The following is a 441,160-nucleotide window of genomic DNA, read 5'->3' as shown; positions in this document are numbered from 1 at the left end:
TTAGCTTGCTATTTCAGTGTGTTTAGTGCACTGCTGATAGCTGAGATGTTATGTTGTGTACTCGTGTTCATGTCTAGGAAGGGGCAGTGAATTTCCATCATCACGATTATGGATCATGAAAAGCTGTACTCGTTTCATGCTAGTACTCATCCCTAATTAGTCATTTTTTCTAGTCAAAAATACAACACTATGACAAGATAAAAACATAATTTGAGGGAAAATAAAATCTTGATTTTAAAAGAATAAAGTTGTCACATTCAGAGGGAAAATGTTGTGGTTTTACAACGTATCATATCACACAACTGTCAAGAAAAAACTTTCCCTCTCCACACTCCTTTATTTCGATTTGAACCTTTTTGCTGCCTTTCGCTTGCACGGATAGTGTGACTACTGCACCTTTCACCTCATTCCTTCCAAACACAAGTGGACTGAGCTGTTTCATTAACCTTTCTTTGTTCTCTTCTCTGATCCTATCGGGGATCGTTGAAAAAGCCTTGCAGACTAAACCAGTGTGACTACTGAGCGTGGCATTGACTGTGTAGTGACTGGCGGTGTATTTGGTACCCGGACGTTCATTGGGCTGGCAAGATTTTTTTTCGCCAGACACCGTGAGAGCCAGTATCAAAAAACAAAACAATAATAATCGCAAGGAGGCGCCATAGCAGGGATTCGAGCCACAGGCACCCGTGTAGAGCTATAAACACTTTAGTCGCAAGAATGCCACAATAGCAATACTTTACCAATGTTAATTTGTCCCCTTATTTTCAAATACAGTCACCAATAATGCTTTTTTATAACTTCATTCTGACCCGAACACATCAACAGCAGTGCAATTCCAACACCATATGCTCTATCTATCTCCAGCTCACACAAGTTTCTAGTCCTTTCATCCTGGGAACTACACTTCCTCATTCTCATTACAAGAATGTGAGATGCATTCAGGGACATTCCGAATATCACAAAAATGTGTGTGTGTGTGTGTTTGTGTGAACTGGAAGATAAAGAAAAACATGTAGTGGATATTCTTATCACTCATTTGCTAACGCTTAATTTGGATGTACAATTTGTAACTTACGCAACGCAACCCCTCATTGCTCATAATAAAGCGTGATTAAAATGTTCTGCTACTATTAACGAGACTAGTGTTAGACAAATAGCTTTTTTTTACTTGTGTGGTATCTTTTAGCACATTTGGTTCATTTGGAGCAGTTAATACATACAAATATTATTAATGCAATATATAATCCCGTCCTGTCATTTATCTTTTGTTACTTAAATACAGTAAAAATGGGCATATTTCAGACATAATTGCTAATGGTGATTAATCATGATTAATTAATTTTAAAGCGATTTTAAAGTGATTAATTTCATTTTTTTTATTTAATCATTTGACAGCCTTACTAGTAACATGACAAAAATATCAAACTTTTTCAGTAAAATACATCTACTCACCAGAGATATCAATTCCTTCTCCTCAGTCAGCCATTGTGGCCGTAACTTAACTTGTTGAATAGTTTTGCTGTGATCAACCAATCAGAGAAATGAAAAATGCTGATGTCACTGTGGGCCAGCAAGCAGGCCAGCTATTTAGTCAGCAAGCTGCTGGCTAAATATCGCGACCATGTCTCTATATTTTCAACACAGATTTCTTCTATGTATGAGGTGCATTATGAAGCAGATGATCACAGGTACTTTTTGTTGACACTGAGCCACATGCAAAGAGCGTCAATAGAACCGCTCGGTGATTAAGGGTGAAGACAAGTCCAAACATCTATGTGGGTTTGATCTGACAAATCTTAAGTGAAATTGATCAACGGTAGAATAACTAAAGCTTTGACATCAAGAAGTAGCAAGCAGCTGTTTAACTCCAATGGGGAAAAAAACAGCCACACGACACTCTCTGATGCTGACAACGCTGAGGTAGGGTGGATTGCAAGGTTGCTTAAAGCACTTAATGTGCACACTGCCACTTCCATATTACTGTATTATTTATTATTCCTAGTAGCGATGCCATAGTTCACAGTCTTGGTTGGCTTCTGGCTGCCCTGTTCTCACGATACAGCTTTTCTCCAAACAAGAAATCTCGTCACATTTACACCCCAATCTATTAGTGTATTTTACACTACAACATGTCATGTGAATATACATGTTTAACGCTACAACCTATTCAACCATGAAATTGCGATTTATTAGGGTATGATATTCATGTGGATAATGTGACTTATATACTGTAGTGTTATTTACATGTTAGTTGCTGCATAGCCATATGCATAGCGTGTGATTTGTAAGAGGCTGATGACACAAGTTGCACTTTACATTCTTGGCGTCATCTTAAACTTTTTGCAATACTTCCACATTTGGGATGATCTTTGAGTAGCTGTTATGAACCTATTAATAAGTCAGTCAATGTTGACGGTCATCCTAGTGCTCACCTCAGCTCTTTTGGATTGTGGAACTGCAGCGGGTGATTTTATTCATGTGTAGGGAATATAGGTCTTCTGCTTAAACACACGGGCCGCACGGTGGTCTAGTGGTTAGCATGTTGGCCACACAGTCACAGTCAGGAGATCGGGAAGGGTTCAAATCTCCGTTGGGCATTTCTGTGTGGAGTTTGCATGTTCTCCCCATGCGTGTGTGGGTTTTCCCTGGGTACTCCGGTTTCCTCCCACATTCCTAAAACATGCATGTTAGGTTAATTGGCAACTCTAAATTGTCCATATGTCCATATATCTATTTGTCCATGTGAGTGTGAATGGTTGTTTGTCTATATGTGCCCTGCGATTGGCTGGCGACCAGTCCAGGGTGTACCCCGCCTGTCGCCCGAAGTCAGCTGGAATAGGCTCCAGCATACTCCCGCGACCCTAATGAGGATAAGCGACATAGGTAATGAACACACAATTCTTTATTAACACAAATTAGGCTAATTTGTATCAATATAGGCTATAACAAAGACAAATAATGTAAAAATGTATGGTCAGCAGCAGCCGTGGCCGCCCCATGTAGTCAGAATGGTACAATCTCGATCACATTTTCATACGAGTCGGCGTTGAGGTTGATAGTCGCATAGTCGATTATTCTAAGACATCCCTAGTTAGACACCCCAAAGTAAACAAAAGTGGGTTCATTTGGACCCTTCCAGTCTTGTTACTGTTTATTTTAAGATTTGTTACTTGTTATTCCCCTATTAGGGAGAAAAGTCCATCATCTCCCTCCCAGTGATACATTTGCTCCATTTTTGAGAAAAGACAAGGTCGATTTTGAAGTTCCAGGTTATCATAACATATTGAAGGAAAAACTGGCCTCTGATCCGCCCCTAGCTAGATGAGCCCTCTCCATGTATACGCTCTCCACTTCATAGAGGACAGCTTTGGGGGAAAAAAAGGCAGAGTTTGCTTCGCATATTAAAATAAAGCCTGCATTTGTGCCAACTATCCGTCAGCTACAAAAATGGCAGCAATGGGAGTAATTTTGATCATTTATTTATGTTCGGGAACACTTTACAATAAGGTACACAAAATTACAATAGTGAATGAGGAACGACCCTACCTAACCCTAACCTTAACCACTACTCATTACTTCCTCACTAATTCTTCATTAGTTCCTCAGTAACTACTGTAAATTTATGTGCCATAGTTAGTCAGTAACTACAGTGCTCATTAGTTCCTCATTAGTTCTTCATTAGTTCCTCAGTAACTACTATATTTTTGTGTACCTTATTATAAGTTGAGACCATTTGTTCTTCAGTAAATAGGCTAACCGAGTATGATGTTGTTAAAATGTGACTGTAATGTAATGTTCACATATCGAAAGCCTCAAACTGTGGGCTGATGAATAATAATAACAATTGTCCTCCATGCATGACCGCATAGCCTCAAGCAAACAGAGACAATGCACGCCTGAGTACTTCTCCGACCTGTGCAGTTTTGTTTACCACAGTGTCCAGGCCAACATGAGCACTTCTTCCTGGGTGCATATGAGCGTGAATGCCTCCAGGTGTTTTTGGGTTATCCTCCACCTCCACTTTGTTACTTTTTTTGTGTGACGGACGCTTTTAAAGGGTCCATATTATAGTACTTTTCAACAATTTTAAATAAGTCTAGTGTATTTAAGTGAATTGAAAGTATCTTGGCCAAACCTTCCCTTAATGCTGTCATTTAGACAGTTTAAAATGTTCTGGGAACATGCTGTTGTGTGCGTCTTCAGCTTTAATGCCAATAAGCTGTGTTTGTCCACACTGGTCTCAGAATAAGCACTATTGTGTACTTGATCCATTGTTACATATACACTGTACATGTAACGCTGCACGTGTCCAAGGTAATAGACAGAGGTGGGAGCAAGTCAGTATTTTGCAAGTCTCAAGTAAGTAACAAGTCTTTAATTCCAAGTGTCACGTAAAAACGTGCAATTCCAAGTCTGTCTCAAGTCAAGACAAGACAGGTTGAGTCAAGCCCAAAGTCATAGGCATTACAAGTCATAAGCACTGTTTGTTGCTTCCCAAATACAATGCCATTTTAACATTGTAGCAATCTATTAAAGTTAACAAATACAATGAATGCATTTTGAATCGTTTTTTAATAAAAGAAGACCCGTGTGACAAGACTTAGTCACAGAAAAAGAATGCAGACAAAGCATTCAGAATATCCACACATTTATTGTTTCTTTTTAAAGTTAATTGCACGTTAATAGATGCATTCAACGAGGCCGATCCAAAAGGAAATTGTGTTGTCTTACTGGAAATTACATAAAGATCACGTTAGTCGAATACTTTGAATGGTGACACATTCACTGAAAATCTGTAATATTTTCAAGTGATCAGGCTAAAGTCTGAGTCATTGACGTCAAAGTCCCAGCGCAGTTGCAAGTCTCTTTGTCGAGTACAAAGTCAGGAAAATTGTCGAGTCGAGTCCAAGTCGTGTGACCTCACACCTCTGTGAATAGACACCATACTGTATATCACATATAACAACGTAACATTAGTGGGACAGGAGGACACAAATGTTAGCAACACAAGCTAAGTGAGCTAAGCTATGTGAGCTACAGTGCTAACAAATTCACTCACATTTTAACAAGAATATCATGCGAGTTTAGCTTATTCACTGAATAATTAGTACATGATAAACTTACAGCTCCCACGTCTGTAGCTGACTGATGGATAGTTGGCTGGTTAGAGCTTCAGGTTTTATTTTAAGATGTGTCGTGAAGGCTTTTTGTGGTGGGTGTATGTATACATAAGGCAGGCTCATCTAGCTAGGGGCAGGTCCGTGAGGAAGGACATTTTTCCTTCATAAGACTTTTTGGTTTGCCATCACTACCCATAATACCCTCCAAAAATTCAAATTACTCGAGCAATGAAGTGCAGAATGCATAATTCTTCTTTCATTATGAATGTCATAATACATCACACTGGACTCTGCTGACTAATTTAGTGGCAGGGACTCCAGATTCACAGCTAGTGAATCATTAAAACCACCTCTACATTGACCATGGAGGTCATGCTACTGTTTTCTTTCTCTTCGAATCTGTGAAGATGCTGCAAATTCATTATTCACCACACAAGTTCTTTTTTGTTAGGAACAACACAACATTCTTTTTTTTTTCTTCTTTTTTTTTTACAATTTTTGGGCTTTTAAGGTGTTTCCAGCATGTGCAAAGCGAATAATGTACATCGACATTAGCTTGCTATTTGGACTTCCAGGCTGTGTGCTAAAGTGAAACAAATAAAGGTAGCTCTAAAATATGATGTTCATTTGATTCATTGTCGGGAAGAGAATAAGTGATTCTTTATTTTAATTCTTGCTCTGATAGCATTATCAAACAAAAAAGAGTGATTTTTGAGCTAAAAACAACACTTAATTATAAAACCCTGTAAATATCTCATTCGAAGCCACGTGTGTCAATGGAGGGCCAAAACACTGCAGGTTTTCTCTCCAACCAGTTTCTCCAGGTTATTTAATTGATGAGCTCCTTCCCTCAAAGTGAAGGAGGTGTTGATCATTAAAATCACCTGCTTTAGTGACCGGCTGGAAAGAAACCCTGCAGTGTCTTGGCCCTTCATGGCACCAGTTTGATACCCCTGTTCTAAGATGTAAATTTGAAATATTTAACTGTAGGAGCATTTAAAACGTCTAAAACTACCTATTGGCCCATTTTTTTTGTTTGTTTTACCTACGAAAGGATTAAAAAAACCTAGGGTCTTTAGCAGGGGTGTCCAAACTGCGGCCCAGGGGGCATTTGCAGCCTGCGGCTGTTTTTTTATTAGCCCACAGCACATTATCAAAGTATAATTTAACAAGATAACTAAAAAAAGAAAAGAAGAACAGCAAAAAGTTGTAATCTAATGAGAAATAGTTGTAATTTTACAAGAATAACGCAATATTAAGAGAAAAAATAGTAGCATAAAGTTGAAATATTAAAGAAAAAGACATTAATATTTTAAAGCCGTTGATGACAAACAAAACAATGAATAAAGTTGTCATTTTTGTAAAATTCAGTTGCGGAAAAAGTTAAAATGTTACAAGATTAAATTCAAAATACTATATGAATAAAGTCATAATTTTGGGAACAAAATTTACAAGAAGAAAGTTGAAATCGCTGGAAAAAACAGCAGAAATAGCGGAAAGAATAGCTGTAATTTTACAACAATAAAGTCAAAATATCAAAATATATTTTTTTTTAAGTTGTACCCTAAAAAGAAAATAGCTGTAATTTTAATAGTAAAATGTAATAATGTGGGAATAAAGTAAAAATACTTTGGAAATAAATTCATAATACTAGGAAAAGAAAATTTACGAAAATTATTTAAGTAGAAAAAAGACTGAAGTTGATAAGAAAAATATTCTTTTTCACCTGTATCACAAATCTGAGATGTGTTTTTTTCTTGAACAAATATAACATAAATATATAAAACAAAGGGTCTTATTTGGGGCAGCACTGTAATATTTAAAAGTAAAACCATTGAGCGAGACCTTTTGTCTTCTCTTTGCGATGTTTTTCGGAGAAGCAATTTGTTTCAATCCACCTTGTTGACAAATTCCAGATGTTTATTTGTTTTCACCGAGCATCCATCAGTTGAGCCACACTCGGTGTTAAAGGTCACTGCATGCAACATTTGTAGTGCAATCACTAGCCCAGAAGTGTAGCCTGCTATGTGAGCAAAATAGCAATGATTGTATAGCTTTGTGAAGTTTATTACAATAAAAAAAGATTGTAAGCTTACAACTTAGTCATGTTTCAAGAAATGCAAATATTTTACATCCAGTGCGCTACTTCTATGGAATTACACATCCTTGTTAATTAAGATAAACGAGTCAAAGTTCCAGTATGGGATGCTCACCAACATGGCACTCAACAATACTTGCAACTTGGCTATCTTGGACTTTTTCCTATTTAGTCAGTCCAGCCTACTCACTGGTGCTTCCCCCTCTGGCATGGGGACACCAGCTCAGACTGCAGCCAAAACATGCCCTCTACATGCACAGGACAAAAATATTGATTCTAAACTGTGACCATGAAGATGTGCTCTCTGAAAAAAATGAGCCCCGTTAACCCTCAAGAGGTTCTGTAAATATCCACACTCATTTATACTGAACAACAAAAAAATCTAAGCTGCCGAAAAATTTATATTTTTTTTCCATATTTTAAAACCACTTCAGCCTGATATACAGTATACATAACAAATATTAATTTTTTTTAAAGGCCAGTATTTTTATTAATGAAAATGCTAATAATTTCTATAAAATAAATTCCATGGAGCATTTTCTTATTTTTATTATAAGGCCCTAAGATGGGTTCAAGTGGACCTGCTTTTCCTCTTTTCTGGCCTATAAATGTTGTTACAATGTTGTATTCTTGCGTTAAACGATGCCAACGTGTCAGATAATGAGGCTTGCGCATTTGGAAGTGAGCCCTGAAAGCAATTTTGGGCGGCTCGACACGCTGTGTTTTACAGAGTTTTTTTTAACACGACTTCCATGTCCAGGCAAACGGTGTTGGCCTGCCCTCCCCCCGCTCTGCTCTGTTCACCGTGTTAGCACGCATGGAAATGTTTGTTCGGGTGTGCCTAAAGAGGCAAGCACCAGGCAGAAGTAGTTGGAGTTTCTGATTCCCAGCCAGCAAGAGAAAAATATGCTCCTCTGTCAACGGCATATGAAGCTGGACTATCCGCCAAACTGTTGCTGAAGTCCGACGCCTTTCCAACATTACTTGGTCGTGTTGAAGAGTCAGAAGTGCAAGCCGTAAATAACAATTTATCAGCGTCCTAACTAGGAGTGTGACAATATCTCGATATGGCGATATATCGCGATATTTTATCTCCCGATGGATTATCAATATGCGCCCGCCAAGTATCGATAATTTCGATTTACGTACGTTTGCTATACACTTCCTCACTCATTATTAGTTCCTTTTGCGCAATTCCTTGGCGGTCCGCTAGGGGCTCGCCTCACGGGAGCAGTGGGAAAGTCGGCGGAAGTCGGCAAGCGAAGTAAACACACAACAGGAGAGAACATAGCGGACACAAACAAAAAACAGAAGTTGAAAGATGCACCGGCAGCCTACAAGTCAAAAGTGGGTTTTCGGGTGCATTTCAAGTGCATTTCAAGTGCATTTCGGGTTTTACAGTACTGATGGGGGAACAAAGCTGGAGAAGGACTTTGCTATATTCAAGAACTGTTTCACAAAAGTTAAGTATACTGGAAACACAACAAATATGCACAGCCATTTGCAGCGCCATCACCCAGAGCTAGTGGGGGCTCTACTTCAAGCAAAACTCCCTTTCAACTCCCACAGGTCAAAGTCGATCACTCACGGCATATTTGTGTAAGTAATCGGACAAAAGGGGTTCGGCAGCTGTTCGGAAGTCCTTGGGAGCACTTGGGAGTGTGATCAATAACAGCGGACTTGGCTCTGCAGGAGGTGTACCTGGAGGAGTGCCGGGGGTGGAGTAAATTCCACAGACCGTTTGGTTGGGAGGCAGGAAACACTGCAGGAAGAGGTGCAGAGTCTGGAAGATCTAGAAAGCTTTCTGTGCGGGTTATCGTGTGTAGCTACTCTATGGGAGTCCAGAACTCAATACAAAGGCACGAAAGTTAGTAGAATAGGTCCCCTTTAATGATTGGCAGCGACATTGATTTTTCATGCATTGTTATTTTTTTCTACAGTGTCAGATTTTTTAAACAAAAATTCACACTCAAGCTGTCAGGACAAAAAATGCCAGCTTCCCCTCCAAAATATCACATTCATATTTTATCCACTTTAAACAAATTAGTCTTTTAAGCTGCTTCAGCCAGTAATACGCATATAAATATCAATCCATCCATCTTCTATGCCGCTTATCCTCACTAGGGTCACATATAAATATATTTATATAAACATACACAACTGTAAATATCATCAATAATTATCATGTAATAATAATTATTTGGGGGGGGGGGGGGGGGGGGGGGTTAGCTATTTAAAGGCCAGGATGTTTCCATACATAACCACCGTTTCTACTGAAAAGTCATTTTGTTTGTTTTTTTTCCTTTTCCTTTTCAGACGGATATCAAGCCAAGGAGAAAAATGATAATAACAAACATAACTTATAGCAGAAAGCAGGTACTCATCACAGGTTTCTTTTTGCTACTTGATTTATTGTTACTTCTTCTTCTTCTATTGTAACTTCTTTTTACACTTGCATGGCAATTATTTATGCTAAAATGTTGCTTTTAACATTACCTGTACAGTTTCTACAGTACTGTAAAGTTCGACCTCTGGAACTGATTCAAAGGTTCTATTTTTATTATTCCTTTTTTGGCCAATGGATATGTAGTCAAAAGAAATTGAATCCTGGAACAGGATCACTTCTAGATGAAAAGAATCAATGTCATATGTTGATAAAACGATGCAAAGCACAACATTGTCCACCCTTGAAAAGATGAAAAAAAGATGAAGGACCTAATGAGAGGGAACGATCCGGTACATTCTTTGCTGCACCATAAAAATCGCATCTGCAACTCTTAAGTTGCACTCAGCACAGCTATTGATTTTTATGCTTGTTTATATGACTGCTGGCTATCAGGGAGGGAGAATATTGTCTCATATTCTTTCTCCCCCGTAGGACATTCAGTAAATACCTTCTAGCTGAATGGTATCGCTCATGCATCGCTCTTGCACTGTCCACGATAATTAACACACAGGGGACACCCCGGACAATTGTTGAAGGTTTTCAAGGAGAGAGAGTTTATGTTTAGCTGGCTGCATAGGAGTCAGCCTTGTCAATGACCAACATCAGCATCTGTACAACTATGTGGCAAGATTCTAATGGGAAAACACACACTTATTTAGACGACAACAAGAAGATCTTAGGGTTAGAGGTTATTGTTAGGTATAGGGTTAGGGATTAGTGTTGTTTAAGGGTTAGGGATTAGGGCTAGAGTTGTTTAGAATTAAAGTTTAGAGTTTAGGATTGTTAGGATTAGTTATAGTGTTATGATTAGTTATGCTCCAATTGATTAGAAGTTAGGGTCAGAGTTGGTTAGAGTTAGAGTTAGAGGTTAAAATTGGTTGGGATTAGAATTGTTTTAATACTCAGATTAGTATTGGTTAAGGGTTAGGGTGAGAGTAAGAAGTAAGGGTTGGTTAGGAGTTAAAGGTTAGGGTTTAGGCTTGGTTAAGGTTAGGCATTAGGGTTGGCTTTTGGGGTTAGTGTTGATTAGTGTTTAACCTCGTTTACACTTGCATGCATTTTGTCCCCACAGTGGTACGCAGTTTGGTGTGCCAATGAGTAAATTGGTCATAAACGGGTGTAAGGCAACGTGAACGCACCACCAACGCACATCTACCTATGCCTTAACAATGCAGGCGGTGCGTAGGAAAGCGTGTCTCATTAACTTGAATGGGTCAACTTTTCCACCAGCTCTTGGAGCAAGTCTGGGAATTCTCAAGTAATTTCTGTAGACCGTTAGATTTTCTTTGAGAATTTCTGTTAATAAGTGATTAGGGAGGAGCGAGTACACCACCATCTGTATCTGTATCTGTTCACCCATCTAAATTATCTGTATCCGTATCAGTACTCGGAATGGGCGGGGCAAAGAGAAGAAGTGGGCGTGGAAATCTGTATATTATTTTAAGTCTGAAATTGACATGGATTGATCAGAAATTGCTATATTTATTGTTTATTATGCAGCTATATATGTACTGCGTATGTGTTTCAGTGATCTGGAAGATGTATTTATTTTTAGTGGGGCTGTCAACATTAATTGTTTTAGCATGTTTAACGCATACGCATCATGGCAAGCCAATGCTCTCTGTTATGACAACAGACAGCAGCACAGTGTAGCTCCCCACAGAGTCTCTCGCTCCTTTATAACTTTATTTTGACCTGAACACATCAACAGCAGTGGAATTCAAACACCATATATGTATTTACAACTCTAAACTAAATAAAGGTCTCGGGTCCATTTTTTGGTTCCTATTCTTGTTTAAATCACACTTACATGTAAACTGGAAAGACAACCTATTTAAAACAACACTTTAAAAATTGCATCAAGACTGTTTTAGTAGTGCCCATTCTCTTTTGTTCCTTTAAGTTAACATGTGATTAAACGTATTTCCCAATTACGAAGCGAGATGGGCACATGAATTCACCATGGCAGCCGCGGAGCTTGAGAGTTGTTGTCGTAACACAAACCTTGTTTTTGATGTTCAACTAACAGTGTGCATCTATAAATGTAAGTAACCTGGTTATTTCTCATTCATTCAATGCTAGACGCTATTGTGTGTGTTGTGTGCCTTATAAGCATCCATCCGCCAAGCTGGTCACTAAATGCTGAGCTAAATTTGCCTCGTCAGCATTGCCACCAATTCATGATATTGTTAGCTTGCTATTTCAATGTGTTTAGTGCACTGCTGATAGCTGAGAAGTTATGTTGCTCTGCATTTGCGGATATGTCTAGGGAGGGGAGGTCGCTGTGTGTGACTGGCCAATCACAGGGTGTGAAGATGATGACGGATAATGACGAGCTATACTCGTTTCATGCTTGTATCAGGCAAAAATGCATTATCTGTAACGGATACTTGTCTACAACGAGTATCCGGCTCATCCCTAGAAGTGATCCTATTGTTCAAAGCATTGTCTTCTAGTCAGCAATTCCCCCTCCCACACCATGCCTCTTTTTTCCAGTTTATTGCCTCATTTCTGCTCTTTGAACATTCTCTTTCTGCAGCTGCAAGGTAATATAGACTTACTTTCTTTTTTGCATGAGCTTATTCTCTGGAGTTCAATATCTTGTACATCCCTTGAAAATAGAGGAATTAATGAAGCTGGGGTGATGCCTCTGAGTGGCGTCATGCAGGACTAATGCCACGACTGCTTCACGGATGTGGGAAGTGGTGGTGACACTGCATACCCATGCGTGAACAATGCATGTTACATGTATTATTGCCGTGCACTAGACATAAACGGGACTTGACAAGGTGTAAATAAGTCGTGTCATTTCTCACCAATGCAGTCACAAATTTCAGTCACAAATTGCATGCCAAGTGCATAATTTATGTGTGAACAGAACTCAAAACTAGTCTTTACGCTTTTCCGGCGTGAAGGCCATAAATAAATAAATGACATGCATTGCCACAGCAAATTGCAGGACAATGCGGAGGCAAAATGTGTGCACGTGTAAATACCGCTTTAGGATTAAGTGTTTGGGAGTTAGGCTCTGCCTCACCTGCCTCACCTGACCACACGTCATTGGTTGGGCCATGCTTAGAGCTTAAGTTTAGGATTGGGGTCATTGTTGGTTAGGGTTAGTGTTAGATTTAAGGTTTAGGGTTGTTTGGATTAGGTTTAGGTGTTCTGATTAGAAGTTATGTTGTATTTGGTTAGAGGTTAGGGTTTGAGTTGGTTAATGATAGAGTTAAAGGTTAAGATTGGTTGGAGTTAGACTTGGTTAGTAATAGGGTTAGGGGTTAGGTTTAGATCAGAGTTGGTTAGAGTTGGATATTAGGGTTAGGGGTTTAGGTTTAGAGTTGTTAAGGGTTTAGGGCAGGGATGGGCAAACTACGGCCCGGGGGCCACATCAGGCCAGCCAAGTGTTTGAATCCGGCCCGCCAGTTGCTTCCAAAGTATTTAATTTAAACTTTTAAGATACAGACTGGCAACATGACTTGCAAGTTGTCAGAGTCAGTCTGAGACAACCTTTTGCTTTTCACATGCAGCCATCCATACAACTACCTCACCCATGGTGCCAAACAAACACAAGTCAACAAATATGTGACACACAACTTAACCTGCCTGGGCGGTAAAAAAGGAGGGGACGTTCACATGCTCTTTAATAGTCAATGTTTTATCATAGTTGCATAGTTCATAGTTCATATTGTATATCACACATCCTTCATTCATGTACATCCCGGGTGTCTTATTCTTAAAAAAAAAATATGTAAAATTATATTTCGTTATTTGATGTGGTCTGATGTTTACAGTGCTCCTGAGAAAAGGGACACAAGCACATTTAGCAGATTGTATGACACTCTTACATATAAAATAAGACAAATAATTCCAGGTGGACTGTTAGAATTATAAGGTTAAACTAGTGTGTGTGGATCAAATATATACTCTGCCCCCCCGCCAATTTTCTAAACTTAATGCGGCTCATGAGTCAAAATTTTGCCCACCTCTGGTTTAGAGTTAAAGTTGGTTAGAGTTTGGGTTATTTTATGTTTATGTTTATGTGGAATGGATAGTGCATATTAATAGACATACGATAAACTGCAGTAAATATTAGGGGTGCAATGCTACAGGTAACCCACGGTACGGTCCATACCTCGGTTATGCTACAGTTTCGGTCCAGTGTTGTATGTTTTTTTCTGCATAAAGAGAACAACTTTTGTTTCCCAAAATTGTTTCTTTCTTATTTATTATCATAATCGAGTTATTTTTAAAATGAAGCAGAAAATGCAAATGCAATCTACTGGAGCGACACTTACCTTTTATCGGAGGTGCTAATAGCAGGAGAGGATTATACCACTACTCCACCCAGGCTTAGTGTAAGGAACCAATAGAAGGAGGGTGTTGGCACACCAATTCCGCCCACTCTTACTGTACTTAAGGCCTAGGCTACCAGCACTTATTAGTTCTTCTGACGAAGCTCTTCGGATGAAGAGCGAAACGTCCGACACCTTCTTCACAGAAGTACAGATGACGTCTCAAGAAGCCTTTCCCTCGATGGACAACTCCTGTACGACTGAGAGCCTACACAGATTCAAAATCTCTGGAATTAAATAATGATGTGTTAGAAAAACTGGCCTGTAAGAAAATAATAGCTGTATTTTCAAGTCTAACAAAAAAATAGTAAATGATATTAGGTACATCATACAATTCAGAAGGGATTACGTCACATGCAGCAGAGTGCCCTCAGGCCACTCAATTTAATGGCCCAACGAAAAACAATGGTCTGGTATTTTACTACCTTTGCATCCCTAGTAAATATGCAAAGTGTTGTTTTCCATCCGCAGTCCCAGACATAAGCGGACCAGACATAAAAACATAAACTCATACCATACAACTCAGTAAAAATAATAATAGTTAAAGGAAAACTGAATAAAACAGATACAATAATACAGCTACAATAGCACAGTTCCGATATACTCAATAAAATTAGAAAAAAGGAGGCTCTAAATTGTCCATAGGTATGAATGTGAGTGTGAATGGTTGTTTGTTTATATGTGCCCTGCGATTGGCTGGCGATCAGTCCAGGGTGTAACCCACCTCTCGCCCAAAAACAGTTGGGATAGGCTCCAGCATACCCGCAAAACTCTTGAGGACAAGCGGTACGGAAAATGGATGAATGGACAACTGGGATAATAATTATCGGTCTGTAGTTAATAATGTCTGTGGGATGTACCGCTTTAAAGATTGCTGTGATTAATGAACATTTCCAGGAGTTTGGGAAGACACTTTGATTTACTGACTGATTTGCAGTGCTGGTAATGGGAGCAATAATAAGTGATCGCTTATGACTGATATCCATTTTGAATGCATCTTTGACTTTAGAATGTTTTCAGCACTGGTAATCTTGTCTTTTTCCAGTTGATATACAGTGCACAGAGAAAAAGGTACCTCAGTATGTATAGATGTTGGATCAGACGCTTGTAAATCAGAGCTTTTTGTTAATTCTTTAGCAGAGTCTCACAGACAAGGTCGCTGCAATTTATTTCGATTGTAGATCAACACCTTATTAAATTATATTTTCCTGATGCGCTTCCCTGTTTCTTTTTGTTTCCCTTTTGCAGTACTTGCTGTATTACATTGACAAAGACGTTGGTTGTTGCATTACAAATTACTTTAATGACTTTATTTTTGAGTGAGGCAAATATTTGTCTGTCATAGTAAAGGTTATCGTTGATTAGGGTTAGGGGTTAGGGCTGGTTCAGGGGTAGCGTTAGAGTTGATAGTGTTACGGTTAGCTGTTAAGATTAGATTTTTCTGAAAGAGCTTGTATCCTTAGAACCAAGAGATGATGGAAAAGCTCAGTAGAAATTTGTATGTATTTGATTTTATCCGCCATCTCCAAACACTTGTGTTGGATAAAGATGTTGATCAATACAAGGCGCTCACAATAGATGAATGCGTGCACACAAGACACTTTTCAGCTTGTGTTTACATTTGTGCCGCACCTCTTTATTATGGATAGCGGAGGAGATAAGCCTTCCTTCCAACACAAATTGATCTATCACTTGACTCTGGGTCAGAATCATCATAACAACAACATCCAGGAGTTAAGTGGCTGCTGTGTGTAGGTGTGTGTGTGTGTGTGTGTGTGTGGCGCACTGCTGGAGGTCTGCAGTGTTTACATCCACATGATTGGATGCTGCTTCAGCAATTGAATGCAAGGACGAGCCCCAGGGGAGCAGCGTTAATGAACAGCAGCTACTTTACATGCAGTCAATAAACAGGCCTGCTGCATCATTAAGTTAGTCCACTAGTGGTCATCCCTGTGGTTTTCCATGCAGAGGAAAAGCACAAAAGTCAACTTACTGTGGCTCTCCCTACAGGATTAATGCCATGATGGAGCATATGAGCTGCTGTGCAGCACTTAACTCCTGAGGCGGGCTAAATGTAGTTCTGCAACTACTCACCCTCATACAAAGCCTGATATTGTTAACCCTTAAGACAGGGGTCACCAACACGTCGATCGCAATCGACCAGTCGATCTTGGGGTCTTTGGTGGTCGATTGCAAAAATATTAGGAAAAATAAATGTGTTATCACATCAATGCCCTCCCCTCCCAGACAGTAACCAACAGGCACGCATTTTGACCACTGAACACGCCTCGTCGCTCTGCAGGCAGGAACCCACAAGCCCCAGCCCGGAGTCCAGTCCCAAACCTGGCCAGAGGTGCATAACAATTAGGGCTGCCAAAAATAGCATGTTAACGGTGGTCACTAATTTATTTCATTCATTGCATTAAAGTTTTTAGTTTATTTAACGCATACGCATCTTCACGCAAAAGATAGATGACAAATACACAGGAAAACTACTACTACTAATGGAGGATAATAAAACAACAACTAACTTTAGCAACTACAAACAAAACAAGTACCTCAAGGCATGCTGGGAGCCAACATCACTACCATCGATGGGAGTGCTTCCAACCTCCCAGCATGCTTTGCAGTACAGTACTTGTCCTCACTTGCAGTTAAAATATTATATGGTAATACTTTTTGATGAAAAGAAGAAAAAATATCTTGCTCAAAAATAAGTATAATAACGGTAAATAACGGTATTTTTCTCAGCATCTTGCATATGTTTCCGCATATGCAGTACCGCACAATGGATGATTGTTTTTTTTTTTTCTGGATTTCTGTCTGGACTCAAGTGGATATTTCAATGTGGACTGCCTCCCATGCAAGCAGAAGGTTTAAATTAATTACAGCACACAGTACACAAACTGTGTACACAAACAGCAAACAGTACACAAACAACAATTAAAAGTAAACCTAAATGTTAAAGACAAAGTAGCCACATTTTTCATCTTGCTGTGCTTATTAACCATTCCTCCATTGCAGTTTTTGCCATTTTTCCGAGTTGTTTTTTTCCATTCAAACCCTTGAAGCTAATTTGGACTCTCGCTCCTTCCTCTTCATCAGGCTTCCCGTGTTTCCTTTCTCCATCTAGCCAATCAGCTCCCTTCCAGCCAAGACGCACCGCCACCATCTCATTAGTCTGAAAGTCCAGGATGCTTTCCCGTCAACACAGTGTTCTAGTAGTTTTTTGTTTGTTCTGTTTTTAAAACAACATACTGTAGCCCCATCACTCCGAGGCAATGTTCCTGTCGGTGTTGTGGTCATCATCTTCTATATTTCTTTACCTTGTTTCCACCTGTGAACACAAGCGCCACATTTTTCTCTCTGCTTGCTGGTCAAGTCAATTGAGCTTGTTTTTTCTTCCACAGACCCAGTATCGCTTGTTTCATTTTTTTTTTTTTCTTTTTGAAGGCGATGATGAAATCATTAAGCAAGCCACCCACGCAAAGAGTTTGTCGATGAGAGCAAATACAAAGATAGGATGAAATGTGCACACACAATGCTCAATGGAAAAGGCCTATTTTGTTCATTAGCTGGAAATTGTAATGCATATCAAGGATTTTGCAAGGTTTTTTTTGCATATGGAAACTCTGTTAAATAGGCAGAAAGAAATATATACACTATTGACTATTTATTCACTGCATTATGCATATTTATATTGCTTTTGGATTGTTTACGAATACAATATTTAAAGCTTTCGAATCTTTGGTCAACATTTTCACTGCTGTTTTTAAAAAAAAAAAAACTTTATCAAAAGCATAACACATACGTACAGTCAAAGCTGCTTCTATCTAAAGCAGCGGTCACCAACACATCGATCACAGTCGACCAGTCAATCTTTAGGACTGTCAATTCCAAGAACATTAGAAAAAAAAATGGAATGTTACATCAGTGCTCTTCTTTCCCGGAGAGTGACCACTGAACACGCCCATATGCCTCGCCGCTCTCCAGACACACAACCCCCAAGCTCCAGCCGGGAGCCCAGTCCCCAAAACCCAGCCGGGGGTTTCCAGTGCACGCACACCGGCTCGCCTCGCCCCGCAAGGAACAATCGTTGAGCTACAAGCGTGCAGAGGTTGAGAGAGAGGAATTGAGAGAATGTGCCTGCACACACAACAGTAGTTATTGCACATTAATATGGCTCAAAATCTGCCTTTGCTAGCTCTTGCACAGGATCTTGCACCAGGGATCTTGGGCTCAAAAAGGTTGGTGACCACTGATCTACAGTATCTAGTTAATTAACTTTGCAAGTTAGTTAGCGGGTTAGCTGCTGGATGCTAAAGCATAAGTTGTTGTTTTTTTTTCAATGTTAGGTTAATTGGTGACTCCAAATTGTCCATAGGTATGAATGTGAGTGGGAATGGTTGATTGTCTGTATGTGCCCTGCGATTGGCTGGTGACCAGTCTAGGGTGTACCCCGCCTCTCGCCCGAAGTCAGCTGGGACCCTAATGAGGATAAGCGGCATAGAAAGTGGATGGATGGATAGAAGTTAAATATGCTCTCTTTCGCAATAAAGTGATGCTTCACACATCTTTATGAAAGTCAAGCCATTCAGGAGTCAGGTAAAAGTGCATATTTTGTAATTCTCAGAATAAAATGCTTTTTATTTTCAATTCAAGTCATCACATATTTTGCTTGGAACATCTGAGCAATGTTAATATTAGTTGTTTTTGTACTTGGTATCTTTCTCCTCACTATTTGGCAGACCAGTTTGCCCAGGGAAGGGCGCTATCTTCAGGAAGAAATACGGGTTACTGCGAACACGCAAGGCCACCAGGAGTGGTGTGACAGCATACAGCAAGTTGGCTGCCAGAACGTGGCAGAAGACATCGTTTGGAATGCGAAATGGAGCCTTGGTGTGAGGATGGAGGGATCCCCCAATGTGAGCCCACTGGCACTGCGGACAGCAAAGAGGTCAGATTTGGTTCATATATTAATGTTTGGTGGATATTGTGTTTTAAAGCAACGCTAGAAGGGGGGAACTTTGTGTTTACTGACAATGCATCCTCATGGTAGTACCTGGATCATTGCTCCTGAAAATAAGACGGTCCAGTCGGACATCCATGTGCAGCCTGGCTTGAGGAGACCATAAACAAACGCTCCCAAAAGTGGTAGTCCATAGAAGAACATGTGCAGCATCTGTCAAACAAACGCGGATAAAACATGTATTAGATCCTACATATAAGAAATAGATGATGGAGAAATCATTCAAATTGAATTCCGGATCTGAGTAAAACCAACAATGGTCCAATAAACACCTCTATTCAATTAACTGCAGAGTCTTCAGTGGTCGCAAAGGCAAATAACCACCATGGTCTGTAATTGGTTAAAAAATATTGGCATAACAGCAGTGGCTTTAGGCAACCTCCTGATATAGTTTTTATCAACTCCACAAGATGGCAGTACAGTGGAACCTTGGTTAGCGTCATTAATTCGCTCCAGAAGGTCCGACTTTAACCAAAACGGACGCTAACGGAATACATTTTTCCCATAAGAAATAATGTAAATCCAATTAATCCATTCCAGAAAGCCACAAATTTGATCACAAAACATGTTTTTACAATTATAGTTTTACATGCAGAAAACAATTTTAAATTCATATGAATATATGCAAATGATGAACGAAAGGGATAAATGAACATTTAAGGTTACTTTTACCTTCACTGAAGACATAATTCTTGACGTGACTGTTCCAAAAGACACAATGTGGTAGCGAAATCAACACGTTCCTCTTCAAAGCCAATTTCCTGTTGTGCCATGAGTTATTTCTTGAATTCAATAGTGTTTCTCACCTCCATAACCCAAATTGGAATGAAAGAAAGTTGCAAGTGCCAACATTTTGATGAAGAAGGTGAGAAACATTGTTTAATTCAAGAAATAACAAATTACAACAGACAAAAAGGAAAGATGGTGTTGAATTGGAAGGTTTGATCTCGCTGGCACATCGTATCTTTGGGAACAATCACGTCTTCAGTGTTCATTTATCCCTTTTATTTGTCATGTATATGCATTTAGAATTGTTTTGTGTATGGAAAACTATAATTGTAAAACTAGAAAAACGTGTTTTGTGTTAACATTTTTGAGCATCAACCGCTGATGACATCACAGCCGTGCAACTTAACTTCCAGTTCCGGTTTCTGTTTTGTTAGCAAGCTAAGGATGCTAGCAAGGACGTTTTGTGATTAAAAAAATAAAACACAGTAAGAACACAGTTGGACTCACGCAGTGCATTAATAACATGAAAAGACGCATGGCATATTGTACAACCTTTTGAAAAAACACACCTGCATTTCAAGTATCGCAAGGAGTCAGCATCTAGCAACTTTACCTACCTCTGTATGCGCTTTAAAATGATTCAAAGTCAGCTGTTAGTGTGAAACTCATGTCTGTTACACATACCATACATATCATTAAATCATCAGTGATGTTAATGCTGGCGGAGCACTTTGCTCCTTGTTGCTATTACAACATTGGTTCTGATGTTGCTGTGTAGTGCAATATATTTGTTAATAAATGAGCACATGGTCAAAGAGAGCGACATTTTTCTTTCCACTTTATCATGCACTCCAAATCATTATTAAAGTTAAAACAATTAAGTTGTTACATATAATAAGTTTTCTAATTTGGGAAATAACAGCCTCTCTCCAATTATCACTAATTAATTTTTTATTTCGCACCGGTGCCAACACAGTAACCAGACCGAAAAACTAAGTGGTTATCGGTGCCTAATTTTGGTGCTAAATTAATGCAGACACAGCCACCTGCAACAAGTGCTTGAAGGTGATAATGTGTAAGTAACATCCTGTCAATGTCAACACAGAGGAAAACTCACAAACACAGAGTCTGATGCTCTTTTTAAACTTCATTTATATCTTAATACACATCAGTCGTGCTCAGTTCCAATTGATAGCCGCACACACATTTTGCCGTACGGCTACTTTGGGCTGTCAGTAACACAACACTTCCTCATTATCAACCAGTCATCAATCTGCATTCACGAAAACAGGAATCTTGAACGTCATAAGCAGGTTGTTTTTTTGCGCATTCTCCGTGTTCTGTAATGCTGCTGGATTTGCTGTGATAATTATGACAATTTGTTGTGGATTTTATTTAATATTGGTGAGTTTATTACATTAGTTATCATTTTGTTTTTATTATTCAAGTGTTTAAAGTACTATTCTGTTCAACTGGGATGTCACAAAATTCTGTAATAATAAAAATGCATTGTTTTTGGCCAAAATGTATGTTTTTCCTTTTTAAAAGTACCGGTTCAGGCAACATTTAAGCATAGACCCAGTTTCAAAGGAACCGATTTGGCACCAGTATCGGATAAAATTAAAACGTTAAACATCCCCAACTATCACCGGCTTTCATAAGCCTCATCCTCTTCCCGGCTATAATTAAAACGTTTACGGTGTATGAGATTCTTAACACCTTAGTCCCAGCATTGCAGAAAACCCTAACACATGGCTCTGATACCACTTGGAAGCAGGAATATTGCAAGGTCGACACAAAAGACTGAAATAGTTGTAATGGTCTTTTATAGATGGTGTGAAAGATCATTATTTGCATTTTCCTAGATTTTTTTGCACTAATTTGGCACTTCATCTTAGATCATTACCAAGAATTCTGTCTTCTTTATCTTCAAATATTTGCCTCATAAAAGCCATTTTTCCGCTTCATAAAGTCATCAAATGATTCGACTTACTGGAGGGTTTCTTTTCATTCTCGACCTGAGTTTGCGATGAATGGAAGCGTGTTCAGTCAGAAAGTCAATCATAAATGCCCTGTTACAAAAGGCTTTTTTTCCTGAGCTACTGCAGTCATCGGTCACACGTCGAATAAAGAGGTGAGCCGGTGTATATTAGCTTTATGCAACCAGTAACATTTCACTGTTTTGCAGCTGCCTGTGATGTGTGTTCATATGCAGCACACACTCCCACCCACTGTGACGCTGACGAGGGGGTTTCTATGTGTGAAGGATTAGCTTATCAAGTTCTCAGCATGCGATGGGCCCCATCTGATCAATGAGTGTGTGGACCGCTGCCCTGACAATGTCTTTGGATAACCTATTGACAAGGCTGTGTGTACACAAGTGCGTGGGGTCACTGGGGAAAAAAAAAGCATAAATAATGGCTTATCCATCTGGAACAAAGCAAAGACACGGTTTATGCGCAGATGCAACGACCCTCATTCGTCGTTGCTGCAATGATAAAAGTGTCTCTTTAATCAGTGTAGTGGAGGAGATAAGGGCACTCTTGTGGAAGAACATTATAGGGTTTATTATGACTTCAAAGAAACAATAGTGCTCTCGCAGTGGAGCACATGGTAAATAGAACCCACCATCACTCTGGGGTAGCCCACTGGATCCTGCAAGTACGGCTCATAGTGCTTCACGTAGAAGGAACATGTGCTTATTGGGGAGTCTAGAGCCACCTACAGGGAAAAAGGGAAAAAAGCACACAACAAATTTGTTACCATTTGGAATATGTATTTAAATGCAATGTTTTCTCACCAGGCCTCTGAGGATTGTGAAGGCCATGGCAGCCAGCAGGAGTAACACCAGGATGAGATCCAAGGGTCGCCAGATGAGCTTCATGCTCTGAGCGTGCTGAGCCTGCACATGGAAGGATGCCAAAGTTAGAACACAGCATGCATGGGTAATGGTTCTTAGCGGTCATCACTTGGCAGAAGGTATGTGCTTTCCAGCAGCAAGCGGTATTGTTTTCCATTACATTATGATTCGCATTGCAATAAAAATGTGGATAGAGGAAATATGGTCTATAACTACAGCTGACATGTATTGTATAGTCATTTATTTGTAATAATAATCATAATATATTGTTGATATACATTATACAGTACGTACGGTGTGTGCACAATTATTAGGCAATTTGCATGATTAATTATTAGTTTTATTAACAGTGCTCTTGGTCAATCCAAAATGTTAATAAACCTCAAACTTGAATATTTAAGGAAGTGAAAGTGAGGTTTGGGCTTTTGTTGTTTTGTTGTTTTAAAGTCAGAATGATAAACAACACAAACTTTAGAAAAAAATATTTCTGACATTTCCAAAAATAAATCAGTGCCACCCTTCTTTTCAGTAACGCAGAAAAGCCTTCCATCCATGGAGTCTGTCAGTTTCTGGATCATTTGACCGTCAACTTTTTGTGCAGCAGCAACCAAAGCCTCCCAGACACTGTTCAGAGAGGTGAACCTTTTTCTTCACTGTAAATCTTACGTATAAGGGCCCACAAGTACTCAGTAAGGCTTAGGTCAGGTGAGCAAGAAGGTCATGTCATTATCTTTTTAAGACCTTTTTAAAGACCTTTACTAGCTAGCCACGCAGTGGAGTACTTGGATGCATGAGATGGATGCACTGCATTGTCCTGCATAAAAAGCATGGTCTTCTTGAAAGATGCACACTTTTTCCTGTACCAATGTGTGAAAAAAGTGGCAGGAGATTTGGGAGTTGAGTTTGAGTCCATCTTAAACCTGAAAAGGCCCAACAAGCTCACCTTTTAATAATTCCAGCTCTTACCAGTACCCCACCTCCACCTTGCTGGCGTCTGAGTTGGAGTGGAGCTCTCTGCCCATTGCTGACGCAGCCACGGGCCCATCCTTCTGGTCCATCAAGAGTCACTCTCATCTCAGTCCATAAAACTTTTGAAAAATCTGTCTTCAGATATTTCTTGGCCAAGCCACAGCCTTTCAACTTGTGTCTTGCTCAGTGTGGTGGTCGGATTTCAAGCCTTTCTTACCTTGGCCATGTCTCTGAGCACTGAACACCATGGCTCTGTGGCCACGTCCTCATATCTTGGCAATTTCAAGAGTGCTGCATCCCTTTGAAAATGTTTTACAGTTCTTGACTTTTCAGAGTCTCATCAATCTCTTTTCTGGCCCATTTTGCCAGTGGAAAAGAACCTGCCTAATAATTGTGCACACCTAATAAAGGGTGTTGATGTCCTAAGGCCACACATTCCCTCGGTACACACATGCACATCACCTGGTATGCTTAAACCCAATAAGCATTCAAGTTTATTCAGCTTGGGTTTGGAAAATATTCATAAAAATGAGAATATGGTCAAAATACTGACTTGCCTATTAATTGTGCACACAGTGTATATATATTTTTACTTATTAGGATGATACATTATGGCCATTCACCCCCTGCACAAAGATCACTAGAAAAAACTAAAAACACAAAAAGTGATCATTCCTCCTGCCAGTTATTAATGCTAACCACCACCTTGTATACTAGAACTAGCAAGAATAATTCAAAATAATCTACCAAGTCAAAACCCACAGTGTGATAGCTCATGCAAGAGCATAGGCGCGTAACATACACGACATAAAATTAATGCAATCCTTCAGACAGCCACCTAATTATCATAATCGTCATTTTACACAAAAAACGGACAACTCAAAACAATCTGCAAAATCAAAGCCCACAGTGCGCCTGCTTATGCATAAGCACAGATGTGACATCATGTCAACATGTCCAATAATTCATAATATTGTTCCTCCAGGCAGTTATCAATGACAACCGCCGTCTTCCACAATGAAAATAACCAAAACGACACAACTAATCCACAAAGTCAAGGCTCACGGTCCACTTGCTCATGCACAAGGTGGTGGACATATGTGTCAGATAATGAATGTGATAGTTCTTCCAGCGAGTTGGTAACGATGATTGCCACATTGAGAAAGGACTCAAAATAATCCACCAAGTCGAAGCCTACGCTCTGCTCGTACATTCACATGCACAGGGGCCCAACATGTATTTGTCATATACAGTAATAACGTGACGGTTGCACAATAGAAATACACAATACAACCAAACAGCACACAAACAGTTTAATCCATACAAATATGAGCATCCTTGTGTCAGACTTACATTATATCCACCAATCAGTGGTCTATCCTTGGGCCGAGTAAACAGTGTGAGCGCTCCCCATAAAGGCATCAACAGGAAGAGGAAGTTGAGCCAGAAGGCTGGACAGATCTCTGAGCCATATTTCCCTGCCAGGTGAGGTGATAACACAGATAGAGACCAACATGCCATTCAGTGTAGTTGAGTTTGATCTTGTGACACAACAGATGCTTTAAGCCAGGTGTGCATGTAATGTTGATGCTGTGTGACAGTGCAGATGTTGGCCTGGTAAGAGACTGTCATTTAGGGACTGCTGAAAGCCGGCTGACAATCACCTGCCACAATGCCGGTGATGAAGACACTCATGTTGGCGCACAGGGAGCCAGCCCAGAACAGGCCCAGAGTTCGGTGCCCTTTGCTAGGAGAAAACACAGAAGACGCTTACAGGGCATTTTAAAGACATCTGTGATTTTTTTTTTTTTTTACAGCTTGTGGGGCACCAACCACTTTGGTAGGCTACATGCAAGGGAACTACAGTACAGTACTGTACTTGCTTAGGGGCCTGTGTTGTGTTTACACTCCAAGCCAATAGTGCGGAGTATGCTGGAGGACATTGTGCGTGTTCACTTCCACTGTAAAACAACAAACAAAAACGCTAACTTTTTTTAGCACGAGCCTGTATGAAATGCATATTTTCATTAAGGTCATAACAGATGATGACAAAATAGTTGCTGAAGTAAGAATGTTCTGTGGCCCCACCATTTTGAGATTGAATATGCAAATGTACTGTGGTAGTGCGTGCTTTCTCATTTAGTTTCTCTTCCGATGGCAATGTTATAAATAGTACTGACACGTATGACTATTTTATAAAACATTACAACTGAAATACAGTCGTCTCTCGCTGCATTGCGGTTCAAACATCGCCCCTCACTCTATCATGTTTTTTGGAAAATGTATTAATTAATGAATGACCGCTATTTTGTGGCTGACTATGGACTATTATTCATCAAAAAATATTGAAAGACAAGTTATATGTAGTATTCTGGTCACTAGGTGTCAGTAATGTTACACTGATGAGACATGATACACATTACCTTCATGCTGGATGGAGTCAGCCCCGGCATGTGCGACATGACATAGTGAAAAAAGGTTCTCCTCCTGTTCCACGTGGAAGTGGTAAGTTTTTTGCTTTTTACTTTGTCCTTCTTCCCCACGCCGTTTGAAACACTTTAAATTTTCTTTTCTTCAGTTTAGAATAAGCTAACTAGTAACTAACTAGCTAGCTCGCTAGCATGCTATGCTTAAAGCGGCGGCAATCTCCTGTGTCCCTGTAGTGATCCCATAGCCTGCGCAGTACAGTTGAGCAATATGACGTCAACAAAGAATAATAGGAGTGTAAAGATGACTATGGGGTGTTATTTCTTGGTCATTTCCTCCCTCGCTACTTTTTGCTCGACAGTCAATTATGACAAACTAGTGGCAGATGGAGCATATGGACTTGTTTGTGCCAAAATTAAATCTATATAATGCAATTTACAGATATTGTTAAAATGTGAAACAATGAATAAAAATATTTAATTTCCCATAAATTCTTTAAATTAGATATAATAAATAATAAATGAATATTAATCATATCAATAATAACTGCTGTTATTTAACCAAATTATTCATTATTTATTTCCTGGACAATATATTTATTTCATGGTTAATTTATTTTTAATTATTATCACATACATTTTGCAATGTAATCACTGTTCAAAAGGAACACAAACTGTGGCATCTCTTACGGCACTCTTTAATCTTCTTCCCCACCCCCTCACCTCTTGTATGGACCTCATTGGATTGTTCATGTGTCACCACTGAATACGAGTGTATATCACTGTAAAGGCCATAAAGGTCAAATGGGTACGCAACAGATGTTAATGAGTCCATATTAGCCGTATGTTTACACTGTAAATTTCATGTTTCATTACACTTGATGTGGAATGAGGAAGGCATTTTTGACACACTATTTCTGTACACACTTGACACCCACCTCTCCGTTATCCTGCTGATCATTATGAGGTACATGATAAAATGAGCTATTCCGTCCCAGTAACACATCATGATGGCGTAGGCCGTGCCCAGGTAAGGCTCGCCCTGAAACACAGGTATGTGCAAATTCTCAACCAACTTGATCATACTGTATTTGTATATTGTATATTTTTATTTGCAAATAGTATCCACTACCACTACACCCATTACACACTGGGAAACCTACTGTTTTACGATAGAACTCCATAAAGCCGTAGATGAAGCCATCATACTCCAAGGCACTGGTCAGGTCAATGACACAAGTAAAGGAAAATTCTGCAAAAACTGCAAAGTACACGTATGAAGATTGAGACACATTTCCTTTCATTGCTGTAAAAAACTGAGAACGGAAGGAAAAGTGTTTCAGCATGCATTCTAATACACAGGTTAGTGAACGTAGAATTAAAACTTTAACTTCTGCACCTGGAGAGGAAGTGGGTACACTGCAGTTTCATCCATCCATTTTCTATACCGCTTCATCCTCATTAGGGTCGCGGGGGCATGCTGGAGCCTATCCCAGCTGACTTCGGACGATAGGCGGGGTACACCCTGGACTGGTCGCCAGCCAATCACAGGGCACATATAGACAAACAACCATTCACACTCACATTCATACCTATGGACAATTTAGAGTCGCCAATTAACCTAACATGCATGTTTTTGGGAATGTGGGAAGAAGCCGGAGTACCTGGAGAAAACCCACGCGCACAGGGAGAACATGCAAAAATGCCCAAGAAATGCCCAAGAAATGCCCAAGGGAGAATCGAACCCAGGTCTTGCCGATCTCCAGGCTGTTCCTGTGTTGGCCAACATGCTAACCACTAGACCACCACTACAATCCACAATTTATATAGCACTCAATAAACATACATGGACTCGAAAATGCAAAGTTTTAGCATGCATCCTAAAAGCCTCTCCAAATTTTACAGCTGGGATAGGCTCCAGCATGCCCCCGCGACCCTAATGAGGAGAAGCGGTATAGAAAATGGATGGATGGATGTATAATTGTAAAAGTGTATTGTAGATATCGCTGACACACCCTCTTGTCACTCGCTCCATAGTACTCCCTAGACTAGAAAGTTTGAAAAAAACTACCCCATGCCACGAGAATGTTCCGTTGACACGAAATCTGACAGACAATCCCGGCCACATGAAATTGTTTCATGGACTTATGCCCAAAAATTCACAGGAGATCAGGTATTTTGGTTTGAAGTGGTAATTTTAGGGTGATTCAACCAATTTCCAGGATTGCGACAAATGTAACTTTTCTTAGACTAGTTGCACAATTGCTAAATTTGACCTACGTATACTAGCCAGATAGGCAATGCTAGACTGCGAAGCATTGGAGTTTTCGTCATTGCATATGGCTGTGGCATGGCAACTAAATATGCCTATCCAAAAAACAGGAAATGCTAATAATAAATCACCTCCACAAGATCCAATCTCAAACAAATGTGATGAAATTCTAGCCCTCAAGATATTAATACGTCATTTTCCTCAATTATAACAGTGCTAACTTCTGGTGACAGGACGTGTCTAAATATTCCAGGTGTTATACATTAATAACACCTCTTGAATGTCAGCATAGACACTATAGACACATTGCACATGACCTGCTAGAGGAGGTGATGCGTGGGTGTAAATATCACCAAGTGCATCAATAAGCTATGTTGGTGAATTAGCCTGCACTGCATTGAATGCTCACAAAAGCAATTAGACCTGTTGTGAGTCGAAATGTGAGCTGTGAAAGGGGTGTGCTTCTACCACAGCTAGTCATCATCTCCAAGCAGCTAATGAATGATTTATACAAAGGTGTTTATTATAAATTAAGCCTTGAGTAGTGAGACAGGCTGCAGGCGTTATTTGCATCTGGTCTACGGTAAACAGTCTATTCTAAAGAACTCACCTCAGATGAAAGCAAAACAAACACTTGAATGACACGCAGGCTTCGTCTTTATTCTCCAAATAAACTTTTTATGAGTTCCATATTTCTGAACTATTTCCTCCAGAATTAGTAGCAATAGTTCATTTTAACCCAACAGTCATAACCTACGATAACTGTAACACTGCCCACCTCACGAAAGCAATTTTCAAAAGTGTCACAACGTGACAAATGGGTTGCACTGTACTACTTTAGAATATATTACACAAAACTGTGCACAACATCTCCTGAAAGAGGGAGAGACAAATCAGGAATGACTGATAATTGATTAACTATTAAGCACTGTCCTAAAAACCCATCAACAGAAAACGACTGTACATGCCAGATAATGGTGCACGATTTGTTCTGTTGAATCTCAAACAGCCCTGAGCTTCCTCCATATATAAATAGCACTGCTGTTGGGTGCATTGTTCCGTCTCAAGCCAGCTGGTCCAGGAATATGGCCGCCCCACCCCGAGGTTTGATTCTGTATCGTTTTTTTTTTGTTAGATGCACCGGTAACTTTTTACTTGTCTCTGTTGCCATAGTGCTTACTTAAACCTACCTTTGTAAGAAAAGTACCTGAAGACACATTTGTTGATATGTCATGTGCTGTGCAGTGACCACATAACAAAACAAAAAACACTGCAACTCGCAAGGCCAAAAACACATATTGTCGCTCGGGTGTACAAACATCCCCCTAATCCTTGTCACAAACCAGTTTATCACTGGCATCAGACATGTAAGATAAAGGGATTATGTGTCTCTATCACTACAGACACCCGGTCTCAGCTTTCCCTCTATTACGGGGACACTATACAAACATTGCTTTCGGGCACAAGCTGTAGAAAATGAGACCCACGAAATGTGAGTAGTTTTACTTTATTTTAGTTTGTTATACAACAGGTAACCTTTTTTACACTTGTATGGTATGCAGTGACAGCCAGTGGAGGCAGGTGAGGCAGGTGAGGAGAGCCTCACCTGTCGTGATGAAAAGTACAAAAACAAATAATAACATGAAATAAATATTAATATTTGTCAATTTAACTGTATTGTAAATGTATTTTCTGTATGATTCCAATCATTTTAAACATTTTCATATGTAAAAATGGCGGAATTTGAAGATTTCCAGATCAAATACAAGGAAGAAAGCTAAAGAGAAGCTACCGTGAGCGTGGCTTCTTGGCTTAGTGCGCAAGTCCCGCCTACCATCTGGACACCTGCAGCTTATAAACAAGTGTGGCTACATGTACAAATCTGCTTTTCTCTTGAAATTTAGTGTGTGTGGCTAATATACCGGTGCACTGTATAGTCCAGAAATTACGGTATATATTTTGACACGTTAGTTGCACAATAAGTCGCAAGACCAGCCAAAATATGGAAAAAAAGTGTGAATCTGGAAATACATAGTAGTAGATTTTATTTTCCCACGGTGGTCTAGTGGTTAGCACGTTAGCCAACACAGTAACAGCTTGGAGATCGGGAAGACCTGGGTTCAATTCTCCCCTGGGCATTTCTGTGTGGAGTTTGCATGTTCTCCCCGTGTGCGCGTGGGTTTTCTCCGGGTACTGCGGCTTCCTCCCACATTCCAAAAACATGCATGTTAGGTTAATTGGTGACTCTAAATTGTCCATAGGTATGAATGTGAGTGTGAATGGTTGTTTGTCTATATGTGCCCTGCGATTGGCTGGCGACTAGTCCAGGGTGTACCCCGCCTGTAGCCCGAAGTCAGCTGGGATAGGCTCCAGCATGCCCCCGCGACCCTAATGAGGAAGAAGTGGTATAGAAAATGGATGGATGGATAGATTTTATTTTTACTTTATTTTGGTTTTGTTATACAATGGTTAACTTCTTTTGATATTTGCATGACAGTTAAGATTCTTGACCATCTTTAGCTCCACTACCTAAGCCCCTCATGTATCATCAAAGGGTGGGTAGTTTTACACTACTTTAGTTTTATTTTACACAGTGGTTAACTTCTTTATAACTTGTATGACAGAATGGTTCAAATGTTACTGAAAACGTGTGTGTACTGTCAATAGACCTTTATGACGATGACCACTGAACTCTGAAAACGATTCTTTTTTCATTGTTTCCAATCGGAAACACTGATTTGTAAATATGAACAAAAGCAACCTTAGACGCTCAGCTGTAGATACACCTTTTGTTTCAGTGTGCGGGTGGTGAGGTTCCTGAGCCGGCAGAGTTTGAGTCAGTCGTGTCACAGAACATTCCAGCTAATCTGCTGGAGCCAGACGATGATAAGCAGCTTTCAGCATATCAGGTGAAATCACACAGAATGCAATTAGTTGTTTTGACTCTGGCACGCAAAGTTGCGAAAGTTGGAAATCCTTTTTACTTTTTTGCAGCTGGGCCCAAAATAATCACGCGGACCGTTTAATTAACCTCTGTGGGCTGTGAAAAACCGCCACATGTGATGTGCAAATACATTGCATATGACAAGTAAGATAAATGCATTGAAATTACCAAAGAATAGGGCGTCTTTGGGTCTGTTTCCACGAGTGATGATGAGGTAGAGCAGGAAGACGAACACCAGCACAGCAATGCCAATCACCAGGATCACGAGTGGTCTGTAAAAGCAACACGTCATTTATGCATATTTGCAGATGTTGCACAGCTTTTAAACACCAATCTCGCTTTGATTTCTACTTCACACTAATTGTGTTCCCCTTATGGAAGCTGTGCCAGTCTACCCTGACAGTGCTAGTAAATGATGGAGGGAGGCACAGAGGGTGGCAAGCATACAAGAACACAGAGAAATGTAACTGGGGTGGAGGCACTTTTAGTCAGGGAGAGAACTCACTTTAACATGATATAACCACTGTATCATCGTACGGCCATCTGATTCACAGAGAGGTGACCCTTGTCTCACAAATACGCCGCACCATCTTTACCTTGTTAAATTCTGCAGTATTTATCCTTTGATGCTGACAACACGCTGGCCAGTATGCCCGCTTGTAGCACACTTTGAGGCTAAATCAATCAACTGCAAGAGGGAGTGGGAGGAAGCCAAGCGAGCTAAGGCCAAATGCACCAGTGCATGTGTACAATAGGAAAAGACAAATGTGCTCACGGTATCTTCAAGCATACAACAACATCGCTACACCCGTGTGAAAACTCCCAAGAAAGGAAAATGGATGCACAGAAAGGTTTATGAACACAATGCTGTTTGTTTGAAGAGTGGGATGAGCACTGGGTATATTTCATGTCAAGAGGCTTTCACTCTTCATTCTTGGCTGCAGTCTGTATTGATTGCCAATGTCCACAGTCAAAAAAGAGCTTGTTTGAGCGTGTGCTTAACCACTGACTTTGTCTATTTAAGTCTCGTTGCATACTGCGTGTGCATGCATTGACACTGTAAATATTTCAGTACAGTGCCTAAAGGTCAAAGCAATGTCATGTACATGAACACTCTGGTATACTTGCACAGCACATATGGTCCAGTGCCTGGCTTTAAATTGAAAAGAAATATGTAACGCATTCTAGCTATCTATCTATCTGAGATAAACTGAAGGAACGTGATCGTGCGGTATCAGTGGTGACTGGTCTTTTCAGTTGGTCTTACAGAGTAGAGAGTGCCCTCTACTGGAGGTAAAGCACACAAAGGAATACATTTCTAAGTCCTTACAATCTCAGCCAGTGCATGATCCTCAAACCACACAAATCCATCATATTGTATAGTGGAACCTTCAATGTTGAACACAATCCTTTTCGTGAGGCTGGTTGACATCCAAGCAGCTCTAATTGCAAGACAATTGTCATAATAATAATGAAAAATAAAGTTGTTATATATTGAGTTTTCACATTTCATAAATAGCAGCCCCAATTATCTCCTGCTTTCAGTGAATGCCCTGCAGTTTAGGTAATAGATATTTAGACATGTATAAATAGTTATTTATATATATATATGTATAGATTTATCTATTTAAATAATTCTATTGCTCATATTGTACTTAGCAGACAGACTCATTTAGAAGTCTCATAACATCTTGTATGATGTCACGCATGATGACAGGTGACAGGCATTTTTTCCACAGCATTTTTGTAGGCGTTCCACTGAAAATAACGTAACTATTGTTCTGTAAACAACCCTAGCAGCGTTTATTCAATAATAAAACCACAGACTGAACAGGCTGGAAATCAATGGAGGTCGTGACTTACTCTTGGAGTGCAGGAATGGTGTTCATGGCATAGAGAATGCCAAGGGCAGAAAAAGAAAATAAAAAGACGAAAGTCTCCATCGCTTCAGTTCAAAAAGCCGTGTAGCCCTGATTCCCAGTAGTAGAACCCACAGCACTGAGGAAAACGCAGCGAAATGTCGATAAAACAGCAACAAGAACAAAAAATAAAAGATTCAACAGCAACTGTAACCATTTGTACATGTATAAGTAGGAGAAATACAATGGGAAATGCCAAATGAGTCAAACAAAGAAAGCTCGTACCTTGTGGCTGCTCTTGGAAAGGATTAATTAAACCTCAGTAGGCCTGAGGCAGGATTGGCCTTTACTGGGAAAGTAGTGTCAGAAAGACAAAGAGGCTTTGGGGAGAAAAGTTATGCAATTTTCATCTGGTCAGACATTTGCATAAGTCGTATCAGCGAGCAATAGACCTGCTATCCAGTTTCTAAGCTGATGGAGTGGAACCTCTAAAAGTGGTATGCACTTTCTACAAAAATATACTTCAAAAGTCCAAAAGACAAAACTTGCCTCACGTCCGCAAATCTTGTGAGCATCTAGCGGATTAACTCCACAAATGTGTTTTGTTTTTTCTTTGGCTTTTTTTTTTTGACGCCACCGAAAAAGAGTACTGGATGATAGTGGCGTTAAAGAGAAGAAAAGTGTCTACATAACCATGGAACAAAGGACAGTGGTGCAATCACATCCACATGACACTAATACAGTTCATTAAATATAAATAGTATACACAAATTCATTTTACCAAGCAGATGCCAACAAAAATACTGTGGCTGAAAAAAGAAATGGCTAATAACGAGCATGAAAGGAGCACACAATCTTGCCAACAAGCTTTTTCCTGTTCCCTCTTCCAGTACGTGTCTGTCAAACAACTTCAAAGGATGAGTAGTTTTACTTTGTTTCAGTTTGATTTAGTTCAGTGATTAACTTTTTAGACTTGCATGACTGTTAAGAATGTTAAAATGCCAATGTTAAACATTGCCTTTTCAGTTAATACGCATCTCTACCGGCATTCTTTTACGTACATCATACAAATGTAGCAATTAGTTAACCACTGAACTCAATAAAACTACAATAAAGTAAAAGTACTCCCCCTTTAATGACTGGCATGAAATTAGCACTGAATTTTGTCAACAAACTGTTGGCTATTCCCTCTTCCATTAACTGTTTGTGAACATTACCTGTCTGTCAGTCGTCTTCAAAGGGTAAGTAGTTTTGCTTTTAATTTTTGTTTTATTTAATTCAGCAGCTAACTTGGTTTTTGACCTGAATAATGTAAAAATGTTGAAAACATTGCCTGACATTAAATGTTTAACGTGCATTTATTATCTGTACAGGCAACATTTTATGTAATAGGTTAACATTCTCAATGGTCATACATCTCTAAAATTAAGGTACCACTGAACTAAATACAACTACAATTAAGTAAAACTACTCACTCTTAAATAACCAATGACTAACATGAAATGGAAGCATATGCCAACATAAATAGCACATAGCTGAAAGAATAATGGCTAATAAGTACAGAAGTATGCAAGTATGACAACAGCCAATGTACTTTATTCTGGACTGTGCACGTCACAACTTTGCATCAGTCATATCAATTAGCTGTGTGCGTTCCGAGAGTGTCTCGTGCTGGTTGTTGTGTTGGGAATGTAATGTACAATGCAGTCCCGCACAGTTATTTGTACAATCCAACAAGTATTTTGTTTTAAGTGTCTTTAACAAGCGTTTTATTATGTTTATTCAAGATTCAAGATTCAAGATTCAAGAGAGTTTTATTGTCATGTGCATAGTACAACAGCAGTTATACCATGCAATGAAAATCTTATTCTGTTCATTCTCCCAAGAAAAGAAAGAAAACAAATGAAAGAATAAGAACATAAGAAACATAAACACATAAACATATATACCAATAAATTAAGCAACAACAACAGAAGAGACATTAATACAAATAAATAATACAAATAAATAAATAAATAAAGTGCTATGAGTGTGTGCGTGTGTTGCGTGCGGCGTGTGCAAGTGCTTCGTTGAGGAGCCTGATGGCCTGTGGGTAAAAGCTGTTTGCCAGCCTTGTGGTCCTGGACTTGGTCTATGATGTTATTATTTATGTTTTACTATGTTTACAGTGTTATATTGCATTTGAACTGTTTCAACTGTGTCTTATTGTGTTAGACATCAATCTTTCCAGGGACAACAAATGGACATTAGTCTTTGGCTAGAATCTGGCATATTTACATATCATGTATGTGTTCATCAATATGTACTGTCCCTATTTTAAATAAATAAATGAGCAATCTTGCCAACAAACTGTTATGTCTGCCAGGCAACTTCAAGGGGTGAGTAGTTTTACTTTATTTTAGTTGTATTAAGTTTGGTGGTTAACTTATTTTTTACACTTGTATGACAGTTAAGAATGTTAAACTGTTACTTAAAACATTGCCTGTAAGCTTAATAAAGTTTCTTTTATCCATCTTCTTCTACCGCTTATCCGAGATCGGGTCGCGGGGGCAGCTGCCTAAGCAGGGAGGCCCAGATTTTCCTCTCCCCGGCCACTTTGTCCATCTCCTCCCGGTGGATCCCAAGTTTTCCCAGGCCAGTTGGGAGACATAGTCTCTCCAACGTGTCCTGGGTCTTCCCCGAGGCCTTTTACCGGTCGGGCTTGCCCTGAACACCTCCTCAGGGAGGCGTCCGTGAGGCATCCTGACCAGATGCACAAGCGACCTGACATGGCTCCTCTCAATGCGGAGGAGTAGCGGTTCTACTCCGAGTCTCTCCCGGATGACAGTGCTTCTCACCTTATCTCTAAGGGAGAGCCAAGCCACCCTACGGAGAAAACTCATTTCGGCCGCTTGTACACGCAATCTTGTCTTTTCGGTCACTACTCAAAGCTCATGACCATAGGTGAGGGTAGGAACGTAGATCGACTGGTAAATTGAGAGCTTTGCTTTTTGCCTTACCTCTCTCTTCACCACAACAAACCGATGTAGAGTCTGCATCACTGCAGACGCCGCACCAATTCACTTGTCGATCTCGCGGTCCATCCTTCCCTCACTCTTGAACAAGACCCCAAGGTACCTAAACTCCTCCACTTGGGGCAGGATCTCATCCCCTGGTGACAGTTTAATCTTGGAACAAATTACACGATAAAAGCATTATGACATACTCAGATAAATAATAACTGCATCATACAGGAAAATTAAAATAGCGATGTTGTGTGATGTTCTATATTTACTTTAATGATATATGAAACACAATGTACGGTGGCCAAGTGGTTAGCATGTTGGCCACACTGTCAGGAGATCTGGAAGATGAGGGTTTGAATCTCCGTTGAGCGTCTCTGTGTGGAGTTTGCATGTTCTCCCCGTGCATGCGTGGGTTTTCTCCGGGTACTCGGGTTTCCTCCCACATGTCCAATAACGTGCATGTTAGGAATGTGAGTGTGACTGGTTTGTCTATGTGTGCCCTGTAATTGGCTGGCACACAAAAAGTCAGCTGGGATAGGCTGCATACCGCGTGACCCTAGTGTGGATTACGGTAAGTGGCATAGACAAAGGATGGATGTTATACGAAATATACTTAATTGAATAAATGGGTCTAGCGTGTCTTTATTTTGTATTTTATTTCTTATCGTTACATTTTTATTTTACCTTCCCCCTTGTCTACTCTATTGTCATAGATATAATATTAAGGGACAAGCATAATATGTTAATAAATCAGCAAACGGAACCTAACCCTAACCTGTTAGGTCAGGATAGCCAGACACAGGCAGGCGTGAATGAAGAGACGTGCTAATCGTCGGAACCACTAGATGGCAGCAAAGCAAACCTCATAACAAACTGTGGATTTGTCAAAGGTGCTGCACACTGAATGACCTTCAATTGCACATTTATTGGCTTTAGGGATAATTCCAGCCCAATTGAAACATTAAAAGCATAATTTATTATTTGGGAACAGTTAACTGTGTTATTGTGCTGAACCAACCGTTAAACAATGCAACGGATGTCATGAGGAGCTAACATGCTAATCATTTATAATCAACTAATCATTTTTAATCAACAAACAAAGGTTCTGTCTGCAATGATGACAACAGACAAACACACATAATGTGTTGTTGTGGGTGTGCTTCCCACCAGCCTCCTTTCTTGGGGAGGGGGGAGGCTACCAGGAAAGCAGTGTGTGTGTGTGTGTGTGTGCGTGCGCGCACGCTAATGTGTGTCATTGCTGGAAACAACTGGAGCTTTTCCAGCACTGTTCAATAATGTGGGATGGACCAATAGATGCAAAAATGGGACCTGAAAGAGGAGAAAAATCTTTATTTAATATCGAGATAATTTCTAAATTGAATTCCTAAATTGTATTTAAACTTACATTGTTGGTCTGTCATTTATTATGTCATAGTTTTTTTCCTACTGGTTTTTTTGTTGTGATTTGTGTTGTCAAGATTGATTGTAATAGTCTTTCAAACTGCACTTTTTGGGGAATTTTTCCCATCATTCACAATCTTTATGTGAGACATGAACACGTGTCTTTCTCTTGCAGTGTCGCCAGCGCCAATATGTAGCCTTACCTTGTTGATAGAGGTCTGAGGCACTGGCCAAGTGTCAATGTGCCAGCAACGTAGTTCAATCGGCGTAACAATGTTGATAATAGGATGTCCCGATGTCAATCCGATCAGATACTGATAGTTTTTTTGTAGGGTTTTTGTAATAACATCTGTGAGTCAGGTCCTTAATCCAATAAAGGATCCAATAAAAGTCCTTCCAGTAAAAGATAAAAGTGGAAAAAATGGGCATGCAGAATACATTTAGGGTAGGACTAATCATTTGATATGATTATAGATCAATTTGTGGTGTGATTTAGAATATATAACTTTTTTTAACAAACTCTCTTAGGGCCCTATAAAATCTGTTTTATTTTTTCCCAAATTAAATTTTTTTTAATTCAGTTTTTTACCTTTTCCACTTATTTAGCAGCATAGAGTGTGTGCTATTTGGGTTCGTGAATAAAATGCAAAAATCCTTACATTTGTTGATGCAATACTTCATTGGGGCATTGTGTCCAATAATTGAGAAATTAGTTTAGCTAACTTTAATAATGGGATGTCAGCCTCAGCACATATTGCTACAAAATCTTCAACAAACTGTAATGCCCGTGCTTGTGGTTAAGCAAGATGGAGTCACAGATGTCATTCCAATCGCGTTATTAATGTAAGATATTTGAATGACACCCTTATTTTGTTTACACAATTACAACAATGACAAATGTGACAAAGAGCGCTCTTATTTTGAAGGCCGGAATGTGTTGTGTGTGTTGAGAATGACTGTTGGCGGTTTATGCTGGGTGCAAAATAAACATGCCTCTCGTCTTTTTTCACTCGGAACCTGCACATCGTCAGTGGGCAATGTAAAATGGTCCTTACATTAAAGCAGTAAAGCACAACACAGTGAAAATATACTCTTCCAACATACTCATCCAGCCTGAGTCGCGCACACACACAGCTGCACTAGCTAAACTAAGCGAACCCTGATAGCTCCCATTCACGCTCTGTAACAAATGAGTTTCCAAGGTTTTTCGCCGTCATTTCGACATGTTTAGTAGTGTTTGTAAGGTCCCTATTATAAGCAACCAGAGCGGCACTTCCCGTGCAAGCTCCCCTCACCATGATGCAGCAGTCCAGGTACAGTGAGAGGGAACTACCGCTGTAGCTACGGGGCCGCATGTCCAACGTCCAACGTGAAACTTCGGTACACCGTGGACATGTCTCTATTGTGGTGTTGCGTTTTCTTCTTCTTGCGAGTGGCGCGAGTCAAGTAGCAACCAGCTTTGAGGCGCTTTACTCCACCTACCATGTTGGAGTGTGGCTCAGAGTTACGAACGTGATATGGTCGATCCCGATCCTGAAGATTGAGAATAACAATGTCGCTGTAGCTTGGTTAATATGTACATCACATTGTATGTAAATGGGGAGTTGTTGCCGCTTTTTTGGGGTTTTTTCAGCAAGCTTTATAGGCGAAATAAGTGTTTCCCATTACGTGCAGTAATGAGCTGACTTTTTACATCTTTACAACACACAGAAAAGAAAAAGTGCATGTCTCACATAAGGATTGTGGATGATGGGCAAAATTCCAAAAAAGTACAGTTTTCCTATAATCAACACTATATAAAAAATACCAAGCCAATCTAATTAATTTAGTTCATAATCTTTGACATATGAAAGACTGGTTTTATAATGTAATGATTGTGACATTAAAAAATAAGGCGTTTTTTGCTGTTGGGGGAGTATCAGTGGGAGTATCTGGCACTAGATGAAAAACACACAATCAAATCATTTGCACGGCTAATCTTTGACATATCCAAGACTAGTCATCTTCAAAGCCCCATCCCCATCCTCCTTCAAACATTTTTTGTGTGCATTTGTGTTTCGTAACAAATAACTAAATCCATCTTCTATGTCGCTTGTCCGCCCTAAGGTCGCGGGTATGCTGGAGCCTATCCCAGCTGACTTCGGGCTAGAGGCAGGGTACACCCTGGATTGGTTGCCAGCCTATCGCAGGGCACCTATAGACAAACAACCATTCACACTCACATTCATACCTATGGACAATTTAGAGTCTCCAATTAACCTAACATGTATGATTTTTGTTGGGTTCTTTTTATGTGGGAGGAAACAGAGCACCCGGAGAAAAGCCACGCTCGGGGAGAACATGCAAACTCCATACAGAGATGCCCAGCAGAGATTCGAACCCATATCTTCCTGATATCCTGACTGTATGGCCAACATGCTACCGTGCGGTTCGTAAAATAACTAAATCAAATTTCAAAATTTACTGGCATTTGAAGGGTTAAAATCTTTAAATGATAGGATGTTTGGTAGTTTTGAGTAAGTCTTAAGTGATGTATTGAAAGAAAAGTAGTACAGCTGGGAGAGGCTCCAGCTCACTTGTGACACTAATGACAGGCGGTATAGAAAATGGATGGGCGGATTTTCTTATAACAATGTTGCATGAACATATACGGTATACAAATAATAAACTGTTAGCCATAAAGTGGGATTAAGCTATTTTCTACCTCTTTTCGTAATATGATTGTGACAGTGTGATTCGTTGTTGATATAGTGTACAGAGGGTGTAAAGTATAAAATAGCCTAGGATATAATAACCTGGGATGTTACATCTTCTATGCCGCTTACCCTCATTAGGGTTGCAGGGGTATGGTGGAGCCTATCCCAGCTGACTTCGAGCGAGAGGGGGGGTACATCCTGAACTGGTCACCAGCCAACCGCAGGGCACATATAAACAATCATTCACACTCACATTCATACCTACAGTATGGACAATTTAGAGTCGGCAGTTAACCTAACATGCATGTTTTTGGAATGTGGGAGGAAACCGGAGTACCCGGAGAAAACCCATGCACGCACAGGAAGAACATGCAAACTCCACACAAGCGGAGATTCAAACCCAGGTCTTCCCGATATGCTGACAGTGTGGCCAACATGCTTACAACTAGGCCACCGTGCAGCCTCTGGAATATACATTTTAAGTACAAATCTTTATTAAGATAAAAGATATAAAAATATATTTATCTTTATAATGACATTTATATTTATGTATTTACTTTCTCAATTGGTTCTAGGCTTAAAAAGCACATCAGGCCCAGCGAAAAATGTGATATGTCATTATTTGTTTTACTTTTCTTCAATTATTATTTAGTTGTGTTTAATATAATAATTCATGATTAGTTTTATTATTATACAACGTCGCCTTGAAGCTCTTTCTCTAAAACCTAATCATCAGGTTAGTAATCTGGCGGTAATACTGTAATGGACTCAGATCTGAACTTTAACAGCCACATTAAGTCAATAACATCAGCAGCTTTTTATCACCTAAAAAACATTTCCAAAATCAAGGGAATAGTGTCTAAGGCAGATTTAGAGAGACTAATCTATGTCTTTGTCTCCAGCACGCTAGACTACTGTAACGGCCTTCTCACTGGCCTCTCTAAACAAGCTGTAAAACAGCTGCAGTACATCCAGAATGCTGCTGCTCGAGTCCTCACTAGAACCAGGAAATATGACTATATTAGTCCAGTACTCAGGTCTCTGCACTGGCTTCCTGTTGCCTGCTTGTGTACAAGTCTTTTCATGGTCTTGCACCAAAGTACATCTCTGACATGTTAGAACCACATGAAACATCTCGGGCTCTGAGAAGCTCCGGGAGTGGTCTCCTGGGGGTACCCAGAGTCAGGACTAAACACGGTGAGGCTGTGTTTCTGTTTTATGCTGCCAAAATCTGGAACAGTGTTCCAGAAGCTGTGAGACAACCCTCAATTTTGGCAATTATGTTCAAATCCAGGCTGAAAACACTTATATTCAAGAGTGCATATGACAACTGAAAGTATTTTATCTGCGCTCTTCAATTTTAATAATTTTAATTTATTTGTTTTTATGGAATCATGATTTTAGAATGACTATGTTTTTATGGAATGATTTTATCAGGTGATGGTCCCCTTCTTTTCTGTAAAGCACTTTGAATTACCTTGTATACAAATTGTGCTCGATAAATAAGCTTGCCTTGGCTACTATTATTTTTACTTTCTTTCACCTTTTCCCCCTCTTGGCTGTTCTAGTTGAGCTCGTGACGACAGCAGCGGAAATATTCATTCAAAATGGCACCTTCTCAATCAGGAAGTAGAGAAAACAACTAGCGGGGAATAAGTTGGATAAAATCCTGTATTTCCGTCGATTTGACGCGAGTCGAGGTTCGACATCTTCTGGTGTGTTCAGGGTTCGGACTGGGACGAAGCAAAGCCAAGAAAAGGTTAGTTAAATTGGTGAATATTGTTGAAAACGCAGGCGACACATCGGCGCTTTGCCTTGTATCAAGATGCGTCCTGGGCAGCCTCTCCTAGGAGCGCATGTTATCGACATCGAGTTATGCCGGTGTTATCTGGTTGGGCCTGCGTTTAAGCGATTAATTTGTTTTGTGACGCAGTGGATGTTTAAAACAGAAGTATCAATAGTCTTATAAGTGTTGTTATTAATTGTTAGAATATATTCACATTATTATCGCTACAAATCAGTAAGCTAACATCCGTGTAATAAGCTAGCTCCATTTACTACGTAGTAACATTCACAGATAACACTGATAAGCAAACAAATAAAATATTATAGTAATGATACATTCTGTCCATAAATTTACACTCGCGCGTCTGTGGACACTACATTGCTATTCTATACTAGTCTTTTACGACGCTAAATCCCACAGTACGCAAAACGAACATACCCAAAACTGCTACAAGCTGTGCTAACCAAGCTAGCATATTTAATTATCACCAGTACGACCAGTATTCTTAATTTTCGAAGCCATAGTTCTACAGTTAACCGCCCATGGAGTGAAAATTGAAAGACTCATAGCTGATCAAGTAGCCTGGCCGCAAAACCTGAAGTAAATGTGTCGGTTTTTTGTCGCGCGGCGGCTACCAGGAGTGACACTGTAATGTATAGCTTACGCAGTCTTCCTTTGTGCGGTGTGTAAACAGATGTGGCTCACTTCTCAAACGTGGCTTAATTTTATTTGACGACAGAAATGTTGGAATGAATACTATCTTTTATAAAGCATTACCGCTTCTGGCCGAAACATTCTTGTTGTAATGATACTGGATTTTATGTAAATACCTTTAATCCGCCCTGCTGTGCCTTTAAGAGCACAAGGGGATGAGAAAAGTGAAGAGTTTCGTTGCATAAACGCTCCCAAATCTCTCTGTTTTCCATCAAGATAAGATTCATGCAAGCCCTGGGAGATGTTTTCAGGAGTTACTCATGAAGTCATGTACAGTACCTCCTTACATGCCTATGTGTAGTATATTGGCAAGGTTAGTTACACATAGGTGCTTGCTGCCTTACTGATACAGTTTTTTGTCAAGTGCTGTTTAACCCAATGACTTGGTCAGTGACCTTTGTGTCATTTCTTGCCACATCCCTTTTGTAGCAACATCATCTGTCTCGCTCCTGAAACCATACCCTGCAGAAATACCGACTAATTCACTAATTATTTCCTTAAACTGTTGTTGTTATCTGTCCACCGTGTACGGTAGTTGATATTGTGCTTATGGTACAGCACAATCTGTTTGTGAATGCTGACCAACCTCCATATTTCAACAATTTTTCCATAGGAAATCATAGAAAAAAGGAATAATCGGTTCCAGGGTCAAACAGTGACCATCATAGCAGCTCAATTGACTGGACAGGCACGTCTGAAGTAACATCTTAACTGTCGTACAGTGCAAAAATGAGTCAACCACTGTAATAGTAAAACAATTCATTTAATTGTCAAATGAGGAGGCTGTCACCACTTCTTAACATTAACTGTCACACTGGTGTAAAAGTAAGTTGACCACTACTGTAATGTAAAATGTACAATAACTGTCAACAATAGGACACACCATGGTTGAGCTCTTCTATTCCTGAGCCAGCGCACACACAAGGGTTTAAAATTGGCAAAACATGCACCCCTACTGTGTTGCTTGTGCTATTAATATGCTGACAAATACAAAACATGGTAACATTGTTATTAAATCCAAATCTTTGAGCCTATAAATTGGATTGATTTGAAATTTATCACACAGCTAAATATGCTGTACAACAGCCCCATTGTAACTTTAGGGTGTATGGCCAAATTGCTACAAAATTTGGTACACACCTTTAGAGGACAAACACATTGTGTAAAATTTGAGCAAGAGTGATTGGAAAAACATGGCCACCATCAAACAAAACATCTTTGCGGGAGTATGGGCAGGCCTTAGCGACTTACCTATAAGTCACTGACCATTTGTCTAATTATTATAAAATTGAGGATATCTGTATTACATGTATGCCAGCATGTCTTCCAGAGCAGTCAGCAGAGGACGCCACAAATGTCATTTAGTCTTTGGATATCTATGAATGCGACTCAAGTGCAAACGAACAGATTTCATGTACCTATGTATTTCATGCCTGTCACGTTAGCAAATTTTGCATGACAATAATTGTCCTACAAATTATTGGACATTTTAATTGTATGGCATAATAATGTGAGTACATCGTATCTAAAGCAATAAACTTTAATTTCTCAAGCGTATTTAACGTTGTAATTGGAATGTCAAGCGCTTAATAAGCTAAATAATAACAAGCTAAATTTTAAAAAGACAAAAAAAAACCCCAATGAAAATAAAATTGACTGTCTCTTTTAACAAAAATTGCACTAAAATAAAAACCACAATCATAACTAAAAACATAAAAAAATAGACCCTGTCTCTCTGTCTCTATTAAGAAAAAAAAACACTCCAATAAAGCACATGCAACAATAAGTAAAATGGCATATTAAAATTGGGCTTGAATAAATAATGAACATCGAATATTATTCCTTAATAGGCAGTCTTAACATGTAGCTCAGGCGCAATGCCTTATGGGACAACTTTAAAATGTTGTTTTTTAAATTTGAAAGTCATATCGGGACATGTTTGTATATTTGAATATACACATTTTGAGTATTAAGTTGCTGTGTGATGAATTCAGTGCTGTTAGTAAAGTGTTCTTTGAAAGATGACACAGTGAATCAGACTGTTATGTTGTTGTGCTGGTATACTGTATATACTGACTTCCAATGGTTTGACAAGCTTGTCGTGAGTGCACTGATAGCTCGTGATTGATCTATTGTTTCCTCACTGACTTGCAAAGGCACAGTGTTTAAACAATTAGTAGTAGTTCTGAAGTAAAGGAGATGTCACAAGATTAGAATTTAGCCATAAATTAGCTGCACGGCTCTGTAAGCTGCAGGGTTCAAAGATTAAGAAAAAATTAGCGGTTTATACACCTGAATATACGGTAGTATGTAAACATGTATACATACACATGCGTTTGTGCATTTGTTCAAATTGTGGCAGAGTGTGCCTCCACTCAGAGAACATAATAAGATTGGGGACTCCCCTACTCCCTGAAAAGCTGATGTTCTGGATCATATTTTGTAGCATTTTCTGCTCACCTCAGACTCTGTTTACTCTGTCACTATAGGAGCTCAAAATCTATTCATATATTTATTTTGCCGTTTTAATGTAACTGAAGTTAGCTTAGCATGTTTGGAAAAAACCCCCATTTTTTTCAAGATCCTGTGTCTCCCCTGAAGTCTTCAAGCGCCTCCCAGTGGAGGATCACCTCACAATTAAAAAACCTCTTGTCTTGTAGTAATCTCTGGTTGAAATTATATTTAGTAAAGGAAGAGGATCCAGAGGAAACGTTTCTGTTTGTTTTGACTTTTTTCATACAATCCCTGATGAGATGAACCATAGCTCAGTTTCGGCCCATTTATACATGCCCGCCTGCTGTCTCCGGCTGTGATTCAGCCTTTATTCTCCGCCCTCCCTCCCTCGTCAATTGTTACCAGTGATAAATCTCATTTATAGCCATTGAGCTGGTTAGAAGGAAAGAGAAACAAATGTAGAGAGGGTTAAATGGGTGTTAAGTAATCCCATTGGCTGCAGATACCACTTCCTGCTTTCCTGGAAACTCATAAGATAGTATGTCATGGATCTTTTTTTTTTTTTTGAAGAGTAATGTAAAATAATGGACAGTTGTTGGTGGATAAGGAGCTGCAATGTTTTGGGAAACAAACTGGTCTTTTGTGATTATCCGTGTGTTGACTGTGTAGTGCCCAGACCTGCAGGCTTTGTGGATATCTCCTTTTGCCACATGAGTTCTTTAGTAGCTGGAGGATGTTTCGGACTGGTGTCCGCCACGTATTATGGTAGGGTTCCTGGGAAAATATGTCAACATCCTTCTGGGAAAAGAAAGCAATGACTTATTCAAGGAAAGAAATGCTGGATTAATATTACAGCCACATTAGTGGATGAGTGAAGAGTGTGTGCCATTGCCTAAGTTTTCAGTTGGGGTTGCCGTGTGGTGTATCAGGGGAAGGAAAAAGATGAAATTATTTGTACGACTCTGTAGAACGTCAGCTTGAAATAGCTGGGAGTTTTACATTACATTTTACAGGCTTGTTACTAGACATTTGGCCCCAATTGACCCCTCAATTTCATCATCATTAGAGGTTACTGGACCCTTGTCACCTTGGTCTGCCTTGCCCTGCACTGAATTTAATATTGCATTTGCACACTTATGTAACGGAGACTGACACAAGCAAATGTGGACTGTCTAATCTCTCCTTTCAGGGGAAATAGATTCAAATTGGATGCTTGCAGACTTACAGTGCACAAAGCAGATATTTAATTTAGATTGGTAATTCCCTTCATGGAGAACTGTACTGGACTGGGCTGTACTGTACTGTACTGGACTCGCATTAGATCGTATTGTGCCACTGTACTTATCTGAGCGTATACGGTGTCTGTGCATTGTCAGGAATGATCACAATTGAGCATACCTAAGTAGCCCAGGCAAACATCTGTCAGTGCGACTTATGGTGATGTTTTACCCTGGAGAGTTTCACTCCATCCCCAACTCCTGTCTATTTTCACAACACGGCAGAATGATGAGATTATTGTTTGGTTATAAGTCTTGCCAGTGTTGGTGGACTGTCAGATGTAGACATCAGCATACGATTCAGCACAAATTAAAATCTGCAAATGAAGAAGCAGCAAGAAATGCAGTCATCCTGACCTTTTCAGTGATTCCTAAATGTGACAGTCTGCCGCTGTCTTGAAGCACTAAATAATAGAGAATATGTATAGGAAGAATGGTTGTCATTTCAAGGATATACTGTATAACCTATTGTAAAAAGCATTTACTAGAATGAAAACGGCACTGCTTTGTTTGCAGATTTAATTCAAATTCCGATGGCTGAAATTGCACATAAAGGTCCAATTGCGATTTATTGTGTATAAATATTTACTTTTATGTGACTCACATCTATTGCATCTAAACCTTACTTGCAGTTCCCCCCAATTGGTTTAAAGGCAGGTAACCTCCGAATTACTCCACTGGCCACCAGAGATGATCATTTTCTTATTTGAAATTGTGAATGCACCTCTAAATTAAAGTACAGTCGTCTTTTGGTTATTGCGGTTAACTGGTTCTAGACCCGACCTTGATAACTGAATTTCCGCATAGTAGGATTCAATATTAATGTACTGAATATTTTCATAGTTAGAGCATAGAAAACCTGTTCATGACGAGGGCCCTGTGATTTCCACATTAACGGAATCGCGCCAATAAAAACAGAATCTACTGTTAACTGCGGAATCTTGCGGAAATTGACAATGTGAATGAAATGCTGTAACCGTGAGGAGAAGGAACGTTAGTGTGGGGAAATATTTCCCCAGCAGGCTGCTCATTCATAGCGGCATGTACTCACAAACACAAACCAGCCCCCTCCTGAACTAAACATGTCGAGGCGGCAACCGGTAACATTGGCTAAGTCGGCAAAAAAACTTTGAAACTCTTACTTACCACAGAGTGTGAGGGTGAGCTCATTAACAGCAATAGCCAGTGTGAGCTAGCTGGGGTAGCTTAGCTTAGCGGAGCATGCTATTGCGGCTGTGTGTTTGCCACTCAGGCTGTTTGAGTTGTGCTTTAATGTCAACGAGAAATTTAGAATGGCCGTGCAAGTTTCGTGTGAAATGGGGACGACAGCCGCGGCTGCAAGAGGGACTTGGATGCTATCAGCTATCAGTTAGCAACAGTCAAAACACATTTTCAACACACATCAAACTTCCGGCCTTCAAAATAAGAGAGGCGCACATCCTATCTAATAGTGGTAATAAATTAAGGGTGTCCTAAAAAAAAATATTACAATTAATAAATTGCTTTCATTAATAAAGTTATAAGAGTTGCATCTGCAACTACGCCTGCTTTAGCCACAAGCATGGATGATGGTTTGTTGAGGATTTTGTAACAATGAAAACATCAGTTTCGGAAATACTGGGCAAAATTGTCCAATGATGTATTGGATCAATAAATGTAAGGAATTTTGCATTTATTCATTTTATTCACTGACACAAACACACAATCTATGGTGATAAAATAAGTGTAAAAAGTAAAAACCGGAATAAAAAAAAATTAGAACAGGAAAAATCGGAATTTAGGAAAAAAAACGGATTTCATCGGGCCCTATATGACTTTCTAAATAGATTATTAGAGCCCTGTAGACACGAAATAACAACCCTGTGTTACACTCATATTATTATTTTTTTACACTACATTTGCAACACTGATGCACAGGCTACAGCTACTACACGGACAGAAGAGACGTCAGCCACTCAGCATATAGCAAGTTACCAAGCTAACTAACTAGCCTCAAATTTATTTGTTATAAACCTAATGAAGTGTTTCAGATGAAGTGGGGAAGAAGGACAATGTAAGAAGCCAAAAACATACCACTTCCACACTGAATGGGAAGAGAACTTGTTTTCCTTTTTTTTTTTTCACTTGGACCTGCCATGGCTGACTCCATGCACTAAGGTATTGCCTCATCAATGTAACATTACTGACACCTAGTGACCGGAATACTACATATGACTTGTCTTTCAACATTTTTTGATTAATAATAGACCATAGTCAACCAAGAAACAGCGATCATTTATTAATAAATCCATTTTTTAACTGGGACAGAGCGAGGGAGCGACGCGCCAACCATGATTTAGTGAGGGACAACTGTACCATTTTAAACCATATTAATTTGTGTTTGCTTTTGATGTAGCTTGATTTATTTGTCCAGAAAATGTTAATAGAAACAAACAAAACAAACTCTACAGGGGCATTCCGACTTTAGATGTTCTACCATCGTTGAAATTGAAGTTGGGCATCACCCTGGAGGAGTACAAAAAGTGCAGATACTGTATTGACCTAAGTATAAGATGACCCTGACTTAAAAAAAAATCAAATAAATAATGATCTTTTTTTAAATTGTGAAATATCAGTGAAATAACTAGTAGACTGCAATAAACCAGCAGTTGTTTTTGATTGTTTTATTCATTATTGGTGTGTTGTGAACCGAACTGGGACATGAAGTAGAAAAATGTGTCACTAGACATCCATCGTATTGCAGTATTACAATACATTCTAATTAGGGGTGTCAATTAAATTAGTAGATTGCAATATATTGTCAGAAATGTTTTCATTTTACTCTTCTTAAAAGTAATGTTAAAATCTCATCCGATCTCGTTTTCGTAGACCCAATCTCGTCTATCGTCTCGTCTCTTGAACTGTTTCGTGACACCCCTAATTGGAATGTAAACCTAGACATGTCATACATTCCATAGCAGAGAATATGACGCTGCTCTGCTGTGCTATCAGAGTTAAGAATGAGGTTCTGAGTAACCACAGCTGAGAGGTAGTGGGTAGAGGCTAGTAGGGAACCAGCTGTCTACAGTCAGCAGCAGACCCAATCGAGATGTCACACTGGATAAGAGGCAAGAGTGGTCATAACTAAACCACTGTGAAATGTTTTATGTCTTTGTTGCATGTGTTTTACACTCTTTTGTTTTTGTCATTGTTGGTTTTGTAAGGGCTCTTCTTGGATAAGAGTGCAAATCAAGTGCTATGACGTGTAAAATGGACATACATACTTGTCCCTATCAAATAAATAAATGAAATATAACAATCAACACTGTATAACTGTATCAACAGGAGAGATAAAAAGTAGCCTAGTTAAGACTCAACATGCTCAACATGGAGATGCATAAGAGCGCTAGTAGCAGTAGGTTTGGACAGAGATACAGCAATGTAAATCAGGAAGCATCTTGAGAGGTACAACCTACCCTTACCTGTCATTCATGTGCAAAAACACCCCACATAACTTCTTATGTATAGAGAAAGCTCAATGAAATTTAAAAGAAATTTAAATAATAACGACTGGTTGTCTCACTTGACGCAATCCAGGCTAACCATATTTCCATAATGTTTGTCACACCTAATATATCATGGCACTGCTAATATGGTACTTATTGGTGAGTGAATGAATGCTTGCTTTTAGTCATGATGCAATTACTCTAGTGGGAGAATGTAGGCGCACGCAGGCCGGGCAATCTCTGCATACTTGTGCTTGCTTTTGATGCATGTCATCTCTGCACTTTCATTCTGTTTACATACAGCCTTGGTGTTCCACTATCTGTTCCAGAATGCAGGGCAATTTTACATTTCCTCATGGAAGTAAAAATAATTTATTCCTAAGTCAAATTGTCACTATCACAAAACCTCCAATTTTTTAGAGTATGATATTAAAAAGTGGCAGAGGGAGATTACTGCTTTTGTGCCAAGTCTCTTAACATCAAGAGAGTGCATGTTTGCAGTGTGCATTCAGTTGTTTTTGTTCATTTATTTATTGATATCAGCTTATTGTCACTGTTTGGACTCAGTAGCCAGGACAGAGACATGTAAATTGCTTTGCTACGGTGCAATAACTTACATTTTTGGTGCTATGGTTGTCATCATTCAAAATTTCCATCACAGAGACCCTTCTGTCAAGTAACTGTCAAAAAATATCAACCCCGTGAAGTACGGATGTCACGAGCGAGATTAAAACGTGACGAGATTTCTCATTTGGGAAAAAAAGCCTGTCTCGTGAGAACAGGGCAGCCAGAAGCCAATCAAACTGGAAAAAAGGGGAGGGGGGAAAGGTGGCGGTGTGCAAAGCATTTTTGGAACCGGACATTAAACGCTTTACACTACCTTGGAATCCAACCTACTTTGCATCAGCGAGTGACGTTTTGCTGTTTTTGTCTATCAAAGTTGAACAGCTGTCGCTGTGGTAATTATCCAAGCAGAAGTCGTAGGAATTCTACATTTCACCAGAGTTACTTAAGATTAGTCAGACGAACCCACATAGATTTTTGGACCTGTCTGCACCCTTAATCACCGGAGCGATTCTGTTTACGCTCGTTATATTTGGCTAGATGCTAACTTTAAAAGCTCCAGTAATCACTGTTTTTGCTTCATAACACACTTCATAAATAGAGAGATCCGTGTTGACAATTTTGCAACGTGGTATTAGTAGGGTTGTGGGGGAAATAATCGATTCTTAGATGCGTTGCGATGCGGACATTGACGCTTATTAATCGATTCATAAATGTCAATAATCAATGCTGACGGAACCAAAAAGACGGAAAGTGGAAGTGGAAGTGCTGGTTCCCGACAGTTTATGGTGGTACACCTAAGCGTAAGACGCGACCAGAATGGCTGAGATCACTGGATTTAAAGCGAGCGACTGGAAGCACTTTGACGTTCACACAGTTGAAGGTAAAAATTAGCTGGACAAGATGCAGACAATAGGCAAGCTTTGTCATACAAGCTGAAAGTATTTTGGGAACACGACATACTGTACAGTATATGAAAAACCACATGGCACGTTTCCACCCAAACCAGGAGGAAAAACAGCCAGCTGACGTTGCTGCCAACCAGAGAACCATTGAGCAGGCGCTAATTAATTTTCCACCCAACTTGGAAAAGGCGAAGTTAATCACAAAGTCAATCACAACTTTGATTGCGAAGGATTTGTGGCCGTTTTTGATTGTTGAGAAGCAGGGCTTTCGTGGTTTGTTGCGCACTTTGGATCCATCGCAAATGTTATTTCACTGACACTGCAGTTGTGAATAAGAGCAGCCTAGTTTTTGGGGGGTTATTCATAATATACTGACGTCTGTGAGCATTATTCTTGTATGAGGGCCACTGGTACAGAAATCTATATTCTGTATGAAAGCTGTTTTTGACTTTGCTATACAGCAAAAATATTTTGTCAGAGATTCTATGCTCAGGATTTTAGTTTGAATTCATAAGTCTCTTATTTATTAGTGAATAATTGCAGTTTTTTGATGCTGGTTATTCAGAATATTTTGTTTAATTTTATACATGCTGCTTCCTGCAATATGTGCAATGGGAAATACGTTGGTAGATGTAACCTTCCAATTATTAAAAGACAATTGAAGTAAATTAATCTGTTTCATGTTTGTTTTATTGTTTATTGTTTTATTTATTTAAGGGGGTAGATCATTAAAAATGTGCTTTGTTTCAGTAGTACACAGTGAGTAAAAAGAAATTATATATAGAAAGAAATTATGCTTTAAAAATGGACAAACTATTGATCACAAAAAAGGATGCATTGAGATGCATTGATAATCGTTTTATCATCGCATTGCAGGCCTCTGAATCGTAATTCCCACCCCTAATATGTAGTGAGAAGGGGGTGGATTAAAAGTGAAAGTCAGGAAGTGTTTCTTTTAGGAATGTCCCGATCCACATTTTTTGGATTCTGATCTGATTTTTTTATATAACAATAAGCTTTTGTTACAAACATTAATTTGTGGCATTGAATATGGTTATGAAAATAGCTCTTCAAAGCATTAACAATAATGCAACCAAAGTCCATCCATCCATCTATTTTTTATGCCGCTTCTCCTCTTTAGGGTCGCGGGGGCATGCTGGAACCTATCCCAGCTGACATCGGGCAGCAGTCGGGGTACACCCTGGACTGGTCGCCAGCCAATCGCAGGGCACATATAGACAAACAACCATTCACACTCACATTCATACCTATGGGCAATTTAGAGTCGCCAATTAACCTAAAGTATTGCTGAATTTACTTTTTTATTAAACAGCATGACCAACACTATTGTTTGGCTTTTGTAATAAACCTCTGTGAGTCAGGTCCACGTACATCCAAAAGAAGATCAAATTGGGAAAAATAGGCATGCAAAATACTTGTAGGGTAGGACTAATCATTTGACATAGTTGTATATCAGTTGTGGTGGTTTTTAGAATATATGACATTTTTTTACCAAACATTCTTTGGGCCCTATGGCATCTGTTTATTTTTTCCCAAATTCTGTTTTTTCTGTTTTCATTTTTTAGAATTCTGTTTTTACCTGTATTTTACCTGCCGATATTATCCGATCTTCAAAATATTTTTTTAGAATTCAGTTTTTTTACCTGTATTAGTGTATTTTACATGCCGATGTTATCCGGCCTTCAAAATTCAGCGGATCGGCAGCCGGTGACATCCCTAGTTTCTTCCATCCATCCATTTTCTATGCGGCTTATACTATCCCTCGTATCTTTCTTGATGCCGGTCTAAAAGCTGCATATAAACCCCTCCACAATGTAGCTTGACGGATCCAAGAAGGCAGAGTTTGGACACACTTCTCCGTGGCCCATCAAAGACCCGCATTCCTGGCGAAACATGCCCAAAGACAGTCAGGCTCGCTGAACATGAATCGGTGTCCAAAGTGTGGCGCAGGGACCATCTGTGAAACATGGCTCATTGCAGAAATTAAAAAACCTAAACCCCAGCAAAAGTGCAAAAATAGAGCAAAAGGCATATTGTAACTACAAAAAGCTAAAATATAAATACTTCTAACTAACAAAAAATGAGGAATTATTGTTATTTATTTATTATTATTTATTATTACATTATCTATTGGTTTATTTTGTCGCAAAAAATGTAGACAATAATATCGTTTAGCGTCAATTTGTGGGACAATAATCATTTCAAAACGCATGCCCAATCTTGTCTGGACTTAGGGGTCTTGTGACGACTGCTATGACGTTTTGTACATCTTTTGAGGCTTATTTGTTCAGCAAATGTTTTAAAATTGTAGGTCTTTGGGGGCATTCCAACTGGAGAGGTTTCACTTTAATGGGGATTCAAATTGTGCATCACCTCCAGAGAAGTACAAAATGCCCAAATAACAATACATCATAATGGTGATTTCTCTTATTGCTACGATGAACTGGAATAACGATGGAAAACACCAACGAATGGATTTAATCTTGCAAGATGAGACTGAAACGTTGCACATGGCAGAGTACAGAAACGTCTAACATTGTATCAGTCCCTCCCTCAGTGTCACACAGAGAATTTACATGACATACTGTACATGTCGAAGCTAACTTTACTGTTATGTTCTACGTTTTGCATGGAGTAAGATAACGGGGTACTAGATGAAGCAAGTAATCGTGTTGTTACTTAGCCGGTAACCAGTCAACACAACTAGGCAGACCTGTGTTGCAAACATGGAACAAAACAGGGCAAAGCACCAACTAATTGGATGCAGACCCCTTTTGATCCAGTGAGCCTTTCACCTTCATGTTGTGGGTGGTGGTAGAAGAAAACAAAGTCCCACGTACAGTACAGTGTGGCATTTCTCTACTGCAAATTATTGTTTGCTTATCTTGCTTTTCCATATTGCTTTTGGCTTGATTGCCATGCTGCTCTCTAAGACCTTTTTACTGTTATACTGTGTACCGTTTTTATTTACCACAATAAACCTGCTCACCACAATAGGTCAATTAAGAGCCCTCTTCAGGGATAAGTCGCTGCAATATCTCACTCCTTCCTGTGTGTTTGTGGACGCCCTCATATTAATCACCTTGGCAAAACAGTGCTGAAGAGCCACTTGGAGTAATTGATGAGAATCTAATCAGGATAAATTGTAGTGGCTAAATAAATGGCCCATGCTCAATTATTCATTTTGTTCTCGTGTGATGGCCTTGTCTGTGGCCAATATCACTTTTAAATGCCGATTTGTTTCTATTTCAGACAACAGATCAGTTCATTATCCTACCAGGTCTCATGGCTCAGCACATGTGTGTGTTTAGCTGTGAGGCAATAGATGCCTTTTGTGTCGATAAAAGGTGCTGATTAATAATGTAGGCTGTTTTTGCATGACGGAGCCCAGTGTTTTCCTGGGAAGTATCTCGCTCCGTTTATGAATATTTCATCACAGTAGCTAATGAATCCAGGCAGTCGTTCCAGGCAATCATAACCAGCTAACGGCCCCCTTGCTGCGCTGCAGGAAAACAGCCGAGCCATGATCATTTCTAACATAATTACAGGTGATGCTGATGGACATGCATATCAGTGATGAATGGCTGCTGTGTGTTGGATTGGTTTTCTTAATCAGTGACGAAAGAAGCAGGACAGTTGTCATGTTTAATGTACTGTATGTGAAAATTGACAGTATCGCTTTGTTATATTGCTCATTTGCATACTTTTATGGTTACTTTTGCAGGTTTTTTTTAGTTTGATTAATGTTTTTTTAGGGGAGGTTTAAGGTCCCACATTTAGAAAAAAAACCCTTGTCTAGTGAAAGAAACCAGAAGCCCCACAGCAAGGCAGCCTGCACTGTCCCACATATTTTTAGGGGGTCATTTTGTCATTGCACTTTGTCTCTCTGGTTTACACAAGAACAACTGGGATAGTTTTCATGCAACTTACAGCTGAGTGTGTGAAATAAGGACAAGGGAGGAAGCAATTACCTTTTGAAACAGGCCTGGGTATTTAGTTTCACTTTTCCAGCATTGAATATGAAAGCATTTGCAGCATTTTAATTACCGTATTAGTTAATATTGAAATTACATGGACTTTCAGAGAGACAGACTTTACAGAGTTTAAACAGAACTTTAAGGGTCCCCTTTTATTCAATATTGACCTTTTTAATGATGTGATGACACACAGTCATGTGTGTCCCCAGGGCCTGTTTATGATCATCTAACATGAGAAAAATCTCATGTCATCTCTCTGATGATCTCATGGACATGATACTGCGTCTGACCCACCCCAAGATAGATGAGGACACATAACAGCTTTGTGGACAGAAAAAAACAGGCTTCGCTACACATTTTAAAATAAAACCTGGAGCACTATCTGTCACCCAGCTACATACGTTGGAGCTGTAAGTTTGTTAATTATGCTTTTCTTCAGTGAATAGGCTAACCAAGCATGATGTTGCTTTTGCAGTGTGACCCTAATTTTAGCACTGTCGCTAACATAGCTATGCTCGTGTTGCTAATGTGTGCGTCCTCCTGTCTCAGCAGAATATTATGTTGTTTTGTGTGAGGTACAGTCGCCCCTCGCTACATCGCGGTTTGAACATGGCACCCTCACTCTATTGCCGTTTTTCCAAAATTAATTAAGTAATAAATGGCCTCTCTTTCATGGCGTCTGCAGTAATGTGGTCGCTGTACTGGACCGTCATGGTGAAGAGAGAGCTGAACATAATTTATAGCACAATTGTCGACTAGCAAAATTTGTTTTCGTGACAGGCTTAGAAGCGGCAAAAATGAGTTTCCTCTGTAGGGTGGCTGGACATACCCTAAGAGATATGGTGAGGAGCTCAGTCATCCGGGAGGGACTCAGAGTACAGCCGCTGCTCCTTCACATCGAGAGGAGCCAGCTGAGGTGGCTCGGGCATCTTGTCCGGATGCCTCCCAGACGCCTCTCTGGTGAGGTATTCCGGGCATGCCCAGCTGGGAGAAGGCCCCAAGACGGACCTAGGACACGCTGGAGGGATTATATCTCACAGCAGGCCTGTGAACAGCTTGGTGTCTTCCCAGTGGAGCTGGACGAGGTGGCCGGGGACCAGCAAGTCTGGGCTTCCCTACTGAGACTGTTGCCCCCGCGACCCAGACCCGGATAAGCAGAGGAAAATGGATGGATGTTTCATGGTTGACTAAGCATTATTATTAGTCAAAAACTATTGAAAGACAAGCTAGGCTTCAGTAATGGTAAATTGATGATACATGACATGGCATGTCTGACATGACCCTGTGAAAAAAAGTTCTCCAAACCTTTTTGGAATCTTACTTTGTCCTTCTTCCCCACTCCTTTTGAAACCCTTTCTTAAATGTGGAATAAACTAATTGGAGGCTAACTAGGTACCTTGCTAGCTTGCTAATGCTTAAAGCCGTGGCCACCTGTCGTGTCCCTGCAGTGATCCTGTAGCCTGCGCATTACAGTTGAGTAATGTGTTGTAAACAAAAAATAATAGGAGTGTAAAGATGACTATAAGGGTGTTAGTTCATGTCTGCAGGTCTGTAGTAATGGTAACAAATTGCATTTAGAAAGTCATAAACAGTTTTTCTATGCTCTAACTACAAAAATATTCCATTCATTAATATTGAATCCTGCTTTGCAGAAATTCACAAACAATTAACCACGATAAACGAGGGACGACTGTATGGGATTCATTACGTTGGACAAGTGCAGAGTTAGAGTGAATATGTAAAAAGTGGATAACGTGCACAATAGCGCTTTTTGGAGCTAGTCACACACACGCACGTACATACACACATACAGGCGGTTGGTGTAGCTCCTCGTGAGTTTTAAGCATGATTTAGCAGCTTAAGGAAGTCACACTTCCCTGGATGATGGCCATGTGCTGTAGCAGCCATTGATACTAAGACCACCGGCATAGAGTCACAGCACATTTACTGTACTTACCAAGCACACTTTGGTTGTTGTCAAGCTAACAATAAGTGTCTTTTGGCAAACTGGCAAATGTGAAACATACAGTCTTAAATGTGGCTGGGACTAATCTCAGCAGTAGTGTGTTTTGGCATATCGTTTTTATGATGTGTGTCTTGTAAAGATTTTCCAATTGCATTATCAACCTCATCTGCCGAAAGGGGGCTTAGCTTCAGGCCACCCAAAGAGAGAGAGAGAGACTGGGGAGGGGGTTTTATACCACCTACTCTGTGGTAATAAACAGATTTAAAAGATAACACATGTAAAAGGCTTCTTTCTTTCAGTTTTAAAATAACTCGTCAGGTTTTAAAATTAATTATGTGGCCGCTAGATTTTGGTGAATGAGCTCCTTGTATCCTGTGTGGTGCACTGGGCATGTTTTTTCATTTTAATGTTTTATTTTCTGTTTGCCTATCCACCATAACTCCAGCACTCTTCCTCCTACTGATAACAGGTTTAGCACCTCCCTCTTACAGGGCCACAGGAACCTTTTAGTTCCATGAACTTTTGTACTTTGGGTGGAAAAGGGGCTTTCGTTTGTGTAGCAGGTTGGAGTATTTTTTATTTTTTTTTGGCTGTTCCGGTAATGTGGGGGAAGGCCCTATAGGACAGGAATATCTGAGATCAGTCTTAAAATGATCAGTATTGATTATACTCACTGGAGTGTGATGAGCTTACAGGATGACGGCACTGATCTTAGACCAAATTGCTGGTTCAAATGCACTAAAAGCCACCGTTTAGTTTGCTGTCTAGATTAGGATTATTGGAGATTCTAATGTGCTAAAAACACACCACCACAGTGGATTCCAGTACATTGGATTTGTTCAGTCCTCTATTTGCTTGTCATGTTTGACCGAGACACAATTTCGTATAGTTCTGTCACTGAGGGTTTTTTGTATGAAGGACACAAGTCAGTTTTATTTGCATCCTGGGCACATTTTGTAGTTTAAATTCTCCATAAGATTTTATACTTTAGAATTGATGCTCCTTATATTAGCCTAAATGGCAACAGTACACAAAAAAGTCCAATTGAACATGCCATTTTGATCCCACATTTATTTGAACATAAACTTATGCAATTCCTGATGATAAGATATCAATTTGGACTACTGTCCCCATGTTTTCGTTTGTTTATTTGTCCACCAGATGGCACTACTTAACCCAATTCAAAGCATGCAGCAATAATTCTCACTTTTTTCTGCAAGAGTGCCTTGCTACTGAAATAATAAGTCTATGTTGTATTGATGTTTGCAATGTATGTGTTTGTTTTTGGTGGAGTTTTTTTTTTTCAATAAAAGAACAGGAGTTATATGTAAACATACTGGTCTTCAAGGTTAGAATTTCCAAACGAATTAATACTTGATATGTATTTTTAGGCAGAAGTAGATTAAAAATATTGACTCTTTTAAAGTTTACTGCGATTAGCTGGCGACCAGTCCAGGGTGTACCCTGACTCTCGCCCAAAAAATTTGTTTTTGGAAGCTGACAGTCTTTGTCCTTAGGGTCTGAATGCCGCCCAAGCCTATGCTCCAGACACATAAAACAGTTTTTATATAGAATAATACCTAAAGATATACATGCAAAAAAACAATTTGAAATGCATATAAATGACAAATGAAGAAGGTGAATGAACATTTAACGCCACTTTTACCTTGATTAAAGACTCTTGTTGACAGAGATTGCGATGAGGCATCGGCTAGGGATGAGAGGAGGAGGGAGCCACACAGGCAACACTTGTACTTTTACTATGAGTTATTTTTTTAATCCAATAGTGTTTCTCACCTTATTTATCAAAGTGTTGGCACTTGCAACTTAGCTCTATGGTGGGTTACTTTACAGCTGTGATCAATAAAACAGAGACTTGTGGTGTAACTGTGTTAGTTGGCAAAGAACTACAGAGTCAACCTGTAATGGCATCATAGATGGGCGATGGAGCCTGGGAACAATGACTTTGAGGTAATGATGGAGCATGCTAATCGGCACGTTTTGTAATAAAGACATGTTATGAACACAGTTGAAATCATGCAGTGTATTAACGAGGGCTGGGCGATATATCTATTATTAATGCATCGATATTTCCTTTAAACGTGATATCAAAAACATCAATATCGTTATAGACTGGATTTGCGCCGTAGCTCTCTCATCTCTGTGCACTGTGTGTGAGCTCTTGGCCCGCCCCTCTCTGTGCATGCAAGAGGATGGAGGAGGGGTGGAGCAGAAGCTCGGCGGCTCAGTCGAAGCAACAGCGTCTTCGGTAGAAGAATTAGTCAGAATGTTGTCCTAATACTCCATTGTAGCTCAGTAATTTGGGGGTACTTTGAATTCAGAGCATTAAAAAAAATGTTTTTCCACCTTAAAACTTGACACAAACTCCAACACGAAGAATGTGTGAAGCTGCGCGCTGGCTGCACATCTCCTGCCATAAGCGGTGTCCTATCACATTGCTAAAGATATGGTCCCCGTTGCAACAGTGGGAAAACGGCTTTAAAAACCTGCTGTAAATGATGGACACGCTATGTCCAGCGAGCTTCACAGTTACAATTATTTAGCATGACAAGCTCTACCACAAACATACGAGGAAGTCAGAGAGTTGCTCAGCCTGATGCAGTTGACAGGTTGGTGTTCCTGGCACAAAATGAGACATGCTAGTGTCTTCTAAAAATGTTTACCTAAAATATATTACTGTTCAATTTACAGTATTTTTGAGTTGCTGACTTTTTGAAATTTCCTCTTAAACCGGCACCCCTTCATATTTTGTTGTTATTAGCTGAGGATTTGAGCATAGCTCAAGGTTTATTTAAAAAAAAAAAAAGAAGATTATATTTGACTTTTTCTTTATTTGTTTCAAAAAGAGAATGGCCTACTTTACTTTAGAGTAGGGGTCTCAAACTCGCGGCCCGCGGGCCATTTGCGGCCCACCAATTCGTATCCTGCGGCCCGCGACTGGACATCAAAGAGTAGTGTAACTGCAGCCCGCAGCATCCGGGCAAGCTCAGTGTTACTTACATACATACAGAGGCAAGTAAACACCAACACTGAACTAACAGTGGCGTTATCACGTGGACCGGAGGAGGGGTGGCCCTTCAGTGTTATTGTGAGCCATGTATTGTGAATTGTATCGTGAGGTACCCTGAGATTCCCAGCCCTACTCCCAATACTTGATGCGGCCCAGCCTCACCCAGACTTTACCTCCACTGGCCCCCAGTGAAATTGAGTTTGAGACCCCTGCTTTAGATCAGATTTTTTTTATATGCATCTTGTATGAAGTTTTAAAACTTAAAAAGCATCCTCATGTTTAGTATTTATTTTAATAAAACAACTTGACACGGCTTTGATTTTGTCTAAACTCACTTTGCGGAAAAAAATATTGTGATATACAGTATATCATATATCGATATTCGACCTAAATATATCGAGATATGAGTTTTGGTCCATATCACCCAGCCCTAGTATTAACACAACAAGACTGAGTCACCAATGCTTGGGATTTGTTGGGTCACTCGAGTCCACAGAATGATACACGGGCAAACGGGCTAGTTTGCGTAACATTCTCACTTGAGTTTGCCAAATGGATGAGACTTACAGGATACCATAGTATTGTGTAATTGTAAATTGTAGTGAAAATGTTTGCAAAAATTTTGCTCCGGTTTGCCTACACTGTCTCGGTTTTCATACAATATGCCATGTGTAACAAACTGTTGTATTTCACCCTTTGGTACATGTAAAGCACAGTACTGTGCTGAATACAGTATATACAGTGGAACCTTGGTTAATGAGCGCAGCTGTATCCAACTTCGAGCACTATTAAAACTGCTTTGAGAAAAAGAAAGGAGAGGTGAGCTATTTGTATTTTGTGTGACTTGCAATATTTAAATTGTACTTTATTTACAAAGCACACCTCAACTCAAACAGTGTGCTCATTGTCTTTATGCTATTTTGTGGTCATTTGTTATTCAATACAGGCATGATGTCTGAATTTAACAGTTTTAAAAATACTAAGAGTTGAAGCAAATATTCTTTGGTGGGCTACTCAACATCAGCTGGCGAGCTACTGCTAGCTTACGACCTACCTGTTGGAGACATCAGTGATAGCGTCTTAATACTGGATTCACTACGTGAGACACACAGCTACTGTTTTGAAGACAAGACATAATTATGATAATGATAACAAGGGAGTGGGACTAACCACGTTGCTTGTTTGTTTTGAAGACAAAATGTCATTGTGCTTAAAAAAAGAGTCAGATTTGGAGTCCTGAGACCAGAGGCTAGGTGGAAAATTAGTTACCTAACTCCTGCCAATGTGAGAGTGAGCCAGGCAAAGTGTGTAAATGAAGAAGACAGAAAAGTCTAACGTCAGTGAGATGGAAAGGTGAGCGATCACACACTCTGACATCGATAGGTTTAGCCTGTGACAAGCTGTCATGAATTGACTCCACATTTTACATACTATTTTTCATTCTCACGGTAATAAGGGACAAAGTGTGTCCCTTGTCAACTCAATATGGGACACATACTTTTATTTTTAAATACGGGAAGATTCTGTTTTTCAGGGTCCTGTTGGCAAACCTAGCTGCAGTGCTAATTTAACTGTTATTGTAGTGTGCAATACGAGCCTCACAGTGTTGACAAGTGCCCATTGTCTCGCACAAGTTATGTGTGTTAATGTTTATGTGTATTATATACACATAATATTGCTAATATGCCAGTGCATGAGCCCTGTGACACGAGTGTGGAATACGAGCCTCACGGCGTTAACCAGTGCACATTGTCTCACACATGGAAATAAACGGTGGCACTGTCTACAAAATGCTCCAAGTCTCCTGTTAATTACCATCAACAAACACAACGCAGAGCTCAGGAATCCTGCACCACCAAGAGCTACAGTGCGGGGGTTACACCTGCTCTGCTCTGCTCACTCATGACATGTGGGCGCAACATGCGCCGATCACGTGACCAGTGAAATCGCAATCTTTGTGGTTTATCATATCGCGGTATTATTGCAAGTGAGATTAATTAACACACAGTGTGTTAACAACACAGCAATATATTCACCATACTGTACACTAACTGGAGAATGTATGCAAACCGAGGCTGAATTTTGCCGTAAATTTTCACCCTTATCCAAAAAACATGCAAAATGAGGATCCACTCTATAGCTAAAGCAGTGGCCATGTCTCATGTCCCTGCAGAGCTCACGTAGCCTGAGCATGACAGCTGCGCAGTGTTGTTTGCAAAACACATGGGAACAATAAAAGATGACTTCAATATAAACTCACGCAAACCGTGCAGCCGTGTCCATTGCGTTACTCTTCATCAACAGCATTGATTGTTTATTCAGGCTTCTTGGATCACACACTGAAGACCATGGTACATGTTGAACACATACGTAAGTGAGCAAACTCTCAGTAATTGCTTGTACACGGAGAATGGGTAGAATTAACTAAGCACTGCTTCTTCCTACTCCTATGTTGAATTGTGTAACTGTAATCATGCAAAGTTCATCGTAAACTTGCATGTTTGAAATAAACGGAACTGTTACCATCACCAAGGTAAACAGTATTTGATTGAGCAGTTATTTTCCATCCAGAGAGAGAAGCTCCACATTATTGTTATGCTATACTCGCATTTGGTTATAAATTGCATGAGGATATCCAGAAGATGCCTGATGGGCTAAAATGTGGTTGTACATTCTTTGCTTTGGTAATTTGACCAGTGATGTGCAATTATTATTATTATTATTATTTCTTTTTTTATATATATATTTTGGGGGTATTTCCTTTGCATAGTATCTGGTCTTTTGGGCTTATGAAAACAATCCTGAAAACAAAATGGCCTCTGTGTGTGTGTGTGTGTGTGTGTGTGTGCGCGTGCGCGTGCGCGTGCGTGCTTGTCTGTGTGAGTGGTGAACATTTTGGGTCTCTCTCATGCACACACCAAGACACACAAAGACCCTCTTATTTTGAGCCTCGTGAACTCTATTAAGGTTTATTACCTCAGCTTTGTCCCCAGTGAACACGCCTGCCGTATGTCCCGGATTGGTGGCTGCAAGAGGGAAGTAAGGTAGCCCAGGGTGGGGGGAAGGAACTACACACTAGATTTGTTTCAGGCGAGGAGGGTGTTGCAAAACGATACTCATTGCGAGAGTGCGGCGAGATTGGATTGTTTCAGCTGTCAAACGGGGTGATATTTGTGGGATGTTAGCTGAGCTTTCAGTGTGGAACATCAAAAGAGGGAGTCAGCTATGCTTTAGGGTAATTTCAAGAGGCTTCTCTTAACATATTAGATGTCTTTGACTTTATACATACAGACTGCATTTTTCTCTGGGTGCCGGAGAATCAAAAGGCATCAGTGTGCAAACAACAACAAGGAAACATCAAAGTGAAACTTAACGATAGCCACAGCAAATTATAGGTGGGGTCAGAGTGAAGAATAGTGTATACAAATGTGGGGCTGCATATATTTACATCATTAACACTGTTTCTGTACCCTCCCCCCATCCTCGCTGTCTCTTACAGGTCATGGAGAGCATTTGCCCGTGCTAGAAGTACAATATCAGACACAGCCAGCAGCACAGGGTTGGCAGTTTGGGCTGTAGCATATGTCATCTACTGTAGTGTGGTCATGTGTGACACTGTAGTCTGATGCCCACCCTCCCCTCAGCGCTGGCCATGGACGGGGAGAACTACCTGCATCCAGAAGGCCCTCAGCTGGACAGCAACTTGTTCTCTGTAGCCTCCTCTAACATGGAGGTACGCAGAAGGCCACTTATTCACTTCGTCATCTTCTGGTTCCTGTGCATGACTAATGATCACGTTTTCTGTTTTAGAGTTCGCTATTTGGCACCTCTGGATCCTGGAGGTCCTTCTCTCAGCAGGCGGGATACGGCGTTCACTGCCCTATGCAATCTGGAAACCAGTAAGTTGCTTTTTTACATCAAACAATGGCAGTTGCGGTTGCAGAATGTTTTCTATATTTGACATGGTCATCATAGCCCAGTGCTTCTCAAATAGTTGGGCGGGCCCCCCTGAGGGAGGCACGGCGAACTGGCAGGAGGTGGGGTGGGGTGGTGGCGTCGCAGGGGGGTGCCGTGAGAGGCAGGGAGGACTTTCAATGTTAGTGCAGGCCTGCCAACATGTACAGGTCCTTCTCAAAAAATTAGCATATTGTGATAAAGTTCATTATTTTCTGTAATGTACTGATAAACATTAGACTTGCATATATTTTAGATTCATTATTCATTCATTACACACAACTGAAGTAGTTCAGGCCTTTTATTGTGTTAATATTGATGATTTTGGCAAAAAAAGTAAAGAAAAAACAAAAATCCCTATCTCAAAAAATTAGCATATTTCATCCGACCAATAAAAGAAAAGTGTTTTTAATACAAAAAAAAGTCAACCTTCAAATAATTATGTTCAGTTATGCACTCAATACTTGGTCGGGAATCCTTTTGCAGAAATGACTGCTTCAGTGCGGCGTGGCATGGAGGCAATCAGCCTGTGGCACTGCTAAGGTGTTATGGAGGCCCAGGATGCTTCGATAGCGGCCTTAAGCTCATCCACAGTGTTGGGTCTGGTGACTCTCAACTTCCTCTTCACAATATCCCACAGATTCTCTATGGGGTTCAGGTCAGGAGAGTCGGCAGGCCAATTGAGCACAGTAATACCATGGTCAGTAAACCATTCACCAGTGGTTTTGGCACTGTGAGCAGGTGCCAGGTCGTGAAAAATGAAATCTTCATCTCCATAAAGCTTTTCAGCAGATGGAAGCATGAAGTGCTCCAAAATCTCCTGATAGCTAGTTGCATTGACCCTGCCCTTTATAAAACATAGTGGACCAACACCAGCAGCTGACATGGCACCCCAGACCATCACTGACTGTGGGTACTTGACACTGGACTTCAGACATTTTGGCTTTTCCTTCTCCACAGTCTTCCTCCAGACTCAGGTACCTTGATTTCCGAATGACATGCAAAATTTGCTTTAATTCGAAAAAAGTACTTTGGACCACTGAGCAACAGTCCAGTGCTGCTTCTCTGTAGCCCAGGTCAGGCGCTTCTGTCGCTGTTTTTGGTTCAAAAGTGGCTTGACCTGGGGAATGCGGCACCTGTAGCCCATTTCCAGCACACGCCTGTGCACGGTGGCTCTGGATGTTTCTACTCCAGACTCAGTCCACTGCTTCCGCAGGTCCCCCAAGGTCTGGAATCGGCCCTTCTCCATAATATTCCTCAGGGTCCGGTCACCTCTTGTGGTTGTGCAGCGTTTTCTGCCACACTTTTTCTTTCTCGCAGACTTCCCACTGAGGTGCCTTGATACAGCACTCTGAGAACAGCCTATTTGCTCAGAAATTTCTTTCTGTGTCTTACCCTCTTGCTTGGTGGTGTCAATGATGGCCTTCTGGACAGCAGTCAGGTCGGCAGTCTTACCCATGATTGCGGTTTTGAGTAATCAACCAGGCTGGGAGTTTTTAAAAGCCTCAGGAATCTTTTGCAGGTGTTTAGAGTTCATTCGTTGATTCAGATGATTAGGTTAATAGCTCGTTTAGAGTACCTTTTCATGATATGCTAAGTTTTTGAGATAGGGATTTTAGTTTTTTCTTTACTTTTTTGCCAAAATGATCAATATTAAAACAATAAAAGGCCTGAACTACTTCAGTTGTGTGTAATGAATCTAAAATATATGAAAGTCTAATGTTTATCAGTACATTACAGAAAATAATGAACTTTATCACAATATGCTAATTTTTTGAGAAGGACCTGTATGAATTTGTTGCAATTTGACATTTGTATGCTTCACTGCTCTCCATTTTGTTGCATTTCGCTGGTTTCTGTTCCAATTTCAGTTTGTACAGTACAGATAAATAAATAGATATTATCAGTTTCTCAATAGTATTTCAAGTCGGGGGGACTTATTAACATTTCTGTCCCCCAGTGGCAGCATGACAGAAAATAATTGAGAACCACTGCCAATAGCCAACTCCTCCATATCCAAATAGCAAACAAATATACTTTTTTAGGGGATAGTTGATTGGACAACTAGGGCTGCTATGCCTCTGTAGCCCTTTCATTGTGTGTACTATGTACTCTGCTCTAATGGACAATTTTCCACTTGCAAAAGCAGGTACTTCAAAGTATTATTTCTTGTACCTGGTCATCTGAGAGTTCCTTGATTTGAAGCATTTTGTCTCAACAAAGTAGTCTATTAAAATCATAATCAATAGTTAAAAAAAACATGTTTTCCTACTATCAACCAGACAGGTTTGACTTAATAAATTCACAAATATATTGGCAACGACACAATTTGGAAAGCTGCACATTTCTGTGTGGCACAAACATCTGTATAAGAACAAAGTAAATTGCAAAGTAAATTGAAACTCATGTCAATCAGTCCAGGCCATGGACATACTGAGCTAGCAAGCTTGTTGCTGTATGGAGCAAAATGTCATCACTTGCGCTTGGATGTCATTTTTGGGGGAGGGGGGGGGGGGGGGGGGGAATCTAATACTGACATTAACCGATATCAAATTTTTGTGCCAATATCAGCCGGCCATTGTTACCCATATCACTTTGAGGAAAATCAATGCTAAATGTTGACCCATATCATGGCCCAGTAATATAATGATGATAATAATAAGCAAATACTTCATTGGCACCTTGTGGGCAATATCGTGTAAAAATTCTACCAGGCGGAACATAGTTATGTCCTATAATTAATGCGTTCAACCCAGTGTGACTGCGACCTTAATTCACAATATACTGAATAGTGGTTAGGAATGGGAATCGATAACATTTTTACCATTGAGATTCCATTGTTGATTCTGCTTAACAGTTTGGTTCTTTCTTGATTCTCTTATCAATTCTCATTTGAAAAAAAGGACAACAAACAGGTCGATTAGTTTAGTTTTGAAGTAACATGTCCTTACAAACCCAAAAGTAAAGCCAATTTAAGAGGCCTGCAACTTAGGGCAGGAGTGTCCAAACCACAGCCGTAACTCATTTTTTTATTAAACAAATTTAAACAAATGCGACTTGTTAATGTGAACGGAAAGCGTCTGGAAAATTATGTGCATGCGCAAAAACACAACATTTCACAACATCGAATTTCCGTATGTTTCCAGAAAGTAAAGATTGCTACAATGATGTGCGATACTTTTGATTTTGTTTCCGAGCAGATACTGGGTAAAATTAAGGCTCGTATCAGCAATACCGATCCAATGTGCAAATTCACCTAATGTGTTTGGTAAATTTAAAAAGAAGTGTACAGTCTTTCAAATCATAGCATATTAATTTATTGATGCCTTTTGAAACACTTAAGTATAGTGCGGTAGCGGGGTGATTTACAATATAGCCAAGCTAATATCCAACATCAGAAAAAACAGTATCATATATCTCAAGTATCAAAAGTATCAACATTTTGATTTCAGAATCTATTTTAGAGCATGAAGAGCTAGTATCGGAAGGATCGATATTTCGGTATCAATCCGTACATTGTTAGCGTGCTATCCTTAACGCGTTTGTGGCAGTTTCATGGATTGTGTACAATGGGAGTCAATATTTTCTCAGCCAAATGATTCAGTGTAGGACATTAGGAAGAAAGGGGGCAAGAATTTTGGCCATGGCAGTTCAAAGACAACTGGTTGCTACGTCTGTTCCAAGGTGCGTGTGGGTGTATGTGTGAGGCAGGAATGGTGAGCCATTGACGAGACTGCTTCATTAACACCTTTTTAAAAATCATTTTCGGATGAGAAGAAGAACTTTTGCCTACATCGGCGAGTACCTTTTATCCAAGTCTTACACGATAAACCACGCCTTTTGATGGCTGCCTACATCCGTGAGTACCTCCGTGAGTCTCGGTAGCACGGCAGTACACACGCCTTTCGATGATGTATATGTCAGATATATGCGACCTTACCGTTCATACTGCAGTCTCATGGCATACATATCGGATTTATATCCACATACGAATGAGGCCTGAGTCGCATTTGAAAAAGTCGCAATTGTGCTGCTGACATGAAAAAAAAATCCGATACAGGTCACATATGAGCAAAAAAATCGGAATTGACCTGCAGTGTGAACATAGCCAAAGTAAACGCTGTTTTGCTGGAATACAACCTGCACTGCGCAGGTACTTTCAGACAAAACACCAAAACTTTGACACAGTCTACCCGCTCCGTTTCGATACACGCACACAGAAATCAAGAACTTTGAAAGACAACTATGAGCGAAAGCAGATTATCGTCTCTTGGTCCTGCTCTGTGATGCGCTTTTTTGCTTCCTGCACCTTATTTTTGTACACTAAAGCAACTTAGTTTAAAACACTGAGTTTGATGTTTGTGGAATGCTATGTCTGAAAGTCATATATAAAATAAAAGTATTTAAAATGTGGTTGCTCATGTCAAGTGAGCATAATGGGAGAGCTCATATCATGTCATTTTTAAACTGTGGCCCTCTTCATTATGTAGTTACATAGTTCAGGATTACTATTGCAACAACACATCATCAGTAGGGTAAAACTCTCACGACGGTCTAATCCCAACTCACTTTTCCTATTAGTGGGTGAACAACCTGACGCTTGGTTAATTCTGCTACACAGTGATAATAAGAGCCAACATCGAACCATCACAAAGGGGCGTCGCTATGAACTCTTGGCCGTCACAAGCAAGTTATGCCTGTAGTAACTTTTCTGACACCTGCTTGAAACACAAAAAGTCAGAAAGATCGTGGGTCCCTACTTTTACTGTCTGTACTCATCCTGAATATCAATATCAAGCAAGCCTTTGCCCTTCTGATCAGTTTTTTTTCTGCCCTCAGTCTCATCTTGAATAAAATGTCTCCTTTCGGTGGCCAACAGCCACCTTTTGAAAAGCAAATACAGGAGACCCTCATTCTTCTCCATTGTTGTTGGTTGTTGGTGTGTAGTTTGGACTGCAACGTGGTCTTAACAGTTGCCCCAGTACTAGTTTGAATTGGAACACAGAATGCCCCTGAGCCCAGCTGGAATTGTGTCCGAAAATCAGCATTCGTATCAAACTCTTTCGTTGTTTAACTATAAAAACATGAGACATGGCGGAAAACAGCTACCATGTCAGTCGGTGACTTGAACAGGGTCTGTGCAGCTCTGTACATTTTACCACGGCAACACTGGTTTTAGCATTGTGTTTTATTGGTGGACTGATGTTGACCAGGCAATGCTTAAAATGCTCGAAACATGAAATGCATACATTATAACACACATGCTTTCTTTCTGTTAGTGTTCAGCACAAATTAAACATGTTTAAATTTCAATTTAAAACAGTAGGGGGAGCTCAGGAGCCAATCTAAAAAAATATACCTTATCTGTGCTTTAATCTTGCACCCGCTTTAGCTTTATGACCTCATAGCTAAATGAGAGGTGACTCTCAAAGGAACATATGCGCAACCACAGGAGAGCTTGTGTAAGTTGCGGTAATACCCTACGCATCGCAACACAACTGATGAAGTGAATGCAGTTTGTCAGGTCAGGATGATGATGTCGTATAAATAGAGCTGAAGACGTGTTTGAGACGTGTTTTTACTCTGGTTTTTACGTTAGCTCAAGAGAGCTCAATGTATGTGGTTAAAACTATGCAAAAGAGTTTTGCCAACAAAATATCCTTTTGTAACATGCTGTTATTGATGTGAACTGAGGAATGCTAGATATACCACTTCACTTAAACCTGCCTTCTTACTGATTGACACTGCCTGCAGCCAGACTCTATGGATGATTGCAACCTGTTGATGCACGGATGTTTCAAATTTCATAATTGCGCTGGCTGGAAGGAAGTAAGGATGACGGTTTTAGAGTAAAGTAGCAGTTTTATGCCAGGTTTATTATGTTATGTGAGTCATGTTGAGTCATATTCAGACTTCATGTATTATTATTACCACGTTCATAGATGGTTTGTGAACACAAGCGTTTCTCACAAGAACTTTACTGAACAAATGTAAAGTTGCAGTAAGGAGCACTTTTTTTTTTCTTCAGGGCTCCTCTTGCAGTTGTGAAGTGTAACTCATATTTACACCAGTATGATATAAACCATACAGATTGACAGTGATAAGCTTGTTTTAGTGTAGAGTGGATCCTACACAGTAGAAAACCCCAGTTTAGAGTCCCCAGTTTGGAGTCCAACCTAACCTTCCAGGAGTAGTAACCCTCAGTATTCATCATCATGTGTGACATGTCAGCAAATAGTGTGAGACTTCAGCTCAGTGAGCACCCAATGTGTTGACTGTGTTGGGGTCGGCAACCTTTACCATCAAAAGAGCCATTTTGCCTCCTCTTGCAGTAATAAAAAAAAATGACACAGCTTATAAACTCGTAAATGTTGTAATATTTTTTCCAATGTTACCTGTCACAGCAACAAAATTCAACAAACAGAAGTGCAGCTTGCACGTGTAGGACTACTCTAAAATAATTTACACACTGAACTCTGTAAGCCTACTGGTATGGTTCCCGTATTTGTCTATCCATCCATTTTCTATGCTGCTTATCCTCATTAGGGTCGCGGGGGTATGCTGGAGCCTATCCCGGCTGACTTCAGGCGAGAGGCGGGGTACACCCTGGACTGGTCGCCAGCCAATCGCAGGGCACATACAGTATAGACAAACAGTCATCCACGCTCACATTCTTACCTTTTAGAGTTCTTCTAAAAGAAGATCATTTAGAGTCATCACTTAACCTAACATGCATGTTTCTGGAATGTGGGAGGAAACCGGAGTACCCGGAGAAAACTCACGCACGCACGGGGAAAACATGCAAACTCTACACAGAGATGCCCAACCGGAGATTCAAATCAAGGTCTTCCCGATCTCATGACTGTGTGGCCAACATGCTAACCACTAGGCCACAGTGCGGCGTTCCCATATTTGTGTAAAATTAAAAGAAAATGTAGCCAACTTTAACATAAAAAAACACTACCTGTACAGTAAAAAAAACAATTGTAATTGTACCAGCCTGAGCCTGGATCAAATTCAGTTTCCTGTACAGCGTCAGAGAATGGATTGTGTTGGACTTTGGAGGTTTCACTTTAGTTACTCAACACTCAAATAACCAGTTTAACATGTCTGATCATTTTAATGTGCAACATGGTTTGTGCAAGCTTTTCACACACCGGCAATGCCCACCAGGAGCTCAATGGATGGCTTAAATAGGCAGTTGTGAAGTGATGATGAGGAAGAACAGTTGATCTGTGTGCAACTACAGAGAGTGAGCGTTGGAAATAAAAATGTAAATCTATCTTGTACTATCTTGTGCCAAGACCTCTGCTGCGCTAATATCACTGTCATATTGTGTGTCATGTGATGGCTTAAGGGCAAAGAAGGGGATTTCCAGGGTGGGAAAAATGTTTCCATTTGTTTTATTGCAAAATGACACAAGGACATTGGCTCGATCTGTCCCAACATCGTCACGTAATGTTGATTTTTTTTTTTTTCAATTGACCCATGTTTGATATTTTCAACAATAGCTTTTGACTGTTTTTTTTCCTCCATGCACTGGTTTCTACTGTACTGTTATGTTAAACATCCCATGATCTCTGACCTGTGCTCGAGGACACAGGAGACAAATCCTGCAAATAGATTTGACCCCGGTTCCTTCTGAGCCTAAGCTATGGCACGTGATTGGTAGACAAGCAAAGTGGGAATGCAAGTTCAGTTCCTCCCGAACAAAAAATTTAGTTTGATCATGGGTGTGTTCATTCACCTTCTTCCAGTTCTTTTAGTAATGACATAATGTGCTGCACTCACACAAGGAATAATTATTTTTGGTTTGGTCCATGAGGTCTTCAGAGCTGTGGCTAATCTGGTGTAAATGGAGAATGGTGGTGAATGATGGTCCTTGGCTCAAAACAGGTAGACTTTTCCTCAAGTTGTTGCACACCTGCAGTCGGATGTAGCCTTGGGATGAAGATTGACAACATTATTAGAAAACTAACCCCTATCTCTCTCCTTTAGGCAATACCACTTGAACAGCAGCAGCGCTACAACCGCCACTACGCCGGATGTGCAGATTGACATGTACTCTGCATTCTCCGACATGGATTTCTCCTGCCTCAATCTCCCCAGGAATGGTGACTTCTCCCAGGTTGGTGAATAGAGCTCTGAATTTTTAAGTTTCTTCCTTGCGTATCAGTTGGACAGGTCTTGGCCTTTCATCCTGGCCTTTTCTTCCCGTGTGTAGTCACCTTGCCTAATGTACCATAGAGGCGACTGATTAAAGCCTTGTGTTGTCTAGACAACCACAGTACTGCCTACCCCATTCATGTCCACGCATGTCATCACTGGGACGCTGTAATTTAACATTCTTCTACACTTTGATTCCTGGGCCCCCAGAAGTCATGTCCTGTATAAACCAGTACTTTGAGGGTTTTTTTGACCTTCAGGCTGAGGACGACGCTAATCCTTCATTTGCATTTTCTATTGGCTCTATTTCTCTGATTGAGGGCCATTATTGAAGCACAAAAGAATAACAGGCTGGCTGGTCTCTTCATGAATTGCCTGTCTGAACAAGTCTTTTATAAGGGCTGTTTTTTTCCTGGTCTTCTCAAGTCTATACAATATAGCCAAGAAGAATGTTAGAAGTCCCATGTTATAGTATTTTAAATAAGAAGTCCCACAACAGTGTATTGGAAGTGTGTTGACCAAAATGTGGCCTTGATGGTGGAATTTAGACAGTTTAAAAGTGCTTTTCGTCAGCTATAATGGGAACATGCCGTTTTGTGTATATACCTTCATGTGTGTGGCTCCAAGAAGTGCTATTGTGCTCCTTATCCACTTTTTACATTATGCTCTTTGCACTTGTCCAATGTAATAAATGCCATTAGGTACAACAGCGTACATTTTAAGAGCAATATCATGCTTGGTTAGCCCTGAAGAAAAACACAAACGTCCAGCTTCCATGTCTGTAGCTGACTGACGGATAGTTGGCAGATTTCCAGGCTTCATTTTAAGATGTGTAGAGAAACCTGCTGGGTTTTTTGGGGGGTTTTTTACTAAGTGGTGGTCAAATACATGGGGCATGCTCATTAAGATAGGGGTGGGTCGGAGGCAATGTTATGTCTTTGAGCGCCCCTTCTCTCAAGTTGAGCAAACAATTGAGGGAGATAATAGATTTTTACACCCTTGGTGCTCATAAACAGGCATTCTAGACACACATTCTAGAACATCATTAAAACGTCACATTTGAATATTGTAGTGGGGTAAAAAAAAAATAGCGGGGGCTCAGAAGTACAAACCGTGGCTTCAATGGGTTTACTAGCCGACAAAAGCTGGTATCTTCAACGATGGTAAAGGACTGGTCATCCAGCACCATCATTTCCATGATAAAATCACACATCGCTTTAGCCCTCGGGTCATCTCTGGCAAACTTTTTATGCACTTTTCAAATGCCTTGGCGATAGGAACAAGTCCCAGGCCCTGGATGCAATGGCGATGCTGGCGTTTCATGTGGCTGATAAGATTTGATATGTTGAAGCTTGAAGTTTTTCCCCTCATTGCGGAATGTTTGCCAAGCATTTGGCAAAATGTCTCAAGTCCCACACAATCGACGGCATATTTATTTACCAACAAGCTCAGGGGAAATTGCAACAAGTAGTTTGCAGCACATCACAGAAAAGGAGTGTTTGAGTTGCTCACATTAACCCACGTACAGCAGAGTACGGGTAATCTTGCCTCATTGGGTCTTTTTTTTTTATCGGTTATCAGAGATATTTTTTATCCTTTTTTATCAGTAGGACGTCATAATTCCTCATATCAGCTCGATAATTATCAAACCGATAACCCCTGATTGTAATAGAATTTAACTTAGTCTTTTTCACACTGTCTGCTTAAGTCTGTTTTTGTCCTTTTCTGTGGCATAATGGAAACAAGACTGTAATATGACAAATGAGCAGAGAAGTCCTTTGATGACAGAAGTCTACAGAATCTCTCTGGGAAACTGGTATTTAAATATCAGTTATAAGGTCTGGTTTGTTCCTTCTTTTTTAGCCTGTTTAGCTAAAGGCCGGAGTCTTGATGATTAATATATTCAAGCCTCTCTGGTGCCACTTTGCTTACAACAGAATGCACAATTACACACACGCACACACATGCACACACACAAAAGCAACACACACAAAAACAACACACACACACCACACACACTCGACTGAGGATCCCCACTTATACGATGACACCATGGATAGGCGCCACACTGTCTATGAGCGTATTTTCTCTGTTTTAGTATTACAGTATATTATACTGATGTGATATCATGGATTCCTGGAAGCAGGGTATGTGTATAATGGACCCCATTTGTTTCACTAGTGACAAACCTGAACAGTAATTGGCGTGCTCGGTCAGCTTGTTGAGAACTCATTTGTGGGCAGCTTTTAAAAGTATATGAATTCCTGTCAACCGCCCTATGGATAAGATAATGTTTTTAACAGATAGATGTTTAAATAACATCAGAAAATCAATTTTTACTGTCTGCACCTGTCTTGTTGATGCATTTCTAGTTTTATGTTTAAGGATTTTGTATTTTTTGCCTACAATGCAAAATAAATGCCGCCTGACAAGTTAAGTTGTATTTGCATGAATAGCTACTTACTCCCTTCTTTTTTGTTCACAGTAATTCCTTTATTTCACCTTTTAGCAAAACTAATTACAATAGCAGCAGTATTATTGGTGAGCCTGAACAGGAAAAAGGCAAGGGTATGAATATAGAGGGGCAACTGGCTGTTTCTAAATATAAAAATCATTAAAAAGTGGACCAGCCCAATTAAATATAGCGGTAAACAGCAGGGTGTGTGGAGTGGCTGTGTCCGAGCGCAATACTGTTTACACTACAAATGCGGTTGAGTTACACCATGTACAGTAAAATGGGCCTGACTGCCGGTAACTCTAGTCACTTACCAACAAAAGCATCATTTCCTGAAAGCTCCTCCTCCAATCCTCCCTCTCCCCTCCTTTCCTCTGCTTGCTCGCTCGCTCGCTCACTCACTCTCATGCCACCTTTTTGAGCACTGAGGAAACTAGTGCACAATCACTATGACATATCAGTTATCGCAAATACGTTGATGGCCTTGCGCAGCAGGAAGCATGTTTTCTTATTGACCGAAGCCTCGCCTTCATTGTAGGCAGATGTGTTGTGTTCAACCAGAGGAGAGGAGCCATTAAAGGGCTGAGAGAGTTCCACTGGGTTCTGTAAGGTGAATAGGTTAAAGCCAATGGACCAGGCGGGTGCACTCAGGGCTTCATGGTGAAGCAGAAGGGTGTATGAGTGTACATGTGTGCGTGTGTGTTAATCCCCCTCGAAGCAGTGTTTGGACCGATGTCTCTCATGCAGTTCTGGACTAAATTGTATTCACAGCTGGGACGGCCACTTCCCAAGGTACTTGAACAATTTTTTTTTTTCATTTGTCAATATGAGGCTTTCCCAAATTTACGGTAAAAAATGGACGATTTGTTTTGGGACACATTATAAATGCAGAAAGCGATTTTCTTCATTGCGCTGCTTCTTGGCGTTTGATTCATGTTTGTAATAAATCCATGTCTGCTGTCTTCTTTATATGTGCCGTATACATGGTTTCCCCTAGGTTTACAGCTTTGGGGGCCCGATTTTGACAGACTCATTAAAGTAGCCGAGTCATTGAATGTAATGCGATCGCGCCTCAACAGTTATGGATGATAACCATCACATTTTAGGAAATAAATCAATAGAAAGACAGAAGAATCAACAAAGTCAAAACCTGCTGCATGCCTGCTGAGATAGAGTACTGTCATATGATTAATGTGATCAGTCCTACCGCCGTGGGCGATATGTAAGAAGAAGAAAATTTTAACGGTGTGACCATGTAAAAGCAGAAATGCTGTCATGGAAGTAAGATTGCTAAAGGCTAATTTGTTTACTGAAAGCACAAGGAATATGTTCTATGAGAAATGTATCCTTAAATGACTTCTGTTGTGCTCTGGCACTATATAGAAAAAATGATAATATAATGGCAGGATAAACACTGGTATACTTGTAAGTCAATATTATAGTAATACATGATTTATTGTGGTATGCTTGGAAAACATTTCTAATGCGCCTTGAGTTGGAAAGGTTTGATGATGTGGCAGCAGGGTTTGTTTGTTGATTGAGATTGAATGAGAACTATCAAAGTGACTATAAGAATAGCTGTGCTTTTTGTGTGCATGTCATCCTTCTTGAGGACCTCATAGGTAACCATTTCATAACCTTATTATAGCTTCTTGAGTGACCTGTGAAAATCAACTCAGATGTTCTTACGGCGTTCCTTTTGCGGCTTTCACAGGAATTGATTTGTTATGAGTTGACTAAGTGTCCATAAGTGCCTTTTGCCAAGTGTGATTTTTTTCTTCAGACACATTAAAAGTGAAAGATGGTAATGACGTCCTAGAGCAAGTCTGCCCAGTGCTCTACTGTCATCCCCAGCCATAAACTGTGACAGAAATTGTCTGTCTCACTCATTGTATTCCGGTAAAAGCAAGAACCTGATATCATGTCAGGCCAAGCAGCACTCGTTTTGTCTGTTTTCTGTTTATCTGTGCACTGTCAGCGTCTTTGTCCTCATGTGGTTAATAGGATTTACGCAGACTTTGGTCTAGAGTCATTTCACCACTACACCCCAAACAATATATATACATTAGATGGCCTATGACTTTATGTAAGACAAGTTGTTCTTTAATAGTAAAATTAAGTTGCAGTCCGGAATGCCAGCAGGCCAGCAGGAAAGTCTCTTGACTGGCAAAAGTCAGTTTCCTGGTTTTAGTTAAACCTCAACCATGACCTATGCATGCAGCTTACAGGAAGTGAGTAGACAACAGTAGTGGTGATGAATAGTTCATAAGGGGCAAATGGCTTGAGTGTGCAGGGGTGATACAGGAAGGGTGTTATTGGTGGAATTTTGCAGTCTTATAAATGCACTTTGTCATTCCTCCCTAGTCATACTTAATGCACTTAAATTGTCACCGATTGTAGTAGATCCCTCTAATTCAGTGTACAAGATGCACTGAATGTTCTGTGCAGTACTTTTCTTATCAACTCCGAGCCTCTCTGAAACGTGCTTAAAGGTCTGTTATACAAAATGGACTTTTCAGTGATGTTCTAACAGTGCCATTGGAGCCTACTTATGAGCACCAAACACACCGAAAATCTACCATCTCCTGCACTTGTTTGCTCCAGTTTTGAGTGAAAACTGGTATTTTTGAAGTTAAAGGTTTTCATGGCATCATTTGTGGGCACAATTTTGCCTCTGACCTGCTCCTAGGTAGATGAGTCCACCCTTTGTATATGCCCGCCACTCCATGGAGGACAGCTTTTATTTATAAAAAAGCAGGCTGCACTACACATCTTAAATCAAACTCTGGAGTCCTGCCAACCTTGTGTCAGTCAGCTACAGATGTCGAAGATTATAAATTTGATCTTTTTGATTTTCTTCAGTGAATAAGCAAACCTAGTGTGATGCTGCTGTTAAAATATTACTGTAATGTTAACACTGTATCTCACATAACTATGCTAGTCTTGCTAGCCCTCCTTAAAATGTCTAAAATTCTCTTAAAATCTCCTAAAATGTCTAAAATACAACATTTTGAAAGGTCTTAAAAATGTACGAACATTACCTTTTATTTGAAACAAATGCATAAACTTTAGTCTCGCTTTAAAACAGGGGGATCCAAACTTTTTCCCATGAGAGCCACAAAGTGAAAAATGATTGGTTGCAATTTCCACGTTGGTATTTTGGAAAGCAACACATGTGGATATGCTAAGAAGTAAGGGTGTCACGAGGCACTCAGTTCACGACACGAGATGATGCACGAGATTGGGTCTACGAGGACGAGACAAGATTTTAACATTACTTTTAAGAAAAGTACAATGAAAAAACATAGGACAATATATGACTGACAAAAGGGCTCACTCAGTTCATGCTGTTGTTCTGTGGAACAAATGCGCCAAGGTGCTGAAACCAATGCACAGAGTGAAGTCTCTTCCTGCCTGTTTGGAGGCAAGAGACGAGGAAAACAGACACAAATGCACATGCAAATATATGGAGGCTGGCAAAATTATAGACTTTGTGCGATTTAATTAATTAATTTATTATTGTGTCAGTCCAAGTGCCCACGAAACATTTTTCTTCAGAATGAGAAATCTTGTCACGTTTTAATCTCACCACATCTTGTGACACCCCTACTAAGAAGTTATTTATATATTTCAAGTTAAAACTCAGCTTTGTGATATAGGTGAAAAAGCCTATTGGGATGAACTTCACTCTTGGTTCTTTTTTTCCTTTCAATTTTGCTGTTTTTTTTTATATTCCAAATATTTCAACTTGCTTCTGAAATAATATTCGCAAATGTTCTATTTTCTTCTTGTAATATTATGACTTCATTCCCATGATATTTTGACCTTATTACCATAATATTTTTTTTCCCACCACCTGTTTCAAAAATAACTTTTTGTTTGTTTCTCATGATATTACGACTTTATAAAAAATTTTTTTTAAAATATTTCAACTCTATTGTACTAAAATGGTATAGGTTTTCCTCACAATATAACAACTTTATTCTCATAAAATTGTGACTTTTTTCTCTTGACTTTAGTCTCATGAAAGTACAACAGTTTTTTCCATTTCTGCTGTTGTTGTTTTTGTTTGTTTTTTGTTTTGTTTTTAGAATTTTCCTACTATTTCAACTTTCTTTGTTGTTTTGTTATTTTTTTTCTAATATTATGACTTATCATATTTTAACCATATGCTACTAAGATGACATTACCATATTTTCCGGACTATAAATCACACTTTTTTTATGGTTTGGCTGGTCCTGCGACTTATACTCCGGAGTGACTTACATGTGTTTTTTTCCCACACTGACAGCCACGAGAGGGCGTTCTTGGCTTGTGTGCCAGTATATGCTACTCCTATCACTCCTGTACCACTGTAAATACACAATATAAACATAAACGTATAAAGACAACTGAGAAAGATGGAACACAAATGCACCCAAAAAGAAGATCATATTCTGCAGATTACAAGCTGCAAGTAAACTAGTTATGTTATGTTGTTTAGGCTATAGTTATCTGGAAAATATATTGATAATTACGTTAACAGATGCCCTTTTAGCCTGTTGTTCTCCATTTTATTGTTATTACTATAACTTACTTGCCTTTCAAGATGCAATGTCTGTTCTTGGTCTCTGAGAAATTTTATAAATAAATTTCCCCCCAAAAATGTGACTTATACCTGTGCAACTTATACAGTATATGTTTTTTTAAAATACGGTCTTTTATTCTCGTAAAATTATGACTTTTTTCCCATTAGAATAGAACTTGTTTTATATATATATTTTGACTTTATTCTTGCAAAATTTCAGCTGATTTTTCCATTTTTGCTGTTGTTTGTTTTGTTTTTTTTTTTAAGCGCAGGCTGCATGCTGCGCGTTAGACACCCCTGCTTTAAAATGTTTTGATTTTTGACACTATAACACTATAACAACTACTGTGCATGTACTGTGGTGTGTTACGGTGGAGTTCAGCAGCGGATAAAATTTAACAAAAGCCCACCGCAAAGCCAAATTCTTTACTATAGATGACGTTTTTGACAATTTAGTTACCTGAATAAGCTATGAATGAAGACGTTATGACTGCACCGTTGCGTCGCAGCTAGGTTTCATCAAGGTTTCATATCATGTAAAACAAATAGACTACAGCAGTGGTTCCCAAACTTCTTACAGTGGCTTACGCCTTTAGACATTTGGTCTGAAGCCATGCACTCTCTAATCCTGCACACTTAAAAAACATAAACCTTTTTATCTTAATGAACTTGAAATATTGAACATAATTAATTGGTTAATTAATTGGTTTTATAGTACTTACGGGTAAAAACATTTTTTTATTATGCATGGTCACATTTTGATAACGTTTCACATGAGCACTGATAAATACGTCACTAATCATCCTATATATGTTTTATTCCAGTTTAATGTTGGTGGCCTGCCATTTGAATGGGTTGAATTCCAGCTTCGCTTTTTTTGTCCACTCACGATTGCCATGGTTTATGTTTGCATATTCATAGCAAATTGAAGGGGAACGTTAAACAATCATGATAAAGCAGTATCCAAAGTACAAAACACATACAAAGATAAAGTCTCATTTTCGGGGAATCCCTACTCCCAGTGGCAGGTTTTCACCGCTGTGCAGTGCGGGGGTGGAAACACCAATATAAATGAAATCTTCAAGATGAAACACTTAACTCTTAAATAATCATCAAACTTACTTATTTGTTCATATGATGCAAACAGAGCAATGAACAACTTCATTATCTGTCTCTTTTCTGTGCCGTGAGGTGATCAGGCACACTTGTAATTCTAAATGGTAGGCGCTAATTGTTTTTCATTTTTATTCCCGTGCCCCCATGACAATTGGTGTACCCCTGTGGGTACTCGTACCCCGCTTTGGCAACTTACGGACTACAGTGTAGTTAAACATTGCCTTAGTTTGGGTTTTTTTTATGATGATGGTGGCATTTTTAACCACTTATTCTTGGAATTTCTGCCATAATGAGACATTTTTGTTATTTGTCTGCTACACATGAAGCACAACTGCAGTGTTTTTATCCATGTGGGCTGTGACAACTGATTATTTATTTCATCACATTTCACAAGCGCTCATGTTGGAGGCATGTGACATCTTTGATCACATCTGACATGCTCCTGTGGTTGCCAGCTCATTGTCATGGCATTTTAAGATCACTTCTTTCTTGGAAAATGCCTTTTTTGGACATTAATTGTCCTCTTTTGTTTTCATGCAAATCTCTTATGAGTTGCTGATGAGTGTCCTGACATAGACATTTCTTATATTTACGGCTGCAGCTATCGAATATTTCAGGATTCGGGTATTCTTCTGAAAATCCATTGATTAATCGAGTAATCGGATAAAACATATTTTTGATTATTTGAAGAGCCATTACAAATACACACCAAAAAGACGACATTTCACTTAATAATGAACAACATGAACAACAGTTTTATTTCTTAAATTCACACTATGCATAGGAACAAACTGTATTTATCCACTATGCTCAGTGGGCGCTTGGACTATCATGTTTAAAATGCTATTTATTACCTCAGCTGCTTGCTCGGGACTACTTACGGTGCTTTGTGGATACATGTATCCAACCCAGACTGTAACAATTTACTGGAACAGGAGAGTAATAATAATTAGTTCATTGACATTACTAAGACTAAATTAAATATTACATTGCATTGATGGCTGTGCATTCATGAACCCTTAATTTTGACAATTTTTAAAATTATTTTTAAGATTTAGATTTTTTTTTTAACAGTGTTCAAACTACCATTAAGACATACTTACTGTAGTGGAGCGCATACTGTATTTTATCCATCAACCAAGAGAGTGAGCCACACACTTCCTTGTTCCATGACACAGTATTGCCAGCTAGAAATGACTAGCTACTGATTAGTGAGCTCAAATGTTTTTATTTTCCATCATCTTAACTCACAGCGCAGTCTTTTTGCAGATTAAATAAACCCTGTCTGAAGTCACATTACCATCATAATAAACTAGCCACATTTGACAATCAGTGCCCTCCACGCGGCTAAGTAAGGTACGTTAACGTTCGTCTCACTGATTTGTGCTGCGTTAAATTTACCTTGTCTCGGGTATTCCGCTCCATTCTGTGTGTCTTCGGAGATGATGCGATATCGAAAATGCACTATTGTGGTATGTAAGTGCTGCGTCACAGTGTTAAACTTGCTGTTTAGCCTGAAATGCTCCCACGTTTTACACACTTGATGTTGTTTTTCTTGTCTTTCGTCGCCATGTCGTTTTCTCTCACCTCTTTTGATCCTTCAATAAACAGCGCTTCTTCTTCTGCGTGGAATCGTTTCACCCCTAGTTATATTTAAGTTATCTTCATTATGTTGTTCTACAGCAGGGGTCGGCAACCCGCAGCTCCGGAGCTACATACGGCTCTTCAGCCTCCCTTGTTGTGACACCCTTTGCAATGCTTAAATATTTTTGTTATATTGATGATGTTATTTTTTTCCGAGTGGGGAAAATATGAATTTTTGAAACAAGTTAAAAAATATCCAACTTTCTGTAAGACCGTGAATGCGTCATTGCTAAGTTGTGACTGGTGATTGGATAAGCGTAAAGAACGGAGGGGAAGCTGGTGTTTGCTTGCCTGCCTCATGTAGACATGACAGAGATGTCTTTGCCCGCCGCGGTAAGCTAACCATTAATTTATCAATTTATTTATTATTTTAATTTGTCACGGACATATTCCTTTGTCTTCTCTGCCAACAATTCTGTCTTGCCTATATGCTTGATATGTGGCGAGAAACAACAAAAAACGTTCAGACATTTTCAGAACAAGCACCTATTTTTTGAAAAGTAGTAATTTATTTCAAAGTATATCTACACCTGTAACAGTGGTCATCCCTGCAGCGTTAGCTAGTGAGCTAAAGACTGTCAATTCACATGCCATAACGTACTATCACAAGCCCACTAGTTGGCATCCGTTACACACACTGTACTTACTTTTGTTGTATTCTGTTGTAACAGGTAAAATTGAGAAAGATTAGAACTTAAAAGGTTTATAAGCTATTATGTTTTGTGGTTCCAGACATTTTTTTCTTATGTTGGCGAGGGGGCATCATGGCTCTTTTGATAGTAAAGTTTGACCCCTATTCTACAGGCTCGAAATTTGACTGATGTTATTTTGGGAACTCCGAGTGGGCTTGAAAGCAGCAAGCTGTCCACGACCTGGTTCACTTATATGGGCCACAAGTACAAGTTGCTGGGCAAGCTGCGGGTACTGCGGTTGTCTTGGGATAGCCTAACATGGGACAGTTTTGATCTGATGAACATTTTCTTTAGCCACGACTGCTGCTACAAGATCAGGAAGAAAGCAATATTGTGGAATTGATTGATTTTTAACCCTGTCGTGAAGCTACTCGAGGAAAATGGAGTGTACTATTTGTTTGCAACCAGTAGAGGGACTGTTTCTTCAGTCTTACTTAAAGGGACTGGTTGCAGCGGACTCCTCCAGCTGCCTTGAGGGCGGCAAAATGTATATGTACTGCTATCATTATGTCTTCCTGCTTTGGGTACATAAGCTACGCCGACGTAACACATGCATTAGTTATGTTTGTTTTCAGCTAATAATAGCGATGTGGTTAAGTTTAGCAACTAACGTTAGCTATCATTGACCGTACAGTCGTTCTTCGCTCCATCACGGTTCAAACATCCCTCCCTCGCTCTGCTGCGGCTTTTAAAAAATTAATGAATTAATAAATGATCGCTGTTTTGTGGTTGACTATGGCCTATTATTAGTAAAAAAAATATTGTAAGACTACTCATATGTAGCACTAGGTGTCAATAATGTTACATTGATGAGACATTGCCTTACATTATATTATCTTAACACTGCATGGAGTCAGCCATGGCATGTCAAACATGACCTAGTGAAAAGGACTTCGCCTCCCCTTTCGTGTGGAAGTGGTATGTTTTTGGCTACTTCCTTTGGCCTTCTCAGTTTCAAACCTATTCTTAAGTTTTGAATAAATAAATTGAAGGTTAACGAGTTAGATCGATAGCTTGCTATTGTTAAAGCGGCGGTCTTCTATTGTGTCACTTCAGAGATCCCATAAGTGTGGTGTAAACAAAGCTGCCAGCAGTATTGACAGAGTGATATCCTGTACGGCAGGTTAATGTTACACTGGCTGTCCTGAATATCAGTCAAGTGACAAACATCATAGTGAGGATGGATGATGGCCGATGTTGATCTTTTTTTTAATGCCATGTGATCGACCCACATTACGTTCGAGGAACAACAAGGAACTTTCCCAATTCTAACGCGTGACGTATGTGTTATTATGCTTATCATGTCTACTGTATTAGGTCACATGAGAATAAAGTTGACTATGAAGTGTTATTTCATGTCCACAGAGCTATAATAATGTTAAAACCAAGTTTAGAAGATCATAAACAGGTTTTCTATGCTCTTAACTACAAAAATATTCCATTTATTAATATTGAATTCTACTTTGTGAAAGTTCACTTATCGCAGTCTGGTCTGGAACCAATTAACCACGATAAACGATACAATATTTATGCAGTTTAACTCGTAATTGTGGGAGAAATCTAGACTTTTTGTGTACAGTGTGTTCTTTTAAACCAAATATGCTAGCCACTGGTGTTGGTCTTATATTTTTTGGTTGGAAAAAAAGGTTATCTTGAGCCAGTTTCAATCAGTCTCTTTAACTAGTTTGCATGGCAACCACTAGAGCCATGCAGACTTCCTCTATGGCAACTGGCTTTTCACAAATTGGCTTCTTAATCAGACCTCAGACCAAAATAGAGGTTCAGAAAATTAGGAAGGGGAAAAAACAAGAGACATCAGTGAAATCAGTGACTTGTTTCTCAGCCCTGGAAAGCAACTAAGCTGGCAGTGTGTAGGCGGGGGAAGACCTGAGCACAGCCTGTTTTGTTTATTCCTTATGTGGTATAACCACTCTATACCAAAGAACTTGCCTCCTGCCCCTTTTATACAGCCTGTTCAAGGTGGAATTCTTCCTCTTTTTTACTCGGTTGGTGTTAGTGGCACAAGCACGGAACAGGCGAACCGGTACAGAGCTGAGCAGTACCTCTGTAAATGGTGAATGCCAAAATGGCAGAACGGGTTTTACCAAATGCTGTAGCTAGACAAGTATTTATACGGTACGTCATCCCAGACGAGGGCTCTGACATTGCCACACTTCTAATTCAAGGTTTCCTTGTCAGTGTAGAATTATCCCGCCTTTGCCGGATTATTAAAAGCAAAGACGGCTTTTGTTATGGCTGTGATGAGGACTGTTGTGTCGTAATTAGGTGTAAAAGAGGCACATGACCCCCTGTCTTACTGTCTTCTTCCGCCTGTGAATTGTAGTTCTCATGAAGTAATTCTTTGATGTTGAAGTTACACCCACTCTCGGCTTTTGGATAATAGTTGGTACATCAGGAAATTAAAGACACAGAAGTTGTTCTTGGAATGGTGTGGGCATATTGACCCAGAATAAATCTAATCTATACACACAATAATTTACAGTTGTGAATGTACAGTATACAGTTGTCCCTCGTTTATTGCGGTTAAGTGATTTCAGACCCGGCTGCGACATGTGAATTTTCTCAAAGTAGGATTCAATATAATAAAAGGAATATTTTTGCAATTAGAGCTTAAAAACCTGTTTGACTTTCTAAATACAGTTTTTACCATTATTAGAGCCTTGTAGACATAAACACCCCTATAGTCACCAGTACACTCCTATTAATATTTGTTTACACCACATTGCTACAAGATCACTGCAGGGGCATAAGAGACGCCCGCCGCACATAGAATATAGCAAGCTACCGAGCTGACAAGTTAGCTTCCAATTTATTGATTTGTAAACCTAAGGAAGTGGAGAAGTAGGACAAAATAAGAAGCCAAAAAACGTACCACTTCCACACGGAATGGGAGGAAAACTTTTTTTCCACTCATGTCGGGCATGCCATGGCTGAGTCTATGCACTGTTAAGATAATGTAATCGATGTAATTCATATCTATCCAAGGAAGGGTTTATGACAGCGCCACCTTGTAGTGTATTTGTCAGAAGAGTAACAGCACAGGCAGCACAGTAGAGGTGCATGTTTTGACAAATTTTCCTGCTTTTTTGTGCAGCAATTCAGGAGCAGAAGGGTTAGCTGACACAAATAAATACAGTACATGCATGTTAGTGTTACCTGACCTGCTTTTCAAAACAGTCTTTTCTGTTTGTAAAACATGTAGGACTTCTAGAATTCCTTGTTTGGTATTGTTGGAGCTTATCATAAGGCTGGTGTGATAAGCATGGACAGGTCCCAAATGAAACCGCTAAAGCATCGTGAGTCACACATTACTTCATTCATTATTTTATATGAGCCACGTGATATTATTATTATATTTTTTCCATTAAGTAACTCTGCTGTGCACTGTGTTGGGCGGATTGGTTCTTTTCTTCAAAATTATGCCTATCATGTCATATCTATCCTATAATCATTCATCCCAAGGCACACTGGCAACTGTTCTTTTTGCTATGATTTACAGCCTCTGCATGTTGTACTGTACATAGTTTGTCACATTATGTCCATTTGATCAGAAGATTGTTGAAATTTTGAAGGGGAAATGAGGACGTGTGATCGCATTGAGAAACCAAGGCAGAAGTGGAACATGTGAAAGGCTACTTTGTCAAAAAGCACAAGAGCGGACAAATGATGAGAGAAGCCATGTGCGTGCTCGGTCACATGCCCTCCTGTGCTAATGTGCATTAACGCGTCCTCTTTTTTTGTTCCTTTACTCAGTAATTTATCAGTGAATAGAGCAAAAAACAAACATCATTACATTAAAAGCCATTTTGAAAAGAAATGCCTGCAGAAGCCTTGTGTTTGGCTTCACAAGAGAGAGTTTTAGTGAGGGAGGATTAGCTTGGATGTGTGATTCTGTGCTTGCAGTTGGAGCCAGATTACCATCAGAGCGGTTGGAATCCAAGCCTTATCTCTGCACGGCAGGGACCAATTTTAGGAATAGTAGATGAAGCAGCCCCGGGTACAGGTCTCTGCGACTGGACAAACAACACTGCAGCCTCTGTTCCGCTCTGCTTAACAACTCGATCAGCAGTGGTGCTGAGGTTGGCCATGTCTTGGTTAGCACTAACCTGCTGCAGTTTTATGAAATGCAAAACAATTTCTTATTGTTTTTTTGTTCCTCGTGCACCTTAGCAAATGGCATAATTAAAGTCAAATCATCATCAAAAATCGTAGGGTTTTTTCCCCAATTTTGTATCAATTTTGTTTTGAGTGTTTACACAGTGGAACCTTTTCTTCATTTTACCAGTCTACCGAACTTCAAATAACTGGGAGTTTAACCAATGTTTTCTGGAAAAATATGCCCAACAAAAGTCACTTTCAACTATGATCATGAATTTTGTCTTTGTTTGTGATAACACCACAGAAGATACCAATGATGACAAAGAGGAAAAGTATAATGATAACCACTAGGCGTGTCACGATACACTCAGCTCACGAGACGAGATGATGCACGATGTTGGGTTCATGAGAATGAGACAAGACAATATTTTAACATTTCTTTAAGAAAACTACAACGACAAAATATAGGACTGGACGAAAATACTTTATTTAACTGTCAGAAAACTATGCAGGTGCATTTTAAAATGTTATCTAAATTTGCATGCATGACTTAAGCATGATGCTTTTAACTGTTGAACTTTTTTCCACAAATGGAAACAAATCTTAAGTTTAATCAAGTGTAGAATTAGTACAGCTTCTGCATTGAAAATGACTGTCTTATTGTGTCCATCCTCAGCAGCAATGGTTTGCTGCTTTGCTTATGCAGCTCAACAATCCAACCGCGTTCAAAGAGAGAAAGCTTTTATTGCCTTTGCCATCGAGAGATGATGATAGTGTGAAAACCTGAAACCAGAAAATGACATTGAATCCAAGCCCAGCCACTGGCCAATAAAAAAAACTTTAAAAACTAAGGGTTTACAGTGAGAGAAAATAGCACTATTTATTTAGTGTGCCACCTTTTCTGACAAAAACACAAGGTTTTATCGAAAAATACTTACCTTTGATAGAAGACCTCCTTCCAATAAACACCTTCTACTCTCTCTCAGTTCAGGTAAACAAAGGGCATTGTTTGAGGAAATGCGTACTGTACACTGTTTTCCTCAATAAAATGCCTGTGTCATGTGTGCTTATCTGTGTGGTTCCACTATGGTGCCTCTGCAGAATAAGGCCTCTGGTGACAGGGTGTCCTTTTTCCCAGCCTTGTTTACTCATCTGTCACTGGCACACTAGTTTAGGGGAGGACGAGAGAGCAAAGATGCTAGATAGGGAACTGTATGCGATAGTGGAGACTTCCAACTGATAAAGTGGGTAAAGTTATGCATAGTGTGAACTCCAAAACATCACAAAAGTTGGAATAAAATACCTGGCAATATATGCTTCAGAAGTTAAACGAAACTTAGTCGCTCGTCCTGCGGGATGTTCATGTTTCAGCTCATGTTTTCAGTCTTCTGTATTATATACCGGTAAGTGTTTTGCTCTGTCTTTTCAGTCTTTTGAAATGTGTGATAACCACATTACCTGAAATTGAAATTTACATGACAAAGCAATGCATACACAAAATTTACATAAATGTTTATATGCAACGACAGGGGTTTTCAGAGTCTGGGGTCGGCAAAAAACAAACTACCGGTAGACTCTGTTTTTGGGAGTAGAGGAGTCCCAACTGTACCATATTTTCTTGAGGAGAGGCTCACTACGTCTTAAACCCTGACACTAACACCCCTATAGTCACCTTTACACTCATATTACCTAACGTAGTAGATATAATCAAAGAAAATAAATCAAAAGAAAATAAGCCATTTAAGACATAAATAAGGCTCATGCTTGTGTGTGTTTCAATAAGTCTTCTGGACGAGTGGACAGAAAGTGACATCAGGGATTCAGAGTTGAGTTTTAGCTGGACTACGGCCACAACAGTGGCCTGTGTTGTTGTTATTATGATGATGACAATGACTGTTATTATTGTGTCACTACTGTGCCTGTTATGAGTGACACATAGTAGCCAGTGTGGACTACAGTTCATCCATGTCATGTATTGCCTTAAACTGCATTTGTATTTTAGTTGATCTAAAACATTTTTATGCTTGGTAATGCTGGATTTAGACCAAGAACACGTAACATTTGCTTATAACTTTGTGTCTGGAGGGCAGTGGCTCAGGAGGTAGAGCAGGTCGTCCAGAAACTGGAAGGTTGGTGGTTCGATCCTCGCTGCCTCCACCCAGTCACTGTTGTTGTGTCCTTGGGCAAGACACTTCACCCACCTTGCCTCCAGTGCTGCCCACACTGGACTAATCATATAGTAGTCAACCACAAAACAGTAATCATTTATTAATTTTTTAAAAACGAGATAGGTTGAGGGAGCGATGTTCGAACCGCAATGGAGTGAGGGACAAGAGTATCATATAAAAACAGAACACTCAAAATAAAGATATGCGCAAATTTAGGAAAACAATGTCAACAAACTGCCTTTTGTTCGAAAATCCTTAATTATAGCCAATTCTGTTTTATTTCTCTGTAGAAAGTCACAAGTAAATGTGCAAGCCATGGTTAGTATAGATTTTGGCTATGTTAACAACTGTCTTTGTCAACGTCAGTCAGCCAGTTTGTGCGGCGTCGAGATAAGCAGGTTTCACTGTCATGGTTTTATGACGGCAACAGTCTGAGCCTTGAACAAATGAATTTACTATGGGCCAATTTGTATTTGAATTAGTCTGGGGTTCCATTGTATAAGGGAGAAGTGGTTGTGTTTTCTTTCAAAGCAAGGCCTTGCACCCTCCATCACGCTGAAGGCAGCAGCTCTGATCAGCCCAGACTTAAAGAAACTACCGGAGAGCTCTTTTTTTTTTCTTCCACAGTTCATGCCTGATCTTGCCCCCAAGAAGTGCATGTACTCGCACATTGAGAGAGAGAGAGAGTGTGTGTGTGTGTTCTCTTTTTGAGAAGCTCCACACGTCCGTTCTCTAACATCACAGCATAAAAATATACACGCCTGTCTCTATAAACACAGGGCAGGGCCAAGCTTGTGTTTGTCTGTTTACCACCCTCACCGGGGCCTCCATTCCCATGCCATGTAGTCATGTTCTCATGGAGATCACTCACATCTCGTCCTCTCATGCCTGTGAAAGATTTTTCCGTAGAGCTGTGAGTAACATGTGAGTGATGGGAGCAGTCAGCACATCTTCTTTGGCAATAATTAGTCAAGCATATTGTTTAAAATGAGTCACAGTTAAACCCGAAGGCTTTTATCACCAGCTCTTCCGGGTTTGCCATGATCACCCTCATTATCTTGTTGGAGTGAAATGAAAGCTACTACATAAAACATAAACTTATATCTTCTCTTGTCAACTCCCTGTTCAATTTCACTTTCACTTGATCCCTATCTGGCCACGTCCACGTTTCTAAGTCTCCCAGGGGCTAGTGTCTGCCTGCAATGCTAGTTAAAGTGCACGGCATGCTAATGGATTGGGTGGGATAGGAATAAAGGGGCTACTGGAAGCCAGCCATGGCTGTAATGACACAAGCGCTCCCACTATATGTACCCCGCAGCCTTGCACATGTGTATGTGATTAGTTTGGGCTACTGGTGTTAATGTCCAGAGTGAACAGTACACTTATCCTTTGTTAGGTTGAAGCAGTTACATTTCTGTGCTACTCAGCAATGATACTACTAAGCATTACAATTCCATTTGACGTTTTACAGCACAGTTGGGAAGGGTTCTCGCTAGGCCTGTCACGATAACAAATTTTGCTGGTCGACAATTGTCGTACAAAGTATTGTTGATAATGAATTTTTTCAGCCCATTTTTCATTAATTATATAGTATAATAATGAGAGTACATCGTATCAAAAGCAATGAACTTTAATTTCTGAAGAGTATTTAACATTGTAATTGGCATTCGCCTTAGAAACTTGCTTTTGTGCCATCCTTCATGTTAGCATATGCTGGCTCACGAGGCTAACTTGCTGCGTCCCAAGGTAGTCCCATTTCCACATACGGGGACAAAGAGGGGAGGAAACGACAGAAAGGTTCACTCTCTCCGTTCATTCCACTGGAGCGCCAATGTGCACAGACAACTGCCGAGTGAACCCTCTTGTCATCCAGCCTGAAAGAGAGACAAGGAATACACACACGATTGCATGTCAATTTATCGAGGCCGGCGAAAATGATCAGCGTCGTTTTTTTAAATCAGTCATTGCGACAGGCCTAGTTCTGGCTTGTATTTTTTCTGTGAGAAGTATTTGCTGATTCAGCTTTAAAACCTGCATGGCATCATATTGCATACCAGCATAACATAATGTAACCTATACCATTGAAGTCCTGTTTTGCTCAGGCTATGGCAGTTGTGCCATGCTACAGCCCACTTCACACCTAAATTCAGGCACATTTGGCTAGTGTGACGATTGGAACAGCTGGGCCAGGGCACTGCACGATTGCATGGCACACGCACAACGTAGCCGTGTCAGAAAATGACAGTAATGCAAGAAGCTCCTTGCAAATCCAAATGTCAAAACTTACAGCATGCTCGTTCAGCCACAGCTACATTGGTGTGCATTATAATTCAGTCAGGGAAATTGCAATAATACAGCGTTCTAGAAGTTATGGGACAATTAAATGGACTGAAGTATTTATGCTCAGTGTGACCACAGGCCAGCGGAGGCCAGGAGTGTGAGGGGGGGGTATCATACCCAAGTCCAGCACTGTTCAAATGGCACTAGTGCAGTAGTCAGTAGACCCCGCTGTTAAGCCTCCATGTTGCGGCTCCCACGCCGAGCTCTTGGATTGTTTTAACACTGAAGAACAGGAAGTGTGCATTTTCTAAAAGAGTTTGAAATGTCAGATTCAACGCTAGTCCGTCAATGCATCTACACTACGTGACTGACTGCTGACGAGCGTAAAGGAGCGATTTCGGATCTACCATGTAAGGTTGAGCAGAACAAACATACTTTCAAGAAGTGGATGATGGCTGCAAACTCAACTACAGCTACTAGCATTGTGACTGCACTGGAGATTGTAAGGAGGAGGAAGCAGTTCACAGATGGAGAATAAATTAATCATTCATAAAAATATCACAGCATTTATTCTCTGAATTCCAAGACATTATTATTGTTATTAATTATTCAGAAAATGAAAGAAATGCCCCTCCCTGCAGAGACAGTCAACAGGACCAACAGAATGGCAACAAACATCACCAGTAGGCAAATTTTTGACATTAATTCAGTGCAAGCAAATTGAATTTACTGGGATGAGTCAAGTGATGGAAATGATATTGAGCAGACAGCACTGATATGTAGATATGTGAACTCTGATGAGCTTTTTTATGTTAAAGTTGGCTACATTTTCTTTTAATTTTACACAAACGACTCAAAAAAGCCTACATAGTTCAGTGTTCAAATTTTTTCGAAGTAGGCATACACATGCACTCTGCACTTCTTTTAGTTGAATTATGTTGTTCTAACGGAACAAGACTAAAACTTTTCAAAGTTTGCAAGCTGTGTCATGTTTTGCGGCTCTTTTGGTGCTAAAGGTTGCTGACCCCTAGCCTAGTGTGAGTACGTCATAAGAGGTGGAACTCATGGTTTCTTTTTCTTTTTTGTTTTGCCCACAGGATCTGTCCTGCATCGATGACCTCTCTACAAACTCCCTGTTCTCCTCTCCGCCCGATTCATTGTCAGAGTATACTGATGCCCATTCCTTCATCAGCACAGACAACCTGGACACAGTGCCCACACTCTGGGACGTCAGCACTAGTACCACTCATGCCACCACCACACCAGCACAGAGCCAGCTGGAGGTCAGTCAGTCAGTTGTCTCATGCACACACATACATGCACACGCACACACAATATTGACTACAGCCTTATTTTATAAGAGTGCGTGAATTCCAGCACAAAACATTGGTAACTCATAAACCTCAGAATCTACGAACACAAGAAAAAAATTCTGATCTATTACACCATGCAGCACATACTTCTACGCAGTCTTCTCATTATAAATCTCACCTGCAGTGAATTGTGCACACCGCTCCACCTTGTGTGGAATGAGAAACGTGGTGCGAGACAAAAAATAAACTGAGTAAGCATTTTATTGCAAACAACCATTAAAGTGAATTAGGCTGTTCATCAGCTGATCAAAAGTTGAAACCCCCCTAAAATAGAAATACAGTTTTCAAAAAAAAAAAAAAAGGACTCAGTAATGAGTAGCTGTGCCATTCTTGTTAATCACCTCAAAAATTGGTTTGGGCATGCTTGTTGAAGTATTTCCAGGAGGCTATTGGGAATGTTGCTTCAGGTGGTGAAGAAGGCTTCACGGAGGGCATCCACTGTCTGGAACTGATGTCCATTTTTGTAAACTTCCCTTGCCATTCATCCTACAACCCCTGGCAAAAATTATGGAATCACCAGTCTCGGAGGATGTCATTTCAAATGGGAACTTTCTGGCTTTAAGAAACACTAAAAGAAATCAAGAAAAAAAGATGTGGTAGTCAGTAACAGTTACTTTTTTAGACCAATCAGAGGGAAAAAATTACGGAATCACTCAATTCTGAGAAAAAAATTATGGAATCACCCTGTAAATTTCCATTCCCAAAACTAACACGTGCATCAGATTAGATCTGCTCGTTAGTCTGCAGTTAAACAGGAGTGACCACACCTTGGAGAGCTGTTGCACCAAGTAGACTGACATGAATCATGGCTCCAACCCAAAAGATGTCAATTGAAACAAAGGAGAGGATTATCAAACTTCTTAAAGAAGGTAAATCATCACGCAATGTTGCAAAAGATGTTGGTTGTTCACAGTCAGCTGTGTCTAAAATCTGGACCAAGTACAAACAACATGGGAAAGTTGAGAAAGGCAAGCATACTGGTAGATCAAAGAAGACATCAAAGTGTCAAGACAGAAAACTTAAAGCAATATGTCCTGAAAACAGAAAATGCACAGCAAAACAAATGAGGAACAAATGGGAGGAAACTGGAGTCAACGTCTGTGACCGAACTGTAAGAAACCGCCTAAAGGAAATGGGATTTACATACAGGAAAGCTAAACGAAAGCCATCATTAACACCTAAACAGAAAAAAACAAGGTTACTATGGGCTAAGGAAAAGCAATTGTGGACTGTGGATGACTGGATGAAATTCATATTCAGTGATGAATCGCGAATCTGCATTGGGCAAGGTGATGATGCTGGAACTTTTGTTTGGTGCCGTTCCAATGAGATTTATGAAGACGACTGCCTGAAGAAAACATGCAAATTTCCACAGTCATTGATGATATGGGGCTGCATGTCAGGTAAAGGCACTGGGGAGATGGCTGTCATTACATCTTCAATAAATGCACAAGTTTACGTTGACATTTTGGACACTTTTCTTATCTCATCAATTGAAAGGGTGTTTGGGGATGATGAAATCATTTTTCAGGATGATAATGCATCTTGCCATAGAGCAAAAACTGTGAAAACATTCCTTGAAGAAAGACACATAAGGTCAATGTCATGGCCTGCAAATGGTCCGGATCTCAATCCAATTGAAAATCTGTGGTGGAAGTTGAACAAAATGGTCCAACCTGCAAAGCTGATCTGGCAAAAGCAATCAGAGAAAGTTGGAGCCAGATTGATGAAGAGTACTGTTTGTCACTTATTAAGTCCATGCCTCTGAGACTGCGAGCTGTTATAAAAGCCAGAGGTGGTGCAACAAAGTACTAGTGGTGTGTTGAAGTATTCTTTTGTTGTTGTTTTTTTCATGATTCCATAATTTTTTCCTCAGAATTGAGTGATTCCGTAATTTTTTCCCTCTGATTGGTCTAAAAAAGTAACTGTTATTGACTACCACATCTTTTTTTCTTGATTTCTTTTAGTGTTTCTTAAAGCCAAAAAGTTGCCATTTGAAATTACTTTAGTTTTGTGTCATGTCTGTGATCTGCTTTTTTTCTACAAAATTAAACAACTGAATGAACATCCTCCGAGACTGGTGATTCCATCATTTTTGCCAGGGGTTGTATAATGTTCTCAATTGAATTTAGATCAGTGGAACACACAGGATTGTACAAAAGAGTGACGTTATTCCTCTGGAAGAAGTATTTTGTCAGGTAGGCATTGCGAACTGCAGTGTTGTCCTGTTGAAAAAGCCAGTCATTACCACACAGGCGAGGGCCTTCAGTCATAACGGATGCCCACTGCAACATCTCCACATAGCCATCTGCTGTTTGAAGCCCCTGTACAACCTGAAGCTCCATGGTCCCATTGAAGGAAAAAGCACCCCAGATCATGATGGTGCCCCCTCCACTGTGCTGTGTGGAAAACATCTCAGGTGGGATCTCCTTGTCATGCCAGTAACGTGGGAAGCCATCAGGACTGTCAAGGTTACATTTTTCTCATCAGAGAATACAACTTTCTTCCACCTTCCAAAGTCCCATATTTGGTGCTCTCGTGAAATTCCATGGGCAATAAACGGGCAGTTTTGTGGCATAAAAGGAGACGAGGCCATTGAAGATGTTTATTGTTCTTAAAACCATTCTCTCGCAGATGCCTCCTGATGGTTATTAGACTGCACTCGGCACCATTAACAACCTTTATTTAGACCGAGGATGGTCCCGTGTCCTGACGGACAGCCAAACGGATCCACCGCTTCAGGGCCGGTGAATTTTCTTCCTGTCTACCACTTGATCTTTTTGTTCCATATCTTTTAAGAAGTTTAAAATGACTGTCTTACTACATGCAACCTCAGCAGCAATGGTGCGCTGTGAGAGGCCTTGCTTATGCAGCTCAACAATCTGACTGCGTTCAAAGAGAGAAAGCTTTTTTGCCTTTGCCATCAAGTGATAATGAGTGTGAATACCTGACAGAAAATTAAATATAGTCCACATTTTTGATTTTGGCTTTTAAAGACTGTGGTCTTAAACTTTTGATCAGCTGACGAACAGCGTTTTTTTTTACTTTAATGCTGGGGTGTCAAACCCAATTGCACAGGGGGCCAAAACTCAAAGCTGACTTTTGGTTGTGGGCCAAACTGGACAGTACCACCCACCCCACCGCCCAACTTTATATCTTATTATTTATCCTGAAATTTTCAACACTTCTATATTTCTGCATATCAAAAGTATTAAAAACCTTAAAACCTTCTTGTCCTTTTAACCAACATAATTGAATGAATAAATGAATGTAGTACGCTCATATGCATCATCACTGCACACACACAGATGCTTGTTTGAAGTTGGGAACACAACGTGCCCCAATAATCCAGGCTGAAAAATAGTAGTTGGTATGGTCAGATTTTGAGATCATGTGTCATTAACACTAACAAATAGATAAGTAAGTGGCCTACACATCATTTATCTTTGTTCCCTGCACGCGCAGTGCCAGGAACATACAATATAATGGAACATTGTGGTTGCGTTTTCGGTTTGGGACGAAATGCACATGACAGATGGTTAATGTTTCTTTATGTGGACATATTTTTTTTTTTTTTTTTTTTTTTTTTTAAACTTCACTAGTGTAGATGGACTTGAGTGTTATGACAAGATGTAATAGTCAAAGTAGTGCCGTTTTTAGCGTATATTTAAATTATTTAGACTTTTGGACTGAATCTGGTACCCTTATTAAGAATGGTTGTGAATTCCGTGCTATATAAAATATTGTTTCCACTTTTAAAATTAAAATGCCAGAAGTAGTTTATATCGGAGGAATGGCTTAATTACACCGATCACAGTAAGCACTTGGTTTGATAAGATCCGTGAGGCGTACCAACTCAATGCCATTTTCTAAACAGTTCCGCTGGCCGGATGAAATTGCAGCGTGGGCCAGATTTGGCCCGCGGGTGTGAATTTGATACATATGCTGTAATGGATGTTTGCAATAAACTGCTTACATTTTTTTTATCTCACTCTCACGTCTTCTTTTTGCGTTTTGACACTCTGGAACCTCTTTAAGACCTAACGGTGCAAAATGTACATTTTTGTAATTTTTCAACTGGTCTTAAAATTTTGATCAGGTTGATCATGTGTTTCCAAAACGGGTCTTGAAAAATTTTGTCATCTAATATTCAAGGTCCTCTTATATTGATGTCAATAGGGTACTACTGATGAAATGACAAAAAAAAATGAACATACATTTTGAACTGGTTTCACAGTGACTCTTTGACCCTAAGAACCTATCATGAAATTATTTATTATGTAAATCTAAATATATCAAGATATTTTCCACCTCACATGCAAACGTGCTGTTAGATGTGCCTTTTGTGTCCTCTTGCCTGCCAAGACACACAACACGCTTCATGTCACAGAACATTCTTCCTTCATTTTGGTCTGTTGCTTTTCCATATGTTTGAGTTTGTCTTTTTTTTATTTTATGTTTTTGTTGACAGCTGAAAGGCTCCGGCAGGTTTCAGGGCTTGGCCAGTTTGGATGATATTACTGCTATAATCAGCACTCCACCTTTAGGAGGATTCCAGGTAGCCACACCAACCTATCCAAAATGATTTTAACTTTCAAACTAAGTTTTTCTAACTGTGCACTTCTATGAGTGGTTCCTATCAGTAATGTGCAGTTCTATGTCGAACGCCGTGTGGTTTCATTGAGGACAAAATACATCAGTACCAGCTAGTGGTAGTCTAGTCTAGTTGTTGGTAACAGCCCGTCATCCGTTTTTATTTTGTCATTACCACAGATGATGAAAGCATTGCTTCGCATTGCATATAACTGGCAACTGCACAAAGAGAGAGTCATAACTTCAAAGCCGTACTAGCACCACACTGGAAGATAAATTTAAGACCGCATATTGTAAGAATACAGTCAAAATATTACAAGAATAAAGAAATAAATGTCTCCTGTATTTACTGAGAATAGAGAATCTGGTCAAATTGCACTTTTATGCAGGGAATCACAACTGATGTCACCCTGGGATCCACATTTCACATGTTCCCATGGTCTCAACCCATTTTTGAATGTCAACATTTTTTTTAAATGGCCTTCAAAAACAAGTGTACCATCTTTCTAAATAGATAGTAGATAGACATAATTACCTTTACAAAGTGTATTTGAGGTTGCATTGAATAGACATACAGCGCAGTATATGTGTACTGAAACAGCAACATTAAATCAACTTGTGTGTCACCTGGACTGGAGAAATGGAAAACTGCTGTTTCAGTTTTAAAAATTTTACTTATTTAAAAAATATATATTTTTCAAATTTAGTTTTATCAGTTATTTAGTTAGATCGTTTTTAAACACTTAACTGGAAGGAACTCGTTCATGTCCCGTCGATAATAAAAATGAATAAAATAATAGTACATGTGAGTAATATGTTAATGTTAGTGTATGCCATAAAAGATGACATCAAAAATATAGTTTCAGAACAGATTTATTTCAAAATAAAGACAAGTCATACATTGGCTGCATATTACCCATAAAATCCAAAGTAGTTAATTGATTAAAATGTGTTTCTTCTAAATTATAACATGACATAATAAATGTTATTGTCCCATAAGATCTTACCCGCCCTTTTGGTCTTTAGCAAGCCAAGCTTCTGTTTTTTCTGTTTGTTGGTTTTAATGCACATTTCAGCTGCTCTATTGTCATATGTTTTACGCATTCAACGCTAATACCTGATTTCTAACATTTCTTTTTTTAACTTCAACTTGGCTAAGATAAGAACCGCATATAACCCAGCAAGCGGATTCTGCTGAATGACTTATGTTCTCTTTGCCAGGTTCAGACAACCCAGTCGCCACCGGAGGAGGAGGAGGAAGCAGAGGATGATGATTCAGAGGAACTGGGCCATGTCGACACGTATGCAGAGTACAGACCTTCCAAATGTAGGTCACTAAACCAGACGGCAAAATGTAGCTTTATGTGGAATGCTGCCTTTGGCTTTTTTTTTTTTTTTTTTAATAACAAGACAAATCGTGTTTGCTCTCTTCAGCCACAATAGGAATTTCCCATCCTGACATAGTGGTGGAGACCAACACACTGTCCAGTGTCCCTCCTCCAGACATCACATACACTGTGTCAATCCCAGAGAATACCATTAACAGTGGCCTGCTGTCCGCCCTACAGCTTGAAGCCATCATCTACGCCTGCCAGGTATACATACACACACACAGCCACACAGATCTGCATACAGTATATTCTTTTTTTCACCCTGAACAATGAGTGATTCGTCTCTTTGTTTCCAATTTGCCCAGCAACACGAGGTCATCCTTCAGAACAACCAGCGAGCAGGCTTCCTGATTGGAGATGGAGCCGGTGTTGGGAAAGGACGCACTGTTGCGGGAATCATCCTGGAAAACTACCTTAAGGGAAGGAAAAAAGCACTATGGTGAGGATTGGGCATGTTAACCGTGGCAGACTACCTCCACCATTCATGAAGCATTTGTAATAGAGAAATAGTTACTGTGTATAATGCCTGTTAAGCACTGTACCATGTTGGAAATCTGATAAGATTAATGCAAGCCTCAGTGTATGACATGAAATTGATTATTAATTTACTGGATGTCCACGCTGTGTGATGGATCATACATTAAATCATGGCTATGGCGGGGCAAATTTCATACTCTAAATGCAGCATCATTGCTTGTCATGTTGCTTACCATTGAAAAGTAATTAAATGGTCAGTTACCTTTAGCTTTAGCCAGCTAACATGATCACTGCACACCTTATTATAAATAAATGTATGTATAATTTTCTGTCTCAGTTTCTCCGGTCCCTTTTTTATTCGGTGCTGATGATAGTAGCTTTGTAGACTGGTGATATGTACATCATTTCATGGTGTGTTCCTATTGGCTGACTCGCAAACCAAACAAAGACAACAGCAGCGTTATGTGTCACAAAACAGTTATGTGTCGTCTTTGTTCCTGCACCACCACTATTTTTATGCTACATTGCCTGCATTTATTCCCGAGTTTGCCCACCTTTTGTCGTAAAGGGGGCAAAATTGTAAATCCTATAACTGGCATGAGATGTCGTTGCATCTGTTAGTGCGCTGATTATTTGAGATGTTTTATTTGTATTTATTCATACATGCCTTTGTGTTTATCTTCACCAGAGTGATTTTTGTGTTAAGGATGAGGCATGACTCAATGTAATGCCATCTTAATTGTAGCCTTCAAACACAGTGCAGCGCAATAGGATATGAGCTCATGCTCAGCTAGACCCACGTTTCACTTGACCGACATGAAATTCACACTTGGAGCCAACATCACCTGATTTGCATATGATTTTTCTGACTAGTTGTTTGTACTGTATTAATAATCCTACTGTTGCCACCCGCAGGTTCAGCATATCCAATGACCTGAAATTTGATGCAGAAAGAGATCTCAAAGACATAGATGCACCGAATATTCCTGTGCATGCCTTAAACAAAGTGAGTCCATACTGAAAGTGCTGTCATGCAGAAAGTGGACCTGCACAAAGCTGCCTTGCTGACTGTGAGACTGTGTTGCAGATTAAATATGGAGACACAGCTACCTCAGAAGGAGTCCTCTTTGCAACGTACTCCGCGCTGATTGGCGAGAGTCAGGCGGGAGGGCAGCACCGCACGAGGATTAAACAGATCCTGGATTGGTGCAAGCCTGATTTTGATGGAGTTGTATCCTTGCATTTTCAGGATGACACACATTCCTTCTCGACTGTGCTGTTTTCCTCGTTCTACCCTTTGTTGTTTGTTTGTCCTTGACCACATTTTACCCCATAGATTATTTTTGATGAATGCCACAAAGCCAAGAATGCCACATCAACAAAGATGGGGAAGGCAGTGCTTGATCTGCAAAACAAGCTGCCACGGGCCAGAGTAGTGTATGCCAGTGCCACAGGTAGGTTGAAGCAGTGGTGCCTTAACGCAATACAGCACAACGCAAGTTAACATATACATATACGTTATTAGGTGCCTCTGAGCCAAAGAACATGATCTACATGAGCCGCCTGGGTATCTGGGGTGAGGGTACGCCCTTCAGGACCTTTGATGACTTCCTGCATACTATTGAGAAGAGGTTTGTAATGTCTGATGTTCTGCAAATTGCAGTCATCCCTCGTTGATTGCGGTTAATTGGTTCCACACTCGACAGAGATAAGTGAATTTCCGCGACGTAAGATTCAATATTAATAAATAGAATATTTTCATAGTTATAGCATGTTTACGGTTTTGTAAATACTGTTCTTAACATTATTAGAGCACTCTAGACATGTAACAACACTCATATAGTCACCTTTACATTTGTATTACCCAATATAGTCGATATAATCAGAGAAAATAAGACATTGAACATAAATAAAATAACAGACTCTCATGTTAGCAAAAATTACATTTATGGTACGTGCTGCACTGTGATGGACTGAACGCCTTAGAAAAGGGGCGTTTCCCAAGTGACAACGGCAAAGGTGCAGCTCTCAGCTAACACGTATTAAACAAACCCTTCTAGAGATAGATCGTCGACTTTGTTCAGTATATTTTTCATCAAAATAGTAGTCATGCCAAAACGTTGTTTCCACTGGCTGTTCACAGTGTCCGAGTGATACTCTAATTTTTTATTTCTTTTCCAAAAGACAAAGGTTTAGGACTACAATGAACGAAGTAAGTACAGAGAACAACAGACAAATGGACGCCCGCCTCGCGTTCTGTTCTTTGCAACGTTCACTTCACTGAAGACTGTTATGAAGGAACACCTTTACAAGAAGCATTTCGCTTGAAAGTATGGTATAAACGTATTTTGGATGCCAGGATGCTATTCCTGATGCTATAGATGGCGTCAAAAGTTGCCACAGAACAGAGTCATGTGTTATTTACATATTGTATTCTAAACACTATATCACCATAGCAACAGCATTCAAAGCATTGTACATAAAAAACATACTTTCACCGTGATATTTGATGGTGTGGGGTGGTGACGGTGACGAAATACACGATCAAAAAGGCTCTAAAGACCCCTTTGCGCTCATGAATTTAAAACTATTTGAAGGATAAGCAACTCCCAAGGTAATTTACACTTACCACCATGAAGCCGACCAATCTTCATCTCCATGTCTTTGTCATCGGACACCTCCGCATCAGACATGCTAGTTCCATCGTCGGTGGTTTGAATAAATACGGCTTTAATTCCGTGTTCTGCAAGTTCTATATTTCAGTTCCAGTTGTTTCTTCCTCCTCGAAAACTATTAACACATCGCTCAAATCTTTGCTATAATGACTGTAAACATCTTCTGTTTCGTCCATCCTCTTTACTCTTTTCTAAGGCCTTGAGTCCATCATGATGGCCGCCATGTTTACAAAGTTACCGTTCGCTTTCAAAAAACGAACAATGTAGAACATAATTACAAACAATATGTTCATGTCAGTGATCCTTTAACTCATTCAATCAATTTTTCAAAAGACAACCCCTTCAGTGCTGGCCATTTTGGACGAGTTTTTCACGGCACACAGAATAGCAATACAATTAGTGAAATATCAATTACAAACAGAATACTTTTATTTTAAGCATTATAGTTACGTAAATATAACATGCAGCTGACTAGCATTAAAATAACAAGAGAAGTTTGCCAACAAGTAGTTGTTTTTTTTTTTTTACTGTCCATTACTTTCCATTATTTGTTCTGTCAGGTGTCTTCAAATGGTTAGTAGTTTTGCTTTTTGTAGTTTTATAATACAGTGATAACCTGATCTTTATACCCGTACGATAGTTAAGAATGTTGCTGAAAACATTGTCTGTTTATTTAATCAAATTTATCAGATGGGAACATTTTTGCCCTTGAGGTGCGGTGTGTGTTTATTTAACAGAACAATAAAATGAGGCACATTTACTGGAGCTGAGGCCACTATTTGAGGAAACACTGTAGTTTACATCTCAATGTCGCTATACGGCTTGCAGATTATGGCTGCGTTACATGATTTTATTTTGCTGAATGATGTGTATGCTGTACATACACAGAGGCGTGGGTGCCATGGAGATTGTTGCCATGGATATGAAAGTGAGCGGGATGTACATAGCCAGGCAGTTGAGCTTCTCAGGGGTGTCTTTCCGCATTGAAGAGATCGGACTGGACAGCGATTTCAAGCTGGTCTACAATAAAGCTGCCAAACTGGTGAGTGCCACAACACATCGTCATGCGGTCATTGGGTAGAAGAACACGCTTCTCACAGTATTCCTTCATTTTGCTTAGTGGGCAGAGGCGCTTCAAGTCTTCATGCGTGCCGCCGACGAGCTGGGCCTGGTCAGCAGGAAGTCTCTGTGGGGGCAGTTCTGGTCGTCTCACCAGCGCTTTTTCAAATACCTCTGTATCGCTGCCAAGGTCCGCTGCCTGGTAGAGTTGGCCAAGAAAGAGCTGGAGGCAGGAAAGGTCAGCACAATTTCACTGTGGAACGCTGAGTCGGCACATTTGCATGCAATGTGGAAATGACCAGACGAAGATCCGGCCAGGAAATAAATTGTACATATTGTTGCTGTCCAATAAAAAACAAATTTTTCTTTCATTTTCCTGATACAAAAAAAGGACATGTTCAGATGGTTTTCATTGTACAGTATGACCATGCATACATGGGCGGAAACATGTGATGTTATAAAATATACTTGTGTCCGACACAGTGCATCGTTATTGGCTTGCAGTCCACTGGAGAGTCACGTACCCGAGAAGTCCTGGATGAGAATGATGGGCATCTTGACAGATTTGTCTCTGCTGCAGAGTGAGTGAGCTACACTTTTAGTATATATGAGGTGATTTAATTCATTTAACCCTTGGGCAGATTTATTGGAAAGAATGTTCACATCAGTGACATTACTGTCTTAAATGAAAGAACACAGAACAGAAATGTATTTTTAAAACTGCTTTGTGTGGCCCTAATGCTTTGTTCTCTTTCCTTCAGGGGAGTGTTCCACTCCCTTGTGATGAAACATTTCCCTTCTGAGAAACAGCGACGAGAGAAAGCACCCGGGAATAAGAGAAAACGTAAGCGCACATTTGTCACTTGTCACTACAGTGGAACCTGTTTGTTATTGGCCAGAGACGGGGCAATAATAAAGGCTTTTTGAACCTGCAGCAGTTTGTTGGCATGGTTTTCCTCCATTTGTGCATATTTTCAGTTAGATTCTTCTGTTTGCATAATTGTACTCATATTTCATACTCTTACGGTAATACGGTAATCATGTGGTAGAAGGTATTGTAGTTCTACTATATGACTGCAATGCAGGTAGCCCCTATCGTAGAATCACCTGCTATAATGTCACCCTTCAGGTAAGCCTCGCGGTCGGCAGCCCAAGGTCCCCAAGCACACGGTGGATAGTGGCGGTGTCATCAACATCAGCGACGACAGCAGTAGCGACTCTGACGGCATGGACACAGATTCCAACTCCTCGCCGGACTCGCTGCTGGACAATGATGATGTCATCTTTGTCAACCACACGAGCTGCCAGACTGGTTAGTGGATTTTGTTGTTATCCATCAATGTGGCTGACACCTGACCCTGTGCACCTCCAGTCAGGATAGAGGAGATGAAGCAGGGTCTCCTCAACAAGATATCACAGCTGGGAAAAGAACTACCTCTCAATACCCTGGACGAGCTCATTGATAAGTTTGGAGGGCCGGACAAAGTCTCAGAGGTGCAAGGCTGAAACATACAGCAAGCTTTTACTTTTCTGATAGCTTAGCTCATTCAGCTAATGATTCATCCCCCTTGTAATAGATGACTGGTCGCAAGGGCCGCGTGGTGCGGCGTCCTGATGGCAGCGTCCGCTACGAGTCACGTGCCGAGCAGGGTCTCACCATTGATCACATCAACGTCAAGGAGAAGGATCGCTTCATGGGGGCAGAGAAGGTCAGCAATCCACAGCCGCTTTCACACTTTTTGCATGCTGTTATGTGTGAACAATACGGACTGGGAGAATGCAGCTTTCGCTGCAATTTTCCACGTCCAGCGGTATACTCTAACAGAGGCAGGACAGCGCTTTTAGCCTCTTTCACACTGCCTATTTGAGCTGCGAATGTTGCACCCTTTTACTGTGTCGCTGCTCTTTGTGAAAAGTACCTCCACTGAATAGGGGGTCGTCGTCGACACCCAAATAGGCAGGCTTCCGAGGTGGTATCAGTTGTGTAAGCTTGTGCGAAAGAGTATCTATTGTCAAGACTCCTTTGTTTCTGTTGTGTTGAAAGTAATTATTTCATAACGTGAAGTATTTTAGACCGACACTGGCACGGACATCACCACGTGTAATTATCTGTTTGCTGTAACATGTCACTGTGTAAAAGTGTACACATACACAGGAATGTTGTGCTTAACAGGGGCGCAACAGGTGGAATTCTGCAATCCTAGAACCAGAGTGTGTTATGTGTGGTACCCGAGATTCACTTTAGTTGCATTAACATTATCATTCATGTAATTATCAGGCATGGAATTACCTATTTTGCAGGATATCGTTTCACGTGTGAAGCGCACATAGTTCAGGTAATAGATTACTTGGTTGGATTCTGTGAGAAAGCCAAGGGTGGATAAATGTTAACATTTTGTGGGAAAGAGGCTTGGATCACATTTAAATTGTGTTTACAACAATACACTGGAAAAATAGTATCTCTTTCTTCAATTTGGTAACGTTATGGCATTTTTCATTTCTCATGAATTCAGTGTCATTCACGAGTCAGGTAACTTTTGAGTTAACCTTAGTATTGGAACTTATGGAACAGTTCTAAAGTTGGGGGTACAACAATATGAGTGTCATTCTATTGCACATTTTTTTGTGTGGAGTCTGTAATTTGTATGACTTTGCAGTTTTCTGGTAGACAACATAATCCATCCCTTCTTTCTTCTCCCCCAGCTGGTGGCCATCATCTCCGAGGCAGCCAGCTCTGGAATTTCCCTGCAGGCGGACAAGCGAGTGAGGAATCAGAGGCGCCGTGTCCACATGACCTTGGAGCTGCCCTGGAGCGCCGACAGGGCCATTCAGCAGTTTGGTGAGTCCTGTCAATTTTCCAGGCACAATGAGTTTTTCAAGGGTTTTTGGTCGTATTGTCATGAATTGGTGGATCTAAAACCGTAGAAACATTTAATTTACATTCCAGAATTTACACTTGCTGTAATTACACTTAGTGCAATTAGTCAGATACAGTAGAAAGTGCCTCCCCTGCTTTTTGTGCATCATTTTCTGTATTTATGTTGTAGCCTTATGGGTCTCTGATGATTTCATTGTCATGTTAACAGCTCAATTAATTATTTCCATTAGCGGCACTTGTGTGTCTGTGTGCATGCCTGCAACAAAAAAACGAGAGCCTGTTGAAGAAAAGGGATCTTTGTCTAATGTGATATTATCTGATGATGCTGACCCTATCATGTCATCACCCTCTTCGTGCTATCCACTCTCATCCATCATACTGTGTATCATCAAGACTGCTCAAGCAGCAGCTGGTATTGTTAAAACCATTTTAATTCAGTGAATCACCAGGCCTAATGGAATGATGATGGAAGTGGAAGTGTTGCTGCTATTAATTGAATGTTAATAGTGATTTTTTTTAATCATGTTTTTCTAGGCCGTACTCATCGGTCCAATCAAGTGACTGCTCCAGAGTACATCTTCCTGATCTCGGAGCTAGCTGGGGAGAGACGTTTCGCCTCCATAGTTGCAAAGAGGCTAGAGAGCCTGGTAAATATAACTGCTGTTTTGTGTTTTTACAGGTGTGTGTTGATGATTAGGGATCTCACGAGATTTCGTTACGGTGACATAACAGCGCCTTTTCCAAGTTGGGTGGAAAATTTTGTCATCACCTGCTCGATGGTTCTCTGGTCGGCAGCAACTTCAGCTGGCTGTTTTTCCTCCTGGTTCGGGTGGAAACGTGCTATGTGGTTTTTCATATTTGTTGTGTTCCCAAAATATTTTAAGCTTGTATGACAAAGCTTGCATATCGTCTGGCTCTTGTCCAGCTCATTTTTACCTGCCACTACGTGAAAGCCAAAGTGCTTCCAGACGCTCGCTTGAAATCCATTGGTTGCGGGTCAGAGTTTACGCTCAGCCATTCTGGTAGCGTCGTAGGTGCACCACCATAAAATGCCCGGGCGGCATTTCCTCTTTCTGTCTTTTTGTTCTTTTTTTTTTGTTTGTTTCGTCAGCATCGATTATTGACATTTTTGAATTGATGAATAATCGTCAATGTCTGCATGGCGATGCAGCTAAGAATCAATCATTTCACCCACCCCTCGTATCCAAAGTTCCAAAGTGTGGCGCAGGGGCCATCTGTGGAACATGGCTCGTTGCAGAAATAAACAATAACCCAACAATAGTGGAAAAGTAAAACAAAAAGGCATTGTGTAACTAGAAAAAGCTTTTTCGTATTATACTTTTGCTACCTGACCTATTAACTCCAATAGTACTATGTGACTAGTACAAAAGTACACATTTTTTTTACTATTTGACACAAACCTCAATTTAATTTAATGCCTGTAATCTGAATACATGGGAAATTAATTGTTCAATAATATATATATTTAGTTCAAAATAACACAATTAACAAAATATACAATTTAAATATTTTTGTTATAGAAATGTGTCCTGTATAAATTCTGAGTCCAGGGTTATGGTAGTACAGCTGTATCCAACTTGCAGCACTCTTAAATCTACTCTGAGAAAAAGAAAGGAGAGGTTAGCTATTTGTTTTTCATGAGGCAGCCAACATTTAAAATTGTACTTTTACAAAGCACATCTCCACTCAGTGTGCTCAGTGGTCATTAAATACAGCCGTCATGTTTGAATAGAACACTTACAAAAAATACTAAGAGGTGAAGCAAATATTCTTTGGTGAACTACTCAACATCGGCTAGGGAGTTACTGCTAACATACGAGCTACCGTGGAGACCCCTGTGATCGCGCCACTATCTTAAAGCTGGACACACTGTTTTTGTGTGTGTTTCTGTTGAACAACTTAGACACACAACTAGTGTTTCGAAGACAAGACATAAGTATTAAAATGATACCAAGAGAGCAAGATATCTAAGTGACACTTCAAAAAAGTAAATTGTGATGATGATTGATGTATTACATGAACGTGATAACAACTTGTAGCTCGCCCATGGGACAAAAACGAGATAGCTAGCTGCTGCCAGCCAGGCAAAATGTGTAAACAAAAATGCCAGAAAGTGGAATGAGATTGAAACGTGAGCGATAACACACGCTGGCATAGATAGGGTTAGCAATTGAGCTGTCTCAATTGACTTCACATTTTTCGGGGCTTTTTGTCATTCTCTCGATAATAAGAAACCAAGTGAACATCAACACATGACATGCCGCGTACTTTTATCTGGTCACATATGCGCAAGTGCCAACAGGGCAGACAGGCAATTCCGGTGCATGCTTATCAAAATAAGGGGCAGTGAAACATTTTTATTGTATTTTACATTGTTTTCTAACTAATTGTGGTCAATATGTGCGTAAATAATAAGCTATATATGTATCTATGTAGAATATATATCCATTCATAAATATATTACTTAAAATTGTTTTCAAGATTAAATAAGAACACTCATTTTTAAGGTGTGGCAGCTTTTATTTTGTTGTGGCGACAATCAGTTACATGTAGCGGAAACCCTGTATCAAAGGACAACTGGACAGTCCTGACGTAAATCGACAAAGACAAGTAGACAAGAGAAAAACAGTGAGCTGTATTCATTATTATTATCATATATTATCATAACAGTGGTTTATTTGGTTTCAAAAATGCTGACAATATCTTTGAGCGTCAATTTGTGGGACCATAAACATTTCAAAATGTACCTGCATTGTTTTGTGACCCAGCTAAATAAAAAAGTTTTTGTCTAGTCATATTTTTTCATTGTAGTTTATTAAAATTAATGTTAAACTCTCGTTTTGTTGTCGTGGGCCTAATCTCGTGCACTGCCTTATCTCGTGAGTTGGGTGCCTCATGACACCCCTATTCATGATGCATGAATGTGCCACACTGGCCTTTTTTTGCTTTCCGTCAAGTGTGTCATGGGAAAATGCAACTTTACATCCGTATTATCTCTTTGAGTAGGAGAGGAAAATTGTTTGCTTTGGTTTTTAGCTGTCACCCTCGACGCCTGTGGGTCTTGTTCTTCCCAGCATATTCCACCAGATTGAACCTACAAGGGATTCTGCGTCTTTCTCGATGTAGCAGATGAATTACAACGCCATGGTCACTTGCCATAATCAGCATTGTGCCAGCTATTTTTTTCCAGAGTGACAGTGCATGACAGAAAAAGGAGAAAGGGGTGGAGGGGTAAGCGGGTACTCAGGGATAGGCCTTTCCAGGAAGCCACAAGCTGTGTTTGTCAAGCGTGCTCAGTAAATCCATGGGTCATATGCCGTGTGGTGCTGCTCTGCTCTGCTTGCAAGACTGCCTGCACTCAGACCATTAAATGTATTAATGTTAAGTGTATTAATTTTTATTAAGATTATTCACTATGTCGCCATTTGAACTCATCACTTGGCTACCTTTGCATCTTGGCTGACTTTAGAGCAGCCGTGAAGACATATCCGCCATTTGTCTGTGTGGGCAGGCAATATCAGCCTAGTACTGCCGACTGCTTTCACAAAATTCCCCTCTCACCTCCCACACATTTTAATGTGGAATGGAAAACAGACAAGAGAGAGCCTGCAGTCACACTACCAGAGGGATCTTAATTCTGTGTTGCCTACTTACACAGTGGCGTAGATTTTGAGAGTTCAGTGTGTCTGTGTGTGAATCTACGTCGTGGGGAGATAGATATACGGTGTTGGATTTGAGTAAAACTTTAAAAAAAAAAAAGTGTACATCCGTGAGGACACTATACTGTGGCCACTTTCGTCATAACAGAGATGTGGCTTGCCATGATGCACATGCCTTAATTACGTAAAAAGTTTTAAAGTAATTAATTTAGTCACCACCATTATTTAAAGCACGTTATTTTTGACAGCTTTAATAGAAATGCAAATGAACTTGTGACAATGTATTGTGTTCTTTTTAAACAATACATTGTCACAACCACAAAGCCGCCTGTGAGTGTTTTAAAATGGGGTAGGGGCCCACAACAGCACCCGCTGCTCGTTGAGAGGAGCGATATATGCTTTCATGTCCGTCTCCACGTCTCCAGTAAGACCAGAAGAAGTTGCAAGATTGGTCGCTAGTCGCTTTCTTTGAAGGAGTATCCAGAGGGGTCTGAATATTCACAAATGAAGCAATAAAGTTGTTAAGGTCACGACACTGCTCTTTCTGCTACATCTTCTTATTCTCTAGCGGAACAGGTGCGTAGGAAGTGTGTTAAGAAGCAGCGTTACAACGCATACCGCTACCTACTGTACGACGTTGTAACAACAGTCCCATTGTATGTGTTTATGAGCGAGGGTGAAACAGGTAGCGCCAAATCTTATTTATGGCAGTCCAAATTTATTTGTGGTGGGCCACCACAAATGAATGTATGGGAAACACTGTGACGCTAAAGTGTGTCAAAATGCTAATGCCTGTCCTCTTTGCAGGGTGCGTTAACGCATGGAGACAGAAGAGCCACAGAGTCTAGAGACCTGAGCAAGTACAATTTTGAGAACAAGGTAGGTTAACGAATGCCTGGAAACAACATGATGCTGGTTGACTTTGAAGTTGTCTCATAGGAAATAATGTAATATAGATTAATCCGCTACAGTGTCAAACACGCTGTTGTAAAACCTTTATTAACTGCAAAGTTTGACGTACTTTGACATTTTTCACCATGTATAAAAGTAAGTTAAGCACTGTATAAGAATTTAAATAAAACTAAAAGTAAAACTACTCATCCTTTGAAGATGTCTGACAGACACGTAATTGAGAGGGAACATGAAGGTTTTTGCATAGCAGCACATAGTAGCACTTATTAGGTAATGCTGGAATTAAAAATGTGACATTTGATGATGGATTGTACTGAGCAGCCAGATCGTCTCCTATGTCTCAGTAAGTTGCAGTTCTATGGTCAACATCACACTTTGCCATCCCTGGTACAATTATGTGGTGGCATCACAAAAAACACACTAAAATACAGAGACGCAAAACATGCTCACTGAGTTGCAATCTTAACATATTTACAGATGTTTTGCATGATGATGTTGATGGTTAAGTGACATTTGAAGGATATTTTTCCATAAAATGTAGTTTGACCTTTGGGAGCATTTGACTTTGAAGGTGCTACTGTATGACAGCATTGTCATCCTAATTCTGACGGTTATTATTGATATGCTACAGATATCTTACCTGTACCATATGTGCTCCTTCTTGCTTGCAGTATGGTACCAAGGCTCTGGATAAAATCACCAAAGCAATCCTCGGCCACATACAGAATAAGGTGCCTGTACCCAAAGGTTATCCCGGAGGCGACGCCATGTTTTTCAGAGGTATGAGTGAACTGTTTGTGTGCCTATAAGATAACACAAAGTGAACTTACGTGTGTTTAACTGTCTTTTTTCCCCTTTATGTTAGATATGAAACATGGAATGATGGATGTGGGCATCTTCTGTAGGGAGTCACGCTTTGGGATTAGTACAGAGAAAGGTAGGTAGTGTATGTAAGATCAAACCTGCAATACCTGGGTTTGCCAACACAGGCTAACTTATAAATGTTGTTTTTAAATTCTAGACTGTAGCATCACCAAGTTCCTAAATCGCATCCTGGGCCTGGAGGTCCACAAGCAGAACCATCTCTTCCAGTACTTCACCGACAATTTTGACTACCTAATCGAGAAAGACAAGAAGGAGGGCAAATATGACATGGGCATCTTAGGTACTGAGTTTAAATCCACTGTCTATACTACACTTTAAAACAATATACAGTTTATTGTGTATACAATATGTCATATTATGGTTGACTTTCTTTTGTGTGACGAACAGATCTGGCTCCAGGTAATGATGAGATTTATGAGGAAAAGCAGGAAACCTTTTTGACAGTCGGAAACCCTCAGGATGGACAGGTGGTTCTTTACAAGGTAGGAACCATATAACGTATCAGCTCAGGTGTATTATCTGTCGGGATATTTGTAAATGCTGATAGCTTTTGGATGGACGCTGCCAGATTCTCCTGTTGAGCCAAGCTAGCTAGTGTTAGTAAGAAAGAATACAGTATACTGCATTGTGAGCTTTTTTTTCTGGTTGCTAAAGAAGTAGAGCTACCTCTTCCTCTTCAAATGCCCCCATTGTGGGATAAATAAAGTACAAACTAATCTAGTATACTGGCTATGCTATTGAGTGTGTGGGACTGTTTGGGATCTAAGAGTGAAAGGATCACATTTTATTTTGAATAATCACAAACCAAACGTAGCAAAAAAAATAATGCATCAAAATCAATGGCGTTATAAATTATTGACTATTGAATGATAATTATTTATTATTGAATAATCTCATCCCAAATATTCCACATAGCACCTAATTTTTGCAAAATATTGCATAATAATGCATTTTAGTGTGTTTTTTCCACATTAAAAAAATGCAACTTTCTATCTATGATTAGGTAAGAAGTTGTAAAAAGTTAAAATGTTGTTTTTTACACAATTGTAGGACCTAAGGGTAAAAAGTGTAACGGAGCCTCAAGAGTTAACTTCTGCTTAGTGCTTCTTGGATGTCTGCTTTAGTGTCATCATTTTTGCCCCTGCAGATCAGTGTGGACAGAGGTATGCCTTGGGATGAAGCCTACAACAGGTTTCTGAATCTCACCGGTGCTGATGAGGGCTTTTATTTGTCCCACAAGGTGAGTCAGTTTCATAATGATGGAGGAAGGAGGGTGCCTGCAAATGAAAATAACAACTTGCTCTGTCTTTCTAGCTCCGAGGGAACCAACCGTGTGTGCTGCTAGCCGAGCAAGGGAGAGGCAAGAACTTCATCGTATACAAGCCCAACATCGGCAAGCAGACTCACCCAGAGAGCCTTGATAACCTCCAACAACGCTATCGAAAGGTGCCGCCCTGACCTTGTTTCACTTAATTTTACGCATTTAATGCATTTTAGATGGAAAGGTGTTGAGCCACCCCTATGTATCTTTTTTTTAATGACATTTTTCACAGCAGTCGAGACATATTTACACAACACATACAGTAGTTGGGCAGATACAGGTAAAACACACAAAAATCCCCAAATCTTGGTAATGTGGTGGCTAGGCATGGGCCAGGATGAAATTCTGAAGGTATGATAACCTTGGGCAAAAATATCACGGTTTCACGGTATTATAATTACAGCTCAAAATGTGTTATTTTAAAATATCTTCATTGAAAAGAGGGAAAAAAGTCAAAACAGTCATTTTTCAACCATACAATAGAACACGATGAAAGTAGCGCATCCATCCATTTTCTATACCGCTTCTTCTCATTAAGGTCGTGGAGGCATGCTGGAGCCTATCCCAGCTGACTTCGGGCGAGAGGCGGGGTACACCCTGGACTGGTCGCCAGCCAATCGCAGGGCACATATAGACAAACAACCATTCACACTCACATCCATGCCTATGGACAAGCTAGAGTCTCCACGCACGCACGGAGGGAACATGCAAACTCCACACAGAAATGCCCAACGGAGATTCAAACCCAGGTCTTCCCAATCTCCAGACTGTGACTGTGTGGCCAACATGCTAACCACAAGACCACCGTGCGAAAGTGGAACATATGTATTTAAAATAAATAACAAAGACAAAAAAATAATAATAATTCTTCCGAAATAAATAAGAAATAAATAAAATGCAGTCTGCTGTGGCTAATCCTGCAACTGAAGTCAACACAATATACCTGTACATATTTTCTTAGTTAAAAAGAAAAAGCTAAATGCAATCAAGTGGCTCAAGAAGGTAAAAATATAAATATTTTTTTAAACTGTTCTGTTATTATTTAATAGTGGTGAATGTGCAGGTCACACTTTTCCACCAACTTCCGTTTCCGGGTCATGTGATTGTTTTTAGCAACTGAACCTCTCGGTTGCTAAGTGGTTGTTGGTTGTTGTTCAATAGAGAGTAAACTGTTTATACAACTTATCCCCCATTCCTGTCTTGTTCTGAATCACATCTCCACATGTGGTGACCCTAGACGTAATATGCAATAAACGGCAACAACAGTGCAGTCGTACCAGCGCTGCTCAATGCAAACGAGCCGGCTAACAGAAGGTGCTATCTATGCACGACTTTTGGCAACACAGCACACACCTGTGGTTTCAACACACCGAAGCCCAGTTCCAACTGTGAGGATTAACAGCAAAGTACTGAAAAATCATTTCTACGGAGTGGCCGTGCTGGACCTCCACTTTCTCTCATATTGTAAGTATGGTATGACGAACAGTTTTGGTGGTTTTGAAACAGTGACTTTTTCGTGAAACCGGTAACCGGCTCATACCTAGCGGTGGCCCATGGTCCAGGGAAAATTCCATTTTGGTGAGGATCTGAATAAAGGTGCAAATACCGGAATTTATTTTCGCCATTTTAGGCATCAAAGGCACCAAATCATCATAATTGCCAATGATTAGCTTCTTGTTATATATGGTCATTATAACATTGATATAACAAGAAGTGTCAAATCTTTTGCACAGTACTTTCTTACTTACCTGAATTTGGTAAGATTTGCAAAAGATTTGCTGCCTCCTTGTGGTCATGGTAGCGTAAAGCAAGCAGTCATTACTCAGCAGGCAACTCTTTAACAAAATGATCTCATCAAAAAGATTCTATTAAAAAAAATCTTCTTCATAGTTTGTGTCATGGTAACATGACACTTGGAGCATAAACATGGAGAATTCATGAGATGAACTTTTTAGCTTAAGATGTTTTATTCCCTTTATTTCTCCAGACGACTCCGGAGGAGGCTAAGGACAACTGGGAGAGCCAGTTCAGCTTCTCCTTGAAGAAGTGTAGCCATGCCAACTGGTAACTAGAACACACACACTCACACTCACACGTGATTACTCTGCATCGTCCAATCCAATCAGGCTGGTTAACATTAGGCTCCTGTGACAGGGGTTTAATGTCAGGTGCCTTTCCCCAAGGATTTAAAAATGCCCTTTAAGAGCTAGTCATTAGGGAATAGCCTTCAACACTAATGTGTGCTCTCACATGATGACAAAACTATGTTGTATGTACAAGAAGAGAAATCAAACCGTGTATTTGGTTGTATCATGGCTCTATGACATCTGTCTCTTCCTATAGGAATGGCAAGTGTAAGAAAACCGAAGAGGGCCAGGAGTGTTTCCAGGGCATGCGCCTCCGCCAGTACCACATGTTGTGCGGTGCTCTGCTGCGTGTGTGGAAGCGGGTGTCCGATGTGGTGTCAGACATCACCAGCTCTAGTATACTACAGATCGTTCGCCTCAAAACAAAGCAGCACAACAAGCAAGTCGGTGAGTATGAACTCAAGAAAATTGCGTGTTAGCATAACATACGGTACAACTCGGCAACTGTAAGATGTAATTTGTTGGCATTTACAGATACTGGCTTTCTTACCGTTATTGTCCAGCACTTCATTACAGATGCCGAAACAGGCAGCAACTCTTCCCTCAAACTAATGTCGTAGCACAATTTGTGTAATGAATGAACACATTATGCTTCTTTTAATGTGATGCCACTGCATGCGTTTCATAAATACTGTTTGTTCAAACTAGGACACATACTGCAATATGCAACGTAAGTTATAGAAAAAGTGACATATTTAAACATTTTGTCTCAACAAAAATCATTAAAGAATAACAACTAAAATAACATGTTCGTCTACTATCACAAAGTAAGACAATTAAATAATACAAGTAACTATACAGTTTGGAAAGCTGCACATTTCTATGTGGCATAAACATCCATATGTGAACAAAGTAAAGAGCAAAGTATCAAACTCTGGACTAATACAATCAGTCAATCAATTATAAACTGGGCTCATTCCACACTGCTCCGCCATGAACGCTGCGTGAGTGATTCTTCCTAAGGTGTGATATTACTCTAGAAGTATTGAAGGAAGACACCTTACTCGCCCCTCATAGAACTTTACAATCATTGCAAGTTGCATATTTACAATTAAAGGGGGAACCTGGAAATAATTCCAGACCGTGGACATACTGAGCTAGCAAGCTTGTTGCTGTGTGGAGCTCCACGTCATTATTATCGGCAGGAGAAAAAAAAATGTTATGAAATGATATCTCATTTTTATGCCAATATCGGTTGATGATATTGGAATCGGACATCCCTAATTAGCATCACAAATATTACCTGTTATGACAGCTATACACCTACAAAGTCATTTGGTAACAACATTAAAAGTCTGCAACAACAGCTAAACTTTATTTTTTTACTTGGCAAAAACCAGATTGTGCCCACCAAGATAAAGTTCCAATGAAAACTAAAATAACTCTGCTTTACTTCAAATTACTGTATATGCTACATATTTGATACAGAATATAATGACATGTTTTGCCAAAGACTTGCAGACAATGAAGCTTGCTTATGTATAATTCCGAAAATATATTCACTTAAAACTGAAGTATTCTTAGGCGAGAACTTCCAAACTATGCTATTTGTGTTACCTGCAGTAACATTTACACTTAATACCAGGATGATGACAGTACACTGTGGAGTTGGTGAGATAAATAATGTGTTACCTGTTGTCTGCAACCACAGGTAAACATTTTCTTCTACTTGCTAAAACTTGACATCACAGATGCTGCCATGTTATGCCAAACCATGGAGTGTCCACCTGGAAATTTTTCCACTAAAACCACAATAACGTTGAATAACTTTGCTGTACTTCACTTTATTAGCTCCAGATTTCATACAGGGTAATGTGATAAATGTGCTAAAGATTTTTAGTCACGTGACCTTACCCCTGTATCATTCCAAAAACATATTCACTCAAAATGATTTTTAGGCGAGAGCAGACATGAACCCTCAACTATGTGCCATTTTTATTTATCTATGTTACTTATAATATTTACACGGATTCAGGAGGCATCTCACAGTTGTAACCACTCAAATGACACCAGGATTATGACAATGCATCCTGTAGTTGCAGAGATGAATCTAATTATTCTGTAATGATTGTTCTAGGCATCAAGATCCCAGAGATCTGCGTGGCCCGAGTGCGCGAGGAGCTTTTACTAATGGACGAGGAGGTGAAAAGGCGGCGCAAGGAGAGGGAGAAGCAAGCTTTGGAGCAGCGTCTGGCTGAAGAGCGTATGCGTAAAATGGAGCAAGAGAACAAGCACCTCCTGGCTAATCTGTTCAGCCAGAAACCGGTTGCCAACCAGTCTCTGGCCCAGTCACTCCTCCAGAGCCAGATCCTCAAACAGAAACTGAACCCGCTACAAAAGGCACAGATGGCAGGCATCTCCCAGCTACAGAGGATGCAGGCCGCCCACAGCCAGGCCGCCTTGCAGCAGCCCCTGCAGAGTCAAGGCCTGTTGTCTTTACAGAGAAACCCCTCTCAAAGTCAGCAACTGACCTCTAACAGCTGGCCCAGCAAGTCCTCCAAGCAGGCTCTTGTACGCAACGCGGTCAGCCACAGCTCCAATTTCTCCCAATATTACCCCCAGCCCTTCTTATCTTCGTTCCCCCAGCTGAAGAACCCGCCTGTCCCCATCCATCAAACCACACTCTCCACCAGTTTGTCTTCTCAAAAACCCCAGGAAGAAATTCTGGACCTGACTGTGAGCTCGCCGTCCCCGTCGCCGGACAGCACCGAGGGTGGGCTGGGCCTGGATAACCTTACGGGACCATCTGGAGCGTTCGTGGATGACTTCGGCCTGGAGTCGCTCATCTCGCAGAATGCCCAACAGCAGCAGCTTCCACCGCCACCGCCCTTGGTTCTGCAGCAGCCGCAGAACCACGGCCTGCTAGGCAACAACCACCAGGACTTATTAGACCTCTTTGACCTGCCCATCTCCCCGCAGATGCCCACGCAGAAAGCCAGCCCATCATCCTCGGCCTCCTCCAGCTCCTCCTCCATGTCCTCCACCTCCTCTCACGTTTCCCCCCTCGTACAAACCTCCCCACTCTTTTCCAACCCGGCCCCTTCCTCCTCCTCTCTGTTTGCAAACACTTCTTCCCACTTCTCTGCCAACTATCTCCTCCCCCCATCGGACTCTCTCTCCCTGCCCAACGGCCACTGCAGCTCTGGTGCTCTTGACGTGCGCGAGGCTCTGAACAGCATGCTGCAGGCAGGGCCGGACCGCAAGTCCGTCATTCACTACCGGCAGCAAGACTGAGGATCTAAACCACAGCGGCTTATTCTCACTCTTGTAACGGCTTTTAAAGCAGATTTTAACACGTGTCATTTAACTGCTGTCTCCCATCCAAAGCCGACCCCTCTATAGCCCTCAACCCCTCGCATCCTCATAGTCACATCACTGCCTGTCCTGCTCACAGTCTTCTCTCTCCACCTGTAGCGATCGCCTCCTCCTGGTTGCTATGGTGACGACGAACGTCTGCGCCAAAGTGTGTCCTCCGCAGCTCATGGCAGCTGTAAACTTTTATCAAACTCACATGAACAAAAAACTTGTTCATCCTCGCGTAGAGTCCTTTAACAGACCCCCTCCTCCACTTCCCTCCTTTGACGAGGTATTGGACATTGCTGGAAGCTTTTGTAAAACTTGACATGTCTTTGCTTGACTCAAGACGCAAAGGTGGTGACGAACTGGAATAGAAGAGGAAGAAACTTTGGCTGACAAACCTTAAAATGCCTCCCTTCCCCGACACGCTCCCTCTTGTTTGTGTCCACCGCCCCTCATGGTAGATGAAATGGGGAGCAGCAGTCTGCAAACAGTGCCTTTGGAGAAATCTATAAATGCAGTCTTTTAAGAAAAAAAATCCATGTAGCCTAATGTATAGATTTGTATTTTAATTTAAATATATTTGTATTTAACTTTTTCGTCCCTTTTGCTTTGTCCTTTTGTGTTACACTATGCTGGTGGCGGGTTCCAAGACGAGGCCTCCGTGAAGCCTTGACTGTGTGCATGTACAGTATGTGTGTGTGGGCATGTGTGTGTGTGTGTGCCTGCTGAAATAGTGCACGATTCCATGTGGTGTACAACGACACCAAGAAGCGTTAACAGAACAGAAATCATCCAAAAATATCACCATGTTTTTTTAAACTGACGAAATAACACAGTGAGATTTCGACTCCTGGCGTGATTTGATTAAAAATTCTCAGGAAAGTCTCAAGTGCTTTTGGTGGTGGTGTTTTTTTGTTTTTGCATGTGTCAGTCTGACCATCGATACGAACGTTTCGGTCAGGAATTACAGTGAGACATTTTTTCATTGTCTTGACGTCTGCAAAGAAAACCTCTGCAAGTATTCTCATCCATTTCATTATTTTTCAGCGTCATCACGTTAGTAACGGCTCCCTCTTGCGGTCAAATAAACACATTGCATATTTGAGTGAAGGCTCACACTCGGCAATCTGTGCTGTACTTGGACACATCTAAAGACCAGTTCTTTTGACAAGGGTGACTCATCTGGACATGATTATGTGCGCACGCACAACGTAGACCAATAGATTCATGTGTATGTTCCACCCACCAGTTATTACTGATAACCACCACCTTGCATAATACAAACAGATTCCTGAAAACAAGTCCACATTCCGCCTGCTTTTGCATGAGCACATCCCCGTGGCAACACTGACGTGTCATATAATGAATGTACCACCAGTTATTAATGATATCCACCACCATGTACGCTACTGGACTCAAACCACAGTCAAAGCTGTGAGAAGTTTACAGTTGAAATAAAAGAGTAAGCCGCATTGTCAAATCCCATGGCATGCTTGCTCACACATGAATGCGTTCAACACTGATATGCGATCTAATGAATTCATGTTATTAATGATAACCACCACCTTGCATAATAGAAAACGACTCAAGCCGCAAAGTCAAAGCCCACGACACGCAGGAACAACACACGTGTAATCATAGCCACCATCTCGCATAATACGAATAAACACAATAACTTTGAATTAAAAGTCAAATACATACACTCGACATACATGTCATATAATTACAGCCAGTTCATTAAATTAACTTTATTGGTTTTCTTTCCAGGCGTCGAGGCCGTATTTGCTCGATGTCATGTGCCCATTCACTGTCGTTTGGAGACGAGTTCAAGCAATAAGAAACAAAGAGCAGTTTGTTAACCGAGCAGACAAATATTTTACGAGGTGAAGCTGTGTGAATCTTCCTGTCCTTCATAGTCCTCCTGAGATGCATACGACCTTTTAAAATATATATATATATATATCTCCTAGACTTGTTTTAGTCATTGTTATGTTAAAAAAAGAATATTGTTATTTATATTTAAGGGATATTTTAGATTTTAGCTATGTTATTCTGCTTATTATATATTAGAGTAGTGTACAAAATGTTTTGGTCAGGGACAAATTCTATTCAAATCTGCCACCAAATATGTTTGCACTGTTTCTGTACTCTGCTGTACAGTGTCTGGATTTATTTCTACTCATTTCCATGTTGTCTTTTTTTTTTTTTTTTAATTCTCCAAACATTCATACATTTTCAAGAGATACCAAAGTGTTCCCCGGACGTTACCATTCACTACAATCTCAGGAAAGAAACAAAAAAAATGTCTGCGAAGGGGAGGAAGCGGGGGTATTTTACATGAAAACTATTTTCCCTGATGAACAGTGCTCGAACTAAACACATGTATGTACCATTTCATCTGAACTCTGTGCTGTGACTTTAGGGTCCGTTTAGGTTTTAGACCAGGGGTGGGCAACCATACTAAAATGATAACAAAGCAGGATCAAACAAATGTTTATTGTATATTGTGAGCATTGCGTTAAACAGTTCCGCTGAGGTTTTTAAAATGGCACGGCGGACTAAATCAAATACTCCCCGCAGTCCATTGGCCGAGGGGCCGCAGGTTGCTTTCTCCTGCTTTTTTAGACTCTGGTGTTGTGATTGGACATGTTTATGCCTTCTTAGGGCAGCGATCAAAGGCTGTTTGTTGTTTCGTTTTCTGTGGATGGTGGACATGCACAAACCTTGTAGTTTTGGTTTAAGTTTTTCAATGGAAACACCTTTAGTTTTAGTGAATTGTACAATTAATCTCGCCCACATCTATGTTTTGGAGTCACTCGCGCTCAGATGCTTCCATATTCTAATTTATGTCACACTGTGCGTAATTTAGCTTCTTTTTAAAAAACATTCCAAGATATGAGTGAGTGAAAACCGTCAAGCGTCATAGCGTTTTTCACCTTATCTTTGACTGCATAAATTGGTCTTTTGTCAGTTTTGTTTATATCATTTTTGCACTAAGAATGGCATAATCATAAGTTACTGTCCCCCCCACCTCGACCCCTTCCTTGTCAGCTATGATGGAGCTTTTTTTTTTTTTTTTTTTTTTTTTGGCGTGTTGTGTTTTTGGTCTTTGGTGGGTTTGTATACTGTAACCATTGTACATGTTGCTCCACTGTTTGCGTATTATTATAAATCACTCAAATAATTTATTGCTAACAACAACAAAAAAATGACACAAAAACATGCTACTGATTGTATGTATTTTTAAACAAAGTCTATTTTTTCTGGGAAAAAAAAACAAGAGAAAAAAGTGAAACTGTGTTCAGCACTTTTATTCTGGGTTTTGCTTTTGTTTTCTATATATATTTATAATTTAGATCCAAATGTATATATTGTAAAATTTTGTGCCTTTTGACTAATTCTTATAAAAAAAACAAACAAAAAAAGGTTTTCTACTCATTAAAGGAAGGACTATATGAAACTGCAATCTGAACTTTGTAAACAAATAAAAACTTGAAGATTGCTGAAACCGAGAACTCCTGTGTCGTCTTTTCATGGACATTTACAGTCAGGTTCACAACTATTGGGACATTGACACAATTCTCACCTTTTTGCCTCTAAACACCACCAAAATGGCTTTGAAATGAAAAAAACTTTTACTGCAGACTTGCAGCGTTAATTTGACGGTATTTACATCCAAATCAGGTGGATGGTGTAGGAAATACACCCACTTTTTAAGGCACCAAAAGTAATGGAACAATCAAAAATCCATCACCAATGCTGGGTTTCATCCCTGGTGGTGCTCTGCCAGCCCTCTACCGTACCTGTCTTCAGTTCCTGCTTGTTCTTGTTCTTGTCTTCAGCAAGTGACAAGCATGCTTAATCAGATTTAGGTCAAGTGATTGACCTGGCCATTGCATAACATTCCACTTCTTTGCCTTAAACTCTTTGGTTGCTTTCACAGTATACATGGGGTCATTGTCCATCTGCACTGGGAAGCACTGTCTAATGGCTTGTGAAGTATTTTTAATATTACCAGCATGTAAGCTTTCCCATGAGGGAAAATAACATCCTGGACCAAGTCTACAGCAACATGAAAGGTGCTTTGAAGGCTGTTCCAAGACCCCACTTTGGAAAAGCCGACCACATCTCCATATTCCTTTATCCAACAGACAGACAACTTCTCAAACAAGCTCCCCCAGTAAGTATAGCAGTTAAAGTATGGAATGAAGAAACTGATCAAGTACTTCAGGACTGCTTTGGCTGCACAAACTGGGATGTGTTTAAAACTGCAGCGGGGAGGGAAGATTGTACTGTTGATTTGGATGAATATGCTTCTGCTGTTACTGGCTACATTAGCACATGCATAGAGACTGTTACCACCACCAAGTATTACAGAAAATACCCTAACCAAAAACTGGATGAACTGTGATGTAAGGGCTAAGCTACGTGCTCGTTTGTCTGCATTTGTCATGGGCACCGCTGAGGACTACAAAAAGGCCAGATATGACCTGAGGAGGTCCATACGAGAGGCCAAAAGACAGTACAGACAGAAGCTGGAGGGCTACTATTCCACCACAGACCCTCTGCGCATGTGGGCGGGGCTCCAGCACATCACAGACTATCGACAGCGGAGTAGCGTAGCCACGTCCAGCCAAACCACATTTCCAGATGAGCTGAATGAGTTCTATGCCCGCTTTGACACCCAAACTCCTGATGAGCAGAGAGGGTGGCTGAACCTGGGGAGCACACAGGACTCACCTCTCATGGTGACATCAGCTGATGTGCGCAGGGTTCTAAACAAAACAAACCCACGAAAAGCAGCAGGCCCAGACAACATCTCAGGACGTGCACTTCGGGTTTGCTCATCAGAGCTAGCTGATGTGCTTGCTGACATATTTAACCTGTCGCTTGCACAAGCATCTGTACCGACCTGCTTTAAGTCCACCACCATAGTGCCTGTACCCAAGAAGAGCAACGTGACCTGCTTGAATGACTATCGCCCTATAGCACTCACTCCTATTGTTATGAAGTGCTTTGAAAGAATAGTCATGACCCACATCAAAAAGAGCATCCCGGCAACTGTGGACCCTCTACAGTTTGCATATCGCCAGAACCGGTCCACGGATGATGCAGTCAACACTGCCATCCACACAGCCCTTTCTCACCTACAGGGCCAGAACACATACGTCAGAATGCTATTTATAGACTATAGCTCTGCTTTTAATACAGTCAGCCCCCACAAACTCACAAATAAGCTCCTCACACTTGGCCTGTCACCCTCCCTCTGTAACTGGGTGTTTAACTTTCTCACAGGCAGGCCCCAGTCAGTCAGAGTCCACAACCGCACATCCAGCTCAAGAATTGTGAGCACTGGGACCCCCCAGGGGTGTGTGCTGAGTCCGCTCCTCTACACGCTCTTCACCTACAATTGCGTGGCCTCCCAGAACAACACCAGCATCATTAAATTTGCGGATGACACTACAGTCATCGGCCTGATCACTGATGGTGTTGAAACATCATACAGAAGAGAGGTGGCGGACCTCATAGCTTGGTGTCGTGATAACAATCTCCTTCTCAATACAATAAGACTAAAGAGATGATCATCGACCCAAGAACAAGGGAAAAGGAGCCGCATAGACCCCTGTTTATTGATGAGACTGAGGTGGAGAGGGTGAAAACCTTCAAGTTCCTTGGCACACACATCAGCGAGGACCTCACCTGGTCTCACAACACCCAACAAATTATGAAGAAGTCCCAAAGGAGACTGTACTTCCTGAGAAGACTGAGGAAATTTGGCATGCCCACCACAATCCTGAGTTGCTTCTACAGATGCACTATGGAAAGTGTCCTTACCGCCTCCATCACTGTTTGGTACGGTAACTGTACAACATGTGATAGGAAGGCACTCCAGCGGGTGATCAAGACCTCACAGAACATTGTTGGGGCAGCCCTCCCCTCACTGCAAGACATTTATAAAACTAGAATCCTACGCAGAACACACAACCTCATCAAGGACAGCACACATCCACAACACTCATTATTCACACTCCTACCGTCAGGCAGACGCTACAGGAGTTTGAAGTCCAGGACCACAAGGCTGGCAAACAACTTTTACCCACAGGCCATCAGGCTTCTCAACGAAGCACTCACACACGCCGCACGCAACACACGCACACACTCATAGCACTTTATTTATTTATTTATTTGTATTAATGTCTCTTCTGTTGTTGTTGCTTAATTTGTTGGTATTTATGTTTCTTATGTTCTTATTCTTTTTCTTGTGTTTTTCTTTCTTTTTTGGGGAGAATGAACAGAACAAGAATTTCATTCCATAGCAGAACCACCAGTTTTACTGTGCATATGACAATAAAACTCTTGAATCTTGAAGTATTTGGCTGAATGTGAGCAGATAATATTGGCCAAAATACTTCAGAAATCATCTTGCTGCTTTATCAGCAGTCACATCATCAATAAATACAAGGGAGGCAGTTCCCATGGCAGCCGTCCATGCTCACGCCATGACTACCGCCACCATGCTTCACTGACGAGATGGTATGTGTTGGATCATGAGCAGTACCTTTCCTTCTCCATACTCTTCTCTCGTTCTGGTACAAGTTGTTCTTTGTCTCATACAGTCATGGAAAATATGATTAGACCACCCTTGTTTCTTCAGTTTATGGATCCATTTTAATGCCTGGTACAACTAAAGGTACATTTGTTTGGACAAATATAATGATGACAACAATTATAGCTCATAAGCGTTTAATGTAAGAACTGATATATCTAGCAACTTCCATGGTTTTCTTGATGATAACCAAACCACGTAAATTCTTACATGATAGCTGTAGCATTGTACTGCCAAAAAATGTAACTCTCATGAGCTATTTTTGTTGTCATTGTTATATTTGTCCAAATAAAGGTACCTTTAGTTGTATCAGGCATGAAAATGAACAAGAAACTGAAGAAACAAGGTTGGTCTAATCATTTTTTTCCCATGACTGTATGTCCATAAGATGTTGTTCCAGACTGTAAAGGCGTTTTTTTAGATGTTGTTTGGCAAACTTAAATCTGGCCTTCCTGTTTTCGAGGCTCATTACTGGTCAACATTTTGTGGTCTCTGCATTCACCCTGGTGAGGACTTCTCTTGATTGTTGACTTTGACACACAAACATCTACTGTACCTCCTGGAGAGTGTTCTTGAACAGGTTCCAAATGCAAATAGCACACTTGACATTAACTCTCGACCTTTTATCTGCTCTTTGTAAATGGGATACTGAGAGGAATAACGCACACCTGGCCATGGAACAGCTGGGCGGCCAATTTGTCCCATTACGTCCCTTTAAAAAGTGGGAGGCACAAATAAAACTGTTGTAATTCCTACACCGTTCAGCTGATTTGGATGTAAATACCCTCAAAAGTTAAAGCGCATCTTCTTTGATTCATTTCAAATCCATTGTGGTGGTGTTTAGAGGCAAAAAGATGAGAATTGTGTTGATGTCCCAATATTTATGGACCTGACTGTATATATTACCTAATAGCAACACAACACACTGCAATTGGCTGGTGACAAGTCCAGGGTGTACCCCGCCTCTCGCCCGAAGACAGTTGGGATAGGCTCCTGCATAGCCGTGACCCGAGTGAGGACAAGCGGTACAGAAAATGGATGGACAACACAATTTATTCAGACATAACTCAATGACTGTGTGAAATATCAGCATTCATTTATTCAACTAAAATGATTAGGAACTGAATGACGCAAACCTCAATGTCATGTTTTGTAAATAGAATAATTACAATTTGGATTCATAACTTGGTAATTAATGAAATTGCCCAATAAGTAATAAAAATGTGAAATATAATCTGCATTTATTTATGTACTGCGTGTATTTAATTAAATATACTGACAAGTGGAAAATTTACTAACTCCAGTATACCCCCGTGACGGATTAATGGATAATCATAATTATTCTAATAATTCAATTACTCATTAGTTAATATATGAAATATAACCAGAACATTTGCGTGTATGCAGCTCATGAAATATGTAGGAAACTTAACAGTTGAAACGTCATTGTCATTTTTATAGAGGATTATTTTGGGCAAAATTTGCTCTACAGTAAATACATACACGGTTATTGAAATATATAATTTAAATATATTAAATTGTCCATTATTTAATGACGATGAGAAACAATCAGATTGTTTTCTTCTATTGAAATACGGTACCAGTTAAATGTTTAGAGACACATTGTCATTCAACAGCATGAGAAAGTGTCTCCAAACTTTTGACTGGCACGCGATATACTGAGTATTGAGGATCGCTTATGCTTAGTCGGCTGCCCTCTAGTGGAGGCAATATGGCACAAACTATTAATATGCGTCGATGCACACGGTCTGCTTTGTTTTTCATCAAATGGTGGTATTTTACACATATAAATAGTTCTACTTAAAATGACCACGTGACAATGCGAGCAAAGAAAATACTTATCAACAAGAAATACTTGGTATTTCTTGTTGAATTTGTGACTACCTCAGCCTCTGTCTAAACCCCGCCCGGTGGGGCGTACAACCACGCCCTTCTACCTGTCCGAGTTAGGAAGATTTTAAACAAAGTTCAGTCGCGCTGAAATCTCATTCGAGAACGTGTGTTTTTATTTTAACTACACGACAACAGACGAGAGCGACCCCCAGGATTTAAACCGAACATTTTATACAAAAATTTGGATAAGCAAAACACGCAAACAGGAAGTGTTACAGCAGGTAAGCTAGCTTTACATGTCATATGTCAGTGGGCCCGATCCTTATATAAATGCTTATATTGAGCAGAAAGGTGTAAACGAATTATTAGTAGACTTTTTAAATATATTCAACTGATTATATAAATTATGTATGGTGTTTATTGGCACTCGGAAAATGTAACGAAAGTGCTTGTGAGACGTTGGTATTAGCTGTTAGCTTGTAGCATTAATAGACGATGGCTTTATCATTTTAATATTCATTAATGATCACACCTGATGGGTGTTGGCGGATGTGCCATTTTATTGTTCTATTTGAGCTACATTTGTTATGTTACTCCTCTGTATTCATCCTTCCTCTCTCACTTTTCTGGTTTTGCCACACATGCGAGTTTCTGCTTGCCTGTTCGGAGTTTCACAATAGTTTCGACTTGACAAACAGCTGCGTCCTCCCTTTATAGCATTTGTATTTCTATTCACTTTACTATTTATATCTTTACTTGTATATATTTAGAGCTGACAATTAGAACTTTGCTTTTAAGAAAGTGAAGCGTGTCCATCATGCCCCGTTGAAAGACTTCAGTCGACAGTGGAGGAGGCTAGACCACCAGAGGCCATGTTAATTACAGCCTCTGTCTTGAAGTAAACATCTCAAGCATCTGTTCTTTAAAGCTCAAAATGTACTCAGATAAGCTCCACAAACCACTGACTACTGGTTTTAGTCATTTCAGTTATTATGACGCTATATGGTTAATCAGACAGACTATTGATCCAATAGGGAAATTGCTTTTGTAATTTGACATTTTTAAAAACTTTTGTAATGGCTATTGTACTGTGCGCTATTGTATATAAACTCGTGTGGTCTATTTACTTTGACTGTGTGATACTATTCCATTCATTCATAAGTATAAACCATAAAAACGTGTCCAAATACTTCTGTACACCCCTCATATTTCAGCATTTTTATTTCAGTGTAACTTCTCAAGAGACAATACTATGGACAGTACATTTGGATGTACTGTAGAGTAGTCACTGTACAGCTTGTGTGGCAGTGTAGATTTACTATCCACTGAAAATGACTCAACACTATTATTGTGTAGATGGCTGGCAACACAAGTGTGTATCAAGTACAGTCGTCCCTCGCCACTCTGCAGTTTGAATTTCACAGCTTCACTCTGTTGCGTTTTAGAAACAATATTCTTCTTTAAGAAATCATGCTGCATCGTGCTGTTTTGCGGTTGAATACAGCCTATTAGTAAACAGAAATATGCATATTGAAGCATGTTTTATGTACTTTTTGGCTAAATTAAATATTTTCAAGCATAAAATTGACATATACAGTCATCCCTCAGTCCACACTGTTGCACCAGCAACTCCCAGGGTTCGTCTGGTTACAGCGGTGGCTGATGCATAGCGCTCTCCTTAACGTCTCCAACGTCATTTCTGCTCAGTGTGAGTCAACTTTCATCGGGGAACAGCACTGAGGCCCACTGGTCCCTGCCCCGTGCAAGACGATGTTGCCTGTGCCTGGCGGTGGGGTCAAGTGCCCGTGCAGTTTGTCTAGCACAGGGGTCAGCAACCTTTAGCATCAAAAGAGCCATTTGCCTCCTTTTCCAGCAAAGAAAAATGGTCTGGAGCTTCAAAAAATGACAAAGCTTATTAGGCCTGTCAGGATAATACATTTTGCTGGTCTATAATTGGGATACAAATTATCGCTTATCGATTTTATTGACATTTTTTGAGACTTTTTTCATTAATGGTCATTAGAGGTGTAATTCACATTTGAACCACTAGATGGTACTCAAGTACAATGTACGGTGTACCTGTGTGAGACATTAGCTTGACACAAAAGTTGCCTGTATGTATATCTTTGCAATGTAGCCAGCGATGCTCTCTGTGAGCACGCACCATTTTGCACTGTTTTGTTTATATTTGCTGACCAAACACCTCAGTAAGCGGTGACTGTCGGGATGAAGGCTCTGCTGCTCAAGGCACCTTCGTCTGTAGTTTTTTTTTCCCAGTTGAGAAAACTGTCCGTGTCGGTGTTCATGCACTCACCGTGTTCATTCTGTTTAAAACCAAAATATTCCCACACGGAGGCTCTCGGCTGTGGTATTCGCCTCAGAAACCATTGCTTCTGTGCCTTCATTCATGTTAGTGTACGCTGCCTCATGAAGCTAACTGCTAAACCCTCTGTATTCACTCACTAGTAGCCCCGTCTCCACAAAGAGGCTGAATGAGATGAGGGCTCACTCTCTCCGTTCATTCCACTATAGAACCAATGCGCACAGACAGATGCAGAGTGTACCCTCTTGTCATCCAGCCTGTGTGGCACAGAGAGACGAGCAGATGAAACACGCGCATAGGCGCACATGTCAATTATTGAGGGTGTCATAATTATCGACCTGTTTTTTTTTTCATTCAATTAATCAATTTATCGATTATTGTGACAACTTAAGTTTTAAAAGTTTTAATCTTTTTAAAATTTTACCTGTTACCACAACAGAGTTAAACTAACAGAAGAGTGCAGAGTGCACGTGTAGGCCTACTTTAAAAATAATTTAAACACTGAACTACAGTATGTAGGCTTTTTGTGCTTGTTCCTGTCGTTCCTGTGCTTGTGTAAAATTAAAACAAGACAAAGTCAACTTTAACATAAAAAAGCCCATCAGAGTTCACATACAGTCAAACCTGTCTTAGCGGCCATCTGTATATAACGGCCACCTGCCTATAGCGGCCACTGACAAATCCCCCTTATACATATCAGTGCTGTCTGCTCAATATCATTTACATCACTTGACTCATCACAGGCAATTCAACATGCACTGAATTCATGTCATCAATTTGCCAACTGGTGATGTTTGTTGCCATTCTATTGGTCCAGTTTTTGACTTGTAGGGAGGGGCATTTCTTTCATAACACTGGCAACTGCACAGCAGGTGAGTTTGGAGCCCTCAGCCACTTCTTGAAAGTATGTTTGCTCAGCTTAACCTTCTGTTGTCGTCCCAAAATCAGACCCATACACCCATCTGCAGTTGGGTGCTTTTCAGAAAAAGCTGAGTGCCTTGTTTTGAAAATGTCTGTCATCGTGACATTTTCTGTTGTTGACTAATTTCTTGTGACATATCAAGCACATGTGTGGGTAAGCCAGCATCATTGGCAGTGAAGGCAAAGGAATATGTCTATATCAAATGAAACTCTCTATTTTCTTTTGATATTTTTCTTTTTAGGGACATATTCATGGTTATGGTAGCTTACCGCGGGGGTCGCACAATCTTAAGACAGCTTTTTCACATCTCGCTAACTGACACACTGGCCTCCCTCCACATTCCCTTGCTTATCAATCAGCAGTCAGAACACAGTGTAGATGCATTCACGCACTTGCGGTGAGTCGGATAAGTCATACTCTTTTCGAAAACGCACATTTCCTCTGATTCGGTGTTAAAAAAAAATCACAGATCTCGGCATGAGAGCCGCAACAAGGAGGCTGAAGAGCTGCAGGGACAACAGGTTGCTGACGGCTGGTCTTGTATGTACGCCAGACTGATTTAAACTGTTTCGAGCGGTCTGACATGACACTTCAGTTCCGCAGGGCACTTTTTACAATGATGTGGCCAAAGGATGTCGACTTCTATGCCTTTCTGCGACTCTTCCAGTCTCTTTGTATCTCTGCTGCAACCTGTTGATGATACTCTAAACTCAGTAGCCACTTCCCTCTGAGAACATCCTGTTTGCCACGCAATGGCGAGGCACTGCTTGATCAATTGTTAGGTGTTATCTTGGTCTCATGATGTCAAAATGTGAACAGCATGATGAAGAGAACTGTTGAAATACCAATTGTAATTGAACCACAAAATGTATTGTCCGATTCATGGATCACACACCTGTGGTGAATTTTGCTGTTGAACAAGGTTAGAGAAGGTCAAATTAAGTTCACCTGTAAAGGTTATTGTGCATTTTACGTTTATCCTGAAATTTCACCAAAAAGCCATACAAGCTGTAGTCTGAATACTCTAAAGTATATCTACAGTACATTTCCTTTCTGCAGTATTGTCCCATCCCAACACCGAGCATAGCATCTTACCGATACTGAGTTGGATAGTCAGGAATGTATAATAGATGACATCACTCTGAGCCAATGTACCTCTAGACCATTCAAGCTAACCTCAACACTGTATAAGTTTTGGGAGTGGCTTTAGGCCGTTCAAGTAGTAAAGGATTGTGTGATAGCTTGACTATAGGAGAGTGTTTGTTTTAGTAACAGTAGTACGATAGTTTCTTGCTCTGTATAAATAATGAAGGCTCAGCCATGCATCATGTCATCTGTTTGTTACACGTGGAAGAAAAGATAAGAAGAGCCAAGCCACCTCTTCCTGTGGCTGAGGAGTGAAGGCACCCAGGAAGCTTATAGTCTTCCAGTAAACACCCCTTTTCAATTATTAACAGCCCAGTGCTCTCATTCCCCTCGCCGTAACCATAGTGCCCAGTGGACTGAAACCAGCCTTGTGGGAAAGTCTCACAGTGGACCAAGAAGCTTGCATACCACTGAGACTTTGAACAGGCGGACTTCATGAGGGGAATAACAGAGCTTGTAATGGTCCATGCAGGAGTTTGAGAGTTTTTACTCAAACTATTTAATTTGTCTAAGGGTCAGTCAGATCCACTTGGGTCAGAAGGTGTTTGGTCGTCATGAACGCAACCCAACGACTCAAACTAATGAAGCACTTTGGTTCTGTGCCACCAGAACCTCCGCCACCACTGCTCGTGGTGCCGGTAAGTTGGTCCTATTGGTACTTTTAAGTAGTGATCTGCCTTGTCACCAGAACAGAGTTTGCATGTTAAATAAATGTTATGAATATATTTGGATGAAATTTGGTTTGGCGCTTTGTTTTTGACTGAAAGATGATGACACACAGAATTTTGTTGGAGATAATGTGCACACAGTAAGTAAGTAGCAGTGTGTCCAAACCGTATCAGGACAAGACTTTACTTGCATTTAGAAAATCAACAACAAGAAAACAATAAAAATCTACATGTATATTAGTGAGTGAAACTCATTTATATTCTTGAGTGAAGCTCAATTTGTTATATAATGTAGTTATTGTGCATACCTGTAAAGTTTTCCATTTTCACCAGGAAACTGCCATATTTTGACCGTTTTTCCCAGCACCCTCCCGTTTTAATACAAGCTATCCGCAGTGCCTTTAAAAAGTCTAAAACTCAATCATTTGAATTGAAGCCCAGATCTGGGTTCGAATCTCCGTTGGGCATGTCTGTGTGGAGTTTGCATGTTCTTCCCGTGCGTGGGTTTTCTCCAGGTACTCCGGTTTCCTACCAAAAACATATCTATATGTCTATATGTGCCCTGCGATTGACTGTACCCCGCCTTTCGCCCGAAGTCAGCTGGGATAGGCTCCAGCATACCCACGACCCTAGTGTGTTAAATCAGTGGTTTTCTGAGAGGGAAAACCAGAGGTCTTCAGGGGAGGCTCATCTGCTTATCAAAAAATAAGATTTTTTCTTTGCCCCAACCTGCTAAGCTAACTTCATCTACATGTTAAAACCTCAATGGATTGATTTTTCATTAGTACACTATCTGTGCTGTTGTAGTGTGTTGAGTCCATCCAATTGTTTCCTGCACTCTAGTAACTAAATCCCCTTTACTTCAAACTACTTTCTGAGCCCACAAGGGTAGAAAACGAAATGATTTCTTTACCTACAATATTGAAATTATATTACACAAAAATGTTGCCTTAACTTTGGCTGCACTGTCCCTTGCATAGTCATTTTCGTTTCTTGTATACAGTATCTGTAATGTTTTATAGCAAATGCTATAATAATGTAATACATTAAGTGTATGTATAATGAATGCTACGTAGCTGTTTTCACTGACATTCTAAGTTTATGTACACAACTATTGAGGACTTATGTGTGAGTATCTTTATTGCCATATTGATTTCAATTGTGAATTACTGATGAGCTGTAAACTTTGAAACTGTGACTGTGAAGTACTAATCATTAGTATTTAGTATAGTAGTTGCAAAGTTTGGCGGTTAGATTTTATATATGCTATATGTTGTATAGTAAGAGGTAGATCATTTTGGTTGTGTGCACCTCTGATATACATGTACGATGTACATAAATACTCATATATAAATATACTAAATCTCTGTAGTCTCTATAGTAGGAGGTAGATCTTTGGGACATGGTCGTATTAAAAGTAGCTAACAGGCTGAAAAAGTGTGTGCACCCCTGTGTTATGTACTATAGATGAATGTATAGCCCATTATTTACATATTGACCACAATTAGTTTGAAATAAACTATCAAATCAATATCAAATATCATAGAATTGTTTCACTATGTTTTATTTTGAAAAACGTGTACCGGAATCACCTGCTTGCCCTGTTGGCACTTGACAGATATTACTGACAGTAAAATTAAATATTTGTAAAAAATGTCATGCCACACCACGACACAGCGGCGGCAGTCTCCCATTCAGCCCACCACCACATCTTCCAAAAATCCTAGGGGCAGCCCTACACATACATTTGTAGTGTGTTTAATGAACTGTATCAGAGAGTCATTGCATGAGTGGGCAAAGTGCGCATGTAGGGGGGAGGAGCGCCTGCCAGGTGAGTCCTCCTGCATGGGCGAGGAACAGCAGCACTGGTCATATTACGGTTCTTTTTTCCTCCTGGGGCATCACTTTTCTAACATGCAGACAGCAGCTGGAGCCGGATGAGTGCCCACCCGTGCGATTGTTTTGTTTCCAGACGCTTGGAATATGATCAGCTGCTTATGCGTTGTTGTTAGTGTCGTCGTTCGGCTTGGAGATCCCTGTGGGAAATGGAAGTGCGGTTCAAAGACCAAATGGTGAGTGCAATAAAACGCTGCCTGAAATGACCCGTAAAGATGCTGAAAACAACTAAAATATGTGCAAAATACTTCCATACAGGCTTTTTTTAGAGGTGGTTTCTCACAGAAGATGTTCTTGTAACAATATGATTTTAATAATTTTCTCTCTAGTTTAAGTATGTGACCTAAATAAACAACGTAAGTGTTTCGAAATCTTGGTCTGTTCTTAGGAAATGAGGGCATGCTTGTGTTATCTTTTATTTCCCCTATTTAGGCACATCTTTTTGGTTGTTATTGCAACTTACATTTTTCAGGTTAGGCTTTATTGCCCTGAGAGTTATAAAATGGATTTACAATAAGTTGCTCTGGTTGCTTTATTTTTTTAAAGCAGCATCCAGAAATAGTGTATTTTTCAACAATACAATTAAAACAGGACTTCAAGCGAAAACAAGTGCATCAGTGCTTGTTTAAACCAAAACATTGGAAAAAAAACATTGGTTTCTGTTTAAGCAGTCAGGCCATTTTTATGCATGCTTAGGTTTATCATTAGCTTAACAGGGGCATAACCTACTGTTTACTCACACTGAGCACACTAACTCTGTGCTAACATCTACCAACCCACTTGTTGGTGTTTTCTGACATCTTCTCTGCAACTGTTCATATTTTTCATCCTTTTAATAACGCAGCAGCTCAACTGCCTTTGTCATGTCAGTTGTAGTTCTGTCAGCGTTTTCGTACATCAGTCAACTTCCAGCTTCAGTTTCGATGTATCCAACTCGTGAAGCTGGCTTTACTCGTTCCGTCTGGAATTCAACATGTGTTCTCCTGACACAGAGACAGTCTGCAGAACTGCCACATCAGAGATGTAACAGTTGAACCGACATTTATCCACCTGTGCCTTTTACACAGAACCCAACAAAGTGGGATATTTATACTTTCACATAGTGACATGGCATCCTGCAGGCAGATAATGAGGTGCATAACAGTGCCAGAGTCTGGTGTGACACATTAAATATTTGTCAGACGGCGACAATAGCTTTTAAAAACAACAGGGTGGGAGAAGGGAGGACCCTCTTTCACACAGAGATGCTACAAAATCAGCACATCGGAGACGTAACAGTTGAGGCAGCATTTCTTTGCGTGTGTCATTCACACAGAACCCACCCAATGTATGTGTGCACGTTCACAGCATCAGATCAGAAGTGTGTGTCTTCAGAGTCCCAGTCCCGGCATTGCAGCTTACACACAGGCGCCTTGCCGCAGATTTGAGAATCCACTTTAAGCCCCTCATTCCCTGTTGGTGCATTTCACACAGTCTTTAACTCGTTCAATCGCAGCCATTTTTCAAAAGACAACCCCTTCAGTACTGGCCATGTTAGACGATTGTGACTGATCTTTCAAGGTACACAGAATATTGTGTTCTATGGCTATATAAACATGGAACCTACCAAAAGAATGATAAGACTCACATCTTCTATCAGAAAAAAAAGTTAGTTTCTACCATTTTCTGTTCTTTAGTAATCAGCAGTAGAACAACTGTAGGTAGGTTCCAGGAAAATATCAGTTCCCAACTAGAAAAGTGAGAAAACCAGCTTTTTGTGAAAAGATAGATTTCACGCACTTTGACACAAACATTTTTTGCTTTTTTGACAGCTCAAAAATCTAAACAACCATACAACAACATAAACAACACAAAATAGTTTTTTTTTTTACTTCAAAATAACTATTTATAGATCTAACACCATGAACTCTTTACAATTTTCACATTTGGATTTAACTATGTGTGTGCGTGTGCATGCATTAAATTTCCCTACAATGCGTAATCTTCTGCACGCTACACTCCACGCTCTCCCACTTCCTCCTTCCTGTCATGTGTGATTCTTCCGTCCACATGATCTCTGCCAAGCTCTTATCAAATGCACTTCTGCCACCTAGTGGCTGTTGTTGTTATGTTTTAAAATTGCTCTGAAGTCAAATGCATTAGGTGGAGAGTCACCTCTTTAAGCCTCTCGCACAAAAATCGTAAAAGATGTATAAATACGTTGTTGGGATCGGGCGTTCAGGTTTATAAAAACGTATACCTACGTCTTTGGTATTGAATGAGTGAATAGGCCAGTCAAAGGGGCTCGTGTCACAGCCCAGTCCCAGAATCCCCTTACAAACATGCACCGATCTGCCTCTGTTAGTACTCTAGATCAGTGGTGCCCAACCTTTTTTGACCCACGGACCGGCTTGTGTTCCCACAAATCTCCCTCGGACGGGGGGAGGTTCGTACATTATAGCGACATAATTTATCATATTTATTATGTGTTGTGTAAAACTAAGACATGAATAACATCAAATTAAAAGCACAAAATGAATGCCGACCCACCATCCACCAGTTCAAGCCTGGAGTTTTTCCAGAGAGATTATTACATCGCTGTTTGACGTGTGTGATAAAAGGCAGTGTGCTAGCATGAATTCACTTGAGACAAATGTGCACATTAGCACTCAATAAGTCATCAAAACTTACCTTTATGCATTCCCACATAGTATCAGCGTTTGACACCAAATATGAGGTGAAAGAAAAATGGTAAAAATACAGTAGTAGTCTATCTGTGCGGCATGACAGAAAGTTAGCACATGCACAACGGACATGCGTCAAGTGAGAAGGATGTAACAAAGAGAATTCGGCCACTTTTCAAAATAAAACATCAAAAAAATAATAATGGAAATGATTTTTTCTTTCTGTGCCTGGTACCGGGCCACAGCCCGGGGATTGTGGATCGCTGCTCTAGATATGTCCCTCTGAAGGGGAAAAATTACTGTTTTGACTTTCGAAAGGGGCTAGTGTCAAATTTTAAACTTCAGTGTCTGGTCCTGGTTTTTAAAATATACCGGTATACAAATTTGGGATCTGGTACTTTGCTCTAAAGGTGGAAAATTGCCTGGTAGCCTTTGTTCCACCATTCTGTACAAACGGCACCGACATGAGAAAATGCCTACCCTTACATGCAGTGTAAAAAGGGGCCTCAAATAAATTCCTGGTAAATGACTAAATGATTTCTACCATGCAGCTGCTATGTGAGAAGTAATGAAAAAGGTTTTTATTTTGGGACCCTAATAAAACCCAAATGTGGGGTTTTCTTAGAAAAACATTTTATTTTTGATCATAAGTCTTAGTCTTTCCAGAGTGTCACAGCATTTATAGCATTTATTTGTGCAGAACAAGCCCTGTTTTTGTCACTAGTACAAAGTAAGAGTCTTTGAATTGTTTATCTATGTGTAGTCCCTGGAGCCCTAGGTGTTTCATATCGTCTGTTCACTCGCTCACACACACACACAAACACACACACCAGGTAACCCCTCCTCCATACCAGTCAATCCGGATTGACACAGGTGAGCGCATGCGGTGTTCAGGTTGACTTGTACACATTCTTCCAGCTCCTTTTGATTGTACGGCATTGTTGTATAGCCTTCCACACTAAATGTTGCTCTTACTCGTTTCTTAGTCATTTGTTTGTGTTTTTATTTTGTTGCAGAAACCAGGCATGGAGGAGTTAACAATATGGGAGCAGCATACAATAACGCTAAACAAAGTAAGTTCCTTCTTTAATGTTGAAATTACGTTGCCATAATCTGACAGGATCATGGCGTAGTGTTAAATACAGGAGCAGCAAGGCAGATTTCGGGGTGTTTTTTTGTGATAGCTTTGTGCAAGACTCGGGCCGAGCACCTAGCAGGAATTCAAAGCGGCACACCCTGCTACACCAGTCCGCACATCGTTATCACGCTGCATACCGAGCTCGGCTGGAATGCACTTCCTCTGTCACCCTCATCCAAGCCTACCTGCATACGTTCCTGCATGCTTTCTTCCCTCGTGTTTTCCCGCTAATTCTTCAGCTGTTTGTTTTATGTTGGCAGGATCCCAAATTGGGCTTTGGCTTTGCCTTATCAGGAGGCAAGGACAAACCCCATCCAGACAGTGGCGATACAGCTGTGATTGTGTCCGACGTGCTGCCCAATGGACCGGCCATGGGTCGCCTGTTGTAAGTTGGCAACTACTGATTTCTGTAGTCAATGATTACATTAGGAGAATCAGATCTTACATGCATTTTTCGTTTATATTTTGCAGCAACAAAGATCAGATTGTCATGGTCAATGGGATCTCCATGGAGAACGTCCACTCCAACTACACCATTCAGACCCTCAAGGCGTTAGACAAGACGGCTAACGTTGTGAGTATGGAGGAAGAAACCAATGTGATTCTGCTTAAAACATCCTTGAGTTGTAGTGTCCGATGCCATCATTGCTAAACTTTAATTAAAATGTAGTGCAAATTTGGCTCGTGGTTTAACATAAACTGGATCACTCCCTAAAATCAGCCAATCAATTGGTCTAAACATAATCCAGTATTCCCCTTTTTCCTTTCCGGTATGTTAGTATCAACCTTTTTTGTTTTTAGTGCTGACAGTCAGCCATTAGCATCTCATACAAGTGTTTGTGTTTTTACTTTCCTTCGTTGCGTGTGTTAGCATCTATTTATGCTATATTTAGAGCTGTTAGCATCTCACATATATATTTTTTTAAACAGATTTATGCCTGTTGTCTGTGTGTTTAAGGTGTATTTGTTGCTGTTAGCATCTCATACAAGTGTATGAGAGCAACCTATTTAAGATGTATTTAGTACTGTTAGCATTTCTTCTGTGTTAACATATTTTAGTCCTTGTTAGTAGTGTGTTAGCATCTATTTTAGGGCTATTTGGTACTGATAGAATGTCACACAAGTGTTGACATATTTTGCCTTTCTTAAATGTGTGTTCGCATCTATTTGAGGTATATTTGTTACAGTTAGTATCTTGATGTTTTTCCCCTGTTAGCTTCGATTATGGCTTGATTTGGCACTGTTAGCATCTAATACAAGTGTTTTCACCTATTTTAGCCCCTCTTAGCTATGTTTCCGCATCTATTTGTGGCGCATTTGGTGCTGGTAGCGTCTCGTGTAGATGTTTTAATGTAATTTAGCATATAAATGTATTTGACACTCTTATCCTTGTATTAGTATCAATAAGTGTTTTCGAGCAACTGAACAAATTATGACGTAGTGGACATTGTTTACATTGTGAAATAGATCAATATGACCAGTTATGTCTCTCCAGACAGTAAAACGGCCACGCAAGATCCACATCCCCGCTACATCCAAGCCGAGTCGGGCCGCCTCCCACTCCAATCTGTTGGACCCAGAGCCTCCGAGGAGAACGCGACGCTACTCGGACGGTAGCGACAACCGAGACGCCAGCCGCTACCGTTCCCGGGCACGCAGCTCCTCGCCTGATCGCAACGGCTATGGAGGCGCCATGCCCTTAATGTCATCAGGGTATAAGAGGCTCCCGCACCATGACATGGCCAACAAGCCCCTCAGGACCACTTTGGTTAAAAAGAAAATCACAGATGGTAAGAAGCAAGGCATATTAAGTCAAGTTTGCATCAAATAGCACAGTTCAGTTTAGCTCTCTATGTGTTACGTCATTCTAGTGATGATTTTTGTTGACCAGTCAACACACTGCAGTGTTTCTAGCTCCACCCATTTGGTATTGTACGTGTGCTAGAAATGGGCATAATAGTGAATTGATTTGTTTTACGAATTTTGGTCAATTTTTTTGAAGTGATTGTTGATTTTAGATGACACTGGCACAGAAAGACGAGTTCACAATAGGGATGTCCCGATCTGATAATATCAGCTTCTGCCACGAGATCGGGCCGAACCCCAAAGGTTGTGCAACCAAACCGAGGGTTTCAACCAACATATTCTGGCAAAATGTGCCTCAAAAGGCAATTCAAGAGTTCAAACCGTCATGTGTGATATCACGAGACTTCAGTTCAATGAGCATATACAGGATTAACTGCTTTTGCCAAAAAAAAATAATTGCAGTGATGTTTTGATAGCTTTCTCAGTTTTGAAACAAAAATGAAATTGATACTGCACTTATCTGATACTGTACCTTTTGGTACAAAGAGGACTTAATATTTGAATGTAAGTTCTTTGTCCTACTTATTTTGTAGAGTATGGATTGAAGCTGGGTAGTCAGATCTTTATCAAGCACATGACTGAAACCGGCCTGGCTGCAAAAGAAGGCACACTGCAGGAGGGAGATCTTATTCTGAAGGTAGAAAACTAAACCTCTGAAAGCAACCTCCACTGTTTTAACTAACTACTTCCTCTAATCAGATCAATGGCATGACCACAGAGAATCTATCTCTGCTGGAGACCAAGCATCTGGTGGAGAAGAGCCGAGGCAAGCTCACCATGACGGTCCTCCGAGACAACCGCAAGTTCCTGGTCAGCATCCCCGAGGTGGAGGACAGCGCCCCCAACAGCGAGGAGGACCGGCGTAGAAACAGCAGCTCTGAGATGGAGGGTGAGGAAGACATAGGGGCATCACGGACATGTATGTGAACATCACTTCACTAATGTTATGTTGTTTTTTTTTTTATGGTCCCATTAGACATTTCGGACCTGGATGATCGTTCACCTTCTCATAGAACGTCTCGTCATCCTACCAGAGAGAAACGAACGCACAGGTAGACATTTTAGAAGCTATGTATTTCCTCCTCCTGGGGGTTTATGTTGTCATATGTACAGGTTTGAAACTTCCTGTCTGCAAATTTTTAATCATATTTTTAAAAGTAAATTCTTTCATCCGCACGTTTATTTAGATCCTCTCAGAAATGGTTTCTTCCCCTGTCCATTAAAACGTTAGTTGTGGCCTCATAAAATACTGTATCTGAAAGTCGCTATGAACATACGTAGTCAGTATAGGACAAAATACATATTTTAAGCAATGTAACATATTATAAATATATAGTGTATATACAGGAGCATCTCAATATATTTCAGTTCAATAAAGACTAAGAGACCAATTAATGGCACAAGAAATGTATGTAGTTCTTTTGCTGATTAGAACACAAACCAGTAGTTTGGAATATATCATATTTGGACAATTTTTCAAATTTGATTTGATGAATTTGGTTTTAGTAGCTGTAAGCTATAATCATCAAAATTATAAAGAAATTAAGAAATACATTCTTGAAACATACATTATGTAATATAACAATATATATATTTTTTTCTTGTCTTCTGTGAAGCGTCTTTTGGTATCTTGAAAAGTCCTATATAAGTCTAAAATATTATTATTATTATTGTTATTATTATTATTATTATTATTGTTATCATAGATTGGCTGGCGACCAGTCCAGGGTATACTCCGCCTGCCGAAGTCAGCTGGGATAGGCTCCAGCATGTCCCCGCGACCCTAATGAGGAGAAGCGGTATAGAAAATGGATGGATGGATATTACAAATACAGAGGAACCTCAAAAATCAAATGTGCTCAAAATTGGTACAATTTGTGAGTCCAACTGTTATTTTCAGGTGAAATATGCCAAGGGGACTGGCTGCTCACTACGATATGAGCAATACAATCCATTAAATATCAATAACATACACAAAATAGTTTTACCATGTAGATGCTAATGGAAATACACTTGCTATACACAACACAAATTCCAACAATACCTAAAAACGCCACTAGGTGCCAGTGGCTCCCTCGATTTTTGTTTTTTTAGTATTTATTATACAGTGGGTTTGCCTTGGAGCTGATATTTCCTACTCCCTCTTGTCTCTCTGTTTGACACCAGAACCAGAGCGGACCTTCCTCTGGTCCACAAATCCAGGGAGTCTTCTCCAGTGCGCTCCACTTTGACTCGACCTCCAAGAGGCTATGCACCTCGTAGAGGTCAGTCTTGTAGACTGAGACCATCCCGCCATGACTGATTTAACAGTGATGTTTTTGAATGTTCTTTCTGTCAGCTGCGTATGAATCAGAGTCCGACCGCAGCGCGTCACCGCCTCCGGTGAGAATGGACAGTCTGGACATGAGGGACCATTCCAGCAAATACAAGTCAGTAGACAAATGAACCACTGTACTCTGTTTGTGTGTATACCCACCCTTTTTTTCTGCAGAAGCCTGTCTGGCCTGTCCACCCTGCCCAATCCAAGATCTTCTTCTGCCCACAACTGGACGTCACCTAGACCTTCCTCATCCTCATCACGGCCCCGCAGGCCTGTGTCGTCCGACTCTGACCGTAGCGCCTCCCCGCCGCCGCACAGAGACAGTCCTCGATTAGACAGATATAAGTAAGCTTTGAGCCTCAAATCAGTGGGTGGTCCGGACATTGTTTTTCTTGATAATCCATCAGCATCTTCTTTCTTCTCATTTGCTAGTCCCTTAGTTCTTCCTGCTAATCTGCCTAGCCTGAGAGACTCCCCTATCCTGGTACGCCAGGAACCACCAAGGAGGGTCAACTCTCCCCTCAGAGTCCCACGCCCAGGTCAGTACACTCAAGTACATAACAATCTAATATGATGGTCTAATCTTTGCTAATACAGTCTTTACCTGTAATTGTTTACTGCTGATCAAATATTATAGTTAAACACCAATACAGAGCACCATGATGCGTTCTTGGTACAATCTTACACTCTTAACAGCTATGGAATTATTAACAGGCATGAGGTTATTCAGATTGAATTATGAGGGTGAAATAGTGCAACATAAATGTGCGTTAATATGAATTAATTAGCTCATATTTGCAGTATTTGCATGAGCTTTATAAAAGGGCATTCAATGTAAATACAGTAAATTGATAACAGAAATTCTACATGTCAGCTAAACGTTATATTCTTTCTTCTCAGACTCCGAGTCAGAGTCGGATGGCAGCTCGGCGCCTCCTCGGAGGCAGAGCACCACCTACAGCCAGGATTCTCACAGCAGATACAGGTACAGATGAAGGCCCGTTCCAAAAGCATCCTCCACCCCCTTCCCAACCCACCCGACTGGGACAATGGCCAAACTGTGCACAAGGCTTTATCTTAACATTAGATTACATCTATCATACTTTTATTTACTCTTTTTTTTTAAGTTACACCAAAGTTACATTTTCTGTCCTGTCATTACTATGGTTTTTACATTTTGTGTGTGTGTGTGTGTGTGTGTGTGTGTGTGTGTGTGTGTGTGTGTGTGTGTGTGTGTGTGTGTGTGTGTGTGTGTGTGTGAGATCATTTTGTAGCTTTTTCATTTTGTGTTTTGGACTGTATCATTATTATGTGTTTAAAGAATGAAATAAAAGTGACTTTCACTGAACATGTCCCTCTCATATGTGGCTAAGTGCTGATTAAACAGAGGACACATTCAAAATCTGCATATCAATACAGCTTTAAAACTAAACAAACAAATATATATACTTTGAATTGATCAATAGTGGACACAAAGCAGTTAAAGGTCAAAGAGAGAGCTCCCCCCAGTGACGCAAAAGGTGAATATTCAACATTCCCAGTAATCATCATATTAGCCACACCGCCACCCTCTCCAAACTTTACTGAGATTTGTTTTCCTCCTCCCTCACTCCCACCTCCCTCTCTTCTCTTCCAGAGTTTTGCCAGATGTTTCCTCGCAGCCCAAGCCAAGGCGGCAGGGCGCCTCTGGCGTCCCTGCTCTCAGTGCGTCACACAGAGGTGTGTCCATTTATTTTATGTTACTTTTTTTTTCTTATTTTCAAATCAAATTTTGTTGACAACGAGGAAAAATTATTTTGATGGGTAAAAAAATTTTTTTTTTTTTTGCAAGGTCAACTTTTGAGAGACAACTCAATAAGTTTTGCGAGATATTGCAATAACTTTTGAGAGACCTTGCTGATCTTTCGGACCTATGTGAAGCTACAAGACACGCTTCCGGCAGTAGCTTGACTCCACATACCCACATATTGAAAATCAGTTGCAAGCGCATCATTTAATTTCCATCTTCACCTTTGCTCATCCCTTACTGCACAATTATAGAGGTAAACAGTGATATTGTAACTATAGGAACAAGTTTTTAATGATCCATGATGGTTGTTCGGCTTGTCTTTTGAGAATAAAATGCTAACATCCAGTCAAGGCTAGTGTTGCTGGAAACATATCTCTTACATAATAGCCTAAAGGCATCAAGTTTCATTTAGGGGAACATTTATAAGCACACAGGTCCTGATCTAATAAGTGCTAACTTGCATAAGCAAACTGCAAAATTACATGTACTATTAGTTAGCGTGTTGCAGGTGTTCTACTATGATTGCATGCACAATTTTTAACAGGGCAGCCCTATTTAAATTAGGATTTTGCGTGTGGTAGCCGCTGTCACCATAGAGAGCAGAGTGGCAAACAAAAAATGAGGTTTGAAGCCATGGAGTTGGAGGTCTTGGTGCAAATAAAGACAAATAATGCAAATAAAGACAGTGGTGAACTCCAGCAGAGACGCTGCATCGTTATAATAATGCTGTATTAGTGTATTGTCCTTTTATATGCATGGTTTGCACTACAACATGTAGTGTAAATATACGTGTTTTACACTACAAGCTATTCAACGATGAATTGTATGAATTACCAGGTTTTGATATTCATGTGGACATGTCGAAAATATTGTTGGATTACCTACTTACACATTAGTTAGATAGCTGCATATCCAGGTGAAATCCACTCTATATTCCACACTATTTTGCTAAGGAGCGTGACAAGGGCGCACAGCCCGTCACTGTTGTTTTTATTAAACACTCCCCCTTCTTGCTTTTGCATATTGTAGCTCTACTTAAAACCTCATTAAGATCCAAATGTGCAAAATGCAAATTCTAGCAATTTTTCAACTGGTCGTAAGATTGTGATCAGGTCTGTATTAGAGCAAGAATTGGCATTTGTAGTTTAATCTGTTAATGTAGTGTAAGCTAATGCATTGTAACATTTCTGTAAATGGAGGGCAATACAGGCCCGATACGTCTTCATAAATGCTAATATTTGATTCCTTACAGCTTCGTCAGAGTCTGAATCAGAGGCCAGTTACGCGTCCGTCCCTCGTAGGGACTCAACAGACAGTGAGAACTCCGGCAGAGCCAAAAACAGATACAGGTTGGAGTTTTTGGCCAATTCACCAAAATAACTGCAAAACCACACAAGATTCAACAAATGGTTATCTTCCTAGGTATTACTTTTTGGCATTGCCAGAGAGGAACTGCCATTATTGGTGTAACACACTTCTGCATTGTAAATATAGCCCTGTGTGGACAGGGGAACTGCAGCTTGTTTTTACGCTACATAGACAAAGTTATCCAGATGTTGCTTGTCTTGACACAAATATAAGACAACCACTCTTTTTTTCTCTTCTTTTTTTTTAAGACACATTTTTGGAAATGTATTTTATTTTTGAATGCAAAATGAATCTTTTGAAGATATTGGTGGATTGCAATAAAAAAGGATATCCTATTTCTCGTCAAATAGAGGTTTCGCTTTACTGCGGTACTTGTCTGGGACTGAAGTGTATAATTTCCAAGTGTCCAGCAGAAGGACCATTTAAAAAGCCTAATTTTCCCCTATGGCTGCTCCCAGAGTCCTTCCTGAGGTCAAGCCATCTTCAGTCCCTGTGAATCCGGAGCCCCCTCGTCGAATCTCATTGCCTGCACAACCACCGCCTCCTCCCGATGGTCAGTTCACTGTTTTTTAGTGTCATGCTGTCTCCTCTCTCTTTTCTGAAGGCCTCACAGCATCTTTGTCATCTCTGTGCATCATTCAGATTCGTCAGAGTCAGACCAGCTGTTTAACCTGCGGAGGTCGGGGAGCTCGGACCGTGGGGATGACCGACGTAGGTACGGTAGTAGTATATAGTAAAAATATTACATCCACTTACATTAGCATCTGCTTGCTAATATTAATTTGTAATGTGACTGATGTGAGTAATGGTATTGTTCATATTGTACTGAGAAGCCAGTGGTAAGTTCCATTTTGGGTAATTTCTAGCTCTACGGCATACCCTTCTGCTGTTGCATCACAAAAAAGCCACAGAAAAAGCAAAACACTCACTGTACGGAGCAGCCAGATGCTTTCCTGTGTCGCAGTAAATTCCATTTCTAGTTCTATGGTCATCATCACACTTGGCCTCCCATGCCATCACTGGAAAATTTTGGTTGAAGTCGACTTTAAAGGTTCCAATGTAACGTGTTTAATGTTTTTTATTAACCTGTTTTACATCTAACAGTGCTCCAGATGTGGCAAACAAAAGTGGTACTGTGAGGTCTGGAATCTCCGTGAAGAACAATCCACCAGTCCACTGTAAAAGCAAATTTGAATGTTTTTTTTAAGATGAAGAATTGATAACACCTTTCACAAGCGTTTATTATTAACATCATCAGACACCGCTCCGGCCAAGCCTGCTGAAGAGCCCATCTACTCCTTACCTCCAGATTCGTACTCGACCTCCAACCCAGGGTGAGTCCCTCTTGTCTTCACCACCCAGCAGCAGCAGCATTCTGCATGACAGCCTGTGTTAAACTGTTCTTTGTTACATTTTTCAGGTACAGCTCCGACTTGCAAACTGTGTCCTTTGTCAAAGAGGGCAGCGTGGGCCTGAGGCTGGTGGGCGGCAATGACGTCGGCATCTTTGTGGGAGGAGTGCAGCCCAACAGCCCCGCCTATGAGCAGGGAATGAAAGAGGGAGACCAGATCTTGAAGGTGAGGGGTCGCTTCACGGTACAGTAGGGATACAGTCATCCCTTGTTTATCGCAGTTAATTGGTTCCAGACCCGACCACGACAAGTGAATTTCCGCAAAGTAGGATTCAATATTAATAAATGGAATATTTTCGCAGTTAGAGCCTAGAAAACCTGTTGATGACTTTCTAAATACGATTTTTATCATCATTAGAGCACTGTAGACATGAAACACCACTATTGTCACGTTTACACTCCTTTTAATCTTTGTTTACGGCACTTTGTTCAGCTGTCATGTGTAGACTACAGGATCACTAGTTAGCCTCCAATTTATTTATTCTAAACTTACAGTTTCAAAGGCTTTCAAACGGAGTAGGGAAAAAAGACAAAGTAGGAAGCCAAAAACGTACCACTTCCAAAAGGAATGGGAGATTCGAACCCAGGTCTTCCCGATCTCCTGACTTTGTGGCCAACATGCTAACCACAGTGGTTTCAGATTGTACAAAAAAAGATAATATTACAAGATTACAATTACAATTAGTGTACTAATATTACAGCCCTCTCTTGTAACTCAATAAGGTAACTAAAATTGTAGTAACATCTCTCAGTTGAGTGCAATGCAATTCTACATCATTGCAAACTATTTTTTAATGCAGCATCTTGTTCAAGTGTACCTAATATTGTGAGGATGTTCTCTTTTATAATCAACAGAAATGATTCGCTAAATAATATATATTAATGGCTTATTTGTGCATGGTTGTGCATGACTGTGTGTACCATAAACATTGTCTCATGTTTATCACAGGTCAATAACACAGACTTTGGCCATTACACTCGAGAGGAAGCCGCCAATTTCCTTCTGAACATCAAGAGAGGAGAGAAAGTGGACATCCGCACTCAGAACAAGATGGACAGTAAGTACGGTCGAACCGTCACAGGTCCAATCAGCATCCAATCATTTGTCTCTTCTTTTCCAGTTTATAAGAAGATCATCAAGTCCAACCTGGGGGACAACTTCTACATCCGCACGCACTTTGACCACGAGACTGATCACCCCATCGGGCTTAACTTCACACGAGGAGAGGTGTTCCGTGTGGTGGACACCATGCACCGTGGGAAGCTGGGCAACTGGCTGGCCATACGCATGGGGAACGACCTGCATGAGCTGGACAAAGGCACTATCCCCAACCAGAACAGGTATATGGTATACAGGTGTATTTTCTGTATATTTTCCTGGTTTTGTGTTAAAGACAAAGGCGGAATAAATGCTGGATCTTCTGTTACAGTTCTGATTTGGCAATTTTGCAGGATCTTTGTGTGAAAGATCACACACACGCACACACACACAAACATTTTTTCACACACCCCTGATTTGAAATACTGTTGACAACCTGTAATATTAATTAATATATCTGTACAAACCACTGAGTAAGAGAAGACCAATCAGAGACAAGAGCAATGTCATGTGGTTGTTGCAACATATTTAGAACCCTTCTTCATCCTGCAGGGCCGAGGCACTGGCCAGCCAAGAGCAGGCGCAGAGAGCAAGTGGGGAGCGGCAGGTGTCGGGACCCAGGGCTGAGTTCTGGAAACTACGGGGCCTCAGAGGGAACAAAAAGAATGACAAGAACGTGCGGCGCTCTCGCGACGACCTCCTGCAGCTCACCATTCAAGGCAAATTCCCAGCCTATGAGAGAGTCCTGCTCAGAGAAGGTGCTTACTCATTACATAATTGATATCCACTTCTACTGTATATAATCTCATTTTAACGCTGTATTGATAAACTATCTGCAGCTAATTTCAAACGACCCATCGTCATCCTGGGTCCTCTTAATGATATTGCAATGGAGAAGCTGGCCAGAGAGTTGCCTGATGAATATGAAGTGGCTGGTAGGTTTCATCTTTTTTTTTTTCACTTGGATGAATTCAATTTTGGACCCACAGTTGAAAACAAACATCATTTTTTAATCTTTTGTCAGAGATGGTTCCTCGCAGTGGTGGAGGAGACAGCAGCTCAACGGTTATAAAACTGGACACTGTGAGAAGGATAGCAGAGAAGGTGAGATAATAGAGTGAAAGTGAAGTTGTCACTGATGGAAATTCTGGTATTTTACTTAATCTATTTTGTTGCCGGGTCGCACGGTGGCCGAATGGTTAGCATGTTGGCCACACCGTCAGGAGATCGGGAACATCTGGATTCGGATATCCGCTTGGGTATATTTTTGTGTGGAGTTTGCATGTTCTCCCTGTGCATACCTAGGTTTCCTCAGAGTACTCCGGTTTCCTCAAACATTCAAAAAACATGCATGTTAGGTTAATTGGCGACTCTAAATTGTCCATAGGTATGAATGTGAGCGTGAATGATTTTTTTGTCTATATGTGCCCTGCGATTGGACGGCAACCAATCCAGGGTATATACACCGCCTCTCGCCCAAAGTTAGCTGGGATAGGCTCCAGCATACCCCCACAACTCTAATGAGGGTAAGCGACAAAGAAAACTGATGCATATTTTGTTGCCAGGACAAGCACCCTCTTTTGGACATCACTCCCACTGCTGTGGAGAGGCTGAACTACATCCAGTATCACCCGATGGTGATATTCCTGGACCCCCACAGCCGCAAAGACGTCAAGGCCATGAGGCAGAGGTACAGCCCTGACTCCAACAAGAGCTCCAGACGACTCTACTCGCAGGCACTCAAACTGAGGAAACACTGCAGCCATCTTTTCTCAGGTAGTCCATCACATGCCTGGATGTCATGTGTATCGTTTGTACAATGATTAGATACATCTGTGATTTTACCGTATGTCATCCCTCCAGCACGTGTTGATCTGCAGCCCGGCTCCAATATTTGGTACCAAGTTCTAAAAGATAAGATTCGCCACCAGCAGTCCAAACCAGTCTGGGTCTCTGAAGTCACGGTATTTTGCACCTTTTTGTAGTTTCCAGTTTCAGAAGTAACATTTTGATGTCACACTTGTAATGTAGCTAGATGGCCTACAGCAGGGGTGCTCATTACGTTGATCGTGAGCTACCGCGAAGGTAGTTTGTGTCAATCGTATGAACGTCACTTTGTAGATGTTGTATGACGTCAGTCAGCTGACATGTAGCTCCCCCCTGATTCGCTGTTGCTCCCCTGTGGCAAAGATTAAATGGTGAACAGAGGTCAAGCTACACATGGAGACGTAACTTTCATCTTTATTATTCTGATCACGGCGAAAGTAACTCAGCGGTAAGATGCCTATATCTACTTGTATACTACTTCACTATAAAAATGTGTGTTTTCTACACTTTTTTGTTTCTTAAACTATTATGTAATGAATTGGAAAAAGTGCCCATTGCTGAAACCTTTTTGATATGTTGCCTTGATTTCGGCTGCATTGGCTTTTGCATAATTTTCATTTCTTTTATATCTGTAATGTTTGATAGCAAATGCTAACTGGAGTAATACATGAACTGCGTGTCTAACGGACGCTACGTAGCTATTTTGACCGACACACCACCAGTAGTGGGTTATGTACACAACTATTCAGGAATTATTTGGAACTATCTTTATTGCCATATTGAATTGAATTGTGAATTATTGAATGATATCAGGTACTTTGATTACCTGTAAACTTTGAAACTGAATGTGAAATACTAATCATTAGTATTTAGCATAGTAGTTTCAAAGTGTAGATTTTAGATATATTATATGTTTTATAGTAACAGATACAGTATATCATGTCGACTTGTAACTTGCATGCTGAAAAAGTGTGTGCACCCCTGATATACAGTATATGTACAACGTACATAAATACTCATATTTATAAATATGGTAAATATATTTTCTATATTTATAGTTGGAGGTAGATATTTGAGACTTCATTTTAAAAGTAGCTTTCAGGCTGAAAAAGTGTGAACACTAATGGCCTGCAGGGTGGCCCCCAGTGTGGGACAAATTACTTTAATTAGCTATAGTGACTATATTTTCCCAAAAAACAAACAGTGGAATTAGTAAGGGAATGATGCCTTTGTGAATGTAATTAGTTACCAGGGAAAGTAATTGTTGTGGTACTGTTTTGGAAAACCTTTAAATATTTAGCATGTGTTGTTGAGAACTTATAATATCAGTGCATAATGGAACCACCTGCATGCATTTTGTGTTGATGTTCGAATTTTTGATGTCTGTGAACGCGCCTTTTTCTGTTTTCATTATAAACAGCATTGGCACAGAATGGAGTGGGGGACTCAACTTGGAAATGTTCATACCTTTTTTTCTGTCTGGCTGTTCTGAGGGTGGGCAGAAGGTGGAGGGCAAACTCAACCCAAAGCTATTCATGCCTTTTTTCTGTGTTGCTGTTCTATGTAATTGGGGCAGAGATGGATTGGAGAGGTGAAGTCAACTGAGCATTTTTTTTTTGCCTTTTTCCTAGCTGCTGTTGTGTACCGACACAGAATGGGGAGACAAAGTGATCCAGCAATGTTCCTGTCTTTTTTTTTTGCGTCGGTGTTCTGTATAAACAGCACAGACAACATGGGGGCCACTAAGGTCCAACCTGCATTTCATGCTTTGTGAGGAAGTATGAGATGAGATAGGACCGGGGTGGGAAATTGAACACTCACTTCTCCCGCCCTGTTGTGTTAATAAGAATTGTCACTGTGTAACAAGGATTGACATTGTCACTCCGCTAACTGTCTGACTGCAGGATGCCGACGCTCTGTGTGACAGCACACATTGTTTTGCCGATCCCGAGTTTCTGGGTTCTGTGTAAAAGGCAAAGCTGGATGAATGCCAGATCTTCTGATATGGCCATTTTTGTGGAATCTCTGTATAAAAAGAGCCTTCAATATTTGTCTTCTCTTTCTCCCTGTCCAGTTGGAAAGTGGTGGACAACAGGACCTGGACGCTCTGGATCAAACCCAGTCAGACTACCTCAGCGCCGCAAGTGACTTGGAGGACACAGACGGTGAGGCCTTCACCGATGGCGAGGTCTATACGGACAACGAGGACTTGGACGAGGCCTACCCGGGTCAGGAGGCAGCCAGGAGCTCCAGGATATCAGGAGCGGCTCTTGCTCGATCATCTGAGCCCGCCTGGGGCCACCGCAGCCCTGACGACATGGACCCCGAGCCTCATTCCGATGATTACTCTCTGGGCGGGGAAATCCCGCCTCTGATGCACGTGCCTGAGCCCACAACACTCCGCCGACAGAGTAGCAGCCCGCCTCTCAATCATCCGGATGACTACCCTTCTCACCGCAGTTTTACAGACTCTGACTTCAGCAACCTGGACGCCCTGGCACCCACCACTCCATCAGATGGTCCCCCGGATTTTATTGCCCCCAATCCATCCACACGATACTCTTTGAGTGAGGCCTCGTATGTAGATGAGCCTCCTGAGAGCCCTCAACAAGCCAGCCTGGCTGCTATTGAGGAGAAATTACAGCAGGTATTTACACTGTGTTACACTGTATTTACACTGTGCAGGGTTGCAGGGCAGCTGCAACCAGCAGTAGCGCCTTTTCCACCAAGCATCAAGGTCAAATACAGTCATGGAAAAAAAAATTAGACCACCTTGTTTCTTCAGTTTCTTGTTCATTTTAATGCCTGGTATAATTACAGGTATATACAGATATGTCTATTCGGACAAATATAATGATGACAAAAATCATTATAAAAAAAAACAACAAAAATAGCTCATAAAAATTCTGTCTATTTTTTGGCAGTACGATGCCATAGCTATTGATGCAAATGCAAAACCATGGAAATGGCTAGAGACCAGCTCTTAAATGATGAGCTATTTTTGTTGTCGTTGTATTTTCCAAACCATGTACCTTTAGTTGTGCCAAGTATTACACTGAAGAAGAAACTCAAGAAACAACAGTGGTCTAATCTTTTTTTTTTTCCCCCAATGACTGTATGCAAACAACAACAAAAAACATCTTTTTCCCCTACACTTAAAGTACATCAGATAGTGACTCATTTTAATTACTTTTAGGTGGCAATTGCGAATGACCAGTCAAAGTTGACTACGAATGAAGTCAAATTAATTTAGAACAAAATTAATCAACTGGTACGTCGTATCAAAGCTCTTGATGAGGGCTTTACAGATCTGGCACTACAGTATTTTGACAGTGTGATCTCAAGTGTTAAAGGGATAGTTCGGAATTTTTGACAAAGTTTGTCAAAGTGGGGGGTAAGTTGTTGTTAAGGGACTACAATGCTGATGGGGATGTCATAAAACTTCATGTAAAAAAATCCGAACTATCCCTTTAAATATGACAATAAGACCAAAAGATGATCAGGATAAACACGTAAATAACAAAAAACACTTTTTCTGCAATGTACATCCAACGTCTCCAGATCTATTGGAAAGTCATGCGTCAGGTTGTTCAACTTCTCTTTCAGGCCCGTGTGACAGAGCCGCAGACACAAGCGGAGGACAAGAAGCCCCCCCAGTTCATCGTGTGAGTCTTAAGTGCTCTTGTCTGCTTTTGATTTTGTACACATGAGTTTCAGCATCCATTTTACATCCACCTGTCTCTTACATTTTTGCAGGCTGGCACATCATCACCAAGCAGTCCAGTTCAGGCGCACGCAGATCCGAGGAGGCAGCGACAGTTCCGAGGAGGATGAGGAAGACGAGGCGGAGGACATCGAATGGGGTCCAGCGACAGAACTGTAGACAACTCACATGTCCGACATTAGAGTCCAATGATCAAACAAAGACACTCTGACAGACTTTTTTTTTCCTTCAAACTAAACTAGTAAAGATTTTTAATACAAATGCTTGATTTCAGTTTACTGTGTAAAATAAATGAATTTTAATTTTGTTCAAAATGCTGCCCTCACCTCAAATGTGTTAATGTATCCAGTTTCTTATTAAACTTTGATTTAAAATGGCTGAAAGAAAGTCCATGCAAGCACCCTGTCAATCCTTTCATAAACACAACACATTTCTATTTTCATTGATATTACAGTATACTCCAAGGGAATACATTTATTATTGCATTTAACAACCGCTGCAAATATGCATCAAATCAAATGTTTAGAAGCAAAAAAACTGCACAATTTACTGAAATATTAGTACTACTACAGTACTATAAACTAAGATTTATCTTAATGATAAAATTTTTGAGAGCTCTGCTATTGGCTCTCAAGAAGCAAGTGTACATAATGCTGTAACCACACTTAAACAAATCTGGACTTTTTAAAAGACTTACCAGTTTATTATACTATTATTGCTTTACAATGACTTATGTCATTGTTTGTACAAGTATGAAATATTACTTGCTGGCTAGCTGGAGCCCTTTAAAGGGTAATGAGGCATATTTGGGAACTTCAGTCATATGGCTGTGACGCAGTAGAACCACGTGATTCCTCCCAGCCAATCAGTGAAGACGCATGATAATTTAAAACGCACACATAACCATAAATTACCATTTATTTCTGGTATTGCATCATTATAAATTATTGTGTATTGTAAAAGTAACATTAAAAAATGATGCTTGCAGTTTTTCAAAATGTACTAAAATTAATTTAGAAATGAAATACTAATACTAATATTCTAGGGTCAAAATGTTGAATTTCCTGCTATTCTACTAAGGACCTTGAAAGGGTTACTTGTAGCTTCATGATATCTGAATCATAGTACAGAACTGCATAACCAAATCTTGTTTTTGTTTTTTTTGTTACATAAATCAATTTGATCGGTATGTAGTAGGTGGTACCTCGGGGGTCTAAGTTACGTCGTAGCGCAGGTGCGTCTAGCCGGCGGAAGGTTACCACGTCAAGTGACGCAGCGCACGTGCGTTTTGACTGCTTAATTGCTGTTTTCATCAAAGGTTATTTGCCTGTTTAAAGACAATCTGAATTCGCCCATTTTGTTGTTGATTGCCTTTAAAAGGGATAACGTTAAGAGTAGGATACAGTACTTGTTACACTTGTTGATAAAGTAGTTTGCTGTACCTCTTCCTCCCCCTCCCTTGAGGAAGCGGCGGCCCGCCTCCCTCTCCCTCTGTAGTCAATTGAGCCCGCTCGGCTAGATGAGTGACAACCGAAGGAGGACAGAAAGACACGCACCGTGGATCAGGATCCGGCCGGATGATACCGACTCCCCGCTGAGCAGCACGACCGGCGGCACAACACCCAAGTGGCGAGTAGGGGGGTGGGTGGGGGGTTTATACGTCAGACTCAAAGAGGTCGGCATGGAAGGTAGAGGCACCCTAAAGATGTTCACTCGAAAGAAGAGGGAACTTATCAAGACACCGTCCATCTCTAAGAAGAGCCGTACCGGAAGTCCAGGGCCTCCGAATACGGTAAGTTCTGATAAGTGCGTGGGTGACACTTGCTGTCTGTGGACGTGAACGCGTTACAATGTAGGAAGTACAACTTGGGCTTATTCTTGGTGGCTGAAGAAGAAATCCAATTTCCTCGATCAACTTTTGCAAGTTACCATGACCTGGAGGACTGAGAATCTGCACAGACTTTTGTGATTTTGATGATACAGTGGAAACAGTCGCTCAACACAAAGGTCTTTGGAGGCCTATACTGGCCCCTACTGGCTGTTTATAGGTATTGCTGGGATTGATATACGTTATTGGCATGCAGCGTAAGGGCACATCTTGAACTTGGTGAATGTTTTGTTGGTATGTGTAACCCGCCCTGTTTCACACCTGCCCGCACCGGGGCTCGAATACAGGACCTTCGCAATGGGAGGCGAGGGCGCCGACCACGCGACTAAATGCCCGGACTTTCGCCCGCGTGTTCAGCGCAGCTCTTGAGGCGGAGGGAGTGAGGTTTACCAATGTACACTCGCACAGCCTCACAGGCTGGCATCCGTTACATATGTACTGTTTTAGATTGCCTTTTTTTGGTTCTTTGGTTGTCATCGCTTTTCCACTTCACCATCTCTGGGAACCTTCGGCGTTGTTTTGTCATTGTTTGTCATTTTAAGATGATTTTGAACTTTCAAATAGTAATATAAATATGTTACATTTTGTGGGCAGCATGCTGACATAGTGGTTACAACATCTGCCGTCACATTTAGGAGATCCAGGTTTGAATGCATAGGTTTTCTATGGTTCTCTGGCCCACATCCCAAAGACATCCATGCTAGGATGATTGTAGACTCTAAATCAGGGGTCACCAACACAGTGCCCACAGGCACCAGGTAGCCCCCACAACCACATGAGGCGCCCGCAAGCCTGCTTTTCATTCAGGTTTTTGGTTAATAATGTGAGAACAAATATAGGTTGTGGATACAAGCATTTCGTTAATGTGGTAAAACAATTATATTCGGTTTCTTGGTCTAGTGCAATTTTTGTCCTGTGTGTGTGTGTGTGTGTGTGTATGCAAGCCTAAGGCCAATGCTTTAAGGTATTATTATTTGATATTATTGTTGTTATGCCATACTCCACCAGTATGAGGCTTAAGAAAGTGGATGCTGAAAGCAAACAACGACTGGACGTTTTGCTCAACAGGCATGTGTGGCTCAAACAGGTAAATGCAGAACTGCATAGTAAAAAAGTTCTGTAGTTTGGTGTCATACCAACAAGAGCCCTCAATATTATTTGAAAGCATGATATTGAAAGTGTTTGCATTTTGGATAAAGCAGACTTTTTCAGTTGTAATGAATGTTATAATCTGACTGACTGTTTCACCTCTTGGATGCAGAAGCTAACAAGAATGTTGTTTCCCTTGTAATGGGATAAGTCATTCATTTTAGGGAGGTATATATTTTAAGCTGTTAGGTGCTGGAAAAGCTTGAAATTTGGTCTTACAAAGTGCTTGACCTTGGAAATGGTGTAGAACACAAGGTATTAAATTGATATAAAGCAGATGATGTGCTTTAAGTTTGGCAGGCTTATCTTATTGCTTCGACTTTACCGATTAATGCCCGTGAACATTGCTCTTGTTGTCTGTGTATTTCTTCACATTGCTGTCTCTGCCGCACCCTTCCACACATTCGAATAGGAAGTGTTGCAGGATCTTGTGAAAGCCTTGTGTGCGTTCACGCCGATTGTCAACATGGCGTAAAAAGAGTAGCAATGTTGTCTCTGTCTGTCCCTGACAGCTGTCCATCCTTCAGGAGCAGCCCCGGAAAGATGGCAGCGACCTCGCCTTCTCATCGCCCACCTCTTCCTCCTCCTCATCCTCGTCAATGCTCACCCCGTCCTCAGCCGGGCTCCAGGACCCCTCCCTGTCCTGCCCAGGCACCCCCAGCCCCCAGCACAGTAAGCTGCCGGCGATGCACGCCATGGCCGGCCCGTCTCCCATCGCCACCCTGAGGAGGCCGACCACACTGAGCCGGCACGCCAGCGCAGCAGGTTCAAAGATACGAGCACCAGAAGGTCCCCACAATTAAAAGTGCAGCCAATTCTCACATTTTTTAATTTGCACTCAGGTTTCACTCTTCAATCGTGGGTGTTCACCAAAGGCCAGGCGAAAGGAGCGATGACCCCCACGCCACCGGCCGACAGTCCCGAGGGTGCCGCCATTGAGGTGGAAGACATTCCAGCCCTGCTGAGGGACGTGGCACGCTTCGCAGAGGCAGTGGAGAAGCTAAAGGATGTGGTGGTGCTGGCGGAAGGTACAAAAGATCAATCTTCCTCCTTTTTAAAAGTCAAACAAAACATGGAGTTCAAGTCATCATCACGTGTGACATCATGAGAGACCTCTGCAAATCTCATGAGAATTTATCTCAGTGAGCAACTAAATGAAGGGTACGAATGATAGCAAATTGGGAAAAGTGTGATGATAACCATAGAACAGGGCATGACAGTTTAGGGAAATGGCTTCATTCGATTCAATGTTAATTACTGGGGATGCTCCGATCGATTCGTCCCCGAAACAAGCAATGCCGTTAGTTTGGAGCTCGTTTTTGTCCCACGAGGAAGTGGATATCACGTTCATGGGGTACGTACTAACTTTTTCAAGTGTCACTTCACTTGACTCACTTGTTATCATTATGCTAATTATGGCTTGTCCTCAAAACTCTATTTGTGCGTGGTTGTTTAATGGACATAAACAAATAGTGTGTCCAGTGATGATGATATTATCACAGGGTCTCCTAGCTTGCTAGCTGATTTTGAGTAGCTCAGCATAGGGTCAAAAAATATTTGCTTCAGCTCTTGGTATTTTTTTTTTTTTATTGTAACTCTTGACTGCAGACTTTATGTCTTTAATATAATGACAAATGACTACAAAATAGCATAAAGACGATGGCCACACTGTTTGAGTGGAGATCTGCTTGGTAAATAAAGTAGTGTACAATTGAAATGTTGCCAGTCATAAATAAAACACAAATAGTTGACAGCTCTAACAGTGATGAACGTTGGAGACCCCTGCAACCTGGGCACTGAATTTATTCTCTTTTAAGTTGAGCAGGACAGATTTCTTATTATTAAAGATATTTAGTTGTATTATCTTATTCTGTTAACTTTTATTTCCCATGTATTCAACTCCAAAACATGCATCAAATTAAATTCAAAATTGTGACAAATAGTACAAAAATTGTTTCACACAAATACAGGAGAAAAAAAAGACAATCCACTCAAACGTTTATTTTTTGGGACTTTGGGACCAGACTCAGGACTTTTTATGACCAGGGGCCCTTGGAATTGTCTTAACGGCGCCCCTGACCAATACCACTTATCATAAGTACATTGAAAAATGTACAGTTAATCCATGTAACCGGTATGGCCGATCTCACTCATGGGTGAGATCGGTATGGGAATCGGCAGCATAAAACCCTGATCGGAGCATCCCTATTAATTACATTAACCTAATAGATAATAAATATAATTTAGCCAAAGCATAACGGCCATTATGACTACAGAAGATTGTGTGTGGCAGATTTTTAGCAATAGACATGTACTGATTAATTCCAGCAGTACCTATAAAACACCATCGTCCTCTACCCTCACTATTACTTGTCTTGTCAGGTGTTTTCAAAAGATGACTGCTTTTACTTTCAGTGGGTAACTTCTCTTAATACTAGTATGACAGTAAGCAATATTATAATGTTACTTAAAACATGACTTATTTAATAATGTTTCTTAATGGGACAATTTAGTTTTAACCAAATCAAAGATGGACCACCGTCACGGAACATATTGTGGTCGACTTTCAAGGTACCACTGTGCAGTTTTTTACTGACTACACTGAGCGCTTGCATCCCTGATCTTGCAACTCATTTTCTTCCCCAAAATGAAAGGTTTCCTTTCCACTGCCTTTCCACCAACACTTTTATTTTCTAAGGCTCAAAATGAAAGCCACCTGCTACACAAACATATGTACACACTTTGCAAGCAGAAACCAAAGACCGTGCACGTGTTAGCGTGCAATTGTTTCATGTTCTCCACCCACAATGAACATTCTTAACAGGAAGCCATGATGGATCGTGTCTGACAGAGCAACCTCTCTGCATTTCCTTCTCTGATAGGACAGCTGCATGAGTTTGTCTCCTGTCCTCAAGCCAGAATGCTTTGAGACTTGTATGAAAGTCCTGAAAGCAGAATTGCTCTGCATGCTTGCATAACTTGGAAAAAAAAAAGGCCACATCCTGTTTGGCACAATGCGGAGGTCACTCTGCTCTTATCATCAGGGACACTCTGAGACACATCTTCAGGCGGCGCGTCAGCCGACCTCTGACCACCCCTGTGCCGCCCCATTTAGCAAGGGCTTGATAGTGATGGTCCGTTGTTGACTGTATCTTTGTTAGTGGCGACGCATTTCCTCATCGCTAACTTCAAAGCTGCAATGTTACTGCCTCACTCAGTGCTCTTTTTTTTTGTCAAACACCACAAGCTGGTGGGATTCAAATGCCAGTAAGAGAAGATCCAAATCCAATTCCTTTGTTCACAAGAAATTGCTCAATACTGACACAGTCCCATCAAACCAACAGAACAAAAGCATCACACAGTCATAAAAGAGCCTACAGTTTTGCACCCTATAACTACTGACCATCATCTCTTACTATTGTTCTATCAGGAGAAAGTGGCACAGAAAGCCAAAGAAAAAGTAACATAATACCAAAGAGGTTAATCCCCTGATGCTGACTGAAATCAGGCCTTATTATAGCTTGTATTATATTCTGACATCAAGTGCTGGCCTACCCATTTTTACCAAAAATGTGTGTCGAATTCCAAACTTTGACTGAGACTGTACCATTGAAACTTTAGGGTTGAGGGTGAACTAACTGTCCTGCTTCTGTGTTACAGGTACTGAGAATCAGCGGCCCATTGCCCACGAATGTTTGGGGGAGGTTCTGCGCGTGCTCCGGCAGGTCATCAACACGTATCCCTTCCTCAACACTGTGGAAATCCTAACCGCTGCAGGAAAACTCATATCCAAAGTCAAAGGTCAATGACGCAAAGAACATAATAGAAAAATACTATGTGAATTTCTCTTGGAGATCAATAAAGTATCTATCTATATTTATTTTTTAATAACATGTCCCATTCATGGAAACTGCAACTTTACAACGGAAACCTGATGGTTGTGTACTTTATGATAAGTGCACGTAATATGGGGGATGTCTGTTGGGGTTTATGTGGTCATCTGAAGACCATGCATTTCCATGTTATTCAAATTTACAGTCGCCCTGCCATCAAATCAGTTTAAAGGGATTCAGATTATTTGCTTTGTAACGTTCTCTAGTACATGAAACACCTGCAAAATGATATACTAACACATCTGTATTTCACAAGATAGAATAATAAATAATATCATATTTGGTTGACCTTTTTTAGGTTTCCACTATGAGGCGTACAACGACTCGGACAAAAAAGACTTTGAGAAGGCAATTGAGACCATCGCAGTCGCTTTTAGCAGCAAGTGAGTCACTACAATATTACTTAAATCAATGTACTGTTTCATCATGTCAGTTCTTGAATTGTTGTTGTGTGCGTGTGTGTGTGTGTTAGAGGGTGAGAGAGTGAGAGAGAAGTGTGTAAACGGTGACACATTTGCATGAGGCTGAAAGCAGAAAACAGGAAGTGGTTTTCTTGTACGGTGAAATGGCTGGTGGAGATGATCCATCAAATATTCTTTATATTTGCATAGAGACTATAAGAAGAAGCAAAATTAACACATACATCACCTATTATATATTTTACCTGAACTGAATTTGTTGTATTGTTTTAGAAAGTAGTACTTGTGTTTGCGTCGAACGTGGTCACATGTGTTTTATTATATAGAGTAACTGTCAGAGTTGCGAAAGGAAGTGAGCCGTCACACAGTTGAAATGTCTGATGGGTTCGTTTCCTCATCCACTCAGCATTCTTTACAGTAAAATGGTGTTTCCACTTTTTGCTTCTGCCTCTTTTACAATGGATTTGTATAAAAAAGCTTCACAATGATAAACAAGTACAGACCTCCGCAAAGGCCAAAATACTGTATAAAGAGACTCCTGTCAGAACATGTTAATCAGTTTTCTGTGTTAAATCAAATTTGTTGCCAAATATGCAGGAATGGTGGCGGGTGTAAAATGGTAACGGTATACATGTATTTCCCTTGCAGACCCTAATTCTAGAACCGCACCATCTCATCACCTGTACAATATATCACCTAAATATATAAATGCCGTATGTGCCTCTGTCCAGTGTGTCTGAGCTGCTGATGGGTGAGGTGGACAGCAGCACACTGCTGTCACTGCTGCCCACTGAGAAGAGCCGGGTGGGTATCGGTCCCATTTGACTCTGAATGTGTATTAATTGTGTATTTAATCATGAGTATTGTTTGTGCTGTGCAGTCCATGGAGAACTTGTATGGCACTTCAAGCCAGGATAGCGGCCAGCTGGGGAGCAACTCTGAGGACATTGGTAGGTAACCTTGTCTTGCACTATTTGTTTTACTTAAGAAGATGTATTAATTATTTTATGTAAATAGACAACCATTGACAGGAACTCCTGCTTTCTTATACTGCCAGAACTTATGCATTCTTCTGCACACATTTTATACAATTTTCTTTTGACTAGTAGCACAAAAGTTGTCCTGTTTCCTCCATGTAGGCAGCATCGAAGGAGTGGATATGATACTCCAGCACAGCGAGGGAGGAGTGGAGTCTGCTTTGCACTATGCCAAAACCATTTCCAAGTACATGAAGGATCTGATCAGTTATGTTGAGAAGAGAACCTCATTGGGTATGTTGGCAAAAGAGCTGTATTAAAAATGGAGCCTTTACAACAATAACTTGAAATTTCTGGCTGTAATTAGATCAATAAACCACGATCATATCAGAACAGCATATTTCAACAGAAATGAAAACAATTGCAACTTACTTCTTTGGACCATCTGATTTCACAGCACATTATAAAGCTTGTCCTCATTTTGGTTCTCTCATATAGAAAACTTGTGTCTGACCATGAGAGGTAGCATTTACCATGTATAAATTTGTATAAGTAATGAGTGAAAAGTGCCACAATTACGGCGAAAAAGTTGTAATGTTTTCACAATAAAGTTGGCAGAAAAAAGTGTCCAAATTATGAGCAAAAAGTCACAAGGCTATGACATAAAAAAGTGAAATAAAGTTATGAAAACTTGTGAGAAAACGAAAAAGTTGTAGTGTCGTGAAATAGAAGGTACAAGAAATCTGAAGTTTAAAATATTGGAATGTTTCAAGAAAAGATTTTTAATGTTACAATGGGAAAAAAAGATGAGCACAGTCAGTCACAGAGGGTGCTATGCCTGGGCCTACGTCACACGTTTGCATAGTGTGAGCACACGGAATCACTTACCCCCCTTTAGTAAAATTGGAAGAAGTGGCTTTAGAGCCCGGCATGATTCCATGCACACAAACACACACGCATGCACGCAACGTAGAAGAGTCATAGAATGACTTTAACGTGACCACTACTTCACTACTATGTAGATTCGTGAAGAGAACCAACATAATTCATATTAAAATACAAAAGACTCAAAATGATCCAAAAGTCAAACCCACAGCACACTCACTCACCTGTGACCACATTTATGTTCAAAGATTCTCTATATGATTTAATTCATGCACTCTTCTCTTAATGTATTTCCTTTCAGCGGCAACATTGCACAAAATAATCACAATGAAATAATACAGTCAATAGTCCACAAAGTCAGAAATTGCAGTAATACAGCAGAATCGAAGTGATGTTACAAGAAAATGTACCATGGTGCAAATGCTCAGTATGAGTAGGCCAGAGGAGGTCAGAAGGGGGAATCGCGCCCAAGTCCAGCATGATACGATAGGCCTGAGTACGCCCCAAGTGAATACACAGTGTATGTTATCTCTTCCACCAGAGATGGAGTTCTCCAAAGGTCTTCAGAGATTATACCAGTCCTGCAAGCACAGCATAACACATGTGAGCCTCTTTTAACAATGCAGCATTTTGAATCCATGTGCAGTCAATGACATAAAATTACTCCCTCCAGCCCCACATGCCCCTCTTCTCCATCTACTCTCTGGCCCTGGAACAGGACCAGGAGCTGAGTGTGGGACTCCAGCAGGCCAGTGCCACCTTGCATAACCAGACCTTCATCCAGGTTAGACCTGTTTGGTCGGAATCCTTTTTCGTATGATTAAAAAAACAAAGGTTACGTGTATGTGCCCACCATTTTGTGTTTGTGCAGCCGCTAGTGCAGCAAAAGCAGGAGCACGAGAAAAGGCGTAAGGAAATCAAGGAGCAATGGATTCGAGCAAAGAGAAAGCTGGTATGTCCTTAGAACATCTTGTTTCTACCAACATGACCACAGTAGGAGCTGACTTCAATCTCTATTCAGATGGACTGTGAGTCCAACCTACGGAAGGCCAAGCAAACCTACATGGCCCGCTGCGAGGACTACAAGGCCAAAGCGGCTGCCAGCCGAGCCGAGGAGGAGGGAGCAGGAACCACGGCCAAGTCGCTGGACAAGAAGAAGCGACTGGAGGAAGAGGCTCGCAACAAAGTACAAACCACTACCTAAACATGCCACAGAGTGAAAATACATGTATATGGTTTTGGTTATAAGAAGGCTGTCTAGCAAATTTCCAACTCCAGTTTTGCTTGATGAAGATGATGCTCTTAATATGATATCATTTTCTATTGATTTTGTCATAAGAAACTACCAAATTGATGCCGAGTTTGTAAGCGTAAGCGTGTGTGTAGGCGGAGGAGGCAGAGGCAACTTACAGGACGTGCATAGCCGACGCCACCTCTCAGATGACTGAGCTAGAGCACACCAAGATCACAGTTCTTAGACAGCTGCAGGACATCATCAAACAGAGTGACCAGACGCTGCGTTCGGTCAGAATAAACACACTCACACTAACATCTTTCAACTTTCCTTACTCTGATCTTTCCCTGATCTCTCAATTGGACCAACAGGCAACCATCTCCTATTACCAGCTCATGCACATGCAGACAGTCGCCCTGCCTGTCTGCTACCAGACTCTATGCGAGAGCAGTAAGCTGTATGACCCTGGCCAGCAGTATGCTGCACATGTCCGAGACCTGCAGCTGCCTGACCAGCCCGCCGTTTGCTACACCTTCGAGGCCTACACCCCTTCTGGCATATCACAGTAAGGAAGAAGCTCACGTGAATTATCACATACAGTAATCCCTCTTTTATACTTGTGTGTGTTTTAAGAAATATCTTCAAAACATGTCAGGAAGTGACATTGGGATTCAGAGTTGAGTATTAGCTTGAGTACGGCCACAACAGTAGACAGTTATTATGATGATGGTGACTATTATTACTGTGTTGTTATTGTGCCTGTTGTAAGATAAATAATTATAAAATAATAAAAGCCTGTCATTGGCAATCAAGTGTGGTGCGTGACACACTGTATAAGTGACACCTAGTGGCCAGTGTAGATTACAGTTCAGTTCATCGACTTCTTGCATTGCCTTAAACTGTATTTGTATTTTAGTTCATTTTGAATTTTTTTTTTATGCTTGAAAATGCTTAATTTAGGTCCAGAATACGGAACATTTGCTTATACATTTTATATTACTAAATAAGCCGTGGTCAACCATGAAACAGCAATCACTTATTAAAACATTTTCGAAAAAATGTGATACAGTGAGGGAACGATGTTCGAACCGCGTTGGAACAAGGGACGACTGTAGCTCTTAACGGAATATACTGTTTGTCAATGTAGCCTTGGTCACAGACCACGGAATGACAGCTTTAACACGGAGCAGACCAGCAATTCTGATAGTCCCACCATCACCGTTGACGCTACGTGTGTGGAGGCAGACGCCCATCGACATCCAAGTTAGTGATGCAGCATGCACAAGTTACTGTTTGCGTGTTCAGCAGTTAACTTGTCTTTTCTGCTGCAGGGCAAGGTCACAAGTCATGGGGTTCAACAGTGAGTGATGACAGTGTCGTTGGAGACGGCGGCTTGGAGTCTCCCACTGCCAGCACAAGTGAGCCAATCCATGAATCGTTGTTGTGTCTTAGCAAACATGTTTACACTGCTTACTTTCATTTCGCTAGCCGACATCAATAAAATGGCTCGGACGTCATCCACTGGGACAATGTCGTCGAATGAGGACACGGATGAGAAAGACGGAAATGTGGCTTCATTTGAGACACCAAGTAAGATGTTCAGATGGACAGTAGAGGGCTGTGTTTCTTACTGAAGGATGTGTGTATGATTCCTCCTCAGACATTAACGGCATGGACCCAGATGTAGTGGTTTCCACCAGACCTTTCCGCAACGTTGGCCTGTCCAAAGCCGCCAAAACACACCGTCTGAGGAAGCTGCGGACTCCCGCAAAGTGCCGCGAATGTGACAGCTATGTGTACTTCCAGGGGGCCGAGTGTGAGGAGGTCAGCAACGCAAATCTGAAACTTTTTGAACTCCCTCAAAGATGATGTTCCTCAGGTCAAATTACCTCCCCATGTCTGCAGTGCTTCCTGGCGTGTCACAAACGCTGTCTGGAGACTTTGGCCATCCAGTGCGGACACAAGAAGCTGCAAGGACGTCTACAGCTTTTCGGCAGGGAATTTGCTTTGGTGGCCAGTTGCGCCAGTGATGGCATCCCCTTCATCATCACCAAGTGCATCTCTGAGATAGAGAGACGGGCACTGAAGATGAAGGTGAGGTTTTAAATAGGATGCTTCAGCTTAACTTCCAGGCACCCTATTAAATGTATCCTGTCTTAAACAGGGCATCTACAGAGTGAACGGGGTCAAAACCCGGGTGGAGAAGCTGTGTCAGGCCTTTGAGAACGGCAAAGAGCTGGTGGAGCTGTCACAGTGTTCTCCACACGACATCAGCAATGTGCTCAAGCTTTACCTGCGACAGGTACACGCCCCATCATCCATCAGCGCCATGCGGAAGCACAGAGCCTATTAGCAGTAACATAGGAAAGTCCAATAACTTTGTGCAGACACCACTTGGTGAACAACTTCCTCTTCCCTCTGTTACGTCCTCCATCCTTATCTTGCTTTTAATTATGTATTTCCTGTTTGTGTGATCTTCAGTTGCCAGAACCCATCATGCCTTTCCACATTTATAACAGTCTGATGGGTTTGGCCAAGGAGAGCATGCACAGTGATGCAGAACTCGCAGAGACCAGTGGTGGCACACCAGCAGTGAGCAGGGGGTCCCAGCTGGTAGATCTGGGTCCAGAAACTGAGCCAGAGATTCTGGTGCTGGTGGACAAACTTAGGGAGCTTCTGAAAGAGCTGCCAAAGGCTAACTTAGCTACTCTGCGATACCTAATTCGACATCTTCGACGGTCAGCAAGATACATGACGACTTCTATCTTTTTGTATCAAATGCACTCTATCTCATCCCTTGCATCTGTCTGTCTTCTAGAATCGCAGAGCTGGAGGAGGAGAACAAGATGAGTCCCAGCAACTTAGGCATTGTGTTTGGGCCCTCCCTTATGCGTCCACGTCCCACCGGGGCCACCATATCACTGTCCTCTCTGGTGGACTACCCCCACCAGGCCCGCATTGTGGAGGCACTTATCGTCTTCTACTTCTCCATCTTCCAGTCCAAAAGCTCTCCGAGCTTTAAAACCTGCCGATCTGCTTCCACTTCTTCTCACCTGGTAAGTTTCAACTCACCCTATTTACCCAAGTGCAGAGTGTACCAGGCATTTATCGGGGTGACTTGTTTGTGCGAACAGGGTCAGCCTTTTTTTTTTTTTTTTTTTTTTTCAAATACAGAATGTATGGTTCTGTATTTTTTTGTCCGCGCAGAGGCCTGTATTTATCCACATTTTTTTAATGTTTTAAAATACTTTGTTTGTGTGGGCTGAGGTCTTTATTTGTACAAATGCATTTTTGTGGTAATGTTTTTTATATCAATTTTGTCATTTACTGAATTGCAGAGAGCGCCGGATGTTTAGTAGGAGTAAGGTATTTATTTGGGGGAAACTTTTATCTGTACAAATGCTGTTTGTTTAATCTTTTAATAAATGTTCCAATATACTCACCTGCAGAGAGTATGAGGAGCATTTATTGGGGTAAGGTGTTTAATTAGAGGGGAAGGCCTTAAGTGTGTTTCCTAGTTAAGTGACAGTTGTAATTCATTCCAAGCAGGCTCAGGCTAGCGAGGACATGACGAGGAGCTCTGCCGATGGCGAGGAGGATGGCGGCCGACTGAGGAAGAGCAAATCGGAGTCTGACAAAATGGATGAAGGATGTGGTAAGATTTCCTCAGTCATGTTGTAACAGCAATGAATCTTAGGGATTACAAATTAAAACATAAAAACATAAAACCGTGTGTGTAGATAGAGAGCTCATAACCAGTGTTGGGCAAATTTCTTTCAAAAAAATTAATGGTATTACTTCTGCATAGATGTAGTTAACGGGCAAAGTAATATTTAAAAAAAATAATAATAATAATTCAAATATGTCAGAATTCAGATTGTAATGTGTACCGTTGAGAGATATTCCATTAGCATTCTGGGATTTTCTTGGTTAACTCCCTTAAAAAGACCTACGCAAAGTACCGTAAATGTAAAGCTGTCCTTAAACTATTTGGATTAGAGGCATGGTTTGGGGTTCTTTTGAGAGCTAACATTAGTGTTTTTTGTGTGCATGTGGTTGCACCTGTTGTATCTTAGAATGCTGTGTATCAGTCGAATCTCAGTGAAATAAGCTTTCCAATGATGCATAACACGCCTTGGTACGCAAATAGGGGGGCGCGATGTAAAAACCCCGTTTCATCATCTCAGAGGACCATCGGAGCGTTGGAATGTTAAAGGGTTAAGAATTAAGATTGCGCGCATGACTTGCAATTGTCGACCACAACGCTATGGAGCAGCGTTTTTCTGAGAGTGAGCAATCACAGCTCTCTTTCAAGCGCTTCAGCTTTCTGTGTAGTATTGTGAGGCGACATCCAGATGGTTGAGAGAGAGATATCAATGCATAATAACACGCCACATTTGACTGTCGGCATGGTGACGCTGTTGTAATGTTTGAAATAGTCATTCGATTACCTGTTACTGGAAAACATCAAGTGCGTTAGTAACGCCGTTACTCCTAACAGTGGTCATAATTGACTACTGTTATTCACATGTGATTGAACAATCTTCAAAAGCACTTCTAAACATGCTGAATGTAAGAGGCCTGCTCTAAGGATTCTGGAGGCTCTGCACAGTAATCACAATTCTAATCAGTCATGTTAATGACTGAAGGCGTGGCAGGAGGAGTGAGGCTGTGAAATCCCACATTAACTCTATGCAGGCACTTCCTCAGGGTCCATGGAGTCCAACGAGCAGCTTCCCGACTCAGACTCTGAGTTGGATGACACTGCTCCGCGAGGCCTGAGTGAACAGGAGGTCCAGCTGAGCGTGGAGGACGACCAACTGAGCTACAGAGACAGCTTAGATCTTTCCAGCCCCACTGATCCAGACCAAGAGGCAGATCAGGACCACGCTGACGACGTACAGCCCCCGCAGCTGCCACACAGCGGGCCCCCAGATGAGGACACGGGGAATCCTGAAGGGGATCTGTGCTCCTCCCTGGCCAAGCTGAACGTGAACCAGTCCAACAATTACTACTACTGCTCGCCACTCTCGGGGCGCTCGAGAATCTTACTGGCTCGCTTGTGCGGGAAGAAATTACCGCTGACAAAATATCGAGCCAGCGAGCCTGAATTTGTCTGAATCACAAGGTTGTGATGTCCAAATTCTCTGTAGTTGTCTGCAGCTTTTATCATCTCTAAGCTTTTCCTAATGCAATCTTGCTGTGTAACTCAAATGTACTTAATTGCCACACAATATTTCCATGCGGAATAACCTTAAAGTGCTGCTGGTTTTATTTCAGCACTTTTTTTTAGCCATTTCAAATTGTTTCACTGTTATACATGTTTGTCTGTTTTAATAAATAATGACAGTTACGTTTTTGTTGTTTTCAATTGTTTTATTTTGCAAAACGTAACAAAAAAATGAAATACACAAGCAAACAGAATCCATGGGTGAATGTTGCTGGAACTTGTTTCCTTCTTTACTGCTCCTCAAATGATTGCAATCCAGAGCAATACCTGGGAAGTCAAGTATTAACATTTGAGTCACTGTTCATAGGAATTTTCTATGGTTTGTGCCATTTGAAGTGTTTCTATATTTTGTCCACAGAACTCTGACCTGTCACTGGACCAGTCTATAGGTGATGTACCTTCCAGCTGTTTCACTTGGTCTGATGATCTTCACAACCTGGAGAAAATAAGATTACTTACCATCTTCTTTGTTAAAATGGTTGCTTTTTGTGTGGCAATGTAGCATAGATTGGAAAAAAATAAGTGACAACCAATATGTGAAAAAATGTTTTGAGTGGCACTTCAAAAGTATGTAAAAAAATAAAAAAGTAGAGTACCACTTGCTAATCACGAAAACCATGTTGAGGACCAATCTATGTATAAAAAAAAAGTAGTGCACTGCTCAGTAATTATGTAAAGAAAAAATATTGCACAAAAAATGATTACACTCAACTGTGTATACTTTAGATTCTCAAATTGTGGTACATCTAATAAGTGAAAATTGCTCAGACTGGAGGCAGAGCTAGAGATGCTTACATTTTTCTTTGGGAGTGATGAGGATGTACAGGATTAGAAATGAGCACATCAGAGGATCAGCCCAAGTTAAATGTCTGGGAGACAAGGCCAGAGAGGCAAGCAGAGGGGTTGGCCATGTGAGAAGGACGGAGAGTGATTATAATGGTAGAAGGATGCTGAGGATGGGGCTGGCATGGCAGGGGGAAGACCAAAGTATGTTTCTAGATGTGGCTAGAGATGACACGCAGGTAGTTGGACTGAAACGAAGATGCAAATAATAGGGCAAGATGGAAACACAAGATTCATTGTGACGACCCCCAATGGGACCAGCCACAAGTAGATGATTAACTAAATATCATTAATTCCTTTTCCATGCTGCTTATCCTCACTAGGGTCGCAGAGGTATGCTGGGGCCTATCCCAGCTGACTGAGCGAGAGGCAGGGTACATCCTGGATTGGTTGCCATCCAATTGCTGGCCATTAACTAAGAATGTGAATTCAAATTTAAAATTCTTTGCAACTCATACTGTACACCACAAACTACATAATTCAAAGATTTAACTATGAAGGTAAGCAGAGGTTGCAAAAAAAAATTGCAAAGCTAAATATTTGTGAGATTGTACTTTCTGTAATGTGACAACCATTGCTTTGGAACATGAGTTGTTGGGAGAAATGAAATTATCCTTCGTTTATTTTTGGTAGGTGGCACATTGCCAACCCCCTGCAGTGACACTTCAATGTACTGCACCTGTCTCACTCACTTTCTGATTTAGTTAAATTGTGCACTTTTAAAAAAAGTACAACAGGTGTGTCAACTGTGCTTTATTACCTGTCCTCTTTTCAGGCCAAAGTAGCGAGCCACGGGGTCCCCAGCCTGGATCCTCGGTAACTGACTCTCCTTCAGTTTGCTGAGGTGAGCATGTTAAGTCACACTCACGTTCACCATGTTACGTGCAACTTGGGTGTTCTTTATCTTTCAAAAATAGGTCTACTGTCATTGTGTTTAAGGATACTATCTTGCCAAAAGTTCTGTCACTTCCTCTTTTGTCATAACTGTGTGTTCTGGTACAAGCTGAAAGACACAAAAAGGTTCAGTTACGTTTCATCCCTCATTGAAGCGTTAAGAGTGGAAAAACACTTCCGCTAGTACACTAAACAATCCAATGACACGAACGCTTTGGAGTGTTGATGCAATACAGTTCTACACCCCTGCAGATTACAACCACAATCATAATAGACTGTTAGACATTAACACCACTACTCTTGTTTACCTCGTGTTCTGTGATGTTGATGAGCAACTCCTGCTGCAGAAACTGTTCCAGTATGTATTTCGGTGCCATGTCCACTAAAGACTAAAGGGGAGGGGAGATAGATTCATGAGTATACTTTTATAAATGGAAGAGAACGTGCACGTAAATGAGAAATACGGACCTGTTTAGCAGATGGTGTCATGCCCATCTGAACTACTATGATGGCTCTCGTGATGTTCTCCTCTTGCATCTTCTGACAGTACATCTTAATCGTCTTGATCCCCACCTTAGGCTCCTCTGAATTAATAATTACAAAAAATGTCATCCGAACTATACAGTTGGGTAAACAATGGCATCTATTGTTCCTACCAGGGAAGAAAACAGACATCTGGTCAGTGGGGTCATCATTGTGCGCCACCAGGACGTTGAGGTCTGTGCGTCTGGGTTGATCTCCAAACTTCATCTTGAACTCCTCCAGGGTCTGATCCAACTCTTCCTGCGACACGAGGTAGCCTCTGTCGTGGCACAGCTGAGAAGGTGAAGAACACACAAAACCATCCTCGTTGGAAATACAGTATATGTAGAGGCGAAGTTAACGAGTCTAAACAAATGTAGTTCATGCGGAAGATTAAATTAATGTACAGACATGATAACATTAAATTCGCCACACTGTTGCCTACAAAAAAGTAGAAATCCATTCTGTCTAATAGCGACACTCAGCTTACGAGCTTGCTTGAATAACAATCACCTGCATGATGGTCTTGCGAATCTTCCACAGTCTGTACGTTTCCTCTTCGTCATCCATGATTCCTTTAACGCTCAATAATTATTCAACGACTCTAATTAATGAAAAATATTTACAGTAATGTTTAAATACTCGACGGGCTACTTCTACAACGAAGGCGCATGCGATCGCTTACAGGCGCATTCCGATGACGTCAAACTACACTTCCTGTATCGTTAAAAAAGAAAATAAATAGATATAACGGTGACTAAATCAAAACACAAAATTGGTACCCAAATGTTATTAGTCAAGCATATATTTAGATTTAATCATATATATATATTGTAAGACTGTGATGCAGTTTCATAACAAGCCAGAGGGCGTGGTCTGCTGCTGCCTTCAATGGTTGCTTCAATATGCGCTCTTTTTTGTGAAGAAAAATGAGGCCAGTATGTTTAATGATAACATTTGCAGCTGTGGCCACCAGTGGAGTGATGCTGGCGATGGCACTGTACTTTGTTTTGGCCTCTACGGTAAGGTAACACGATGCTTTTGTAAGCATAGCCTGTTTGCATCCTCTTGTAATTTATAATGGATACATTTCACCTTAAATCATTCAACTAGCATGACTTGAATGCTTGCAAATTGATGAATGATTGCAGTATTACACCTTTCACGGCTATTCATTCATTGCAATGTCCTTACAGTTAAACATGCAATTAGTAATTTGCGTGTGAAATTAAACTGGAGTAGCCTGCTGCTGATATTGAAAGGATTATCATATCACAGTTCATGTCATCCTATTTTGTGTCTGTCTACAATATAACTAACACTACAGCATAATACTGCTCAGTTTGTCTTATGACTGTTTGGTTTTGAAGTACATGTTAATTCCTATGTCCTATATATCATGTCAAAGCCTCGAAAAATCAGGTTATGCAAATTAACAAGCAGTTCAAGTACTGACAACAACTGTAATTAAGGATACTCCGATCGCTCGGCCACTGTTCATTTTCGACCGATTACCGTGAAAATGACTTGATCAGCACATGCCGATAAAAGCCTTTCAACGCTGATCACAAAAGCTGATCACATGGCTGGTACTATTGCAGCACGCAGCGATCCCTGCCTGCTTGTCGTGTTTTGCCCTAACTAACGTCTTGACCAGCGTCCTCCTTTCCTTCACGGTGCGCAGGCGTGCGAAAACAACAACAATCATGTCGGCCATGTGGAACTTAACTGCCAACACATGCCAGGGAAACTATCTTGCGGGGTAGCACATTGAAAAGCTTTAATTGAATACTGCATTTGAAGAACAAATACTTGACGGAGTATGGTGAGTTTTCGAGACTAACGCAGCCATGTGGACAACACTCGCCCGTTTTTGCGTAGGCGAAGCAAATAACCCGAAAAATTCAGAAGACACGGGGTTCGCCGAGTGCGCTCTCATCCTGCTAGAGCGCCACCAATGTAGTCTCATATACAAAGTCTCCTTTAAGAAGGTGTTTTTGTCTAAATTTAGGTGATTTTATGGGTCCTTTTTTCATATCATATAGCCAGTAGCAGGGGTACAGCCAGGAATTCTGGGTCCCATGAAAAAAAATCACATGCCCCACCCCCCTATTAATTACAAATGTTTTTAGTAGCAGGCGACCAGTCCAGGGTGTACCCTGCCTGTCGCCGGAAGTCAGCTGGGATAATGAGGAGAAGCATCATAGAAAATGGATGGATGACGGATTTTTGGGGCCCCCCCTGGCAGTCAATGGACCTTGGAATTGTTGTGACTTTTCCCCTTTATACGGCACCCCTGGACAGTAGCACTCATCATAAATAAATTGAAAAATGTGTCATTAATCCATGTGATCAGTATCAGTCGATTTCAGTCCCAGATGATCGTATGTTATCAAATTTGGATTTTGAAAGTGAATTTGTTAAATGGAAAGTGGCAATAATTGTTTTAGAACTACAAATGACACATATTCACATATTTTATTATTTTGTTATATAATTTTGACACTAAAGTATGCATATTGCTGACAATTTTGTGGAAGCAATCTTTTGGACTACTCTGAATGATCCTGGTAACATCATTTAAAACATTCTAATTAACTATAAAATCAGAGTATTGGCTAGGCAAGAGTTATGAATTTTGGACGTGGAACTTTTTTGTCTAAAAGTAAAATGAAATTTGTATTATTTATACATCATAACCCAACTTTTTTGTGTAGAGAAATTGAAATCATATGTTGCAGGGCAAGACAATCACCAGCTTTATCATATAGGTGAAAAAGCCTATTATTAGTCTAAACCTATTTTCTTTTTAATATTTAAACTCTATACTACTGAAATGAATTTTTATTTCCCATAATATTACAAGTTTAAAGTCGTAAAACTGCGACTTTTTCATTTAATATTCTGATTTTATAATTGTAAAATTACAGCTGTTATATCTGCTATTGTTTTTTTGTGTGTGTGTGTATTTTTTTTGTACATTTTCCAACTATTTCAACTTTCTTCTTGTACATTTTCAGACTTTATTCCACATTTGGACTTTATTCTTATAGCATTCTAACTTTTTCTGCAACCAAATTTTCAAAAATTACAACTTTATTCATTCTTTTGTTTGTTTCTGATATTCCAACTTTTAAAAATGTGTCTTTTTTCTTCATTATTTCAGCATTATGCCACTAAAATGACATCGTTTTCCCCCCTAATGTTACAATGTCATTCTAATAAAATTACAACTTTTTTTCTCTTAATATTTTGACTTTAGTCTTGTTTGCTTTCTTTTTATTTTTTATTTTTCTTTTTTAGAATGAGCCACCAGGCCAATCAAAAAAAAACAGCCGTGGGCTGCAAAGGGCCCCCGGTCCGCACTTTGGACACGCCTGATTTAGTACATTGCATCACATGCTAACAAGGCTCATCAGTCCAGACACAGCCACGTGGTACTCAAGCACCTTTTCTGAGCTTATGATAGTGTTTGTGGACTATGGACCGTAGAACACGTGCAGCTCTGATGTGGATTATGGGTCAGCAGGGTGAGAACATGTTGGATAATAGCAGCTTATCAGTGCAGTTGGCTTTTTAAGAGGACATGGACACACACGTCCCCCTTGCAGTAGTCATTCAGGTGGTGTACAATAGCTGAAGACCGCAGAGGAAGGAGGTTTGATCACTTACCGACCTAACCAAAGGACAGACATGCGTCTCATAGGGTCCACTGTCCTGTTCACTGTCCTCCTCCAGGCTTTGGTAAGGCTTAGTTAGGGAATGCTGGTTTATTTTGCAGGTTCCGAGCAGATTAAATGCATCATCTCTTGTTTACTTCGATCAAATGGCTCAGTTTAGTTGTTTGATGTCTTAGCTGTCAATCTGCATTTCCTTCACTTCAATGCTTTTTACCATATATCATTTTGTCACTTACTTGTAGATGTCCTTTTATGTTAGTTATTAGTTTACTATTATTATATTTTACTTCCGTTTTTAAATAGATATTGTCACTTCAACGTCTTGTTTATTTTATTGTACTTTTATTTTTTATTTTCGGTATTATACATTTCTTGTACAATATACATTATTTTCGATCTGTTCAATACACTTTGGTCCATTTTTTGTGTATGAATTGTGTCACTATGATGTGTATTTGTTTTATTATTCTAATTTAATTTTAGATATGTTTACACGTGTGTTACATTTGCATTTTATTCTTCTGTTTTTACATACACCCTGCATAACCGCCATTCATTTAATTAGACTTTATTTTAATTGGCTTAGTTTCATTACAGTTCATTACATTGAATTGCTTTATTTATAGCAGTCAATAATATAATGTTTGTTTATGGTTAAACAGGGCACCCCGACAGAGGACTGGCGTTTGGCCACATCTATTTATGACTTCTCAGCCACAGACATCGACGGCAACTTGGTCTCCCTAGAAAAATACAGGTGAGTGTTCAAAAGCAGCATCTTGAAACAAATAACATCAAACATCGATTAACGTTGCCGTCCTTTCTCAGGGGCAATGTTGTCATCATCACCAACGTGGCCTCTAAATGAGGCAAAACCCCCGTAAACTACTCTCAGTTTGCTGAAATGCACGCCAAGTATGCTGAGAGAGGTTTACGCATCCTTGCCTTCCCTTCCAACCAGTTTGCCAACCAGGTACTTGTTCACTGAGGAGGCTGTGATGTGATCATTGAGCTGATGACTGCTATCAGTCAGTATGCAGACAAAGCAACAGTGCAGATTGTGAAAGAGAAAAAGATACAAAACTGTTCTTTTGACTGCTGATGTTGATGACGTTTGGCTTTGATGTTTTATCGTCTGTTGAAAGAATAAAAGTGCCAAGACGCGAAGTATCGTTTAGATCGGTCTCTGCTTGTTTGGATTACACAGCTGATATCTACGAGATGCGTAGGGGTCAGGAACAAGCAAAAACACTCTACACTCTGGTGAACATTCTGATAAAAATGGAAATACCGGAATTTATTTTCCTTTTTTGCCTGTTGTGAACAAAGCAAATGGTACAGTCCTGTTTGTCTAATATTAATGTTTTATCTCCATGAAGCTGAAATACTGAAATACTGCAGCTTGTTCAATGATGAAAATGCTTATTTTAGGGCAAAAAACACATAAAAGTTGCTTAATTATGCATATTTTTGACAAATAATGGTCCGTAGTCAACCGCGAAACAGTAATTCCAAATCAATTTGGATAAACCGTGATAGAGTGAAGCCGCAAAAGTCGAAGTGTGACGTGGCGAGGGACAACCATAATTCCTTCCCTCTGGCTTTAAGCAGGACGGTGATTATGGCTTTAAGCAGGACGGTGATTATAATGGAATTGTGTTATAACGGAATCATCTACCACCTAGTACTTGTCAGAACATCTGCCGATTGCAGAAACAAGATGGTCGGAAGAACAAACAAAAATACTATTTTTCCAACTTGCGTTGTACTTTCATGTATTATTGAGCATTTACGTCCATAATGTGTTACATTTCTTTAATTTGCCATGTTTTTTTTTTTTTTTAAGGAGCCTGGCACTGATGCTCAGATCAAGCAGTTTGCGCAGTCGTACAACGCTCGCTTTGACATGTTCAGCAAGATCGACGTCAACGGAGACAACGCTCACCCGCTGTGGAAGTGGATGAAGGAGCAGCCCAATGGCAGAGGCTTCATGGGAAAGTATGTTATCAACTCATCCCCATACTAGTGTTGGCATCTTATTGGCAAAACTGCAGTATGTTAAATGTGCTTCTTTTTTCTTTTTTTTATCCCTGCAGTGGCATCAAGTGGAATTTCACAAAGGTAAACAACATTACGTAGTCCATTGTAAGTTATTCTCATTTCAAGAGAAATAAAATAAAATAAAATATCAGTCCTAAGGTCAAAAGGTGTCCCTCATAATATCTTTACTGACTGTACAGGAATACAAGTACCTGTCCTACAACTGGCAGTTGAAGAGAAAAGTATGCATCGGATTGGTCCAGCTGCCTAGAGCGTGCCTACATTCATTTATATCTACAGTGTATTGAGTACGCCGACATAGCACGCACACGCGCATTCATTTGTTGTCAGCTAATGATAGTCGTCCCTCGCTACATCGCGGCTCGAACATCGATCCCTCACTCTATCGTGGTTTTTCAGACATGAATGAATTAATAAATGATCGCTGTTCTGTGATCGTTTTTACCCCAATTTAGCATTTTTGAGCATCCCAATGGCTAAATGTAGCAAAATACAAATACAGTAACAAGCCATGAAGACCACAACTTGTAGTATTCTACATGGGTCACTAGGTGTCAGTAATTGAGACCACCACCGAAACACCAGACTTGAACAACTGGCTTTTATTGCAGGTTTAAATGATCTCACAACAGGCATGAAAATATAAACATAATAACAACAATAATAGTCACAATAATAACACGGGTTACTGTTGCGGCCGAAGCCCACAACTAACTCAAAATCAACTCTGAACCCTCAACATCACTTCCTGTCCGCCATCGATTCTGCTCCCCTACAAGGTAAACTGTGTTAAATGACTAATTTTCTCCGATTATGTCTACTACATTGGGTAATACGAATGTAAAGGTGACTCTATGGGTGTTGTTTCATATATAGATGGCTCTAAAAATTTTAGAAACATATTTAGATGTTTGCAAACAAGTTTTCTATGCCACGAAAATATTCAATTTATAAAGACAAAATTCTACCTCAAGGAAATTCACTTATCACGGTCGAGTCTGGAACCAATTAACTGCAATAAACGAGGGATTACTGTCATAACGACAACATGACTGCAAATTGTTGATTGACTCTGAGGCTACTTTGGTGTGCGTGCACAGGCATGGGCATGAACACCAGTTATTTGATTTGTAGTAAATGGTAAACAGTCTTTCACTTGTATGGCGCTTTCCCACCTCCGAGGCACTCAAAGCGCTTTGACACTGTTAGCACATTTACCTACTGATGACGCAGCATCAGGAGCAACTGGTGGTTCAGTATCTTGCCCAAGGACACTTTGACATAATCACAGGAGGACGGAGGATTGAACCCGCAATCTTCAGGTTGGGAGACGACCAGCCTACCACCTGAGCCATGCCATGCAGTAACTGTGAAAAATATATACTTTTTTTTGTACAAGCTGGTCTTTTAAACCACTGTTGGTAACATAGGCTAGCCTTTGGTGGTGTTTCTATATTTTTGGGGTTTCAAAAAATGGAATTTGGAGTGAGTTGCACACAGTCCCTATAAGTGTGTCATAAAACCAAAGTAAAGCACAACAAGTCAGCCTTTGGTTACACCTCACACTTAATGTTTGGCGTCTGCACGGCAATACTGCCACCGTGCTGGAATTTTGAGGAATTAAAGTAATTGATTGTATTGCTGGGTTTCAACCACATGACCTACAGGCAGTTCCGATGAGCAGACGGCATAAGCTACAGCGAGATACACACTCAGTATTTGTGCAATATTTTGGAAATGAAAGTGCGTGTCGTTAATTGTGTGCGTGTACATGGTGTGATGCATGAAGACATAAAATAGTTGAAAACAAGACAGTCGAAAAGCAGTGAAAGCTTATCTCAGCGTCAGACATCATGAAAATAATGCTTCTAACATGTCTGTTTGCGTTCTTACAACCAATCGGTCTGCATGAATACATTCTTGCATATGTCCTTCATCGTTTCGCTGCACCGTTTGCGCTCCATCGCCAATTTTCAGCTGGATTTTACACACTATTTCCGGGCTGCTAGAAGCTAGCTAGCAAGCCTCATTTCCAATCCCTATGTGGTGCATCGCTGGACATTCTTCCAGGTGGCTGCATTTCACATTTTCGACTTCCAACAATGTTTTAACTTTGATTTGAGTATAAATTGTACTTCTTGTTGCTCACTGTAAACTGGAGCGTGTTTGCTCAGCTCCACAGGGTGACAGCTGGTTAGCAAACGCCGAAAAGGTGGCATCTGCGAGTTGCCTGACCTTTTTTTCCCCGTTATGATGGACTATCTTGGTAATAGCATTTTTCGAAATACGTATTGGAACGATTTCCACATGCGAGAACAGCGCATCTATGCAGTATTTTTGCTCTAATTTTACATGACACTTAGTTACGGATACGCTTGTTTGCCCTCCATCTCTGTGAGGCAGTGCTGACAACAACCAGATGTGACCCGGCAACCCGGCAATAGATCATTGTTATGTTTACTGTTCTATGGTTATCATCACACTTTTCCACGCCACCAACAAAATGCAACAAAATCCTCCCCAAAAAAAAATCCAAGTTGAGTTAAAGTCTCACATGGCGTCAAACATAATAGTTTGAACTCCAGGTTTTTTTTACTCTTGAGACAAACCTTTCCAGAAAATGATGGTTGAACAGCAAATTACGGTACCACGGGTGTTTGACCTGGTGGAGCTCCTTGTGTATTAGGAAGAGAAATAAATGGAAAATATATAATAATCTATATACAGTATACATGAAGAAATAAAGCGATTCATAATAACTTTTTTGTGTTTTTTTATAGTTTTTGATCAACAAAGAAGGTCAGGTGGTGAAGAGATATGGACCCATGGATGATCCAAGTGTATGTATAGAGGCTACATTGTTACCATGTTAACCCTGACATTGGCATAATATCATCCGTATCAATAACATCGATATTACTTTCCTCATCGGGAAAAGTTGAATAAGATGTCGACGTCTTCCTTCCAGGTGGTGGAGCAGGATCTTCCTCCATATCTGAACGCCTAAATGATTCTGTCCATGTTTGTTCTCCGCCTCTCTGTGAGCATCACTGGATAAGAGTTGCGGTTCAACCCGGATGTGTGACGGCCTGCCCAGAAACCCGCCTGACGGAAAAGGCAGACCTGATGTAAAAATGGTGTGCAAACCTCCCGAGGGGATTACCGAGCTTTTATTCATGCAGTTGCCCAGAGAGAAGGCGGAAAAATCATTGTTTTCATGAACAACAGTAGTATTTTGTGTGGGATTAACAGATCACTAAAACGTTCTCATCTGGGAATATTGACTGTGGTTTGTGCACTTATTATTTTGTTTTTTGTAATATTTGATTGTGGGTACTCAACAGCTTAGTTTAGCAAAGTATTGCTAAGCAAATATTGCAGCACAGTTTAACTTTTTACCAAAGAAATGCATTTTAATGTGCCTTTAATAATACAGTCTGACTAGAGGTGCTCAGATCGATCGGCCCCCGATCAGTATCGGCCAATTTTCCGTAAAAAACATGTCATCAGCTTCCGATAAATGCCGTGCAAAGCCGATCGCAAAAACCGATCGGCGTGCGGCGGCAAACACTACATGTGTGCTGTGCCACGTAGGGTTGCCAACACTCGTATTGAGACGACAACGGAATGCACATTGTCCCGTATTGCCGCGGGAATCAAAACTAGTCTGTATAACCTCATGGATTCAGTTTGACAGCTTGACACAGGCTACGCCAATCGATGGCAGTGCGTTAGATCACTCCCTTATCAAATGTATTGCCGTTTGACTTACCTTGCATCATCTGGCACTGGCAGCAGCTAGCTAGTTCGCTAGAATTATCCACCTAGCTTCTCGTCTTCAGACTCCAAATGTGACTTTTTACCACAGTAACATTTTGTTTTTAAAACAAATAAGCAATGCGGTGAGTTCGGAGCTCATGTTTGTCCCACGGGAAAGTTCCAAGTGGATATCACCTTCATGGGGTACGTACTAACTTTTTCAAGGGTGGCTGATCAGTTTTGCTCTCTTGTTGTCATTACACTAATTATGTCTTGTCTTCAAAACACTTTGTGTGTGGTTATATAATGAACATACACACTACATCATGAGGATTTGGATTAGTTCATCACCAAAGGGTCAAAGAATATTTGCTTCAATTCTCAGTAGTTTTTGTATTATAACTGTTCAATTCAGACTTTATACCTTTTATATAATGACAGAGAAGCACAAAATAACATAAAGACGATGGCATAAAGACGAAGTGGTGTACTGAAATGTTGCCAGTCATAAATAAAACACCAATAGTTGACAGCTCTACTAGTGATGAAAGTTGGAGACCCCTGCAAAAGTTAAGCAGGACAGATTTTTATTTAATGAGGATATTTATTTGAATGATTTTATTCTGTTATTTTGTTATCTTAAATTAAAAAATAAATTATTGAGCAATTTATTTCCTATGTATTCATAGTACAGTACTCCAAAACATGTATCAAATCAAATGATGTTTGTGTCAAATAGTACAAAAATTGTTTTGCACAAATAAAGGCAAAAAAACCCCCAGACAATCCACCCAAAAGTTTATTTTTTGGAATTATCTAACGGCGCCCCTGGCCATTACTGCATAAATAAAATGAACCATCTACAGTTAATCCGTGTGATCGGTGTCGACAGAGCTCACTCATAAGTGAGCGGTATCGGAATCTGCAGCATAAAACCCTGATTGGATGCATGTAGTTAGTGTTCAAATTGAGCTATCATTTCCCAGATTTATTTGGAAGCATTAATGATAACGAACCAACAGCGACAAAAACTTGCAATTAACCAGCAGTTCTACAGGGGGGCCACTCAAACAGGGGGTTTGTTAGATGTAGCTACATACAGACCTGATCAAAATCTTAAGACCAGTTAAAAAATTGGTAGAATTTGCATTTGCACATTTGGATGTTATTGAGGTTTTAAGTAGAGCTACAATATGCAAAAACAAGAGGGGGGGGGAAGTGAGACAAAACGCATTTTGAAAAAGTAATTTATTGAAAACAACAATTAAACCGAAATAGGCTGTTTATCAGCTGATCAAAAGTTTAAGACCATCGTTCAAAAAATAACAAAAAACTCTCCAAACCAGAACAAAAAATGTTCTCAGTAGGACTCAGTAATGAGTACATAGCTCCACCGTTCTTGTTAATCACTTTAAAAATTGCTTTGGGCATGCTTGATGCGAGTGTTTCCAGGAGGCTAGTGGGAACATTGCTGCAAGTGGTGAAATGGCTTCACGAAGGGCATCAACTGTCTGGAACTGATGGCCGTTTTTATAAACTTCCCTTGCCATCCATCCCCAAATGTTCTCTATGGGATTTAACTGAGGGGAACATGCAGGGTGGTCCAAAAGAGTGATGTTATTCTCCCCAAAGAAGTCCTTGGTCAAGCGAGCATTGTGAACTGCAGCGTTGTCCTGTTGAAAAACCCAGCTGTTACCACACAGACGAGGGCCCTCAGTCATGAGGGATGCCCGCTGCAACATCTGCACGTAAGCGGCCGCAAAGACGACTCCACACCACCTGAAGCTCCAGCCTTCCACTGAATGGAAAAAGCACTGTGCCAGGTAGAAAACATCTCAGGTGGGATCTCCTTTCATGCCAGTAACGTTGGAAGCCATCTGGATTGTCAAGGTTACATTTTTTCTCATGAGAGAATAAAACTTCCAATGTCCCATGTTTGATGCTCCCTGGCAAAGTCTAAACAGGCAGTTTTGTGGCATTGAAGGAGACGAGGTCTTTGAATTTGGTTTTTGTTTTTTTAAACCTTTTTCCCGCAGATGCCGTCTGATGGTTATTGCGCTGCAGTCGGCACCAGTAAGGGCCTTAATGTGGGTCAAAACCGCCCTGTGTCTTGATGGACAGCCAATCGGATCCTCCGGCTCAGCGAAGGTGTGATTTTTTTGGGTCTACCACTTGACTTTTTTCTTCCATAATGCTCAGGATCTTTCAAAAAATGTAGAATGACTGTCTTACTGCGCCCAACCTCAGCAGCAATGGCACACCGCAAGAGGCCTTGCTTATGCAGCTCCACAATCCGACCACGTTCAAAAAGAGAAAGCTTCTTAGCTTTAGCCATCAGAAGAGCATGACAGTGTGAATGCCTGACAGAAAATGAACATTTTTAGCCGATTTTGGCTTTTATACCCTGTGGTCTTAAAGTTTTGATCAGCTGATAAACAAACTTTTTCAGTTGTTTTTTTGTTTTTGTTTAAATTACAAGTTCCAAATGCTTTTTGTCTCACTCCCCCTTCTTTCTTTTGCATATTGTAGCTCTACTTAAAACCTCATTAAGATCCAAATGTGCGAAATGCAAAATCCAGCAAGTTTTCATCTGGTCTTAAGATTTTGATCAAGAGTGTATATGCCTCTCTTGGCACATGTTTGATAGCGTGATCAGAGCAGACTTGTCTCTTCGCTGTATCTGTCGCACTTGCTTTTGGCCTTTATCACAACCTTTGGCACACTTGGTATCGACCGGCTCCAACCAGCTAAGACCACTGGGTCACACTTGGGACAGAATGGCCTCCCCCCTGCACGTGGGGGGGCTAAGCTAGGTAAAAGGACATCTGACCTCGGACTTGTGGAAGACGAGTCCCCGCAGCTGTGTATCATTCTTCCTGGTACATTAAACTGTTCAAATTGAGCTATCGTTTCCGAGACTTATTTGGAAGCATTAAAGAAAAGGCACCAACAGCGACAAAAACTGTCAAAGCCAAAATCACACTAATTACCAGTCAGCACATGCTAAAACCTTTGCACTTATTCAACACACATTGGCACAGTGAAATTTAATGACAGGAACAGTTTCACGCTGCAAATCTTAATATTTCTATTCATTTTCTATGCCACTTAATCCACATTAGGGTTGCAGGGGTATGCCAGAGCCTATTCCAGCTGACTTTGGACTGGTCCCCAGCCAATAGCAGGGCACATATAGACAAACAACCATTCACGCTCACATTCAGACCTATGGACAATTTAGAGTCGGCAATTAACCTAACATGCATGTTTTTTTTTGGAATGTGGGAGAAAGCCGGAGCAACTGAAACCCCACACAGGCACGTGGAGAACATGCAGTTTGTGGCCAACATGCTAACCGCTAGGCCACCGTGCAGCAAATCCTATTTTCCTGAGTCTGTTTTTATGACTGTAAAAATATTGACTACATTACATATATTATACAAGTAAATAATATAATTTGGCAGTAGTCTACTGTTTTAGTGCACATTTAAAACCAATTACTAGTCAACAGAAAATAAAAAGGCTATAGCAATCTAGTTGGCACATCATGAAGCTTTTGCATTTTAAAATATAATCATTCTTATATTTTATCGCATTTAATATGAATTGAAAACAAAATAAATACAATGAAATCATTGAAAATAATGTGGTAATAGTCTACTGATTTAGTCCACTTTTAAAACCAATTACTAGTCAACAGATAGTAAATATACCATTATAGATGGCACATGATGAAGCGTTTGCATTTTAAAAGCGACATTATAGTATATTTGTATATGTGTAAAGGTCAAATGTCCCAAAAGTTCTATATTATGTCAAAGGTACTTTTATTTTTGCCGAATGTTCTGTTTCTGTTTCAAATGATTCTAAATAAACAAGACTCGTAGAACATCTGAATTCAAAGCATCTAGGATGCAGTTTCCCCCTCCGCCACCTGAGGGAGCCACTGAGCAATAATCCAGCAGTGAGCGGTGGTTAGGAGGGTCCGCTGCAGCCTGAGCAGTACAATTAACCCGGGAGGAGAGTGCAGAATGAGCCGCTGTTTCCAACCGCAAATGAAGACACCCTTGCGGATAACATGTCTTGCCGTGTGATTATCCTCCAAGTATAAGATTTCGCATTCCTTTTGGGCCGATTCAACGGCATTGTCGCTCACCTGTTTTTTTCCCTACACCTCCTGGAGGCTGAATGGAAGCCGAGGGAGCGGTCGGGGTGTCGGAGGCCAGGGACGGGAGTCCTCTATCCGGGGCCACAGCATCCGATGATGCTGATACGGTCGTTGGGGTTAGCTATGGAATGGACGCCGCAGACATGGGTAGGTTGGCAGTCATCACGCTAGCGATAATTCATATCATCTTTGTTTTGTCGGCCCTTTTTCGTTTTTAATGACGTTCTATGGTGAATTTATTGTAAACGGAAAGCACCGACTCATCTTTAGTAGCTAGCAAGGAGCTGCGAGCTATGCTAGCTACTAGCTTGGATGAGGAGTGCAGGTGAAGACACACGGAAGGATTCTTTTCATTTTTAGCATATAATGATACATTTATGTCCTCCTGGCCATTTACAAGTACAACAAACCCGATTCACTGTATAGGGTTATTTCAGAGGGTTTAAGTAACGTAAGGTTTAGACTGGAGCTGAATAACTAACTAGCATTCCGTGTTAATGAGCCAGGGGCGTACAAAGTATTTCCGACCACCAAACCAAAGCGGATGTTGAATTTTATGTTAGCTTGGCGAAGTATTATAACTGCCCCACTAGACATTAAAAATAGTCACATTAGGCTTACCACCTGTTATATACATGGATATAAACCTGTTAACCGGTACTCAAACACTATGCACCGACGTATACAAGTAGTACTAATAGTAGTAGTACTAATAATGTCATTCAACTGTAAAAGTAAGTTAACTCCTGTTGATACAAAAGAATTGTTATCTACCTTTTGTAAACAATTGTCACACAAGTGTAAGAAGAAGTTAAGCAGTAACTAGGCACGGGCCGGTATGAGGTTCTCACGGTATGATAATCTTGGGCAAATATATCGTGGTTTGACTTAGCAATGTTACAACATTTTGAAACTTGTCTGTGACTAATTCTATCTGATTAAGCATGACTTGAACTATAATCGAGTCAAGACAAAAGCTGTGATCGACCCACGGACCTTGGCAAGTACAACCGTACTACAAAATATATAATAACTTAGGCTGCGAAAATCTGTTTTAGAAGTCAGCAGAGTAGCCATTTACATATTTTTGATAATCAAAAAGTGCAGGGAAGAAAATCAAGTGTTATATTTTTCATGTAGGCCTAGTGTATTCATTTTCACCCCACACTAACCACAACAAATACACCTAGCTATCATCGATGACGGGAATGTATAAAATCCACCAACATCCACTCCATATTTGACAAAATCAATGTTTTTTAGCATAATTTTGTTATAATGAAGCTGCATAGAAATGGATGGATATCTAAATGATCCATATTTTATTTTCTTTTATATTTACTTCTATATTTCTTTCTTTTATAGGCGTCCATATTGAGAATAGGACAACTATGCACACGTGACATGAAGTAATTCCGGGGCAAAAACCCCCCGAAATTAACGAAATTTCATCTGCAGATAGATATTAAAGTGTATTAATGTCCTATATAGCTTTTATTTTGTCCTGAAGCTCTGATCCATGCGTTCGAAAGGCTCAAAGTTGTACTTAGCTTTCCAAGCAGTCTTTTGACTTGATGTGGTCCAACACTCAATATAAATCCGATACGAAATTGAAGATCTATTGAAGAAGTAATCTACCTAACTAACATGTATATTAATGAAAATACACCCGATATCACATGAAATAATTGCTTTTTTAAGGACGTCCGCACGGACTCCCCTAACGGAGCGCACATGCTCAGAGTCACATTTTTGCATCGCTAAAATACAGGTTTTGTAACATTGCTATTTGACGGTTTCATGGTATTTTAGTTCTAAAATGTGTTATTTTGAAATATCGTTATTGAAAAGACAAAAAAGTTCAGACAAAACAGTCATTATTAAACCATATCATGTAAGTCGATGAAAGTGGAACATATGTATAAATAACAATAAATAACCAAAAATAACTGAATTAAAAAAAAAAAGAAAAATAAAATAGAGTTGTCGCAGTAAAAAACAAAATGCAAATAAATGCAGTCAAGTGCAAGGTCAAGGTCAAACATGGGGGCGGCATGGCTCAGGTGAAAGTGGTTGTCTCCCAACCTGAAGGTTGTGGGTTCGATCCTCAGTCGTCCCGTGATCATGTCGAAGTGTCCTTGGGGAAGATACTGAACCCCTGCATCATCAGTAGGTAAATGTGTTAACAGTGTTAAAGCACTTTGAGTTCCTCGGAGGTGGAAAAGCGCTATACAAGTGAAAGACCATCTACCATAACATAAAAAAAACTAAAAAAGTTATTATTTCATCGTGGCAGGTCGCCCTTTTCCACAATCTTACGTTTCCGGGTCTTGTGATTGTTGTTAGCAACTGAGGCGCTGTTAAGTGGTTGTTGCTTGTTCTTCAGTGGAGAATAAACGCTTTATACGACTTATCCTCCACTCCTGTCTCCTTCTCAATCACATCTCCTCATTTGGTGACCCTCGGCGTGTCGACCCAGAACCGTGACAACAGCGCGGCCGCACCGGCGCCGCTCAGTGCTAACGAGGCAGCTAACGACTTTTGACAACACATGGAAGCCCAGTTCCCACTGCGAGGAATAACGCAAGACGTGACAAAGTATTCCCACATAGTGTCCTCGCTGGGCCTCCACTTCCTCTCATATCGTAGAACGGCAGGACGCACAATTTTAGTGGTTTTGAAACCATGACTTTTTCATACCATGGTATACTTTGAAACTGGTAAGCGGCCCATGTCTACCAGTAACACGTGTGGTCACGCTGGATAAAAGTATGGAGACGCAGATACTACTTTGAAAGAGAGCCCTGCTTATTTCACTTGCGTTTGTCTTTGAACACACCATGTTTTGGCTTCTGCTTTCTTTGGAATTGAAGTGTTGCAAACAAGTTACAAAAATCCAAATAACAAACTAAACCAGAGTTGATGTTTGGATGCCCTTTCAACACAAACTTATTTCTACACTTGCTGTACTCTGCCTTGTTGTACTTTGATGCTGACAGTTTGACGCTGGAACACATGAATGTTGATACATGGTTGCCCGCAGAGGACTTTCACATGCACGGGCACCCAACCTGCAAATTTAATGATAACTGTTGAAATGGCCCGAAATAGGCCAATGAAGTCAGAGCCCACTTTGTGCTCACTCATGCGTAAGTATAGGTGCGCGTTGTACATGTTTCTTTAAATTCATGCAATTGTTTCTCCTCTTGTCAATTATTAATATGAACTGCCAACACGCACAATAGAACTAAAAACAATGACTCGAAATAAGCCACAAAGTCAAAGCATACACATACACATGCACAAGCATATGCAACTTCAACTAGCAACCCAGGATGAATTGTGTTTGATTTAAGATGCTCCACTGCAATTTTTCTTTTGGATACCCTTTTGGATACCCTTGTGAAATATTTTAATAGGTTTCTGAAAATTTGTTGAAGTTCTGAACCGTATTTTCATCGATATTTGTTGTTGTTGTTCAGACGCAGAACCGTTGAATTTCACGAAGAGTAATCACACGGTGATGGGAAGGTTTTGAAAGAAAAATGATGTAGAGTTCATGTAGCTAAATGTGCTTCTGCTCCTCCACTAACAGTGTAAAATGGGTGTAAATGTAAATACGGGAGTGCTTGCTTAATCTCGTCTTGTGCAGAGTAATTGCAGGCTGCAGTGTTGTGTGGGTGGGACAGCTGGGCTCCTTCCAAGATGCAATGAAAGCTCCTCATAACAAACAAGAAGCACGCTCCTACTCAACTCCCTCTCACCTTCAACCACAGACAATCCTTTCAGTGATGCTGCTTTCAAAACCACTTTTCCCTTAGGAAATCATGTAAATATATACTGTATAGTAATCTGTTCCAGGGTCAAACAGTGGCCGTCATAAAACCTTTATTAACATTGCTAACTGTCATGCATGCATAAAAACAGCCAACCACAATCCTGGCTCCTTTACGGTGTATTCCGCTGTAGGGTTAAGCCTGTCAGAATTGCTGACAGAAGCACAAAAGGTGATTCCGTCTGCTGTGTCCTGGTGTGTCCTTTTGCTTTTGCATGCACGCTCTCCCTCCTTGTTGGTGTAAGATTTGGAGCTTCAGCCAAGATATTTGATGTTCTGAAAGAAACAGAGGATGACGCAGTTTGCTTCCGTCTTATCATAACGCTGCTGTTGCTGCTTGTGGGTACAAGTAGGCTGTGGGCTTCCAGTTACTTATACAAAATGTCAACGCTTTCATTATAGCCAGGTGTTTATTTACCTAAACCACAAATTTCATTAGAAGCATCTTTTTTTCTGAAAGGTGAAAAGTCATGATATATAACACATTTAATAATGATTTGGACTGCATTAGAATTTGTGAACAAGTATATTGCAAAACACAGGAGCAACAGAACCAGTGTTGTAGTAGTGGTAAGTAGCGAACTGCTCAGCTTGCATTAATACCACTGATGTTTCACATCAACAGCTGAGTCATGCAATCAGCATTTTAAAGCGCATACAGAGGTAGTTAAAGCTGCTGGGTGCTGACCGCTTATGATACTTCAAATGCAGCTACTGCCACCTTGGGGAGTTAATTAAAAAACAAAAAAAATACTACATCAGGAGGTTGCCTACAGCCGCACCTGTTAATGCCAGTGTTTTTTGACCTAGTGCCAATCAGAGACTCCAGTGCACCTGGCAACTATAGGAGACTTGGTGGTTAATTGAATAGAGACACTTAACACTTTTACACTTTACACTTTTTAATTTAGTAGCTGTATTATTTTGTGCAGTCTTGATATTTGATTTCATTTTATTGTATAGTATTATATCCTTCCACACATTATGCACAATGCAGACGTATGCATCACCAGTCAGACTGGAGATAGTTTGTTTTGATATTTGAGAAAGTGTCCCCAAACTTTAGATGAAATATCTAAATTGTGGGGCTTTATTTATTTTGATATGGAATTTTTCTTTCCTCTTGAGTTCTTAAGCAATGTGCTCTGAAATCCACGTCGCACATGTAATTGTGTTTTCGAAGGCTAGTGTGAGTTTGAGTGGGAATTTCCAGTTTGTTTGTGTGCAGGATTATACTAAAGCTGTTTATCCTGTTTACCACAAAATTTGGTAGCGCCGTGGGCCAGGGAAGCTACGGAATAAGCTGTGAAATTTGGCAGCAAGATCTTGGATTATTTTTTGTTTGTCTCTCACTACAACAACTCAGATCTGTAGTAGACGGACATGGCTTGTTGTACTAGACGTGATTGTAACTAAGGGAAGTTTACATTGACAATTGGAAATGGCCTCAAATACCCATCACTTGTCTGCAGAAAAATTGATACAGCTCTTGCTTAGCAGGTGTAACTAATGTTGTGGTCATCGAGTGTATTATCTTGAAGTGTGTAATAGCAGCATGTTGGTGTGAACGTATGAGGTGCTTTGCAGTTTGAGCAGATTACACCCCACTGACTCACACTGGTCTAAGATGCTGTTCTCAGCAACAACACCGGCTGCTCGCTCACCCCAGTTTACCCCGGTCGGTGTCCAGCCTCCATGCTCCCTTCCAATGTCTCTAAAAGGGCATTTTTCTCTCTTGGCGGACAGCTTTCCCCAATTTTGGAGGATCAGCAAGGATCAGTGAGCTTGGTTCTGAGCCAATGACTTGGTAATGAAAAAATATATAGTGAAATTGCAAAAGAGGCCGTCCTTTGGCCACAAGGACTGAGCTGTTTTCAGCTTTTCCTTCGAGAAAAGGGTGTGACTACCAGAAACAGCAAGACGTCCATGAGCTCTCTCTCTGGTATCCGGGATTTGTCCTAATTGTGTGTGTATCGCTTTATCATACAGTGCTGTATGACTTCAAATTTCCTGACTTTGTGGCTTGTTTTGAGTCTTTTTGTTTATTTCTATTGTGCAAGGTGGCAGTTATTAATAACCGGTGGCATGTGCTGTAGTGTAAGCAAAAGTGACGGGTCCAGGATAACCTTCTCCAACCAGGGTCGTGTACCGCACTTACACTAGTCAAATGAACCAGACTCGTACCCAAACACGGCATGTATTAGTAGTAAACATTCTTTTAGACTACTCACATGCCTGATATACTGTATGGAACCCTGCAGTATGTCTATCTCGGTTAATTGGGTACAGACCTGACCGCGATAAGTGAATTTCTGCGAAGTAAGATTCCTTATTTATAAATGGAGCATAGAAAACTTGTTTAAGACCTTCTAAATATGTTTTTTTTTTAGCATTATTAGAGCCCTCTAAAGATGAAATAAGACTCTTACACCCTTTTACACTTGTATTACCCAATATAATTGACATAATAATAGAAAATAACACATCCCAGACATAAATAAGACATTACATAGACTCGGATGTTAATATTGACAGCATGCTCGGTGGCTGTTGTCTCATCAATGTATCGTTCTTGGCACCTAGTGGCCAGTGTAGTAGAATATAGGGGTGGGAATCTCTGGCCACCTCACGATTTGATGCGATTACGATTCAGAGGCCGGCGATGCGATAACAAAACCATTATCGATGCATCTCGATGCATCTTTTTTTGTGATCAGTAGCTTTTCAAGCATAATTTTTTTTTATGTATAATTTATTTTTACTCACTGTGTACTACTAAAACAAAGCATATTTGTAATGATCCACAATTAAAGTAAACATGAAACAGATTAATTTCCCAGAGCTATTTGACATTTCTAAAAAAGAATATAGAGGTATAAAGAAAAAAGCAGCGGCATGGGAACTCCTTGGCGCCAGAGTAAACATATCGGGAAAGTTTACATGAATTTAAACTGACATTTAAGGAAGTTTATCATCAGTACTAGTAAGATCCGGTGTTAGCAACAGTACTCGATCAACACTGGCCGCTCTTCCTCCTCTGAACTACTTTGACACCCTCAAATTCCCTCCACATTTCATAGCCAAACAAAACCGTGGGAGATTCACAGAATTCGCTCTGGATGTGAACACATCACTCACCAGTGTAGCTGGTCACAGCCGCTCGTCGCCACCCGTGTGCAGGGTTTTGCTACGCGTTAGCGATGGGTTTCGCCAGTCGCAGTAGTTTGTCGTCTCCCGTGTGCACCACCATATACTGTCCGAGCGGCACTTTCCGTCTTTTTGTTCAGTTTTTTTGTTTCATCAGCATCAATTATTGACATTTATGAATCGATTCATAATTGTTAATAATGTCCACATCATGATGCATCTAAGAATAAATTATTTCCCCCACCCCTAGTAGAATACTCTTATAATGCAGCAGAGAACACATATGCAGTAAACATTCTCATAGGAGCTGCTGTCAGCCACAACTCACGCCAATCACTGGCTCTCTCTCCACACTACTAACCATGCTAACACTCAGCAACTCTAGATGGCTGATGTCACACATGTCACTTCCCAGGCCCCGCCTCTTAAATATCAGATCTTCTGAATGCCTTATATTTGTATTTTCATTCATTTAGCCATTTCTATGATTGCAAATCCCCAATTGGGCCAAGAATATATACAATTTGCTTATACTGTACTTCATTTAGCCCTAAATCTTTTAGTTTTATCCCTAGCAAGCTTTTTATTCGGACTATTTTCTTGCCTGATGCCATTGGCCATGATGGAAGAAAGGCTGACCTCTCCGGTCTCTTCACCCTCACACACTCAGTGTCTGATGCAAAGGGTGTGATGTGGTCTGACAGCAGAGGACAGACCAGCTTTGACCCGCCTCGCATGTTGTGGAAATGAAGAGTCAGGAATACTAAGAGGAGTGCGGCTTAGAGAGCGGCTAAGTCTTAAGCTTGGCATACGCAGTATGATTTTAGTGTCGTTTTTAAATTCCAGTTACTGGCCTGTAAGCTAATGATTGCGTCTTTCACACAGAAATACCACAAAATAACTGCACCAGAGTCTGTGACACTACTGTAAATCTCATTGAAATTTGGCTGTGCGTAAAGCCGACTTTCATGGGCTGTGTAAAAGGGGCTGTGGTGCTCTCGTGTGATTAGTGTTCATTTTAGTCTTATAACGCATGATTCAAACTGTTCTTGACCTACCAAGAATGCTTCTGCTAAGACCAACGCTAGAAACAAAGCAAATTTTTTTCATAACCCTGCTAACTAACTATCTAATTAATTTAAAAAAATGACTTATGGGTTACTAAAACAGACTACCTCTTGGTATAAGATGCTCAAATGGATGGGCAATGCCATTTTTGACACAGGAACTGAATTGTTCCTTCGAGGCCATTGTGACGCAAATAGAGGGGAAAAAAAGAAAGAAGGGTGTCCTGTGGCGGGCTTTTTTTGTGGGCTCTGCACGATAGATCTGTGCACTTCGGGATATTCGGTCAGTTGAATAGTTTTTCAATATTTCCTGCTTTTAGCGGGACAATGTAAGATGACATTGTAAGTGACATTTTTGAGGCCAGGAAAACAATGCCTCTGGATTTTCTTGATTGGTGAGGTAATTATGGTACCTCCACACTCAAACATTTCACATTAGGGACCGTGAGACAGATCATAAACATCAAATGAGGTTAATAATGTGATGGAGCATGAACCAGTAGCAGCAATGTAACAAGAGCTTGGAGTGTGCAGCCTCTATCTTGTCTGCCTCTCGTGGACGCCCATGTGACCAAGCAACAGCAGAGCACCCCTCCTCCTTTTCTTCCTCTCCTTCCTCCTGCTCTCCATCGCTCATGCCACATACATTCACACAAGGTTGAACACACTAAAGCGGGATCGTCCAATCACGCTGGAACCACATTTGATGGAAAAGGAAGGAAGGATGGATGAAGGAATGTTTTGAAATTGCAGATGATGACAGAGTTGCCTCCTTTTTGTCCTCACGTGTTTATTTGTCTCTGTATTTCAATGTGAGAGCTGTGGTGTGTGATTGGCTGCTTAGGGTCATGCTTGACAGTGTATGTTATGCATTTGACTGCAGTTGCAACACAGTCTTTTTGCATGCATGCATACCGGTAGGTAAGCGTGTGCTTACATGTGTGTGGAAGGTAAAACACTTTCCACCCAATCCTATCCAATTCTTTCCCCTATGAAGGTTTTTGAATATCCAATCTAAGGCTGCATTCACATTTGTGGTTCGGTACTCTGGTTCACAGTTCACGTAGCCTTCATGCTGGTATTTTTGTGGGACAAAAGCCTGCGCAGTAAAAAAAAAAAAAAAAAACATGCATAAAGTAAGGACTTGATTTTCCAGCGTTCGTGACACACAGACCTGATCAAAATCTTAAGATTAGTTGAAAAATTGCTAGAATTTGCATTTCGCACATTTGGATCTTAATGAGGTTTTAAGTAGAGCTACAATATGCAAAAGAAAGAAGGGGGAGTGAGACAAAAAACATTTGGAACTTGTAATTTAAACAAAAAAACAAAATCACCTCATCAAAAGTTTAAGACCACAGGCTATAAAAGCCAAAATCTGCTCAAAATGTTCATTTTCTGTCAGGCATTCACACTGTCATTCCCTTCTGATTGCTAAAGCTAAGAAGCTTTCTCTTTTTGAACGTGGTCGGATTGTCGAGCTGCATAAGCAAGGCCTCTCACAGCGTGCCATTGCTGCTGAGGTTGGGCGCAGTAAGACAGTCATTCTACATTTTTTGAAAGATCATCTGAGCATTATGGAACAAAAAAGTCAAGTGGTAGACCCAAAAAAATCACACCTGTGCTTAGCCGGAGGATCCGATTGGCTCTCCATCAAGACACAGGGCGGGAAAAGGGTTTAAAAAAGAATTGTTTAATTGTTGTTTTCAATAAATTACTTTTTCAAAGTCCTTTTTGTCTCACTCCCCCTTCTTTCTTTTACATATTGTAGCTCTACTTAAAACCTCATTAAGATCCAAATGTGCAAAATGCAAATTCTACCAATTTTTCAACTGGTTGTAAGATTTTGCTCAGGAGTGTATTATGTGACGTAACTCAAATATTGCAAATCAAAATGGTGTCTGCTGTGTTTCTGCTATATTCAACAGCTTAGGTTTCACAAAAAAGCTTCTGAAGTATACTTTTAGAGAGTCCTGTTGTCACACACACACAGAGAGAGAGCAGACCACAGAGACTGAACTTATACCACATTTTCTTACATATTTCATTTCTGCAGTTTTTTTGCTGTCATTTTAACAGTGCTCCGTGTAGCATTAACATTTTATTTGCAAGTGAACTGAACCACACCAGAGTTCACCTGCAAGTAGACCGAGACCCATTGCTCAAGAGGTTTTGGACTGCTCACACGATGCACACTGGGGTTCAAGTGACGCTTGACCAAATCAATCATACTGGCAGAGTTTGTTCTATCTTGTGACTACAATCCAATATTTTTAAAAAACAATGTGTTTTCCTTATTTGTCCATCACACACACACTGTGCCTCTGTCCTGTTGCCATGGTGCTGCAATGAGGTCAACCAGCATTTTGACGACAATGATACATCCATTCGTGCCAGGAATCAACATGCGATACACTTCACATGCATCAGCATTCACGTGTGACTCTGCATGAATTACGCTGTAATAAAAATTAGCTGTCAACATTGTAATGTGCCGCAAGAATTGATGCCTGTTACCAGTCTTGCCCTGATCGATACCAGGACTCCCTGAGGACGAGCTAAGTAAGGATCTGTATCTGAGATGATTGTTTATCATCTTGCCAAGGTGATGGAGCTCCAGCTATCGATTTTGGGATCTTTGCAGCAGCAACAACAAGAGTGTTTGCTTTTGGGCTTAAAGTGGATGAAGGATGAAATGTACATTTTCCAAACTCTTGAGACCTTTTCACTTGATCAATGTGGATAAACGACTGGATAAAATTATGGTCAAAAGGGTTTTGTTACATCTTGTTGTGGCATGCATTTTCAAGCCAACTAGTCAGCCTGACATGATAAGGGAATGATATTTGAATGAACACTATCCTCATCTAGCAACGTGCTTTTGAGATGAGCAATATTGTATGCAATATCTATTTTTATTTATGCAGATATTTTCAAGATGGCAACATCATTACATCATTGTGAGAAAGATTATTGAAGATGACATGACTGGAGCATCTTTTTTTTACTCTTCTCTTTCTTGCTTTCAGATGCTGCAGCGAGGAAAGCCTTCATCACTGAGGTAAGCCCCCCCTTCAACGTAATTATACTTGTACACCTCCATTATTCAGTATCTTGAGTTTGGATTGTTACTGTGTAATACACTACTAAAACTGTAAACATGGGTTATTCAAAGTGTGGCACAGTGAGCCTCCCCTCAGAAAACATAATACAGTTGAGGCCCTCTGCTACTCCTGAAAAACTGTCGGGTTTTTTGGACCATTTTTGTTGTATTTTCTTCTCACCCCAGACTCTGTTTACTCTCTCACTATACAGTAGGTACTAACAATCAATAAATTTTGCATTTAAACATAACTGAAGTTAGCTTATCAGGTTTGAAAAATGTATCTTTCTTTATTTTTCACTTCCCTGAAGTCATCTGGTTAATTATTTTTTTAATAACTAAAAAGAAAAAAGATACACTAAATGAATGCATTTGAATATTTCCTGTTTTTACTGTTCATGCCCAGATATGATTATACACTGTATAAACTTTCAGGCAGCATGTTTGTCATGTTTGTCACGTGCACCTGCTTATATCAGAGAGACTCTAACGAAAGCGTGTCAAAGCGTGTTGGTGTTTTTAAATATTGATATAACCAAGTGAAATAAACAGATCCCTTCTGTTCCTCATCAGCACTTGCTTTTGCTTGTCAGATGCCATCCTCCTCAGGTCTTCCAGGTCAAGGAAAGAAGATTGGCCACAGAGGGGTGGATGCATCCGGAGAAACGACTTACAAGAAGGTTTGTACGCTCAGACCGGATTACATTGGGTTTGTACACCACAAATGCTTCATGACTGTGATGGGTTTTTTCCCCACCGTAACCTTCTACAGACAACATCCTCCGCCCTGAAGGGAGCCATCCAGCTGGGCATCGGCTACACAGTGGGCAACCTGAGCTCCAAGCCTGAGAGAGACGTGTTGATGCAGGACTTCTACGTGGTGGAGAGCATCTTTTTCCCCAGGTCTCTTTTATCGCTATGTCCAAATAAGGCTTTTCATATAATGTACTTACTATATTTAAATAACCTTTTGTTGTTTGTTTGTGAACTGCAGCGAAGGGAGCAACCTCACTCCAGCCCATCACTTCCCAGACTTCCGCTTTAAAACATATGCTCCCGTGGCATTCCGCTACTTCAGAGAGCTGTTTGGCATCAGGCCAGATGACTACCTGGTAGGACCACACCTACAGTATCACTGTTACTCTTAGCTACAGCCTCCTTCATCTGTAACTTCACTTCACTTCACAATTAACTGGACCAGATGGATGTTTGTGAAACGAACGGCATGCACCAGAATGCATTCACACCACAAGCACAGTTGGCGGCTCGTCTTGAGCAGCGTGGGAGTCAAAATAAGGATAGACAGCTTTATGGTGATGAGCCATGGTGCACCTCAGTAGCAACCAGCCATTTCTGCAATCATATACAGCTACAAAGAAGCATTTTTAAGATAATTTTGACATGTCATTTTGAACAATAATGAAACCAGCAATATGATAACTATTGCATTTGCAGTTATCATTTTATGGACAAACATTGTTTGACTTGACTCAACTGTACTCGGTTTGGGGGTTTTCCACTGAGAAATAGTACCGCTTCAGTAGTCACTACTAAAGAACACCTCATTGAATGTATCAGTCGGAATGAGCAGGCTAGCAAACAAGATTGAGTGTCTTCCCTACATAGAGTATAGCATTGTCCACAGTAAACTGGGAAATTTTATCCAAAGGGAGATTGAGGGCAGCAACAAAATGGACCACTGCAGCAAAGTGGAGACTGGAGTACAAAAGGTTCTCGGTTTGTTTGTTGTTACGACACACTCCCATAAATTATGTAAAAGCTTAGTTTCAACCCAAGCCGCTTGGTTTGTAAATACCAGACTTGTTGAAGAAGTACCGTAATTTCTGGTGTTTAAGTAAATTTGGAGAGGAAATACAGATTTGTACATATATAAGCCGCACCGGACTATAAGCCGCACATTTCCATGTCATAAAATTGCATATTGTGGCGCACGAGTCCGTGGGGATCAGATATCTCTTTTGACAGGAGCCAGTCATAAGCTATGAGAAAACTCACAGTGAACCCTCTTGTGAACCCTTCGGAAATCGCAGGAGGTCATTACTCAATCAATATAACAGTCTGACTCACAGTGTCATAGAATCAATTGTCAAAGAATGACAAAATAATTACACAGCAACTTAACACTCAAAAGGTACCAATACGAGTTTAGAATAAAAACAAGTATTTTAACAGCTTCCCATCATGCTGGTTCTCAGTTGGTTTGGCTGCAGACCCGTGACCACACCTCATTGGCAAGCGACGACACAAATTGCATAGAGTCCACTTACTTTCTATGTTCATGTTGAAATTATTATATGCAGCCTGCTGTCTGCTCAGGAGCAATACTGTACATTTGTATTTCAAATTCAAAAATAATTTCGAACAAAAAGCCTGTGTAAAGGTTTTCAGTACATGGTGTATCTGAGGAGTTGAATGAGAGCATGTGGACTTGGACTTGGATGAGGTAAAACATCTGTAAGAAAATGTAACTAGTCCAGTTGCTCTGAATTCATTCAAAATATAATTATGTAACTTTTTTTCTGATTAACTCTGCAGGTAAGTTTAATCATCATAGGAGGTCTATTTGTGATGTAAACCACCCCTCTGCCTGGGTTAATAGATTTAACTGGGTATGAATAGATCGAACTGGGCATGAAACTGTACGTGCATTGTGGGCAGAACTCCCCACACGACACAACGTGAGCTGGAGCGGCGAGCCACTCGTTGCTTTATAGGGAGCTCTTCCCCAGCAGACATAAAGGCGATCAAGCTGTGTTAAGTTCACACTCGATGTCCTTCCCCTCCTGCTCAAGCTTGGCCAAGTCGCCCATAAACATGGCATGCACCTAGTGGTGGTGTAAGGAGAAAATCAGGTGCGTTCAGGGACATCGGGTCATTACAGAATTTTTTTGGCAAGACTGGCGACCCACTGAAAATGGCGCCATGACCCACCAGTTAACAATCACTGATCTCGAGGCTAAGACACTGCCACAGGCTATGCTATCATTAGCATGTGTGTTTATTTTTGTAATTTCTAGCCATGTATCTTCTAATATTTGACCAATGAGCGACCAAGAGTGGTTTATGTCACCCATACACGGTATCTCTTTGGCAAGCTTGGAACCCTGGTTAACCAGGAACTAGAAATAGTACCTCCTAGTGGGAAATGGAAATGCATCAATACCAGTTGCATCTGTCCTGTTGAAGAACTTTGTCATCATGTTTGTGTCCTTGTGTTTATTTGCAGTACTCCCTATGTAACGAGCCGCTCATCGAGCTGTCCAACCCTGGCGCGAGCGGTTCTGTCTTCTATCTCACAAAGGATGACGAGTTCATCATCAAGACAGTTATGCACAAGGAGGCGGAATTCTTACAGAAGCTGCTGCCGGGCTACTACATGGTAGGAGAACACACTGTGTGCACATCATAATATTATGTAATACTGTACAGTTATTAAGCAAAACGATATGTAGCTCAACTACTTTATTAAGGAAACACATGAGATTGCAGGTCACTGCAGCAAGGTTTAGGGGGTGATATTTTTGGATCTAGGTTTTATGTAAGAAAACCTTCAAGTATGACTCCCTCCCTTGCCTCATAAAGCAGACATAACAGCTCAGCTCTGTCGTCTCCAACTCAAACCTCAGGCCACACGCCTTTGTAAGAGTCTTGGTCATAGTGTCGTCATTGCAACATTAGCAAGTAGCTCTGCTCTCCTCTATGTCTGCAGGCTCATTTTAAAATGAACCTCATCATCCAAAACCGCATGTATGACCATGCGTCCATGCTTGCAGCATCTCAGCTTTATGTGTGGCAAGTCTGCAGGAATTCACTTAATCACTGAAGAATGTTAGTCAGTCACAGCAACCTTTGCCAAGTAGTTTTCATCCTCGTGCATTCAATTGTTTGTGTGTATCTTGTAACCAGAGAAATTTTTTGATATGTTAATCTTTATAATGATCTGTAAGTTGTACTAATTAGGACATTCCCATTCAGTTTTGGTGACAGTCCACACATTGACAAACAACATTTCCATAATAGACCAATTGTATTTGAATTTTGTCTGGGTCGAGCATGCTTTTTCTGAATATAAGATTAAATGTTTTTTCACCATAGAAAAAAGTCGGCTTGTCTTGTATTCAGGGTATAAATATTTACACATGCAAACTAACAGGTGGCACCAAATGATGTCTCCCCAAATTAGTCACACACGCACACACACACACACACACACACACACACACACACCAGTGACCTTGAGAGATGCAGCCGCAGGAGAAAAAAAAATCCTCTAAGGTTGTTAGTAAGTTATGATACAAATTTTAAGATGGTGATCAATGAAGTAGAGTCAAGCAGCTAAGCTATGAAATAGGGTATTCTTTTACTGCTATCTTGTAGTTACTGAATGAAAGGATTAATAAAAAAGATTTTAAAAAATTTGTCTCTGAGTTTGTCTTTAAAAAAAATATTTTTACCAAACCCAGTCTTGAAAAAAGTGGTTGTCCGACATTCAGGTTTGTCTTCTATTCGAGTCAGTCCGGTGTATCTCTGATTTTATTAGAGCAAATTGGTTCAACATAGAAAGAGCCTGGTAAGAAAAAAGACCTTGATAGTAGAAGTGTTTGTATATGCAGTCAGCTCCACATGTCTGCTGCAGCTGACTGCCTGATGGCCGATGGCCGACTGAGCAGGCTGGCTTTGGGCTGCATACAGATCGCAGTGATGTAACCTCCTTTCTCGCTCTCTGTCTTTTTCCTCTCTCTGTCTTTTGTGATATGCACCTTCCTCACGCACATTTCATGTCTTATCACACTACCCGCTGTTCTCAATCTCAGTGCAGCTTTCACAGCGCCGTTAATCCCTCCCTCACGTTCTCATATGTCGCCGTTGTTGGCATCATCTTTTCCTCCGCCTCTCTTAGCGTTGACACCATGGGTTGTGAGTGGCGGAGGGCACAGGATGCTCTTTCTGGATAGCTATCATTAGGCCGCTGTGCACTTCTCGCCACCAGTTCCTCTGCTGAAGTCCACATTTTTGCTTCTCGACTGTCTCCCTATCACCGCTTGAGCCAGACATAGGATGACCCTGAATATAACCCTACCCCTCTTTTTCTAGACATGTTTATAAAATAAATATTTTCTAGTGAAAAAAATTGTCATATTTGGGTCAATAAAGTATTTGGGATTTAACAGGCAGCCTGCAGCCCAACTAACTTGTTTAGAGTCACATAAACTGTGAACCATTGGGGACATGTTGGAGAGATAAATTATAGTGTCAAGCCCATCCATTGATTTAGTTGTAACAATAATCTTCTGTTTCCTCCTTGTAGAACTTGAATCAGAACCCTCGCACTTTGCTGCCCAAGTTTTTTGGTCTCTACTGCGTCCAGTCTGGGGGCAAGAACATCCGTGTGGTGGTGATGAACAACGTCCTGCCCCGCGTTGTGCGCATGCACCTCAAATACGACCTGAAAGGTTCCACCTACAAGAGGCGAGCGTCCAAGAAGGAAAGAGAGAAGGCCAGGCCCACATTTAAAGACCTTGACTTTATGCAGGACTTGCAGGATGGACTGATGCTTGACCAGGACACATACAATGCGCTGGTCAAGACCCTGCAGAGAGACTGCCTGGTGAGTTTGGGCAATATTCCCAGTATTGACCATAGTACAGTCAAACCTCCAGAGTTGAACGTCCCAAAAGTCATACAATTTGGAGTAGAGCTGGAAATTTCTGGATAAATTTGCCTAAAAAGTCAAACATAATTTGGAATTAAAACCATCATCATGTATGATGTCAAGCCGAAAGTCTTCACTTGAGCTTGATTAGCATCTCAAGGATTAACTCATAACTAGTGTGTTTTTGCTTTTTCTTTGACTTTGCTAAAACTGGAGACGTTATAAATCCTTAATTAACTGTACAGGCAATAATTGTAAATTCTGTTTCATTGATAGCTTTAATTTGTGATTGCGAAAGGAAAGAAAGGAAAAAAAAAGAAAGAAAAAAAAAATAATAATAATTTGTGATTGCGACCGCCTAACTTCAAGCCAGCACTTGATTAACAATGATAGCACATTGTTGTGCGAGTCCACAGCGTACCCCACCTTTTGCACAAAGCATTTCCGTTTTGCTTCAGCTCACTCGGGAAGGTTGCTACCAAGTCAGACTTTTCTAACAATTCCAATATTTTGTGTAATTTCATATTTTGGGTAATTTAAATGCCCATTCATGCTGGTGTTTCACATTTTCTATTACTGAATCACTCTGATGGTTCTACTACTGTGACATGGCTTGTCTCATAGAGTGCATGCTTCCCAACCCAAAGGTTGGTGGTTCAATTCCCAGGTAGGCATTCATCATGTTGTATAAAATGATTTGACGGAAGTCATTTCTACAGCATTTCGGTCCAGCTTAGCCAAACAATATTGTTGCTCATGCTGTGTAACAAAAAAAAAATTCTGTAATATTTTGGTTGCATTATTTTGAATTCTTTGAATAGCTATTTTCATGACCATATTTAATTACACAAATTCATGTTTGTCACAAAAACGTATTAGAAAAAAAAAGGATCGGTACCGGATCAGATCGGAAGCCAAAAAATATGGATCCCTAGGAAGCTTGTTAATTTCATATATCAATCATAAAAGCTGTGACAGAGATGTGGGGCAAAAAGACAAAAAGGATGTGGAGACAGTCTTGTTATTTTTCCAATAGTCAATGAGATTAAAAATTAAGTGCTGTTATAAATGACCACCTTACATAATTATTTATACATAACACATTCAGTCTCCAATACATATATAATTAATGTGTGCATGCTTAAGCATCCTGTGTGTGACATCCACATCATCAGGTTTGATTCCCTCTGGCGCTGACACCGTTATGCACTCTGGATAAAAGCCGTCCCTCCTTGATCCATGCGCTCTTCGCCTGTCATTACACAAAGCCTGTGTTTGCACGTTTTCTTTAGGTGCTGGAAAGCTTCAAGATCATGGACTACAGCCTATTGCTGGGAGTTCACAACATGGACCAGGCAGAGAGGGAGAGACAGATGGAAGGCTCCCAAAGCGGCAGCGATGAGAAAAGGCCCCTGGCCCAGCAGAAGGCATTGTACTCGACCGCCATGGAGTCCATCCAGGGCGGGGCCGCCTGCGGAGGGTCTATTGACACTGAAGACACGTGAGTGTATCCAGCGGCAAGCCAAAGGCTTGATGCCGCAAGAATGAGCATAGGTTCAATCAAAATGATTTATGGATTAATCACAGGCTCTCCAATCAGGTTTAGCTTGACTAAACAGGCTTATGAGTCTTAAAAAGTGCTTGGAACTATAAAGTAGCAGGATCTCCTCACAGACGGGTGGCTCAGTTGATACAAAACGTGAATGCAAGTTATATGCCATGTGACCCAGTTATTCTCCTGTTTCCCTCGACGAACCGCAGCTCCCCAGTGCTGACAGCACTTGTGCAGCCCTAGACCATGACACTACCCCCACCATGCTTGACTGTAGGCAAGACACAATTGCCTTGATGCTTACTTGTGTAGTTGATTGAATTGCTGGCTATTAAGCCCAATAAACAGATATACTGTCATGAAGATGCTTTCTAAAATGTGAAGGGTGTACTTGCTTTTGGCAAATCCTATACAACTTTGTTCATTTTTTGTTCTTTGTCAAAATAGTTCTGTGTTTGTGTTTTAGGATGGGCGGGATCCCTGCTGTGAATGGGAAAGGAGAAAGGCTTCTCCTCTACATTGGCATCATTGACATCTTACAGTCCTACAGGTGACCATATGATGAGAGGTTATCTCTATGCTTTATATACACACACACCTGTCAATATTAATATTGCCTTTTTTTGTTGCACAGATTAATCAAGAAACTGGAGCATACATGGAAGGCTTTGGTACATGATGGGGTGAGTTTTTTTTAATGCACTGCGCGCTGGCGCACACATTAACTCACTTTTAAGCAGACGTCATCATCAATTCACGTTTAAGAAGACGCAAACCACTCTTTTCCATGTCTCCCTCATTTTGTCTTACTCATGCCACTCTCCTGCTTGGAGACACCCTGTGCGTCACTACAGCTGATGGGAATAGGGCATCCACCATTTCTTTGCAATGTTGCACTCACTAGCCAACATTAGCTACTGAATATAACAACAGTATCAATAAGTTTCTTTCCTTGGGTTTCTTTGCTTTCCAATTTTTTTCACATGACTGTAAATTACATTTGTGGTATCACCTATGGGTTGTTGTCAAAATGCTTTTGGAAGCGTTGTATGCTAGCATATACAGTATTTAATAAAGATATCCTCAAAGTTTTTATAATCATTAGACAAAAGGTCAAAGACTTACGGACAATTCATTGTTAAGTCCGCCCGTGCCCCTGCGGTGCTTGATGGCGGCCATGTTTTTCAACCAATCTTGCTCAAATTTGGCATGTGCTTTGTCAGTCTCCTAAAGGTGTGAGTCAAATTTTATGGTGATTCGGCATCCTAAAGTTCCAGTGATCGACCACATTAAGCTTTCAGTCTGACTTAAGGGGTCAAACTTAGGGGTTTAATGACACCTTGCTGTGTGTTTGTCAGAAATACTGTATAACAGTATAGGCAGCACAGTAGGGTACATGACAACACCATAGACGGGGGGTGTCAAACGCAATTGCACAGGGGGCCAAAACTCAAAGCCTACTTTAGGTTGTGGGTCGAACTGGACATACCACGCACAAAACCTTAAAACCTTCTTGGCCTTTTAACCACCTTACTTGGTGAATGAAACACACATATGCATCATCAGTGCATACACACAGATGTTCGTTTGACGTTGCGAACATGACAGGACATGCACAAATAATCCAAGCTGAAAAGATAGTAGTCAGTATGGTTAGATTTTGAGAAAATGTCTCATTAGCACCGAGCAGCCTAGTAAGCAGCCTACACACCTTTTATCGCGCAGTGCCAGGATTAGAACATAAAATATAATGCACCCCTGTGGTTGCATTTTCAGGTTGGGACAAAATGAGCATGATAGCTACTGAATGTGTTTTTATGTGGACATACATTTATTTAAAACTTCACTCGTGTGGATGAACATTTTTTTACCGGGGGGTGGGAGAAATATGCATTTTTTCATGTCTGTTCATTCCTGCGTAAAATTTCTACTTTCCGATAGTCGGCGGATATACGTCTATGGTTGTTTTGGCGTAATTGGTTGTGTCAATAAAGTGATTAGATCAACCACCTCTTTGTTATTCTTTCAACGCTACAGTATTTTGTATCAACAAAAAAACGGCAAAATCACGAGATGTGTAACACAGAAGAGTTTGCAGCTGTAGAATGTGAAGATTATGCATTTCCCAGCATGCTTTGCTGTAGTTAAAATGATCACTTTTGACTGTCTTATGCCTCTTAAGGTGTTATTTTGTACAAACAGGGTGTAATATTTAAAGTGTTGCCATTTTTAGTCGTGTATAGTTAAATTATTTACACTGAATCTGGCACCCTTATTAAGAATGGTTTTGAATTTTTGTGCTATATACAATTTCCACTTTTAAAATGAAAATACCAGAGGAGTGGTTTATAGTGGAGGAATCACTTAATTACGCAGATAGCTGAAAGCACTTTGTTTGATAAGGGCAAGTCAATGCTGTTCTCCAAACAGTTCTGCTGGCCAGATGAAATTGCGGTGCAGGCTGGATTTGGCCCCTGGGCCTGAGTTTGACATGTATGCCCTTGACTTATCACCTGTCAATCACTGACATAGATAAGACAAACAAGTATATTCACACTCACTTACATATAAGCAGTCAATGTCGAGTCTTGGCTCATGTATCAGACCTCATTCGATTATGGAGTGTCAGCATGCTAGAGAATCAATAATGTCTACTGCCTTGTCTGCCTCTGCTTGTGTCTGTGCATTGTTTGGGTTTCTGTCAATTGGCTTGGCCCACAGATAGGCCTGTCATGATAATAAATCAATGAACCGCACGATAAATAAACACAAACTTGATAATTTTGCAGATCTCGATATATTGACATGTGCGTGCGTGTTTGATTTCCTCCTCTCTCTCTCTACCAAACAGGTCATTGTGACGAGAAGGAACATTTGTGTGGGGAAGTATTTCCCCGGCGGACCGCTCAGTCATGGCGAAATGTCATCACAAACTCACCCCCTTCCCGAACTAAACATGTTGGTACGGCGGCCTGAAACACTGGCAAAAGTTGGCGGAAAAACTCCTCTTACGGAACATGAATGGATGCTAGCTGGGTTAGCTTAATGGATTAGCAGAGCATGCTAGTGTGGCAGCGAGTGTGAACAACTAAGGCTCTAAGGGTGTGTTTACACCGTGTTGCCTTTTACTGCTTGTTAATATAAGCGAGCGTTGTACGATGCCCGTAGACGTCCAAGTTTTCAGTGAAATAAGGCGAGAGGCACGTTTATTCTTGCTCCCAGCTGATCTTAACCGTCAGACATTCTTAACACGCCCAATACACTTCCGGCCCTCAAAATAAGAGTGCCAAATCCTGTCTAATTGTGCCAACAAAATAAGGGTATCATAAAAAATATCTTACATTACAATTGGAATTGCATTGGTCTTCCCTAGCCACAAGCATGGGCATTGCAATTTGTTGAGGATTTTGTACAAATGTTTGCAGTGGCTGACATCCCATTAGAAAAGTTAGCCAAGCTATATCTGCTTCTGAATTAATTGGCAAAATTGTCTAATGATGTATTGCATCAAGGATGTAAATGCAAATGAGCTAACATCTGCATTGACCCACAATGTGAACTTCAGAGTATTCCCAGGTTATTTCTCTTTTTTTTTGTCAATATTCAGGCAGATAATGAGTGACTGATTAAAAATGATAAATATTGTGATTGATTGTGATTTTTATTTAAGTGCAATTTTTGCTAAAAGAGTCAATTTTATTTTTGTTGGGTTTTTTGGGGTTTTTTTGTTTAATTTATAATTTTGTTTATTTGTTTACATTATTTTATTTAAACACAAAATTAAATTTGATTTCTTTTGATACGGTGTACTCACATTATTATGCCATTAAGAAAAAATGGTTTCAATACAGACAATAATATCCTTTATCGGCAATACTTTTTAGGACAATTATCTTCCAGCAACATTTATCGTGACAGGCCTACCACAGACAGAAATTCCTGAAATGGGACACAAGAGGAACTAGTAGATGCCTTAATCTGTTTTATGTCATTAATCTCTCTCTCTCCATGTCTGCCCTGTAGGATACGGTCTCAGTCCACCGGCCTGGTTTCTATGCTGACAGGTTCTTTAAGTTCATGAGCAGCACCGTTTTCAGGAAGAGCTCCTGTGAGTTCATATTACTTTTGAGACCTTACATAGTCATGCAGAGCTGTGAGGGAAGGGCAAAAGGAAAAATACAGATAGATCTCAAACTGCCTTATTAGGTGCTGTGAGCATCTCTCACGTCTTTATTTCATGTTCTAGTGAAAAGATCAAGTGAATTGACCCTTTAATTTCCCTTCCATCGTTGTATCACAAGGAATATCATGATTCTCATGCATGATTCATGATTGGCTGTGTTGTTGCTGAAGTTGTCTTTTTTTATGTGTATTGTGCAGCTTTGAAATCGTCTCCATCTAAGAAGGGTCGTGTCTCTCTGACGGTTCCAAAGTGCGGTGGCCCTGGTGCGGCTTGGTCTGCCAGCCAGCTTCCATCCGAGAGAGACGAGCACATCTACGACCTGAGAGGCGCTCGCAGCTTCCCAACCCTGGAAGATGAAGGTAACCTAGGTTCATGTGCATCTCCTATAAGAGCTGTATAAGATTATCTGCCTTTATACCTTATACAGTACGTACCTAATGTAGTGGACAGTATGTGTAAGAAAAAACAATCAAATAATCAAACCAATGTAAACTGTTGCTGATATTATTGAAGCCTGTTTTGTTGAACAACCTTAATGTTATACAATATGTGGAATCCTGGTGGGATAATGCATTTCTAGTTATTTTAAATTGCAGAAATTGTGTGCAGGAAACCCAAGATTATGTACAGTGCGTACTATATAAAGTAGTGGTGTCACGAGACACTCACTTCAAGGGATGAGACGATACACGGGATTGGGTCTACGAGCTGAGACGAGATTTTAACATTAAAGTAAAGTACAATGAAAAACTATAAATATATTTATTTATTATATGATTCTCTATATATAATATATATTATAGTATATATTACTATTATATAGTATAGTACATAGAGTAATGGAAAAACATTTTAGACCACCCTTGTTTCTTCAGTTTATGGATCTATTTTAATGCCTGGTACAACTAAAGGTACATTTGTTTGGACAAATACAATGATGATAACAAATATAGCTCATAAGATTTTAATTTAAGAGCTGATATCTAGCAACTTCCATGGTTTTCTTGATGATAACCAAAATCACTTCAGTTCTTACATGAATAGCTATAGCATTGTACTGCTATACCAAGATTTAACACTTGTGGGCTATTTTTGTTGTCATTGCTATATTTGTCCAAACAAAAGGTACCTTTAGTTGTATCAGGCATTAAAATGAACAAGAAACTGAAGAAACAAGGGTGGTCTAATCACTTTGTCCATGACTGTATATTGTTAGATATTATTTTGTTTTTTATCATATATACTGTGTGTGTGTGTGTGTGTGTGTGTGTGTGTGTGTGTGTGTGTGTGTGTGTGTGTATATATGTGTGTGTATATATATATATATATATATATATATATATATATATACTGTGTATATATATATATATATACTGTATATGTATGTTGCAATTTACTAATTTCTGCTACATTACACTCTTCTGCGCTCTGTGTGCATGCAAATGGCCCCGCCTCCACCTACCGAGTCAAAGACACTGTGACTGACAAAAGGGCTCGTTGCGTTAATGCCCTTTTTCTCTGGAACAAACGTGCCAAGGTGCTGAAACAAATGCTCAGAGTAAACCCTCTTCCTGCCTGTTTGGAGGCGACAGATGAGGAAAACAGACGTGCACGCACATAGCAATATATTGAGGCAGGCAAAATTACAGAGTTCATTTTCATTTATTGTGTGATTAATTGATTAACTTATTATGCCCCAGGCCTCGTGCCCATGAGACAGTTTTTTTCAGATTAATAAATCTTGTAACGTTTTACTCTTGCGAGATCTTGTGACATCCCTAATATACAGTATATACAATATGTACTATATCCATTTTTATTCCAGGGCGAACCGATCTTCCATGTACACCTCCGTCGTTCGAAGAGGCCACCACGGCATCCATTGCCACCACCCTCTCCTCCACCACCTCTCTGTCCATCCCTGAAAGATCTCCCTGCGACACAGTCGAGCACCCACGCTACAGGTAGCGTCACACCCTCTAATGCCGTGTTATCAACTTGCACACCACCACTGAGAGATGATTACTTGATTGCAGTTGGTTTCCTAGCTGGCTGCAGCCAGTGTCTACTAGGGATGTGAACGATAAACCGATGCGACCGGATAGCCGGTTTGAGGAGCAAACAATTCCGATGCGGTGGTAAAAGACTCCTGTATCAATAATAATCAGCCATAAATCTTTAGATTAATCGATTGTGGAGACATGCACCGGGTGTCACGAGAGAAGCAATCGGTTGACAGTGTCTTATAAACAATGTGAGAGCCTGGGCTGCCGGCTAGCCGGCGCTTGAAGGCCGAAGTTTGGAACGTCCATCCATCCATTTTCTATACCGCTTGTCCTCACTCGGGTCGGGGGGACGGGGGGATAGGCCATAAGTCAGCCTATCCCAGCTGACATATGAGAGAGAGGCAGGGTGCACCCTGGACCGGTTGCGTTTGTAACGTCTTTGGATTAATTTCAAGAAGCGTGCAAAACTTGACGAGCCAGACCAACAGAGGAGCATATGATAACTTCTCTGTTTAGTAACTTGATTACTTTCAAAGGTTGCGCCTGGAGTGTTGACAGCACTATGCTCAGTCTGAAATGCTGTACGATTACCATTGCTATGACATTTTGAGTGTGGGATTGTTTACTTTTCCAGGCTAAAACAGCATTTTCATTGCACTCATGTGACAAATATTTCTATTTACTTATCTGTGCTTGGAAGAGTTTAAGTTGTCATTATTTAAGGGGCTTTGCACTATGTATTTATTATTATTTTATTATTAATTGGACTGAAAGTTAAGAAGTTTTTTCATTGTTATATTTTAGATAGCTGGATAGATTGCATACATGATACAACAAAACTTAGTTTGGTAGCTACACTTCCATTTCTAGCAACATTAAGACATGTTAAAACTTTAATCTTACAAATTTAAGAAGTATAAAAATATACATATAAAATATAGAATGTAAAATATCGATGTCATCAAAGAAAAATATGTTCAAGTCTTTTTTGGTCTTTGTCTAAGCAATATAAAGATTTGACATTTATTTTAGTTATTCTGTTGACTTTATTTTTGCCAGTACCTTACAGCCTTCTTGAGGATATAATGTGCTCTTTTAAACATTAGAAAATACTGTAAGAATGCCACTTTCATGTAATAGGCATCTTTATTTTGTAATGTAAGAATAATAGCTACAACAACAAACATTAACCATAGAATTTAATCGAATCGAATCAAATGTTATCATTGTACACTGCATCGAATCGTATCGAATCTTTCGTCATTCCTAGTGGCTACTCTGCAATAGGCACAGGGCGCCCCTTTCAATGTAAATTCAAAATTGCTATCACATTTAGTTAGTTAATAATAATCAGTTTAAAGACATAACTGAACTTAGCTGTAATAATAGGTGAGTACTGACAATGAACTCACAAGAATGAAGAGTAATGAGTGTTGTAGTGATTTGACATTTTGTACAGAATGAGGAGATGAAATTGGGGTTCTGTGTAAAAGACAAAGGTGGATAAATTGCTGGGTCTTTTGTTACTCGTGGCAATTTTACAGGATTTCAAAAAGAGGCTATATATTTTGGCTGACATTGTTACATTTATCTCCAGGAGGCACACCCAGTCTCTCAGCCATGATGGAAGGTAAGTTGATATAGCATCAGTGCTAACATATGTTTATATTAAGACTTTTGTGTGTGTTTTGTATGGGGTGCTATCACACAATGTGTGTTACATGTGCAGGACCCAGGAGGAGCTGCGTGTGCGTGAAGAGGACCAGCAGACCATCACAGTGGAGGTGGAGTTAAAGAGACGCGAGAGTGAGCCCACCATTTCCATTCTGCAGGCTTCATCTGAACCCAGGTACAGCAGCGGGGCCACATTGCCATTATAGACTATGTCGTGGAAGTTATAGAGTCACAGCACTGAGGTCATACAAGTCGGAATTCTACCACAGTTTCTGGGCAAAACATGTGTTTTAATTCTAACTTGATTGAAACAGATTATTTCTCTTACTTCCTGTATTAATAATCTGACAGCTCTGGTTGCCCTGTGAACAGATAGTAATGACACATAGTGTGCTTGACATTATTCCTAATGCATTACATTCTGTCAACATACAGTATATACAGTATAACCTCAGTATGCAGTAAATATAATTAAAAGAGCTGCAGTGAGGCCCCCATGATAGGGCTGCTGACATTACAACAAAATCATATTATGAGAAAGTGTGCACGTGCAATTTAGTGAAAGAGTCTTTTTCCAGGGTGACACAGCTTGGCAGGCAATATTTGGAGGGAACCAGGAATGAGATGTAGGGCAGTGGGACGGAGAGTCCCAAGGCAGCTCTCGTAAAGCTATAATGACCTGATTTGTGGCACATTTTAACCTGATTTTGTTTTTTAATTAAAGCACCAGTGGAGTGCTAGTATTTCTGAGGGAAACAGAATTATAATCTCTTTACACTTTTATTAATCATGATGGGAGGTCTCTAGGTTAGGGGGAGGATCAGGGTGAAGGTCTGCTGGGGGAAACCAACGGAAATAAAAGGTCTGATACAAATAAGCGGTGGTGAGACATATGGCCTTGGGCCTTGGATGGAGCTTGCATTAGAGCTAGACAATGGTGGGATTTCCATGAATGAAGCAACCAACAAATTGACCTGAATCTGCTCAGCAGTGTGACCTGACCTGCTGGGGAACAGGTTGGATGAGACAAAGTAGGATGATAGTAGGAGGAAGGCAAAGCCAAACATTAGATTACAGCTCTTGTATTGAATATTATTACATTGTGCAGGTGTACATAACGTTGTGGCCAGTGTGCTTCTATCATGCACAGAAAAACAATAACAGAGAGAGAAGTCTACATGGCAACATTCCTAATAATTTATTCTTTCAGCCAATCAGGTCGAGAATAGGCTGTTTTTTCGTCTGTAGGAACTAATATTCAATATAAGAGCTGATAAGGCAACTAGGATGTGCATACATCTGGGTTTTTAGCCAGCTACAAACAACAATGGATAATGGCTACACAACAGCCAGCTGGCAACATATTTAAAGTGCAAACATATTGCTTCACTATGTCCCAACATGCTTACTCTTCTTTCCCACAGTGAGGCTCAAGAGGATGAGGTTGCTGTAGCACCTTGTGTCTCTTCTCCAGTCCTCGAGGCCTCGCCCGCTGCTGTTGCTCATCCATCCGAAGCAGCTGGGGACATTCCATTCAGTCCCAAACTGGAGGCAGCAGCGGCAGTGGTGGTAGTGGAACCAGACAGGTCCAGCCACATGTCAGGCTCAGGGTGCACCAGTCAGGCTTCGGTGGATGACGACGACGACGTGCCAGTCACCGACATCTATTTTGTAAGACACTGTACACTTTAAATATCATTACATTATGTTGAGGCCGAGCTGTGTGATGCTCTGCCACAGACTTGTTAACGGGTGGCATAATGGGCATGGACATTCAGGCCGGTATGAGAGTGTGTGCAGTATGTGGTGCACTCGGTTAGATACACTGACTTGTTCTCTGAGCGGAGTGATAACAGCATGTCGCCCACCTTCTTGCTGTTTTTGTCCTAAAGGTCCCATATTATGCAAAATGTACTTATTAATAATGTTCTAACAGTTATATGTGTCCCCAGAGCCTGTCTATCAGCACTAAATGTGAGAAAAATGTCACTATGTTTTCATGGCATCATGAAGGAAAAGCCTCCTTCTTCATGGACATGGTAGTGCCTCTGCACCCTGTGGCAGACTGGCATGGGCATAGCTCATTAGAATTAAAGCTGTAGACACACAAAGGACGACTTAATAAAGGCACTTTTTAACTGTCTAAAGAGCCAGCACACTTTCAATACACTACATGGGACCTCTAAGACTTTAAACATACTTAAAATAGTGTGACCTTTAGGTGGGTTACACACAAAGATTAGGTACACTTACACAATTTAATGAAGCGCTATATCAGCTATGGCTGACAATTTCATGACAATTTAATGACAATGAAGGTGTATATTAACATGTTAACCCCTTTTCATTCATACGTACCTCTTGTCGTTCTACCCCACTACAACCACAATAGTAAACACTGACAGTTTCAAGGGACACTTTTGTTGTTTAGGCTTGCCTACAATATCATCATCTCCTGGCATCTGTGGTTGTTTATTTATGAGTCATGAAGATACAGATGAAGGGGAATGTCTCTTTTCCATTTTCACCTCAGCATGCCGTCTTACTCATGTCGCCTTCTACTCCCTCCTCCTTTTCTTCTCACCTCCCCTTGTTCGTCCATTTGTCATCCTATGCCGTTGTTGTCAGTTTCCTGATGGAAGGACTTGGGTGGTCTCCCCTCTCCGACAGAGGGGCAAATGGCTGTCCAGCTGGCCAGTAAGTGAGTTAGATGGGCCCAGGTCTAGAAAGTGACAGCTGAGCCGCTGTGTTAGATGAGATTGGTGGCGTGCTCGTCTCTTTTTTTTGGTATTGGACAGACACAGCTTAAGGCTACATAAATGTAAATAGAAGTTGGAAAATACAGTGGAACCTCCGAAGTTGAACTGTCATTCTTTGATGACTGTGACGACTTCCAAGTTGTTGAAATGTTAATGCATATATTCACATTTAAGATAATCTTAAGTCAATTGTTTCATTCTCACCATCATCAAACCTTTGTTACCTCTTCTGGCAATGTTTTAATTAAAAGTTAAAGAGAAGTTAACCACAGCATAATCAAACTAAAACAATGTACAACTACTCTCCCTGACAGACAAGTAACAGAGAGGGAACAGGAGGTGCTCCTAGGTATTGCAAGAATTATTAAAGCCCTGTGATATTGAATTATCTATTATTAATTGAATTGGTCATATTTTACCGAGCAGCCAAACATGTCCTCTGTTGCAGTAAGTTCCATTTCTGGTTCTATGGTTATCATTACACTTTTCCTATTTGCTATCACTGGTAGGTACCCTTCTATGTTTACATTACCAAAAAAGCATGTGTGGAGTTAATCCTTTAGATATTTACTGAGTTGAAATCTCAGAAGAGGCAAAACCCACGTTTAGACCAGGGTTTCCCAAACTTTTTTCAGCTCCTCACGACCCAGACTTACAAAAATATGTTACTTATAGCCTTAGCATTGACATATGGTGTACATAAATGTTAAAAAAAAACAGGAGACATTAAATTACTACAGCAATTATTAGTCAAAAAGCCATTTGCTAAAGCATTGTGTGCTTGCTTTATAATCAATAAAATAGCTTTCAACATTTTACTCATTAAAGCAATCGACCAAGAAAAATTGACCCGCCATCCATTTAGGGACTAAGTAGCTCCTCCTTTTGGGCTAGACAACATATGACTCAACACACTGTGTGATTCCAGCTACTTACAACCAACATTTGCATCCATACCGTCTAACGCTAAATTGTCCCCCCTCACATGTCAAAGTTTCCAGTATGTCTGGGCGACACTTCCCTCCTTTACATCCCTAACTTTCATTTCCTGTCTTGTCTTTTCTTCTCCTGCGATCTCCTGCATCTTTCTCCTGCCTGCCACCGCCGCTTATCTCTGTGCCACTGGCCTCTCCTCTGTCCCTCTGGCTCCCTCTGCTGTGGTTGCCGTGTAAAAAAAAAACAGCCTCCAGAGGACAGGACCTGGGTGTACTCTCCGCTACACTATGGCTCAGAGTCTAAGGCCCTGCCAGATGGGAATTGGGAAAGAGAGACAGTAAGTGAGAAGCAGCCGACTAAAAAGTAAATTACATAGTGCAGGAAAATCCTTCAGACGGGCAACTTTGGGATACTTGTTATAATGCTTCTCAAGTCGGTAAAAACCTCCCTTACATTGCAGCATTCATCCCTCATTTGGTAGACTGGTGCAAATGGTCTCCAAGTGTGACCATTTAGTGCACAACCAGCCATCCTGTGTTTCTCCAACAACAGGCAGCATGCATTATGCCATATCTTGTCATGCCCATACCTACAGATCTGCACACACACTAAACTGAAGTGATCACAAACATACAAACAATATAAATGTAGGTTTTGAAATGGTCAAGAGCTGAAACTCTGTGGGGTGACCTGAAGGGGGACTGTGCACAAGACATGCCTTCACAATCTAACAGATTAGGAGTGCTCTGGCAAGGAAGAGTGGGCAAATATTTCCAAGTCAAGATGCAGACTCCATCACATAGCAGTTTTAGGGTGTGTATGCTTAGTACTTGTTGTTCATATAGACTACCCCCAACAGATGTAGGTCTTGATGTCAATTCAATAGTGCAAGTTTAAGGTCACATTTTCACATGTTAAAAAAAAAAGTTTTAAAAGTATATATTCATTTACATTAAAAAACAGTGGAACCTCCAAAGTCTAACAAAATCCTTACCCTCTCTTTACTAAACTGCAAAGAGTACCAGATTGTTATTACTGGTGCAGTATTTATTTGTGAAGTTGTACATTTATGCAAATTTATTTGTATATTATTATATTTCCCTTGTACTTTGTAACCTCTAAAGTTCAACATGTTGGTTGACTTCCAAATTGTAAATCCAAAATGAGAAGAACTCCCATCGGAAATAATGTAAAGTGAATGAATGTGTTCCAAGCCATCATAAAACCTTTGTTAACTGTATAGGCAATGTTTAAAGTAACATTTTAAAGTAAAAATACTGTAAGTTAATTACATGTAATTAAGAGGGAACACAAAATGAATATTTTAGCTTTTTTTTTTTTGCCATTTTTGCTTCTATGGTTATCATCACACTTTTCCTCTTTGCCCACACTGGTTTCTGTCTTTGTAAATATAACAAAAAATACCAAAAGGTCAAAGATAAAGTGAAACACTCTGTGGAGTTAATCCTTCAGATGCTGACTGGGCTGAAGTCTTGTGAGATGCGGGATGCTGGTTTGAAGTCCAAATTGCATGACTTTTGGAGGGTCCTCTGTATCTATCAATCTATTTCTGTATTACTATAGTTTATCCATTAACACTCTCATCTGTCCACTGTCTGTGTTCAACAGTAAACCCTGCTCTGTGACTGAAAGGCGTGACGGTCTCAGCAGTGAAGATCATTCACCTGAAGTCCAAACCTCCTCAATGGTAGCAGCGGATTTCTTGTTGTCTCAAGAAGGGATTTTAAACACAAACAAAGGGGAGAAGTGACTGGAGTACCAGAAAAGGGTAGGGGAGGAGGGGTGTGAGGAAAAACTTCAGTCCCTGCCATTTTACATATGATACTTGTGTTTACGTGTGACATAGTACAAGTAAAGTTGTATGTTATATGTTTGGCGTGACACACCACACTAACTTATGTTGTCTTGCACATGAACTCAACATCTAACAAGCCCATCTTGTTTGTCCCACGTGCATCCATGCGGCGGCCATATTGGAGTAGTCTGGATTTCCATAGTAACGTAAACAAGACACTTTATTGCCATTTTATTTACTGTGTCACTGTGTTGTCATGATATTTGCACACAGCAAGTCCCCAAACTTGGGGCAAGTACCCCTCCAATGTGGCAGCCTCATGCATGCATACATTGCCAAGAGGAATGGGGGATTTAGGGACACCCCCCCCATGCAGAGGTCATGTGTTTGGCCAGTCAAGCTAACATTTCCAAAACTTGATGTTTAGGACAGACATCCTAAAACGCACGTTGCTTTTATTTAAGCTTTATATAAAAATGTTTTTTGCAGTATTTTTTATTTGACATGTATTAATATATATAACTGTCAGCTTGTTTATTTCTTTTAAATGTTACCTTTTGAATTTGTTTGATCCAAAGAACCTTGATTATATAAGTACATCTGTGAGGGAAGATTTTTCCAGATCAGACGTTTCACTTTTGAAAATTTCCTCAAATAGTGGCCTCCACTAGAGAAAAGATACCGTGTCTCAATAAATCATGGGGTTGTGACAAATAAGCACATCTCCTGAAATAGATGCCCCCCTTTTGCCATTTCAGGTATAAAAAAGGAGTGGTAACTGCAAGTACCTCAGTTGATAGACATTAAAAAGTTGATTGCTGAGCCCATCTGAACGCTGCTGCACACCAAAACAGCCTCACCTACCGAGTAATGTTAATGGTATCTCGGATGAGTGTGACTGCATGCTGTAGTTCTCTGCACAGTATTAAAGATGATCCCATCTTTTCCCATGATTAGTGTTCCAGTAGATTGAAAGGTGCTCGCTCCACAATGTTGTGTGCACTCATATTTATTAGTGCGTTTTGGATATATCATTTAATAGTCACAAAATAAATAAAATAAAGACAGTCCTCCCATCTGAAGTTGAGTAAATAAACACTCCTGGCCACTATTTGCAAAAATATACAAATATTGGTTAATTGTATTACAAAAATGCATTTTTCCAAATAAAGGCGTCCTCCTCAACAAACGCCTTACCCCTAATAGAGTCCTAGTAATTGCTGAAGTTGAGTGAATAAACACCACGGGCCACTATTTGCACAAAATATTGTAACATTGTTTACAAATATTTTGTTTAAAAATGTTTCATGCCTTTGTCGGGGGGAAAAAGGGCCCCTGCCCCAAACAAACGGCTTACTCCTAATGGATGCATAGTCCTCTCTGTAGTTGAGTAAATAAACCCCTCCGGCCACTATATGAGAAAATACACTAATGAACGTCGCTTTGTAGTCTTCCGGCCTTGCCTGCTTTTTTTGGTCAATCACACTGGCATCACCATACTTTTACATATACAGTAGTACTTTAATGGAAGGGAAGCTAATCAAGATGACTTTTTTTACTATGTGGTCGCCCTAAACTCAGCCAGCTCCACCAGGTAGATGTTTTCTAATCTCTCTCTTTGTAGACATAGCACATCAGTGGTAGTATTTGCAGTCCAAAATCGTATATATATATATATATATATATATACCTGTTACCTGTATAGTATATATATGAACAGGGATGAGACACAGTAGTTTTGAAAAAGGATTGAATGTTGTTCTACTAACTGCTATGAATAAGACCTGAAGATAGTGGCCAAAATAAACATGCATCACATGGAACATTTGTGAGCTAAATAGATAATAATTATACATTTGTTTTCTGTTGGTGAACTCCACCAAAATCTTTTTGCATATTTTAAGGCTCTTCATCAAGGCTCTTTTTTTACAGTGGAACCTCCTAAGTCAAACATTACAAAAGTAATGGAGTTATACCAAAATTGTGTGTGATGATAACCATAGAACCACAAATGGAACTGGCTGCGACTTATGAGTGGTGTAGAGATTTATACATGCGTTACTACTAGTTGTTGATAACATCTTTTTTTGTCGAAAAAATAGTCTGAAAGAGGCTTAATATCTTATATTCAAGGTTGTCTTATATTCGAGTCCAGCTAGAACAAGCCAACGGAAATAACTTGTAGATGAAAACAAAATGGCTATGCTAACAAACATTTTCTTTTACTGGTTATTGTCTTCAAAGGGTGCCAAGTGTTACTTTATTTTCATTTTATTATACAGCAGTTGATGTCTTGACAGTTAGGAATGTTCAAATGTCACTTAAAGCTTTGTCCCCACAGTTCGTAAAGGTTTTAGAATGACCACAGTTTGACCTTGGAACAGTTTATTGACATTTCCATTGTTTAGAAATGAGACCAACTTGTTGCATGACTTTGGAGGTTCCAGTGTATTTTCATTTACTCTCAGAAATGATCAGTCAGTCTGAAGAGTATGTTTCTGTGTATGTTTTATCTGTAACAGAGGCCAGTTTGTTCCACATATTGTGTAATCAGTGCTATCATTACATTGCGACCATAGCAGCAATATATATATTTTTTTATTTCATTTGAATTGCCTTATTATGAAAGAAATGTAAATGTAATACCATTGTTTATTTATATATTCATTTTTTTCCCACTTGTGCAGTCGTATTTATTTTTCTTTCTCATAGTTGTGCTCCTGAGAACGTGTACATAGAAATTATAAATACATATATAAAGATATATTTTCCATCAGAATTGGAGAATATTATTTTTGTTTGGTTTTATTTTTGCTGCTCGACAAAGAGATAATTTACTGAGTCATATTCCTCAGTGCGTTTACTAAGAAGCAGCTGATGTGTATTTATGGTGTGTGACCACATCACAGCTGTTTCTTTGTAAAACAAACCAAAAAGATTTGTGGGTTTTACTGTACATGCAAATCAGTAGGGATTCTTCCAAAGTGTTCAAGCTGTGTTGTGTGTGTTTTGTGTGTGTGTTTTCAAATCGCTGTGTGTTCCCTTCTTCCAATCGGAAGAGTCCTTTACAGAGACATAGCATGGTTTCAACATGAATAATGCAGATCAGAAATGTGTATTTATGTATATCTGTGTATATTCATCTATTTATACAAGAGGATAAATAGATGGCTGTAAGTGTGCGTGCGTGTGTGTGTGTGTGTGTCTGGACTCAATCAGAATGAATAGAAAATAAAGCAGTTCTATGAATTGTCCAATGCACACCTTGTGACAAGTGGTTTTATTGAGCGCTACAAATGATAACAAATCATATTAATAAAAACACAAGCAACAAACGGAAAAGTGCCATTTGGGGATTCCAGTCGGATTCAAGTGGATAGTTTAGATTTGGTATTACATTATTACATCACTTTAGTGCTACATAAAAAGTCATGGGTCATTCTTTATCCTTCACCCTCTTCTAAATAGCCATACTCTACTGTATTTCATTATCAAGATCCAGTTTCTGCAGCGATAATAAATGATTACACCTCTTCCTTTTAAATAAGAAAATACTGAATGATGATAACATCATTCGGTAAACAGATGGGCGGAGTACTTCTTAAGGTAAACTCGTGTGCATCGCGAATGTGGTTTGGTAAAAGTGACACCATAATTAACTTTAATAGGAATTACCAGCACGACCAATCCAGGGTGTACCCCGCAACTCGATAAACTCCAGCATACCCCGCGACCCTAAGAAAAATTACCAGCAATTGTGCTTTATCTCAAGTGCTAGCATATTGTTGTTGACTGTTGTTCTAGAATACCTTAGCTGGAGACATTCTGTAATTTTGTCTTATTTCATGTAATTGAATATGATTTGATATCAATATTGTAATATATATGGATATGTTTACTAATATCAAATTATTACATTCATATTAAGATTATTTAATTTAATCCCTTAAAAAATTGAAGAATAGCCATTTAAAAATGTTATTTTTATATTACAGGAGAAAGAAAGAGCCAAGCAAGACAAAATAATATGTAATAATGTCATCTAGTTAATTATGGACAACAATAAAATATACTGTATAATACTAGCTCAGCCCACAAGTGAAACAGGAAGTCAAATCGCATCCACCGTGATACTACTTTCCGCATTCATTTGTCCCGTGACTGGTGTACTAGCAGACGATTTGCCAGCATAGCTGTCAATCAAATATACACCGATTGTATTGGTCGGAAAGTAAAATCCCGTGTAGCTACACAACTTTTTTTTTAAGGTATCTCACTGGAGGTGGAGAGTTCCTGATTGTAGTTGGGACGTAGTTAAAAAGTAATATTACACAAAAAATGGGAAACCGAGATGATGAATACGATTATTTATTTAAAGGTAAGGCCTCCTCAAGGGTTGCTGAATGACAACATGTGGTTCCGGTCAATATAAGGTCGTTGCCAGGAGTGGGAGATTAACGAAGTAAACCTAAACCAACGTTAATGCTAAATTTAGCTTCTTTGTGAAAAGGCAGTGTTGTAAATTATCAAGTATAGACTATCCATGCATCGTAATTTCAATTTATTTGCCTTAAAACACGATCACATACGGCATTTATTTGCGTTAACGCCAGCAGGTTAGCATGCTAGCGACAGGTAAACAAGCTAATAAGTGGCTAGCTAACATGGCTGCTCCCCTAATAGTTGTTTTTGTTTATCTGCTTTGCGTCTAGTTGTGCTTATAGGAGACTCTGGGGTGGGGAAGAGTAACCTCCTGTCCCGTTTTACGAGAAATGAGTTTAACCTGGAGAGCAAGAGCACCATTGGGGTGGAGTTTGCCACCCGCAGTTTGCAGGTGGACGGCAAGACCATCAAGGCTCAGATTTGGGACACAGCCGGACAGGAGCGCTACAGAGCCATCACCTCGGCGTGAGTTTATGTGCATTTGTAGTCCTCTAATGTTATGGTCAACTTATACTTCCCTTATTCAGACCTACTTCCTTCCTGTACTGTATGCAATATGCACTCACTTGCCACCGCATTATGTACACTTGCACTTAAAATCCAATCCATTGTGGTGTTTCGTGAAGGCAACACCATGAAGTCGCTGCGCAAATACTTGGTGATCTGGCTGCATAATTCTGCTCATGAATTAAAATGCTGTTTTTGACTGGATTGGACCTAATGAGATGATTATGTACAATATCTACAATTCTTTCTATTTGTTCTGTCGCTATCAGGTATTATCGTGGCGCAGTCGGGGCTCTCCTGGTGTACGACATCGCCAAACACCTAACGTACGAGAATGTGGAGCGCTGGCTGAAGGAGCTGAGGGATCACGCCGACAACAACATTGTCATCATGCTTGTCGGCAACAAAAGTGACCTACGGCACCTCAGGGCAGTGCCGACTGACGAAGCTCGAGCCTTCGCAGGTAAATTCCTATTTTTATTGATCGATACTATGGATAAACCCTTTCAAGCTTTTGACCTCATCTGTGGACCTGATCTTTGGACAAGTAAGCCATCAGTTCAAACCGTGATCATATTAGACTCCATCTCAGTGAGCACGTAAAAAATTAATTCCACAAATGCTTTTTCTTTGGATTTTTTCATACCAACTCAAATGGGTACAATAAGGGTAAAGACAGCCAGAAATGGAACTTGCTGTGACATTTAATAGTTCTGGCTACTGCACACAATCTAATTACTTAAATATCAATTACAAACAAAAACATGTTACAAAGTGGTATGCATGACATAAATATAATGATTTACTATATGACATGTACAGTCTTAATTCCAGCAATACCTATAAAACACCACAAAGGGTCAGTCTTGCTCTGCAAACCACTTCCTGTTCCCTCTCCGTTGGTCAGTTTGACTTTTTAAAAATGTACAGTCCCCCGTTTATTTTGGTTAATTGGTTCCAGACTCGACCGTGATAAGTGAATTTCCGCAAAGTAGGATTCCTCATTTACAGTATAAATCCCAAATTTTTGGAGTTAGAGCATAGAAAACCTGTTTAAGACCTTCTAAATACAGTTTTTAGCATTATTAGAGCCCTCTTGACATGAAATAACATCTTTACTCTCATATTTGTTTTAATAACGGTTCGATTGGTATCACGATTCGTGGTTGCCAATATGATACAAGAACGGTTTTTGGTTCATTTAGAACGATATGATTCGGTAACTTTTTAGCCAGAATTTCAACCAGTGTGACTGTGAAATAAATACCTGGATACTGGACAGTGCAGGGGAGGTTTCCTGGATTCACATTTTCTTTAAGGGAATCAGGTATACATTATTAATAATGCTGACATACTTAAGAATAAATTGTCAATGACTACAAAAAGTTAGTTAAAAATGCAATACAAAATGGGGATGAACAGAGGTTGGTATAGCTTGCCATACTTACATGCAATCCAAACCTGCACTTTGCACCCTAAGGTGAGGGACATTATGCAAATTCCTCAGCAAATGAATGTTGTATGGTATCTTCAATTAACTGTTGAAACTTTCTCACCTGTACGGGCGGACGGCCCTTTGAAAGAACGGTGCAGCGACTAGCAAGTAATGTGGCCCCCTTGTACCTTTTGCCGCTGAGAGGGTCGGGATGGGTCCTCTATGTTGATGACACGTTTAACAGAGACACTGAACAGGATACCGTGGTGTGGTGGGTTTATGATAATAAGCTTTGATAATAATGAGACCAAACCGGGAGAGCAAACAAATACTTTGCATGTGAAGTGATGGCAGATGGCGTGTAGCAGTGTAAGGAAACATGGTCATGCAAAAGAAGAATACATAAAGCGCAAGAGTAAGTGTCTGACAAAACAAATAATCGGTCAACAAAAATGACAGCTTCCCAGCCTTTGCTCTCTTCTCCGTCCTCCCCTGCACAAGCATGTGCGCGCCATTTATTGCTTCTGCGTACGTAAGCGTATGTTTTGACCTGGACACGCTGCGCTGGATGATGACGTCTCTAAGTCTCACTGCTACTCAACTGTAAACTACCAGGCGTACTAATAATCAGCTAATTCATGTATTTTAAACAATACCCCTTTTTAACTAAAAATAAATTAAATCTTTCCAAAAATAACATTTAAATCAAGGCAAAAGAACTTACTTTAGAACAATTTTACTCAAGAAAAAGATATATCGGTGTCGGTTGATATCGGAATCAGAAATTGAGAGTTGGAAAAAATCAGCATATCAATTGTGGGCAAAAAAGCCAATATCGGACATCTCTAAAAAGAATAGGTCTCAAAATCAAACTAAAAAAAAAATAAAAAAAATCAAACAGTCATCATCAGTGATGTGACAACACCACAAATATCGTGAGACTCAGTGATCAACTCCTTCGGTAGCTTTTTGGTATTTTTTTGTGATGCCACTACAGAAGGGTACCAGTGGCAAGCAAACGGGAATCATTTGATAATAGTCGTAGAACAGCAAATGAAAGTTACAAAGGAAAGGCTGCTCAGTAAAATACAGTATGAGCAATACAATTGAATATATGTCTTCAAAGGAGGTGTAGCTTTGCTTTATTTACTTTTATTTTTTTATAATTAATAATGTTGCATACAGCATTTCTTGTGGAATTAAAGGTTTAATGATGAAGACGGACAAATAAATGCACATAACATTATTTCCGATGGGACAATTTGTTTGGGAATTAGAACAACTTGGAATGATTGATGATAATATAATAGAAAAAATGCATTTGCACAAAGTAGGTGCAGTGGCGTAGGGACTGTGAGAACATCATTAAAACAATGCATTTACTGTTTTCGGTGCAGAGTTTTCAAGCTTGTATGGATGAGGCTTGTCTGATTGCTGTAAATGTGTCATGTTCTTTATGTGACTTCATCAGAAAAAAACACGGTGTCATTCATCGAAACCTCCGCCTTGGATTCCACCAATGTGGAAGAAGCCTTCAAGAATATTCTTACAGGTAAGCAAAAAATAAATGAACAACATGAACTCGATTTTATACTTTACATGTTATTTCCTCACTTTTTCCCATGTTTACCTTCACAGAAATCTACCGCATTGTATCTCAGAAGCAAATATCAGACAGATCAGCGCACGATGATTCCCCGGGAAACAACGTGGTGGACATCAGCATCCCGCCCACCATTGATGGACAGAGAGGCAACAAACTAGCATGCTGCCAAAGCCTGTGAAGCTCCTCCTCCTTTTTCTTTCTCCCTTTTGATTTTTGATCATCCACCTCTTCTTTACTTAGTCTCGCAAGACTGCCGTATCAGATGACTCGGCATTTATCCGACTTTTTTGCCTTTTACACAGAACTGAACGTGGGCAGGATTTTTCCTCACATTGCGTTGTGGCTTCCTGCAATGTGATAATTAGGTGAATAACAATTGCTTTCAACACAACAGGACAGGACTCCTCCTCTGTCCGCATCATTCCTACATACAAGACCCGTCCTGCCTCTCATACTACCTCCAAAGGCTGGCAATTGCCGAGTCGACTTCCTCCCTCCCATTCTGTGTTGGTGCTGTTAATTCACAATAGTGACAAGGTGGGGAAAGGTGGAAAAGTGCTGGCTTTCACAGGCAGTGTGAAAGGGGCTTAAGTCCATCACATGCTGTCACTGACGCCAACAAAGAAGACCCATTTTGGATAAACCCATATTCCTGTCATTAACGTTCCTATTGACCCACTTGTGTGAGAGCGGTGGCGAGGGATCTGAGTGTTCCATGATTTTTACCTTTTTTGCACTGACATGTGACACACCGTGCTGCAAATTCTGTCTTCTGAAGTGAGAGAAGTTTGGCGGGGAGAGGCGACGAGGAGTCCACACGAGCCAGGAAGTAGACCGGCTGTGACTGTCTTGACTCAATATGCAAGAAGGAAGAAACCATTCAAGTTTTAAAATCACACCAAAGGACGACAGATGCAATCATTAGCACAACTGGCAAAGCTTTTTGCAAGCATGATCGAATGTGAGTTAGTGTTTATATTTGGGCTTTGTGTGTGTGTGTGTATGTACCACTTTGAGAGTTAAAAACCATTTGCACTCCCAATCATTTCAGTGTCTCAAATTCAGATGTCCTTTTACACTGGTGTGACCTTTTCAGGAATAAATGTGTCATCTGATAACGTTTTATGTGGGAACATGAATAACACTCCCTCTTGAGAAATATCCAGTAAATGTAATTTGTTGAGGAAAAGAACCTGGAAGCATGTGTGACTTATTGCGTCAAGACATTTCACATTTCTTCTGTACTTTGGGACTGAAAATTGCTGATGCGTCAATAAAGCCAATCTGCATGATGGTGTATCCAACTTATTTTTGGAGCAGTCAGTTCGTCATTCAAGGTTCCCAGAAGTCACAGGACATTTGAATGAGGTTTTATGAAAAAAAAGGGAAGGAACCTGCCCCACTTCTATGAGATGGCATTTATGCATAAATAGTATATAAAGGATTCTCAAGTGTTATTTTTAATAATATACTTTTTTTTAATTTATTGAACATAGAACACATAACGCTTGGTGCAGGTCACAGGCCTCCATGTATTTTTTTGTCTGACTTTTTCCCATTCAAAGCATGCAGTTTTTTTTAAGGGTTAAAATCCCAACATAAACATACTTGATATGTATATTTCAGGCTTAAGTAGTTTGGAAAGACTGACTCTTTTAAAGTGGAAAAAAAAAAAAATTTTAAAGCAGTTTTTGGAAAGCTGGCATTTTCCATCGTCAAAATGATAAGGACCTCTAGGATTAAGATCTCAGTTAATAATGAAAACATTCAGAAAGCTATTATAGTGCTGCTTTTAATGTACTGACTACTGGCAACTGCTCACAGTTGATAGCGAGTGCACGTGACGTCATTGCACGCGATGACGTGGTTTCGTTGAATCTGATGTAATAATGTTGAGCTCAATGTACAGTACGGCTCATCACTGTCATTCTTCAGTTGAAGCTTCATGACACGCCTACCTTCCATTTTTGACCAGTGGCTCCACTTTAGAGGCCATTTTTGCTCTCGACAGCTGCAGACAGCCGTGGGCAAGACTCCGGGGAACATTTAATTTAATTTAATCCCCAAAACCATTACTCCTCCCCCCGGTTGGAACGGAAGTACACCTGCATCGTAGTTTCAAGCTAGCTGGTCTACTTTTAAGATAGCTAGTGTACGCGTACTTTTCGCGTATTACGACTTTAGCTCGATACACATGTCGCTAAATGTGACGGAGGGAAACAAAAGATTTCATCGCAGTCGATGTTGGTCGTTTTAAAGGAACGAGGTACGTTGTCATTTTGTTGTGTACACGTAACAACCGTAATTCTTGTGTAATGCGCTTCTAACTACTCGTGTAAATTGACAACAAAACAACCTGTAGATATGATATAGATAACATACTGTACTTGTGTTAAATAGAACGCTGTCCATGCAGGCATTTTTATTTTTGCTGCCACGCAATGAAAAAGTGGTCTTGACGTTGAGTACCTCAACTCCAGGTAATAGTTGATCGACTATACAGTACTATAGTCGATACAACAGCTTCTGTTTACGACTTTTAAGTGCTAAGAAAAAGTTGACTTCCAAGTCGTTTTCCATAGTTCTCAAAGAGTTGCACGACCTTAACTGCTTAGACGCGTGGGACAGTTTTAGGAGAAAAAGTTGCTGCCTTATTTTTTGAGCTAATCCATCTCTGTGTGAATTTTTCTCGTGCAATTACGACTGTTGTCGTGACATTACGTAATATTGCCACATGATTCTTGTATCTTGTAACGTTGCAACTTTTTCCTCATAATATTCCAATGATATATAGCGTTAAGACTTTATTAACGAGGACACTGAAAATTGCAATTTCTATATCCAAATACATGTATGTGTTGTATTGTTTCTTGTCAGTGACGTTCGGTGAGGTTCATGATTCATGGCTATTCCCTACTCCACCTCTTCCTCGTGACTTGTACACTTTTTGGAAGTCCCTTCTCATAATAGTTGGACTTTATTGCGATAATATTAAAACTTTTTTCCCCAACCTAATTTTCCAAAAAATACCTTTTTATTTAGTTTGGTTTTTCATATTTTGACTGTCAAAAATGTATTTTTTCTTTTATATTTCAACTTTAAAAGGATGTTATTTTTCCCATAATATTACACCATTATTTCTCATAACAGTATGACGTCTCAGCAGATTACATTTTTTTAAATGCGTGCATAGTTCATGCTGTTATATTTTTAAATAAATTGGTATTTTGATGTAAAACAACCCCTTTTTGTGTTGTTTATGTTGGTACAGTTTAGATATTTGAGCTGTCACGAAAGAAAAAAAATATTTGTGTCACAGTGAAAGTTGTGCCTTTTTTCTGATGAAAGACGGGAGTCTAATCTGTCTTTTGGTAGGTTCCATGTTTATATAGCCATAGAACACAATATTCTGTGTGCCTTGAAAGATCAAATTGGTCGAAAAGGGCCGGTACTGAAGGGTTTGTGTTTTGAAAAATGTCTGGAATTGAATGAGTTAATGACATTACACAGGCTGCAGAAAGTCATGGCGTTTCATAAATGTTTCTGCAACTTTATTGGCGACATGCTGACACCTTTTTTTTTTTATCATACTACTTTATTTTCTTGGCTTTGCAACTTAGTGGCCCTACTACTCACTCTTAACAAGTAATCACAACCCTTAATAACGTAGGTATTTGTGGACGTCCTGTCGGTTTGTGGTTGTCCTGTTAGTGTTTAGGACCATCCCAAACAATCAATAAAAAAATGGAGAGATTACTGGCTGATGCAAAGCACCATAAATCCCACATATCAACACCGGTGTTTTGTCACCATCTGCCATGTTGCAGGCAGCTCCTCTTTCCAAAAAAACAACAACACTTGTTAAATCCACAGGATTATTTTCATTTTTGTGTGGGCCGCTATTCGCCATTCTTGACTGATGCAGTGAGTGGTGCCATCACAATGTCTGCAATTTCTTCTAATCTTTTCCTGCAAACCTCCAAATGAAAAGGTCCACTTGAGAAACGATCAGTCATTGTGAGGTCACACAGGCTGCTGATGTCATTTGTCTGCGTTTTATCGTCGTGCAGGGATTATCGTAGGCGTGCCAGCTGTTTATCAGCTTGCCGCACTGCACGAGCACCAGCGCTGATGTTCCGTGCACGCTTGCTTCTGTTTAATGGTTGATATAGCTATGCTTCCAGACCACTGGACTTCCTCTGAACATACGCTTATTTCCACGTGATAGGAAGTTGGTTGAAGCTAATGTTACACTACACACTGCACACTTGCCAGTGTCTTCTGGGTGTGACCTTGGTTCCCGTTGTATCTGTGCATCAGATAATGCGTGTTTATTTATGTTCATGCATCTGGAATGAGTTCATGCATGAGTTCATGCATCATACTGAGAGCTTTTCCCACTGTTTTAGCTAGTTGTATAAAGTTTTCATTTTATTTGCAGGCTACGCTTAAGAACTGTTCTTCTTGGACTCGCAACGGCACCTCCACAGCTGGTCTCCGGACCCTGTAACCATGACGACAGGAAGGTGCTGTCACCACCTGCCCGGCTCCTTGTGCGACTGTGCGAGCAGCGCCGACGCTTTGAAGAGTGCGGAGGAAGGAGAAGGAGGCGGGTGCCCAACACACTGCATCAGTCAGGTCACGAGCATAGACGGACTGCTGCTCTCCTCCATGCGCAAACCCGTGCAAAGGTAATGATGCAAGTAGAGGTTAGTGAGTTGTTCCTTTCAAAGAGCCATTCAAAAGACTGGCTTGTTGTGACAAGTATCTCCCACCAATATACTGTATAACTGAAATATTGATTACAATTTCATTTGTAAACATTCCATAAGGTGGAGCCATATCACCACGCTTTGACATTTAGAATTTTCCTTCACCTAAAAAAATATAAATATATAAAAACTAGACAGGCTGCAGATAACTTCCATGCAAAAAACTTGCAGCGTGGCCAAATTGTATTTACGAATGACTCTTAATGACTCTTACATGCAAATGTCAATTGGATCTCATCGGCCACTTAAAAGAGCCGTTCACAAGACTTGACTCATTCGCAAACGTCACCTCTTCAGTGAGCATCTAGCTAGACGAGACAAAACACTGGAACCTTCGGTTGTACTACACCTCAAAAGATGCCGACTCAGGCATCTGAAACAAGTGCTTGAAGGTGGATTGTGCATCCAATGTTTTCTCAGTAACTTCATTTTTACTCCATTAGGGTTAACTAGCGTTGTGACAGTTGTCTTTACGTCACCAAAATTGTGCATCAACTTTAAATTTCTCCTTCAATTGTTTGGAATGTATACACTTGAAGTACTCAAAATCCTACATCCCCTGTGTACTGTATTGAAAATGATTCCAGTTTCTTGTGGATTGTCTATTTCATGTTACATCTTGGTGAATGCTTTGCTTGGTTATATTTATATTCATATTATTGATGTATTTAAATGACTACTCTGTTCACCTTGCACGTCACCAAATTTTGTAAATATAAAAAAAGTTTTGCGTTTGGTCAAAATGGGTATGTTTTCCTTTTACCGGTTTGGGCACCGTTTCAAAAGTACAGATTTTGGCACCTCTGTCAGATAATATGTAAATGATGGGAAACAATACCGGGGATGTCCGATTATATCGTCCGACCGATGTATTAAGACAACTTTCTGGTATTTTTTAAACATGTACATAGTTTGATGTGACTTGAAACAAGTGTCATCTTCTGATCTAACATCAGCCGACCAATATTATCCGCCAATATTGACTTAAAAATTAGATATCGGTTCGTATCACTATCGGCATGTGAGAGATGACGTGCTCCACACAACAAGCTTGCTAGCTTAGTACGTCCCATGTATGGAATTATTTCCAAGAAAGCAGTCAAGGCATTTTCCTTTAATACTTCTAATCTGTCTCCTTCATTCTGTGTTCATGCGCCCAGTTGATCATTTCACTGATTGTATTAGTCCAGAGTCATACTTTGCATTTTGTTCATATCCAGATGTTTGTGCCATGTAGACATGTGTAGCTTTCCAAATTGTATCGGTGCCAGCATTGATTGATTGGATTCTTATTTGTGAATTGATCAAGTCTAACCTGTCTTACTTGTTGATAGTAGGAGAACATGTTATTTTAGTTGACTTGTTAAGTTAAATCTTATTGTACACAATGTTTTATTTGTGAAATGCATCCAGTGGCTTCACGCTAAAAGAAACATCATGTATTCATGACATGAGTTGTAAGCTGACATTAGCTTGAGGGAAGAGCTTCTGCCTACAGGTACATGATCGGTTGATATTGGTAACAGAAATGAAGTGCTGGACAATATCGGTATGTCGTATATCAGTAAGAAAGCCGATATTGACAATCTCTATAAACTAGGGATGTCCCGATGCACATTTTTTGGCTTCGGATTCGATACTTTTTTTTTTTTTAGTTTTGCAGATCCAAACATGAATTTGTGGAATTGAATATGGTTATGAAAACAGCTCTTCAAAGCATTAAAATGTTCAAAATAATGCAACCTAAGTATTGCTGAATGTACTTTTTTTATTACACAGCATGAGTTTGGCTTTTGCAACACACCTCTGTGAGTCAGGTCCCTAATCCAATAAAAGATCCAATAAAAGTCCATCCAATAAATCAAATTGGAAAAAAAATGGGCGTGCAAAATACTTTCAGTGTAGGACTTATACATTTGACATTGGTATAGATGGATTTGTGGTGTGATTTACAATGTAGCTACGGAGCCGAATGGCCAACATCCAACGTGAATCTAACTTGTCTGCATGGTGGTGTTGCATTTTCTTTTTGCGAGTGGCGGAAGTCGAGTAACAACCAGCTTTGAGGCGCAATACCACACCTACCATGTTGGCGTGTGGCCCATAGTTACGAACGTTATACAACCGTAACCGGATCGGCCCGATGTCGTGGCAGAAGGCAATATTATCTGATCTTCAAAATACAGCCGATCGGCAGCCGATGCCGGGGGACACCCCTACTACTTGTATAAACTATACCCAACCTTAGACGCTTGTGGGCCAGCTAAGCTGCATGTTCACCTCAAATGTTATTTCAATGCTTCAATGCACCTTTCAATCGTTTTGGATCAGGATTGCTCCAATAATGTCCAAAAAAGTAAAAATGGACACATTTAACTCCTCACGTACAATTAGTGTACTTTAAATGCAAAGTGGAAATGGGCCCAGATTAGGACTTGGAGAAGGGCTGCTTCACGTATGCTCACTGATCTTCAAGTGTCACCCTGAGGTGTGCTGAGGTTTGGGGTGGACTGTTGTACGTCTGTGGCGAACCTTAACAGTACATCCGCTTGCATTGCCAGCGATGGTCCCATGTGTCGCATTTGCCACGACGGGAGCTACAGCGAGGACCTCCTGTCCCCATGTGGCTGCGCCGGCACCTTGGGCACGGTCCATAAGAGCTGTCTGGAGCAGTGGCTGTCATCTTCCAACACCAGCTACTGTGAGCTCTGCCACACTAAATTCAGCATCGAACGCCAGCTCAGGCCTTTTGCAGAGGTAACTAGAGGTCAATGCCCTTTGCTCCATTTGCATCAATCCTCCTACTTTCTGCATTACTTCTGTGCTTCCCATCATTCTGTTGATGATCCAACTTGCTCCTCCATCCACAGTGGCTGGACGACCCCGGCTCACGCAACGAGAAGCGGATGTTGTGTTGCGACACAGTGTGCTTCCTGTTCATCACGCCGCTCGCTGCCATTTCTGCCTGGTTGTGCCTGCAGGGAGCGCAGGACCATCTGAAATTGGGCAGTTTGCTGCAGGCCGTGGGCCTCATAGCGCTCACCACTGTCCTCTTCACCATCTACATCCTCTGGACCCTGGTAATGTCGTCTCATCTCAAGCAAGCTAGATTTTCCAGGTTTTTCCAAGGGTACTCGGCTATGAATAAATATAGCAAAGGTTTTTAAAAAAATACACCCGGACTTTGCTTATTTGTTTTATTTAACATTTATAGTCGTCTCTCACTACATCACGGTTCGAACATCGCTTCCTCGCACTATTGCGTTTTTACAAAATGAATTCAATGATCACTGTTTCACGGTTGACTATGGATTATTATTAGTCAGAAATATCGAAAGACAAGTCATACAGTATGTGGTATTGTGGTAACTAGGCATCAGTCGTGTTACCTTGATGACACATTAACTTACATTACATTACCTTAACAGTGCATGGATTCAGTCATGGCATGTCTGACATGATGGTCAAATAAAGTTCTCCTCCCATTCCGTGTGGAAGTGGTACATTTGTGTTTGTGGCTTCTTCGACCTTCTCAATATGTTTGAAACCCTTTATGTTTGGAACAAATAAATTGGAGGCTAACTATTTAGCTTGGTAGCATGCTATGTTTAAAGCGGAGGCTGTTTCTTTTGTCCCTGCAGTGATCCCGTAGCCTGCTCGTTAGTGTTGCGCAGTGTGGTGTAAAGAATAGCAGCGTAAAGGTGACTATAGGGGTGTTATTTCATGTCTACAGGGCAATAATAAAGCTAAAAACCATATTTAGAAAGTCTAACTGGTTTTCTATGCAACTACAAAAATATTCCATTGTTAATATTGAATCCTACTTCACGGAAATTCACTTATTGCGGCTGGGTCTGGAACCAATTAACCACGATGAAAGAGGGATGACTGTATTTCAAATGATGTACCATATTGACGTGATTTACACATGGCAAAACCAGCACGTGGCGCCTTATCACGCACACGCACACACCAGTGACCTGGAGAGATGCACCAAAAATTGTTCTCTGGACAACTTTTGCATGAAATGTTTACCATCAATCACCACTTTCTTCTCTGTGTGTGTGCAGGTGTCTTTGCGCTACCACTGCCAACTGTACTCCGAGTGGAGGAAAAAAGACCAGAAAGTGTGTCTGATCATTCCTGATGCTCAGGTGTCCTCTTGCCAGCATTCCTTACTCTCCACCGAGCCCTTGAAGGTGGCTGCTGAGGAAAGTTTAGTATGAGAACAACTCAAGTGAACTTTTCCACGGAGTCCCAAGCATTGTCGTCACGGATGGGAAAGAAGATGGCATGAGTACACTACGGACCTCCATGCAGTACGTGATGCAATGCAAGCACTTTTTTTATGCAATGTTGGAAGCTTTTTGTAAGAGCATGGAAGAATGTGTTTGCCATTCTTACTGAAGTACTCCCTGAAAAGCAGCAGTGTGCCTTTGAGGAGAATATTTCACGTAGCGATGGCGACACTGAAGGGCTGCTTCCATGACTACATCAGACTTGTCACTGTGCTGCCCACTGCCATGTTTGCACTAACTGACCCAGAATCAGAACAAGTTCCTTTTTAAAGAAAGACAAAAAATGCACACATTCCAAAAGGGACTAATTCTGGGTTTTTTGGTAATACAACAAGTTCCATTTTGGAGAACTTAATTTCATTTGCGCCACAGGGAGACGGTTAATTATCTTTTTTCCTTCACTAAAAGCACCGTGGAACCTCTAAAGTCAAATGCCCTAAAAGTGGTCATATCTGTAGTTCAACATCTTCTGTAAAAATATGCCTCAAAAGTCAAACTAGGAGTTCAAACTATCATTGAGCACCACAGAATGGTACCAGTGACAAAGCGGGAAAGTGTGGTAGTAACCATAGAACAGGAAAAGGAACTTACAGCAACATAGGAAGGGGTCTGGCTGCTCAGTACAATCTAAAAAATGAATCAGTATTCGTAGTTTTACTTTTTGTGCTATTTATTACACTTCATTCACTTTACAGTATTTCCTATGGGAGCCTTTGTTTTGAAATTAGAACAACCTGGAAGTCAACCTACATCAAGTTGTGTTAAACTTTGGTGGTTGGGGTATAATAATTGGTCCCTGACGATGGCCTGAAATGTGTTAACAACGCAACACTTGTAATGTTAGCACTTGTAATGTTAGTCGTCCATTTCTAGTAAGATACGTACCTGGGAGGCATTGATTGATACTACAGCAGGAGCCTCAAATGTACTTGAAGTAGGGCCAATTTTGTGGGTTTTTTTATGACTTACTATTATGGGCTGGCTTGCACAGCAATGGCAGCCTTTAGTTGCATTAGCAATGCAGCCCATCTTATTATTCCTCATATTTACTATACCGTCTATGTTACAGCCGTTTTCGTTAGTGGGTATTGTGTGACTCGAGTGGCGCTCATGAGGTTAGAGGGAAAGATCAGAAGCACTATTTGGTGATTGAATGGTCATCCTGATAACATCTTTCACACCAGCTTCATGTCTTTTGGGTGAAAATGCAGACATCAACAATGTCACTTTTATGTCACGTGTGTGTGTGATTTTGCTTCTGTTGCCCCTTGACGCAAGGACACACGGGAGCAATGTACGGCACTCTTCTCTTTTGGGGCCAAAATAAAAAAAAAAAATGAACTGAAATTACTTTTGTGTGGCCGTTTTTTTCTTGTCTTGTCTTGTCTTTTTTTTTTTTTTTTACCAATTTGGAAAACAAGCACAGGCTTGCATTGCCAAAATGGTCGAGCCACACTGTTATAAAAAGAGAGGCCAACTCCTTGCTTTTATTATCCACTACTTAGTTGTCACTGTCCATTTCCTATCATTTGTCACATGGTCAATACTTTGTCTTTGACGAGTGCTTTTTCTTTTCATGCTGTGTTACTTTACGGGAGTGCACTCATAACCACAAAGTGTAAAACAGAACTATTATGCAAAAGTTTTTTTATTTCAGGGGGTCAGTTAAGACTTTACAATATTGATCATTTGACAATTTTTAAAAAAATTTTTATGAGCTACTGTCCTAAGAAATGGCATACTAAACTTCATGTCCTCAAAAAGAGGCTCACCATACATACAGTCATGGGAAAAATGATTAGACCACACTTGTTTCATCAGTTTCTTGTTCGTTTTAATGCCTGATACTTGTTTGGACAAATATAACAATGACAACAAAATAGCTGGTAAGAGTTACATTTTTTGGCATTTTTTTACTATAGCTATCGTGTAAGAACTCAAGTGATTTTGGTTATCAAGAAAACCATGCTATATTTGTTGTTAAATGTACCTTTAGTTGTACCAGGCATTCACATGGATCCATAAAGTGAAGAAACGAGGGCGGTCTACCCATTTCCTCCATTTCTGTAGATGAATACATGCAACAAAGATGGAAAAACCACAAGAATCACAGAAATAATTGGAAACTGACAAGAGTGATAGCAGATATTGCTTTCAATTTGTGCCTCAAGAGAAATGTAAAAAACTAAAACTGACATGGACAAAAATGTCCTTTAATGGGGCCCCATCCTGCTCATTTCAGGGGCTTTCAAAATGATATTGGATCCCAGTGGATCCTACAGTAAGTTGCCCTTAATAAAATCCCTAAAGCTGGGTACAGGTTAAATCTGTATTCTTCTCCTGGCCAACATGCTCGGATTCCGCAGCCACCACCCCAACTCCGACCATGCCTACTGTGTTGTGATTGGTCACGGGTCAAGATTTCCAGCCCCAAAACACCTACCCCCATGCCACTGTTGCGTTCCTCATGAAAGGAAAAGCAAAGTGTTGTGCTATTATTAAGAGGTGTCCTGTCACATTGCTAAGATACAGGTATGGAAAAAAACGGTTTTAAAAACCTGCTGAAAAACGATGGACTTGAGATGTCCAGCGAACATCACAGTCACAATTTAGCATGACAAGCTCTACCACGAATGTACAAGGAAGTAGACAGACAGTTGCTAAGACTAGGACATGCTAGTGTCTTCTCAAAATGTTTACCTAAAAAAAAAATTTTACTCTTCAATTTAAAATATTTCTGAGTTGCTGACATTTAAAAATGTCCTCTTAAACCGGGCACTCCATATTTTGTTCTTTTGTTTTTAGCTGAGGATTTGAGTATAGCTGAAGGTTTGTTATAAAAAAGATTATATTTGACTCTATATTTATTTCAAAAAGAGGATGGCCTACTTTATTTTAAGGGGTATTTTTAGATTAAAAAAAAATGTTTGCCCATTTAAAATTTCAAAAAAACCATCCTCATTTTAAGTATTTATTTTAATAAAACAACTTGACACGCATATTTGGCTTGATTTTCTCTAAACTCACTTTGCTTAAGAAATATCGAGATATACAGTAGATGGTATACTGAGCCTAAGTATATCGGGATATGAGTTTTAGTCCATATCGGCCAGCCCTACTGGAGCCTACCCCAGCTGACTGGCGAGAGGCGGGATACACCCAGCCAATCGCAGGGCACATATAGACAACCATTCACAATCACATTCATACCTACGGACAATTTAGAGTCTCCAATTAACCTAAAATGCATGTTTTTTTGGAATGTGGGTGGAAACAGACAGGAGTACCTGGAGAAAACCCACACACGCATGGCGAGAACATGCAAACTCCACACAGAGATGCCCAAACAGAGATTGGAACCAGATCTTCACGATCTCCTGACTGGTTCGAATCTCTGGCCAACAAGCTAACCACTATGCCATCATACGGCGTCCCCTCAACCGATTACAAGCTAATGCTTATCATCAAACCGTAAAGAGGAACTGGATATATTGTAATTAGATGAATATTGGAGAATCCAGCGTCCATGAAGTGGCAAGAGCAAAGGAGCCGTGACCGTGAGGGAAGCCTTTAGCTCCTCCAAAAACAATATATTTCCATTGCTGCCGTAAGTGATTTTGGTTATAATCAAAGAAATATGGAGCTGGCTAGATACCAGCTCTTAAATTAAACACTCTTTTGTTGTCGTTATATTTGTCATAAGAGTTGTTACAACAAATGCTGAAATAAAAACAAGCCTGCGTCAACTGCCAGAAAAGAACATGTGATATTGTTTGTCAGTTTCTACTAAAGCGCTTGGCGCCCCACAAAATACCCTTTAATGGTTGTGTGTTTTTGTTTTGAACTCCTCAGCATTGAAAGGGGCCGAGTTGGGGGATGGACGGGCGCTCATCTGCCTCACAAGCTTATGAGTGGTTTGTTTATCCGTGTGTTTACTGTTTGTCACATCAAGAGGCTTTAATCCCCAAAAGGATGGAATCAAGTGTCATCTATGTTGCCCTCCTTCGGTGTTATCACCATTTTAGAACTGTTTTCGCATCAAGCATGCCCAAACCAATGTTTGAAGTGATTAACAAGAACGGTGGAGCTACTCATTACTGAGTGCTACTGAGAACATTTTTTGTTCTGGTTTGGAGAGTTTTTTGTTCTTTTTTGAGGGATCGTCTTAAACTTTTGATCAGCTGATAAACAGCCTTTTCCTTTAATTGTTGTTTTCAATAAATTACTTTTTCAAAGTGCTTTTTGTCTCACTCCCCCTTCTTTCTTTTGCATGTTGTAGCTCTACTTAAAACCTCATTAAGATCCAAATGTGCAAAATGCTAATTCTAGCAATTTTTCAACTGGTCTTAACTGGTCAGAAGTGTACACAGACAGAGCTTTGTTTTATTAGTTATTAGTATCAGCATTTCAGCTTCTCTTTACAGTTTACCTTCTTGCTTGATTTTTCCCATTTTTGATGTTTTTTTTGGTTTAATATTATTTCTACAATGTGCCGTGGGCCACAAATAGCCCCTCAGCCGCACTTTGTACACCCCTTGCCAGGCGATGCACCGTCGTCCCTAACAATATCGCAGTTCGGCTATCGCTCCCTCACTCTATCGCGTTTTATCTAAAATGAATACATGATCGCTGTGCTGTGGTTGACTATGGCATATTCTGGCCACTAGGCGGCAGCAATGTTTCATTATTGAGACATGACATTCTATTACTATCACTGCATGGAGTCAGCCATGGCATGTCTGACATGATAAGAGTAGAAAGAATGGGAGGAGACGTTTTTGGCTTGTTTGTCCTTCTTCCCCTCTCCATTTTAAACACTTTAAGTTTAGAACACAGTCAATATATTGGAGGCTAACTACGTGTAGTTAGCTCGCTATCTTGCTAATGGTTAAAGCCATGTGACCATGTGATCTGGTAGCCTGTGCATGACCAGTGTGGTGTGAACAAAGACTAATAGGAGTGTAAAGGTGACTACAGGAGTGATATGTCATGTGTACAGGGCTCTAATATTGCTAACGATTGTATTTAGAAAGTCATAAAGAGGTTTTCTATGCTCTCACTACTTTGGAAATTCAGTTATCGCGATCGGGTCTGGAGCTAATTGACCGCGATAAACAAGGGAGGCATGGCGTTAACGATGGTGTGTCAAGCAGGTAGGCCATCACCTTGTATCTTCTTAAGTACACTTGTGTGAGCTCAGCAATGATGCGTGTGTTCATATAATGTGTGACATACATGTATGGCCATAAAAATATAGCTAACCAAGCTAGCAGAGATACCAGAGAGTACTGGAATAGTTTACTCAAGTGCAAGTAAAGTTGCTTTTGCTTTGTTGAACTATTACGGTACTTCATTGCAAGTAAAAGTAAGTAAGTACAGGTAAAAAATAATAATACAAAATCTACTCAAGCAAACGCACTTCAGAGTAAAAGTCAGTGGTTAGGTTCTACAGTGTACTGCAATAAAGAAAAATCCCACCTTTACTGGTGATTGTTTAAGCTCTTCTATTTGAATAACATCTGCACATTGCACAGGCTGTGATGGCTTTGTAGAGCATTTTATTGTAAACATAATCAGTCTTTATATCGACAACAACGATGACAACTCTCATCAACAGTTCTTCAATAAATACACACTGATTTCAACATAATACTAATCACTGGGAAGCGACTCCGTTAGATTCTTTGCCAGCACCATCTAGTGGTCAGCATTGAAATGCTCCTTGACTATCTTAAGTCAACGCCTTTCACATTCTCCAACACAAAAAGTTGCTGTACACGTGTTTGATGGCAGGAGTGTGAGAGAGTGAGCAGAGAAGGAGAAAGTGCTTAACTGAGGTGAGGTCGGGATAGAGGAGGAGAGGAGGGAAGGTCACACACTGAGGCAGCACTGCATTTTGTTGCTCTTGTGGCCGTCAGTGGTTGGTGGGACGTTGATGTCCACGACGTTGTTGCTGGGAGAGTCCTGCGTGCACCTGTCGGCTATCTGCTTCTGTGACACGATGCGATAGATTTCTACAGTGACCCCACCCCAGCAAAAACAAAAGGTCAGACGCACACACATGAACACATGAACACATGAACAGTAGTATATAAGCTTATGTTTATACCTGTATGACAGCTAAGAATGTTAAAATGCTACTTGAAATATTGGTTATAAGGTTATACAATGGTGACAGTTTTAGCCTGGAAAAGCATAATTCAATTTCCATTTTTTTTTGTGTGAAGCTCCTCCCACCTGTTAAAATACTCTTGAAGGCCTCTTCTACATTTGTCGAGTCCAACGCTGACGTCTCAATGAATGACAGTGTGTTCTTCTCTGATGGGGAGTAACATTTCACAATGAGTTCACTCAGGCTTTTCTACAAGACAACACAGTAGGCCTCTTTTTTGGAGATTGCTGCAGCATTAAAATAGAAAATACAACTGAATATGAACAACATGAGAACTTGTTCTCTAAGCATCTAAACAAGGTAAACAGAAAGATCGTGTAAAAGCAACAATGCTTTATTCAGCCACAAAAAGAGCCAAGTATGCACACTGAAAATGTTTTCACAGCTTTTACATGAGAACAAAAATGTAAAGTTTGTTTATACTGAAGACAACTAAAATTGTGTCAAATCAAATTCTCTCAAGGGGCGTACTGTAGATACAAGCTGTACACAGACTACTACTACAAAGTTTCATTTCTGTAGTATTGTCTTTTCAGATATACTGTAATACAGTGATTCCCAGCCCCTTATGTGCCGCAAGAGATCCGGTGTGCTGCAGAAATGTATCACATTTTCAAAATGATTATTTATTACAAATAATAAGGGGTGGGGGGGGGGGGGGGGGGGGGGGGGGGGTCACGATCACGAGATCAAAATGTGACGAGATTTCTCGTTCAGAAAAAAAACTGCCTCACGATAATAAATGAATCACAAATGAAAAGGAATGTGATCATTTTGCCAGCCTCCATATATTGCCATGTGCATGTGTAGGAGGTTGGAAACGCTACATGCACAATGGTTGTTCGTAACTAAACCTTACTAACCACTATTTTCAGTGTACAGCACTCTTCATTTTGACAGTGTAATGACATGTTCACGCCAGACGAGGGTGCGTCATGGTGCTGAGTGATTCAGTCCCGAGAACGGAGCAGTTAGCTTTAGCCATGCACCGCTGATCAATAAACAAGCTCAATCATAAGAAACCGCTAACTTTGGATCCCTCTCAATTGTTTCACAGTCACTTTTATTGGCTACACAGTGCTCACTAGCCTATGTAACCTTCGCTACTGGTCCAGTTTTCCCTTGGTCTGGTGCCGCTAACAGAGGCATGTCTGTTATCCTTATCCTTGTCTTTCACCTCCAAACAGGCAGTAAGAGAGTTCAGTCTGTGCATTGGTTTCAGCACCTGGATGGAATTAAGTGTGTGTTCACAGACAGCATCGCAAAAGAAAGTGCTGCTCTTTAGCACGGTTGAACAGCCAGCATATCAAGAATGCTGCAAACGTTTTATAGACAGTAGGAATTGCCTGTGAGAAAATACACGTCGTAAACGGCAACTCCACAACTTTACAGAGTGAAAGATGACAAATTGAAGGAAAAATTGCATTATTCTAATATATCACTATTATTATTATTATTATATATATATTGTCATAACATTAGTGGTTTATTTTGTCTAAAAAATGCTGATAACAATATCCCTTTAATAAACATTTCAACGCACCTGCATTGTTTTGGGACTAGTTAAATAAAACAAACGTGTTTGTCCAGTCATATTTCTTCATTGTGCTTTTCCTAAAATTAATGTTAAAATCTCGTGGACCCAATCTCGTCTCGTGAGTTAAGCGTCTCGTGACACCCCCTATAAATAATGGATGTTTTGCTCATCTATCTATTTATGCCAGTGGCAGTGGCGTATAGTAACAGACAGAACAATTAAATGCTCTTCCACCAGATGGCAGAAAGTGCATGATTAACGTTTTTGTTTGGCACCATGCCCTGAGATTTATGTAAGATGTGTACCTTGGCTCAATCAAGAGAAACTGTGCTGTAATAAACTGTGGAAAAGAAGGGTTGGATTGGCATCAAATGGTGATATCGTAACATCGTAAAATCCTGGCAGGGTTCATTGTACATTTAATATCTCACTATGTTGATGAACAGAGGCGTTATAATGCATGAGCAAGTCAGTTGTGGTTGCTTTTTCAGGCTTCTGATTCAACAAAATACGCATGAGAGCCATTGAATGTGCTTTTATATTGACTTTTTTTTTTAACACCTTTCGTCTGGTTGGACGGGGAAAATGTGCATTTTTGAAAAGATCTATGTTTGTGTTATTCCATGCCTGCCTTAGAGTTCTAATTTCCAACTGTCTGTGAGGCCGTAAATGTGTTCAGGCTAAGACCTAAGTGGTGATTGGATGAGCACGAGGATGGAAAAAAAAAAAGGGAGATTGTTGATTTTCATCATCCTTTCAACATCCTGGCACAACTACAGTATTTTATATCCACACAAAAACATCACAATCCGGGCCACTTGTAAATTCAATCAGAATGTCGGAAGACAAAGGCAATTTCTGGGAGTCTTCTGCAGAATCTGCAGTTTTGATATTGAACCTTTTTAAGAGATATTATCGTGATCTTGAGCCATGTACAGCTGTCCCTCACCCCTTCGCGGTTTGAACATCACACCCTCACTTGTATTGCATTTAAAAAATTTTTTTAAAATAATAATAATAATAGTAAAAAATGCATACTAAGCCATTTTCACATATGTTGGGCCGAAATAGAGCATTTTCAAGCATAAAAGTGACTAAATAAACTAAGATACTAATACGATTTAAGAGATTAAAGAACTTTGCGTATTCTACACTGGCCACTAGGTGTCACTGGTAACACGCACCAGACTTGATTATTGGGGGTTGGCTTTATCTCACAACAGGCACAATCATCATCATCATCATCATCATCATCATCATCATCATCATCATCATCATCATCATACCGGCCACTGTGGTGGCTGTACTGCTGCTAAATCTCAACTCTGAATCCGCGAAGTCACTTCCTGTCCACACGTCCGCGTCCGGAAGACATTTATTGAAACACACAAGAGCACAAGTCTTACTTGTGTCTTAAATGGCTTATTTTCTCAGATTATATCTATTATATTGAGTAATATGAGTGTAAAGGTGGCTGTAGGGGCGCTATTGTATGTCTAGAGAGCTCTAATAATGTTAAAACCCACGTGTAGAAGGTCGCAAACAGGTATTCTATGCTCTAACTACAAAAATATTTGATTTATAAATAAGGACTCCTACTTCACTTATTGCGGTCAGATCTGGAACCAATTAACCATGGTAAATGAGGGATTACTGTATTGCAAATCGCATTGTATTGCATCGTTAAGTACTCTAAGATTCCTAGCCCAATAGTCTAGATCAGGGGTGTCAAACCCGTGCCATGGAGGGCCGAGACACTACAGGTTTTCTTTCCAGCCGGTCACTAAAGCAGGTGAGGCTCTGTGTCGGGAGTTGTACTGAATCAGCATCCTTGCCTCAAAATCGGAACACTTATGTCTGTAACTGTGTCTTTTTGAGGGGTGTTACCTGCAAAAGCTCGAGCCTCATCAGTGGGCACGGCTCTCAAGTGTCGTAGGTCGCTTTTGTTGCCGACCAGCATTATTACAATGTTGTTGTCAGCGTGATCCCTCAGCTCCTTCAACCAGCGCTCCACATTCTCGTACGTCAGGTGTTTGGCAATGTCGTACACCAACAGAGCCCCGACTGCACCGCGGTAATACCTGATGGCGATATGCACTTTTTTATTTTTTTGCCCCAAAACATTGCACACGAGGTGATGCATGACATACTTACGCTGAGGTGATGGCTCTGTAGCGCTCCTGTCCGGCTGTGTCCCAAATCTGAGCCTTGATGGTCTTGCTATCCACCTGCAAACTGCGGGTGGCAAACTCCACCCCAATGGTGCTCTTGCTCTCCAGGTTGAACTCATTTCTCGTAAAACGGGACAGGAGGTTACTCTTCCCCACCCCAGAGTCTCCTATAAGCACAACTGCAAAGAAAAAAAAGAAGAAAATCAGACCACACATTTCATGAATCATAATGTTGGGGGAAAAAAGTTACCCAGTGGAGAGTCTGACACACCTGTTTCTGCGTTGATGGTATGAGTCATCACAAACTAGTTAGACAGTCAAGCCCTACGTACAACAGCTGTATTACTGCACACACTTTCCATACACAATCTGTGTATGAAACCTTTAAAGCGTACGTAATGGGAGGCGAAGTAGCTTGAGACAAATAAAGATTTTATATTTCAACCTGATAAGCCAATGTCAGTTATGTTCAAGTCAAAAACAATTTATTTTCAAATATGTTCTGGGGGAAGGGGTGCCAGAGGACATCGGGGAGGCGTAGATGATTTAGAATATATTATAAAATTTGGCCTATGATAGGGATTTTAATTCTTTTGCAGGAGAGTGATAATGCATAGGTGATGCAGTCTAGCCCCGACCTGTAAAATTGAGAGCAACAAGTTGCAACAGGCTGCAATGCATCATCAGTGTAAGAGGTAAACAAGGCTGAAAGCAAACAGGAGGAGCTGGTGAAAAAAGGACTTGGTTCAGATTTAAGCCATCCGATCATACTGTACTGTATGTGGGGCAACAATTCTGTCAAAGAGCGGTAATACGACTTTTTAATACGAATTTGTTGTAAAACATCAGAACGAAACATGTTGTTTAATACAAGGAATGCCACCTGAGACGTTGTGTTCTTTGCATCTTTTGTAATTTAAACAAAAATAAATTAAATGTATCATCATCTGTACTGGGCCGCACGGTGGCCTAGTGGTTAGTATGATGGCCACACAGTCAGGAGATCGGGAAGATCTGGGTTTGAATCTCCGTTCGGCATCTCTGTGTGGAGTTTGCATGTTCTCCCCGTGCGTGTGTGGGTTTTCTCCGGGTACTCCGGTTTCCTCCCACATTCCAAAAACATGCATGTTCGGTTAATTGCTGACTCTAAATTGTCCATAGGTTGAATGTGAATGGTTGTTTGTCTATATGTGCCCTGCGATTGGCTGGCAACCAGTCCAGAGTGTACCCCGCCTCTCACCCTAGGTCAGCTGGGATAGACTCCAGCATACCCGCGACCCTAGTGAGGATAAGCAGCATAGAAGATGGATGGATGGACCTTCTGCACTGTTTTGCACATTTTTACAGTATGTAAGTTTTTAAAGTATCTGTACACTACACTTGAATGCATTTCTTTATTTGAAGTATTCACCTTGATTACCAATACACCACTTTTTCTTGTTCTGGTTATCTTGGCTGTTATCTTACAATCATTGATTACAACTAGCTGGTTGTAGTGCTGGTTGGAGGAATAGTTTGCAAAATCTACATACTGTTTCTTTAAGACATTATTTTTAACAGTTTGACTTTCCTTCGGACCTATGTCATCTGAAATGGTTACATTATAGTTTATATGCCTAAGAATATGTTGTGATATATATCGTTATTGCAAGAGGCTACACTGTATATCGCAATATGGACTTTAGGCCATATTGCCCATCTCCTTAAATATTATATATTATACATTGTATATAATTTAAAGAGTCCAGGGTCCAGGATGCCAGTAGAGTTCAGGGGATCTGGGGGTCTAAAGATGCCAAAGGAATCCAGGGTGGGCTCAGCAATGGTTGGCCAAATGGACGATAAAGGATTTACATACAGCTTTGAGACAGACGCTGCACACTGAAATGTAAAAAAAAATTCTCTGACTAGAAATTTCACAATGGACTTGCAGTGACTGTTCAAATCACTGTTAAAATGAGATAGCTTTAGTAGATCTATTTTTAAATCTTGTGTACCAACAGGAAATACGTAGAAAGTCGACATTACGTGCCAGGCAAACTCAACAGGCATTTCCAGCCTATTTATTGCCTGAGGCAACAGATTTGGACTGCAAAAGTCATCACTGGGAACTTACACAAGTGTCCTATTGCCAAAGCAATATGTCATCCTAATTCTTGCTGTTAAGTACATACTTAAAGGTACTTTCGCATTGTGCATTGCATTAAAGGGACTGTACGCATCGGGTTCATTGACAGCAGAGTGCATTGACAGCCTGTTCTTTTTATCTCGCTGGCTAATGGTGCTGGACTTAAAAGTGGACATATGTGGTTGCCGGTTTGAGACAATCATGTGCAAGGCTGGACTACGGGGATGACCACCATTATACTGTAGGCCTACTTTGATATAAATGACTACTTTTCAAAAAATGTTGAGCGCTTGTTTTTAAATCGGCCTTTCAACATCTTTTGTTGTTTGCTAATTTCTCGTCACATATCAAGCACACAGGTGAAAGAGTTGACCCGGTTCTGTCGCTGAACCAGTGTGATAAGAAACTTGGGTGGTGCTGGCCATCATATGTGTTTTGGTAAAGTAAGAACAGATTGCTCATGTTTTTCCTTCCTCCTTACACAGCCCTGCCTTGTCCATTAATCAGAATCACACTCTATTTTCTTCTGAGATGTTTCCATTTTGTGATATAGTCATGGTTAGCTTACCGCGAGGGGGAAAGATGTCTCTGTCGTGTCACACCAATCGCAGGCTGGCACACACTGGCTCCCCTTCCCTTTCCCTTGCTCATCCAATCACCAGTAAGAACTCAGCCAGGATGCATTCACGGCCTTGCAGACAGATATTTTTAGCTCTTTTCAAAAATGCATATTTTCCCCACTCGAGTGTTAAAAAAAATATTCAAGGTCTGCAAAGGGAGCCACAGCATGGAGGTTGAAGAGACACATGGGGCTCCGGACCAGCGGGTGGCCGACCCCTGGTATATCATAACCACACAATGACTCCAAATTGTCAGTCGCTTCTCTGAAACTGCTTTTGTGTATGTGAACGCACTATGCACATGTATGTGTATGAGACAGCGGTGAGTGACAGCCCTGAACTCCAGTTATTTTATTCGGTCCCAACAAAAAGGTATAACAATTTCATGCAGTTTCATTTGTAATTCAACAGTCAGCCCTCCTCACTCCCAATCTGCCCTCTATCCACCTAATGTGCAACATCAAATAACAAATACAAGTGAAATACTGTGCACTATGCAATAACATATCACTACGCATTACTCAACATATCACTTTATCCTTTTATCTTTCTACACTATTATTCTGTTCTTCGTTGTGAATATATTTACATTTTTTATATTTCACATACATGTCTGCACCTAAGAAGGTGCCATTTTAAATCTCATTGTCCGTGTGTATAGTGACAATAAAAGGCATTCTGTTCTAATTGTGAAAAATTATATACTTTTTTAACAATTTGTTCTCTTAAACCACTTTTGGTAACACATGCTAGCCTACGGTGGTGGTCTAATATTTAATTAAATAAATATCTAATTAAACGTAAGTTGCATACAGTCCCTTCAAAAATGCAGCGACTGTGTGATTTGGAGTCTGTGTAGTCCACGATTAGTTAGCTTCCAGAGCTAAATCACAGCATCCTCTGTCAAATACACAAACGTGAGCAACAGACAGTACTTCTAGACAAATAAGAGGACTGAATATCTTCAAAGGCCGCGAGCATGATGTAAATACAAGATGACATGTTTGACATTAACGACACGACGATGTAAAAGAAAACTGTCACCACCAGCTGCTGAAGCTCAGCTAGTAATATATAACACAATTAGTTTTGTCTGTGCCCGTTTACCTTTAAACAAGAAATCATATTCATCGTCTCTGTTTCCCATCGTTTGCCTCACAACAGTCACCTCTTCGTTGTGTTAGACGAGCACTTGATGTAAATAAAAGACGCAGCTAGCTTAGCTTCCTCAGTGGCCGGTAACATTCGGTGACGTCACGTCTCAGGCGCCACATCGAAAGCGGAAGTTATGTAACCAACCAAAAACGTGTTACATTTGGTAATAGCACAAAGATGAGTACTTTTAAGTATTATTGAATTACATTGTATTGAATTCTTCACTGGATTTTTTTTTTTAATAATTTTTAAAAATCTATCTTGAGATAAAGTATCTATCTTGTTATACTTTCAGCTATGTCTTTGAAGCAGTGGTGGATTACATATGCAGTATGTACATATTTATTACAAATAAACATTGTTTTGTCACCTACCTGGGCAGTATCTCCCTCAAACTCGGGTTCTCTACCAGAGGCCTGGGAGCTTAAGGGTTACCAGTATTGTGCTCCTCTGGACGGAGGTGTCAGATGTTATTCCGGAGTCATCCACCCACCCTAGGGTGTCCTGATCACTGCTGGCACCACTGTTGCCTTCTGACCCCACATCTTCTCTCCCACAGATTCCATTTCTTCTGGTTTTTGTGTTCCGTTTTTCTGATGTTGCCTTCAATGGTGACTGTTACACCTATCGCCGATGATGTCTTCTGATCTTTAGCTACCACTGTCAGGCTGGTTGACCATCACCAGTTTGTCAGTCTGAATCTGGAAGTCCCACAGGATATTGGCCTGGTTGTTCTCAAATGGGTGGCTGCGGTGAAACGTGGTGTCTGCCAACTTGATTCTGGGACCTTCAGCCCATATTTGGTACCTAACTGGTTATGCTGCTGCAAGTATGCCTTCACTACCAGCTTCTTCTTCAAGGTGAAAATTAACATATCGCAGCTTAACTGTCAAACTCTGTTGTCTATGCAGAAGATGATACCTGAAAATATATATCTGCAACACCCTAATGAGGATAAGCGGCATAGAAAACAGATGGATGGATGGATGTAAATTGACTTAAGTGGTGACCCTTTTGAAGGTTTTGTTTTTTTGTTTTTGTTATGGTTATGTTTAGGTTAGGTTAAGTTCAGACTAGGTTTAGGAGTGGAAAGTAAGACATTTACAGTGGATTATCAGTTAGCCTACTCCACAGTTTGTGTGCTTTTCTGTTAACAATGGAAATGTACACCAAAATTTTGCCTTGATTTACATACATTTTACGGTTAGCATACAAAATGGCACTCGTCCTGTCGCGTTTTTAGTACACTGTTTGAGTCCAACTGTGTTCTTCCAAGCTAAACATATCAGCTATATGATTTTTGTCAACATATACAATTACAATTTAGTTTGCGGTGGTTAAGAGGCCTAAATATGAAACCGTTGTAACTAAATAATATGTTTACACGTGTTAAGATTTTATTTATTTTGGGAAAAATCATGGGTAATGACAAGTTATTAATCATGTATTACTTTTAGCCGTAACATCACAAATTTGGGTCAAAAAATGAAGGGCATCGCATGTGGAGGTGTGAATAAAACTGGTATATAATTCTTAAAAATTGTTAACAAGATGATTATTATTTCTAACAATTGAGCCTCATCACTGTCGGACTGTCACTGCTTGTGTGTCTATATTTTGTGTCAAACGTGTGTTGAAAAGGACCCCAAGCTAAATGTGACACAAATGTTAGCGGCCTTATTAGCAGCCAAATGAAACACTTGTTCTCTTTTGCATTGTTATTTTTGTTGGATGCATGTTGCAGTCAAACTAGAAACAACTCAGATGAAAACCGAGCACCAGTACGACTAGTTCCACCTGTTTTTAAACTTTTTGGTCACAGTCAGGTGATTTCCACGCTTGTGAAAGAGCTGATGGGAAGTCTTGCTTGTAAAAAAAAAAAAAAAATCAAACCACGGTTATGTCGACCAATCATTGACAGAGACCAAACTATATCTCAACTTCACTTCTGTCCCGGGCCTTTAGTTGGATCAAGGTGAACATGTGGCTGTATTGACAGCCCTGATGAAGAGTTTGTCTCGTCTTTGTTTTTGTTGATTTAGAATTTTGATCTTGAAGGAAAGACTTCATGATGAACAAGCGACAAGTGCGAAACATGAGCCAGCTACCACACTGTTACTATGAGGGATACCTGGAGAAGAGGTCATTTAAAGATAAGGTAGGGCTTTTGCAGTATTTTATTGAAAACCGCCTTATATAATACAATGATTGAACATATAGTATGTTTATTATAATATATAATGAGCATTTGTGGTTAAATGTTTTTTGAGGGCTTTGTATAACATCCATGGCAGACCAGATCAAATGTTCTCCTGAGCTACATACAGTATAGCCCATGCATCGGAGACTGCCCACTCCTCATCACAAATTTTTGTGAATGTTTATTCTTAATGAAGTCTAGTGTAGCAGTATGTAAACGTAGGAACACTGTATGGAAATATTGGTAACACTGAGAAAGCAATGCTTTATGGTCATGAAATGGAGGTCAGGGTTAAGATGTGCTATCTCTCCAGGAAATGTTTACATTGGCCATACAAACACAGGCATGACTAATGGGTTAACACTCTAAAGTTTCAGTCACTATAATCCATCACAAACTTGCAAAAAAAATATTTTATACACATATACTGGTTGTAATTTAAATACATACATCATGTGATTTATTTCTTATAAGTTGTATATAAGGATTTGTAAGCCACAAATCCTTACGGATATTGACAAGTGTATTTTTGCTTATCTTAACTAAAAACGGAACTAAAAACTTTTTGCATCCTTTTTCACTCTATAATAATGATATTTTGTAGTCAAAATTGAACGCCCCAAATGTGCTACAAGTTGTGAATTCAAGCTTTCAGGAAAAAATATGCCTCAAAAGTCAAACTAAACCAGCACGTCAAACCTTCATGTGTGATGTCAGACACTTCAGCTCAGGACTGCTTTTTATTTTGGCTTTTGTGATGCCCCCACAGAAGGGTACCAGTGATGGCATAGAGGAAAAGTGTGATAACAACCACAGAACCAGAAATTGCGACATAGGAGAGTGTCAGGCTGCTCAGTAACAATATGAGCAATACAATTAGGTAATTACATACAAAAAACGAATTAATTTTACCAGGCAAATAGCATGGAGTTCAAAGCATAATGGCTAATGATGGCTAAGCATGGAAATAATCAAATAACCTTGTCAACATCCTTTTCCCTAACTTTGCAACTAATAATGTACAATTACTTCAACAGTATAGTGCTGCCTCTGCCTGCCGAGAGTCATTTACTACTGTATTATTATTTCTAACAGTATCTATAGAACACCATAAGGTGACAGTATGACTCTGCAAACACCTTCCCGCTCTATTACTTTGCAAGTACTAGTTTTACTTTACTTGAGCTTTATTTTGTCGTTTATTTACTTTTATGCCTGTACGGCAGTTAAGAATGTTAAAATGCTGCTTAAAACACTGCTTGTACAGTTAATAAAGTTTTTATATTGGCGACAGTTGGAGCTTTGAACAAATTACTTCTCTTAACATCATGTAAAGCTCCTATGGGAAAAATGGTTTGAAATTAGAGCACCTTGGCACTCAACCAGCATCACTGAATGGTCTACGCAGTATCTGTGTATACTTTAAAATATAGCACGAAAGCATAAGTATACTGTACTTACTGTAATTATGGCAGTCTTATAAACCCACCAGACCAACAGGTTTATCATAGCCTGGAGTGGGCGGAGCTACAGCTGCAGTTTCTCATGATAAAGTCTTGAAAACTGTCCGCCCGTCTTGTCTTGTGCGTAGGCTGTAAGCTGTAAACAATTCTTCGTGTCTTTTTGAGATTTTAGCAGTGATTAAAAAGAATGTGTATTTTCTGACAGTCCCCAGTAGCTTACTGCACCTGGAGGCCATCAAAGAGTCTGCAGTCTAAACTCGTCACAACCAAATCAATTAACAACAATAACATACAATAAAACCAAAACTCAGAATTATTTCAATGGGAGGAAATATGTTTTACTGGTTAAACAAAAAAGTACAGCACCTTAACACACTACCAGTATACATTACCAGTATACAGTATATACTGCATTGTAAAGCTGAAAAAGGATTCATACCCTGATCTGTACTGTATGTCTATCTCATCTATATAGTAAAACAATATCCTTCCTGTGTGCGTTTGTGTGTAGAAAGCTCGCAAACTGTGGACGCGCCTGTGCGGCAACACACTTTTCTTCTTCAACGACAAGAGAGAAACCGAGGTAAGTGAAAAGTGTTGGCATTTGACATGTTGGCTGGGAGACCGTATGGCTACAATACAGCTTGACTGTCTATGTGTGTATGTTTGAACAGTACATTGAAAAACTGGATCTCAGCGGGCCGATTGTAATCGCAGACGACAGCACAGTGGATTGTAACCTGGATGTAGCCAGACTGAACCTCCTGACCAAGGACAACAACATTGGATTTTCTGTAAGGGCATATTTGAAGATGCGTATGAACATATACAGTCATGTGAGAAAAAAAAATAGGACACGCTGGCATACAATTAATACAGATAGCCTCAGTTTTATAATCACTAAGCAAATGGTCAATGACTTATGGCCATTTAGTCCCCCCCCCCCCCCCCCCCCCGTGCCCATGCAAAGACGTCTAGCTTGATGACGGCTATGATTTTCAACCAATTTTGCTCTAATTTTACTGACATGTACTTGTAAGTCACCTAATGGTGTTTACCAGTTTTGGTGGTGATTCGGCTAACCCCCCCTAAAGTTACAGTGGGTGTTTATAAAGCTTATTGACCTGTGTGAGAAATTTAAAGTCAGTGTGACTTTGAGGTTTAATAACAGCACAGACAACAAAGTAAGGGTGCATGTTTTGGCAAATTATCACCCTTTTGTGTGCAGTGGTTCAGTAGCAGAGGAGTACATTGACAGTATATGCAAGTAATACAGTATGGATCATTTTTTGCTTTTTTTTCCCCACAGGCTCCAAATGCAGAGGCTCGGGAGCTTTGGAAAGGCCTCATTCAATCTGTGGCTGAGGTTTGCTTTCCAACTCACTTCACTTCTCTAGCATTCATGCGCAGTGGAAACTCCAAAGTGAAACATTGGTCCAAAATGTCCGGAAAAATATGCCAACAAAGCATTATGATCAGGCGTGACATCAGTTCAGTGATGCCACCACAAAAGTGATGGCAAAGAGAAAAAGTGTGATGATAATCAGAAAAACTTGCTGCAAAATATGAAAGGTTCTGGGTGCTCAGTACAATATTAGCAATACTATTTAATAATTACATATCAATTTCATTTAAATTTCGGTAATGCAACATAACGTAACCTAAAAACACTTACCCAACCTGTGTTCATTCCTGCAATACCTATAAAGCGCCACTAGGTTGAGAGTATTACTCAAGTAGTATTAAACTTTGCTGTTCCCTCTCCGCCATGTTTCCAGTAGTTTTACTTAATTTGAATTTTAGTATACAGTGGCTGACATCACATGTCAAAGTTTTATGATGGCGATAGCCTCGACCAAATTGACTTTACATTATTTCCAGTGATTGTTTTGAAATGAGAACAACTTGGAAGTCAACAAGCGCCACTAAATGGATCGCGTTCGGCCTTAGAGCTTCCACTGTATAAACCTACATAAATTGATTCCATTCCATATTTAACGTGAAGTTAAATATTTAACATGAAGTTGTTGTTTGTGTGTGTAGCTGTCAGTGTCTTCCTCTCTCAACCTGCTGCCGGGACAAATGCTCATGCTGGAAGAGGTTGTGAAAAAGGAGAAAGAAAGACTGAAAACTATCCACCAATGTTCTCCCAGCCCGAGTGGTGAACCCAAAGTAGACATGCCAGAGTGAGTATTAAAGACAAATTCATATTTTTGCCATTTATGGAAAAAATTATTCGACCACCCTTGTTTCTTCAGTTTATTGATCCGTTTTAATGCCTGGTACAACTAAAGGTTTCCGGTACATTTGTGTGGAATGAACAAGAAACTGAAGAAACAAGCGTGGTCTAATCTTTTTTTCCACGACAGGAGGTATTAGCATACAAGCACTTAACACTACTAGTCTGTCCTTTGTGCTGTGCCACTCCTAAAATAAAATACTGTAGTACTGATAGTTTTGGAAGGAACGCCAACACCTGACAAGTCTGTCCCAAAAACAAGAGCCATTAGATAATATGCATGAATGCATTGACATGTAATGAACTTGAATAATGTGCCCGTGTTCAATATCTGTCCCGCAGCTGTTTCCACCCAGTGTCTCGCACGGAAGCGGAGCTTCTTCTTGAGCGAGAGGCCGGCAGAGGAAATATGGTGCTGAGGCCCAGCAGGGATGGCAGCGCCTTCGCTATCACCACCAGAGAGGAACTCAATGGGTACATGCACACACAGACACACACGCACACACGCTGTACGTTCACACATCTGTGCGAGGTCATATCATCACCTTTTGAACACAACAATCCAACTAATATGTTTGCAGTCTGGGTCAAAGGTAAAAACAAAATAACTAAACAAAACAAAAATTCTAAATTGATTGGATTTGGATAAATGGAAAAATCTAAGTTAGCATCTCCAGTATTCTAACAAATTTAAACAATAATAATAATGCATATATAGTACTTAATAACGCCATTACATAACACAATTTAATGGTAACTGGTGGATGAGAACATTATTTAATTGAATTTTATTTTTTTGGACATTGAACCAGAGAAAGAAATATTTTAATTTCAAAAATAATTTTATCCAAAATGAAAAAAACAGATTAAAATTACTATTATACAAATTTATATAATTAATTTATAATTTGTTATAGCTTTGTATTATTTAATTTGAATTGTATTTTTTTCTTTTTTTGACATCCAAATGTAATTAAATTACAAATTAAATGTAATATAACACTATTACATTATATAAAATATACATACATACTTTAAATTTAGTGTAGTAATTTTATACAGATAAACAGCATTCAGTGCAGAAAGCTTTTTCAAGACTAGTTTTTAATGCTTTTCTTAAATTCTCTCATGGGATTTACTATCTACTGTAAGTGCATACTGTATATGAAAAATGCGCACACATTTTGTGACATGAATGCTGCACATACAGTATAGAAAGGCAATTATGTCTCAGCACATGTGTTTGTCCTCTCGTGTTTTAACCTGGTGTCTCTCTCCATTTTCAGGCCAATATACAAACATTACCGTGTGAGCAAACACGACGACTGCTGCACCATCGATTTGGACAATCCTGTGAGCTTTTTTTTTGTTTTTATTTTTTGAAAATGTGAAACGTTGCATGAGTTTAATCAGCAAATGTGCCTAATTGTTGGGTATTGGAGGTCAGAGTAGAAAGATGAATGGCATTCTTGTCATGATGCCGCTCTTTTAATTGATTGAATGGTCTGCATTGTGTGGGGTGTGGCGTGTAGCATGCCAGGAATGTATCAGGAAAGTGAAAGCACTTTTGGCCAAGTTAAACACAATTTGTTCCACGGCGCTGGTTGACTTCCAAGTTGCTATAACTACTAAACAAATGTTTCCATAAGAAATGATGTGATGTCCGTGGAGTAAAAAAAAAAAAAAAAAAAGGTTAACACACTCTAAAATAAGTCTTTAAAAAAAAAAAAGTAAAATACTCCTTTTCGGACATGTTGAACTGTGCAAGTGTACTTCAATGTAACACAGTTAAGCATGTCTGAAATGAATTAAACCATAACTGTACCGTAACAGAATACTTAGTCATATCGATATTTTGTCCCGCCGCTACATAGCTTGTATATTTTACCTCAGCTACATCTTGTGCAAAAATAAAACTGTCTGCCTGAATGTCACACAAAACAATTGCTCTCCTTAACACAGAGATGCCATAAAATTGTATCCGTAAGAGAAGATACAGGGTTTATCCGCATTTGACTTTCATGCAGAAGGTAGTAAAGTGGGATAGTAGCGCACACAGTGGGACGACATCTCACAATCAGATAATTATAAAACAGTTGTCGGGCAGCAACGTTGACTTTCAACACAACACGGCAGGAGAAGTTGTCCTCTTCACTCCATGTTGGTATCATTGATACAGAAGAGTAAAAAGGTGGACAATCCTGGCATTTACGGGCTGTGTGAAAGGGCCTATGTTGCACATTAAATGAGATTTTCCGTCAAGGTTATCTCTCCTTCAGTGCTAAAAGAAGTCTTGTTGTCTGTTCAGGTCACCTGTGCTTCACTATTTGACATCATCAAGTACTTCATGGACACCACAGAGGGCGCTCTGATCGCTCTATCCAGGGAGGAAACCTATGAGCAGAACATCTGTATGTACATACTGTACAACACGTGTGCATCTCGTGGCTTTGACTCCACTTCTGGTCATGACCTTTATGTTTTTTTCTTTTGCAGCTTACATTTGCTTTGATAATGAAAATGGAGAGAGGACTGTGCGGGACGCTTCCACAGATGTCATGCAGCCTAGTTTACCAACCAAACCAGGTACAGCGCCAGGAATAAACACAAACTAGTGAAACATGTTGACTGTTTGCCGGACGAAACAGACTCTTCTATTGTCAAACCTGTCTTTTGTTTTATTGCCAGCATTTTTGTTTCACACACATACACACACAAATTCTTTAATCCCTCAGTGATTATTCCCTAGGGATGTTCCGATCAGGGTTTTATGCTGCCGATGCCAATCGCCCATGAGTGAAATCGGCCAATGCTGAACACATAGATTCAGTTTTTAAAATTTACAATTGGCTATATCAGGGGTCACCAATGTTTTTTCTTGTGAGAGTTACTTTTACAAAATGAAAATGGCCAAGAGCTACTAATTTGTTTTTTTTTTCTCATTTATTTTCATATTTTATTTTCAAACCAAACAAACCAAATATGCTTGTTTTACCAGAACATTAATAAATTGCTGGCATCCACAACTCACATTTTGTATTTCATAATGCATTTCTTTCTAGTGTTCTCACATTGTTAACTGAAAACCTGAAAGAAAAGCAGGCTTGCAGGCGCCTCATGTGGTCATGGGGGGGCTCCCTGGTTTTACAAAATTTAGACAAAAACATATTTGACTTACTTTTTCAAAACCACTGGTGAAACGTAAGAGGATCTGGCGCCTTATTTAAGGAGAATCAGCTTGATGGCGCTCCAGCAGGATCCCCAGGCAGTCCGAGGAACCCAACCACTTTTCGGGCTATCCGCCTTATACCTCCGACTGCCACACACACACGGGCAAGTGTCCATCGTTTTGGCTACACTAGCCACCACCCGATCGATGATCACATCGCGAGCCACGATAACTCACCACACCCTGCCAAGTACCCGCCCCCCAAATGCCACACCAAACTAAAACTTTTTAACGTGCCACCCGGGGGCAAAATTTTTCGTGGCATTTCGTGAGAGTGATATAAGTTTTGCAGTGTGCAAAACTCTCTCTCTCACGACGACACCATACATCAGACATGCTTGTTTTGGCTCTGTGAAGGGAAAGTGGGCGGGAGATGGTCGCTATAGGCTGGATGCTGCAATGGGGGCGGAGCTGATTGCCGAATGTGATCGGCGTTATAAAGCAAGTATTGGCATATGCATATTTTTCGCGGAAATTGGCCAATGCCCATCGATCGGAGCGCCCCTACTTTCTAGAGTAAGTTTTTCCTTGCCTCCGTTGCCAAAGTACTTGCTCGTGTGGGGTTCCGTTGGTTTTCCTGAATGTATAAGGAGCATATCTCTTTTCACTTCCATTAACAGCCACATGTCAGAATACTTTTTTCTATATAGTCTATGCTACACAAATGTGCACAAATAAAAGCATTAGCCTGACAGCGGCATGAAAGATGATTGGTTGTGGTTGCGTAGGCGTGTATGTTCACCCAAAGCGACAATTCAGGATAATGATAATAACATCACGGCAATGTTGTGTTTTCGCAGCACTGCCAAGAGTGCCGAGTCAAGATGAAGAAAACGTCTATGTGAATGATAGCGGTGAGTATCAGTCATTCCACTGTTGCCACTGCACATTTTTGTACGTGTCACTGACTGAATGATGTCACTCTTTAAACAGAGAAGAAAGAATCCACTGCCAACAAGTTGCCAGGTGAGTCACTCGTATTTTTCCATTTCATGCTGTGAGTGTTTCTATTTGCTACAAATCTGCAGAACTTTTTCTGATGAGTTGCCTTTTTGTCCCTATAGAGCCCGAAATGAAAGCTTCAGGGAAATCAGTGAAGGCTCCAGTTCCTGCACTTCGCAAATTTCTGCCCTCCCAAGCCTCCATCGCCGGGTCAACACACGGAAAAGAGCTGAAGATGAGGAGCCACACGGGTGCTATGGGCCAGAGTATGTCCATACTGTGACACACATTGACATTCTGCAATGGATTGCAGTGGTGTTTTTAAGAAAATTATAGCACTTTTTAAATTGTATCCTTAGGGTTAGATACTTAAAATTGATGTTTCTTTCTCAAAACTCAGAAACACCAAAATTTAGCAGCCGTGTTCATCCTATTGAAAATTTTCATGCCCCCATGACGCCCCTCAAAAAACTGTCTTGATATTGTGTTGGCCTTGCTTGGTATTGTCTTGGAGTGAAACATGAAATTTTGGAGGCATGTCTATCATGCATACATACAGGAAGTCTGCCGTTTTAGTTTGAAGCAGCCAGTTTAATGCCATTTATTTTATAAGAGTCCTTCAAAGGCACACTTGCCCAAGAGGTTTTGCCCAATTGCTACCAAATTTGAAGCACATACGCTGGACAGACTAAAATGCAAAAAAGCTTAATTTTAAGCATTACCTGTGGGCATAGCACGTCTGTGAAGTTATAATACACAAAATTAATAACTCAGCTTGGAACAAAAGTCTTGATGCTTGCATTCCTCTAAAAAAAAAATCCCAGCAGCAACGTACACACTTTCATGTCATCTAGTTATGATGAGTTCAAAGGGCTCAATTTATAAAAGTATCAAGGCCAATTAAAATATTGTCATATAGAAACCTTGCCTAGTTGATTGAATCAATGCTCTGTATTACATATAAAATAGCCACTCAAAAGAAGGAAAAACTAATGCATTAATTTGTGAACTAAATTTCAATGCCCTCGTCCCTGCAGCCATATCAGAACTCAAGATGAAGTTTGAAAGAGGACGGAATGCACCGACGAACCTGAGGCAAGAGTCAACCTCCACAATAAAATCACTGTGATACAATGGCAACCCCCCCCCCACCACCAGGACAACCACCTCCAACTCTGTTCCATTAGCTTTACAGGTTTACTACTGTTAATAGACTATGTATGCACAATTCTGCCTCAGTGTTTTAAGCTTTTTTTAATTTTTTATTTTTTTGTAAATAATGGGCAATGACTGCCAAACAAATGTAAATATAACCCACATGTGAATTCCTGTATATATATTTTTTTACTGGATGTAAATTCAATAAAAGTCCGCAATGTAATGACTTTTTTTGTGGCCAAAATAAAGAAAATATAAGTTGCTTAAAGGACTTCATTTAAAAATTCTTTTAAAAGCATTTGGATAATGATGATTATGATTTTGCCTTTATACACCACTACAGCTTTCATTTAACAAATATGGCATTTGCCATTCAGGAATTACAGCCAATTTATGTAGAATACGTCTAGTCAGTCAGAACCTAGTGATGCCCCACCATACACGGTGTTGATTGTGCACTGCTTCCCCCGCATGAGACGACGGATGGTGGTCCAGAATCTCTTCGAAGCCGCCCGTAAGTCCTTCTCCATGGCTTCTCTGAACTCCTTCCATGTCAGAGTTTTTGCGTCAGCGACCGCCAGAGCCACAGACCGCTTGGCCTGCCGGTACCTATCAGCTGCCTGTCCCAAAGACCCATGCTCGATAGGACTCCTCCTCCAGCTTGACAGCATCCCTCACCACTGGTGTTCACCAACGGATTCTGGGATTACTGCCACAATAGGCACCGACCACAGGTCCGATTGGCTGCCTCGACAATGGAGGCATGGAGCATAGCCCATTCGGACACAATGTCTGCCGCCTCCCTCAGAACATGGTCAAAGCTCTCCCAAAGGTGGGAGTTCAAACTCCTTCTGCCTCAGGGGACTCTGCCAGACGTTCCCAGCAGATCCTCACAATGCGTTTGGGCCTGCCAGGTCTGACTGGCATCCTCCCCCACCATCGGAGTCAACTCACCACCAGGTTGTGATCGGTTGACAGCTCCGCCCTTCTCTTCACCCAAGTGTCCAAAATATGTGGCCACAAGTCCGAAAAGTCAGTGATCAAACCAGGGTGTCCTTGTGCCAAGTGCATGTGGACACCCTTATGCTTGAACATGGTGTTCATTATGGACAATCTGTGACGAGCACAGAAGTCCAATAACAAAACACCACTCGGGTTCAGATCAGGGGCTGTTCCTCCCAATCACGTCTTTCCAGGTGTCACTGTCGTTGCCAACATGAGCACTGGAGTCCTCCAGCAGAACAAGGGAATCCCCCGAGGAAGCACTCTCCAGTACTCCCTTTAAAGACTTCAAAAAGGGCGGGTATTCTGAACTGCTGTTTGGCGCAGAAATGCAAACAACAGTCAGGACCCGCCCCCCCCACCCAAAGGTGGAGGGAAACCGCCCTCTCCTTCACCGGGTTTAAACGCCAACGTATAGGTGCTGCCACCCCTGCCCATCACCTCTCACTGCTGGCAACGCCAGAGTGGAATAAAGTTCAACCCCTCTCGAGAGGACTTTGGAGCCAACGAGGGATAATACCTTTAATCATACTAAATGCTTGTGCGGTGTGTCAACTGAATTCTACAAGAAGATACAATTCCTTGTTTATCGCAGTTAATTGGGTCCAGTTCCGACTGTGATAAGTGAATTTCCGCAGAGTAGGATTCCTTATTTACAAATGGAATATTTTCATGGTTATAGAAAACCTGTTTACATCCTTCTAAATACAGTTTTTAACATTATCAGAGCTCTCTAGACATTAAATAACACCCCTATAGTCACCTTTACCCTCTGTGTTCACTAAAAGGGATAAATATGTAACATTTTCTTCAATATGCATGTTTTTGACTAATAGGCCGTATTCAGCCACAAAGACTGCACGATTTATTAAATAATGAATTAATACATTTTTGAATTTATTTTAAAAATGTAAATATTTTTCAAATAATTTTTGGACAGCCGAGATAGAGTGAAGTCATGCAATTCGAACCGTGACGTGGCGAGGGTGGACTGTAATATTGTAATTATTAGGTCTGGCAAAGATATTTATAAAGTTGAAACTCAGTGGATGGGTGTAGCGTAAGTCTTTTTTTCCTGTTTTTTCTTTCCCCCCCTTCAGTTTCTCAGTTAGTAATGCTTAATGACAATTTTCAAGCATATACACATCATGTGAGTAAGTATAAAGGTATAAAAGGTATTTTTAAAAATTGGTGCTAATCCAATTTGGGATTGTTTGGACTTGGAAGATTCCAATGTTTCGTAAATCAAGAATGACTGAAAGGGATAAATGAAGCAACTATTACCTCTGACATGGAGCGTTTGTTCATTATTAATGGTTGGTTTTGGACAAGTTTGGGCTGAAACCATGAGAAAAAAAAAATCAACGAAACTATGTGTAGCGGTGTGAAGTAAGCCATTTATTTAAAAAAAAAATTATTTCTATCTTTCTTTAGTTATTCCCTCAGTTTCTCAGTGAATAATCCATCCATCTATTTTCCACACCACTTGTCCTCCGTGAATAATCCATGAATCTTAAAGACACAATTCAAGCATCCACGTGTGTTTGTACTTGTATAAAGGTGTACAATTTGGTGCAGTGTAAGACACTTTCATTGTTATTGTTACGATGTGGTTCTGATCCAAAATAAGATGGTTTGAACTTTGGTTTGGTTCAAAGAAACCGATGATTAAAAAATCACGAGATAACTAAATGCGCTAAATACAACATCTCGTTATTATCTCTAGAATGCAGGGTGCTTTCATCGCTAATTATTGGTTGTGGAAGGAAACGCGTTTGGGCTAAAACCACAAAAAAAAGCTGATGCACGAGCCCTAGGAAAATCTACACAATTCAGAAATGTTGTTTTACTTTTGCTATTTTTACCTCCACTTTCTCAGTGAATAGTCCATGAATTTGAATGACTAAATTCAAACATACACATCATGTCTGCAGGGATACAGCTGTAGAATTTGTTGCTGATCCAAATTTGAATAGTTTGTACTCGAAAGATTCCTATGATCAATAAAGTCACGAGTGAACTAAAAGGGCTAAATAAAGCATCTAATTATTCCCTCTGGAATGGATGGTGCTTTCATTGCTAATTGTTGGTTTTGCAAGGAAATAACAAACAAAAACAATTTGGTGCTGATCCTAATAGTTTGACCTTGGAAGATTCCAATGCTTAGTAAATCAACAATCAACTGAAAGGGATAAATAAAGCATCTAATTATTACCTCTGACATGCAGGATGCTTCCATTGCTCATTATTGGTGTTGCAAGGAAACAAGTTTGGGGTAAAGCCACAAAACGTTTTTTTGGGTAGACCTTGAAGAATTTTGATGATTAAAAATCACGAGTGAACTAAAATGGCCTAATAAAGCATCAAATTATTACCTCTGGAATGAAGGACGCTTACATTGCTAATTGCTGGTTTTGCAAGTAAACAAGTTTGGGTTAAAACCACAAAAAAAATGTAAACAAATTATGTGCACTGGTGCGGCATGAGTCGTTAAATTTTAAAAATTTTTGTCACTTTATTTTTCCTCTCATTTCTTATTGAAAGAGTTTCGATGACAAAATTTGAGCATACACATTGTGTGTGTATGTATAAAGGTGTACAACTTGGTGCTAGTCCAAATTAGGATGGTTTGACCTTGGATCTGATGATTAATAAATCAAAAACAAACCAAAAGGGATAAATAAAGCATCTAATTATGACCTCTGGAATGGAGGATGCTTTCATTGCTAATTGTTAGTTTTGCAAAGAAACAAGTTTAAGCTAAAACCAAACAAAAAAATCTACAAAACTATGCACAGTGGTGCAGCATAAGCCGTTTTTGTTTAATTATTTCCCTCTTTCTCAATTTTTCCCCTAAGAGTCATGAATTTTAATAAACATACCACGCCCTCCATAATTATTGGCACCCCTGGTTAAGATTAGTTCTTTAGCTTCTAGTAATTTTTTTTTTCTAAAAAATACAGGACCTTACTGAAAATTGGAGAAAAAAGTAACCTTCTTCTCAACTGAATTTTAAGAAAATAAAAAAAAGCCAGACTACGAAATAATAAAATAACTTATTAAATTTTAATAAAATGACCTATCCCCCAATTATCGGCACCCCTAATAATTCCTAGGAAATAAATGTAATGGAAGTATTTCTGTCATTTCTACAGGAGTTTACAAAGTTGATCAGAGTATCGAGGAACATTTAATTGGTAGTTCATCACTTCCTGTTTCTTTGGGGTACAAGTATGATGTGACACAGAAGCAATTTCTCTAATCCACTCTTCAACATGGGAAAGAAAAAGGAACACACCATTCAAGTCAGGCAGATGTGCGTCAACCTTCACAAGTCAGGCAATGGCTACAAGAAAATAGCTACTCACCTGCACCTGCCCATATCTACTGTCAGAGGAATCATTAACAAGTTTAAAACCACTGGAACAGTGGTAAACAAGCCTGGACGAGGACGCAAGTTTATTTTGCCACCAAGCGTGGTGGGGAGGATGGTAAGAGAACTAAAAAATGCTTCAAAGCTCACTGATAAAGAATTGCAACAAATGGTAGCATTTTGGGGTCACAAAGTCTCCAAAACAACTATCAGGCGCTACCTACATGCCAAGAAGCTGTTTGGGAGGCATGCATGGAAAAAACATTCTCTCACTCCCAATCATAAACGTAAACGTGTGGAGTTCACTAAGCTTCTAGTGGGGCCGTGCGCTTTGGTCAGATGAGACCAAGATAGAGCTTTTTGGCAACAAACACTCTAAGTGGGTCTGGCGTAACGCAAAAGAGGAGTACGCAGAAAAGCACCTCATGCCCACTGTGAAGTATCGGGAGAGATCGGTGATGCTGTGTGCCTGTTTCTCTTCCAAGAGCCCTGGGAACCTTGTTAGGTTGCATGGCATCATGAAGGCTTTGAAATACCAGGACATTTTAAAGCAAAATCTGGTGGCCTCTGCTCAAAGCTGAAGATGGGTTGTCACTCGGTCTTTCAGCAAGATAATGGCCCTAAACATGTGGCCAAATCTACACAAATATGGTTCACCAGACACAAAATCAAGCTCCTAACGTTGCCATCTCAGGCCCCAGGCCTCAACCTCATTGAAAACCTGGGAAGAGAGCTGAAGAGGACAGGACCCAGGTTGCTGGATGATCTAGAGCACTCGTGTCAAACTCGTGCCCTGGAGGGCCGAGACGCTGCAGGTTTTCTCTCCAACCAGTTTCTTCAGCAGGTGATTTAATTGATGAGCTCCTTCTCTCAAACTCAAGGTGTTGAACATTAAAATTACCTGCTTTCGTGACTGGCTGGAAAGAAAACCTGCAGTGTCTTGGCCCTCCATGGCACGAGTTTGACACCCCTGCGCTAGAGAGACTGTGCAAAGAGGAATGGTCGAAGATCCCTTTTTCTGTATTTTCCATCTTGTGAAACATTGTAGGAGAAAATTAGGTGCTATTTTGTTGGCAAAAGGGGGTTGTACAAAGTATTAACATCAGGGGTGCTAATAATTGTGGCTCACATGATTTTATGTGAAAGAATTATTTGTTATTGTGGGATTTTATTTATTTTATTAAAAAACACTTGAATTGAAGTTTGGATTTTCCTGTTTTTTTTCATTGTGGTCCTGTATTTTTTTATTTTTATTTTTTATTTATTAGAGGTTAAAGAACACATCTTAACCATGGGTGCCAATAATTAAGGAGGGCGCTGTACACATTGTGTGTGTATATTCATAAAGGTATATAATTTAGTGCTGATCCAAATTAGGATGGCTTGCCCTTGGAAGATTGTTAGAGTTGACTTGTTACAACATGGTGCTACGCAAATTAGGATGGTTGAACTTTGGCTTTTTGAAGAATGTGATGACAAAAAAATCACGAGTGACCTAAAAGGGATAAATAGACCATCTAATTATTACCTCTGGAAACGGAGTGTGCTTTTACTGCTTTTGCAATGTAACAGGTTTGGGCTAAACCCACAATTATTTTTTTTTACAAAATGATGTGCAGTGGTGCGGCGTGTGTCATTCATTTTTAAAATCTCTCTTTTTTTATTATTTTACAAAACTATGTGCAGCAGTGTGGCGTAAAGTGTATATTTTCTTTTTCTTTATTTTTCCCCCAGTTTTTAGTGAATAATCCATAAATCCATGACAAGATTCAAGCATACAGTATGTGTGTGTATGTATAAAGGTGTAAAATTTGGTACTGATCCACATTAGGATGGTTTGACTTTGGAGAAGTTTGATGATTAAAAATCACAAGTGAAGTACAACTAAAAGGGCTTAAGAAAGCATCAAATTATTACCTCTGGAATGAAAGATGCTTTCATTGCTAATTGCTGGTTTTGCAAGGTAACAAGTTTGGGTTAAAACCACAATGTGCAACAATGCGGCATGAGTCGTTCATTTTTATAATTGTCTCTTTCTTTATTTTCCCACCTCAATTTCCCAATGAATAATTCATGAGTTTTAATAAGCATACACACTGTGTGTGTATATGCATAAAAGGTATATAATTTAGTGCTGATCCAAATTAGGAGGGCTTGGCCTTGGAAGATGTGCTCCATAAAACAAGAGCGAACTGAAAGGGATACATTTAAAAAAGCATCTCATTGAGAGATGCTTTCATAATTGTTACAATTGACTCGTTACAATATGGTGCTATCCAAATTACGATGATTAAACTTTGGCTTTTTGAAGAAGCCGATGACTAAAAAAAAAAATCACGAGTGACCTAAAAAGGATGAATAAAGCTTCTAATTATTACCACTGGAATGGAGTGTGCTTTTACTGCCAATTGTTGGCTTTGCTTGGGCTGAAGCCACATTTTTTTTTTTTTTTACAAAATTATGTGCTGCTGTGCGGCGTGAGTCGTTCATTTTAAAAATGATTTGTCTCTTTATTTTTCCCCTCAGTTTCTCAGTGAATAATCAATGAATTTTAATGACAATATTCAAGCATAGACATTGTGTGTGTATGTATAAAGGTGTACAATTTGGTGCTGATCCAAATTAAGATGGTTTGACCTTGGAAGATTCCCATGTTTAGTGAATCAATGAACTGAAAATGATAAATAAAGCATCGAATTATTACCTCTGACATGCAGGATGCTTTCATTGCTAATTGTTGGTTTTGCAAGGAAACAATTTTTATTTATATAATTTTTTATAAAACTGTGCAGCGGTGCGTTGTAAGCAATTTACTTTTTGAATTTTTCATCTTTATTTTGTCCACAGTTTCACGGTGAATAGTCAGAAATCACAAATCGAATGACAAAATTCAAGCATACATGCGTGTATGTAACTCCACAAAAATATAAACGCAACACTTTTGTTTTTGCTCCCATTTTTTATGAGATGAACTCAAAGATCAAACATTTTTTTCCACATACACAGTATCGCCATTTCTCTCAAATATTGTTGACAAATCTGTCTAAATCTGTGATAGTGAGCACTTCTCCTTTGCTGAGATAATCCATCCCACCTCACAGGTGTGCCATATCAAGATGCTGATTAGACACCATGACTAGTGCACAGTTGTGCCTTACACTGCCCACAATAAAAGGCCACTCTGAAATGTGCAGTTTCATCACACAGCACAATGCCACAGATGTCGCAAGATTTGAGGGAGTGTGCGATTGGCATGCTGACACAGCAGGAATGTCAACGCTGTTGCTCATGTATTGAATGTTCATTTCTCTACCATAAGCCGTCTCCAAAGGCGTTTCAGAGAATTTGGCAGTACATCCAACCAGCCTCACAACCGCAGACGAGTTTGCACATGTGGGTTATGGTATGGACAGGCGTCTGTCATGGATGAAGAAGACAGGTGCATTTTATTGATGGCATTTTGAAGCACAGAGATACCGTGACGAGATCCTGAGGCCCATTGTTGTGCCATAAATCCAAGAACATCACCTCATGTAACAGCAGGATAATGAATGGCCCCATGTTGCAAGGATCTGTACACAATTCTTGGAAGCTGAAAACATCCCAGTTCTCGAATGGCCAGCATACTCACCGGACATGTCACCCATTGAGCATGTTTGGGATGCTCTGGATCGGCGTATACGACAGCGCGTACCAGTTCCCGCCAATATCCATTAACTTCGCACGGCCATTAAAGAGGAGTGGACCAACACTCCACAGACCACAATCGAGAACCTGATCAACTCTATGCGAAGGAAATGTGTTGCACTGCATGAGGCAAATGGTGGTCACACCAGATACTGACTGGTTTCTGAATCCCCCACCGCCCAATAAAACAAAACTGCACATTTCAGGGTGGTCTTTTATTCTGGGCAGTCTAAGGCACTAATCATGGTGTCTAATTAGCATCTTCATATGGCACACCTGTGAGGTGGGATGGATTATCTCAGCAAAGGAGAAGTGCTCACTATCACAGATTTAGACAGATTTGTCAACAATATTTGAGAGAAACGGGGATATCGTGTATGTGGAAAAAGTTTTAGATTTTTTAGTTTATCTCATAAAAAATGGGAGCAAAAACAAAAGTGTTGCATTTATATTTTTGTTGAGTGAAGGTGTATTTGGTAATGATCCAAATTATGATGGTTTCACCTTGGAGAATTCTGACGATTAAAAATCACAAGTGAATGAAAAGGCCTTAATAACGCATCTAATTCTTGGGGGATGCTTTCATTACTAATTGCTGGTTTTTCAAGGAAACAACTTTGTTCTAAAACCACCAATGTTTTTTTTTTTTTTTAAACAAAATCATGTGCTGCAGCGTGGCATGTGTCGTTCATTTTTTAAAAATTATATCTCTTTATTTTTCCCCCTCAGTTTGTCAGTGAATAAACCATGAATTTTAATGACAAAATTGAAACTCATCGTGTATGCATGAGGAATAAAGATGTACAATTTGGTGCTGATCCAAATTAGGATGGTTTGACCTTGGAAAATTCCTACGATTAAAAATCACAAGTGAATGAAAAGGCCTTAATAAAGCATCTAATTCTTACCTCTGGAATGGGGGATGCTTTCATTACTAATTGCTGGTTTTTCAAGGAAACAAGTTTGTTCTAAAACCACCAATTTTTTTTTTTTTAAACAAAATCATGTGCTGCGGGGTGGCATGTGTCGTTCATTTTTTTAAAATTATATCTCTTTATTTTTCCCCCTCAGTTTGTCAATGAATAATCCATGAATTTTAATGACAAAATTGAAACTCATCGTGTATGCGTGAGGAATAAAGATGTACAATTTGGTGCTGTTCCAAATTAGGATGGTTTGACCTTGGAAAATTCCAACGATTAAAAATCACACGTGAACTAAAATGGCTTAATGAAAGCATCCAATTCTCACCTCTGAAATGGAAGATGCTTTCATAGAACCACACACACAAAACAAAATCTACAAAACTATGTGCAGCGTGCGGTGTAAGTCATTTCGTATGTTTTTATGATTTCTCTTACTTTATTTTCTCCCCTCTGTTTCTCAGTGAAAAATCCTAATTTGGATCAGCACCAAATTGTACACCTTTATACATACACATATATGCTCAAATTTTGTCATTAATGGGTTCGGATTTTTTGACATGAAGTTGTATGACATCCCCATCAGCAGTGTACTACATCAACAGTGATTTACCCCGCTCAATTGGTCCCACGAGTCCAGTTCTGGTCGGATTTCCGTGACGAGGAACGTAGTTCTGCTTAGTTTCCGGGTCATTTAAGTAAAGGACATTGTATGACATCCCCATCAGCAGTGTACTACGTCAACAGTGACTTACCCCCCCACTTGGTCCTGTGAGCGTCTTCGTCACATCCACAAGAATGGAGAGGCAACAGTGCGCAGGGATACAGCGGGAGACAAATATAACGCCGAGCGATTTGTGAGGTCGGATTTTTTTGAGTAGGCATTTTTATGATGCAAATGTATTAACTCTTTTGAACGCATATTGTTTTGAGAAGCCAAACTCTTTACTTAAATGACCCGGAAACTAAGCAGAACTGGACTCGTGGGACCAATTGAGGGGGGTAAATCACTGTTGATGTAGTACACTGCTGATGGGGATGTCATACAACTTCATGTCAAAAAATCCGAACCCATTAATGACAAAATTTGAGCATATATGTGTATGTATAAAGGTGTACAATTTGGTGCTGATCCAAATTAGGATGGTTTGAACTTGAAAGAATCAGGTGACTAAAAAATCACGAGCGAACTAAAAAGGATAAATAAAGCATCTAATTATTTCCTCTGACAAGCAGGATGGCTTCATTGTTAATTGTCGGTTATGCAATGAAACAAGTTTTTGGGCTAAAACCACACACGCGCAAACAAGCATGCATAGCACCGGCCATGGAAGTATCTATCAATTTCTGGTGCAGATTCATAAATGTTTTATTTTTGTTATGTTTACCTCCAGTTTCTCAGTGAACAATCCATTAATTTTAATGACAAAATTCAAGCATTAATGTGTGAATAAATGTGTACTATTTGGTGCTGATTCAAATTACAATGGTTTGACCTTGGAGAATTCTGATGATTAATAAATCAAGAATGAACTAAAAGGGCTAAACAAAGCATGTAACTCCTCCCTCTGGAACGGACTGTGCATTCACTGCCAATTGTTGGAAACAAGTTTGGGCTAAAACCACACATAAAAAATCCATGAAACCTTGTGAGAGGTGAAACATGGTGAGGTGAAGTCATGGAAATATTGGTGCAAAATTAGAAATGTTTTATTTTTGTTATTTTTACACCTGCAGTTTCTCAGTGAATGTTACAAACTCAGACATCTACAGCAGGTGCATCTCGATGAAGATATACGGATTGCTGCTGATCCATATTAGGACTGCTGAGCCTGGTAGATTCCTATTCTGGATGCCAGAAATAAATCAAGAATGAATGAAGCCTATAATGTGAATACCCCTAAGGCGCTGAATAAAACATTTTATTTTTATGTCTGCCATTAATTGTTTGTGAAGGGCAGGTGAGATAATTTAAGTTTCCTATCATGCATGCAGTAGAAGGTGGGTGCAATGTGGTGCTAATCCATATTAGGATGACTGCTGTGTGTCCTCTACAACATACCGTACATTTTTCTATCTTAGCCGCACTGCTTTTCAAACAGACACTTGAGTCGAAGTGCTCTCACTCCTTTATTACCCCCATTGATTGATTGCTAATTAATTACACTAGGTTGTGACGTTTCATTAGTATGAACAAACCAAAAAGATTCCCTTCTTCTTTACGAGCATCTACAGGTATTTTCCAGGCGCACACAAAGTGGCATTGCGATGAGGAAGTAAACAGGTACATGACAACATTTCATCAATTCCAACTCGTTTTTTTTGCCAGCCTGGTGGGACAGAACACTGACAGATAAGAGCTGATTAAAGAACTTGTCAGTCAAACCATACTGGCAAGTAGGAGGTTATGCTCGGGCAGCAACAGTGACAGCTCACACTCTATTGTGACGTTAATGACAGAAATGTGTACAAAAATGAGGCTATGAAAATGAAGCTCTGTTTTCTTTATGACCAATAAAGCAAAAATGGGGTTCAGGAGGTTACTGAGTGATCATGCACTGAATACACTTGTACGTTTTGACAGTACAGTACGTTTTGTACAGTGGAAACTCCAAAGTCATACACGCTGGTTGACTTCCAAATTTTTCTCATTGGAAATAATGGAAAGGGAATTCATTTTCTCTAGTCTCAAACTGTCACCCTCATAAAACATTAATTAATTTTTTAAATAACAAACATGCTCAACTGTCACAGAAGAGCAACAACACTAGCATAATGAAAGTAGGTACAACTAAAATACAGTAAAACGAGTCACCCATGAAATGTAATGGAGAGGGAACAGGAGTGTATTTTTTGGTTTTGGTATAACGTATTGTGTAATGTATAATAATGTAATATATAATTTAATACATGTATAACTGTGTATGTAACTGATATCTAAGTAATTGTATAAATGTATTGCCCATACAGCTACTACACACTGCACTGATTAGCCATACTCTTTCGTATGTCACAGCAAGGTCCATTTCCTGTTTTATGGTTATCAGCATCACACTTTTCCTCATCACTGGTAGGCTAACCAAAACACAAAAAGCCAAAACCTAAGTAAAAAAACACAATCACAAAGTTAACTCAGTGAGCTGAATGAGATTTGATATGACATCAAATTACATTTGACTCTTTAGGCCTATTTTTGTCTGTTTTTTGGAGTGCTCGATTTTGGAGGTTCCACTGTAAATGCTTCTTAAGTCAACTCCTAAATCTGAAATGCGACTGCCAAAAATGAGCTTCAAGAAATCCTGATTCTCCTAGAGATCAGAAGGTGATCACTGATTAGTAGCAAGGTTAGTTAGCTAGCTACTCAGCACATCTTGCAAATCAATACGATTACTGTTCAACGCTAGGAAGAAAAGTTCGGTTTAAAAAGGTGGAACTCTGAAAAGAGCACATCTACTCTCTGATTTTAGCCATCTTGTGTCATGCACGATTCAAAATAAGTAGTCTTTGATTAGAGTTGAGATGGCAACCTGTAAAGTAGTGACAGGAAGGACGCCAATAAACGAGCTACATTGTATTGGGTAGCAAAAAGCAGGTTTGTCATTTGGGTTAAATAGTTGTATAGGTGCATAATGACCACTAAGCTACGTGAATAGACACATTAGACACTAACATTTAAAAATGAAATGGGAAGGTGTCTCTCTCGCAACAGTGGAAATGAGAAGAAAGGCACAGGAAGAGAGCAAATATGACCTGCAGTGAAGGAAGTGGGAAGGGGTTTAACAAGGGCAGCGGCCAGCGCTAAGTCATAGGACGGAGCTTGACATGCGAGAAGACGGAAGAAACCAGCCCCCCTCCCGTGTGAGGAGCGCACAGTATCTTATGACCTACTAACTGTTGCGCTGTGGACCACAAGGCGGGGCCGTCAAGCTGGCTGCGCAGGGGTGAATGCTGGGAAGTGCTGGGTCTCTAGGTGAGGCTGGCGTTGGAGCTGCTGGTGCCGCTGTTCTTTCTCTGGCCGCTTTGGACCACGCTCGGGACTTGCAGGCCTGTCACCACCGAGAAGCTGCCGTTCCACACCTGTGAATAATCGGCATAAGATAGCACCAAAGTTAAATTCAGAGCATGATTTTATAATCTGCATGATTTTATATGAGTGATTTTCTTACCATGAATGCTGGGATTACTGGCTGCTGGAACTTGGTCCTGAAGGTGTGCATCAGCTGCTTTGTTTTTGCGTTGAAAAAGGAAAGAACGCCTAGAGGCAACCACAAAGAAATCAGGCTAAAACAGGACATTATGTCTTTGTGCATCCCTCACTGCAAAAGAGCGTGCAGTGAGCAAATAGATGCTCTTTTCCATGTCTGGAAGGCCCAACTACTGTCTCATCAGGACCATGCCCAGACATTGTAGGGAGCGACCTATGCAGTAAAATCACTGTGAATCCCCCTTCTTACAACCCACCTGTCGCCATGACTCTTATCCCATTAGCAAGTTGTGTGCATGTTGAGTGCATACAGTATATGCAGGACAAAGTCATGCACAATGCGAAAAAATCAAGTTCACCCTGTGATCTCCTTTTTGAACACTGCTTTTGATTTTCATTTTAAAGTTTAATCGGTTCACAATTTTTTGTGGTACAAATGACTTATATTCGGGGTCAATAAAATATTTTTTTTTCCTTCGGGCTCAGATAAGTTTTTGCGGAACTGTTCTATTTGTTAATACTAAAGAAATGCACAGCTATTGGTAATTGAGCTTCACATTTCCCGATAATCAACAAAGATGACTTCATCCAGTGCAGATCCCTATGCAAAACCAAAGTTTCTCAGTACCGCTGACTCCGAGGGGCGCTCACCTTCGTCATAATTACAGAAAACTCCTATACTGTTCGGGATGGCGCACTCCAGTGTCCGGGCCTTATTGTTGTGCTTGGCGGTGAGACTCTGCTGTAGCCAGTTGTTCAGGTGGATGCACCAGGAGGCACTGCTCTTGCCCAGCTGGTCAAAGCGTCCGAGGCTGCGCAGGGCTATGCCCACGGCGAAGGCCTTGCTGTCCTTGTCGAAGCGCACCTCCCAGTACTGCTGGCCAGCATCGATGGCGGTGTCGGCTGCGGATTGAAGCTCAATCAGACATGTTCTTTGATTTTAGTCAGCCTTGTACGTCAGTTTACCCAGGACTGTGTAGGACTCTGCTGTGAAGCGGTCTCTGCTGGGTCGGGCCGTTGGTACTCTCTTAGGCGACATCAAGGCTGGCCTGATTATACAGGAGAGAGCTGGTGGAAACTCTACATGATAAATTACACCCATCAAACACAGCAACATGTTCATGCAGCTTTTCCCAGTTTCCAGGCACCCTGATCAGACATATGTTTCATTACTCCAATTGTAAAATGTAATTTACTGTCACTAATGAATATGAATGAAATGGAATAAACTTAATTTGACTTTATATAACCAATATATAACAAATGCCTTTACAAATCACCTTGCGTGTCTAGACAGATGACAATGACATCTGTCTAATTGGCTTGAGACATTCTGAAGAGCTGGAATGAAGATCGCATACATTCCATGTGTGTCCAAAATAAACCTGCTTACGTAACAGTTTTATTTTAATTATCCTGCAATTCTTTGTTACACCAGCAGACGTTGCTGTTGCCTGCCAAAACTGCATTTAGTTGACGGAGTCAATCAGAAACTGAGCAGGGATGCAACTGTATTAAACAGTATTTCCACCTTAATATTTACAGAAAAAATAACCCCTGCAGTTTTTAAAACCTGTCGTACTTAATAGTTTGTTTTATTATTGTTATTTGTCTGTTTTTTGTTCACCATGATAAATGCTGCTGCCTTTGTTGGCCAGGTCACCCTCGTGAACGAGGTCTTGACCTCAGTGGGTCTTTTAATAAATTAAATAAAGGTTAAATGAAATAAACATAAATAAACCTGGCCCGCACGGTGGCCTGGCTATGGAAGATCTGGGTTTGGATCTCCGTTGGGCATCTCTGTGTGGAGTTTGCATGTTCTCCCCGTGCATGTGTGAGTTTTCTCCGGGTACTTTGGTTTCCTCCCACATTCCAAACATGCATGTTAGGTTAATTGCTGACTCTAAATTGTCCGCAGGTATGAATGTGCGTGTGAATGGTTGTTTGTCTACATGTGCCATTGGCTGGCGACTAGTCCAGGGGGTTCCCCGCCTCTCGCCCAAAGTCAGCTGGGATAGGCCCTAGCATACCTCCGCGGCATAGAAAATTGACAGATGGAAATAAACCCTGGAGAGTAACATAGTAAGCATGATCACTGTCATACCTGGCTGGTGACTGCATGGGCGAGCTGATTCGGGTCTTTTCTTTGCGAATGTCCTGAACCTTTCCTCCGCTGCCGTCCCACTCCACACTCAGGTCCTCTACTTTCAAGTTCTGGTGGGCTGACGCAGCGTCCAATTTGAAAGTGAATGCTGGGGATATTAAAAAAAAAGGGGGGGTAGGGTGGGGGGGTGGTAACCAACGTTAATGTCGGTCTTCTGACCATTTCACGCTCACTCTTACCGTGTGTTTCCAGAGTAACAGGCTCAGAGAAATCACCGGCTACAGCCTTGTTACACGCCCTCACTCTGAATGTCATGAAACGAGTGTCAAAGCGCAGACCTGACGATAAGAACGCAACAATCACTGCTGACTCAGACAACTGCACATGCACATGATCCTCCACCAACCAGTCAGCGTGTGGTCCATCTCCTTTATCCCCTCTACCACCATCCAAGGGTAGTCCTCTCGGATGCGTGGCGGGCCCTCGTGGTTGGTCCGCCGATGTTCCAGGATGTAGTGGTCTATTTTGTTGTCAGGCTCTGCTAAGCTCCAAATGACAGTCACTGTGTTGTCACACACCTGGCACTCCGACACTTGAATCTCTGGTGTCGCTGGAACTGCGAGGACAGAAATTAGCAAACCCATTAGAGAAAACGCACAAGAGAGTGTAGACCTCTGCCAAGGTTTAAAAGTTTGTCACAATCAATGTAGTGTACAAATTCAACTGTGGTGAAAATCCAGATGAAATTCTTTACCATACTTTGTCAGATACTGGCCATTCCACTAATAGATGCCTGGCCTAATAATTCACAGTGTGCACCATCCACTTAAATCAGGGGTCTCAAACTCAATTTAACTTAAGTCTAGGTCAGGCTGGGCTGCATCAAGTATTCACTCCGTTTCAACCCGAAAACTAACTTGTCACCAAAAACCAATGAAAGCTGGCGCAAGCATAATCAATTGTGGCACTCTTGAGTAGCTCAAGAGATGGTCAGAGGCACTTTGCTACATCAAGTTCCTCTTTATTTGGACAAGCAGGAATCAAAAGGAACTCACAATGAGCTCATCAACCCATCAGAAATTGCAGGTCATTCGACATAAGGGTCATAACACTCTCGGTGTCATAAAAAACCCCCCACTATAATCATCACACAACAACTTAACACGCAGCATATAGATAAATACACAGGGCAACTACTACTACTAATGGAGGATAATAATATAGCAATTGTATAAAACTATTTGAAAAACAAGTACTGCAATGCATGCTGGGCAGTCGGCATGTTTAGCGTTAACGTAGTTGTTGTTTATTATTCCCTGTAGTAGTTGTAGTAGTAGTAGTTGCCCTATGTGTGTTTACTTACCTCTTCTATGTTGTGCTGTCATTTTGGTGTTAGCACAATAATTCTAAGTTCCACGTGATCCGTCTAGTGACGCATGAAGTCCTACTGCATTGCACTGTTAAGTTCCTGGCCACGTGTGTTTTGCTTTTCCATCCATTTTCTATACTTCTTGCCCTCACTTTTATTTTGCTCTTTTGTAATTTTGGAACATCATCACAGTGGCGTTACGGTGATGGCAAGGAGAAAATGTGAAATGATAACCAAAGAACCAGGAATAGAAGTTATGCCACCTTGACACTTGCACAAATTTTGCCTCTCCGTTATCTCACAATTCGCAGTGGAAATGCGTGTCATTTAGATCACTGATTCTAAACTGGTGGGTCGCAGAGCCGTTTTCAGTGGGTCGAGGGAAAAAAATGTATAGTGTAATGACTCGATGTCCCCGAACAAACCTCACGTGTGCTGTTCGGTTGCTACGCCACCACGATGCGAGTGCCATGTTTACAGGTGGCTTGGTAAACTTGAACGAGAGGGGAAGGACATCAAGGGTGGACTGAAGGCGCCGTCTGTCCGACACAGCTCGATAGCTATACATCTACTGGAGAAGAGTGCAGCATAAACCGAAAGCTCAAGTTGTGTTGCGTGGGGAAATTCCACCCACATGAAGACTACCAGGCACAGTATTATGGTACTGTTCAATGGCCAATTCCATCTATTGGGCCAGGCAGAGGGGTGGTCTAGAGAAGAAATGGCCCTCCAATTATAATTAAACTTACTAAGCTAAACTAAACTAAGCAACTGGACACGCTTGGTTTTTCACTTCTTGTTTCACTTCTCATCCAGGTCCATGTGCAAATGCTCTGATTCAACTCCCCACATATAACAGGTTCTGAAAACCTTTACACACACTTTTTTCAAATAGGTTTTTGAATTTGTGGATAAAAATGTATTGTTGCTGAACTGCTCATGAAACTTGTTTTGTGCTGGCACATCGTGTTATTTGCACTACCTCAAATTCAAATTGCACTTTAATTACTTTTTATTAAAGAGACTGTTCGCAGATGGCTCAAAATGCCACCGCAAGCAAAAACACCTGTGCATTTGTGTGTTACCTGGGGCGCAGCTTATATGCTCGGTGTAGGAAGAGTTGCAACACGGTCAAAAGTTAGCGCCCTCTAGGCAGCCATGTAACCGTTGCAGTCTTTTCACATTTAAAATTTAAATGAATAAATGTTATTTATTAAATTAAAAAGGTATTTGAGAAGTTTGCGTTCAAAAATGTCCGCAATTTGGGTCGCTGCTTGTCATTGAAGGGTCATGGTGGGTCCCACAGCCAAACCACTTGAGAACCACCGGTTTAGATGATATGCCTGAAAAGCGTGAAGACTAGTTTGCGCCCTGTTTGCGTTCTGTTTCAGCATAAGTTACGCACTTGGCACTCAATTCGTGGCCTAAAATGGTGTGCACTGCCACAAAATACCACGCTACCACAGAATTTATTTACACCCAAGTCAAGTACTGTTTACGTCGTGTGTGCGACATAGTATGTGTGACGCGCATTGCTCCTGCAGGGGTATGCATTGTCACCACCACTGCCCGCATCCGATAAGTAGTCGTGGCATTACTTGCTCATGCTTTGTCCCAAGTGACACCACGCTATGGCAGGCATCACCTCTAGCTTCATAAATACCTCGATTTGCAAGGGACCACCTACAAGATGTTGAACTCCACAGAAGAAGCACTCATTGCAGAAAAGAAAAGGTGTCTCGCAGGTGCTATTACTACTTGCCAAAGACCAGGATAGAATGCAGAAAGAAGACATAACCCTCGCTAGAAAAAGGAAAGCACAGGCAGTGTGGGTGAGGGAATGGCTCACTAGACGACATCACTTTGGGCATTATGATCAGTTTTAGTTCCAGGTGGAACTACCACAACTGTTTGGCGACCGTGTACGTTAAGCATGTTGCTATGAAGAAGTCATGCAAAGCTGGATCATTCTACTACAATTATAAGGTATGCGTATGGCAGTGAGGTTTCTTCAAGCGATTAATTGCTTTACTTTATTTTAGTTTTATTTTAAAGTAGTTAAACTTTTTTTTATACTTGTGTGACAGTTAAGAATGGGGCTGCATGGTGGCCATATGGTTAGCATGTTGGCCATACAGTCAAGACATCGGGAAGATCTGGGTTTGAATCTCCGCTTGGGCATCTTTGTGTAGAGTTTGCAAGTTCTTACCGTGTGTGCATGGGTTTTCTCCGAGTACTCCAACATTTCAAAAACATGTATGTTAGGTTAATTGGGACTCAAAATTCTCTATAGGTGTGAATGATTGTTTGCATTATTGTTTGTCTATATGTGCCCTGCGACTGACTGGCGACCAGTTCAGGCTGTACTACGCCTCTCGCACAAAGTCAGCTGGAATAGGCTACAGCATACCCCCGCGACCCCAGTGAGGATAATCGGCATACAAAATGGATGGATGGACAGTTAAGAATGTTAAAATGTTATTTACAACATTTAAAAAAGAATGATTTGTCCATTTGGATAACTAATTTCATGCAAATACAGTTTGGGGATCCCTGTTCAATATTTGGACCCTTCAATGTATTTTATTACAAAATGGTGGTGCGCACCTGGGAGAAACTTGAGGCCCTGCAGCATGTCCTTCTCCTGGCTGAAGTCCACCATCAAGTGGCTCATGTTGTCACTGGCCTTGGCCTTCAGGGAGAGGCGGAAGGCCGGAGCCATTGTCACGCTTCCGACAAGAGGGACACAGAACAGACAAAACAGACAGAAAAACAGGAAAATTACAAACACAGTAAGATGTGTGGACGTCAGCGAGGATTCTGTGACTACCACTGAGCTCATCCCCATGATGGACACTGGAAAGGCGGAGGATGGGGGCGAGGGAGGACTGACACAGGACGGTACAACACCACAACAAAAAGGCTCTTGAGTACAAAGTTATCTCAGTGCTTATGGTCTAAGAAAAAGGGGTGGCTACATGTTTCAGAGCATGCATGCTATCATACCAGGTGGCTGGTTATAAAGGGCAAAATAACAAAATGGAAGCAAAGGATGGCTTGTGTACGATACCTATCCTTAATGTCTTTGGCTGCCTGCAGGGGGAGGAAGAGGAGGAGAGAAGAGATATGAAGCGAAGAAAAAACTGAGTTTGGCAACCATGATTGGTTCTGTCACATTAAGAATAAAACATATTGCTGGTGGCTCTGTATTGCCACAAAAAGGACAGCTTGTTTTTAATTAATTACAGGTAACCAGTTAGGTTGCATGACAGAAGGGGGTGGAGCATTACCTGCGTGAAGCCGTCCGTCTGGGAAGAGCAAAGTGTCTGATTGGCCAGCTCCAGCAGCTCCTCGGAACTTTCAAGCGCTTTAGAACACGCGCTTAGCTGACTCTAAGAGAAAGCACCAAGAGAAGGGGATAACAGGAATGTTATGTTTTCTGATACGTGACAAGTGTCCTCTCCTACTGTAAAACAGAAAAGCTATTTTTTTAGCATTAGCCTGAAGGAAAATGCATGCTTTGATAATGGATTATGATCCTAATAGGTGATAAGGCAATAATCGCATAATTGTTCCCGCTTAACATTAAGCCCCTTTAAATTATACTGCCAGAAAATATTTACAGTACTCTGCACAAGTCTTTGGTTTACACTAGTTGTAACTGTCATTTGACAAAGCGCGACAAATGTCTTAGTCATGCACAGTTTTAAGAATGCTCTTGAGGTACGTGACTACATGCTATACCAGGGGTCACCAACGTTTTTCCTTGTGAGAGCTACTTTCACAAAATGAAAATGGCCAAGAGCTAGTCATTTTTGTAACATTTATTTTCAGAGCTTATTTTAAACCCAAACCAAGCGAATATGCTTGTTTTACCAGAACATTAACAAAATGCTGGTGTCCACAACTCACAATTTATATTTCAGAATGCATTTCTTTCTACTGTTCTTTCATTATTAACTGAAAACCTGAATGAAAAGCAGGCTTGCGGGCACCTCATGTGGTCGTGGGGGGAGACCTGGTCCGGCCCACGGGCACCAGGTTGGTGACCCCTGTGCTATACAGTAGATACCCGCTATTTACGGAGGCGTTCCGAGACCACCAGCAAATAGCACATAAATGGGAGTAATTGGGACGTCCATAAAAATGACTATTGTTGACACTAGTTTCGCCTGGACTATGCTTTTGCATCGAGGCACTCCCGCACGTTATGTCAGCTCGCTCCTCTCACTCCAAAACCTCCTCCTCACTTTATTTTAACGGTCTCTTCTGATTTTGGATCAAAATTTGCAATAAACTTGACTGTTGTAATTATTAGATTGGATTCAGCTCCAAATCCCTCCTCGTGTCTCTCCAATTGCCATTAAGCTAAATGCATGGTAGTGCAATCCAGGTTTAAGCCAAAAACAAACTTATTAAATGCATTTCAAATTGTAAAATGTAGAGTTACTCGCTACTAATGAATAACACTGAAAGATGATCGTCAGAATTAGGTGTCCCAATACAACTTTTTTATTTCCGATCTGATACCAATATTGCAGCCTTGAATATCTGCCGATACTGAAACAGATCCGATATACGTACTTGTATTGGAACATTAGAAAAATACAAATCATACATACTTTTATGACATATTGTGTAGTATGGAATGTTCGAAAAGGCTTGATCAAGTGATATCACTCAGAGAACAATAGTCAGCAACAGTAGGTATTACAAAAACTCACATGTTTACTTCTTTATGCATGTGGGGTATAGCTTTATCCGCAATGTAGTGGCAGCTAAGCATAATATGGCGAGGCTTGAGGTGCTCAATTAAACGATTAAACCCAACATTACTCAGCAAAGACAGGGGTTGCCATCTTTTCTGTTATAGCTAATGACTTTTTGCCATCCCGTGGGAGTTCCCCGTGTGATGCTACTTCATATTCACAATGAGATTAGTCAAATTTAACTTCTCAGTTCTGTGCCACCATGGGAAACTTGTGTATGACAAGTTTTGCACTGAGATGCAATGTCTTTTTACTGCCACACAGCTGACATTATTATTCCTGCTCCTTGCTACTTCATTAGCACGCTAGCAAACACTGTTGTGACCACATGGGCTCTATCTGGTCGCAGCTGGATAAACGTGGTGGGCTGGAGTCTGGACTGCTTGTATCAGAGTGCAAATCGGAGATTTGAGATGCAGGCCGATATAATCTGATATTGTTTTGTTTTTTTGCTGATATCAGCCCGATATTCAATATCGATATCGGATCAGGACATCCCTAGTCAGAATCAGATTCACGGTCTAGCCTTTAGCTTGATCGTCCGTCTAAATCTAGTGTGAGATGCTCTTGTATTGGAGCTCTCTAGATTGTGCAGGTGAACCTAATGTTGTGGCTGGTGAGTGTAATTGTAGCCATGAGTAGCTATACCTGTAGTTCATACGTGCGGCTGGCTCGTTCTTGCTTAATGCGTGTCAACATGTTCTCCTTCATGTCATCCAGAACCGAGTGGAGGGCATTGAACTCCGATTCCAGGTCATCCTGAACTCTGGTGGAATTGGCCTTGTATTGTGGAAGAGAAATGATCAATCACGGGTAAAATGCTTCAATGGAATGTTCATGTATGCATCCTCTTGTTTGTCCACACCTCCAAGTTGTCCAGGCTCTGTTTGAGACTGCAGATAAAATTGGAAATCTCCTCATTCTTGGTGGCCAGCGTGTGGGTGATTTTACGCAGAGACTCCTGCAAGAAAGACAAGAGTTGAACCTCACTTTGGCAATTTGAATAGGGCTGCAAAATCCCGGTCACATAAGAATATATATGATTATGCATTAATTAATGGAAATAATCAGGTTAGCCTTAATTATAGTTGTGAAAAAATATCCTGTGGCCTAATAAACAAATAGACTGAATGGAAATTGTTTAATTTCTACCCTGTACTGTGCATCCTCAGTCTTATGAACAGATGAGTTCATAGGACAGAAGACCCCAAAAGAAACCAGAAAGTCAAAACCTGCGGCACGTTAACTCAAATAAAGACATGTCATATAATTAATGCAATCGTTACTAGGGTTGGACGATATGGACTTTAGCATGTATCACAATATTTTTGGGTTGTATCATGATATGACAACAAATCTGTTGTCTTCTAATTTTGCCGTCACCGTTGCTTTGCAAACTTTGCATATTATGGTCTCTTGCTGCACATTTGCTCTATCGAAACCAAACCACTTCCATATTACAGAGGTACCTCCCCATTTAGCAATAATTACTTTGTCTATAATCTCTGCTTCTCCTGCGCCGTCAGCCATGCTCATCGCCTCTCTTTTGTTGTCTCTGCTCTGCCTTTCACTGCCACGGCTGGACCATACTTAGAGCCCTATGAAATCAGTCAATTTTTTTCCCAAATTACATTTTAATCTTTTAGAATTCCGTTTACATTTTCCCTTATTTTTACCAGCATAGTGTGTGTGTGCTTTTTGGGTTAGTGAATAAAACGTATGATTATTAAATGCAAAAATCCTTACATTTATTGATGCAATACATCAATGGATAATTTTTCCCAGTAATTGAGAAATGGATGTAGCCTGGCTAGCTTTTCTAATGGGACGCTCCCTTAATAATAAAAAGTTTAAGTTAAAATAACGCATTTTGTGTTCAGTCGTGTTGTCATTGACTTATATTTAAATTTGTTTGATGATCTGAAACATTTAAGTGTGACAAACACGCAAAAAAAGTAAGAACTCAGGAAGGGAGCCAACACTTTTTCACACCACTGTTTACTACTAAGTGTGTAAACACTGAGAAGTACGTGTCATCAGTACCTGAATGTTGCACTGAACACGCCACAAATGGTGAGTGTGCAGAGACGTTCCCTCACTGACCTTAATCATGACCATCTTGCCTACATAGCGGAAGGGGAGGGACTAACTTGAGAAGTTGCAATTCACAATTTAAAAGTGAAGACAGAAGAATAAAAAAAAAGTGGATTGTGAATTCCGGCAAATGCGCAACAACAAAATTTGGGACAAAATGTCCACCCTAAGGAAGTATGTCTGCAGTGTAGATTGCATAAGTACAGAAGTAATTGATTTGAGACACAGACTTAATGTTTTCTGTCATCTTAAGAAAGTAAAATGGAATTACTAATAATACATATTCCAAATAGTCGATCAAGGGAATTTCAGTGCAAGTTTCTGGAAATTTTCTGGCCCTTTTGCAGCCGATAGTACGAAATGGAGGGACCTGAAATAATTGCCTTAAATAACAAAAATCTACATAAATGTCCTTAAGGCTTCTGCAGCCCCACTTTATCTTGCACTAACTACAGTACTACTGAGTCACGATTGCTTGTACGCTCCTTTTAGAAACGTGACGGATTATCTTTCCTCTCATTGGGTGTTGCCACCTGACCTCACAGCAGAGGAGGCTACTTCACGGCCGGAAGGATGTGCATGCATAATTTAATCATGCAGATGAGCAGGCATGCTATACACTTGCATGACTGTGTACTATTTGTGCACACAATAGTGAGGGAAAGAACCCAATGTGTTGCCTCCCAACTAGCATCCCAAGGCTGGAAGAAGACATTCGCTCAGTAAGACTGCGTCCATGTTGTCCATAAGGAGAGGCCGCCCATCCGTGACTACGACGCGAATTCATCGACAGCTAAATCGCAAATGGATTAATAATTGATTTAAAGCAAAATGACAATTATTAATTTGAGGTTGTCATCCACAGAGACCACATTTGGACCGCTTCTCTCCCTTCTTTCTTTGTACGCTACGCCCTCCGACGTCCTCCCCCAATCGGAAACACCTGTTCCTCCGGCTCAGGCTCACCTTCTGGTCTCCCATCTCGCCGGCCGTAGTCCGGCGACCCTCGTCCCGCAAACAGCACTGCCGGTTTCTCCTATCGTCCCTCCGCTTTCCGGAAATTAGCACGGTGGAGCTGGTACTGATGCTGCCGGGGAGCGACGCATCTTTCGAGAGGACACCAGAAGCAAGCAGCAACGCCTTTAGGGCCGCTGAGCGTATTGCGCATGCGTCAAGGGAGAATTGTGGGTAGTGGTGTCTGCAACTGTGGCTTTGAGCGATGATGCCTTCAGGTACCTTAAGGAGATTTAAAAAAATATATGGGTTGTATCACAATGGTTGCAGACGTTTTGCTCTTACGTTTACTTCAGTTATATATATACCTTTTAAAAATGGTCCTAACCATTAAAATGAGAAATAATGAAAACAAAAAAAAAATAAACAAAAAATTGCTTCAGTATACAGTAATTTAGAAAGTAATGTGTAAAGTAGACGGCTGTAATGCCTTAGGGACCTTATGGAGTAAAGAAAACTCTGTAGTGGATAGTATTACTATGGTTAAGTACATAAAACTTTTATTTTACACTTACTTCACTTACAGTATGTAAATTATATTTAAATTATGAGTCATTGCCCTAAAATGAACAATGACAATTAAAAAAATATATACCATAAAGAAAGATATTGGTGTAACTGTAAAGTACAGGGCTGTGATGCCTTCAGGGAAGTCAGGGAAAAATGTGTAGTATCCATATCCATAATGTGTAGTATCACATTTGAGTGTTCATCTTTTTTCCTTAATTGTAATACTAAGCGCAAAAATGGTGGAAGTGCGTAAAATACTTAAGTTTATATATATATATATATATATATATATATATATAACATTAAATTTAAAGCATTTGCATGTTCGCACAACACAAACATCTTTTAGCATGCTGATATGTGAAGTCAAATCATGGAACATAAACGTTTGTTAAGCATCTTCAAAATAAACCAAACCATGGCCATTACAATGAAAATGTGAAAAAGAAAAGGAAAATATAAAGTAGGCAGACGTGCATGTGCATGTACTGTAGATGAAAGCGCATGGGTTCTTCTTCGGCTGTACTTCTTGCACACCCCACCACAGTGACCTCAGTGAAAGCTGCTGACACTCTTGAGTTCAGAGGAAAAAAAAGTCCAACCACCCACTCACTCACTCACAGCTCGTCTTTTAGGTCCTTCAGCGCTGCAGACAGGATGAGAAGAAGATGGAAATGTTATTGAAGCAGACGACGCTGGTGTTACTCAGTGGTAAGCTATATAATACACTACAATTATATAATACACTAGAATGCTAACATGTACTTAGGAGTCTATAATAAAAGTAAACGGTAGTTCAAATAATTGATCAATGACATGAAATGTATAGTTTTAAGAGAGATAAACTCCTGCTATTGTTATTGGTACGTTATTGGTATACGACACAAAAAAATTTGAATACCCTTGTAAATGACATTTGTGGTGCCCCCATGTGCTCTGATCAAAATGCTTTCGAAGACATGCTAGCATACATGTAATATAAATATCCTCAAAGTTTTATAATCGTTAGACAAATGGTCAATGACTTATGGACAATTAGTTGCTAATAGTGCCCTCCCTGCAAAGCCATTTTGCTTTTCAACCAATCATTCTCAAATTTTGTGTTCTTGAAGGTGATTCAGTGAAAACACTAAAGTTACAGTGGCTGTTTTGTAGCACATTAAGCTTAGTGATAAAATTCAAGTCAAGCCAACTTTGGGGTTTAATAACAGCGCTACCATGTGGTGTATGTAGCAGAAAAAATAGTAGCACAAGCAACACAGTCGGGGTCCATATTTTCACAAATTTTCACATGTTTGTGTGCAGTGGTTCAAGAGTAGAGTTACCCCATGAGCTGTCCTAAATTTTTCGCGATTGTATATCATCATAACAATTGTCAAGCATTCATTCAGTGGTTGGTTATCGTCATATTTTCTCTTTGCCATCAGTGGTGAAATCACAAAAAAACAAAACACTGGTGCCGTTAGTCCTTTAAATGCTTGCAAGATTGAACTCGGTAATGACGATTTGAACTCCAAGTTTAGTTTGATTTTTGAGGCTCATTTTTCTAGTAACTTTAGGGGGTTTCCATTATGAAAGCTCCATTGTATATAATTCACTACTACTCATATATTTGGTTTAATTCTTGTCAAATATATTGGTTAAAAGGTAATATTTTTAATTATGATTAATCACAGAATGGAAATGTAATCATCCTGATGAGGAATTTTTAGTTTCATGGAATCAGCTATGTATTTTTGGTGTAATGCCAAACAAGAAAACTACAGTTTGTACAGCGAACCTTTATCATAAATATTGTTGACAATAAAAAAATGACCTTTAATACTTAGCAGTTCATGCAGTCCCAACAATTTTTGCTGAACTGTGATTAGAACAGCTAAAAAACAAGCTACAAAATAAAACATGACACTGACAAGTTTTGTGTCCCCCCTCTGTAGTGTGTGTTGCTGCCACGACACAGTGTACTGCTGTTTTAAACGAAACACGGACAAGAGTGGTCGTTCCCGTGGATTCTGCTCTGACTTTGTGCTACCGAATGAAGAGTTGGACACCAAAGAGATTCGAGTTATACTGGCATTTTAATCCATCTGGACCCTCGTTTGACAACTCTGAGAGAATCTTTAAATCATTCATATTAAATATGTCAAACGAAACTAAGGACACATTTCAGATGTACACTTTAGTCAATGTTACAAACAATAACAGCGGATGGTACTTTTGCAGAATCAATGCAGACATTCCCACACTGATGAGTGAGGATTGCAATGGAACAGAAGTGCTCGTTCGTAAGTATTTTCTGCATCTCATGAAGGGAAGTGATTTCGATATTTGCTAGTGTTTACAGTAGAATTCACAAAGTCAATCACCATAAAAATTATATCAGTTGGATTTCTGTAAAAATATGCCTCAGGAGTCAAACAAAACTTGAGCGTTCAAACTATCATGCGTGCATCTCAGCTCAGTGACTAAAGCCAGGATATTCAACCAGTTGCACATTTTCAGAAAGCAAAAGACCAGAGGCCAGACTTACTTACAGCAGTGCCCACTAACATTCAGCAGATCTCTCTTAAAGCACTTCCTCTACTGCTGACTTGAGGATGCTGCAATTTTTGAGGGAGCTTACTTTTAAATATTTTGTGGGATGTTTTAAATTATAAGTGTTTACAGAATAGACGATGTCCCACTGACCGCCAGTTTAAAACGAATAAATGCCTCCTTAAAAAAAATTAAAAAGGCAGTTTCTGCAATTAATTCAGTTCATAAAAGTTATACTGTAGTTCATACACAGACACTACTGGAAAGAGTTAACATTTCAACTCTGCTGCTAACCAAAACCGCAGCACCTACAGAGACACCTTAACACAAGTCTCTCAGGTGCTGTCCACATGGAAACATTTTCAGGTCGAAACGGCAAAACATTTTGTTTCAGCCTTTCATCCACACGGATGGGTGGCCTGTAATGGTATTCCAGAATCATTGTTGTTGCCGTGTAGACAAGCAGCTACTTTCTGTATACGATGACGGTCACCACCCTGTCGTCGTCACGTGACCAGAAGTGACACACTGACAAAATATCTGATATCTTCGACTGGCCAGACGCTTCCCAGTTGACCTTCTCCTGATATTTGTCTTATGCTCCAAAGTGACTTACAGCAGTAATTCCACTTTGTTTCAGTCTAGTCGAGCCTTGGAAAATGGAAGACGACAGACGTTATGCGCATGCGTTCTTTCTTCTTCTATACTTTTGGTGTCACGTGGTTCTGTGTGTTTACAGCATCACATGTAGCTGTGCCTTATGTATTACATCGTCCTCACCCAGTGATACATTCCCGTCTGGATGCTACAACATATTTTTTATGAGATGAAGTCAAAGATCTAAAACTTTTTCCATATACACAATATTACCATTTCTCTCAAATATTGTTGACAAATCTGTCTAAATATGTGATAGTGAGCACTTCTCCTTGGCTGAGATAATCCATCCCACCTCACAGGTGTGCCATATCAAGATGCTGATTAGACACCCTGATTAGACTGCCCACAATAAAAGGCCACTCTGAAATGTGCAGTTTTGTTTTACTGGCGGAGGGGAGGCGCCACACACGCTATCTGCCATCTGCCTTGAACAGTGGAAACCGGGATTCATCCGTGAAGAGAACACCTCTCCAACGTGCCAGACACCATCAAATGTGAGCATTTGCCCACTCAAGTCTGTTACGACGACAGACTGGAGTCTTGTTGAGACCCCGATGAGGACGACGAGCATGCAGATGAGCTTCCCTGAGACGGTTTCTGACAGTTTGTGCAGAAATTCTTTGGTTATGCAAACCAATTGTTTCAGCAGCCGTCCGAGTGGCTGGTCTCAGATGATCTTGGAGGTGAACATGCTGGATGTTGAGGTCCTGGGCTGGTGTGGTTACACGTGGTCTGTGGCTGTGAGACTGGTTGGATGTACTGCCAAATTCTCTGCAACGCTTTTGGAGATGGCTTATGGTAGAGAAATGAACATTCAATACACAAGCCACAGCCCACCTGTGAGGTGGGATGGATTATCTCAGCAAAGAAGAAGTGCTCACTATCACAGTTTTAGACAGATTTGTGAACAATATCTGAGAGAAATGTTGATATTGTGTATGTGGAAAAAGTTTTAGATCTTTGAGTTCATCTCATAAAAAATAGGAGCAAAAACAAAAGTGTGGCGTTTATACTTTTGTTGAGTGTATTTACTAATCCGGCACAGTGTGGACATGAATTTTTTTCAACCCTGGAAAAAAAAATTCACAGGAACATTTCCGTGTGGACAGGGACGCAGATGACTTCAGATTAGTGAATAATCCAGATGATTAACTCCACGTGTTCTTTGTCTTTTTTGTAATGCCACCACAGAAGAGGAAGAGGAAAAGTGATGACAATCATGGAAATGTAACTAACTACAATAGAGAAAAGTGTGGAGCAGCTCTGTACATCAATACTTATAAAACACAACTAGGTGACAGTATCACTCTGCAAACACCTTCCCGTCAGGATTTATCAAAGTACCTTTGCTTTATTGTAGTTTTATTATACAGTGGATAACAATCTATTTACACTTCTCTGACAGTTAAGAATGTTTCAATACTTTAAAGAACACACAACCTGGAAATCAAACAGGGTCACTGTTGTGTTCAGCATTGGAAGTTCCACTTGCTACTGTGCGCAAAACTACTTGCGGAATATTTTTTCTTACAGAAGGTGTTTCTGTTTCTGCTCCATCCAAAGATGTATCCTTGCAAGACACCTGGTGGCTCTGGGTGACAGTGGCAGTGTTCGGACTCATCGTGCTGGTTCTGCTGGTCCTGTGTTTGCTTCTGACCAGGCAACGTAAACGCAGAGGTAGACCTTTTCAGCTGTCATACAGTTTAATACGTTTTTCCTTATTTTTTATAGCTTTCCTCATTACATTTCATTACTTTAACTCATTTTCATCACTTGTCGTTGTGGGTTAACTGGATGAAATCACTTCTACTTTCCTATAGCTAAGCACCATAGTGAAGCACCATTTCAACCTAAATAGGGATCTTGTCCAAACTGGCCACAATCCAGGCTGACTGATCTGATGGTTGTTGTGGTTGAAAAGTGCAGCAAGCGATACCGAGAAAAACTTGAAGTAAGACACAAGATGGCTGGCAGGTGTTATCCTGTGTGGTCTCTATAATAGACCAGAGACATTAAAGGCTTGTAACACACTTTGTGTTTGTTTCCTTTAGCAACATACATGCAAGCCTGACAAGCACACTGCAGCAACCACACAGCTCAGTTCTCATAAAGTCACAGCACTTTATAAAAGTTGTACACCACCGCAAACTATAACCACTTTAAATTATTGTATGACCTCTCTGACTGAGCATTGCTGTAAAGGCAGAATATTTGTTACAACTCGTGTATTGGATCTCATTATGGATTTTTAAATTTAGGTCTGGGCAATGACTGGTGCTAAGTATTAGTTTGTGTGTGTGCACCCACATGCAACCAGTTTATTATACATTTTAAAAAATCCCCCATTTCCCCCACACATTTATTTCTTTGCCAATTGATTGGTACAAGCAACTAGTCCAAAATGATTTATTGGTGTCTTATTTTATGTACATCAGAAAAAAACGACTATTTTGTGTGTGTTTGTGTGTTCAATTTCAATATCACTGATTCTATACTTTGAGGAATACTTTGAGGTCCTTCTCAAGCCCACTGACATACAGTACCTTCCGTAGAGGACAGTTCCATCACCGTGGTTGAGGTATCTGGGGTAGTCAAAACACTCCCCAGTGGCAAAGCTCCAGGGGGTGGACGGGTTTCGTCCTGCGTTTCTCAAGGCTCTGGATGTTGAGGGACTGTCTTGGCTGACACGTCTTTTCAACATTGTGTGGAAGTCAAGAACAGTACCTCTGGATTGGCAGATCGGGCTGGTGGTCCCCCTTTTCAAGGGTGACTGGAGGGTGTGTTCCAACTACAGTATGGGGTGATCACATTCCTCAGCCTGCCTGGAAAATTCTATTTCAGGGTGCTGGAGAGGAGGCTACCACCGTTAGTCGAACCTCGGCAACAGGAGGTGCAATGTGGTTTTTGTCCCACTCGTGGAACACAGGACCAGCTTTACACCCTTAGAGGGGTACTGAAGGGTACATGAGAGTTTGCCCAACCGGTCCACATGTGCTTTGTGGACTTCGTAAAGGCATTCAACTGTGTCCATTGCGGTGTCCTGTGGGGGTTGTACAAGGACCAAATGGAACATAGTAGCATGTCTCCAATCCGGTACACTTGGAGCAGGAGCCTGTTTCACATTGCCAGCAGTAAGTCGAGCCTGTTTCCGGTAAACGTTGGCCTCCGCCAAGGCTGCCTTTTGTCACTGGTTCTGGGGGCCTTAGGATGTCGTCTCTGCTATTTGCAGACAATGTGGTCCTGATGGCCTCATCGAGCTGTGACCTTCAGCGTTTACTGAGGCGGTTTGCATCTGAGTGTGAAGCTTCTGGGATGAGACTCAGCACCTCCAAATCCGAGGCCATGGTTCTCAGTTGGAAAAGGGTGGATTGAATCTGAGTTGGGAGTAAGGTCTTGCCCAAGATGGAGGAGTTCAAGTATCTTGGGGTCTTGCTCACAAGTGAGGGAAGATTGGAGCGTGAGGTCGACAGGTGGATTGCTGCAGCATCTGTGGTAATGCGGTCACTGTACCGGACCGTCGTGGTGAAGAGAGAGTTGAGCCGGAAGGCAAAGCTCTCAATTTAACGGTCGATCTATGTTCCCACCCTCACCTATGGTCATGAGCTTTGGGTTGTGACCGAAAGAACGAGATCGTGGAAATGAGTTTCCTCCATGGGGTGGCTGGACTCACCCTAAGAGATAGGGTGAGGACCTCGGTCATCCGGAAGGGGCTCAGAGTATAGCCGCTGCTCCTTCACATCGAGAAGAGCCAGATGAGGTGGCTTGGCCATCTAGTCTGGATGCCTCCCTGGTGAGGTGTTCCAGGCATGCCGAGCTTGGAGAAGGCCCCGGGGCAGACCTAGGACACGCTGGAGGGATTATGTCTCACAGCTGGCCTGGGAATGCCTTGGTGTCCTCCTTGGTGGAGCAGGAAGAGATGGTCGGGGACCGGGAAGTCTAGACTTCCCTACTGACACTGCCAGGAAAATGGATGAATGGATGGATGATTCTGAAACTGTGGTATAAGTGGTACATAAGAACACCATGCATTTAAAAAAACAAACTAAAATTTGCTTTGCTGAAAAAAATGTGTTTTAACTCACCTCATCAGCTACAAGCCAATTACTTGCGAGTAAAAGTCAGCTAATGTTGCTAAAATTGGGGATTCATTGTAAAGTATGCAGTTTGCGTGAAAAATTATGAATTACTTATTCATAATAACTACTAGTGAGTTCATGACTGTTTTTTTCATGTTCTTTTAGAACAGAGCTGTCCAGTCTACATGAACACACATCCTTCCCCACGCGCACCCTCAACTGCCCAGCTAAGGGCGCCTCAGAGCTCCCAGAAGTTGCGCACCCCAAGTCCTGCCAGGGACAACAACAACAGCAAACAGAGGCCCAAGCAGCAACAAAGATGTCACAAATGATCAAATTTGAGCTTTAAGATGGCTATGCGCTGGTGAAAACACAATATGCAATTTATATTTAATGTAGAGTAGTGGTTTATTTGTGTCAATGTGTATCATTTAGTTCATTATAAAGGGAGCTTTGCTACATCACCAAGGCTGTGACATATGAACAATCATCATGTACTGCATACATTTAAAAGCACAAGGTACAAATAACTGGTAAACAGACTTGAGGGTATTCAAATAAAAATATATTCCTCCTGAGAGCCAGCAATGCATTTTTGTCTGTTTTAAAAGGTGTTTAAAAGTGTTTAAAGGACAGCCGTATTTCAAACACACTCTTCAAGCATAAAAGCTGCTGTGATAAGTCGGGTTGTCCAATCAAATAGAAGATCAGTCTCCCAAAACGGCTGCCATATCGACCACAAGAGAAGTAACATTACATTTATCAAGCTATTGTGTTCTTAAAGGTAGAAATTGAGTGTTTAAGTTTGAGATGGTTTTGGTAACAGACTACATTTTCAAGATACTGAAAACAACCCATTTTTTAACATTAAACTTTGAAGAACAATTGGAAGTTAAACTTTCCCATTCATGGCTTTCACTCACCGCTGTCTCGTATACACTTACTTGTCAGTGGCACGTACACATACACAAAAAAGTCTCAGAGTACGGACCGACAATTTGGAGTCATTGTGTGGTAATGATAGGCTATACATTCAGCAGTACATTATTAGCTAAACTTTGCCAAATCGCTATCATTAGCTGACCTCATACAGCTACTGCGCGTGTGTTTCATGGAGCGTGGCTGCAACTAGTTAGCTAGTGATGCCTCGGTCGTGAGCAAAATGGTTCTTTGAAGTAAAAGACAGGAGTCGGCCCTTTGAAGTGAAAAGAAGCCATTGTTTTATCTCTTATTTCTTTTCCATTAAAGCTGCACATGATTGGTTAAAATTTGTGGTGCCTATCTAAGTCACTAAGCAGAAGGGGGAGGGAGGGTTATACCAGAGCCGTATATAGAGAGAGTTTGGCCAACTCGGTTTCAGAGCTACTACGCTGTGATTGGTCAACTGCTGGTCACATGACATATGGACGCCATGTTGCTACCCTTCTGCTGCAATTTCATAACGTCAAACGAGAGGAGTGAAAAGCAAATAACACTTCATTGTTGTGCGAAGTAAGTAAAATAACAAGATTTGAATTAGGTGGGACTGCACAATGCAGTCTAGATGTTGGCATTTATTAATGGTCTTGAGGAAAATGTTAAGTAATGACAGTTTCATATGTACATGTATTTATTTTTAATTTAAGCTCAAACTTAGCTAATGATGTGCTGTGATCAAGTGCTATGATCAAAATTGAAATGGAAATCTGTTTTCATACAATAGATGAATAAATCAAGCAAGACACAAGTCATTGCATTGAAATGAATGTTCACTTCCACTATTGTTTACCTTGAAATACAATAATTTCCATGCAGCTTTCTGGTATCATGAAACTGGATGTATTGCATCCAAGTTTCAGACACAGTACATTTGTTTTCATACATGTATGTTCATCTCAAAAAGAGTTTTCATCATTCTCCTATGAAGCCATAAACTTGATATTGTACCAATGTTCAAATACGTTCATTAAAACGTTCACCTCGTGTTAACATGATCCAAAGTTCTATGCCTTCTGTTCATTGTGGATATGTATGTGTGTATGGCATGTCTATATGTTCTGGGTTCTGTTTTATCAAGAGATATAATTGATGATAAAAATATAAGCCTGTACAAAGTAAATGGACTTAAAATAAACTTTTTATCCATTTTAACTCTTGATAAAACAGGGCCCATAATCTGGAATTGAGTTATTTTGGATTTTGTGTTGTAAATAAAAGTTGTAAATATTGTATATGTAACTGAAAGTCATTGATAAAATAGGACATTTAATTGTCAGTTACACTGAAATCACTTTTAAATTTAAATTTAGGACCATATATTCATTATGACAAACAAATTAGAGGAACCTGTTATAACACATTCATTGGTACCATGAAAATGGCAGGCATCTTGCTTGTTATATCAGGAGCCAAAGACAGGAGAAAAAGCAAATACACGTAATCAGATCTGTTATTTGAACATATGTGTTATGTATGAACATACTGATACATTTCCAGCATTCACAACGTTGAAAATCAAAATCCATGTGCCCTAAAAATATACCCTATACTAATAATACCCTGTATCATACATGCAGCGTATTCCTTATATTATCAACTCGTCAAATACCTCAAAGGCTAAAAAGTCAAACATGGGAAAAATAGAATGAAATAGAAACTGTACAGCTAGTCTGTGAAAAAAGTGTTCTGGTGTTTTGCGTGCACTCATGGGCTACATGCTTGAGCGCACGCCCCGTCCTGTGGCGGAGGGTAGCAACATGGCGTCCGTGTTTTCACTTGGCCAAACTCTCTCTATATACGGCTCTGGGTTATACACACAAGCAAGCTGGAAAGGTGAGGAAAATGAGCAGCAAGAAATGAAAGATGATGCCTGGATGCTGCTTTTTCTTTTAGTTTTAACATACTTTATCTTTTATTGTGTAATTTTTGTTGTTGATTGAATCTGATTGGACCTTTTAGTGGAACTGAGTTTTGGTGTTTTAGAATTACTTTTTTGTAACAGTGGTTTCCTTGTTCGGCATATTAAAACGGCATATAAATAACATTTTACATAAATATTTTTTACATTAGAAATTCATATTAAATGACTTTTAAGCAACAAAAAACTCAAAGGCGTCATTTGGGAACAGAACGAGGTGGTTACATTATTATTTTTTTCTAGGACGCACTTGACGCACACACGTGAATTTCTCTTGGAGACTAATAAAGTATGTATCTAGCTTCTCGCCATTACACCGGCTCTTTTTACGCAGACGAGCCAGAAGAGCCAGGACACTCTGCGAAGGGAGGGGCCTGACAGCGGAAGTCTGCATCCAGACTTCTCTCAAAGAATGGAAATTCCTATCACTAGTCCGAGCAGGAAGAGGGCAGAGTTCTTCTTCTTTTTGCTATTGTACAAATAAATTAAAATTAGGTTTATTCGGTTTGTTTTTGTTGTCATTTAGATTATTGTCACGCAGACACGGAAGTAAGAGGAAGTGGACTTTAACGTCACATCCCATTTAAGCACTGGCGCGGGAGACCTGAAACTAGCGAAACTTTGCAACGCCTCATATTTAACATGGTTAAAATTGTAGCTGTTGGCGTGAGGTGAAACTACTTCACAGTATCAGTGTGGTGACTGATGTTAATGCTATATTAAGGGAAGTGACGACAGCAATTTTCTATGAAAGTTGTAAGTACAATAACGCTATGCTTATGACGCTGTCGACGTTGTTAACGCACGACAAACGGGTTAGCTAGCTAGCTAGCTAGCCAGCCATGTCTTCTTTATTCTTTACACTCTAAATTAATTGTGCACATGATATAAAAATAGGTATATCGAACCAGGTAGCGACTTTACAGCACTTTACAAGATAACAGATACATACGTGACTCAATTGCTGACCTGTTTTGACAGCATTGTGGTGGTTGACTGGCGTCGTCATGTCTCAGACCAATACTTCACTCCTGGACGAGGTGGTGCAGTGGAGTCAGGAAACATGCCGCCTGGAGCTCAAGTCTGTCTTGCCCAAACTTACTATATCCTTATGTATTATCTCATAATTAATCACAGCATACTGCACATCTACTACTGCATATCTCTTCTAATGGTTGCTTGCACCATGGAGATGACGTCAAGGCTGTATTTCAAACGGCTATTCGAGGCTGTTTCGTTTCCTTTTTTGGAAAACATGTTTTGTCTTTTTACCTCACCAAATGACTAATATAGTTAAAGTCATACTGTCGGAAATTAAAACAGAATCAGTATTTTTATGCCGATGAACATAGCTATATGACAGGGGAGCTCTGCTGTTTTTAAGGACCTACTGTGGAAAGTCAAAGGTCCTCAATGTGACAGAAGTAATATATTATTATTAAGAAGGTATTGCAAAAACACTAGTTGAAGGTCATCAGGAGCACGCTGCTGTTATTAAGGACCTACTGCAAAAAATGTTAGTGAAAGATCTGTATAAGACAGGGGCGCTCTGCTGCTTTTCAGAGTGTATTACAAAAACTAGTCCAAGATTCTCTATATGATGGTGCGCTGGTGATTTTAGGAATCTGCTGCAAAAAAGTAAGTCACTTTTATAAGTTTAGAAATTTGTATAAATATTTTAGATTTACTTCAATTAATATTTGCTCTCACAAAAAATATCTTACCCTTTATCAGTCCTGCAACTCATACTGTTTATGACTTAGGTAGTTTATGACTTAATGACTTACTTTTCCATGCAGTTATTTTATGATTATTATTTCCATACAGTGTGTATATAACTTGCTATTCTGTGCTCTTGATTTTCTTTAACTGTTGACACGCTTTACATCATAAGTCTGAGGGTGGGGACGATCATATACGTAAGTTCCACTTTCATTCAGTTTGTGATCAGTGTGGATATTTTTTTTGACAATATAATTTTCCTATAGGTGTACTGAAGATAATAACAGACATGTTCCTCCCTCATATTGCTCTATCAGACTTGGAAAATGAATGCTTCTCCAAGATCTTACCAAAGGTTGCCTTTGTTGTAACTATGTCAGTCCAGTTGCATAATCTTAGCTGACAGTTAAAGTGTAACAATAAGTGATTACATCTTTGTGATTGGTTTGAACTCTGTATAACATCTCCAGGCAGTGACAATGTTTGACAATATGAGGAAAGAAATTTTAATCCAAGTTGGAGGATTGTCAAGTCAAAACACAGAGCTGTGTTCCTTACTGAGGAACGTTCTGAAGGTATATTGCTCTACTTAAATGGTATTTAAGTAAAGTTTATCTCTCGTACTCCGAATGTGCTAACAAGTATCTATGCCTCATTCCCAGTCAATGATGCAGATCATTGACGCATTGTCAGCATGCGTGCGTCATGTTGGCACATATGACAAAGTTCCAGACCTTGTGGCCATCCGGACCTTACCAACCTGCATTCTGAAGGTGTTACGAGACACTTTCCAGCACTGTAAGGCGAGTCTATTCGATGGGGCAATGCACCATATACAGTAAGGGTGCTACGCTACCAACAAAACAGCATTTTTAAAAATATATATTTATACTGTAATTTGTTGTTATTGAAATATACTCTGGTTTACACTTTAATATACCGGTAGTACCATCTCAGTAGTTGCAGGAAACTGCAAAAACCATGGTGCATTGAACGCAGTCGTAATCAGACATGCTCAAAACAAAAAGAAAGCTGAGAACAATGGTCTCCTGCATTCACATCACAGCAAGGCCTGATAAAAATTAGGTTTCTATATGCATGTTACTGATAGGAGAGTGAAGTGGTGTACAGTGGGCGCCTATCCTTGGTGGCTGACCTGCTACAGGGACTCTTCAAGGAGGCCTACGCACTCCAGAAGGGTCTGTTGGAGCTGCTGGACAGGATCTCCCTTGATAGCAGTGCCTCAGAGGAGGACGTCTGTGACGTTGTCACAGGTTTGTTCTGCAATATGTCCTCATAATTATGCTTGTCAACCTTCATTTAACACATTTTTGTAATCTTCCTCAGTAATCCACAGCCTCTTGGATATTTGCTCGGTTATCTCTACCCTGGACATGGCGCTGCATGCAAATACCTGGAAATTCCTCATCAAGTCAGTCCAATAAACAGACACAACCATTTTTATACACAAATAATTAGGCTACTAACTTGACTACGGCGTAACCTATAAGGTATTATTACTCTCCTCAGACAGAGTCTAAAGTATCAGACGCTGGTGGAGGAACATCTGCATCATGGTGACATCAGTGCCAGCCTGTGTGAAAACCTATTGGCTTCTTTTGTCAACGCTGTGGATCTCGCTGAGCAGATAAAACACGCTGGTTTGCAGGTCTGTGGCTGCACTCTTAGCAATCAGCAATTATGGATAGAAAAATGTATATTTCCTCTGTCATTCCTCTTTGTTGATATTTTAGGAGGATAGACAGAGCGCAGAGCACAAGCTGTTCCAGAAAACAGCAAAAATGTGCAGATTTTTTGCCAACACATTAGTTCATTACATAAAGGTCAGAAAATTAGCTTCCCATGTTCTTCTACTTCAAAGTATTTACACATAACCCTTATGTACTTTCTGCAGGAATTCAAGGCTTTCTTAACAAAGTCTTGCAGGCACTTTCATCAAATGTACCTCCAGATTATCTGGTACGTGAATGTGTAGTTTTTCACATTACAAGTAGTACTGACACATTTAAGCAATGTGGAAATATGTCTTTTTAGTAAGTTCCCTCCCAGCTTGTGTGCACCAGCGTTGCCCCCTGCTCTTTCCGAGGAGCTGAATGCGGCAGCTCTGGTACCCATGGATGCCCTTCTTTTCCAGCTTCTACCTCTCAGATCTTTTGCTGAAGTGGTCCTCCAGGAGGACCTGCGTAAGTTTCACTTACCAAATTTAAATGCACCATTTCTGTTTTTATTTCTTATTTGGCTTGACTGTGCAGACATACCAAAGGAGCATGAGCTTCCTCATTGCCTTTTGCTAACTAACGTCCTGAGTCAGTTGCCCTCCCAGCCAGAGGAGGGGGTGCTGCAGCTTTGGCACGCTGGCAGTCAGTTTTCAGAGGAGACTCCCAGGTAAAGTTGCGATAGTCTTCACTTTTTCCATCATACACACTCCTGATCAAAATTTTAAGACCAGTTAAAAATTGCAAGGATTTACATTTTGTATTGCTGGATCTTAAGGAGGTTGTAAATTGAGCTTCGAAATGCAAAAAGAATAAACAGACAACAGGAGAGCACCAAACGTGGGACATTGAAAGGTGGAAGAAAGATTCTCTGAGGGAAAAAATGCAACCTTGACGGTCCTGATGGCTTCCAACGTGACTGGCATGACAAGGAGATCCCACCTGAGATGTTTTCCACACGGCACAGTGGAGTGGGCACCGTCATGATCTCGAGCTTCAGGTTGTGCAGGGCATCAAGTGGCAGCTGAATATGTGCAGATGTTGCAGGGGGCATCCATTATGACTGAAGGCCCCCTCGTCTGTGTGGTAATGACTGGCTTTTTCAACAGGACAGCGCTGCCGTTCACAATATCCGCCTGACAAAGGATTTTTCCAGAGGAATAACGTCACTCTTTTGGACCATCCTGCGTGTTCCCCTGATCTAAATCCATTTGAGAACATTTAGGGATGGATGGCAAAGGACATTTACAAAAATGGACATCAGTTCCAGACAGTGGATGCCCTCTGTGAAGCCATCTTCACCACCTGAAGCAACATTCCCACTACCCTCCTGGAAACCCTGACATCAAGCATGCCCAAACCAATTTTGAGGTGATTTAAAAAGAATGGTGCAGCTACTCACTACGGAGTCCTTTTTTGAACTTTTTGTTTCCATTTTGGGGGCGGGTTGGGACTTTTTTTTTTTTTTTTAGCTATGGTTTTAAACATTTGATCAGCTGATGAACAGCCTATTTCAGTGTAATGGTTGTTTGCAATAAATTGCTGACTGAAAACATTTTTTGTCTCACTCCCATTTCTTTTAACATTTTGAAGCTGTAGTTAGAACCTCAAGATCCAAAAGTGCAAAATTCATTGAAGTTTTCCAAGTGGTTATAAAAATTATGATCAGGAGTGTATTAGGTTGATATCAAACTGGTGGTTGATCAGTCTCTTATGTACGTAAATTGTGGATTATTCGGGCCTCTGTCTCCAGGCGTCCTCTCTACCAGGCTGTGTTCACCGCTTTCCAGCGTTGTTATGTTGAACGGAAGGTTCCGGTATTGTTGCCGGGAGTGATGATGAAAGGTCAGGCCCAGGATCAGGTGTCCCTCTACCATCACGTCTGTGTGCGCCTCTGTACCAGCGTCGCTGTGCTTCCTACACAATACTTCCCTGTTCTGGTGAACACACACAACACAGCATTGTATTTGAGGGCTCTTGCCCGTCATTCCATATAGAGCTGCAACAATTGGTTGATGAATCCATGATTAATCAATTCACCACTTAATCGACAACTGTTGTGGTATTTGATTAAGCGCTTTTTAAAAAATGTAAATATCCTCTGATTTCAGCTTCTCACTTCCCTCATCACCCATGAAAGCAGACCTATTATGTTTGTGTTTTCGGCAACAGCTGTGACTTTGGAAAAGAGTGATAGACATTTTTGCCTATTTTCTGATATGTTGCAGACCAAACCACTAACTGTGTTTGGTTCATACAATATTGATTTGGTCCGTCTAAGGCAGGGGTGTCAAACTCATTCGCACAGGGGGCCAAAACTCAAAGCCTACTTGAGGTTGTGGGCCGATCTGGACATGAGCAACCACCCCACCCACCACCACACTCTTTTTATTTATTCTGAAATTTTCAACACTTATATATTTCTGCATATTGATAGTATTAAAGCCTTAAAACCTTCTTGTTATTTTAAGCAACATAATTGGTGAATGAAGCACACTCATATGCATCATCAGTGCACACACACAGATGCTCGTTTGAAGATGCCAGCATGACAGGACATGCCCCAATAATCCAGGTTAGAAAAAATAGTATGGTCAAACTTTGAGAAAGACTCATTAGCACTGATTAATAGATAAGCAGCCTACACACCTTTTATCTCTGTTCGTTTTAAGTCATGTACAGTTAAATTATATAGACTTTCGGTCTGAATCTGACACCCTTATTGGGAATGGTTGTGAATTTCGTGCTATATCCAATGTTTCCACTTATAAAATTAAAATGCCAGAGGAGTATTTGATACTGGAGGAAATGCTTAATTATGCAGATCGCTGTAAGCACTTTGTTTGATAAAGTCTGTGAGGCCAACTGAGTGCTATTTTCCAAACAGTTTCGTGGGCCGGATTAGGCTCCCACGCCTGAGTTTGACACATGTGGTCTAAGGCCTAACAGATTACTCGATTAATTGGAACAAGGTTCAGATCAGTCGACCATGAAATTAATCATTAGTTGCAGCCCTAATTCCATACAAGCTACACCTTCATCTTACTTAATTTTGTGCTAAGATTTCTCTCTCTTTTCCCATCATTGTCACTCATTTTCCTTGTTTATTTCAGGAACGGTGTTTAGTGGAGGCCATGCTGCAGACTGACAGTCAGACAGTTCTGTTGGCCGCAGATGTGTGGTGCTTCACTGCACGGTGAGAAGTAACTACAGTCAAACCTGTCTTAGCGGCCACCTTTATAGAACGGCCACCTGCCTATAGCGGCCACTGAAAAATCCCCCACGGAAAATTTGCGTGTTATAGACCCTGTGTATAGCAGTCACCTGTCTTAACGCGGCCAGCGGCCACCCATTTTGTATCCCTTGGTCAATATCTGACCGCATATAGCGCCCCAAATGCCGACTCAAGCAGAAGTTTCATGCACGAAAAAGTTTCATTTTTTAATCAATGAAGCCGTCGTGTGTAGACTTTTAATTACTGAGTCGTAGCTCAGTCACAATCATTCACAAGATCCACACAAACTGTCAGTTGTTCCACATAAAAAAGCCATCTTCTTTGGAGCTTGTTGCAGACAATGACGCCGTTTATTTCCTGGTGTGAGACAATGTGCACTGGTCAATACTGTAATGCCCCTTGTTGTGGGGAAGGAGAGACTCACGTCGCCGATGCACTTTAATCGCTTTATTAACAGCGGTTTATTAACCTACAGTAGTATTTCTTTACAACTTTTATCCGCAGTCCCACAGTGCCCTCTACTAGTCAACATGTAACAGTATAATTATATGTATCTGCAAACACAACAAGCTTCTAATCACAGACATGTTAATATGTGCTTGCACTAATTCAAAATGGCCGCCAACCTGTCTATAACGACCACCTGCCTATAGCGGCCACTTTTGCCGTTTCCCTTTAGTGGCCTTTAGTGTATTAAATCCATAGCTCTGAGATGTGAAAAACATATACAGTACATCCCTTTTATGTTCTCTTTGCTTTCCAGTTTTGTAGCTACAAACTGAAAATCAGCAAAATAAATCTTGATTTAAAAAAAAAATGTCCATGGTGACATGCATGCATGCATGCATGGTGCTGCTGATCATGTGACACAAGCATAATTTGCATGTTATTGGTGAGAATGAATGAATCCATTCAGCCAAGGCTTCAGTCATACAATGCTCACTGTTCTGCCAGTCATTTTAACAAGAGGCAGTAGGTTCCACTGATGTGTGTCTGTTCTTGCAGGTATGGCACAGCAGAGCTTTGTCTACATCATGTCCTCCTTATTGCTCATTTGGTGGGTATTCTGTAGAACCCATTGGCAGTTCGGCAATATCATTGCATTGCTCAAACTCTTCAGAAAGCAGACCTCGAAAGACAATAACATTGTAAAATGTTGTTATAGCCAAAAACTGCAGCCAAAACCTCTCTGCCTCTTCCCTCAGGTGAAAACTTGTGCATCCGAGTGCTACCAGTCATCCCACCTGGGCCTGCTGTTTAGACGCCTGCTTTTCCTCATGACACCCAACCACCAGGTAAGGACAGGTTTGACCAATGCTCAAAAACAAGTTAATTTACATGGATGAATAAACATGATCACATCCTGTTTTATTCATCTAATATATTGTTTTACATAGATGGAGTTGCTGGAGCGCTTCCCTCCATCCAAATCAGAAAATCTCCCAATATGGCGTCACATTCTCCTCAGAGCTCTATCAAATGATGCCCGTCAGCGTGTGGAGTTGGACGTCATTGTTTTAACTCAAAAAGCTTTAACTGACTGGCAGAGTGGGGGCCACAAACTGAGCGAAGCAAGCAAAGTGGTGAGGACGGTAACAAATATTTGGTGCATTGAAGGAAAACGCACTTCACTACTGTGTGTGGAAAATAAATACTGCATGTATGCGCTGGTGTTTTTGTTTCCAGAATGCTGTGCTACAGTGCCTCCTTGTGGTGGTTCGAGGAAAGTCCCCTCTCGAGGAACAGTGTGTATCTTCTGCGTCGAGGATAGTCACTGAGCTGTGGTCCAGGATGACGCCACATCAGGTGAGACACACAGATGTGTAGTATGAGTACAGTACATACTGTAGCACTTATGTCTTTATTGTGCAGGTGCAGAGCCATCATGTGCTGCAGTGTACTCTGCAGCTCCTCTTGTCAATGACAGCAGTCTTGGTGAAAAACATTGAACTTGAAGTCATCGTTCGGGTAAGTGTGGCTTTAAGATCCACTGTTTACATTGCCAACATAGTGGAGATTGTCTGCAATTACTTCAGGGCTGTGTGTGTCCTAGGCTCTGGCGTGTGTGGATGCTGTTGTGTCCCAGAAGTGTGCAGACCAGCTTCTCTTGGCTGCTCTGGAGTTCCTTTCGTCACTAGGGAAGGTGTTTATCCCTCCAGACAGCCAGGTACGAACACTAGCCAATCACTAGACTTGAGTAGACAGTGTCAGTCATGTCAATACATTTCCCCTCCCAATAAAACAAGGGTTGTCTTTATTCAGAGTGTTGAGGTTCGCACATGCAAACCAACAGGCAGCTGTCTTATCCTTTTTTGTCCCCATAGAGTGAAATTCTGCCGAGGTTGAGCAGTCTGTTTGGCTCGTTGCTATCAGAAAATTCTTGGCTGCTAAATCAACATGCTTTGGAGGCTTTTGCTCAATTTGCAGAGGTACAGCTGTGACTCAATTAATACTACTTGTTTGTCTCCTGAAACCTAACAATCACACATCTTGTAATGTTTCATTAAGATAACAAACCATGAAGAGGTCATTTCCCAGAGTTTGTGTGTACAGGAAACCAAAACCAAGGTGGTGAACTATCTCAGCAAGGTAAGAAAGGCCAACATGTCTCCTTAAGGTAGATGTTGGGGTGTAAATGTGCCTGCATTGTGTTGTAGACTCTGAATGCTCAGGAAGGGGTGGAGTCACGGCTAGAAAGAATCAAGGCAGAGCAGTCAGTTATAGAGAAACACAACAAGAGTCTAGAGACCGGAACTGATGTTTCCATGAAACATTCTGCTGAATCTGTGGTCCATTCAGAGGTTAGTCAATCAGTTCACTTCATTATTTACAAAATAATTTTAAAATAAACAGTGGATTTTTACCCACCTTTTATTACTTAGCCTCAGCCTAAACGAGCTCGGCAGGAGAGCATTGCAGATGAGTACAGCTGCTACATCCAGGCTGCTGCAAGTGCACTGAAAGCCCTCCATGCACTCGCTCAAGACAAGTCAGAAACTAAAGCACTGCCTCCTCCTTCGTGGTTGGCATCCAGCCTACAAGAACTGCAGGTGCTGTTAAGTGACGTAAGCTCAGCTACATCCAAAAACTAATTCTACTGTTTGTAAGGGGGGGAATTAATCAGTCTGAGCCTGTGTTCACTAAAAGTAACTATTTGTCTTGAGTTTTTTTAATGTATCAGCTTTGATTAAATGTATTCGACAAGAAAACTAGTGGCTTGTTTTCAATTATTCTCATTTCCTACTATTTTCCTCAGTTTTATTAGAAACACATTTACATTGAGTGTTTACAACAGTACCTCAGATCTTAATAGATAAGCCAAAGTTGTATTGTCACCACATTTTGACAACTGACCTTTTAAGGACCAACTTCACCGCAAGGTAGCGCTACTACACAGTTGTGCTATCGTTCACTTTTGTATGTAACACAATCCAGAAGATGACCAGTGGCATACATTGTGTCCACAACCGCAGTGTTGCTATCCCATTAGACAATTTTATTTTCCAGTAAACGCTTTATTTCACTACCAATCAAAGCCACTAATAAATTATGTCATTGATACTTCACATTCACTCAAAGTGCAAGCCTTCAGGCAATCAAACCTCTTGCAATAAATTGGAAATCCACATTGTCACTTGTCCTTTATGATGATGGCACATATCACCTCGACAGCGTCAGTTGGCAAGCAATTAAAAATGGCTTCATTAATGTCCCCTCCACTTGATTCGATTCCAGTTTGAAATCACTTCACCTTACTCCCAAAGACTTGTAAGAATGTTTTAGGAACCAACACAAAAATCCACACATTCCGAGTGGTGTTGGTAAATGAGAACTGATACTGTGTTAGGCTCATCTGGAGTTATTTGACTGTTCCAGTGTTGGATCCTGATATTTGTCATCCCCAACAGTTCTCCTCCTCCCAGCTGAGGTCGTTGCCATCGTCCCAGCCATCTGCTTCAGTCTGTAACACAGAAAAACATGTCACTCTTTCATTGGCAAAATGCGTTGTGGGTGCAACTTTGTTTTTTTTGTTTTTTTTTTTAATATATTGCAATAATGTAATCTATTTAATCAATATCACATGACTGGTACTAAACATTAAATCTTATCCAATTAGACTAAATTTGCGAAGTTATATGGGTTCAGCGTTTGGCAGCCAATTCAGACAGATGAGGATGTGTCCATAAATACGTGGTTTGTTGTAGTCAGACAACGAAAATAAAGTCTCACCTCAGTCACACTGGCAGCTGCAAACTTGGCAAAGAGTGTTGTTGAGTCAATGGCTGAGTTGTCTGCTGTCAGTCCCGCGTCGCCACTTGCTCTCAGTGTCACCAGAGCCGAGGAGGACAGCTTGATGTCCGGCACCATGTCTGCAAACAAATCCAGCTCTGGGTCGACTTCTGGCTTCTTCTTCACTTTAATGGTGAACTCCTCCCCTAGACCCCCAAGTCCCCCGTGTTTCTGTTTCCCTGCTGGTTTGAGGTCAGCCTCTCTCTCCTCTTGAGTCCAAACGCTGTCCCATGATGAGGCGGTCTTGCTTTGATCGTCCGGTCGCAGTGTTAAGCTCAATTTAAGAGGTTTGGACAATCTGAGAGGCTCAGTGGTGTGTTTCACAGGTGGAATGGTGTCTCCTCTGGGTGTTGTCAACACAATGGGGTCTGATGGTGGAGCAGCACGAGATGTTGCTTCAGTGTCCTCAAAGTCATCCCAAGGCTCATCCTCTTCGATGCTCTGGTGTGTTCTGGTGACAGGGTCTGGTCTCTCTGAGGCCTCAATGAGGAGCTGGACTGGCTTGCTCTTTATATCCTCGCCCTCGTCTGGGTCACTCCAGTTGGGCCAGTCCTCCACATGGCCTTTCAGGGTGTGTGCTGGCTCCTCTGGACTGTAAGAGTCTACATCACCATCCTGATGAAAGCCGTTTAAAGGCAGAGACATCTCTTTATTGTTGCCTGTAACAAAGATAACATAAGAACTGTAGAATCACACTGTCTTACTGTTTTCCTGTTCTAATGCCTGTTTTGCTAGCCCCTCTCACTCCTCGTGTCACTCCCAGTGTGCAAGACAACCACAGGGATAAAAAGGTAAGGAATGTTTGTTTTTTTATTAGTTCCATTTAATTCTTGTATTTATTGTTTTATTACTGTATTTTATGTCTTTCATTTGTTCTATGGACAGTGAGTGACTCAGGAGTTTATTTAGGTATAATACAGTATATACAGTCATGAAAACATTAGACCACCCTTGTTTCTTCAGTTTATTGATCCATTTTAATGCCTGGTACAACTAAAGGTACATTTGTTTGGACAAATGTAATGATGATGAACTAATATAGCTCATAAGAGTTTAATTTAAGAGCTGATATCAAGCAACTTCCATGGTTTCCTTGATAATAACCAAAATCGCTTATGTTCTTACATGAATAGTCACAGCATTGTACTGCCAAAATGTTTACCTCTTACAAGCAAGATGGCAACACCCCGTGTGACTATGGAAGCACGAGCTTGTACAGTCTATCTTGTTACAATTTGGCCTCAAAACTTGACCTCACAGGTGAATGCAAGTGAATATAAGATCCTACATTGTTTCTGGAATTACAACAGGCAAATGGTGAGAATTATGCTTGGAGGAACGCCTTCCTCGACAGCTAGCCAGGACAACTCAGCGGCCTGCAGGGCAGTGGAGCCACGTACCACTGCAAGCTGTTTTAGAGGGCAATGGAGGTGTCCCTACAGGAGACGGACCAGGCTAAAGGCTAGACCGTGCCTCAGATTCCAACTGTTGTATTGCATTGCATTCATTAATGATGAGTACCTAAACATTTTATACTTTGTGTGTGAGTCATACTGAGGCCTTCAACTTGGATTATGCTTCTTTGTATTTAGTTTATTAGCGTCCTTTGTTGTGATCAAACACCAACAAACAATTATAGATAGATGGGGAGCGTTCCGAAGTTGAGCCACTTTTATTGCAAATGTTGATCCAAAGTTGTAGAAGAACGTTGACAAGCTACGAGGGGGGTTTAAAAGGGGAGGACCGAGCCAGCAGAGCACCTCGACATACTCCAGGATTTATTGGTGTCAAAAATAGACATTTTTAAGGGTCTCAACTACTTGCATTTTTTTTCGCTACAGTTAGTTGCATTTTTTTCCCCTAGTCGTCCCTCGCCACTTCGCAGTTTGAAATTTGTGGCGTCACTCTTATCACAGTTTTTCTCAATAAATTAATATATTAGCGCTGTTTTGTGGTTGAATACATTCTATGATAGTCAAAAATATGTATAATTAAGCCAATTTTACATAGTTGTAGTCCAAATTAAGCATTTTCATTTTCAAGTGAACTCTTCCAATGCTAACACGATATTCTTGGTTTTCTCTTATTCATATCTAATGTCTTATTTTCTATTATTATGTCTACTATATGAGGTAACAAGAGTGTAAAGGTGACTATCGGGGTTATCTTGAGGACTCTAATGTTAAACGTATTTAGAAGGTCTTATACAGGTTTTCTATGCTCTAACTTTGAAAACATTTATAAATACCACTTATCACAGTCGGTCTGGAATCAATTGCAAACTGTGATAAACGAGGGACTACTGTATTCACAGGTGGTCTTTGAAGGTCATCCCCAATCTACTATATTAAGTGCAATAATGATAATAATGCCAGTATTTCACACCCATCTCTAACATACCTAATTTCGGTTCCAGCGGGTAGGTAATTCTCCTCAAAAAGCTTCCTGTCTTGTCTTGGATGGAGTTTTCACTCCCTGGTGGTCTGGGGAACAAATTCAACACTTTTGATGGCTGCGCCATCTGAGGATGGGAGCCTGCAATGATATGGATGGGTGATGCTGCAAGAAGAAAATCAATTAGGGCAACCACATTTATGCTTTGTTTTTGTGTCATTTTATGAACTTACTTTCTGGGGTGCTCTCGGCAGACCTGGTGAATTTGGGGGTGGTGCGTTTAAAAACCTTCGTTCTCTGTCCTCCAACCACCACTTGAGCCCCCAGCAGAGGTACAAGCACAGCCAGACTCTGCAGCGTCATGGCAACCAGAGCATCATTGGTGTCTCTCATTCCAAGCAAAACCTGCAGCCAAAACGGAAAAAAGCATGCCTTATATTAGTTTCCTGTGCATAAAGTCATACTTAGATGATATAGAGCACGTCTAATATATGTCTTCAAGACATTGTGTGGGGGAGGGACGGTGGAAATCATTTTCTCATCAACCTGCTAGCAAAAGGTATTTATTTGGAGTACACTGATGGCTAGTATTGTTCTATAACTGGTTTTATGTTGGTTCTAATGGTAATTCATTTATGCTCAACACAGCATTTGTAATATGGGAACTTGCCTGAGGTAGGATCTGATTCTTCAGCTCATCGTGGGAGAAGAACTGTGCATAGATGTGGAGGTGCGCTAACAGCACAATCCTCACGTGCTCCTCATTGACTTTGAAGAGTTTGAGAAGATGGGGGGTGACGTGTTTGCGGTAAAGGGCCACAGACAGCAGGCATTCGTCGCTGCTACCACCGGTGTCTGTCCGAGCATATGTGAAGAGAAGCTTTTATTACTGAGTTGTACAAGGGAGTTTCTTTTCGTGTCATGCTGCAGCTGTAGTATTGTCTTACCCTTCTTTGGCTTTAGGAGATGTGGCAAGAAGCTTTTGACGGCCATTGGTTCAGCAAATACAAAGGAGTTGAGAAGTTTGGGGACAAGACGTGCAGCAAATAGCTCCTCTGGGAGGCTCTGGACTCTGTCGAGTAGAAACCTGCGCAGATACAAACGCAGCACCCAAAGCAGATCCAAATTACTATCAAGACCAAGGTTTGTACTATTGTGGCCTCCACTCAAATAGATGCCTTGACCTAAATAATCCCTGGGTGTGCCATCCAGTTGAATAAATACATGTCTCCTTTTTAGTGGTGTCACTAAACAGATACAATTACTGTACCTTTAAAAGGACTGACCAAAGAGAAAGTGCTGCTACTATATATGCGCACACACACACACACACACACACACACACACACACACACACACACACACACACACACACACACACACAGAGGTCTCCTCACAGCACCACTGCCTCTGTCCAGGTAAATGAGAGATGGGTGGAGCAAGAAGATGATGGCGTCCTCAACGCCCTCTTTCTCCCGGGATGCAAACTGCAGAGGGTCGAGTGCGTGATGGTTCTGTGGCCTTAGGTGATAGAGCAGCAGCCGTTCCATGGTCGTCATCACATGCGATGTCAGGGCTACCGGCCTGAAGTCATTCATCTCAACAGGATGTGGTCTCTTTGGGACTAGGACAATGCAGGACGTCTTCCACAGCTGTGGAACCCTCCTCAACCCCAAGCTCAGGTTGAAGATGCACTGTAGAGGGTCTCCCAGCTCCCACGCGCAGACTTTCAGTAGTCGAGGTGACACTCCATCCGGACCTGCTGCTTTGCTGGGGTGGAGCCTCCTTAGCTCCGCACTTACTTAAGCTGCTGTTATTTTGTGGGTTGTGTGAGGGGAGGAGAGGTGTCCTCTTCCGTACTGGTGACTTGTTTGGTGGCTGCTGTGCGGGGATGGGCTGGTCAAACCTGTTAAAAAACTGGTTTAACTGGTTTGCCCTTCTCACTTCCCCCTCAATGTCAGCACCTCTCTTGGAGCTACAGCCCGTGAGGTCTCCATTCCCTGCCACACCTCCTTCATGTCATTGTTCAGCATCCTCTCTTCTATTCTCCTTCTGTACTGCTCCTTTGCTGCCCTTAGCTGGACACTTAGTTCCTTCTGTACCCGCTTAAGCGCTTGTGTATCACTGTCTATGAAGGTCTTCTTCAGGTTCAGAAGGTCTTTGATGTCACTTGTCATCCAGCAGGTTACGGTTCTTACTGGCACACCAACATCCATGCAGAAGATGATGTAGTCATTGGTGCAGGCAACCATTTCATCCATATTGTCACTGTGGGGGCCCTGTAATGCATCCTAGTCCGTGGTCAAGAAGCAGTCTATCAGAGCCTGCTCAGCCTAAGGGGACCACTTCCTGAATGAGCGTGTGGTTATCGGCCATTTCCTCACTTTTGATGTATAATGAAGTTTGAGCAGGACCAGGTTGTGGTCTGCCTCCGCCAGTGCAGGTAGGGGGGCAGCACTGTATGCATCATTGATGTCTGCATACATTACATTAATACATACATTAATTTATGGCTAAGTTCTAATATCCTGACATCTCCTTCACTTCAGAACTACTACTAATTGTTTAAATATTATAATATCAAATATTATTGTATATAACATATATAAAAATGTAACAGTCTGACTCACTGTGTCATCTTACAAATAACACTAAACTCTTCACCCAGCAACTTAACACTCAAAAGGTATACATGAGAATTATACAAACATGTACCAATCAATACAAGTTTAAAATGGAAAAAATCCCACTCTTACGTTGTCCCATACTGCACTGCATCTGAGCAACGCATTCATTGGTACTTGCCGGGGCACTGCAATGACGTCAGCCTCCATCTGGGCTCCTCTGGCAGACAGAGGCAGCAGTGCAGAGCCATCCATCCATTTCGCTGAGACAAAATGCATTATGGGAAAACTTTAAAATACTTTATTTTTAATTTTAAACTTGTATTGATACATGTTTAGATTTATTAGGTATACCTTTTGAGTGTTAAGTTGCTGTGTGATGAGTTTAGTGTTCTTTGTAAGATGACACCGTGAGTTAGACTGTTATATTGAGTAATGATTTCCTGCAATTTTCAATGGGTTGACAAGCTCGTTGTGAGTTTTTTGATAGCTCATGATTGGCTCCTGTCAAAGAGCTGCCTGGTCCTCACAGACTTGTGCGAGCCACAATATGCCATTTTATGACCTGGACATGTGCAGCTTATAGTCCGGTGCGGCTTATGTGTACAAATATTTTTTTTCCTGTAATGAAGGCAACTCACACAACAGAGTTTATATTTCTAATTAATTTTTGCACAGAAAAATATGAAATTAGTTCCTATGTCTATACTGTATATAAGCCTTTACATATGTATGCACACGTTTCAAAAAATGTAGAAAACATAATACTATAAAATGAACAATTACTGTACTCTCTGCTCTGCAGTTGAGTAAATAATGGTAACTATGTGAGGACTTACGGTATCTTTAGCCATAGCCAACAACAACAAAATGCATGTTTTCTTACTTGAAGAACTCGTTTTTTTCTTCCTCCGTCTTCAGGGTAAGGCTTGTCAGAAAGTTTATCACTTCCAGAAAATCATTCCTGTGCACATGAACACACGTGCTGTTTAAAAACAAATATGTTTGATGCATGACTCGACAACGACAAACAACCACCACACCTGAAAAAATCATGAGTCAGTAGGGAGCTGAGGAGAGGGCGACATACGGGGTCTGAGTTCAGTGGGCCTGCCTGCAGGGTTTTTATCAGACTGTCCGACAGCTCCTGTGACACTGGATAGAGAAACAACTTTAGAATAAGAGGTACAGTGGTGTGAAAAAGTGATCCTGATTTCTTATTTTTTTGCACGTTTGTCACACTTGTTTCAGATCAAACAAATTTTGTCAATTAGTCAATGACAACACAACTGAAAACAAAATGTAGTTTTTAAATGAAACCTTTTGTTATTAAGAGAGAAAAAAAATCCAAACCCACATGGCCCTGTGTGGAAAAAGCCCCCTAAACCTAATAACTGGTTGGACCACCCTTAGCAGCAACAACTGCAATCAAGCATTTGCGAACTTGCAGTGAGTCTCTTACAGCGCTGTGGAGGAATTTTGGCCCACTCATCTTTGCAGAATTGTTGTAATTCAGCCACATTGGAGGGTTTTCCTGCATGAACCGCCTTTTTAAGGTCATGCCAGGATTCAGGTCAGGACTTAGACTAGACTAATCCAAAGCCTTCATTTTGTTTTTTTTCAGCCATTCAAAGGTGGACTTGCTGGTGGGTTTTACATCATTGTCCTGCTGCAGAACCTAAGTTAGTTTCAGCTTGAGGTCACAAACAGATGGCCAGGCAGTGTCCTTCAGGATTTTTTGGTAGACAGCAGAATTCATGGTTCCATTTATCACAGCAAGTCTTCCAGGTCCTGAAACAGCAAAACAGCCCCAGACCATCACACTACCACCACCACATTGTACTGTTAGTATATTCTTTTTCTGAAATTCAGCATTACTTTACCAGATGTAATGGGACACACAACTTCCAAAAAGCTCAACTTTTGTCTCGTCAGACCACAAAATCTGGCAAAACGGGCCTTAATGTTCTTTTTGTTCAGCCATGGTTTTTGTCCTGGAACTCTGCCATGCAAACCATTTTTGCCCAGTGTCTTTCTTACGGTGGAGTCATGAACACTGACCCTAACTGAGGCAAGTGAGGCCTGCAGTTCTTTGGATGTAGTTGTGGGGTCTTTTGCGACCTCTTGGATGAGTCGTCGCAGCGCTCTCGGGGTAATTTTGCTGGGCCGGCCACTCCTGGGAAGGTTTACCACTGTACCATGTTTTCGCCATTTGTGGATAATGTCTCTCACTGTGGTTCGCTGGAGTCCCAAAGCTTTAGAAATGGCTTTATATCATTTTCCAGACTGATAGATCTCAATTAATCTCAGTTAAATTATGTTTTAATTTAAAAACTGCATCTTGTGTTCAGTTGTGTTGTAAATTACTAATATTTAAAGTTGTTTGATTATCTCAAACATTTAAGTGTGACAAACATGAATAAAAAAAAAAAGAAATCAGGAAGGGCCAAACTCTTTTTCACACCACTGTATGTAGTGTTTAATAACATCACTTTTACTCACCATAACCACTTAGGAGAGGGAGGAGGGCCTCCAGCATGGAACCAAAAGAGTAACAGTCCCGAGAATGAGCATGTTTGTCTGGAAGCATTTTAAAGCCCTCTACCTGTCAACAACGTCATCTTCTTTTATTTTAGAACTTGTAAACAACACATTTATTTTCTAATTAATTTTTTGTTAGGAGTTTATGCTAACCTGCTCTTCAGGAGGAACGCAGCTGGCCTCTCTCACGTTCTGAATGCTTGCAAGAAACTGAAAACACCACCACACAAAGACTCTGATACACTTTGGCCTTGTTTGCACACATAAACCGATCTTTACATCACTGAAGGCTGACTTAGCAATTACATGCATTATGAAGTATATTCATATTCTTTCAATAGCTGTGTCCCACCAACAGCCGCGTCACCCCTCATTAAATGGGACAGCATAGCCTAGTCTATTTCCTGGTTGCATCACGTTACTCTGTAGCTACTGTACACTTGCGCTCATAAGTTTACGTACCACAGTTGAATTTGTCTGTCTATTTGAGAGAATATTAATGATATTACAAAATTGGTTGGGTGAAGCCATGTATTATCAAAGAATTGTGTTTGCTCTTTTTAAATCATAATGTCAACAGAAAGTACCCAAATGACCCTGATGAAAAGTTTACATACCCTAGATGTTAATACTGTGCAATTCCCCCTTTAACGTCAATGACAGCTTCAAATCTTTTGTAATAGTTGTGGATGTAGCACTTTTGTCAGATAGTAAAGCTGCCCATTCTTCTTGGCAAAAAGCCTCCAGTTCCTATAAATTATTGTGCTGTCTTGCATAAACTGCACATTTGAAATGTCCCTAGAAGGACTCAAAGATATTGAGGTCAGGAGACTGAGCCGGCCACTCTGAACCTTCACTTTTTTCTACTATAGTCAATGACAGGTTGCCTTGCCCGTGTGTTTTGGATCACTGTCATGTTGAAACGTCCCAAGTGTATCCGATGCACATCTTCCGGGCTGATGAGTGCAAATTTTATGTTAACATGCTACGTTCATCTTCCCATTGATTTATAAGGTCCCTGTGCCTTTGTAGCTCACACATTCCCAAAACATCAGCAAACCACCTCCGTCTTTTACAGTAGAAATGGTGTACCATTCATCACGGGCCTTGCTGTATCAAACGTTTATGGTTGCGGCCAAAAAATAAAATTATAATCTTATCACTCCAAATAACTTTGTTCCAGAATTTTTCAGGGTTGTCTCTGTGCTGTGTGGCGTATCATAAGCGGGCTGTTTTGTGGTATGGCATAGTACAGTCGTCCCTCACCATTTCGTGGTTCGAATTTCACGGAGTCACTATCATGGTTTTTCACAATTTTTTAAATTAATAAATCATACCATTTTGTGGTTGAATATGGCCTATTATTAGTAAAAAAATACATACATACATATACACACATATATATATATATATATATACACACACACATATATATATATATAATGAGCATAATGAGCATAAGACTTAATTATGTCTTAAATGTCTTTACTCTTATCATGTCTACTATATTGAGTAATCTGAGTATAAATGTAACCATAGGCGTGTTAGTTCATGTCTAGAGGGCTCTAATAATGTTAAAAACCGTATTTAGACGGTCGTAAACAGGTTTTCTATGCTCTAACTATGAAAATATTGCATTTATAAAGAAGGACTCATACTTCACGGAAATTCGCTTACCACGGTTGGGCCTGGGACAATTATACGTGATACTGAACGGGATTACTGTTATGGCTTTTTTCTAGCAACTGCACCATGCAGCCCATTTTTCTTCCAAGTGTCTCCTTATTGTACATCTTGAAAAAGCCACATTACTTTCTTTGAGAGAGCCCTATATATCAGCTCAAGTTAGTTGGCATTCTCAATTCCTTCCTTCCTCTTTATGTCCTATTCCTGTTTTACCCAGTTCAACTACCTTCTCCCACAGATCCTTTTGATAATTATTTTGCTTTTCCCATGACTCGGAACATGACACACATTTGGGTACTTCCTGTTGTCATTATAATTTCAAAAGAACAAACACAAATGTTTGTTCATAAATAGCTTCACCCAACCTCTAACCAAGAGTGAAAGAAAGGTTTTTGGAAGATAATTTATAGTCTCTACAAAATGGCCAAGAAATAAAAAATTCTACCAGGGTATATTAACTAATGAGTGCAAATGCGGTGTTTCCCATATATTCAATTATATGTGGCAGCCCGCTACTAATAAATTTGAGCCGCCATGAACGGATTTGCATCGTAACTCCGCTCAGACTCCCCATACAGTCTGCATTAAAAGTGAAAGACAGGAAGTATAATCAATTTGCTAGGTAATTAAATACAAGTGGTCACAAAAGGCGAAGTATTCGCTGCAATAGCGGAGATGCAGGGCACCTCCACAAGCCCAGGCAGCATGCAGAACAGCAAGAGTCATGACTAGCTATCATGCTAAAGACAGAGACAGGAGAGACTCATTCCATTGTGTGGTATTGCATTGTCTTCCCGGCGAAATACATAAACCAGGTGAGCGACCAGAAGGCCACATTTGAAGAGGCGTTCAAACTGGGACAGACTATTGCACTATATTATGATGCAATGGGGTCGTTAAATACACGTTTCGAATGATGCAGCCCCTGAAATAGCAAACAGCTATCATCTTCATGCTTTTTTATCACAAAAAAAAAAGTGAGATTACGGCAAGCAGTTTATGCACCACCCGTTGCCTTGGCATGCACTTGTCAGCTTGTAGTGAGGTGAACGGCGAGAAATCTGAAAATCTTCTGATTTTCTGAAAATCTGAAATTTTTAAAATGCTGGTTTTTAAGATGTGCAGCTAGGGAATGCACTGGATGTCAGCATCTTACTTCTGGAGTTGCTTCAGAGAATTTGCAGACCGTCTCCATCCCTCCTAGCTTCCAATGTCCATCTTCACTGACAAATATGGACGAGATGCAAATGTTGTTGTGGCTTGATTTACCCTGACGGATAAGGACATCAGGTTAGCAACAGTGATAGGGTGTCACTTACATGGAAGGCTTTGTTAATTTCACTCACCCTCTCATGCAGGAAGACAAGTGCCTGCAGGAGGTCATATATTCCAGCACAGATTTCTTCAGGGGAGAGGCTGTCCAGCAGCAGCTCCAAAGGTTTTACGCGCTCAGTCACCAGGTGGATGTTGCCATCCTGCACTGAGCAGGACAGGAAGCGCAGTAGGCATGGGTGCCGCAGGGTCTTCAGGTGCTGCAGAGGATGTGTGTGCCATATTAGTGTGGCTAATTATGCTAAACATACATGGAATTAGTGTCAAGTGACACTCTAGCTGTATACGTTATTATGGCTATTCCACTACATTTTTCCGGGGGCCGCATTTTCTGTGGACTTCATCCTTCACTTTTTGTCTTTTCTTATTTTGTATATCACGTCAATACAAGGCTCTACCATGCCTTCACATTTTCACCTCACCAAATTGCCATAATGAATAAAATATGTACTTAACTAAAACAGAAGCACAAATGCTTGTCAAGGATCTGCTGCATTTAAGGACCTGCTGCAAAAATGCAAGTTCAATATCCTTATTATTACAAGAGTGTTGTGCTGTTTTTAAAAACCTACTGGAAAAACACTAGTCAAATATTTTCTGCATGACAGCAGAGCTCTGCTGTTTTCAAGGTCCTACTGCAAAACTGCTACTGAACATGTGGGCCTGTCAAGTGACAATTACCTGTGGGAGGCAGGAGGCGAGAGTCCACCAGTTTTTAATTATTTCTGCCTTTGTACAGCATTACAAAAAATTTGAAATAAAACAAATAAAGATGGGATTAACATGTAGAACAATAATTTCTAGAGTTTTATTCACTGCGTACTTACAAGTGAAATTAGAATTATGAAGGAAGTAAAGGTGATGTGATCTGATAACAAACATAGGGTTTATGGGACATGTGACAGGACTCAGGAGGATTGATGTCAACAGCTGGAAGGTGGGTAAAAATGTACATGACGCCTCACCAAACATACCTTAGCAGCTTTGTTGACCTTATCTTCATTGCCGCGCTTATGAACAAACACGGAAGCAGCTCTTCCGTCCTGGAGCACCGCAGAGAACATGGTGAGTCCGAAGGGTAAGCTCAGGAGTGGCTCCTCCGGCGCGCAGCTTCGCACGGTGCTGCTCTCGGCGCCCATGGCTCCTTTCACCCCACACCTGTGGGCACATGGTGTTAGTCACTCAACTGTACGTCATATATGCCACCACAGGATTGCCACTATCATCATCCCTAAATATATAAACACTTCTATTTACCTGTCAGTTGGCTGCTAGTAGGGGTTAGCCAGCGTTTAGTTTACCAGCTGCTTTAGCCAGCTGGCCATTGCTACGTCTCCGCGTAGCCTAACGCTACGGAACAACCATAAAGCGCTTTAGTATAATCTTAATTTAAGCGAATAACACAAATGACCACGGTTTTTTATGAAAAGGCGAGAAACAGACTACCTCTCGTGGCTTGTCAAATGGACAAGTAACATGCTAGCCTGCTGTAAACACGGACACTTCCGGTATGGACGAAAGCACAGTGACGGGCGGGGGGGGGGTGATGCAATCATATCTGTTAAATGTTTGTAGCTATATTTCTGATCTACTCTTATCTCTTTAAGTATTTCTCATCTAACTCTTGCATCCCACATATCCACTATAAAATGCACTCTTGAACACTTTTTGTGTTAAAATAAAATACAAAAAGAACAGGACCCACCCATGTTTTCAGTGTTAATGGTCTTGACTCGAGTGGTGTGAGGTAGTGACGTTAAGCAAGTGGCTACCATATGTTAGTGGAGACTGAAATTTTAACTTACTGGAATCAAACCCTATTGGTTTGTAGTACAGTACAGTACAGTCGTACAGTACCAAGCTTTTATTATTGGTTGTTGGCGTCAACATTTCAGCTTTTTCTCATTGTGCCTTTTGTTCTATTTAAAAAAATATATAATTTTAGCTGTTTTTTTTTTTTTTACATTACTTTGTATTTTACATACAATGACAAATGAGCCACGGGCCGCGGATGCCCCCCGAGCCACACTTTGGTCACGGTTACTTTTGTGGATCTTTGTTGGGGTCGGGCTTGTGGCGTGGGCTCTATGAGCAAACTACACTTCAGCTTGTTGGCTCAGTGTCGTGGGCGAGCGATAGTGACGAGAGACTGGTCAATGCAGCCCTAACGAGACGCAGCTCTAAGTTTTTGGAGGTGCACGTTTTAATTTTGAGGTAGCAAAGGCAGATTTGGAGCCACGTGAACGTGAAATAACTACTATTGCGGTCCGCACGGTGGTTCAGCGGTTAGGATGTTGGTCACACAATCAGGAGTTCGGGAAGAGTTGTATTCGAATCTTCGTTGGACATCGCTGTGTGGCAGACAAACAGACAGATAAACGCCGGCAAAAACATAACCGCGCTGCGCTTGGCGTAGGTAATAAACGCCTGCAAAAAAACATAACCGAGATAACGATGGTACCAGTACCAATGGTGGTATGCGGGCTCCATCTAGTGGTACTCAGGAACATCAGCGATTTAAAAAAAAATAGTGCGTGCGTGTGTGTGCATGTGTGTACTGTATATATATATATATATATACACACACACACACACACACACACACACACTATATACAGTATATTCAGGTATATGAGAGACATCCATCCATTTTCTATATGAAATAATTGTAGAAATGCAAATATATTAATAAAAGATTTGCTGAAATTGAACTGAATTAAAATGTTCCTTTGCTGTAATATTATTTAACTCTCCTCAATTACGGCATAAGCAAATTACTAACAAGTACAAACCACATACAGTGTTGCAGACTAAGCTGTAATGAAAAGCAGAAGTAGCAAAAACAGTGCTACTTTGCAATCCAAATATTTTTGAGGTGGTAAAAAGTTTGAGAAGCACTGATCTGTATGTCTTTATATTAGTGTATCATTCAAAAACACTTCTCATGAGTCAACTTAAATGTGAAACATTCAATTGATCACAACTGGACTGTTCAGGTTGCGATCTATTGAAAGCTCTGAGAATACAATGACATGGATGAATGAGAATATTCACAGGCATGTTTCAGGTACTGTTATGAATATACGGTGTTTACACATATAATACAGGCCAAAAGTTTGGACACACCTTGACATTCAACGAGTTTTCTTTATTTTCATGACTCTTTACATTGTAGAGTCTCACTGGAGGCATCAAAACTATGAATGTCCATGTGGAATTATGTACTTAACAAAAAGTGTGAAATAACTCTAAATATGTCTTATATTTTAGATTCCTCAAAGTAGCCCCCCTTTGCTTTTGTACCATTCAAAAACACTTCTAATGAGTCAACATAAAGGTGAAGCACTTTTTACATGTGTGTTAAAAATACAAAAGATGAGATCAGCTGATTCGTCGTTCTGCTTGACTGTGGATGAAGAACTTTTATCTTTCACTATGGAAAGCTCTTGATTCAGCAACAAAACTGCAATTTTGTCAGAGGAAGTGAAGATATGAACTGTGGTTAGTTACCTTGGTAACAAAGCAGTAGTAGGGAAAAAACAACATTCAAGTCGATTCTTTTTGAAAGCAGAAGGTAACATGGATGAGCTTGGTAAGGCTACTCTTTCATGTTTTCTTTTCTTAATTATTCTCAAATTGATCAGCTGACTCGATATTCTTAAGCTAAGTGATTTAACAATGTTTATTGTTGTGGTTGTTTTTGTTTCTAATATAACTTTTTGAGAATCATAATAAAAATATTAGCACCCAGTATGATAGTTGCTCACTGCAAACTATAATCCCAATAAGAAACAATATTAAATGTATACTATGCTTAATATTTGTGCAGGTGTACGTACAACATGAATGAGTTAAATATATTTGCCACAAGATTCTGTATAGATGGTATGCCATCACTTCCTGAGGAAACCAGCTTTGCACAAATGAGCCACAGACGTGTTGTTTTACAGGAAATGCAATCACACAAATTGGTTAAACTGTTAACAGCAAAAAGCAGAATACATTATTATGGGTAGAAAATAGCATGCATTCATTTTTAGTGAGTGTTGTTATGTTTGTATCTTGTCACAGACTTGCTGTTGGAGGAGCTAGCTCTCAGTCCAACTGTTCCAGAAGGCAGTACTACAACTGCTAGTGAGGTAAACATCAACATAAACCTCAGCATTGTGAAATACCATCATGGAATATGGGATATTATGTGGGTGTTTTACCTTGTGTGTTGTCATAGGTGCGAGCTGCAATCAACAATGGACCTAGGAAGGGAGCAAACCTAAAGGTTTACAGGTGTTATGCAAATACGCTCACTGTACGAGCTGTGTAACAAGTTAATATCATACAGTAGAATCTCCAGTGTTGGCCATCATCACAATTTTTTCCCCACTGAGTTCGTTGATGTCTTGAAATAATCTGTTCCAGGGTCAAACTGTCACCATCATAAAACCTTTATTCACAGTACAGGCAAAATTTTAAGTAGTATCTGAACATAAGTGTAACAGGAACCACATGATAAGACTATATAAAATTATTCACTCAGTGATGACATGTGCCGTAAGCAGAGTCAATGCACTTTCTTTTACATTCTTAGCTGTTATATGTAATAAGTGTAAAAAGATGTTAACCACTAGTTAACACAAATTATGTAAATTATATATGGCAAATATGTCGATGAGGGATTAGTATGCGTGCCTGGGAGGTGAGTCTTTTCACATTAAAAGGTAACATTTTTCTTTTATTGTCAAAAGTGACTGTTTGTAGTGGTTACGTGGCTGCCCAGAGTGCGCACAAGGATTATATCCACCTTCTTCCTGGTCCGAGGATGTAAGCTACGCGCCACGTAACACACACACACCCACGCAATAGTATTGTTTGTTGTCAGCTAATGCCAGTGATTTGGGAGAGTTTAGCTACTAATGTTGGCTATCATTAAATGTATAGCCTATCGTTACAACAGCATCACTGCAAATTGTTGGTCGCATCTCTGGAACTGCTTTTGTTTATGTTCACATGCTACAGCCATGTGTGTGCGTACGAGACAGCCATGAACGCCAGCCATCTTATCAGGGTTCAATTTTTATTCATTTCATTTATAGTGGTGAAAAGTATTGACTTTTCCAAGCTGTTCTTTTGAACCACTATTGGTAAAATGTGCTAGTTCTTTGTTTGTTTTGGGTTTTTTTTAATGTAGTTTTTAGCACGTTTAAGTCAGCACAAAGAGTAGCCCAATGAAAGGTGATTACATATGGCGTTCACAACCAAACTTCCGGTTTGGTGCATTTAAAAATAAAAGCATGGATTTCAAAGTAAGCTAAAAAATACCACGTAGTTACAAACTATTTCACTACATTTAACTTTTATTGTTTGCTAAATTTGTACATGAGTTTTTGAATTATTTATTTTACATTCACATTCTTAACAGAAGGGTTCATTGCACATGTTAGACATTTTTACGGTAAAAACAATAACAAGAAAAAGCTAGGCAGTGAGCTAGGGGGTGAGATCAGGACCTGGTACCAAAAACTGCCCCGCCCACCGGGTCGTCGCTGAGAATATTACATTTTGTCTTATAATTTTGACTTTATTCAGATAAAATTACAGCTGTTTTTTTCCATTTCTGCTGTTGATTTTTTTGTGTCCTGTCCAGCCATTAGGGCAGATAGTATTGTTGATCTAAATGCCTTTGCGTGCTCAACAGATTTGCTGTTGTTTTTTTAGATTTCCCAAATATTTCAACTTTTTTCTTGTAAATTTTCTTTTGTTAGTTTTCCTCATTATATTACGATGTTATTTAAAAAAAAACTTTTTCTCATGAGATTTTCTTCTCATTAGACAACTTTTTTATCTGAATATTTTGACTTTATTCTTGTAAAATTACTGCTGATTTGTCTATTTTTGCTGTTGTTGTTTTTTTTTAGTTTTCTTGTTAAATTATATTTTAAGAATGTGCCTTGGGCCAATGAAAAACAGTCGCAAGCAACAAAATGCCCCCTGGGCCGCACTTTGGACACCCAAGCAATCCTGTCTAGCACTACTGAGGGTACACATGTACCTGATCCTTGACTACCATCTAGTGGCTTAATTGTGAATAACATTTAAATATTTGACGAACCTTAATACTGTTAATTTTAGCTGACATATGCCTGGATAAGTAACTTTAATCTGATTACTGGTGTATACAGTAACGCATTACATTATTCGTTGTTGAAAAATGTTTTGAGTAAATGCGTCATTGTAGAGTAACGCGTTAGAAAGTGATGAAAAATGCAGTCATGTCTACGGTGGACCTGTACTCCCCCTGCTTACTGGAGTTACCATCATTGCTAAGTAATACGTTAATGGCACCACTGAAAGTCACACACGTGAGGCAAAATGACGAGGTAGTTTTTAAGGTGTACCTTGGATTCCAAATAGTTGATAATTAATTTATTTTCTTTTTAGAATATGCCGAAAATGCCTTGCAGTCCGCTTTAGATACTCACGGTGAAGTCTGACGCGTTACACACGACGACAGTGCGAGACTTGAGTTTTTGTACAGATTTTGGGGCCCATTTTTCAAGACAAATCCACATTGTTCTAATTTAGAAGCATTCAACATTGGAGATTCCACTGTATAATAATTATTAGTCTTCCATCAGAAACCTCAGTTTGTGACGTTTTTGCCTCTTTGTGGGTTTTAGTGACTCGCCTCCTCCTGTGGAAGCTTCCCAGGATGATGATTCTCCCACCAAAGAGCTGGATTCCATTTTAGAAGACCTGATGAGTCTGGGATTTCAGGTCAGTATTATTCAGCATAGATGAGCAAATTAAAAACTTCATAGAAAGTGAATGACCAGCAGAGGGCAGCATTGGTTCAATATGCACACTGATGGAGCCTCATTTTAAGCAAGAGCCCTTACCTGGCTGACATTATCTCCATTTAGGATGAAGAATCTTCGCCACTTTTACAAGAGCAGAAGAAAACAAGAGATGGACAACAGGAGACCATCAGCAGTTTGGATTTAGATGCAAAGGCTTCAGAAGGGAGCAAAGATGCAGACAGTGTAGACAATCTTCTTGGAGGGCTGACAACTGACCTGGAAAAGATCGGCGTCCGCACCACAGCCAAGGGTCACTGTGCCGCCTGTAACAAAGCCATTGTGGGGAAGGTATTAAAAGATTACACAAACCATCAGTGAAGCATTCAAGGCCACGTATTAAATACATTAATTGTCTCTTTTTGCTGTGTTGCTCAGATGATCACAGCTATGGGTGAAACGTGGCACTCGGAGCACTTTGTGTGTGAGGTGTGTAAGACAGAGCTGAGCACCACAGGTTACTTTGAGAGGGAAGGACAGCCATACTGCACAAAGGACTATCATCAGCTCTTCTCGCCACGCTGTGCCTACTGCAAAGGGCCTATTGTACAGGTGAGAGGCCATTCATTCATTTATATTCATCAGTACTGTACATTAGAGCAATCATTAGTAATTGTGATGGTACGCTGGCATGTATTAACACTTTACATTAGTGACCCCACCAACTAGCCGGAAGTAAATTCTTAAACACCAAAAACCAACCAGAACTCGCCTCATGGGACGAATTGGGGGAAAAGTCACAGTTGATGCACTACATGGCTGATACGGATGTCATACAACCTCATGTAAAAAAAATCCAAACTATCCCTTTAAGGAGAACAGCATCTCTATGATTGCCGTAGTGACCCCAGATCACAGCCTTTTATGGTCGGTAGCGGGGGTTTTCAAAGTGGGAAGTGGGCCTCCCCTAGGAGGTGCCAGAAGACTTCAGGGGAAGTGCTGCAGCCTGTGTAAAAAAAAAGAAAAATATATTTTTCAAACCTGCTAAGCTAACGTCCGTAACGTTCAAAGGCCAAGAAATATATTTTTAGTTCCTAGAGAGAGTAAATAGAGTCTGGGGTGCAGCAGAAAACTCCACAAAATGTGCTCCAGAAAATCAGTTTTTTGGAGAGTAGGAGAGGCCTCCACCATATTAGCTTCTAGGAACACCGGGCTACACTTCCAAAACTGAGTCTATAATACAAGTGGGTCAGCCAGGACAGCTCTCATGTTTTCTTAGCACACGTTAACGTTACTAGTTGTGTGCAGAGCTTGATGCACACAAAATGATCAGACAATGTTTATGTACAGTACATTCATTAGCTTGACTTCTTTAGCTGCTTTGTCAAATAAATATTTACCTGTGTGGGACTTAAGATGAAAGGCACTTTAAAAATAATCTCTAATGTCTATTTTACATATATTATACGATACGGGGATCACATTTTGACCAGGACTCAAAGATGTCTTACAATGAAAAAATGATGCCTCCTCTGTATAGATGTAAAATTCTAATACAAAATATTATCTAACCAAAGACACAAATTCCAAAACAGAACAACACAGCAACCAGAGGTCAAATGCTTGTTACATTTTGGAATGTATTTTAGAATACTTTTTGGGGAAAATGTGCCCTCTAAAGTTGCAAGAATTTGGGAATTTGAACCGCCGTTGTGCATGATGTCCCCAATTTTACAAGACTTCAACTTTGCAAGCGTCAGAGGAATAAATCCATGCATGTTTTGTTATTGTTTGGCTTTTTAGCAATACTAATTCAAAAAGCCGTCCACACGGTAGCCTCTCAGGGATTACGTCACATGCAACAGAGTACCCTAATGCCGGTCAATTTAAGGCAGTGGTCCCCAACCTTTTTTGACCCACGGACCGGCTTGTGTTCCCACAAATCTCCTGCGGACCGGGGCGGGGGGCCGGTGGGGGGGTTTGTACATTATAGCAATCTAATTTATCTTATTTATTATGTATTGTGTAAAACTAAGACATGAATAACATCGAATTAAAAGCCCAAAATGAATGCCGACCCACCATCCACCAGTTCAAGTTCCAGCCACGTTTTTCCAGAGAGATTATTACATCGCTGTTTGACGTGTGTGGTAAAAGGCAGTGCGCTAGCATGAATTAACTTGAGACAAATGTGCACATTAGCACTCAATAAGTCATCAAAACTTACCTTTCTGCATTCCCACATAGTATCAGCATATGAGACCAAATATGAGGTGAAAGAAAAATGGTAAAAATACAGTAGTAGTCTATCTGTGCGGCATGGGATAAAGTTAGCACACGCACAATGGACATGCGTCAAGTGAGACGGGTGTAACAGAGAGAATCCGGCCACTTCAAAATAAAACATTAAAAAAATGTACCGTCCTGTTTTCATGATGGGCTAAACTAAGCTAAGATGAGACACAAACTATGTTAAACCAAGATAAACCAATGCCAGCTAAGCTAATGGTGTATTCACATTAGTCATTCTGTATAATTGATGCGGTCGCTCCTCTCACAAGTTATTAATGACAGCCACCACCTTGCATAATACAAATAAAAATAAAAAGTCAACATAAACCAGAAAGTCAAAGCCCACAGTACAATTCATAGCGCACAAACACATGCGCAACACATACATGATACCACCTTGCACAATAGAAATGAAAAGAATAACAAAGTAATCCACACACTGACGAAGGTTGCAGTAAGATGGTGTTGTATAATAAAGTCATGGCATATGTAAACAAGCTACATCCTAAATGCTGCAGAGTAGTGTGAGTGCAGGGCAACGGGATGTTATACATGACATAAACAACATATAGTATTGTGAATAGCACATCATTTGTAGTCCACATGCAATACCCAAACCCACAGTAGGACTCATCGGGGATTAATGCGGCTAATTTCTCCTTCCTGCTGTTTTATATTGTAAGAGAGAAGAGAGAAATGTGGCTCACTGAATAAACATTTTGATATTTCTTGCTGCAGAACATCCTGACAGCTCTGAACCAGACGTGGCATCCAGACCACTTCTTCTGTACTCACTGTGGAGACTTCTTTGGAGATGATGGTAAAAGGTCAAACTTGTAACCAGTTAAAGTGTCTGTGTTATTATTGGTCACTGGAAATGTTTTTAATAGGTTTCCTTGAGAAGGATGGGAAGCCATATTGTTGCAAGGACTTCTACCACCTCTTTGCCCCCAAGTGTGCAGGCTGTGGGGAGTCAGTGATGGAGAAGTACCTGACTGCAGCTAACGGCACATGGCATCCAGAGTGCTTCGTCTGTGCGGTGAGCCTCTCATCCTCACATCAAGCACGTTCTCTTTCGTCATCTCATCCATGTGTCACACTCTCCCACCCCAGGACTGTCTGAAGCCCTTCTCCGATGGCCGCTTCATGGAGCTGGACGGCCGGACGCTCTGCCAGACGCATTTCCACTCCCGACAGGGCACTCTGTGCGGCGGCTGCCGTCAGCCCATCGTGGGCCGCTGTGTCTCGGCTCTGGACAGCAAGTTTCACCCAGAACACTTTGTGTGCGCGTTCTGTCTGAGGCAGCTCAGCCAAGGAATCTTTAAGGAGCACAGAGGCAAACCGTACTGCTCAGCCTGCCATAACAAACTCTTTGTGTGACAAGGAAAGATCTAAATGGATCAACGTTATTACATAGACTGGACCACATCCTTTAATCCAGGGGTGTTCAAAGTTTTTCCATAGGGGTGCATATAGAAAAAATGAAGAATACAGGGGGCTACTTTGATTCATTTTGTACATTAAAGTTACTAAAGCAATGTAGGTCAATATATGACAAGCTATCTTACCAAAATATCAATATCTTAGCTTTGTGTTACAGGTGACAAAGCAAATTAGTGCAATAATGAATTCATTTTATTATATTTGCTGACGACCAGTCCAGGGTGTACCCCACCTCTCGCCCGAAGTCAACTGGGATAGGCTCCAGCATACCCCTGCCACCCTAATGAGGATAAGCGGCATAGAAAACTGATTGATGGATATTTATATGCAGAGGGCAAATAAAAAAACAAGCTGCGAGGCAAAAATGATCCCCGGACCACACTTTGGACACCACTACTTTAATCAATAAGTGGGATGTATCATTCAGTCCAAGTACAGGGATGTAAATTTAATCATGTGCGCATTTAATGGCTTGTTGTTGTTAAGTAAAGACCACCATTGCATTCATCCATTTATTTTACAAGTTACGGAATATCATAATATATATATATTATATATATATATATATATATATATATATATATATATATATACAGTATCATAGATATAAATTCAGTACCGAATATTTTGTCGTCACCAACAGAACTAAAAGTACAACTGTAAAAAAATACCTAAATGAATGTTAAATAAATTTAGCATTTATAAAATGAAATGCTTGTAAAAAAGGTACCTGAAAACAAATACTGTATTTAAAAAAAATTAAAGAAACATTAACAAAACAGTGTCAGCATTTTGAGTTACTTCATTCTTTCTTTTTACAATACATTTGTAAAAAATAGCAACAAAACATCTTTCGACCCCTTTTTATCTGTTTCTTAAACATCTGCTGATGCTCTCTGTATTTTTCATTTGTTGGGTAAATCTCTCGACCCTGAATATCCAGTACCACCTGCCTTTTTCAGATTTCTTCTAGGGGAAAAATACAGTCTCATATTCGGGTCAATACGGTATTTACGGTGGGAAAAGACGGCTCCACAGGTTAAAGTACAACTACTGTAATTCTCTGAAAATGATACCACTTGAATTAATAGTGTAAATCCGGTCCAAGGTAACGGAAAACCCCAAAAATCACTGGTATGTTCGAAATTTGTAAAAATGTACTGTCAAGTATACAAAAGAATTCAATTTGAGGCTGCCATCCTCAATGACAAGACATCATACCATTAAATGTTCTTTTTTTCTATGGACATGTGGTGCAAACACTCTGCTGACTCAATGAATACAGAGATGTGGCATTGACTGTGCGCTGGGAGCTTCATGGCCTGTTTCCATGACCAAGAAGCTGCATACAAGCCTTACATCAGCAAGCATGATGCCAAAGAAAAAAAAAAGGCTGCAGCCTGCTGCCACTGGACTCTGTGGAGTAGTGGAAAGTTAGCATGTGGAGTTATGAATCATGCTTCTCTATCTAAGAGTGTGGATGCTTTAGCTTTATGTCAGTTGTAAAGTTTGATGGAGCACGGATAAGTCTTGAAGAGGAACCCTTAGGAAGCACCTTTAGAATGAAGTAGAAGGGAAATAGTGAGCTCGCAGCCCCTCACGAGGTGCAACAGCAGTGACCTGATCTTCTAGAAAATCTTTCCATATAGTGGAATCTTTTTTGTGTTTGTTTATACCTGAGCTAACTCAAATTTAGTCAAAGTCGCATTGGAAAAATGGTCATGGTCGTGATCAGCGTTTTATTTGTTTCACAAGTTATATTAAGGAACAAAACATGATTACACTTGCTCACTTCATGTCTGAAAAGAAGTAGGACGAAGCAGAGCTTATTTAACTTTACCCTTTCTCCTCCATTTCTCATCAATTACTGATCGTTTTTTCACTTCCTGTGTTTAAGTGTTACCATTTTATAAGCCGCGAAAATAATAGAGAATGCATATAGCTAAATAGCTACATAGCTTATGCACAGATGAAAAAAATGAAGAAAATAAGAAGAAGAATAAAATGTTATTTAAAATAAATTAAATAAAATACAAACTAAATAAATAATAAATAGAACATAAAATAAATTAAAATGATTTTTAAAAAATATAAATTCTTATCTTTAATATGAGTTTTCATTAAAGATCATGTCATTATTTAAATTGGACAACATTAACGTCACCAAAAATGGAACTTTTTACATGTTATATTTAAGAAGAGTTGTGTGGTTGACACAAAATTATTTTTAAATAGAGTTTGCAAAATTAAGTTTCCAATAAGCTATTCTTGCGTTTATGTGACCTGATAGCTCACATTGGCAAAAGTTGGCATGGAGTCACCATGCCAACTGGCGTTTTCTCCACACTCTGACCATTTTGGCCCTAGGCACTGTATGCCCGTCATCCACACAACCTCTTCATCCTCCACCACACAGTTTCCTTTATAGCAGTACATGGAAGATTGATGATGGAGGGGCTCAAGTCAACAAAGTCGGTTTTACTAGTAGAGGGAGCTTCCAAACATCACTTCAGCTCTTAAACAACTCTCCCCAGGTGATGAGGGACAGATCAGCCATAAAGTGCTCTCATGTTTTTGGAGGAAAATTGTACTTGCACATGTACTTTGCATGTTTTCATTCCTTTGCTAACTATAACAAACATATATCATTGTATAAATGTAGTTATAGAACGCCTTATACTGATGAATGAATGCATATAAAATATATAATGTAAACTAAAATTGCTAATTTTCAATTTCAACATAATACCTCCGACCAGTGTAGAAAACATTTTTGTGTGGTTTGCGTATGCTGAAAAAATGTCTTCCTTTTGTTCAAAATTTACATTGATTACTTTTTTCCCCCCAGCAGGCCATCTTAAGAGGCAGCTGAATGAAACAGCTTTGAATGAAATGCTTTGCTGGGACAAAATTAATTATGGGAAGAAGTTGAAATTGTTGTTTTTTATTTTAAACTCGTGTTGGTACTTGTATATCTCTTAGCTACCTTTTGAGTGTTAAGTTGATGTGTGATGACTTTAGCGTTCTTTGTACGATGACACTGTGAGTCAGACTGTTATATTGAGTAATGACCTCCTGCGATTTCCAATGTTTTTAGTTTTTTCATAGCTCATGATTGGCTCCTGTCAAATAAAGACCAACCTGGTCCTCACGGACTCATGCGCACCACAATGTCTCATTTTATACGTGGGCATATACGGCTTATAGTCTGGTGCGGTTTATAAACATACAAATCTGTTTTTCTCTCTAAATGTAGTGGGTGCACCTTAAATTAAGGAAATTATGGCATTCCATTCCATTTTCCTCTGTTTATCCGGGTTCGGGTTGCGGGGGCACCAGTCTCAGTAGGGAAGTCCAGACTTCTTGGTCCCCAACCACCTCTTCCAGTTCCACCTGGAGGACACCAAGGTATGCCCGGAATACCTCACCAGGGAGGGTCCGTGAGGCATCCGGACTAGATGTCCGACCCACCTCAACTGGCTCCTCTCTGTGAAAGAGCTGCGGCTCTACTCTGAGCTCCTCGTGGATGACCGAGTTCCTCACCCTATCTCTTAGGCTGAGTCCAGCCCCCGCTACGGAGGAAACTCATTTACCTTTTAGCATTTAGCATTTAGCTTAGCTCTCTCGTCACCATAACAGTCCGGTACAGCGACCGCATTACTGCAGACGCTGCGCCGATCCGACCTCACGCTCCAACCTTACTTTCACTAGTGAACAAGACCCCGAGATACTTGAACTCCTCTACCTGGGGCGAGATGTCACTCCCACCCTTTTCCGACTGAGAACCATGGCCTCGGATTTGGGAGTGCTGAGTCTCATCCCAGAAATTTCAGCCTCAGCTGCAAACCGCTCCATTAAGCACTGAAGGTGACAGCCTGATGAGGTCATCAGGACCACATCGTCTGCAAATAGCAGAGAAGAGATCCTGAGGCCCCCAAACTGGACCCTCTCGACGCCTTGGCTGCACCTAGAAATGCTGTCCATGAAAATTATGAACAGAATTACTGACAAAGGGCAGCCTTGACGGTAATATACATATATGTATATGTATATATATATCCATCCATCCATTTTCTATACTGCTTCATCCTCATTAGGGTCGCGGGGGCATGCTGGAGCCTATCCCAGCTGACTTTGGGCGACAGGCGGGGTACACCCTGGACTGGTCGCCAGCCAATCGCAGGGCACATATAGACAAACAACCATTCACACTCACATTCACAACTATGGACAATTTAGAGTTGCCAATTAACCTAACATGCATGTTTTTGGAATGTGGGAGGAAACCGATGTACCCGGAAAAAACCCACGCACGCACGGGGAGAACATGCAAACTCCACACAGAAATGCCCAGGGGAGATTCGAACCCAGGGCTTCCCGATCTCCAGGCTGTTCCTGTATTGGCCAACGTGCTAACCACTAGACCACCGTGCGGCCATGTATATATATATCATTACCTTTCCCTCTGCAACCATACGGCCGTTCATGCGTTGACTGATTTTACTTTACTTCTACTTTCACTTCCAAAGACTGTGCCTTCCGCACACACATAAGAAATAATGTGTCGGCACAATGACAAAATGATGGTCAACATTATTGATCATAAATCTGGTTTACCTTAACCGCTTTTCACCATTTAAAGACTTGTATGCAGTTTGAAGTCTGCACTTTGGCCAATAGTTGAAAGGGAATGCCTGTGTGGCTGTGCCATCATGCTACAGCACCTACTGTATTATGCAGCGCCTGTATAGATTGCAAAAGCAAGGTTGTGGACTCCTGAGAGTTAAACACATGCAGGACAATACAGTATTCATCAACCACAAGTTTAATACCTGTCCTCTTCTTTTCACACTATACCAAAAATGTTTAAAGAATGAATAAAAAGATCATGTTTTACTACGGAGGTGCTAAGTAACATGGAGCCATGTCACTTACATAAAACTAGCACTTTTATTAGTGTAACGTCACTTGAGAAAGAAGAACAACATTCTAATAAAGTGCCTTTAATTAGATTTTCTCACAGTGTGGCACACTAATATCGCTACAGCTTATCTTTAGTTGTGTGGCGGTTCTTGTTTTTGTTGGATCTAGAAAATGCTTCTTCCCTCGGTTTTTCTCTGGGCGACTAGCTTTTAAGTCTGGCTGTGTAAAGTTGTTTGGTGAGTTCTTGCAATGAGGGCATTAATCATGCTGTCAACTCTCTCCTCTTATAGTCTGTGCACCACATGAGCCTTTGCATCATGGAAGAAGTGCCGATGTATTATGTTTTTACTCCAAAAATCACAGATGATTGTTTAAGTTTTAGTATAATTATTTCCATCTACTTCTTTGTCAGAATCAGGTCTATGCCATGCATTTGGACATATGATATAAGGAGTACAGGAAAATATCATATGTAACAACTACAAATTGAAGAAAAATCCTAAAGCGTTTAATGTACTAAAGTGTATATCTTAGCATGAATTAGTTAAAATATGAAAACAAATATTATTCTTAAAATGTATCTGTTATTATCTTATTATTTAGAATATAATACATTTGCTTTTTATCTTGTATATCTGCATACTGCACGTATAATAAACAAAAATATCCGCGGGCTGCACGGTTCGCATGTTGGCCACACAGTCAGGAGATCTGGAAGATCTGGGTTCAAATCGCCGTTGGGCATCTCTGTGTGGAGTTTGCATGTTCTCCCCGTGTGTGCATCGATTTTCTCCGGGTAATCCAGCTTCCTCCCACATTCCAAAAACATGCATGTTCGGTTAATTGGCGACTCTAAATCGTCCATATGAATGTGAGTGTGAATGGTTGTTTGTCTATATGTGCCCTGCGATTGATTGATGAAAGGCTACTATGCCAAAGCAACAAACTCTGGACTTTGGGAGGAAAGACAAATATCCAAAAGCAAAGTGGATCACTGAAAAGATGGATGAATTTCTTGCTTCAGACAACCAGCCCAGCTCCTTCACGGATTGTGGGGGGTTTGCTGTCTTTTAGAATGTATGGATGCATGCTATGTCCTGCCATCGTGACACTACATTGCCGACACTGCCTCCTGCAGTTGTACAAAAAAGTACAGGAAAACATACAACGTGATTTAAAACAAAATCCGACAGCTGTAAGTTTCACCACACATACAGTATAAGGAGCTTTGACGTTTGCCTCCTGTTATTATTGTCATTCCATTTTACAATACTGCAGTCCATTCTCAGGGCATTCAATCTATCGCAGCTGGACTGTTTAGGTTGTATGTTTCGCAGGCTTCATCGGTTCATGCTCAAAGACTAGGTGGAACACACAACAGTTAGCCTAGATAAGACAGCTCTAGTTGAGAGGCGAAACGTCTTCTAAGACAACCTGGACAGTCCAGTTGCAATCAATTGAATGCCCTGAGAATACAATTACCTGGATGAATGAGAATATTCACATGCACCAGGTCCATGTGTGATTTGAGTATTTTTCTAAAATATTAAAGTGAAGCTGACCTTTAATTCTCTAAGTTTTATTCCATGGTAATACTAGCCCATTCTACATTTAATGACATGAGATTCATTAAAATGTGTGGTGTTGTTTACTTTAGTTACTTGGTAAAAAAATTTCCAGTTTCATCATCTCATAACATTATCAACGTATCGAATCGGGTCTCAAAATCAGATCGAGATCGGAGGCCAAAAATGCTGACTGGGATATCCGTACTATCTGTGGTTTCTTAAGCAACATTTGGTGTGACGTGCATGTGTTTGCCACAATGTGTCACTTGGGGAAGACCGTTTTGAACCTCCACCCTAAATATGTCAAAAGCACTGAAAAACTAAGTACTAAAGCAGAAAACATAAATATATAATGTATACTGCAGAGACATCATTAAAAAGATACGACTGTTGTCATACAGCTAAATGATCGGGTAAAAGAAGAGGGCTCGCTGACACGTTGTAAAAATGAGCAAACATGAAATGTGAGCATGATTCTTTTTTTTAAAGGGTGCTGTATAAAGGGGCCATGTGTGCACAGCAGAGAGGGTGTAACTCAGGTGACATTTACAACAGTAAACCGGAGGAGGAAAAGTTGAGTAGGGAGTGCATTGGTCCATGAGATGCTTCGATGAAGGGGGAGGTGGGGGAGGGTGAATGGCAGGGGACATAATGGACACTGTGGCACACAGGGTGAGAAGGGCAAGACGTTGGAGTTGAAACCTCTGCTTGACACTGAAATCCAACCCTTACCTCCGGTAAAAAAACCCCCCAGAAACGTCCGCGTCTGCTTGGCAACCCTTGATGAAGACAACTGAGGCCCGTCCACAGTCCCACTGTTAAGTCCGACTATGGGTCACATCCTGCTGGCCCCAACCTTCCCTGTAAAACAGCAGTTCCCATCAATACCAAACCCATAACTCTTCTCTACAGACTGAACTCTAAACGCCATCACAATCAGTCCTGTGCCATGAAATCAAAGCTCCACAGGTGTAGTAAATCATAAAACAATCAGTTTACTGTGATATTAATCTGTGAATAAGGCAACCAATTGAGATACATAACATGACATAAAGCCAACGCAGAATTATTACTGTAAAAAAGAATTAATCTGAACATACTCTATTGTCCTCTAGGGCAGTGGTCCCCAACCACTGGGGGGATTCTTTAGTGGGAATGCTGATACTATGTTCCCACTATATTCCCACATAGTATCAGCATTTGAGACCAAATATGAGGTGAAAGAAAAACGGTAAAAATACAGTATAGTAGTCTATCTGTGCAGCATGGGAGAAAGTTAGCACACGCACAAAGTGGGACGGGTTGCTGTTGGCAACAAACAACACATACATGAAAAACCTATGGGATTTTTAGTATTTTTTAAATAAAATATCGGCTTGTATTTCTAAAATTGAAATGCATTTACATAAAATTTGATGTAGTTATTTACAAATGTATTTTTTTAAGTGTATTTTTTTGTTTTTGCAATTGCAGTGTTGTTCTGCTGGTTGCAATAAAATCTGACAATGCGTAGACCTCCTCCAAGGTAAAAGACCTGCAAAATGAATATTTATCATTTATCATATTTATCATTTAAAATTTGAGTAGCATAAAGGAGGTTTAGACACTGAATTACAGAAACAACAGCAAATTTTCCAACCTGATGTGATGAGATTGAACAGTAATGTGACCCTGCATACACATCTTACAATAATCGAACTTAAAACAAAAATAAATTTAAAATGTATGTATTTATTTAAAAAACGTATTTAATTAATTTTATTGTATTGATTTATTTTAAATTATAAAATATTATTTAAATTTCATCCATTATAAATAATAGGGATTTTTAAAATTATATACAGTGGAACCTTTAGCATCATTAATTTGTTCCAGAAGGTCTGACTCTAACCGAAACGGACGTTAACCAATCAATTTTCCAATAAGAAAAAGTGTAAATACAATCTGCTCCGGAAAACCAAAAATGTTAACACAAAACATGTTTTTATAGTTTTGAAATTATAGTTTGATAGTAGAAAAAAATCAAAATGCACATAAATACATATATATTTCTTGAAGTCAATAGTGTTTTTCACCTCAATACTGTAACCCAAAATGGAGCCAAAGAAAGTTGCAGGTGCCAGCATTTTGATAAAGAAAGTGACAAACCCCACTGAATTCAAGAAATTCTGTAGAAATTCAGTAGAAATTCACCATAACTTATGGTGCCTGCCACATTGTGTCTTTGAGAACAGTAGTCTTCATTGACGGTAAAAGTAACCTTAAATGTTCATTTGTCCCTTTCATTCGTCATTTTTGTATGCATTTAGAAATGATTTATGCCCGTAGAATTCTAATTATAAAACTATAAATATGTGTTTTGTGTTAACATTTTTGAGTGTCAACCGCTGATGACATCATAGACGGGAGATGCAACTTGCGGTTCTGGTGGCCATGTTGTTCGCTCACTAATAGGATGCTAACAAGGAAGGACGCTTTCTGATAAAAAATACATTAAGAATACAGAGAAACTTACTTAGTGTATTAATAATGCGACAAGTGGCGCGCCATATGGTGCGGAGAATGCACGCAAACCTAGACAAAATAGTGGCGTCAATTTTAACCACAAAACATGCTAACCGGGGTGGACGCTAACCGAGGTTCCATTGTATTATGTTCCACATAAGTACAGTTAGGGTTTCCAACCTCCTCTTAAAAACAGCATCGTCTTGTATTTAGAAAAAAAAGTATGCATCCCATATTAAGCTGAAAAGGGAAGCACTTCTTCCCGTATTTACCGTGAGCATAAAAAATAGCGTGTAAAATGTCATTGGATTCCGTTGACAACAGCTTCGCAACCGCTTGTCACAGACTAAGTCAATCGATGCACAACCACCAACTCATTGCCGTTTATCTTTTTCAGCATCTTTGTTTACCCACTTTGCCGTGGATGTTGACATCTGCCTCAGCTTGGCAGCAGCTCGCTAGCTAGCAAGCTGGAGTTATCCGCTTAGCTTCTGGTCTTCATACAAATGTGTCTTTCAAAAAAAAAGCAACGGAGTGAGTTCGGAGCTTGTTTTTGTCTGACGGGGAAGCTACAAGTGGCTACCACGCTCACGATGTATGTGCTAACTTAGCAGTAATGCTAGCTCACTTTTTTAAAAGTGTCATTTAACAACTCTGGTTTCTTTGTAATAATTATGTCTTGTCCTCAAAACACCAGTTGTGTGTTGTTCAATTAACATAAACACATGTGTTAAGTAGGACAGAGGTCTATTTAAGAAAGATATAAACCGTACCCATTTCCGGTCAGATCACACCCACTTCCGGTTTATGGCCCGCCCACTCAGAGTATAGACATGGATACAGATACTTTAGATGAGTGAACAGATCCTGATACAGATAGTGGTGTGTTTGCTCATCCCTACTGTAGTATTTACTTTATTCTGCTTATTTTGTTACTTTGGACAAAAAATATATTAGTAAAAAATAACATCTACATTATTAGAGCCCTCTAGACATGAAATAACACCCCTATAGTCACCTTTACATTTGTATTACTCAATATACATAGTAACAGAAAATAAGCCACTTAAGACACAAATAAAACTTGTGCTTGCGTGTGTTGCTGTAAATGTGTTCTAGTGTTAGTGGACAGGAAGTGACGTTGGGGTTTCAAAGTTGACTTTTAGCTTGGTTTGGGTTTCGACTGCAATAGTAGCTTGTTTTAGGGATTATTGTACCTGTCGTGATTTAATTTAAACCGGCAATAAAAGCCTGTTGTTCCGCCGATCAAGTCTGGAGCTTGTGTGTCTCACTAATCATTACAGTAACATTGCTGCCACCTAGTGGCCATTGTGCAATACTACATATCACCACAACAGTGCGTCTTCTAAATGCTTTATATTTCGATTTTAGTTTATTTAGCCATTTTTATACTTCAAAATGCTTAATTTAGGCAAAAAAAAAAAACCTTAAAATATTTGCTTAAGTATGCATATATTTTTAACTGATCATAGGCCGTATTTGACTACGAAAAAATCATGATTAAGTAATTAATATAATTGTGAAAAACAGTGAAACAAAATTTGAAGCGCAAAGTGGCAGTATTGCTTTTTTTCAGCCTTTCCAATTAGAACCAGATTGCAACCTTTGCAAGGATGACAACAATGACAAAATGAAGAAAATGAGAGACATGATGAAGCCAGAGTGAAGTTAAATATTTAGCGTCAATGCTGGACCAAAAGCCTTCAATGGACCAAAAGTGTTTCTGTGTGACAGTTCAACTGAGCGCGTGTTTAACCACAAATGAAAGGCGACAACTTCAACACCTCAGTAATAACTTCCACGTAGGGCAAGGGCCTCTACTTTAGGTGTGTTTTCTCTGGCCATGGACTGACTCTAGTGCAGGTACATCACACCTGATCCATGACTGGCGCCTCTATCTGCTGGAAACTGTTCCCAGCCAAACACTGAGTCGCCACACATCCACAGAACGCCTTCTCTGTGCTCTCACTGATCCTTAACTAATGGGACTAGTCTCTGGTTTTGCGGGTTAAATGGAGGCAGATCCCGAGGGTCAACACTATGGGAGGTTCTTAAAAAACCTGAAACATGTACTGTAATCCGCTTTCTGCTTTTGTTCAGTTTCACTAGCCTCTTTCTTACAGAGATGCTGCTAAATTGGCGCGTCAGAGCTGTAACAGATCCGGCATTTACTCTTCTGTGCCTTTCACACAGAATCACAACAAAATGATTAACTATGAGCGCAGTGACATAGTGACACAGAATCCCATAATCAAATATGCCCGATGACGTTAGTGCTAACATCTGGTGTGGCGTATAAGACACTTTGCATGCAGAATCTGGAGCACAACCTAGCCCAACAGAAATTTGGCACACCACTCAAGGTTTTGATGAGCATTTTACTGATATTATGACAACTTAAGGGAATAAGGGAAGAGCTCGACTGCCCCATACTGCCCCAGACTGCAGGAACACATTCAAACACACATATATAAAGGCAATTACTCCAAAAACAATAGTATAATAAAATTATGTTATATAATTATAATTATATCATATTGACTACAATAATTCATTAAAACGTAAGAAGCTTTTTTTCACCACAGCGCCATCTGCTGGATGTGGCATAACAATGCCTGTCAGTATTGAGACCTTTAACCTTACAAGGGCCACTGTAGTTCCTGCGCACAGACTATCTGGTGACCCACAAATCCCTAATGCAAAATCAGTATAAGAGCAGTTCGGGTTTATGGGAAAAGAGACAGTGAGTTTGTTTTTGTAGTGTGTCAGAATGATAAATGATTTAATAACACTGCATCACTGTGTGGGTGGACAGTACAGTGTGCCAGGGTGGTAAACGTCCAGGGAAGCCTGGGATTGGTGGTGCTGGTCAAGGGGAAATTAAACTCTTCTTGGACTGATTTGAACTGGTTTTGAAAGGTAGGCAAGCCAATAAAAAAATGGGTTTTGGTATTTTTGCATCAGTAAAACGAGGCTTTGGTGGGATATCACAACAGAAAGCAAATATGTTGCCATGCAGTTTTTGGTTCAGTTCAGTAAATGATTGACAAGTACCGCAGAAACCTCTGAACTAGATCAGGTGGCAAGCCTGAGGTTGAGTTTAGAGGGGGTCAGACAATGAACAGAGCAGTTTAAGAACTGGGACAAGGCCAGTTGTAGATACTCATGTCTTATCCAGATCCACTGCTTGTGTGGCCGCCAGAGTACACATCATTATGGGATTTGCAGTGAAGAGAAATGCTTCCCAGTAATAACGCCCAACAGAACCGATCTGCCTCTTGGGTTTTTAATCGTCTTGTGGTTTGTTGAACGCTGGCAAAGCCTACAAGGAGCAGATGAGGGTTAACTGTTTGATAAATTAATCACAATATTGTCTTTTCATGAGATTATCTTGCATTTTCACACATTACGACAACACCCACAGGGAGAATATTTTCTTCAGTATTTACACACAATGTAATCTATATGTTTCTATTTACCCACCATCTATCCATTCTCTATAGCATTTATCCTGTTCAGGGTTGGTGATCTGGAGCCTATCCCAGCCGACTTGGGGCGAAAGGCAGACTCCACCCTCAATCACTGGCCAATGGATGTGCAAAAGACAGCTACGTGATCCACTACACTACTATACCATCTTATACTTGTAGTGTAGATGTATCTGAGTGGTGAACAGCAAAGCCAAGACAAACAGGAACACCGGCGTTCTTCTGTCAGTTTTATCAACATCTTTTCCTCTCCAACTGTCTGTCTATGGTTAAACAGTTAAGTCTCCATCAGAGGGATTACAGCTCAAATTACTGACTCCGTGGCTCATTGACACTCCCTATCCAAGTTTCTCGTGGACATGTTCGGTGATACGATAATAACATTAAATGTGAAACACATTTCAAAATAAGAGGTGCTGTCCAGCACTGAAGGACTGAGGTTTTATGTGTAATACTTGATATTACATTTGTATCAAGAATGTGAGTGTGAGTTCGCCTGAATGATCAGAGCATGCAAATATGTGCCATTGATACTGAATTGTACATGAAATAACATCTGTAGACACTAGACAGCGACTGATTTAGATTAATAAACAGACAAATTACAATGAAATATGGTGGGTTATTTGTTCTGTTTAATTACGCTATGCAAGGTGGTAGTGATCATTCATGACCGGCAAGTGGAATGATCACATTAGTTATATAATGTGCCTATGTTGCACATGTGCATGTCTTTCGTCTTGTGATTTATTATAGCACCTTGATATAATTTTATTTGTTGCTCATGTGGTGCAGTGCTACACTAGCCCAGTTTATAATTTTGCTGTTTGTATTTACTTACATGCAACTTTACTTTGTTCTTATATGGACATTTGTGCCACACATAAATGTGCAGCTTTCCAAATTGTAGGTTGCCAGCCTTGTGTAACTGGATTCTTATTTGTGAATTTATTCAGAAGACTAACCTGTCTTAGTTGTTGATCGTAGAACATGCTATTTTAGTTGACTATTGGTCATTTGTTTCGACAAAATGTTTCTATAACTTGCATTGCATATTGCAGTATTTGTCTTTTTTTGATTAAAATGTTTGTTGACATCACAGTAAAAGAAGCATAATGTTTTCATTCATTACAAGAGATGTGACCTACATTAATGTCAGGGAAGAGCGGGTGCCTACATTGGTATCAGTTGATATCGGTATTGGAAATGAAGTGCTGTACAATCGGTATATCAGAAATAGGTAAGAAAGCCATATAGAGCATATCTATTAATACATTTATTTAGTAACTTTAAGTTAGCATTAATTAACTGGTGGAAGGAGCGATCATATTAATTATATGACACGTTTATGGCCTAGTGGGAGTGCACCCTATGGGTTGAGCTTAGCTTTACTTCGCCTTCGAGAGACTTACGAGGGACAAAATCTAAATCGCGACCCTGTAAATACAGTAGACTCTGTATATTCTGTACGCTCATATTACTTTGCAAATGTTGCTCTGTCAACTTTGGTGGAGAGCATGCAATATCAAAACAGAAGCCAAGTCATCTGTGGGCGTGTGCTGTGTGATGAGTGAGGGGTCCGCCATACGAAAAGGGACTTTCAATCACAGCGGTGTGCCCCCAAACCAAATGGCTGAAACGGGCTCAGTACCGGTTCATAAATCAGCCGACTGTCTCTCTAGTGTTGGCTGCAGAGTTCTGAGCCCCCAGAGTGTAATGTATAGTGGCACTCCTCTGCACTCAGACCGCACCACGCCTGTCTGATCTCTGTAGTGGTCATTAGGGACTCCCGCTCTTAAAAAAAGTTTGACTCAGCAGCTATTCATTCATAAATTTGAGAACTTTGCAGATAATGTACTGTAAGTATTTTTATACATGTTGACGTCTCTTTACCTCCAAACAATAAAAGTATTAGTGGGGCCTTGGTGCTCAGTGTCATTGATCCGTTCCACAAAGTCCGACTCAAACGAAAACTGACTCTAACCAAGGCAAGTTTTCCCACAGAAAATAACGTAAATCCAATTAATCCGTTCCAGACACCCAAATATTTTAACACAAAACAAATTTTATAGACAATAATTATAGTTTTACATGCAGAAAATGATGCAAAAATAATTACAAATGACAACTGAACATTTAACATCACTTTTACCTAGTTTTGCAAGGGGGGGGTGATATTATACTTGGAGGGCAATCTCTTTTTTTTAAAACTTTTGTTAAATCTATGTTGAGAGGTCTGTTACCGACTTTTTAACACACACAGTTTTACATTAAAAAAAACAATGCGACCAACATCCATCCATCCATTTTCTATACCGCTTCTCCTCATTAGGGTCGCGGGGGCACGCTGGAGTCTATCTCAGCTGACTTTGGGCGACAGGCGGGGTACACCCTGGACTGGTCACCAGCCAATTGCAGGGCACATATAGACAAACAACCATTCACACTCACATTCACAACTATGGACAATTTAGAGTCTCCAATTAACCTAACATGCATGTTTTCGGAATGTGGGAGGAAACCGAAGTACCCGGAAAAAACTCACGCACGCACGGGGAGAACATGCAAACTCCACACAGAAATGCCCAAGGAAGAATCGAACCCAGGTCTTCCCGATCTCCAGACTGTGAATGTGCTGCCACCGACATGACATATGAAATGAAGAAATCAACATTTTGCATCATTTTACTTGTAGTGGACAGGTAATCACATTGTGGTTCCCAACAGCCAAACAAGTGAAGAAATTAGTTTTTGAATTATGCTGGTAATAAACATAGAAGTACAGATGAAAAGACGTGTTTGACAGAGTCATTAAGGATCTCAGTAGAAGTACTTTACAAATAAAAAGTGTCTATAATAAAATAATCAGTTTTAAATGTGTGATAAATGACAAAAAAAATCATTATTATTATTGTGGCCATGGTTTTGCTTGATGAACGTCACACTTAATGCCTATAAAAAATGAATAGCACTTAATCTTACAGTATGTAATCCAAATGCCACAGTAGCCTATCTGTACGTGCAGGATACAGTAAGTATATAGTAAATATATGTCCTGCCATATATTAATGACTTCCCAAGTGGCGCATTAGGCTCCCACTTTCCACCTGGGCTCCATCTGATCCACACAATAATTCATTGAAACTATGAGGCCCAGCAGAGACTGGAGAATGTCTCTGTCATTATTATTATTATTATTGATGGTTGTACTTCAGTTATGGAGGTGCATTTAAGTTGAGTCCAACATGGATAATATTTCTTTGACCTTCACTCATTCTAGACATATTGTTGTAGTTTGCAGCGGTGTAGAACCACACTGCATCATACTGAGAACTGTTCCTACTATTTTGATTACCTGATGTAACTGGATGAGGAGCAGAATATTCTAAAGAGCTCTCAGTGTGATGCAGTGCAGTTGTACGCCACGGCAAAGTGACCTGCAACTACAAAAATGAACTTACTGTTACATCTCTGACGGTATCACTCTGATGTGTGCCAACTTAAATGGAGCCACATCATCACACACCAGTCAGAACCGCACACAGCGTCTATAAACAGATGTCCAAAACATAATAAATAAATGTTCATAAAGGTATATTTTCTTTTCTCTGTCTCTAACAGTTTGGGATCAGCTGAAGAAGAAGGAAATGAACTTTCCTATGTGTTTCTGGTCTCTATTCGTGCTGTTGAACGTTTTTTCCCCCTCACTTTGTTTTTATGGTGCCATAGAAGCCGTGCTGCTGACGTGTTTCATTTGCGTGTGCGTCCATGGATGTGTGTTCACTATGTGTGTGTGCAGCACCGTCAGTGCAAACTGTTTCCTTACAGGCTGCACGCCTGTTGACAGCCCTTCTGCTTCCCGTCAAGCACCAGAAGAGCTCTATGTGTTGGTGAAGCGAGGCTGCAAGAACGATGCTCGCATAGGAGAGTGCATGTGTGTTTATTGGCCAGGTTATTATTAGCAGACAAGTCTTTGAAAGCTCCCCTGCCCTCTTCTTACACACCGTCAATTGTCGACACTTGAAAGCATCACTTTAATTATTACATTATGCTTGGCACGCTGAATCCTATGGTCATAAGTAAGATGTATTCATCTCCATGGTGCTCTGGTACTTTGGATTAGACACTTTAAATGTGTCTTCAACATGTCTGCCTTTACATCAAACACAAGCCACTACAATATTGCAACAGTATAGAGAGGTCGATGTCATTGACAACGATTACGGTACACTTGCTTCTAGTGAGCCCTAAGAAAAAAAGAAAAGAAAAACTTATGCCTTCTTCTGTTGCCATACACAATAAAATATGTGTTATTGATGCAGTACATTTTGTTCATTTTTAAAGATGTTAACTGATAACACAAAGCAGATACAATAATACTGTACAGGAGAGGGGTAGACTCCAGTCACGCAACTTGGGCTTGAGTCAAACTCAAGTCCACAACTCTGGACTCGACAATATCATCACAGACTTGCGATATTAGTGACTCGGGACTTGACTCAGACTTGAGATTTTCAGTGAATGTGTGGAGTAAAATGTGTCCCCGTTCAAAGGATTCAACTAACGTGATCATTATTATATAATTTCCTGCAAGATATCTATATATTTTTTCTCGTTGAATCTGCCTCGTTTAACGTCCACGCAGCTTGAAGAGAAAACAACTAATTTGTGGATTCCATTCCTGTGTACTGGCTACATCCTGAATGCTACGTCAACACTCTTTTTCTTGTCACACTTGTCTTATTTTATTTTAAAAATAAATCATGGCATTTTATTTGGGAGACACTAAACAGTGCTTCATGACTTGTAAGGACTCAAAAATTTCAAGCCTATGACCTCGGACTGTATTGTCTTGACTTGCGACCTGACTTGGACTTGCACGTCTTTACTTGAGACTTGACTCAAAATTTAAGATTAAAGACTTGAGATTTACTTGAGATTTGAAAAACACTGACCCACTCCTACCTCTGTTGTAATCCGTCGCCAGTTTGCGCTTTGAATTTCGCGCCTTCACTGTATCATGATTTTTCAGAAATATATGAATTAATCATGCTGCTGAATACGACCTATCATTAGTCAAAAACTATGCAACTCATCTTTTGTGTTTATGAGATTGTATAGACATACCCAATATTGTGACCAGTGACTATACACTGCCCATTGAGCCCTGCAGAGGCTTCTGTGAATGAGTCACAATCCTGTGACCTCATTAAATGACCAGACAAAGGCTAAATGGCTACTTCCTATCAGTCCAAGTGAGATACCTTCATGCACGTGCAAGCTTTGATGCCATGCTGTCAGCATATATGTGCCACTAAAGCCCTTCAATAAGATAATCTTCAAAGAAGCATGATGTCCATCTTCAAAAGAAGTCCAAATCCTGACTGTTGCGGTCTTGAAGGAGAGTTCATGTGGAAGTCATGTGTGGCTGGTGCACACTGGAAAACATCACAACACATGCTGTTCATGCTATGTTGCACCAAATGAAGACAAAATTCCTTATTTGCTGGCTTTGACATTGTATGGAGCACCAAGACTATCGGCTGTATGTCGTCTGTTTCCATAATATTATGATATAATGAGCTCTATTGTCCAGTGCAAAGATCTGTAGATGTTGTTGCAATGACAAAAGGGGAGAACATTATTATTACAACAGGTAGATCTGCTTAAAACAGCATGACGAGCCTGTTTTCACTCTCCATCATCCATCTGCTTTGCTTCTTTTCTTAAGGGGGGGAAATGAGACCGAGAGATAGCTTCTATGGATATGGATAATACAATTACTCACAATGGCCGTGATCAGTGGGAGAGAGGATGCATCACGGGGGTGCCCTCACCAGCCAGCTTTGATGTGCTTGCAGTCTTGTGAGTGTGTGATGCGAAAAGCAAAAAAAATAAACACTATAATCACAATAGTTGATGACTAAAATCTCAGGTCTGGTCAGGCCATTTGGGTAGTGCTTGTAATGGCATGTTTATGCCTCATGTACTGAATCAAAAATTCTCCTTTATCTTTAAATGGGTTTCGTGTTTAAGGAGTCCCCATTATGGGATGTTTTGGTATTGGCTGCCAAAAAAGCATCTATGTTTATAACAGACTTTAAGACCACTTTCTGCCCAGAGGTCCACAATTAAGTATTAAATTAGCCACAACATTAGGTACACCAGCACAATCTAATGATTCTGCCATTACACATGTTAACAATGCTCAGTTTTGATTTGTTAATTGTTGTAGTTGTAGTTTTGCAGTGAACATTTTCTTTAAAATAAAAAATATTGTAGAACATTACAAGATTTGTTTTTTAATTTAAAGTTGCTGCCTGCCTTGGTTAGGTACTGCAGCGTTCCTCAACCACCGGTCCGTGGGCGGGGCCGAATTAGGTAGTGGAAAACTTTCAGTAGCAATGACAAAGAAAAATGTTTTGTATATGACTCCAGTACATTGAGTTTTATGTAAATAAGGGCTATTATTTTATTGGAAAAACAATATACTGTTAAAAAGTCCATAATTTGTTCATGTTTTTGGTGTTTGTTGTGTTTATTCCCACATTGTTCGTCGGTCCTTGAACACACCATAGTTGTGTGCTGCAAGATGGTAACTTTCTCCAATGCTGCTACAAATAGACTTATATTTTCCTGTTCTTCATTCACCTCTTTGTTGTTCCAAATTGCTAATGCTATGTGGGAATCTATAAAGGTGATGTATGATGACGTCATTATGTTAGTGTTCGTATTTGTTGGGTGTCAATTTAATTCATGCTAGCAACCTGTTACCCAGACATCAAACAAAGATGTAATTATCTTCTCACTGGAAAACAAACACCAGGCTTGTACCAAAGGTGAGTCTGTATTCATTTTGTGCTTTTAATTTGATGTTATTGGAAGCTTCTGAGACTCTTATGGTGTTCAGTGCTGTCAGACAGGATGCAACATGTAGCGCTTTTATTGTGAAAGCTGGAAGTGTGTTGTTGGTCTTTAACTGCTGTAATGTGTGATGGGAAGATGAAGTTGGGTGTCGCTAAAGTGACTTCTGAGTTCAAGGCTGTCGCCCTTCCTTCATGTCGAGCTTTCACAGCGTCAGTGGTCCGCTTAGTAAGACATGTGGGGGCCACTGAGATACTGCACGGTGGGCAAATTACTTTTGAATGCGCTTCAAGCATTATAAACCCATTCTCTTCCTGCTCCAATGTTTCAATCCTCTCCCCATGTAACGTGGCAAAGTTTAGATGCTAACGATGACTATCATTGATTGTATAGCGCATCGTAACCACACAATGACTGAATGAAACAATGAAAAATCAATCTAATAATGGTTATAATGATGATATATCATCAAGTAAATTTCTGATTGGTGATTGGCTGGAGGAAATCACATATAGTAGTTCTACTGCCTTACAATGTAATGATTATTTTTTAAGATTGTGTTGTAACAGTGAGGAGCCATATACTGCATAGAATGCACTGCAGTAGCTGGTGTCTCGTACTTAGTTGTATCCTACTCCTCTTTTGGCAGTCTAGTCACTCATTAGCATACATGTAGCTCATCTGATTCAAGTTTAAGTTGTAGTTCTACGACACAGATTTGAAAAGTATATTCACTTTTAACTCATTCATTCATACAATGAACCTGAGCCGGTGTGTTATCAGTAATATTTTCAACTATCACATTAACATGCTCAATGTAATGTTGATTTCTTTATGGGTGCATTCCTAATTGTCATAACTTAATTCCCAAACTATGATGAGGGAAAAAAAGAATCACATGAGGCATTGCTTACATGAGACAAACCCCAGAGTGACCCCTGTCACTTTATCTCTTCCTGCCTGTCTGGCCTTCTGTGATTTTGACCCCTGAAATGATGAAGATAGACAGCCATCCTGTGCATATGCTGACCTGCCTTTTTTTGAGGGGGGAGACTATGCAGACGCAAGGGGAGGGGGGGGACTCATTTAAATCAGAAAAAAACACTTAAGAAGAGGCAATAGTCAACTTGTCTGGGATTTACCTGTCTCCAGCAGCTGGACATTCTTTTTAAACTTGTCCACCTCCTCCTGACATTGTCCTCCTCCAGTTCCTCCTCTGCCACGTCCTAATTCCCACTTTTTCTCAAGCTATCCGGAAAAGAGAAACCACAATAACATTTCACCGGAGACTCTGTCAATATTATTCTTTGACATCTTCAAAGCAGGACAGAGGATATTGGAGCCCAGGCTGGAGACGGGTGGAGATAGAGCGAGGGAGTGTGTGTGTCCCTGTGCCTGTGTGTGTGTGTTTTCCAGCAGAGAGAAGACAGAAAGGAGGATTCACTTTGGGTCATTCCAGTCTCAAGTATGGCTGCCTGAAGCTACGAGCCCCTCCTAGGTATCCATCATCTTCACGTTTTCTTTGAAGCTCTATCTTTGCACACTATGGTTACAACCATATTGCCTTCATCTGCACCGTGCGTCAGCCCAATGCCTCTGCCCACCACTAGGGGGCCCCGTGTGTTAAACTAACCAGTCAGCTTGCTTGTTCGTGTGGGGTGGTTTGGAGGGGAATAGAAGAAGCCCCCCATTTCATTACGCACTCATACACAAGTTATGATTGTGAGGCACTGTGCTGCATTTTTGAGGCAGGATTACTGCTCAGCATCAGACAGAAAGTCAACCAGTAGTAGGTCACAAACCTACCATCTCTTGAGTGACTAGCCCAGACCTCTAAATTTTGGCCTGCAAACACAGTGGGTCTCGAACATAGAACCTCCAACCAGTCGTGGAAACCTCACTGTTAGTCCTGCAGTAACCTGTGATCTCACCAGCAACCAATCCTGACCCCATTATTTGGTTTTAGCTATAGTAGGTCTGAAAACTACGATCTAGCAAACAGCCAGTCCCGACCCCTAGTCCTTACTCCACAGAAGGCTCTGAAACTGCAAACTCTCCATTAACTAATCCGAACATCCATATTTTGGTCCATGTGTTTGGCCTACATATCCATCCATCCATCCACTTTCTATGCCGCTTATCCTCATTAGGTTCGCGGGGGTGTGCTGGAGCCTATCCCAGCTGCCTTTGGGCGACAGGCCTAGCTGTAGCCTGCACCAGTACCTTGAAATTGATCTTGAAACTGCAATCACTCCAGCAGTCATTTGCACCTCCACATTATAGCGGGCATCCGTTTGATCCACAGAAGGTGTCAAAACTGTAATCTCTCAATGAGCTAGCCCTAGATTCCACATTTGAATCCATACGCAAGTGGTACGCTATCTCCAGGAACCAATGTTGACCTTCAATTGTTCGACTTAAAGGTTTCAAACCTGAAGTCCCCAGCCAAGCCAAGCTTCACGTTCTAATCTTATCATCTTCCCCAGATGTGTGCTCTCTTAAGTGACCACCTCTTGACAACATTAAAAGTGTACTTTGGTCCCTGGCTGTGCGCACTAATACTGTAAGAACTGGACTTCATCCAGGACTCTCCCGCAGCCAGCAGCTTCGAAGCGGCCAAGAATGCACAAAAGTTCCTTCAAAGGAGAGAAGTGTGGTTAGAGCAGGTACTAGGCTCCACATGTGCCCACATTTGAGCCGCCGCAACCGCTAACTGAAATATCACACCTGCTCCAGAACAAGAGAAACATAAAAAGGGACAAAGGATAACAAGACAATGAAAGCCCAAAAAAGGAAGAGAGACTTTCAGAAATGTCTTGATGAATGGTGCCCATGCAGTCTTGACTTGAGAGCCGGGGGTCACAAGTGTCACAATTTTTACAGGGTGCGACTGTGTTAAAAGACAAGACGATCAAAGAAATATAGAATGAGTGTCGCGGGTGAACAACACAAGTCTGCACGGACAGACGAAAAAGATGTGGCCCAGGACAAAGAACCGCTTGTCCCATGTTCGTCAGCTTTCAGCCCACAGGGAGAGGAGATCCTGGGGCCTCTATGTGATAAATGTCCCCACTACTTGACTCTGTCACTGGGTCCTCCACTTGGACAATGGCTGAGGTCAAAGCAGAGCAGAGGGCCCACTTTCACTCTGTCTGTGTATGTTTATTTCAAAAGCATCTGCTCCACATCAGGACTGGACTGGAAAGTAAATAAAACACTTCTGACTGTTGTCTTTACTCAGGCCTGTTTATTTGTAACCATTCATCATGCATATAAAGACCCTACACTAGCTGCCACAGTCGGACTCTCAAGCTGCAGCCTAGTCAAACACAAACGGACAGAGATGAATGTAATCCTGCCAAGAAGGAAGCACATGACAACATTTGATTTATGCTTCATTTACATTTTGGGAATAGTTTGAAAAACCAATAGTCACAAAAAACTGCCTGACCTCCTGGCATCTACCTATATCCCATTCCAAAATGTCATAGAAAAGTAGATTGGCCACATGATTAGGAGCAAATGCACAGCCTAATAAGATCCTATGCCTTTACAGAGAATAGCACACACCTCCGCCAAGGCCAAACAATCATTTCAACATGTCTGACTTTGTATGATTGATGAAGCACGGCAAGCACATACTGTCCAACTCCTACCACACATGGGCCCCAATGCAAGGGGACTGTAACAGTGAAAAGTGAAAATGAAGTATTTTATGCTCATTTTTATTCAGATCAACAACAAAATGTAATGAGTTCTGGCTCGGGCCACGTGCCACCCCACTGTTAGTTGTCATAAAAATTAGCGAAGCAGTTTTTGCTGCTAAATAACAAATGGCAGTGAAAGCAATAGCTCGATCTTGCTCTGGTGCTTTCAGATTCATTTTCAGTTTTGATTGACACTGCCAGAGCGGCATTATTTTAACAATGAGACAACATAAACATGAAATAAATATGATAAAATAAATAATAAATAGAGTTGTAGTAGAAGTTTACACATGTCATATAATGTCTTATTAATTTATGAGCCTTAATGATTTATTTGAGCTGTTCTTTTATCAGGATGTAATGATTATACAACTTATCACTTCTCAACAATTATTTTTTCTTAGATCATCACTGAGTTCCTTGGATTTTTCAATTCTTCTGAGTATTGCTTGAGCCAATGAATTCTATAAATAAATTCTTTAGATGCTGCCGAAGAGAAACTATCGGTTGCAGTCATGATCACAAATGAGAAGTTATTAGAGCTTAGCCTTGTCAAGTTAAAAACATTCTGGCATCTGCCAGCATCACTTATTATAAGATTTAGGGGACTGTGATATTTTATCCTGTATGAAAAAAGGAGAAAATACAAAATAAATTCACATTTGCTCTCAGAAATCACACACAAAAAAAGATGTATGTGTATAATGAGTCCACCTTAGTAAAAGAACGGTTCAAATAAATCATTAAGGGCCCAGAATTAATATGACATTCAGTCTTTTATTAGCCCAAAGTGGGGCAATTACCATTACAGCAAAGAGTAAAGTAAAAACTCACTCACTCACTCAACTGTTATTATAAAATAATCATATAGTTTAGCCATAAACAAAAAAGACATAAAGACATACATCAAATTTGGCAATATGTTAAAGGGACTGTAAAAAAATATTTTTAACAATTACAAATTAAACTGCATAAAAATTGTCTTACGTTAGTGTTCAGCCCAAATAAAATAACTGCCGATCATGGCTGTCACTGAGCGCTGTCTCGTATGCACACACGTCCGTGGCGCGTGCACGTACACAAGTCTCAGAGAAGCGACCGACAATTTGGAGTCATTGTGTGTTTATCATAGGCTATACAGTCAATGACAGCTATCGATAGTAGCTAAACTTTGCCCAATTGCTATCATTAGCTGACCACAAATAGAACTAGTGTACGTGCGTGTGTTACGTGGGGCGTGGCTTACATTCTCAAAGCAGCAAGAGGTGGGATATAATGCTTGCAGTACTTTGAAATAGGCAGCTGGAGGAACTCAGTTTAAACAATCAAAAGTGAAGATCATTAAGTTTCTAGAGGATATTTAGGCTGCATAAGGACACCAAAATATTACGAACGGCTCTGAGTATGATGCGGTACGCTTGTACATCACTAGCTGCCACCATAATAATACACAATAAAAAATTACGCATTATTATCTTTGTAAAGGCATTAAAATGATCTTATTAGAATGTGCTCTGATAGCATTAAATAATGCATGTTTTCACGGTGTTTGGAACGTTTAAAGGCAAACCTGTCATCCCCCTCTTAACCTGCGTCCAGCCCTCCTTCTTGGAGCCTTATGAGTGGAGTTTAGGAGGAGGAGGAGGAGGAGGGGGAAGGGGTCCACTCTCCTCGTCCCACCTCCCTCCAAAGCAGAGACGCTCCAAACTTGTGGAGCGCGCTGCGGAAACTTTTCCAAAGAGGCTCACAGCAGCGACAGGACAGTCTGCATAATAGAAACAAAGTTGTGGGTGATGATGGCGAGAAGGCGCGATGGTGGCGATGTGAGGCCGTGACATTTTTTTTTTAAGTTGTAGCCGGTTTACCACCAGTGACAACACACAGACACACACACACACCGTTGGCGCGGAGAGATAGAGTGCACAGCAGTGGGGATACAAGCTGTAGGTCCACTATGGTGTGTGCGCAGGGGCTCGGCTGGGTCCTCCTGAGCGCCCTCCTGCACCCTGTGGCACCTTGGGGTGCTGCGGAGCGAGCGGGCAGACCGAGGCAGTGCGACGCGCCAAGGACGGTGAGTCGTGCTTTGGAACACTTTATGCATGCAAGACTATAAAACTATAACGAAGTACAACTTTATAGACTTTTGTTGAGCCAACTTTGAAATGCTTATTCATCAAAAGAATTCAATCAGTAACCCCTCTTTCATATAATTACAATAATAAGATTAATAATAATAACAATGATAGTGGCCTTTATTATTATCATTCTAATTATGCTAACAACAGATATTATTTATATATATATATATATATATATAGTATATATAGCTTATCGTATCATCATATATGATATTACCACTATTACCACTAAACAATAACAATGATAACAACAACAACAACCACAATAATAATAATCTATTCTTCTAATAAAAACAGCAGCAGCAGCAACAGCAAGAATACCCTGACAGTTCAAACATTTTATACAAAAATATTAAAATGGTAAGCGTCTTGTCCAACATTTTGGATTATCTCATTCGCCATAAAATGTCCTCCAAATCTGCATCTAATCTTGCTAACATGAAATACCACCGTTTGGTGGTGAAAACAACAACAATCTACTGCTACAAAAAAAAAAAAAGAACCAACTAAGTAGATGACTTCCCAACATGATGAACATGTGAGTTTATCAATCATGATATTTGTTCACAAGTCTTCTGAGATGTTGTTGTATATGCAACAAAAAGTGAACGTGTTGAAGCAGATGACTGAAGGATGGTGCTTCTTCAATAACTTCGCATGATTTGCAGTGCGGCACACTGCACTCTGGTTTGTGTTAAGAATAATTACGGCCATAAAAAAGCAGCTCAGCGCGTCAAGGCTCTGCAGAGAAGTCCAGCGTATAAGATCACTTTCTTTTCCATGTTTGAAAGCCTTCAGTCGAATGTGCACGATCTCACTGCATGACACCATGACTATTGGCATGCAGAAATATGACATTCCCTCCACTTTGTCTTCAAACAGAATATTGAATTAAAGTTGTATTTCTGCGTATGTGGCACAAGGCAGGACGACGCTCTGGATTAAATAAAGCTCTCTGGATTTATTTTGTCTGGGAGAAAATTGTGCCAGATAATGCAATATGTTCATTGCACTTAATTTGGATGATAAAAAGCAAATCCCGCAAGACAATTTGACTTAGTTTTTGGCAGACGTTTCCCACGACAAAAGCAGCGTCGGCAGTGTGCTATAATTGGATCTGAAGGAAATCTCTGTTAAGATTTTTGAAGTCAACAATTTCAAAGAATAATTTTAAATCCCGGCAATGGGCTTGATCCCTCAAATGCCTGATTACGCCGTGTCTCCTAAGCCAGATGATTGTTTATAAAAGACGAAAGTGTTGACAATGCCAATTGTAAAGTCGCAGCACATGCACTTTTGCAGCGTGTTTAACAAGAAACATGTTCTCAATCCAATATGGTCTTATGCTGATTTCATTCTCATCATGGCTAGTTTAGTGTAATGTAAGAAGTATAGGAGTCACAAACAATGCAGCAAGTATGGCTGTCAGCAACAGAGCCCCCCTGTGGTGTCAGAAATGTCCCAAACCAAATTCTCTCAGCAGGGTTCCAATAAGGAACAGGCTTCTTTCAGCTTTTGGACTTTATGAGCTCAGCATAGTATATTTGCACTGCGGCCTTCAAATACTTCCCAGGCCAAAAGAGGCTTTGGCAAGTGAGGTATGAACCTGGACAATAAACGGGGGTCTGTTTACAGCCAAGAGGTCTCCTCTATAAACTGAACCATGGTAGCATCATATCTCCTTTGGATCTTAAAACTATACATTACATAAACTTTGGAGCAACAAATTTAAGACATAAAGTTGAAATTGTGCAATAAAAGAATGCTCTACTCTTGAAACTCTATCCATTTCGAGACATTTTCTGTAAAAACCTCGCTTTGGCAATTGCACAAAACTATTATCAGTTTTTCAGCCAAAGGTGCAATCTTTTCGCACACACACAATGTGAGCAGCTGTCTATCCTTTTGCATACACACATGATGTAAACATCTGCCTGTCCATTCACTTACACACCAAGTGTAAACATCACTTCGTTGTTTTGCATACACACGTTATCAGTTTCGCACACACATGCGCACAGTGTAAGCACATGTTTGTCTGTTTGTATACAAACATAATGTTAGTCTATCCTTTCTCATACACACAGTGTAAACATCTGTCTGTCCATACGCACAAACCTACAAAACAGCAGGTACAGTAAAGTAAACTTGAGTCAGCAAATGCCAGTGGTGGTTCTTTTATTTGTTGTTTCTCTTCCTATTCTTAATATCTGCCTCTCTCCCACAGCAAAGCGACATGAACTCTTTCCTGTGGCGAGTGAAGCGTGCGCCCCCGCACCCGCCATCGTACCTTTTTGGCACCATCCACGTGCCTTACACCCGAGTGTGGGACTTCATCCCCAACAGCTCCAAGCAGGCTTTCCGCAGTAGCCACAATGTTTTCTTTGAGCTGGACCTGACAGATCCGCTCACCGTCTCCAAGCTGACCAGCTGCCAGCTGCTTCCCCATGGGGAGAACCTGCAAACTCTACTACCTCGAGACCTGTACCGCCGCCTAAAACGCCACCTGGACTACGTCAAGCATATGATGCCTTACTGGATGACGGCGGACCAGCGGGGGCGCGGCCTTTATGCCGACTACCTATTCAACGCCATCGCGGGAAACTGGGAGAGGAAGAGGCCCGTGTGGGTGATGCTGATGGTCAACTCGCTCACAGAGTGGGATGTGCGGTCCAGGGGGACGCCAGTGCTTGACTTGTTTTTGGCTCAGGAGGCTGAGAGAATGAGAAAAACGACTGGGGCAGTGGAGCGGGTGGAGGAGCAGTGTCACCCCCTCAATGGGCTCAACTTTTCTCAGGTAAGACGCTTTATCTTGCGTAAGTTGAATACAGTGCAATGACACACCACGCCTTTGAAGGAAAACTGCACTTTTTGGGGGAATTTTGCCCAACATCCACAATCCTTATGTGAGACAGGTTTTTCTCTTTCTCCGTGTGTTCTTAAAATATAAAAACAGATAAAAACAGAAAGCTCATTACTGCACGTAATGGGATACACCTATGTCGCCTACAAAGACCGCTATTAAGACACCTCCAAAAACCTCTAACAAGGTTTTGTGGTTTTATATCCATGCTGTAATCATATAGTAACAGGTACATTCATGATAACATGTAATACTTACAGTATTTTGCGTGTTTTGGCCATTTTAATACATACTTCCGCTGTGCATTTATTTCACAAAGCAATATAGAAATAAACGCCTACACCAAGCGTTAACTTTTCCAAACTCAGAAATAAAACCATAACGGCAGTGGTGTCAGCTCAAATATGTCACCTAACCTTTTTTGTAGTGTTCTGAGGTGTTGTGAGCGCGGTGCTGATACGCTATGGGTGAGTCTGTGGTGAAGCTAGTCGCTAGCTGGCTGGTGTGTTCCGGCTAATTGTCAATGCGGCAGTAACGTAGTTCGATCGGCGTAGCAATGTTAATAATAATAATAACAATGTCGCTGTAGCCTGGTTAATATGTATGTCACATTGCATGTAAACGGAGCATTGTTTGCCGCTTTTTGGAGGATTTCAGAAGGCTTTATAGACGGAATAAATGGTTCCCATTACGTGCAGTAATAAGCTGTCTCTTTTGATCTGTTTTTATATCTTTAAAACACACATAAAAGAGAAAAACATGGGTTCATGTCTCACATAAGAATAGGTCAGTGATGTTCATGGTTGGTGGGGCACTACACCTTTGGATTTTTTTCTTTTTTATGTTAATACATGTTGCTAATAAAGAGGATAACAAGAAAAAGAGAATAATTCACTTTTGTAAAAAAAAACGTCAAATACTTTTTAGTCCCATTTATAGATTTGAAAAACAAAAACATTTGTGTTCTTATCTTTTGTTTGTTACTTTGTTGTAGAAATCTGATCACCTTCTGTTGAGCTTGTGATATATGAACCTCCATCGGGGCCAAGATGGCTTGAAAGATGGGTCTGAATTCCCTTGCAAATTAACTCTGGTGCAGTTCAGTTCTCTTGAATGGTATGCGGACCAAAGACATGGACTAGTGTTAAAATCAGCACGCAGAATATTTGTGTTACGTCACATGATATATCACAAAAGCAGCCCAATCAAGTCCTTATTTAATGCATATGTTTTTTACTGCATAGCATTTGCATAGCATCATGATAAAATTCCAGCATGAACACCCAGCAAACCACACCAAAGTGCGCACCAAATATCTTTTTTACATTTTTGATCCGGACCAGAGTACCAATCTATAAGTGTCAATGCAGCCTAACACATGTCTGCTGGAGACAGCTTACGGGTTATGGATCTCCTCGCGCCTGTGTGGACAAACAGAGCACACAGCTGAATATTCAGAAAGGTCAATGGAGGCACAGAACAAACTGGAGAATGTGAGAAGAGCAGAGCACACTTGTCTTTCTTTTATGTGTCTGGCTTTTAGATCTACTTTAAAAAAAATAGCTGGAACGATCCAATACCACCATGAGCAAAACATCCATCTTTAATTAATGGACAAATTAAGGGAGGGTACATCAATTTAAATAACGAGCCACCTAATCCTAAACTATTCTTTTCATGGGAGGTCCCATAAAATTCAGCAATGAGCCTTGACAGCAAGAGGAAGAAGCTCCGCTCTAATTTATGTTCTTCCTCGCTCTTTGATCCCCATGGAAGAGGAGAAATATCTCAGTCATGCAGGGCCAGCCTGACATGTGCACGCCATGCCGACGCACGCACGCACACGCATGCATGCACACGCACACCCACACACAAGGCCCGGTGAGAGCTCGGTACAACAGAATATGTAAAGGCCTTAGCCTCCACATGATAGGTCAAAGGCGTCCAGGGGTCTAATTTGAGAGGCAGCAGGCTCCCAGCGTCTCCACTTTCATCAGCACCTCCTCCTAAGTACACTGTCAAAGCTGCACTGTGTGCCCCTTACATGCCAGGAAGCTTTGCAGCTCCCCAAATAAGCTTGGCAGTGCTGTCAGTGTGGAAAAAGATGCTGCAACTTGTACAGTCTGTGGATGTGCATTACCCTAAATTTACAGAAGCCCTGATTTACACTGTATTGGGCCAAGGGGACAGGTGATTCTGGACCACCATCCCAGGAATTCTGTGGGGAGTACTCCAGGAATATGGGGTACCGGACCATCTAATTCAGGCTGTTCATTCCGTGTATGACCAGTGCCAGAATTTGGTTCGCATAGTCGTTTTCAGTGAGGTTTGGACTCAGCCAGGGCTGCCCTTTGGAAGGTGAGATCGACAGGCATATTGTTGCGGCGTCTGCAGTGATGCAGACAGTGCATTTGTCCGTCGTGGTGAAGAGGGAGCTGAGTCGAAAGGCAAAGCTCTCGATTTACGAATTGATCTACGTTCCTACCCTCACCTATGGTCAAGAGCTTTAGGTAGTGACAGAAAGGACAAGATTTCGGGTGAGTGTTTCAAGCGTGAGTTTGTACCCGAGAAATGAGTTTTCTCCATAGAGATACGGTGAGAAACACTGTCATCTGGGAGAAACACAGAGTTTTGGGAGGAGCCAGATGAGGTGGCTCGGGCATCTGGTCAGGATGCCTCCCGGACATCTCCCAGGGCACATCCGACCGGTAGGAGGCCTCGAGGAAGACCCAGGACACACTGGACAGACTAAGTCTCTTAACTGGCCTGGGAACACCTCGGGATCCACCGGGAGGAGCTGGATGAAGTGGCCAGGGAGAGAGAAGTCTGGGCTTCCCTGCTTAGGCTGCTGCCCCTGTGACCTGACTTTGGATAAACGTGAGAAGATGGATGGATGGATGGTTAATTTGAATGTATACATTGCTACTCCGAAAAAAATACCTCTTTTTCAGACTTTTTTCTATACATACATACGATATATATACAGTACACCTCAAAAACAACACAGGTGGTGGTAAACCTCAATGGTCTTGCATACCTGCACATTTTTGGTCCTATGAAAAACACCAACAGTTCATTTAGAGTCCAATAATTAGCATTATGTGGAACATTGGTGTTAATGAGACAGATATGAACACACTATTTCTGCCTGTTTGTTTAAATTCAGCCAAGTTTCAGATCAGATCCCAACCTGGCTTCTAAATATGTACGAGAACAACGGTGGGCCCAGCTGACATGGAAACCATTATTGTCAATTATGACAATTTGGGATTTAATCTGAACACTACGGTTGATTGCATCCCTCTATGGTCGACTGTAAGAGTGGTGAGGTCAGCGGTATACATGGAGGATAGATGTTGAGGCACAAGGAGAACACGTGGGTGAAAATCAGAAGAAAATCAAGTGAGACGGATAGCAACTGGGGAGTGAAGGTAGGGTGGTGTGGTCACTCTGAAACATGAGTAATGTTAAAAAGGGAAATTTGTGTTGGGAAAGTGTCCAAACACTGCTGGCCAACATGCTATTTGTTCTCAATAAAAATAGCAACTTACAATATGCTGTACAAACAAGAGTAGTGGTGATTCATCATGTAAGCACCTGGTCTTGGATCACCCAATGCTGCACTGCAGAAATCTTGACAAGGGAGCCCAGAGGAAGTCGTTTTCCAAACTATTGGATCGTCGAAAATGGTGCAGGTGTTTCGGCGGCCTGTTTGTAGTGACCACTGGTGCATTACATCTCTTTTTGTGTTCTATAATGACAGTTCCAGTGTGCCTGGGACCTCTGCACAGGCCAGAGGTGTGGATGTCTTTGCAGGAATGTGGGAAACAATGGCTGGTCACAGCACATGCTTTTTGTCTTGTTGCGCTGATGTAGCTTGGTTCCGCAGTCAGCTGTGAAGCTTGTTGCTTAACAGACAGAGAAAGCTACGGCTGGTTCAAATGTGCAAACCGCACAACCACAACTTTGGAAGACTCTCCTTAAACTTCCTTGTAATGTTGGTTGCATTTACACTATATGGCGATTCATAGGGCAATGCTTACATTGCTCCTTTCAACGGCTGGATTTGTCCACTTTTTTCTGGGTTTCTGTTCTGCACTGATATTTAAATGGGGAAGAAGTCATCCCGCCAATATTGCCCTGTAGGAGGTAGTATCAGAGGCAGCATGGTGCCTGCATAAAAGGGAATGACAGGACGGCATGATCTAGTTGAAAAGGAAACCACAGATAAGCAATAATGCACTAATCAGTATATGTTAGGGGTGTCACGAGATCTTGTGTCACAAGAAAGAGAGTGTCTTGCAGGAGCGGGTCATCCAGAAGTCTATGTTACAAATTTTAACACTGCTTCCTTAAAAGTAACGTTGATTTCTTTTAAATTAGTAAAGTCAATTTAAACATTACTTAAAGTAATGTTAAAATATCATCTCGCCCAGTTCTAGTGAACGCAATATCGTGCATTGTCTCATCTCATGTGTGAGTGTGTTGTGACACCCCTAGTATATATAATTGTAACGATGCAACTGAAGATCTGAAAGGGTAGTATGACATTGATTTTAGTGGACTATCGGCCAGTAAAGCAACTGAAGTGACAATGTCAGGAAGTGAAAGTACATATTAGAGGATGTCCTGGTGCTATCCAATTGTTAAAAAGCCAGTATCCACATAGATATGCTACAAAACATCTCAGGTATCTCATGTGTGGCTCCAGTCTGTGTGCCTCCCAGCAAATAAACACCCTTGTTTATTTTCCCTGGGTCATGTTGCAAGCTGACAGAAATTACATCATATCAGTGGCGCCTTACTCCTGGGCAGGGGGTCAGGGTTCACTTGAGAGGTGGTATGAGGGGCAGTAGACCGCTAAGGAGACTGGCAGTCTGCCGGGGGTCAAGTCTGGCCCCGAATGTGATGGAGTCCAACCTTTGACTACTTTTACTACAATTTGGACTTAAAAGATGTGGCTAATTGTTGTTGGTGAAAGTACAACTGGGGGAAAGTTTGTGTGATGGAGAGGTGACAGCAGGAGGGCATCACCCCGCTGGTGAGGCAGACTTATGTTTAAAGCTTCAGCAGATTGTCAGACATGCCTGTTTGTATCAGTGCACATTCACTGCATCCCTCTGAAACACAAAGCTGCGCGTGAGCTCAGCGTGCAGCCTCATGCGTGCATGCTGTTTTCTAGCGGGAGGAAACCTGGAAATGCAGCTAAGACTGCACATTTATCATATAACGTCCAGTAAAACGCAACAGTACAGGTTTACAAGTTTACACCACTGCAAACTGTAACCACAATAATAAACACATTACCCTCTTTTATGCAGAAACCCTGCAAAATAGCTGAGCCCTATCAGTAGCGCCAGCATTTGTGTTTCCTGTGCCTTTTACACAGCAAGCATACAGTAACTGTGCTATTGTTGTGTGAACTTTCACACAGCGACATCTCATCCCACTATAATTAGATGCATACTCTTTCACACAGGAGTTGTCCATCCTCTGTTACAGCTCTGGTACTACATCCAAAGGTGCAAAATTTGAAAGGATGCTGACCACTCATTATAATTAAATGCCGCTCCTGACATTTTCTGGAGCTAATAAAAACTACATCAGGAGGTTGCCCACAGCCACAGATTTTAATAGAGGCTTTCATTTAAGCAAACTTCAGTCACACCTTTGGCCAATTTTCTGTCTTTGATTAACATAAAAAGCATGTTTTTGGACTGATTAGATTCAAACTGAAAACTTGAGCCTCATTATATTGTCTAGGTGCACCTAATGATGCAACGCATGAGTCAGGCCTTTAAGGGATGCGTTGGCTGCAAAGGATAAATCTGAATGAACGTTTTTCCTTCTTTCATGTTGACCTTCTCTCTCCTCTCAGAAGTCGCTTCCCTCCTCCTCCCTCTCGCTCTGTCATTCTGTCTAACATGTCCTGAGGCTGCCGTTGTCCTGTTGCTCACCTACTGCTCATCAACACAGATCAACACACTGGAAAGAAAAAGGGGATGACAGAGGAGGAGCAGGAGATTAAAGTGTACAACCTGACGAGTATCCCCTCTTTAAGGAGGACATCTGAGGGGGTTTTGCATCTACACTGTAATTACTTGCCCAAATATGTGGAAAAAAACTGCGAGGCAACATGTATCAACCCGATCATCTGGTCCTGCCGGCAAGCAGACGGTAGCGTACTGTTGCACTAATGACTTAATAGACCCCTTAATGACCAAATAGCCCGCTGCCATCCAGAAGCAGTTAGACAATTACGTGCCGGCCAGGACTGTACTGTTAGATGGAGATGCTGAGAAAACAAAAGCACCCTACACTAGGGATGTCCTGATCCACAATTTTTGGCTTCCTATCCAATTTTTTTAAATAGTTTTGCCGATCCCATGTTTGTTTGTTTGTTTTTTATAATAATAATAAGCTTTTAAAATATTGCTGAATTTACTTTTTTATTACACAGCATGACCAACAGTATTGTTTGGCTTTTGTAACAAACCTCTGTGAGTCAGGTCCCTAATCCAATAAAAGATCCAATAAAAGATAACATTTGAAAAAATGGGCGTGCAAAATACTTTTAGGGTAGGACTAATCCTTTGACATGATTATAGATCAATTTGTGGTGTGATCTAGAGTAAGATTTTCTTCTTGCGAGTGGCGCGAGTCGAGTGGCAACCAGCTTTGAGGCCCATTACTGCACATACCATGAGTGTGGCTCCGAGTTACGAACGTGATACGGCAACCGGATTGGCTCGATCGGCTCGATCTCGCAGCAGAAGCCGATATTATCCGATCTTCACAAATACAGCAGCTCGGCAGCCGATCCCGATCCTGATCCTGAAGATCGGATCGGGACATCCCTGTCACGTTTCACAGGGCTCTCTCTCGTTGCCCTCGTCTCCCGTGCCTTTTCTGTGTTTTCTGTCCAGATCCTTAGTTCCGGGCTGGAGGCGGAGCTGCTGAACGCACCTGTAATTGAGTGCCGACGCCACTACTTAAACTGACTACGGACAGCTGGAGAACGCCGGATTATTCCTTCGCTACACCACGTTCCAGCCGTGTGTGTCTCTCAGCCTCGTATTGTTCCCAGTCTCTTGCTAGCGCTCAGCAGACTCTGCCTCCAACCGGCATTATTTGTGTTTCATTTTTTCATGGTGTATCTGTTTTGTCACCATCGCTTTTCGTTGTGAGTTCTGGGACAGAATAAATTCAGTGCTCACCTACCTGCCTCCAGCCTCTGCATTGGGAGTTCCCAGACCGGCACCCAACCGCACCGTGACAGAATAATCCGGCCAGAATATGGAACCTGGTGACACGGACCCCCTTAAGAAATCACTTCGTCTCCAAGCGATGCGCCTCACTAAGCAAGAGGAGCAGTTCGGTGCACTTGGAGCCAGTGTGCAGGGGTTGGCCGAGCGACAAGACGCTCGTATGGCCGCACTTGAGTCGCAGCTCAACGCTGTGCTGTCCGCCCTCCAGGGTCACCCGGCTCTCACTCCACCACAAGCCGCTGACGCCGCTCCGGATCCTGCGCCCCTTCCTGCCCCCGAGTCCAGCTCGACGGTCGTGTGCCCCCAGCTTTCCAGGCCAGAGCGATTCTCCGGGGACTCTGGTGACGTGCGCACCTTCCTGACCCAATGCGAGTTGCATTTCGAGCTGCAAGCGGCCGCTTTCCACTCGGAGCGCGCTCGCGTAGCCTTCGCCACGTCGCATCTCACCGGCAAGGCGGCGGCCTGGGCGACGGCAGAATGGAGCCGGCGATCGGCCATCTGTTCTTCCTTCTCCGCGTTTGCCAAATCCCTGGAGCAGATATTCCAGCGGAATCAACCGGGCCGCGAGGCGGCCCGGACCCTCCTGAGGCTGCGCCAGGGTCGCCGCAGCGTAGCGGATTACGCAATCGAGTTCCGTGCGCTCGCGGCGGAGAGCGACTGGAACCCCTCCGCGCTCTTGGATGTGTTCGCTGACGGACTCGCTGAGCGGATAAGGGACCACATGATCCCTCTGGAGACTCCGGGGAATCTCGACGAACTGATCGCTCTGGCCGTGCGAATAGAGAAGCGTTTGGACCACCGGGAGCAGGACCGCCTGTCCCGTCGAGCAGCACCAGGTTACGACCGGAGCCTTTTTGAAGAGCGCCCTCTCTACAACCGGCCGCCATCCACCACGGGAACCACGCCGTTGCTGGCGCCGGAGGAGCCCATGCAGCTCGGTGGGCACCGTCTCACCCCAGCAGAGAGGAGGCGGCGCATGCGGCTTCACCTCTGCATCTACTGCGGACAAGCGGACCACACCATCTCCCTCTGCCCCATTCGACCTGGCCACCAACGCTTCCAGACCTCCCCCTCGTTTCATCCTAGTTCGCCGATGGACTCACGGACTACGCAGCCGCCTCCTGCTGCTCCAGCGGCCACCCGATTGCAGCTGCCAGGTACACTCGCATGGTCTGATATCAATGTCGATATCAATGCTTTTATCGACTCGGGCTCGGACGATTGTTTTATTGATGAACTTTTCGTTGCTAATTCCGCTATACCTGTAGTTCCGCTAGCAACAGCTAAAGTGGTTCGTTCCCTGGATGGGCGTCACCTGGCTAATGTCACTCACAAGACACGCCCCCTCTCTCTCCGTCTGGCTGGTAATCACCGTGAAATTATGACATTTTTTGTCATCCCCTCGCGCTCTGCTCCCGTGGTGCTGGGGCTTACATGGTTAGGCAGACACAATCCGCACATAGATTGGGCCAGACCTGCCATTGTTGGTTGGAGCGTGTTTTGCCACACGCACTGTTGCAAGGGGGTGTGGCCTCGGTCCGCGGCCGCTCGCGCCACCTCGCAGGAAAGTATCGACCTCACCTTGGTTCCTAACATGTATCATGATCTCAGAGAGGTTTTCAGTAAGGATAAAGCCACATCACTCCCCCCCCACCGCCCTTATGATTGCTGTATTAATCTCCACCCGGGTGCGGTTCTCCCTTCCTCACGCCTGTACAATGTTTCTAAACCTGAGAGAGAGGCACTTGAAGATTACATCTCCTCCTCACTTGCCTCCGGTCTTATCCGCCCCTCCTCCTCACCACTTGCCGCTGGGTTTTTTTTCGTTGAAAAGAAGGACAAGTCACTCCGCCCCTGCATTGATTATCGCGCACTTAATAATATCACAGTTAAGAACAAATATCCACTTCCTTTATTAGATTCCGCATTTAACTCTCTGCATTCTGCAAATTTTTTCACCAAGCTTGACCTCCGCAATGCTTACCACCTCGTCCGTATCCGCGAGGGGGATGAGTGGAAGACCGCCTTTAACACACCATTGGGTCATTTTGAATATTTAGTTATGCCTTTTGGCCTCACGAATGCTCCCGCAGTTTTCCAGGGTCTCATAAACCATGTCCTCCGTGATATGCTTGGACGTTTTGTTTTTGCGTATTTAGATGACATTTTAATTTTTTCCACTTCTCTCGAAGAACACATTCAGCAGGTTCGGTTAGTCCTCCAAAGACTTCTCGAGAACAAGCTTTTTGTTAAGGCGGAGAAGTGCACTTTTCACTCTTCATCAGTTTCTTTTCTGGGGTTCATTGTGGAGAAGGGGCAACTCCGACCCGATCCTGCCAAAATCCAGGCAGTGGTTGACTGGCCCACTCCTACATCACGTAAGCACCTTCAAAGGTTTCTGGGCTTCGCAAATTTTTACCGTCGTTTCATTCGGAATTTCAGTCGGGTTGCAGAACCTTTGACCAGGCTCACATCTACTAAAGTTCAGTTTATGTGGACCCCAGACGCTAACTCCGCCTTTGAGAAGCTTAAGTCCTGTTTCACCTCTGCTCCGGTTCTTGCTCACCCTAACCCTCACTCTCCTTTTGTTGTCGAGGTCGACGCTTCCGATACCGGCGTCGGGGCCGTCCTCTCCCAGCGCTCCACCATCGATCACGAGCTGCACCCCTGCGCCTTCTTCTCACGCCGCCTGACCCAAGCAGAACGTAATTACGATATTGGCAACAGGGAGCTGTTGGCGGTCGTCTTGGCGCTGCAGGAGTGGAGGCACTGGCTGGAGGGCTCGGAGGTCCCTTTTGTTGTACACACAGATCATAAAAACTTGGCCTACCTCCGATCTGCCCGGAGACTTAATCCCAGGCAGGCGCGCTGGGCACTTTATTTGGCCAGGTTTGACTTCACGCTAACGTTCCGCCCTGGATCCCAGAACGGCAAGCCGGACGCACTCTCCAGGATGCATTCCCCACCTGTGGACTTACCTCAACTAGAGACCATCCTTCCTCAGTCCCGCATCCTGGGAGGCCTACAGTGGGACGTGGAGAAGCGAGTGGCGGAGGCAACCAAGGACTCCTCTCCTCCGGGGGACTGCCCCGCTGGTCGCCTGTTTGTGGTCGCAGAGCTGCGCCCGGAGGTTCTACGTTGGGCTCACGAATCCAAGCTGGCGTGCCACCCGGGAGTATCACGCACAATCTTCCTCCTGTCTCAGCGGTTCTGGTGGCCTTCCCTCCGCTCGGACGTCAAGGAGTTTGTGGCCGCCTGTGCGAGTTGTGCCCGGAATAAGTCGTCCCATCAAGCCCCAGCGGGGCTGCTGCGCCCCCTGCCCATCCCCTCCCGACCGTGGTCCCATGTGGCACTGGACTTTGTGACTGGTCTCCCACCATCCAATGGCAACACGGTCATTCTTACCATCGTGGATCGTTTTTCCAAAATGGCCCATTTTGTTGCCCTCCCCAAGCTCCCCTCGGCACTGGAGACAGCTCAACTTTTGGTCAAAGACGTCTTCCGGCTTCACGGTATTCCCTGCGACGTGGTCTCGGACAGGGGACCACAATTCTCTTCGGCAGTTTGGAAGGCCTTCTGCAGGGCCTTGGGTGCGTCAGCGAGCTTGTCCTCCGGCTACCACCCACAAACTAACGGCCAGTCAGAAAGAGCTAACCAAGATTTGGAATCCGCCATCCGCTGCGTCTGCCACCAGCAGCCAGCCTCATGGTCCTTCAATCTGCCGTGGATTGAGTATGCGCGCAACACCCTGGTCAGCTCAGCCACAGGCCTCTCACCTTTCCACGGGGCCTACGGGTACCAACCTCCAGCTTTCCCTTCACTGGAGGCGGAGTCGGCGGTCCCTTCCGTGTCAGCCAACCTGCGCCGCGCCCGCCTAGCCTGGCGGAATACCCGGACAGCACTGGCACGTACGGCCGAGCGTAACCAGCGTTTGGCCAATCAACATCGGTCGGTGGCCCCTGAGTACAAGACGGGACAGAGGGTGTGGCTATCTACTCGCGATCTACCCCTGCACACGGACTCCAAGAAACTACAACCCAAGTACATCGGTCCTTACCCTGTGGAACGGGTCATCAGTCCCTCGGCCGTCATGCTGAGGCTCCCGGACTCCCTCAGAATTCATCCTACTTTCCATGTGTCCCTCATCAAACCAGTCAGTGTCAGCAACCTAAGCCCTCCGGAGGTGCCTCCTCCTCCTCCCAGGCTCATCGACGGCCATCCCGCATTCACGGTCAAGGCCATTCTGGATGTGAGAAGAAGGGGCAGGGGTTTTCAGTACTTGGTCGACTGGGAGGGTTACGGCCCCGAGGACCGCTCGTGGATCTCTCGTGCCCTCATTCTGGATCCCCAATTACTATCAGAGTTTTACAGTCGCTTCCCGGAGAAGCCAGGTAGGCCGCCAGGTGGCGCCCTTTGTTAAGGGGGGGAAATACTGTCACGTTTCACAGGGCTCTCTCTCGTTGCCCTCGTCTCCCGTGCCTTTTCTGTGTTTTCTGTCCAGATCCTTAGTTCCGGGCTGGAGGCGGAGCTGCTGAACGCACCTGTAATTGAGTGCCGACGCCACTACTTAAACTGACTACGGACAGCTGGAGAACGCCGGATTATTCCTTCGCTACACCACGTTCCAGCCGTGTGTGTCTCTCAGCCTCGTATTGTTCCCAGTCTCTTGCTAGCGCTCAGCAGACTCTGCCTCCAACCGGCATTATTTGTGTTTCATTTTTTCATGGTGTATCTGTTTTGTCACCATCGCTTTTCGTTGTGAGTTCTGGGACAGAATAAATTCAGTGCTCACCTACCTGCCTCCAGCCTCTGCATTGGGAGTTCCCAGACCGGCACCCAACCGCACCGTGACACATCCCTACTCTACTGTACACTAGACACCTTTGGATAAATCAGTGTCTTTTACTTCAGTTTCATTTTTGCTGGAGGAAAACATGAAATAAAAGAAGGAAACACAGCAGAAGCCACCAATGGAGTTTGACTTCACACTGCAGGAATCAATAAATGTTCCAAAAATGTTCCAAAAAGTAAGGTTTTGTGTTGGAACAAGTCATTTAAGAGTTAAACTGACAGCCTTCCCCAGGGCAGCTGTGGACACAGATGTAGATTACCGCCACCAGTGTGTGACTGCAGAGTGAATGAATAATGTGTTCACTTCACTGAGAAGCGCTTTGGGTGAAAAGCACTATATCTAATCTAATCCATTATTATTATTATCTAGTCTAATCTATCTAATCTCCTCTTCTCCTCCCAATTCTCCTTGTAACAGCACACAGAATCCATGACCCCTTTAGTATTCATTAGTAGGGGTAACGAGACGACCAGCTCACGAGATGAGATGGTGCGTGAGATTGGGTCCACCAGAAGGAGACACGACAACATTTTAACATTAATTTTAAGGAAAGTACAATGAATAAATATGACTGGGCAAACAAACTTTTTATTTAACCGAGTCATGAAAAAATACAGGTGCATTTTGTTTAATGTTTATTGTCCCACAAATTGACACTCAAAGATATATATATAATGAATATATGTATATATATATATATTGTCAACATTTTTGAGACCAAATAAAGCACTGTTATGATAATATATAATAATAATAATAATAATAATAATAATAATAATAATAATAATAATAATAATAATAATAATAATTATAATCATAATAATATATCTTACTGTTTTTCTCTTGTCTACTCGTCTTTCTCTATTTACATCAGGGCGAGTTACATTATGCCTTTTTTCTCTCTTTTTCCAATTTTGCTGGGTTTTTAAAATGTTATTTCTTCAATGAGCCACGTTTCACAGATGGCCCCTGCACCACACTTTGGCCACCCATGTTTTGCCAGGAAGGTAAGGGGAGTGTGTCCAAGCTCTTCCTTCTTGGCGCTGGTCAAGAGCTGGGTTGCATTGTGGAGGGGTTTTTACAGCTTTCCGGCGTGTATTGTAGGCGTTACGGAGGCAGCGCTCACTCTCGCCTGCTCCGCAGATACTTCACCTTTGTTGATCGCTTGTATTTAATTAAATGTTTAAATGCATGATGCAAGAAACACGTAAATGTGCACCCTTACTTGCTAAATATACCAACCATGTCACTAAATTGTCAAAACGGATCAGTTCTATGTATGAGGTGTGTCATAAAGCAGATGAACAGCGGTGCTTGAACGTCTCCATGGGTTGATCTGACAACTCTTAAAAAGTAGTAAAGTTGAGGAAGTAAAGTTGTAAAGTTGATCAAATGTAGAATTACTACATCTTCTGCTTGGACATCAACAAGTAGCAAGCAGCTATTCAACTCCGATGGAAAAAAATCTGAAAAAACACGTCACTTGCTGACGCTGGGAACACTGAGGTAGGTTGGATTGCAAGGTGTACCTAAAGCAATTAATGTGCGCTTCCGCCTTGCACACTTCCATATTACTGTATTATCATTCATAGTAGCAATGGCATAGTTCACTGTCTGATTGGCTTCTGGCTGCCCTGTTCTCACTATACATCTTTTCTCTAAACGAGAATTTTCGTCACATTTTATGATACAGTACCTCTATTCATTAGCATTTAAAAAACTTTTAATGATAGCTGCGACTGACGCTGACTTGGGATCAAAAGAGCGGCCGATATTGGTGGTCCTGTCTCCTTTCTCTGAGCTTTTTATGATTTTCACTTCCATAGTGATGGCTTTCCTTTTCCTTTGTGCACTGCCGCTTGGGAGACATATTGAAATTTAAAAAGTTAACTAATAAGTGATGTTATTCTTTCTCAGTGTGGCTGTACAGGCACACACTGTATTCATCCGCCTAGTGCGAGGCACACACTGAATTTTTGTGCTGCGTGTGGTGCATATTCTTCCACTGGCATGCACCACAACTAGTTCTGGAGCAAGTCTTGTGTTTATGGACCAAAGTTATGTATTTAACTTACGGGAGTGTGATCATAACCACAAAACCAAGCACCATCTGTATTGGTATTTTCATCACAGTTAAGGATGCACACCAAAACTAGCTTGCCTTTTTTCTCTGGAACATGCTACATCCTGCTACAATGTTGCGTTATGCGTTATGCTTTTCCCATCAAGGTGAAAGTGGTGAGAGGTTGTTTTTTGGAAGGAAGAATGGTCAGGTAGTTTCCAGGAAGGCTGAGGTTAATTTCAGGTTGTCTGGGCCAGAGGCTGATTGATCACAGACAGGAATGTGACTGACTGATTTCCTCAGAGACCCAAATGGCCCCTCTGTGGAATGTTGTTGTCTTGGGACATTGTCCTTTGATAAATTTAGTTTACCTAGTTTTAGTTTAACCAGTATGTGCCCTGTGGTTGACTGGCGACAAGTCCAGGGTGTACCCCTCCTCTCGACCAAAGTCGAGAGGCGGGAAGTCGCATACCCGCAACCCTAGTGAGGATAAGCGGCATTGAAGACGGATGGATGGATGGATGGATGGTTTAACCAGTTGGCTATGGTGGTCGCCTGTACCTGTGATCTGCACGTGATAGATTGATAGCTACTTTATTGATCTCCAGGAGAAATGTGCAAATATGCAATAGTATTTCCTCCCATTCCTTCTATTTTTTCTTATAGTACAATCGGCAAATCAGTTTGCTGGTCTCTTATGTCCCTGCAATGATCCCAGAGCCTGCGCAATGTGGTGTAAACACAAAATAATAGGAGTGCAAAGGTGATTATAGGGTGTTATTTCATGTCTACAGGGCTCTAATAATGTTAAAACCGTATTTAGAAAGTCATAAACAGGATTCCTATGCTCTAACTCAGAAAATATTCAATTTATTAATATTGAATCCTACTATGCAGAAATTCACTTATCACAGTCGGGTCTGGAACCAATTAAACACGACAAACGAGGGACTGTATTACTAAAACCTCCCTAGTACAATAATTAAAATGTTTATGCTGGCAAAATGTCAAGCCCTATAATGGATTCATTCTATTTTCATTTCTTAACAGAGATATTGAAAAATCAGAACAAATGAGCCTGTACTGTAATTACAGTAGAAAAGCCAAGTTGATGCAAAGTGATGAATAATACCTTTAATTCCGTGCCATTAAACACAGGGCACACCTTGTACGGTGGAAGTGACATGCCTGCACACTCCCACTGAGGAAAGTGTTGTGCCTGGACCAGGTGTGTTAGGCAACATGGAAAAAAAGATTTGCCAGTTTGCTCAGGCATGCAACTTTCCATGTCGGACACTTCGTGGTCCTGAGATGAACTCAGCGTCCTGGGCTGTGTGTGACATCAGCCACACATAGTAACACAACTCACACACACCCACACACGGTAGCCAGCAGTTGTAAAAAGGTGCCAGCAAAGACTAAGTGTGTGTGTGTGTGTAGGTGTGTGTGTGTGTGTGTGTGTGTGTGTGTGTGTGTGCATGTGAGGCAGTCTTGTTGAGGATTAGGTGGAATTAGCAGAGCCCTCTCACTGAACCCAGTTTTAATGTGACCCATGTATCTTTTGTGCCTCCTTGGCCTTGTACCCTTTTATACACAAGCCAGTGGAGCACTTCAGCAATGCGCCGCTCACCCTTCTACATCATTTTCACCCTCATGGCTGCACTTTTCTTACATCATGCCTCTCATTATTGACTCTTCAACCACTCACTTCGAGGAGTAGGTATGTTATTCAAACCTGTTCCCACACAAATTTCGCAGGATTTTGTACAGAAAGTAAGTATTCTGGGGATACATAATCACAATGTGCTCTAACTTACCCCTAACTGCTTTGAAATTATGACAAAATTGTTGCTTTTTGATACAGATAAATGTAGCAGCATGTCCACCATGTTTACGGAGAGTGACACGATTAGCCTGTTGTAGGGAATTTGCATATAGATGGAATGACACCTATGCCTCAAATTTGAAGAAAAATGTGAAGTAAAACAAATTTAATTTAAATTTTCTCCAAAATTAGACAGTTTTTTCAGAAGAAAACACATTTGATTCACCCTAAATCGAGAATAATTTATAAATACAAACGTATAAATACAAATGTATCATAAAATTATGATACTTAAGCATAAAACATTATCATTCATTAGTGGTGAGGACCTATACATTTTGTAATTTAAAATGTATTTAATAAGTATGTGAGGCATATTATAGGGCATAAACACAACACTCATTATTCACACTCCTACCGTCAGGCAGACGCTACAGGAGTTTGAAGTCCAGGACCACAAGGCTGGCAAACAGCTTTTACCCACAGGCCATCAGGCTCCTCAACGAAGCACTCGCACACGCCGCACGCAACACACGCACACACTCATAGCACTTTATTTATTTATTTATTTGTATTATTTACTTGTATTAATGTCTCTTCTGTTGTTGTTGCTTAATTTATTGGTATTTATGTTTCTTATGTTCTTATTCTTTCATTTGTTTTCTTTCTTTTCTTGGGAGAATGAACAGAATAAGATTTTCATTGCATGGTATAACTGCTGTTTTACTATGCACATGACAATAAAACTCTCTTGAAATACTTGAAATACTCTTGAACTTGGATTGTGGTTCTATGCATTTGGGTTGTTAGCTTCCTTCTTGAGTTAAAAATGGCAATTGAAGAAAGATGGGGAGAGTTCCGGAGCTCGAATCTAATAATTGCAGCAGTAGTCACTTTTAGTGCAAATGTTGATCTGAAATCGGAGGAGACGTCAACATGAAGCTAGCAGGTGGGTTTGGAGGGGGAGGAGCCAGTTGATGTATTGTATGGTGGTACTTCAATGCAAACAGCATAATCCAGGCTTTATTAGGGTTTCAAAATAAGAAATCTTTATGGGCATCTCAGTTACTGGTGTTAATTTGCTAGTTGTGGATGGTCTCGGAATGTAACCCCAGTTAAAAGCAGGGAGCTATCATAATGCTTAACTCTTTTTTCTTACTGAATTGGAGAGAAATGTTAGTTATTTTATAAGATGTTAACAAATACAGTATCCACACCTCGTTTTGCTCTATATTTAAATGATCATCATGATGTGGCTTACTTGGCTCCCAAGTAAACCACACCGGCTCGCTCCTCCCCTTTCTTGACGTGCATTTTAAAAAAAAAATGTTACCTGCGTCAAGAGCATAACTGAAGAGCTGCATTTGGTCGGCTACAAAGTACATTTCCAGAATGTAGACATTCTTGTTTTTCCCTCCTACAAAAGCACCATTTTTAAATTCAACAAAACAAAAGAAACAATGGAGCAAAATGAGGAGCGTTGCAGCCAAGAATTTTGCAAACATGTAAAATAAAAGAGACGGATGTGCCACATCTACTAGTTCCAACTCCAACAACAAACTGGATCTTGCTTCAGTCGGCATCATTCACTGCCAGAGGTGTGACATTTGCGGGCGAGTCGGGTCTTTTGAACGGCTCTTTTAAATAAATGATGAGAAGCGATTTGCAGTTGCGAGTCGTTTGTTTGCCAGCTGTTTTTATATGCACATCGCCCACACTGCCTTCTGGTGTCACTACCCGTATGCCCATTGATCGCAGTTGTCCACGCTGCCGTCACATGAATGACGACTGACATCTCCTAGTTTGAGCTGTCCACAGCATGCTACATTCACGTGAACCCAGCTATATGTGAGTAGCTAACTTAGGGGAGGAGATATTAGTGAGCGCCACACGGCTGGACTAACATTAGCTATCAGTGAATATATAGCAATACAGTGTTCCCTCTTTTATCAGGGGGATAGGTTCCCAAAATAACCTGCATTAAGTGAAATCTGCGAAATAGCCAACTTCATTTTTTTTTCACTCCTGTGACCGGGCCTTTTCGTCTTGGCGCCGTTCCGCTGTACTGTAGCGTTTTGTATCGAACCGAAGATTCATTTACAAGCTAGCAAGCAAGCAAGCTAGCATGACACAGGGGACATGGCAGGATGGCATGAAGGAGATTGATTGACAGTGGTCTACAGCCTATCGGGACGCAGAAAACAATGGGCGGTACAGACAGACGAGAGAGGGAAGAGATAGACACTCAACTTCCCACAATGTAATTCTTCTTAAAGGGCCGGGCTCGGCCCGTAACAGTGTTCATACGCTGTACAAAAAAAAAAAAAGAAGTAGTAAAAAAAAATCTGTGAAACAACGAATCCATGAAAGGTGAACCACCATAGAGTGAGGGAACACGGTATATTCAATTTATAACAAGTTCCTGTCATGTACTGCAGTTGTTACTACAGTTACTACAGTGCTTCCCATGTATTTTCTGTCATCCCCCCACTGGGGGACAGAAATGTTTTGAAATACTATTGATACTATCTGTACTGTACAGACTGAACTCGAAACTGAAACCAGCGAAATGCAACAAAATGGAGAACAGCGAAGCATACTGTACAAGCGTATTCAGGAGTCAAATTGCCGGAAGGCTGCCAGAAAAGCAGCACAAGACAGTGAGGAAGCAAGGATGCAGGGAGCTCTGGTGTTGGCCATCATGTTTTACAGGGTAAGGGTGTGTAACCTTCTATACCAAGCAGCCTCTGAGGGTGCTTGTTAAAAACAGAACAGTTGACAAACTGATCCAAACCAGAAGCCGTCCATCCGCGGCTTCAAGTTACATCAGCCTTCTTTAAAAGCCAGGGTAACGAACATGTTTTATGACGCTTTGCCCATGCGGTCGCCTTGAAAAGAAGGAGGGGTGGAGACTTTCAGACGTTCAGAACTCCACTTCACCTTTGAAATTCCCAGTACTTTCACTGAGCCTGATTGACTGAAGGGGGGGTGGTGGTGGTTGTCTTTGGCCTCTAGATGAACCCCCTAGAAGCCCCCTTAACTCACCCTCCCAACCAGCTGAATGACCTCAACCAATTAGTCTCTGCAGATGACATTTAATAGGATAAACAGGTGGGAGAAGCATATTTTGGAGTAAGAAGTAGGCATGTATGTACAGTCACTTGTGCCACCCCCTATGGATTGTGCACAAAATGCTTTGGAAGACATGTTAGCGTACATACATACAGTACATAAAGCATTTTAATCACTGGACAAATGATGTGTTCCATCTCATGGCCAGTTAGTTGCTAGGTCCCACCTGTGCCCCTGCAAAAACATTTTCCTTGACGGCGGGTTTTCAACCAATCTTGCTGTTGCTTGCCAGTCCCCTAAAGGTGCGTTCCAAATTCCGTAGTGATTTGGCTAAACACCTTAAAGTTACAGTGGGTGTTTTAGTTGAGCTGTGTGAAAAATTGAAAGTTGCTCCAACTTACGGGGTCAAACTTTGGGGTTTAATAATGGTGCCACCATGTGGTGTATTTGTCAGTAAAATAAACAGGCAACACAGTAGGGGTGCATTAGGTTTTGACAAATCCTCATCCTTTTGTGTTCAGCAGTTGAGGAGTAGAAGAGTTAGCTTACACACACAAATATGTATGGTCGAGGTGTCCAGGCTCTTTCCACTGGTGATGTGCGATACCACTGATTTCGTTTCCGATCCGATCCCGAGTAAAATTCAGGCTGGTATCGGCGGTACTAAGCCGATACCGATACTTTGTGCAAAGTACACCTAATGTGTATGGTAAATTTTTAAAAGTAGTGTATTTCATAGCATAGCATAAATAATACAAGACTTCAGAATAACTTATTTATTTATTTTATACCCTGAAGTATATTGAGGTAGTGGGGTGATTTACAATATATCCATCCATTCATCCATTTTCTATACCGCTTCTTCCTCATTAGGGTCACGGGGGCATGCTGGAGCCTATCCCAGCTGACTTTGGGCGACAGGCGGGGTACACCCTGGACAGCCAATCGCAGGGCACATATAGACAAACAACCATTCACACTCACATTCATACCTATGGACAATTTGACAACCTCACCTGCATGTTTTTGGAATGTGGGAGGAAGCCGGAGTGCCCGGAGAAAACCCACGCGCACACGGGGAGAACATGCAAACTCCACACAGAAATGCCCAGGGGAGAATCGAACCCAGGTCTTCCCGATTTCTAACCACTAAACCACCGTGCGGCCGATTTACAATATAGCCAAGCTAATATACAACAAAAGAAAAAAATGAAATCATATAAAATATGTAAAAATTGTATAAATAAAGAAAATAAAAATGTAATAATAAAGCCATTAAAATAAATGATTAATTATTAAGAACTACAACAAGAATGAAAACTGCCAAACGTGCTATGGTTCATACATGGCACGGTTCATGATCGGCCGTTGTTAAAGGCGAATAGCAGCAAATTGAGGAAAATAAAACAGTCTGGTTTGGTGGTACTGGACTAAGTGGGGTGAAAAAGGAAAATAATAACACAGGAAGCCATCCACTTTCTCCTCTTGACAGTTTCCGTTGAGCCAAAATCGAATAATAAAGTGGTGAGGTCTCTCTCCTTTCTCTTCTCCTTTCACGGTTAATTTCACCTGTCATTCAGCGGCCAGCGCTGGAACAGTTTAGGCATAATATCGCACACATGGCACGGTTTACAAATGAGATGAGAAATCAAATGTACTTTAGGGTGTACTCACACTAGGCCATTTCTACGGCCGCCAGTCTCCCTCCCTGTCCTGTCGCCTGTTCACACTGAACATTCGTGCTTTGGCCCATTTGCTTGTCCTGTCACTTCTACACGGTTGTATTACTGACATTTCCTCTTACCTTCTGTCAGGTTGTTCTGATTATTTCTTAAGTGCAAGGTGGTGGTTATCATTATCGCGAGAGGAGCGATTGCATTAATTAAACGACACGCCACCATCACGCACACGAATGTTGTCATAAGTGAGAGAGCGTTCTCTGGATTTGACTTTTGGATTATTTTGAGGCTTTTTGAGTATTTAGGGGGCACACACACTAGGCCCGTTTGACTGGTGTGACCGCACTGATCTGGGCCACAACATGCCACACTTTCTCCTCTTTGGCACAATTGGAAGAGGTGGACCAGGACCATGATTCCATGCACATGCATTCTTCATGATAACCGACACAAGTGATAACAACACAAAAATAAATGACAAAGACGAATATCCATACCAATAATAATCAAGCAGAATGGAAGTGACTGGACAAGCAGGGGCCAGGAGAAAAAAGTGGAATCACGCCCAAGTCCAATATAGTTAATTGTGTCATGATTAAAAACCGTCGAGGAGCGAGGAGTGCAGCGGCGAGGAGCGTTACAGTCATTCTATGACTCGGCTACATTGCGTGCATGTCCTAGCACAACCGTGCTTGGGCACAGGTCAGCGTCCTCACACTAGCCCGTACGCCCTTACAGACTTCTCTCTAGTCGTGTTGCTTTCGAGGAATGAGGGGACAAGACAAGATGATGATGATGAGACTCTCAGTGGGTGGCTCATCTCTCATTTTTCCTCCACTTCATGTGTCTCATCCCGGTGATGTGTGATTGGGCTGCAGTGTCGGCAGAGTTGTGCAAACAGATTAGCAGGGAAACATGTCAGCGTTTAGGGGCGGGGGCCCTTGTGATGAATGTATGCGCTGTGCCGCTCACACATGTGGGATTGTGCAGGGTTATGATGGGGGCCAAACACGAAATTAATGACGAGCAGGTGGCAGCGGGCTAAGTCTAGAGTATGTGCTGTCTTGGTGCAAATAAAGACGCGTCTATTAATACGCTGATTTTAATGGCCACTGAGTAAATCACGTTTGAGCTTGTATTCCACAGCTTCTCTGTGGTTTGTGGATGGATGGAAGCTATGTGCAAAAAAACCCCCCCCAAAAAACTGCTAAATACGCTCTTGTGCAGTGAAAATGACACTTAAAGGCCACTTCATTAGGTACACCTGCACACAATGTAACAGGATCTCCTTTTTTTCTTTTTTATAAAGCAGCTTTTGTTGACACTGCCAGAGAGGTAATAACTCTACTTGATGTTCATTAGCGATGTCCGAGTGGGTGTTCTGTCGTCCACATGGAATTTTATTGAGAGGTGTTTTAACGTTTTGCCAACCTCTTTTCAACAAACGGGGTGGAAAGTAAGAGAAACACTTCACAGTCCTGCTATAAAATATGAAATTATATAGATGAGAACGATACATGGTTCGAGTCATATTGGCCAGCTATGTTGGCCCAGACAGATGCTGCATTCAAGACTGCTGGGGCGTTGGAAATACACTCATGTCCAGTAGTGTTTGGACAATGACAGAGTCACTTCAAGATTTCATTAAAGTGTAGTGTTTTCTCAAAAATATGCCATTTGCCATTTAGGAATGACCTCAATTTTCAAGTAGTAATAGTAATAGTAATAGTAATATTCGGGCAATGGCTGTCTTCATTTCTGTCTGTCAGGTTCATTTTTATGCTGAACATGTATGCAATAACGACATATAGGAAAACCAGCAACAATAGATGACTAGAGAATGCAATTTCTAAAGAAACTAGTACAAATTCTCCATGGGAATTTATGTAATGGAAAATGTAGAAATTATGTAAACATTTTTGGAATGTGAAAAATATATCCACCATTTTGATATTGAAATGGTTTGAGAAATTTTGAATTTTTGGGAATTTTTGTCACGGATAATGTACAGTTACAAAAAAAAAATAGGGCAATTTGGAATGTAAAAAGCAAGTAGCTCAGATGCCCTGATTTATACTGGATGGTTTGAATCGTGTGCAGTTTCTAAAAACTGTAACAAATTGTAACAAAAACGGACATTAAAATGGGTGCATTTTTGTTGAAAGTTAGGTTCCCAAAATACCCCTCAATCAGTGAAATAGCTAGCTTCATTTTTTTTACAATTATTTAAGGCTGTAAAACCCCACACCATACACTTTATACACTTTTCTCAGAGAGGCATTAACATTTTCTCACATTTCCCTCTTGTTTAAACACTCTCAAAGTTCAAATTTCGTTTGAATTTTAATGATCAACCTATGAGGTTGGACACAAGAAATTAACAAGTGACTCACACTTATTCACTCCTCTGACCGTGCCCCGTCCTGGTGCCATTCGGGTGTAGCGTTTTTGTGTCCTTTTTAAAATATATTGCTTCTGTCGTCGTATTTTCTTCACACCGTGAAACACCGTTTCTTCTACTGTTTACAGTATCGGCGGTTAGCAAGCAACTTACACTGTTAGCTAGTAAGGTAGCCATGACCACAACAGAAAACGGCAGGAAGGAGATTGATTGACAATGGTCTACAGCCAATCAGGATGCAGAAGACGATGGGCGGTGCAGACAGAAGAGAGAGAATAGCGAGACACCGCCGCCTCCTGCTAAAGCACAGAACTAACACACTCAACTTCCCACAATGCAATTATTCTTAAAGGGCCAGGCTCTTAAAAAAAAAAGCACTAAAATGGCACAAAAAAATCGGTGAAAGGTGAACCGCGATGGAGCGAGGGAACACTGTATATTAAGAATTTTGTTGCAATTTTTCACTTTTCAAAATTCACACGTATAGTTAATTAGGCCATATTGTGCGTCTCTGTGGCCGCGTGGTGTCACTTTTCCTTTAGACGAACTTCAGAAAGTTCTGACTCCCCAAGTCTTTTTGGAATGCATCAAAATTCTTCCCCTGGTGAGACTTCCTGGTGTAGATTTGAGCAGATGGCGGCTGAGAGAAAGAAAGTCTATTGGTTAAAAGCAGTAGCCGATCAATCTAAACATTTTTTAGTACTACGGGCCACTGAGACCGGAGAGTTTAACTTGGCTGCATAAAAGACACACACACACACACACACACACACTTATTATTGCTTCTTGATGCACATGTCAAGTCACTGTGCCAGACCACCCGCACTATGGCAGAGGCCGCATCCCATTATGAGGCCATATTTTATCCTCTGACTCCTGTCTTTATATGCAACTTTCCTTTCCAGTGGGTCATTGTATGTTTGTGTAGTGAAATGCCACAGTGGATGTTTTATCAACACTGGAAAGACGTCTCATTTTATACATTATACCATTTTTATCGCATTATATCTTCTCAGGGGACAATACTACAGAACTGAAACTTGGATATACTTAGAGAAGTCAGTGTACAGCTTGTATAGCAGTGTAGATTTACCATCCACTGAAAATGAAAAAAACATAGCCATTATTGTCTAAATAGTTGCAAAGATAATTGTGTCTTGCCTACAGTCAACCATGCTGGTGTTAGCGTCATGTTCTGGGGCTACAGGAGTGCTGCCAGCACAGGGGAGCTGCGGTTCATTAAGGGAAACATGAATTCCAACATGTACTGTGACATTCTGAATGAAAGAAATCATTTTGTTTTACTATTTACTGGTAAAGAAATGTAAGTCTATTGTATTCTGCATAATGGTTTATATGTATGCGCTTTTTTCTAGTGTGTCTGGAACAAATCACATACATATTTTATTTTCCCCCCTCTCAGCTGATTCTCAAAGGTAATGGTTTCAACACGTACGGAGACAGAAGCCTCGGCAAGCGTGCCATTGCTGACAGACACAAGCTCCATCTCTGAGAAAGATCTCGTAGATGGAGCGAGTGTTGGAGTGGAAACACAAGTGTTTGTCATCAACTCGCCAACATGCAGAAAAGTGGGAAGAGATGGTGGAGAAAACAAATCTAATACAGCATAGTGGAAACTTTACAGTCGAAGGCCCCTCTGATTTAACCAAAATGTGTATTGCTTTTGTGTGGCACTTAAGTCAAAACAAGAAGCACTTTCAACAAGGGGTGTTAAGGAAAGTAGAAAAATGGACACACATTTGTTTTCTATTGACCTGAATATAAATATAAATATCAATGTACGTGAGTGACAGGAAAAATAGGCTCAGACTTGCTTGGGAAGAAGTCGTTGGGAGCCATCCACGGGTTTACATGTATAAATCTCTAACCCCGGAATACAGAGTCAGCCTTTTTTCTAGGGAATCAAATACTTACATTTGGGTCACTAGATAGTCTTTTACCAAGTGTGACCATGCATGTTGACACTTGTTATCAAAAATACACAGCAATCCTGCCTGCAAAATTGCCACCTCAGAGTCTGGATTTATGGACCTGTGCCTTTTACACAGAATAAAACAAATTGGGACACATAGCATCCCTAAATCAGATGTTAGTGCCAGCATCTGACAGTGACACTCTTTCAACACAATATGGAGAAGTGAGTCCTGGGTTTTAAACTTCACATACCGGTCCCGTCTCTGTTATGGCTCTGAAAATTGTCGGCTCGACCTCGTCCCCCGCATTCGGTGTGAGTGCGCTTTGTACAGAAGTGCGACACAGAAAAGAGGCAGACAAACGCTGGCAGTGGAAAAGAAGTTTATGTTCCGTTGTTTTGCTTTTTGAACACTTAGCAGTGATTTATTTCTTTTCACACTTGTATGGAAGGTAGCAATGTTAAATGCTCCCTTTGAAAGCATAGTCTAAGGTTAATAAATAATAAATATCCCACTATTCCCTACGGACCTCAACCAGCATCTTGTAACGGCGTGTGCTTGACCTTAGAGGTTCCACTGTATCGTCAGATGTTGCAGTATGGATGACTTTTTAATGCCAGAGGGATGGGAGGCGGATGAGTGAAGAGTTGCTCAGTGGATGAATGTCACGTTTTGTCACTGTTAACCAGGAATGCAACACCACCATCCTTAAACATACTCTTTCGCTTAGAGCATTTTGTGAACTTGTGGTCTTTTGCTCCATCTGTCTTAGTTCTTTGTCGTTTCCTCCCAGAGCTGCCACATAGGAAGCCTCACTTATGTGGAAATCACAGCCTTAAGTGCCTTCAACACTCTTTAAGCTACAGATGAATGTCCAGCTGGCTGCCGCTGATGCATTCAGACACATATCAGTGTAAATTTATATCCTGTTGAGAAATGAAGTCCAAAGCAAGTCTGAAGTTTGACATGAGATCAATTACAATCCTGACACATTTGCACCCTTGGTTTGCTATTGCTTGTGTTGGACTGATGCTTCAAACGTTTGAGATTATTTCCATTTCCTTACATCTGGCACATGACCCAAAACTTCATGACTTCCATTTTTGTTGTTACTTTTCACACCAGCTCCTCAGACTTGGCAAATGACAGGAAGTGGAAATTATGATTGCCTGAATTTTTACACAATTGACTTTACAAGCGCTATTAATAGTTTTTCACAGCACATTTCGGGTGTGTTCCAACACCCACACGGTATGTCTCTGATTATATTTGTGCTGGGTTGCCGAGGCAGCAAGTTGTGTCAGATAGCTTCTGGAAAAGAAGTTTCCCTGAATGAACAAAGAACATTTCATAGATGCTGCTGTCATAACACTCAGTACAAAAATATATCTCACTATCTGTGTCATATCCAACAAACTAGGAGCCAAGAAGAGAGCGAGGACGCATTCTAGCCAATGATATTACCCTCAGCCTGGCTGCTGTTTACCTCACAATGACCTCTGACCCAAACAAATGCTCCAGAGTCTGCCATGGAAACCAAGTGAAGAGTGAAAAAAGATGATTTTGAAGGAAAAGCGAGAGAAAGATGCACATTGGCTGGTAAAAAACACATAGAGAAATATTTAGACGTGCAGCCAAGGAGTTCATGACTTCATTGACATCAATGTGTTAGCACGACACCACGAGGCTGGTTTGAAGTGAACTCAATGGAGGGACTGAGGAAAGAATAACATTTAGGGTGGGACACGCCACTAACTCACCCTTAACGTCTAATTGTTGATATTTGTAATGTCTAAATTATTCATTTAATAGGATTGTGTGCGAAGTCATGCAAAAAATCCAAAACAGTTTATATATATATATATATATATATATATTTTTTTTTTACATATATAAATATTTAGATAATAATCTGCTTGACAATATGGCTAAATATGGGAATTTTGTGGAAAAATACATGACATTTATTCTACAGTGGTAGAGAGGGGGAAAATTCCCTCCTAGATCCTGTGAGGGACATTTAATTACCGTAAGTACGGTAATTAAAGTAAATAAATAAAAGATATTAATTAAAATGAAAAGCATAAATACAATTAAGTGACAAATAATACTCAGAAGATTTAAACTTGTTTTCATTATATATTGTATAATAATTATATTTGAATTACATTATATATTATGTGCAGCGGTACCTCGGTTTTTGTTATTAATTTATTCCATAAGGTCCGAAACATCTGAAAACAAAGTAATTCTTCCGTCGGAAAGAATGCAAGTCCAATGTATCTGTTCCAGATACTTATAGTACTACTTGAGTATATTTAATTGTATATTCATACAACCAGCTGGTAGACTGCAGGATTTTTAAGGAATTCGATTCATCACCACTTGGTCTAAATCGGGATCCAGGGTATTTTATTTTTTTAGGAAAAGCTCAATGCTAAAGAATTATTCCGCTTGTTTTAAAGGTAAACGCCAAGCAATGTTTTTCTTTATGGCAGGAAAAACAAAACTGATGCTTGTCTTGGACATTGTGGGTGATTGTGAGTGACTCGGTGAATGTGGATGAAATCACTGTGATTGATGTCTGCTTGGACTTCAGCTTCTTCTGCGGCCTCTTTTGCCCACCCAGGACGACGGCCCGCTGATGCGGCTCATGTAAAAAAACGATTCCACTTCTCTTGGAGAAACACAAATAAATTACTTTTAATCAGCCGTGAGCTCTTCAGGGGCTCATCTGGAAAGAATGTAATTGAAACTTAAGGTATCTTAATATTATTCATACGTGAATGAGCTTGCTACAATGTTGCTGCACCCGAGGGCGATGGAGTGGCTCCCATGGACGTTTTACTCCAAGTGGCACTGATCTTGGCTCTAAATCCTTAACGTGAGTCATAACACTCGCAAATCATGTGAGTTATTCCAACAAATGGCTCGTCAGTAAGCCTACAATAATGAGAGGTCCTCGGCTCTCCCTTCCTGTCTGTCGTCTTTCTTCCCAATGTTGGCTCCGCTCTCTCTGGAAGTTCCTGACGTGGGGAATAGGTCCTCCTCTGAAAGCAGATCCAAACCGCATGCTAACGGAAACGCCAAGCCTAACAGGGCCTGACAGCTCATCGTACTGAGAGGAGTTTATGTGTGTCTTTAATGTGCCAAGTATCTGTTTGCCTCGGTTATGAAAAAGGCAAACATTCCTGGAGAAGCTCATTAGCTCACATCTCCATGTTTTGTTTGTTTTTTCCACCCATGGGTGCATGCGGAAATGCACAAAAAGGAGATGTACATTTGTTCATATACAGTACATCAGCAATAATTAGGCAAAGGAATTTGATAGGAAAGGATAAGTGACTCCCTCCTCCTCCTTCTACATCTCATCCAGCTCCCTCATGGCCAGAACCAGCAGCTTTTCTTCTCTGTGATGAGAACCAGATGCGCTGCAGGGTAGTGAAAGTCAGAAATAAAAGGGACAGGAAGAGGAATAAAACGGGTATAAGTCATACGGAGGCTAAGGGGTGACAGCCCGATAAAGGCGAGGAGGAAGTCAAAGACCATGCAGAGAGTTCCCTTAAAGACAAACATGTCTGCTCGCGATGATATGCACTCATAAGCACAAGCTGACACCTTGTTGGTTAAATCTAGCAGCTGAGTGTTGGCTGACACAAACCATCACAAGCGCAACAAAGGCTGCAGATAGCAAAGCATCACTTCTGTTTTATTGCCCTTTGCCCTCTGCAGTGTCCCGGACCATGACAAAACAACTTTTAATAAATAATTTTAAAAAGCAGCCTGGAATGCACAGTTTACTGTATGTTCCTTTGAGAAAACTGGCTACAGCATTTTAAATCTCTTAAAAAATGTAAACAAATATTAAAAGAAAACAGATGAGAAACATGACAGATAACAAAACAATTCATAACTCAAACAATCTTGCCTCGAAAGTCACATAAAACTTGCTTGAGACTTCAGTGTGCATCAAATATTAACTTTGTGCACGTGGTTTGCTTTTTCTTTGTAGCCTCAACAAGGGGTTAAGTGAGAACGCCTAATAATATACACAGGAATTTATGGACTTCAGACTTTAGAGTGTTTTTTCTTCCAAAACCCAAATACATTTAATTGATTAAATTCCCCATTAATTCATTCAGGTGTTAAATGATTATATTAAACTGGCTTATTAGTTATCATGATGAATATATTTATTTGATGATCTATTTTTTATATTTCATGGCATTTTAGTTTATTTTTATAAACATTTGTTTTTATTTAATGGCATTTACTTACGTCAAATTATTGTAAATGTTAATTACATTTAATTGAGTAAGATTTTATTATGGTTGCAATTTGACCTTTGAATGGATTATGCCAATAATCAAGGACAGACTGGCCATCCAGAGCACCGGGAGTTTTCCTGGTAGGCCGATCACTAATGGGCCAATTAACGGCCGTTTATTTATTTGTTTATTGATGTGCCTTGCTTTGGTAACTATAGTAACTAAATCTCCCGGGCTGGCCCAGGAACATGCCACTGCAGACACAACACGACAGAGGGGGCGAGTTGGCACAGTCAGAGCCGCCCCTCCCTATGCACGCAGAGCAAGTGCTGTGCGTTGGGCTCCACAATCCATGGGGCGTAGTGGGCGGGCAATTTTGAGCAAGGCGGCCATATGCGCCGAGGATGCGCATCACTGCAGTGACACGTGCATGCAGCGTCAAGTCATTTTGAGGCTCTGTCACCAATTACAGAAATAGAAGGTGCAGCTTCGATCCCAACCCCAGCCGCCTTCTTTTTTTTTTTTTATAAACAAGAAGAGCCTCGTCATGGGGGATGGGGCCAGTCTGAACCAAAAAGTCCAGGGACAAATATTTGTGGCAGTAAACCCCTGCACGGGAGATCTTGTTTTGATGCTAAAAGTCAGATTTTAATGACAAAGTGAAGGTGATTTTTGTATGTAAAAAGAATTAAACCAGAATTTAAATGTCAAAACACTGAACTTCTATAACCAATGCCAATTGCAACAATGATCAACTTGTTGATCATGGTAGTAAATAACCATATCTGCAAAGTCAGAGCATCCAATTTGATACATTCTTTGTCAACCAATCAGAAGGCTGCTTTGTGCATGTTCTACCCTTCAGGTGCTTTATAGTGGGTACCCCAATGCAAGGGTCGCAAAACGTGATACATAAGGATCTGTTAGGACTTTCCATTTTTCTCAGAGAATCCAAACAACTGAACTATACTGCTTGTTAGAAACTCTCCTGTCTATCGCTGGCCGCTCTCTCGTTTAGTTGATGTTTCAAAGAGACGGCTCTAAACAGGCCTGCCCACAAGACATTGGAGTAGAATATCCCAGAGTGAAAGGAGGACTTAGTAGTTGTTTGTCCACTGTTTCTCATCCTCCACCCTGACACAGAGGACGGGAGCTGTCTGTGTTGACTCATCCACCGTTTTGGAGGGTTTCCATGGCCACTACTTGCTTAAAATGAACCAGGTGGGGGGGTTGGGTAGAGATATGTGTGGGTAAAAGAAAAACAATGAGGAGGGAGTGTTTTATTTTGGTGGAGTAAACATTCATGTTTTTGTCTTTTTTAAAGTTACACACACAGCAAACATCCCAACCTTTAGTTCAGCATGTGTTGTGCTCATGGGCAGAACGAGTGAGTCACAGAGCAGTCATTTCTTTTCATTCTTCTGCAATAATCCCAAAATGTGCAGGACAGCTGTCAGTGTGTGCACGTACTGTACGTGCACAGCCCGTGAAACCACGAGCAATCAGCCATTGCAGAGCACATAAACACTCCCACCATGGCGCTTTTTGATGTGGCTTCATTTCTGCTCAGTTGACTTTGACAGATATTGTTTTCAGCAACCCTCAGCAATGTCTGTGTCTCTCTCTGTGTCTGTGTGTGTGTGTGTGTGTGTGTGTGTGTGTGTTTGACATACCACGAGTGACACACAAGCAAGCTTGATCTCCAACACAGACGCTGGTGTTAAGTCAATAGTGATCCATGTCCGATCTCTCTGTTATTGAAGGTTGGTTTCGGGCCAGCAGTGTGTATGTGGTGATCTAGATGTGATAAAGAACATGAAACAGGTCTGTTAAAGGTCAATGAAAAAGGTCTATTAAAGACAAAACGCACAAATAAACTAGATAAACTAGACAGACCGGACAGAGGCAGACTGGGTGGAATATAAAAATGGATGCACACAACAGAAGCGTGTGCTTCACCCCCAAAGGAATGAATCACAGGCTCAAAATAATTTTAGACCATCTTTAATATACCTCCCCACTTTAATTTAAGAGACTGTTTACATGCCTGAGTAGGTGCTGCTGTTTTGGTTAGCAACAGAGTTGAAATGGGCGCTGCAGTTTCCTCTTTAATGTCTGACAACGGAATGAAGTAATGGCAAGTACCGTTACCACCAGTTTATTTTTCTCAGGGCAAAAAGGAGGTGTCTATTTGGGGGGTTTTAAATTACAAGTGGACAGTGCACTTGTCAATTAATTGAGACACAGTGTCTATTTTAGTGGAGGCCAATATTTGAGAAAATGCAGTGAATGCTCTAATTATATCCGGGGCGTTTATATGCATAAACCGCAAAAAGGACAAGACGATAATTGTAAGCAAGTGGTAATTTGAAAGAGGTTGTTATTTCTGAAAATTGAAATGTCGATATATGTAACAACTTCATTTGTTAAATTTCAATAATAATTGGGAGTGCATGAGAAAGTGGAAAGGACAACACAGCTTTCTTTGAGCAAATGGTCTTTTATTTTAAAAGTTTTACTGCACAACACATCAGCAAAAGAACCACTTCTTAAATAGTGGTAAGTAGCAAAACTGCTAAGTCAACAGCCTTTTTTTTCACAGGCTTTTGGGAGATTTTATGACATCATTGTCAACAATAGCACAGTAATTGTAAAACACATTAGGTTTCAGCTGGGTAGATAGTCCTGTGTGTGTCACGACCTCGCTGTTGTATTGAAAAGCTACATGGCGTGGGGGAGGAATGATCTGCTCTGCCTATCAGTGGAGCAGGACAGTGATAGTAATCTGCCACTGAAACTGCTCTTCTGTCGGGAGATGATGCTGTTCATTGGATGATGCTGGTTGTCCATGATGGAAAGGAGGATTCTCAGTGTCTTTTGCTCTGCCACAGATGTCAGGCTGTCCAGTTCAGTGCCAATGACAGAGCCTGCCTTCCTCACCAGTTTGTCCAGGCATGTGGCATCCTTCTTCTTGAGGCTGCTCTCCCAGCACAATACTGCATACAGAAGGGCTTTAGCTACCACAGTCTGGTAGAAGGTCTGTAGCAGCTTCTTGCAGACGTTGAAGGATGCCAGCCTTCTGAGGAAGTACAGGCGGTTCTGCCGTATACTGCACAGAGAATCTGTGATGGCAGTCCAGTCCAGTTTATCATCAAGATGCACTCCCAGGTATTTGTAGGTGTGAACAACCTCCACATGGTCACCTTTAATGAGAACAGGTTCTGGGTGTGTCCCGTTTCTCCGAAAGGCTACCACCATTTCTTTGGTCTTGGTGATGTTGAGGTGCAGGTGGTTTGTGTTGCACCAGCTGAAGAAGTCATGGATCAGTTTTCTGTACTCATCCTCCTGTCCATTCCTGATACATCCCATGATGGCCGAGCTCAGAGTTGTACTGAAAGTCGGATGTATACAGGATAAACAAAACAGGAGAGAGCCAAGTTCCCGTCGGTGCTCCCGTGCTGCTGGTCACAGTATCGGATCTGCAGTTCCCCAGTTGCACGTACTGAGGTGTGCCAGTCAGGTAATCTGTGATCCATGCAACCAAGTGTGAGCCTACTCCCATCTGTGTCAGTTTGTCCCTGAGGAGCTGAGGCTGGATGGTGTTAAAGGCACTGGAGAAGTCAAAAAATGTAATCCCCACAGCACCACTGCCTCTGTCCAGGTGAGTGAGAGATCGGTGGAGCTAAATGATGATGGTGTCCTCAACTCACACTTTCTCCCGATATGCAAACTGCAGAGGGTCGAGTGCACGGTGGGTCTGTGGCCTCAGGTGATAGAGCAGCAACCATTCCATGGTCTCCATCACATGCAACGTCAGGGATACCGGCCTTAAGTCATTCAGCTCAACGGGATGTGGTTTCTTCGGGACTGGAATAATGTCCTCCACAGCTGTGGAACCTTCCATAACCCTAAGCTCAGATTGAAGATTCGCTGTAGAGGGTCTCCCAGCTCCCACACACAGGCTTTCAGGAGTCGAGGTGATACTCTTGCTGCTTTGCTGGGAGGGCAGGAGGGTGAGGAGAGGCGTCCTCTTCCCTGCTTGTGACGTGTGTGGGGGCTGATGTGTGTGGGATGGGCTGGTCAAACCTGCTAAAAAAACTGGTTTAACTGCTTTGCCCTTCTCACATCCCTCTCAAGGTGGGCATCGTTCTTTGAGCTGCAGGCCGTGATGGTCTTCATCCCATCACGGCCTCCTTCATGTCGTTGTTCTGCATCCTCTGTTCTATTTTCCTTCTGTATTGTTACTTCGCTGCCCTTAGCTGGACTCTAGTTCCTACTGTACCCGCTTCAGTGCTTGTGTGTCACCATCTTTGAAGGTCTTGTTCTTCAGGTTCAGAAGGTCTTTGACGTCATTTGTCATCCTGGGCTTGTTGTTAGCAAAGCAGCATACAGTCCTTGCTGGCACAGCAACATCCTTGCAGAAGTTGATGTAGTCCGTGTGGTAGGCGACCATTTCCTCCATATTGTCACTGTGGGGACCCTGCAGTGCATCACTGTCAGCAGTCTCGAAGCAGTCCATCAGAGCCTGCTCAGCCTCAGGGGACCACTTCCTGAATGAGCATGTGGTCTTTGGTAATTTCCTCACTTTAGGTGTATAGTGAGGTTTGAGCAGGACCAGGTTGTGGTCTGCCTTCCCCAGTGCAGGCAGAGGGGTGACACTGTGTGCATCTTTGATGTTTGCATACATCAGGTTTATTGTCCTGTTGTCCCTGGTGTTACAATCCACATACTGGTAACAGGCAGCCAGTGTTTTGTCGAAAGTCACATGATTCACACGAGATCAAGACCAGAGCCTCAGGGTGCTGTGTATGGAGTTTGTCTGTCATGCAATGGATGATGTCACACGCAGCCTCTGCGTCAGCTCGCGGAGGTATGTAAGCAGCGATAACAATGGCGTAACTGAACTCCCTGGGCATGTAGTAGGGATGTGGGCTGACAGCCAGGAATTTGATGTCCCTACTGCAGATGGACATTTTAACGTTCACATGCCACTGTTTGTTCACATACAATGCAAACCCACCTCCTTTGCGCTTTCCACAGGCTCTTGTGTCCCTGTCCACTCTGACTGTGCTAAAGTCCGCTAGCGCCACGTTAGCATCTGGGACGCTAGCCACGTTTCTGTAAAGCACAATAACTGCACTCCTTGATGGTCTTGACATTCTTTGTCAGCGCGGCCAGCTCGTCGGTCTGGTTTGGTAGTGAATTCATGTTTCCCATGATCATAGAAGGTACCGAGGGTTTGAATCTCCACTTCTTTGCTAGCCGCTTGGCTTTGATCTTAGCTCAGGCTCTGCAGCCTCGACGGCTGTAGTAGTACAAGTAGTAGAATTTTAAAATGCATGCAGAGGTAGATTGAAGTTGCTGGATGCTGACCACCCTTTGCCATAATTATGATGTGTCTACATTGTGTGCCTGTGTGCTTTTTTTTGGCTTATTTTCAGTAGTTCTTAGAACTAATAGGGAGGAGAGTTTATATTGATTATACACCACATTCTGGTTGGGTGTCCATGAATTTTGCTTGTGTATTGAAAATTGTGTAGCCAACTATGTGTGACTGTACCGTTTTTTGAGTGGGCATGAACGGCCATACCCGTAGCTCCAAAGCCTGTCTGGATGGAGCGGACAGACAGTCGTCCTGCAAACAAAAATGTAATGAAAAAAAATCTACTAAGGTTAAGGGGTCAGGCAAGGTTCGTATATGTACATGTGGGTTCTTTCCACACACAAAAAACTAATAATGGCTGTAGATGTTCCCATACAAACAAAGTCCCTGTGGTCACCTTACTATAACTGGCCTAATTCTGGAAACTATTCTGTTAACGTCCACAAAAGTTATCATCGATGGAGCGCCACTACAGTCTGCTGCAACATTCCTCAGCATCCGTGTGGTCCCTCTGATGATTTGTGGTGCGTTTAAAGGCCACAATCCTGTGATGTGCTGATGGAAGGACCACAAAACCTTGAGTGTGGCCGCCCATGTCTGCCCTTTGAGCCCCTGTGGGCTCTGCATGCACTGGCGCACACACAAGCATACACATGAACAGATGTGAGCTGTACCCACATGCTTAAACTCCACACACACACACACACACTCAATACTGATTTATGGCTCTTTCCCACTGGATGACCCCCTCGATCAGAAGCCTGCGCTGAGCTGTGGTGGCAAGCCCAATGTTTGCCTAAGAAGAGAGTCTGGGTGCTAAAACTATTACAGGCAGTTTTAATCATATTGTATTTCCTCATAGCATGCACTTTCCCTGGAAGGCTGCAGGGCTGCCATATCTTGGTGGTTGCACACGTGTGTTTTTGTGAGAGAAAGAAAGAATGTAGGAAGGAGGGAGAAGAGAACGAAAGGGCCAAGGTTAAGGTTACTGCTTGCTGTCTGCTGACATGTCTTTTAACTGATTCCAAAAGGGCAGCCTATATCAGTCTTTTTAGTCTTAAAGTTGGCAAACTGGTGCTTTTTGATGCACCTGCCAAAACAAGTGTTGCACCACTTCATGCATGATACAGTATCTCACAAAAGCGAATACACATTTTTTATTTCGGTATGTAGTCAATAGTGACTGTGTTGACTCATTCTAAATGGATAATAAACATAGTGTGTACACAGACTACTCTAAAATATATCCAAGTTTCATCTGTCCCTTGAGTAGATAGACACTTAAAAAAATGGTTGCTGAAATGTTACGGGTGTAGTCACCTTTGTGAGATACAATAGTTTTGCATAATCCTGCTCATAAACCAACAAATGTCTTCAACATATGCTTATATTTTGCTTTCTTGCGACATTTAACATTTTTAAAAATTCTACTTAGTCATGGTCCATTGTTTCTTTTGTGCGTGGCAGTTCTCTGTGCCATCTTTGTTTTTCCGCAGGCAGAATATGGTTGCATGAAATTGAACATTTCTGCGCTGATTTGCCGTGAAATGTGTGTGCTTGTGCGGGATTACGCCGCCTTAGCTTCAGCACTGAGTCAAATAAGGGCCGAGGGGCAAGTCCAGTCCTCCCGTTGCTCTTTTCAAGACAATTTAGTTGGAACTTGAACAAAAAGTTAAGTACCATACATATATTTTTTCAGCAACATGCATGTTCATTGACATACTGTACATTAAATAGCCTCTCCACATGGCAGACCTGCACAATCTAATACAAGAACAATAGCAACAATGATGCAATAATCGTGGAAGAATCGAATGATCAACAAAAAGCATTGTTGGCAGGGAGTGGATTCCAAAAGTTACCACAGAGAAAATATCATGGTGACAAAGCCTTTGAGAACTATTGAAAGATGAGGCGGCATGTTTAGTTTTGGAGGATGGAGGAGCTTTGGGAGGATGAAGATGGCTGATGGTGGAGGTCACAGCTGCCCAGATGTGATCCAGACTTGACAGAGAAGGGAGGGAGTGTAGAGGAAGACAGGATGGAACCTCCCATCATTCCTTTGTCTTTGTTAATTGTTAAATGTACACATTTCTTCTTGACTACACGCCATGCTTGTCTTTTTTCAAATGCCACAAAAGTAGTAGAATTTGAATTAGGCCTGTCACAATAACACATTTTGCTGGATAATAATTGTCCTACAAATTATTGCCGATAAACAAAGTTATTGTCAACATTATTTTGAGACCATTTGAGACCATGTAATGGTAATATATGGCATAATAATGCAAGTAAACAGTATCAAAAACAATAAACTTGAATTTCTCAAGAGTATTTAACTTTGTATTTGGAATGTCAAGAGCTTTTAAATAAAAATAAATGAAACAAACAAACAACATAATAAATTCATAATTAATAAAAACAAAAAGGCAAAAAATGAAAATAAAATGGACTCTGAGTCTCTCAAAAGTATTGTTTTGGCACCGTTATCAGATATGTAAATGATACCCAACCCTATACAGTATATGACATTGCCTGTACAGATATGAATGTTTTATTAAATGCATTTTCTATGGTAAATTGTGTTTTAAAATTAGAACAACCGTCAACCACTGTCACGGAATGGATTGTGTTAAACATTAAATGTTGTACCTCGTATTTTTTTGTTCCAAAATTTTTTTTTGTTCCAAAAGTTTAGAGAAAAATGTACAAAAACTGAGGCAATTTTTCCCCTTAGGAAGTTATACAAATAATCAGTTCCAAACACCCAAAAAATATTATCAAAACATACATTTCATTGAGAATAGTTGTAGTTTTACTTGCAGAAACAATGTGAAATAATTATAAATGACAAATGCATCGAAATTATCGCTGATGCAGACTTCCCGTATATCCTGGCAAAATCCAATTCAATAGTGTTTCTCACGTTCTTTATCAAATTGCTGGCACTCGCAACTTTCTTTGGCCAATGGCGGGTCATTCAGCAGTTGCACTCCATAAGCAATGCACGGACAGTGAGTCAACAACGCGTAGGGTGCTTTGGGAACTTGACTTTGCGTAGCTATACAGTACAGTATGGGCAATATTGTACGAAAACTGAGGGTATGAAAACTGGGGCAAAATTTTGGCGAAAAATTTCACTGAAAAACGAATCATACGAAAACTGTAGTGTAAGAAAACCAAGGTTTTACTACATATATCACAAGGAAGTGACCATTCTCTGCTGACTGATCGATGGACAGAGATGTGTTTTAACTCTGCCTGTTTTAGGTAAAGCCTAAAGAGGAATGGTACAGATGAGTTATTATTGCCACACTTACAAGTTTTTACAATGGAAATGAAAAAGCATCAAGTACCATGGCAAACTGTACTGTATTATGGGTGAAACCCCCATTAACATGTGTGATCGTTTCTAGGTGGGTGTTGACATGCATGCATACACGCAAAGCTTATTTCTTAAAAAGGAGATTTCATTGGAATTCGTTTGACGCAACTTTGCATGACATGGTCTGCGTATCAATACAATAATGTGAAACCCAGGAACGTCCGCCACCGGCATGAGTTCAGTCACCTGGACCTTCCAACCACTCCGTGTTCTCACATTTCAGCCGCACCTCTGATGTGGACTTTGCAAAAGGGACAAATCATTCTTTGGGAATTTCTTAAGCCATAAGTCCCGGCAAAGCTGAAGGGAGATAAGAGAGGAGAGCGAGTGGGCCAGAGAGCGAGAGAGGAATGTTTTAAACATATGTTGATGTTTCTGGTGGATCCCTTGTCATCTGTTTTAGATAGGATCACACACATCGTGATAGGAGGCGAATAAAGACGATGGAATTCAAATGAGAAAAAAGGATTGTGAAATGTGTCAGGATTAGTAGAGGCTGTATTAAGAGATAAGGATAGAGCATGGGTGTGAAACTCAATTGCACAGAGGTCTAAAACTCAAAGCTGACTTGGGGTCGTGGGCCAAACAAGGCAACCCCTACCCTCCTGACAACTTTTTTTTTTTTAAACCAACATAATTGGTTAATTATTGTACAATCATGGCCAAAAGTTTTGAGAATGACACAAATATTATTGATAAAATTGATAAAATGAATGAATTGCAAAATCTCTCTAAATTATGAAAATTAACTTAATCCCAAAAACACCATTTCCACTGCATTTCAGCCCTGCCACAAAAAGACCAGATGACGTCATGTCAATGACTCTTTGGTTAACACAGGTGAGAGTGCTGACAAGGACAAAAGTTGACGATGACTCTGTCATGCTGATTCAGTTAGAATAACAGACTGGAAGCTTTAAAAGGAGAGTTGTGTTTGAAATTGTTGTTTTTCCTCTGTTAACCATGGTTACTTGCAAGGAAACAGGTGCAGTCATCATTGCTTAACACAAAAAGGTCTTCACAGGCAACGATATTGCTGCTGGTAAGATTGCACCTCAATCGACCATCAACACTGCAAATATTAAGTCTTTAGTGTCTAGAAGTGTCAGTAAAAGCCTTTGACGCTATGAAATGCTTGTAATTATACTTCAGTGTATCATAGCAACATCTGACAAAAATATCTGAAAACACTGAAGAAGCGAACTTTGGAAAACCACTACTTGTGTCATTCTTAAAACTTTTGTCCATGACTGTAGCACACTTATATGCATCATCAGTGATGAACACAGATGAAGTTGTGAACTTGACAGGACATGCCCCAATTATCCAGGCTCAAAAGATAATATTTAGTATGGTCAGATTTTGAGAAAATATCACATTGGAACAGACAAATAGATATGTCAGTAGCCTACATAGCTTTTATCGCGGTTTCCAGCGTGCAGTGCCGGGATTGGAACATACCAACTTTGCATACCAATATAATGCACCTTTGTGGTTGCGTTATCAGGCCTTGACAAAATGCGCATGACATACATTTTTTTAAAACTTGTTAATTTTTTTTTTACATTGGTGTGGGGGAAATGTGCATTTTTGAAAATATCCGTGTTCGTATCCGTTCATTCCTGCGTGTCTACATTCCGATCGCCCTGACTGCTGATTGGATGAGCAAGGAAAAAAGAGGGGGAGACGGCTGTGGATATATGGTTAAAGTTGTTTTGGCGTGGTTGTAAGTTTCAATTAGGCATGCTCCTATCAATTGGCCACCGATCAGTATTGGCCGATAACTGTGAAAAATCATGTGATCGGCATATTCCGATAAATGCCTCAGTCAGTGCATGGATGCTTACAAACCAATGTAATAACCTTTTTAGTAGACTATGTTAATTCTTTCTTCATTTAGTCCAGGGGTGTCCAAAGTGCGGTCTGGGGGCCATTGGTGCCCTGCGGCTCGTTTTTATTGGGCGCACCCCATGGTAGAAATAAAATTAAACAAATACACCTCCATCAAAAATGTGGAAAATAGAGTAAAAGGCACTATGTAAAGAGCAAGCTCCAATATTGCCACTGTTAACCAATAATAAGTTAACACATACCTTTTTTTTATAAAATACTGGAAAAAATTGTACAAATATCAAAGTGGTCCCTGCATCCTTTGACTTTTCAGTATGCGGTCCGCGTTGGAAAATGTTTGGACACCCCTGACATTTCCTATCATCAGTAAAATCATACTTTACGATAAGGCTTTCCTCACACATGTACATAACTCTTGAGTTAAAATTCAAGCAATGTTCTCTTTACTCTTGAAACACCTCATAAACATGATGTTGTATTATTTCCTCAGCAGAAATCATTTTATAGACACAAGCAGGCCTGAGTATGTGTGTTCGCTACACTTCCGACACGTTATAAAAACGTCAATAAGCGTGGCAGCTCATGCATTCACCAGGTTCTTTGGGGCCAGTTGTGCAACTACAGTGCAACAAGTTGTAAACACTGATGGTAAAACACACTGTGGCTGTATTAGCACCATATTACAAACCATTAGCAACATAATTAAGGTCCATTAAGAGGTTGATGAGCTATTTGGTTTTGAGGTTCAGCGGCTAGAATTACATGGTTCTTGGGAGGGTTGGAGCCGACTGAACTCAATACGTGGAACAATGTTTCAGGAAGAAACACACAGATTTGGTGTGAAAAAATCATCATAAAGCCTTTATTAATTGTACAGGAAATGTTTCAATGTCATACAAGTAGGGGTTTCTTAGAATAGTTCATTATTTAAGATTCAATTCGGAGGAGTCTGATTCAACTATCAATCTCACAATCGAGTCATATAAAAATGTCATGTGATCAAGATTGTACCATTCTGACTACATGGAGGATGACCATAGCTGTTGCTGAGCATATTTTAGAAAGAATGTGTTTTTGTTATAAATAGCCTATTTCGATACAAAAACAACCTAATTTGTGCTAATAAAGAATTGAAATGACGTTTGTGTTTAACACAAGACCTATACTTATCACGCATTAATAAAATCACCTGCTTCAGTGGCACAGTCCAAAGGAGCTAAGTTGAGAGCTACTGTAGCTTTGAACGCTAGGAAGACCGTCAACATCGACTGACTTATTGGCTCATAATGGCTACTATATCATCCAATGTGTGGAAGTATTTTGGAGAGCAGAGATGACTTCTTGTGTCAGCAACTTCTTACATATCACGCGACAACAACCAACATCATTGGATCATCATTAAATATTTAAAACAGGTAAGGATGTTACAATGTCAAGGTTTATTTATAAAGCACATTTAAAACACACAGTTTATGCTGCCCCGAAGTGCTGTCCAGATCAAGAAAATAAAAGTCGAAAATCTAAACAAAATAGCCAAAATAAGAAGATGTAACATGTTACGGCAACTGAATTTTTATCACAACAGTGAATTTTAACGCAATGAATTAGGCTGCTAACAGAGTTTTGGCAAGTTGCTGTTTTTCAAGGCATGTTGTTCCTTTTCTCTGTGCACTTTTTTGATATGTTAACAACAACCATATTTTGTTCATCTTGTTTTCAGTGTCACTAAATAAATGAAGGTACTGTTGTTGCACACCTACCATGTTTATTTGGCTATCTGAGTACTTTGCCCTGTTTATTTGAGGTGGAAAAAGTAGCAAATGAGATCTGTTTATTTGTTGAGATGGCCATTAGCTCTGCTCTTAAGAAAACAACAACAACAAAAATGTTTGAACATTAGTCGAATATGGACAAAATTTAACAAATCAGATGCAACTATGAAACTCCTTAGTGGAAGACATCCCTACATACAAGTGTAAAAAGAAATTAACCACTGTTACAAGTAAAGACTACTACTAAGATCCCAAGTAACGAGAGCAAAAATTTGTGAGCAAAGTAAAAAACTGCACATGCTATGAGTGGGCGAGTTGTGACTCATCTATTATGACTGCTTGCACAATTTTTAACAGGTGCAAAAATGATGCAAACTGCCCTATGTAAATGAGGATATAACGTCTTTTGCGGATAGATGATGTCTCTACTAGTTTCATTTCTGACGGTTCAAATATGTGACCTTCTTCCTTCTTGCTACAATGAGCAGTCTTATGTACGTGCCAGTTTGCACCTACTGTACCTAACGGCCGCGAACAGTGTCAGGTCAAATCAAATTGAAGGGTTTATTTGTGAGAGCGGAGGCAACATCCAGCCAGCCCCCCCTCCCATCACTCCTTTTATTAAATTGCCGTTCTTGGACAGTGGGGCAAAGACAGAACGCCCATCAATAGCCTTGGAGCTGTGGAAATAAAACGAAAGTGAGAATAAAACAAGGCTTTTCTGCAGAAGCTGGAAGCAGCAGGCCTTTGCCACTGGGATTGTCCTGATGGTAATCCCTGGATTTCCTACGCCAAGACGGGAGGTCCAGCAGGCACAAGAGAAACTCAGGTTGGGGTGGGGCAATGTGCACATGCTGGTGAGTGTCTTTCGGAGTGAGCATGTGTTGGCATTAACAGGGACAAAGAAGTTGGAAGGAGGCAATGACGCAACGCCAGATGGGATGCGTTGAAAGTGCTGCTTACCTTCAAACAAGCGAGTCAAGTCCACATGCTGGAAGGCGCCAAGAGGCTGTAAAAGTCTTCTGGCGCAGGGAGATGTTAGAATGTTGCCTTGAAAAGCCCCTGACAGATTACATGGTTTCCTGGGAGAGAAGAAACCCAAGAGGAGACAACGGAGGAGCTATCATGTGAGATGACTTTGATGGGGTCTTGTGTGACACCATCTCTTCCCCTAGTTAATGTATTCAAGGTGCTCCTCTTCTTCTGCTGCCACAGTGAGATACTACAGTTTTGACGATAATGGAGAGGAGGCTGTTTAATAGCTTATTTTATGGCCCTACACTGTAGTCATGAAGGGAAAGTACTCTTTGCTGGGAACACGGTACACGATATCTCCTATTCTCGGGCTGCCATGGATGTTATTTCAACTCTGGCCCCGCAGTCCCCGCAGGGTGCTGTGAACCCAATCCCCTCTCGCCGTCCAGCCCCAGAGGGAACCATCGGTGCGTGTCTTCAGGGTCAGGGGTCCAGCGAAAAGCCTTTTCAAGCCATGAAACACAAGCGGCTCTCAGTGAGGGAAAAGAGAGAGTAACCGAGGGGGAAATGAACCACCCTGTTCTCTTTATCAGCGTCTGATTAAATGACTACTACATAAAGATGGAGAGAAAGGATTTTCATTTAGTTTGGAGGGTCCCAGATTGGAGTTGCCACAAAGTCTGAATATGACAACAATAACATACAGCGTCAACTTTTAGAGGCTCTGACTTAGAAATCAGAACCACATTTTTCAGTCATGTTGTCACTCTGTCACAAAGTCAATATGACAGATTGAACATGATCAACAATGACAACTGCCTTTTTATCAGCAAAATCAATTGCTCAGCAAAATTGAGGTTGTGTGTAGGCCTCACTGTAAAAAGCAAGGGGCTCTTCCTAGCCAATCAGCACAAAGATGTACTGATAATAAGGGACAAGTTAGAATACTGTAAATTCCGGTGTGTAAGCCACTACTTTTTTCTTAAACTTTGAACCCTGTGTCTTATACGGCGGTGTGGCTAATTTATAGCTAAATTCTAATCTTGTGACATCTCCTTTACTTCAGAACTACTAATAATCATATAAACACTGTGCCGCTCGCAAGTCAGTGAGGAAACGGACTTTGAGTAGGTCACTCTAAAGTCATCATTTTGTTTTTCTTCAGCCATTCAGAGGTGGATTTGCTGGTGTGTTTTGGATCATTGTCCTGCTGCAGAACACAAGTTCATTTCCGCTTGAGGTCACGAGCAGATGGCCGGACATTCTTCTTCAGGGTTTATTTGTAGACAGCAGAATTCATGGTTCCATTTATCACAGCCAGTCTTCCAGGTCCTGCAGCAGCAAAACAGCCCCAGACCATCACACTACCACCACCATATTTTACTGTTGGTATGATGTTCTTTTTCGGAAATGCAGCATTGCTTTTACGCCAGATGTAATGGGACACACACCTTCCAAAAAGTTCAACTTTTGTCTCACTAGACCACAGAATATTTTCCCAAAGGTCTTGGGGATCATCAAGATGTTTTCTGGCAAAATTGAGACGGGCCTTAATGTTCTTTTTGTTCAGCAGTGGTTTTCGTCTTGGAACTCTGCCATGCAGGCCGTTTTTGCCCAGTGTCTTTCTAATGCTAGAGTCATGAACACTGACCTTAACTGAACTTTATGAAGTGATTTTCCCCTTCTTTTCTTTAAAGCACTTTGTGTTACCTTTTGTACAAATTGTGCTCTATAAATAAACTTGCCTTGCCTACTGTTCCCAAAGACACAATGTGGCAGTGAGACACCACGGGGACACCACCTTCCGGTTTTGTCTTGAGTTATTTCTTGAATTCAGTAGTGTTTCTCACCTTCTTTATCAAAATGCTGGCACTTGCAAGTTTATTTGGCTCCATTTTGTGTTATTGAGGTGACGCTATTGAATTCAAGAAACAACTCATGTCAAAACAGGAAGAAAGTGGCGGTTGATCTCGCTGCCAAATCGTGTCTTTGGGCACAGTCGTCAAGAATCACATCTTCAATGAAGGCAAAGGTAACCTCAAATGTTTATCCCTTTTGTTCATCATTTATATGTATCTATGCATATAGAATGTTTGAATTGTTTTCTGCATGTCAAACTATAATTATAAAAACTCTACAAATGTTCTTTTCTGTTAACATTTTTGGCTTTCTGGAATTGATTAATTGGATGTACATTATTTCTTATGGGAAAAACGTACTCGGTTAGCGTCCTTTTCGGTTAGAGTCAGACCTTCTGGTACGAATTAATGACGCTAACCATGGTTACACTGTATAAATCTCCAGAACCCAATTATGAGACGACCCATCTTTTTCAGACGTGTCATATTTGGGTCAATATGGTATTTATGAAACTGATTACAATATAAGGTTGAGTAATTTTAGACTGCTGAGTATGTTTTCCCTTTTTCTGTTCTGTGAGAACTAATTTCAGAGGTAGTATCAGTGTTGATACAGTTCTTGGCCAATGGACAGAAGTGCCAATGGGTGTACAGTATGGTTGTGAAAAGAACATGTAATTGTGTAAATTATGGCCCAGTTCCCCAGCTAAATTGGTTGTACAGCTGTATCACGCATAAGCTGCTATGCGAATCATCTAGCAGCATTTCCCAATTGGTTGTTGGACTCCAAGGAAGCCAACTGAGGTTTGAAGTTATGATTAGATGAGTCATTTGGTGTAATCAAGTCTGCAAAGCTGTTTAGGTGCAATGTAGAAGTGTGTGAAATAGCTTCATGTGGGCCTCTTGGTTCCTGTAAGAGAGCTCAGTGGACATCATCAGCTGCCACAGCCCACATGTCAAGCCAATCAGACGTGGCGTGGCGCTGTAGGAGGGGGGCAGGAGGGAGTAACCTTCGATTTGAACCATGGAGTGGAGTCACTGCAACGGCTGCTTGCAGTAAATTCTCTCTAAAGAGAGTTTACTTTTGGTATTAATGGCCGCTGTAGATTTACAGCACCCCAGTGGAAGACAGAAAGGTTTTTAAGAACTCACTCCAAACTTTCTCCAGCCTTCACAAGAAAGTCTGAACGTGTATTTTGTGGTATGCTTTACCTGCACTTGACCTCAATGGAGAGATCTACCACAAAAAAGTACCTCTGATATTACATGTGCTGTTGCTGAGCAGAAATGCAAAAGCACGAAATTAAGACTACAAAAGAATGCATCAGCACATAGTGTACTGTATAATCATCTTTCCCTCTTCTTGCAGGTGTTGTTTGCCTTGAACCAAACGCTGCTACAGCACGAGGGTGTCCGAGCAGGCAGTCTGCAGGGCTCCTACACCACCGAGGACCTCATCACCCATTACAACTGCGGGGACCTCAGCTCCATCATCTTTAACCATGACACATCGCAGGTTCGCAACTACTATCCATCCTTCCATTTTCTATTAGGGTCGCGGGGGTATGCTGGAGCCTATCCCAGCTGACTTTGGGCGACAGGCGGGGTACACCATGGGTTGGACGCCAGCCAATCGCAGGGCGCATATAGACAAACAACCATTCACACTCACATTCATACCTATGGACAATTTAGAGTTGCCAATTAACCTAACATGCATGTTTTTGGAATGTGGGAGGAAACCGGAGTACCTGGAAAAAACCCACGCACGCACGGGGAGAACATGCAAACTCCACACAGAAATGCCCTACGGAGATTCGAGTCAAACAAAGTCAACAAAGTTACAAGGAAATTTTAAAAAATGGATGAAAATAGAATACAATATTTGTTATTTATGGAGAAATTCCGGTTTTACATCAACAAAGTGGACAGTAGATGCACAGATCTGCCGACTAAGCATATTTACAATACCAGGTAATGAGAATGATTGTTTTTTGGAATTGAAGCAAACGCACAAGCTAGCCCACAAAGACACATTACATGACATGATCACAAATAGGCCCGTCACGATAATCGATAAATCGATTAATCGAACGATAAAAAAAAACTACTGTTGTTTTCCTTTCTCTGCTGTCTTTACTGCAAAGGCTGAGTGACAAGAGCGTTCACTCTGCAGACTGGTGAAGTTAGTTTCATGTTGGACTTCGGATATTTGTCTCCATAGCTGTTAATTTCACTTTGGCAGTTGGATATTCTCTGTATCAACAGTGGGGGCTCCCCCTCACTGTGCCCGGACTGCTCTCTCATGGTGCAGAGCTGTCATAAAAATAGCTTACATTAATACAGCTATTACAATTGTATCTGCAATTTTGTTTAAAAGCTCTTGTCATTCCAATTCCTACGTTAAATACTCTTGAGAAATTAAAGTTGATTGCTTTTGATATGATGTACTCGCATCATTATGCCATATCATTATGAATGAAAAAATGGTCTCAAAAGTGTGTCAATAATATCGATTATCGACAATAATTTGTAGAACAATTATCGTCCAGCAAAATTTGTCATCGTCACAGGCCTAATCACAAACATTCCTAAAAACACCTTCACATATTGTATTCCTTTAAATTTCGATTTCTTAATTGAACCACTCCAGCATGCATAGCCAGCTCCAACTACTAATTCATGCAAACGAATGACAGAAGCTTCTTAACCCATCCAGTACACAGCATGATGTCACACAATCTCAACAACTCAACTTCACAAATACACACTCTACAAATCAGTTTCCCTCGCTGATCTTTTATAGTCTCATTAAACCTGACACACAATGTAACCCTAACTTTACGTGTTATTCACACCAGAGACCCGCAAGAAAGTGTGTGAGAAAATCTCAAATATTTTCTTTCTGGCTCTGCGTGTCACTTTCCTGGTCTGCGTCCATACGTCTTTCTGAGTTGGCCCCCGGGAGCTTGTTTCACTGCTTCTATCACCTGCAGTGGCCACCAGTCGTGTCTTGCATGAACTCTTTAAATTAGCAACAAATGGGCCGTAATGCCATGACATGTGCAGCACATGCTAGAACCATCAGACCTGTGTGTGTGAGAGCAGAGTTAACATTAACACAGAGTTAACATACACTTTTTTTTCGCAGTGGGTCATCATATTGTGTGAGTGACTGGAAGAAAAGCTTTGTGGAGAAGTTTGTTTGCGTGTATAAATCTCTAGACCCCAAATACAAGACAACCCGTTTTTTTTTCCATCCGCGTAGCGCTTGTTGAACATCCAAATTGGATTACAGTTGGAAAAAAAAGTTGAAAGTTGAGGGCCCCTTAAAGTTGTTCCACTGAGACTTCAGGCCAAAATATTTGGGAAAAATATGCCTCTTTGTTTGGAAGCAAGGAGTTTTCAAGGAGGAATAGAATGAGCAGTGGGGAGAAGTCCGTGCCACCTTTTGGTTTGCGTGTATAAATTTCAGAATTTCTGACCCTGACTATAAGACCACAAGTCTTTTAAAGACTTTGTTCAAAGGAAAAATATGTTGTATCTCAGTCTTATATTCGGGTCAATGCGGTAATTCTGAGATGTGTCAGTTTAGACTTAGCACAGCTGCTTAGAATGCCTTATCTGAATGCTTTAGGCTCTGTCTCACTGTACCGTTTAACAATTCAGTGAAAAACAAAGGCATATGTTTTTTGGACTATTTATTAGTTTTTCAGCTGGTTTACAGACATGTCCAAATGTTGACCGATGGTGCTAGCCGTTCCAAACTTTGGACATGTTAAAAACTTCCAACAAGCAGCTTGGAATAGTGATTGGGGGTTCTCAAATGTTACTCTGGCATTTTTTTTGCCATTTACATTGTTACTCAGGCAGAATCTTACCGCCACTTAGACTTTCATGTCTGCTGGGCAGGCAAACAGCTCATCCTCCAGTGTACAGAACACACCATACACAACATTTTGACAACAATAGGATAGAAAATTAATGTTTTCACAGTCATGACATGTCAGAATTTTACATATTTCATGTCGTCAGCTCACTCCTCACGCTCCCCCTCCAGTAGGGCGATAAGTCGCTTCTGGGTTCCCTGCGCAGGACCTCGAAGTGTGATAGTACTCCAAGATAATAGTGATTCAGATATAATTTCAAAAGGAGGGACGTGGACCGTCCAGGAGCTACGACTGTTGTGATGAGGCAATGGGCGGAGCTTGGCCTTTATAGGATGCTAACTAGATGTTGATAGAGGTAATTCACATTTTCAGTTTCATTTTGTTTGTTAATCATACTTAAGCAGACCTTACCCAGGCGTTCAATGTTCCGTAAGCTGGGCTGAATGAAGACTTATTCATACTTAAGCAGCCGTTTCTCATTTCTCTCAAATTTCTCGAATTTGGACGTTACTTGTGCTGTTCTGTCTACAGCCCACGGCCAAAAAGTTGAAGTCCATCTGTATGACACAGATGTAAATATGACACGGAGGTAGTATGGTACACAGCCTTTTACTACAATAACCTTCATACATTTTCTTTCCCTCACAGTTGCCTCACTTCATCAACAGCTCTCTACCAGCTCACGACCGCAGCACGGCCCAGCAGATTGACAGCTACTTCCGCCAGGAGCTCATCTACAAGCGCAACGAGCGCATGGCACGCCGTGTGGCCACCCTGCTACAGAGGAACCCCAACCAGACCTACTTTTTCGCCTTTGGTGCAGGTGAGGCGATTGGGATTTCAGGCAAACTACAGAATACTTATTAGTTCCCTTTTGTCTACACAAGAATCTCTTTGTGCTGAAGCTTGTTTATGGTGAACAATTCACACTGAGTTTGAAAGCATAACTGGAGAAAGAAAGCGGGATTATAATAGCGCACAATGGTTCCCAGACCTCTGGCATGGAAATGTGTTTTTTTGTGCATTTGAACACACTCATACACACACACACACGCACACACACACACTTACATTTAAAAGTCTCAATTAGAGCTAGTTCCCACCTCACAAATGAACCATGAGCTGTTTGTTTTAATTAGCATTCCTAGCTAATGCTGCTAATGTTTCCTGAATTGTGTTTGTCCTAAAGGAAGTGTGTGTATGTGTGTTTGTGTGTGTGTGGTACATAAACACATGTGTGTTTCTACAAACAGGTGGTGGTTGCTTTTGAGTGTGTTGGCAACGAACATACGTGTGTGTGTGTGTGTGTGTGTGCATGCATGTGTATTCCATCAGGATTTCTCAACTGGTCTTAACCTGTGACCCACATTTTCCCATGGTCATTGTGGTGTGACCCACTTATATAAAGGTAAAAGGATGCTAATTTATTTTCAGTTAAAATAGCCTTCAAAACACATACATGAAACGATTATATATATATTATTATATTATTATATATATATTATATATGCAATTTCAGAGCTATACTATGTAATGTTTTGTAATGTAGTTTTTTTCTGCAATTTTCTGTATAATAATTATATTAATACATTTCATGCAATTTTTTAATAGTCTGAAGTATTTATTTATTTTCAAATTTTATTTTGAAATACATAAATGTTAAATTACATTAAATATTTTAATGTGATTTTCTGATAGTCCGATGTATATTTTTTTATTTTGATATTTGCCTTATAATTGGATTTTATATTATTTAAATGTAATATTTCATTTTATTATTATTGTATTTAATAAATACAAATATTTTAAACATTTTTGACTTGCTGTCTGTGACCCACTCAGAATACGTCTGTTAACCACTTTTGGGTCCCGACCCACCAGTTGAGAAACACTGTATTAGATGACAATGTGTGCATTTGGAAGAAATCACAAAAACACTGCAATGGTAGTGTAAAAGCTATTGGGCCTTTTCAATGCATCATAATCAGGAATTTCAGTACATCAGTTTATGATGTATTTATCCGCAACATTGTGATTTGCATTTCTGTTTAATCCCCGCCTCCCTGTACTGTATGATATTTCAGCAACCATTTTATCATATCGAGACAATGCTATGTAAATGACACTTGGATATACTTTAGAGTACTCAGTGTACAGCCTGTATGGCAATATAAATGTACTATTCACCGGAAATGCAAAGCAGGCAAGTGAGTACATATTACTGTCAACATGCCCAGATGAATTTCGCCCCACAAGGTGTCCCACAATGACCCGCACCTTCAGTGCTCTGTTGTATATGCCTGTTATTGTATTTACTACTGCCACCAGTAGAGGGTGTTGTTGAAGTGATGTTGATGTGAGGCTCCACCTAGTCTCAGTATGTGTTTACGTGCCTGTACGAGCATATTAGGAACCCACAGTAGACAATAGCTGGTTAAATATAGAGCCACAATAGCCCTTATTAGCTAAGGGAGAACCCGCCCATTGTGTGCTGCGTTCTGATTGGCTGTAGAACATTGTCAATCAGTCTCCTTCGTGCCCTTTTCTGTTGTAGTCAATAGTCGCTAGCAAACTTGCTAACTGTGTGAGTTGCTGTAAACAAGGGACGACTGTATATCCAAATGTCTTTTCTATAATACTGTCTCTAGAGATAATGATAACGATAATGTCTCGAGACATAATGAAAATGATGGCTGAAATGTACGGGGTGTACTCACCTTTGTTAGATATGCTAATCAGTGTATGCAGCAACAAACATCCCCCTCAGTACCAGTCTACCTCTTCACAGTCTTTGACTACTTTTACAATATTTGGTCGGTCTACATGTAGTCAATGGTTGCTGGTCTTGTCATTCACTAAAATAAAGCAACAAAAATTACTCATAATTATAAAAAAGGGCCCAGCTAGCGTGATAGAAATCAGTACACTGCTTTATGTATTACTGCTCAATCAATACATAGAGGCATAAATTATGAGAAGTTAAACCACATATTATTTCATAAACATACAAAGGCTGCTTATTCAGTGCAAAACGCCTAATGAATCGCGTTATGAATGAGCTTTTCCTGTGCTCAAATCACAAAGCTTCCTGTCTCACTTGAATTTCAGATGTTGGCCCATCTCTTTACAGAGTCCCTGTTGATTTTGGCTTTAACTGGTCGTGAAGTTTTATCCGCCACTCGATGCCACAAGGCACCAGTGACAGCCTGGGTAGCAGATTTTTCCAGAGTAGTGCTGAAATCCTGTCTGTCCACACTTAACTGACTTTACGGCACAAACCACAACACATCTTTGGGGTTTAAAGAACGTGTAATAAGTGTTGAGAATGTAACCAGACGTGTTTTAGAGTAAAAAAGATCCACGGGCGCAGGGTGTACAGTAACATAATTATATAACATTAACCTTTATGTTTAGTTTGTGTATCACGTCACCTCCCCTAACTTTGTGGGAACCGTTTGGGGAAGGCCTTTATCTGTACCAGCAAGGTGTGTAAATGCATGCTTGGATGGGTTTGGTGTGGAAGAACACCTTTGGGATAAATTAGAACAGAAATTGTGATTGACAAGTACTCTCTCTCATGTCAATGCTCAAAATTAACACAGACACACTCCAAAATCTTGTGGAGAGTCTTACCAGAAGGGTGGAAGCTGTCATATCCAACTACATTTTTAGTTCCTGTTGCCATGTGACCCAATGCTTTTGGTGTGGTATGCATGCAAGGGTCCACAACCACTAGTCTGGCAACCAACCACTTGGTATGGGCTTATATCGAAAGAATAAAGTTGTATTAGACTAAATTCTACATTGTGTACTGCAAAAACACAAACGTCAATACAATAGGATTCGTGCAAAGCAACCACTGCTATCTGGAGAGGAAAACAGTTGAAAAGTGAGGTCAGAACCCTCTCCTGTTACATCTGCCCAATCCAGGAGTTTTTGTACAGTGTAATTAAACTATACGACGTGTGGCTAAAGTGGCTCAGGCTGGAAATCCATCTTTGTCCCTTCTTGCACACCTACACCTTCCTGACTGGAAGTACCATGTGTGCAGAAAAAAAAACATGCTTTTCTACTTGAACACATCTACATCTGCATACATTGTTTTAAGTTCTTCACTTTCACCTAAAGCTTCCTAATGCAAATGACAGCATCCCCAAAAATACTGCAGAAGTGAAAGAAGAGAGACGTATTCATTCATTTATCCATCCTAATGTTTTGTCTGGTACCTGTAGCCGTGAAAGGGTTCCTAACTATATCTAAAAGTGTATATGTCCACCATTTCATGGAGGACAGCTTTGTAAAAAACAAACAAACAAACAAAACTCTCTGCTCGATGTAGATCAGTCAGCTCATTGGCATTAAAGCTACAGACTGGTGGAATTTACAAAAAGCACTTTTCATGTTTCCAGAATCAAGGCTATATTTTGACCAACACACTTCCAATACACAATTGTGGGATCTTTGACACTCGTGGAAAATTGTGGTAAAATACTAATATCTGATGGTGTAAATAAAAAGTGCCTCTTCAATGACCGTAACTATATTGAGGGCAAAGCTCTGCTTTGTTTCTCTTCTGGACTAACGTGACTCACTGTTGTCTCCTCAGGCTGAAGGTAGTACGAAAAGATAGGGTGGGCCTTGTTTTGATAGTTTATTACAATATTTTGATGTACTGTACTTTGACAGTTTTGAAGGCGCTGGCTGCGGTTGAGTCATGTCACGGGCGGCAACAGTCATTACTGCCAGCTCTCAGACAATGATTTGTCTTGCTTTAAATCTTTCAAAAAGAAATTTAAGTAGTAAATCATGTACAAGCTAGCCTCATAATCAGATACAGTCATACAAGCCAAAGCCACAATCTTCACATTTTTGCTGTTCTCAAGGACTTCGCTGAAATGAGGTCAAAATATTCCAAAAACCACGTCAATTCATGCAGTCAAATTGTGCCATTGGTAAAGTAGTACCACTGTGATGGCAAAAAAATCATGTAACATTGAACGCCTCAAATCAGACAGAATGACCCATGTAAACAAACATTGCAATACAATGCAGGAGAACAAAGGTCTAAGCCACAGTAGGGAGACACATTTTTATCTAAGAGGAGACTGAAAGGCTGCAACTTTCATCGTTATTATTTTGATTACAGATAAACTTACTCAGCTGTAAGATGCCTATAGCTATATACTGTAGCTATAAGCATAACTTTTGTTAATTCGATAATTACAATAACTATAGCTAGTTATCCGTTCAATTGTAGCGGTTAGTTATGTTGAAAAAAAAGTCAATTGTTTGATGGCTCTGCTTCACGTCCTGAACTCCACTATAGAAATGTGTGTTTTCTACACTTTTGTTTGTGAAACTATTATTTCATGATTAATGGGAAGATGTGCCCATTGCTGAAACCTTATTAATATGTTGCCTTGACTTTGGCTGCTCTGTCTTATGCGTAATCATTTTCCTATCTTAGCAAATGCTAACTGGAATGTGAAATACTTATCATTAGTATAGTAGTTTCAAAGTTTACCGGTTAGATTTGATGTTGTATTGTAAGAGGTAGATCATTATGACTTGTAACTTGCATGCAGAAAAGTGTTTGCACCCTTGATATACATGTACTATGTACATAATATATATACTGTACTCATAAATATACTAAATATATATATTCTCTACATTTATAGTTGGACGTACATACTTGGGACATTGTCATTTTGAAAGTAGCTTACAGTCTTAAAAAGGATGAGCACCCCTGTTCTGGTCATATGTATTCTCAAATCTCATGCCAATGGCAAATCTAACTGATGAACGACCAGCACTACTAAAAATAGTACCTTGTAGCACCTACTTTTCCCCAATGGAAATGCATTCATAGTCAGTGGAACCATGCTGATGCGAGTCGGTACACTGTAGTGAAAAACAGATATTAATAACATATTAATTACAAGTTGCTAAACAAGATTATTGACTAGTGGATTTTTGTAGTTACAGCATAGAAAAAAAAGTTTATGACCTTCTAAAATGGTTTTAAACATGAATATAGCTCTGTAGACATGACATAACACTCCTATAGTCACCTTTATACACAAATTACTTAATATAGTAGACATCATAAACATTGTCAGTTAATTGATATACTGGACAGCCAGTCTAACATTACCTGCCGTACATAGACGTACACGCCGACAAAACTGCTAGCTTTGTTTACATCACATTGCACAACACTTTTGCACAGGCTACACTGCAGGGGTGTCAAACTCGTGCCATGGAGGGCCGAGACACTGCAGGTTTTCTTTCCAGCCAGTCACTAAAGCAGGTGATTTTAATGATCAACACCTTCAGTTTGAGAGAAGGAGCTCATCGATTAAATCACCTGCTGAAGAAACTGGTTGGAGAGAAAACCTGCAGCGTCTCAGCCCTCCAGGGCACGAGTTTGACACCTGTGGGCTACAGGATCCCTGAAGTGACACGAGACGTCCGCCTCTTTAACAGTACTGTAGCAATCTACTGAGTTAATTAGTTAGCCTCCAATTTAGTTATTCTAAATTTAAGAATAGGTCTGATGGCTGCCTTAGTGTCGGTAATGTCTCATCGATGTAACATTACTGACGCTTAGTAGTGACCAGAATACTACATAGGATGTAGATGATGTAGGATGTAGAAAAAAAAACTGTCTCAAAGGTTGTTAGCAAGTTAGCAAACAAGAGGGTTCTGATACTAATTTCAGTATCATGATGATCAATGAAACAGACTCATCAAGCAACTGTCGAGCAATTAATATGATATCCTTTTTTATTGCAATTCTCCAGTTATTAATATGGAAAGCATGATTTTCAGATTAAGATTAAGATTAACATTTTGTAGGCTCCAGCATACCCCCAAGACCCTAGTGAGGATAAGTGGCATAGGAAATGGATGGATGGATTAATTTTGTCTTTAAAAATATTTTATACAAAGATGGGTTGTCTCGTATTCAGGGCCGTCTTATGTTCGGGTCTTTTCTCTGTCTATGCATGTGGTCCCGACTGTTCACTTTCTCCATTATGTAATTATAACCAATTATAACCAACTGTGGTGCAGCTGTGCAAAGGTACGTAGGTAAACCTCACCCCATGACGCCTTAAGAGTCGCGCTGGACATTGAATTGACAGTTAGAGATTTTAGCTTGATGCCTCGCGCTCTCTACTCTCATTCTGTTGACCCTGGTTCAAGGGCGCAGGGCGGACTGGACGAGTTACGCAACCACCAGCTCATTCCAAGTGCAATACCGAAGAGGATGTGGATATCGACAGGAGAGAAAGAATAGGATAAATAGAAAAGGAAAAGGGAAAAGGAAAGGAAAAGGAGAAAAAAGGGGAAAAAAAGAAAAGAAATTATTATTATTGATTTTTTTTAAACACGTGTGTACTTGTATACTGTATATGTGTATATTGTACAGTCAAACTTGTCTACAGCGGCCACTAGAGGGAGTCTGTAAAAGTGGCCGCTACAGACAGGTGGCCTCTATAGACAGGTTGGCGTCCAGTTTGAATGTTGACCAGTAGAGGAAAAAAAATAAAAAAAGGGGAAAAAAATAATAATGTTGACCAGTAGAGGGCACTGCGGACTGCGGATAAAAGTTGTACAGCACTACGAGGCTTGTTATTATCATGGTTCATGGTTCATGGTTTTAATCCTGAACATGCCTGAGTCAAACAGTAGCACATCACATAGTACAATTCCCAATTTTGCATGTCCAAAAAGGAGTAGGAAGAAGCAAAGCTTATTTAATCTGAATAAAACTGACAAGTTAACAGACTAGTAGCGAACGGAAAAGAAGACGGCTTTGTTTGTGTCGAATACAGAAGATGAGGACTTTGATGGATTTGTGGATGAGGATTGATGAAAAATAACGTGAGTACATTTTAAAATACTTAAATTAAGTACAACTGAACTCAGTTTTGCTCCCGCTGTCGCATGCATGCTAGCGTATGTTTTTTGTTTTAATTGTAGCGTCGCTGGGAGCACGTCCTGTTCCCAGCCTAATTTGCAGTAATGTTTTGGTGCAAATGCTCTTAAAGTTACATGTTTGACCAGGAAATAGCAAGCTCAAAAGAAGACGTCTTTTTTATGTGGAACAACTGACAGTTTGTGTGGATCTTGTGAATGATTGTGACTGAGCTAGGACTCAGTAATTAAAGTCCACACACGGCGGCTTCATTGATTGAAAAACAAAACTTTTTCGTGCATGAAACTTCTACTTGAGTTGGTAATTTGGCTGCTATATGCAGTCAGATATTGACCAGGGGGGACAAAATGGGTGGCCGCTGGCCACGTTGGACAGGTGACTGCAATACACAGGGTCTATAACATGTAAATTTGCTGCGGGGGATTTTTTAGTGGCTTCTATAGGCAGGTGGCCGTTCTATAAAAGTGGCCGCTAAGACAGGTTTGACTGTATATGTATATATGTGTGTACTTGTGTATGTGCATATATATGTATGTGTGTGTTTGTATGTACTGTATACACATGTATGTATTAGCAATTGATGTAATACGAAGAGGCTGTAGGATTAAATAAGCTCTGCTTCTTCCTACTCCTTTTCGGACATATGCATGTTCGAAATAAAATTAAACCAAACCAAACCAAACCAAGTGAATACCTCCACAACATTAACAACAACACCAGAGTTGAACACATGACAAAAACAAACACACACACTCACTATTGTGGTTAACAATAACAGACCTTCATGCACTTTCCACCCTGACTTCCAGAGTACTAGCACAGACACATACAGTTCTGCACCAGGTTCTCATTTGCCAGCTCTCTGGCTGCCGCTGCCTGGTACTTATTGAAAACATCCCATGGAATTTCCTGATGCAGCCACAGCTTTAGACGCCACTTCACACACATATGATCTGCACTTATTGCCAAAAAGAGAGTATGCTCTCTCCAAAATACACATGTAAGGTTTGTTTGTTTGAGCCACTTTCATTTCCCCGTCTAAGAGATGATTTTTTTGGGGTGTGGGAGCCTCTATCATACAGTCCATTGTGACAGTGAAGTGGGACCATATGGGTTAAAGTTACTTACATAATTATGAAATTGCACAAAAATGATTAAAAAGATAATAAAGAAATTCAGGCACTCTCTGAACAAAGTTGTAACATGAGTTGCTATACTGAGAAATGTCTATTTTACAAAATCTGTTTAATTATTCATGAATATTTATATCATTATTTAAAAAAAACAACAATGTAACATATGTCCTGTGTTACTTTTGGTGCGAAATTCTCATGAGGACAAGGTATCGGGGCATTACTTGTCAGCTCTTTCACTGAGCATGTTTGCTGTTCTCAGCCTCTGTCCATGTTTGTCTCTCTTTCTACAGCCTGACTTCATCATTCACTCCACTTTGTTGAACTGTCTTTGCTCTCAGGCTGTGTCCACATGTAAAAGGGTAAAAAACACAAGTATATCTAACTCTAGGGCCAAAATAAATGCCATTCCACATCACAGGTGTTTTAAAAAGTACAGTTACAGACAGACTAACAGGTGGCTCTATCATCTCAAAGTCATTTTAGCCAATGAGAAATCTGAAGAAAGTAATTTACAGGAAAAAGCACAATGGTGGGGTAAAGTGCTAACTTGACTGATATTCAAGTACGGTTACTTATTAGTGTAGTAACATTACTCTTTTTTTTTCAAAATTAACAGGATTATATTATTATTAACGTGATTAAACAACCAGTTTTTATGTCAATTCAAATGAAGTTCTCTCCTGTGTGCTATATGGGCCCTAGACAGTTTAATGCTTTGTGTTTATGCTTATTGCATTAATGTTGTTTGATGAAAAAACACCTTAGTTACAAATTAAGCAAAGTAAAAAAAAATATAAATTAAACTTTACATGGAAAGAAAACAAAAAGGTTCTGCAGAGTGGTGAGCTTATGGGTAAAAGGCCAAAATGAATTGAATTTTTACAATTTTTTTTTAGAAAACCTGTGTTCCTATGGACATTACATCAGTGTTATCCATTTTGTTTTGTCTGTTTTGTTTGGCACTATGCCTCTTTTATTAGGCTGTCTACATCATTGGCTCATCTGCAGTTCAAAAAAATCATGAAACAATGCAGACATGTGCTCATTGAGAGATACAGTATAATTGGTCGTCCTTCTGAGAGTCTTAACATTTTATTGAACAATATTATGGTTTGGTCTTCAAGCCTCCGTTGTGTGTTTAATGTGCGTCTGTGGTTGTACGGTCTGTAGTGATCTGAAGATACTTTTGTACTGGATAATGTTTCTTTAAAGTGTACTCCCCTCCGCTGGCCACAAATCAAAACCAACAAGCGTAATTTGTGGTTTAATCTTGTCATCTGGTTTTATGACTATTAGAAGGCCAGGATACGCGAGTGTATCGTTTTCAACATTTAAGATGGTTATCAGGAGTTCTTTATGGAGTTTCTCCTGTCAATGCAGCTCATTCGCATGCTTACATATGCACATTAGCAAATAATGAACATTGCTTAGCCTGGTCCATCATTTTAATGTAGCATACCTTGGCTGCTTGCAGTCTAGCTGGCTTGCATTCAAACTGCAGAAGAAAAAAAACATTGCCAAGGTACACACTCCCATACCTGCACACTTACTTTTATCTCTTCACTCTCTTGGCATGCTAGCAACATACACCAAGACATAAATGCCCTTTAAAGAACATAAAGAAGTGGTTTTAAGGAAGGGAGAACAAGGGAATCATTTTGAACTTCCCTGAATAATAAATTGCAACTTTCACTAAAGGGCAAAAGAGTGTGTGTGGGTGTGTGATCAGATAGTTGAGCAGCTGCTTCTCATACTCTTCTCATCCCAGCAGCTGAACAGAACACAAAAACAAACAACGCTATCCCTTCCGCTAAATGTTATCAGCTCTTCTCCACCGGGAGATTATTACATTCTGCAGAAGCAACACGTTGGAATATTTAAACACCATGAGGCCACTGAAAAACAAAGGCTCTATCCTGCAGCGTTTCAAGTGTGTTATACGGCTTTTAGAGCTTTGCAATTGACCAGAACCTGAACCAGAACTTTGAATGTCCATAGCTTGGTACAAAGAGAGACAGACAGACATCTTGCTGCATACATAGGAAGTGAAGTCATTATAGAGATGAGGAATGAATGCGGGGCTGAAGAAAAGAGATTGTCAGTATAGTAAATGGAGCCCGGTGTGGCCAAACTGTAACTGTAGACACACAGCAAGGTACAAGGATGTCGACCTTATTGAAATCTTAACTGCGCCTGCACGCAAGCTGCACAATGACAGCGGAAAAATGAATATGTGGATGGAAGAACAAATACAGATGCTCCAATTGTGACTTTTTTCCCCTCAATACACGTTTCAAATGAATTGGAACATTATGAGAGATTTGGGATCATTGCAGCATTATTAAAAACCTGCTTCAAGGGATAGTCACAGACTTTCGGAAACACATTTATATACAACATTGAAATCCACTTGCACAATCTAATGACATCCAATACAAGCGATACAGTATCTCACAAAAGTGAGTACACGCCAACCATTTCTTCCCATCCTCTCAAGGGACAATACCAGTGACATGCAGTCAGGGGAGGCAGGTGAGGCATTACCATGATGAAAAAAAAAAAGAATATCCATCCATCCATCCATTTTCTATACCGCTTCATAAAATAAATATTAATACTTGTCAGGTGAACTGTGTGATACATGTATTTCCTGTACGATTCCAATCGTTTAGAACATTTTATTAAAGGGATATTTAGGATTTTTTGAAATGAAGTTGTATGACATCCCCATCAGCAGTGTAGCGCATCAACAGTATCTTTTCCCCCACTTCGTCCCGTGCGTCGCGTTCTGGTTGGTTTTTGTTGTGGAGGAAAGTAGTTCCGGCTAGTTGCTGGGGTCTCTTAAGTTAAGCGTTCAATAGAGTAATAACACATTTGCATCACAAAACCGTTTCCCACAAAAAAAGGTAAGATTTTCTACCCAAAGGGTCAAAAGGACAACCTCAATTTGATCATATAATGCTGCAAACCCAGCTTTTCAATCCTTGAAGATTAAAAGTGGACTCTCCCCAAGGAAGATCCCATCACATCTTTCCTCCACTGCCTCCCATTGCAGACCATCACAGGCCCGTTTAGAAGTTCAACTTCCAAAAGCAACATTAAGGTCTTTGTTTCAGAAATGGTCAAGAGCATATTCATGATATGATAAAACAGGAGAAGCTGACAAAAGGCAGGAGTGTGCAGGATTGCGAGTGTATGAATTCCTGTGTGCATAAACCGGAGGTGTTGTGTGGTGTTATCAGATGATCTGGTTGATCAAAAAAAGAGCTAGGGGCCACATGTTTAATATCAGAGTGATGGAATCATATGAGGCGGATGACGGAAACAGGATGCTGGCTGTGATGTCGAGTGTCAACAACAACAAGGAAGAAGTAGATGAAGATCTGGCCATCCTATTTTCCACCATGTGCTTGATCAAATAAAACTAATCAAATGGCGGCCCTCGGGCGAAATCTGGGCCGGGAATAACATGAGACCGTCCAACAAGTTAAAAACAGGCAGATTTCCTAAAACACCAGAGTGCTGTCACATAAAATAAGAACAATAGTGAAACAAGAAGTAGAAGACCCTGGGTACTTGGCTTTGTGAAAATGTGGCCCCCAGAACAATTTAGTTGACCTGCCTGGCTTTCCCTTCTTTCAGGTCACTTCCTGGGGAACCACAGCGTCCTGGACATTCTCCAACAAGACGGCTATGAGATTGTTCACGTGAGGCCTGATGACCCAGAGCATGAGACACAGTGAGTATATGGAAAACTGAAACAACACTGATGAAAAGTCTATAAAGTCAAGCCCGATCTGTCTGCTGTCTTCCTTTGTTTAACCTCAGTAAATGTATTGAAGTGCAGTGCAAATACTGTCCAAACTGGTCTTTCATATAAAAATAAAGCTCGGGAATCCTTTGATAATCCTTTGATACTTCGTCAATTCACTCCTTTTCTTGCTCCAGAGGCATGCTGCCAGCTTTGGTTCTGTCTGTTCTCAGCAGCCACTGGTACCGTGATCCAAACAAACACATATGCATGCAGAGAAAGCAGAGTTGTGCACTGTGCCAAGGAGCAGGGGAGACACAGTTTGTTTAATGTGCGCTTTCTCATGAGGGTACATGTTTATAGCAAAACTCCAAATCATGAAAGTACAGGGTGGTTGTTTGTAAAGATAAAGACACTAATTTATTTTGCAATGTTGCTACAACTGCCATTACCGCACAGTTATTGCTTCATCGATATCCATGGCTTTTAACATTAGAGCCCTGTAGACATGAAATAATACCCCTATAGTCACCTTTACACCCCTATTAGTCACTGTTTACACCACACTGCGCAACTCTTATCCTGCAGGGACTGCGGAGGCCGCTAGCTAGAGAGCTAGCGAATTAGGGAGCTAACAAGCTAGCGAACTTTAGCCTCTAATTTATTTCTTCTAAACTTAAGAAACCAAACACTTACCACTTCCACACGGAATGGCGGAATGTGGGGAGAACTTGTCATGGCTGACAGTGTTAAGGTAATGTGACGTAAGGTAATGTCTCATTGTTTTGTGTCATTATTGCCGCTTAGTGACCAGAATACTACATATCACTTTTATTTCAATGTTTTGACTGATAATAGACCATAGTTTACCAATAAACAGCGATCATTTATTGATTAATTCATTACTGAAAAAAAGTATAATCATAATTGAAACACGATATTGTGAGGGATGACTGTATACGCCTCTGTCAGTTTTTTACTTTTGTATTTATTTAGTTATTTACCTTTAATCTATTGATTTTAATTTATGTTTTTGAATATGTATTTACTTTTTAAAATTGTATTTATTTATAACACAGTTTTCTTTTTCTTCTTTCTTATTTGCTTTCTTTCATCAGTGCGTGAGTTATTTATCACTTGCTACAAATTCTCTATAATTTTCTCCCCTATTAGAAAACGGTAACATTTAAACACAGGAAGTGACTAGACTATGAGTAATTGCTGACACATTGACAAGAGGTAGGATTAAATATAAGGTCTACTTCTTCCTACTCCATGTTGGATTCTTGTTGGAAGTGGAAACAAAGTGTTCCCTAATGTAACTTAATAACATGTCCAAAACAAATAAAACCATGACCATGACAACCATAAAGTAAGGGTTTTGAGTTAAATCGGAGGTAGTCTCCAGGAAACACACCTTGGCATCAAGTAGAGGCTGAGCCACACGCCAATAAAATAACAACAACAGGCACTTGAACCTGGATGAAAATGTAAAAAAAGCAGGCCACAAACACTTTAAAATAGTGAAAAACATACACATCCATCCATCCAGTGTGGGCTTTTACAAAGTTGTCAGCAAATTACAGCAGTAAACGCTGCCCCACCCCCACCCCCCCTTCCCTCAGCGCAGACCTGTTCTGGTTTAAAAGCTGACAAGTGGGCTGTTGACTGTGGTCATGCTTACTCACAATGCAAGGTGACACAATGCACAATGGGGGAATAAAACACCACAAAGATGAATTTATGAACGCCGTTATCCTCCATTGAGAATGATGCTCTGACTGACAGGCCCAGCAGAGCAGCGCTGGCTTGGGCTCCATGTGGAAGCCCGACCACAGGCCCTGGAGCTATCATCACCCTGACCAAGCCATCAAAAATGCTGCATGGAGGCCGTAAAAGTAGAAAAACAGCTTGTTGAATACATTACAACACTATGAATGAGAGAGAAGGGCTGCAGGAAATCCAGACATGAGCGTCATGTTTATCTTAAGTGCCTTTTAAGGCACAATACAAATGAGCAGTGTTAGACGTTAGCATGGTGGATTCATTTGATTTTATGTTGCACTTGTTACTGCTTTTGGTGTGGCATTAAAGGAATAAAACTTGGGCATAACAAGCTGTTTTTTGGAGGAGATCACGTGCAAGCCATATTGAAAGAATAACAAGGGGAGAGGAAAGATGAGTAATGGCTGGAAAAGAGAGAAACATGGCAAATTATTTAATTCTGGGTGGTCTGCTTTTGAGCCAAAGTCAGATCTGATGCAAAAAGAAGGGCTACATGAGTTACAACTTCCTCTTAATACAGTGGAACATCTAAGGTCATTTGCACCAGGGTGCAGGTCAACCTACCATTTTTTTGCATTGTTTGAGTAAATAGAAAATAGAAGATATTCATAACGTAAATAATCTGCTTCAGGGTCAAACTGTTGCAATCATAAAATTATGACCCGCACAGGCAATGATTTAATATGTTCCAGGGTCAAGTTGTACAATTTTTATCAACTACATAGGCACATTTTTAACAGCCTTCCATCTCTAATGGTCTTAATGTACATATTGGTGTAAAAAGAGGTTAACCACTGTGAAGAGTACAATGTATCACTGGCCCAGTGATACATGCACCTCATACTTTACTTTTAACAATCATTAGAGTGTAAAAAGTTAACACTGATAGTATGTGGTTAACTTGGCTGACTTCCATGCAGACAGCGTTGGTTCAATTCACACTCACGGATGGTGTGAATTGGTACTTATAGCCACTTAGAGGGAAGCAAGTTGACTATTAATTCTGACCTGAAAGCTCAGGCTGTCCCTCTTTTCTGTTCTCTTCCCCAGCAGTAAACCAGACGATGAGCCAAGTGGTGCCACAAGCACGGCTCCTTCCACCGGCTGGTTGACCAATCCGTCTGAGACGGCGCTGGAAGAGCCCGGGAACATCCCCGGCATCGGAGAGGAGGACCTGCCTCACATGCTGCAGCCTGACAGCCTGAGCCAACTGGAGGAGTTTGGACGGCACAAGCGTCCTCGCAAAGCTCACCGCGGACACGGCAGGCCCCGCCTCTTCAGTGACCTTTGGGTCCGTTTCGGGGTCAGGTAAGATTTCTATCTCTTGTTTTATTAACTGCAGTATTATACCTACACTCCTGATCAAAATCTCAAAACCAGTTGAAAAATTGCTAGCATTTGCATTTTGCACATTTGGATCTTAATGAGGTTTTAAGTAGAGCTACAATATGCAAAAACAAGAAGGGGGGGTGAGACAAAATGCATTTTGAAAAAGTCATTTATTGAAAACAACATCCATCCATCCATTTTCTATACCGCTTCTCCTCATTAGGGTCGTGGGGGGGCATGCTGGAGCCTATCCCAGCTGACTCCGGGCGACAGGCGGGGTACACCCTGGACTGGTCGCCAGCCAATCACAGGGCACATATAGACAAACAACCATTCACACTCACATTCATATCTATGGGCAATTTAGAGTCGCCAATTAACCTCACCTGCATGTTTTTGGGAATGTGGGAGGAGTACCCGGAGAAAACCCACACACACGGGGAGAACATGCAAGCTCCACACAAACTCCAAGGGAGAATCGAACCCAGGTCTTCCCGATCTCCAGGCTGTTCCTGTGTTGGCCAACGTGCTAACCACTAGACCACCGTGCGACCCTTGAAAACAATGATTAAACTGAAATAGGCTGTTTATCAGCTGATCAAAAGTTTAAAACCAAAGGCTATAAAAGCCTAAATCTGCTCAAAATTTTCATTTTCTGTCAGGCATTCACACTGTCATGCTCTTCTGATGGCTAAAGCTAAGGCGCTTTCTCTTTTTGAACGTGGTCGGATTGTCAAGCTGCATAAGCAAGACCTCTGGCAGCGTGCCATTGCTGCTGAGGTTGGGCGCAGTAAATCAGTCATTCTAATTTTTTGAAAGATCCTGAGCATTATGGAACAAAAAAGTCAAGTGGTAGACCCAAAAAAATCACACCTTTGTTGAGCCGAAGGATCTAATTGGCTGTCCATCAAGACACAGGGCGGTCTTCGACCCACATTAAGGCCCTTACTGGTGCCGACTGCAGCGCAATAACCATCAGACGGCATCTGCGGGAAAAGGGTTTAAAAAACAAAAAACGAATTCAAAGACCGCGTCTCCTTCAACACCACAAAACTGCCTGTTTAGACTTTGCCAGGGAGCATCAAACATGGGTCATTGAAAGGTGGAAAAAAAGTTTTATTCTCTGATGAGAAAAAATGTAACCTTGACGGTCCAGATGGCTTCCAAAGTTGCTGGCATGACAAGGAGATCCCACCTGAGATGTTTTCTACCCGGCACAGTGGAGGGGGTTCCATCATGGTCTGGGGTGCTTTTGCATTCAGTGGAAGGCTGGAGCTTCAGGTGGTGCGGGGTTGTCAAACGGCGGCCGCTTACGTGCAGATGTTGCAGCGGGCATCCCTCATGACTGAGGGCCCTCGTCTGTGTGGTAACAGCTGGGTTTTTCAACAGGACAACGCTGCAGTTCACAATGCTCGCTTGACCAAGGACTTCTTTGGGGAGAATAACATCACTCTTTTGGACCACCCTGCATGTTCCCCTCAGTTAAATCCCATAGAGAACATTTGGGGATGGATGGCAAGGGAAGTTTATAAAAATGGCCATCAGTTCCAGACAGTTGCCCTTCGTGAAGCCATCTTCACCACTTGCAGCAATGTTCCCACTAGCCTCCTGGAAACACTCGCATCAAGCATGCCCAAAGCAATTTTTGAAGTGATTAACAACAACGGTGGAGCTACTCATTACTGAGTGCTACTGAAAACATTTTTTGTTCTGGTTTGGAGAGTTTTTTGTTATTTTTTGAGCAATGGTCTTAAACTTTTGATCAGCTGATAAACAGCCTATTTCAGTTTAATTGTTGTTTTCAATAAATTACTTTTTCAAAATGCTTTTTGTCTCACCCCCCCTTCTTGTTTTTGCATATTGTAGCTCTACTTAAAACCTCATTAAGATCCAAATGTGCAAAATGCTAATTCTAGCAATTTTTCAACTGGTCTTAAGATTTTAATTAGGAGTGTATTAGTTTAAAAATGTCTGAAAACCAACAGGTGGCGTCAAACAATTTCTTCCCAAACTAGTCAAACCTTTTCTTCCTGTCACTTGCACACACACACACAATGGAGCAAAAACAAGCGTTTAGATTTTTGTTGAGGAAATACAGTCAATTGTCATAGTTTGTCCAAACAACATAGCAAATGCATGATCTGAAATGCTCTAATTATAGCCAGTGTTGTTATTTACCTAAATCACAAAGAGGCAATAATGGGAAGCAGGCGATAGTTGGAGAGAAAACTTCATTATTATTTTTTTTTATTTAACCCTCTTTGACCACATGTTCATTTATTAACACGTATATTGCACAACACAGGTGCAACAGAACAGATGTTGAAATCACGGTAAGAAACAAACTGCTCAGCCAGCATTAATACCACTTATGAGTTTATTGCAAACAACAGCACCACAAGTGTAACACGCATGAGTTTCACACTCACAGCTGAGTAGTGCAAACAACATTTGAAAGCGCATGCAGAGGTAGATAAAGCTACTGGATGCTGAACAATCATGATACTTCAAAAGCAGCTATAGCCATTCAAAAGCAGACTGTGTATTGGATATTTTGCGGTTGTATCCAATGTTGTAGCCTAAATGGGGCATTTTCTTTAAGGACACCAATGGACCAGTAATCGACTAAACCTCTATGTTCTTCTTCCTGTAGCACTGCCTCGCCACCTAATGTGAGGATAATCAACGGTTACGTGACAGTGGAGCCTCCGCTAACCCACTCCGAGCCAAACAAACATGTGGAGGTCCACGCCACAGATACGCACCCAAGTCCAGCATCTTCCGCGCCACCCAGTCCCACCTCAGCGCAACCTCTATCAGGTCACGGCTCACTGTCACTGACGTGCGCTTTAGCCTGGCTGCTATCACACATGCTGCTTACCTCCTGACCACAAGGCGGCGTCATGCCACCAGACAAAAACTAGTAGCGGTGAAATGTACCAGAACAACAAAACAAAAGAAAAAATAGCACAATGCAGGAATGTTTTTAGCGAAGCTGCCAAGCCCTTCAAAGTGAGTAGACTGCACCTCGTACAAAGCCTCTAAACCACAGGGAAGAGACACAGCAACGCAGTGGAGAGATAGCCTATTTAGACCTTGTGTAGTCACGACCATTACAACGTGTAATACTGTATAGAAGTCTATGATTAACGTTGATATTGAGAATAGAACCTAATAACGACTATAACTCTGTGAAATAACACAGCCCAAAACAGTGCTGAGTTTTATTTTTTTGTAAATTGTGCATTTTGTCCATAAAGAAATATTGTATATTTATTATGTCTGACAGAAAAAAGAGTATATTTTCTTGCTTTTTAAGATACATAGAAAAATAAAGAGACTTGGAAAGCTAAGAATTTCACCTGAGATTTTGTTCTTTCTAATGAAATGTCTGTTCACTCTTCAGGTACAACCTACAATATTTACAGAAATTAAATAGGTTCCTGTTTGATATTAGGCAACAAGCTACTGCATACAGACTTGATTATGTCTCATTACGTCTCCAAAGTACAAAAGTAGTGCCTACTGTATGACATTTCTGTTTATTTTATTGTCCGACTAGCAAGAATAATGGTGTCACACTAATATAAAAGACTTTATACAAACTGTAGAAAGTCATGATATAGTAAATGCTTCTGCAACATCTTATTATTGTCGACATGCTGACAAAAACAAACTGAGCCAACTCACTCAGGCCCTGTCTACACTGAAACGTTCCTGGTATTCTTTTTTTGTCCACACTGTCGCATTAGCAAATTGTTGCATCCAGACGGGAATTTATCACTGGGTGAAAACGATGTAATACATAAGGCACACTTACCTGTGGCGCTGTGAACAGATGCGCAGACAGAACCACTTGACACCAAAACTATTGAAGAAGAAAGAATGCATGCGCTTAAAGTCCGTCGTCTTCCGCTTTCCAAGGCTTGTCTAGACTGACGACGAAGTGGAATTACTTCTGCGAGTCATTTTGGAGTATAAAACAACAAATAAGACAAATAAAACAAATAAAACAAGGAGAATGTCGACTGGGGTGAGTCATGCCGGTCGAAGTATTCAGATATTTTATCGGCTTGTCACTTCTGGCCATGTGATGGCGACGAGGCAGCGACGTCATCGTTTCCCGAAAGCTGTGGTGTGCTTGTCTACACAACAACGACAAGCCAGGGTTTTAATTTTTTCCCACTCTGTAACCCGTTTTTTTAAAAAAAAAAACGTTTCAGGGTACCCAGAAAGCTGTTTCTATTTGTATGAATGGATGAATCTATAAAATACTTTGCTGATAAGGTGTTTAAGCACACTGCATCTATTTGTGTTCTTTGTGCTTTTTATTTATTTTTATTATGCCTGCAAAATAACACACCATGACTCCAAAGTAAATTGCAAGTGCCAGAACTTTGATAAAGAAGGTGAGAACTACTATTGAAATGAAGAAAGAACTTAAAGAAAATGTGAAGGTAGCGTCTATCACAATATGATTGCAATGAACATTAACTAGTTAACACATGTTGCAGTGGGAATGGTTTAAGGGAGACACATTGCGCCGGGCCAGTGTCTGATGATTGTACCTGCTGCTGAGGTTTACAATAAAGTTCAAGTGAGCAAGTATACAGCTCTGACTGTACACTCTTTAAAGTTACGGTTGGAACAGACTAAAGGGATACAGCGTCCGAGTGGCTCTTCCGCGCTCGTGGGTGTGTGTTGAACGTGTGCAAGCAGCAATAAGGTTGCCAGGCAACCTGTCTGTGCAAAATCCAGAAACAGTGAATTCATTGTTTAACTCTACAGTACCTATATTGTTTAACTCTAACACTGACTTGATGAGGAAATGAGCGCTGATCATTAATAAATATATTTTTTTTATTTTTCTCTCCCCTCGTGGCGCCCCCTAGAGAATAGGCATTTCCCCATGTGGCCCATAGCTAGAACCGCCAATGCCACGAGCGCTATAGTGCCACATGAAAGGCGTCTCGCGCGTGGGTTCTTTCCCACACCCTCTGTTGCTATATACTGTTAATCGCTGATCATGTATCTCACTCTACGCGCGTTGAAAACTGACTTGGAACGGGATCCACCAGTAAGCACAGAGCTGCCAGTGATTGGTTCTGTGCAGGAAACCCCGCCCCCGTGGTCACGTCTCTCACCTGATTGACAGCTAGCTACCTGTTCCATTATCGAACTTGAGTCGAAGCTGGGTAAGAACATTTATCATAAATAAATCAATGAATGTAATGACTAATGTATGTCCTTACTCAATAATTCCACTTTTCGTTTACGTGTACATTGTGAGTAATTAATTTAGGTATAAGTTCCAATTACACTAAAACTCGATTTGCATCACAGATTGGAACTCGTTCATAACCCCCTTCTTCAGACATGTTGATCTGTGCAAGACTAATCATGTGATGTTCATTAATGTGACTGGTTAAGCATGTTCAAAATACTACAACAACCACCATGATCACATTTTTTTTAATTAAAAAAACAATATTTTCTCACGTGTAGCTTAATAATGTAAACAAAATATTACAAAAATCAGTATGATGCGTTTTCTATGCCATTGCAAACCACAATATATCAATAATAAACATGTACACCAGGGGTCGGGAACCTTTTTGGCTAAGAGAGCCATGAAAGCCACATATTTTAAAATGTATTTCCGTGAGAGCCATATCATATTTTTTAACACCGAATACAACCAAATGTGTGTATACAGTATTTAAGGAATACTAGCAATTTTAGAATATCAGTCTCTGAATGTATTCTTTGTAATAATGTTGTTATATTGAAGCTAACCAATAATAAATAACTTTTTACCATTAATGCAACTTCTGGTGCTGCATGGTTTTGTGACCTACTCCGTATCTTTCTTTCTTTTCCTTTTTCATCAAAAGGGTTGTCTCTTCACAATTAGCTAGCTGACTATTTGATTAAAGAAGGTTTGATTAAAGGAGGGACAACCCCAATAATAATCAAGTTTTGGTGTCTGACACGGAAAACATGGGAAGGACAGCTGGCATTGCGCTAGAAAAAAAAATGGATGGGTTAAAATGCATTACAATGCATATTTTGAATTTTGTAATGTTTCTGTTTCTGTAATGTTTTACTTTAAAATGTCAGGAAAACAAATTAAAATAAACACATTTTACGGTGTTAAGAAATGTCTGAGAGCCAGATGCAGTCATCAAAAGAGCCACAACTGGCTCCCGAGCCATAGGTTCCCTACCCCTGATGTACACTGAGCAAGTGTACATGACGATAGCAATGACCTGTTGTGCCTGTCATATATAGAAGAGCTCAGTTGTATTTCAGTTTGTGTATAACCTCAGACTGCCATCTACTGGCTAAAACGAAGAACTTCTCCTGGAGCGGTCCCTGTTAAGATTGCAAAATAATGGCAACTATTGAATCAGTATTCATTAATTGTTTCCTTCACCTTCATAGTAAGCCACAAGTTATGCATCTGAGTTAGAGAAGGGGAAAGCTCATTTCCTATGGAGATAACGAGTCTATTTTGCAAGAGACTCATGGTTAAGAAGCTGCAGTTTGTTTTTACACCACAAAGTGGTGCTAGAGTCACATGCTAACTTCAGGTGTCGCTCAGAAGGGAAAAGACCAATTCTGTTGTGTTGGTGCTGTTATATGGAGTTAAACACTGTCCTCTGTATATATAAAGTTTAAGTATGAGCTCAAACGCTGCTCCAAGTATTAAATAGATAAATGAGTAAACACGATGGTCATTGACAAAATTAGTTAATTGATATCAAGTGCCTTTTTTAAAACTGCCTAAATTAACTTGAATTGTTTTTATCTTTTGCAGATGTTGAGCCAAATGAGACATATGTTGTTTATGTGAAATTCGAGTAGTAATAACCAATACGTATATAAATGATTTCAGTCACTAGCCACAACATATCTCAATACATCTTAATGTAATTAAATTACATTTAAATGTGTTTTGTTATTCTTGAATGTCTTAATGAACGTTTAGGATACATAGAAAAATACAGATTTTAAGTCAAGTCTGTAAATAAATAGCAACATAATGCAAAAATGAATGAGTATGTAACTATTGTAATGTCGTTTAAATATTAAAATAGCTTGCAGAGATTCAACAGGCTGATCTCAACCTGACCCTGACTGTACATTTTATAGAAATGGAGTAACTTGATTGTGTGAGAAATGACAGAGCCAAATTAAAGAAATTCCTCTCCTGTCTACCCTTGAAACGCACAGGGAGTAAAAAGAAAGGGTGAAGTTTTTTAGAACAAACAGCCGTTTGGGCCCCTTAAGCCACGACAAGACAATATTTGCCCTGGCTACAATACCATTTTCCCTGGGCTTTGGAGCTGTTGTTTGAGTGGGTGGAGGCCTTGACAGGCTTGCTCCGAGGTGTGACCCCACCCCCTCCCCCCGTCACTCTTCTGGGGGATGCCTGCCGCATATAAATAAAAGATTACAGTGGAAAAATCAATTTCTGAGCAAACTCATTATAAATGCCCCTGCACCTTAAATGATTCCCATTTCCTTCCATTCAACCCGTTAGCAGCCCCTTCCTCTGTCCCGCTCTCCCCTCCTGCCTCCCCCGGTGGTAATTACTTGCACAAGTTGCTTTTCGCCCTTTGATTTGCAGCGTTTCACAAATGAAGGTTAAGTTTGTTTAACCGTGCTGGATTTGCCAGCCATGTTAGAGCATATAATGTGGCAAGCCTCTGGTTTCTCCTCACACCTCCAGCACACCATAGCGTGCTGCAACCAATCCCCTCTCAAGCCCCCACTTGCTTACGCCCCTGTGCATCTTGAAGGTGGAAGGGGGCACAGGGTCCAAGGTGAAGGCTTATTGGATGGAGCTCTGAAGCCATTGATTTAAAAGAACGGGGACAAGGAAGTTGTTAAAAATCACCTCATCTTTGCCCTGATGGAAGGGACGGGGGGATTATTTGTGCATCTCCTCAAGGTCTTGGCCACCACAATGTACAAACACAATGCTATTATTTGCAGAGAAAAGGAGGAGATGCACTATAACAGTGAAAGGGAGCATGTTTTCTTGCTTCACGAGGTCGATTGATCGCTCACAAAAAGTCACAAAAGCCAAGGTGAACAGCCATCGATCCTACCCACTCCATTAAGAACATGTCAAAATGTCTAGCACTGATCTTAGGAATACACAACGGAGCCAAACAACAGACATGCAATGTTCCCGTGTTGTTGTGTGCTGTTTCTTTTAATTCTGCCTGTGTAATTACAGGAAGATGTTCCAAGTGTTACTTAGGCAGTGTTCACACTTGTGGTTTGCTACTCCGGTCTGGACCAAATGTTTTACAAAGCTCATATGACATATTATGTGATGTAACTCAAATATTCCAAACCAAAATGTCGTCTGCTGGGTTGAAAGCGTTGGTTATTTCTGTATTCTGCTGAATGTACTTGCTTAGATTTCTCCAAAAGCATCTAAAACATACTTTCAAAGAGCGCAGTTGTCTCACACATAAAGAGACAGCACTTCACATTTTCTCTAACATATGTGTCATTTCAGCATACATACTTTTTTCTGTCATTTTAATGCCGGCCCGTGTCGTTTGCCATTGTTGCGTTCACATTTGAGCTCAAGTGAACCGAACTGCACCAGATTTGACTGGTTGACAGACACCCAAAAATCAGTCAGTATCTGGTGTGACCACTATTTGCCTCAACCATTTGCATGTATGGTGAATATGCTGTTCTGGGTTGCGGATCAAGAGGCCCGTGGTGGCGGTGGGGTAATGGTACAGACAGGCGTATGTTATAGACAATGAACACAGGCGCATTTTATCGATGGCAATTTGAATACACAGCGATACCCTGACGAGATCCTGAGGTACATTGTTGTGCCATTCATTCATGATCATCACCTCATGTTGCAGCATGATAATGCACGGCCCCATGTCGCAAGGCTCTGTACACAATTCCTGAAAGCTGAAAATATCCCAGTACTTGCATGGCCAGCATACTCACTAGATATGTCACCCACTGAGCATGTTTAAGATGCGTTTACGTGTTTGTTGAGTGTAAACATAACCAACATGGTTTGGAATATTTTAGTTACGTCACATAGTAAGTCACAAAAGCTTCCCAATCAAGTCCTTTATGCGTGTGTTTTGTATGTTTTCAGATGCCACTGTGAATGCTAAGCGAACTGCACCAAAGTGCGCCCCAACTGTCTTTTCATTTAAATTTTTGGTCCGGCCAACTAGCCAAAAGCTTTAGGACAACAAAAGCGTGTTAAGAGCCTACGCAGATGGATGATAGAGATAGAGCTGCTCTCTCTTTAGATAATCCAGCTGATAGCCTGCGCAAAGCCACACTGTTTGGCGAGGTCTTCCAACTCAAAGCCAGTGTGTGTGCAGGATGAGACATTATTTCGCTCCATTGTCCGCATTCCCTTGAAGATGTGCGGCTTGGAGCAATTGTGTTGAGCCCGGTGGCCTTGAAAGGCACGGGGGGGGCGTCTGATAACTTTGATTCAGGTGCATGTGTCAAAAGGCAGCTAGAAATGTACTAGCATATAGGGGTTCGTCCTACTTTTAGAAATTTGTTTCATGTATTGCCAGAATATTGATATAAAGCCACCTCCCTTTAATTATAGAATGTCACGTAGTAGTGTGCATACCTCCTCCAAGGCTGAATTATTAACAAAATAAAATACAATAAAAAGTAGTGGAGTATATTTGTGTGAGTAGGCTACCTCTTTGTTCATGGCGTATGACTTGGTCCATGTGCCACCTCTCTACAAAGTTGTGGTGGTGGAAATCAGTTTTGTATTTTTAGTGTAATCTTGCTAATTGTGTTTGTCCTTATATTTATTTTGTCAAAAATCTGTCCCTAGTTTTGGGAAGGCCTCATGTAGAGGTTTGTCATGAATTGTTATTATTTATGTTAATATTATTAATTGTAATTTTAAATGATCACTGTCATTATTGTAAATTACTGTGGTCAGTAATGCTGAACTTTTTCTCAAAAGGATTTAGTACAATTTCATAGAAAAAGCATTACTAGTAGTCAATCGTTTTTGGTTACACAAAGAAAATCTGTTTAATGAACTGATGTTTAACCTTTATCCCTAACAGGTTTTAAATGATAACACAGCAGCAAAATATTGTGATTTCAGCAGAATATGTCCACCATGTTTGTGGAGTACGTTATAATGGGATTCACTGGAGTGACTCGCTGCAGGGGTCTTTGCCTTTTGTGGCAAAATTGTCTAGTTTGAATATAATACAGTGCTTATATTTTTTTGTATGAGTTATTACAAAATGTTCAAATAGTAGTGATTACATACAGTCTGAATGTTTCTCGTGTTGCTGTAAAATAGTGTAGTTTTAATGTATGGTATAATTATTTTGTGCCTTTTTAAAAATAAAAAACCCAACCAAACATTTATTACCTAATCTCTGTGTTCCAACGTGATTAAAAAATAAACATACAATACACAACAAATGAACAATAAATAAATAACAGTGGGGTATGTACAGCGTATGAGTGTTGCTCATGTTGCTGTAAAATAGTATAGTGTTAATATAATAGTCTTAATTTTTTATATGATTTACCACAAAATTTTACTACAAAATTTTCCAGCTCCAGCTCACCTCGAGGGTTAAGGTGACAATAGAAACTAAACATATAAGTGTTTTAAGGTTAGTTTTTCCCTAAGATCATATTTGTCCTCTCTTGTAAAAAAGTATTGTATGACATTTTTGGGTAGCAGGTAATTGCTTGCTTTATGCATAATTTTAGCTGTTAGAAAATTTACTAGATGAGTGAATTTGTGATTTTAGAAGTAACGAATTTGTATGTTCTCTATGTTATGGTTATCCTAACTGATCTTTTTTTCAGTACATTTAGTGAATTAAGATTACTTTTGTAGATATTACCCCATATTGCCACACAATAAGTTAGATATGGTAATACCAGAGAATTATGACAATATAAAAATAAATAAAGTACAAGTAAATAAAAACAAAATGTTGAATGACGTATTGGCTTAAAAAACAGGAAAAATAAGCAATCTGTGGTATTTTTATTCAAATGTATGTATATTAATATTTATTAGATTTGCACAAATTCAATGTAAATCTTATCTAAACATAATATTCATTTATTTTGACGATCAAAACAGATGGAATCATTGATGCAGCCTTTTTTTTTATGTATCTGCCTTCATGTAGTGCTATACTGTAAAACAAGAGTAGCAGTGTTTTCCAAGAAGAGCAAAGAAGCTCCAAAAGAGAAGGGAATACCATGTTTGAGTACACATAAATGCGCTAGCATGTGCATTAAGCAGGGTGCTGAGAGTGTTGTGTTTCACAGTTTTTTGCCATGATATACTGCTTTATTATTACGAACAAGAGGCACTTCACATGCGGAATGGCTTCTCTTTGATATCGACAGCAGCTTGAGGGAGAGAGTGCACTCAACAACAGGCCAGGGCGAATTTATTCTCTGGGGGCGTGTGGAAAAAAACAGATAGTTGTGTACTTCCCTGGCAGCGGTTGGTGCGTATGCGACAAGTCCAAGCGCTTTGATGCTACGGTGACGACACTCCACACGCTAATGAAATGTGGTAATTACAGACACATGAAAGCCCTCCCAGAGAGAGCTGGACAAAAAGGTATAACAAACAAATATGACTTTACCCAATATGATTTTACTTTATAAACATATATTTTGGGCTGTTCACTTGCGACAGAGCAGTGAGCCAGTGGTTGACCCATGGCCAGGGGAGAAAGGTCCACTGATTAGGAACACCATAGTCCCTTTTCATGAGAAAACCTGGTATGTTGCAGAACGCATTTTCTGTGTGCTAGGCCACAAGTTAGACCGCAGATAGGTGTTAAATCTGATAATAACAATTTTTACACTTTCAGGAGGTAAGTGTTAAAGTTGTCTTAATAACCCAAACAGACTTTTTAAATGATGTCCTAACAAAATAAAGGATGTCCCAAAAAAACAATAATTGTAAACTAGGTGTTTACCGTAAAGCACCGCGTATAAACCGCATCCGTGTATTAACCGCACCCCCATTTTCAGGCTCATCGCGGGGAAAACAATTTTTTTAGTTCATAAATGCTTTCCAACTCTTTGATCTCAAATCAACATGCGTAAAGGTACTAAGCAATTTCAAAAAGAAGAATAAAGGAGAAGTCTGAACTTTGGCATCTAGATCTTTAATATTATGGCTAAGCACAGATTAATAATAATAATAATAACAATAAAAAATCAAAATAAAGAAATTTTCAGAGATGTTTTCATATCTTATCTTTCACTGCTTCTCTTTTTCTCTATTATTATTTTATTGCATTGCTTCAGTGTGAATTTGAATGAACTCCACGTTGTATTGTATTTAAGCTTAGGTTAGCTTCAGTGTATATAGAGATGGTTTCACTGTGTGAAAATACAGACAGCCGTCAGATAAGTTAGTTGCATACACTAGCATTTTCAGCAACTGTACAGCAGAGGGCGCTAAAGTCAAAGCAACTGTCTGACCAACAGAGGCTATTCTAAAATGGGCTTCTCGTCAATTTCTGCGTCTGGTCACAGACCTGTCATCGAGTATAAACCGCACCCCGATTTTTTGCTTCTTACCAGTGGAAAAAAGTGCGTTTTATACACGGTGCTTTATGGTATTATAATTTGTTCAATTTTCAAAATGTAACAGAATTTATAAAAATCATTTTATTGTTTTGTCCGACGTCCGTTCTGGCCAACACAACAATGCGAAGCAATGGCATCGCACACATCATGAAACAATTCCCTTGGTATTTGTGTGCATTCACATTCAATGGCTGCTCTCAATTCAGCGACTGTTAGAAATCTCATAGCGTAGACTTTGTCTTTTAGGTATCTCCATGAAAAAAAGTCTAGTGGTGTGAGATATGGTGAATCCGGAGGGGATTCAACGAAACCCCTCTTTTCAATCCACCTGTTTGGCAAGATCCCATCAAGGAAGGCTCTAACGTCATGATTGTAGTGCGGGGGTGTCCCATCTGGCTGAAAATAAAACTCCTCATCTTCAAAGTCTTCTCTAATACTTTGCATAACAGACTGTTGCAAGTGTATACTTTTTTGGGACACCATAGATGTGTCCCTGGATCCTGTTTAATTCTACCATCCCACTCGCAGGAAGGCCTACTACAAGTTCTTTTAAAATGACTACATTCAAGCATTAAGGCATGATTTTTATACTTTTAACTTGTTAAAATCAGTATAATATGTGATAGGGACACAGGACAAAAATAGTCCATTTTGTATGTTTTTAGGAAACTGTGACAAACCTGGTGGAAATATGGTATATTAGAGGTGCATAGACTATTAAGCAAGCAAGATTACTTGCATTTAAATCAACGGGAGGAGGACGAGCAATGTAAATGTAGGTAAGGTACATAATATCGCCTCTAAGGAGCCTACTCTGTTGAGTTGTTATGTTTTTGCCATGTTATTAGATAAATATTGATTCTGAACTGCTTATGATGATGTTGCGTTGTAGAGGTGTGGAGTTGTGTGATGCTGTTACAAGCTACGTTATGCTTGAAGTTACCAGCAGAAATCTAACTCGGGTGTATCGGTGACGATGTTGTCAAATGATGAAGGATGAACCGGGCTTTGTGCTTTTCTAATACAGCCGTCCCTCGCCACATCACGGTTCAAATTTCGTAGCTTCACTGTTTCAGTTTTTCATAAATAAATGGATTAATAAATCATGCTGTTTTGTTGTTGAATATGGCCTGTTATTTGTAAAGAAATATGCATATTTATTATCTATTATCCTAATTTTCGGGCGTTTGTATTGAGTTCTGGACTCCTATAGCGCAACTGCACAATATAACCTGCACAGAAAACTTTCTAGATCTCGCCTCCCGCCGAGCCCACTCCGCTGTGATTGGTCACACTCCAAGCCGCTCCCGAGGACTTCCGGACAGCTGCCGAACCCCTCTTGTCCAATTACGTACACAAAATAAACACACTGATAAATTGGTACTTACTGCCTGCTTTTCTGACTCTTCAACACGACCAAGTAACGTTGGAAAGGCGTCGGACTTCAGCACAGTTTGGCGGATTGTCCAGCTTCGTATTGGCCGAAGTTAACCAAACAGTCCTGTGTGAAATGCCGTTGACAGATGAGCATATTTTTTCAACTCCAACTACTTCTGCCTGATGCTTGCCTCGTTAGGCAGACCTGAACAAACACTTCCTGGGAGCCATACGTGCTAACATGTCAACAGAGCAGAGCGAAGCAGAGTGGGAGAGTGGGGGGAGGTCAAGCCCACAGCGTTTGCCTGGGCATGCCCATATAAGGAAGTTTGGGTTGCATGACGTCAATGGAACACAGCGTGCAGAGCTGTCCAAAACTGCTTTCAGGTCTCACTTCCAAATGCGCAAGCCTCATTATCTGACGTGTTGGCATCGTTTACCATGAGAATACAACATTGTAACAACATTTATAGGTCCGAAAAAAAGAAAAGCATAATAGGTCCCCTTTAAGCAAATTTTACAATTTTTTGGTCTTAATTAAAATGGCGAAATGAACTAAAATACAAATATATATTTGTATATTAGTCAATGCTATGTAGTATTCTACATTGGTTACTAGGTGTCAGTAATGTTACTGTAATGTTCTGTGAGACACACAATCACTAGACTTGATTGCCGGAACAACAGGGTTTTATTGCACTTTTATTGTTTGAATTATCTCACAACAGGCACAATAATAAGAACATGAGCGGCATGGCTCAGGTGGCAGATTAGTCTCTCAACCTGAAGTTTGCGGGTTAGACCCTTCATCCGCCTGTGATTGTGTCGAAGTGTCCTTGAGGAACATACTGAACCCCCACTTGTTCCTGATACTGCGTTATCAGTAGGTAAATGTGCTAACAGTGCCAAAGCGCTGTGAGTGCCTTGGAGGTGGAAAAGCGCTATGCAAGTGAAAGACCATCAACCATAATAACCATAATAATAATAATAATAATCATAAGAATGACACTGCCTACTGCTGCAGCCGTAATCCACTCAACTCTGAACCCCCAACCTCACTTCCTGTCCCCCACACATCTGAAACATATTTATTGCAACACATGAGCACGAGTCTTATTTATGTCTTAAACAGCTTATTTTCTCTGATTAGGTCTACTATATTGGGTAACGTGTGTAAAGGTGACTATAGGGGTGTTATTTCATGTCTAGAGGGCTCGAGTAATAGCCCCCAAGTTGGGTAAGTCCCCATTGAAAGTCCAGGTACCAAATGCATTGCCCGCCACTGAATACCCTGATACTGTTTCCATGTTCAACGAAACCCCACAAGTGAATGTTGAGTATTAGTAGAAAACTTGCAAACACTAAAATGACACATTTTCTACTTGACATGTACAGCCTGTAATTAGCTGAAGTAACACAATGCACTTAATGTCAAGAGAGGGACTGCGAGGGAGGAGGGGGGCAGTGTGTTTGACCATCAGTGTTTGCGCACAGCCAGACGGGCAGAGCAGCCCCACCTTCCCTCCTACTCACACATACACACACACACCCACACTTTCACCTTGCTGACCAGTCCTCCCCAAGGGATGGGGCTGGAGGTCAGGGAGAAGGTGGAGGTCAAATGGGCTCTACTAATAGGACAGTGTGTGCCCAGCTAACTGAGGCTAAAAGCCGGGTGAACAAACACCAAATGCACCCCCACACACATACACCCAACTCATGAACGATGTATGCATGCGTGCACACTCATTAAGGTCAGAGCACAGGGTGAGAATCTTAAATGGCTGAGCTCAAATATTTTCCTACCCATCACTAACAGCAAACCTCCTCTTGGTGTGCACATGCATTGAGGAGACATGCAATCAGCAAGATTGGTTTCATGATGTTGAGGAGTACCTCACATTTAGAAGGAAAATACGAGTGAAAAGGAACTTAGATGTACTTTAGAGAAGTCAGTGGTACAGCAGTATACATTTACTATCCACTGGAAACTAATTCAGCACGCAGCCATTATTGTCTACATACTGTAGCTAGCCTCGCAAGTGAGTAGCAAAATAATTGTATCTTGCCTACAGTCAAGCATGCTGGTGGTGGAGTCATGGTCCGGGTCTGCATGAGTGCTGCCGGCACTGGGGGAGCTGTGGTTCATTGAGGGAAACACAAATTCCAACAGGTACTGAGACGTTTTGAAGCAGAGCATGATCCCCACCCTCGGGCCGCATGGCAGTTTTCAAACATGATAAGGAGCCCCATCACAAGTTCAATAACTACTTTGGAAAAACATCTGGACAGTAAAGTCACAAAAGACTTACAAAAGTTACAAGAGCTAGTATTATTTGCACACGATACTACTGCATTTTGTTGTAGAGAGCGTACGCAAGAGCTAATAAAAAAAAGTCACAGATGAAATGACTATGCTAAAAAGACGGTTTGATAAAAACAGATTATTTAACCTTTAAGTAAAACTAGAATAATGCTATTTGGTAATAGCCGAAAAGACATTTATGCACAAATACAAATAAACGGCATGCATAGACATTGACAGAGTGAGCAAAAATACATTTCTAGGCAAGAAATACTTACAACACAGAATAAAGCAAAATTGGTTCTGGACCAAAAATCACTCCATAGTCTTTATTGTTCTCTGGTTTTATCATATCTAACTTATTGTGTGGAGATATAGGGAAATAACTATAAAAGTACACTTCACTCACAAACTGTGCTACAAAAACTTAGGATAATCCATTAATGCTGCTTATAGAGAACATCCATCCATCCATCTATCCATCTATTTTCTATGCCGCTTATACTTATGGAGAACATACAAACCCTTTATTCCTAAAATAACAATTATTAAAAATTGCTGATCCGGGAAACCGTCAAACAGCTAAAATTATGCATAAATTATGCAAAAAATAACCTGAAAAAAACGTTATAGAACTCATCTGAACAAGAGAGGAGAAATACAGTATGACAACATAAAACATTTATACGCCCCAACAACGCTAAAAACCTTCAGCATACCAGTATGTGGAATCAACATAAGGAAAAGATTGAGTAAAAAATTCAAACAATGCACTAAAATGAGCCATTTCAAGAAACAGTGCAGACAGTTGATGTTTACAAAGTACAAGGAAGAAGAGTCCTGAGCTACTGCATACATGCAATGCTATGTCTAACCACTTTTGCACTTACTAGGACTACTTGAAGTATAACATTGTTTGTACTCACTCAACAAGTTTTTGTCAGCTATTAACCTTTCAGCACTAATTGTTACGTATTTATTATTAGTTATTATGAATGTTACAGAAGTTATCACTGCATTACAACCCTTTAACTCCTATTGTAACACATTGTTATGCTTATCATTTTCTTATGTTAATCCAATTTTGTTTTTATTTCAAAATTGGTAAACAGTACATGTTGAATACAGGAAGTGCACAAACAAGTGTGTTAGCAATTGATGTGAAACAAAAAGGGGGTAGGATTAAATAAGCTTTGCTTCTTCCTATTACTTTTTGGACATGTGGGAATTGTGAATTGTACCATGTGATGTATTCCAATGTAAACTGTATGCATGTTCAAAATAAAATTAAACCATTGCCATTACCATGACCAATAGAACACCTCCAAGATGCCAAGTGCCTCCCTCAGGAAGATGGAGGTGAAGGTGAATGTGATGGAGTGTCCAAGTATGTCAAAAGCAATATGTTTTAACAAGGATGCAAAAACGCTAGAGCCGAACAGCGCCAGGGTGAAGACGCACGGTCAGAGGAGTGAAATATGCGTGACTCACTTAATAATGTGTCCAACCTAGTAGGTTGATCATTAAAATTCAAACGAAATTTGAACTTTGACAGTGTTTAAACAAGAGAGAAATGTGAGAAAATGTTAATGCCTGTATAAAGAAAAGTGTATAAAGTGCATGGTGAGGGCTTTTACAGCCTTAAAACATATACAGTATAATAATTGTAAAAAAAAATAAAGTTGGCTATTTCGCGTATTTCACCTACTGCGGGCTATTTTGGGAACCTATCCCCCGCTGTATGGTTCCATAAAAAGATATCAAATGGCTGCTAAAATGTGAGGGTATTATGCACTTTTGTGAGATACTGTATAGCGACATCTTTGAGACAGACATGGTTGGTTTATGCGGGCGCCAGCAGCCAAGCCTTCGCAGACAGACAGATGGAGGATTCAGGCGCAGAAGACGCTCAGATAGGAGCAGGGAGTGGGTGAGAATGAGTCGCTGTTATCGCTCTCCTTCAGGTGTATCCAGGTAACTCCAAGGCCAAGCTGCTCTTAAAACCACGACAGTCAAGGTAACGACTAATGGTCCTCGTAAAAAAGGGCCTGTTTGCCTACGACAACTCCCCCCCCCCATAAGATGCCAAGCTTAAAGGATGCGGTGACATGCATTGCATGATGTTTTCGTCTTTATTTTAAACACATTCTCTCACTCTTTTTTTGTCATGGGAGGTAGCCGATCTTTATCTTCTTCTAAAGTTTTCTTACATTTAACTTCTTTTATCACCCAGCCCGTGTCCATATTTCTCCCGCTTTTACGACTCACCTCTGGCTCCCTCCCTCTTTTAATGTTTGATTCCAGCGATAAGAGGCGACTTAGGGATGAGTCTGACGGCAGCGGTTAATGTGGTCAAAGGGCACACAGGCTGTGCAGTGGGGTAGCGAGGAGGGGCGGCTCCGACCACACGGCGTTCCGCCTTAAAACGGTAAATTGTTGCTGGTGGCCGCGTGCCAAACAGCACAAACACAACCGTGAAAAACGCTCATATCGAAGCAATTGTGCGTCGTCATTATCTGACAAGGTATCAAGATAGAGATCAAGAGTTTGTGTATATCTACTGTCACATGTACTTACCCTCTGAACAGTGATAAGATGACTGCTTCTCTATGCATACAGGGCTCGTAAACATGCTGAAAGTGCTCTAAAAGACAAACATGAGTACATGAATGGATGCGGTCGGTCGGTGTGGGGCTACAAACAAACAAAAAGCAGCTGAACTCGCCTCACCTCGACCCTCGCTTATTCTCCAGCTTTGCTCGTCCTCTATAACCCCACTGCCATTACAAATTCATCATATGCGGCTGCGGCTGATTGAAGTGACGGGCTGATTCCTCAGAGCTTCCCGCCTGATGGAGGGTGCTATAGCAAATAGCCCAATGGGTGTGTTTAGATAACACTGACCTCTCTTGCAAAATGCTGCCATGACTGCAGAGTGGGTTTTGAGGGGCACACCAACATATCTCTTAGGGATCTGAAATCATAAAAATATGGTCATGGTTTAATTTACTTCAAACATGCGTCACAACTGCATCACGTTTACATTTACACAAATAAACATGTCCGAAAAGGAGTAGAAAGCAGCAGAGCTGAATAATTAAGTATAATTTGGCAAGTAAAGAGCGAGCAAAGACTCTGAAGCACCCCACCCTTCATGTACAAAACTGGTCGTCATCATCAGGGTGAATTGTGAGGGGAGAACGGAGCCCCAGATCTGCATTCTGCCCTATGAGGTTACCAGGGTAACGAGTACAGTACGCCAAAGGGCCGAGGAGGAAGAGGGGCATGGAGAGGGCACTCACCCTTTTCCTTAGAAATTGATATTCATGCTTTTTTGTGGAGCAGGGGTTACAATCGTGTTGATTTGGAGGGAATAAAGGAACATTTCAATAATAATGGCCCAACCCTCCATTATGATGATGGAGATGTGACGAGCCCATGTTTTCCGTAAGGCCAGCAGTGTCAACAAAGACCAGAAAACTGACAGGTGAAAGGACTTCATCCAATAATACTGCATGGCTAAATACTCCCGATCTCATGAGATTTCAGTTGGAAATTGGAAACGTGAAAGAAGCAGTATATGACATTTAAATTACTGACTATTTTCTAGAAATTCTAGAAATTTTCTAGAAATATCTGAAACATTAGCAGTATAACCCTAACCCAAAAAACACCTCAAAAAGTGTCCCCCACCCCACGGAAGAAAACATATTGAATTTGTTCCAATAAAGGAACAAAGCCATACATAGCAGACATACAACACTAACGCTACTATATTCTGCCATAGATATGCTATAATTTTAATTTTAACTTTTAGTGGTAGCATTAGTACAGTGCAATGTTAGCAAATGGACGATAGAGATCACCACCCAATGTAAGGTTTATGCCCTAAGTTATGAATATTAATGGCTTTGGTGATTAACAATATAGTGTTTTTTAAATGTTATGTTTCTTAAAATAACACCAGTATAGACTTTTTGTGTTTTCAAAAGTACTTTTACAGGAAAGTAAAGCACATTATTACTTCTTGATTAAGATGTCAAATTCTAGTTACTTATTGCATTCCTGAACAGAAAAAAATATTTAGTGGCTTAAATTTGAGTATAAAAAGGTGAATTCTTCCTTCCTAACCGTAGCCTCCTAACTTTTATTTTCAAGCAAGTTTTTTTTTTTTAAGATTTCAAAAATATTATCCTGTTTGTATGACTCATAGTCAAATAAATGTGTTAGGCTTTGTAATTTCCATTGCATTATAAAAAAATACAGAAAGTATTTTTAAAACAAACTAGCATGATTAAATTTATTATTAGATTATTATGATTGAATTGCTATTACTGTACTGCATATACTTTTATATACACAAAATCCCACAAAATTCCTAATGAACTAGAGATTCTGAGCTAGTGGGTCATGAGCCCTGTTCAGCAAGTCAAAACAAGATTACATTAAAAAAACAGTGCATTTGATTTTGGACGTTCATTTTGAAAAACAATTTATTTTGAAAGGCGTGCATCAGAAATGTGCAGCTGCGTGATCACACTGATGTTGAATACAGCTTTGCGCTGTTAAAATAATGTAAATAATAACAATATGACGGCTATTTCTAATTATGTCTTTTTAAATTTGACATTTTTTTAAGACACTTTTTGCTGAATCGGGATATACAGTATCAATGAAATGTATCATTTCATGGTTTATCTGTGAATGAAGTAAAATGTCAAACATTTTTCGCATTTTTTATTTTACTTTACACCTCAGTTCTTTAACAGTATCCTCTGAAATCCCCTTTGCACATGTAATGATGTGTATTTATGTTTAAATAGGTGACTTACATGTGGTTTTGAAGGTTATTTTTGAAAAACAGAAGTAGCTCACGACTTCATGACCATGGGAGACCAGTTCAAAAACCTCTGTTCTAGCAAGCAAGGCTTAGTTTTTCTGGCTGTCAGTCTCTCAATTTGTGTTTGAATTATTAGAAAAATTATTAGAAAAACAAACATGCCTCACATTTGTGATATCCGTCTTGTATTTCTCCTTTATACTTAGTTGTTTTTGTGCATTTTTATTGGTTGTCGTTGTGAAAGTGTGTCCGTACCCACGGCCTTGTGTTTAAGTACCCACTTTATGGTCCACACACACACACACACGCACACACACACACACTTTTAAGTGTGCATTTGAAAATAATGGTCTGGGGCGTTATGCAACCCTTTTGCACACACTGGGCCTGCTTTAAAAGTTACAGGGGGGCAATACTGTGGTTCATCTTTGAAAGCTTGTAGGCTGTAAAACAACACTTGCAGAAGGTGTTTTACAAACACACCAGTAAAAGCTACAGAGGGGGATAGAGAGACGAACACACAGCATTCCTCACTGCTAGGACTGCAGTGTGCACAAAGATAATGTTGTTTTTTAATTAAACTATCTCTGCCGTGCAGTGTGAAGTAAGCGGGGGAGACGACAGAGATGTATGGCAACCGTGAAGGAGTCCACGCAATCAATTATGTGTAGATTATAAGGGGGACACTATTAGCAGTGGCGAGGCAGAGCATTTGGAAAAATACATACATTAAAGTCGTGAGTGTGTGTGCGTGTCCTCTTTCCGGACTGCTTGCCAATTAAAACAAGCTTAGTGGAGATTCACACTTGTGATCATAACTATGAAGTGTTAGCTTCAACTTCCAAAATGGAAATGAATATCATCTCATACACACCTACAGACTGTCAATCACATACACTCTGATTGTATGTGATGTTGTGTCAGCTAACTCTTCTTCTCCTGAACCGTTGGACATAAAAAGGGTGACAATTTGTCAAAACATACACCTCCAGTGTGTTGCTTGTGCTATTATTTTTCAGATAAATACACCCGGCATTGTTATTAAACTGCTGAGTTTCAATTTCTCACGTGGCTCAATACGCTCTACAAGCAACTAATGAGCAACTAATTGGCGGTAGTGTAAGTCATTGACCATTTACAAGTTGTAATGATTATAAAACTTTGATAATACAGTATCTGTGTTCAGAGGCGTCAAAGTGTGGGGGGGGGGAATTGGAATGGTGAACCAGGCCCCAACCAGAGGGGTGCCCCTGGGCTTTTGTAAGGTTTTTAAACATGTTTTTATTTGATTTAAATGCCTGTTATAAAAACCGACATCATAAAAGTGAAGAAAAAATAATTTAGCTGTGAAAGTTCAATAACAAGGTTGCTTTAATCCAGTGGTTCTCAATTATTTTCTGTCATGCCTCCCCTAAGGGACAGAAATCTCTTCACGGCCCCCCATATTTAAAATACTATTGAGAAACTGATACTATTTATTTATCAGTACTGTACAGACTGAACTCGAAACTGAAACCGGGAAAATGCAACAAAACGAAGAGCAGTGATGTAGAAGTGTACAAGCATATTCAAGAGTCAAATTTCATGCTGAGTACAATAAAAGTTTACATGTTGGCAGGTCTGCACTAACAATGAAAGTACTCCCTGCCTGTCAAGCCCTCCCTGACAGTTCACTTCACCACACCCTCCCCCCAGGGGGGCCCGCCCCAATATTTGAGAAGCACTGCTTTAATCAAAATTAAGAATGTTTTTTTAAGTGGCCCACAGCACGTTGCACAAATAAAATTAAACAAAGAAAACCCCAGCAAAATTGGGAAAAATAGAGCAGAAAGGCAAAATGTAAAGAGAAGAAGCTGAAATGTTGGATATTAATAACTAATAACGAAACAAAGCTTTGGCTTTAAATATACAGGGTGTCC

The 441,160-nt window shown here is 40.7% G+C and overlaps 17 protein-coding genes and 1 long non-coding RNA gene across 42 annotated transcripts; 12 read left to right on the top strand and 6 right to left on the bottom strand.

The window, feature by feature from the left end:
- Positions 1 to 18,650: 18,650 nt before the first annotated feature.
- Positions 18,651 to 33,533, bottom strand: tm6sf2b (transmembrane 6 superfamily member 2b). Of its 2 annotated transcripts, XM_054790978.1 has the most exons (11): positions 33,390 to 33,533; positions 33,109 to 33,243; positions 31,414 to 31,517; positions 27,193 to 27,290; positions 26,968 to 27,071; positions 25,268 to 25,350; positions 24,957 to 25,081; positions 22,575 to 22,676; positions 22,403 to 22,495; positions 19,079 to 19,198; positions 18,651 to 18,956 (listed from the first exon to the last, which is right to left on the bottom strand). In XM_054790978.1, exons 2-11 carry the CDS (start codon positions 33,186 to 33,188, stop codon positions 18,720 to 18,722), a joined length of 1,146 nt encoding a protein of 381 aa, XP_054646953.1. In that variant the 5' UTR covers positions 33,189 to 33,243; positions 33,390 to 33,533; the 3' UTR covers positions 18,651 to 18,719. The 2 variants fall into 2 exon arrangements, with proteins under 2 accessions (XP_054646953.1, XP_054646952.1); XM_054790977.1 differs by lacking the exon at positions 33,390 to 33,533 and having other exon boundaries at positions 33,109 to 33,365.
- An 8,285-nt stretch (positions 33,534 to 41,818) lies between these two features.
- si:ch73-63e15.2 (protein strawberry notch homolog 2) lies at positions 41,819 to 118,829 on the top strand. Its single transcript, XM_054789075.1, has 32 exons — positions 41,819 to 41,965; positions 63,886 to 64,119; positions 64,197 to 64,285; positions 72,339 to 72,468; positions 92,645 to 92,830; positions 97,392 to 97,478; positions 98,735 to 98,840; positions 98,948 to 99,108; positions 99,210 to 99,343; positions 100,297 to 100,387; positions 100,469 to 100,612; positions 100,718 to 100,835; positions 100,907 to 101,012; positions 102,945 to 103,098; positions 103,177 to 103,353; positions 103,599 to 103,696; positions 103,877 to 103,959; positions 104,245 to 104,427; positions 104,488 to 104,609; positions 104,693 to 104,824; positions 105,819 to 105,954; positions 106,528 to 106,640; positions 110,481 to 110,552; positions 111,257 to 111,365; positions 111,451 to 111,522; positions 111,607 to 111,750; positions 111,858 to 111,952; positions 112,618 to 112,710; positions 112,785 to 112,916; positions 114,779 to 114,855; positions 115,135 to 115,325; positions 117,016 to 118,829. Exons 2-32 carry the CDS (start codon positions 64,012 to 64,014, stop codon positions 118,170 to 118,172), a joined length of 4,800 nt encoding a protein of 1,599 aa, XP_054645050.1. The 5' UTR covers positions 41,819 to 41,965; positions 63,886 to 64,011; the 3' UTR covers positions 118,173 to 118,829.
- Positions 118,830 to 126,778: 7,949 nt separating this feature from the next.
- On the top strand, positions 126,779 to 153,245 carry tjp3 (tight junction protein 3). Of its 3 annotated transcripts, none has more exons than XM_054790551.1 (30): positions 126,779 to 126,980; positions 137,334 to 137,390; positions 137,716 to 137,840; positions 137,927 to 138,029; positions 138,951 to 139,245; positions 139,855 to 139,958; positions 140,021 to 140,210; positions 140,298 to 140,373; positions 141,488 to 141,585; positions 141,660 to 141,750; positions 141,813 to 141,986; positions 142,074 to 142,180; positions 142,542 to 142,626; positions 143,278 to 143,360; positions 144,683 to 144,779; positions 145,257 to 145,351; positions 145,441 to 145,513; positions 145,903 to 145,976; positions 146,057 to 146,132; positions 146,219 to 146,375; positions 147,159 to 147,267; positions 147,331 to 147,550; positions 147,861 to 148,066; positions 148,148 to 148,243; positions 148,333 to 148,412; positions 148,874 to 149,084; positions 149,172 to 149,272; positions 151,210 to 151,782; positions 152,742 to 152,800; positions 152,892 to 153,245. In XM_054790551.1, the coding sequence occupies exons 2-30, from the start codon at positions 137,343 to 137,345 to the stop codon at positions 153,016 to 153,018; spliced, it is 3,933 nt and encodes a 1,310-aa protein (XP_054646526.1). In that variant the 5' UTR covers positions 126,779 to 126,980; positions 137,334 to 137,342; the 3' UTR covers positions 153,019 to 153,245. The 3 variants fall into 3 exon arrangements, with proteins under 3 accessions (XP_054646526.1, XP_054646524.1, XP_054646525.1); XM_054790549.1 differs by lacking the exon at positions 126,779 to 126,980 and adding an exon at positions 131,253 to 131,728; XM_054790550.1 differs by lacking the exon at positions 126,779 to 126,980 and adding an exon at positions 133,590 to 133,830.
- An 889-nt stretch (positions 153,246 to 154,134) lies between these two features.
- Positions 154,135 to 168,628, top strand: arhgap45b (Rho GTPase activating protein 45b). Of its 5 annotated transcripts, none has more exons than XM_054790800.1 (24): positions 154,135 to 154,651; positions 156,424 to 156,661; positions 156,739 to 156,924; positions 159,557 to 159,697; positions 160,088 to 160,172; positions 160,940 to 161,012; positions 161,089 to 161,158; positions 161,348 to 161,479; positions 162,612 to 162,673; positions 162,744 to 162,854; positions 162,942 to 163,022; positions 163,092 to 163,256; positions 163,457 to 163,594; positions 163,676 to 163,869; positions 164,452 to 164,567; positions 164,636 to 164,722; positions 164,793 to 164,894; positions 164,965 to 165,128; positions 165,210 to 165,398; positions 165,469 to 165,606; positions 165,786 to 166,042; positions 166,123 to 166,360; positions 166,851 to 166,959; positions 168,003 to 168,628. In XM_054790800.1, the coding sequence occupies exons 1-24, from the start codon at positions 154,379 to 154,381 to the stop codon at positions 168,422 to 168,424; spliced, it is 3,771 nt and encodes a 1,256-aa protein (XP_054646775.1). In that variant the 5' UTR covers positions 154,135 to 154,378; the 3' UTR covers positions 168,425 to 168,628. The 5 variants fall into 5 exon arrangements, with proteins under 5 accessions (XP_054646775.1, XP_054646776.1, XP_054646773.1 ...); XM_054790801.1 differs by having other exon boundaries at positions 156,409 to 156,661; positions 166,854 to 166,959; positions 168,015 to 168,628; XM_054790798.1 differs by having other exon boundaries at positions 156,409 to 156,661; positions 166,854 to 166,959.
- A 31-nt stretch (positions 168,629 to 168,659) lies between these two features.
- On the bottom strand, positions 168,660 to 171,519 carry polr2eb (RNA polymerase II, I and III subunit E, b). The gene is made up of 8 exons (XM_054790415.1): positions 171,307 to 171,519; positions 170,928 to 171,087; positions 170,740 to 170,855; positions 170,580 to 170,660; positions 170,322 to 170,380; positions 170,138 to 170,216; positions 168,902 to 168,970; positions 168,660 to 168,801 (listed from the first exon to the last, which is right to left on the bottom strand). Exons 1-7 carry the CDS (start codon positions 171,361 to 171,363, stop codon positions 168,905 to 168,907), a joined length of 618 nt encoding a protein of 205 aa, XP_054646390.1. The 5' UTR covers positions 171,364 to 171,519; the 3' UTR covers positions 168,660 to 168,801; positions 168,902 to 168,904.
- A 132-nt stretch (positions 171,520 to 171,651) lies between these two features.
- On the top strand, positions 171,652 to 179,812 carry gpx4a (glutathione peroxidase 4a). Of its 2 annotated transcripts, none has more exons than XM_054790416.1 (7): positions 171,652 to 171,815; positions 175,136 to 175,230; positions 175,302 to 175,446; positions 176,320 to 176,471; positions 176,570 to 176,594; positions 179,315 to 179,374; positions 179,503 to 179,812. In XM_054790416.1, exons 1-7 carry the CDS (start codon positions 171,723 to 171,725, stop codon positions 179,539 to 179,541), a joined length of 609 nt encoding a protein of 202 aa, XP_054646391.1. In that variant the 5' UTR covers positions 171,652 to 171,722; the 3' UTR covers positions 179,542 to 179,812. The 2 variants fall into 2 exon arrangements, with proteins under 2 accessions (XP_054646391.1, XP_054646392.1); XM_054790417.1 differs by lacking the exon at positions 171,652 to 171,815 and adding an exon at positions 174,319 to 174,537.
- A 4,436-nt stretch (positions 179,813 to 184,248) lies between these two features.
- On the top strand, positions 184,249 to 219,484 carry pip5k1ca (phosphatidylinositol-4-phosphate 5-kinase, type I, gamma a). 3 transcript variants are annotated; one of them, XM_054789201.1, is made up of 19 exons: positions 184,249 to 184,608; positions 195,540 to 195,571; positions 196,207 to 196,293; positions 196,386 to 196,516; positions 196,608 to 196,725; positions 198,861 to 199,013; positions 200,943 to 201,242; positions 202,580 to 202,788; positions 203,306 to 203,389; positions 203,474 to 203,522; positions 206,863 to 206,947; positions 207,220 to 207,381; positions 208,848 to 208,986; positions 210,626 to 210,658; positions 210,758 to 210,877; positions 212,127 to 212,373; positions 213,331 to 213,399; positions 214,645 to 214,734; positions 216,027 to 219,484. In XM_054789201.1, exons 1-19 carry the CDS (start codon positions 184,482 to 184,484, stop codon positions 216,027 to 216,029), a joined length of 2,238 nt encoding a protein of 745 aa, XP_054645176.1. In that variant the 5' UTR covers positions 184,249 to 184,481; the 3' UTR covers positions 216,030 to 219,484. The 3 variants fall into 3 exon arrangements, with proteins under 3 accessions (XP_054645176.1, XP_054645177.1, XP_054645178.1); XM_054789202.1 differs by lacking the exon at positions 213,331 to 213,399 and having other exon boundaries at positions 216,027 to 219,483; XM_054789203.1 differs by lacking the exons at positions 213,331 to 213,399; positions 214,645 to 214,734 and having other exon boundaries at positions 216,027 to 219,483.
- A 941-nt stretch (positions 219,485 to 220,425) lies between these two features.
- On the top strand, positions 220,426 to 225,520 carry LOC129188529 (ras-related protein Rab-11B-like). Its single transcript, XM_054789205.1, has 5 exons — positions 220,426 to 220,591; positions 220,926 to 221,121; positions 221,433 to 221,626; positions 224,070 to 224,150; positions 224,237 to 225,520. The coding sequence occupies exons 1-5, from the start codon at positions 220,552 to 220,554 to the stop codon at positions 224,380 to 224,382; spliced, it is 657 nt and encodes a 218-aa protein (XP_054645180.1). The 5' UTR covers positions 220,426 to 220,551; the 3' UTR covers positions 224,383 to 225,520.
- Positions 225,521 to 226,105: 585 nt separating this feature from the next.
- On the top strand, positions 226,106 to 235,665 carry LOC129188644 (E3 ubiquitin-protein ligase MARCHF2-like). Its single transcript, XM_054789480.1, has 5 exons — positions 226,106 to 226,470; positions 228,646 to 228,895; positions 231,538 to 231,733; positions 231,847 to 232,056; positions 233,047 to 235,665. Exons 2-5 carry the CDS (start codon positions 228,717 to 228,719, stop codon positions 233,200 to 233,202), a joined length of 741 nt encoding a protein of 246 aa, XP_054645455.1. The 5' UTR covers positions 226,106 to 226,470; positions 228,646 to 228,716; the 3' UTR covers positions 233,203 to 235,665.
- Positions 231,948 to 247,168, bottom strand: LOC129188645 (ras-related protein Rab-11B-like). Its single transcript, XM_054789481.1, has 5 exons — positions 247,010 to 247,168; positions 243,138 to 243,333; positions 242,871 to 243,064; positions 239,512 to 239,592; positions 231,948 to 239,288 (listed from the first exon to the last, which is right to left on the bottom strand). Exons 1-5 carry the CDS (start codon positions 247,047 to 247,049, stop codon positions 239,146 to 239,148), a joined length of 654 nt encoding a protein of 217 aa, XP_054645456.1. The 5' UTR covers positions 247,050 to 247,168; the 3' UTR covers positions 231,948 to 239,145.
- A 1,849-nt stretch (positions 247,169 to 249,017) lies between these two features.
- On the top strand, positions 249,018 to 258,554 carry LOC129189341 (signal-transducing adaptor protein 1-like). The gene is made up of 13 exons (XM_054790955.1): positions 249,018 to 249,215; positions 251,232 to 251,303; positions 251,395 to 251,514; positions 252,030 to 252,086; positions 252,764 to 252,906; positions 253,302 to 253,433; positions 254,246 to 254,312; positions 255,268 to 255,370; positions 255,456 to 255,545; positions 256,989 to 257,042; positions 257,122 to 257,154; positions 257,253 to 257,396; positions 258,168 to 258,554. The coding sequence occupies exons 1-13, from the start codon at positions 249,126 to 249,128 to the stop codon at positions 258,257 to 258,259; spliced, it is 1,197 nt and encodes a 398-aa protein (XP_054646930.1). The 5' UTR covers positions 249,018 to 249,125; the 3' UTR covers positions 258,260 to 258,554.
- A 10,836-nt stretch (positions 258,555 to 269,390) lies between these two features.
- On the bottom strand, positions 269,391 to 294,632 carry fsd1 (fibronectin type III and SPRY domain containing 1). 2 transcript variants are annotated; one of them, XM_054789410.1, is made up of 15 exons: positions 294,474 to 294,632; positions 283,827 to 283,983; positions 282,780 to 283,049; positions 280,585 to 280,680; positions 280,368 to 280,499; positions 278,241 to 278,342; positions 278,021 to 278,043; positions 277,558 to 277,679; positions 273,988 to 274,197; positions 273,821 to 273,919; positions 273,582 to 273,729; positions 272,444 to 272,526; positions 272,129 to 272,380; positions 271,440 to 271,528; positions 269,391 to 271,350 (listed from the first exon to the last, which is right to left on the bottom strand). In XM_054789410.1, exons 3-15 carry the CDS (start codon positions 282,792 to 282,794, stop codon positions 271,240 to 271,242), a joined length of 1,482 nt encoding a protein of 493 aa, XP_054645385.1. In that variant the 5' UTR covers positions 282,795 to 283,049; positions 283,827 to 283,983; positions 294,474 to 294,632; the 3' UTR covers positions 269,391 to 271,239. The 2 variants fall into 2 exon arrangements, with proteins under 2 accessions (XP_054645385.1, XP_054645386.1); XM_054789411.1 differs by having other exon boundaries at positions 283,959 to 283,983.
- Positions 282,377 to 292,510, top strand: LOC129188622 (uncharacterized). Of its 7 annotated transcripts, none has more exons than XM_054789418.1 (5): positions 282,398 to 284,048; positions 285,275 to 285,401; positions 285,561 to 285,622; positions 288,066 to 288,209; positions 290,774 to 292,510. In XM_054789418.1, the coding sequence occupies exons 1-5, from the start codon at positions 284,006 to 284,008 to the stop codon at positions 290,938 to 290,940; spliced, it is 543 nt and encodes a 180-aa protein (XP_054645393.1). In that variant the 5' UTR covers positions 282,398 to 284,005; the 3' UTR covers positions 290,941 to 292,510. The 7 variants fall into 7 exon arrangements, with proteins under 7 accessions (XP_054645392.1, XP_054645390.1, XP_054645393.1 ...); XM_054789419.1 differs by having other exon boundaries at positions 282,401 to 284,048; positions 288,096 to 288,209; XM_054789414.1 differs by having other exon boundaries at positions 282,404 to 283,045; positions 283,973 to 284,048; positions 285,275 to 285,622.
- On the top strand, positions 293,346 to 303,518 carry firrm (fignl1 interacting regulator of recombination and mitosis). 5 transcript variants are annotated; one of them, XM_054789403.1, is made up of 25 exons: positions 293,346 to 293,419; positions 294,486 to 294,605; positions 295,382 to 295,423; positions 295,493 to 295,581; positions 295,697 to 295,801; positions 295,889 to 296,029; positions 296,338 to 296,500; positions 296,574 to 296,658; positions 296,757 to 296,895; positions 296,981 to 297,070; positions 297,142 to 297,206; positions 297,282 to 297,430; positions 297,500 to 297,632; positions 298,716 to 298,902; positions 300,076 to 300,158; positions 301,203 to 301,254; positions 301,403 to 301,492; positions 301,595 to 301,780; positions 301,884 to 302,003; positions 302,070 to 302,165; positions 302,251 to 302,364; positions 302,522 to 302,626; positions 302,706 to 302,786; positions 302,855 to 302,998; positions 303,080 to 303,518. In XM_054789403.1, exons 2-25 carry the CDS (start codon positions 294,512 to 294,514, stop codon positions 303,287 to 303,289), a joined length of 2,763 nt encoding a protein of 920 aa, XP_054645378.1. In that variant the 5' UTR covers positions 293,346 to 293,419; positions 294,486 to 294,511; the 3' UTR covers positions 303,290 to 303,518. The 5 variants fall into 5 exon arrangements, with proteins under 5 accessions (XP_054645378.1, XP_054645380.1, XP_054645379.1 ...); XM_054789405.1 differs by lacking the exon at positions 293,346 to 293,419 and adding an exon at positions 293,894 to 293,978; XM_054789404.1 differs by lacking the exon at positions 293,346 to 293,419 and adding an exon at positions 293,995 to 294,175.
- Positions 303,047 to 316,566, bottom strand: scyl3 (SCY1-like, kinase-like 3). Of its 3 annotated transcripts, none has more exons than XM_054789408.1 (14): positions 316,322 to 316,566; positions 316,039 to 316,222; positions 315,079 to 315,264; positions 314,889 to 315,002; positions 312,200 to 312,256; positions 312,008 to 312,110; positions 310,549 to 310,660; positions 310,392 to 310,469; positions 307,829 to 307,968; positions 307,552 to 307,736; positions 307,115 to 307,286; positions 306,888 to 307,022; positions 304,428 to 305,146; positions 303,047 to 304,158 (listed from the first exon to the last, which is right to left on the bottom strand). In XM_054789408.1, the coding sequence occupies exons 2-14, from the start codon at positions 316,201 to 316,203 to the stop codon at positions 304,093 to 304,095; spliced, it is 2,232 nt and encodes a 743-aa protein (XP_054645383.1). In that variant the 5' UTR covers positions 316,204 to 316,222; positions 316,322 to 316,566; the 3' UTR covers positions 303,047 to 304,092. The 3 variants fall into 3 exon arrangements, with proteins under 3 accessions (XP_054645383.1, XP_054645382.1, XP_054645384.1); XM_054789407.1 differs by having other exon boundaries at positions 303,051 to 304,158; positions 306,888 to 307,046; XM_054789409.1 differs by lacking the exons at positions 315,079 to 315,264; positions 316,039 to 316,222; positions 316,322 to 316,566 and having other exon boundaries at positions 303,054 to 304,158; positions 306,888 to 307,046; positions 312,200 to 314,820; positions 314,889 to 314,962.
- A 2,071-nt stretch (positions 316,567 to 318,637) lies between these two features.
- lpxn (leupaxin) lies at positions 318,638 to 326,164 on the top strand. The gene is made up of 9 exons (XM_054790477.1): positions 318,638 to 318,656; positions 319,136 to 319,203; positions 319,293 to 319,348; positions 321,739 to 321,835; positions 321,982 to 322,206; positions 322,294 to 322,467; positions 324,886 to 324,967; positions 325,038 to 325,186; positions 325,261 to 326,164. The coding sequence occupies exons 1-9, from the start codon at positions 318,644 to 318,646 to the stop codon at positions 325,525 to 325,527; spliced, it is 1,131 nt and encodes a 376-aa protein (XP_054646452.1). The 5' UTR covers positions 318,638 to 318,643; the 3' UTR covers positions 325,528 to 326,164.
- Positions 326,165 to 350,417: 24,253 nt separating this feature from the next.
- trabd2b (TraB domain containing 2B) lies at positions 350,418 to 421,414 on the top strand. 2 transcript variants are annotated; one of them, XM_054790476.1, is made up of 7 exons: positions 350,418 to 350,737; positions 353,032 to 353,601; positions 399,623 to 399,769; positions 402,792 to 402,966; positions 414,867 to 414,963; positions 417,814 to 418,068; positions 420,743 to 421,414. In XM_054790476.1, exons 1-7 carry the CDS (start codon positions 350,621 to 350,623, stop codon positions 420,975 to 420,977), a joined length of 1,596 nt encoding a protein of 531 aa, XP_054646451.1. In that variant the 5' UTR covers positions 350,418 to 350,620; the 3' UTR covers positions 420,978 to 421,414. The 2 variants fall into 2 exon arrangements, with proteins under 2 accessions (XP_054646451.1, XP_054646450.1); XM_054790475.1 differs by having other exon boundaries at positions 417,811 to 418,068.
- On the bottom strand, positions 381,906 to 422,127 carry LOC129189121 (uncharacterized). The gene is made up of 3 exons (XR_008572741.1): positions 421,910 to 422,127; positions 384,702 to 384,825; positions 381,906 to 382,191 (listed from the first exon to the last, which is right to left on the bottom strand). It is a non-coding gene; the product is annotated as an uncharacterized LOC129189121 (long non-coding RNA).
- Positions 422,128 to 441,160: the final 19,033 nt, after the last annotated feature.

The sequence above is a fragment of the Dunckerocampus dactyliophorus genome, chromosome 10, assembly GCF_027744805.1.
Source record: "Dunckerocampus dactyliophorus isolate RoL2022-P2 chromosome 10, RoL_Ddac_1.1, whole genome shotgun sequence".
NCBI classification, from domain to species: Eukaryota; Metazoa; Chordata; class Actinopteri; order Syngnathiformes; family Syngnathidae; genus Dunckerocampus; species Dunckerocampus dactyliophorus.
This window is presented reverse-complemented; position numbering and strand designations above follow the sequence as displayed.

Excerpts from the sequence above, each read along its gene's own strand:
- tm6sf2b (XM_054790978.1), bottom strand. The coding sequence starts at position 33,188 with ATGGAGACTTTCGTCTTTTTATTTTCTTTTTCTGCCCTTGGCATTCTC. Across the intron at positions 31,518-33,108 it reads ACCATTCCTGCACTCCAAGA|ACCACTCGTGATCCTGGTGA; the intron begins GTAAGTCACGAC and ends TTGCTTTTACAG. Across the intron at positions 22,677-24,956 it reads CACTGATTGGTGGATATAAT|GCTCAGCACGCTCAGAGCAT; the intron begins GTAAGTCTGACA and ends TTCCATGTGCAG.
- si:ch73-63e15.2 (XM_054789075.1), top strand. The coding sequence starts at position 64,012 with ATGCCCACCCTCCCCTCAGCGCTGGCCATGGACGGGGAGAACTACCTG. Across the intron at positions 101,013-102,944 it reads CTGCATACTATTGAGAAGAG|AGGCGTGGGTGCCATGGAGA; the intron begins GTTTGTAATGTC and ends GTACATACACAG. Across the intron at positions 103,099-103,176 it reads ACAATAAAGCTGCCAAACTG|TGGGCAGAGGCGCTTCAAGT; the intron begins GTGAGTGCCACA and ends CATTTTGCTTAG.
- tjp3 (XM_054790549.1), top strand. The coding sequence starts at position 131,645 with ATGAACGCAACCCAACGACTCAAACTAATGAAGCACTTTGGTTCTGTG. Across the intron at positions 149,273-151,209 it reads TCTGGGTCTCTGAAGTCACG|TTGGAAAGTGGTGGACAACA; the intron begins GTATTTTGCACC and ends CTCCCTGTCCAG. Across the intron at positions 152,801-152,891 it reads AAGCCCCCCCAGTTCATCGT|GCTGGCACATCATCACCAAG; the intron begins GTGAGTCTTAAG and ends ACATTTTTGCAG.
- arhgap45b (XM_054790797.1), top strand. The coding sequence starts at position 154,379 with ATGAGTGACAACCGAAGGAGGACAGAAAGACACGCACCGTGGATCAGG. Across the intron at positions 162,855-162,941 it reads ATAACCAGACCTTCATCCAG|CCGCTAGTGCAGCAAAAGCA; the intron begins GTTAGACCTGTT and ends GTGTTTGTGCAG. Across the intron at positions 164,895-164,964 it reads GGCTTCATTTGAGACACCAA|ACATTAACGGCATGGACCCA; the intron begins GTAAGATGTTCA and ends ATTCCTCCTCAG.
- polr2eb (XM_054790415.1), bottom strand. The coding sequence starts at position 171,363 with ATGGATGACGAAGAGGAAACGTACAGACTGTGGAAGATTCGCAAGACC. Across the intron at positions 170,661-170,739 it reads TGACACCATCTGCTAAACAG|TCTTTAGTGGACATGGCACC; the intron begins GTCCGTATTTCT and ends CCTCCCCTTTAG. Across the intron at positions 170,217-170,321 it reads ACAGAACTTTTGGCAAGATA|CAAACTGAAGGAGAGTCAGT; the intron begins GTATCCTTAAAC and ends TGCTCACCTCAG.
- pip5k1ca (XM_054789201.1), top strand. The coding sequence starts at position 184,482 with ATGGAAGCCGAGGGAGCGGTCGGGGTGTCGGAGGCCAGGGACGGGAGT. Across the intron at positions 195,572-196,206 it reads GGAAAGCCTTCATCACTGAG|ATGCCATCCTCCTCAGGTCT; the intron begins GTAAGCCCCCCC and ends TTTGCTTGTCAG. Across the intron at positions 196,726-198,860 it reads TCAGGCCAGATGACTACCTG|TACTCCCTATGTAACGAGCC; the intron begins GTAGGACCACAC and ends GTTTATTTGCAG.
- LOC129188529 (XM_054789205.1), top strand. The coding sequence starts at position 220,552 with ATGGGAAACCGAGATGATGAATACGATTATTTATTTAAAG. Across the intron at positions 221,627-224,069 it reads CGAAGCTCGAGCCTTCGCAG|AAAAAAACACGGTGTCATTC; the intron begins GTAAATTCCTAT and ends TGACTTCATCAG. Across the intron at positions 224,151-224,236 it reads CTTCAAGAATATTCTTACAG|AAATCTACCGCATTGTATCT; the intron begins GTAAGCAAAAAA and ends TTACCTTCACAG.
- LOC129188644 (XM_054789480.1), top strand. The coding sequence starts at position 228,717 with ATGACGACAGGAAGGTGCTGTCACCACCTGCCCGGCTCCTTGTGCGAC. Across the intron at positions 231,734-231,846 it reads AGCTCAGGCCTTTTGCAGAG|TGGCTGGACGACCCCGGCTC; the intron begins GTAACTAGAGGT and ends CTCCATCCACAG. Across the intron at positions 232,057-233,046 it reads TCTACATCCTCTGGACCCTG|GTGTCTTTGCGCTACCACTG; the intron begins GTAATGTCGTCT and ends GTGTGTGTGCAG.
- LOC129188645 (XM_054789481.1), bottom strand. The coding sequence starts at position 247,049 with ATGGGAAACAGAGACGATGAATATGATTTCTTGTTTAAAG. Across the intron at positions 243,334-247,009 it reads ATATGATTTCTTGTTTAAAG|TTGTGCTTATAGGAGACTCT; the intron begins GTAAACGGGCAC and ends TTTTCTTTGCAG. Across the intron at positions 243,065-243,137 it reads TACAGAGCCATCACCTCAGC|GTATTACCGCGGTGCAGTCG; the intron begins GTAAGTATGTCA and ends TATCGCCATCAG.
- LOC129189341 (XM_054790955.1), top strand. The coding sequence starts at position 249,126 with ATGATGAACAAGCGACAAGTGCGAAACATGAGCCAGCTACCACACTGT. Across the intron at positions 252,087-252,763 it reads TCATTCAATCTGTGGCTGAG|CTGTCAGTGTCTTCCTCTCT; the intron begins GTTTGCTTTCCA and ends TTGTGTGTGTAG. Across the intron at positions 254,313-255,267 it reads CCATCGATTTGGACAATCCT|GTCACCTGTGCTTCACTATT; the intron begins GTGAGCTTTTTT and ends TTGTCTGTTCAG.
- fsd1 (XM_054789410.1), bottom strand. Across the intron at positions 278,343-280,367 it reads GCCGCACGTATGAACTACAG|AGTCAGCTAAGCGCGTGTTC; the intron begins GTATAGCTACTC and ends GCTTTCTCTTAG. Across the intron at positions 273,730-273,820 it reads TGTTACTCTGGAAACACACG|CATTCACTTTCAAATTGGAC; the intron begins GTAAGAGTGAGC and ends TAATATCCCCAG.
- LOC129188622 (XM_054789414.1), top strand. The coding sequence starts at position 284,006 with ATGGAAATGTTATTGAAGCAGACGACGCTGGTGTTACTCAGTG. Across the intron at positions 285,623-288,065 it reads TGGAACAGAAGTGCTCGTTC|AAGGTGTTTCTGTTTCTGCT; the intron begins GTAAGTATTTTC and ends TTTTTCTTACAG. Across the intron at positions 288,210-290,773 it reads CAGGCAACGTAAACGCAGAG|AACAGAGCTGTCCAGTCTAC; the intron begins GTAGACCTTTTC and ends ATGTTCTTTTAG.
- firrm (XM_054789403.1), top strand. The coding sequence starts at position 294,512 with ATGTCTCAGACCAATACTTCACTCCTGGACGAGGTGGTGCAGTGGAGT. Across the intron at positions 296,659-296,756 it reads ACCTGGAAATTCCTCATCAA|ACAGAGTCTAAAGTATCAGA; the intron begins GTCAGTCCAATA and ends TACTCTCCTCAG. Across the intron at positions 296,896-296,980 it reads TAAAACACGCTGGTTTGCAG|GAGGATAGACAGAGCGCAGA; the intron begins GTCTGTGGCTGC and ends TTGATATTTTAG.
- scyl3 (XM_054789407.1), bottom strand. The coding sequence starts at position 316,203 with ATGGGCGCCGAGAGCAGCACCGTGCGAAGCTGCGCGCCGGAGGAGCCA. Across the intron at positions 307,287-307,551 it reads AGAATCAGATCCTACCTCAG|GTTTTGCTTGGAATGAGAGA; the intron begins GCAAGTTCCCAT and ends TTTTGGCTGCAG. Across the intron at positions 307,047-307,114 it reads TGCCGAGAGCACCCCAGAAA|CATCACCCATCCATATCATT; the intron begins GTAAGTTCATAA and ends TTCTTCTTGCAG.
- lpxn (XM_054790477.1), top strand. Across the intron at positions 321,836-321,981 it reads TGATGAGTCTGGGATTTCAG|GATGAAGAATCTTCGCCACT; the intron begins GTCAGTATTATT and ends ATCTCCATTTAG. Across the intron at positions 322,207-322,293 it reads ACAAAGCCATTGTGGGGAAG|ATGATCACAGCTATGGGTGA; the intron begins GTATTAAAAGAT and ends TGTGTTGCTCAG.
- trabd2b (XM_054790475.1), top strand. The coding sequence starts at position 350,621 with ATGGTGTGTGCGCAGGGGCTCGGCTGGGTCCTCCTGAGCGCCCTCCTG. Across the intron at positions 402,967-414,866 it reads CTTTTTCGCCTTTGGTGCAG|GTCACTTCCTGGGGAACCAC; the intron begins GTGAGGCGATTG and ends CCCTTCTTTCAG. Across the intron at positions 418,069-420,742 it reads TGGGTCCGTTTCGGGGTCAG|CACTGCCTCGCCACCTAATG; the intron begins GTAAGATTTCTA and ends TTCTTCCTGTAG.